Source organism: Podarcis erhardii (assembly GCF_964252035.2).
Source record: "Podarcis erhardii genome assembly, chromosome: 13".
Taxonomy (NCBI): Eukaryota; Metazoa; Chordata; class Lepidosauria; order Squamata; family Lacertidae; genus Podarcis; species Podarcis erhardii.
In genome coordinates, this window is record NC_138502.1 from 18,377,865 (window position 1) to 18,940,663 (window position 562,799).

The 562,799-nt window shown below is 46.8% G+C and overlaps 24 protein-coding genes and 6 long non-coding RNA genes across 61 annotated transcripts in view; 15 read left to right on the forward strand and 15 right to left on the reverse strand.

Annotated features, from left to right (window-relative positions):
- Nucleotides 1-3,643: 3,643 nt before the first annotated feature.
- LOC309327871 (trans-1,2-dihydrobenzene-1,2-diol dehydrogenase-like) lies at nucleotides 3,644-15,592 on the reverse strand. Its single transcript, XM_081837462.1, has 7 exons — nucleotides 15,410-15,592; nucleotides 12,315-12,426; nucleotides 10,163-10,326; nucleotides 7,366-7,618; nucleotides 5,283-5,407; nucleotides 4,111-4,261; nucleotides 3,644-3,874 (listed from the first exon to the last, which is right to left on the reverse strand). The coding sequence occupies exons 1-7, from the start codon at nucleotides 15,500-15,502 to the stop codon at nucleotides 3,765-3,767; spliced, it is 1,008 nt and encodes a 335-aa protein (XP_081693588.1). The 5' UTR covers nucleotides 15,503-15,592; the 3' UTR covers nucleotides 3,644-3,764.
- A 7,640-nt stretch (nucleotides 15,593-23,232) lies between these two features.
- SLC17A7 (solute carrier family 17 member 7) lies at nucleotides 23,233-80,308 on the reverse strand. Its single transcript, XM_081837404.1, has 12 exons — nucleotides 79,448-80,308; nucleotides 44,295-44,547; nucleotides 43,087-43,205; nucleotides 42,244-42,358; nucleotides 41,887-41,974; nucleotides 40,521-40,607; nucleotides 39,843-39,985; nucleotides 37,694-37,843; nucleotides 35,704-35,836; nucleotides 33,610-33,720; nucleotides 30,335-30,462; nucleotides 23,233-26,787 (listed from the first exon to the last, which is right to left on the reverse strand). Exons 1-12 carry the CDS (start codon nucleotides 79,507-79,509, stop codon nucleotides 26,428-26,430), a joined length of 1,749 nt encoding a protein of 582 aa, XP_081693530.1. The 5' UTR covers nucleotides 79,510-80,308; the 3' UTR covers nucleotides 23,233-26,427.
- A 14,292-nt stretch (nucleotides 80,309-94,600) lies between these two features.
- Nucleotides 94,601-105,711, reverse strand: PIH1D1 (PIH1 domain containing 1). Of its 2 annotated transcripts, none has more exons than XR_014150662.1 (11): nucleotides 105,552-105,711; nucleotides 104,345-104,449; nucleotides 103,519-103,585; nucleotides 102,000-102,185; nucleotides 100,894-100,955; nucleotides 100,148-100,232; nucleotides 99,825-99,921; nucleotides 98,612-98,662; nucleotides 97,852-97,942; nucleotides 97,595-97,763; nucleotides 94,601-96,461 (listed from the first exon to the last, which is right to left on the reverse strand). XR_014150662.1 is itself a non-coding variant. In XM_081837495.1 (11 exons), the coding sequence occupies exons 2-11, from the start codon at nucleotides 104,429-104,431 to the stop codon at nucleotides 96,414-96,416; spliced, it is 915 nt and encodes a 304-aa protein (XP_081693621.1). In that variant the 5' UTR covers nucleotides 104,432-104,449; nucleotides 105,552-105,700; the 3' UTR covers nucleotides 94,601-96,413. The 2 variants fall into 2 exon arrangements, 1 of the variants encoding a protein (XP_081693621.1); XM_081837495.1 differs by having other exon boundaries at nucleotides 97,595-97,735; nucleotides 105,552-105,700.
- A 1,928-nt stretch (nucleotides 105,712-107,639) lies between these two features.
- On the forward strand, nucleotides 107,640-150,970 carry ALDH16A1 (aldehyde dehydrogenase 16 family member A1). 2 transcript variants are annotated; one of them, XM_081837344.1, is made up of 18 exons: nucleotides 107,672-108,957; nucleotides 111,562-111,947; nucleotides 114,921-115,023; nucleotides 116,660-116,786; nucleotides 117,624-117,802; nucleotides 117,989-118,066; nucleotides 118,998-119,182; nucleotides 119,805-119,957; nucleotides 121,141-121,338; nucleotides 122,076-122,174; nucleotides 125,046-125,182; nucleotides 125,750-125,855; nucleotides 125,974-126,143; nucleotides 127,516-127,683; nucleotides 137,004-137,208; nucleotides 138,033-138,218; nucleotides 146,366-146,491; nucleotides 150,695-150,970. In XM_081837344.1, the coding sequence occupies exons 1-18, from the start codon at nucleotides 108,159-108,161 to the stop codon at nucleotides 150,869-150,871; spliced, it is 3,582 nt and encodes a 1,193-aa protein (XP_081693470.1). In that variant the 5' UTR covers nucleotides 107,672-108,158; the 3' UTR covers nucleotides 150,872-150,970. The 2 variants fall into 2 exon arrangements, with proteins under 2 accessions (XP_081693471.1, XP_081693470.1); XM_081837345.1 differs by lacking the exons at nucleotides 137,004-137,208; nucleotides 150,695-150,970 and having other exon boundaries at nucleotides 107,640-108,957.
- LOC309327916 lies at nucleotides 146,410-186,663 on the reverse strand. The gene is made up of 4 exons (XR_014150679.1): nucleotides 186,031-186,663; nucleotides 161,141-161,204; nucleotides 159,845-160,043; nucleotides 146,410-146,535 (listed from the first exon to the last, which is right to left on the reverse strand). It is a non-coding gene; the product is annotated as an uncharacterized lncRNA (long non-coding RNA).
- Nucleotides 146,502-150,591, forward strand: LOC309327918. The gene is made up of 2 exons (XR_014150681.1): nucleotides 146,502-150,046; nucleotides 150,291-150,591. It is a non-coding gene; the product is annotated as an uncharacterized lncRNA (long non-coding RNA).
- On the forward strand, nucleotides 168,003-191,183 carry FLT3LG (fms related receptor tyrosine kinase 3 ligand). The gene is made up of 9 exons (XM_081837500.1): nucleotides 168,003-168,220; nucleotides 183,030-183,129; nucleotides 184,969-185,091; nucleotides 185,919-185,972; nucleotides 186,684-186,830; nucleotides 187,492-187,645; nucleotides 189,342-189,514; nucleotides 190,224-190,284; nucleotides 190,832-191,183. The coding sequence occupies exons 2-8, from the start codon at nucleotides 183,094-183,096 to the stop codon at nucleotides 190,254-190,256; spliced, it is 720 nt and encodes a 239-aa protein (XP_081693626.1). The 5' UTR covers nucleotides 168,003-168,220; nucleotides 183,030-183,093; the 3' UTR covers nucleotides 190,257-190,284; nucleotides 190,832-191,183.
- A 435-nt stretch (nucleotides 191,184-191,618) lies between these two features.
- On the forward strand, nucleotides 191,619-221,553 carry LOC309327839 (excitatory amino acid transporter 2-like). 4 transcript variants are annotated; one of them, XM_081837401.1, is made up of 12 exons: nucleotides 191,623-191,862; nucleotides 193,003-193,630; nucleotides 199,648-199,810; nucleotides 208,146-208,298; nucleotides 210,590-210,840; nucleotides 210,969-211,146; nucleotides 212,182-212,308; nucleotides 214,196-214,429; nucleotides 215,628-215,822; nucleotides 216,431-216,565; nucleotides 218,750-218,963; nucleotides 221,103-221,553. In XM_081837401.1, the coding sequence occupies exons 3-12, from the start codon at nucleotides 199,681-199,683 to the stop codon at nucleotides 221,196-221,198; spliced, it is 1,713 nt and encodes a 570-aa protein (XP_081693527.1). In that variant the 5' UTR covers nucleotides 191,623-191,862; nucleotides 193,003-193,630; nucleotides 199,648-199,680; the 3' UTR covers nucleotides 221,199-221,553. The 4 variants fall into 4 exon arrangements, with proteins under 4 accessions (XP_081693526.1, XP_081693527.1, XP_081693529.1 ...); XM_081837403.1 differs by having other exon boundaries at nucleotides 193,363-193,630; XM_081837402.1 differs by having other exon boundaries at nucleotides 191,624-191,862; nucleotides 193,003-193,136.
- LOC309327914 lies at nucleotides 198,594-204,319 on the reverse strand. Its single transcript, XR_014150677.1, has 3 exons — nucleotides 204,233-204,319; nucleotides 200,011-200,329; nucleotides 198,594-199,320 (listed from the first exon to the last, which is right to left on the reverse strand). It is a non-coding gene; the product is annotated as an uncharacterized lncRNA (long non-coding RNA).
- Nucleotides 221,554-225,187: 3,634 nt separating the features above from the next.
- GFY (golgi associated olfactory signaling regulator) lies at nucleotides 225,188-233,169 on the reverse strand. The gene is made up of 4 exons (XM_081835570.1): nucleotides 233,072-233,169; nucleotides 228,880-229,305; nucleotides 226,519-226,695; nucleotides 225,188-225,609 (listed from the first exon to the last, which is right to left on the reverse strand). Exons 2-4 carry the CDS (start codon nucleotides 229,277-229,279, stop codon nucleotides 225,344-225,346), a joined length of 843 nt encoding a protein of 280 aa, XP_081691696.1. The 5' UTR covers nucleotides 229,280-229,305; nucleotides 233,072-233,169; the 3' UTR covers nucleotides 225,188-225,343.
- Nucleotides 233,170-235,394: 2,225 nt separating this feature from the next.
- LOC309327893 (uncharacterized protein) lies at nucleotides 235,395-248,085 on the reverse strand. 3 transcript variants are annotated; one of them, XM_081837514.1, is made up of 5 exons: nucleotides 248,025-248,085; nucleotides 237,947-238,105; nucleotides 237,213-237,378; nucleotides 236,376-236,452; nucleotides 235,395-235,676 (listed from the first exon to the last, which is right to left on the reverse strand). In XM_081837514.1, exons 1-5 carry the CDS (start codon nucleotides 248,029-248,031, stop codon nucleotides 235,534-235,536), a joined length of 552 nt encoding a protein of 183 aa, XP_081693640.1. In that variant the 5' UTR covers nucleotides 248,032-248,085; the 3' UTR covers nucleotides 235,395-235,533. The 3 variants fall into 3 exon arrangements, with proteins under 3 accessions (XP_081693640.1, XP_081693639.1, XP_081693638.1); XM_081837513.1 differs by lacking the exon at nucleotides 248,025-248,085 and adding an exon at nucleotides 242,959-243,025; XM_081837512.1 differs by lacking the exon at nucleotides 248,025-248,085 and adding an exon at nucleotides 238,644-238,843.
- Nucleotides 244,417-248,611, forward strand: PTH2 (parathyroid hormone 2). Its single transcript, XM_081837521.1, has 3 exons — nucleotides 244,417-244,451; nucleotides 244,530-244,644; nucleotides 247,923-248,611. Exons 2-3 carry the CDS (start codon nucleotides 244,541-244,543, stop codon nucleotides 248,332-248,334), a joined length of 516 nt encoding a protein of 171 aa, XP_081693647.1. The 5' UTR covers nucleotides 244,417-244,451; nucleotides 244,530-244,540; the 3' UTR covers nucleotides 248,335-248,611.
- A 4,971-nt stretch (nucleotides 248,612-253,582) lies between these two features.
- Nucleotides 253,583-267,178, reverse strand: LOC309327900 (galanin peptides-like). 5 transcript variants are annotated; one of them, XM_081837525.1, is made up of 8 exons: nucleotides 267,124-267,178; nucleotides 266,380-266,407; nucleotides 261,084-261,252; nucleotides 259,336-259,419; nucleotides 258,119-258,173; nucleotides 255,458-255,583; nucleotides 254,312-254,386; nucleotides 253,583-254,141 (listed from the first exon to the last, which is right to left on the reverse strand). In XM_081837525.1, exons 4-8 carry the CDS (start codon nucleotides 259,417-259,419, stop codon nucleotides 254,080-254,082), a joined length of 402 nt encoding a protein of 133 aa, XP_081693651.1. In that variant the 5' UTR covers nucleotides 261,084-261,252; nucleotides 266,380-266,407; nucleotides 267,124-267,178; the 3' UTR covers nucleotides 253,583-254,079. The 5 variants fall into 5 exon arrangements, with proteins under 5 accessions (XP_081693651.1, XP_081693653.1, XP_081693650.1 ...); XM_081837527.1 differs by lacking the exon at nucleotides 267,124-267,178 and adding an exon at nucleotides 266,792-267,062 and having other exon boundaries at nucleotides 255,458-255,550; XM_081837524.1 differs by lacking the exon at nucleotides 267,124-267,178 and adding an exon at nucleotides 266,792-267,062.
- A 105-nt stretch (nucleotides 267,179-267,283) lies between these two features.
- Nucleotides 267,284-274,742, forward strand: LOC309327102 (GTPase KRas). Its single transcript, XM_081836179.1, has 5 exons — nucleotides 267,284-267,445; nucleotides 269,306-269,438; nucleotides 269,819-269,997; nucleotides 272,466-272,625; nucleotides 273,325-274,742. The coding sequence occupies exons 2-5, from the start codon at nucleotides 269,328-269,330 to the stop codon at nucleotides 273,433-273,435; spliced, it is 561 nt and encodes a 186-aa protein (XP_081692305.1). The 5' UTR covers nucleotides 267,284-267,445; nucleotides 269,306-269,327; the 3' UTR covers nucleotides 273,436-274,742.
- On the reverse strand, nucleotides 274,193-304,795 carry KASH5 (KASH domain containing 5). Of its 8 annotated transcripts, none has more exons than XM_081836169.1 (16): nucleotides 304,342-304,795; nucleotides 302,585-302,754; nucleotides 301,929-302,045; nucleotides 300,905-301,085; nucleotides 299,678-299,839; nucleotides 299,137-299,254; nucleotides 298,680-298,730; nucleotides 298,197-298,274; nucleotides 298,027-298,083; nucleotides 296,918-296,977; nucleotides 294,516-294,580; nucleotides 291,580-291,667; nucleotides 286,107-286,214; nucleotides 279,640-279,689; nucleotides 278,959-279,069; nucleotides 274,193-276,772 (listed from the first exon to the last, which is right to left on the reverse strand). In XM_081836169.1, exons 2-16 carry the CDS (start codon nucleotides 302,658-302,660, stop codon nucleotides 276,577-276,579), a joined length of 1,518 nt encoding a protein of 505 aa, XP_081692295.1. In that variant the 5' UTR covers nucleotides 302,661-302,754; nucleotides 304,342-304,795; the 3' UTR covers nucleotides 274,193-276,576. The 8 variants fall into 8 exon arrangements, with proteins under 8 accessions (XP_081692295.1, XP_081692297.1, XP_081692294.1 ...); XM_081836171.1 differs by lacking the exon at nucleotides 304,342-304,795 and adding an exon at nucleotides 303,881-304,242 and having other exon boundaries at nucleotides 286,107-286,211; XM_081836168.1 differs by lacking the exon at nucleotides 304,342-304,795 and adding an exon at nucleotides 303,881-304,242.
- A 1,333-nt stretch (nucleotides 304,796-306,128) lies between these two features.
- On the reverse strand, nucleotides 306,129-319,831 carry DKKL1 (dickkopf like acrosomal protein 1). 5 transcript variants are annotated; one of them, XM_081837436.1, is made up of 8 exons: nucleotides 319,675-319,831; nucleotides 317,699-317,876; nucleotides 315,542-315,676; nucleotides 314,141-314,239; nucleotides 308,803-308,898; nucleotides 308,130-308,277; nucleotides 307,409-307,571; nucleotides 306,129-306,640 (listed from the first exon to the last, which is right to left on the reverse strand). In XM_081837436.1, exons 2-8 carry the CDS (start codon nucleotides 317,834-317,836, stop codon nucleotides 306,298-306,300), a joined length of 1,122 nt encoding a protein of 373 aa, XP_081693562.1. In that variant the 5' UTR covers nucleotides 317,837-317,876; nucleotides 319,675-319,831; the 3' UTR covers nucleotides 306,129-306,297. The 5 variants fall into 5 exon arrangements, with proteins under 5 accessions (XP_081693562.1, XP_081693559.1, XP_081693558.1 ...); XM_081837433.1 differs by lacking the exon at nucleotides 319,675-319,831 and adding an exon at nucleotides 318,921-319,206 and having other exon boundaries at nucleotides 308,803-308,895; XM_081837432.1 differs by lacking the exon at nucleotides 319,675-319,831 and adding an exon at nucleotides 318,921-319,206.
- Nucleotides 319,832-323,983: 4,152 nt separating this feature from the next.
- On the forward strand, nucleotides 323,984-347,288 carry TEAD2 (TEA domain transcription factor 2). 5 transcript variants are annotated; one of them, XM_081837437.1, is made up of 12 exons: nucleotides 323,984-324,120; nucleotides 333,796-334,005; nucleotides 334,975-335,039; nucleotides 335,181-335,243; nucleotides 338,017-338,142; nucleotides 338,887-338,945; nucleotides 339,167-339,228; nucleotides 339,333-339,466; nucleotides 341,102-341,272; nucleotides 342,477-342,632; nucleotides 344,359-344,514; nucleotides 345,213-347,288. In XM_081837437.1, exons 2-12 carry the CDS (start codon nucleotides 333,858-333,860, stop codon nucleotides 345,324-345,326), a joined length of 1,254 nt encoding a protein of 417 aa, XP_081693563.1. In that variant the 5' UTR covers nucleotides 323,984-324,120; nucleotides 333,796-333,857; the 3' UTR covers nucleotides 345,327-347,288. The 5 variants fall into 5 exon arrangements, with proteins under 5 accessions (XP_081693563.1, XP_081693567.1, XP_081693565.1 ...); XM_081837439.1 differs by having other exon boundaries at nucleotides 324,034-324,270; nucleotides 338,023-338,142; XM_081837438.1 differs by lacking the exon at nucleotides 323,984-324,120 and adding an exon at nucleotides 324,273-324,375.
- A 2,847-nt stretch (nucleotides 347,289-350,135) lies between these two features.
- CD37 (CD37 molecule) lies at nucleotides 350,136-365,566 on the reverse strand. The gene is made up of 9 exons (XM_081837483.1): nucleotides 365,410-365,566; nucleotides 362,609-362,683; nucleotides 362,347-362,419; nucleotides 361,218-361,342; nucleotides 360,277-360,351; nucleotides 358,506-358,610; nucleotides 357,328-357,537; nucleotides 355,634-355,717; nucleotides 350,136-350,671 (listed from the first exon to the last, which is right to left on the reverse strand). Exons 2-9 carry the CDS (start codon nucleotides 362,672-362,674, stop codon nucleotides 350,594-350,596), a joined length of 816 nt encoding a protein of 271 aa, XP_081693609.1. The 5' UTR covers nucleotides 362,675-362,683; nucleotides 365,410-365,566; the 3' UTR covers nucleotides 350,136-350,593.
- A 10,480-nt stretch (nucleotides 365,567-376,046) lies between these two features.
- LOC309327906 lies at nucleotides 376,047-388,531 on the forward strand. The gene is made up of 3 exons (XR_014150668.1): nucleotides 376,047-376,888; nucleotides 385,097-385,228; nucleotides 388,184-388,531. It is a non-coding gene; the product is annotated as an uncharacterized lncRNA (long non-coding RNA).
- Nucleotides 388,532-388,732: 201 nt separating this feature from the next.
- SLC6A16 (solute carrier family 6 member 16) lies at nucleotides 388,733-406,512 on the forward strand. The gene is made up of 11 exons (XM_081837388.1): nucleotides 388,733-389,030; nucleotides 390,551-390,708; nucleotides 393,914-394,040; nucleotides 394,911-395,086; nucleotides 395,649-395,759; nucleotides 396,939-397,180; nucleotides 398,614-398,803; nucleotides 400,357-400,558; nucleotides 401,925-402,084; nucleotides 402,252-402,414; nucleotides 404,327-406,512. The coding sequence occupies exons 1-11, from the start codon at nucleotides 388,835-388,837 to the stop codon at nucleotides 404,591-404,593; spliced, it is 1,992 nt and encodes a 663-aa protein (XP_081693514.1). The 5' UTR covers nucleotides 388,733-388,834; the 3' UTR covers nucleotides 404,594-406,512.
- Nucleotides 406,513-408,675: 2,163 nt separating this feature from the next.
- On the forward strand, nucleotides 408,676-420,853 carry BAX (BCL2 associated X, apoptosis regulator). Of its 2 annotated transcripts, XR_014150399.1 has the most exons (7): nucleotides 408,676-408,830; nucleotides 411,696-411,744; nucleotides 412,065-412,232; nucleotides 414,355-414,490; nucleotides 414,600-414,704; nucleotides 416,472-420,281; nucleotides 420,319-420,853. XR_014150399.1 is itself a non-coding variant. In XM_081835902.1 (6 exons), exons 1-6 carry the CDS (start codon nucleotides 408,752-408,754, stop codon nucleotides 416,571-416,573), a joined length of 639 nt encoding a protein of 212 aa, XP_081692028.1. In that variant the 5' UTR covers nucleotides 408,676-408,751; the 3' UTR covers nucleotides 416,574-420,853. The 2 variants fall into 2 exon arrangements, 1 of the variants encoding a protein (XP_081692028.1); XM_081835902.1 differs by having other exon boundaries at nucleotides 416,472-420,853.
- A 10,559-nt stretch (nucleotides 420,854-431,412) lies between these two features.
- Nucleotides 431,413-450,909, forward strand: LOC309326899 (uncharacterized protein). Its single transcript, XM_081835929.1, has 8 exons — nucleotides 431,413-431,832; nucleotides 434,566-434,712; nucleotides 434,980-435,105; nucleotides 435,786-435,939; nucleotides 445,995-446,431; nucleotides 448,644-448,790; nucleotides 449,900-450,025; nucleotides 450,578-450,909. Exons 1-8 carry the CDS (start codon nucleotides 431,731-431,733, stop codon nucleotides 450,734-450,736), a joined length of 1,398 nt encoding a protein of 465 aa, XP_081692055.1. The 5' UTR covers nucleotides 431,413-431,730; the 3' UTR covers nucleotides 450,737-450,909.
- A 1,087-nt stretch (nucleotides 450,910-451,996) lies between these two features.
- GYS1 (glycogen synthase 1) lies at nucleotides 451,997-478,437 on the reverse strand. Its single transcript, XM_081837381.1, has 17 exons — nucleotides 478,285-478,437; nucleotides 476,986-477,160; nucleotides 471,358-471,539; nucleotides 466,357-466,548; nucleotides 465,946-466,131; nucleotides 465,227-465,371; nucleotides 464,529-464,646; nucleotides 463,160-463,280; nucleotides 462,104-462,210; nucleotides 461,175-461,234; nucleotides 460,855-460,933; nucleotides 460,394-460,507; nucleotides 459,838-459,964; nucleotides 458,320-458,415; nucleotides 457,189-457,352; nucleotides 455,929-456,009; nucleotides 451,997-454,678 (listed from the first exon to the last, which is right to left on the reverse strand). Exons 2-17 carry the CDS (start codon nucleotides 477,101-477,103, stop codon nucleotides 454,373-454,375), a joined length of 2,196 nt encoding a protein of 731 aa, XP_081693507.1. The 5' UTR covers nucleotides 477,104-477,160; nucleotides 478,285-478,437; the 3' UTR covers nucleotides 451,997-454,372.
- A 2,671-nt stretch (nucleotides 478,438-481,108) lies between these two features.
- PRMT1 (protein arginine methyltransferase 1) lies at nucleotides 481,109-499,325 on the forward strand. Of its 3 annotated transcripts, XM_081837446.1 has the most exons (11): nucleotides 481,179-481,263; nucleotides 484,729-484,782; nucleotides 489,783-489,884; nucleotides 490,031-490,186; nucleotides 490,759-490,822; nucleotides 491,288-491,430; nucleotides 492,462-492,549; nucleotides 493,200-493,315; nucleotides 494,909-495,059; nucleotides 495,597-495,718; nucleotides 498,373-499,325. In XM_081837446.1, exons 1-11 carry the CDS (start codon nucleotides 481,234-481,236, stop codon nucleotides 498,454-498,456), a joined length of 1,110 nt encoding a protein of 369 aa, XP_081693572.1. In that variant the 5' UTR covers nucleotides 481,179-481,233; the 3' UTR covers nucleotides 498,457-499,325. The 3 variants fall into 3 exon arrangements, with proteins under 3 accessions (XP_081693573.1, XP_081693574.1, XP_081693572.1); XM_081837447.1 differs by lacking the exon at nucleotides 484,729-484,782 and having other exon boundaries at nucleotides 481,109-481,263; XM_081837448.1 differs by lacking the exons at nucleotides 495,597-495,718; nucleotides 498,373-499,325 and having other exon boundaries at nucleotides 481,172-481,263; nucleotides 493,200-493,410; nucleotides 493,456-494,982.
- Nucleotides 498,854-502,378, reverse strand: LOC309327920. The gene is made up of 2 exons (XR_014150682.1): nucleotides 500,762-502,378; nucleotides 498,854-500,728 (listed from the first exon to the last, which is right to left on the reverse strand). It is a non-coding gene; the product is annotated as an uncharacterized lncRNA (long non-coding RNA).
- A 392-nt stretch (nucleotides 502,379-502,770) lies between these two features.
- On the reverse strand, nucleotides 502,771-505,055 carry LOC309327901 (DNA-directed RNA polymerases I, II, and III subunit RPABC5-like). The gene is made up of 3 exons (XM_081837529.1): nucleotides 504,915-505,055; nucleotides 503,964-504,069; nucleotides 502,771-503,122 (listed from the first exon to the last, which is right to left on the reverse strand). The coding sequence occupies exons 2-3, from the start codon at nucleotides 504,056-504,058 to the stop codon at nucleotides 503,014-503,016; spliced, it is 204 nt and encodes a 67-aa protein (XP_081693655.1). The 5' UTR covers nucleotides 504,059-504,069; nucleotides 504,915-505,055; the 3' UTR covers nucleotides 502,771-503,013.
- A 1,457-nt stretch (nucleotides 505,056-506,512) lies between these two features.
- LOC309327887 (tetraspanin-4-like) lies at nucleotides 506,513-515,418 on the forward strand. Its single transcript, XM_081837499.1, has 8 exons — nucleotides 506,513-506,672; nucleotides 509,211-509,290; nucleotides 510,020-510,211; nucleotides 510,926-511,000; nucleotides 511,920-512,021; nucleotides 512,384-512,512; nucleotides 514,343-514,426; nucleotides 515,216-515,418. The coding sequence occupies exons 2-8, from the start codon at nucleotides 509,222-509,224 to the stop codon at nucleotides 515,282-515,284; spliced, it is 720 nt and encodes a 239-aa protein (XP_081693625.1). The 5' UTR covers nucleotides 506,513-506,672; nucleotides 509,211-509,221; the 3' UTR covers nucleotides 515,285-515,418.
- A 622-nt stretch (nucleotides 515,419-516,040) lies between these two features.
- On the reverse strand, nucleotides 516,041-525,726 carry AKT1S1 (AKT1 substrate 1). The gene is given in 6 exon segments (XM_081837535.1): nucleotides 516,041-517,180; nucleotides 518,370-518,518; nucleotides 520,398-520,475; nucleotides 523,915-524,381; nucleotides 525,085-525,197; nucleotides 525,199-525,726. Coding segments are annotated over 6 exon segments (1,032 nt in total). The 5' UTR covers nucleotides 525,280-525,726; the 3' UTR covers nucleotides 516,041-517,036.
- A 164-nt stretch (nucleotides 525,727-525,890) lies between these two features.
- On the forward strand, nucleotides 525,891-543,804 carry TBC1D17 (TBC1 domain family member 17). Of its 3 annotated transcripts, none has more exons than XM_081837532.1 (18): nucleotides 525,891-525,912; nucleotides 526,119-526,363; nucleotides 526,811-526,909; nucleotides 527,472-527,546; nucleotides 528,777-528,888; nucleotides 529,085-529,301; nucleotides 529,823-529,934; nucleotides 531,102-531,266; nucleotides 532,384-532,515; nucleotides 532,724-532,827; nucleotides 532,954-533,048; nucleotides 535,067-535,183; nucleotides 536,063-536,163; nucleotides 536,267-536,366; nucleotides 536,852-536,949; nucleotides 539,763-539,879; nucleotides 541,085-541,171; nucleotides 542,544-543,804. In XM_081837532.1, exons 1-18 carry the CDS (start codon nucleotides 525,906-525,908, stop codon nucleotides 542,754-542,756), a joined length of 2,196 nt encoding a protein of 731 aa, XP_081693658.1. In that variant the 5' UTR covers nucleotides 525,891-525,905; the 3' UTR covers nucleotides 542,757-543,804. The 3 variants fall into 3 exon arrangements, with proteins under 3 accessions (XP_081693658.1, XP_081693659.1, XP_081693660.1); XM_081837533.1 differs by having other exon boundaries at nucleotides 532,387-532,515; XM_081837534.1 differs by having other exon boundaries at nucleotides 529,088-529,301.
- A 16,350-nt stretch (nucleotides 543,805-560,154) lies between these two features.
- The window catches only part of LOC309326678, a 124,702-nt gene continuing 122,057 nt past the window's right edge, over nucleotides 560,155-562,799 (forward strand). Inside the window, exon 1 of the long non-coding RNA XR_014150353.1 lies at nucleotides 560,155-560,906. This is a non-coding gene — a long non-coding RNA (uncharacterized lncRNA). The remainder of the gene's footprint in view (nucleotides 560,907-562,799) is intronic.

A 562,799-nucleotide genomic window follows, 5' to 3' on the forward strand; every position in this document is an offset into this window, starting at 1 on the left:
TCCCCCATGCTACCCCCTGCCCCACAGATCTGGGCTCCTCACTGTCCTGCTGGCACACCTGCGCTGCCGCCACAATGCAGCCGCAGTGGCAAGGACAAAGTGGTCAGGACCACGGTGCTGCGGCAGTGGGGAGGGCAAAGCCTGGGCAGGCTGGCAGCGTGGAGTCAGGGGTCAGATCTGCTACCTGAGGCATGTGGCTTCACCTTGCCTCATGGATGGGCCACCCCTGCCTGGAGAGGCCAAAGATTGAACCTAGGGACTCCTGCATTCAAAGCAGATGTTCCATCACCTCTGCAAAAGGAGCCTTGCTGGATTCAGACCAAATAGTGTTCATGTGGCACTGAGTTCCAAGTTTTATTGCGGCAAAAGCCAGTGACACTAAACACCACAAGATCAGACAAAAAGAAATCAACAACAAACAACAACATCAGAAAAGAAAAAAAAGGTTACACAGGGGAACTTCGCAGTGTGCCATTCAACAGAAGAGATTTACGCTTCCTGATTACTAAAGTGCAAAATTTGGCCACCTCATATGATATTGAGCTTGAGGAGTCTTCCAGAAGGTATTTTCGTAGAATTTCGGGGGAGGATTCCAGATATTGTTGTAGGGGTATAAATTTTGATAAAAGCGGCAAAATAAGTTGAACTCGTTCTTCACTATAAAATTCGCAAAATAGGAGAATGTATGTGACAGATTCTACCTTATTAGACATACAGGGGCAGAGAGAGACGCGCATGCATTGGTACCCGCGTGAATTTGCCGTACAGCACTGCTGAGGGCATAGTCTCAAAGCGGGCTCTGGAGAAAGCCCATCTATAAGCTTCGTTAGTGATGTTAGTTAAGTAAGAGGCAGCTGCAAAATTAGGCCAAGCTTTTAAACATCTATACGTCTCCGGGAGTGGGGCGTCTTCTTGTTGTAATTCGACATCGTAAAGTCTCTGAGTGATAATTGCTTTTGCCTTGTTCAGAGTTCCAATAAGAAGATTTTCAGGGTTTAGGCCAATTTGTCTGATCTTGTTAGTTATTTGCATAAGCCAAGGAGGATAGGGAACTGCGGCCAGGAAGCAAGGTAACAATCCCTTAGGATTGTCATGGATTTTCAGCCAGAGGGATATTGCTTGCTCCCAGACTTTTAATTCCACTCTGGGCAGTCCTGCCTCTTGCCTTAAGACTGCATTAGGTGTACACTTTGGGGTAGCAAATAATGATCTTAAGAATTTTGATTGTACTGTTTCAAGGGTCTTAAGGTTGGCAGAGGGACTAATTTGATAGCCATACAGGAGTTGGGCTAAAGATTTTGCCTGAAAAACTTTTAGGGCCATCGGAAGGAAGCCAGCTCCTTTCCTTCTGAATAATCTAAGGATGGCATTTGCACTTCTTCCTGCTGATATAGCTGATGTGGTCAGGTGTGTTGACAATTTGGCATTATAAGAGAAAGTGATGCCTAAGTATTGGAAGGTCTTAGTCTGTTCAATGGCGTTTCCCTTTACGCTCCAATTATCTTTCCTGAAGGAGCGGTTAAAATGTACAATTTTGGTTTTGGCAAAGTTAATTGTTAACAGTTCAGTGTTACATTGGTCACAGTTTAACTGGGCACCTTGTGAAGGAGTGCTTCAGGGCTTCATTGGCAAACGGGTCATGGAGACAAACAGGTCATTGGCCACAGGGTGTGGTTTGTTCCTTTGTTCTAGGTTCTCAGATATTTTTTTCTAGAAAGGGTATATCTGAATTAAACTGGAGGGTGGTGGGAGATATGGACTGGCATTGCTATGCACACTATGGCAACCAAACAGCAGAGGGAAGGCTTGAATCCAATAATTGAGCTCATGAAGCGACTTCTGCTTGTGCAACGCCCCCCCCTTCTGCTCCCCCCGCCAGCCCCTTCCGCTCTCTCAGGGCAGATTTGGTGGGCACCCAGCGAGAGGAGAGGAAGCTCTATTGTGTGCGAGGGAGTCACAATGACTTAACTGGATACAATCCAATGCATTTAATGTGGAATGATCATGCCTCATTCGAGAACATTTTACACGTGTGTGTGTTTCCACATGACAGAGTTGTCCTTTTGTCCATTTCCCACCAGTTGTTCTGTGTCGTTCCCACACTGAAAGGAAGCTTTTTTAAAAAAAGGAAAATAATGGAATAGCGCAAACTCCACAGGTGTGGAAGTTATTGCTTATTCTCCACATGGTATGGAATTTACGTAGTGGTGTTTGAAGCGGTTGAGGCTCCCCCTGCCTAACACATTTCCACCCCGTGTCTTTTCAGCTGTCTTTCTGGTGATCAACAGATGGGCTTCAGAATTATTCAGCGTTCCTCTTGATTTCGTTTTTCTCAAAAAATAATAATTGTGCAGTGGTTATAGGACAGCTCCATCTAGCGGTTGTTATCCTGTACATTTCTTCATCACTTGCTGCAAAAGTTTTGATCGTGGAAGGGTGACGTAAAGTCGCACTATCTAGCAACCACTAGATAGTTATATAACATCATTATATGTTGTATAACTTCGTAAAAATATTGCAAGTGCTAATTCGGATGAATGCAGAATGGAACAAGTGAGGTGACACAAGTGATGTATAACCTCTTGGCGTGTGTTGTGCCAACAAATCAGGATTTGTGCCCAATGAACAGACATCTGGAAACAGCCCAGTCCATTGTGGACCAGTTAGCCTTAATTTTGATTTAATTTCCCTAACAAAAAAGTGTGTGGCCTGCTGCTAGACACTAAAAAGCTCAGTCTTTCTGGCTCTATTAACCCTCTCCTGCTCTCAGTCTTAAAACAGTGGAATGAAATGAACCTTAAAAAAGAAAAAGGAAAAAGAATTCTGGCTAAATGCACATTCAGGAATCCCACTCTGCCTAAACCAAAGTATTACAGTGGTACCTCGGGTTACAGACGCTTCAGGTTACATACGCTTCAGGTTACAGACTCTGCTAACCCAGGTGGCGCTGTGGATTAAACCTCAGAGCCTAGGACTTGCCGATCAGAATGTTGGCGGTTTGAATCCCCACGACGGGGTGAGCTCCCGTTGCTCGGTCCCTGCTCCTGCCAACCTAGCAGTTTGAAAGCAGGTCAAAGTGCAAATAGATAAATAGGTACCACTCCGGCGGGAAGGTTAACGGCGTTTCCGTGCATTGCTCTGGTTCACCAGAAGCAGCTTAGTCATGCTGGCCACATGACCCGGAAGCTGTAGGCCGGCTCCCTCGGCCAATAAAGCGAGATGAGCGCCGCAACCCCAGAGTCGGCCACGACTGGACCTAATGGTCAGGGGTCCCTTTACCTTTAACCCAGAAATATTACCTCAGATTAAGAACAGTTTCAGGTTAAGAACGGACCTCCGGAACGAATTAAGTACTTAACCCGAGGTACCACTGTACTTAAATGTAAAAGAAGGCTGTCACCAAACCCAGCAGAAGGACAACTTGAGCACCACTGGTTTCTTAGGACAGTTTTATCCTGTGTTTCTGCCTCCCTTCTTAAGCTGGAGAATACCTGGCCTGCTGTTTAACCCCTCCGCTCCCCATGTCCCACAGCCCTTATTCCCAGCCCTGTTGTTCCAAATTTCTCTCCTTGCCCATGCTCCCAGTCCCTTCTCCCACTCCCTATCCAGGCCTCCTTGGATGACACAATAACTCACCGTCCAAAATTGGCAAGAGCTGCTTTATTAGCCATACATGTCTGTACCACAGCTGAAGTCCATCTGTGTGCAATTTTATTTTTTGAAACTGAATATGGGGTCTTGCAGGAGTGGTAATGGAGTGTGTGTCACACTTTGTCCTGAGGGTAAAACACACCCACTTGTCGGCGAGCTTCCTCCAGGATGGAATTGACCAGTTCGCTGTCTGCATGTGTCAGGATCGGACTTTCCTTCAAACCTAGAAGATGTGGGAAGGAAGGCTAAAAAAACCCACAGGTTTCCAAATTCCTACTTGGCCAGGAAGCTCACTGGGGGACCTGGACTAGGGGATGTAGTCCCAAAGTCTGGTTTTGAAGCAAACTTTCCCCCTTCTCTCACTCTACCCCCTCCAGCTTGCTTTTTAAAAACGTGGCTTATTGAATTTCTCCCCAGGCAATCTAATAAAAGCGAGTCAGCGGTGTTTCGAACTGTTACCTTTGAGGAGACACTGCCGGACATGCTCCGCTTCGTAGCGCAGGCCGGTGCTGTTCTGGAAGTGCATTTTCTGGGATGGGGGAGGCAGGGGAAACTCTTCTCTTTCCCCGTTGACCACCAACTCGGTTGGGCACCAGAAATGAGATGGAATCTGGCAGGAAGCAAGGGAACTGAGAGAGAACTGGGGAGGGTGTGTGCGCCTGCCTATGCCACAAAACTGGCTTCGCACAGCCACCTTCGAAGGAAACGGACAATGCCACCCTGCATTATTCTAGCTCCTGCTTCCTTTTCCTCGTCTGCCTAGAATGCCCTTCTTTACATACAAGGTGTTTCTGTTGCAACATTTGGGCAATATTCACACACCCTACATGTAAGGAAGTTTTAAACAGTCATGGCTTTCCTCCAAACAATTCCGGGAGCTAAGGATGCTGAGAACTGTCAGGAGACCCCATATTCTCCTCCCAGAGCTACATTTCCCATTGCTCCCTTGGAAGAGGGGTAGATGGTTAAACCACTCTAGCAATTCTAGCTCTGCGAGTTGCCTATCAACACCTTTAATAAACTACAGTTCCCATAATTCTTTGCAGGAAGCCTCACCTGTTTTAAGTGGTATCATAGTGCCTTAAATATGGGAGTAAATGTGACATTGCTTTCCAGCTAAGGACTCCATTTCGGATTGCAGCACAGGACTACCTCCATTCCTGGGCTCCAGTTCTTTGACCCCGGGTCCCCTAACGTTATTGGACTACAAATCACATTGTCTCTAGCCTGTTTGGCCAATGCTTAGTGAAGATGAGAGTTGTAGTCCAACAATATTGGGGGAGGGGGGGTCAGGGTTGAAAAAATACATTTCTAACCATGTTATGTACTGAAGTTCTCACCCTGGGCCAGCAGGCGGATGCTGTACATAGTTTTCACTCAGGTTCACATATGCAAATAAGGGATTGAAAGTGACGTTCAGTGATTGGATAGTTACAGAAAGTAGTTACTGTTGCGTTGTAGTGGAGCTCTATATAAGCAGGCTGGCTGAACCCTCCAGTTTACTTCTGTTTTGGCTTGTGAATAAATAAGAGCTGTTTGAAGAATTGCTGTGTCATCTGACAACTTAACAAACCAGATACAATTTCCCCCCTCAAACTGCCTTAGCCCCTGGATCGGAAACTAGGAGTTACCTCGATCATGCCCTTGGTGCCGTTAATGCTGGCCCGATTTGGCATCCTGGCTGTCATGGTGCAGGTGAGGACAGCCTGGCGATTTCCCGAGTAGTTCAGGATGACTGACACGGTTTTGTCCACACCTGAGGAAAATGAAACACAAGCCTGTCACTGGGGGGGGGGGCTCTCCTGCCCTCAGTCTTCTTTGGCACCCACTCATAGACACACCTCAGCAGTTTTTATTTCTTCTTTTAAATGTTAGCATCACAGCACAAACCCACCACCCTGGCCAGCCTCAGGCAGAAAAGCAGAGGCAGGGATTATATATGCTCACACCAGAAGGGAGAAAAACCAAACTATGCCCGAAGTTTGACAAAGCAAAAAGTTTCTATAGTGTGTCAAAACAACAACAACAACAATCATCATCCTATGTATTACTTGCCCTTCACTAGCAAGTCCTAGGCAGGTGACAACAATTGAAAATTGAAAACATTTTACAGTATAGTCACAGATTATAGTCACAGGAATTTGATGGACTCTGGAGGAACGCATCTCAGGTGTCAAAGAGGTGCATCTTCTGGATTTCTATATCTTCAACGTTAGTGTAGCTCCTCAGTTCTTCTCATCTGTTTGTGGGAATTAAGGTATCCCAAACCTCCACATCCGTACTGCTCCCCTTCCTTCCCTAGTAAGAAGGGCCAGCTCTACCATTGGGCAAAATGAAGTGAGTAACTTCAGGCAGCAGAATGAGACACCATATTTTAAAAAGGCAGCAAATGATTCAGTAAAATGTAATTACAGCTCCTGGCTGACCTTTCCTTTGTTTTTCCTTCCCTTTCTGGATTGTTGGCTCAGATTCCAGGATCATCTTGTTTTGTCAGCTAATGGTTAGGAGACGGTCTCTTAAAATCTGAGGCACTCTCTGTGCTTGTGAATGAGATCCCAGAGAGAGTTTGGAGAAGAAGACGTTCTTCTGGCTGAATAGTCAGAGACAGGAAGTAGCAAAGGGAAGTTTGAAAGAAAGAGGGACAGAGACAGGGAGATGGCAGAAAGCATGTGGCCTCTGTGGGGAACAGATGTGACATAGTGGTTCTATTGTCCTGCAGTTTGTCCCCACTTGTCTTCTGCTTGTCAATTTGTAATTGGCAATAAATATTAAAAGAATCCCACAAGCAAGCAATGTTCTGTCACCCACAGCAAAATCAAACCTGCTAGCACTACCCCGAGACAGAAGAGTACATAGGGATGGAAGGATCTGTTAACTGTAAAATTTGGAAAAGTGAGAGTTTAGAAACATGACCGTGTTTTAGCTCTTATAATTGTGCTGAATTTAATTGTGAATTGTGAATTGTGCTGAATTTCTCCCCGTATGTAAGAGCACATTCTGAAAAAATTTACACATCACTTGGGAAGACAAGCAAACTACCAGTAATACCAGTGTACTGGAAGAAGCAAAGATCACCAGTGTTGAAGCAATGATTCCTCAACACCAACTTCGTTGGATTCGTAATGTTGTGCGGATGCCCGATTATCGTCTTCCAAAGCAACTACTCTATTCCGAACTTAAAAATGGAAAGTGTAATGCTGGTGGTCAACAAAAGAGGTTCAAAGACTCTCTCAAGGCAAATCTTTAAAAATGTAGTGTAAACATTGACAATTGGGAAACACTGGCCTGCGAACGCTCCAATTGGAGAACAGCCTTTACCAAAGGTGTCATGGGTTTTGAAGACGCTCGAACTCAGGACGCAAGGGAGAAACACGCTAAGAGGGAGGCACATGTGGCAAACCCTCACCATGATCAACTCCCACCTGGAAACCAATGTCCCCACTGTGGAAGGACGTGTGGATCCAGAATTGGCCTCCACAGTCATTTACGGACTCATTTTTAAAACCGTGTTCATGGAAGATAATCATACTCGGCTATGAGTGATCACCAAAGAAGAGGAAGATATTTATTTAAGGAGGGCACCTTAAATACTGTAGGAACTTTCTGTCTCATGACTTGAGCCAGCCCTTTTTTTCGTTTGGTTTCCTTAATGGACAATTCCTGAAACTTCTTACTTCTTCCCCTGACAAGGAAAGTGACCAGCCAAGTACTCACCTGTATCGTGCAGGAATCCAGAGGCCAGAATGGACTCCGGCTTCTCTCCATTGAAGACCATGCAGGCAAACTGGACGCAATAGCAGCCAATATCCAGAAGGCCACCTCCCCCCAGCTCTTTCTCCACACATCTGGGGATGGAGAGTTGCGGGCTCCCAAATTCAGCATGTAAAACCATCACATCCCCGATGGAACCCTGGCTGAGCAAGGAACGGATCTTCTCTGAAGCAGGGAAAAAACGCGTCCACAGGCCCTGGCATACAAAAATTGCAGGTAGCCATGTTGGCACATTGGGGGGGGGGTAGTACTTTATTAAGACAAGCTATGGGGTAAAACCCCATAAAGAAGTGAGCAAGGTAAAAAACTTATTCTTCAAGCTGTGCATACAGTGATAAAACCATCAGTTTGCATATTTTATAGTCTTAAGAACAGGGGTCAGCAACCTTTTTCAGCTGTGGGCCGGCCCCCCGTCCCTCAGATCATGTGGTGGGCTGGACTATTTGGGGGGGGGTGAACGAATTCCTATGCCCCACAAATAACCCAGAGATGCATTTTAAATAAAAGCACACATTCTACTCATGTAAAAACACCAGGCAGGCCCCACAAATAGCCTAGAGATGCATTTTAAATAAAAGGACACATTCTAGTCATGTAAAAACATGCTGATTCCCAGACCATCCATGGGCAAGATTGAGAAGGTGATTGGGCCACATTTGGCCCACAGGCCTTAGGTTGCCTACCCCTGCTTAAGAACATGGGGGGTTTGATGCCAAGAATGGCTGAACCTTCAGGTGTTACTGGATTGCAACTCCCATCATCCCTGACCATTGGCCAACCTGATGGGAGTTGTAGTTCAAAACATCTGGAAGGCACCCAGCTAGGGAAGGCTGTGTTAGGGGAGCAGGTAGAAGGGCTGATTCGAATGCTGGCAACCAGCTGCCAGCCCTTTTGGGCTTCTAGTGCTGGGCCAGAAGAAACAGCATTTCCACAAGCAATGCCAAAACATTGGGGGTCTAGTTTCCAGCAGGGTTCCCCCCCCCCATTGCTTCCCATTTGAATTCCCCACAGCTTAGTGTTTATATTTGAACCCTAAACCATAGCTATGGCTTGTTTAAACAAGTCAGTTTCGTAACTTATGGTTTGGAGCGAGCTTGCGTCAAACAAACCATAAGTGCAGATGATGCAATGAGCGGCAATTAATCAAAAACAGGAGTGAAATGTTCAAGGGGGAAAGATGTCTAAGCCTGGTGGGTGGGGAGGCTAGGCTGGTTCACGACACAATAAACCATGGTTTGTAACCACGTCCAAACATAGCCAGTGACTTGGTTTGAACATAATGCTAAGCTAAACCATGGTTTAGTGCAAAGAAGCAAACATACAGGACCCCACAGTAAAGACTGCAGCTGCTATGTTCCTTCCCTGGTCCTGGTGCTGCTGCTGTGTTACATGGGGCTAATCCATGGTTTGATTTAGCATTATGTCCAAACCCAGGCTCACAGCTTGCTTCAGACAAAGCATGAGCTGCAACGCTTGTTCTTTGTTTACCACTCCCCCAGACAAACCACAACCCTGGATTTGATTCTAATGCTCAGGCAAATTGTAGCTTAGCTCACAGCAATGTGCTCCGGGAAGTTGCACTTTTGCTAGTTGGAACTAAGGGCTTATCCTCGCTCACCTTTTGCCCTGCTCGTTCCAGGCACAGGTCCACACTTTAAAGTTCCATACCCAAGGGATCCTCCCCCCCCCCCCGGAGCTTTCCCTGAGAAAAACATGCTCTTTAGCGCTCATTTGGAGCAAATGGCAATTTGAGTCTTTCATGGGTTGCCGTTTGCCCTGATTCAGCTTTAAAGAGAGGGTTTTTGTGGGGGAAGCAAAAAAAACAAAAAACGGGTGCTTGGACATAGAACTTTGAAGTGCTGGCCATGCTTGGAAAAAGCAGAGGAAAAGTAAGCATGGATAAGCCCTAAGTCATGGTTTGGTGAAACTCCAGCGGGTGCAGAATGCCACGGGGAGACTCCTAACGGGGTCCTCTTTGCGAGATCACATTCACCCGGTGCTATACCAGCTGCACTGGCTCCCGGTGGAGTACAGGCTCAGGTTTAAGGTGCTGGTTTTAACCTTCAAAGCCCTATACAGCCTAGGACCCTCGTACCTACGGGACCGCCTCTCCTGGTATGTCCCACAGAGAAACTTACGGTCTTCAAATAAAAACATCTTGAAGGTCCCAGGCCACAGAGAGGTTAGGCTGGCCTCAATCAGAGCCAGGGCTTTTTCGGCTGCGGCTCCAACCTGGTGGAACGCTCTGTCACAAGGGACAAGGGCCCTGCGGGACTTGACATCTTTCCGCAGGGCCTGCAAGACAGAGCTGTTCCACCAGGCCTTTGGCCAGGGCACAGCCTGACTCCCTCCTTTGGCAATCCTCACAGAACCTCTAGCCCAATGGTTGCCATTAATTTGATTGGAATTAATTTTATAATGAAATGATTTTAGAATGTTTTATCATTTTACTGTTGTTAGCTGCTCTGAGCCCGGCTTCGGCTGGGGAGGGCGGGATATAAATAAATTTTATTATTATTATTATTATATGTGAACCAACAGGCTGTGGTGGACATTGGGGTTTGAAATTCCAGCGGTGCTGAATGCCGCTGTTTGATGCCAACACTTGCCCCCTCCGCCTCCTGCTTTCTGTTGTTCATCATTGTTGCAATGCCCTCTAGGCTTGGCGCCCAGGGTGGGCGGGCCGGTTGTGATCCCCTAAGTCTGCCTCTGCTTCAGGGGGACTGCCTTTGCCTTGTACCTCCATGAAGAAGACGTTCTTTTGCCGAGCTGCCTGCACCAGGGCCGTCACTTCTGCGGTGTTCATGCCCAGCGGTTTCTCACACAGCACGTTCTTCCCAGCCTGGATGAAGAGGAGGCTGGTAGGGAGATGGTATGGATTCACCACCCCGATGTGGACCACATCTGTAACAGAGATTTGAGAGAGTGAATACATAGCCAAGACCAGCAGGAAATGGGGGGTGGGTGAGAGACAGTGGGAAAGACCCTGACTCTACCCGACTACTTAGTTCTGTACAGTTGAGATCATCTTTTTTATGCCCACGAGTACTGAGTGTTTGCTACCAATGTCAAGAAGCAGCAGCCATTTCCACAATTTGGGCAGTCCTTGCAGAGAAGTCTTTTGCTAGCCGACCACCTGGCAGTACTAAAGTGTGTTAAAGTGAATCAGACTCACAGACCACCTAATGGCTACAGGAAAGAACTGGGTAACAAAAAACAAACTTTGCACAGTGTATAGGGTAATCTGAAATGTTCTCCAGCTGACGATAGAGGTACGGCTTGAAAGGACTGGCCATCGTAAAAGATCTTGTCTCCATGCTTCTTTTGATTTGCTTTTCGTGACCCAGTCTCACCTCCACCTGGAAGGTCAATGCATGTTGGAAATAAATAATAATAATAGTAATAATAGTAATAATAGTAATAATAGTAATAATAGTAATAATAGTAATAATAGTAATACTAATAATACTAATAAATAAAAATAGCAGCAGCAGCAGCAACAACAACAACAACAAAACAACAATAATAATTGTACCTTGCCCATCTGACTGAGTTACGCCAGCTACTCTGGGTGGCTTCCAACAAAATACAAAAACACAGTAAAACATCAAAAATTAAAAACTTCCTGAAACAGGGCTGCTCTCAGATGTCTTCTAAAAGACATATAGTTATTTATCTGTTTGACATCTGATGGGAGGGCATTCTATAGGGAGGGTGCCACCGCCGAGAAGGCCCTCTGCCTGGTTCCCTGTAACCTCACTTCTCACAATGAGAGAAACACCAGAAGGCCCTTGGAGCTGGATCTCAGCATCCAGGCTGAATGATGTGGGTGGAGACCCTCCTTCAGGTATACAGAGCCAAGTCTGCTTTAGTTTTGCACACTATATTATTGTCAAGCAGTCTGCTAACAAAAGAACCCCTGGCACAGACGAGTGCCAGCCCCTCATACAACAGGGTATCAAATCAAGCGTTACGCATTGTGCATATGGTAACCCATTAAATACCCCACATCTCAAGCTCCTGCTGGCTCCTGACATAACCTTGGATAACCTTGGTGGAAAGAAGGGAGGGAATCAGATGAGCCTGATATGTCCATGTTTGCTGAGTCAGCTGCTCAACAGCACAGAGGCTTTTTCTTAGATGTAGCAAAAAGTGGTTAGGCACATAGATAACAGATTATTTCTTTCTGAGGAGAGAGTTTAGAAAGGCCACAAATTATATTTCCAAGAATTGGGTCGCTACGGCAGCTCAATAGATCTTTTGTTCCTAAAAACAATAATTAAAAAGCTTCAGAAACATGCAAGCGAAGGATACAAAGGGCATCAGTGTTCCTCAGGGGACAGATCCTGTTGTATCATCCTGTAGTAGCCATGTGGCATTGTCTGTAACAGAGCTGGCAAGCACAAGCCCTAAGGCAGCGGTTCTCAACCTGTGGGTCCCCAGATGTTGTTGGACTACAACTCCCATCATCCCTGAGCTCTGGCCTTGCTAGCTAGGCTGCCCTAAGGGGACGCTTGGCATCAGGCATCAGCCTTGGACAGACAGTGAGGTCACAGCACCTGGAAATACCCCAGCGCTGCCTCGAAGGAAAGCCCATAGTAGCTCGTTGGCAGAAGGATCCGAGTTCAATTCCCGACATCTCCAGAAAGGGCTAGGATTGTCCTGCCTGAATCCCTGGAAGACCACCCAGATCTCCCCAGCAGCCCTTGGAAGAAGGCTGGGAAGCAAGTTTTATACTCGCAGAAGTGGGAACTCAGGTTTGGGGGCAAGGATGGGGAAGCTGTGGCCTGACAGATGTCGCTGGACTCCTGTTCTCACGAGTCCTGGCCAGGAGTTGCCGTCTCCCTAGCCACAAGTCCCCCAGCCCTGTTTTAGGAGGGAAGGCAGCTCACCAACATCAGCATCCTCAGCCAGTTCTGCATACGAGCCGTAGGCCTTGGGGATGCCATGGATCTTGGCATATTGCTGAGCCCGGCTGAGGTCGCGAGAAGCGATGGCCACCACCTGGAGGAGGAGGAGAAAGAGTTAACAGGCAGGAACTGCTGGCCTCATCCTTCCCCCCCCCCCAACTTTCTTACCGTGCCTGCATTATGTCTTAGGTATCAAAATGCCAACCCATATCCCCCCCCCCTATTGAGGTGGCAATCCTATGGCTAGGATCCACCAGGATGAGCAGTTTAGGATCCAGTGGATCTTTGGCTCCACAGCTGGATTTGTGGCTCAGCTGTCCTTAAGTCCCTTGACCTTGGCTCTGTTGAAGATACGAAGCCGTATACCTTCTGATGCTTTCAGACATCTGCCTTCAGATGTCTTTTAAAGGTTTTATAGTTACTTATCTCCTTGGCTCAGGGGTTCCATTACTCCATACCCTCCAACATTTCTCCAGTGAAAATAGGGACGTCCTAAGGAAAAGTGGGACATTCCAGGATCAAATCAGAAACCGGGACGGCTTCTGTAAATCCGGGACTGTCCTGGAAAATAGGGACACTTGGAGGGTATGCAATACAGTGGTACCTCGGGTTAAGTACTTAATTCGTTCCAGAGGTCCGTTCTTAACCTGAAACTGTTCTTAACCTGAAGCACCACTTTAGCTAATGGGGCCTCCCGCTGCCGCCGCGCTGCCGGAGCACAATTTCTGTTTTCATCCTGAAGCAAAGTTCTTAACCCAAGGTACTATTTCTGGGTTAGCGGAGTCTGTAACCTGAAGTGTATGTAACCTGAAGCGTATGTAACCCAAGGTACCACAGTACGGGTGAGCTTTAGGCCAGCTTCTTGTGAACAGGATTGGCTCTTTAATCTGGATCTTTCCTTTCCAGAGAAAACCTGAAGAGTTGTTTTTGTTTTAAAGATGTGGCGAACAACCCATTTGTGATATTTGCCAGGCTGCTTACAAAGTCAAGTGCCTGTGTAGAAGGATCCTTGGCACCAAAGGAGTGAGAAGGGTTACTACGTTCTAGCGCAAGCTGTTTCCTAGAGAGGCCAGAAAGGGAGCAGCAATCCAGGAAGGGCGTCTTCTCAAAGCTGAGAGGAAGTTTCTGCTGCCAATTGAGGTCACAAGCTCTGGGCTTCAGTCCCACAGCTGCCTCCCTCTCTCCTTCTAGGACAAACACCGACGCACAAGGCACAGCGAAGCACTTTGCAAACAGACTCAACCAAACACTCTCCAGCGCATGCAACCAATAACGAAAAAGAGAAGTCATCTGCAAACATGCCTCCAGTTCCAGCACCAGAAAGCTGCTGAAAGTGTTCACAGAGCCTAACCCCATTCCATTCATTTTCTGTCTTCCACTCTGGTCACTTCCGGTAGGGATGCAAGAGAAATGTGCCTGGATTCACATTTAAAGCCAGATATATCAAATTTGCAGTTTCCAAAACAGCGTGAGAATGGAAACTTAGGACTCGGCTATACAGCTGCAAATAAAACATTGTGAATGTGTTGTAAAGTGCAATATACAACTGTGGCACTAGGTGGCGGTGGTGAGCTATAGCAAATTCAATGCATTTTTCAAAACGGTTTTTTTAAAAAAGCATTTTCACAACGTTTTTAACAAGTGATGTGTAGATTCCACCACAGCCATCTTTCAAAAGTGGCACTTATCTGAATTTTGCGATGTAAGTTCTCCAACCAAACAATGCTTACAACAATGCACATATCAGGGGAAACTCCTCCTGAAAATGAATATACCAGCGAAAATTTTATATATATAAGAATGCATTATATCAGGAGAAGTTGCTTGCAAAAATGTGCACATCAGTCAAAGCAGCATACAAAAATGTGTTTCTCAGAAGAAAATGGCAACAGTCTAGTTTCTGTGACTGCATAGGCACCATACATTTAAAGCACATTTCCCCCCCAGAAAAGAATCCTGAGAACAGTAGTTTACTAAGAGTGCTGTAATTGTAATTCTGTCTTGGGTAAACTTCAGTTCCCATGATTCTTTTCAGTGCGGGGTGGTGGAGACTGCCTTAAATGTGTGGTGTGTACACAGACTTAGTCTCACACTCCGAGTTTCATTTCTCTTTGCATGAAGCCACCTAAGTCTCATCATTTCCTAGCTGGGATGGTGGGTTGGGGTCAGCTATTGAGAGCCGACTCCAGCACTACTTCTCCTGGTTCTGTCCATTTGTCCAGCCACCAGTCCTCCGACACAAGTCATCTATCTGCGTGTGTGGTACTTTTTATTATCATACTAGCTTTTATTAAAAATTTGTTGTGAAAACAAATAAACAAGGAAAAGCACATATAGCGTCTCACTTTCAGTTCATAAGAGTCTTTGGAATGAGACACCACCAGGGCTGTCTTCCAGCTACAACATGCCAGAACTCAGTTCTATCATCTCTCATGTGGGTGCCGTTGCCATTATAATGGAACAACGGAGGCGCTCATGGTGAGTTCTGGCTCTACTTTTTCTAGAAAAATAGCACTGTATGTGGTATTTAACAACCTAAGCAAGAGACAGCTGTTGCCCCAAGGAGATGAAAGTCTCAGATTTGGCAGAAGGTTCATGGAACAGGAAACTGTGAGTACCTAGGAGTCTGGATCAACCAGTCATTTAAGAACATCAGATCAAGCCAGAGGCCCATTATTCTCTTTTATTTTTAAATAATTACATTGGTACTTCAGGTTACAGACTCCTTTAACCCAGAAATAGTACCTCGGGTTAAGAACTTTGCTTCAGGATGAGAACAGAAATCGTGCATCAGCAGCGGGAGGCCCCATTAGCTAAAGTGATGCTTCAGGTTAAGAACAGTTTCAGAATGAATTAAGTTCTTAGCATGACGTACCACTGTATTGTGGACTGACTAGTTGCTTCAAAGAGAACAGCTGTTCTCCCAACCATGGAACATGGACTGGATCTTGTTTCTTACAAGAAATGCTGGCAAAACCCCAAGCACATGGGTGCCACCCCCTCCGACAGGAAGCTAATGATAGAAAATGGGTTTCTGCTGCCCAAGTGCTTTCCCTCTCAAAAACCACCCCTGCTACCTTGTGATCCTCGGGTGGCAAAGTTTTCAGAGCGACCAGGAAGTCGTGGGCGATCTTCCCTGCAGAGCAGATCCCCCAGCGTGTGACCATCATGGCAGAAGAGGGCGAGAGGCAGCAGATCTAGGAAGCAGTGCACGGCTAATGGCAGAGCTGCGAGCTGCTCCGAGGAGGGAAACTTTCGTAACAGTTTAAGAGTTTGCTGTTTTTAAAAACTCTCGGGAGTGGCGAGGAGCCAGCAGGGGGCAGCAGAAGCTCATGATAGGGAAGGGAATGGCAGGGGGTTGAATCCGGGAAAGGGAACCTCACTGCCTCAAAGTCCTGGGTTCTTTTAAGCCAAGGTTGGGGGACCGGTGGACCTCCTGATGTTGCTGGACTACAACTCCCATCATGCCTCACTATTAGCCCCACTGATTCAAGTTGATAGGAACTGGAGGGCAGCAATATTGGGAGGGCAGCAGGTTCCCCACCCTGTGCCCTAGGGAGAGAACAATTCCCGCCGCCCCGCAACACTGGCAACAGGGCTCTACACCTTTCAGAGCTTCATAGGCTGCCATGTTAAGAAGAACTTCCCTATGGCATGCAGTGAGCAAACAGTCTTACATGGAGGGACGCGGGTGGCGCTGTGGTCTAAACCACAGAGCCTGGGACTTACCAATCAGAAGGTCAGCGGTTCGAATCCCCGTGACGGAGTGAGCTCCCGTTGCTCTGTCCCAGCTCCTGCCAACCTAGCAGTTCGAAAGCGCACCAGTGCAAGTAGATAAATAGGTACCACTCCAGCGGGAAGGTAAACAGCTTTTCCATGCGCTCTGGTTTCCATCACGGTGTCCCGTTGCAGTTTAGTCATGCTGGCCACATGACCCGGAAAGCTGTCTGTGGACAAACGCCGGCTTCCTTGGCCTGAAAGCGAGATGAGCGCCACAACCCCATGGTCGCCTTTGACTGGACTTAACTGTCCAGGGGTCCTTTACCTTTTCACCTTTTCACATGGAGATAAAGGCTCTCAGTGGCTACTAGCAGCCATAGCTATGCTCTGCTATGGTTGGCCGCTGCAAGAGCAGAATGCTGAACTAGATGGACCAAGGGCAGTGGCAGACTTGGGGCTTCCAAATTTCAGCAGCGTGTTGTGCAGTGCCAAAATCCCCTCTTCACCTCTCATCTTCTGTTCATTGCTGTGGTGCCCCCTGTAGCGCCCTTGGCTCAGCGCCCCATGCAGGCAAACCGGTCTCGCTCCCCTAAATCTGCCTTTGCAATGGGCCTGATTCAGCAGGGCTCTCCTTGCACGTTTAGCTGTTTGGCAGTGGAACGCAGACTGCCTTGGAAGGTGGCAGTAGGGACAATGAGGAAGGACGCACAAATCTGCTTTCTGCTTACACAGGTGATGTATAGCTCTGGTGTATCGCTCGTTCATCAGTTATTGTGTATAACAAGGGTAAAGGTAAAGGGACCCCTCACCGTTAGGTCCAGTCACGGACAACTCTGGCGTTGCGGCGCTCATCTCGCTTTCAGGCTGGGGGAGCTGGCGTTTGTCAAAAGACAGCTTTCCAGGTCATGTGGCCAGCATGACTAAACAGCTTCTGGCGCAATGGAACACCGTGATGGAAACCAGAGCGCATGGAAATGCCGCTTACCTTCCCGCCGGAGCGGTACCTATTTATCTACTTGCACTGTGTGTTTTCGAACTGCTAGGTTGGCAGGAGCTGGAACCGACACACCATCATGGGGATTCGAACCGCTGACTTTCTGATCGGCAAGCCCTAGGCTCTGTGGTTTAATCCATAACACCACCCACATCCCTATAACAAGGATAGTAAAGGTAAAGGTACCCCTGCCCGTACGGGCCAGTCTTGACAGACTCTAGGGTTGTGCGCTCATCTCACTCTAGAGGCCGGGAGCCAGCGCTGTCCGCAGACACTTCCGGGTCACATGGCCAGCGTGACAATCTGCATCTGGCGAGCCAGCTCAGCACACGGAACGCCGTTTACCTTCCCGCCAGTAAGCGGTCCCTATTTATCTACTTGCACCTGGGGGTGCTTTCAAACTGCTAGGTTGGCAGGCGCTGGGACCGAGCGATGGGAGCGCACCCCGCCGCGGGGATTCGAACCGCCGACCTTTCGATCGGCAAGTCCTAGGCTTTTACCCACAGCGCCACCCGCGTCCCTATAACAAGGATAGGTAATCCTTTTTTGGCCCAAGATCTGCATTCCTTCTGGCCCACCTTCTGAGGGTGGTAGGCGGGGCCAGAGGTGAAAGTGGGTGGAGCAATGAATGTCAACGTCATCTGTGGACAGGAGGCAAATGTCCGCACCTACTCAAACACCTTTTCCTCTGTCCGGGCAACCAGGAAACGTCATCAGATCTCAAGGTCACCTCCTAGCCAGCTGAAAACACTCAGGAGCTGAAGCTGGGCCGGTGAGGAGGTGCTGCCTGGAGATAGGGGGCGTGGCCTGAGAAGACTTCCAAAAGCCAAAACAGACTTTCTCATCCTCCTTACCTCAGGATTATACAGTGGAAATGATGGTAAAGTATTTTTACGGCTGTGCTGTGTTTGCCGCCTAGATACTCTTTAAGTGTGCGACATATAGTCTATAAATAAAATATATGTCACCTTGAGCACCTTAGCAGAAAGTTTAGCTCGAAATCAATAAAACAATCAATAGTGAGTAGAGCAGGGTAGGAGCTGGTCTCCTGGATTTTCTGTTGAGAGGAGTGTGGAGTAGATCTAAGGAGGCAGGAGAGGTGGGTTCTGGTGTGGTTGGGTGGGTGGGGTAGGGGAGCAGTCGACCTCTTTCTTTTTAGGCATGAGAACAAGTGAAATTCAAGCTCGGGTCACCTTGTCCCCTCCCTGTCTGCACCGAAGACTGATCTAAGGCGATGGAGGGCTGCGCTGCTGAGCCAGGGGAAATTGGAGCCGAGTGCATTGGGATCCAGCTGCGACCAAAAAGGCAGGAGATGCAACCTGTGCCAGGCTTCTCAAAAAAATAAAATAAACTAGCCTGCAGTCTGAAGCGCATGTGCACGACACAGGTGCAATTTAAGGCACCCGTGATTTGCTTTACCAGTGATATTAATAATAGGGTCTGGGGCTGGGTCATTCGCTGGGTTCTATGGAAGGAAGTGCTGGAAGCCACCTGCTAACCCGAAACTGGTCTGCTTGCAAGGTTCTGTGGCCACAGTCCTTTGCCTCTAAGGCTAAAGTCACGCCATAAATTTAAAGCAACATGACACCACTTTAAGCAGTCATGGCTTCCCCCAAAGAATTCTGGGAGCTGTAGCTTGTTAAGGGTGCTGGGGGTTGTTAGGAGGCCCCCTGTTCACTACAATTATTTGATTGTTAAACTACACTGCGAGTTGTAGCTCTGGGAGGGGAATCGGGGCCTCCCATCAGCTCCCAGCACTGTATAAGTGCCTGATGAATGAACAATAGAAAAGGGGTCTGGAGGCACCCTTTATTGAGCATTGATTTTGATTGGTTTGGCCAAGTTCCAGACATATAGAAGTCATGGGTTTCTAAATTCACACATACTTCTGTCCTCTGCCCAGGCAAGCAAGAGGGGGTGGGGGAGAGGGGGGGCTGTAGGGTTGCTTTTGGCCTTTAGGCTTAAAGTTCCTCACCCTGGCTGAGGGAGCTGTAATGATTCCAGCCAAGGTGGCCAGCCTTAAGTACTGTAAAAAAAGAGAGAAAAGGCCATGAAGCCTGAAAATACTATGGAAATAATGAATGGCATTGACTCTGAGCCCATTTGAGGACTTGGTTATTGAGTAAAGGATGTGTTATGTACTGAAGTTCTCACCCTGGGCCAGCAGGGGGATACTGTAGATAGTTTTCACTCAGGTCCACATATGCAAATAAGGAACTGAAAGTGACTTTCAGTGATTGGATAGTTTTAGAAAATTGTTACAGTTACAGTTACAGGAGCTCTATATAAGCAGGCTGACTGAACCCTTCAGTTCAGTTCTGTTCTGGCCTGGGAGTAAACAAGAATAAACAAGAGCTGTTTGAAGAATCGCTGTGTCGTCTGATATGTTCACTCACAACTTAACACTTTCGGTGGTCCAGCCTTCGTTCCTGTTTGTGGAATGCTCTTCCAAGAGAGGCTCGCCTGGTGCCAACTTTGACAACATAGCAAAGCCAGACAAAAACTTTGTTTCTATCACCAGGTATTTGACTGTTGATTTTATCACCCTTGGGGATGATTTCATTCTTTAAATTATTTTGTAATAATCATGCTCATGGCTGCGAGAGAACACGCTTTGTAGATTGAGGTATATTTTCTCGATATGTTCACCACATTTGATTGTTTTATTGTGCATTGAACTTTCAATTTGCATGTGGGTTTTCTACCCGATGTGTGCTACTTTATATTGTACACCACCTCCAGACATGTTTGAATAAGGCGCTTCATAAATATGAAGTAATAATAATAGAGATGTGTGATGACGGAATATAATTTTTCATGACATTCTTGAAGAGATAGAACTCAGTTCACGTAAAGTAGGATTGGAGGATAAATTTGATTCAGTCCACGTTTAAAGGCAAACCAACTTAATTCACACTTTCTGAAAACAATATGCAAACTGAAACACAGCCATCTTTCCAAATTTGCACTTCTCCTGAATTTAGCCAGGCAGCTCTCCAGTAAAGTAACATGCACAGAACTGCACAGACTAGACTAAAGCCTGTTAGAGAAAATCAAATGCATTACTCCAGGGGGAAACTGCTTTGCAAAACTGCATGCTAAAACAGTGACAAATTTTTGTGAGGGCTTGAAAAAATTCACGAATTAATTTTGAAGTGCGGAGACTGCTAAACTAAGAAACGCAGAGAACCTGAAATTGACTCTTTTATCCTCCCCGCAGCCTCAAGGCCTACTCAATGAGATTCGTTCTGGGACAAGACTGTCTCCCACTATCCCAGAGATCCCTGGTGAATCGACTCTGTGTACTCTCCCCTCTGTGCTCCCAGGAGTACACACTGCAGGGTTTTGCAGCTGTGAATACCTGAGCTAGCACAGCAGGAACCTGAGTGACCCTGAAACGATGCAGTTTCCCAGCAGCCAACCTGAAGCTGGGCTGAAAGGACACGACACTGGCTAGTTTATCTCCCCTCCACTTCCTTTTGCATCTCTGATCTGCCCTGCCTGAACCTCTCCCTTGGCTCCCACCCTGCCCCTCTCCTCCGCCTAATAATCCCTGAGCCAACTGTCTATTCCTGGTTTAATCCGACTGCAGCTGGCCAGCCACGTGCCAACCTAGCTGTCCCCTCCCGCCTACAGATAAAGTTGCCAACAGGCAGGCCGGGCCAGGAAGCAACCTGACTTGCTCCTACCCCTTTAACAGAGGGGTGGATGATATGTAAAAAATAAATATATCTGTAAGCAAGGCAAAGCACAGCTGGAGATCAAATGGCTTGTAAAGGAATAGCTGCTGGGCCTGCTGGTTCCGGAATCGGCAACCTTACCTTGAGGAGCCTGAATACTGGCCCATCTCTTGCTTCTCTGGATTACTAGGATAGGAACCTGTGACCCTGAAGAAGAAGAAGAGTTTGGATTTGATATCCCACTTTATCACTACCACGAAGGAGTCTCAAAGCGGCTCACATTCTCCTTTCCCTTCCTCCCCACAACAAACACTCTGTGAGGTGAGTGGGGCTGAGAGACTTCAGAGAAGTGCGACTGGCCCAAGGTCACCCAGCAGCTGCATGTGGAGGAGCAGGGAAGCGAACCCGGTTCCCCAGATTACGAGACTACCGCTCTTAACCACTACACCAGGCTGGCTCTATCATCCCTGCAGATGGTATTGGACTCCATCCCTGACCATGCTGGCTGGGGCTGCTGGGTGCTTGGTGTCCAACTGGCTACCCCAGCTCTGTGTTGTCTACAGCTGTGCCCTGTTGTTCTACAAGTGGGGGCAGCAAAAAGAAGCAGCAGAGCGGACTGCCCCTGTCCCGGATACTCCATTCCATTGCCGCTCTGCCTCCCCAAAAGCCAGAATTCCATAGCCACAGAGCATGCTCAGCTCTTGTTAGGGTGTTTCAAGAGTTCTCCCCTCTCCTGCTTAAAAGCTGCTTCCTTAGAAAAAGCTCGGCACTTCTGCACCCCCACCCTACAAGCCTTCCTCTCGTGGATGGATGGCAATGGCATCTTCAGCCTGACCCTGAGAAACAGAGGGAATTAATGGTGTTCAGACTCTGTTTCTGTGTCCCTAGCTCAGGGATTCCAGTCCTGGGGACAGCCTGTCTACATTCAGTAGGATTGTCCTTTAGGGATGAGCTCCTTGTGTGTACATAGACTAGAATGTATGTATGCTGAGCTATGAAATGATAGGATCCCTTCCGTGATAGGGCTGTGGGGAGTGGGGATCTGATTCAGTTTGGAACTAAAGGGGCACTTACTTAATCTTCACTTTTCGAAACAACATGCGAACTGAAACGCACCCATCCTATAAAATTTGCATTTCTCTGAATTTTGCAAAGCAGTTCTCAAGCCAAGTAACGTGTACTAAATGTGTACATATGTGTACTAATGTGTACATATACTAGGGGAAAGAATGCATTAAAAATGTATAAATCTGTGAAAATACCACACAGAAAGCTTTAGAAAAGAGAACATTGCATTGCAAAAATGTGTATATTAGGCAAAAGTGCATATAAAAATGTGTGTGCCAGCACAAATCTGACATTAAAAATAAAAATGTCTAACGTATGGGGAACCATAGAGAAGTGAACCTGAGACTGGAAAAATGAGAAACTTGAGAGAAACTGACAGATTTACCCATCCCCATTTCCTGTTATGTCACTGCCCATGTCAAAATGCTGCCCAAAAGGTAGAATAAGCATTTTATAAACAGGGGTCCTCAAATTTTCTGCTTCGGGGCCCACTTGAGACGGCTGAAAATTACTGAGGCCACCAGTCACAAAATAGCAGTGCTGGGCCAGAGCCAGTAACAAAATGGTGGCTGAGGGAAGGCAGTTTTTCCTAATCAGGTGGCAATTACTGGCAATCGTTTTCTATTAGTATCTAATGCATTTTTTGAATAGGCCACATTCTTAGCCACGGTGACTTTCTTGTGGTAAGGAGATGCAACTTCTATAGTTAAACTTTCTTAGAGCTATGTACAGACGTTGGCTTGGAAAGTATAATGACTCAACCTCCCCATTTGCTCAAAGGTTCTAACTGGAGGAGGTGGGATATATATATATATATATATATATATATATATATATATATATTTTCTCTCCCCTCTGTTATACACACAACTCTGAAATAATTTTTACTCATCTCCTGCCATTTCTTTTCCTCTTCTCCTTTCATGCTTGACTTATGCCATATTCCCCTCAAAAGTCGCATCCACTTTCAAAGCATTGCGATACTACTTTAAATCCCTGAAAGAACTCTGGGAGCTGTAGTTTAAGGGTGCTGAGAATTGTTAGAAGGCCCCTACTCCCCTGCACAGAGCTACAGTTCCCAGAGGGATTGTCCAACCACTCTATAAATTGTAGCTCTCTGAGGGGAATAGGGGCATAGCTGTCAACTTTTCCTGGGAGGAATCCTATTTGGAATAAGGGAATTTCCCTTAAAAAAGGGAAAACGTTGACAGCTATGAATAGGGGTCTCTTCGTGACTCTCAGCACCCTTAACAAACCTCATTAAATTTATGGTGCATGTGCAGAAACTGTAACTGACGTTATATGAAAGAGGCCCAAACTGATCATAATTGAACAGAGAATGGATATATGGAGAAATTTCTGGGTGAAGGATAGTCAGGCAGCGGCAGTTCAGTCCCCCAGTGCCACGCACACAAGCACGCTCCTTTCCAAACCCATGTTTGGTTTCATATATAATATTTATATTTATATATTTACACAAGAACAGGGTATTTATTCCAACTGTTTGGGGGTTATCCAGGGAGGGAGGTTACACATACAGAGCAAACGCCAGACAGACCAACCAACCCACAGAGGGAACTTTGGGGCGGAGGGGGCTGAGGGGGGAAGAACTTGGGGGGGGGGAGAGAGAGCCTTTCCCTAGCATGGGGCCTGGATGCTGCCAGTCCCTTGCTATTCTGGGAACCAGCTTTTGTGAGACTGGATCAACTGCCGCAAGGAGCTGTGGGATTATCGGAAGTACCTCTGGAACATGGCAAACGACTTGCGCTCCAATGAACTCAAGCAATTCAGTTTCCGATGCAAAAGCTGCAGGTGTGTTTTGGGGTGACCAGAAACCAACAGCTCCGCCAACCCCAGCATTTGCTGACACCGTTAGGAATCATTTCCTAACAGAGTGCTTTACAATCTTCTTTGGCCCATCCTTCCAACAGTCCTCTGAGGTAGGATGCTGTCCTTTTGTACGCGTCTGAATTGCTGAGGGCCATTTTAAGTTGAAACTCTCAAAACCTCTCAGACCCTAAAGCAGTATTTCCCCCAACCTGGTGCCCTGTAAGATATTTCGGACTACAACTCTCATCGGCTCTAGCCAGGGAGCCGTGCTAGCTGGGGCTGATGGGAGTTGTAGTCCGAAACATCTTACAGGGCACCAGGTTGGGGGTGGTCATCCTAACGGAACATTCTAGTGTCCACTGGGTAATGCTGGCTCCTGTCATGGTGCAAAAACCCTACGTTGTGTTCACACTAAGGCAGTTAAAGCACCTTGCAGCTGCAATGGGAGTATGTCCCATTGAACTCAGCGATGCTTGCTTCCGAGTAAACATGCATACAATTGCACTGTAAATAGCTTGTGATGCTTACAACACGGATAACTAATTTGCGCTTACACAGTATGTCTGTACTACACATTTAAACCAGTCCCTGTGCCCTCTAAGCAAAGATCTCTGGGAATTGCTGATTTGATAATGGTTCAGTGTGGTATAGTGGCTGGAATTTTGAAATTTGCCCAGGGAGACCTGGGTTCAAATTCTTCATCCAACTACCGGTTGAACTTGTGCTAGTCATTCTCTATAAGTTTAGCCTAGCTCACGGGGTGGATGTGAGGACAAAAGGATGCAATCACCTTCTGGGAGTAAAAAAGGGGTGAAAAGACAAATCATAATAATAATCAGCTTTGTAAGGAGAGTATCCTAAAAAGCGGGATAGAGATCTATGAACTAGCTAAGTAAAATAATCAGATCAGCACCCTCGGGTTCCAACAACCCCCAGGGTTCTTTGATTGAAACCAAAAGAAGTAAAACACAATACCACTAAGCTGCTTTAAATTTGTAATGTGGATGTGGCGAGTTTCATAATGTTTCACAGCCACTCAAAACTGCACTTGAAACACTTTTAATATATACTGTTTTAAGCATAGTGTGAACCTTTATCATGTTCTAATTAAGAATCTAGAGCGGGGGGACGGGACCTGTGGCCCTCCCATTGTTACTGGACTACAACTTCCATTGACCCTGACCATTGGCCCTGCTGGCTGGGGCTGATGGGAGTTGGAGTCCAACAACATTTGAAGGGGGCATAGCCACCCTTTGCCCCCCACTGAGGTCTTTAGTGACAAAGCTTGGATTATAATTTTTTTAGGTTTTTTTTTTTAATTTAGGTTTCAAATAATTTTGAAGCACTGTAAGCCTGAAAGCGCTATAACAACACTGTGTGAACACATGCCTAGAGTTATTTCTGGAGCGAGTAAAAATTGGGGGGGGGGGCTCTTGAAACTACCATCCATAAGTATTTGGGGGCGGGGAGGCGGTGTCACTCGAAACCACTATGCAGATTTTCACTTGTCCATTGAGAAAACGTCAAACCATTGTAGCACTGAAAGCATTTTGTGGCTTGGGGGGTGGGAAAAACACACATTTACAGCGACAAACATGTGGAATATTTAGAAATGATGGCCTGTGGGCATTTTTAACGGAGAGGCTGGATTTGTGCCACAGAAGAAGCATGGCTTGACTGGTTCTCAGCATAGGAGCAAGGGGTCTGCCTTAGGGTCAAGGTGAGCTGCTCCCTGCCCCCTCCTCAGTGCAGGGTCATTTTTGGCGCATGATTGCTGAAGGCATAAGATGCTCTGCCCCTCGCAAATTAAAGCTCCCCAGATACATTCACAGGAAGGGGAAAATATCTGATTTGTTCCTAAGAAAGAGAGAGGGGCCTGAGGCATAGTCTAAGGCAGGCTTCGTCAACCTGGTGCCTTCCAGATGTCGTGCGCTACAACTCCCATCAACCCCGGCCACAATGGCCAGGCTGGCTGCAGGCTGATGGGAAATGTAGTCCAAAACACCTGGTTGGCACCAGGTTGGCGACAGGCTGGTCTAAGGTGCTGAAGCAGTGAGTGGCAGAGTGGGGGCGAGGCGACCAAACACAGCTCCATCCCGGGGGTGGGGGATGCTGAATAGAGGCGCCTGCTTCACATGGAGCCAGACCATCGGCCCATCTAGGCCAGTACTGTCTACTCTAGCTGGCAGAGGCCTTCCAAGGCTCAGCCAGCCATCTTTCCCAGAGCCGCTCCTTGACGTCCTTCGATTAGAAGAGACTGGGAATCAAACCTAGAACTTGATGTATGTGAAGCACATTTTCTGCCACAGACCTATGGCTCCCTCCACCTGGGTAACCCAGAGGCCATAGGTCATAAATCAGTGCTATTGTGCTGTGTCCAAAGGTCTTTAGTAGGGCTCAAGGGGTGTGTGGGTGTAACTTAACTCCACCCACCCCTTGCCCCCATATCCTGAGGGTAGGGGGAGGTACCACAACTGGAGGGGTCAGAGTAGGTGGCGTTGGGTCTGTGTGAGGCATGGCGGCTGTCATGACAACACACAGGAGCCTGTAGAAAAGGAAGGAGGGAGGTTTGGGGTGTTTGGGTGCCCTTGGGGTTTTTTTTTACCAAGGCGTATGAGGCTGAAGAGGGAGGCAGTTTTCAGTGGATCTGGACGGTTGTACCAGAACTGAGGAGTGGGAGGGAAAGGACGGTAAAGTGAAAGGGGAGGGGGAGAAGCAACCTAAACACAGGCCTTTCCCCCCTCACTCCAGAGGACTGAACCAAGGCCCCAGCACCCCACGCGGAAGGAGGGATGGGGCATCTCTACGACAAGTCCCGCTCTCCTGGCGTGCCGTACATATACGAATCTTTGCCAGGCTCCTGGACGTATTCTTCCTTCTTGTCCCAGTCAGCCGTCCAGCCTCCATTGGCAAAACTGGTGCTCTTGGTAGCGCCGTAGCCCCCGCCTCCTCCTCCCCCGCCCCCTCCTGCGGCCATGCGGGCCGCTTCGTCCTCCTCATCGGCCAGTTCATCCTCGTTGATGAAACCACACTTCTCCTCGTTGATCTCTTCCGGCTCGGCCCAGGGCTGCTTCTCGCCAGAGGCAAAAATCCCATAGAAGATGACACCCCCGTAATGCACTAGAGAGGCGATGAGGAAGACGTATTGCCACTCCTCCCGTGTCTGTGGGGAATGAAAGAGGGAAGAGGTCAGTGTGGATAACCAAAGAAAGTACTTCATTCATTTATTCCAGTTTTTCTTAATGGTTGGCCCTCGGACCCCAGGGAGTCCACGTAGGCCACTCAGAGGATCCACGGCAGGTATCCGTCAACTGTCCGGGACATCTTGTTTTGTGGGATGTGAGAGTAAGGTAAAGGTACCCCTGCCCGTATGGGCCAGTCTTGACAGACTCTAGGGTTGTGCGCTCATCTCACTCTAGAGGCCAGGAGCCAGCGCTGTCCGCAGACATTTCCGGGTCACGTGGCCAGCGTGACGAAGCTGCTCCGGTGAACCGGCACCAGAGCAGCACATGGAAACGCTGTTTACCTTCCCGCTATAAAGCGGTACCTATTTATCTACTTGCACTTAAGGGTGCTTTCGAACTGCTAGGTGGACAGGAGCTGGGACCGAACGACGGGAGCTCACCCCGCCGCGGGTATTCGAACCGCTGACCGTGCGATTGGCAAGTCCTAGGTGCTGAGGTTTTACCCACAGCGCCACCCGCGTCCCGATGTGAGAGTACAGCGCACCAAAATTCGCAAGATTGCAGTGGCCCAAAACGCACGTTTTTAGGTGCTGTGCTCTCATGTTGATCATGTGACTCACACAGGAGTGCAGTTCAGAAAGCATGTGTCCCGGTTTTGCACCATTGGCCATAGTGCCTCATTTGCCTTAATGGACTAGGCAGTGAGATGTGATAGGGCCTTCTCTCATAATTAAATTTTCTGTTTTACAATTTAAAGAACTCATTTTTACATCCTTAAGATACCCCTTCTTCTCTTTCCATGGTTCATTTTACATATCATAAATCCCTACGTATTTTACATTCAGTATTCCATTATTACACCCATCAAAACTTATTTACACTGTTGAATTTATCAGTGTTGCCAGCGTTTTCAACTGTACACAGTTATTTCCCATATATTCAATAAACGTTTTCCATTCTTCTCTAAACGTATGTTCTCCTTGTTCTCTTGTTCTATATAGAATCATAGAATCATAGAATCATAGAGTTGGAAGAGATCACAAGGGCCATCGAGTCCAACCCCCTGCCAAGCAGGAAACACCATCAGAGCACTCCTGACATATGGTTGTCAAGCCTCTGCTTAAAGACCTCCAAAGAAGGAGACTCCACCACACTCCTTGGCAGCAAATTCCACTGTCGAACAGCTCTTACTGTCAGGAAGTTCTTCCTAATGTTTAGGTGGAATCTTCTTTCTTGTAGTTTGGATCCATTGCTCCGTGTCCGCTCCTCTGGAGCAGCAGAAAACAACCTTTCTCCCTCCTCTATGTGACATCCTTTTATATATTTGAACATGGCTATCATATCACCCCTTAACCTCCTCTTCTCCAGGCTAAACATGCCCAGCTCCCTTAGCCGTTCCTCATAAGGCATCGTTTCCAGGCCTTTGACCTATAGGTTAAGTCTGCAGGCTGTGCATATTCTGTCAACTTAAATTGCCATTCCTCTTTGGTTGGGACCTCACCCGTTTTCAATTTTTGGGCTAACAAAACATGGGCCGCAGTAGTGGCCCCAGGAACTTGGAATTTCAGTCTGAATTATCCCCCAACTGAAAGGACTCTGGGTGTGGTGTTTTTTTTGGGGGGGGGGGGAGTTCTTTTAACCTTTTTTTTCTCAGTTCATTGTGGATCATTTCTATGACCCAAAGTGATAGGACCTTCTCTTCATTGTTGCTTGACCGGCAATCCTTTTGTTGCCCACCTTGCTGGCTAAAGTGGTTTTTGTTTTTTTGTTTCTTCTTTGGTCCTGGGCCCAGAAGATGCCCAAATTCTGAGTTTTGCACTCTTTGCCTTTTTTCTCCTTGCTTATTCTCTCTTACAATTTAATTGGTGTGATCTGCTGGTGCTTCCACCCCGCTTCATCTTTCTCTCCCCCCCCCCCCGCAACCCCTGTTTATATATTCCATTGATTTTCTTAAGTGCCTCATATTGCGTGTGGCAGAAAGGCAGGGTAAAAATGTTATCGATACCCTTTTTTTATTAAAAAACAACAACCAAAGTGTGAGTTTAGAGTGTCTGCTATTGGAAAAGAACACAGATACTGTGGGAATATCAGAAATCTGGTAGGGCAGGGATAATCAATGGGATACAATTATCCCCAGATATAAAATATACAGGAAGGACCGAGGGGTTTGCACTGGTAATGGTGCTGCTCTATAGGTCAAAGAGGACACTGACCGCAATAAATGAGAAACCTGAGGAAGGACAAACCCAGTCAAGAACCACTGCATATGGAAATAACAGTCTAAAAATGTAACACAGTACTGGGGGGAATGCTAACAAAGCTTTTGAGAAGGAGAAAGAGCCATGATAGCTAAGTGAAACATTCATGTTCAGAAGCAACGTTAACATACCTAACATGTCAATGGTACATCCATGGTATTCATGTAATATTTTAACTGTGTGTAATTCTAAATGTTAACATTGCACCCTGCCCTGGGACCTGCTGGCGAAGCGTTAGTAATACAGTGGACACTCGGATTGCGAACGTGATCCGTGCGGGATGCACGTTTGCAACCCGCAGCATCTGCAACCTGCAGCAATGTGTCTGTGCACACGCGGGTTGCGATTTGGTGCTTCTGCGCATGCGCAAAGTGCGATTTGGCGCTTATGAGCATGCGTGACCACCGAAACCCGAAAAAATGCAACCTGAAGCTTTTGTAACCCGAGGTATGACTGTACAGGAAACTCCCCACTTGTGTGAGACCAACTCGCGTGCCACCATGTACATATGTGGCGCTGCAAAATAAATAATTCAATTCGAACCCAGAAGTGGTGCAAAAAAATTGGAAAACAACGGCTCGAGAAGAGCACAGAAATGGCAAAAGAGCAGCTAGCAATCCCAGGAGCCCTTGCACTGCCCTTTGAAACCTGTGGAGAATTGGAGTTTGAGAAAGGAGGCTTGGAGGAAGCAGTGCTCTACACCCCCCCCAAAAAATGTTTAGGGGTACTCTCATTTTCCTACACATATTGAAATACTGCCCCTTAATGAGGCCAAACTTAGATTCACAAAATGTTTAGGGGTATGCGTACCCCTGAATCTCCCCCCCAGAAAAAAAAGCACTGGGGAGAAGTCTGGTAAGCAGTTTTTTAAAGGGGTTTTCAAGAATTTCCAGAGGTTTAGAGAGCGTTTGCAGGCTTTCTAGTTGGTGTTACCGCTATACGGGACTTCACGTACGCGCAGCTCCCAGAAACTTAACCCCCACGTGAGTGAAACGAAACAACAACAACGTATTTCTTCCTCTGTCCTCCTTTTCTAGTTGCTCCGTTCCATTGCCCCCCACCCATTTTTCAGCCTCCCCACCCAACTGCTCTCAACCGTCAGGAAGAGAGCAAATTATTAGGCAGCATGCTCAGACCTCCTGATGGCTGTTGCCATTTTGGCTACATAAATGGCACTTGGAGAACCAAATCAGAAGGTTAGAAATTATGGGGACAGAAAGTTCTCAGGACAGGCAACCCCCCTGCTTTCAGGAGCTTTGATTCCTACCTTGTGTTTGGTCATAGCTCCAACGATGAGTGGACACACCATCCCTGACAGAGTTCCCACACCATTGGAGATCCCCATGAGGATGCTGGCATATCGGGGGGCAATGTCCAAGTGATTCACGTTAAATCCTGGAAGTGAGGAGGCGGGTTATAGAAAGGAATTTACATCAGTTTCTCCTCTAACTTTGGAGCTAACTGTCAGAGTTGCCTCCAGGTCCCAGCTCACAGAGGACCAACGCTAGCCAGTAATAACGTATAAAAGTCTTTATTGAAGATTAGTTTCCATTTCCAAACCGCAGCGTGCAACTCTACGTCTTAGATCTTAGACCGGCGAAGCTCCATCTGAGTCTCCGCCTCCTAGACACCAGTTTAAGACTCTAGCCTTACTCCACCTCTTCCGTTGTTCTTTCCTCCTCTGGGTCCTTCTGCCCCCTGGGGTTTCCTCCTTTCTGGACTCTTCTGACGCTGACCCCCCTGAGTCTTGCCCCTCCTTCCGGCGGGCTTTAGGACCTGGCTCCCTATCCGGGCTACCTGCTGTGCCGCTCGCCTGTACATTTGAACTTGGCGCGCGCGCCCAGCCGGTAACCTTCCTCTTGACTGTTTCCCCGCTCTCCGATGGAGGCGTGGTCAATCCTGACTCATCTCCTCTCGCTGGTGGTGAGAACACTGGTCCCGATTCCTGGGACTCCTCCCCCCCACTGCGCTCTGGTGGGGAAGCTGGTCCTGATTTCCAACTGCTGCTCTGGGAGTCCCCGCTGGCCCCTTCCTTCTGGGGTTTCCCCCTTGGCACCCCCCTTGCCCTGGTCATCGGCGCTCCCTTCTGTGAATCTTCCGATTCGCTGGAGAGGCTCGTGGAATCCCTCTGACCGCTGTCACCGCCTACGCTCCCCTCGGATTCCTCCCCCTCGCTCTCCATTTCCTCCCTCTCCTGTGCCTCTGCTCCTGAGCCCCTGACACTAACGTATGCCACAGATTGCCTCTAACTGTGAGGCTGTTTCCAGATTATCACTATTTTTAAGTGGTATGCAGTTACATACTGGCCAATCCAGGTAGCGCAATGATTGGGAAGTCCTGAGCAAACCCGCCTCCCTAAAATGATCAGACTTTTTGCAATAAAGGAAATGACAGAAAATACGCACTGGAAAAAGTGGGATGACACTTGTTTTGAGGACTATCGTCTAACCTCCCCACAAACAAATCAGAATGAATGCTGATTAAATAACCAATGTCATCTACTCTCTCCGTAAACATATCAGGTTGTCTGGAAGCATCCAAATGTGTTAAAATGTTACAGTTTAGTGCTAGAACTTCTAATGATTATTCCCCACCCCTGTAAGTTCATGCAAGATCACAGTCGTTTGGTATTAGATTGCAGTTAGAGAGTCTGCATGTAGTTCCCTGTTGCTTCTATGAGATACTGTACTTGAAAGATCTCTTACTTCTGCAGTCATAAACAGAAACAAAGTTCAAAGGAATAAGCACGTGGGCCCCTTGCCTTGATTTTCTGCCCTCCTTTTGCATTTTCCCTAATCATGATCTCCTGAAAGAGGTATCACCCTTATTGCCTCTTACGGAGCAATCCTGTGCTCTGGTTAAAAAAGATTTTTCAAAACCCATTAAATGCAGTACAAAACAATCATCAAAATGATTGAAACACCTGGCTACTCATCCAAAAATGTAAACAGCCACATAGCCCTGTCGGCATAAAAAAAAAAAAAGAGTTTTCCCAAAAATCAAAAGTAGGGATGCCTGCCAAATCTCTGCTGGAAGAGTGTTCCTTCCGCAGCTTGGGAGCAGTGGCAGAAAATGCCCAACTTCTGGCTGAGGCAGTCAGAAACATGGAGGACATCACAGCTCAATGCATATGCCGGCCAGGCAAAAGCACTCAGAGGGCACAGGGCAAGGGGGTTAGGGGGTGTGGTCAAAGGAGAGGGGGCACGGACTAGACTTTGAGGGCCATGCAAAAAAAGGTGCACCTAATGAGGATGAACCCTTCACAGGGTTGGACTATATGGGTATCAGAAAGCCTCAATGTCAGGCGTCCCACTGTGTGGGAGCTGTGGGCAAGGATGGGCGAACCTTACAATTTCAGGTTCTCTCAGTTTATTTTTCCAATTTTAAATACCAATCTTAGACTTGGTTCTTTAGTCGGCTGAAAAAAACAAAAACAAAACAGTCCTCATGAAAGTTCATCAGCATTTTACTGTGAATTTCTTCTAACTAGTACTATTTTTCTAGAAAAAGAGGTGCCAAAGCTCACCATGAACTTCTCCCTTATTCTCTTAGAATGGCAGTGACGCCTACCTGAGAGGTGCTAGAGCTGAACTCTGGCTGGAAAAAAGCCCTGCTTCTAACATATATGTTTGCATACAATTTCAGCTAATACAGTTGTACCATAGAAGTCAAACGGAATTCCAAAATGTTTGAAAACCAAAGTGCAGCTTCTGATTGGCTGCACAAAGCTCCTGCAGCCAATCAAAAGCTACAGAAGCCCTGCCGGATGTTCGGCTTCCAAAAATAGTTTGCAAACCGGAACAGTCATTTCCGGGTTTGCGAAGTTCGAGAGCCAAAACATTCAGGAATTAAGCTGATCAACTTCCAAGGTACAACTGTATACATATTTTTGCAGGACAATTTCCCCTGATATAATGCACTATATATACATGACATATGTTATTTTCACAAATATATGCATTTAATGCACACTTTACCTCAGTATGTGTTCTTCTATACACATTGCTTGACTAGAGAAGTGCATTGCAAACTTCAGAGAATTTTGCATTTCAGAGCACGGCTGTGGGGTTTGTGTGTTGTTTCAGAAAGTGCAACTTAGGTAGGAGCACAAACTCTCTGATCCCTACTTGTTGGGGGGAAGCAGAGGACCTTTAATTTGGAATGCCACAATGCAGGTGTGGGGAATCTTTCATGGCTAGACTACAGTTTCCATCAGTCCCAGCAAGTGGCCAAGGACATAGGAAGTTGTAGTTCAGCAACAACTGGAGGGTCTCCCCTTCCTCAGAAGGTCAACCCAGCTCCCTAAGAGCAGTGGCAGAGCTTCATGCTCCGGCACCAGGGGGCGGAGAGCAGGCAGGGGCGGGGCTGGCACACATCTTGGGGATGTGGTGCATCGCCTGCAGGGGCGTGGTGCGCGTTCTGGGGGCGTGGCGCCCAGTGCAGGCGGGGGGCAGCCACGACGGCACCCCACCAGGATCGCACTGCCGGGGGCGGTGCGCTCCCTCCGCACTCCTCTTCCTCCGCCAGTGGCTAAGAGCTTACCTGAAATAGCAAAACCGCTGAAACCCACGGCCAGAACAAGGAAAGAAATTGCTACGCCTTTGCTGTGGGAATAGCCAACCACTAAGAGGAGTGTGGCTTCCATGCCAAAACCTGACGAAGAAGGAAGAACAGAGATAGTGAGTGTGGACACACAGCTCCTGCACACAAGCACAGCTGTGTCTATTTTCAACTTCTGACTGTGATCGCGCTGCATAAGAAACTAAAGCAGGGTGTACATAAAACTTACATGTGGCTGTGCGTGCTGCTAATTTTTCTTTGCTAATGGAAGGGGAAGGGTGTCATAACTTAGCAGGGCTGCAAATGAGCCCTAGAGCATATGCTATGCATATAGAAGGCCTCAGTTTTTGGCAATCACAGGTGGAAAAAATTGCTGTTGCACCCAGATCCCACTTGCCGGCTGCCCTCTGGTATCTGGCTGCAGCGGCGTAGCGTGGGTTGTCAGCACCCGGGGCAAGGCAAGTAATTTGCGCCCTCTAACCCGTGGATTTGCACCCCCTAACCCGTGGATTTGCACCCCCTAACCCTAACCCCTAGATGTTGCGCCCGGTGCAGCCGGCCCCCCTGCACCCCCCACGCTACGCCACTGTCTGGCTGGCCACTGTGAGAACAGAGTGCTGGACTAGAAGGGCCTTTGACCTGGTCCAGAAGGGATCGTGTGATGTTCTTAAATTTAATCCCCCAACATCTGCAACACATGGTATGCATGTGTCATTTCAACACCAATTCATTCTCCCAGGCGTTAAAAATCCTTTTAAGCCACTCTGGAAGCTTGTGTTTTATTTATCCACTGTGTGGTTGCTTTTTAAAAAATCTATTGTGTTATAGCTGATGTTTTACTCTGTTTGATCTTATGGTTGATTGTGTAACTTTATTTTATTTTCGTCTTAAGCTGTCCTGAGAGCTGAGATACACTGATGGTGCAGGAGGAAAATGTAACAAATGAGCTAACGAATAAAAAGCCAGCCTTGAGCGGAAAAGATCAAAGGCAGTGATGAGAAAGACCTTTCTCTGTGTAAGGCAGGATTCTCCAACCTGGGCTGGACTACACTTCCCATCATCCTTGACCATGGCCTGATGGGATTTGTAGTCCAACCATGCCCGGAATGTGCCAAATTGGGGAAGGCCAGCATTAAGGTATTTGTCAGCAGTATGGTCCTGGATTACATGGACTTGGTATAAGACTGATTCATGAATAAATGAGGGTCAGGGGAGGTTGCAACTTTGTGAGAAGTGAACTGGCAAGAGGAGAGCTTGCTAAAAGCAAGAGTGCAGGGTCCACTGCAATCCGCAGGACAGGGATATGTGATGATTTCTCATGCCCTCCTACTGGAAACTAGGGCTGGGAGATATCAGCTTTTCAACACTGCAATGTATCACCAGCTAAACATTGTGATAGAGTGACACATTGCAACGTCGAAAAGCAGAGGGAGGAACAAGCTGCCCCATTGTCCTCAGCGCCGCAAGGTGCTGGGGTGAAACTGCCTCCGCTCCCAATGTAGCTTTTTCCTTCCTCTGCGCACCAGGCGCTGGTGGCCGAGGGACTCAGGAGCGACAGCCGTTTCACCCACGATATACTGCTGGATGAAGGCGCCATCGCCCAGGCCTACTAGAAATCCCAGAAAAGCATTCTAAGCGGGAGATAAAAACCTCTAAGTGGTTTTGCATCCACAAGTGCTAAAAAACTGAGGTGTGCCCGTCCCTGCGAAAGAAAGAAAGACAGACATCTAAATGAAAACAGAGATTCTCAGAAACCTGTGCGAGTTCCTGGATTCTGTCTCTAATGCATTTGCTTCAAATATTGTGGCACTCTCAGTACTGCCTAGATGCTGCTGGGCTCCAACTTCCATCATCCCTGGATATTTGCCATACTAGCTGTGGGCAGATGGGAGCTGGAGTTCAGCAGCAGGTTCTGGAGGGCAACAGGTCCCCTACTCCTGGCCTGGGCACTTTTCCCTAGAAACCTTTCCCACTGACAAGCCAGCCACCTGCCCCTTACTGGAGTCCAGGTATCTCTCAACCAAGCCTTAACCCTCCTCCCCGAGCCTTTTCTCCAACAATGCCTTTCTCTCTCACCCCCACAGTTCATCATCTTGCGGACGTTTGTGGTAGACATGATCCTCCGCGTCCGCAGGTAGTCGGCGATTTGGCCCCCAATGGGCACGATGATCGTCATGACCAGGTGAGGCAAAGCAGAAAGCATGCCCACCTGCGCAGGAAGGGACAAAAAGGAAGAGGCAGCCCATAAGTTCCAGGCACATGAGGGTGTTTAAAAACAGTTAAGAAAATCCAGCTGTCGTGTGGGGTCTTTTTTCTTTTGAACATTACGTTTATGACCAAGGGCACCCGCAGGATGTTTTGCAAGTGGGGAGAAGGGCAGTGTGTGTGTGTGTGTGTCCAAGTAGAACACTGGAAGGGTGGGATAAGGCTTATTTCTCACACAAAAATTGAGAATAGTGCCTATACGTTTTGTCTCATGTAGCAGGTTCTGCAAACTTAAGAGTTTTATCCAACTGAAGTCTTACACAGAGTAGACCCACTAAAAGTAATACTGCCATGACCATGAATTTCAGTGGGTTGACTAATAAGTAGGGCTCAGTTGAAGACCACTCTTAAGTTGTGTAAAACTGATGTACGAGACAAAATGTGCAGGTACCTTTCTTCTCACTTTTTTGGTGAGAAATTAGCCTGATAACATTGGGTGGTGTTTAAATATGTTTTACTCAAAGCAGACCCACTGAAATGAATGAACAAGGCTAAGTCAGGCCCGTTAATTCCAATGGTCTAGTCAGAGTGAAATTTAGTTGCCGGCCACCCATTGGATACAACCTGTGCTCTCTTTAAAAACAAAAATGAAAGCCAGGAATCTTGGGATTATAGTTCCTGGTGGGGGGGGGGGGAACTGTCCCTCCACGGACACCCATGTTGAAAACATTACGGTGGTACCTCTGGTTGCGAACGGGATCCGTTCCGGAGGCCTGTTCACAACATGGAAAGAGCACAACCACAGTGGCGCATCTGCACATGTGCGGGTTGTGGTTCACCGCTTCTGCGCATGTGCGTGATGTCATTTTGTGTTTCTGTGCCTTTATATGCGGCGAAACCCAGAAGTACCCTGTTCTGGTACTTCCAGACCGCCGCGGGACGTAACCTGAAAGTATGTAACATGAAGCAGATGCAACATGAGGTATGACTGTATATAATTCTCTCAAAGGACTTCAAACCCAATTCCAATAGTCCTCTTCGCCCTCACTGTCTGCTACCTAGTAGTAGTTGTGGCAGGAGCAGCGGTGGCAGGTGAGGGTGCAGAGTGACGGAACTGAACTTGCCAAGAGAGGGAGGAGACAAGGCGAGGTGTGATGAGGTCAGAGGAGCTCAGGGCTGGTAGTGGCCACTCAAGGGCACCTGCAGGGCCGCCAGTGTCGATTCAGGGAGCCCCTGGTCTTGCTGAAGCCTCACATTACCCCAATCCTCTCCTTACAAGTGCCATTGCCATGGGGGGGGGGGTGCCATTGCCATTGCCACTCCAACCACACACACAAACCCTGCCCATGCGCTGCGGTTGTGTAGATGTATGTTTTGGAATCCTGAAATTTGATCCTGCTAATTTCTGAAGTTTTATATTTTTCTTCTTTTTTTAAAAAAATAAAGTCTATACTGCACAAAGAGCCATAGAATAAAAAAAACCAGAACATCTTGGTTCCTTCTCTCTTTGTGTGTGTCTTTGTTTTGGATATTTGAACCTGTTTTCTCTCAGAGTGCATTCCTGCTCAGCCTTGCCCCAGCATACGATGGAAGAACAATTGGCACGTGGCTAGGGGCATCTTTTCTTTCTCTTATCAGCACAGAATGAAACACCCTCTGCTAATTAATTAATTAATGACAACAGCAATATCCGCCACTCTTCACCGGTAGGTCCCAAGACCGGGTTAGAACAATTTCAAATTCAGTATTAAAAACAGCGAAGAGAACTTATGGACAAGTCTCCAATTTCTTGCCCCAACACGTGCACACACACACACACACACACACACACACCCCTCAAACCAAGGGCAATTTTTCTCACTTTGCTGATTTCAAAGCCAAAGACTTCTTCAAAATAGGCTGGCTGGCTAATTAAGAGCAAATAGAAGGTCCAGCTCCGGCAAAAGTTGGCCACAATAATGGCGTAGACAGGCATGGAAGTGAAGAACTTGCGCCAGGGAGCTTTGAATTTCTGCCAAGAGGTAGGGAGGAGAAAGAGAGAGAGAGAAATATGAAAATATTAATGGAGTTGCCTCACATCCTCGCATATCCCCACCTCAGTGCTGTCGCAGGACTTCAGAGGCCACTTGCCTCCTCAAAAATGGTGCCCCATGAAGCTGCTGAGAGCTTCCCTACTGCAGAGAGATCTTCAACGGCTGCCGCCTCACCACCATACATTTAAAGCATATGCTTCCCTGCTCCCCAAATCCTGGGAGCTGTAGTTTCCCGCTCACAGAGCTCTAACTCTCAGCACCCTTAAACTACAGTTCCCAGGATTCTTTGGGGAAAGTCGTGCTTTAAATATATGGTGTGTGCACAGTTTCTTTCTCTCTGCTCTCTCATATCTTTGCCCATGGCCTTTGCTCTTCCACCTTCACCACCCTCACCTGTCCAAATGTCTCTTTTCCCTCCTCATATGAACCTGCCCTGCAGCCCAGTATGCTTGGAGCTGCCTGATACCACCACTAGGCCCCATATGCACTCGGCATTTGAAGCAGTATTCTACCACTTTGAACAATTAGGCTTCCCCCAAAGAATCCTGGGAACTGTAGTTTGTTAAGGGTGCCGAGTGTTTCTAGGAGACCCCTATTCCCCTCACACAGGTGCCATTCTCAGAGTGGTTTAGCTGTCAACCGCTCTTCCCAGGGAACTCTGTAGCTTGGGACCTGTCTTTTTGACCTCCTGCCTTCTTTCTTATTTTCATTTTTCAACGCTTCATACTATGAGCTCAAGGTAGCGCACGTGGTTCTCCCCCCCTTCCCCATTTTATCCTCACAAGAACCCTGTGAGGTAGGTTAACCCGAGAGGCAGTAACCAGGCTTCGCAGCCAAGGGGGTATTCAAACCCTGGTTTCCTAGTGTTGTAGTCCGGCACTCTAGCCACTACGCCACACTCTGTTAAGGCTCCGTGCACCTTGATGGTGTTAACGGAAAAATCCGAGGGCTCCCTTGGACAAAAACAAAGACACCAACCAGGATAACTTGGAGCAAGACAGCAGCCTGTAGGCTTCGCCTTTATTGATCTGTTGCAACAGGGTGCTCCCCTCACTTGCAGGAGAGAGGAAGGACCCAGAAAAATGGTGTGCAAGGCCTTATAAAGACTTTTGAAATTGCCACCCTGTAGATCAAGACCACCCCCAGAAACATCATACATACATCACAGAAAGGAGGGGTTGAGGGACGGGTTGTGGTGGTAACCTGAGTGTCCTGTCATCTGGCTGGTTCCCCCTTTCCCCCTCCCCATGAGTAATTTCCAGAGGACAAAGGGGGGTTGGCAGACAGAGGAAGATGGAAAAGAATTGCTGAAACAGTTAATTGAAGTGGAATACAAAAAGGGAGGCGTGAGGAAGTCAATGAAACAAGTGAATGAAAGATAAGATTGAAAATATTGGAAGTGTTTTTAATTGTTCTTGTTTTGTTTTGTTAATTCAATGTTTTGTGTAGTGTTTTTGTTTTTGTTTTTGTATTGTATTATATTGATTTGTTTAATTCTTTTTCTTTCTTTTTGTAATCTTTAAACTCTTAATAAATATTATTTTTAAAAAAACACAAAGGGGGGTTGGCAGTTTCCTGCCCCCAGAGGGAAGAGCTGATTATTGTCCCTTGTTCCAGTCCGTGCTGAATCCACTCCCATATGCAAGTTCTTTGTGATCTTGATGGTCTTCTGTCTAGGACCATCAGGGTTGGCGTAGCAATTGTGCAGGGCTCCTCTGTATGTACTGATATGCTCAAGGAGTATGGCTGCCCTGTATCAAACCTTCCCCATTTTGTAGTCCCTCCTTCATGGAGTAAAATAAAAGTGGAACAGTGCAAATCCGATGTATGGTTGATTTTCTATGAATTTATAACAGAAGTGTAGCGTATGTAGTGTGTGAGTGTGTGTGAAGTTAGTACAAACTGAATGATGGGGGGGGGGGTTCCCTGCTACAATGGCGCCATATGAATGACAAGAGAGCAATGTAAGGCACTGACCAGAAGGGGATTCATAAGACTGGCGCTTTCTCCAATGCTTTCTTCTATGTATTTCCTCTCTTCCTCGGTGATGGTTGGGTGCTGGGCAGGACTCTCGTAGGAAACCATCAGCCAGAACATATACCAGAAGATACCAAAGCTGCCTGCCAAGGAAGAGAATTGCAGAAGCGGTTGGAGGGAAGGGACCTACCATCTGATCCAACAAGGTTTAGGCAACCGAGAAGGCATGGTAGCCAAAGAGTTGGCCTCTCTTTTTTTTTTTCCAAATTTTAAAATCACTTTTCCAAATTTATCACAAATAAGACACACAAATAAAGAAAAAAAATTACAATACTAAAACGAAAAGCAACAAAAGCAAATATATAAATACGTAATTCTTTAAGGCCTAATCTACTTTTCATTGTTAACTGACATCCTCGAACCCCTCCTCACTGAATTACATTGAATCACTTTTTAACAGCTTTCCAATACCCTCTTTCTAATCAAATTAGCACCTTTAGTTTACAATCTTCTTCTCTTTTCATAATCATCCAAATCCATAATATTTTACAATTCACTCTAGTCCTAGGCCCATTTGGTCCTTTCAAGTAACTTCTACTTATCGTATGTTACAATATCTAGCTAAATAGTCTTTAAATTTCTTCCACTCTTCTTGGCATGGCCTCTTGGCTGGCTTACCGTAGACGTAGAATACTGAGCTCCACCCGGAATACTGCACTAGGATCCCCGCGAGAGGCATGGCCACCACAGCCCCTGCGTAAGAGCCTGTAAAGGCAGAGGGAAAAGGTTAGCCAGGGATACAAGCCGAGATTCCTAACTCCAGTGGGGACTGGTGCCCACTGGGACTGGCAGGGCAGAAGTCAGGGTGACTAGCTGGCTGTAAGTAAGAAGGCAGCCAGGCGTGGGGTCTGGCTGAGGGCAGGCTGAGCTTAGTGGGGCAGTGCCCCCATTTGATTGACTGCACCAGCCTTTACTGCCTGACTCCCAGCAGCCCTTGCTACCCCTCTGAGGTTGCTCCCACACTCGCCGTTCCATGACTAGCTGCCATCCTTTGTTATAGCTATGAAAAAGGAAGAAAAACGGGGGGGGGGGCGGACAAGAGGAAAGAAGTGTTCAACACCCTCTCCCTGCCGAACAGGAACTGTCAAATAACAGGGCAATTCGGGGGCAATTCATCAGTTACCCACCAGCTGTGTTGTTTCCTGTTCAGCAAGAACAGTAAGAGGGACAGAATTTGCAAGGGGGGAAACTGTGAAAGTCGAGAGGGACCTTTGCTATCTGGAAATTTACCGTATTTTTCGCTCCATATGACACACTTTCCCCCTCTTAAAATCTAAGGGGAAATGTCTGTGCGTCTTATGGAGCGAATGTGTGGTCCCTGGGGCTGGGGCTGGGGGGGGGACCCAGGCTTCCCTCACCAGCCCCGACAAGCTGTGGGAGCAGTGGAAAGACTGCACACAGCCTTTCCGCTGCTCCCCGACCTGCTCTTTGGGGCTGGCAGTGGCTTTCCTGGGGCTGGTGGTGAGGGAAGCTCGGCTTTCCCCACCGCCAGCCCCACAAGCTGCGGGGAGCAGCGGAAAGGCTGCGTGCCTTCCCACTGCTCCCCAGGGCTGGCGGTGAGGGAAGCTCGGCCAGCCCCACAAGCGAAAGGAACCCGAGGCTATCTGGAGAGCGAGAAGGATCCTGGCTGTGGAGTTAGGAATTGCTAGACAACGTGGCATTATGTTAAACTCTGTATGGAACCACTGTTTCAATTCCGCAGAAGCAAAGCAGTCCTCGTGTGAAAGCAACTTAACAGGGCGCGTCCAGTGAGTTTTCCTAAAGTGAGTCACTCACCAAGAGCTGTTCCAACATGTTAAACCAAACCAGGATGTGCTGCGTTTTGATCTAGACTTTGGGACAGGTCTTCTAGGCTTCCGCTTAAGAAGTTTCAACAAGTCAGAAGCCAAAGGACATCAGGTTCAAGGGGGCAACCATGGTTTTGTTGCATGGGAGGCCCTCCCCGCCCATTTAACTTCAATGGTCGGTGAACATGTTACCTTACCACAGAAGGCTGTTGTCGCCAGGCGGCTGCGTTCCAGGGGGGGTGCCCATTTGCTCCAGATACCGTGGCATGCTGGGTAGGTGACCCCCTGGAGGTGGAGGGCACAGAGAGTTACATAGAGATCAGAGCTACCTTTCCACTGGAGAGAGAGAGAAAAGAGGCAGGCCCACGGAACAAGCTCTGCTTCCGACCCATAACTCTGTCCCACCTTGACTCCGTTCTTTACAAGGGGGCTAAGTGCCCCAAAGACAGCGACGGTGCTCTGAGGGAAGGGAGCTGAGGCTTCGGAGAGGAAGGTGGAGAGGTCGATATTACGGGGCGGGGCGAAAGCATGGAGATTAGGGGTGTGGGCCTTACCTCCACAAGGCCTTGCAGGATCCGCACGAAGATCACGCAGCCAAAGTGGACCCTTGCGGCCGATGGAATGAGCATGTTCAGGGTTGATGTCGCCACAATGGCAAAGCCAAAAACCCTGTGGACCGAAAGGCAGGTGTTAAGAAAAAGAAAGAAAGCCCGGCCCGTTTGATTTCCCTCTCATCATTATTCTTTTGATATTTACAGAGGTTTTTTTGCTTCACATGAGCCTGTGAAGTGATAAGGGAGTCAATAGCCCTAATCACCAGCGACTTTCATGGCTGAAGGAGGATTTGAATCCATGTCCCACATCCACATTCTGATGGTCAGCCAATTGCTCTGAACAGCTCCCTGCCTCTTCCCGCAGGATAATATATACACAAGTGCTGTAGAGACTAGAGACCTGCACAGTGAGAGGAAAGGCCTAGGAAACACCATAAGGAACCTCCACTTTCTCTAGCGAGGGTCTATGTACGCGTGTGTGTTTCGAGATAGGTGTTTATTGTGGGATCAGTGCTGCTCCTCATGCTTGCAAATTTCTTGCATGCTAAACTTCTTAAATTATCAACTAAAGTTTACTTGAAAAGAACGACAAACTTTAAAAAAAAGACACAAAATACCAAAAATTTTGCTGTTGTGATAATCTGGTTTATACAAAGGTACAGTCAATTTTCATGATCTTTATCTTTCACCAGATAGTGAGCTAGCCCAAATGGACCAAGGTATCTTTCTGTTCCTGTTCTAGAGAATGAGATCACCAGGTGTGAGCCAAAATCTGCATGTTCCCCCTCTTTGATTTACACATACACACACACACACACAAAAAATACCCTACCTGCATCTTACCTGTTAGCAGCAAATTTCTGTGCTATGAACCCTCCGGGGATCTGGGTGACAATGTAACCCCAGAAGAAGGATCCATGAATCATGCCTACTGTCTCAGGATCCCAGTTGAACTCCGCTTTCTAAAGTGGTGAGAAGAACAGAGGAAAGATTTGGTTCCTGATTACAGCCAGCAGCAGGACTTCGGTCACAGTCGCACCATCCATTCAACGCTCATGGCTCCCCCTCCAGCCAAGAATCCTGGGAACTGTAGTTTATGTTAATGGTACTCTGCATTGTAGCTCTGTCAGGCGTGAACTACATTTCCCACAATTCTTTGGGAGGAAGCTTGTGCTTCAAGTGTATGTTGTGTATCCAACCATAGAATCATAGAGTTGGAAGGTCATCCTAGTCCAGGTGTGGGGAACCAGTGGCCCTCTAGATGCTGCTGAACTACAACTCCCAGCATCCCTAGCCATCGACCACGCTTGCTGGGGCTGATGGGAGTTGTAGTTCAGCAACATCTGGAGGGCCAAAAGGTCCCCACATCTGTTATAGAAAACTGACCCTGGGAAACAGTCAGGGCTCTGGAATGTGTGAAGCAATAGTAAAAAAAAAATCCAGAGGTGCTTATCTCTGAGTAGACCTGCGCAGGATTGGGGGTGCTGATCTGATTAGGCATGGTGAAAAGCTGAAAAACTTCATTCTGGCTTAGTTATTCCAGAACACTTTTGTCTCTGGCTCTGCCCATAATCGGTTCTGGTTCCACCCAGCACTGCCCTGTGGCCTCCAACAGATTAAAGGTAAAGGACCCCTGGACGGTTAAGTCCAGTCAAAGGCGACTCTGGGGTTGCGGCTCTCATTTCGCTTTCAGGCCGAGGGAACCAGTGTTTGTCCACAGACTGCTTTCCAGGTCATGTGGCCAGCATGACTAAACCGCTTCTGGCGCAACGGGACACCATGACGGAAACCAGAGCACACGGAAACGCTATTTATCTTCCCGCCGCAGTGGTACCTATTTATCTACTTGCACTTCGTGCTTTTGAACTGCTAGGTTAGCAGAATTTGGGACAGAGCGACAGGAGCTCACCCCGTCGTGGGGATTTGAACCGCCGACCTTCTGATCGGCAAGCCCAAGAGGCTCAGTGGTTTAGACCACAGCGCCACCCGCATCCCTTGTCCCTCAACAGAAAAAAAAGCCCACCCCTGCTCCAGAGGGAGGACAGTCTCACCTTCACAACGAGTTTGTCCCCTTCATAGACAGTGTTGTTGTTGACCATGCTGACGATGGCCACGCCCAGGTTGCAGCGGATGCCGAAGCTGATGCAGAAGCCCAGGCCGCAGAGGATGGCGATGATGTAGCGGCGAGGGAGGCCAAAGCAGGTGCAGTCGACGATCGGCGGGTGCTTCTCGGACACCTCAACAGGCCGGCCCTCTTCAGTTAGCTCAATGGTCTCCCCACCTGCCTGTTTCTTATCAAGGATCCTAGAAGTCAGAGATAAGAGGAAGCCTTGAAGGGATGGGTAGGACCGAAAGCTGACGACCCAGAAAAAGCAATGGTTCAAATCTGTTCCCATGAGGTGAGCAGATTCTGCCTCACTCCTTTATTGATATCAGGGATGTCTCTACCATTGTGGAAAGGAAGGCAGCTGCCTCAGGTGGTCATGAAAGGGCAGCAAGTTGTCAGTTAAGTGGTTATTGTTGTATTTTTTCTGCCAGGGAGGAGAAGGAGATACTTGTGGGAAAGAATGGGTGAATTGGGAAGTTTGGGTTTCTCATTTTTTCCCAATCTTAAATTCAGTTTTCCACATTTCTCCATTGGCTTGTGGCCTCTTTATTTTATGTTTTAAAAGTTCTCCCCAAAACCCACCAGCATTTTGGTGTGGATTTCTCCTAATACCCCCATTTCTGTATGCAGTTTTGCAAAGCAATAATGTATTTCCCCACTATATTTTCACAAGTATGTGTACACTTTACCCCAAGTTATGAATTTTTGTATACATCAGTTGGCTAGAAAACCGAATAGAACAACCTGGAGAAGTCCAAATTTCGAAAGATCGCTCTTACTGTTGGTGTATTCTTTTGGAAAGCGAGAATTCGGTAGGTATGCCTTTCAGCGCGAACTGAACCAAATTTCTCCTCCATCCCTACTTGTGGGATTTTCTGCCTCAGATGCCAAAATTACCTGGCTGGCTTTGGCCATTCTGCACCTTGCCTTCAGGTGAGAAAGGGGGCATCAGCATCAACACCAGCATCGTTTTATTTGTATGCCACCTTTCCACAGTCAAAACAATGCTCAAGGCGGCTTACAATATGAAAAGATTTACCATATTTTTTGCTCTATAAGACTCACTTTTTCCCTCCTAAAAAGGAAGGGGAAATGTGTGTGCGTCTTATGGAGCGAATGCAGGCTGCGCAGCTATCCCAGAAGCCAGAACAGCAAGAGGGATCGCTGCTTTCGCTGCCCAGCGATCCCTCTTGCTGTTCTGGCTTCTGAGATTCAGAATATTTTTTTTCTTGTTTTCCTCCTCCAAAAAACTAGGTGGGTCTTATGGTCTGGTGCATCTTATAGAGCGAAAAATACGATACATAATTACAAACATAGCAAAATAGTCATAAAAATAAATAAAACACATTAAAAACTACATAACCAAACGGAACAACTGCCACATAAAAATAAAGATACAAAAAGTTAATATCAGTAATATGAGTTAATATCAGTAACAGCAAAACCTCCCAACAAAACTTCCCCCCAAATACCCCAGTTCTTGCTGAGCAACAGCTGCAGCAGCAGTTCTTATGAAGCCTGTCAGGTGCCGCCCTGGGCCAGGTGGAGAGAGGCAGGAAAGGGGCCCTCAGGCTCTCAGCAGAGGAATCCTCCTGTTTGATGCCCTGCTTCAGGGAGCACATTATTTGGGGATGGCCCTGGGGACGCACTCTCCGCCCTGCCCTCCAGAAGGAGGGTTGAACTGGGATAATTCTGAAGCTGGAAGATGCACTCTTTGCCAAAGCTCTCAGTTCCTCCATTTTCATTAATGTCTCCCCCTCTCCTCCTCCTCTCACGTCTCTGTTTACGAAGCACCTGAAGTATCACAGAGCGAGCCAGTCTGTAAACCACACTGTGCGATTATGCAGAATTGGACAGAATGACAGGAAGGATCTGGAATCGACGAGATCAAAGATTTACAGAAGATTGGGAAAAGTTTATCCAATATAGGCAAAAACTGAGTGATAACAAAATTACGTTTGTAAGCTTTAAGGAAGCTCTGTGAGGGGAAAGGGTTAAAAGGGCAGAAATGTGTAAAAAGTAACAATAGGAAGGAATGGCAGACAAATTGAGGAAAGTCAAAAAAGAGAAGTACCGTAAGATGTAATTAAGATGTATGGAATGTATAAATTTGTTTTTGTACTTGAAAACTAATAAAAATATAATATGTATATAAAAAAGTAAATCACACTGTGCAAAGTTGGAGTTTTTATTAGCGAAAACACAATCTCCACGGACTTGGCCTTATGAGCACCGCATCTCATTCTTGGTGGTTTTACTCCACGGAATCAGTTGCCAAGACTAAAGGTCCCCACCTCCTCACAGCCGTCTATGTCTCCTCCTCTCCAGGGCTTTCTCCAAGCAATCAGAGACTGCGCCTGCATGCAGCCAATCTCTGCTCTGCTCTTTTCATGTATCTCCTGGATCTGGGAGACAAGGTGGAAGGAGCCAGACTCACCTCTGCCTCTTGGCCACCTTCCTCCCACTCACAAACTTTAGCTTCTGCCTCTGATTCTGGACTGCTTTCTGCCACTGCCTCTTCCTGCTCACTAAACCATGTTACCCCTTCAGCTTCTGACACCTCCTCCTCCCAGTCTTCTCTCTCTTCTACCGCTGACCACCCATTGTTGTCCCACCACCACCACTCCCTGGGCTCTGAGCCTTCTTCCTTGGGGATTCCCCAGCTGGTTCCTCCCACCATCCCTCTGTGTCCAACCTGTCTATGACATAAAACACTGCCAAAGAAAAGTGGGGGGAAGGGGAGGCAGAATCAATGTGATGGTGCTGCATCTGCGGTTGTGGCAAGATCTTTTTCGGGCAGCGCTTTGCATACATGATCTAGAACATGGACAACACGTCATGCATACCCTGGTCTGTGTTGACTGTTGACTGTTAACTTGGGGTTGGTGGATCTGACCATTTTGGTTTTTCTCAGTTTCCCATATTTCCATTCTTAAATCATTCATCCATCCATCCATTGCATTCATATCCCACCTTTTCCTCTAACAAACTCAAGGTGGTGTACAGTGGTACCTTGGGTTACAGACGCTTCAGGTTACAGATGCTTCAGGTTACAGATTCCGCTAACCAGAAATAGTACCTCAGGTTAAGAACTTTACCTCAGGATGAGAACAGAAATCGCGTGGTGGCAGCAGCAGGAGGCCCCATTAGCTAAAGTGGTACCTCAGGTTAAGAACAGTTTCAGGTCAAGAACGGACCTCCGGAATGAATTAAGTTCTTAACCCGAGGTACCACTGTACATGGTTCTTCCCCCCTTCTCAATTAATTCACACAACAACCCTGTGAGGTAGGGGAGGCAGAGAAAGGCAGTGACTGACCCAAAGTCACCCAGTTAGCTTCATGGCCTACTAGGGATTTGAACCCTGGTCTGCCAGGTCCTAATCCAACACTCTAAATACTATACCATAGTGGTTCTCCAGTTCTTCACATTTCCACATCAGTTTTGTGATATATATTTTTCAAGTCCTTATGAAACTTCACCAGCATTTTAGTGTGAATGTCTCTTAAAGCACACATTTTAATGCAGCTTTGCCTCAAACGCACCCTGTTGCAAAGATATTGCACACTTTGATCACTATATTTTTTTACTTTTATGCACACATTTTACACATATGCGTTTTTGCACACATTTGCTTGGCTGGAGTACTGGCTTGCAAAATTCAGAGAAGTGCAAATTTCACAGGACGATATTGTTCCATTCTGTGTACAGTGGTACCTCAGGTTAAGTACTTAATTCGTTCTGGAGGTCTGTTCTTAACCTGAAACTGTTCTTAACCTGAAGCACCACTTTAGCTAATGGGGCCTCCCACTGCTGCGCACCGCCGGAGCATGATTTCTGTTCTCATCCTGAAGCAAAGTTCTTAACCCAAGGTAATATTTCTGGATTAACGGAGTCTGTAACCTGAAGCGTATGTAACCTGAGGTACCACTGTATTGCTTCAGAAAGTGTGAGTGAGGAAGGTTCACCTTTAAATGTGATCTGAATCTGAATTCTCCCCCATCCTTCACGCTAACCAGTGGCGAAGCTGCATGCTCCGCTACCGGGGGCGGAGAGCAGGCGTGGCGTGGCTGGCGCCCCGGAGGTCGTGGCACACATTCTGGGGTCGTGGCGCACCGCCCATAGGGGCTTGGTGCCTGGTGCGCGGGGTGTGTGTGCAGCGCATGTCCAGGGGGGCTGCTGTGATGTCACCCTACTGGAATAGTGGTGCTGGGGGCAGTCCACTCCCTCCACACTCCCGTTCCTCTGCCAGTGACGCTAATATGCCTTCTGTGGGGCTGCCTCTGAAAATGAGCTTGGAAACTTCATTCGGTGGCCCCGCTGGCGTCCGGAGTCCACTCTTGCTAATCATATCTCACTCACTTTAGAGTTTCACAGAACTTTTCAATGTTCAGTGTTAAATGAAGAAAACTGGGTGGAGGAAGGGGGAAAGAGGGTGAGGAAGGCCTCCTGCCATGGGGAAAGGCCCATTGGCAATAGATTACAAGTTTTGAGATGGCGACTTAAGAAGTCTTGCAGACTAATGAGGTTAGGTTGGGTCCAGTGCAGAATCAGGCCCAGACAGAGGGGGGGGGGCATATGGGCCACTTGGCCTGGGCCTCCGATTCCAAAGGGGGCCTCTGTCAGCATATTCACAATTGCAGGGGATGCGCTGGGGCGAAATATGCAGGTTCAGTTCAAGCCTTGAAATAAAATTATTTCTCAGCATAACTTTTGTGAAAATTATTTATATACTTACTTATTTATAAGACTTCAGTTACCCCCAGGGTAAAAAAAGGGGGGGCACATTATCTACCTGGCCCGGGCCTCTGCCTGGCTCTGCAAGGTCCTGTGCAGAATCTGTGGGTTGACTTGCCTCAAAGCATGTACGTAGTGATAAAGCAGTGTTGCCACTCCATTTTTAAAATACAAAAGCCAGCAGAGAAAGGCTCCTTACCCCCCTTGTGAATTACAGAAGTGGGGAATCTCAGGTCTGGGGGAAAGCGTGGCCCTCCAAGCCCCTCTACGTGGCCCTCAGAAATCTCCCCAGACCACACCCTTCTCTGGCCTTCCTTCACTCCCACAAATGTTTCTGATTGGCTGGAATGTGTCTCTGAGCTCTGATGGTGCCTCTGGCCTGCCCACATGGAGGATACGGAAGTGTGAGCATGTGTACAAACTGGCCTCCTGTGCAAAGGTAAAATTTACATGCATGGCTCCACCCACATTTGCCTCTGGCCCCGCCCACCACAGACATGCGGTCCTCAGAAGTCTGCCCTGAAGGGAATGCAGTCCTCTGGCTGGTCCTCTGACCCCTGGCTTCTTGGAGCTCAACACGCCAAAGCTGTAAGGCAGAGAGCAGAAAACGAAGAAAAGTGTGGCTGTCCTTATTCTAGGAAAGCAGGAGAACTGTTTTGGATGACAGGGAGCTGCATATGGACTTGACAGGAGCAGCAGAAATGGGATAGCTATAGCATTAGCTAAGCCCACCATTTCATCCTTGTAAGGAGCTGTGTCAGGTGACTGCGTAGATGCAGGCAGTCGGGCCAGACTGACCTGAGAGCAGAGAGGGTGGGTTCAGACGCAGGGAAGGTCCCTCTCTGCCAAAGATTTCAGAGGGGCTTGGAGCACCCCCAAGTCCTCGTCCATCACCGCCCCCTTCCCGCTCTTACACACTGTCTCGTCAGCCTGGTGGGGAGGCGGCGGATGCCCACGCAGAAGCTGTTCCCATCAGAGCTGGTGCAGATGGGCTCTGAGCTCAATCTCGGCACTGGGCCCGAGAACAACTCCTTTCCCTTAGCAACGGAGGCGACAGAAAGGCCTTCTTTCTGAGCCCCTTCGTATCGTCCCTTCCCCTCAGTCCCTCGTTCCTCCCTGCCCTCTCCTGCACACGCAGCCTCCGCCAGGTCCGTAAGCCAACCAGTGTTAGTGAGTACAAATATGCGCCTGACATTGCGCACCCATCCTGTACGTTTAAAGCACATCCCGCCCGCCTCCGGATAGTCCTGGAAGACGTCGTTTGCCCCTCACAGAGCTACAATTCCCAGCAGCGCATTTAACAAAATACAGCTCCCAGTGTCCTTTGAGGCGGCAGTGGCGGAATGTGCTTTAAATGTATGGTGTACATGCAGAGTCCATATCTTAGCAAGGAGGGATTCTTAAAACAATTGGGTGACACTCTTCCCAAACCCCCTAGTTACAGGAGACTATGGGTCATAATTTGGCTAAAATTGCAAATAGGTGACATTGTGAGGTTGTGGCCCAGGGGTCCTGAGCTTCAGGTCCTTTCTCTCAGGCCCCAGATCTCTGGTTCGTCCCCCATCCAATTTTTATTTTTTATTTTTTAAACCCTCTGCTGGCATGCTGCAAAGTGGCTGCGTACACACCTTACATTTGAAAGCACATGACTTCCCCTAAGGAATCCTGGGAATTGTAGTTTGTTAAAGGGTGCTCAGAATTGCAGTTCTGTGAGCAGCAAACTACAGTTCCCAGGGTTATTTGGTAGATGCCAATTGGTTTAAATGTATGGTGTGCGCACAAGCCCTAGTTGTGCTAGTACGACTCCAGGCACACACCATCTTATTTCAGACTGCCTCCTTAGGGTCACTATTTTTTAAATATAAAAAGCCCTTTCCGCTGTCTCTTTAACAGACAACTCAGAAAAAAATAAAATTCTGAAAGACTGCCATTTTTTCAAACAGTGACTAAAGCACATCATACATCAACACCCAAAATGCTCAGGAAGATGTGCTATTATCACATACCAAAAAAGACTCCTGAAATCACATGCGCGCACAAACACACAGCGCTGGAAACACCCCTAAGCATTTGGGTGCAATTCGTCTGACATTAAACCATATATATTGTTGAATTACAACAGCAGTCCTCGTTGGTGGGGGGGGGGTGTTTAGGTGACCAGCTGGCAACGCAATCCCTCCCTACTCTCTGAGAAATACTTTGGGGGATCCAGCACCCCTCCATCACACGCCCCTTGATCTGATTTTATAGGGCACTCCTGCACTACATGATTTCATTTCAATAACTGCTGCTTATGTACATATATTAAATTAACCTAGACTACGCGGGTGGCGCTGTGGGTTAAACCACAGAGCCTAGGACTTGCCAATCAGAAGGTTGGTGGTTCGATTCCCCGCGACGGGGTGAGCTCCCATTGCTCGGTCTCTGCTCCTGCCAACCTAGCAGTTCGAAAGCACGTCAAGTGCAAGTAGATAAATAGGTATCGCTCCAGCGGGAAAGTAAACGGCGTTTCCATGTGCTGCTTTGGTTCGCCACATGACCCGGAAGCTGTATGCCGTCTCCCTCGGCCAATAAAGCGAGATGAGCGCCGCCACCCCAGAGTCGGCCACAACTGGACCTAATGGTCAGGGGTCCCTTTACCTTTACCTCACAGGGCTGTTTCCAATATAAAAGGGGGGAGGGGAGAAAAGCATACCCAGCCCTGAGCTCCTGGGTTTGCCACACAGCTATAACTGAGCCCATGACACCAATTCGCTACCAATCAGTTTCCAGGCCCAAATCAAAGTGCTGATCTGGGCATTTTGGAGGGAGATTCTCTGCTTTCGTCCTCTTGCTGCTGCCTGCAGAGGGAATGCAACTATAGCATGGAAGGGGAGAAGGAGTTGTGGATCCAGGGAGCTCCAAGAGTTGGTTGTTGTCGTTTTTTGTTGTTGTCAACACCTTTGTTTTTTAAAAAAGCACACACACGGGAAAATGGCTTCCTTGCCTTGCTGGAATTGTACTCCACTCCTCCCCTCCTCAAAGGAGTTGCTCAAAGCAGCTTTCAGTTATCAAAGCGCACATAACTGCAAGTATGATACAGCCATTACAAAAAAAAGAAATTAACAAAATATAAAAGCAGCAGCAACAACGAAAATAAAAAGTAAATGAAAACGCAGCAAAGCCACCTCCAGACTGCCAGGGGAGGATTTGAGGGCATACTGGAAATTTAGCTTTTGCACAATTGAAGCGGATGAAAACACCATAATGCAGAAGATCCTTCCGGTTAGGAAGCTGATGGGGAAATGCACTGAAAAGTGTAGGATGAACAAATCATTAGCAAGCAGACTTTATCAGCACGGTGCAAGCAAATCAGAGTGAATGTTCACTGCTGTATAACCTCCCTGGGAACTAGGCAGAAGGCATGCTCAGTAAAGATCAGACATAGTCAACCCCTCCGCACATGCTTTGTGCAAGCAAATCAGGCTCAATAAACAGGCCTTATGGAAGAACTTCAAGAGCAACACCAACAATATGTATTTTCTTCCTTTCTTTTGAAAGAGTTGAATTGGTCATGTTATGTACTGAGTTGAATAGGATCCAAACTGCAACAGTCTGATTGGTCCTAGAACAATAGGATCCAAAAGGCAGCAGTCTGATTGGTCCTAGAACAATAGGATTTAGAATGCAGCAGTCTGATTGGTCCTAGAACAATGCAGCAGTATGATTGGTTGGCAGGAACTACCCAATCATGCTCCAGATAGAAGTGAATCCACAACCTGATTGGCTTACAGTAGAATTCCGGAATTAGCCAATCATGTGCAGCCCATTGTGTAAATAATGTATATAAAGCAGATACTTTGAGGGGACTTTCATTCATTCCTCCTCACCACTATGAGCTGAATAAAGAGCATGAAATCACTTTGCGACTCTGAGTATATTTCAGGTCACACCCAATCAAATAGCTTCCCTGCTTGAAAAATGGAAGAAGATACACCCAAGTCCTTCCAAAGAGGAAGAGAACCCTCTACTGGTTGGGCTACACACCCTTCTCTCTGTAATACAGCAACACACACACAAAGTCCTGCGCTGGATCTTGCCCGACTTTGGATATGATCCTTTTCACTGACGTCAGCTCAAGACGGCCGTGTTGGCAGCTTAGGAGGCGAGGTTTTAAATATCCCTGGCTAAGCTGCCCACCGCCAGCAGGTTTGCAGTGACCTTGGGTGGTGCCATAAGCTTATCAGCCTCCGGTTTCTTGCCTGGCTTCACGTTCACACCACCAGATCTCGGCACCAACCCACTGAAAGCGCAAAGAGAGCCCCAAAGACATGAGTGCTATAATGATCATGCACAATGGTGACCCAAAATCAGGCACGAACTGCTGGATCCTGGGCTTGCTTATTCAGTCTCTTGATCCCAGAGAACCTGACCTTACTCTCAGTTGTGTTCTTAGGATTTCACCCAAACAGCTTTATCCTGTGCAAAATAAGGGACCCCTATGACTATTATAAACAATGGGCTCATGCAAACCTAGCATTGCATACAATCGGGCCTAACCTTTCTGTCATGTGTCCACCTGATGGATCGTTGTATGTGCCAATCATATGGACAGATTTCCCCCAGTTAACTGAAGACACCATCTCCTAAATAGTCAATGCGGGTGTTGTTGTTTTTTTACCCAACCGCAAAATCAGGGCCTGTCCCTCACATTGGACAGGTTGGACATTTATCCTGGATACTGGCTTGGAAGGCAGTGTTCCTAGACTGTGTGATACTGAATACCTCCCAAAAGCACCAATTTACCTAGTAAGCAGGTCTAGATTTAGAGGCAGGCATCTGCCTTAGGAACTGGGCATGGGGGGCAATGGGCTTTGGAGAGGGGCACCTGTCACAGGCATTCAGCTCAAATGTCTGCCCGATATCTGAAACAAACAGTTCACCTGTAAAGCTGACAAGTGTTGCATTAATGGACCAATAAAATGTTTGGTTTTGTGCATTTTGAATCATTTTGAACTTTAACTTATATTAACCTATAGTCTGTGTGTGTGGTTTGGGAGCTGCATGGTCAGGGAAAAAACAATGCTGTCCAAGGTTGCAAAAACTGCGGAGAGAATAATTGGGTGCACTCTTCCCACCTTGCATCAAATCTATGCTTCCAGGTGCCATAAGAAAGCTGCAGAGATAGTGCAGGATAGTGCACATCCCAGAAATGATCTCTTTCAGCTTCTGGAAGAAGGTACAGGGTTACAAAGACTAGGACTAGCTGCCTGAGAAACAGTTTCTATCCAAATGCGATTTTGGTTTTAAACGCAATGTAAGGTAGTCTTTATGTGAGTATATTGTATTCAATTATGGGGTATCAGAGATTTTAGGGGGTTAACCAGGCTGGGATAGCTGGGATAGCTGGGATAGCAGGCTTGTGGATTTTTGAATGTCTGATGTAGATTTTTTCAATTTCGTTGTTCTGTATGGGACAATGACAATAAAGATTATAGTATCGTATAATTGTAGAGCTGAAAGAAACCCTGAGGAACATCCAGTCCTGCAATGCAGGAATATTAAGCTGTCCCATTCGGGGACTGAACCTGCAGCCTTGGTGCTATCAGCATCATGCTCTAACCAACTGAGCTATCTCCTGCCCTGCCTACCCACCCATATTATTGGGGTCTTCCCTCCTTTGGTTTCCCAAAAGACCGTTTTAACATGCATTCCCCTTCCCCCTTTATTCATGGGGAAAGTGATATCCCCAGTGCTCATTCAACAGTGTCTATGTAAAACCATTGTGAGCAACTGTGTAAATCTATCATTTTTATATAACAGGGATAAATCATGCGTCCAAGCTGGGAAACAGAATACAAATGCAATTCAAAAACCTAAAGGCTTTCAAAAAGCAAAGCAAATTGAGGGGATGCTGAAGATGCCCCTTGTCTGGGGTGCTGTTTGGCCTTTTTGAACACCCTTGGTTATACACTACTGCTTCTGACTTGTCCTACAGCTTCTGCTTCCTGACTCCCCTCAAGGTGCTACCCATAGCCCAGCCTGCAGGCAACAATGAAGAGATGCAGCAATGCAACCTCTTCTTGAAGGAGGCTGCCTACTGCATCTCTGCATGAGTCTGTACTCTGGGAGTACCTCCCTCCCCTAACAAATAAAGTGAATTCAGTGTCTGGGAAGATGCAAACAGATTAAAGTGGCAGCAGAGTTAGTCTAAGAAAAGGTCAAAACTCTGGGGTTTCTTTGGAGTAAGAAACACACACACCCCAAAACCTGGTGGGAGAATAGTATCTGTTGGAGCAGGTTTAAGCTGCGAAACCTCCACCTAAGCTCAACCTGCATATTTGCAATTAAATGCATATGCCGTATTTTTCTGTCTATAAGACGCCCCCATGTATAAGACTATTTTGGGGGACTCAGATTTAAGAAAATGGGGGGAGATCTATCCGTGTATAAGATGCCCCCTAATTTTCGACATTATTTTAAAGGCGGGGGACCCTAGTCTTATACACAGAAAAATAAGAGTTACAAAGCACTCTTATTCAAAGGAAACCAACCCAAGAGTACTCACTGGATCCCCTGAAACCACACCATTAGAGTGTGCATAACAATTCTGTTGTATTACATTTTAACACCATCATTCAACCCAATGGTTCCTAGAGCAGTATACAAACATATTCCAATAAAGTATAACATTATCCATGTAGATTTTCTTTAAAAAATCATCATAACACCAATAAGCATCAATAAACAATTTGCGGCAAAACGTACATTCCTGCAGCAGACCTGGTTTCTAGGGTGCATCTGATGCCTGAGGTGGCTCTCTCATCATGACTGATGCCTGGAGAGAACTCGCCCACCCAGGCTGGCCATTGGGTCCTCCAGAGCTGGAAGGACCATAAAAGGTTTCCAGTTCTGGCAAAGGCTTTAGCTGTGTGTGAATTGGAAGCTGTCAAAGAAAGACCAGCACTGAGAGCCTGGCAGGCGGCTCAGCCTGGAAGGGGCTCCCTGATAGTTGAAAGCAGCGCTAAGCCCGGAATTCTCAGGGTGCTTCCTGGTTGTGGCTCTTTTGGGGTAACATCCAATCACATACCGGCATAATTCAAGATTTGAGGGCCCAAACCTGAGATCTACAGGTGGGCCCTGGGCATGTCACAGAGTGGGCCTCCTCCTTTAAACCAGTCCTCAAAACATATTATTTCAATGAATGCTGCCCCCGCCATCCTTATTTCACCATTTTTTATCCCGCTTTTCTGCAACAAGGCAGCTCAGGGGATAAGACTAAGAGCAGTCAAAACAAAAGGAGATAAAGCTGTGAAACAGAGAACAACAAAAACACCAAGGAGATACCAACAGTTAAAAACATTCCTGAGGTAAAAAAAGAGAAATTGTTAGTCAAAAATGTGCTGGAATGAAGCTGTCTTTAAATTTCTAGTGTGGATGGGGCATTGTGGGTGGGTGGGTGCAAAGTGGTGGCCAGTCTGGGCATAAGGAGAGGCCTACTAAAGTCCCATCACAGTCCAGCATTCTGTTCTCACAGGGGTGAACCAGATGCCTATAGGAAACCCCAAAGCAGGCCCTGAGCACAACAGGAATTCTCCCCACCTGTGCTCCCAGGCAGTTGGTATTCAGCTTGGGGTGGCGTGTGATATAAATGCTTCCAAAATTCTGATATGCTTTTTCCCTACAAAAGGTGGCAATCACATACCATCAGCACTTGAAGTGTCTAAAGCTAAACCCCTAGCACAGTTATTATATGGGGCTCAGATTTGGACAGGCACTCACCTTGGATGTACAAAACATTTAATTATTGGCTTCGGCTAAATTTAAACCCCACTGGTCTAACTACCCTTAGTACCACAAGTTTGTCATGAGAGCGCTTGGACTAAAATTGTCCACCAAAAGCTTTACTTTTCTGGTTTATCACCACAACAGTTATTAACACTGGGCTTCAGTAAAGCCAATAATTTAACTAGACAGCGCCTATATGATATCGAGCGACAGAATAATTTGGCCACGATAAGGAAATTTTGTCCATGGTATGATTATTTTCCACCTAGTCATTTTGACACATTGGCACCCTACTTGCAAAAGTTAACAAAATACAGACGCACTTTCACTTACACAAGAATGAATATACTGCCTTTGGCTGTACTTGAGGGTCAATTTTGAAAAATTCCGCTGGAAAAATAGTTTTGTCCATGTGGAGATGGCAGTATTGAGTCAGTGGCTCATGTGCTTCTGGCTTGCACTCTTTATAAAGATTTGAGGAGTGAGGTTATTACCCCTCTACTATTCTCCATGCCAGATGCCAGGTCGCTCAACCATTGCTACTGTGTCCTTTCTTCTAGCAGATCAAGATAATCAGGTGACAGCAAAAACTGCAACATTTTTAGCAGGGGCAATTGGAATAAGATTGATTGTTTGGTTATTGATGTAAACCTCCAAAATGTATTTTGCATAGTTAAGTTCTATCTTCAGTACATTTTATTTTATTTTATTGCTATGGCTAGTGGCTGATGCAAATAAAGATTCTTCTGATCTGATCTGTGTAAGTGCCTATAAACTGATAGGCACTTGCCCACCTGAGTTTGTTATTGTTTAGTTACAAATGCACAAGCTGAATAGTGCAAAGCAAGCCGGCTCCCAGTGTGCCCACGGCTCCTGCTTGCCAACCACCTGCGACAAACCAAACTTCTTTCTCTAACTGTTCTCAAAACTGTTTTCTTTAGTTTTGCTATCCAGGCGGGAGGGATGTACAGTGGTACCTCGGGTTAAGAACTTAATTCGTTCTGGAGGTCCGTTCTTAACCTGAAACTATTCTTAACCTGAGATACCACTTTAGCTAATGGGACCTCCCACTGCCGCCCGCGCAATTTTTGTTCTCCTCCTGAAGCAAAGTTCTTAACCCGAGGTACTATTTCTGGGTTAGCGGAGTCTGTAACCTGAAGTGTCTGTAACCCAAGGTACTGCTGTACTATAAATCCCAGTGCCTTGGGGAAGCCACCAGACCAGTGCCTTTTGCTTTAGGCCGCATCAGTTCTCAACCTGTGGGTCCCCAGATGTTGTTGGACTACAACTCCCATCATCCCTGAGCTCTGGCCTTGCTAGCTAGGGGTGATGGGAGTTGAAGTTCAACAACATCTGGGGACCCACAGGCTGAGAAAGGCTGCTTTAGGGGAAGGACTGTAGCTCACTGGTAGAGCATCTGCTTTGCATGAAAAAAAGTCCTGGGTTCAGTCCCTGGCACCTCCAGATTAGGCTGGGAGAGACTCTCTGTCTGAAGCCTTGGAGAGCTGCTGCCAGTCAGAGCCAATAAGGAGCTAGATGGACCAAATGTTCCATCAGTCATTGTCTGGCCTAGAGCCAGATCTCCCATTGCCCTTGACGGTTGCCCATGCTGGTTGGGGCCAATGGGAGTTGGGGTCCAGCAACATCTGGAAAGAAACCCAGGTGTGTAATTCCTGTCCTTGTGGATTTGCCCAAGAACTCTGGGAACTGTAGTTTCCTGCAAACGGAACTACGACATGTGGCAACCTTAACAAACTACAGCTCCCAGGATTCTGTTGGGGAAGTAATGCACTTTAATTGGGCCTTAGATGCTTGGTGTGTGCACCACCATTCAGCTAACCCCTGTGGATTTGCATCAACAGGAGCAACAGGGACGTGCACGGCCTCCCTGCGTGGCTGTCTTATCTCGCTGGTATTTTTGTCTTCCCTCTCCTCCTTTCGCAGTGTTAATGGAACAGGTGTCAAAAATGGCACCTTGTCAGTTTTTGTGTGTTCCAAAATAGAATGTGGAGACGAGGAGGTTGCAGAACAAGGGAGGCACGTCTCTCTTCCTCCACTTCCCTGCCCTGCCCTGAGCCTTTTCCCTTTGCAACACAGCACCCCCTACAGAACGCTTTGTGTCCTGCTCCTTGCGGAACAGGGACCAGAAGACAAAACCTGGTGCGATTCTGAGCACATCGCTGCATGCGTGTGAGAGAGAGAAAGAGAGAGAGAGAGACTGTTGGCATTGGATAAGAAGGCAGCGGGGAACATATGGAGGTAGCTTTAAAGCTCAGCACTTCTGTACAGCAGCCAAAGCCTCTTCTCCCAGCCTCCCCCTCCTCCTCCATCACCTTGCTCATGAAATATGCAGCAAGGAAGCCGAGAATAACACATGCGCAAACACACACGGGCATCCGGGCACACGCAGTTCCCCCCTTCCTAGAAGCATCCTGCTCACAAGCTGTCACTGGCAGGCGTTTTACACACGCACGCATGCATGCGCGCACACAGAGGACTCGGAAATTTGGGCACCATCTATGATCTATATTTGTTGGGTGGGGCGGGGGGAGAAAGTCAAAGAGTAGGTGATGTGCCAGCAAAAGGAGATGGAGAATCAGCCACGACCCTGAATAGCAACATCAGTGCTGAGCAATGTGTGTCTTAGTGCAAGAGCATGGTGCTTATGTTTTTTTGGGGGAAGGAGGCCGTAGCCCAGTGAGAAGAGCATCTGTTTTGCATGCAGAAGACCTCAGGTTCAATCTCTGGGGTCTCTGCCGACAGGGCTGGGAAACTGGGAGTGATGCTTCAGAACTCTCTAGCACGGACTGGCAATGGTGCGCCGGGATTTCAGGCGAAATGCTATCTATGAAACCCTGAAAGAGACACTGCCAATCAGTACAGATGATACTCAGCTAGATGGACCAATAGTCTGACTGGGTATAAGGCACCTGGGACATCGAGAGAGGGCCTTTAGACTCTGGACTTAATCATCTTAAAGGGGACCCCTCCCCCTCTTTAGAGGGCATTGTGTATTACTTCAAAATGTGGTAAGTTGGCCCTGCTAAACTCAGGGCCACCATATCTAGCTAGCAGGGATAATCAGTGGAGCATGAGACTCTTAATCTTAGGGTTGTGGGTTTGAGCCCCACACTGATTCCTGTGTTGCAGGGGGTGGGACTAGGCAACCCTCGTGGTCACTTCCAACTCTACAATTCTATTATCCTATGTTTCTCTTATCCTTCTGCTGCATGGAGTCCTGGGCATCTGCCACAAAGTTCCCAGTCTGGTGGTGCCTCTGATCTTAGAGTTAGAAAATGACCAACCACCCATTACGTTTTCCATTTAAAATCTGAAGCTCAGACTGTTCGTGACTTGCCTTTTCCACTCCTCTGGGAGATAAGGGGACAGGGATTTGTAGCCTGCAGCAGCAACCTGAACCTGTGTTGGGGGGATTAACTCCTGTGTTTAATTCCCTACCAGGAAGGTCACTGCACAGCGGGGAAGTTCAAAGGGTGGGGGGTCTGAAAGCCACAAGGGTCCCCTTCCAAGAAGCAGTCAAACCTTAGATTCGACACCTGGCAATGAGGGCGGAGAAAGGCAGCAAAAAGAAGGGGTGATGGGCATATATATGGGTTCTGACAATAGCTCAGTGACAGAGCAACTGCCTTGCATGCAGAAGGTCACCAGTTCAATCCCCACCATCTCCAGGTAGGACTGGAAAAGATTCCTTGCCTGGAACCCTGGAGAGATGCTGTCAGCCAGTGTAGAAAATACTGGGCTAGATGGACTTGCGATCTCACTCTGAATACGACAGCTTCCTTAGGCTGCTATGACAGAGCTGTCCATTTTTTCCATGTTATATTTTTTAGAGAGAGAGGGCTGCCATGTAGAAGTTTAAGCTTTGCCCAACTCCATGCTGGGGAGAAAGCCACACCTTGTGAATTTCTGCCAGCCACATGTTTCTTAACTATCCCAGTGTGCTGGAGTGGTTGAGAGTGCTGGGCTAGGACCAGGGAGGCCCAGATACGAAGCCACGCTCAGTCATGGAGACCACAGGGTGGGCTTAGGCAAGGCACTCACAGGGTTGTTGTGAGGCTAGTGGTGTGGGATGTGAAACACAAGAGCAGTCAAGTACAACATTCCTAGAGTGAACATGTTTACACATGGGGAGGGATGTTTGTCCAGCCAGCAGGTAAACTTCCTGTTTCCTTCTGGGCTGGGACAGACTTCTTCTGCATGTGACTAGAGATGGGCGTGGCCTCACCTGTGCAGGTAACGACAAAAGCACAGGGCAGGGCAACCATCTCTCTCTCTTTGTCTACATGCATCGAAGAAGCAACATCTGCTTAGCCAAAGATGCTCTCTAGCCAAGAGAGGACAAAGGGACTGTCTTCTTATGGTATAGTTTCCAAGTGTATGTTACTTTTCTAAGCTAAGTCTGCCTTCTGGGATCCGATTGTGAACAGAATGTGAGTAAACTTTTTTTATACTTTTATAGAAGACTGTGTCGTGTCTTATCTTTTATGAGGGAATAAGGGGGAAACACCAGAACAGCTATTATAGAGGCTTTAGCGAGCCTGAGCAAACATATCCGCTGAGTTTAAAAAGGGGAATGTTACTCTGCTAAATTGTGAACCTGTTAACACAAGTTGGAAAGGCTATAATCAGACAATATATCCTCTCCTGCATCCCTGAACATTCCCACAAGTGGCAGGTGACACAAAGGAGCGCAGAGCCTCCCCCAACACATCAGTGCAACTGCATGCCCCCACCTTGCTGCTCCCCTGCCCCATCCCTGTCCAGGTAAGCAGCAGTTCCTGCCCTGCCACACACACGGCTACTGGACCAAATGCAGCCCTGCTTAGCTTCAGCAAGAGGGATGCAGCATGGGCCCTATGGCCACAAGAAGAACCCTGATGGATTGGAGCAAAGGTTCATTCCTGTCAAGCATCCAGTTCTTGCAGCTGGCCAACCAGGTGTCTAGGGAAAGCCTACAAGCAGGACCTGAGGGCAACAGCAACTGTCCTCACTTGTGACACCCAGCAACTGACATTCAGAGAAATACTGGCTTTGACATTGGAGGCAGAACAGAGTCACTGTGGCCAGCAGCCTTATGTCCAGCTAGCAGACCTGCCTCTATTCCCTCCCGACGACCCTTTCACTTGGGACCTCTACTTGCTATTGTCCTGCCTCAATGTAGAATGGGGAGATATATAGGTGGGATGTCTCGGTTGTCTGCAGAGACTCAATCTCAGGGTTGTGGGTTTGAGCCCCACGTTGGACATAAGATTCCTGCATCTGCAGGGGGTTGGCCTAGAGGTGACCCTCATGGTCCCTTCCAATTCTATGATTGTGTGAGTTGCTGTTAGCCATTGAGCCTCTGCACTTGGAAATCAGCACATCTCTGACACAACAACAGAGTAGATTTTTCGCCTCCTGCCCCACTTATGAGCTTCCCAGGAGCATCTCGTTGGCCGCTGTGTAAAGTTGGGTGCTGGAAGAAATGCACCTTTGGTCTGAGCAGGTAGGGCTCAGGACATATTCTGTAACTTGGCAGCTTGAAAGAGGTGTACATTCGCAAGTTCAACCTGAGTTTACAGCAGGTTACAAGGCATTTTTTAATGCATTTTTTTTTACGCCAGTCCAAGGAGTCCTGCCAGAGCAGCAAGCCTTCCTCCCCTTTCTTTCCCCCCATGCCTCACCCAAATTCACTATGAGGGGGACAGGAGACCCCCCCCCCAAAAAACAATGTGGGGTGGGAGAGGAGAAGGGAGATCTTACTGCCAGGCAAGCAGAAATGGTTGCAATCTCCTTAGCACTACCTTGAATTCCCACCCAGAGTTTTCGCTTCTTTAGTTGGCCAGCTTGTCAGCTTGCTCTGAATTTGACTTTTGGAAATTTCAAATCATCTTTCTGCAGAAGCGTGGCTTTAGGAACACTGCTCAAGAAACTGAAAACCTTCGGTCTGGTTTAACTAACCAGGCAAATTGGGTCAAGAATCAGTGGGCTTCATTCCATACTTGATGGAATAAGATTTTATTCTGTGAGCCACCCTGAGATCTTATGTTGAAGGGTGGTATATAAATCAAATAAATAAACTTGGCATGCAGAAAGTCCCATGTTTAACCCTTGGGATCTCCAGCTAAAGGGGCAAAGGGGATGTCAAAGACTCTTAGTGGAGCTCCTGGAAAGCCACTGCTAGTGCGAACAGGGCAGGGTTGGGAACCTCCAGCCCATGGTCAACTGTGGTCTAGGAGAATTTTCAGTCTGGTCTTTGCACTCCCCCCTCAGGCGATCTTATCTCCCCAGCCAATGCCCCTTTACCAACCCCAGGGGCTTTTGCCTGGTTGGAATTAGTTTTTGAATGCAGAACATGCATGCTTCTTGCATGCTTGGATGGAGGACAGAGAGGGGTGCCGGTGCACATGTGTTGAGACAAGCCTCCTTTGCCAATCCACATTCGTTGCCCTGTCCACTTCTACCTTTGGTGCTCCCCACCCCTGGCATGTGGCCTCTGGAAGGTCCTCAGGCTGAGTGAGTTTTCCCACACCTGGAGCAGACGACAGATAGTCTGCCCTGGTGTGTGAGGCAGCTCCCTGTGTTCCTTAGCTAGGTGGCAACTCTTCTCTGGGCTTCCTGTCATAGGACCATGTCATAGAAGCAGCCATCTGTGCTGGTCAGTAACTGCACCTGCTCTTGAGATCTTCAAGGAAAGGCATTTCCTGAGCTCTGCCCCCTGACATGTCCTGGTGGCATCTCTGAAACCAGGACCTTCTGCATAGACAGGACAGAACTACGACCCCACGCAATGGTTTCTTAAATCTCTTAGCTCCCCTGAGGTCCATCTCTCCACCATGCTTCCCAGCTCTCATCCTTCCTACCACCTTCCTGCAAATCACACTCAAACTCCCATGATCCCACAGGAAGCCTTAGCTGCCAAGCTAACCTTTCCTCCCAGGAACAGTGTACCCGGTCAACATGCAGTCACGGAAAGCTTTTCCCCAGAGCAGTTGGAATGTGCCCAAGGGTTCCATGTGTTGTCTCAGTGGACCGGCCAATGGCTGAGCTTCTGGGAGATTCCGGGTGTTCAGGTCACATACATTAACCCTTTGGCTGGAGCATCCGTTGCTCCAAAGGCAACCATTGTTTTCAGTTCAGAGTGAGTCCGAGGCATCGCGAAGTAATGGCTTCTAGTGAAGGTGCGCTAGCTGGGAGACACAAGTGCCTTGTCTCGCAACCTTTCCTGTCATGCTGAGCAACAAAGGTGGCCAGGGACCGCAGGAATGCGCACGCGGGATGCCTTTTAAACCTGCTCCAGGCCATCTTGAATAATTCATGCCCCTCTAGCACTCAGTGCTTCCTCCTCCATCTATATTTCATGTAATTAAAACTTTGCTTGCGCTTTCTCTGCCTGCCCCTCTTGCTGCTTCTTTTAAAAAATTATTTTTAACATTGCCTTGCATTTGGGTCTCCTGGGTTCTTTTCGCATGGGGACGAGTGTCTTGGGGGCAGTGGTGACAGAAGAAACATATTCACTGGGCCCTACTTATAAACATTCCAAGGGCATCTCTTGGCCACTGTTGGACAGAGAATCATGAACAAGCTGGAGCTTTGGTCTGATCCAGCATGGGGTATGTAGATGAGGAGAAGCTTGCAAACACTGAGTGACGACACCAAAGGAGCAGTGGTGACATTGGCCACATCTCCTTGTAAGAATTCAAGCTTAGAATTGAAGATCAAGCTTGCCAAGGAGTCAGCTGCCAGTCAACTGAGACTAGCTCTGGAAAGTAGATAAAGTCCCTACCAGAGTAGAATGGCAGACCAAGTTGATGGATTATGCTGAAATGGCTAAAATGACCGGAAGAATCAGAAATCAGGAAGACCAAAATTTTAATAAGGGGAAATTTTATAACTTAAAGACCATTGTAGACAGTTAAAAGACCATTGTAGACAGTTAAACTCATTAGTAGGATTGGAGTATCACTTGTAGTTTAATGGTGAATTTTGGGTACAATGGAGAAGTAAAAGATTTTGATTATAATAAAAGATGCAGGAGGAAATGATTAACAACAGGACCCACAAAGGGGAGGAGGGAAGTCCAAGAGATTCCTTGGAATCTTGTTTTTATGTTGTATGTTGGATATGCGACTGTAAAGTTTTAATCTGAAAAACCAAATAAATAAATTTAACCAAAGAAAAGAGAGCCATCTCTGCCGAACAGGTCAGAAAGAGAAATGCTTCACCACAGACTTGTTTATCATTAAAAATGACGTTATGTATAGGTTTCTGTTTTTATTCTACTACATAGACCTGGCCAAAGCCAGAAGGAAGAACAGCCTCTGAGCAGTATGGCTCTCCATGCCAGTTGATGGGAATCACAGGCGGGGAGAGTAATCTTGCATTGAGGTCCTGCTTGTGGTCTTTCAAAGAGAGATCTGGGTTGGCTACTGTGAATACAGAATGCTGGACTAGATGGGTCTTTGGCCTGATCCAGCAGGGGTCTTTTGACCTTCTGCTGTGCTTCAAATAGGCCACTCAGATACTGTGAATTTAGCAACCACATCATTGTTGTTTTGAACTTATTGTGTTTTCCAACTTCAGTGGGAGGGAAAATACAGGTTGGCATTTTGAGGCCAACAATGTCACACAGACCTGCATATACGAATAGCACCAATCCCACAACATACATTCACGTGAAAGGGCCTTAACTGGCTAACGTTGGCATCTGTGTTTCTAAATGACAGGTCACTGCTTTCAATGGATGGATTGACAAAATGATGAGGAGTCATGTGCTGAAACAAATGTCAGAAAGACTCTGGGGCCTGTGAATTTGGCACAGTACTGAGGTTTCATTGCTTTGCAACTTAACAGCAAGAGGAAAGATTCTTGCCTTTTTCTGTCTCCTGCAAATTTGGATATCCAAAACAAAATATGATGTGTTTTGAATCGGTGACAGATTAATTTGAACTCTGTTATCACATCAAATTCTAGATAATTTGCAAAATTTGATTTGAACCCTGATTTGAACAGTCACACAGAGAGAGACGCAAACACACACAGGGGATTCAGAAGACCAGGAACCTTCTATAAGTACACTGCAGTGACCCTCTGGACATTTGATGGACTACAACTCCCATCATCCCTGACCACTGGCCATGCTGCCTAAAGCTGATGGGAATTGTAGTCCAAGAACACCCAGAGGACCATGGGTTCCCCATCCATGGTATAGTGAAAGTGGATAAAGCTTTTTCTCCCCTCCTTCCCATCACAGGATCACTCTGTGAAACTGGCAAACATACTAAATATACTTCTCACACAACACATGGCTGATTTGCAGCTGCGTGATATGGCTATGGGAATTAGCTTAGATGGCTTTAAAAGCAAAGAGGGATAGGCTACAAGAATTTATAGAAGGCCCGGCCAATCCAGAGGCTTCTTCTTATCACCTGCCAATCACAGTATCTGTTATTCTACATTCCTATTCCCTTCTGTTCCTAAACAGGACTCTGAAGCCTGGGCATTCATAGCCTCAGAATGCATAGTTCCCTCCAGATGTTGTTGGAGTACAGCTTCCACCATCCCTGACTATTGGCCATTCTCACAGGGGATTCTGGGAGTTGTAGTCCCGCATGATCAGGAAGGGAACCCTGTGGACTACCCCTGAATTACGTTATAGCCCAGAGTCCCTGACAGTTGTGTTACTTGCTAAGGTGGAATTCTGACAGTTATATCTGGCCTGTACCGTTTCACCCAGGTGGAGGGAGGAAGGCGAGCTTTTAAATATCTATGCATGCAATACAATTAATGTTTGATTCAATCAATCTCCTTACAGTTTCACCACTTTACAGTCTACTTCCTACCTTGCTTTCATTGCAGCATACTTATCTAGGTAGAGTCTCTTTCTTGAAGCATCTTAGCTGATGTTATTGGCAGTTTATTTATTAATTAAATTGATATACCACCCTTTATCAAAATAATCTCAGAATAAAAGCAAGATGAACTTTGCAAAAGCTGAGGTGCTATAGCAAACCAAAGCTCCTTGAAAATTCTCCTCTGTGAAGCCACCAGGATAACTGCACTAATAATGGCCTGAGTGGAGCTACTGGATCCTAACACCAAACTTTGAAAAGCGCTCCTTTGCAAATTTAGATAAGCTTTGACTGGAACTGAGCTGCTAGGCCATATTAGAGCACCTCTGATTAGGGTGGACAAGGCTAGCGAGAGCTGAGCTGCTACCGCACAAATCCACTGTTCTTTCAAGAGATTCTCTGCAAGTTAATTGAAATAAGCGAGATAAGCTTGGCAAGCAGCCAGCTGCATGTCAATTAAGATGAGAACTCACGAACAGCGAGAAACAAAAGAAGCCTTAAAATCTACTGTTAGGCATCAACAGATGGCAATAGGATAACAATTTTGCTTTTTGTTGCGCATGTGTATCTTTAGGAATGTGGTGTGCTAATAATATTAAAATGCCCACACTAGTGCTATGATCTTGGCTCTCTGGTTGGGTGAAATGGTGGAGATAAGAGCCTTAAGAGGCGCACTGGGAAGCAGCCACGACACACCCACCCACGTAGAAAAGACGTATGGTGGGACATTGGTGGAGAGGGCTGCATCTCAGTAGCTGAGCGTCTGCTTTGCATGCAGAAGGTCCCAGGTTTGATCCCTGGCATCTCCAGCTAGGGCTGGGACAGATCTCCTGGCCGAAAACCTGGAGAGCCACTGCCAGGCAGCGTAGAGACCACAGAGCAAGTACAAGGCAGCTTCCTAAAAGGCAGTGGGATAAGACAAGAGTTGGGCTCTGCACAGATGGTAAACTTTTGAGGCTCTGCAGATATAGCAAAACTAGGGCAGTTTGGGAGTGCTTCCCCCAGCAATCTTGAGAGTGCTTCCCTCAGTACATCTTGAGAGCCATACTATAGATAATGGGGGGAAATATATGGGGAGACTGTCTTCTTCCTGGAGGTGTGGCCTGGCAGAAGCCTGTTGATTCTCATCTTGATCTCCATTCTCCACTACTTCCCCCACCCCCAAAACAATTCCATGGAAGGATTTGTGGAATGGATTGGATGGATCATCATAAGTTTCGCCCTCTGCCTGGCCTAGTCAATTTCACTCCCTGAGAAACAGGAAGTGGGCATGATCACGAGAGCAAGAGGCATGAGGATGCCTTTTTTCCTCCTCTACCCTTTGCTATGTAAGGCTATTGTTATGGTCTCGGTAACAGGGAAAATGCTCTGCATAAATTTTCATCAGCGTACACAGCTCCAGAGGCAGAGCTAGCTGCTCTGGCACCCGAAGCAGGGGCGGGGCGAGCGTCCCAGGGTGATGGGGGGGGCCATGTCAGCCCCCTCAGGGATGACACCCAGGGCAGGCCGCACCTACTGCACCCCCTTCCTCCACCAGTGCCCAGCTCCTGACTTACTTTAATCTCTGTAGTGGCGCCTTCCTTGTGGGATGCCCTCCCTTCAGATGTCAAGGAGATAAAAACTACATAACTTTTAGAAGACATATGAAGGCAGCCCTGTATTGGGAAGTTTTTAATATTTGATGTTTTATTATGTTTCAATATATGCTGTAAGCCACCCAGAGTGGCTGGGGAAACCCAGCCAGATGTGCCGAGTATAAATAATAAAATTATTATTAAATCACTGGGTGGTTGAAATCACTGAGTGGTGGGAACCCAGTGGGGGAAAATGCTTTGAATATTGATCTGGTGCCTCAAAAGTCCTCCCTCCTTAGGATTTCTACTTTGCTTTTCTATCTAAAATATAATCTGAGCAGCTAGCTGGGAACACTTGATGTCTGCAATGTCTCCTCAATCCCACCCAGCCGATCGAGTAAATTTCAGGACTAATTTGTCACAATCCAGGCATGAGTGTATTCCACAAGCTGAAATTAACCACCATTGCTTTTTAAAGCTAGGGTGGGTTTCTAGCCAATTAAAGGTGTGTAAAGAGGGGCTCGAAAGTGTGTGACCATAAGAACATAATAGGTAAAGGGCAAAGGACCCCTGGATGGTTAAGTCCAGTCAAAGGCGACTATGGGGTTGCGGCGCTTATCTCACTTTCAGGCCGAGGGAGTCGGCGTTTGTCCACAGACAGCCTTCTGGGTTATGTGGTCGGCACAACTAAACTGCTTCTGGTGCAACAGAACACCGTGATGGAAGCCAGAGCGCACAGAAACGGCGTTTTCCTTCCCACCACAGCAGTACCTATTTATCTACTTGCACTGGCGTGCTTTCGAACTGCTAGGTTGGCAGGAGCTGGGACAGAGCAACGGGAGCTCACCCCATTGTGGGGATTCAAACTGTCAACCTTCTGATCGGCAAGCCCAAGAAGCTCAGTGGTTTAGACCACAGTGCCACCAGCGTCCTAAGAACATAATAAAAGCCCATGGGTCTAGCCATTCCAGCATTGTGCTTTCCTCACAGTGGCTCATCAGATGCCCCACCGAAGCCCGTAAGACAAGAGCCCTAGCACTCTTCCAATGCTGCTCTCTAGTAACTGGTCTTTGGTCAGACAGACAGGAGGGCGAGCAGAGGCAGGGAGGGTGGCATTGAAGAGAAATTAGGAAGTTCAGGTGAGGAGGCAGAAGGTAAGGCAGATCAGGACAATGGTGGTGCCTCAAGTTTCCTTCAGCAGGGTGAGGAGGGCAGATTGGCAGTCGGTCTAATGAATATAACATTATCTATTTGGTATCATAAGATTAAAAAGTGTGAATGCTCAAGCGATGAATGAATGAACAGTTTTAACAACAAATATACACAACCTTCATTACCCATTTCGAACCACGGCAGGTCACTTGGCAGCAGGTGTATTTGTTGAATGAATGAATGATGCAACCTAAGTTTTGCTTGTTGGTGGTGCAATGGCCATGTGACCTACTTTACAAAGGACAGCCCACCTGATCCCTTATATCTGTGTCCAATCGCTGAGGTCTTGGAGAGAGTCACTGTTAGTGGTCCCCTATGGCTTGGATGCAAAGCTCGCATCCACCAGGAGTCATGTGTTTAGTATTGTGGACCCAATTTTATGGAACTTCTTCCTAGCTTAGGTCAGCCCCCTTTCCTGCTGAACTTCTGACACCTACTGAAAGCACCATTTTATTTCAGCAGGCATTTTAACTGAAGTTTGATTTTGTAGTTTGTATAGAATATGATATCTAAGAAGTACATAAATTGCATAAGTAAATAAACATGTGCAAATTCTATGCAAATATCTGTCCTCCTTTCTCACCTCTTTTTTGGTGAAGCATTCCCACCCCCCCTTTCTCTCTTTCTTACATACACATGATGTGTGTCCTGGGAGGGGTGCATCCAGGTAGCAAGAGTGGGCCCACAGCATCTGAAGGGCCACATGTAAAGGAGTGGAGGGCCACGCACAGCCCCTAAGCTGTGGTTTCCCCAAATTCCCAGGCTCCGTTGGCAGCTGCATGACAAGTAATACGGTCACAAAACAGGCTCGGCGGTGCAATATTTTGTATGTCTACTCAGAAGGAAGTCCTAGGCAGGGTACTTACTCCCTTGTAAGCACATTTATAATTGCAGCACATGTTTGTCAATAGGGAAGCCTTTGGCTCACTTATTATTAAACAAGGAAACAGCATTCTTTCATTCTTTTTTCCCTTCTTAGATACGTGATTATCACAATAAGATGCCCTGAGAACAAGAACTGCTGATTTAGGCCCCACTTAACTTAAATCATGTAACAGGTCCATCTGCCAAAGGCTAATTGTGTGGGCTTATACATCTGAGAATGTGCAGCCTTTTCCCACATGCTAAAATGTCTCAGTCATAGCTGAGAACCTGACAGGGTGAATTTCCACACATTTCCCCACTCTGTGTGTGTGTGTGTGTGTTTTAATTCTGTTTTGTTTTTCAGGTACAGCACTGACAACTGAACTTCTTCTATCCACTGAATGCACAAACCCTCTCTCTCTCTCTCTCTCTCTCTCTCTCTCTCACTCACACACACACACACACACACACACACACATATCCAGAGACAGTCACATTATATAAGGGTTAGAGTATTGGGGGCGGGAAAGCCAAACAGCATCTATGAAAAGATTTTATGCCGGATGCTAGGCGGAGGATTAGCTCTGGGGCCAGCTGTCTTATTCTCTGCAAACGCACACAAAATGTTACAGCCGTCAGCCGGCTCCAGAGAAAAAGGGAGCCGGCAAATGAGTGATACAGCTTCGATTCTCCCTCTGTTACAGGCGTTGAAGGTGCCGAGATATATTTGGCTGAAGTCAACTTGGAAACTCCATTTTTGACTGTGACAGAGCCATAACTCTGGGCTGGATAGGTGGAAGGCGAGATTGGGAGGTAGTATGGGCAGGTGGGTGAACTAGACGGACAGATGACTGGGGAAATGTCAGGATCAATGCAAAACTGCAGTTCCCAGAGTTCTTTGGCCACTGGTACTGATTGATGTAGGGTTGATATCACCCTTTTGCACTAGATTGGGAAAGGTGTTGGTCTGGGGAGCGCTAAGAGTGGAAGAAGGAGTTTTGGAAAAAGTCTGGCCTAAATGACCCACAACACCAGGATGAAAGGCATGTAAGACAAGAATGAATGTCAGGAAAAGGGGCAGAGAAAAGGAAAGGTTTTAACACCTTGGCTTCAGTGGAGAGAGAGAGTTAGACACACACTGCAGTGCTGCTGAAATCAACAGCAGAATTAGGTCCTGATTTCATAGCCCGTTTTGTTGGGAGCCATCAAAACCACACTTTCCTCATTCAGGTGTCATGGGAAACTGTGGTTTAACAAAACAGGATGTAAGCACTGAACCTGGCTGCATGAAAGGAGGAGGGAGCATATGGGTACACTGCTTAATCTTTGCCCAATAAGCCACGGTTTACTGGACCAAGATTTTTTACATTTGAGCTGAGCCTCTGCATTGCTTATTTTCTCCAGTTAGGGGGCTTTATAGATATATGTGTCTGTGTATGTATCATAGTCTGCTGTGAATTTCAGAAGTAGGTGGTAGCAGCAAAAGTTAGAAGGAGAGAATAGGAAGGAAAAGGAGACAGTGGGCAGAAAGAGGATAGCCACAGATGGATGGGTGGTTAGTTGTAATGGGAGTTATAAAGAGACAAAGTGGGTGGATGGTGGATGTATGTGCATGGATAACAAACTGACAGATAGTGATGTATTAGGACCAGGTTCTTAAATGCAAGGACATCAGTTGATTTATCTGCATTTTATGACTGGCAGGTGAATGTGTGAACTAATTCCTATGTGTGTGTGGTGATGTGTTACTTCTGTTGCTGCGGCTAGATCTGTGATTGCCTATTCACACATGCAAGTCATCTGTGATGACAGCAGTCATCTTATTATATATATAAAGGTAAAGGGACCCCTGACCGTTAGGTCCAGTCGCAGACGACTCTGGGGCTGCATGCTCATCTCGCTCTATAGGCTGGGAGAGCTGGCGTTTGTCTGCAGACAGCTTCCAGGTCATGTGGCCAGCATGACTAAGCCGCTTCTGGTGAACCAGAGCAGCGCATGGAAACACTGTTTACCTTCCCGCCGGAGCGGTACCTACTTATCTACTTGCACTTGACATGCTTTCGAACTGCTAGGTGGGCAGGAGATGGGACTGAACAACGAGAGCTCACCCCGTCACGGGGATTCAGACTGCCGACCTTCTGATCGGCAAGCCCTAGGCTCTGTGGTTTAACCCACAGCACCACCCGCGTCCCTTATTATATATATATATGCATGTCTTAATCAGGCCTTGATGTGTAGCAATGATGGTGCACAAATAAACAATGGGACAGATATCTGGAAAGTGCTGAAGACTTGAGGGGGGGGGGGAGACAGGCTTCAGTTTCTTCCTGCACTTATTGGGTTATGGGAACCACAGTTTACTGGGACATCCAAATCTGGCAAACCATGGTTACCACTCACCATTTTTGCCTCCAAAACCAGCAATGGCTTCTAACTCTGCTTTCAAATCAAGCTATGATTAGGGAAGATATGTGAAGAGAGAGTAAAGGGAGCCGCAGGAGAACAGATTTATTATTTTTAATTTCATTTATTTCCTACCTTTCCTCCAAGGAGATCTGAGTAGCATACAAAGACCCCACTAAGCATTTTATCCTCGCCACAGCCCTGGGCGACAGGATGGGCTGAGAGAAAGACTAGGCCGAGTGTTAACCCATTAAGAATCAGCGCTGAGTGAGGATTTGAACTTGGACTTCTCCGCCGCAGGCCAGCGCCCTTGCCTCATGAACAAATGGGTAAGGAAATGGAAAGGCTTAGGTGATGTTATAGGTGATGGAGACTCAGGGGTTTGAGTTTATATGGACAAAGTTCATGGGAAGAGTGTGGGGAGCTCATCCTTTTGTATGGAAGAAATTAGAATTAAACATCAAACTCTGCATTGCCTCGTCCTCACTCACCTCACAGAGTGTTTGTTGTGGGGGAGGAAGGGAAAGGAGAATGTTAGCCGCTTTGAGACTCCTTAGGGTAGTGATAAAGCGGGATATCAAATCCAAACTCTTCTTCTTCTTCTTCGTCATTCCAGATTGGTGACAAAAATACGCCCCCAGTTAATGAAAAAGTCCCCCTTTCCCCCTCTGCCACTGTGTGCACTGAGGATCAGGTTAGCAGAAAATGCACTCGAAAACTGTTGTAACAACCTTCAGGCTTTTGAATCTGTCCCTTTCTCCACCTCCCCCCCCCCGCCTTGTCTTTCAAAGACAGGGCAGCTTTGACTGTCTAGCCGCACCCATTTCACACGCAAAATTTGTCTTGCTGCCTTGTTAGCTTTGGGAAATGATTTGCTGTTAGTCAGGATGACGTAGCAGGTGCAGGATGAGGGTGTCTTGAACCTTAACACAGGAATTGTGCCTGTCTGGGTCACTCACACCAAAGTCCATCTGCCCAGCAGGGATTTCTTTGAGTCTGCATTTTTTAAAGATAACAACACCTGACCTGCACTTCCCAGACTAGTGACTTTGATAAGAATTAGGGATGGGCAAATCAGTTTCTCTCTTTTTCTCCCCAGTCCTAAGTCCAGTTCTGCACATTTCTGGAACAGTTTGTGTGTGTGTGTGTGTGTGTGTGTGTGTGTTTAATCAGTCCTTATAAAAATTAATGATAATTTTTGGCTTAATTTTTCCTAATATGCACATTGTTGTAAGATTGTCCTCCCCCCACCTCAATAAACACATTTTTGCAAAGTATAATAAAAGTTATCTTCACTAATATGTGCATTTTTATACACACTTTCCCCTAGTATATGCATTTTTGAAAAACATAATACTTGGCTGGAGAACTGCATAGTGTTTTTATTTTATTTTTTAAGAGCAAATTTTGAAAGCAGGCTGCATTTCTCTTTTGGTATTGTTTTGGAAAGCGCAGAACCATTAAGTCCACCTTTAAATGCAAACTCTACCACCCCAATCAGAATGCATTTATCTCCTCCCTCTTGAATTCTTCTGATTCTTGACTCAAAGATGCCCATCAGTACCCAAAAATGCATGTTTTAGAAGAGAATCCATCTATTTCCCCTACAGCAGGCAGGCTCACACTGTCTGCTTCAGAGCTGTGTGGTGGGCTTGGGCTCCCCGCTTTCCTAAATGATCCCACCTCCTTGCCACCATCAGCTCTCCCTGTTTGATTTATTCTCCCGTAAGCCCAATTGGCGTCATTGTCCACAAGGAGCAGGGAAGGCAAGCAAAGGCAGACTGCTACGCTTTCGCCTCGCTCGTGCCCCTGCTTGCAAGTGAGTAGACAGCTACAGCAGGCAAAAGGAACAGGGCCATGGAGAGGAGCTGGGGAGACCCTACTGGGGTGTGGGCCTCCAGAGACGGCCTCCACATCCCAATCCCAGGCTTCGGGGGACAGGGGAGAAGGTCCTTGAGGCACCAGCATATAGAGGACACATATTCCTGGTTATTATGAGGTCATCATTAATGAAAGGAACAGTGCTGAAGAATGAATGCACTTCCTGAAAGTTCCCTTTAAGAGGCCACGAGAGAGCAATGCAATAAAACTTGCATGAAATACACAGACAGCCTCATTGCATCTCCCTGATGAAATGCAGATTGCCCGATGTCACACCTAGATTAAAATTTAGTAGAGCTACCAGGGGCAGTGTAGTGTGTGTGTGTGTGTGTGTGTGTGTGTGTGTGAAATAAAGTTGCTTTGGGGGGGCACATGTGGCTCATTGGCCACCCCTTGGCCACCTCTGATCCAACGCCTCCTCCTGATTTATGAATCAAACCCATCTAAAGTAATCCGGCTGAAATATTAGCCTGGCCATTTCTCAAAGACTCCCAGGGTTGACAATGTCATGTGTTCCTAAGCCATCCCTTCCAGTGGGCTGCCACCACCCTTGTAGTATGGATGCTCATCTTGGAATGTCCTACCTGAACCTCATCCTTTTGGACTTACTTCCCACTCAAGTGAGCATTCATAGGCTTGGTCCTCAAAAGACCTGCCTCCCAAGTTGCAGGCTGCAAAGTGAAGGGGGCTTGGGCCGATTTGGCGGGATGAGGCGGAAGTCACAGCCAAAGCCAGAGGTTCTCCAAGCAGCTGCTGGCCATTGGCAGATGTCACTTCTGAAACACCCACTCAAAGTCCCCAGAATGATGTTCTGTAATGACACTGATGGGAGCTTCCAGGAACTAATGATGGTCACCAGTGAAAGGTGCCATTCCGCCCCTCAAATAAGGAGCTCCCCTTAAGCTGACCATACGCCCTCAAGTAACGTAGAAATTTTGGAAGGGGAACCACAAGGCCACGGTGACGAATTTCCTCTCAACTTTGGGACCAGTTTACTTGCAGGATCACCTCACCCCATACCGGGCCCACTAAACCACATTGATCTGCAGAACTGGCACTGCTATAAGTGCTACTTAATACTTGCTTCATGCCTGTAAGAAACTGAACATTTTGTGTGGCCCCACTACACTTTGGAACTCGCTGTTGACATTGGGCTGGTTACTTCACTGTGCTCTTTTCAGCAGCTGCTTAAAAACAATTTTGTTTGGGCAAGTCTGTAGAATGCTGAACTGTTTTCATCTTCTTTTTTAAGCTACTGTTGATGTTCATCACCTTTTGAAATATTTTAATACCTGTTTTAACAACAGCTTTCAATGTTTTATTTTCTATTGCTGAAAACCTTGTGGAGGGTTGTTTCTTTTTTACAACCAAGTAGTATATAATTTTCTTAAACAAATAAAATAAAAACCCACCTAACCCCAACCTTAAATTGATGGAGGGAGGGCTAATTACCCTCCTCCCCTTCCATCAGTCCAAATTTGAGTTGAAAGTTATGATAATGTTTGGCTTAATTCTGCACCGGGCTCAATCCAGCCTAATTCTGTGGGCAGCTGTTTCTGACTAAGGGCACTTCTACACCAGGGATTTAAATGCAGAATTCCCACTCTTTGCCCTGCGAAAAAGTGAGGGAAAATTGGCATGGTGGAAGATGTCAGTACTTGATGAGGCATGGAAAGTGGTTTTAGCTGTCAGTAGGAGAACAAGGAATGGGCAGGTCTAAAAACCCTCAGCCTGGATGCACCATTGCAATGAGATCTTGTGACCCCCATCCTAGACCCTGCCTTTGCAACAGACATTTTATAAAAGGATTATATACAGTGTGGCTGGAGAACCTCGAAGCCAGGGGCCAAATGTGGCCCTCCTGGCTTTTCTATCTGGCTGTCTGGATTCTCTCAAGTCCTCACTGTCTCACTGGCCAAGCATCACACCCCAAGAGTTTTTGCCTGGTCGGAATGTGCCCCTGAACTCTGATCATGCCTCTTGCTTGTCTAGACGGAGGGTAGATGGGGTCACTTGAGTGTGTGTAGAAACTGGCCTACTGTGCAAAGGCAATATTTGCATGTGTTGCTCCACCCACACCTGTCTCTGGCCCCGCCCACCATATGGCCCTTGGAAGGTTGCCCAGAAGGGAATGTGGCCCTCAAGCAGAAAAGAGTTTCACATCCCTGATGTGCAGGGACCTACCCAGCCCTTAAAAACATCCAAATGCAATCTGAATTCTGCAGGATGAAAAGCCAGATTTTGCCACCCAAATGGATTGTGAAAAATAAACCCTTTAGAATATATTTTGCATAATGAAGACTGATTCCAAACTCATCTCTGCTGCCATAAGGTCTAGAAACCTTTGGATCTTAGGCAAGTCAATTGAACAACTTGGGGGTTTTCCTAAAAAATATGGCAGCCCTAGTTATAGAATTTCCCTATTAGAAACATGCTTTATAAATGCTTCTGATGTCCCCAGGCATCCACATTTGGGGGTAGGACGTTCCATTGCATCTGCACAGTTATCCATCTCAGCCAAACACGTCAAGAGCCACAGAATATATGTGAGTAAATATATTTATATATAGGGAGAGAGAGGCAAGAGAGATCTCCGCGTAGCCACTTATAACTCTTGTGAATATTTTATGAAGTTCTGCTATGACGGTGCATATTTCGAACTGGAACTCATGCCAGTTATGTAAAGCAATTTTGCTATGGCCGCCAACCTTCGCTCCCCTCTCCAAGGTGGGCTGGGAATTTTAATTTATTATTATTTCCCCTGCTTGGCTTAACTTTTTTTTTAAAAAAAAAAAAAACAACCATCCTCTAGCTGCATCAATCAGGACCTTGCGTGACCTCTCTGAGCCCTGGAGAGCTTTGGTTTGACAGAAACCTGGGAGGAGGAGGAGGAAGAGGAGGAGGAGGAGGAGGAGGATTGGTGAAATTGCAAGCCCCATTGCCCCTTCCTTGTTGAAAAGTTTGCTTCTTCAGTTGGGCCTATGCCAGGTATCTAGACCCTACTGATCCCTAAATTAGGGTTGGGTTGAGCCATGGTGGGTCTGGTTGCCCCGAGCCTTGAGGATCCACAGCTCATCTTGCTCAACTCCTGAATGATTCCTCGCTTGCTCTCCTTTCCACCAGCTCCATTTCCCCACCCTAGAGAAACTGGCAACCTCTCCGAACTCAACCCCCGGTAGGCTTAAGGAGATAATATGGGTCTGATACATTCATAATCGCCACTGCTCTCTCCCGCCCACCTCCTATCTGACTGTTTTTAAGCCCATTCAGGGGCTCCTCTCCTCTCCTCTCTATTATTTCCCCTGTGCTGGTGGAGGAGAGATCAAATTTAATCAAGGGGAAAAAGAACACGGAGCATTCAGCCCGGCAAAATAAATAAATAAACCTAGATACATTGGGGAGTTGTGTGCGTTGTGGGGTTGGCGGGGGAGATTACCGCACAGGGGGGTGGGGTGGGCAGATGAATGGATGAAGGTTAAAAATAGAAAATTGTTTCCCTCCTCTTGTTTTTATTGCATTCACCTCTTTCTCCACCCCCCCCACCACTCCCTGCTTTCCTGATGACCCAACACGCAATGGTTAGTAAGAGTTAAGTGTTAAGTGGTGACATGGTAAAGCCAAAAGTGTCAGAGAGGGAGGAGAGAGGGTGGTTTTTTTAATGCAATTGGTAAGGCCAAAGCAATAACAACAAAAATTTGTTTTGCACATGTGGTTCAAGCAAACAAGCAGAACAGGATGATGCAAAAGACACCCAAATGCCCAGGTTTGCAGCAGAGAGAGAGAGAGAGAGAGAGAGAGAGAGAGAGAGAGAGAGAGAGAGACTCCATCTGGCTAAAAGCAAGGGAAGAGAGTTTTAAAAATAAACTGGATGGAAGGTGGATTGGTGGAGAGGGAGGGGTGACTAGGGCTGCGGTGGAGATGATGTACGTGCAGGACAAAAGTTGCGAGGAAAAGGAAGAGGTATGTTGAGGGAGAGAGCTTGTGGAAGAGTGTCGGAAAAGATAATAAGGCTGAGCACACACCATACATTCAAAGCACACTTAAAACACACTTGCCCCACCCAAAGAATCCTGAAGTTTACTCCTTGTGGAGCTACAATTCCTAGGACCCTTAACATGCTACACTTCCCAGGATTTATGGGGAGGGGGAGAGAGAGAACTGCACTTTAAACATATGGTGTGTCTGCAGCTGGAAAGTGGGCCTGTGACAATAGGGTGTGACCCTCAAGACTGTATGTGACATATTCTCTTCACCCCCCATGTTATCCTCACAACAGTCCTGCAAAGTAGGTTTGACCTGAGAGGTGGCCATTGGCCTGAGATTACCCAGCAAGCCTCCTGGCTGAGTGTGGGTTTGAAGCCTAAGCCTCTCCATGGACTTTAGCCATTATGCCGCACTTCCTATCCTGACCGTGAACAAGAGAATTTGCACTAGATCATATTGCTGGGACGAGGGAGCCGTGGTGACAGAGATGGAGCACAAGGGGTTGTTGCAATAGGCTGCGTTAGTGCAAATGCAAGGGCACACTTGTGAGCGTACGTGTGCACAGGGATGTGAGCCCACAGCATCTGGGTCTGCATATGGGGCTATGAGTGTACAAGGAGTGAGCATTCCCACTTCAGATCTGAACCATTGGCACTCCACACACACACCCCAAGGACATTTATTAATAAGCTCATGAAGTAGACATACACAGAATATTGTTTGTGGTTAAAGCTAAACTGGAGCTTTCGTCTTCCCAACATTGCATTAAACTTCCTTCCAACGTTGAAAATCTTGTTCACAGACACACACACACTGCAAACCTTACCTGTTTAACTGCCCTAAGGTCCTCCCAGCGAACTTCCTTAATTCTTCTGTCCGAATCTCCATGGCTTCTGGCTTCTTCTGCTAAGAGAAAGAGGCAGGGTCCCCCCGGGCTATGTCCCAGTATCACCTTTGGCGACACGGAGGTTAAAAATAAATTAAAGACTCCACCAAAACATCGCGGAGGCTTCTTTGGGGAGGGCGCGAGGTCACTGCTGGTGCGGTCGATGGATAGATAATAGGATCTCTCTATTTGTCCGTTTCCCCTTTCTTCTTTCCTTCTCTCGTTCTCTGTCCTCTCTTCTCCTTCCTTCTCTCTGTCTTTCTTCTTTCCCCCTCTTCCTCTTCCTCCCTCTTTCTGCAGCGCAAATCCTTTTCTTTTACCCCCCCCCTCTCTCTTATGGCACCACGATCTCAACTTGAGGAACGGTGCGTGGGGATGCAACCATCACCGGCTCTGCCTGCCTGGCCCTGTGCCCGTTCCGCCACCGACACGGGCTTGAAGCGTCATTGGGGCAGCGTTTGCCCACATGCACTAATGCCCGTGCCCTGCGTGGGACGCTGCAGAGGCATCCGATCTCTCTCTTTCACACGCACACCTAGACAACTCCTCCCTCTCCGCAGGCAAGATTTCCACCAGCCTGGCTCGGGTCCGCCTCTCGCTCCCGGCCCCGAGAGGGTCTGCCAGGGGAGGCGCGGCGCTGCTCCGGGCCGGCGGAGAACTTTGAGCGTCCCAGAGAACTGGGCGGCGCCCGGAGAGGGGATTTCAGCACCGCGGACAGCGACGCGCGCGGAGAGCGCAGGACTCCGGCGCGGGATTAAGGGACTCAATCTACGCGTGTGTGAGTGTGAGCGAGCGAGCGAGTGTGTGTGAGGGGGGGGGGGATCTAGATAAGAGATTAGAGAGGTGTGGGGGATGGATAGGCGGACAGATAAAGAGTGCGCGGACAGAGAGCTTTATTGGGAGGAAAGCAGAGGTCGAGAGGAGGAAGGTCTGGGCAGAAGAGAGGGAGAGAAAGAAAAAGAATAAAAGAAAGAACGGAAACTAGGAAAAGAGAGAGGAGGAGGAGGAGGAGGAGGACAAATGTATCGACCCGTTCTTATTTTTAGGGCTGGGAAGAGAAATACACTCTAATGAGGACGGACGGACTTCTGCAGGAAAAAAATAATAATGACACAATAAATACGAACGAGGGCTTTGCGTCTCTCTCTCTGGAGAAAGCGGAGCGAGCAACGGGGAGCGTGTGCGAGCGAGCGAGTTCCCTGCAAGTCCCGGGCGCGTCCCAAGAGGAAGGCAGGCAAACAGCTCCGTCATTAATCTTTCAAAAGTACTTAACTAAGCAGAGGCAGGAGGAAGCTGGGAAGGGCTTAGGGAGCGGAGCAACTGCAGACCCAGCAGGTCAAACAGACAGCGGCGCGGAGGTGCCTCTTTGCTGGCGGAGGCAAAGGGATGCTGCTGCTCCTCCCGAGACCTCAGACGCGCCCGGGTCTGGGAGATCAGTTGGGGGCGGGGGGGAGAGAGAGAGGTCTCCTGAGAAACTGCTCGGTCGAACACCTGCAGACCTGGGAATGGATTCCGCTCGTTCCCACGATACAGCCCAGCAGCACCCGATTACTCGGGCACTCCAGGCTGTGTTGCGTAACAAGAGGGGCGGGGAGGGGCTGCTGATCCATAGCTTTTCTGCTTTTCTGCAAGGCGACCGTTCCTCTATCTCCGCGCGGGGCCTCTCCCGACATTTTAAGCTGGTACTCGGGGTTTCTAAGGAATTGTGTTGGACTCTGGAGACGATGGAATCGGCTCCCGCAAAGAGGCAGTGACGGCCACCAAGCTGGGTGGCTTTGAAAGTGGATCAGACAAATTCGTGGAGATTAAGGATATCAGTGGCTACTAGCTCTGACGCTTCTAAGTATCCTTTGCTTAGGGTTGCACTATTTCAAAAAGTAAAAAACAGGACACCCCAAAAGTTGTTGAGCTAAGACAAAACACAAAGTTGCTGAGCTTTTTTAAAAAACAAAACCCAAGAAACCATGGTTTTTCGGTTCACTTCTCAAAGATCCAGGACAAAGCACTTTTTGGAAATTCCTGGACATCAATTCCGCCTTTGAACTTCCAGTAATGTCCGGGAAAAGTAAGACATATGGTAGCCCTACGTTTGCTAGAAAAGGCTGGATGGGAGAGGACTCCTGTGCTCAGGTGTCCTGCTTGTGGGTTTCTCACAGGTATCAGGCCGGCTACTGTAAGAACAGGATGCTGGACTAGATGGGTCTTTATCCTGATTCAGCAGGGATATTCTCAGTGTTCTCCTGTTGTGAGCACATGATGATTTCATGAGTAGTAAGGGCACGAAGCAACCCATTCACAGGATCTTTCCGGGGGGAAATGGCATGGCCAACCCCTTGTGACATGGGCTTCCAGTTGGCATGCACTTATGGGGTTGCTTCTGAGAGAGAGAGAGAGAGAGAGAGAGAGAACAACCCAACACTCCCTGGTTTGTGTGTTCACAATACATTATACACTGTGTGGCCACTGTGTAAAAAACACAGTGGCCAACTGCAAAACCGAAAAGGGCTCCTGGACTTTAATTGAGAGTATATTAGTAGGTGGAGCTTGCATGACAAACGGCATCTGCTGAACATTGTCTCTGCAGCAAAATTCTGTATTAAAGGTTCCTCCACATTCTGGGCATTGCAATATGGGACTGATGTGTTTCACTTGAGCAATACTTTCCTTTTGTGCCATAGAGAGAAGTGTGCTTGTGTGGCTTCCTTTTGTCCTCACTGACATCAGCAGAAGCTGATGAAGGCTTTTTTGTTTGTTTGTTTTTTGGGTTAGGCAGATGCATATTTTATTGATTGGTTGAATGAGTGATGGGTCACATGTTTAGCCTTCTCTTCCACCAAGGAGCTCAGCATGGGATGCATTGGAGTTTAATTCCCAAAGTAGCCCACCAAGAGAACCTATGGCTAACCTGTGGTCCTTCCAATTCTCATCACCCCTGATGAGTGGCCATGCTGGCTAGGGCTGATGGGAGTTGTAGTCCAACCCCTGGAGAGCCTCAGCTATGTCACCCCACATAGGCTGAGAGATAACAAGTGGTATAAGGCCCCCTCAGCCAGCTTCTTGGCAGGGGGTTAGAACTAAGTTGACTAGTTCAGTGATGATTTGGGGGGCATTCTTCTTAATAAAATAAAAGAGTTCAGTGAAAAATGACTTTTTAAATACGTATGTGCATATTTTCAAGGGAATTATAAAAAAGAACTTCATATACCATTATGAAAAAACCTAAAAATTGCCTTTTTGAATTACACACACACTTTTACACAAATTATACATACTGCATATTATTACATTAGTGTAATAATGCACACACAACACACACACACCCAGCCACACTGTATAGAATTCAGGTTTTGGAGTTTATATAGAGCCTATAGTATAGTAAATATAATAGTAGCACAAAATAGGAGTTCAGAAAGTCTGCTCCCTGGTTAATTGGGTATTGAATTAGAAATTTAATATGTGGATAAATATCCGAGGAGAACCCACACATTTTAGTGCTTATTTCTAAACCTTCTCCCTTAAACACATCACGAAAGCCAACCTTACAAGGGGGACTTTCCTTTGCCTGCATCCACAGGTTTTGTAAAATCAAAACACACACACACACCCTTTGCAACTGTCCCATCACACCAGCAAAGCAAGCAGGAACAAGAGTTTTAGAGCAAAGGCGCTGACAATCCGGGCATTGAGACATGTCAGGCTAGGTAGGAAAAAAGACACTACAGGGGGAGACGTCTTTTCTGAGTTCTTCATGAGCCGGGAGGGGGGGTTAAGGGGCGGGGGGGGGTTGCTGGGAAGCAGGAGTCCTCAAACACCCCCCCCACCCCGAAGGTCCTCCCCATCCCACCTTGCCATGCACAAAGCAGCTAAAAAGTGTGTGCTCTCAAGGACTTCCTAATGAGGTTTGTTCATAATTCTGATTGCGGGAGGCGGTGGAGGGTGGACTTAGGCCAAGCACAGGAAGCAGCAGGGGGAGGAAAGGAGGACTTGACGCAGCAAAATGTCAAGAATTCGACCTGCAAAGGTTCTTGTTTCCCTCTGGTTTGTCGGCTCAGGAACTTCTCTCTCAGAAAACCTGCTTGCCAGACCAGCTGCTGCTAATCAGATACACCTGCAGGGATGGCATCCAGCATTGGCATCCCTGGGCACCTGCTGAGGCTCCTCACCCCAGCAGGTGGCCCACAGCTGCTGACCTACTGCCCAGGGACCCTGGCTTCTCTTCTGCTGCTTCCAAGGTTTTAGTAGGGCTGCAGTGACAAGAGCAAGAAGGAGCAGGAGCAGCTTTGAGAGAAGGATCCTAGCACAGGTGTAGAGCATCTGCTTTGCATGCAGAAGGTCCCAGGTTCAATCCTTAGCATCTCCAGGTAAGGCTGGGAACGTTCCCCATTTGAAACCCTGGAGAGCCTCTGCCAGTCAGTGTAAGCAGAACTGAGCTAGATGGAGCAATGGTTTGATTCTGCATAAAGCTATATTGACAGTTTAGTCCATTTTCTTTCATTAAATTTATACACCAGTTGGTTGTAACAACAACAATAACAACAAATGCTTCAAAGCATTTTACAAAAAATATATAAAATGGTACAGGCATACCTCAGAGATATTGTGGGTTTGGTTCCAGACCACCTGAGTGAATATTGCAATAAAGCGAGTCGCACAGAGCCTAGGACTTGCCGATCAGAAGGTTGGCGGTTCGAATCTCGGCGACAGGGTGAGTTCCCGTTGCTCGGTCCCTGCTCCTGCCAACCTAGCAGTTCGAAAGCACACCAGTGCAAGTAGATAAATAGATACCTGGAAGGTAAACGACATTTCCGTGCGCTGCTGTGGTTCACCAGAAGCGGCTTAGTCATGCTCGCCACATGACCCAGAAGCTGTATGCCGGCTCCCTCGGCCTATAAAGCAAGATGAGCACCGCAACCCCAGAGTCGGTCACAACTGGACCTAATGGTCAGGGATCCCTTTACCTTTTAGTGCATATAAAAGTTATGTTTGCACTATACTGTAAAGCCAGGCCCTCCTGGTTGCAGGGGCAGGAAGCGAAAAACTTGGCTCCAGCCCTAGCCAGCTCCACTCCTGTGGCTAGAAGAGGGGCTTCCTTCCCCTGGAAGTGCCTGGGCTGCCTGAGGCTTCTATCCATGTCCTCGGAAGGAGCAATACAACCATCCTTCAGAATTCACACTGTCATAGTTCTCCAGCCAAGTGATGTGTACAGAAATTCATATGCTCTTGCAAAGTGTGCATATAAATGCGTATGCGAATGAAAGTAACATTAAAATGCACCACATCAGGGGAAGTTGCTTGCAAATATGTGCACGTTATTCAAAACTGTATACAAAAAAAAGTGTTTATTAGGAGAAATTTGCACTAAAATACTGGTGACTTTTCATGAGTATTAGTTTAACTAAAATCTGCAAATTGCAGAAATGTGGAGAACTGACTTTGAGATTGGGAATAATGAGAAGCAGAGAGAATCGAAACGGACAGCTTTGTCCATCCCTAGTGAGGACTCAGCCAATGAGTGGGGAGCTTTCCTTTCCTGAATATGCAAGTTCTCAAGTATCTCCAGCAGGTGCCAAGCCCCCTCCACACACACACAGACACACACACACACACACACACACACAGAGAGAGAGAGAGAGAGAAAGAGAGAACGTTGTTTTGATGAAATCATTGGAAACATGGCAGAATATACAAAGGTATACACTGTCAGAAACAGCTGGACACACCAACGATTTAAAAATAACTCTTTAATCAGTTGACAAGTGTAGTCCTGAGGCTAGCACTCTGATCCTCTGCATGTGTACATGCCATACATTCAAAGCACATTCCCCCAAAGAACTACAATTCCTAGCATCCTTAAAAACTGCAGTTCCCAGGATTCTTTTTGGGGGGAGCCATGTGCTTTAAATCTACTTTAAATTGTGTCTGCGCAAGTCCCACTGTGGCACTGGGTTCTCCCTTTCACCTAAGGATTGCAGCTTACACTTTTGCAAACCAAGGCTTCAAGGAAGCCCAGCCGATCATCCTTCAACCCTCCCTCATGAGAGACGGGGGCTTCTGTTTCGGACTTGGAGGGCCCCGCCAGGGCCGGATTTAGGCTTGACAAGGCCCTAAGCTACTGAAGGTAATGGGGCCCTTTATATGTCCAGCTGTCCTTTGTCAACAACAAAACAGTGACCTTTTTGTGTTGAATATATGCTATATGGTAATTTGTGGACCTAATAGGCATCTAAAGCCATTTACACATGTTGTCACGCAACCAGTCCATGCAGAATGTAGGCACCCTATACATAGAAATGAGCAAACCAGTGATATTTTAGGGAGTAGGCTAGCAGGTGGGGCCCATTACTTACATCACAGGAGCCTACACAACACAAAACACTGTTGCTGTATGTAGGTTTTATTTTATTTGTTTTTTTATCTTATATTTTGGAAATGTACATCCATTGTGTGTTTTTTCCTTTAATTTTTTGGGGGCCCCCAAGAGAGTGGGGCCCTAAACTGTAGCTTGTTTAGCTTATATGTAAATCCGGCACTGGGCCCCACAAACAGGCAGAGGCAAGAAGATGTCAGGATTGTCTGAGGCTGGCTCATTTCTCAGCCTCCACTAGGCTCTGGGGATAGGCCAGCTGTCAGCTGAGTCACAGACGGCCGGGGAGTTGGCTGCTCTGGATGAGGAGTGTGACTCTGGAAGGGAAGGAGGGAGGGAGGGAGGGAGGGAGGGAGGGGGGACCCAGCGGGACCCAGATGGCGCTGTGTGTCGGGATGAAGAAAGGGCTGATGTACGGGAAGGACTGAGGGCAAAGGGGAGATGAGTTGAAGACAGGAAGCTTCCTTACAGCAAGTCATGGCAACACAGGGAACTGCTTTATACTGACTCAGGCGTCTGGTCCATCTAGCTCAGTAGAGTCTGGCCAGCAGTGAATTCCCAGGGTGTCTCTCAGACTTACCTGGAGATGCTGGGGTTTGAACCTGGGACCTTCTGGATGCAAAGCAGATGCTCTACCACTGAGCTATGGCTCTTCCCATCCACTCTGGCTGGCTGCTGCTCCCCCATCACCTCTCTCCATTTGCAGTACCACAAGGCTTGCTGTGTGCTGGGAGAGAATAAAACCGCAACGCAAACCCAGCCAGGTTTGTGGTCTGGCCAGGTTGTTCCTTTCAGTCTCTGCAATGAAGGTCCATAACCACATTCAAGAAAGCCCAGAGAGCCTGATAGCAGGCGTGGGAAGCCTTTTTTCGGCCAGAGGGTCACATTCCCTTCTGGGCAACTTTTGAGGTCACATGATACTGGTGGGTGGAGCCAAACATGGGCGGAGCAAGGAATGTAAATTTTTATCTTTGTACGGTAGGCTAGTTTTGACACATGCTCCTCCAGGCAACCTAAGAGGCATTATCATGAGTTCCAACCAGGAAAACAGAATTGAGTTGTGCAGCTGGGCCATAACAAGGTGTGGCCTGGGGAATGGAATGTTCTGAGGGCCATATAGAAAGGTCTGGAGAGCCACATCCAGCCTTCCAGGCCTGAGGTTCCCCACTCCTGCTTTCTGGGTGCAAAGGAAGCTATCTTACACCACATCAGGATACTATTATTATTATTATTATTATTATTATTATTATTACTACTACTACTTCTACTATTATTACAATTGATTCATTAATCTTCAAAACTAGCGCCTAAGACAATTTACACATGAGATAATTAAAAACAGCTAAAACTCAAAGGCAGTTCATCCAACTTGCCCAGTGTTTTCTAGTTCATCCAGAGTCTCAAGCTAAGCCTCAGTGGTGGACCTTGGCATCTCAAATTTCAGTGGCACCCTTTGCAACGCCAAAATTCAGCATGTGCCCCCACCTCTCACCTTCTGTTGGGCATCATAGTTGCAGCCCTGCAGAAGCTCCACATGCGGTGTGACAGAACCAGACACACTCTTCTAGATCGGCTGTTGTCTTTCCCATCACCTGGATCCTTGACCCTTTTTACTGGAAAGACACGGGACCAAACCTCGGATTTCCTGCATGCGAAGCTAGACTACCACTAAGTTCTTATGGTCCCTCCCCTTGAAGATGTCTGGGTGGGAATCTAGGGACTCCTGGATTCTCCGGAAGAAGAAGAAATGATGCCTAAGTTAGTCTTTCGTCCTCCATACACTGCTGTCAGGGGTAGACTTTGGTCTTTCCAATTTCAGGGGCCAAAATCCCCCTCCCAGCATCCCACCTTCCGTTCGGCTCAATTCGCGAGGTCAGAGTTGAGCCACCCTGTGGTGCCCCCTGGGCTTGGCACCCAGTGTGATGGAACAGGTTGCCCTGCCCTAAATCCACCTCTGCTACTGTGAGATAATTCCCACCATCCCTGGCCCTTGGCCATGCTCACCGAGGCTGATGGGAGTTGTAGTTCACCCACATCTGGAGGGCCAAAGATCCTATAACCCTTGCACTAACTGCGCAATCCTATGCATGTTGACTTTGGGGTAAACCCCACCAGCTTCAACAGGGCTTGGTCCCAGGGAAGTGGGTATATAGGACTGCAGCCTCAAACCTCTGTCTCTTTGAAATTAAAGAAAGTGTCCAGGGTACAAGAAGACGGCTGTTTCAACCATGCAGCAACATTTGGGGGCTCCCCAGGGCCTTTGGGAGACAGAAGGCTCCACCAATCTGTGCCCTGAGCCCAGCATGGTCCTTAACGCAGCTTCCCTGCTGCTCTCCAAGCAGGACAGGAGGATGGTGGAAAGTGGTGCAAGCAGCGTGAACTCTATGGGAGAGGAAATGCCAGAGATGAACTACTGGCTGCATGAAGTACAGGCAGAGATGTACTTGAGCAAATTGACAGTACCCTGCTGTCTTTTGGGGGCGGGGGGGGGGGAGGCAGGGGTGTCGATGAGCGGAGAATAGTTAAGCAGCCTGTTTTTTGCAATGCTAGAATTCCTTCCACAAGAACTACCGTATTTTTTGCTCTATAAGACGCACCAGGCCACAAGATGCACCTAGTTTTTGGAGGAGGAAAACAAGAAAAAAAATATTCTGAATCTCAGAAACCAGAACAGCAAGAGGGATCACCGCGCAGTGAAAGCAGCAATCCCTCTTGCTGTTCTGGCTTCTGGGATAGCTGCGCAGCCTGCATTCGCTCCATAAGACGCACACACATTTCCCCTTACTTTTTAGGAGGGGAAAAGTAAGTCTTATAGAGCAAAAAATACGGTAATTCCCCCAGATACTTTCCCGGCAGTGTAGCAACCTGCTGGACACTGAAATGGATATCTCAGGGTTTTAGTCCCACCCCCACCCTATCCCCCCACCCCGCTCCTGCAAAAGGCCTTGGAGAATTTGTGAAAGTGCTTGATTGTTTAAAATACTTTCACTTGCCCTCACGCTCTCTCTCTCAATTGCCTTCATTTGCTCAAAGTTGGTTAATCATGTGGATCCACATTACGCTGAACAGTGGTCAATTATGTCATCCCATCCAACATATGACACCAGCCTGTTCACTTCAGCTGGATGTTGCTTGACTCCAACTCGTCTCTGCTCCAGCCAGCATGGCCAGTGGGTCGAGGATGATGGGAGTTGCGTCCTAGTGGTATCTGGAAGGTTAGTGAGGTTTGTGTCCCTGCTGCTACATCATACCTGATTGGGTGGGAGCACCCATGTGACTAATTCAAGGCAGGGATATAAGTAGTCGCCAGGTGAAACCAGGAAGTCAAAGAGTTTTTAGAAGTGAATATTTGCACAATATATATTTGCTTCCTCCAGCTTAGGCAAGGATAGGGAGGCAATGCCCTTGCAACTGATAAACAGCCAGAGAGATAAAGCACGCAACCTCCAGCGTGGTTCTTTCCTCTTTAACATGCTTGGAAAAAGCCCTTATGAGAAGAGGCAGTGTCGTATAGTGGTTAGAGTGTCAGACTAAAGCCCTGGGAAACTGGGGTTCAAATCCCCACTCAGCTATGAGGCTCACTGGGTGATCTTGGGCCAGTCACTCACTCTTCATCCTAATCTACTTTATGTTAAGGTTACCGGATGTCCCCGGTTCCCAGGGACAGTTCCTGATTTTGCAAATCTGTCCCCGGACAAATTCTGTCCCTGGAATGTTGCCAGATTTGCAAATCTGTCCCTGGGAAATGTGGCAGCGGCAGCCTCAGCAGCCCAGAGCCAACCTGGTAGCGCAGTTGGCTCTGGCTGGCTTCAAGAGCTGCTTGCTGCCATGACACCCGCCATTTTTCCTTGCCGGAAGTCCCCATATGATCACAAATTTATAAATTTAAAGCAATATCATAGCTAAGAATCCTGGGAATTGTAGTTTGTTATGGGTGCTGAGAGTTGCTAAGAGGCCCCTAGTCACCTCCCAGACCTACAATTGCCACAGTGCTTTAACTATCAACCCCTCTTCACAGGAGAGGGGGACCAGGGGAGGGGAATGGGGAGGGGTGGTCTCCTAACAATTCTCAGAACTCACAACAAACTACAGCTCCCAGAATCCTTTGAGGGAAGCCACAGCTGTTTAAAGCAGCATCCTAGTTCTTTAAATGTATGACATTAATAGGGCCATAGTTGGTCAAAGGGAGGGATGGAGGGAGGAGGGCAAAGAATACGCCCCAGGGGACTGGATTGGGCCCAGGAACCTGCAGCTGCCAAGCTTGTAAGGCAGGGGAGAGGAACCAGCACCCCACGGCTTAACTACACGCAGGTTGGGGGCAGGGGAGAAAGAGGAGCAGGGGAAATAGATGGGTGGCATATCAGGAGGAGGAGCTGCAAGCCCTCAAGGGGGCAAGAGTGATTTGTTCTTCTTCCAGCAACTCATGCTGGGCAAGGTGTGAATGTGGCGTTAGTCTCCTGTCTCCATTAAAGCACAAACTGGGGAGGAGGACTGCTGTCTCCCCCAACTTAAGAGCACAAATGCAACAGATGGTGCCTCTTTTCCTTTGCTCTTTCCCACGAAATCGCTTCTCGGGAGAGGGGGAGAAAGAGGCAAGCGGCCTGAGCAGATCAATCCTATTTCCCTTAAGTAGAAAGCGGCAGCCCCTTGACCCAAGCCCGTTTTTGCTCTTTGCAAAGATCCCACGGACACGCTCTCTGCCAAGCGGCAATTAACAGATATCGCAGCGGGGGAAGAGAAAATCCCCCACAGTGAGAGCTGTTCTGTGTGTGTGTGTGTGTGTGTGTGTGTGTGTGTGTGTTTCAGTGCTAATAAGATGCAAATATATTCACAGTGGAAGCAGTGTCAGCAGAGGACAGTATGGAGGGGGGCTCGGATATTTCTCCGGTGCTAGATCATCACCCCTTTCCCTCTCCCAGCTTTTCCCTATTTGGCAACTGCTGCTGTGTGGCAGCAGGGTGGGGAAGAGAATAAAACAGTGAAGGGAAGACACAGACACACACACACAACACACACAACACACACAACACACACACATACACTGGTGCCCTTGCCAGGTTAATTCTGACAGGGCAAGAATTCTTCCTGCGACGGATGGCTTTATGGTGGTGACCCCGGGTCACTCACTCTCGGCGTAACCTACCTCGCAGGGTTGTTGTAAGGATTGGGATGTGGGTGAAGCTGTGGTCTAAACCACAGAGCCTCTTGGGCTTGCTGATCAGAAGGTCAGTGGTTCGAATCCCCGCCACGGGGTTAGGATAGAATGAAGAGGAAAACTATGTACATTACCTCGAGCTCCTTGGAGTTGAGATAGAAATTTATTAAACAAACAAACAAACAAACAAATAAATCCAATATTAAAGGTAAAGGGACCCCTGACCATTAAGGTCCAGTCGTGACCGACTCTGGGGTTGCGGTGCTCATCTTGCTTTATTGGCCAAGGGAGCCGGCATACAGCTTCCGGGTCATGTGGCTTAGCATGACTAAGCCGCTTCTGGTGAACCAAAGCAGCGCACGGAAACGCTGTTTACCTTCCCACGGGAGCGGTACCTATTTATCTATTTGTACTTTGATGTGATTTCAAACTGCTAGGTGGGCAGGAGCAGGGACCGAACAACAGGAGCTCACCCCGTCGCGGGGATTCGAACCGCCAACCTTCTGATCAGCAAGTCCTAGGCTCTGTGGTTTAACCCACAGCGCCACCCGCGTCCCTAAATCCAACATTAAAGGAAGACAAAAGAGCCCTTGGGGAATATAAGTTGGCACCTAACATGAATCAAAAGCCCTGTCTACGTGGTACGTTAAAAGCTGTATCTATTTTCTGCAGAGCACACGTCTGCCATACAGGCCTAGCAATGCAGCTCAGTGTGGAAATTCCCATGCAGTTCACAGGGACACAAAGACGCTCTGCAAAGCAGGCTTGGCCACAGTGCCCACTAAAGCAAGGGTGGCCCACTAGGCGTTGTTGGATGTCATGGACTGGTTGGAATGGTGGAAAGAAGACTCAGAGCCTGGGGATTGGTGGGGGGATGACAATGAGCAGCCAAAGAGAGAAGAAGGGGAAGAGGAGCTGGTGGAAGCTAAAGGGGTAACAGGGCCTAGTGAGCTGGGAAAGTCTGTGGGAGAGAGGAAACCAAAATCAGAGGCAGAAGTGGAAGCAGGGGACGAGGGAGGCCAAGAGGAGTCACAGATGTCCCCCACCCACTGCAACCCACCCGCTTCCGCTTCCCCCGCCCCCATGTCTCCCAGAACCCAGAGAGGCATGAGGTGAGAGGAGCAGAGACAGACATGCAGGCAAAGGTTCAGATTTCTCGGGGAAAGCCCTGGAGAGGAGGGGACAATCTGACTCCACAACTGCTTCATAGCGGGCAAGAGTTACCAAAGAAGAGTTGCTGTGCTCACTGGGCCTGGCACTCCAGTGCAGAGCCTGTTTTTATAACAGTCGACTTCACTCGATGTGATTCTTTGCTTGCTCCCAACACTGGATTCCAGCTGCCATCAGCCCCAGGCAGCATCACCAATTGCCGTGGATCATGGAAGTTGGGTGTCGTACAGCACCGATGGGGAACCTGTGGCCTGCTTGGTTGTTGTTTGATTCCAACTCCTATTAGCCCTGGCCACTATATCTTATTGTCATGGATCATGGGAACTGTAGTCCAGCTGCATCCATTAGTCTTGCAGCAGGGATAGGGACATTTGACTTTGGCTCCCATGAGCCCCAGTCAACATAATGGCCAGTGGACAGGGATGATGGGAATTGTAGTCCAATGACACAGGCTCCCTAGCTCTGTTCTAGGCACTCTGCCACATCAGATGCCCTGCCCTGCCCTGTAGCCAGATACCCTGAAAAGGGGGGGGGGGAGCATTTTGTAGTAAACATATATCCTACAGTCCCCTTCATCTCTCTCCTCCAGCAAAGTGGATGTGAGGGAAAACAGGTTGTATGAAGGAAAAAAAGGAAGAGACAGAAGGAGCGAGGGGGGAGCTGGCGGGGGTGGCAGTGATGGGCATGTGCTTCTGGAACAGGCTGTACAAGCAGGGGGGAGAGGAGAGCAAGCTGAGACAGGAACAGAGGAAGAAGAATTTGCAGCTTCATGTGATGTGTGTGTGTGCGCGCACCAGAAACTTGCATATTTAAAACTTAATGGAAGGGAAGGTTAGTAGGGCAATCCAATAGCTCAGTCGTAGAGCCCCTGCCTTGCATGCAATAGGTTGCAGGTTCCATCCCCCACTTATCTGGTTGAAAGATCAAAGAGCTGGTGTGGTGTGATGGTTAAGAGTGCTGGACTAGGACACAGTAGGTTGGGGGTTCAAATCCCCACTCAACCACAAAGCCCACTGGGTGGTCTTGAGCCAGTCATTGCATCTCAGCCTAACCTACCTCACAGGGTTGTTGTGGAGATTAAATGAGGGGTAGAACCACGTACACCACCTTGAGGCCTTGGGAGAAGGGGGGGGGGGATATAAATGCAATCAACCGATCCACCACAAATGCACCATTGTTCTGTCAATGACATGTTGTTGAATACAGCAGGGGGGAAATCACACCAGTCTGGAAGGGCCTCAATTCTGGTACTGAAAACAAATCCCCTGGGCTGAGGATGTGTGCAGATGGACACCACATTTTATTCCCACAAATCACGACGTCTGCCTGCATCTGGGCTAAGAAACTTTGTGTTAACTTTTTCTCTTAATTATTAAGGTCACACAAGAAGTATCCAAACATTTTAAATGCCCCATTAGAGCCACTCTGCAACTTTCCCTTCTGAACTTGTGCAACAATCAACAACTCTTTGATCTAATGAGCTTCTTCGGTGTATGTTGGCGGCACTGAAAACTTCCTTGGCTCAGAAGTGGAAGGCACGGCAGCAGTTAGCCTACACATTGTGGTGCAAAGATATGGGGACTCTAGACATTGCTGAGAAAGTACAGTGGTGCCTCGCAAGACGAAATTAATCCGTTCCGTGAGGCTCTTCGTATAGCGGTTTTTTCGTCTTGCGAAGCAAGCCCATTGACAGCTTAGCGGATTAGCGCTATTAGCGGTTTAGCGGCTTTTAGTGGATCAGCTGATAAGCGGCTTATCAGCGGATCAGCTGATAAGCGGCTTAGCGGCTTAGGAAAAGGGGGGGAAAGGGGGGGAAACCCGCAGGAACTCGCAAGACATTTCGTCTTGCGAAGCAAGCCCATAGGGAAATTCGTTTTGCGAAGCGCCTCCAAAACGGAAAACCCTTTCGTCTAGCGGGTTTTCCGTCTTGTGAGGCCTTCGTCTTGCGGGGCACCACTGTAACTCACATATTAGGTGTTTCTAAGGATAAAGAAGACCTGGAACATTTTAAACTCTCTTCTCCCACCAAATCACAGAATTTGGCTTTCATGATGTGTCATGCTTCTTTTATTTTTCTACATGATCAGCTCTCTATTTTATGTTTTCTATTCCTGTTTTCTGTTTGTTTGCACTTTTGAAGTACAGTACAGTCATACCTCGGGGTTACAGATGCTTCGGGTTGTGCACCGCGCCGAACCTGGAAGTACCGGAACAGGTTACTTCCGGGTTTTGGCGCTTGTGCATGCGCAGAAGCGCCGAATTGCAACCCATGCATGCACAGACTGTGGGTTGCGGACGCTGCGGGTTGTGAACGTACATCCCGCACGGATCACGTTCGCAACCCAAGTGTCCACTGTATATTAATATTACACGCACATACATACACACAAGTCAACACGTAAAATAACCAGAAACGTGAAGTGTTTTAATGGATGCCAAACCAATCCAGGATACAAATAGCTCAGCCCCTACAGAAGATGCACCACCCTCCCTTGTCTCCATAAGTATGGGGATGCAGGGGCCTCTCCCCGCCTCAACACCATCCCACCTTCCACTGAAAAGGCAGACAGGTAGCATGCAAAGGAAGTACTGCCAACACCTGTACCAAAAACCTGTGTTATGTTGGCTCACACTTACTTGCTTCAAAAACCTACGGAGATTTACACACCAAAATGTTGGGAGGTTGCAGAGATGGGCAAAAATTAAAAACAGCATCATAAGGAATCCTTCAACTTTTTACCAAAGAGAAGATTTAGCTCAAAGTTCTCAGAAGAGACTATGCTGACACACTTCAGCTATATGGCTTATTTCAGACTTCTCTTTTCAACTCAAAGATAGAAATCTTGGCATTTCCCCCCAGGAAACTTGACCATGGTTTGAACAAAGACGCCTGAGAATGAGTTTTTCACAACTGCATTGGGAGTTGTTGTGACGATGAAGACGATGAAGAGATGCCAAAGAATTTTGGACATAACGTACCAACTCTGGAAAATAAATTTGTGGGTCACCCTTCTCAGGAGGAGAGGGGACATATTGTTTCTTCTGAGCATTATGCAATACAGGGGATGCGCTAGTGGCAGCAGAATTAGATAAAGGGTGCTACTGCAGGATCCATGAAAAAGGCGGAACCATGCATAGAACTATGAGGGCGGCTGGGTTAACTGGGAGGCTATGAACTTTAGAGTACACTGCCTTGGTTAGAAGCTGGGACTCCAATAGAGCATCACTGAACGCACCTTCTCTCCAGAGAAGGCTGCCTTGCTCTCTCCAAGGATGCTTTCAAAAACCCACGCAGCTCAGAACAAGGGGGGGAGTAAAGATGAAACCACTTGCACCCTGGGCTCCTCATTAAAAAGACCCAGAGAAGTCTGCATCTTATAGCAGCCATGAGGAAAAAACAAACTATCGCCAGCTGCAGACAGGCAAGGACTGGCAAGAATGCAGTGGCAGAGGGCAGGCTGGACTGTACCATATCAGATGGCAGGGGAGGATTCTGTTTCTGAGTGGTCCTTCGGCATTCTCATGTGCTAACGTAACACAACAGGAAGAAAAATATTGACCTACCCACTTTCCTGATGTGGTAGGTGGTTTTTTGTGTTTTGTTTTTTAAAGCTTTAAAAAGTGTTCCCCACCTGCCGCCCGAAGTGTACATATAACCCGTCCCTCTGCCACAGGCTTCATTTGTCCTTTCTCACCCCAGCATATTTTGACTCAGAGCAGGTCCTCCATTTTTTGCTAACGGGGTCAAGGGGGGAGGTTTGGAGGTCCAGAGCCCGTCCCGATTCAAAACACACAGAGAGAGCAGAGCTGAACTGACTGCAGGCGTCAACAGAGACAAGCAGGTCGAAAGAACAGACCGAAAAAGAGGAGGTAATAGAAAAGCCAAAAAGAACAGCAGCTGTTGCGGGTAGAAGGGAAGTTTGAGAACACAAATCGTGGGAGGAGAGATGGAGGCAAGTCCTGGGTCCCATCCAACGCGTACAACACACGCTCTCTCTTTCTCTTCCGCTGTGTGTGTGTGTGTGTGTGTGTGTGTATTTAGGTGCAGAGTCTGCATTGTGGAGGTTGCCACCCCTGACCAAAACCTAGCCCCCTTCCTTCGACAGGAAGTCCAGCCTCTCGCCCAGCACCTCCCTTCTTCACTCTGCTGTTTCCTCCGCCAGCTGGTATCTCAAAGAAGGGCCTCCGCCTCCAGGATGGTTTTTCCTCCTCCGAGCTCACGGCAACAGTAAGGGGCGCTGGATGGGCATCAGTAAAGTCAGGACCTGGAAAGGGAGGAGAGGGGAAAATGGGTCGTTTCAGAGGCTAGAGCGCCCCCTTGCTGCTGCAGTTAAGCTGCACAGGGGTTTTTACGGTAAATGGTGCAGAAGCTAAATTGAGTCAGACCACACAATGCCAAGCAAAGAGGAAGCTGCCGGCTCATCGGCCATTTGTGGTTTAAGGGCACGCAGCTTGGCATGACTTATGCAGATCACAGAATCTGGAATGACCAAAGGTGAATAATTTTTTAATTATTATTTGAAAATAGTGCAGAATGCACAGCGTCCTGATAATGACCAGGAAAATCTAGAAGCCACTAGCTGGATTATCAGGCCGGCAGACCACAGCTGCAAGTGGCTGAAGAAAGGAAGCCAGATCACATGCTCAAGGCCACAGGGGGCCCCTGAGTCTCATAGGGGTGCTGGAAAGGCCAGCGTTGCAACCCTGTATGTCGTCATACGCCCCCTTCAACTGGGGAAGCCCTAAAGGAAACGTTTGGGCCATGCAAATTTGCCTACCTTAGGAAATCTCCAGACACACATTCCCCGTGTGTGTGTGTATGTGTATGTGTATGTATGTGTGTGTGTATTATTATTATTATTATTATTATTGCCTGGCAAGGACTATGGTGTTCTAGTGTCCATCACAAACACCTACACCTGTATCACTTCTACCTTTCCAAAGAGTTGTTCCTTCTTTATTCAAAGTGGTTCTCACGATGGTCAAAAGAACAAACAGCTCCACTTTTGGAATTTTTCCATAGCAAAGGCTGCAATGCACTTGGCCTGGGCTCTTGTGCTCTTCTAACACCACCAGTCAGAGGCTACTGGGTCATGTACTAAGAGAGAACGGGCTAAGCGGCCTGGGATGTAGCCAAAACAAGGCTTCCTTTGAACTAGAGCGACCACTTTCTTAAGTTATCAGTCTACTGCTGACAAAGGTGATGCCGGTCATCTGATACCGGCCTGTAGCACCTCATCACATTGTCAAAGGCACTAACAACTTAGACCTTTCCTTCAAAGGCACACATTTACAAAGGAAGGGGAAGCTTCTTAAGAGCTAAAGACCTCAGGTGTGGTTCGGAAGGAGGGAGAAGATTTCTGCAAGTCTCACTCTCTCTCTCATCCTAGTTACTCACCTTTGTTCCTCTGTGGAACTGGGCCCTACTCTCCTCGGGAACAATGATGTAGGGGAGGAAGATGTCCAAATGGTAGAGTTGGGGGTGTCCCTGTAACACAATGCGGTCCTCTCCCAGGTCCAGCTCGAGAGATCTCGAGGTCTGATTAGGGTGGGAGAACAAAGAAACACTGAAAAAAATACAATTTTATTGCTATTTCCCCAGCTTGGGGACCAGAGCACCCAAGACACCACCCTACAAACCGCATGCCAAATTACCATTTTAGGGAGGCTGATTTTCGCGACCAGATGGTCAGGGTGGCTGGTAGATGGCTCAGCAACTATGGTGAATTCAGGAACTGTGGCCGAGCTACGGAATGAAGCACAACAGAATCAGCAAGGGAGAGGGGGGGGGGAGTGTCATGATAAAAACACTCAGTTGGAATCAGATATTGCCAACTCATAAAAACAGGGACAGGCAACAGGTTAACAGATTAAGGGGCCAAGTCAGAAATGCAACTGTGGGCTTCTGACACACAATATCCTGCCCGGTCTAACTGAACTTTATTTAATTCATTAGACATACAACCTGCACTATGGGCGGCTGACAACAGAGTCCTATTCTGGCCACTATCGGCCAGATTAAATAAACTTGCTTTATTGTACTTCTGGGAGATGCAAAGGCTAGGGCTTTGCCAAGTCTCCAAGGGAAGAAAACTCCAACGCTTAAGGGCAGCTATTCAGAATGCCTCTGTGTGTGTGTTTGCAGACCCAATTTGACACCCAGGTAGCATACTCAAGACATCACACCTGGTTGCTCTTAAATGCCTGGAACAACCGAGCAGTCTAGAGGGGTTTCTTGGGCTTGTACTAGTGGCAGTTTCTGGCCAGTCTTCAGAGGACTGCCCCATGAGCAATGCATTGCACCAGTCCAACCTATCATAGCAGACCATATTTGAGATCACGGGTCATTCCATTCCTCCATTACCCTGACCCCCATCCTCATTGTACAGTCCCTCCCATCCCAACCACACCGTACCTCTGTGACGCAGATGGCTGCAAAAGGTTCCTGCCTTCCTCCTTGACTTGGCTGCAGAAAGAGACAAACGCCTTGTAAAAATGAAGAAGGAAGTATTGATCTGACTACTACAGTTGTACCAAGTCCCCATTCAAGTCTGGGCCAACAGCTCTCTCTGCTCTGTCCAGAGTCCCAAACACTTTTAACAGGCCCCAGAGATTGGTTTCTGCTTCAGCTGACAAGATGCACTTCTATTTTTTTAAAAAAAAATATTAAGATTTCCAAAGATAATACATTGTAAAACGAAAAGAAAAGCAAAAATACAAAAGTACAAAAATACGAAAAATACGAAAAATAAAAGGAATTTAAAAACACATAAAGTTTCCATTTACTTATTTTCATTTAACTTATTTTCCAGACCTCCCCTTACCTCCCTTTCTTATATTCTAATTCAATTTGTTTGTTTAGCAAATCCTCACCACTGATTCTTTTAATTATTTCAAAACCTTATTTTCCATCTCTTTTATACATTACAGCTGAAAACCGCTTAATTTCTATCCAATATCATTCTAACATTCCTTAATTTTACAATATTTCTGCAAATAGTCTTTAAACTTCTTCCAATCTTCTTCCGCCGTCAAGATGCACTTCTATACCATAGAATGCTAACAATTGAAATGGCATGATTCTCCCTCTGCCGCCCCTCATGTGTTACAAGCCCCTCCCATGCTAACATTTCCATATAGCAGCCGCCCACTGGAAAGATCTCTCCTAACTTCACTACCCTCAACTTGGACTCCAGCTCCCATCAGCCCCAGCCAACATGGCCAATAGTTAAGGATGATGGGAACTGTAGTCTAACAGAATCTAGAGGGCACCAGATGGGGGAAGACTCTCCTAATTCATCCAGATGGTCCAATGGCAGCCGGTGATTCTCATGCTCAGAAGAGGAGATGAACTTACTCCAATTCTAGTCTGCTGCAGAAAAATGAAGTGTCTTGAGGCCCCTGAAAATTTAACTAATTTTGCAGGGCACTGTTTAGTGCATTAGAGCCCATTTCACCAGATGCATGATGTGTAACATCCCAATTTAGCAGCACCCTCTTGGGTGTTAAGATGAGAAGAGGGAGACCCCTCTTGGTAGTCCCACCACTCTCAGAGGTCCGGGTGGGAGGACTCCCAGTAGAGGACCTTCTGCGCAGCATTCCCGAGTTGTGGAATTTCGCCAACGTACCTGCTATCCATCTCTTGGATGAAAGGCTTGGATTTGGTGCGGATGGTCTGCTCAGCTATGGAGCCCATAAACTTCCTGTTCTTCAGAATCCGCCATTCTGGAAAGGGGCGCAAGCAGCCTTGTTAGCTTGGCTGCAGGGGCAAAAGGCTCTGGCTCAGCCCCAAAGGGATGGAAGCACCCAGAACGGATGTTAGAAGTCTCCCGAACCAAGGTTGCTTTTCTTTCAAGGGTATGTCGTCCCCCCCCCCCAAAGGAGGAGAAATGTTACCTCAGGATTGGCCCCAAGAGAGGGGCCTGTTGCCTCCCGGGAGCAACACCCGTACCTTGGTTGTTGACATCCATCTTGTATTTCTCCGACAATCCTTCCATGGCGATTGTGATGAAGAACTCTTTGAGGAAGTCGTTGTTCTTGAGGCAGCGAGAGAAAACAGAGAGATGGGGGTGGGGAGGTTAGGTTCCCTTCTCTCAGCACATGGATTACTCCACAATGAAGTACTTGCCACCCAACTGCATGCATGTGTAGGAAGTCCCAAGCTCTTCGTGATTATGAAAATAAGAAGTCCAGCTGAATTGGGCCACAAGCCCACCTAGTCCAGCTCACGACAGCTATGGGAAGCCCTCAAGCAAGGGCCAAGTATAACAGCGCTCACCACTTGTGATACCTGGAAACTGATATTCAGACACATACCAATTTGGGGAGATGGTGCAGAGGAAGGGATGCATCCATTCATGGCATAAGCAGCCAAAGATGCACTAAAGATGCTCACCTGCCTACCTTGCACAGATGCTGGAGTAAGGGTACCAGATTTTTTCCAATGAATCCGGGGAACTTCAATGGATTTTGTATGGGGACTGATTTGTAAGCCCCCAGGAAATGGGGACATTTGGTAACCTTATGCCCCTGTCTCCCAACATCATCCCCCCCACTCTGGTGCAGCAAACAGCATCTAGGTGGTTTTGGGAAAGAGAGGTTCCTGCCTGCCATGGACACAGAAGGAATTCTGCCCCCTGAGCGGTACAGGAGAAGCCATTTGGGACGCAAAGGCTCCCTTTCAAAAAGGCAGCTCACCTCCATCTTGTTGTAAAAGGTGGTGCTGATGGAGACGTCATACACAGTGCAAGCATTGCCACCTGGGAAAGAAGAAAGAAGGGTCAGGCTGCTTCGACAGAAGAGGCGGCTATTCTTAAAACCTACAAGGCAGAAGGAGCCTTGGTTTCAGTTGCCCTTCAAGGGCTGAGTCCACGCTGCACCACCTCACTTGGGAGACGCTCTTATGCAGAGACATCCCCACAAGGAAAAACAAAGAGATCGGGTGTGTTTCTCTCTCTTCAGCCAAGATGGGTACAAATCAACGCTTTCTTAAAAACATTCGAACTATTCCCCCTCCACAAAGCTGCATTCGTCTGCAGGTTTCTGTTTTTGTGAGCAAAGCAAAAAATGGATCATCTGTATAAAAATAAAAAGTGAGCAAGTGTGTTTTGGATGCCAAGTGATTCCTAGGCTAAAACGTTCCTCTTTAACCAGGCCGTTGGTCAATTGTCATTAGATGCCCTTTTAAAATAGGGGGGAGGGGGGGTTACTCAGGTGCTTGTTTTTATTTTGATTATGTAGTCTGTGTTTTTATCCTATGAACTGTCCCGAGATCTGTGGGTATAGGGCAGTATATTAATTATAAATAAATAAATAATAGCAGTACAGTCATACCTCGGGTTACAGACACTTCACGTTGTGCGTTTTCGGGTTGCACACCACACTGAACCCGAAAGTACCAGAACGGGTTATTTCCAGGTTTTGGCGCTTGTGCACGTGCAGAGACACTAAACCGTGCTTTGCACATGCGCAGAAGCACTGAATCGCAACCTGTGCATGCACAGACGCGGCGCTGTGGGTTGCGAACGTGCCTCCCGAAAGGCTCACGTTCGCAACCCGAGCGTCCACTGTAGTAGTAGGAGTGTCCTTCAGATGATGAGAGGGATTGAGGCAGGGATTTAGGTGACCAAGTTCCTTACTCCTTGTGCCACTCAGACAGCTCTCTTAAGCAGAGGGACCAAAAGGACCACCAAGACCTGGCTGGCTCTGTTGAAGCAGGTGCTCCAGCCTTGTTTTTCCTTAAGATTTAGCTACTCATTTCACGGCTAGCCCGTCCTCTCAGCATCAATGAGGCGGATGCTCACTCTTGTCCACTTCTACGTGGGGCTCTCCCAAGCTCATGGGGATCCTGAAGGTGGAGACGTTCTCCGACTCAATGAGGCAGGCAAGCTCTTCGTTGGTCAGGTCAGGAGGTGGGGGGATGTGGGGAGACCGGCAGACGTTCACGAAGACCTTCTCGCCGGAACTTGTGCGGGTTTTAAGGCAGAATCCTGGGGAGGATGAGAGAAGCAAGTCATAGATTTGCAGGTTTCTCTAAACAACTACGAAATTAAAAGCAGCCACGAAATTAAAAGACGCCTGCTTCTTGGGAGAAAAGCAATGACAAACCTAGACAGCATCTTAAAAAGCAGAGACATCACCTTGCCAACAAAGGTCCGTATGGTTAAAGCTATGGTTTTCCCAGTAGTGATGTATGGAAGTGAGAGCTGGACCATAAAGAAGGCTGATCGCTGAAGAATTGATGCTTTTGAATTATGATGCTGGAGGAGACTCTTGAGAGTCCCATGGACTGCAAGAAGATCAAACCTCTCCATTCTGAAGGAAATCAGCCCTGAGTGATCACTGGAAGGACAGATCCTGAAGCTGAGGCTCCAAGACTTTGGCCACCTGATGAGAAGAGAAGGCTCCCTGGAAAGGACCCTGATGTTGGGAAAGATGGAGGGCGCAAGGAGAAGGGGACGACAGAGGACGAGATGGTTGGACAGTTTTTCTCGAAGCTACCAGCATGAGTTTGACCAAACTGCGGGAGGCAGTGGAAGACAGGAGTGCCTGGCGTGCTCTGGTCCATGGGGTCACAAAGAGTCGGACACGACTAAATGACTAAACAACAATAACTAAGGAACTAGGGAATCTGCTTTTGCTTGCCACGGACCACTTTCACCTTGTCTCCACATTGCACCTCTAATATCCACCCCACTCCCCTGTAATCCCAAGATCTCTGCTTTTCTGGTTATATGAGACAGGGAGAAAAGCTTCTCTACTCTATATATAATTTTATACATCGCTACCATCTCCCTGCTTACTCACCCTTTCTCTCTAAACTAGAAAGCCCCAAATGTTGCACCCTTTCCTTAAAGGGGAGTTGGTCTACCCCTTTGATAATTTTGATGGCCTTTTCTGAACTTTTCCCAAGTCTACAATATCCTTTTTCAGATGAGATGGGTGGATAAATAGCACATATGTACATAGTAGTCCAAGTGTGGTCACACCACAGATTTGTATAACGGCATTATGATATTGACAGTTTTATTTTCAATTCCTTCCCTACTGATCCCCAGTGTGGCATTTGCCTTTTTCACAGATGCTGCGCAATGGATCAGCTTCTCCATCGAGCTACCCACTATGACCCAAACATCTCATCCTGATTAGTCACCCCATGAGCTTATATGTGAAATTTAGATTATTATTATTATTTTTTGCCCCAGCGTGCATCAGTTTGCCCTTGTTTGCTGTGAAATGCATTTGCCATTTGACTGCCCAAGCATACACCCAGTTTAGAAAAAAGTTCATTTAGAAACCTTCACAGTCCCTTTTGTTCTTTACCTGGGAGTGGCCGGATAGGCTTGGATTCTGCCGGAGAGGGCACAAAGCTCTCGATTTTCTGGGTTGCCTAAGAGGCAGAGATAAATTTATGATACAGCTAAACAACTCAGACTTTAGAGAAATTTTTAATGTTTGATGTTTTATTGTGCTTTTAATAGTCTGTTAGGAGCCACCCAGAGTGGCTGGGGAAACCCAGCCAGATGGGTGGGGTATAAATAATAATTTTATTATTATTATTATTATTAAACCGATCCCATTTCTTTCCGAGATGAAAGGCTGCAGCCTCTTACATCTGGAATTAGACATTCCAAGAGCCCCATGTCCTTCCCTGATCCCAACCCTTCATGTCACATTCATCAACATTCAACCCAAAAGGTCTTTTCACTTTGTGTTTCTCAGGTCAGCTTCATTGAACTCCATTATAAATTTGAAGCAGTATTATACCACTTTAAACAGTCACGGCTTCCCCAAAACAATCCTGGGAACTGTAGTTTGTTAAGGGATGCTGAGAGTTGTTTGGTGACACCCCCCCCCTTCCCCTGACAAAGCTACAACTCTGAGTTCCCTGGGAATAAGAGTTGGTTATTAAATCATCTGAGAATTGTAGCTCTGTGAGGGGAATAGAGGTCTCCTAACAACTCTCAGTAACCTTAACAGACTATACTTCCCAGGACTGGGAATTAAATAGACCATGGCTATTTAATGTGGTATGAAACAGCTTTAAATGCATAGTGCAGATGGGGCCTAGAGGAGAGTCCATCAACTACACATGGTCTCCGCTCCCCAATTTTTCCTCCCCACTCCCACCTCAGGCCTTCATGCAGACCTGGAGTAGAAGACGTCGGAACTCCTCCTCTTCCTCCTCCTCCTGCAGCTCGGCTGATAACAGGGATGTGTCAGCTACAGATGCCATGGTGGTGCTAGTTAGACCCTGCAGAGGTTAATATTTATATTTTATAAAGGTGATTTCAGTTAAAAGAAATAAAGCGATACAGAAAAAAAGAAGGAAAAGTGAGAGGGGAAAAAACAACAACAAAGATACATATAAAAACGAAAATATACCCCCAAAAAGCAATATATGATATTCTCATACATTCGTGTATAAATTGGTATAGTGTTATTGTCCTAGTCCTTATGTAAATGCTAATAGATTGCTATATTTTGTATAGACTCATTCCAAATGTTATGTTTATCCATACAGTCTGTGCCTGCAAGCAGTTCCGTTCATAAACTGCCAGTAATATCATATCATCCGTCCATTGATTGAAAGGTATCATATATTTTATTCCCGCCCCCCCAAAAAAAACTCAATATCAATCTCTTGGCCGCCATTAGGGCACAGAAAAACCATTTCCGTTGTCCTGTTGATAATTTCCATATTGCAGGCATCTAATTCAATAAAATTTCCTCTGCTGAAAGACTTCACTTTTAAGATTTAACTTTAACACACACCCTAAACCAAAAATCAAGTCTCAAGGGTCCCAACTAACTGCTTCCCCCCCCCCCATAGACTTGCTGCTACACCCTCCCTCCAAGGAGACCAGCGCAAGGAGATGACGTTTTCTCAACTCTCCACTTCATCCTCAAGAAAACAACCCTGTGAAGTAGGGCTACCAAGGCTACTTGGCTGAAGCTGGGTTTGAATACAAGCTGGTGATATCTCAGCTTCACGCTTTGCTGCCTCCAAAAATGAAAAAGGGGGGACCCTTTTAAGATCTCCCCTTCCAGGAATCAAGATCCCGCAGCTGCCTCTGCCAAATCGAACTTCCTTTCCAATCAGTGGATCAAACTTCCGTTGTTGCTATGGCAGCGACTTCCGACCATAGCTGTACTGACTACCGAGAAAAGGACGGGAGGAAATAGTGCCTAATGGTTACAGCAAAGGACTGAAAGTGCGCGCGGGGGGGGGGGGAGAGAAATACTTGCCTCTCTCGACTCCCTGAACTTTAATGCCACTCCCCTTCCCGCGTCCCATGCACATGATCTATAAATAACGATTTTTTAAAAATCATAGCTTCCAGGTTCATGTTTACCTTGGTATTGTATATAGTTTATATATCTGTCTCTCGTCGGCTCCGCAGCGAAGGAAGCGACGCCACGCGCGGGTGCCAGAAGGTTCGCTTTGCGGAGAAGCGGGACCGGAAGTCGAGTTCTCTTTGCCCCTTTCTCATAGGCTTCCTATCTCGGCGCTCTGTATTGAGGATACAGGAACTCCATAGAGTTAAGGACGCGAGGTGAGACAAATGTTAGACTAGCATCTCAAACATCCGGTTAGATTCGGGGTTTTCCTTTGGATTAATGCGGGGCTGGGCGCGCTATTAGACAAGAGTGAGCTTTTGGTGTCATGGAAGAGCAGCAATTTGTCGTTGCGTTTAATTTATTTTGTTTAAATGCTAATACTGGGGGGGGGGAGTTTATTTCCTTAAATGCTGTTTAATGTCAAAATAGGCTTCTAAAAGGTTGGGTGAAATAATTGGGGGGGGGGTTGGCAATGTAAGCATTTTAATACAAAACACCATTTATATAACAAACCAGATTCTTCAATTAGAGACCAATAGCCAGGCTTTGGTATATGTTCCTAAGTATGTAAGAATCTTAGAATACATTGCGGGCTTGTCATAACTCCTCTCTGTCTCTCAGCTCCTCCCCTGTAACCTGCAGTGTTGAGATAATAAAGGTTAAATCCTATACACATTTACCAGGGAGCCTTGGATTGCTCTGTAAGGCTGAGCTCTGATTTTTTTTCTCTTGGGATGGGAGGGTGTGGAAGGGTGAGGCAATAACCTCTGGCCAATCAATCCAATTCACGCCCAAATCCTGGATTTCGCTGTTGATTCCGAAGGGTAGCTGATATTTATAATCCCAACTAGCAAACAAAACAGCTTTCAAAAGTAACCAAGAAGATGCAACCTCAGTGTTGGAGGGTTTTCCTTGTTATGCATTTCATTTTGTTGTAAACAAAATAAAAAGTAACCAGGAAGCTTCGTCTGTAGTCATGAAAGTTTATAAGAATACTTAAAAGGTTATAAAGACTTTTTCTCTCTCTTTTTTTCTAGCTCTGTGACAACAATATACCTCTTCCCTCTCCATCTCTATGGCGCCAATGCGTCCCTTCTCTCCACCTCCCAGTCTCTATGGAAGCCAGGAGTCCGGAAGTGCCGCCTTAAAGGGGGCGGGTGGCTGAATGAATGTTAAGCCTGGCTGGTGCTTAGTCCAACTATCAAGGGGGAAGCAGCCCAATTAGTGCCCATGGCTGGCTCAGCAGCGGCGGCGGCGGCGGGAGGCGGCAGCAGGCGCGGGGCCCCTTCAGTGCCCGCTATCTACAGCTCCATGGAGTATGGGCCTGTCCCAGAGGGCACTGGGGCAGCCCAGGTAAGGGAAGCAGGCTGGGAGGCGCCCCCCGGACGCCTGGGTCCCCGAAGAGGAGAGCGCGGGAGAGGGATCCGGTGGGGGTTAGGAATTCAGGGAGATGTTGGAAGAGGAGAAAAGTGTGGCTCCGAGCGGGATTTCTTTTCTTCAAAAGCAAAGGCTATTTAGTAAGCAGGGCGGGAGCAGGAGCAGATCGCAAACAGGAGGGTCTAGGGGGCGGGGGGGTCTGCCTTCCTTCCCCAGAGCCCGCCGCCCTTTGCCCTGGTCTTTGCCCCTCTCTTCCCCGCCGCTCTCCAGCCCTGACCTTCGCTCCTCGGCTGAGCCAGCGGTCTCTGCTGGCTGGACTCGCCGCCTCTCACGTGGGTGTCGTTGACCACCCGAGCTCTAAAGGTCTCCCTCTTCACGGCGGCACGTTTCAACTATTACTGTTATTTAAGTCTGCATTTAGGAAAAGGGACGCGGAAGAACTGGCGCGTGCTGCAACGTCAGCTCCAACTAAGAAAGCTGGGATCCCCTGTAGAACCCAGGAGTCCGGCCGATCCTCGCTGCAGCGCACAAAACACCCTTAGAATGGGAAGCAAAGTCTCGCCCGTGCTCGAATCCTGGCAAAGCTCCCGCTTCGCTCCTTTCTCTCGTCTCGTCTGAATGTCAATGCACCTCTGCATCCCAACGCCGTGTAGGACATCCTCTCCGCCCCTTGAGAGAACACAGGAACTAACGGGGGGGGGGGTTCTGCTGCGGATTTGCAAGCCCCAAGCTATGCTTTTCTTGCTGGGCTGCAGCTAGACTAGCTATCCTTTGGGGGGGGGGAGACCAGTCCGTGCCGTGCAGGGATCTGCTGCGTTGAAGGAGCAGAGCGCCCGAAGGAGGCGAGGTAGACGAAGCTGCGCTCGGACTCCTGGGTTCCCCGGGAGGTTCAGCGCCCCGCTCTCTGCTTCGCGGGGGCAAAGAGAGGTTCTCTTCCAACAGGCGTGGCCGAGCGGCCCGATTTGAATCAGGGTCATATGCATACTGCGCGCCCATTGGCCAGCGCGCCCGTGGTAAGTCCCACCTCGGGTTACGTGCTACCGCGGAGGTACCCGCCCCTCTTACTCCGCCTCGCTCGGTCTTCTGGGTTAGGGAGGGGGCTGTATCCCAGCGTGCACCGGGGTTAGGCTCCTCATTAAACCGAGCTGGGGGGACCCCCTATTCCATTCCATTTTATTATATGATTCCTTTTATTATTTTATTATTATAATTATTATAATCCCCGGTCCTTTCCCATCGCGGGCATGTCCTCGCCTTCCCCTTCTTCCTTCCTGGGCCCCAAGGGCGCGGATCGCCCCAAAGTGCCCCGCACCCGGGCAGCCACTTGGAGCCACCGGGAGACGCTGGATTTCCTCGCCCTGTGGGGGGAGGAAGGGATCCAGACGCAGCTGAACCGCTGCCACCGGAATGCCGACGTCTACCAGTGGATCTCGGAGCGGATGGCGGAGAAAGGCTATTTCCGCGACGAGGACCAGTGCCGGACCAAAGGCAAAGACCTGAAGAAGAGTTACAAGCAAGCCAAGCTGCAGGACGGCATCGCCCGCCAGAGGTGCCGCTTCTTCCACGAACTCGACGCCATCCTGGGCAGCGGAGGGGGCGGAGGCGCGGCGCCCTGGTGCCAGGTGGTGATCAAGGAGGAGAGCGACCCCGAGCTCGACCCCGAGCTCCACGAAGACGAGTACGCGTGGACCCAGGTGTCCGTGACCGACGGCAGCGACGGGGATCCGCAGGGCGAGCCTTCCTCCTCCGCGGTAGCAGCCGCCGCCGCCGCCGCCTCGTCGTCGTCCTCCTCCCAGGCAGGGGTCGGGGGCTTGCTCCACTCCGAGGACCCGGCCCTCCACCACCACGTGGCAGGCGGGATCGTCAAGGAGGAGAAAAGTCCCGGGAGAGAAGAGAGCGGCCTCCGGGGCGGAGGGGGAGCCTACCTCTACGGCCAGGAGGACGCCCACGTGGAGACCCCCGGCGGGGCGGACCAGCCTCTCCTTCGCCGGGAGAGCCGGGCGCACTTGGAGGCTCCTTGGAGACCAGGGCTGAACCGGAGAGGTGAGTAGAGGGAGAGGCGGAGTTTTTGGATGGGAGGAATATATGTGACACATGATTTTATTTATATTTATATCCCGAGGCTCCTCTCCGGAGAACCCGGGAGTCCTGGTCCTCAGCTCTTTACTATCCGGCCCTCCGCTAGTGCTGCAGCCCTGATGCCCAGGTTGTCAGAATTGCCTTGCACTCAGTTCCTAATGATACTGAAGCCAGGAATCCTGTCTCATAGCTTCCCCACATTTCCACTCCCAAGGTTTCCCCAATAAATGGCTTCTTTCTACTTGGCCCCGGAAACCCTGATGACCTGACCGCGCTCCCTTTCCCTGCACCCACCTTCCCAACTGGCATCCCTTCTAAACCCACTTCCTACTGGAGAACCCAGGAAATCTTGGCAGCTTCCTTCCCACCCATCACCCACCCGCCTTTCCTGATTATCTGGCTTGACACTATTGGCCACCTCTACCTTTCTTGAGGCTCAGGATTCTGGGGTAGCTCTTTCCAAAAGCACTACATCCCTTATCTAAGGCTCCTAAGCAGTCCTTCCTTCACCTTCCTGCTGACAACTGCTAGGTATCACCGCCTTCCAGAATGCCCAAGATTCCTGTCTGGCTTTCAAACTCCCTCCTTTCCGTGGGCTCTGAGTTGCTTAAGTGGTCATTCATCATCTCTGCATAGCAGAAGGTCCCAGGTATGGTCCCCGGCATCTGCAGGTAATGCTGGAAGGACTTCTGCCTGATAACCTGGAGAGCTACTGTCGGTCAGTGTGGACAGTATTGAGCTAGACGCATCCAGTGGGTCAGACTCGGTATAAAGAGAAATCTGTGCCCCCAGGAATCTTGGCCCATAACCTTTTCCTTCAAACTGGTCTCTGCCTAGTCTTTTTTTCTCATAATAGGAACCTAGACATGTGCTGGCTATTGGGCTCTTATGGCCAAAGGGATGCTGAACTTAAAATCCTGAAAGTTTTCCTAAAATATCTATGTGTGTTGGAGCCAATCCAGGCTAAAAACCAGGAAACGTAAAAAAATACCAACCTATTAATATCCCAGCCAATATCCTGAAATCACTCTTTTTAAAAAACCCACAATTTTGCATCCTGTTCGTGGTCTCAGTTTGTTACTCCATGGTCTGTTTTTGCTACTGTATTATATCTGGATGATCAGAGTAAGTGGAATATCATTGGAATGCAAAATAGAACCTTGAATTTTAAGGCGTTACGCATTCGCCTTGGGCAACAAGGACGGGAAGGCAGGCAGGTGAGTGGGTTGGTGAAGAAGTGATGGAACCTCATCCATCCTCTGTGCCCAGTGCAGGAACAAGACAAGCTTCCAGATGAGGGAAGCCCCTTCATAGAAATGCAGTCTGCTTCTGGAAGAGGAGGGTGGGGTTCTCTGTATCTCCCTCCCTACCCTCAAGGCTAGTACATTTGTTTTTTTGCAGGCCAATAACCTTGGTGGGCTTATGTACAAAGCTTGTCTCAGAAGCAAAGAGGTGAGGGGCGTCTTAGGTTGAATGAACCAACTGCGTCTTTATGAGGCCATTCTTGCCCCACTATTTTCCATCTTGCATCTTTCTCTTTTTAAAAAAATCAATATAATGCCACTTGGGGTGTGATTGGACTGCTTTCCAATTCTTAAATATTTTCTGGGAGAATGTAAGGAATCTACAATTCACAGCTACGCTTCATAAAAGCAGCCTTGCAGGTTACTTAATCCATGTAACCCATGTGGGCAAGCTGTTGGTCTGGAGAATAGAGGAAGAGAAAAAGAACCAACCCTCCTCAACTTTACACAATTATTATTATTTAATTGCCAGAGGTAAACGGGCAAGTCGAAGTGATCAGCAGAGGCTCTTAGCCAGGGGTCAGCAAACTTTTTCAGCAGGGGGCCGGTCCACTGTCCCTCAGACATTTTGGAAGGGGGGGGGGAACCAAAATTCCTATGCCCCACAAATAACCCAGAGATGCATTTTAAATAAACAGACACATTCTACTCATGTAAAAAGACGCTGATTCCCAGACTGTCTGCAGGCCAGATTTGGAAGGCGATTGGGCCGTATCCGGCCCCCAGGCCTTAGTTTGCCTCTTAGAGATGGGTTGGATTTTATCCTGGTTTATGTGTAGTTTTGTCAGCTGACCTGATGGTGGTGCTATTTCATATATAATCTGTGATGCTTTATTCCCCCAATGGTGGCTTTGGGCTGGGTTGGGTATGTGATATCGCATATAGAGATCATAGAGTTGGAAGGGAATCTGAGGACCATTTAGTCCAATCTCCTGGAATGGAGCAATATGCAACTGCCCCTTATGGGGAATCAAACCTACAACCTTGGCATTGTGAGCAATGTGCTCTAACCAACTGAGCTATCCAGCTTCGAGATAGCTGTCTGCTTGAGTTGGGCCCAAGCTCCTTAGGGCTTTCAGCACCACAACCTCAGAGTTGGCCCATTGGCAAATTGGCAACAGCGATCCTCTGCAGATAAGGAACATGTTTCTGGTAGCTTGCTGCTGTGAGCAGTCCTTGCACTAACTGCAGCTTCTACAGCAGGTACCAGGGCAGCCCCACATAAAGCATGTTGCAAAAATTAAATAACTCCTTCCCCTTGCAGTTTTCTCCAGGCCACGGACCCTGCTGAGCACCCGGGAGAAGCTGGCTCAGCTCCGCAACAGGAGGAAGAGGCCCCGGGAAGACAAGTTTGATGATCTCGTGCGGGACATCCGGGCACACTTCCGGGAGAGGGAGAAGCTGTTCCAGGGCTTGTGGGAGGAGGAGAAAGCCCAGCGGGAGAAGGACCGGAGGCTGTGGACGGCTGAGATGGACTGGATCCGGCAGATGTGGGCCAAGAGCCAGAAGGAGCGAGAGGCAGCTGGAGACGGCAAGGAGGCAGATGGGCCTCGGCAAGTCAAGGAGGAGAGCTGGAGCAGGGAGCTCTGCAAGGACCCTGAAGGAGGACCTCGGAAAGACACCAGCGTTCAAGAGCCCCTCCTCTTAAAGGTTGCCAGCGCTGTAGCAGCCTGATAGGACCTCTGCTCCTTTTTCGGAGAACCCAGGAGTCCAGATCCCCAGTCCCCACCCTAAGTCAATTTTTTCCAGTTCCTTAGAATCACCAAAGTGCCCTTTCTTAGGGCCTCTCCAATCTTATTGCTTTTATTTATTTGAGAGATATCCTGCTCTTTCTCCCAAAGGAGCCCCAAGCAGCAGGCACAGCAGCAATAAAACCTTTTAAAATAAAACCTGAAAACAGCTTTTGGAAAAAATCTGAAAACATTCTAAAAGCCTCTTAACCAGTGATCTCAGGGTTATGATAAGTCGTCAGTGGTTGGCGGTAGGGCGAAAGGCAGGGAGTCCATCAGTAGGTGGCGCCAGAGACAATGGCAGGCCAGCTGATTCTACTTTTGGCCTCCTCTTCTTCCTGAGTTCTACAAGGGCCAACACTGAGACTAAGGAGGAGGAGGAGGCCATCCTCTGGACTGGTTGTTGTCAGTAAAAGGCAGGCAGGTGGGGATTGGCAGAGGGCAGAGTGAGGTTGGTGGGGCAGTGCCCTACTGGCCTTAAAGGGCCAACCTCTACTGTGATTGGCAGTTCCATGAATGGCTGTAGCCTTAAAACCCTTGATTGTTTAAACAAAATATAACTAGAGGCTGTGAACAAAAAAGAAAGCAGAGACCCATGCAATCATTGTGGCAGTAGATTATTTCTTTCTCTAGACGTGTTCTTTTTGAAGTGACCTTGCCAATGTGGTTGAGTCTCTGTCTCTGGAGTGCAGAGGCAGGTGGATCTGTCAAAATACAGCAAGCACATAATGACCAAACAACAGCCCACAATAGGAAGGGCGAGTGAGAGAGAGAGCATGCATGCATTCAGCCACCTATAGCTGGAACAGACTGTAGACCCTTGAGTAGGTAAATGAAAAGTTGAGCATTCAGGTTAACACCCCTGGACTTATGTCTCTTCCTGTGGTCTCTAAGCAGCGCACATTGCAACTCCCTCCTGCCTCATCAAATCCAGAGGATGGTCTGGGGCGCAATCGGCTGGAAGCCTTTGGCCGACCCAGTGATGGCACAAGTCTCAGGGCCCTTGCAGGATGCCTCAATACCAGGCTGTTTATCCACCAGCCCATCTGTCTTCTGTGTTCAGTTTTCCGTGTGCTCAGTCGTCTTCCCGGTTTTTGTGGATCGTTTTTTATAAAAAGAAGCGCACCCAAAACCCACATTTTAAAAACATGCATTTCCAAAAAATACACATTTTTCTGTGTATTCCTTTCCAGAAAATATGCCTTTCTTTTTTTCTTTTTTGCACATTTTCTGAACCAAAACCACATCACAGATTTAATCATATCGATAGCTGTGTTTCCATCCAAATAAATGGCTGTATACACACAGCACATTTAAAGCGTACACACCCAATAATCCTGTAGTTTAAGGATGCTGGGAATTGTGGCACATTGAGGGATACACTACAACTCCCAGGATTCTTGCTGTGTGTGTGTGTGTGTGTCGGTGCTTTAAATGTATGTTGTGTACCTAGCCTAAGTTCAGGTTTAGCAAATTAGGCTTGAAGTGTAGACTGAACAAATTCATCCTCCCGTCCCTACACCTGGCCCAGTATTGCCTGCTCTGTCTGGCAGCCTCTTGGGGGCGGGGGGTCAGTGGTCTTTCCCCATCACTGGCTCTCAACCAGGGTTTGAACCAAAGCATGTGGTTGGCTGTCCCTCTCCTGCCAGGTTCTAGCATCATTGTTGGTCACCTTCCACTGATTCAGACCCTTGGTTGATCTAGCTCAGCATTGTCTACTAGCAGTGGTTTCAGGCAGGGCTCTTTTCTGACCAGAGATATCGGGGATCGAACCTGGGGCCTTCTGCATGCAAAGCAGATGCTCTACCACTGAGCTATGGCCTCTTCTTCGCTTGATTAAGGAGTTCCATCACTGCTGTGCTTTGCTCACTCGACCTAAAAATAAGCTCCTTTGATCTGGTTTCGTTCCAAATTAGCTTGCACAGGATTGTGCTGTTGGTTGATTAATCGTTTAAGCTTTAGCTGATTGGATCCATTAATTAATAGCTTGGATCTGTGTAGATTTGCATATGGCAGTACTTTGGGTTGTGGGGTGGGGTGGGTGAATACTTCCTGTGAATTGCAGCTGGCACATGCCCTCCATAATTTCTCCAATGAAAACAGGGACATCCCACTCCACAATGATAATTTTACCATTTATACCCACACATGTTACTGGGGACCTCCAGCCACTCTGGACAACTTCCGACATATAAAAACATAATTAAACATTAACAAAACTTGCCTATACAGGATTGCTGGGGATCGGGGATCAGATAGCTCCAGACCCTCCAACATTTCTCCAATGAAAATAGGGACTTCCTGAAGAAAAGTGGGACATTCTGGGATCAAATCAGAAACCAGGATGGCTCCTCTAAATCAGGGACGTCCCTGGAAAATAGGGACACTTGGAGGGTCTGTGGCTGTATCTTGAAAGCGGCATTGCTTTGTATGTGGGGAAGACATCTTCTATTTGCTTGTTTAAGAAAGGCTTACGCAGCTTTACAGGCCCAGTTAAACTCATTTCTAAAAGACATGCAGAAGCATTCAATGGCAAAATAAATACGGCAGCAGTTTTAAGAGCCCAGCACACTTTTGGTGATACATTCAAGTTCTTAAGGTCTGTTTGAAAAGAAGAAAGATGGTGTTCACAAACCTGGGTGTCCCTTTAATTTTTTGTTTTCTCTTTTTTTAAAATAATATTTATTCAAAATTTTGAAAGTTACAAAAAGAAAAAAAGAAAAAGAAAAAAGACAGAAAAAATACAATCATTTAAAAAAGAAAAAGAACAAATTAAACCTTTGCATAGCTTTCTTTCTTTACTTATTTCCTTGACCTCTTCACACCTCCCATTTTTGTATTCTAGTTCAAGTTATAATTTTTTGTTTTCTCTCCCCACCCCCTTACTTTTTAGACCTGGCTGGAATCCCACGGCCGTAGTTTCGGGCATTTCATAGGCGGAGAATGGCTGAAGCCAGACGGAAGGGAGACCTGCACCACCAAGAATCCTACCACAGGTAGAGGCAGATGAGATGAGCTCCACAGCTTAGGGGTTGCCACAGAGCATGCCCTCTCCCCAAGCGTCTGCGGACAACCAAAAGAGCTTCCTCCACTGATTTTTACACCCATGGGGTCTCTGTAGGGAAAGAGGCCATCTGTGTGGGGCCTGATTTTTTAGGGCTTTAAACACTAATGTGAGCATTTTGAATTTGACTCAGAAACAAAGTGGCAGCCAAGGCAGCTGTTTTAAAAGCTAGTAACCTGTCCACTGCATTTCGGGCAAATATCTTTTCCTGAGTCGTCTTCAAGAGCAGCCTCATGTAGGCAGAATTCATTGCAATAACACCACAATATCCCAAAGGTCTCTTGCAGATAATCCAGGGGTCTCCCAGTGGATCCCAAACTGCCTTCTGTCCATTCCTGTTTCAGATGCTGTCAAATAGTCAAATTGTCAAACAGATTAATATTCCTGGTTTTTTAAGAGACAGAATCTGACGCTGCTTTTTTCTTTTTAACATAGAATTCCAAAAAGCTGCAGGGGTGTCTGGTGGGGCTGTCTGTTATTCTTTGTTTTAAAGCTCAGTTCCTGTGATGTTCAAAGATGAAAAAGCTATCTGTGCAAGCTGTGGCTTGGATCTAGATGTTGCCCTCCATCCATACAAGACTTTTGATCTAGCAATGGGAATCTTCCTGGTGGAAAGAGGCGGGGAAGCTCCCCCTTCAGTCCCCAGCACCACCTTCTACCCTGTTCCAGAGGGTCCCTCACCCCACCCCAACAACCCTCTGGAGCAGGTTTTTGGGTGGTGGAAAGTGTTGCAGGGGGGGGAGGGGAACTGGCAAAGGAACCTCATATACCCCTATCTTCTGAAGGTAGTAATGGTTAGATCCAAGCTGTTTTCTAAGTATATTTGCATATCTTGGTTCTGAGAGCTGCATTGGTGTGGATTGGGCAGGGAAGGTTAGGATGGGCAGGGAACACATTGCAGAGCTATTAACCAAGGTAAGCTGAGGCTGAAAGGCTGTTTCTGAGTATTGATATTACCCAGGTGTAGTCTTTTTCCAGGGGCCTAGTGGCACCTCCATTGCCCTACTTGTTTCCAGTTTGGAATGGTTGTTACTGCTTTGACCAAAATAGTGAGAACTAGAACCCTCTTCTCTCTCTTCTTCTTCTTCTTCTTCTTCTTCTTCTTCTTTGTCTTCATCATCGTCTTCAACTATCAGATTCTTCTTAGCTTAAAACAGGGATGAGCTGTGCCCCTCCAGGTTACATACACTTCAGGTTACAGACTCCGCTAACCCAGAAATAGTGCTTCAGGTTAAGAACTTTGCTTCAGGATGAGAACAGAAATCATGCTGTGGCGGCGCAGCCGCAGCAGGAGGCCCCATTAGCTAAAGTGGTGCTTCAGGTTAAGAACTATTTCAGGTTAAGTACGGACCTCCGGAACAAATTAAGTACTTAACCCGAGGTACCACTGTACTGGGAATTGCAAACCAACAACATCTGGTGGGGCTGCAGATTCCCCATCCCTGAAAAGGCTTCTGCATCCTTCCTTCCACATTGTGCTGACGCCTTTGCAGAGTTTACGATTTGCTATAAAACCAGCCCTGGGAGTGGTGAGAGAGAGCTCTTCTCCTTTCTTCCACACCCCACAGGGGAGCCACTGGCCACCACCCTTCAGGGCAGCACAGAAGACGTGGACGCAGCGGTTGATGCTGCCACAAAAGCGTTCGAAACTTGGAGCCAGCTCCCTGGCCATGTCCGGGCCCGGCACCTGTACAAGTAAGTGGCCAGCCTTTTCTGACTTGTGAAAACTTTTCCTAGGCTTCTTTTGTTCCCTCCTATAAAAACTGTGCAAGACGCTCTTTCAAAGTTTGGATAGCAATAACTTTTGCTCACAGTGCCCTTTGCACTTGTTAGATTCAATATACACGTACAAGGCAAGCAGGTATTACTTACGTTACTAATTTGTTATATAGATTTATCAGCAAGACTAGCGTTCTTACAGACACGGACTTAATTCCCAGGCAGGCAGCTGCAGAACAGAGCAGGCCTACTGCTCACCTGCTCTTAACAACACAAAAAGACTGTTATTAGCAGGTATAGCTGTGTCAATTTACACAACTGCCTCAGGCACAAGGTATCGGACTTCACAAGGTCTTTTCTTGGAATGTTGCAACCCTTGTGAGTATCAGCCCTTTACAGTGGTACCTTGGGTTACAGACACTTCCAGTTACAAATGCTTCAGGTTACAGACTCCGCTAAGCCAGAAATAGTACCTCGGGTTAAGAACTTAGCTTCAGGATGAGAACAGAAATCGTGTGGTGGTGGCGCAGCGGCAGCAAGAGGCCCCATTAACTAAAGTGGTACCTCAGGTTAAGAGCAGTTTCAGGTTAAGAATGGACCTCCAGAACGAATTAAGTTCTTAACCCAAGGTACCACTGTACTTAGCATTTTGGATGCTCATTTCTCACATAAACAGGCGACCTGCTTCCTCTTCCTCTCTTAAGGTGTCATGGCTCCCTCTTTTTACTGTGAAACATACAAAGGCCCTTTGGGTATTCTCTGAGGCCCACCTTCACTTGATTGGTAGCCATCTCTTCTTCCTCCTCTCTCCAGCGTGGCCAGGACCATCCAGAAACACCAGCGGCTCCTCAGTCTCCTCGAGAGCCTAGACAGCGGGAAGCTGATCCGGGAAGCCCGAGATGCAGACCTGCCTTTGGTCGTCCGCCATTTTTACCATCACGCTGGCTGGGCCCAGCTGATGGAGGTGGAGATGAAGGGCCGGAAGCCTCTCGGTGAGTTGGAGGGGCTGGATAGTGTTCCCAGGGCAGAGAGGGGCCTCCACCTTCCTCCTCCTTGCCCCGCCTTTCCCCGCTGAACATGGCAGCACCTCAGCTCACTGCCCCCTCCCTGTTTTTTTAACACTGCGGTTTCTAATTGTGCCCAGAGGTCCGATAAAAACCCAACCTTCCCTCCAATAGGTGTCGTGGCAGCTCTCATTCCCAGGAGTTTCCCGCTGCTGACTCTGACTTGGAAGGTGTGTCCGGCGCTGGCCATGGGTATGTGAAATGGAGGGAGGGCAGTGGGAGCATCTGTTGACCCTGAGAAAAGTGACAAAAGTGGCACAGCGGTTGGACTAGAGCTGGTGGGACTCGGGTTCAAATCTCGGCTCAGCTCGCCGGCCGACTTGGAAGAAGGCTCCATGGTTCTGTCAGTTTTCTTGAGCTCTAGTGACAAGTGGGGATGTGGAGGGTGGGATAATCTCTCGCCCTCCCCACCTTTTCCACACCATTGCATACTTTTGCAAACCTTTAGCAGGCGCCCTCCCAAGTCAACTTGGCATAAAAATTGTTTATATTGCATTGACATGCTGGCTTATTTTTCCACTATTAAAAAAAACAGACGTGGAAACTGGAGCTGTAAAATATCAGGGCACGGTATATCCCATTGAGATAACTCCTGGATTCACCTGGAATATAAGTGCCAACTCCTAGGGGCCGAGGTCCCTTCGGCTCCCCTCCCCAATAAAATATTTGAGGGGGCCAGCCCCCCACAAAGTTGTTGAGCATTGCCATTCAAGCGGTGTGCATGCACCGTGTCTGGTGATCGATTATGCAGGGCTTTACTGGGGGCCCCCAATTTTTTATTCAAATTGACACCCCTGTGAGGCACAAGTGGCCTCTGTGGCCTGGAGTGCTTTTCACCAGTTTTGACTGGTCGCCTTCCTGCGTCTCCATATGGATGTGAATCTCCTAGTTCCAGCTGAAGGGGAAACAGTGTGCCTTCCTGCATCCCTGGCAGGCGAGGTTGTAAACAGAAAACGGGGGACTGGAATGTGTGATTCTAGTCTTTGCTCTCTTTCCTTGGTTGACCAGGCGGAGTGCAGACTACAAAACTGGATATTTCCTTTGCTTTCTTCTTCACATCTTCTCCTTTTCTCTCTCTCTCTCTCTCTTCCCCTCAACCTGCCCCTCGTTTCTTGCCATATAGGAAACACCATAGTCCTGAAACCAGCCAGCACTACCCGGCTGACGGCTCTGCTCCTGGCTGAGGTTTGCGCCCAGGCTGGGCTCCCTCCGGGGGTCCTCAACGTCATCACAGGCGACCAGGGTCTGGGAGAAGCTTTGGCCGCCCACCCAGGCATTGACAAAGTGGCCTTTGCTGGCTCTGCCAAGGTGAGTGCTTCTCTCCCCTCAGAGAAGTGGCTTACAATAGCCCTGGTCTGGGGCCTTACAATTGCGGTATCCATTACCCTTCAGGGAGCTGCAACATTCTGTCCCTGCGGCTTATGCATGAGTGCAGTTAGCATGCTCCTTTGCAGCTGATGGATTTGCAGAAATCTTGCTTTTCCATTTCCTACGTTTTTGATGCAGTAGCAGCCAGCACTGTTCACATGGCTTCTTTCCTGCTGGGTTGCTTCTGCAGACCAGGTGGAGGAGGGGCAGCAAGGTTGGCGTGGGGCAAACTCCTTGGGAGAGCCAATCCGGTGCTCCTGCCGGCAGGTATTCACTGGGCTAACCTCTCCTCTCCCCTTTTCCGCCTGGGTATGCCACAGCAACTCTGATGGAGGGAGCCGGGGGAGCAGCACAGCCCCGCCATGCTGCCCGTTACCGATTAAACGTTGATAGAGAGTTATATTGCGGGGCTTGCTATGTCCAACGCCAAATTCTAAATTGTTCAGCCTTGACAAAGTGATGCTCCGAAAGGCAGCTCATGAATATTTTGAAATAAATGTCCCACCTTAAATACACGCAAAGCCGTGTACTCATGTGCACTGACCCTTTGCCATCGCTTCAGGTGGGCCGCAACCTGCGCCGGGCCACCGCTGGGACTGGCAAGAAGCTGTCTCTGCAGCTCGGAGGGAAGTCGCCCTTCATCGTCTTTGACTCGGCTGACCTGGACAGCGCCGTCGACGGGCTGGTAGATGCCGTCTGGCAGAACTGGGGGCAGGTAGGTTGAACTGAGGATAGGCAGACTGAGGCCTAGAACAAGCATTTTTAAATTATTATTATTTATTGAATTAACATACCGCTAGGGCCCCTCCCTTTTTACCACAGAGTTGGCACCTAGTAGCCTGCGGGTCTGGGGCAGCCCCTACATTTTGCCAGGCCTCTGGTAGGTGTTTCGGCTCTTGCTGAAGAAGAAGAGTTTGGATTTGATATCCCGCCTTTCACTCCCCTTCAGGAGTCTCAAAGCGGCTAACATTCTCCTTTCCCTTCCTCCCCCACAACAAACACTCTGTGAGGTGAGTGGGGCTGAGAGACTTCAAAGAAGTGTGACTGGCCCAAGGTCACCCAGCAGCTGCATGTGGAGGAACGGAGACGCAAACCCGGTTCCCCAGATTACGAGACCACCACTCTTAACCACTACACTGCACTGGCTGAGGAGTGGGAGCTGAACGCGGCCTTCCCAAGCCTCTCCGTGTCGCCCTCAGGATTCTTTCCAGGCCACACTCCCTCCTTCAGGCAACATTGACCCTACTTCCCACCCACCCCCTGAGCGTTTTTGCTTGGCTGGAATGAAGTCCTTGAACTCTGGATAATGCTTCTTCCTTGCATGGATGGAGGATAGAGAGGGATGTGTGTGGATCTGTGTAGAAAGAACTGTTCGCTACAAAGGTTGCTCCACTCCCTTTTTTCCTCTGGCGTGTGGCCCTGGGAAGGTTGCCCAGAAAGGAATGTGGCCCTTGGGTTTAAAGAGCTTCCTCACCCCTGATGTAGTAGGAATTCTCACCGGTTTTTCAGTCATGTGGAAGAGAAAATGTTTCTCCAAAGCTGGGCAGGTGTTACCACATACAGTGGTACCTCGGGTTAAGTACTTAATTCGTTCCGGAGGTCTGTTCTTAACCTGAAACTGTTCTTAACCTGAAGCACCACTTTAGCTAATGGGGCCTCCCGCTGCTACCGCGCCGCCGGAGAACGATTTCTGTTCTCATCCTGAAGCAGAGTTCTTAACCTGAAGTACTATTTCTGGGTTAGCGGAGTCTGTAACCTGAAGTGTATGTAACCTGAAGCGTATATAACCCAAGGTACCACTGTAGAGTGCAACGGGGGGGGGGGTTATTGGGGGGGGGAGTATTAATTCGGTTTAAATCAATTCCCTCAAGATGTTGGCATTTTCCTCCCTTCCTCAGGCCCAGAGTGCCGGGTCTCAGCTGCTCCTGCAGGAATCCATTGCCAAAGACTTTGTTCAACGCCTGAAGCGCCGAATGGGGCAGCTCCGGGTTGGGGACTCTCTGGACAAGGCCGTGGACTTGGGAGCCTTGGTCAGCGAGAAGCAGCGGCATGCCATCGAGGGCCTGGTGGAGGAAGCTCGAGCGGAAGGCGCTGAGGTGAGGGGCTTGGGCCTCTTGGGGCTTCTGGAGAAGGGGGGTGGTCTTTAAGGCCACGCACACCATATGTTTAAAGTGTTGCGATGCTACTTCAAACAGACATTGCTCAGAGGATCGGAGAATTGTAGAGCTGGAAGGTACCTGAGGGTCATCTAGACCAACCCTCCTGAAATGCAGGAATCTTTCACCCAACGTGGGGCTCAAACCCGTGTTCCTGAGATTAAGGGTCTCATGCATTACCACCTGAGCTATCTTGACATGGTTTCCCCCAAATAATCGTTGCGGGGGCAGGGTGTAGTTTCTTAAGGGTGCTGAGAGTTGTTAGCTGTCTCCCCTCACAGAGCTACGACTCCCAGAATTCCCTGTGAAGAGGGGCCAGTTGTTAAACCACTTTGGGAATTGTAGCTCTTGCTCAGGCGCATGACAAAGCATTATTCCGGCAGGCATTTTACAGTAGCGTTTCCGCTTCTGTTTGGTTTTATGACGATTTTATGGTTCTGTATGATTTCTTTTCTGTACACTGCTTAGCAAATAATTAGCAGAAGCTTTACATTTTAAAATGTGCAATTTCAAAATGCTTTTGGTATGGTCTATTCCTGGATTTTTATTTTTTAAAAATCACCTGGTTTGTAAAATATGTCGCCTCCTGATTGTTTTGCCTTTTTAAACTGTGTTATGCTCTTGGGCATCTCAGTGATGCGATATATAGAAATAAATCATTTCCCTCCCCCTTTTAGGTTTTCCAGGCATGGGCCTCCCTCCCTTCAAGTGGGCTGTTCTACCCTCCGACCTTAATCACCGGCGTGTATCCTACCTCCCGTTGCATCAGGGAAGAGGTAGGAGGATGTGACTGCCAAGACTTTAGTCCCATAGTTTTCTGGTTGGTGTGAGTTCCCCCACCCCCCAAAAAAAGATTAAGCAGGGGACATATTAGTTGTTCATAATTGTCCACTTGTTGAGCCTGTCTAGGAAATACAATTAACCAATAAGAGAAGGGAGAAGGGAGCCCTCTTTTGGCAGAAATCAGTATTACCACATAAAATACTGCTTACCAAAGAAATGGTAAAGTACCTTTAGAAGAAAAGTTTGGATTTGATATCCTGCTTTATCACTACCCAAAGGAGTCTCAAAGCAGCTAACATTCTCCTTTCCCTTCCTCCCCCATAACAAACACTCTGTGAGGTGAGTGGGGCTGAGAGACTTCAGAGAAGTGTGACTAGCCCAAGGTCACCCAGCAGCTGCATGTGGAAGAGCGGAGACGCGAACCCGGTTCACCAGATTATGAGTCCACTGCTCTTAACCACTACACCACACTGGCTCTGCTTTACTTTACTCTTTACTTCAGATGTCCTTTTTATTTTTATATATGATAATTTGTGCTCATGATGGAATCAAGGTGGTTATACACAGTCCCCCTTCAATACTGTTAGTGTCCGCAAATGTTTTGGGGCAGACATGCTAATGCATGATTATGGCGTCAATGATACGTTGCAGAATACACTTGCAGAAAGACACCAGTCTGGAGGGACCCCAGGACAGGCTAGAACAACAAAGTGGGCAAATTTTCACCAAGACTCCTTTATCAGATTGGATATTAAGCAAAAAAAGGAGCACATGGGTGGTGGTGGTAAATACGTCACTGTGTGCAGCCGTAAAAGCTCCAGGCGGGTGTAAAAAGGTATCTGAATGAGCTCCTGAGACACAGAAGCGACAGCTGCCCTCCCTTTTGGTTTCTCTCTCTGCCTCCTAATCAAAAATGCAAAGGGGTCCTTGTAATACAGAGAGGGACAGGAGGTAAAAAAAACCACACCATGCTACTCCTTACGAAGGCTGAGGATTTAATTGCAGGTGATGAGTTAGTCACAGAGCGGTGGTTCTCCAACTTTCTCCCTCTCTTCCCCTTGCTTGAAAACTGCTGAGGGTCTTGATGCACCACTTAATAGTTTTTCTGCCAGATGTAGCAATCGCAATTCGCTGTGCTGGATGCTGTGTAATCTTTAAGTCTTATTTTTACAAGTATGCCACAAACCACCTGAATGAAGCTTGTGGACCACTGACCACCACTGGGGAAACCCCTGGTATGGAGTGAATAGAAGCTAAACTGGATAGTGTGGCCTAATGGTTAGAGGGCATATTGAATTCCCTTCCCACCCCAGTAGGCAAAGCCCTAACATGGCAGTCCACCCCTGTATGGCATCTCCCTTCAATTAGCAGGGCCTGTTCCCATATTCTGTGCTATAAATACCCCCTTAGAGTTAGCCAAAGCAATGGGGAACTTCTTCTCCTTGATGTTGACGTGGGTGGGTGTCCGCCCTGTTCTACTGACTCTCTACCAGATTGGGATCCTAGGTCCAGGAGAACTGGTGGAATGTCTGTTTACAAAACTTGGTTGATTAAGATAAGAATCTGGCTCTTTTTCCATCCTTTTCTCCAGCAAGTGAAAATACGTCAATAAATTAAGTGATGGCCAATGTGAACGGCTCTCATTCATAGAATCATAGGATTGTAGATTTGGATGGGACCACTTGGGTCATCTAGTCCAACCCCCTGCAATGCAGGAATCTTTTGTTCAATGTGGGGTTCGAAACCACAACCCTGAGATTAAGAGTCTCGTGCTCTACTGACATTGCTGCCTGAGATGGCCACTCCTCTCTTCCTGACAGCAGAGCAAAACCTTGCTAAGGAATTAAGAGACCCACACAGGGCAATGGCATAAAGAATTCCTGCCTTGCAATCACAGAAGACTTTTTAATTTTTGAGCTTTCTGCATACGCTGCTCTCGTGCTTCCAGTCCTGTCCCTACCCTCCCAAACCAGGAGGACTGGAATCTTGCATGAGTTTTTCAAGACCTTACTTGGAAAATAAATACAACCCAGGTGGTTAAGAAAGCCCAACAGAAACTCCATCTCTTCAGAATATTGCAAAAGAATGATGTCAATCAACATTTGATGATCTGCTTCTACTGGTCAACAATAGAAAGTGTCATTTCATGCTGCATCACGGTGTGGTACGCTGGTTTGACATCAGCTGATAGGTGCCTACAGAGGGTGGTGAATACAGCACAAGATATTATGGGCTGTCCCATGAATCCACTGGATGAAATAGCAGAAGAACGTTGCCTCAGGAGAGTGAGGAAAATTCTCAGGGATGATTCACACCCTGGCCAGCACTTTCTTGATCTCCTGCCCTCAAGCAGAAGATATAGAAGCATGATTAGTTGCACCAACAGGGTAAAGAACAGCTTCTATCCGTGGGCTGTTAGGCTGCTGAATGAAAAGATAACAACAGGGCAACTTGACTTTCGGTTTGGTGGGTGTGCGTCAGTAAACGAGGGGAATTAAGACTAAGAGAGCTGAGTAGGGGGTGCTCATGTAATCTCACTGTATACAACTTGTACAAGTGACAATGAAGTATTTCAATAGTTTAGCGAAAGAGCTTTTGAGACAGGGTTTTTTTCTTTTCTTCTTGTTACATTCTAGGCAGGCATAGGCAAACTCAGCCCTCCAGATGTTTTGGGACTACAACTCCCATCATCCCTGGCCACTGGTCCTGTTAGCTAGGGATGATGGGAGTTGTAGCCCCAAAACATCTGGAGGGCCGAGTTTGCCTATGCCTGCATTCTAGGATTGGACTACGCTGCATGTCAGATCCTAGAATCCTCTTCCTCCCTCCCCCCTCTTGTTCAAAATTTGTTTCATGTGTTCCAGATCTTTGGCCCCGTTCTGGTATCATTGACTTTCCGGACAGCCAAGGAGGCGTTGGCGTTGGGGAACAGCACCCCCTATGGGTTGGCTGCCAGTGTGTGGACGGAGACCCTTCCCCTGGCTCTGGAAGTCGCTCACGGGTAGGTTTCGTCACTCCAGCCTAGCTTTCCCACCCCACTAACACAGAAGTTTGCAAATCACCCAGGAGACTGTCTCTGATCTGGTCTATCCTGCAGTAGAACAAGGCGGTAGAATCATGAGGTGGCAGAGTGAAATGTTTCACTTCAGAATGCAAGTGGGGAATAGCATTTTTTAATGGTCTTCTGCTTTATTTTATTTTTAACATCTTCCCTGCAAGTAAAACAAACAAGCAGGGAGAAAGGCTGAGCAGGGGTCACCACATGGTTTGAGGGACGGTGGACCAGCCCATGGCTGAAAATGATTGCTGACCCCTGCTCCAGCCTATCCTGTTCCATTTTGTGCCTAGTTTTGCTTTGCAGATAAATGCCCTTCGCCCCTGTGTTCTGGAGTGGTACAGTCCATTCTGCCGCCTTCATCTCATTCTGCTGCCAGGCTTTGCACAGACCACGCGGAGCAGTGTGAGGTGTTTTCCAAAATGCCTCAGAACCTGAGTTCCCTCAGAAGATTTAAGGAGCCCTCTGTACAGGGCCAGCCTTCTCTGACCCTCTCCCATTCTACCTCCCCAGTTTGCAGGTGGGGACTGTCTGGATCAACGGCCACAACATGCTAGATGCTGCATCTGCCTTCGGGGGCTACAAGGAAAGCGGTTATGGCCGAGACGGAGGCAAAGAGGTTAGCAGGAGAAGCTGGCGCAGAGGGATCTCTGGGGTCTGGCTCTGATTTGTTTGGGGGGGGGGAGATACAAAATAAAACAATTTGACTTTTCAATTTTATTATCTTCTTTGCTCAGGGCCTTTTTGAGTACGTGAGACCAAACTGGCAGGCTCGCCCGCATCCCGGCGCTGTGGATCTGGACTTCAAAACCTTTGCTACCTCACAAGGGGCTGAAATCCCCTCCGTTGCTGCAGACAGTAGAGTTCCACGTTCCTCAGCATCTGACTTGGAAGGAAACATTCCAAAGTAAGGGTGTATCAGGCCAGATCCAAACCTCGCATTCAAAGCATGTGACTCCCCCCTCCCCCCCCCCAGAAATAACCCTGGGAACTGTAGTTTGCCATGGGTCCTTGGAATTGCAGCATTATGAGATGGTAGCTACAGTTCCCAGGATTCTTTGGGGCTTTAAATGTGCTTTAAATGTATGGTGCGGATCTGCTACCTAGAATGTTCCTGCTTTCACTGTGCCCCCCCTCCAAACCCCCCCTCCAGTATTATGCTTTAAATGTAAGAACTTGGGGGGTGGAGGAGAATTTATTTGGTAAAGTTATGCAGCCCAACCAGGCTGGATAAAAATCAATGATTTAAAAAATAATAATAATAATAAACCCATTTTTTAAAATTTAAATCAGATTTTTTTCCCAAATTTAAATTGGATTTTAAAAATAAAATTCTTTTTGGGGAAAAATCTTTCTAAAGATAGTTTTCTATTTAAGTTATATTGTAGTCCAAAGGTTATTCATCAGGAAATAAGGATTTGTTTTAAGTTTTTCACGTATGCTAAAACTAAATCTAAGTTGATGTTTTTAATTGTTTAAGCACATCAGTTAACAAACATGGATAAATATGCTATAAGGTTATTGTTTTAGTTAAATAAATTGTTCAAATTGTTATTAAGGAAATGATTACTTTTCTCCTTCCAAGAAAGTACAGAAGAAAAGTTGTCCAAATATAGACAGTGAACTTATTAAACCTCACAATAATTTCATAATTTTATCTATGTATTTCTAATACAGCAGTATAACCAAATCAGTAATTTTTTATATAACTGTAAAAACTTCTCTGAAAATTTGTTGTTCCAAAAATGAAACCTTCATCTGGTTGTAAATATCAAGATTATGCTAGCAAGAATCAGTCTTTCTGAAAAAAATAATGATTTAAATCAAGTCTTACTGACTAGTGATTTAAATAAATTTGATTTAAATCAAATCCACCCTGAGCCCAACCTCAAGAGTTCTTTCCCCTAATCCTTTGCAAGCCCTCACCACCTTCTCTTTTGTGCTTATGCTCAGCACAACCACTAGAATGGGTGGCTTCCTGAAGAGATGAACTGAGGAGAAGGGTGTTGTCTTTTTTTTCCCCATGGAAGAATTCACATCTAGCTATTTACTGTGAGACTAGGGTTAGACAGGCCTTTTCTTGCGATCTTAATTTGCAAACTAAAAGTCCGGGAATTAGAGGGTTTGTGTAGTAGGGGCTGAGCAAGAAATCTGTGCCATTTTGGACTTCGTGACAAAAGGTGACACGTGTGGTGTTTTCTCTGAAACAAGCAGCCCAGTGAGCTAGCGACACAAAATGCTGGGCCTTTACCCCTTTCCCTTCTGCTCTGTGATGGCAGTGTGGACCGAACCTACAAGCTGTACTACGGGGGTGCGCAGAAGAGGCCAGACTCCATGAGTTCCCGAGCCATACTTGACCACACTGGCAAGATAGCAGCTTACGTGGCAGATGGGGGCATCAAAGACATCCGTAATGCTGTGGAAGCCGCCCACAAGGCTGCTCCGGGGTGAGTCTGAGCAGGGGAAGGAGGTGGGAGGCAGAGGAGAACCACTGTCTCAATGGGAGTCAAGTAAGCAGTGGTGCCTTCAGGGTAGGGCTTGAGGGTTTGGGCCCACTCAGCAGAAAGGGACCCCAAAACGCAGACATTTTACCATTCAAAGAGGACTGTCCACATTAAGTCCATAAAGGCCTCATTCACATTTTTTTTTAATTATTATTATTATTATTATTATTATTATTATTACAATAATGGTACCTCTAGTTGCGAACGGGATCCGTTCCAGAGGCCCGTTCACAACATGAAAAGAGCACAACCCGCAGTGGCGCGTCTGCGCACATGCAGGTTGTGATTCGCCGCTTCTGCGCATGCACATGATGTCATTTTGCGCTTTCCGGTACTTCCGGGTTGCCGCGGGATGCAACCTAAAAGAACGTAACATGAAGCGGACGTAACATGAGGTTACAGACGCTTCAGGTTACAGACGCTTCAGGTTACAGAAATAGTACCTCGGGTTAAGAACTTTGCTTCAGGATGAGAACAGAAATCGTGCGACAGCAGCACGGCGGCAGCAGGAGGCCCCATTACCTAAAGTGGTGCTTCAGGTTAAGAACAGTTTCAGATTAAGAACGGAGCTCCGGAATGAATTAAGTTCTTAACCTGAGGTACCACTGTATTATTATTTAAATTGATATACTGCCCTATACCCGGAAGTCTCAGGGCGGTTCACAGAACAAAATCAAAATATAAAACCACAAAATGCATAATCAAAATAAAAACAACAACCCAATAACAGCCCCCCCCCCGCTTTTTTTTAAGGGCATAGGATGTCAACCATGATACCTCTTTAAACAGCCATGGCTTTCCCCTAAGAATTCTAGGAACTGTAGTTAAGGGTGCTGAGCATTCTTCGGAGACCCCCTATTCACTTTGCAGAGTTGCAATTCCCAGAGTGGTTTAACAATCAATCCCTTTTCCCAGGGAACTCTGGGAATTGTAGCTCTGTAAGGGGAATAGGGGTCTCCGAAGAACTCCCAGCACCCTTAACAAACTACACTTCCCAGAATTCTTTGGGGGAAACCCCGGCTATTTCAAGTGGTGTCATAACACTTTAAATATGTGTGGTGTGGATGTGGCTTATGTCCAGAGTCCAAAAGTACTTCACTGCTGCTGCACTGCAGGTAAGACTATTCAGTCCTAAATAAATAACAGAAAATACAAAAAGCTCTGCTATGGAACTGTAAAGCAGGGGGTGCATTTGTTCTCCAAAAAAGTTTCGTGTTTGAGCGGTAGGACGAGGTCTCCAGGGTTCATGAGGCCCCAGATATACCTTTATAGTTTTGCCTCTGTTGTAATACAGTTCAATATATTTTACATGCATTTGGAGTCATTGATAAATGTACAGTATGTCACTTTTTAAAATAAGAAAACCCCACTTTGATTAATTATCTGATAACGAAGCATATCCTACAAGAGTAACAAGTCTTTAAAATGTCTTAATTGACGTGAGAAGATTGATTTGCTATGAACTGCTCTGTTTACAAGAACAGCAATTATGCATTGCGGTGCTTCCAAGGGAGGCCAGGGGGCAGAACTCTCCGGAATTGTGATTAGGCTCTTGTGAACAATTTTGGCACATGCACACAAACAAAAAGAGGCAGGCGAATCGCTCGTGGCATTGCGGCTCCTTTGTTTGGCCAGGTGTTTCATTTCTTGAGTCAGAGACAAGTTTTTCTTCGCCGTGATCTTGACAAACCAACAGAGGCAACGGTCTTTGCCATAGTCTTGGGGAAAGATTGCCATTCTGCCCCTTGAGTCAGTTGGACTGGCCTCCTCCCCACCTCCAGGCTGACAATGGGTGGCCTGGGTTTTCAGAAGGGCTTCCCTCCCCACCTGCCCCCTAACGTACATAGGCCTGGCTGCCTCCTGCTGAATCAAATAAAGTGGTTCATCTAGAGGTGGGGAACTGGATCCATGCAATGGGTGGGATCGTTCTCTCCTCTGCCAGTGCAGGCCAAAATCCAACCAACTGCCAGTCGCCTGATGCCACAACCGGGTGACCATTTGGATCTTTCAAAGCCCTCTGTGCTTTGAAGCTGCAGGGGCAGGAGGCTACCGGTCTTCCAATGCTCTCTGATCCCCAAGCTGCCACACACAGAGCTTTGTGCAGGGGCTTTGCTGATTGGCAGTGCCTGCGAAAAGACAATGGCAGTCGCCTTTCAACTGTTTTCACCTGTCCCACAACCTCATGTGTGTGGCAGGCTCCACCCTGTTCCCCTTCCAAGCATTCTGAGGCATGTCTGCAGGGTGCTGACAGACGTGCAAGTTGAGAGCCTTGCAAAGGCCTGTTTCCTGATCGCATGCGTTTGCCACAAGGTCGCTTTTGAAAGGTACTTCCAGGCTTCTTTAAATTGGCCTTGCATATCGGACCTTCTGCATGCAAAGCAAGGGCTCTACCATGGAGGCAAGGCCTCTGAAGGCAACACCTTGCAACAGTGGAACTGAGCCTGAACAGTGCCTGGGCCTGGGGATTTGCAGGTCCATTGTTCCATAGCACAAGAAGATACAAGCAGGGATGACGCGTCCTGTTTTGCCACTTGAGAAGTGCCGCCCTGCCCTGTGACACTTGGTCTGCTGCACTGGCGCAGATTTCTCCTGATGTCGCATGATTTTGGCGACATCTTGCCAGAAATCAGTGCTGATGTCAGCGACTGAGGCATCAGGGTGCCCATGGAGGTGCTGTCCCTACCTGAGGCAATGGCTTTATCCCACCTAATGTCTGGGCCGGACCTGGATACAAGTGTAGGAAAAACCAAAGGAAAATCCAATTCCAAAACATCTCCTTCCTCCAGAACATTTCTTCCACATAATGTGGACACACAAAGCCCTAAACGCCCAAATAGCCAAAGGAATGCCTTTCCTTATTTAGGCTGGGCTTTCCTTTCTTGGACAGGATGGGAAACTTGTAGGCCTCTGGAAGTTGGTGGGTGAAAACTCAGCCCCAGCCAGTGTGACTAATGGCCAGGGATGCTGGGAGCTTCATGCATGGATGGTTATTCGTTTGGTACACCGCCCTTCCTCCCAAAGGAGCCCAGGGCAACAGATGATAAAACAGTAAAAAATTATGTGTAAGAGAATTCAATACAGCTGCAGGCAAAAGACGATCTCAGTTGAAAAGCCTTGTGGAGAGATGAAGGCTGTAATCCAACATCATTCTTCTCTATTTACTGGCACGGGTTGGGGAGAGATACGCCTGGGAATCCCTATACTAGTAAAGTAACTTGGCTGGCTTTGGGTGCTACGCAGAGCTACTTATAATAATAATAATAATAATTTATTATTTATACCCCTCCCATCTGGCTGGGTTTCCCCAGCCACTCTGGGCGGCTCCCAACTGAATATTAAAAATAATACAGTATCGGACATTAAAAACTTCCCTAAACAGGGCCGCCTTCAGATGTCTTTTAAAAGTAAGTTGCTTATTGCCTTGACATCTGCTGGGAGGGCGTTCCACAGGGCAGGCACCACTACCGAGAAGACCCTGTGACCTCTCTTCTTGCAGGGAGGGAACCGCCAGAAGGCCCTTAGCGCTGGATCTCAGTGTCCGGGCTGGACGATGGGGGTGGAGACGCTCCTTCAGATACACATACGGGACCGAGGCTGTTTAGGGCTTTAAAGGTCAGCACCAACACTTTGAATTGTGCTCGGAAACATACTGGGAGCCTTGGGCAGGGGATGGGCTCTTTCAGCTGCTCTACCTCAGAGCAACTAAGCCTGAGAGTCAGCACCAAGGTAAGCAGACGAGTGGTGTGACCTGGTGCAAGGCAGCTTCCCCAGTGCGTAAAGGGAGTTGCAGACCCCCGGGCCTTTGTCGTTTTCCCCCCCGAGGGCCTTTTTCACAAAGATGCTGAGCCCAGGGGACTTTGCTCAGGTGAGAATCTCAAAGTCCAGCAGCGCCAAAGTGGCAGCTGGCCAGGTGGTGATGTAAGCCAGCTGCAGATAAGGCACGAGGGGAAACCGGGGGAAAGGAAAAAGGAGGTTGCATTGTGCTTTGTTTCATGATTAGCATGATAAGGTGTACATTTTCATTGGTTTTTATTTGTCTGAAAACTGCCTAGAGGACTTTGGTCAACGGGGTGGTCTGGAAATGAAGCGAAGTGGGAAGTGGGAGGAGATACGGCAGGCAAGTACACCTGCTAGCTTGCCAGAGCTGCTCCGTTCTCAACCGTGACATCTCATATCTCACAGGAGGCTGGGCTAGCAGCCTGTGTTCTGTTGTTTAGGTTTTTTTAACAGCATCACCAGGTGCGATGCAAGTGGACAGGCCCCTGCCCTTAGGAGCTTACAGCCTTAAATTTGAGGCATACGGAGGAGACAAAGAGAAAGGGAGGGAAGGCTGGTGTAAACAGAGAAACGATATGCCACTGGCTTTGGTCCTTTTCTTAAAATAAGGATAAGGTGACACCCATAGTCATCGATAGGCCTGTTCCCTAGCGGTCACAATAGCCAACAGAACCTGCAGTCCAGGCTCAGACGCCGTATGCTTCTGAAAACCAGGTGCTTAAGACAAACGCTGCGAGAGAGCGCTTGCCTCCCTGCCATACCTGTCAGGCTTCCCAAAAACACCTGGCTGTGGTCACACTGGGAATCCGGATTCAGAACTTGATGAACCAGGGCAAATTTCACGTCATGTCCCTAGTTCAGTGTGATGTGCTGAGGCCTCAGGCTCATCTGCTCCTTCCTCTCCTCTCGCACACGAGGTGGTGTTCAGCTACGTTTTATTCAGAGCAGATCTATGGAAATTAATGGACCTAACTTGGTCATGTTCCTTTATTTCAAGTGGGTCTACTCTGAGAAAAAAACTGTTGAATATTGCCCATAATGATTAGCTCCCTTCTTTCCAAGTTTGAGCCCAACCATGGTTTGCCATTTCTCCATACCCAGCAAACAATGGTTTGCACGTTTCCTGGCATAGAGCTTGATCCTAGCTTTGGTTCGCCATTTGCGGGATGAAATAGGAGACTGCAATTTGCCTCAGACCAGAAAACGTGGAGGGAGGAATTTCCATGTGTTGAGGGGGTGGGGGAGAGTGTGGCAGGCTTACACCAGGTTTCTTTCTCTAGCTCCAAACCATTGCTGCTATTATTATTATTATTTATTACTATTATTATTTATACCCCACCCATCTGGCTGGGTTGCCCCAGCCACTCTGAGAGGCTTGCAACACATATAAAAACAGCTGGATGCTGTCTCTGAACAACCTCAAGAGTTGCTGTTTGTATGAGATTTTGGTTACGTTCACCTTGACCCTACTCAGCAAGGCCCTCAATGGAGGAAGGCGAACAAGGTGAAGGAAGAAGAATGGAACAAGAATGGAACAAGGCGAAGGAAGAAGATTTTGATTTACACCCACTCACTTTGGAAGCTCCAGCAGATCCTCACCAACGGCCATAGAGTGCCTGCCGATCTCAAGACATCCAGTTTTAGATGGCGAGCCAAAGTTTTGTTGACAGATGCACAGCTGTGTGGCTCTTTTTCTTTTCCTCCTCAATGGGCCTCAGCCTTTGCATTGACTTCATCCGGTTGGAACTGAATCCGCAGCAATCTTGGAAGCTGCAGAGAAGATTGCTGTTGGAAACATTGCAAAAGGGCTCCGATATTTCCTATAGTTCAGCTTATAATAACCAACAGGTTCTTTTCATGTGGGCAGCGGCTGCATAATCCCTCCGTCGATTCAAGCCTTTTCTCTCCTGTTGCTCCGTATTGTCTGGTTTGTAGGCACAAAGCGCATTGCTGAAAGCCAGCCGCGTGCAGAGCCAGCTAGATAGAGACGCAATCGCAGATCACCATGAATGCACAGTGAAAAAGATGCCTGGCACAGTGCAGGGAGGCGGGCAGGCCTTAGGGTGTTTCTGCAATATATTTTATTTGGTTGGTTGGATTAGTTGCTGTGTTGAACTCCGTGGGGCTCAAGCTGGCATGAATGCTTCTTAACAAATATGCAGAGTCTGGGTGTGAGAGGCTGAAGAGGGATCTCCTGCTGCTAAGGATCACTCAGGGCTTCCTGGGCCAAGTTATGCACACAAAAAACCTGAATCAATGGGCTTGCTTAGAATCTAAAGATTGTAATTGCAATAAAAGTCACGCTGAGGCATTTGTATGCCTGTTACTGTATTCCATTATGAGTCATAACAGCCCGTTAATCTTTATGATCGCTTGCCTGGTAGATGCTTATTCATCTGTTTCTGGGCCTGATTCTGGGACGGAAGCTTCCTTGGTTGCACCTGGTGGGTGACGATCTCCAAGGAACAGGAACGGAGGATCCTGGGAACTGTAGTTTGCTAAGGATACCTGCATTGGCTCCTGGGACATTTCTGAGCACAATTCAAAGTGTTGGTGCTGACCTTTAAAGCCCTAAACGGCCTCGGCCCAGTATACCTGAAGGAGCGTCTCCACCCCCATCATTCAGCCCGGACACTGAGGTCCAGCGCTGAGGGCCTTCTGGCAGTTCCCTTGCTGCGAGAAGTGAGCTTACAGGGAACCAGGCAGAGGGTCTTCTCGGTAGTGGCACCTGCCCTGTGGAGCACCCTCCCATCAGATGTCAAGGAAACAGGCAACTATCTTACTTTTAAAAGACATCTGAAGGCAGCTCTGTTTAGGGAAGTTTTTAATTTTTACTGCTGTATTGTGTTTTTAATATTCTGTTGGGAGCCACCCTGAGTGGCTGGGGAAACCCAGCCAGATGGGTGGGATAAAAATAATAATAATAATAATAATAATAATAATAATAATTATTATTATTATTATTATTATTATTATTATACTTGGAATGGTAGTTCTGTGAGGGGCAGACTAAAGTTCCCATGGTTCTGCAAAGGAAGCCATGCGCTTTAAATGTATGGTGTGCACAGAACATTTCCTCCTGGCTCCATTCCCCCCTCTGTTGTCCCCTCTGTAAGTCCCTTGAGGGCAGTGTTAGTTGATGGTGCTGAGAGTTGTTAGAAGACCCCTGTTCCCCTCACAGAGTGATGATTTCCAGAGTGACTTAACAGCCCGTCCTTCCCAAGAGACCTGTGGCTGTCATATTCAGTCCGCCTGACAAGCCCTTGACAACAGCCTGATAGGTTGCAGGGACAAAGGGCATCTTCAGATGCAATGAAAAGGCTTGAGGCACAGGACCTAAGAGTGGAATTAGGAAACGGCTGAGGCTCGTGGTCAATGGGCCTGTGCAGGATGGTGAGGTGAAGGGAAAGGGGATGATGAAGAAATATAGGCAGGCCTGATTTTTGGATTAAGGCCGCTTCCCATGGCCTGTGTTTCTTGAGATAAGGCAGCTTCCTTTGGCCTGTGTTTGCTGAGCATCACACCATCCATGCCACACAGCAAACGTCTTTTGAATCCCCAAGGGATTTCTCAAAATCAGAGTAGTTTTTTGGGGGTGGGGGTTGCTGATTTTACAGGGAAGCGTTAAAACTTTCACCAGGCAATGTTGCAAGTAGATATTAGGATCCTGGCCCTTGATCGCAATATCATTTCCAGTTTGGGGGGGGGAAAAGGTTATCCAGTTCTCCTCCCTTTTAAAACACTATAGGGATGTACAAGGCCTGGCTTCTGACAAATGGGGTGAGAAGTGATGCAAAGTGACAAGATGTAGAGGCAGCTGCTAAGATACAGGCAGTTTCGCTTCCTGACAGTGTTGGAGCGATGACATTAAGCTCAAGGGGCTTCCAATTCCACCTTTGCCAGATGTCCACATCCATCTTTTCTGCTATGTCATCTGTGGGAATGCTCTCTTCCCTCTGCCACCATTTATTTCTGGCGATTCCTCCAGTGTCGTCTGTTGCTCGTTTTCCTGCCTTGTTTCTGTTCCTTTCAATGACTTTTCGGTTCCTGCAGTACTCGTGTTTCCTCCTTTCTCCTCTTTCTTAATTTTTTTTTCGGTGGAGGTTCCTGGAAATCAGCCCACATCCTTGCCACTGCTCAGCTGTTTTAAGGACAGATCTGCAGCATAAATATAGAATGCATCCGATTCATATTTAAAACACATTATTTGGGCCCCCTCCCAATAATCCTCGGAACTGCAGTCCGTCTGTCCCCCCAGCTGCAGTTCCCAGAACTTTTAACAAACTACTGTACTGTTCCCAGGATTCTTTGCGGTGGGGGGAGGGAGGTCATGTGCTTTAAATGTGCCTTGGATGTGTAGATCTGCCCTAAATCTCCCCTGTTTCTGAACAGTCTTCTCTACTCCCCCTCCCTGGCTTCCTGTGTTTGTGTGTTGTCTGTTGTCTATGCAAGTGTGAGGTGTCTGCCCACTGCCAGGCCTAGTCATGGCACTTTGGTCCTGCCCATCTTTGGTTCCAAGTTGTAAATCTTGGGTCCAAACTAAGTCAAATGCACTAATGGAAAAATTAGTGCTGAGTTGTGTTAGGGTGCCGCCCTGAGCACACTTGACTTACAGAAGACGACTCGCTGAACACAGTTTCTCCCTGATGAAGGGAGCAGGAAGGACAGCAGGCAGAGATTCACAGCGGAAGGTGCCATAGCTTAGTGGTACAGTGGAACCTTGGGAGTTGGGCGTAATCCATTCCGGAAGGACATTCAAATTCCAAAATGTTCGAATTCTGAGGCACGGCTTCCGATAGGCTGACAGCTAGGCTTTTTGTGGATTGGAAGCTGCGTCGGACGTTCAGGTTCTGAGAAACTTTTCAGAACTGGAACACCTACTTCCAGATTTTTGACGTTTGGGAGCCGAAACGTTTGGGAACAGAGCGGTTTGAGAACCGAGGTTCCACTATGGTGTCAGGAGCCGGCCTGGGACTTTAACTCTTTTTTTTCTTTTTTTCAAAGAACCCAAAACAGCACAGGCCTAGCAATCACGGCAACTCTTCCCTGGAGGTCTTGCCCCAGTGAGGCAGTTGCGAGGACTGAAGGTCCCTGCCCTCCCACCACTCTCTGAGGCTTCTCCCTTGGGTCCTACCCTAGCAAGGCTCCTTCGCCTTGTCTCTCTTGGCTCCACCCTCTTCATTCCTCTCTCTGTTCTGGGAGACTGGGGGGGGGGGGAGCTGGTCACAGCAGGAGGGGGAGACTTCTTGGCTTCTTCAGCAGCCTTCACCCACCTCTGCCTTTTTTGCATCTCTGCATTTGCCTGGCTCTTGTGGGGAATAGCAGAATGTTGGGCTAGGTGGGGATCTTCAGGCGTTCTTAGGAAGAGCAACGAAGCCTTCTATGGTCTCCAAAGTGCACATCGCCAGGAGGTGTGAGACCACCAGAACCCACATTTCCTCTGCCTTGCCCTTTCCCCCGATCTAACACGGAGTTGGTCTCCCCAGGTGGGCGAAGCAGACGCCCCATGCCCGGGCGCAGATCTTGTACTACCTGGCTGAGAACCTGGAACTCCGCCGAGCAGAAGTTGCATCACGGCTGGAGGCGTTGGCCGGTGCCGAGAAAGAGGCGGCTCTGCAGGAGGTGGACCTCTGCGTGCAGCGGCTCTTCTACTGGGCGGCGTACTCCGATAAATACGGAGGAGCTGTGCAGGTGCGAACTGGGCAGACAGGGCCATAGAGCTAAGCACATGCCACAGGACACTCCCCACTCCTATAGCTTTTGGGGGACTTGGCTCTACAAGCTTGGAAAGGTTTGGGAGAAGGGGCACAACTCAGCAGGGATGCATGGGCTTTTCAGGCAGATGGTCCCAGCTTCAGTTCCTGGCATGTCCCAGTAAAAGGATCCAGCAGCAAAGGATGGGAAAGGCCTTCAGCTGAGATCCTGGATTAAAGAGACACAAAACCTCCTATATCCCAAGGGATGATGCAGCCCAGACTGTGGGTCAGCTGAAGTTCCTCACAGATGCCGAACAGTTGGATGGGAAGTTTTGCACATATTTTTTGTTTGGGTGACCCTGTGTTTTAGTCTCTATCTTTTAATGAGCACCATAGGATGTCTGCACTTAGCCAGATTAGAGAGAAAGGCAGACTTTGGGGAGCGGGCTGGATGGTGGGGGTGTCCACATGGAGCTTCCATTTGGGGGGGGGGTTTATTATCCCCTTTCACAGTCTATGTTAGCCCCCCCCAAACCTCACTCACTGAACGCCTTCTGCTTGCTTTTCTTTTCTTTATGCTTTATTGTTCACTATCACATCTTTACAACACCATCTTATTATCATCAAATCAAAAACATCATAAAACACATAAAGAATAGAACAACTTTCAAACAATAAGTTTCTTCATGAACATTAGACTTCCCTTCCCTTCCATATCCATTACTTAAACTTGTCTGATTTATTATTAACAGAATATTACTGCTCTATCTATTTTTTCTTCACATATATTATCTACAGAAATTACTCTCTCTGTTGCAGGAAACCTCTTTGTACGGAGCCTCCCTCCTCTTTCGGGAACCTCTCGGTGTCGTCGGCATTGCCTGCCCCAATGAACAGCCTCTCCTTGCTTTCGTCAGCTTGCTGGCTCCTGCTGTTGTTCGCGGCAACTGTGTGGTGATGGTCCCCAGCGAGCGGTTCCCGTTACTCGCCCTGGATTTCTACCAGGTACGATTCTTTCTAGCCTATCTTGTAGATCTTGGGTGCAGGGGGTCTGAGTCCCAGGGACCAAATGCAGCCCCCCAGGCCTCTCTGCCTGGTCCTTGTGACTTTTGCCAGGCCACATCCCTTACTAGCTCTGCTTAGTACCCTCCTTGAATGTTTTTGCACTGGCTGTTCCATCCACTTTTGTCTCTGGCACCACTCACCACTGCCATGCGACCCCTAGACGGGATTGTGGCCCTCAGGGATGCAGGAGGTTCCTTGTCCCATTTGTAGATCAAATAAAGTGTATCTCTGTGTCCGCTCCATCCATTCAGATGGTCTTTTATGCAGCGGTCATTTGTTCTCATTGGGTTCATTAGCATTTAAGTGTATAGATCTTAGAACCTTTGATGTGTGTGTGTATGCCAAGATGATTCAAACCAGAGTATCGCTGGGATCTTTCCAGCTGGGATCTTTCCAAGTTTTTGAGGGACAGTGTAAGCATAGCTTCTACATGCACCCCTTTTCCTTCCCCATCTGTTATTAAAATGATCCCAAATCACCACTATAGAGGGGAAGGGTTTAGACTGGCCATGTTGCTCAATTTCATATACTTTGACTTGGAATATGAATCTCAGCAACTCACTGCACTTACACCAGTACACCTCAGTTTTTCTCTGACTTGGATTTTAATCTGAGCCAGGGAAGAATTCAACTCCCCTCCTCCTCGTCCCATTAGCTGGCTTCCATCCTCCTCCTCCAGCTTCTCACATTACTTCGGTTCTGGCAGATATTAACCATAGCTTCTGGTGCATGGCTTGCTGCATTTGAAGTACAAGATACCAGGAGTCAAGGGCAGGAAGGGGGAGAAAAGGAGAGACTGGCCTCCCATCCTCTTCAGTCAATAGTAGCAACACCTGAGCAAAGTCAGAGGATGCAGGTGGGAGGAAATCAAACTGCATTGCACTTCCAGGGATGTCATTTTCAGGGCAATGGCATCCACTTTTTCATTCAGCTGGACGGTGGAGGTTTCTCTTTGACCCATTTGCCTGGGGATTTCTCGCACGGTTCCCTTTTTAAAGAACTTCTGGCATGAACACAGGCAAGTGTGGCTTCTGTGGTCCCCATGAAGGAATGCAGATTCCCTCACTTGGGGAAACCCAAAGTCTGCGCTCCATAAGTTGCATAACTGAAGACAGTAGCAGATGTGTACTTGGCTCTGATATGGGGGGATAATTCAGCTTTTCCAGAGAGGTGCATTTTTTTTCTGTTTTGCAAATAAATGAATAAGAAGGGGGAGATGAAAAAGGTGTTGCTTAGCCACTTCAGTCAAACGTGATTTGCTAACTGGAAGGCAGGAGATGAATATAACGCCTCCCCATGAATTTTTCTCTTTCGGGGAAAGAAGAAGCTTTCTCAGTTTCTCTTCCCCACCAGCCTCATTCACAAATGGTGGTGTTTTGGGGATGCAGAATGGAGGAAGTTTTGGGAGGTCATGGCACCCTTCATTTTCCTGCTTGAATAAGCATGATTTTCAAGACTGGAAACGAAAGCTTCCTGTTTTCATCCCTTCTGTTCCTAATGCAGTTCTTTTGTTCTCCCATGTACAAAATGCACCCTAAGTGTTTTCTTTCTTTATTTTTTTTAAATTGGGAGCAGGCAACTTTTATTTGATAGTTTATTTGATAGTTTAATAATAACTTTTGAAGGTTTCTTCCTTAAAAATATAAAGTGGTGTAGAAATGGAATTATTATTATTATTATTATTATTATTGTCAGGGAACTGACATCAGAACGAGAGGTGGAGGCAAGGCTCCAAAGCGATGCAGGAGAGGGGACCAGCAGGGGGGAAGGATTTCAGCGTAACACCGGTAGTGAAGGGAGGGGAAATGGAGGATTCGGAGAGAGGTCTCCAAGACCCTTCACCCGAGACCAGTGAGGAGAGCGCGGACACGCCTCTGCCTTCCCCTTACTTGCGCAGACGAGTTCCGCACAGGGAAAGTAGGAGGAGACTTGGCGTCAAACAGCTCTTATGCTGGAAGAGGTTCAAGAAACGCCCACTGACGGATTCTGCAAGTGACTGACCGGCCACGGAGTGTGAGCTGTCAGCCAAAGCATGGTTGGCCAGGCAATCTAACCAAAACGGAAGGCAACTTACGCGCAAGTAACCCCTTACAACCATTACAATTATTAATACAGAACTTGGCTTCGTAAGAGTGCAGCTTGGTGAGGTTAGGCATGTGTCACGTATAGTTGTCCAGGGAATGAACTCCTCCAATGAAATAATCCCAGGGGATGGGGGGGCAGTGTTAGTTGAGGGAATGTGATGCAAGTTTCTATAAAATGTAGGCACAGTGTGAAGAAAGTGGTTTAGGGAAAACCGCTCTCGAAATGACTCAGACCCGCAAGAGGGCAGCAGCAACAGCCTCCAGTGAAACAGACAAGGGGACAGTTCAGGGCAGGAAAAAGGAAGCTCTTGTTTACATATTATGGGATTAATTTGTGGAATTCTCTGTCGGAAGGTAAAAGTGATGGCTGCAGGCGTAGGCAGCTGTTGATCTGGGCCCCGATCTGGTGGAATGCTCTGTCACAAGAGACTAGGGCCCTGCGGGACTTGACATCTTTCCGCAGGGCCTGCAAGACAGAGCTGTTCCACCCTCTCTCTCATTCTGTAATCTTCATAGAACTCTAGCCCAATGGTTGCCATTAATTTGATTCTGAACTGATTTTAAAATGTATTTCAATTAATTGACTGTGATTTTATGTAAACTATGCTATTTTTACTGTTGTTAGCCGCTCTGAGCCCGGCTTTGGCTGGGGAGGGCGGGGTATAAATTTATTATTATTATTATTATTATTATTATTATTATTATTATTATTATTATATATTAGACAGTTTCATGGAGGGTGTCAGTGCACCTGTGGTTTTCCAGGGACCGTTCAGGTTGCAGCAGCTACAGCATCTGGGACAGGTGTCTGCTCAGCCTCTGTTTAAATATTTCCAGTGAAAAGAGAGGGCATTGCCTTCCACAGCAGCCTCTCCTGAAAGTAGGAATAAATATATCCTAACAACATTCATGGAGGTTGTAGGTTTTTTTGTTTTTGTTTTTTTACTAAAACTGGGGTGGAGAATATTATTACTGATATCAGTACTACACTGTAAATACGTGAATACAAGTCATTAACGAAAGGAAACAAGCTGTTACCTCCGTATGTTACGTAAAAAGAAACGGCCAACACACAAACACTTTAGTAGCAAGGGCATACAGTGAATTGGCCCGTTATTCATGGATAAATGACAATATAGTAGAATAATAGATTTGTCGAGTTGGAAGGGACCCAAAGTGTCATCTAGTCCAGCCCCTGCAATGCAAACCCCTGCAATATGGTTAGTGATCAATTAATTAATTAATATTGTTATTGGTACTCTGTCTGTTTACCTGTACTTGAGCATGTATTAAATGAACTGGACCAGCAGACATCCCATTATCTGCATTTCATCCATTCATTCATTTTACTTGTGTGCCCTTTTTCCACCCAGAAACTCATTCTCAAAGAGGCTTACAACCAAGAAACGGGGGAATTAATTTCAAGCAAATCCTATGAAAACAATTTCACAAGAACATAGGAAAACATAGCAGCAATTTCATAACATAGCACAACAGTAGCAATTCCATAATAACATGGCAAAACAATAGCAATTATAATAACATACAGAAACCACATTCCAATACAATATAACAAGATTACTTAAGCAGTGGTCAAGTTGCTTGCGGGGTGAGAGGGAACCGGCAACGATAGCGTTCCACAATGGCGGCCTTTTCCCACTTCTGCTTTTTCCTTTGGGTGTGTTGATCAGGATACCGGTCTGATCAGTGTGAGGATTCGAATTTCGTTGCCATTTTTTATGTTCTCGATTTCTTCTTCATGGCCCACTTTCGGATTCGGGGGTGGGGGGAGAGAGAACCTCGTGTGGCGTTTATGAAAGCATCCAAAGCAGAAACCGCGCTCTCTTTGGCAGATGTTGTATATGCATTTCCAGAATTTGTCTTGCCAAGGATTGCAAAATACGTGCTGAGCCCAGAGTGTTTTGTCCCAATTTAGTCAAGGAATGTGGAGGAGCCTTTCTGTGAGACTCTCCATCTATGTGACCAGGCAAAGCAGAGAGAGAGAGAGAGAGAGAGAGAGAGAGAGAGAGAGAGAGAGAGAAGGTCGTATCCAATGCTAGTCCTGTTCAGACCCATTGAAACGAATCGGCATGCTTAACTAAGGTTTATGAACTTCAGTGGGTCTGCTCAAGAACGCAACCCAGTGGGATCACCAGGCTGGTTCTAGGAGCATGGCAGAGCAGAAGCTAAAATGATGACTCTTCATCTTCATCATGTTGTGAACCCCCCTGCCTTATTACTTCAATCTAGAGGAGAGGATGACACAAGAAACCAGTCAGGTTTAGATTAGGACTCATAAGAGCAAAATAAACTTATATTACTATATTACCATACTTCTCTAAAGTAAACTTGTTAAACTATCTACTGTAATAAAAGACCTGGAAGTCTCAGCACTGAGTCCCTGTCTGTATAATAAGTTCAAGAAGAAAGCAGCACATGCTACAGCCCTACCTATCCCAAAACTCTCAGCCCACCTCTATAGTAACTCTAGGGTTGCCTGGAATTTCCCAGACATAGCCTGAGTACTGCAGCTGGAAGCAGTGCCTGGGCGAAAATCACCGAAAATTCAGATGTATGGCAACGGAAGAACGGAAGTGTAGATTTTGGTGTGTGACCTTAAAAATAGCTCAAACTTTGTTTATTCAGATCCTGCCAAAAAAGCTCAACAACTTTGGCCAATTTTTTTTTTTAAAGTTCAACTTTAGCCAAAACAACAACAACAACAACAACCCTAAGTAGTTCATCAAATAGGACACCATCTCCATTTGATCTATGTGAGTTGGTGGTTCTGCTTTATCACCATTGTTTAGTATAAAGGTGAAGGGACCCCTGACCATTAGGTCCAGTCGTGGCCGACTCTGGGGTTGCGGCGCTCATCTCGCTTTATTGGCCGAGGGAGCCGGCGTACAGCTTCCGGGTCATATGGCCAGCATGACTAAGCTGCTTCTGGGCAAACCAGAGCAGCGCACAGAAATGCCATTTACCTTCCCACTGGAGTGGTACCTATTTATCTACTTGCACTTTGACGTGCTTTCGAACTGCTAGGTTGGCAGGAGCAGGGACCGAGCAACGGGAGTTCACCCTGTCGTGGGGATTTGAACCACCGACCTTCTGATTGGCAAGTCCTAGGCTCCGTGGTTTAGTATACTTTGATATTAAGAGACACCAGGAATGATAGCTATTAGCAGCTTGAGAAAGAAAAGAGAGTAACTTCCTGAATCAGCACCACAGAATGATGTTCCTTATGCATATAGCCTAGTGTCCATTTGTCAGAGAAACCTAAAACTATTAGCCTTTAAAGTACCACAATCCACATATATAAATCGGGAGGCGAGAGCGGAGCTACACATCCACCTTCCTACTTTACCACATGTGTGAATGCGCCCCCTCAGGAAAGTAAGGATACTGCAAAACATTTTGTAGCTGGGGCAACCAATGGCTCTTTAGCATAGAAAGCTGTGTAGCTGAAAACATTGAGGATGACAGCTGCAATGGCAACTGGTTTGAGAACAGACAGAAAGACCAAATAAGTCTTATCCCAAGGAGACACAGGGAGTTTCTCCAATTCCCTGCACAGACTCTTCAAGAGGTTCCTGCCAGCAATGCAACCTCCTTTTCATCAATGATGCATGAATGTACCACTATGTAGTTTGAAATTATCTGTTACTGACAGTCTTTAAACCACTAGGATTAATTCAACAATTTAAGGGGGAAATCAGTCTTCTCCTTGTCAGGAACTTGGGGCCTCTTGAGCAGCAGGTGTTCAGAATCATAAACAAGCTGTAACTCCCTTTCAATTTTTGTTTTTTAAAAATCTATTTGTACTACAAGCAACTCCCCATTTATGCGGGGGTTATGTTCGGGGACTTCATGTGTGCCAGTGAAATGCACATAAATGGGAAGCACCTAGTGGCTTGCGAGGAGACCCCCCCCCCCCCGGAACCCGAAGAGGACATTTTTGGACTCCAGGGAGGGTCTCCTCGTAAGCCACGAAGACTCTCCAAACTTAATCAAGTTTATAATACCGGCAGCTCAACAGGTAATAGTGAAGAATTCAAAGATGGCTGGCTGCTTAATCCCAAATCAGTGGTATTGGGAATTATGGCAAAGAGCAATTATTGGAATACAGCATTCATTCAAACAAGGGCATGGCAAATAAGTTAGATTTTTACATGTTCTGGCATGGCTTCATAACCTACTAAATGTGAGGAACCTCTTAGATGTTGCTAAACTGCTGCTTCCATCAGCCTTGTCCACTGACCATGCTCGCTGGGGGTGATGGGATTTGTAGTTCAACATCTAGCAGGACAAATGTTCCCCACACCTGACCTACACAAGGGAGAAAGGGCTATCAAATCCCTTCTAAAACCTTTATTTGATTGCGGAAGTCCATCTGGAAGAGTAACTGCCTATCTGCACAGTGCGGACACAAATTGTACAGAAAGGATGTCAGACAAAGGCAAGATGGGAAAGAGAAATGAACACAGAACTTAAAACTATTGCTATATATTGCTGCGTAAAAGCCTCTAAACCAGGCATAGGCAAACTTGGCCCTCCAGATGTTTTGAGACTACAGTTCCCATCATCCCTGACCACTGGTCCTGTTAGTTAGGGATGATGGGAGTTGTAGTCCCAAAACATCTGGAGGGCCGAGTTTGCCTATGCCTGCTGTAAGCAACGGCTTGCAGCTTTCTGTTCTCTTTGGTTTGGTGTTCATTTTTATTACTCTAATAAAAAAATGTGTTTATACAAAAATCTGGAGTTATAATTTTCCCCTTGAGAGAACTAAAGGCTTATAATAACAAGTGATTTCAAAATTACGCAGTGACTAATTCATAAATCACTGTCACAAAAAGCTTGTAAAATTGCTGGCAGGCACCCTTTGGGATTCTCTCCTCTCTCTTATCCCACTTTAACAGTCATGGCTTCCCATCCGTCAAAAAACAACAATAAATCCTGGAACTGTAGTTTTGTGAAGGGTCTTCTAGCAATTCTGAGCACCCTAAACAAACTACAGTTCCCACGATTCTTCACGGAAAGCCATGATTGTTAAAATGATAGAAGTGTGTGCTTTAAATTTAGCCCAAGTTTCCTTTACTGCTGCCTGGTAAGGAAAATGCTATGATTTTCCAATGAAGGAACATGTAGCTGTCATTATTCTGAAGCAAGAGCCGCCTGCAATGTTCAGGCACTGAATCCCCAACTACTTTTACATGGAATGAAAAGGAGCACACATATATCTGTGGGACTGCATGTTTCTGGAAGGGATGGTGTTTCCCCAATAGTGCAGGGTCTGGGTTTTTCGTTTTGTATATTTTCTGACAGATGGCTAAGTGGAGGCAGCTGGTAACATGAAAGTCAATGCCCCAGATTTCTTCCTTTTCTACTCTTTTCCCACACACGATCTGAAAAGTTACATTATCCCTCAAATGTCGATGCACATTCTGCACAGTCCATTCTCTCCCGTGGCACACCTGAAGTATTCCAACATGTTGTGGATCTCTCCCAGTAGTCCTCTGGGACCCAAATGGGACAAAAAAGTATGCAATTTTGGAAGTATGCAATTTCCAGAAGATTTTGGAGCTGTAGCCAACAAAAGAAATTTCAGGCACTTTTGTATAGAACCCAAGGACAATGGGGTTATGGCATTATTTAAAAAAACCAAAAACCAGATATTACATAATCCTTGGTGTGTTACCAATAAACCCATATTTTAAAATGTGTTTCCAGTTTGCCTCATAGCCTATATGGGACCTTTGAAATCTTGCCTCCAATATTTATTTTGGTGCCGGCCAGTACAATGGTGCAGTCAGGAAATAGTTGCAGAGGCAATACAGGGCACAGTTATTAATTGAACAAAGCAACAACTGCATTAGCAGGTCTCATCCAGGCTACAATGAACTAACCTACCAGGCTCTAGTCATGTGACCAGAATTCTCTAGTTGTTTGTCTTAAAGTGCCAGTCACCTTTGCAACAAATGGCGTCCATCTCTTCTCTATCAGGTACTAGATACTTCGGACGTCCCTGGTGGAGTGGTGAACATCATCTCTGGCAACCGGGACCATTTGAGCCGGGCCTTAGCCGAACACCAAGATGTGCAAGCCGTGTGGTACTTTGGCTCTAAGGAGGTGAGTATCCCTTGCAAATACTGCGGCAATCTAATGCAGTGGCCCTGAGAGGAAAAATGCAGAATATGCTACCAGGACAGAGCTGAGCTTCCTGAGAATCTCTGCTTTCGTTCTGTATAAATAAAGCAAGTTCCAGATCCTTACATATGCAATAGAACACCTTCTTCTCTCAGAGAAATGAAGTCATCATCAAGGCTGTACAGTGGTACCTCAGGTTAAGAACTTAATTCATTCTGGAGGTCCATTCTTAACCTGAAACTGTTCTTAACCTGAGGTACCACTTTAGCTAGTGGGGCCTCCCGCTGCCGCCGCACAATTTCTGCTCTCATCCTGAAGCAAAGTTCTTAACCCGAGGTACTATTTCTGGGTTAGCGGAGTCTGTAACCTGAAGCGTCTGTAACCTGAAGTGTCTGTAACCCAAGGTACCACTGTGTGTACTTATTTCTGCACCATGAAGAGGTGAATTCTGTGACCTGTGTAAAAGCACACATGCATGGTTTCTCACGTTGCATGAAGCTCTGCATATTTAGTATGAAAGAGCAATATCGGAGTGGTATTAGCACATGTTCAATCGCTGGCATCTACTGGGTTAGAAAACACCCCCTACCTTGCACAGCTGCTGCCAGTCTGTGTAGACATTGCTGAGCTAGATGGATTTGGTATCCTGTGGCCTCACAATGCAACACGCAAACAAGACTTTGCAAAGTATAAAGGTAGAATAGCCACAGCAGCAAACACACAGAAAAACTAAGCAGCTGCTCTGTGATGCCCTAGCTGGCCAGTTAGCTCAGTTGGTTGGAGCATGGTGCTGATAACCCCAAGGTTGCAGGTTCGATCCCTGTATAGAACAGTTGCATATTCCTGCATTTCAGGACTAGATGTTCCTCAGGGTCCCCTCCCAACTCTAGGATACTATGGTTACCATCTTCATTAATGGTAGCATTGAAGAAGGTCTCCAGCGCTCACCAATACTGGGGCAAGGTGCAAATCAATAGGAAATTAGTTCCAAAGTTCTGGGGCCACCACCGAGAAGGCCCAGTTTTGTGTGTGCAGGTCAACCTAACCGATATTTTGAGGCGGAAACTCAAGGCCCACCAAAGCAGAACTTAGGCTGGTGCAGGACTTTATGAGTGAAAATGGTCCTTTAAATAACTTTGCCCCAAGCTCTTTAGGACTCTGAACCTTTAAAGGAAGCTTTGCCCACAGCCGGCACAGCTTCAGAGTTATGCTTCAGACATCTGGCTTCCCCCAGCATCATCCAGCAGGCCAAATTTTGTGCCCGCTGCAATTTACAGCCCTTCAGAGCTAAGCCCGTGTGAAAATACTGGTATATACAAAGTAGAAAAGTCAGGGGTTATCTTGGAGTGAATGTTTTGAATAATTTTCTATATATAGCTGACAGACAATGAATTGGAAGTTACCCCTTCCTTTTTCCCATTTGTTTTTGCTTTGTATGCTCTATTTCCTTATTTTATTTCCCTTTTCACAAGTTTTAAACCTTTTCTTCCCCTTTCTTTATCCTTACTTGTTTTTAAGCATTGGAAAAGGATATTTTGTACTAAATTGTGTGTGTGTGGACTTAATAAACTTACAATAATAATAGAGCCAGCCCCAGGTGAAGTCCATTCCAGTAGCCTAGTTTTGGAGCTAACCAGTCTGGTACAGCCACCTTCTGCTCCAGGTGAAATGGTCTGACTGACCCCCAAAGGCTCACTCCTCCATTGTCTTCTGAGACAGACGTACGCCAACAAAAACAGGGCACGGATGACTAAGAGCGAGTCCAACTGCTCTAGACCGGGTTGTGACTGGTGTACAAGCTTGAGCTCGTAGAAAGTGTTCCTGCCTATAGCTGCTACCTGCGACTCACTAGATGAGGATGAATCCAGGAGTTCCTCCGAAGCTACCAGGCAGATTAATTTTCAGCTTCTCTTCCTACCTATTAGTATATTGGCACATCTCAACCTCTATCAGAAGCTGTGTGCACATCATACATTTAAAGCACATTTCTCCTCCCTCCAGGAACTGCAGTTTGTTCAGGGTGCTGGGAATTGTAGCTCTGTGAGAAGTAAACTACAGTTCCCAGGATTGGGGGGGGGTATATGCTTCAGATGTATGGTTAGTACGCAGCCAGTGTTTCTCATCTGTAGAAAGTCTGAGAACGGATTGTCTGCTTCCGAGAAATCTGCTGCTTCTGCATTCCTGTCTCAATACACAGAAGTGTGTCAGGGGAAAATTTAGCAGGGCTACATGACTCTCTGAAATTGGCTTTTTTTGGATTGAAGCCAGAGCCCATTAAGTGGCCTTGGCTCAACCTGAAAAACAATTTTATTTTGTCCACCAATGGCCCCTATAGGTAAAGGTAAAGGGACCCCTGACCATTAGGTCCAGTCGTGGACGACTCTGGGGTTGCGGCGCTCATCTCGCTTTACTGGCCGAGGCAGCCAGCGTACAGCTTCCGGGTCATGTGGCCAGCATGACTAAGCCGCTTCTGGCGAGCCATAGCAGCGCACGGAAACGCCATTTACCTTCCCGCCGGAATGGAACCTATTTATCTACTTGCACTTTGACATGCTTTCGAACTGCTAGGTTGGCAGGAGCAGGGACCGAGCAACAGGAGCTCACCCCGTCACGGGGATTTGAACCGCCAACCTTCTGATCGGCAAGTCCTAGGCTCTGTGGGTTTAACCCACAGCGCCACCCGTGTCCCCCAATGGCCGCTACCTAGGTTTAATTAAGGTGCAGCCAAGAGAGAGAGAGAGAGAGAGATTACTGCCTGCAGGCTTCGCATGAAAGGGAAGAAAAAGAAGGTTATGTAACATTGCTTAATGATTTTTTTAGGTTTTTGTGGAGTAATGCCCAAGCCCAGCCCTTGATAATAGTGAGGCCTTTATAGGGAGGTAGTGCATTGCCTTTATTATTCAAGCCTGGCAATCAACTGTGTTTGGGTGAGATAATGGTTCTGGAGAATCCAAATATCTCTAAGAGCAGTAACAACTTTGTATTCTCCAGAACCATCCCTATTCTCTCAGGAGCAGTCTGGAGGCCAAAAGTACATTTTACCTCACCCGAACGCAATTTGTCATGGTTTCCTCAGGGAGAAAACCAACAGTGACAGACAAACGTCTCTGAAAGACACCATGCCTGCCGCTACGGGTGTTACACTGAGATCCTCTGACGGGGCACTTGTGGTGGTTCCCCATTCCCCTGAGGTTTGGCTTTAGTGTGGCAGGCCTTGTTCTGTGGAACTACCAGCCTGTATTGGTTTGGCAGAAACCACCCCCTTCCTCCTTTTATACGTCTTCTGAAAACTGTACTGTTTAGACAGGCCTTCACAATCTGAATTTTTCTTTTGACCAACCAGTATTTCCTGATGTTTCTGTTTTGTTTTATAGATGTTTATGAACTGATTCTTTGGATTTTTTTATGTTCTGTGAACCACCTTGATATATATACAATGAAAGCACAGATTATAAAATTTCATATTAATAAATATTTTTTATCATTTATTAGACATTATTAGTCGCTTGTTACCTTAAAGGTCACCAAGTGATTTACGTTTAATAATACAGTGGTACCTCAGGTTACATATGCTTCAGGTTACATACGCTTCAGGTTACAGACTCTGCTAACCCAGAAATAGTGCTTCAGGTTAAGAACTTTGCTTCAGGATAAGAACAGAAATCGGGCTCCGGCGGCGTGGCAGCAGCAGGAGGCCCCATTAGCTAAAGTGGTGCTTCAGGTTAAGAACAGTTTCAGGTTAAGTACGGACCTCCGGAACGAATTAAGTACTTAACCTGAGGTACCACTGTACCTGAATAGGCCTAAGGCCAGCAGCACACAGCAGTCTTGACCCCCATGACCGCAATGGGGCACACTGCTGATGCTATGGGCCCCATTTAGGGGTTTGTGACCCTCACCAGGTAGATCACTGTTCAAGGGCATTCTCTCAGCTCATAGGGGATGATGCTGAGGCCTGTCAAGACAGCGGGACTGAGCACATACATGAGAATATTTCCCAGAAGCCTCTGCAGTGGGCATGAGTTCCACATGATAGATAAGTCAATTGGGGGCAGAAATGACCCCTGAAGATCCAGAACTTTTTTTAAAAAAACACCTCTGCCCGAGATCAGTGAAAGTACCCCTTAACTTGGAAGAGTTCCAATTCCTCTGCTTTATTTTGTTTTTATTTCCCCTTCCGCCTAGGGTTCTGCACTTGTTGAATGGGCCTCAGCTGGGAACCTGAAGAGGACCTGGGTGAATTATGGAGCTGAGGAGCGTTGCTGGGCTGACCCACGAGAGGGGGCTGGGGAAGAGTTTCTCTACCAGGCCACGCAGTGTAAAAGCGTTTGGATGCCCATGGGCGATATATTTGCCAACTGAGCCGCTGGATCAGTGGGGCTGAACTGAAAACCAATCAGGGTTGGGAAACATTGAGTTTGAGAATAAAGATTGTTTGGTAATTTTTTATATATAAGAAAACCCCTCTGATGTGGAAATGTTTTTATATTTTTAGCTGGTTGAATCTGTTCCTTATCCAGGAGAATCAATGGTTGCCATCTTCCCTTGTCCCATTCACAAAGCTCCACTCCCTTCCAATGAAACCAGCCCCCTGCCCTGCCATGTAGGGATTAGATCAAGGGTTCAGAACTGGATGTGGGCCAAATCCTTATCTCCCCTCCGCCAAGCTCACCTGTTAGCCATGAATATCACAGAGACATCAGGCAACTCATTTTTGCTCCATGTAATTCTCTGAAGCCCTGACAATCAGGTGACAGGCAGGTTGGTGTGGCTTGGCCAAAAGAGCTTTTTAAGGCCAGAGGTCCCCCCCACACACACTAGTTAAACCAGGATGGGGAACCTGTAGCACTCCAGATGTTGTTAGACCAGCATGGCTGATGGTCAGTGAGGATGGGAGTTGTAGTACTGCATCTGGAAGGCCACAGGTTCCCCAACCAAGTTAGGCAGATCACTCTTTATTTCCGCTGGGTGTGTGGCGCTGTGGGTTAAACCACAGAGCCTAGGGCTTGCTGATCAGAAGGTCGGTGGTTCGAATCCCTGTGATGGGGTGAGCTCCCTTTGCTTGGTCCCTGGTCCTGCCAACCTAGCAGTTTGAAAGCACGTCAAAGTGCAAGTAGATAAATAGGTACCCCTCCTGTGGGAAGGTAAACGGTGTTTCCATGTGCTGCTCTGGTTCGCCAGAAGCGGCTTAGCCATGCTGGCCACATGACCCGGAAGCTGTACGCCGGCTCCCTCGGCCAGTAAAGCAAGATGAGCGCCGCAACCCCAGAGTCGGTCACGACTGGACCTAATGGTCAGGGGTCCCTTTACCTTTACTCCCCTCACAGAGCTTCAGTTCCCAGAGTGGTTTAACGGCCAATCCCTCTCCACAAGGAACCTTGCGGGAGCAGCCCATCTGCCCATCACCTGACATCATTGTGATGTCAAGGGATGCTGCACTTGGAAGCCCCACTTGCTGGAACTTCAAAGCGCAGAGAGCAGCGCTGTCGCAAAGCTCACAAACAACTGCACCTTTAACCTTCTGGTTTTTCAGAGGTCGAAAGGAGCAGTACAAAGGTGTTTCAGAGCATTGGATAGAGAACTGTTCTCCCCACCCCATCGCTCCTTGAGCAAGGCACTGTCCCACTGCCCATTGTTTTTCATATTTTCAAATTGCCAGCCTAAAAGGAAAACAGAGAACCAAACTTGGGCTGGGAAAATGAAAAAAGGGGCGGGGGCGATTACCAGATCATTCTTCCCCCGGGCCAAGATTTAAGGGCTCCTTGGTATGGGTGGGAAACCCCCGTCATGCCAGCTGTTGTCCAACTCCATCTCCTCCTTTGGCATGGCACTGCTGACAGCCTGGGGCTCATTCTGTTCATGTTCTCATTTGCAGAGTCCCTGATCAATTTTGGAACCTGACTGGGGGAAAACAACAACACCCCGCTGTTGAGGTTTTCTGTTGCTTTACCATTTGGGGTGGGAGATGGTAGCGATGTGATATTAATCAGAAGCGGCTGTGGTATTTCAAACACTTGCTCTGAAGAGATAAAGGTCAGAAGGATGGTGGGTTGAGCTGGGGGAAAACAGTTCTGAGAGGCGTTCTCTGTTAGTCAGAAATGGAAAGTCACTTGTCCTTTTCTGCAGCCTGTGTTGAGGTCTCCTGCAAAGGTTTGGTGAGGCGGTTGAGAGAGAGAAAGAGAGAGGCGTCGTGCAGTGGTTAGGCCATTGGGCTTAAAGGTGAGAGGCCTGGGTATATATCTCCCACTCAGCCATGAAACTCATTGGAACATCATACGCAAGTTGTCTGACCTACTGCGGTTGGAGGGAGGCAGTAATTCTGCTGAAGATCAGTTGCTGGAAACCACATGAGGGGAGGGTGCTTTTGGGTCCCACTTGCGGGTTTCCCCAGGCATCTGGTTGGCCACTGTGGGGATAGGATGTGGGGCTAGATTGGTTACTGGCCTGATCCAGCAGCCCCTTCTTATGTTTGTTATGATGGGGTTCTTGTGGGGATAAGACTGGACACACAATGATACAGTCCATGAGCTCCTAAGAGGGAGGGTGAGATACAAACTGTCATGTAAGTAATTGAATCTAGCACAACTGTTAGAAACTTGGATGCCTAAGGTTGGAAAAGCATCCAGTTTGGAAGACCGGAGGGATCCTACACTCAACTGTTGCTGCATCTGACCTTAATAGATTGGAGAACTAAGCCAAAACATATCAAAATGAATTTCAACATGGACAAAAGCAAAGTTATACACTTAATCAGGAAGGACCAGATGCATAGATAATAATAATTTATTATTTGTACCCTGCCCATTTGGCTGGGTTTCCCCAGCCACTCTGGGCAGCTTCCAACAAAGATTAAAAATACATTAAAATGTCACACATAAAAAACTTCCCTAAACAGGGCTGCCTTCAGATGTCTTCTAAATGTCAGGTAGTTTATCTCTTTGACATATGCTGGGAGGGCATTCCACAGGGCAGGTGCCACTACCGGGAAGACCCTCTGCCTGGTTCCCTGTAGCTTTGCTTCTCGCAGGGAGGGAACCGCCAGAAGGCCCTTGGCGCTGGGCCAACACCCGGTTTGCCAGTAGTACATGTAAAAAGGATCTAGGGGGTCTTAACATGACTCAGTGATGTGATGCAGCGGCCAGAAAAAAAAGCTAATGTTCTTCTAGGCTGCATCAGCAAAGGTGTCCACATCAAGGAAACAATAGTCCCGCTCTATTCTGCCTTGGTCAGACCATACCTGGAGTGCTGTGTCTAGTTCTGGGTGCCACAATTTAAGAAGAATGTTGACAAGCTGGGACGTGCGCAAAGTTGAGCAACCAAGATGATAAAGGGCCTGGAAACCAAGCCTGTTGAGGAACAGTTGAGAGAATTGGGTATGTTTAGCCTGGGGGGAAAGGAGACTGAGAGGAAATATGATGGGCTCCTTCAAATATCTGAAGAACTGTCACATGGAGGATGGAACACGCTTGTTTTCTCCTGGTCCAGAAGCTAGGACCCAAATCGATGACATCAGTTTACAAGAAGGGAGATTCCAGCTAAACATCAGGAAGAACTTTCTGGCAGTAAGAGCTGTTTGACAGTGGAACAGACTCCCACAAGAGGCGGTGGACTCTTTTTCCTTGGAGGTTTTAAAGCAGAGCTTGGTTTGGGATTTTCTGACTGTTGGAGCTGGCCCCACATGGTTTTGTGGTTTTTCAGACGTCCACCCTGGGACAGCAGCTGGGGAGGGGTAACTGAGGGGCCCTGCCCCACCCCCATTTTTTTTCAAGGAGATCCTGCAGCAATGTGAGCCTGCCTCCACCTCACCCTGTCCTGAAGGGCAGCAGCAGTTTATGCCACTCACCCTGGATGGAATGAGGAACAACATATGAAGCCAGATAGAGCCGGTCACAATTACTGATTTATAGAAATGAGAAATGAACCATAGAGAAGGAATTTGTTGGAACCATCTGCATAGGTGATAACCATCCGGAACAGCTATACCTAGGGGGCTGATCAATATCCATTGTGTTGGGCTTTCTTTAAAGCTGGACTTTCCGAGCACTGCTGGGATTCTGAACAGGGAAAGCATGGGAGGAACATCTTTATGAGCACAGCTTGCATATGTGAGAAGAGAGAGAGACTCAAATGGGGCTATTTCCACAGAGTAGAAGCAGCCTGAGACTTGGCTCTGCAGTGGATGAGACCAAAATTAGTGGGAACCTTGAGAATGAAAGCGACCAGGTGATGCTGGGATTTGTAATGTTATGTAAACCTCAGATTTCAGGACAGGTGGTTTTAATAAGCTCCGATAAATGATTATCAGGATGATACCCATGGCTCGATAATCCCGGTTGGCAACGCAGAGTCCACGGCAAGCAGGAGAAACTCAAAAAGGAGTTACTAAACAGGGCAGAATTTTTAAAGGCAATTCTACCCAATTCCTGCTCTCTAAACAATGCAGAAACGAAGATGCAGCCTGCCTTCGAAATTCACACTTCGAATTTTGCAACACCGTTCTCAATTCGTATAATGTGTACAAAAATGCACATACTACATGGATAAAAATGTAGTTTATTTAGAAGTGTTGATAGTTGCTGGGGAAATTTCTATTCACCTGTGTATAAAAATACGATTCCCAGAGTTCCCAGGTCAAAGGGATTGACAGTTAAATCTGGGAAAGATTGTGACTTCCTATGTGCTGTTAAGAATCTGCTTTTATCACTGCCCTGTGAAACCAAGGAAGTTTCCTGGTTTGGGACTAAGTTTGGGGAAATTTTACCAGAATGGGAAGGCGTGTGAGAGTTCAGCAAGAGAGCACATGAATTATATATACCAGCTGGCGAATTCAATCCCTGACTTAATCCCTTAAATAAATGGAAAGGCTACACAGCTTGCAAAGATCTGTTCCCGGAAGCTTGCAAGGGCTGTAGCCAATAGATCTATTTATTTATTGGATTTTTGAAAAAATGCTGTTATGGTCACTGATGATCTGACAAGGCACTTTCATAGGTTCAGTAATGGGGTTTTCCCAATTGTTCTACCACTGTGGGAACTTCAGCTAAATCAACACAATGCCAGGGGATTCCCTGTCTCAGTGAACACATTCAAGCCCCGATTTTACCCACCCCACTCTCTCAGTCCCCCATATCCTACCCTGTTCCCATCCCTGCATTAACAGAAGAACAATACATTACAGTATAAGGAATGCAGACCATGTATCTATCAAATAAATATAACCCTTCATATCAAACAGAATAAGGGGGGAAACAGAAAGGCAAGTGTCATTATTCAAGCAACATATAACAGAAGAAATAAATGCAGAAGTACAACAACTCTTCTTTTTAAAAAAACAAAAAACCCAAAGGGTCACCCTCTCCCCCCAAAACTCAGACCAATGCGAGCAGCGAATGCTCAGTGGTTACCGAATGCTGGGTGTAAGAACTGATGGACCTAAAAATGAGTTGAGGGGGGAAATGACACAGCTAGATTTGTAATCTATGAGAACAGTAGCCAGACAGGGTAGGCTTAATCAGGTGAGATTTCACCTTTTTGCACCCAGAAAGGGAAATCTAGCCACAATCTCTGTTAATAATTGGCTTGAATCTGCCAAAGGACCGCTCAGCCCTGTGAGGTAAATTAAGCTGAGAGTGAGTGAATGGCCCACGCTGAGTGGGGATTTGAACCCTGCTTTCTCGGGTCCTAGTCCAGCGCTCTAACCACTGCACCACACTGCCTCTTGCACACAGATACACACAGAGCTGGTGATGATGGGTTTTAACAAAAGCCATTGTCACAAGCCTTCCTCCCCCCCACCCCCCAGCTTGGGTTTGCCCTTTGGAAACACACCCACCTCCAAGCTTTTCCGCCTCAACACTCGCCCTGTGGGTCGCTTTGTTGCTGCTATTTCGATGTGTGATTATTTGCTGCCTCTTCTTTCGAGCTGTGCGCTTCCGGCACTGAAATGCAGAAAACCCTTTTACCTCAAAACCACCAAGTTGAATATTCTGCTAAGTGTCTGGCTGCTGGAGCGCAGTCAGAGGAAGAGAGGCTGAGGTGTTGAAACCTGTGGTTGATTTCTAAGAGGGGGTGTGCTGAAGCCTACCAGGAATGGAAACCACATCCCAACCCATAACCTAAAAGCCATCTCCTTTAACCTTAGGCTTGGAGGGACAGGTTGCTCCCCTGCACATCTTCAGAGGGCCTTTTTGTTTTGGGAATGGGGGCAATTGGCAGACCCCCAGATGGCTCCAGCCCACTGGCCGGCAGCCGGTCGAACTCCAGTCCTTGGTTCTGTATCAAAACTGTGACTCAGAGCTTCAGAAGCTGAGCACGCAAGCCTGCAGAGATGATAAACTCTTCGCTGCGGAAGGGCGGACAAAGGCATATGTAAAGCATATTTACAAGCAGTTTATTCAGGACAAAGAAAACATGTCTGCTCTCCTTCATGACCAAGCAAGAAGCGGCATAAAGCAAAAGCTATACACAAATGGAAGTTCCCAGCAAGCTGTGCTGGAATGTAAACAGACAACAGCTCCACACAGCTGTTTAGGTGGAACAGAACATCAATATCCTACCACTTTCTTCCTGCCTCGCTTCTTATTTTCCAGGACTGAGCCCCAGGCATCAAGTACAACTGCTTCTATGGCTAAAGGCAGCAGGTTGTGGGGCTGACATTTTCTGGGGATGCTGAGCTTTGGGTAGGGTGGCGACTTATGCATCACCAAAGGAAGGCATGTATTTGCATAAAGTCTGCATGTGCTAGTAATAGGTGCAAATGTAGAAGGAATTGCTAGGATTTCCAAAGAAATACAACCTAGCTCACTGGAGCAGGTAAGATGGTAAACAGGTGACCTGCTGCAGGCCTGATGCATCTGCTGTCTGGATGTACTAACTAGTGATGGGCAGCTTCAAGCCCCTCCTGCTTCCTCCCCGATAAGGTTCTTTAGCTTTAAAGCAGACAGCCCTTCAAAGAGAGGACCACGACCCGTGGAAAGTGAATTGGGTCAAGAGGGTCGTAATCTTTCCCCCAGCACCATTTTGTGGGAATGTTCAGGGAGGCAGGAGAGGATATTTTGTTTATTAATATCTTTCCTAACTTGCGCTAGCAAGTTCTATAACTTAGCAGAGTTTTACATTCCCCTTTTAAATGCACAGCAGATAGCGGGTTGCAGGCTTGTTTAAGCCTCTCTATATTAGGTTCCTGGTAATTTCCCTTATGTCCCTCTTAAAAGAATAAACACGCCACAATCTTGTGTAAAGTATATAAAAGAAGTTTACTCACATCATCTGTTGGATCTCTGAAGGCAGACTTAGTTACAGAGTATATACATGTGGAACTATCCCATGAGTAAGCAAACAAAGGCCCGGGGGGCCAGATGCAGCCCAATCACCTTCTAAATCCGGCCCACGGACGGTCTGGGAATCAGCGTGTTTTTACATGAGTGGAATGTGTCCTGTTATTTAAAATGCCTGTCTGGGTTATTTGTGGGGCCTGCCTGGTGTTTTTACACGAGTGGAATGTGTCCTTTTATTTAAAATGCATCTCTGGGTTATTTGTGGGGCATAGGAATTTGTTCATTATTATTTTTTCGAAATATAGTTCGGGCCCCCACAAGATCTGAGGGACAGTGGACCGGCCCCCTGCTGAAAAAGTTTGCTGACCCCTGATCTATCCCATATGTAGATAATCCCAGTGTGCTGTGTTGGCTGAGAGCCAACAGAGCAATTCTAGCTAAAAGCTGCTCCAACGACGGAGGAGGTCAAAGAGAGAGGGCATGCTGCATGACTTGCCTTTTTGTTACCTGGACAGGTAAGGTCACACCCACCTCTAGTCACATGCAAAAGGAAGTACGTCCCAGCCAGGAGGAAACCAGAAGTTTTCGACTGGCTGGACCAAACATTCCCCTGCATGTCCACTCTAGGAAAACACGGAATGTTGTACTTGACTGCTACTTATGTATCACATCCCACACATTTCCCTAATCAAACTCCCCACCCACCGTTTCCATTGTGCAAACTGCAGTTCTGAGGATTGGGACATGTAGATAAGGAAAACAGAGGCACAAAAAACGCTGAGGGGGCCTGACGCAGTGTCTTGACATAGTGCACGCGACATCACACAATGTCCTGATGTCACATGTGCGACGTGCACGATGTCGCTCTGCACCTGGCCCCACATTAAGCCTTAACAATGGGAGCCCCCAGTTCCCTAAAAAAAAAGTTTGAGGGGGCCCAAACCCAAAGAGCCTTGCCCCCTCTGGAGCCGGCGCCTATGCAGGAAAACTTTACCACCAACCTCTTTCCTCAGCATCGTGGTACCGATGTGATTCACATTTCCCCCCTTCTCGGCTGTTTCTTTTTTTAAGTGCAAGACAGGTGCTATTCGCGGGCGCGCGCACACACACACACTTACAATGTCTCATGTCCCAGAGGTGTGCTCAGCTTGCAGTAGCAACTGGGCTTTTAGTGTTGCAGCTCCAGCCCTCTAGATTCAATCACAAGCTAAAACTAGATAGGCACCTGAAGCCATGATGTTTAAGGGCCTATTGAAGACATTTTTATTCCAGGTTTTCGGGGGGCGGGTGAGGGGAGTGACTCAGCACCTATGGAATATTAACTGCCTATTTGCAGAGCAGAGATTATTTTATTGTTTTCTATAAACTCTGGTTTTTGTGTTCTTTTGAGTTTTCTAAAGATGTTTCTGTGGCTTTTAGGAATTGGCCTCTGGCCATGACGCAGTTTCTAAACCTGTTAAATAATAAATACCAGATGAAGATAATAAAAACAGCACATGCTGCTGGGTTACTGTAAGAATTATTAAGATTACATATACAGTGGTACCTCGGGTTAAGTACTTAATTCATTCCAGAGGTCCGTTCTTAACCTGAAACTGTTCTTAACCTTAGCTAATGGAGCCTCCTGCTGCTGCCGCGCTGCCAGAGCACGCTGTTCTCATCCTGAAGCAAAGTTCTTAACCCGAAGTAATATTTCTGGGTTAGCGGAGTCTGTAACCTGAAGCGTATGTAACCCGAGGTACCACTGTACAGTGGTAAGATAAGAACAGAAATCACGCACCGGCGGCACGGCAGCAGCGGGAGGCCCCATTAGTGAAAGTGCACCTCAGATTAAGAACGGTTTCGGGTTAAGAACGGACCTCCGGAACGAATTAAGTTTGTAACCTGAGGTACCACTGTACTAACAACCCCACCCAATATTTAATACGATTATATCTCATTGCTATCAATAATACTTAACAACATCTTATTCCATCCTTTTATTCTCCCAGCAGCTCAGTTACAGTAAGAGTGGTTAAACAATATTGGTTTACCAAAGGAAGCCCACAAAGAGTCACACCCAGAATTGTCTCATTTCCATTTTTTTTTCCAAAAGCACCTTGTTTTCCACTTTTCACCCTGGATTGGCCCCATGATTACTTCGTTGTAGTGAAAAGTAGGTAAAAGTACAATGTCTTGAACAGGAAGTGCTGGCATCTCGTTGGAACAACTCCATTTTCCCATAAGTATTTTGTTTGTTACACTTCTTTTCTTCCAGGCTTCTTCCAAAGAATTTGGAAATTACTTATTAATTTCCTGCTTTTTAACTCACACAAAAAAAACCACAACATGGCGAGGTATTCTGGGTTGAGAGACAGCGATTGCTCACCGTCACTCTGGCAGCTTCAATAATACAGTGGAACCTTGGTTTTTTAGTGTCTTGGAAGCCGAACGTTTTGGAAGCCAAATGCCGAAAACCCAGAAGTAATTGCTTCCGTTTTTGAACGTGCCTCAGAAGTCGAACGGCTTCCGCTGCGTGTTTTTCTTTTTTCGCAGTTGATTTTGCTGACTGCCCAATGCTCCTCAGTTTTTGAACGTTTTGGAAGTCAAACGGTCTTCAGGAACAGATTAAGTTTGAAAACCGAGGTTCCACTGTAGTAGTAGTAATAATAATAATAATAATAATAATAATAATAATAATAATAATACCATTCCTATCTGGCTGGGATTCCCCAGCCACTCTGAGCGGCTTACAGCATATCTAAAAACATAATAAAAACATGAAACATTTTTTTAAAAACCCAATACAGGGCTGCCTTCAGATGTCTTCTGAAAGTTGTGTAATTCTTTATCTCCTTGACATCTGAAGGGAGGGCGTTCCACAGGGAGGGCGCCACTACCGAGAAGGCCCTCTGCCTGGTTCCCTGCAACTTTGCTTCTCACAGTAAGAAACCAGCAGAAGATCCTCAGAGGAGGACCTTGGTGTCCAGGCTGAACGATGGGGGAGGAGACTGGGATTTGTGATGGGGATTTGAACCATGGCTTCCTGAGTATGACCATGGAAAAACCACACATTTCAAGCCCTGTGATGCAACATTCAACCGTCACAGCTTCCCCTACAGAATCTGGGAGCTATGGTTTGCTAAGGGTGCTGAGAGTGGTCAGGAGACACTTATTTCCCTCACAGAGCTACAATTCCCAGAGTGCTTGAACTTTCAATCCCTCTTCTCAGAGAACTCTGGTATTCTGGCATTTTGAGCACAATGCCATGTGGACAGTGCAAAAAACTGCCTTGCACAAACAGCTGTAATATTTTTAAGCGATAATGTTGTTGTTTTTATCTTGCACATGTTCACACGCTGAAAGGTGAACTTACCTAATTTATAATGATGATTTATTATCTGTCCTTCATTCTAAGGTCCCAGGGTGGGCTGCACGTTCTGAAATGAGATACAAACTTGAAAGACAGCCAAGTTATGCACATAAAAAGCACATATACCAGTGCAAAGCATGCCTGTAACTGAATGCATTACTGAATATATATAAAAATGCATTGCATCCAGGGAAATTGCTTAGCAAAAAAATTGAGCATACAAAAATGAGCATATGAAGTGTGGGGAACTGGATTTAAGATGGGGAAAATGAGGAACTGAAATTTGCACACCTGCAGTTGCCAAGATATACCACTTTTTAGGAGGGAAAAAGTGAGTCTTATAGAGCAAAAATTATGGTATTTTGGAAACAGGTTGTAAAATCCTGTAGGCAGACTTGTAGGATTATTTTTCTAGCCTATCATTATCCAAATATCCTCCTAGCATTATCAGTGGAAGATAGGCAGTTGTACAGGAAATGAGCCTAACAAGCAGATAGACAGCACAATAGAGCCTTCAGCAAATATGTAATTTTGTGGGGAAGGATGTTTGGACAAAACTTTCCTTGGTATTGGGGTGTCCCCATAGTCATCTGCAAAATGTTGCATATGTATTACTAGCTGCTTCTCTAACATAAACTCTTTTGTATGCCTATAAAAGCGAAACCTGCCGTCATTTCTTTGCCACCCTTTAGACAAGCTACAATTATCAAGGCTTAGGCAGTCCCTATTCTTCTGGGTCCTGGTAAATCACTTTTCCGATCTCTTTTTGTCTTTGACAAATGCTCTGTTAAAACATGGTTGGTGCAAGCAGAGAACATTTTTAAGGATCCGGTTCACACTTCTCATGGCCGCAGAATCAGATCTGGAGGGGACATCAGAGGACATCTGGTCCAACGCACTGCCAATGCACTGGCATTTATATGTATGTTCACTGGAAACAAGAGGCAACTTCCTATGTTCCTATACAGTGGTACCCCGGGTTACATACGCTTCAGGTTACAGATGCTTCAAGTTACAGACTCCGCTAACCCAGAAATAGTGCTTCAGGTTAAGAACTTTGCTTCAGGATGAGAACAGAAATTGTGCTCCAGTGGTGCAGCGGCAGCAGGAGGCTCCATTAGCTAAAGTGGTGCTTCAGGTTAAGAACAGTTTCGGGTTAAGAACGGACCTCCGGAACAAATTAAGTACTTAACCTGAGGTACCACTGTACTAGAAATATCTCTATGGCCAAGCGACTGTCACTGCAAGAATTCTAATCAAAACTGGTGGGGCAGAGGTTTGGGGGGGGTTACCCAATGCTCTGTTAGTGCTCATTGACCCCAGACAAAGCTTACAGCTCGTTCTGCTCCATTTCAGACTTTTGTGGGATTAAGAAATAAGCCACCAGCTCCAGCCTCGTAAGTCATCCTTGATATGAGAGTAAAGGGCTGGTTGCAAGAATGTGGAGACTTCTGTGCTCTTGCCACCCACAGCTAGTAGCATTAACAACCAACCCAAGGCTTATCAGAAAACACAAACAATTTCGCACCCACACAGAGAGTCAAGTCCCACCCATCTTGCTCTAGGGATTTCCCCAGGGAAAGTTCCCTTCTCCTGTCCATACTTTCTCCTTACACCCACACAGAGCAAATATTGATTCCCTGAGATGGTGACAGCCATCTAACCTGAACTCCTACGTGTTCAGCCCCTAAGCTTGGCTGCCCACCCCACTTCCATTATTTCCACCCACACAGCCCTTTTATTGTCTGACAGCCCACATACTATTGTCCTTTAGAGCCCACTCAGAGCACATTCTTTCCTTCAAAGAATCCTGGGTGCTGTGGTTTGTTAAGGATTGCTAGGAACAAGAACTCTGCGAGGGGCAAACTACCATGCCCAGAATTCTTTGTGGTGGGAAACGTGCTTTGTATATGCTTTAAAGGTATAGTAAGGGATGCGGGTGGCGCTCTGGGTTAAACCACAGTGCCTAGGACTTGCTGATCAGAAGGTCGGCGGTTCGAATCCCCGCGACGGAGTGAGCTCCCATTGTTTGGTCCCAACTCCTGCCAACCTAGCAGTTCAAAAGCATGTCAAAGTGCAAGTAGATAAATAGGTACCGCTCTGGCGGGAAGGTAAATGGCATTTCCGTGCACTGCTCCGGTTCGCCAGAAGCAGCTTAGTCATGCTGGCCACATAACCCGGAAGCTGTACACCAGCTCCCTCGGCCAATAAAGCGAGATGAGCGCTGCAACCCCAGAGTCGGTCACAACTGGACCTAATGGTCAGGGGTCCCTTAAGTATGCACCCTTATTTTCCTTACGGGGAGGAGAGGATGTATAGGGGTCAGAGGTCTGTCAGAAGTCAAGTCTCTCCTTGTGACATAACCTCCTGACCCCGAAGTCTTGTCCCTTAATCCCCCGTAAGCCCCCAGTGAGAGGCAGCTGCTTGTGGTTACCGTATTTTTCGCCCTATAGGACACACCGGCCCATAGGATGCACCTAGTTTTGGAGGGGGGAAATAAAGGGGGGGAAATTATTCCCCCCCCCCGACGCGGGGCTGGGGCGGGGGAAGCCCGAGCTTCCCCCGACCCCAGCCCACAGAACAGGCAGCTCTCCGCAAGCCTTGGGAGACCATTGCTACTTTCCGCCGGGCTCCCACTGCTTGTGGATATCTGCCTGAAGCCCAAACCAGGTCGGGGAACAGCAGGAAGGCGTGCTGCACCTCCCCGCTGTCCCCCGAGCTTGCGGGGCTGGCGGCAGGGAGAAGCGCACTTCTCCCTGCCACCAGCCTCCAAACCAGGTTGGGGAACCGAAGCCCGGGGTGCGCTGTGCAGCGCTCCCCAGGCTTCAAGATGCAGGCTGCTATCCGCAAGCCTAGGGAGCCCGACGGGAACTCCCGCGGGCTCCCAAGGCTTGCTGAGAGCTTCCAGAAGCCTGAAGAGCTCCAGGCTTCAGCGAAAGCCTGCATTCGCCCCATAGGACGCACATACATTTCCCCTTCATTTTTGGAAGGGGAAAAGTGCGTCCTATAGGGTGAAAAATACGGTATATTAAGATGAGCATAGGAGCCAATTCCTAGGGGCCAAGGGATCTTCACCCCCCTCAATAAAATATTTAAGGGGGCTGCTCCCCCCAGTTGATGGTCATTGCCATTCAAATAGAGTGTGTGTGCCACATCATGTGATCGATTATGCAGGGCAGGGCTTACCTGGGTGGCCAACGTGATTTTTCCCAGAATGACGCCCCCTTTTTTTGGCCACACAGGCAAAACTGAATGCCCACAAGTTAATTTGGCGTAAATTGCGGGCTTACTGTATTTCAGTTTAATTTAGACCATTGGAGCTCTGGTCTGCTATAAGTACAGTGGTACCTCAGGTTAAGTACTTAATTCGTTCCGGAGGTCCGTACTTAACCTGAAACTGTTCTTAACCTGAAGGACCACTTTAGCTAATGGGGCCTCATGCTGCCACCACGCCGCCGGAGCCCGATTTCTGTTCTCATCCTGAAGCAAAGTTCTTAACCTGAAGCACTATTTCTGGGTTAGCGGAGTCTGTAACCTGAAGCATATGTAACCTGAGGTACCACTGTAATAGAAAATATGCTATATTATTCAGGAGATTCCAGAATACCTGTCCTGTTGAGCATTTGCCAGAAGGGAGAATAGATGGCAACAGCTATTTCATGAGCATTCATTTGGATTTGTTTGCAGGGAGATTAGATGCCGTTGCCTCAAAGCAAGTGCCACATCCCTCACCTTTCAGTGCATTTCCCCATCCTTTCCCTTATCACAAAAACTCTGATTTTGGAAAGGGTGGGAGTGCTGTTGTGCAGAACCTCCCCATCAACGATAACTGTGCAACCTGAATTTGCCAGTTTGTGGCTGAATCCCACCCCAAAGTCTGGGTGAGTCTGGAAACACACTCTGAGTATATTAATAAGAGCATCTTTCCCAGAGATCATGAGAATTTGAGAGTTCCACTCTCTTCTGTGCTGGACAGCCCACCTCCGAAGAACTCTGGCTGGCTTACTTAGTGACTGAGACGAACAAGAGCAATAGGAACATTTGCAAGATTTCCCCTCTTCACCCTGCTGCTAAGGCTTCCAAATAAATCCTGCCATGTTTGGCTTGTTCCCTTTCCTATTTTTGCACCACAAATTTTAATGCGATTTTGATGCTATGTTTTCAACAATTTGTGTTTGCATTTAAAAAAAATAAAATGCCACAGGCTCTGGATCCGGCAGCGGTCACATTTTGCGAAGGCTGTTGCTGCCCAATGGAAATTAGCAGAAGTGTTCAGTCAACAGTTACAGCAACAAAGAATAGAGAGGTCTTTCACAAGGTTATTCTTGCAAAACATCACAAGACCTCTGCTTTTTAAATTTTGCATGGAGGTGTAATTGCCCTATCAGGAGATAATTCTAGAAAGGACCCCCCCCCCATCGCCAGCCATTTCCCCATAGAAGGGAAAGTTGGAGTTGGAGACTACCAAGGTCTACGGCTTGGCTGAGTTCCAAGGGCCAGCCGAAAGAACAAACAGGACTGTGGCAAGCCGCCTCTGACTTGCACTTGTCCCATGCCTAGATAGCACGGGGCTGAGCAGTTTCCCCACTTGCCCATGCTTCTTTTGGCATGGGTATGAGCAGCTATAAGGGACGCGGGTGGCGCTGTGGGTTAAACCACAGAGCCTAGGGCTTGCTGATCAGAAGGTCAGCAGTTCGAATCCCCGCGACGGGGTGAGCTCCCGCTTCTCGGTCCCTGCTTCTGCCAACCTAGCAGTTCAAAAGCACGTCAAAGTGCAAGTAGATATATAGGTACTGCTCCGGCAGGAAGGTAAACGGTGTTAACGTGCGCTGCTCTGGTTTGCCAGAAGTGGCTTAGTCATGCTGGCCACATGACCCGGAAGCTGTACGCCGGATCCCTTGGCCAATAAAGCAAAATGAGCGCCGCAACCCCAGAGTCGGCCATGACTGGACCTAATGGTCAGGGGTCCCTTTACCTTTACCTTTTTATGAGCAGCTATGCCCTTGCCCCCCCCTTATCCCTGACCCTGTCTTGTTTAGATTCAGCTTTTCTGCACCCTTTAAGCCCTGGGTCTATCCATGCATGAGGGGGCCAGACCTGCGTTGAACTCTGCGCTCTGTCAGCAGCACCAGCCCCCTCCCCCCCTCCTGCTCCCCCTTTGCCACCATCTCTCCCTCCCAACTCCTTGGCCACAACTTTCTCCCAGATTCCTCAACCTCCCAGATGCTTTTCCTAACCCCAGACCCCCACAGGGACCCTGTGGTGAGGCCAGAAAGAGGGAGGGGGGCCAACAGCTTTGCAACATGGCCCACTGTTGACCTTGAAGGGGGGGGGGACCGTGTCTTGAGTTTGGTCACTTTCTCTCGCTTCTTAGAAAAGGCTCGGATCCAGACATGGGAAGTACAGTACCCAGGGTCAGGGAAGGTCTTGGAGAAGGCGATGGGGAACCGTCCCCAGGCGACCCTTAAGTGGGCTGTGTGTGGTATGCCAGTACCCCACATCTCAAGCCCCTCATGTCAGGATTGGGAATATCTCTTGCCAGGAACCCTGAAAGGCTGCTTCTGCCATGTAAACCAGGTATTTTCAGACCCCTGGGCCCACTTTTAACCCAAAACATGCATTTGGGGGACCCATTTCTTAATTTCCCCCTCCCTCCATATATTTTCCATGGCGGCAGTGCTCCTGTTTGGAGCTGCCTTGGGCCAGGCCACAACCCACCGATTCAAGACCAGTGGAAGCTGGATATGCCAACGGTCTCTGATGCAGAGGAAGACGGAGATTCCTGTGTCCCTAAAGGGCTTGTGTGGGGAATCATAAGGCAGGAGGTAGGGGGATTTTAGTGGTTTTGAAGAAGCAATTTAATTAATGGACTCTAGGAAATAGGAAGTGGCAGATCATTGGGTATGGCTAAGAGGAAAGAGCGTGTGTGGTTTTTTTTGTGACAAGAACAATGGAGTTATAGGACTCCTGAGATTTGGGAGAGCAGAACATTTGGAACCTGTGGGAAGGGGAAATGCCTGAGAGGTGGTGTTGTGTGTTGTCTAGTGTTGTCTAGGTGGTGTCTAGTGTTGTGTGTGTGTGTTTATGAGTTTGTGGGAAATTCCCTCATTGTGTGTGTTTATGAGTTTGTGGGAAATTCCCTTATTCTGAATAAGATTCCTCACAAGAAAAGGGGAAAGTTGACAGCTATGTAGATGCCAAATCCTAAATCCCTGGATCCGGCAAATTTTAAAATATAAGCCAGGTTAGCCCAGGTTAGCTTCCTGATGAGGTAATCGCTTGAGTAATGGGCCATCAAGAGAACAAAGGGGACTCTGTGCTAGATACCAAATGGGTCCTCTCTCAACTTGCAGGTAGTGAGAAGAACAAAAGCCAGTTTTCTAGCAGAACTTGGCAGGGATGTGACTTAGAATCAAAGCTGAAAGCAGAGAGCCAGATAGCAAGCCTTGCTTTCTATTTGAATCCAAGGCTGCTTGAAGAATCCAAGGGAGAAACAAGACCCATATATATCTTTAGGGTATATGGTATATAATCCATATACCCTAAAGACATCACAGGCTCCTCTGTGCCTCATTCCCAAAAGGAAACATAAACAATATGTATGCGTGAATACCTCAGTCGGTAGAGCATAAGATTGTAGATCTCGGGGTTGTGGGTTCGAGCCCCGCGTTGGGCAAAAGATTTCTGTATGCTCAGCGCTCGCCCTTTCCGAGATCGCACGAGCCGCTCTCCTTCTGGCCGATTGCGGGGACACGTGGAGAGGCGGAACCGAGCCCCGGAGCGCGGCTTGGGCTCGTGGCTGCGGAGCCCCGGGGGCGGGCGAGTGGGGGAAAATATCTATCTCCCCCCACCCACCGCGAATATTTGGGGACGGGGGGTGCGGGGGAGCGAGGAGGGGCGTCACCCCGGACCAAGCCCTCCCCCTTCGGAAAGACTTTCACTTTCGCCTAAACAAAACCCAGGCAGCCTGGTCCTCAGGCAACTGCTTTCTCGTGGGGTTCGCGAGCATGTGAGAAGCCCAAACGACGCTGGGGAGAAACCCCCCCTTCCTCCGCCCTCCCTCTAAACCTCGATCGTTCATAGGTAAGTTAGGGCGTTATGGGAAATACTAGCTCCCCTCTTCGACCGGTTCAGCGAAGGGTCGGCACTGACTGGCAGAGGCTCTCCGGGCGTTTTCCCGATCCCTTGCGCCTTACCCGGGCAAGATGTCAGGATTCGAACCCGGCGCCTCCCGCGTGCGTGGCGCCCTGGCTAGCGCGGCAAGGGGATCGGCGCAGGGGGGAAATCGAGAGGGGGGGGACCTGCCGCTTCCAACCTTGGTTTCCACTGTGTCAGAGGGAGCCCCCAAGCGCCAAGATCGCGGAGGTTTCATCACAGAATCACAGATTTCTACAGCGGGAAGGGACCTCTAGGGTCATCTAGTCCAACCCCCTGCAACGCAGTAATATTTTGCCCAATGGGGGGGGGCTCGAACCCGCGGCCCTGAGGTGAAGAGCCTTACGCTCTGCCGACTGAGCTGCTCTCTCACTCCTTGTGGTTCTTTCTCAGCTTCACGATGATTTGTGGATTTATATCCAGCCCTTGTATCAAGGAGGTGCCTATATAGGTGTTTGCAGGGGGGGGCAGAGAGAAGGGCCTCCCATGGGACAGGGCTTGAAGGTAAAGGGGCTAGTGGGGAGAGACCCCTGCCTGAAATCCTGGAGGGCTGCTGCCAGTCAGTGTAGGCACCACTATGGTAGATGGGGATAGTGGACCTGGCAGCATGTTCTGAAAGGGATGGTAAAAAAAGTGATAGGTGAAACTAAGAAGTTGCCTCTGCTCCCCACTTGAAGAGTAGTGGAGAATCCCGGGAACCATGGTTTGCTCAGAGGGCTGGGAATTGTCCGGCCTGTGAGGTCAGCACCCTTAGCAAACTACAGTTCCCAGAATCTTTCCGGAGGCGCCCTGGGTGTGCTCTAAATGCACAGTGTGCATGGGACCTATCTCTGGAAGTGAACGGCTTCTGCGGCTTGTTTCAGACTGACGTGGAACTGACTCCCTCAGCAGGTTGTGGACTCTCCTTCCTCCGAGGTTTCTAAGCAGAGGCTGGATGGCCATCCGTCAGGGATGCTGTAGCTGAGATTCCTGCATTGGGGTCCCCCCCCAACACTACTATTCTATGATAAAGCCTTTCCCAGCCCTACCTGGAAATGTCAGGGGCTGAACCCAGGACCTCCTGCATGCCAGTCGGGCGCTCTCCCACTGAGCCACAACTCCTCCCCATGTGCTCAAGCCAGGCTACTGTTTGTATTGGCTCTCTCTTGCTTATTCAATAGAGAGGTGCAGAAGCAGCCCGGACAGTTTTGCACACTGCTGCTCTCCCATCCACACACAAAACCATCCTGCCAATGGAAGCAGCGCCTCTGCGCTGTCTCGGGGTCTAGCCTGCGGCATTTTTGCCATGCGGTCCTAGTCCAGTTCAGCAGAGATCAGAGGGTTGGCAGTAGCATGCCAGATTCACACAGGCGGCCCTGAATCTTGGGAACCGCATGCATATCAGAACACGCCCTCTGCCGCCAGCTGACTTATCAAAACGTGCTTTCTCTAAAGCAAATGCGTGCAAGCAGAGAAAAAGCAAGGAATGATCCATGCCTCTTGAGAAAGTGGATGGAACTTCCCCTTCTCCTCTTATAAACACTGGAACTTGTAGACATTCAACAGAGATGGCAGTGGGGCGGGGCTGGACTAGATGACTCTTGGAGTCTCTTCCAACTCTGTGATTCTGTGTGGGAAGATCCAGGACAGATGAAAGGAAGTACGTCTGCATGCAGGAGAGAGGAAAATGTGGGTGGAATGGAATGGAGTATCCTGGAAGTGAGCATGGCTCACTAGAATCTAGAAGAAGCCCAGGGCCCCTCCAGATGTGCTGTGGGTTGTGTACTCATGATAGTATCAGCAGTTGGTTATACTCAGTCTTGCTTTCCATACAGCTTGTACCTGCAATGATTTTGGGGTGGACATATACTGCTTTGTTTCCTATTAGTGCATGTCCTAGAGTCTAGGACAGGGTCAGCAAACTTTTTCAGCAGGGGGCCGGTCCACTGTCCCTCAGACCTTGTGGGGGGCCGGACTATATTTTTTGCGGGGGGGGGGGGTGAACAAATTCCTATGCCCCACAAATAACCCAGAGATGCATTTTAAATAAAAGGACACATTCTACTCATGTAAAAACATGCTGTTTCCCAGACCATCCACGGGCCAGATTTAGAAGGCGATTGGGCCGGCTCCTTAGTTTGCCTACCCATGGTCTAGGACATGCACTAATTCAGGCATAGGCAACCTCGGCCCTCCAGATGTTTTGGGACTACAACTCCCATCATCCCTGACCTCTGGTCCTGTTAGCTAGGGATGATGGGAGTTGTAGTTCCAAAACATCTGGAGGGACGAGGTTGCCTATGCCTGTCCTAGAGCTTCCTGCTGAAATCCTGCAACTTTTCTGACTTCTCCTTCACTGGAGGTTTTGAAACAGAGGCTGGATGGCTCTTTAGCTGTGATTCCTGCATTGCAAGATGTCCCTTGTGGTCCCTTCCAGCTCTGTAATTCTGCGGTTCTATGAAACGTTCTGGTTTTGTTTTGGTGGCCCCACTTTTGTTGCATTGTGGTGCAAGAGTGCCTCTCCAGATGGCAGTAACAGGGGAGAAGCAATTGCAGAGCGATGCGGAATGCACTGTGATTGCCTACCTGGGCAATTTATGTGGCGATTGTTTCAGTTTGTTTGTGTGCTTTTTGGTGCCTTTCATTTATTGCTTATTACTTTTGTTATGCTTGCAATTATGTGAATCTTGTTATGTTATAAGCTGCCTTGTGCATGGTTTTAACTATGAAATAAGATGATGGTGATGATGATGATGATGATGATGATGATGATGAAACCCACAGGAAATGCACTGGGGAGGGTGAGATAAAGCTTGTTTTGACACATCCTCTAGCCTCTCCACAAACAAATCAGAATGGATGTTCATTAAATAGCCCATGTTGTCTGATCTCCCTGTGAACAAACCCAGATGAATGTTCAACAAACAGGTTGTCTGGAGACGCCCAATGGCACATTGCAGAATATACCTTGTTATATACCTCACTCATACTGCAAGATTTGGTTGCAGGCTCCATTTGTTGTATGGTCAAGCTATTGGGTTGGGAGCCTGTTAAGAATAATGCTGGATCCTGACTGTGCAGTCGTATCCTGGAATCCTGGGAACTGGACGTTGCTTAAGCATTCTTGGAATTGTAGCGCTGTGAGGGGTAAACTGCAGTTCCCAAGATTCTTGGGTGGGAGCCCTCTGCTTTACATGTATGGTGTGTTCACGGCAGGGGCGCCAACTTGCCTCCCACAATGAGGGGGCGCGGTCCTGTGACGTGTCACGTGATGCTGCTGGCATGCACCAGGCTGGGACAAGCAAAAGCAGACACACTTGTCCCAGACACCGCCTCGCTCCTGGGCTGGGGCTGGGGCACACTGAGGGCTCCTGGCAGTGGCAGGGGGTGGTGGCCCCCTCCATATTAGGGGGCACTGCGCCCTGCCAAAAAATATTGGGGTGCTGAAGCCCCCTTCACCCCATATACCTGGGGCCACTGGTTCACAGTCTTGCAGAATGGAGGGCAGAACACTTGCATGCCATGTAAACAGCTAGGACCTGCAATAAAATGTTGTGGTTTGGGGCCCTCTCCCCCAATTTTCCGTTCCCCCTCTGACTCCGTTTTCAGTTCATCCTTCCCCCAGCATTCAGTCAGCATTCTGTAGTCACTGAGCATGCTTAATCCTGGGGTGCCTTGGGTTTCTCCCTGCTCTTACAGATTGATTTCCTCAAGTATTTTTTTGTACTTCTGCATACCTGGGGATTCCCCCCAACACGTTCCTCTTGCTTCTTGCGGCTTTGACTACATAAGCAATGGCACTCATGCACGCATGAACATGAGAAACAGAAGAAATTTGATACACCTGTATTGCTTGTGCACCACATCCTTCCCCTAGGAAGCTTAGAGCAGTCTAGATAGGGGTGGTGGTTGTTATTCCATTTTATCCTCCTAACGACCCTGTGAGGTAGGCTAGCCTGAGCTAATTGTTGTGGGAGCCCCATGGATGTGTGAGGACTTGGAACCCCAGGAAGTTCAGTACCCTGTTTCCTGCTACACCACACAGGCTTTCTAGCCAGTTGGCTACTTAAAATATACCAGAGTGGTGGATTATCCTTCCCCATTCTTTTCAGTGCATGGATATGGGTGAAATATTCACTGTCATCTTAATATTTCTGACTATTCAGCCGGAATAGTAATCCATTCAGATGGACGGATGGACGGTCATTGTACTCTCAATGTGAGCTAATGGGATTCCCCCACTTTCCTTCCTCTTCTTTATTTAACGTGTTATAAACAATTCATTTAAAAAGAATAAGCTAGTCTCATGCAGAAAGGTAGAACCTAAATCTGCTGCCCCCAGGGCTATCAGTGGGCCTTACGTGGAAGATGGGATCAGTACAGTGGTACCTTGGTTCTCAAACAACTTGGAACCCATATACTGTACTGCAAACCCAGAAGTAAGTGTTCCAGTTTGTGAACTTTTTTTGGAAGCTGAACATGCTCCGTTTTGAGTGTTACGCTTCCGATTTGAGTGCCACACTTCCGTTTTGAGTGTTACGCTGAGGTTTGTCTATTTATTTTATGCTTTTGTTTTTGCAGCTCTCTTTTTTGTGTGTGTGTGACTGTGTGGAACCCAGTTCAGCTACTGATTGATTGATTGATTTTGTGACTGCAGTACATTGTTTATTGCTTTCATTTTATGGATCAATGGTCTCGTTAGATAGTAATGTTCATGTTAAATTGCTGTTTTAGGGGTTGTTGTTAAAAGTCTGGAACAGATTAATCCATTTTGCATTACTTTCTATGGGAAAGTGCGCCTTGGTTTTAGAACGCTTTGGTTTTGGAACGGACTTCCGGAATGGATTAAGTTTGTGAGAACCAAGGTACTACTGTATAGCTCTGGATACCAACTGGGGTGAGGGGGGCAAACAGCATTTGTGCTTCTTCCGCGCTATTGTTTATTTGTTTATTAATACCCTGCCTTTTCCCCTCGGTTGGACTCAAGGCGGCTTACATATAAAAAAAAGAACTGCTAAAACCTTTTTTAAAAAATTGAATATTGATAGGCATAAGACTAGGGACACGGGTGGCGCTGTGGGTTAAACCACAGAGCCTACGGCTTGCCGATCAGAAGGTTGGCGGTTCGAATCCCCACGACAAGGTGAGCTCCTGTTGCTTGGTCCCTGCTCCTGCCAATCTAGCAGTTTGAAAGCACGTCAAAGTACAAATAGATAAATAGGTACCGCTCTGGTGGGAAGGTAAATGGCATTTCTGTGTGCTGCTCTGGTTCTTCAGAAGCGGCTTAGTCATGCTGGCCACATGACCCGGAAGCTGTACGCCGGCTCCCTCAGCCAATGAAGCAAGATGAGCGCCGCAACCCCAGAGTCGGCCACTACTGGACCTAATGGTCAGGGGTCCCTTTAAATTTTACTAGGCATGAGATAATAAAACTCTTCGGGGTTGAAGGAGAATCCCTTTTCTGCTGCTGGCTGTCAGTGTACATTGGAATGGTGATTCCACACTGTCTCCAGAAATATCCAGCGATGTACATCTGCGGGGTTGGTGAGAGTGGAATGGGGCGTGTGTGTGTGTGTGTGTGTGTGTGTGTGTGTGTGTGTGTGTGTGTGTGTGTGTGTGTGTGTGTGTGTGTGTGTGGTTTGACAGGACACCTGAGGAGAAGGCGGTGCCGATAAAGCAAACACCCCCTCCCACCACTTCCTTGTCGCGCTAAAGCTTTGCAAAACAGTGGAGATGTCTCCCTGTTACTGTTTGCAGAGCTCTCAGCAGCTCAGCTCAACCAAGAGGGATTCCATACACCCGCTTCTCTTCTTCATAGGAGTTAGGGAGCTGCTGCTTTCGGAGCTGTCCCTATGTGTCATTCAGCGCCAAGCTGCACCTGATCTGGAGTTAGGAATGTGTGTGGGACCGGGGAATTGAAGCTCGTTCACATTTAAAGGCAAACACACCTCCTTTGTGCTTTCCTGCGCCCAGCCGCCTTTTGAAATCTGCAGCTCTCCGAAGCTTGCAGTACCGTTATCCAGCTAAGCAACGTGTACGAAAATGCATGTGCTAAGGTTAGGTGTGCATGAAAATAATGTGCCAAACAAACAAACAAACAAACTCACAACCAAAAGGGCGGAAATCACTTTGAACTTTGGGCAACCTTGCACATAAACGTTTGCACATTTGGAGACATTTGCACTAGAATGCTGATGAATTGTCACTGTTTTTAAAAAAGCAAAACTATTGCGGAAACGTGGGGGACTGAACTTAAGACTGGAAAAACAAGAAACTAAAATTGATTCGTTTATTCCTGCCGGGAGACACTTTGTATCCATACTTCATATTAACTCATTTATTTGGTTTTGTGTTCACCACTTAATGGATTTTTTTAAATACACAGTTTATAAATTCTTCTAAACAAGCAAATAACATAAAGGGAAGGAGTTTAGAAAATGCATATTGCATTAGCTCATGGGGTGGACGACCAGCCTGTTAATGGGGTTGGAGAAGATGTGAGAAGAGAGTGCTTTAACCCTCTTGCACTGAGCCTTGGAGAGCTTTGCAAAACACCAAGATCTTTTGCAACTAGGTACAACACGTGGACCAAACGTCTCCCCTCTACTTGGCAGCTGAAGAAATGGGTTTTATAAGCATCGATTGCTTATTCTCTGTGCAGCAAGGAAGTGAGAGTGGGGAAACTGATAGAATAATGGAGGAAGGGACTGGAACTTAAAAGCAGAAGAGCCCTGCTGATATTGCTGATCCTGTAAGACCATAGCCCTGTCAGCATAATAAAATTTGCAAAAAAAAAAACCCAAAACCCAGCAATAACCACCACCCAAAACCAGCTAGCGATATTAGCATTAGATCAGTGCAAGCCTGTTTGTCAGTGTGAGTTGTAGGAGTTGTGTATGGAGATGTTATGATCCTAAGGATGGAAATCTCGAGAGGCAGCAATGTCTCTGAAAGAAATTCTCAATCACATTTATGGTTTTGATTGATTGATTGATTGATTGACACTTATTCAATGATATACAAAAAATACATACCCATTAGAAAGTATTTTTTTATGTTATACTGAGATAAAACAGCTACTTAGAGAGCAAAATCAGAAGGAAGAAAAGACAAGGAAAGGAGAAACCTAAAGTATGAGAAAGCAAGAGAAAAGGAAAATAAAGGGGAAAAAACTAAAGAAGGATAAAGAAGAAAACAACAAAAGGATTTCTGGTTCTCTGTCCTTGTAGCTACAGTATTTTTTCAATCTTCAAATCCAGTTACTACAAGTTCATTTTCTCTTTCATGCAAAAAGTCCTTAAGAAATTTCCTTTCCTTAACAAATGTCAGTAATGATTTTTCTCTAATTAAACATGTTAACTTTGCCATCTCAGCCAAGTACAATAGCTTTATCACCATTCTTCTATAGTGGGCGGGGCTGTGTCTTTCTATCTTTGTGCATATAGCAGGCACGTCCAACATCCAACAGGTTGCCATCCACCATCCAATATTAAAAAAACTGGCCAGACAGGATATAGCAAGTCATTGGAAAAATGCAGAAGAGCTAAGGGTGAACCAATGGAGGAAAAAATTGAATTATATTATAATTTTAGAATATTTAACTGTGAAGATACACAGGAGGAAAGGGTTTAAGGTCAGTGAGAAAGAGGAGGATTGGTTTGCGAAGATATTGACATATTTGGGTAGATTTGAACAATTTGGGGCAATTAAAATGTTAAAAGTTAAATAAACCTTGTGGAGCGAGGAGTGTTAATGTATATAGAATTGTACATATGGTTGATTTGAATATGTTATTATTGATTATGTATACTCAATCAGCCGCCTGGGGGGTTTCACTGTTGGGTTTTGGTTGTTGGTAAAAGAAATGGGGCAGAATGTGGCCTTAAGTGGGACTTAGTTCTCGGTAAGCATGCATAGAATTGCACTGTAAGATTTCTTGTTATACTAAAAATAGTAATGTATTAAGTTTTGTATATATAATTCTCTTAATTTCTGTTTACGTTACGCGAATAAATTACAATCTTTCTGATGGAATTTTGTGCACTTCTAATCAGGTGCTTTATTGATCTAAGTCCTGTACAGTGGTACCTCGGGTTACATACGCTTCAGGTTACATACGCTTCAGGTTACAGACTCTGTTAACCCAGAAATAGTGCTTCAGGTTAAGCACTTTGCTTCAGAATGAGAACAGAAATCGTGCTCCGGTGGCGCGGCAGCAGCAGGAGGCCCCATTAGCTAAAGTGATGCTTCAGGTTAAGAACAGTTTCAGGTTAAGTACGGACCTCTGGAACGAATTAAGTACTTAACCTGAGGTACCACTGTATTTGCTACGACAGTAAACTGCAACAGATGGACCCCGCAACAACAAAAATACAAAAAACAAAACAAAACTGGCAGTGATCTACCACACTCTCCCATTGTCATTCTTCAACTTAAACATATTATATGTAGCTGGGGAAACCCAGCCAGATGGGCGGGGTATAAATAATAAATAATAAATAATGATTATGATAATAATAATAAATTATTACCCCCCACACCAGCCCCTTCCCAGGGCCATTGGTACACACGGGAAGCCATCACGCCCAGAAATGTCCAATTCCCCCTTTACTGGATGGGAAAGCTCGGGGGGGGGGGCAGTGGCTTACTTCTGAATTAATGCAGCTGATCTGGAGCTGGAAAGGTGGGAGTAGTTCAGCATCCATGCAGAACTAGGAGGGAGAAGGTTTTCTTTCCATGGGAACCAGCAGGAGAGGGGAGAGGGAGGAGAAGAAGAAGAAGAAGAAGAGAAGAGTTTGGATTTGATATCCCGCCTTTCACTCCCCTTCAGGAGTCTCAAAGCGGCTAACATTCTCCTTTCCCTTCCTCCCCCACAACAAACACTCTGTGAGGTGAGTGGGGCTGAGAGACTTCAGAGAAGTGTGACTGGCCCAAGGTCACCCAGCAGCTGCATGTAGAGGAGCGGAGACGCGAACCCGGTTCCCCAGATTACGAGACTACCGCTCTTAACCACTACACCACACTGGCTCTCAACATGCGCGCTCTCTTTCTCTCTTTCTCTCTTTCTCTCTTTCTCTCTTTCTCTCTTTCTCTCTTTCTCTCTTTCTCTCTTTCTCTCTTTCTCTCTTTCTCTCTCTCTCCTCCCTTTCCCAGCTGGCCAGCTGACTGGGTCCATAGCTGTCAACCTTCGCTTTTTTTGGAGGAAATTCCCTTATTCCAGCGCCGTTTCCCGCTGCTTCCCGCTGCTATCCCGGATTGTTAGATATCCCATAGACTGTCCCCGGGACAGGTGAGGTTGCTGATCCCTTATTTTCGAGGCTGCTGATCCCTTACTTTCAAATCTGAAAGTTGACAGCTATGACTGGGCGTCGGGCAAAGCCTGCGGCTGAGCAGGGTGCTTGATCCTCGAGTCGACCGTGGTCGTCGCGTTGAACATACATGGCCTATAGCAATCGCACAGCAGCAAGCATTTACAGTAGTACCTCAGGTTAAGTACTTAATTCGTTCTGGAGGTCCGTTCTTAACCTGAAACTGTTCTTAACCTGAAGCACCACTTTAGCTAATGGGGCCTCCTGCTGCCGCCGCGCCGCCAGAGCCCGATTTCTGTTCTCATCCTGAAGCAAAGTTCTTAACCTGAGGTACCATTTCTGGGTTAGCAGAGTCTGTAACCTGAAGCGTATGTAACCTGAAGCATATTTAACCCAAGGTACCACTGTATTGCAGTCCTCTTCCATAACCCCTTTCTAATTGTGTGTGTAGTGTGGTGTAGTGGTTAAGAGTTGTGGACTCGTAATCTGGGGAACCGGGTTCGCGTCTCCGCTCCTCCACATGCAGCTGCTGGGTGACTTTGGGCCAGGCACACTTCTTTGAAGTCTCTCAGCCCCACTCACCTCACAGAGTGTTTGTTGTGGGGGAGGAAGGGAAAGGAGAATGTTAGCCGCTTTGAGACTCCTTAAAGGGAGTGAAAGGCGGGATATCAAATCCAAACTCTTCTTCTTCTTCTTCTTCTTCTTAGCCCGAAAAGCTAAGTGCTAGCAAAGTGCTATTTCTGGCTTCAACTGAACAGTAACCTTTAAAATCTGCTGTATCCATGGAGAGCATGAGACTCTTAATCTCAGAATTGTGGGTTTGAAGCCTATTATTATTATTGCATTGCATTGCAGGGGGCTGGACTAGATGACCCCCAGGGTCCCTTCCAACTCCACAGTTCTATGATTTTATGATTCTGTGTATTCGTATCCAGTATATTTTAGCTTTTTTTTTTACATCCCCCCCAGGCATGATAAAATGTCTCTTCATGTTCTTGTCATTTTCCAGCAAACATATGAAACGTCTTTATACATTCTGAATAGTTTCTCAGAAGTTGAATACCCGTTGTGACTCTAATCTGAGTAGCATTGACTCCCAACCCCTAGTGCAGAAGCAGCCTTGGAGGCACCTGGGTCTTTGCTGTGAGCAACAATAGTCTGGGATGGATGGGCCTTTGGTTTGACCCAGGTCTCTTCAGTCTTACGCCTCTTTCCCGGATAGTAGCAGAATGCACATGGAATCTCTGCCCAACATTTGGCAGCAACCTGCAGACTAAATTTCATCTGTTATTCTGTTTGGCCGAGTTTGGAGAGAGGTTTACCAGGTGGCCAGATAAGGAAGAGATCAGGCAGTGCTCCTGTATCATTAATAGTTGTGTTAAAGAAGGAATTTCAGTAGCTGTACCTTGTCCCTTTTCTTTTTTGCCTCTGGTGGCCCTGTCAGGTAGACTTCCCCTTGCACAGGCATGACTTAACTGAAAGGCACTCTTCTCCTTTCCAAATCCTTATTTAGCTTTCACCCTCTTTTCCTGCCCTGCACCCCAAATCATTTGTGGCTTTTTGGTATCCTTCTTAATTTGGTTTTGGAGTTGCCACCCTTGGTTCACCCAATTTTTTTAATAGGGAATTCACATGATGTCATTTCCCGCCCATTGTATCCCAGTCATTGCCCCCGCACACGCACACACCTAATTTGTGGCAAGGTAAACAGCTTAAAATCCTGCCATTGTGTACAGTACTGGCAAAGTGCTATTACGGCTTTCCAAGAAGGGCCAGAGATCACTGATAAAAGCTTTGTATGCAGAAAGTCTCAAGTTCACTTCTGGCATCTTCTGTTTAAAAAGGAACAGATGGCAGCGTACAGAAAAGCTCTTTCCTAAGGAAGGGGTGAGGAAGCTTCGTTTATTTTTCCATTAAAGGCCATAGGAAAGTCAACCAGGGGCTGTGGAAAATGGTGGGTGGAGTTAGAGCCAGCGGTGGGTGGAGTCAGAGCCCCAAGTGGGTGGGGTCTGAAACAATGCAGGATTGCATAGCATTGTAATGGATTGTTCTATGTGCCTCCCCATATCTCTCTCTGTGGGCCTAATAATAATAATAATAACAACAACAATCTTTCACATCTACTGATGATTACAGCTGCCTCTGCTATGCTTCCTCAACTGGAATCTAGGTTAGCAAAAGGTTAGCAAAAGCAAATGATTAACATCCATTTATTAACATATAATAAATGAATTAATTGTATTCTCCTCTGTTTGCTGTATGAGTCTTCTCATCGCTTGCTAGTGGGACAATCTATAAAACCCTATGCTCTAGTCTTCTAACCCACTAATAAGTCCCTGTTCCAAATTTACAATGCAATCCAGGAGCCCTGTCTCTGTTTTACTTCCAAAGACACCTGTGATTCTGTTTGGGTGTTGATCTTCTTTATCTCTTTTACTCAGTCTATGATGAGGATAAAATGCATGTGCTACACATACAAAAAAAAATCTCAGAGTGAAGGAAAGCAAAGTCTTATTAAAACAAATGGTGCAAATAAAGTAGGCAACTTATTTAACAACAACAACAACCTGCCCTTCATTCAAAAACCCCAGAGAGGGTTACAATTAAAAAAAAAACAGTTAAATAAAGAAAATCAGTTTTAAACAATTTACAATTACAGAAGTAAGGTGGGCCTTAAAAATATTCATCTCAGTTGTCAAAAGCCAGGGTAAAGCAGTGTACCTTTAGGCTGAGGGCCACTTGTTACTCACGGACCACAACATCCACATTCTAGCATTGTTGTTGTTGTTGTTATCATCATCATCATCATCATCATCATCATTATTATATTCAATTTATATACTGCCCTTTATCAAAAGATCTCAGGGTGGTTTGCAACATTAAGAACACATTTTACAGTGCATCAGTAATAAAAAGGTCCTTTTCTTCTAGCCGTGGCAGTTTTAATCTGAAATCTTAGGCTCACTACTGCGCTCAGAGCTCAGAAACTGCTCGCGCTAATGGAATTCCCTGTCGTAAAACGCGCCTAGAACAATGGGAGTTTCAAATGCTGCCTCTTCCACTGTCAAACAGCTCTTACTTTCAGAAAGTTTTTTCTGAATGTTTAGTCGGAATCTCCTTTCTTGTGACTTGAAGCCGTTGCTTCGAGTCCAACCCTCCAGAGCAGGAGAAAAGAAGCTCCAGTTTGCTTACTCATATATAGAATTTCTTACTTGGCTGGTAAGTCCCTATTTTAGTCCTGGAAGACGCATGTTGGACAGGATGTTACACTGGCAGGGCTTGGACCTAATGTGAGCAATTAACTGTGGTTACGGAAATTAAGGTGTGCACAAGCTGTTAAACCAACCACAATCAAGAAACAAACCGCAGACACCAGGCTTGGGTACCCAATTGTTGTTTATTTAGGAGAATAAGTAGGAGAATGCTATGATTCAGATTAAATATTAAACCTGCTACTTCTTTGTTCTTTCCATTGGAAGCACGGATGGAAGGCTCTGCGAATTTCAGTCCCCAAGTTCACATTTTTTCCAATCTTAAATTCAGTTTTCCACGTTTTGCAGCAATTTTTGCAAGCAATTATTTCCCCTAACATAATAACCTTTTATATGTTATTTTCCACAAACTTCTTCATTGTTATACACACTTAATATATGTGTTTTTGCAAGCATTGTTTAGTTGGACAATTGCATGGCAAGGTGTGAATTTTGAAGGACAGCAGTTTCCCAGTTTGCAATTTCTCTGTGCAAAATTGCAAAATTGATTCAGCTTTATAAATGCGCCCTGTTCTCACAATGGCCAGCCAGATTCCTGTGGGAAACCCTCAGGCAAGACATGACTGTCTTGCGGTTCCCAGCAACTGGCATTCAGAAGCATACTGTCTCCATCCATGGAGGCAGCACTCTGATAATGGTCTCGCCTGCTTTACGTCAACAGGAGCGCCCACCATGTCAGTCAGAAAATTCCCCAGAGCATTCAGGAATCCAGTGGATTCCATAAGTCTCTGGGGGCAGGCCAACCTAACAGGCCGGGTCTCGTAATTCCCAGGGGCTGCCGACTAACCAAACCTCACCAAGAAATGGTCCATCCACAACAATGGGAGTTAGAAAAACCTGTCAGCGCACCAACCAGCCCTCCTGTTGAAGAGACTGTCTTGGGACCTGACACATCCATCAGGCTGGTGCTGTGCTGAGACTGTGGAATTCAACGTCCGGTACGCTTCCATTGCAACTCAGTGTTGCCCCGGCATTTAGCAGAGATTGTGCACAGCGGTCTGTGTTCTGTGTGGTTACTGTTGCGTTCTAGTGGAGCTCTATATAAGCAGGCTGGCTGAACCCTTCAGTTCAGTTCTGTTCTGGCCTATGAATAAACAAGAGCTGTTTGAAGAATCGCTATGTCGTCTGATATGTTCACCCACAACTTAACAGAGATTACTCAAGCATGCAGAAAAGTCTCTGTACGCAGCTTATTTCCTAATCTAAGAAGCGTTTATTTTACAACAGCAATTAATCAGCAGCCGATTAATTCGGTTGCCAATTGTAATTGCTGCTGTAAAACAATAAGACTGTGACCAGAGCAACGTGCTTCGGGACCAATCCTCCCAGTTCCGCCCATTGAGCCTCTCAAATGGGATGGTGTAGGACTCCTGGACTTCCGCCATCTTCTCCCCCGGGGCTTAGCCAACTCATGTTCAGTAGCTCCTGGCACCCGGTCCTGAAGAGGTGTCCTTCACCAGCGAGTTTCACTGCCCACAGGCAGGTCCTCCAGCCAGCCTTTCTCCCACACAGATACAGCCACACAGCTGACTCCGTAACCTGTGGAATCACACACACAGGAACTTCAACAGAGACAACCCCATGGATGTGATGGAGGCTCTGATGCCGCAGGCTGCTCCATCAAGTTGGCCCCTGCGTGGATGTTGAAATCCCCCACTACAGGTCAAATGGTGGATGACTGAAGAATCATTATGCGTAATGTGGCGTAATGGTTAGAGTGTTGGACTAGGACCCTGGAGAGCAGAGTTTGAATCCCCACTCAGCTGGGTGACCTTGGGCCAGTCACCATCTCATAGCCTAGCCTAGCCTACCTCACAGGGTTGTTGTGAGGATGAAATGGGGAGGAGGAGACCCATATTCACCACCTTGAGATCCTTGGAAGATAAATGCAATGAATAAATGAATAAACAGTGTTTCATGTGAACCAGTGCTATTTTTCTAGAAAAAGAGGTGCTGAAACTCACCCTGAGTGCCTCCCTTGTTCCCTTATAATGGCGAGTTCCAGAGAGTTCCAGCTCAAAAGAAGCCCTGATGTTAGGTATTTTTTATTATTTTGCAGAAGTTGTAGTGCAAAACATCTGGAAGGCCCCACGTTGGTAAATTCTGGTTTTGCTACATCCCAAGCCCGTGTTTCCTTGGCCTCTTAACCCCTAACCATCCTTTCTTTTATCCCCACAGCTCCCCCCCCCCTTTCTAGAGGGGTAATCCTCAGCATGTTGGTCATCCACCAGACCATGTGGAGATGATTTGGCGCCATGCAACCCCAGAGTCTTTTGTGGTAAGTTTTCAAAAACAATTGGCAGAAAAACAGATGCAAGTAATGGACTACATGGAAATGGCAGAAATGACCAGCAGAATTCGAGATCAAGGAGAAGAGCTGGTGGAAGAAGACTGGAAGAAATTTTAAACCTATCTACAAAAACACTGTAAAATTCTCGAATGTTGATGACATTGAAATGAAATGAAGGGGTTCTAGTAAATAAGGTAAAATAAGAGTATAAAAGAAGGGCTAGATACTAAATGAAAATTTTGAGAAATAAACTATGTGAGGGAAAGTAATCAAGGATGAAACTAATAAGAATGAATTTGCTAACCAATTTTAAATTGGAATACAAGAAAGGGAGGTGTGAGGAAGTCAGGAAAATAAGTTCATGAATGTTAATAATTTGAAAAGAGGGTCTTTTTTCTTTTTTGTTTGTTAACTTTTTGATCCTTTTTCCTTTTTTATTTTTCTTTTCCATTGTATGCTGATTGTTTGTATTTTTGTGTTTTGATGTTTTGTTTTTTGTGTGTAATGTTTCTTTTTTTGTAAAATTTAATAAAATATCATTTAAAAAAAAAACAATTGGCAGGATCAAGGAAGAGGCCTCAGCTTCCCAAGGAATATCATTTTTTTTAAAAAAGGAATATCATTTAAAAAACAAAAAAAACAAAAACAATTGGCAGGATCAAGGAGGAGGCCTCAGCTTCTCCTGATATACTAGTCCAGGAATGGTGGCCGGAGAGGAAGAGGGAGAGGGAGGTTCTTTGGACCTCTCCTTATAGCATCACCATTATCTCCCCAGAACCAGGTGGCCTTAGTTCAATGCATGCTTTCCAGCACTCAAAATCTGCGTTGCTCAAAAAGGCAGTGAATGACAGAAAGCAAATTACACAGAAAGCAATTTCCTTTCTATAATTCACTGCCTTTTTGAGCAACGCAGATTTCCCTTTTTTAAAAGTTTTTTTTTGTCCTCGTGATTGCAGACGGGGGGGGGGGGGGATGTTTCTGCAATCAGCCTCTTCCAGGCTATTCCATTCTCCTCGCCGCCACCTTTTCAGTCTTCGCTTCTCCAACTGTCAGTCCACTGAGCTGTGGAGTTTACCTATTAGCAACAAACGACTGGGACCCACAAGAAATGTTGCAGTACGACATGCTGCAGAGGGAAATGAGGAGCAGATGGGGCTTGTCAACCTGGGAAGGTAGCTCACCTGGGAGAAGGAAAACTCTGATTCTCAACCTCTGCTGCCTTGTGGCTACACTCATTCGTGAGAAAGGTTTTGGCAGTAAACCCTCCATACCCCTGGCCTTGCAAGACATCTTCGGGAGAAGAAAAAGCTATGGAGTAAGGCCTACACAAATTCAGAGTGGTTGAATGGTGTCTTGTACACCTTCCAACAACTGCTGTAGCCAAACTGATGCCAAACGTATTGCTCTGCTTTCCTTTGGGCCACATCAGTGAGGCTGAGAGGGGGGTCTTGTCATCTGGGCAGCCCAGGAACTCCATTGCCTAGGTTTGCACGCTGAAATAGTCACTTTGGTGGTCTCTGCAGCCACAGCAAGTGCTGTGATTCTCCGCTAGTTTGACTTCACCCCCGGAGTCACACTCCATTGTCTCTTGGGAAAGTCCGATGCCAACATTCCCATTCTACTGTAAAGGAAGGAGGGTAAGATTTGGATGCCTTTAAAAGAGGATCAGGCAGGTAACAGATTTGCTCTGTCATGTATGTGACAGGTCTTCAGATACTTGAAGATGGAAGTTTGGGTCTGCACTGCATGCTAGCTGAGAGATGCTTGAGAGTTCTTTTGAGCTTTCACTTACTATATAAGCCAAAGAATTTTTTCCTGTCCTTCTAGGTCTTTGTTCTGCTGCTGCTGTTTCTCACCCAATGTGAGTCAAGCAAGAATTGCGTCTTTCAGCATGTTCCGTTTGAGTCAACGAACAACACTCAGCTTTTTTTATCTAAAATTAAAGAACTGGTGAGTGTGCCCTTGAGCAAACTATATCAGGGCAGTGCTATTTTTCTAGAAAAATAGGTGCCAAAACTCACCATGAACCTCCCTCAAATAGGTGTTGAACAGCATTGGAGATGTGATAAAGTGTTGTAGGGACCATAGAGTTTAATTGCCAAGGGGCTGAGCCAATCATCCCATGCTACCACCTGAAATTGGCCCTGCAGGTAGACATGCAACACTGCAGCGCTCATGGGAGTTGTGGTCCAAAACATGGAGAATTGTGCCAGGGTGATGAAGGCTCATCTAGATAAACCTAGATCAGGGGTCGGCAACATTTTTTGAGGCTGGTCCGGTCCACTCCCTGGCGGGCCTCTCGTTGGGCCAGAGCATGCGCGCCTGAGCATGCGCTCAAGCTATTTCTGGTGCTCTTCTGGGTCAGAAGAGCGCCAGAAATAGCGTGTGCACATACACGTGGGTGCTCCTCTGTCCTGAAAGTGCACTGGAAATAGCACGTACGCACGCGTACAGGCACTCCTCCGGGTGAGGTGCACCCATGCACATGCGCACACGCCATTTCCGGTGCTTTTCTGGGCTGGAAGTTGATCCCTGCAGTGAGGAAAAAAATGGCCGTGAAGAAAGGCATGGAATCCCCACGCCAATCCACAGAACGGCTGTGGGCTGGTTCCAGGAAGCTCATGGGCCAGAACTGGCCCAAGGGCCTTAGGTTGCCAACCTCTGACCTAGAGGCACCTTTAAAGCCTATTTATAAACATTTTGTGGATAGACTTTTCTTGCTCTTTAATCCATCCTCTCCCCGCATTCAACTCAGGCCTATCTCTTTCTCTCCGCAGAAGCAGTACCTGCTCCTCAATTACCCAGTAGATATGCCATCCAACCTGAAACCGGTAAAGTCTTAAAAAACAACCTGTTAACTAAGGAAACAACTAGACATATGTTACCTACCATGGTGTTGTTATGTTACTTGAAAGGGCTGATCAGTTGCAATTATTTTAATTCAGGAGCGAATTTTTGCGTGGAGATGAAAATGTGCGCTGCCTCTCCTGTTACAAAAAGCAGGAGTGGAAGGATTTGAAAGACAATTCCTCTTATGTCAATTGTACTGCTGCCAGCCTGTGTGGGCAATACTGAGTTAGATAGACCAAAAGTCTGACTCACTATAAATGCTTATCTACACTTACCTTTTCCCTGTGCTTTCCAGGAAATGGTCCATGCTTTGAAACTCTGTATCCAGGTGCCCTTTCCCACCCACCCCTCTCCGGAGCTTTTCTTGGAAAAAGAACGCCCTGCTCTTTATAGCTGAATTGGAGCAAACAGCAATTGGGGGTGGGCGGAACCTGAATTGCTGTTTGTTGTGCTTCTGCTTCAAAGAGCAGGTTTTCACAGGGAAATATCTGGGTCAAAAAAAGGGAGTGCTTGGACACAGAGCTTTAAAGTGTGGACCTGAGCCTGGAAAACGTGGGTCAAAAGGTAAGTTTGGATGAGCCCTATGACAGCTTTGTATGTTCTTAGTGGTTTCGAACAAGAATACACCCCTGACTTTTTCCTAATCATGCATTCCTTCCTTATATTCCCCCTCCCCCAATAATTTCCCCCAGGATGGATTCTGCCAGGAATTATGGGAAGTTCATCTCATAAACAAAAAGCTGAAGCATCTGGCCAGCGTATCCGGGAGAATCCTGGAGCAAATGTTCTTCAATATAACAGATCACATGGCCTCCTTTATTAAAGAATGTAACATTGAGGTAGGTCAGGGTGCTTTGGAAGTCAGCACAGGTCATTCCCCCCTCTTATTTATTCATCTAATAGCTGTTTTGAACCTGACCAGTCCTAAACGCTAGCAATTATTAGTACTTGTTAAGGATATTTAAAAATAATTAAGTTAAAATTTGGATCAGAATGAAATACCACAAGGTGCTCCTCCCTCCAGATTAAGCCAGGCCCCTGCTCATGCCAGGTAGGAATGGAGAAGAATTTCAATTCAGTTCGCATTGAAAGGTGAACTTACCTAACTTCCAAAGAAAAATACAAGCTGAAACGCAGCCATGGGCCCCTAAGGTCGATGGAGAAATCCAGTCTTGCTTGCATTTTCTTTAAAACCTACCTAATTCAAACTTTTTAAACCTATTGGGCTCCAGAGTTAATGCCTGCAGTCAGCAGCACCAGTGGGAGTAAAGAACAGCTGAGGAAGAGGGTGGTTTTCAGCAGGAAACTGCCGCAGGGCCCTGATCCAGAGTAGGGGCCTGCGGCTGTTTTGTCTTCAAAACATAAGTAGCCCCGTTTAAGTGCTTCAACTTCACGTGTAATTTGGCCCCAGTTCCTAAGGTGTGGTGGCATGGCTTGTGGGCTCACTATATATCAGGACAAAGCTGCTGGGCTTGACTTTTTTCTCTTGCGCCTTAACAGGATAGTTGTGTCCGTTTTGTGGGGACAAACATCACTCAGTTCTTGAATCCGGTTCCTTACCACATCGGAAACCTGGCGGACAAGATGGAGAAACTCATTGAACTGAAAGAGTCTGCTGACTACAGTAATTGCACCATTATTCAGTGCCAACCAGGTAACATTCCAGGTGGTCAGGGTGTGGGGGAGCAAGGCTGTGGGGCTACAGAGGGGATACATTTCTGCCATGGGGGGCTGACACAGTGGGACAATGCCATGGAGCTGCCCTCATAAAACTGGCGTCGCTGCTGCTTATCAAGGTGGTTCACTGGCATGGCAGGGGGGTGGCAAACTTGGAGCAGAGCCAATCTGTGCCACACAGCCCTGAGCACCCCACCACCTCCCTGCACCCCAACCCGGTCAGTGGCAGTGATGACAGTGTTAGGAAGGTGGCTTTGCAACCCTGCCCCACTGCCCCAGCCACTCCTGTTTTCCACTGGGTGAACAACTTGTTATGGTGTGTATGAAATGGTATGTGGTGAGCTGATCAAAGAGGATGGTTTCACCCCAGTGTCGACAATATGGGGAGGCAGAGAAAATGAGCAAAAGTCGCCTCGCTATCTTGGCAGAATACAAATGCTTTGCCTACTGAGTGGTTGCATTTTTGCTCTGAAGGTTCGTTTCCACCAGAAATAATACTTAGCATCCATACGGTGCTTTGGAGATTTCAGAATGCTTCACAAACATTATCCCAGTAGCCATGACAACCAGGCCCAACATCAACACTTCTGCCCCTCCCCCAATTTCTAGGCCCACCTGGTCGCAATAGGTCCTTGACATACTGCGCCACTCTGGGTAAATTTAAATAGCTGCCCTCAGTGGCCTCCCCGTGGCTGCCACTGTAATTTCCCAGAATTCCCCAGACCAACATGACTTCAGGGGCATTGTGGGAAGTTTAAAATGGCAACTCGCAGCTGTTGGCAAGCAAGCTCAAGGGCGGAGGCCTAACAGAGGGCATTTTGCCAGGGAGCCCCTCAGACCTGAAGCTGCCCCTGTTTACAACATTGGTATTATCATGCCCAGCTTGCAGTAAGGGGAACTGAGGCAGAAAGAAAAGTCAGTTGCCTAAGCCCACTGAGTATGTGGCTGTGGTCTGATTTGAACTCAGGACTCCCCAACTTACAGCTCACCCCCAGCTGTCAGTGTCACCAACTTCCGCAGCCCCAGGACTGCATGAAACCCTAGTTTCTACCACAGGGCTCACTTTATTTATTAAACAAACTTTATACACCTCTGCTTTGTATCAAAACCTCTCAAGTGGTTTACAATTTTATCTCTCTTTCTCCTGTTTCTTCCCCCCACCCTTTCTTTTCTGTCTTTCCCAAGGCATATATCTACACTTGAGGACCCATACTGGTTTATCTCTCCCCCAGGAAATCATGGGAGTTTTAGTTTGGCAGAGGGAGAATTTAGAGGCCCTGAACAGCGTTCTCAGCACCTGCAATAAACTACAATTCCCATGATTGCTTTGGGTGGGGGAGTCCATGACAATTAAACCAATGGACCATTGTTTAATAATTTGTGGTTTAGAGATGCTCTCACTCTTTCTCCTTCTTCTCCCCATTGACTTTCTCCCCCTTTTTCTCCCTCTCCCCTTAAAAAACAAAACAAAATATTGTGGTACCAATCACTTGATGGCAGGCCACCATCCGCTTCTTGTGAAACCAATGCAATATTCTGCATCTGTTGTCATAAAAAAGTGGTTCAGCAACACTCTGTGGGTATCCTCTCAATATTATCCGCTCTCTGCCCCTTGCTTGTTACCGGAAGGCATTCAATCTGCCCCTATAGGTCAGTCTCTCTCTGTACTGCAGACTCTTTTACTACTCCAGTCACCAAAATCGTTACAGAGACCCATGATAGAGTCCAGTCGTCTCAGCAAACCCCACTTCAGAGATCTCACTGGGGACCATTTCTACTTCTGCTTCTCATTCCCATTTCCTGCTTTCTACTCATCATGACACGTCCATTAAGGAACCTATTTCAGGTAAGCAAGAAGCCTTTTCAAAAAGTTCTGGGATATTATGTTCTGGGCACTCACTGAGCCATGGCTGACAAGGATCTGATGGGAATTGCAGTCCCAAGTTTCTAAAGGGCACGAGGTTGGGAAATACTGTCCTAGGTAAGGATTGGGGGGGGGGTGTTCCGATTCAGTTTGTCTTTAAAGGCAAACCTATTTGATTTGTTGTTTCTGAAGCAATCTGAGAACCCAAACATGGCCGTCCTTTGACATTTGCGCTTCCCCAAATTTTGCAATTCTCCAGCCCAGCAAATGTGTGCTAAAATTCATACACTGGGGTAAGCCATCCCTAAAAATGCATATATTGGTGAAAATAACATACGAAATTGCAGTGTTTCCCAGACTTAACAATAATCACATGCCCCTTTTGAGAGTTTGCCTCTTCTCAGACAAAGATAATTTGGGGGTAGTTTTAATAATGCAATTTTACCTAGGCTAGAGTCGCATGTTTGTGCTTGCAGTATACATGGGGGGACGAGCCACACAGCATCCCTGCCTTTGATCAATCATCCCAGGATAGGTAACCACAGAATCCTGTCACTCTCGCATGGGCCCAACCCTCACCTTTCAGCACTATGTGTGACATTGGCTCCACCATCACCAGTAGTACTATTATCTCCTCCACCCACACCAATCAATTTGAGATGTAATCATAGCTCCATATTTCATCCCCCAGAGGCTCCCAAGGTTTCAGGAAACGCCCGTTTGAGCCTTCAGAGCACCTTTGGGAAATAAAGGTAAGGGTAAGACTTTCCTGTATTTACGTATTTCTGTGGCAAAAGGCGCATAGAAATAAATTTCTCAGAAAATAATTTCTGTTGGGGGAAATTGCTTTGCAAAAACGTGCGTTCGATAAAATCGCGTGCAAAGATTAAATTTGCACTAAAATGCCAGTGAGTTTTCACGAGGACTTTTAATTTTATTTTTATTTTTTTATGAAACTGTAAACCGATGAGGATATGTGGTGAACTGAACGTAAGTTTAGAAAAATGAGAAACTGATAAAAAGCCCCCAAATGGACAGATTTCATCCATTCCTACGGAGGAACAACCAATTACATAAGCTCCACTCTTGAACTCTGAAACGTTACTTGCCTGGCACATGTTTACAGCCACCTGAGTGAGAATTAGACTCCAGGCAAGTTTCAGGGTCTTACCTAGTGGGGAATATTGCAAAATGACCAAATGATTTGTGTGTTTTTTTGCAACCTCCTCACTCCTGGCTTCTCTTCTGCCCAGGCCCCAACCAATGTTTTTTTATTGTCATCTTATCTTCCTCCCGCAGCATCTTCAGGCATGAATGGCCCCCTCCACAGTGAATGGGACGGCGTCCTTTTGCTCACACACCATCAACAGCAGCACATGCCCCGCTCCCACTGTTCTCCCTGGAGGACTGGATTTCCATAGCTATTGGGAGGAGACAGGCAGTGGGGAGAGAGACTTATCTGCAGCATCCCTCTGAGGAGGAGCTGTGTGGGCATCAGTTCCGGATTCTGCCACTGGGTGTTGCTGCACCACCATTTTTATATTGAGAAGCGTGAGAGGAGAAAGACATGGACAGTTGTTGTTGTTTTTTAATATATATATGTACATATATTATTTTGTATAAATAAAAATAAAATACAAATAAACAAAAATGTTTAGTAGCCATTGAACGTATCATTTAAATTGCATGATGCCAAAAGGAATTCTGGCTTCGGTACCTAGCCTGCTCAAGGAAGGGCAGCTGGACCTGACAGCCACCTGCCTTTTTGAATTCCCCACAAAGTACCACAGAGTTCTTAATGCAGCGTCGCTCGGGCTCATGGGGAAAATTTAAAATGGTGGCCAGAGGGTCACTGATATAGGTGGGGCCCCTCAAACCTGGAGCAGGAACCTCTGGGCTTACATGGCCTTACTTGAACAATAAAGTCTTCTCGCCCTTCAAAGGTTTATTTTAGCATAAGGTTTTGTGGACCAGCTTCAGGAAATGCATCCCCTGATGAAGTGAGCTCTTGCCCCCATTTAAACCTGGCACCACGATAAATCTGTGAGACTTTGTGGAGGGCCAACAAGGCTATATATTTATATTTTATATCTATATTTATTTTTGCTGTTGGAGATTTGACCTCTGGAATCTGCGAGAGTGAAGGGAGAGTTCTCTCTAAAGAAGAAAAACTGCTTGCTCCCGCTACGGGCAGCGGGCAGCAATCACCTCAGCCATGTCGTCTCTGACAGAGAGCAGTAACTTTTTTCTCTTTTGTTGTGACGTAGATGCCCAAACTGCCCCAAAGGCGAGAGTGTTCCCTAGTTAAAGGCCACTGGCAGCTGTTGCGTGTGAGTAGGCCTGAATTGTGCCATACTGGTATTATTTATTTATTCTGAGCTTTTGTACCCAGCTCTTCAGCCAAAAGAAGGCTCCCAGAGTGGAGTCCCTGCCCCATGACACGCAAGGTAAAAAGGATGGGGAGGGAAGAGGGGAAAACCTGAATTGGGCACTCGGGGAGGGGGCACCAGATGGAGCTGCAGAAAAATGAGCTCTACATGAGCCTGTGGCCCTCCAAAAGTCGCTTCCATCATCCACGACCTTTTGCCATGTTACCAGGGAGGGACTGATGGGAGCTGGGACCATATCTGGGGGCCCACAAATTCCCCGTGCCCAGACTGCAGCTTCCTGTGGGGCAAGCACCCATACAGTGGTACCTCGGGTTGAGAACTTAATTCGTTCTGGAGGTCCGTTCTTAACCTGAAACTGTTCTTAACCTGAGGTATCACTTTAGCTAATGGAGCCTCCTGCTGCTGCTGCCACCACCACACGATTTCTGTTCTCCTCCTGAAGCAAAGTTATTAACCCGAGGTACTATTTCTGGGTTAGCGGAGTCTGTAACCTGAAGTGTCTGTAACCCGAGGTACCACTGTGTTGAGCAGGCCCAGAGGGTCAGATGTAGGGCTAGGGTTCAAATCCCACTTGGCCATGAAGCTCACTGAGAGGCCCTGGGCCAGCCACTCTCTCTCTCGCTGTCTCTCAGCCTAGCCTACCTACTTGCCTAGCTGCCTGCCTACCTCACAGGGCTGTTGAGTGAGGCTGGCATATCTTTATTTAAAAGCAAATGGTGAAAGGGGGGAACACTCCACAAATGAGAAGAAACAGTGCCTGCACATTTTGCCTTATATCTCAGGTTTTATAAATGCTCTAAACTATCCCCTTTGAAAAGAAGAAAAAGAAAGGAAGCTGGAAATATGGGGTTATGGATGCCCATACTTCTAGAATACTTTCCTGTATTCCTTGGAGAAAGTCACTTTTCAGAGCCTTCATAAGCATTAAAAATACGTTCTGCATTTACCAGTGTAGTACTTTTAGTAAAACGGTTCCGCCATATTCTCTCTGAACACCAGTGACTTTTCCATTCTGCCTGGGGTACTGTGTAACTCTAAAGCTCTCCCCCCCCTTTTTTTTTTTTAAATGCTGATCATCAGTTTAACTTCTATTAACATGTGGGGCCAGCCCAAGATTCTCTGTCCTATTACAAGCAATGATCTTTCTTCAATGAGGTAACAATACCTATGTTTTAAAAACAAAATCACGTTACTGATGCGGCAAGCAGTTCGAGGTGAGTTAAGACAGCGAAACGTCAGTGGTTTGAATGACACTAAATCTCTCTCTGTGGGACAGATGGCATTTGCTAACAGATCCTCCCCCCCTCAAAAAAAACCCACATTGCCTGCGAAACTGCAGTAGGACCAAGTCTGTATTTCATAAAATAAATTCTTCATCGTGGTTGCCTACCCCAAATTGCCACCTCTGATGACTCTCCCTGCCCCCCCCCCTTTTTAAAGGCCACTGATTAAACAGCGCTGTCTGCTCAGCCCCCAGTTAGGGGTATTATCCTCATGTCCATTTTTCCTGTCCTTTGCATAGCTCTGCTCCTTTTTCTGTTCGTAATCTTTCTTTACTCCCCCCCCCCTTGCCTGACCACACTTGTTCTTTGACGTCGTCGAGTGACGGGGGCACTAAGCCACCAGAGTCTCCCCCTTTGCCACCCGCCGTCTTCAGATCCCCCTTCGCCTCCCGCCGAGACGCACCGTCCCCCCCTCCCTACGTGGGGTAAGGAGCAAGTCAGCCAGGGGAAATGGTGGTGGGGCAGGGGACCAGAAGGGGTGCAGGGAGGCAGAGATTAGGGGGTAGATTTTGCCCAGCCTCTTTAAGGGCTCTTTTGGACAAGGTGGGGGGAAGATTAGACAAAAGGTCATGGGGAGATTTCCCCTCTAGAGGGAGCTGCCCTCTGTTCTGTGATAAACTCATTCCAGAAGAGAGTTGGAAAATGGGTAGTCTTTGTGGGGGGCGAGGTATAATCCAGCATTTCTGAGGTGGCAGTGGAGAATTTATGTGTGTTAAATTCTAAATAATGCTTCCAATGTAGAACTGCTGCTTTCCTAAGCAGTTCCTGCCGCTGGGTTGAACACAGGCATAAAGAGAAAGCTTCACTCACTTTCTGGATGTTAAAGGCACAGGAGCAGGGGCAGCTAAAAGAATTTGGCAACCCTTGTACAACTTAGAAATGGAGGTTCTCTGAGAAATGACGGGGTGGGGGCAAAAAAATGTTGGCCTTTTCTTTCTCTCTGGGGAATGCTAATCGAGTACTGGCTACTAAAAGATGAGTAGAATATGGGGTCATTTCTGTATGTACTCTGTATGAACATGGGAAGACATAGAGGTTTTTTCTATTTAAGGGATTAATGCTTCTGTAAGTGTCTTTGGTAGTATGGTGATCCCAAAATATAGGAGCTAGAAAGCAGATGAAATTGCATCTTTTTATTGTATAGTGCTGCCGGATGGTGTAAGCTTTTGAGTTCCACGGGACACTTTGTCTTCATCAGGACTGCCTGAAGAAGAATCCTGTGAGACACAAACTTTTGCATACACTTGCATCAATCAAAGATGATGATTGTGATATAATGATGATAATAATAATAATAATAATAATAATAATAATAATAATAATAATAATACCATGCCCATCTGGCTAGGTTTCCCCAGCCACTCTGGGCAGCTTCCAACAAAATATTTGAAAAGCAAAATATTGTTGCATCTGCTTTCTCCTTTCAACCCAAAATTTGCCAAGTTTTGCCAGAAAAGTTGTCTGTGTGTGTGTGTGTGTGTGTGTGTTGGGAAATGGCCGGGGGCGGGGGGGTTCCACCTCTATGAGATTTTGCCTCTGGTACTACATTGGCTTGCTCAGTAGAAATGTAGAGTCCTTGTCTTTTCTTGGTTTAATGTAAACCCAATTGCATCCTTAAAAAACAAACAAAAAACTTTTAAAATGGTTCCACTGCCCCCTCGTTGGAAAGGAATCTGTGACTTAATTAAGAGGAGAAGGATGAATTTTTGCATGTGTCCCTTTTCTATATTTATTCTCATGACTGAAATCGTTGAACCACCCAGAGGTTCCAAATCCTGCAAGTTAATATGGATTAGGAGATTCGACGTATGGGAGCCAGCTGCTGGTCAATAGAAGGAGAGAGGAGAATTTTGAACAAAATGCAAAAGGGGGAAATGTATGTGTGGACCAGTGATAGGGGATAAATTTGATTCACTTCACATTTATTTAAGCAAACCTCATTCACACTTTCTGAAACAGCGTGCAAACCTAAACTTAGCCAGCCTTTGAAATTTGTACTTCTCTGAATTTTGCAATGCAGTTCTCCAGCCAAGTATATTGTAGGATGCATATAGATACATGTGAAATTAACACATAAACATGCATGATGTGGGGCCAACTTGTTTGTATATTAGTCAAAATTGCATTAAAAATGCATATATTAGGAGCAATTCATGAAGAGTTGTTGGGGTTTTTAAAAAAGTCAGACTGAAATGTGGAGAACTGAACTTCAGATTGGAAAACATTAGAAATACAGTCATACCTTGGATTGCGAACGTGATCCGTGCGGGAGGCATGTTCGCAACCTGCAGCGTTTGCAGCCTGAAGCGCCGCATCTGCGCACACACGTGACACAATTCAGCGCTTCTGCGCATGTGCATGATGTCATTTTGTGGTTCTGCGCGAGCACCAAAACCCGGAAGTAACCCGTTATGGTACTTCTGGGTTTGGCGCGGTCCGCAACCCGAAAACGCGCCACCCACAACGTTCGTAACCTGAGGTATGACTGTAGAGAGAAACCTTAATTGACAGATTCATCCCTAGAGTTTGGACCCATAATTCTCTGTCTGCACCATCTCCTTGCATTGTGTGATATGCCAATCCTTCCTTTAATAATTTGCATCCATGTCCCAGTGCTCACTCCATCTCCACCGAACTGGCCAGATTCATCTTTAACACTGATAGTAAAGGTAAAGGGACCCCTGACCATTAGGTCCAGTCGTGACTGACTCTGGGGTTGCGGTGCTCATCTCGCTTTATTGGCTGAGGGAGCTGGCGTACAGCTTCCGGGTCATGTGGCCAGCATGACTAAGCCACTTCTGGCAAACCAGAGCAGCGCACAGAAATGCCATTTACCTTCCCGCCAGAGTGGTACCTATTTATCTACTTGAACGTTTGACGTGTTTTTGAACTGCTAGGTGGGTAGGAGCAGGGACTGAGCAACGGGAGCTCACCCCGTCATGGGGATTCGAACCCCCGTCATGGGGATTCGAACCTTCTGATTGGCAAGCCCTAGGCTCTGTGGTTTAACCCACAGCGGCACCCGCGTCCCTTAACACAGATATACGCCCGCAACTCAGAGTCACTCATGTACAGCTGGCGCTAGATTGAGGCCTATGTCTATATCTTTGCACAGATGGCATTGCTTGTCATGCGGGGCAGGGATCTGTTTCTCCTCTGCAAATGACCTTTACACTACTGGGTTTATTGATCTGCTCACCATGACAAATTCATATCTGGTTTCATGCTATGTGAACAGTCACAGCATCCCCCAAAGAATCCTGGGAGTTGTAGGAGAGACAGAAAACCACAGCTTCCTGGGAAACGCATGAGTCAACGAAAGGAATCTCTGCATAGTGTCATTTTTATCGAATGAAGGGAAGAGGGAATTGTCTTTAGCAAACAGAGAAAACTCGCAGGAGAAAAGAAAACTAGCGCTTGATTTTGTTCGTTTTGATGCTTCCTATATGTCCAAAATGTGCTTGGGACACAGCTCCCTCTCACCTGGTCTGACAAACCTCTTCTCACTGGAAAGGTGTCCAGGCAACCTCCAGAAGGAAGGAGGCCCCTATTTTTGATACCTGTCCCTGACCGCTGCCCTATTTCCTGTTGTTTTGCCTTTGTAGGATGCCTTGTTAAACTCCTGTTGATGTGAATTGCTAGCACTCTCATTTCCGCCCCGCCTTCCGGGTCTCTAGAAGTTTCCCTTCTTCCCAAAAGCAGGACTGTTCTGACTTTGCCTAGAGCACGCAACATGGCCAGGGGGGCAGCTGGCGGTAGACGCTTCCGCTTGCGTGTCCTGCCAAGTCCAGGTTAAGAGGACTCCTTGGTGCCATCTCACCGCAGGGAACCAGTCCCCTGGTATAAAGTGCTTTTAATTTGGAGCCACACTCTGACCTTCTGACAGTCCTGTAGGTCCGTTTGCACAGAACTGGCGGCTGTCATGGAAGAAACATGTATGTTTCTGAACCCCCAAATATGCCTTAATGATTGACATGGGGATTCATGCATAGAACACATAAAATCATAAGCAGTGCTGCATTGGATTGTTGTTGTTTAGTCGCTTAGTCGTGTCCGACTCTTTGTGACCCCATGGACCAGAGCACGCCAGGCACTCCTGTCTTCCACTGCCTCCCGCAGTTTGGTCAAACTCATGCTGGTAGCTTCCAGAACACTGTCCAACCATCTCGTCCTCTGTTGTCCCCTTCTCCTTGTGCCCTCCATCTTTCCCAACATCAGAGTCTTTTCCAGGGAGTCTTCTCATGAGGTGGCCAAAGTATTGAAGCCTCAGCTTCAGGATCTGTCCTTCCAGTGAGTACTCAGGGCTGATTTCCTTAAGAATGGATAGGTTTGATCTTCTTGCAGTCCATAGGACTGCATTGGATTAGACCAACTCTAATTTTCCTGGACCATGAGGACCGTAGCTGAGTTTTACAGCACCAGCTAAAGGTCCCAAGTAGCACCCCTGGTATTTCCAGGTAGGGCTGAGAGAGAACCGTGCCCCGAATCCTGGAGAGCCTCTGCCAGTCAGTGTAGGCCGTACTAAACTTGATGGACCAATGGTCTGACTCAGTATAAGACATACTCAGAGGTGGAGCAAGTGGGGATGCTAGCTCCGCCCCATCCCTACCCACTATGGGCGCCATGTGGCATGCCCTGTTCCTAGCCCCTATGGGCAGTTCGCCCCACCCCTGGGCACATAACCCCAGGTACCCGAGAGACTTCCTCCGCCACTGCTTATACTGTTCCTAACCCTTCTAGGCTTGGATCAGCTGGCATTGCATCTGTGCTTAGTTGCTGACCTGTGTTGTTTTGTGCCCGATTTTCCATGGCCGGCACACCAAACCTGTTCCAACACCTTCACCTTACTTGTTGCGCCTGAGATTGTGTTCCAGAAATTATTGTGACTATAACAGGAAATGTGATGGGGGGGGGCAGCCGAGAGAACTACTTGAGAAGAAGGAATGGCCTGGTCCTATGGTGCCTGTATCAGTGACTCACACAGGAACCAATAAAACCGTTAAGCCAGTTTAAATCTGCAGAGCGGATCACGCCCACTCGCTTGACGGGGACGGAGTTTCGTGATCTGGTCGGATGCCGTGACCAAAATCCAATACGTCCATTTGATTATCCCCTAGCTGATTAACGGCAGGAAGGCTCATCAGTCGGGGCCCAGATTGTCTGTCCCATTCCCGGCTAGTTCTTCGCTTCCCAGCTAGACGGTGCCAAATATTCTTCTTGACCCCTCACTCGAGCAGAAGGATTGTCCCGCAATCAAAGCCAGGGCAGTCTCAAGGAAGACCTTTCTAGCCAACCCACCACCACCCAGTAGTATCTCAGCATTTATTCCATTTGGACAGAGAACGAAAAGAGGGTTCCTTTAAAGGAGGGTGTATTGAGGAAGTACTCCTGCCAAGTAGGCTGCCTGCTGAGCTTTGCTATTGAGTCAGGCTCCTCAAAGGTGTTGATTGTGTCGTTCCATACAGCTCACAAGCAGGGTTCTTAACACAGGCCTCCGGCTGGGTTTCCCCTAGTCACCCAGGAAGAGAGAGGGGAATCAGGAGGTCATGTTGCCCTTAAGGGGACAGCCAGTGCTATTTTTCTAGGATAAGAGATACCAGAACTTACCCTGAGCACCTACCTCATTCTCATTCCTTAGAAGTCTATTTCTGACAATGGGCAAAGAAAAGAAGTCAAGTTGGCAACTGATGGAGTAGCTGGCACTCTCAAGAGGCCATATTTGGCTCCAGGGCTGCCAGCAGCAAACCCAATTCATTGCCTGAGCCAATGTTTGTGAAGTGTTTTGAAATCTTGAAATGCACCACATAGGAGAAACTCCATTATTATTGTTGTTGTTATTGTCATTTCTCTCTCACCTGATTAAATAAATCTCTGTTAATCTTATATTTAATTCGATTAATCCGTTAGCCAGTCAATTAAATTCACATGCATTTGTATATGGGAGGAAAAATACTTCTGAAGCAAAAAAAACATAGTTTGTTTTCAGATAAGAGGTCAGATCTAGATTCCCAACATAGAGTAGTCCCATTGACTTCAGTGGGCCTGCTTTCAGTAGGATGGGAATATGGAACCATCCCTACATATGCTCTTCTGTTGTAGAGGCTTTCCCTCCTACCTGTGAGGAAAAGGATGAGGCCTGCTGTTATTGTTAAGTACGGTACAGTAATTGTATTAAAAAATAGTGCCTTTTTAATATAAAAAAATATGCTACCTGATTAAACAGGGGCACATTTTTAGTAAATTGAAAGTCTTGCTAATTGATTAATCCACCTGGTTCATCTATTCATTTTTGTTGTTATTCTTGTTGTCGTCTGGGTCCAAGGGGGTGCCCTCCAGATTGGCCTGTGCTCCAGCCCCTCTCTGTTCTGAAGTGGGAAAACAAATTTTATTTCCATCCAAATTAACTTTTTGTTTGCTCCCCTCTCCCCCCTCTCCTCTTGAGACGAAACAAGGGGCTTTGGGAGTTGCCCCGGAAATGACTAACCATGTGGAGGTCCCCATGGCGGATGGGCCCCACATCAGCTTGGAAGAGTTGCCAAAACCTTGCCTGGATAAATACTGTGGGTGGCTGATGCGAAACCTGCTGCTGACCCTCACCATCGTTGGTAAGATCTATCATCTATCTATCATCTATCTATCTATCTATCATCTATCTATCTATCATCTATCTATCATGACTTATGAACCACTTTTTTTAAAAAAAATCAATCACTCTGTAAGCAGTGCACATAAAAGAGGATAGTTATCCATAAAATACAGATAAAAATCAACAGAATTTGAAAGCAACTATAAACAATGGGCTTACGTGTTGGGATGGACTTGCTGGTGCTGAAACTGTAAAACTGCAGGTGCTACACACTTAGAGATTGCTTTATCATAGGTATGAAATGCAGATTATCTGGCACTTGTGAAAGTGCAAGCTCGATCCCTCAAGTAAACTAGTCCCAAGCTGTTAATTGGTAAGATGACGCAGAGCCTCCATCTGAGAACAACCTCCTTAGTCTCTGTTTACCCCTTTCTGTCTCTCTGCAGTTCTTCATGCCTGAAGTAACTTCCACCTTCCTTTAAGTCCTTCTAGGCAGGGGTGACATCTGTTCTAGGTTCTGTGCAACATCTAGCACAGTCTGCAAATGACAAATAGTAGTAGTGCGATAGGCAGATCAGCAAAGCAGTGGTCAGGAACTGACGGGCTGTGAGTGAAATATCTGCCAGTTGGCCCATTAGATTAAAACAACCTTTCTAACTGTAGCTGTTCTCTTCAAAACCAGATGTTCCCATAGGAAGGGGCAGTTTCCAAAACAGACGTGTGTGTGTCTCTATGTGATGACTAGAGGTGTTCTGTTATTTTCTTTTTTGGGTCTGTCTTGCAGCAAGTTCTCTCTGGGTATCTGCAAGACAGACCCAAAAAAGAAAATAACAGAACACCTCTAGTCATCACATACAGCTCCCAAGTTAAAACAGTACAACGCATCATCAGAGATCTACAACCTCTCCTGGACAATGACAGTTCTCTTTCTCAAGCTCTGGGAGGAAGACCTTTCATTGCCTACAGACAGCCACCCAGTCTTAAACAACTCCTAACCCACAATAATACTACAACCAGACCTAACACGGACACTGGCACCAGAGCCTGCAATAAACCCAGATGCCAACTTTGCTGCCACATACACCCGGACAACACCATTACTGGCCCCAACAACATCACACATACCATCTCGGGACTATTTAATTGCTCATCATCTAACATTGTGTATGCCATAAAATGCCAACAGTGTCCTTCAGCTCTCTATATTGGACAAACAGGCCAGACCTTACGCCAAAGAATAAACGGACATAAATCGGACATCAGGAATCACAAGACAGAGAAACCAGTAGGAGAACATTTCAATCTCCCAGGACATTCTATACAAGATCTCAAAGTAGCTGTTTTACTACAAAGGAATTTCAGAAATAGACTGGAAAGAGAAGCTGCTGAATTACAACTTATCACCAAACTCAAAACCATGGAGAAACCTGGTCTGAACAAAGACCTTGGATTCTTATCTCATTATACATGACAAAGCCATTTTTCACCTTTTCACCCCTTGCTTTTTCCTGTAAGACCTATTGCAGTCATTAAGAGTCGTCAACAGGCTCATCACAGCTATCTGCCAATCACCCATTCCCACCACCCTCCTGAGTAATACCCCTCCCCACCTTCTCACTATATAGAAGGGTCTGGAAACTTCTGTTTCAGTGTATCTGAAGAAGTGTGCATGCACACGAAAGCTCATACCAAGAACTGACTTAGTTGGTCTTTAAGGTGCTACTGGAAGGAATTTGTTTTGTTGTGGAAAATTGCTTAGAAATTTGTTTTGCTCTCTGGCACCATCTGGTGTTGCATGTTTATAACGCATTCAAAATGCTGTTTCTTGACGAATGTAGCTGAGTCCATAGATTATTGTAGCTGGAAGGGCCTTTGAAGGTCATTAGCTCAACACCCCCTGGCTGTTGCTAGAAGACCACTACTGCATTTGCTTCAGAGCATGTAAAGAAAGAGAACCCACCATCTTCCAAGGCAGCTACTTACTCTGTGAAACAGCTTGTATCATCTTGAAGTTCTTCTTAAGCTTCAGTTAAAATCCTTTCTCTTATAATTAGAAGCTCTTGTTCAAAGCCTCACCCTCACTAGAGCTACAGAAAACAAGTGTGCTGCATCATCGTCCTATGTGGTCGCCTTTCGAGTACAGTGGTACCTCGGGTGAAGTACTTAATTCGTTCCAGAGGTCTGTTCTTAACCTGAAACTGTTCTTCACCTGAATCAACACTTTAGCTAATGGGGCCTCCTGCTGCTGCCGCGCCGCCGGAGCCCAATTTCTGTTCTCATCCTGAAGCAAAGTTCTGAAGCACTATTTCTGGGTTAGCAGAGTGTGGAACCTGAAGCGTATGTAACCTGAAGCGTATGTAACCCGATGTACCACTGTACTGGAAGATAGCTATCCGATCACTTCTTAATTGTCTCTTTCTTCTCTGCGAACAGTAACAACCCCACTCAGAGCTGTCTCCCATCCTGTGTTGCAGGTTGTGAGCTGATCCCTTGTCTTGTTACATATGCAGCACACCTGATCTGCCAGGCACTTGAGCCGGTGCAATTAGTTTAGGGTCCCTCCAGAGATGTCCTTTTTATGATTTGGGCTCAGGAGGATGCTATCGGAGGAGTCACTTGCAATTGTGCTTTCAATACCATTCAAAAGGTTTAAAGAGGTCACACCGCTGCATTTCCAGTCCATAACTTCCTGCTGAAATCCTGTAACTTTTTATACCACAAACATCCTGCTTTATTTTTACCCCACTTTGGTTCCGCTACAGCCCCTCCTGATAGCAATAACGAGGTAGCCTTGGAGAAGCATCGCGGAATAAATGAAAGCAGAATAAACCCACCGCTGATGCAGTATTCTTGTGTTAAGAACATGTGGCAGGCTGTATCCAAAATGAAACACCCGTCTGGGTTGAAGCTTAGGTGTGGAGAACAATGCCGTACAACATTCCCAGAAACAAATCAGAAGGGATGCTCAATAAGTAGCTATCATCTGAACTCCCTGAAAACTTTGTGCAAACCAATGAGGATAAACTTTCAGTCAACATTACATTAAGCAAATTATACCTACACTCATTTTCCTTATTGTAAAAAGTCCGATGGGGGGGAGGGGATGAATGGTTCCAGAAAGACTTTGTGATTGTTCTAGAATTACCTCTCTGACCGCCCCCCCCCAAGCCATCCATAAATAAATGAAGCAAGCAAGCAAGCTGTCTGTCAATGAGGCTACTTTTTCCTTTTAAAAAGACCCATCTGGGTAGTACTGTAACTTTCCACAGCCCCTCATCTAATCTCCTATCTCTGGGCAACCTGCCATATCTTGCAGCCGTACACACACCCTTTCGTCGCCCTGCAGCATGGCTGGCTTCTTGGCCCTGGATGACCTCTTCAGGGATAGGCAGAGGGCAGAGGAGCTAAAGAAAAAGGACCCGTTTCTTAGACGTGGAGGAGGAAAAGGGGGTGGAATTGACGTATGAACAGGACCCATAAAACAAGGAGGGAAGCTTTCAAAGTGTGTGCTATCTGAGATACTCTCACTGCGTGTATTGCTATCAAGTTCAAGTTCTGTTGTGTGCAGCAGTGCACAAGCACCCACAGACCTCTTTGTCTGTTCTTCGTTGGCTGCAAACACACAAGCTTGTGTACCTTTGAACAGTAGCTTAATAACTGGTTTATTTCCTCCACTGGATGCACTCCCTGCCCTTCCTCACGAATGAGCACAGGACAGCTAACAATATAAAACAATACAGACAACATCATAGCTCAGCTGGTTAGAGCGTGGTGCTGACGACCCCAAAGTTGCAGGTTCGATCCCTGTATGGGACAGCTGCATATTCCTGCATTGCAGGGGGTTGGACTAGATGATCCTCATTGTCCCCTTCCAACTATAGGATTCTATGGTTCTATGGAATACAATCAATCAATTCTTTATTGCAGTCCAAATCTATCAAAAACAATGATGGAAAGATGCTTTGAAAAAGGAAGAGAAGATCAACATTATCAGCCGCACAGTTATTCTCTTTCTGGCTCCTTCCTTCCTTCCTTCCTTGACATCTTCATAATATTTTGGCACTTTCTTGATCTCCTGCCCTCAGGCAAAAGATATAAAAGCATGATTAGTCGCACCAACAGGGTAAAGAACAGCTTCTATCCGTGGGCTGTTAGGCTGCTGAGTGAAAAGACAACAACAGGGCAACTGGCTTTTGGGTTTGGTGGTTGTGTGTCAGTAAATGAGGAGAATTAAGACTAAGAGAGCTGAGTGCTCATGTAATCTCACTGTATACAAGTTGTACAAGTGACAATAAAGTATTTCAAAATTCAAATAAACACATAAGCACATAAGGGGAGCGGTGCTGGATCAGTCTAATGGCCCGTCATGTGCAGCACACTCTTCTCACAGTGGCTAACCAAATGCCCAAGCTGAACATGAGCACAGCAGCACTCTGCTCACCTGTGATCCTCACCAACTGGTATTCAGTGGCTTCATTGCTACTGACAGTGGAGGGAGACTATAGCCATCACGGCTAGTAGCCACGGCTAGGTTAAAAAGGTAAAGGGACCCCTGACCATTAGGTCCAGTCTTGACCGACTCTGGGGTTGCGGTGCTCATCTCGCTTTATTGCCCGAGGGAGCCGGCGTACAGCTTCCGGGTCATGTGGCCAGCATGACTAAGCCGCTTCTGGTGAACCAGAGCAGCGCACGGAAACGCCGTTTACCTTCCCGCCGGAGTGGTACCTATTTATCTACTTGCACTTTGACGTGCTTTCGAACTGCAGGGACCAAACAACGGGAGCTCACCCCGTCTCGGGGATTTGAACCACCGACCTTCTGATCAGCAAGTCCTAGGCTCTGTGGTTTAACCCACAGCGCCACCCGCGTCCCTTTTACGGCTAGGTTGGTCCTCCACAAATTTGACTAATCCTCTTTCGAAACCACCCCAAGGTTGGTAGCCATTGCTGGCTCTCGTGGAAAGGGATGATTCCACAGTTCAACTATACATCGCATGTGACCAATATCTGTATGGTTAACTTGTCTTTCTCTCAAATCGCCGTACAGATTCAAACAGGAAAAAACGCACACGCTCCATCTAGCCATCCAGTCTCGTAGCACAGGGTAAAAGGCCAGGATTTCATTAGTCTCTCATTGTTTCTTTTACGTCATTGCCCTGGAGAAAGAAAATTAAACAGGGTCTAATCCCTGTAGCTTCACCCAAGGCCCCCACCCCACCCTCCCTGCGTCCACTGACAGCTCCTAATCAGCTTGAAGGAGAGGGCGAAAGGGTCCAGAGGACACCAGCATCTCATGCACTGAGAAAAAGGGAACAGGGAGCTTTGTGCCACAGAGCAAAATGCCAGCAGGGCTGGCCGTGTGCGTGTGTGAAAGAGAGGGAGATCTCGTTTTGAGTTACTGTTGCACTTCTCCAAATATTGCAGGGCAGGTAATGTGTGCAAAAATGGATCATATTAGGGGGATTTTTTTTTTATTTTTTTTTTTTGCAAAAATGTGTGTATTAGAAGAGAAAAATGCTGATATTGTCATCAAGACTTTTTTTGGGGGGGGTAGAAATTAAAAAACTGATGTGGAAATCTGGAGAGCCGAATTTAAGATTGGAAACTGGAGAAACCGAAACACGCAGATTAGGTCATCTGACTGAGGTGGTATTTAGAGGAGTCCAAGGAGAGGGGGTTTTTTCCCCATGAAGGGGGCTCAGGCATGAGTCTTGCCCTCTGAATCTGTTAAGAGCAGTCTGCAATCTCAATAACCAAAGGAAGGTGCTTGACAGCTGTGCTGGGGTTCTTCATTTCCAGCTCTGCTTCTCATGACCAGCCCTGGACTGATAACACAATAAAACATTTGCTGCTCCAAACCTCATAAATGGCTTTACACAGGAGGCTGAAGCCTTATATCACTTGATTCTGGCAATTGTACACACTGGCCTTTATTCATATATTTTTTTCCAGGATACCTGCATGTGCATAATACCACACCATGTGCGATATATGGTTCGAAATGCAGACCCTTGATAATCTCGGCTTCTGTTGCTGTTGCCATTTGAGCAAGTTCCTAGCTCTCAGTGCTGTTGAAAAATGTTTGTGGGAAATGCAAACAATGTCTAGAACAAAATGCTTTTGCATTATGCATTCATAATACCCTTCCCTATTTGGATTTCTCTGTCGCCCCTCACCTCTCCTATCCGTGGCTAAAATAATTTTTCATGCACCCTTGCCAAACCTCTAGACGTAGTTCAAAATAAAACCTACACCTCTGGACCAGTTTCTCTGATTTATACAGTTTGTTTTGAACGCCGTTTCATTGGACAAGAGAACCCATGGGTTTCAATGCAGCAACAACAATGAAAAGACCTCCAGTAAGTTTAATAGGGGGGTCTCTGCAGCACTGGATATAATAAGTAGGATCAGGAGAGGGTTGGTCTATTGCCCTTCCTTCCCTCCCAGCTGTCCTGACTTTGCCCTGGCAGTATCCAGCAATTTTTATCCTGGATCTTTTCCCAGCGAGGATTCGGGGGCGTGAACCCCTGTAGCCTGGCTTTACTCCAAGTAGGACACTGACTCTGTGAACAGATCCCATGAAAAGATCCTGTTTTCACCAAACGGTTTAGAAATCGGTATCATCATGATCCTGCCCTGAATGCTTGAATTTAGCACACCCACACAGCATCTAGAGCAGCAGTTCGGCTTTGCGTGGGGGGCAGTATCTGTGCACTACAGTCGCGAGCCAGTTTCAGATAGTTTTGCAAACTGAACGGACCGCTTTCTGTCCTGTGCATTTAATGGCAGCTCGATGTGCCAATTTTAGCAGGTGGCAAGTGGTCATTCAGGAATCCTGGCACTCATTTCCATTAACCTTCCCCCCCACACACACACACCCAGTTGTCACCCCACACACCCAACACTCAGTCAGCATTCCATGACCACTGAGCACGCTCAGCCCTAATTGTTATTATTATTTATTTCATGAAATTCATACACCACTTGATTGTAAACAACAACCTCAAAGTGGTTTACTAAAGATAAAACAGTAAATCCAAGAAACAAATCACAATTATATTTTTAAACATACAAAAGGTAAAACCCTAAAACAGATGGAAATTACCTTGCTGAATTTGGTGGGACTTGGATAGCTCAGTTGGCTAGAGCGTGGTGCTGACAACGCCAAAGTTGCAGATTCGGTCCCCATATGGGACAGCTGCATATTCCTGGGGTTGGACCTGATGATCCTCAGTGTCCCTTCCAACTCCACAATTCTATGATTCCTCCCAGGTAAGTGTTTAATGGGACAGTGGTCTTAGACTCTGACGTAATGGATTTATCAGGGTGTCCATCTTTAGAGATTATTATTCTTATTAATGATTAGCTTTCTGAGGGAAAGCCTCACCGCTCCATTGGCTCCACCCCCTGCACAGCCCAAGTCCCAGCCTGTATCCCCTCTTGCCAAATCAGGATGCAAGCTAGGATCCAGTTCATGATAGATTGGGGGGGGGGGCGAGGCTTCTGCCACACACACATGCACACACCACCTATCAGGAAGGGCATGGCAGTTCCAGTTCCCACATCGGGGCCCCAGTGAAGCCTCTGCCATCCCTCAATGCCGCCGCACCAAGAGGGGTGAGCGGACATGTGGTAAATGGGGTCTGTGGTAAATGAAAGACCTACACTGGCTCCCAGTATGTTTCCGAGCACAATTCAAAGTGTTGGTGTTGACCTTTAAAGCCCTAAACAGCCTCGGTCCAGTATACCTGAAGGAGCGTCTCCACCCCCATCGTTCTGCCCAGACACTGAGGTCCAGCACTGAGGGCCTTTTGGCAGTTCCCTCACTTCAAGAAGCCAAGTTACAGGGAACCAGCCAGAGGGCCTTCTCGGTAGTGGCACCCGCCCAGTGGAACACCTTCCCACCAGATGTACCAGACTTTTAGAAGACATCTGAAGGCAGCCCTGTTTAGGGAAGCTTTTAATGTTTAATAGGTTATTGTATTTTAATATTCTGTTGGAAGCTGCCCAGAGTGGCTGGGGAAACCCAGCCAGATGGGCGGGGTATAAATAATAAATTGTTGTTGTTGTTGTTGTTGTTGTTGTTGTTGTTGTTGTTGTTGTTGTTGTTGTTGTTGTTGTTGTTGTTATTTTATGGTCACAGGAATTACTTTATTTACTTCTCTGTCCTGCTACATTTGGGAGAACCCTCCTTTTCATTAGGCTCCATGGGACCTTGGACATCTGCCCCAAAGCCCAACCCTAGTGCTACCACTGATAAAGGACCCCCTGTTGATAAAGAGCCTAGTCCTGCTCACCTGGTGACAGCTACTTCTGAAATATCCTGGGACCTTATCTTTTTCCTCTTCGTTTCAGGAGTGATTTTGGGATCTCTGTTTGGAGGTCTCCTGAGGTTGCTCCCACCTCTCGACAGCGACCTGATCATGCTGATTTCTTTTCCTGGGGACATCCTTATGCGCATGTTGAAAATGCTGATCTTGCCTCTTGTGATATCCAGTCTCATTTCAGGTGAGAGGGGGAGGGGGGAGAAATGGCTCCGGAACCCAAACCTCAGAAGTGGGGCGCTAGCCTCTGTATAGCTTAGCTGGCCTTCCAAGAGATTGGGTTTTCGCTGAAAGGAACAAGGAACAAATTGTGAAACTGGGGGGGAAATGGCATCCAAGGTGAGTTCATAAGAGCCCCCCGTGCCTTGAAAGAATGTAAGAGAGGGTTGTGGGAAAGGTTGGAAGGATCGGTCAATTTCATTTCTCTCCATTTCTCCTTTTCCCAGTCTTAAATTCAGTTCTCCACACTTCTGCAATAATGAAAAATCATCAGAATTTAGAGCAAATTTATCCGAACAAGCACATTTTTATAAGCACTTTTGACTGGCAAACATATTTTTGCAAGCAATTTCCCCTAATTTAATGCATTTTTGTATGTTATATTTGTAGGAGGAAAATATCAGTCCCTGTGATCCCTGTGTGAGTTAAATAACAAAAGAATCAGCTGGGTGCCCAGATTGAAAACACAGGGATAAAGTCACTCTCCAGCAGGTGGGAGCACCCAGGAGTAGAGTTTAAGCTCACAAAAGTCAAGCAGCAGTATAGCATTAGGAATATAGGTTGCTAGACCTTTTTATCCTGTTTAGTTGCATACAGCACTTCACCCATTTTCTACTCCTCTTGCAATGATCAGAGCACACACTGTTAAGTAAGTTTTAAATGTTTTACTTACAAAATGCTCCAAAGGTCAGATTCATGCATTTATCCTAGTAGCAGCAAGGTGAACACAGGCAGAATACTCTTGGGTAGAAAATACAGAAAGCTTAAAATATGTGTTCTAAGCTTGCAGTTTGGTTAGACACATCATCCTTGGTCAGTTAAATGGCATGGAAAGAGTGAGAGGAAGTGAGGGGGCATGGCTTAGCCGAGTATAGGAACAGAACTCTCCAGTCTTAATCCTGTTGTGCACTAAATAGCATTCATGCATAGTTATGTCCAACTGCACCATCATCACTAATATGTTCATTTTTATACACACACTCTGCCCTATATATGAATTTTTGTAGACACTGGTTGGAGAACCGCATTGCTAAATCTGAATAAGTGTGAATTTTGTAGAACAGCTGTGTTTTGATTCGCATATTATTTCGTAAATATACGTCTTTAAAATGTGAACTGAATTAAACTCCTCCCCCATCCCTAGTTGTGGGAGACCAGCCCCTATCACTATCAACACATGCAGTGAACATGCCACCTGATCTGTGCATTTGACAGGTGTGTGAAGGGGCTCTACATGTGAGCTAGGTTAAGGTGTCAGGCAGTGACTGGCCCAAGGTTTCTCAGTGAGCTTCATGGCAAAGTGGGGATTCAAACCCTGGTCTCCCACGTCCTAATCTGACATTGTAACCACCACGCTGGCTGTCTCCTTCACCAGGTCTTTGTATACCTCTCTTTGCCAATAAGAGATTTGTGTTAGAAACCCCAATTTGTTCTACATCAGATGCAGATTTGTTATTGTATGGTATGTGCATTAGGTAAAGGTAAAGGGACCCCTGACCATTAGGTCCAGTCGTGGCCGACGCTGGGGTTGCTGCGTTCATCTCGCTTTATTGGCCGAGGGAGCCGGCGTACAGCTTCCAGGTCATGTGGCCAGCATGACTAAGCCGCTTCTGGCAAACCAGAGCAGCGTGCGGAAACACCGTTTACCTCCCCGCCAGAGTGGTACCTATTTATCTACTTGCACTTGACGTGCTTTCGAACTGCTAGGTTGGCAGGAGCTGGGACTGAGCAACGGGAGCTCATCCTGTTGCAGGGATTCGAACTGCCAACCTTCTTATTGGCAAGCCCTAGGCTCTGTGATTTAACCCACAGCGCCACCCGCGTCCCCTGTATGCTCATTATCTCAGTGCAAACAGCGCTTCCATACGCTCTGGCACTCGTCACGGTGTTCCGTGTGCCAGAAGCAGTTTAGTCATGCTGGCCACGTGACCTGGAAAGCTGTCTGCGGACAAACACCGGCTCCTTTGGCCTGAAAGCGGGGATGAGTGCCACACCCCATAATCAAATTTGACTGGACTTAATCATCAGGAGTCCTTTATGTTTAGCTATCCCAGTGTATGGCTCATCATGAGCAGCAGAAGGAAGCTGGTCCCACCATTCTGCAACTGCCTCCTCTCCTTCCAACTATTATTTTCTTTGTGACTCTCTATTTGGTCTGTCCACCTCTTACGTACTTCCATGGAGGATGGGCTTAGGCAGGGTGGCCTCTCTCCATCCCTTGACCCCGTAACCTCTTGTGATGTGTTTTGTGGGCAGGTCTGGCCGGCCTCGATGCCAAATCCAGCGGGCGCATGGGCACTCGCGCCATGGTTTATTACATGTCCACCACTGTGGTGGCGGCCATATTGGGCGTCATTCTGGTCTTGTCTATCCACCCCGGCAACCCAAAACTCAAGAAATCCCCCACGGTGATGACTAGGAATGAGGAGGTCTCCAGTCTGGACGCTTTTCTGGACTTGATCAGGAACCTGTTCCCCGAAAACCTGGTCCAAGCCTGTTTCCAGCAGGTAACGCAAGTAGCAAATGTATGGATCAGGGAGGCAAAGGCCGGCAGGGCCTGGGACAGTGGTTTGGCAGTGGTTGGTTGCTTCTAAACTGCCCTCTCCACCTACCATGCCACCTTTTTCTCACACAGATCCAAACCGTCTCAACGAAGATCCCTGTGCCCCCGGTTGTGGTCCGTAAGGAAAACGTGAGTCAGATAGTCCATGCCAGTGGGTCAGTGCTCAACACCACCATCACGGAGGTCAACGTGGGTCCCAGCACCGTGACCCAGAAGCAGCTGGAGTTCAAGGCTGGAATGAACGTTTTGGGTGAGACTTTGGTCAAGAGCAAAAGTGGAAGAGCTTGGCAGAGGCCAGGAGCAAATATGGAGGGTGCTGTGGACAAACAAGTCACGCAGTCATAGCCACACCACGTGGAATCATTTTTAAATTTCAAAACTATATATGCATGCTTTTAGAATGTCCTCTGTCATGAATGCTATTCATGCAGCAGAATGAAGTGGTAGAAGCCTGAGATGGTGGGAATTAAGGACCGTACCACTGCAGGCTGCAGGTAGAGGATGGCATTTTATTCCCCAGGGGGAAAACTCCCTGCCAAAACCACACAAACAAGAGGAGCAGGGTGGACCCAGGACATCAGCAGGAAAGGTTTGGTCTCAACCCTCTCTTTGCTGTGAGTGCTTTCTGCTTTAGGTTGTTTCTTTATAATATGGGAGCATTCACAACTGTGATCTCCCCTCTGCTGCCTGAAATGGTTCTGCCCATTCTACCACCTAGGAATTTGGACACCATCCTCTACACGTGTAGACAAGGCCTTGGATATTTGTGTTTTAATTGTGTGGTTTTTAAAGCTGTGCCCCATCCCCCCAAAAAAACCCCACTGTTAATTGGGCAGTACACTGATTCAAAAACAAATAAATAAAATAGGGGAGGGGTAGAAAAGCAGAGAAGAAATTGAATTTGGCACATTAATACTTAATCCTTTTTTTGGCCTTCAAAAGGCATTGGTTAAGACTCGTTTTTACATGTTTTACATGTTTTTCAAACTCAATGTTATTTCAACATTTCAGATTTGAATTTTGAAATGTACAAACTCAACATTGTTTCAACATTTCCGTTTTCAATTTTGAAATTTAGCATTTTTAATAATAAACATAAATTAAGCACACCTCTCCTCCTCCTACCTGCATCTGGTGTGCAGGTGAGAGACGAGAGGTAGGTGGGTTTGTGTGTTTTAAACTGTTCATTCAGCGTCCTCTATTGGGGAGACAGAGCACAGGGTTGGCGAGAGATCCCTCCTTCTCTCTGACCCCCCCTTTCTCTCCTCACCCCCCTCCCTTGCAGGTTTGATTGGCTTCTTCATTGCCTTTGGCATTTGCATGGGGAAGATGGGCGAGCAGGCTAAGCCCATGGCCGACTTCTTCAACATCCTCAACGAGATCATCATGAAGCTGGTCTCTATGATCATGTGGTAAGAGAGACTCACATACAGATATGCAACCTAGAGATTAATTTCTTTTTTAAAGAAAACCAGTGCCAGTTTCCTTGTAAGTATGGAAGCAAGAACTACAGTCCTGTGGGTTTATTGTTGTTGTTTTTTGCCATCAGAGATAGCAACAGCAAAATCATTTTTTGAATGCTGAGCCTTATGTAGCCAAAAGGGCATTATTTAAGTGTAAGAGGGAGGTAATGTTGTTGTTGTTTAGTCATTTAGTCGTGTCCGACTCTTCGGGACCCCATGGACCAGAGCACGCCAGGCACTTCTGTCTTCCACTGCCTCCCGCAGTTTGGTCAAACTCATGTTGGTAGCTTCGAGAACACTGTCCAACCATCTCATCCTCTGTCATCCCCTTCTCCTTGTGCCCTCCATCTTTCCCAACATCAGGGTCTTTTCCAGGGAGTCTTCTCTTCTCATGAGGTGGCCAAAGTATCGGAGCCTCAGCTTCAGGACCTGTCCTTCCAGTGAGCACTCAGGGCTGATTTCCTTCAGAATGGAGAGGTTTGATCTTCTTGCAGTCCATGGGACTCCCAAGAGTCTCCTCCAACACCATAATTCAAAAGCATCAATTCTTAGGCGATCAGCCTTCTTTATGGTCCAGCTCTCACTTCCATACATCACTACTGGGAAAACCCTAGCTTTTACTATCCGGTCCGTATAGTTAAGAGGGAGGTAATAGCAGATTTAAAAAAGCTTGGGTGGAGACTCCTAAAATAAAAAGTGAGTGTGCTCATTGGCCACGGAACACTGAGCAGCATATGACTGGCTTGAGGGAAACCAGCCAGGGTGTGGGAGAGGGATTAGTCTGGAATGGAGTGCCCTGCAAAGGGCATGGCTGGCTGGAACCCTAAAGGAGGAGACCTCCACAAAGAAGTGTTGAGTTGCAGGTCACACCTATACCTGATTATTTCCAAACATACAAGTCGAGCAGGCTGTGCCAGGCACCCAGAAAGTGCTTGTTTTTAAAGCAGGTGTTGGAAGCGTCTAAAGCAGTGTTTCTCAACCTGTGGGTCCCCAGATGTTGTTGGACTACAACTCCCATCATTCCTATCCAGCATGACCAGTGGTCAGGGATGATGGGAGTTGCAGTCCAACAACATGGTTGAGAAACACTGTACAGGCAGTGATCAAATAATAGGGTGGGGTATTAGGGGACCCTTTTTGAAACACACTCAAACTAACCACTAATTCCCTCTCCCCCCACCCTTCCACTAATGGGGCCATCATGAAAGATAGGGAGGCCCGGATCCCTCTGACTCCTGCCCCCCTATTAATTCGAGCACCACCCAGATGTAGAAATGAGCTCCTGTATCTCCATGTACAACTCCCCCATGTGGTGAGAGCTGGGATGGGGTGCTGACTAGAGGAACATGTGAAGCAACAAAGGATTCCCAGGGGTTGAAGTGGCCCCACCTGTCCAGCCTAGCCATCAAGGCTTCCTACTCTGGATGGGATTTTACCTGAGCAATGGTGCTTCTCTCACTGCCTCCTCACCAGCCTGACTAATCTCCGCCTCTTGGCTTCCCTCCTCTCCTGCTTCTGTCCCTGCTCTGATTCTGAACTGCTCTCTGCCACAGACTCTTCCTGCTCACTAAACCCTGTTGCTTCCTCAGCTTCCGACTCATCCCAGTCTTCTCCCTTTGACCACTCGTCGGCGTCCCACCACTAACCCCCTGGCTCTGAGCCTTTTTCCCTCAGGGGGCTCCCCAGCTGGTGCCTCCCCCCATTCCTCTGTGTCTAGCCAGTCCACGACAATGGCCATTCCTGTGGGAGGGAGTTCCGTAGTCTGTCTGTGCGCTGCTCATTCGGCTGCTGCGACCGCATCTGCCAGTCTTCTGAACGTTCCCTTCCTCAATGTAGGTACTCTCCGTTTGGCATCGCTTCCCTCATCTGCGGCAAGATTGCCGGTATCAAAGACCTGGAGATGGTGGCCCGTCAGCTGGGCATGTACATGGTGACGGTCATTGTGGGGCTGGTCATCCACGGTGCTATGGTGCTGCCCCTCATCTTCTTCGTCATCACGCGCCAGAACCCCTTCCTTTTCTACGCTGGCATCTTCCAGGCCTGGATTACGGCTCTTGGCACAGCCTCCAGGTACGGGCAGCTCTCGCGCGGCTTCCTTTATAGCAGACACCATTTATGCGGTGATGGACATTTCATTTATCTGCTCACTTGGGAAAATTTATAAACCACATAATTATTTTTTTAAAAAAACAAACAAACCTCTATGTGGTTTACATAAAATAGTATTTATTTTTTTATAAAATACTTACCAGTTAAGCAAACTGTTAATTTATGAACTTGGGTGTGTGTTGGCAGGTGGTTTATGGAACATGTTCAGGGTTGTGGTACCTCTAGATATGAACGGGATCCGTTCCAGAGCCCTGTTCGCATCTAGAAGCAAACATAACTAGCGACGGCACGTCTGCGCACGCATGCGTCGCTTTTCACAGCTTCTGCACATGCGCATGTCGTCATTTTGAGCGGCTGCGCATGCGCAAGCGGTGAAACCCGGAAGTAACGTGCTCCGTTACTTCCAGTTGCTGCGGAGCGCAACTTGAATGCGCTCAACTCGAAGCGTATTCAACCCGAGGTATGACTGTAATTGTCTGTTATTTGTTTATTTACAGCCTTGTAGGGAAGTTTAGGGAAGTTTTTAATGTTTGATGTTTTATCATGTTTTTAATATTCTGTTGGGTGCCACCCAGAGTGGCTGGGGAAACATAATAATAATAATAATAATAATAATAATAATAATAATAATAGTTCCTCCTCATGAACTGTTTTCAGTCCCAGAGCAAGGGAACAAAGTTAATGCAAACGAGCAGAGAAAAATAGTACACAAAGATTTCAAAAAGACATTTAAACAGGACCAATAGACAACTAAGAAATTCTGTCACACACTAAACGAGCAGAATTACAAGAACGTAAGTTAGCATTTCCAATTTAACGAAATATGGGCCTCAAGGTCAGCAGGTAGTGATGGGTGGGAGGGTTGCTGGCCTCCCCCGTTTCTCTTCTTGCCAGGCAGCGTTCAGGGAGGATTTCCTCAGGATAGAATTCCTCTCTTTGGAGAAAGAGGAGCAGCCAACCTCAGCAGCGGCCATGTTACTCAAATTAAGTATGGATTGGGCCTTTAGGATTGTCGGCTACAGGGTGTGCAAACAATGCGTCCAGATATGGGTGAATGAGAAGGAAGGGGAGTTTTGGAGAAATTACATATGGACACGCAGCTTTTAAAATCACTTTTCCCTACGTCCCTGCTACCCCTGTTGCCTCCTTTGCATGCCAGCGCCGGGACGCTGCCTGTCACTTTCCGCTGCCTTGAGGAGAACTTGAAAATCGACAAGCGGGTGACCCGCTTTGTGTTGCCCATTGGGGCCACCATAAACATGGACGGCACCGCTCTCTACGAGGCTGTGGCAGCCATCTTCATTGCACAGATGAACAGCATACACTTAGATGGCGGACAGATCGCAACAGTCAGGTGAGGTGACTTGGTAGGCCTGGTTTGTCCCCCCCCCCCTCATGAGCTGGCTGGTGCCCAGGTCAGATGTAACTCACCTCAAGGGCGGGAGAGTTGATCCCATTTCTCATACAAAGCTGCCCACTTATTAAGCGGTTCAGCAAAGTCCTTGTTTGCAGCCTTCAGAAAAGTAGTAGTGGCAGGGCCTTTTTGGTTGTGGCACCCGAATGTGGAATTCCCTCCAGCAAAGATTTGTATAGCTTCTTTGCTACGGGGTTTTCGTACTTGAGGCATTAAAGCTAGCACTGTACTAAAGTATTTGTCCAAGACTTTTCCCACAGTTTTGGTGGGCAAAAACATCCCCAAATGTTCTTACCATGTCAGACCACTGGTCCATTTAGCCCTCTTTCAGACCGGGGTCTCTCCCAGCCCTACCTGTGGATGCAGAGGATCGAACCTGGGACCTTCTGCATGCCAAGCAGGTGCTTGGCCCCCTGAGCTACAGCTGCTTTCTGCTTATTTTAATAATTGCTTTGTTTACTTGTTTTAAATTTTACAAGCTGCTTTGATGCTCTGCAGCCTATAAATGTGAACGAACACCTCATTTCTCTCCTTTTCTGTTCCCACAGCCTAACAGCCACATTGGCTAGTGTAGGGGCAGCCAGTATACCCAGTGCGGGGCTGGTCACCATGCTTTTAATCCTGACAGCCGTGGGACTCCCGACCCAGGACATCAGCCTCCTCATTGCTGTGGACTGGCTACTGTGAGTGACGTCAAGGGCAGGGGTTTGGTCTGGGAAGGCGGTAGTGGAGTGTGGTCAAACCACGACATCAATGTCCCCCTTCAGGGTCATTAAAAAACAACAACCCACAACACGTCTGAGAGACAGTGCAGTATAGCGGTTAGTGTGTTGGACTAGGACCCTGGGTGACCAGGGTCCATAATCCCCACTCAGCTGTGAAGCTCTCATTTGGCAACCTTGAACCACTCACAGCCTCTCAGCCTAACATACCTTCCAAGGTTGTTGTGCAAATAAAATGGGAAGGGGAAGAACCTCATCCATTGCCTTTTTATCTCCTCAGGCATTAATTTGTTTATTTATTTTTAGAAAAATGTGTGGAATTTGCATATGTTAATTTATACCTATAGAGGCAAATTTAGAGTTCTGAGCAAATTAAGATTGTCTCGGTAGCTGTGTCTCATGGGAACCATGCTCTGAAGCGTGCCAGCATTTATAAATTTTAAATTTATTGCTTTACATTGTTTTAAATGTTTGTTTTCCTTCTGGGATTGTACCCCCAAGTGTGTTTTATAAGCTGGTCTCCGACCCTAATAAATTATCTATCTATCTATGCCAGCGGCCCTGTAAGTAAAGGAACCCTGCAGACAGGTGGGTTTATTCTTTAACAATTAGGGTGCCTTTGTGGTGGATTTATTCTGCAGGACCACCCACCCCACCCAACATCCTTTTTATTATTAATTCATCATGATTTGCGCTCGTGACGCCATTGGGGTGGACACACACAATCCCGCTTTCAGTACCGCTCATGCCTGCAAAAGTTGTGGGGTGGTCATACTGCTTCATTCCCAGTCCTTGCCTATTTCTGCCAAAGTCCCGTTAACTTGCATCAGAGATGATGGAAGTCATCGCCCAAAACGTCTGAACAGCCACAGGCTCCTCCCATCCCTGCTGGAAGCCAGGTTTTCAAATTGGCCATGGTCACAGTGACATTTCTAAGGGCCACCTAACATGTACAAGTAGGGACAGGGGAAACGTTGAGTTCAGTTCGGATTTGAAGCCACGTCTTTTAAATTCGCACTTTCCCTTTGCTGTAAATATTTTTATTGAAATTTTTCAACACAGAATACAATAAAGAAAAAGAATAAAGAAGAACAAAAAAACAAAAAGAAGGAAAAATCAAGAGATGGAAACTCAAGAGAGAAAAAGCAAAGGAAAAAAAATGAACTTTGCACTTTCTGAAACAATATGAGAACAAAAACCGCCGTCCTTCTCAGTTTTCACTCACCTGAATTTTGCAATGCAGTTCTCCAATCAAACAAAGTTTACAAAAAAAGCATATATTAAGGGAAAGAGTGCATGAAAAAGACTATCAGTAAAGATCACATACCCCCCCAAAAATGCATTATATTAGGAGAAAACGCCTGCAAAAACGTGTGCATTAGTTAAAACAGTTTACAAACGTGTTTATTAGGGGAAATTTGCATTAAAACGCCGTTCAAATTTTCATTTCAAATAGCTGGAGAAATGTAGAGAACTGAATTTAAGACTGCAAAAGGGAGAAACCATGAAAACCGAAACTGACAGATTCTTCTAGTCCTATGTACAATTCTCGACATTTAGTGATGTACACATCTGAATGTGGCACTGAAACCACTGGGAAGCCTAGTTTTCAAGGCAGGCCTGTACAGAACTTGTCTGAGGCCTGGGGTGGGAGCCTTGTTCTTGGCCTGACAGGCCTGAGAGGCCCCTGGTGGACCCCATGACTGGCTCAGCCCTCCGAGGACTGGGACAAGGGCACCTGGCCCAGGCCTGGCCCAAGGAAGTGCGAAGCAACATGATGTGGTCTTTTCTGTGAAGCAGCTCCTTCAAGAGAGGTCTTCTCTTCCTGGTAGGCTGTCCAATGGGCAGAAAGCTCCAGCAATGGCAAAACATAATGACCACACATGCAAGCAGATAGGTGGGAAGCAAGGACAATGGAAGGATGGGAAGCGAAGGCAATGGTAGGCCTTGACCAGGTCACTCTAACCCAGGCTTCCTCAACCTCAGCCCTCCAGTTGTTTTGAAACTACAATTCCCATCATCCCTGACCACTGGTCCTGCTAGCTAGGGATCATGGGAGTTGTAGGCCAAAAACATCTGGAGGGCCAAGGTTGAGGACGCCTGCTCTAACCCCCTCCTCCCTGTTTTCCTCCCTCCTCCTTGCAGGGACCGCATGAGGACCTCCATCAACGTGGTAGGCGACTCCTTTGGTGCCGGCATCGTCCATTTCCTCTCCCAGAAAGAATTGGCGCTCATTGATGGAAGGGGGGAGGAGCTTGAGACAGACCCCACTACCCTTAAGCTGCAGGCTCTGGCCAATCACCAGGAGGGCTCCATTGGGTCTGGCTACACCGTCTTGCCCAGCCAGGATGAGGAAGAGGTGAGGAGGAGAACGTTCCCGGTGAATGTTCAGTGGGCCTGGGAGAAGCCGACAGTCACTGGGGACATAAGAACATCTGGACATGAGAACTGAGCCCACACAGCTCAGGATAGTCTTCCTTCAGGCACAATGGTAAAGGTAAAGGGTAAAGGGACCCCTGACCATTAGGTCCAGTCGTGGCCGACTCTGGGGTTGCGGCACTCATCTCGCTTTATTGGCCGAGGGAGCCGGCGTACAGCTTCCAGGTCATGTGGCCAGCATGACTAAGCCACTTCTGGCGAACCAGAGCAGCGCACAGAAATGCCGTTTACCTTCCCGCTGGAGCGGTACCTATTTATCTACTTGCACTTTGAGGTGCTTTCGAACTGCTAGGTTGGCAGGAGCTGGGACCGAGCAACGGGAGCTCACCCCATCACAGGGATTCGAACCATCAACCTTCTGATCAGCAAGTCCTAGGCGCTGTGGTTTAACCCACAGCGCCACCCGCGTCCCTTAGGCACAATGGTCATGGGCACAATGGTACTGGGCTTCTATTCTCATGCCTACTGTGTCTGTATGTAACAGGGAACCATTGTGGCGCTGAGGGCCAGATCTAGATTCAGAGCAGGGCCTTTATAGTGCTGGCCTCTTTGGTTTTGAATCCCGTCTCTGGGTAAATCCACAGTCCAAGGGGCATTGCTGGCCCGGCACTCAGCATTTTGAGAAGCCCCAGCATAGGGGTAGCAATACAATTCTTTCTGCCATTCCCACCAGCTGAGGGGATAAGGAGGAACCTGCATCCACAGGGACCGCTGCATACAAGAGAGGTCCCTCTCGCAGCAAATGTCTGCTAAAAGCAGCTTCCTCCCCACTCCCTGCATGCCTGGAAAAATAAAACAGGGCTGTTTGCTTTCACTAAAGTGAGGCAGGAAGGTCTCTCTTTAATAGTGACAGCAGCTCCAATGAAAAGCAGAGCCTTCAAAGAGATATGTAAAGGGGCACAGAAAGCTCTAAGCTTTGATTTTATTCGATTTTTTCTTAATACATCTTGTTCACACATGCTGTGATCCTCTGGGAGTGAGTGCGCCTGAGTGAACAAACCCAGCAAGTCCTATTGGTGCTCAGTTTTGCATCGTGGAAAGAAAAAAAGTCCTTCCCTTTGCTTCAACCTACTGCCTTGATTATAGTGTGGGGGGGGGGCTGAATACCTGCTTCTGAGAAGGGGCAAATCACTCTTTCCTCTTCACTATTTCCATCCCTGTGTATCTCTGTGGCCCTTCCTACGTGGTTACATTCCAACTCCCATCCTCCCTGGTCATGGTGGTTGTGGCTGATGGGAGTTGGCCCCCAACAACATTCAGAAGTCCACAGGCTCCCCAATCCTGCTGTACGTGATCTCCCAAACCTCTTAGTGTGCTGTGTTTCCTGCCTTCTCCGCCCTCTTTTTCTCTAAGCTAAGATGTTTCTTGTACGCCTTTATTCACAAAGAAGATAAACTTTGAGCCCTGTGGACCTACCTTTCCCTTGTTACCTGTAACTCTGAGCCAAGACTTGATTTGAGCCAGGGATCAGGAACATTGTCTGGATTTAGCCGTGGAGCGTGTGAAGTAAGGTGAACCCCTGGGCATGTGCAAAGTTAATTTCTCTCATCACTGGGTTAAACACAGCCAATTCACTTCTGTGTTGCAAGCTAAAGTCACGCAGTGGAATTCCTTTCTGTTCCAAAATGGGCTTTAGCGCCAGCGCCTTTTCAGAAAAAAGTATAAACGTGGAAGTCCTGCTGCATGCAAATCAAGCTAATTAGATAAACTTTTCCTGATTTGCAATATTGAGGGCAGGATCTGAATTTGCTCGCTGCTTGGCAGAGACTCCTGCTTGTTTTAAGAAGTCCAAGCCAGTTCAGGGGAGAGAATTCAACAGGTATTTTGCTCTTCCCCGCATTATTGTGCTTGCATTGCTTTGCTGTGCTCCCTGCCATGCAGATGTTCCTAGCACAGGAGCTTCTGCGAAGGAAAAGCCCCCGGAATCCTTGTTTGCTGATCAAAGGGATTTAGAGAGATTTCAGCACAGAAGTCTAGACACCAAAGAAACACACTCACACATGCCCAGATAATAAATAATAATCCAAACCCACCCACCCCCCGTTTTTTCTGCTTCCAGCTTCCAGAAAAAATGGATGCGGCGTCACAGTATAGTGAGAAGGATGAGGAGGAGCCTGATGAAGAGGAGGAAGAGAAGAAAAAGGAAGAAGAATAAGCACCTTCCCCCCCCCCACTCACTTCACACACAAACATACACACACACACTGGTAGATGCTGCCAGCATCAGCAACACAGATGGGGGCGGGAGGAATGGCAGGGCCCCCCAAACTGATTTGATTATTATCTTTATGAATATTGTACCCAATGGAAGGCTGGTCCATTCAGGTGCGTGGGTCAACTGCCCCACCCACCTCATTCTGCCTTCAGCCTGCCCCTACCCCAACACCTGTCTTCCTGCTTAACAAGCAGTCCAGGAGGAACCACTGCCTGTCCGTTTCCTCCTCTTTCTTCTCACTGTTGCCCTTTGTATAACTCAGCAGGAGAAGGACGGGAGACAGGGACAAAACTAGAATTAGTTGGCTCCGCCCGCCATTGGCTCTATGGCGCCACCTACTGTTGGGCTCCCTGCCTTCCGCCCAACCAGTCCCAAGGAGCACTAGTTCCACAGTTCATACCTAAACCCGCTTTTTGCAGCAACCTCAGCTGTGAATGAGAGATACCTGGATAACTTAAACAGCCACACACAGAGAGACACAGCTGCTGTATCTACGCATTGTCTTGTACGTGTGTGTGTACACATATACATAGACTTGTATATTTTTTTGCACATACCTTTTGTAGATTGCTTGGGGGTGGGAAGATAGGGATCTATTTTTCTTACACAGCCACATTCCACCCTTGAGATTCTCATAGGATATAGAAATCTGCCTTATACCAAGTCAGATTGTTTTGCCCATCTAGCCCCATCTAGCCTGCTCTGACTGGCAGCTGCTCTCCAGAGTCTCCAGCCGAGAACGGTCTTTCCTATCACTTCCTACCTGCTCATGTTAACTAGAGAGGTCAGGGACAGAGTTTTCCACCTTCTACACTCAAAGCATGTGCTCTGCCACTGAGGTTTGCACCCCAATTCCCTTCACATGCATCTATCTATTCATTCACCTTCAGAGACCGAGCGTGTGATTTGGAGCTTCTGGGCTCTGCCATGAACCGAGGCAAGCCTTGCTGTTTCCCCTCTCCCATCTGTAAAATGGAAATAATAATTCTGGGCCAATTTTGCAGGATTGTATTGTGAGCTTTATGCAGAGAATGTAAGTGAAGCGCTCTGAGCACTTTGGGGGGAAATACTATATAAATACTAAGTATTATTACTTTTATTATCTTCATGCATATCCACACTCCCTCTCACAGAGCGTCATAGACATTTAGCACCCTAGAGTGGAATAGCCCCATTGGATCAGTTCCACCCTGTCCCACAACAGGGTAAAATTCACATATATACCAAATGCCTGTCTTTCCTCCTCTGGAAAACTTCCAGCAAATAACACTTCATACAAGCTTTAGGCAACTTCTGTCATTGCCAAAACTGCCCTCGTAAATGAGGAAATCTTATCCTCTTCTAGTTTCTCCAGGTATTTTTCAGGCCTCCATTGCCTCACAATCATTACCTCCTTCATTGACCATGAGACCTCTATATAACCTTCCTGCCTCTGTTAAAAACAACACCCAATGCCAAATGATCTATTGACAATCTGTTGCTTTATTCTCCGCACTGGGTAAATTTTAGTCTAGGAATCTTCGGCTAGTTTGCTGATTTTTTAACTAAAGAGGTTTCCTAATCCCAAACAGCTATGTAACTGAGACCTAAGGTTGGGCAAGCAGCTCTTGCAAGGCCTTGGAGAAATCTGAGCTATTCAGAAGCTCAGATTCGATAAAGTTATACTTATTAACTTGCAGAAGAGCTGAACTCTGTTTCCATGTTCTCAGCTCAGCTCCCAAGGTGTGTATACACCTTAATGAACCCATTATGAAACTGAACAGAACAGAGGCAAGGTTGGGTCGTATCTGAAAGTAGTAGACAGGCTGGTCAATCTGTGGAAAGAGCAGTCTTCTCAGTGGGTTTTGGCCAGGATCTGTCCCACTTTGTTCCCACAAGTGCTTTACCGTTTTGCCCACAGTCTGAAAGGTAAGCAATCCCTCCCCCATCTTAACTGCTCTGCAGACAGCACACTGTGAATCGCCCTGCATGTTTCTCTTAAAAAGAGGGTACAAAAACTGGCGCATATGCAACAATGCCAACTCGACCAAACGTTTCTGGAGTAATTCTGAATTCCTTTCCTGTCCAATAACTACGGCTTTGCCATTCACTATTTTGCAATGCCTTCTGGCTCTTACAGCAATAACCCCAACTGGGGGTGATGAAATGTTTTTAAAAAAGTGGGGAATCTTTGACAGGTGTCCCAGTGGTAAAGGAATATATTTGCTCCTTGTTCCCACCTCTACCCTACAGCAACCGGAAATACATTTTGGAGAGAGCCTGGCCTAACCTTTGCACATCTCACTACTGCAGGGCAGTCGGGGGGAAGCAAGCACAATGGGAATGCTCAGGCCAGGGGGCAGGAGGAACATCAGCTGCACTGGTTCTGAGCTACAGGAAAGAGAGCTGTACCTATCTCAGGGGAGGTGGAAGAGAGAGATAGAGAGACAGAACAGATTGAAGAGAGATGGGGAGGGAGGGAAAGGAGACGCCGTCTGTCTGTCGGGCTTAAGAAGCCGAAAGCCAGGAATTTAATCAATGTCTGGGGACTGGCAGGAGGCGATGACGCAGAGCGAGGCTTCGTCAGTATGGATTCAGTTAGCTGGCCTAATCCAGCACAATGGCTGAGCAGTGGCTCTCCCCCCCGCCTAGCAGTCTGGCGAAAAGGGGAGTGAGATTTTGTGTGTACGCACAATGGACCGAAATGTATATTTTGTGCGTGTGCATTTTTTGAAATATCAGATTGAGGTTATGCAAGGTCATGCAATACATTTACTTTCAAATTACTTGGTTAGCCCATGGTTAAAGGTTAAGGAACTTTACACATCGGGCTTCTTGCGGTTTAACTCTCCCACCCCTTGTCAGGAGCAGACCTCAGATTTCCCCACCAGGCAAGGATGGGATATTTGACCCCATGTTGCCACCTGGTGTTTAGCTTGAGAGTTACACCTTTTCCCTGGGTTTATTTTGGCAAGACTATGGTCAGTCACACACCACAAATGGTTGTTATAGGGTAAGGTTGCCAACTGACTAGAAAAGCAACAGCAGATCTAGACAGGCCTGCTCACGTGCTTTTACCAGCAGACTGGAGGTGCCGCAATCAGCTGGTGAGGCTTCTCACATCATGGATATAAGCCATATCGCCCGATGTCGACAAATCAAGCTTCTTTCAGAGAAATGGCCATGGCAGCTGATGGCAGCATAAGCAACAAAGTCTTGGGGCACCTTAAAGAATGCATTAGATCAGGCTACTGTGAAAGACACAGCTGGTTAAAAAGTTGGCAGCCCTATTCCTAAAGATTGGGAAGCTTCCCCCTCAATGCATGAAGTTCAGGAGGCTAGTTCAGAGTACCTTTAAGCATGTGCAGAGTATACTTCCCAAAAGCACTTCCCAAAACCAAGTCTCTATGCTTTCAAGGTTTGGACAGGGATTTGTTTTTATCTATTTATTTAGAAAAATGAAGCTTCCTGTTTGGGTTTCCATGTCTCTATTTATTTAAAATATTTCCACCTTTCCATACATATTCTCAAATTGACTTACAACACCTTGCATTAAAAACACGTATCACATAATTAAAAAAAAATAAATGCAATGAAATAGAACTGGCAGCATTAAAAACCAGCTATGCAGATGAGGATCCACTACTGTGAGAATGCCTACCTCACTTCCAAAAGTGGGGGCACCTGGAGATAGGCTGTGCTCTATAGCACATGTGGGCAAACGTCAGGACTGCTTTGTGTTTGCTTTTACTAGGAAGCTGAGCTCCACCAATCAGAGCAAGGAACAAAGTGGTGACTTGGGATGTGGGGTGGAGATGGAGTCAACTACTTCCTGAACCCATAACCCATGCAGGGGAAGAATGTATCAAAAATTCCAAACAGCATCTGCATTTCTACAGATCAGGACTTCTAAAAAAAAAATCTATATTTGGGAAAGGGGTGGATTTTTTGAGGAGCCAATCTACCGCAAATTCTCCAGCAGCAGCCTATCAGTAAATAGGCTGTCCTACCTTCTGCCTAACCCTGGCCTAGAGAATTCAGTCTGCAGGAGTGGGGAGAGGGATTTGCACGTAGCCCATATTTTTTTCTGGAAAGGGTCCAGAGCCTCAGATGAAGTTCCCAGTGCGCAGGTTGGCTGGGGACAGGCACTCCAGCTTCACAGGGCTGGCTTGGGGCTGCTTGGAGTCTTGCCCTGCCTCGGAAGACGCCAGTTTCCCTGGCGACCCATCGAGAGCAGAGGGGGGTTGCTTGAGAGCTGGGATCGAGAGGGTCTGGATTGGCTGAGGCTGGGCTTGGGAGGCCGTTGGGTAGACGTAACCATCAGTCTCGTAGAAGAACCAGTCGTAATCCTTTGGGCTGTCCAGGAAGAGGGCTGGGAAGAAAAGGGGGGGGCAGAGTAAGAAATAAACCTACTTGAAGTTGCTTTTCACTGAGTCAATCTGTTTTGCCTGGTATTGGCTGACTGGCAAATATATATATATATATATATATATATATATATATATATATTAACACCTGTTAGCTGCAACTGGGGGGAAATGGTCTTTTCAGTGGTGGCCCCTTATTTAGGCAATTCTCTTGCTAGGGAGGCTCACTTGACACCCACATCAACGTGTTTCATTTCTCAAGGCTTCTACTGCTCAGCTCATCACCTTATTCCGTTATTGTCACTGGTGGTCTATTTGCTGTTTCCTTTTACTTATTTACCTTACAATTGTTTGCAGGTTAAACCACCCTGCTCATCTTTGCCCTGAAGGGTACCATTCAAGTAACCTATTACGTTAAGAAAAAATACATAGGCAGACCACACAACACTTCCGAATTAAGCGGGAGATCCCGGAATTACAGAAGCCAATCCTGGCTTCTGTTTGGATCTAGGAATGTCCCATTGGTGGCTTGTGCCAAAGCACTGGACCAGAAGACACTCGCTTTTTGGCCTTGCGAGACCAAAACATGGATGTATTTTGGTCTCTTGGGACCAAATAAAGGAGCGTCCCAATTTTGGTCTGCAAGATCTTGGAGGGTTTGCAGGGGTAACCAGTGATGATCTTCCCTAGCTGTGAAGAACCTTTGGCCCTTGAGATGTTCTTGGACTCCAGCTCCCATCAGCCCCCACCAGCACTGCAGTCCAGTCACGGGTTCTCCATCCTGCTCTTTCCCTTTCAACAGTGCAGACAGGTGGCTGGTATCAAAGCATAGTCCAGCCACCTGCACTGTTCTCCTCAATCCTCGCCCACCGGGTCCCACTCACTCTCCTTCCCAAAGGCCACCCATCGCTTACCAGGGTCATCAAATCCGTCCTCATACAAGCGATGGTGGGAAAACGGCTCTTTCTTGGATCCTCGGCTGTAGGCACAATAGACCCCGATGAAGAGGCAGAGCAGCAGGCCGCAGCCAGCAAGAAACAGCCCCATGGCGTGGCTAGCTGCGGTGTGGGCTTCCCCAGCTGACAGTTGCCCTGTGTAAGAAGGAAGAATGATATCACGTGGTCCACACTAGGGGTGGAGGAGAGGTCCCATCCGCATTTAAAGCCAAACCTATCAAGTCCTCACTTTATGGAACAATACACAAACTAAAATTCAGCTCTCCTCAGAAGTTCACACTTCTCACAGTTTTGTAATGCAGTCCTCAAAGTTTGCTGCAGTGTGTGTGTGTAAAGCATCCATGAAAATGAAGGTGTTAGTGGGGCGGGGAAAACACAAAATGCATTATATCTGGGGGAATTGCATTACAAAAACGCTTATGTGAGTCAAAGTTGCATATGAAAATGTGTGTCTCAGAAAGAAAAATTGCACTAAAAAGCTGGTGAAATTTCGTAAGGATTTTTCATTAAAAGCACTCTCACACACACAAATGCCTGCAAAATGTGGGGGACTGAATTTAAGACTGGGAAAATAAGAAATGGAGAGAAACTGGAATGAAAAGATATTTTTCATCCCTAGCCCACACAGAGCGCTTCATGGGAAGCATGGACATGTCTCCTACTTTACGAAACGCAGTCCTCCCTTCTAAGGCGTCTTCTGTGAAATCGAGGAGCCAGCCCTAGCAAGCCTCCCGTGTCAAGGAACAATCAGGAGGGTGTGACATGGAAATGTCCCCATGGGCCAAACTGAGACCCATGCGGAGTCTCGCTGGCCCACAAGCAGAAAGTTCCCCGTCCCTTTCTCTGTTTGAAGGGTTGTCTCATCCAGGTCAAGTTTAAGACTGGAAGACAATAAGTTGCCTTGAAATTGCCAGTTAACAGTTAGCACTCGGTAAGCAAGCTGAGCAGGAAGTCACCCAGGTCACCTTCTCTACTATGGTGAGATTCATAGATCCATAAAGGGACCCCCCGGGACATCTAGTCCAACCCCTGCAAGGCAGGATCCCTGCTCACAACCATCCCTGGGTGGGCTCAAACTGCCAACCTTCTGGTTAACAGCCAGACGCACTGACCCAGATGTATTGCATTTCTATTTAAATAATATAAATTATTTCTAATACTGCGTCTATCCAGATTAGTTAGCAGGCATGTGCAGTTTTTATGCAAACCTGTATCCTCGTTTGTCCACTTTCTTGACAATGCACTTCATTTGGACTACATGTGAGCAGCCAAGCTAGGCCTCATCTACATTTAAAGCAGTATCATGCTGCCTTAAACAGTCATGGCTTCCCCCAGAGAATCCTGGGAACTGTAGTTTGTTAAGGCTGCTGAGAGTTGTCAGGAGACCCCTATTCCCCTTACAGTGCAACAGTTCCCAGAGGGTTGAACAGTCAATCCCTCTTCCCAGGGAACTCATACAACTGTAGCTCTCTGAGGGGAATAGGGGTCTCCTCTCAGGTTGCTTGACAAACTGCAGCTCCCAGGATTCACTGAAGAGCCATGACTGTTTAAAGTGCTATGATGCGACTTTAAATGCATAGTGCGGATGGGGCCTGAGTCCGGGTCTAGCCCATTCTAACCCCAATTTTACAGATATAGCAACTGAGGCTGATAGATGCCAGCTTGCTTAGGGTCACCCAATAGCCACAAGTTCTCCCAGGTCCATGGTTTCATACTGATCTGTGAGCTACTCGACCCCAGCGCCCTTCTGGAGAATCCAGGATTGGAATTGCAATCAACTAATCCCTCCACAATCAGGGACACAGGTGGTGCTGTGGGTTAAACTACTGAGCCTCTTGGGCTTGCCGATCAGAAGGTCGGCGGTTCGAATCCCCACGACGGAGTGAGCTCCCGTTGCTCGGTCCCTGCTCCTGCCAACCTAGCAGTTCGAAAGCACGTCAAAGTGCAAGTAGATAAATAGGTACTGCTCCGGCAGGAAGGTAATCGGTGTTTCCGTGTGCTGCTCTGGTTCGCCAGAAGCGGCTTAGTCATGCTGGCCACATGACCCGGAAGCTGTACGCCGGCTCCCTCGGCCAATAAAGCGAGATGAGTGCCGCAACCCCAGAGTCGGCCACGACTGGACCTAATGGTCAGGGGTCCCTTTACCTTTACCTAATCCCTCCACAAAACCCCACACAGGCATAGGAAGATGCCTCATCCTCCAGCCCTACCTGGCAAGGCCAAGGATTTGAACCTGAGGCCTTCTGCATGCAAAGCAGATGCTCTACCCGTGAGCCACAGTCCTTCCCCTGTCTGAAAGCCCAGGAGAAGCACCTTCACCTTTGGGTTTCATCAGCATAATCGCCACTCCCTGAGCTGCAGTCTCCCATTGCTGACTTCCGCCAGACTCCTCGATGTCAACCTCAGGAAACTTGAAAGGAGCAGCCTCCATCTTCTCTTGGGGAAGTCTGGGTTTCTCTGTCTGTGGGCTGGAGACCGAGGGCTCCTTGTGGTCCTGGTCCTGCTGCGTCAGAGAAGGTTTGGGCGAAGATGTCGCATCAGTGGCGTCTGATGTGGGACCTTGCGTGGATTCGGGGGATGTTTGTGGCGTGGAGGACCAGGTGGTGGGGAGAGGGGAAGGAGAGGAGAAAAGGGGCGTGCTGGGAGCTTCGTCGGTGGTAGCATGGCTTGCACCCAGGAACAGCAGCAGCAGGCAAGTGAGAAGGTTGTTCAGATCCATTTTCAAACTGCCAGACCAGGGAGTCTCTGCAGAGGAAGATAAAACGCTGGCCTGTGGCACAATAAAAACTGAGGAGACCTTCCACACATAATACAGGAGCAAACCCAGGAACGTCCATGGAACAGAAAGCCATGACCACCCCAAAGGCCGAGGCCACCTCCAGACCATCCCTGTTTTGTGGAAGGGACTCAATCACAAACCGGAAATGTAGGTTTGCCTTAGTCAGATTTATTTGTTGAAAACCTTTGGTGGTCACAAAAATACAAGCAGTACAGGAGTGAACAGAAAACAGATGGTCCCCACCAGTGCACAGGACCCCGTGATGGAGAGTGAAATTGTGTCTGGTCTGCAGAGCTGCTAAGGGGAACATCGAAACCTTATATGTAGCATAGTACATATAGTACATATGAACCTACCTGGACCCAGAGATCATCTTCTGAGGCGAGGCCTTCCTTCATGTGCCACCTCCTCAAGAGGTCCGGAGGGTGGCAACACAAGAAGGGCCTTCTCTGCAGTGGCTCCCCATCTGTGGAATGCTCTCCCCAGGGAAGTTTGCCCGGCGCCTTCATTATGCACCTTAAGGCACAAGGCAAAACCCATCCTTTTTAACCAGGCCTTTGGTTGACCTGATTTACATCTTATGCCCTTTTAAATTATGTTTTTTGGGGGGGCTATTGGGTTGTTGTTTTTATTTTTATTAGGTATTTTGTGGTTTTATATCTTGATTTTATTCTGTGTATAATAATAATAATAATAATAATAATAATAATAATAATAATAATAGTGACATATCTCCATCCACCAAGAAATAACAGTTTTTCTCCCTATTGTCCAAAAAGAAAACTCTGTGCAGAGGCAACATGAGGGGAGACTTGGCATGCGCCTGTCATGTAATGTATAGCTTGAGCGCTCATTTATCCCAACAGAAACTCAAAACACGATAGCTTACACATGGTGGGGGACTAGTGGGAGGCAAGGCTGAAAGTTGTAGGTGCAGCAGAAGAGGCACACAAAGCCATGCAGAGCACCAAGGCTCCCACTACTTGAGCTAGGAAGCCTGATCATTGAGACCCTAGCAATTGCAACCTACACAGGTGCAAAACCTCTTCTCGGTTCCATGAAGACTAGAAGCTTGAGCATCTTAGCATGTCATGTACTGGATACGTATGTTACCACCAATGTCACACATATGCAAAATGTGTCTGATGTTTATCTGAAGCAATGGCAGGGGCAGACCTTCGTAATGTGATATCCTGTGGGAGAGCAAAATTTCACACCCCTCTCCCAGCCCTCATGGTGCCTTCCCAAAGCTGGGTAAGGGAGGTGCCAGGCTTTGGGAAGGAGGTGAGAGGCTCTGGCAGGGTCCTAGAGCCCTTCCAGCTCCTTCCCAAAACTGGGCAAGCATTTCTAGGCTTTAGGAACGAAGCATGAAGGTGATCCCTTGGCGCAGGCAAACCGGTCATGTTGCCCTACATCCACTTCTGGTAAGTGGGGGAGCTGAGACCCCCCCAGTCCTGCCAGATGTTCAGCAATCTCACAAACAGCATGGTATTTTAAAAACAGGAGCTGGGGATTCAGGCCACCTGGATAACCCTGCACTCTAGCAGCAGACCTGCAAGGCCTTGCAAAGTTCCTTAGGGCTTAAGGAAATGCACTCTGCTCATTCTCAGAGGCACTGAGAATGACATGTTTCCTGGCCAAGCATTTGCCATCGAAACAGCTTCCCCAGTCCAAGCGCAGGATCAAATTGAGCCCAGCTGCCCACAAGCCCTCAAGGATAACCCAGAGCAACAAATCTTTCCTTTCACAGCGGCCTCTGACAAAGCTGTGGCACAACCCTAGATACGCAACAGCAGGTCAAACTCTCTTGTGTGTCAACGTGGTCCACAGGGAAGCCCTTGTTTACAGCTCTCTTGACTACTGATCGTTCCCCCATCATCATCAAGCAAACACAGTTTTACTTGTAAGAGCCATTTGACAGAGCAGAGCAACTTTGGAGACCTTGTTGCAAGGAGGATGCTATTCTGACGGGAGCAAAGAGATATCGCATAAAGAAGATGGAAGGCACAGCCACCCACCCTCAAATGCTCCTTGGCCATTCCTTCAGTCAAAAAGAATTGCAGGATTGTAGCTCACACCTGCACCACACATTTAAAGCACCTTTATGCCACTTTCACAGTCATGACTTCCTTCACAGTTTATCCTGGGAACTGTAGTTTGTTAAGAGTGCTGATAGTGGTTAAGAGACTCGTCACAGAGCGACAACACCCAGCTCCCTTAACAAACTACAGTTCCTAGAATTCTTTGGGGGAAAGCGCTGTTAAATGTATGCTGTGGACGTTCTGAGGGAGTTTGCCACTGCCTGCGAACTACGCAATGGGGCAAACAGCAAGACCTCTTTATTCTGCCAAGCTTTCAATGCAGATTAAACCGTTGGCCCCAGGGTTTCCAGCTGATCGATTTACCCTGCTCTTGACTAATATAATTTGAAATTTGGACGGTTTTCCTGTTGTTGTTGTTTGCAAGCTGGCTTGAGTTTGCTTTACCAAAAGAAAACGCACAATGTGGATTTCTAAACACATATACACACATAACCTAAATGCAGAGTCTGCATTTAAAACTGGAACGTTACTGTGCGATACAGAAAGCATGAGAAAAGGACCCCATTATAAAGCTGTACAGTGTGCATGTTATCTATCCATGTAGGTTTATTCCATAATAATAATAATAATTTATTTATACCTCACCCATCTGGCTGAGTTTCCTCAGCCACTCTGGGCGGCTCCCAATCAAGTGTTAAAAACAATACAGCATTAAATATTAAAAACTTCCCTAAACAGGCTGCCTTCAGATGTCTTCCCTAAACAGGCTGCCTTCAGATAGGATTGCTGCTTATTTCCTCCACATCTGAAGGGCGGGTGTTCCACAAGGCGGGCGCCACTACCGAGGAGGCCCTCTGTCTGGTTCCCTGTAACCTCACTTCTCGCAATGAGGGAACCACCAGAAGGCCCTCGGCACTGGATCTCAGTGTCCGGGCTGAACTATGGGGGTGAAGATGCTTCTTCTGGTATACAGGTCTGAGGCCGTTTAAGCAGAGGTTGGATGGCCACCTGTCATGGATGCTTTACAGCAGAGGTGGCAAACCTGTGGGCCTGCTAGAAGCTGTCGGGACTACAACTCCCATTATCCCTGACCATTGGCAATACTGGCTATGGCTGGTAGGCGCTGCAATTCCACCACTTCTGAAGAGTTTAACAAAGATGCATTGGGAGATATTTAATCCAAAAGTTGGTATAGCATAAGGAAAGGCTGCTGGATCAGGCCAATGGGCTATCCTAGTGCAGCATCCTCTTCTCAGCAGCAAACCAGATACCTGTGGGAAACCAGCAAGACCTAAACACAAGAGACCCTCCCCCTCCTGCCGTTTCCAGCAAATCTGCCTAATCCTCTTTTAAAGCCATCACTGTCCTGCAGGGGTGAGTTCAACAGTTTCACTCTTTGCTGTGCTAAAGTGGTGCCTCAGGTTAAGAACAGTTTCAGGTTAAGAACGAACCTCCAGAACGAATTAAGTTCTTAACCTGAGGTACCACTGTAAATGAATTTCCTAAAAAGTAGGAGACTAACGAATAACATTCAAGAGGTATTTTTATTTTTATTTTTTTAAAGTGAAACCAGCTGAAAATTACCGAGTTCCTCCTGGTAGAGGATTTGTAGATACCTGAACTCTTTCTGCTAGGTTTGCTTTTCGAAAGGGATAACAAACAAGAAGGAAAGTCTGTAAGATCTACCTACCGTCCAGTGTAGGTTAAGGAGGGGTCTCCTGTTTGCACGCTCGGCCAAGGAAGGGGACTAGAGTGCGGTGATGCTCAAAGGAACCGCTTGCCGCTAAATGCAACAACATAGAAGCAGATTGAGAGGCCCCACCCGAAACATCTTAACTCCCCACAAGGGATAGAAACAGCTAACAAAACACAAGAAGCCCCAGGAGAGGCCGACTTAGCAACAAGGTTGTAGCTAACACTGCATCCCTTTTATGAACGGCTGGAAGTAGCAGCTGTCAGAGTTCAGTCTGGAGGGTCAAGTGTTAGCTCTAATGTTGTGCCTCCCTTATTCGGAAATGAAGATTTAGAAACGCACACCCACGTTTTGAAAGCAAGGGGAATTTGATTCCTTTTTTTAAAAAAAAAAAAAAGAGGGAAGAAGTCAAAATTTTGTAATACGTTTTTACTGGTTTTACCATTTAATTTTACATTCACACATAAAATAGAATCAAAAAGTGTAGAATTCTCAGAATTCTCAGACTTCCTTCCTCCCCTCCATAGTCCACTAATAGCTATTTTCCACTGCATAGCATATCGTCCTCTATCCTTAAAACTCTATTTAGAAGAAGTCAAAATTTGTGCAGTCTTTCAGGCAAATTGAAAATTGAGAATTGTCTGCAATATACCACATCGGCATATATGTACGTATATAATACATAATTTTGACCAAACTGCGGGAGGCAGTGGAAGACAGGAGTGCCTGGCGTGCTCTGGTCCATGGGGTCACAAAGAGTCGGACACGACTAAACAACAACAACAACAGTAATAATACATAATCATATGATGTGCTACATATATCACATATCAAATCAAAAAGCTTTTTAAAAAAGGACTGTGCTTATAATTTATTTTCAGCCTTATACTAGCACTGACTTATCTCTATAAAGTTAGTAACAAAATACATAGGTCAATGTTATCTTGAACTTTGTTGCACCAGGCTCCTCCCCACCCTCCAAATTGTGTTGTCTTCTTTCTTTCTTTTAATGATTTGTTGTGGGGGGCAGAGTACTTTTAATACATTTTAATTGTGCAAACCTAAATTTCATGGTATGCACTTCAATCCCTTCCACAAACTAGTGACCACTGGGAGGGAACCTGTGTACCTATGAAAATAAACAAATAGTAGTGTTTTGTTTTGTTTTTAGAAAGGCACAAGTTATGTTCCAACTCCCATTTACTGTGCCCTCACACCATTTCCAGTGCTGGGTTTCTAACCCGTGTTCACAAAGTGTTATCCAAAACGCATATGTATCCTGTACTTTGTAATAATATAGTATTGTCTGAGGTGTTGTTTCTCAAACCAGCTTCACATCCATGGGTGTCCTTGAGCTGTTTCAATTCCTCTCCAGCCAAGGTGTGAAAACACACCTGCATAAGAACATCCCAGCCTTGCCAACACCAAATTGACAGTGCTGATATGAACAGCTGGTGGGAAGTCGCAGGAGGAAGAGCTGTGAGATGGACCACAACTTCACTGTGCTCTAGGGTGGTAACGTGAACACACTCATAAAAATCAGCACTGGTTACGGGTGGTTCTGCAAGTAGCAGCATCAGGGAACACTGAGCTGCTTCACTCTGGAGATTTGATGTGGGATGGTGGATGTGATTGTCTGTTGGGAGTTGTTAAAATGGTACTTCGACCACCTAGGGACGAGGTGGCGCTGCGGTCTAAAACACTGAACCACTTGGGCTTGCCGGTCAGAAGGTCGGCGCTTCGAATCTGAGTGGTGGTGGTGAGCTCCCGTTGCTCTGTCCCAGCTTCTACCAACCTAGCGGTTTGAAAGCACACCAGTGCAAGTAGATAAATGGGTACTGCTGTGGCAGGAAGGTAAATTGTGTTTCCATGCGCTCATGGTGTTCCGTTGTGCCAGAAGCAGTTTAGTCATGCTGGCAACATGACCCAGAAAAGCTGTCTGTGGACAAATGACAGCTCCCTCAGCCTGAAGCGAGATGAGCACCACAACCCCATAGTCGCCTTTGACTGGACTTAACCGTCCAGGGCTCCTTTACCTTTTACTTTCACCACCTACGTTCAACCTGTATATTTGTAAATATTACAGAACTCCACAAGCTCCCAGCGACCCCTTGCCAAAGGAAATGAAACCCAGGAACTTCACAGTGATGGGAGAGGTGGGGTAAGTTTAAAAATGTGAAGCTGTTGAATCCTGAGTCTGACCTACTCTAGAATTCAAGAGTGGGGGGTCTCAAGATGATGTTGGTCTCCATCAGCCTCACTCACTCAGCACTGTTGTGAGTTGTCGCCCCCAGCAAAAACACTCAATCCAGAGAAGAGCTAGAAGATCGAAAGGCAAGGCACGTTTATTAGGCTGCAATAAGAACACTGATGACACTGGAATGTGGGCAGGTCTTGGAATCCTACACTGGGCCAGGATTCCGTCATTAAGTGCTTCCGGTCCACAAAGTTGGGGAAGATCACTGCTGCCACCCAGCCACGATTAACCAAGCAGCCCCCAAAAGTAGGAACACAGTGATGCTTAGCAGGACTATGACAGCCACCAGCCCTCCTGAGAGGCCTCCGAATGCAACATCCATGGAACGGAAACTGATAGGTAGACCTGCCGTGGAAGGAAAGGGAAAAGAGATGGGACACATTTAGTATATGTAGTTAGCCTGTAATATGCACAGGGGTCATGTTCTGGGGACTGCACCTAAAGCCAAAATCATGTGCTTTGACCATATTTTGGAAACAAGGCATTGCTCAACAGGCACCCAGAGAGACAAGCTGCCTTAAATTGCTTCACACTTCCTCTTCCCCCAAAGAACTCTGGGTTCCCCTCTCCCTGCATTTTATCCTAACAACAAGCCGGCAGCCAAGAGTAGCTAACCCAAGCAGCTCACACAGTAACCTCTATGGCTAACTGGGATTTGAACCCAGGATTCTTAAGTCCAGCCTTCTAACCGTTACACCGCACCGTTTCTCAAATGTCTGTTGGAGGACAAATGTAGGAAGTTGGTCTCACTCTAAAGAAGGGGTGGGGGACCTGTGGACCTCCAGACAATGCAGGACTCCAACTCCCATCATCCCCAACTAACACAGCCAATGGTCAGGGATGATGGGAAATGCAGTGCAGCAGTATCTCTGGAGGATCACAGGTTTCCCCACCGTTCTTCTAGGAAGGAAGCCTCTCTCCAGTCCTCTATCCGCCCTCCCCCCCCAAAAAAAACCCTTTATAAATCTTGGACCTGGACTACGAAGACGCCTGAAAGCTGGAGTTCCCCTTGTACCTCCACCACCCCTCTGCCCCACATGTCACCTCGTGTGTGGAACGGCCGGGACCAGTTGGTTGCAGCAAGGAGAGTCTGGATTTGATTGTAGAGAAGGTACCGGGCACTGTCCAAATTTGGAAAGGCAAGAAAAACAGATTCGGGCATGACGTGGTTAATGCTTTATGGGACACACACATAAAGCCCACTTTCCCCTCAGAGGTTTTTCAGATTATTATCCTTCTCTTGGTGTTGGTGCTGACCTTTAAAGCCCTAAACGGCCTCAGTCCTGTATACCTGATGGAGCGTCTCCACCACCGTTCAGCCCAGACACTGAGGTCCAGCGCCAAGGGCCTTCCAGCAGTTCCCTCCCTGCAAGAAGCCAAGTTACAGGGAACCAGGCAGAGGGCCTTCTCGGTAGTGGCACCCACCCTACCAGACTTTTAGAAGACATCTGAAGGCAGCCCTGTTCAGGGAAGCTTTTAATGTTTAATAGACTATTGTGTTTTAATATTTTTTTGGAAGCCACCCAGAGTGGCTGGGGAAACCCAGCCAGATGGGCGGGGTATAAATAATAAATTATTATTACCGGTATTATTATTATTATTATTCTCCTGAGGAACTCTGAGCAGGATAGATATTGGTTGCTTCCAGATGACCTGTTTAGTAGGCATTCGTCCTGATTCGTTGGAACAAAGTTTGTAAGAAGGTTATACAACAGGCATTATTTATTGCGCATTCTTTCCCTCGCTCCCTCAGGAGGTAGTGATGGCCGCCAACTAGGATTAGACAAATTCATGGAGGGCAAGGCATGCAATTGAGACAAAGATGACACCATTCCTCTGCGAACAAGATATTTGCCCAATGAGACCAGATAAACTTCTCACCTGTACCCTCGCCCAGGAAGGACTGCTTTCGTGCAGTTGCCACTGAGGCAAACTAAGGTGGGCCCCACCTCATAAGCAAGGTCTTTTGTGATCAAAGGCTCCTCTGCCATTGGGCCACAATAGGGTATAGGGAACTTCCGACCAATCTTATAAGTGTGGTTGTGTCCTGGAAGGAAAAAGAGCAATCTGATCTATTCTCTCTTAAGAACCCAAGAGAGGCGGGAGATTCAAATTACTTGGTGATAGATGTTGATATACAGTGTAGCATCTGCCAACTGCCCAACAGTAGGGCCAGCCCCAGCAGCAATATGGCAAGCCTCTCAAAATAGGTGGTTTTATTATGTACATTTGGAAAGAGATAATAATAATAATACACCCATTTCCCTCCCCCTTTACAATAACCCTATAAGGTAAATTGGGTTGCGCCAGTGAGCTTCATGGAGTGGGGATCTCAACCCACATCTCCCCAAGTATTAGTGCATGTTCTCAACGTTTACTGACCCAACCTTCCCTCCAGCTTCTTCCTAGAGAAGGTGGAAATGATAGAGAAAGGCAAACAGAGGACTAATTCCTTTCAGGATAATATGGAATGGAGCACCACAGTTTCTGTACAAGTCAGGGATGTTGCGCTTTCCAAAACACCACTGGAAGGAGAATTTTTTGAAGTGCCAACTTATCAACAAAACTCTTGAGCAACTTTTTGCTTTATTCCACAGACTCACCACTTCCATTACCTTCTGGTTTCACTTCCACCTCTATGGTAGCTGTCTCCCGGGAGGCCTGGCTAGGATCCAAGTCCTCTCTGGTCCACTGTTCATACAGGCAGTAGGCAGGTCGGAGCCAAAGAACGGTTGAGAGGCGGGAGTCCGGGTAGTATAAGGAAACAGGGTAATCTAATGAGTAAAGGAGGAAGGAGGGAAAGGAAACAAAAACATGCAGATGGGAAAGCAGTTGAGGAAAAGAAGAACATGGTGCTTGGATGTTATAGCTTCTATATTACACTGCTCTCAGCTGACTGTATTGCCTCCTTATGCCCCCACCCCAAATTCCCACAGGGACAGAATCCCAGCATCCTTCGTCCAATGAGCATAAGCTCCTTCTGCTTTCCAGAATTCAGCAATCTCCCATGGTTTCATTTCAAGGTTAAAGCCCTAAATGGCCCAGTATACCTGAAGGTTGCTCCTGCCAAACTAGCAGTTCAAAAGCACGTCAGTGTGCAAGTAGATAAAGGTACCACTCCAGCGGGAAGGTAAATGGTGTTTCCGTGCGTTACTCTGGTTCGCCAGAAGCGGCTTGGTCATGCTGGCTGTACGCCGGCTCCCTCGGCCAATAAAGCGAGATGAGCGCCACAACCCCAGAGTTGTCCACGACTGGATTTAATGGTCAGGGGTCCCTTTACCTTTTAGTATAGTTGCAGCCCGAGTCACTCACCTAGTACCAGCAGAGAAGCAGATCCGCCATATAGCAGAAGGTTTATGCCAAACAATAACATTGCCCCCTTCATCTTTGAAACAGGATAAGCAAACCCACCACAAAGGCTATAAAGATTGCTTTCCCAAAGCTACAACTGATCTGAACTAGAGGGGAAGGAGCAGACAGGGATATTTAAAGGGGAAAAGACTCAGGCCACATGAGCTCCTAAAGAACTTTAAATTTAAAGAACTATGATACCACTTTAAACAGTCACAGCTTCTTCCACAAAGAATTATGGGAGCAGGAGTTTGTGAAGGGTGCTGAGGGTTGTCAGGAGTCACCCCACATCACACCCCCAGCTACAGTTCACAGATTTCCCTGTGAACAGGGATTCATTGTGAGCCACTTCATGAAAAGTAGCTCTGTGAGAAGAACTGGCGTCTCCTAACTTCTCTCAGCACCCTTAACTCAATGCAGTTTTGGAGATTTTTGTTGTCAAAGAGTGCCAAATCAGCTTTCATTGTGCAACCTGAATTGGCTGTGTGTGTAAATGCATCTCACCTAAAAATATTTCTAGGACAATCCCAGACATCTCTACTCAGAAGTAAGTCCTGTTAAACTCAAGAAGACTTACTCTCTGGTAATTGAGCACAATATTTCAGTCTGTTCTTTTCTTTTTTTGTTGATAAATGAATACCCTGTGTCCTTCGAGCATATTCCATGTGGCTTATGGGGAGGGGGGTGGAATTATAAATGCCACAAAATCAAATCACATGCACTTAAAAAAACAACAACAACCTGCCAAATCTATAAACAGCAGAGCAGGAAATAAAAACCGCCTGGATAAAAATCAATGTTAGGTTAACAAAAAGTAAGTTCAAACAAATGTGCAAAATAGCAGCAATAAAACACACACATATGCTGAATTAAAATGCCTCGATGAATAAAAATGTTTTTATCTTGCCCTGGAAAGTGGCAACAAATTTAGATGCCAGCAAGGTAAGGACTGTTGTGTCTCCCCAACAGAGCTTGCAGAAAATCCCTACCCTAAAGTTGTTCATGCAGAATTTTCACTGAATTCAACAGCATTTCCTCCAGCCCCAATAAATATGGTCTTAGTCTTGCTCTCTGTGTTCTGTCCACCTCCTACCCTTATGTAACTTGTGTAAAAACAGTGCAGTTAGTCCTCCAGATGAATTGCAGGCGTGGCCAGCCCAACCATTGGACAGAGTGAGGCGACTGATTCTTTGGTGTTATGAAAGGTTGGCAAATTGTTACTTGTTTAATTTATTCTTACTGGATTGTATCCAGCTAAATTATAGATGTGTTGAAATGATTGGGCCTAAATTAGCTCTGGCCATTAATTTCAGTGGACCTATGCGATGACTGATGTTGAATACAATCCACTGGATTTTTGCTGCCAAGCAGGGATGGGTGACTCTGTCCATTTCTGTTTCCTCACTTTCCCAGTCTTAAATTCAGTTCTACGCATCAAGTTTGCTTTTCGTTTAAGTTCTCTTTAAAACTTATCAGCATTTTAGCGCGAATTTCTCCTAATGTAAATGTGTTTGTGTAAAATTTTGCCTAATATATTGATTTCTAGGCACACCTTACCCTCTCTCTTTTTTGTACATATTACTTGGTTGGAGAACTGAGTTACAAGCACCGTTTTCAAAGGATGGCATTTTGAATCCCGTATCATTTCAGAAAGAGCAGGTTACGTAGGTTCCCCTTTCAAATGCTAACCGAATCAAATTTCTCCCCCATCCCTGCTGCCAAGGAAATACAGTAGATTTGCAGGGTTGTCTGCCTTGGGCATCGAAAACAACTTAGCCAACCTTAGGTGCTCTACACATCATGAGAACAAAGGAAGAGGTTGCTGGATCAGGCCAATGGCCCATCTAGTCCAGCATCCTGTACTCACAGAGGCCAAACAGATCTCTGGGGGGGGGGGGACTCAGAAAGGACCACAAGAGCCCTCTCGCCTCCCCCTGTGGTTTCCAGCAATGGGGATTCAGAAACATTACAGTGGCACTTTGGGTTAAGAACTTAATTCGTTCTGGAGGTCCATTCTTAACCTAAAACCGTTCTTAACCTGAGGTACCACTTTAGCTAATGGGGCCTCCCGCTGCCACCGCACCGCCGGAGCACGATTTCTGCTCTCATCCTGAAGCAAAGTTCTTAACCCGAGGTACTATTTCTGGATTAGCGGAGTCTGTAACCTGAAGCGTCTGTAACCTGAAGCGTCTGTAACCCGAGGTACCACTATACTGCTTCCAGCTGTGCAGGCAGGACATAACCACCATAGCCTGACCTGTTGGGTGGGCATTGGCTCTTTTGCCTCAGGCAGCAAAATAAAAAGCCCACCCCACCCCCACCTCAGGGCATCGCATGGGCGATCTCCCTGCCCATGACTGAACCCTTCCCAAGTTCAGGCGAACATCTCTTGCGCAAAAACACACACCAATCTAGTTGCCAGCATCTGCTTCACATCTGCGAAAGGCCTATGTTGCTTTTATATTGGAATGTTTAGACCATGGGTAGGCAAACTAAGGCCTGGGGGCCGGATCCAGCCTAATTGCCTTCTAAATCCGGCCCGCGGATGGTCTGGGAACCAGCGTGTTTTTACATGAGTAGAATGTGTGCTTTTATTTAAAATGCACCTCTGGGTTACATGTGGGGCATAGGAATTCATTCATTTTTCTTCTTCTTCACAATATAGTCCGGCCCCCCACAAGGTCTGAGGGACAGTGGACTGGCCCCCTGCTGAAAAATTTTGCTGACCCCTGGTTTAGACCCCCTTATCTCTTCCATGTCTTTCTGTTTGTTTGTGTGTGCTGGGATAAAAGTCAAGTGCCACCTCTGAGAGCAGTGGCTACGTCTGAGAAGCCCGCACATCCTGAGAGGCTTGTGAACCCGGGGGTGGGGGTGGGTGCCCAGCTCCGTTAATTTACGAAAGCAATTGAGCATCTGGCTCTGCGTCTCTGATCCCGATGCCCAATTAGTCACATTGGGGTCGGTGCTGGCAGCTGAGGCGCTATTGATAACTTCAGCGACGACAACGCCTCGCTGTGTTCCCTCCAGCAAAGTCGGCATCTGAATGTCTGATTAAGATATTCACTGACAAACCCCAGAGTCTGCGGCTCCAATCTGGTGGAATGCTCTGTCACAAGAGACTAGGGCCCCGCGGGACTTGACATCTTTCCGCAGGGCCTGCAAGACAGAGCTGTTCCACCAGGCCTTTGGTCAGGGCACAGCCTGACTCCCTCCTTTGGCAATCGTCACAGAACTTTAGCTTAATGGTTGCCATCAATTTGATTTTAATTAATTTTTATAATGAAATGTTTTTAGAATGTTGCACTATTTTATTGTTGTTAGCCACCCTGAGCCCGGCTTTGGCTGGGGAGGGCGGGATATAAATGAAATTTATTATTATTATTATTATTCCCCACGCCTTCTCCTCTCTTAATCCACCAGGTCCTTTTAAATGTTTGGTCCCATGCTCTCAGCAGCCTGGTCCAGATATACCTGGTCCAGATATATCGATATATCGAGATATCTGTAGATAGGAAGCAGCCATGAATTAAGCTGCTGTTATTAGACCCTGTATTCCCCCAGAACCAGAAGGTCCTGCCTCTTTCCACAGCAAATGCAAAGGATTGAAATATGGGTTCTGCTTGTGGACCCATGGCATAAATTGAGGAGCATAGCTGGATCTCTTCAGTTTTAGGAATATAGAACTGCTGCTTCCAGTCTGGCAATTCAGCAGGCCTGATAAAAGCGAAGTTCTTCTTGGTGGGAAGAACTTTGCCATTTTAGGCCTTGCTCTTTTACTATACAAAGAATCCTGGGAACTGTGGTTTGTTAAGGGTTCTGGGAATTGCAGCTTTGTGAAGGGTAAACTGAGGTACCTAGGATTATTTTGGGGAAGTCAGGTGCTTTAGAAGCATTGTGTGTCCATCTTCCTTCTCCTTTTCTTCTGGTAGCCTGTTATTAACCAATCCCGGTTGGTTGGTTGGTTGGTTGGTTGGTTGGTTGGTTGGTTGGTTGGTTGGATGGCTGCTGACGGAAGCTATTTTGGGAGAGGAGAAGCCAAATGGGAGTTGGCTTTAGCTAGGCCCATATGGGGAAGCCAGGTGGAATGCCCTTTGAGAGGACACTTCTGGAGAAGGCTTCATCCAGCCTGACAGATGGAGTAGGTCTTTCCTCTCGCTCAGAAACAGCCAAGTAGAATTGATGGTGGTGGAGACAGTCCTGGAAGAGGAACCCCAAACAACAATTGCCTTCAACCAGGCTGGTGGAGCAGACCTCAGTGAATATGTACAGTACATACCTTCCAACATCCGAACAGCAAAAACTGGGACGCCATCTTCCCATTTTTTGTCACAAGAGGACAGTGACCATGTGATCACTGCACGATTTCACACTGCAAACCGCCCCCAAATGCTTTTTTCAGACACAGCACCCAAAAGCGTGTGTTTTGTGGTGCCACGCAAGATCACGACCCTGAAAAAAGCATTTTTTCCCAAGGGAAATTGCAGCACAAAATCATGTAAGATCACAGCGCCCAAAATGGCTGCCATTCTCTCACAAGAAAAAATGGGATGTCCCAGTTTTTCCAGGACACTTGTGAGGTATGTGTGCATCACAGCAGCACTACTGCCTCTTGCAAATACCATGGAAATGGTGGATCTAATAACGAATACCAAAGGAAGGATACCAAAGGCCATGTTTGGCTCATGCCCGCGCTCCAACTTGAGTTTGATGCACAGTCCCTTCTCAAGAGTTGCTGTGACCCAGGATGCACTTCTTCCACCGCCCAACGGAGTGGCCCGTCTCCTTGCCCTACCCTCAGTCACATCAACTGCAACTTGTTTGTGTGCCTATTAGCGAGCCTTGTCTTAATGAGGCCTGGAGGGAAGTGAGACCACCCAGCCGCCCACCCTCCATCGACAACCAAGCGGTGAGTCACGCCATAGTGTGGGAGCAGGTTTCATTAGCGGTGGTGCTGAATGAGACCTTCCAAGTGGGGTCAAGGGGATCCGATAGCGTTTGCTCTGATAATGAGAAGACCACAAGCAGCCTAATTTCCCTGTCTTGTTAACATTCACATCATCTACATATAAACACACTTCCGTTTGCTACTTTGACTTCTAGGCACAAGTTCAAAAGGTTTTCAGCGGGACAAAAGAAAACCTCTTGAACCTGCGCATAGAAGTCCCAGGCCAAACGGAAGAAATTGCAGGCAAAGGGAAGTGTGGATGAAGCCCCCCCCCCTCCACAAAGACACCACAAATGCATATAAAACCTGCAATTTTTTTCCCACTAAAAAATTCCACTCTGCCTGTGCCTATGGACTTTTAACATCAATGTGTTCTCACCAAAGTCTCCCCACTATCCCCCACAAGACTTTTCCATCCTTCTGTTCAGTTCCATCATCTTTAATCACCCATCGTTTATTTTTCTCAGTCACATTTTAAACGCCCCCCCTCTCTCTCACACACACACACACAATTACTCTCCTATCTCACATTTCCCCCTCCACAGTCCATATTCTGACCCCATTCCTTGCTGTGCCTCATTATTTTCTTTTATTAGAGTGACCCGGGGGCAACCCATTCCAATCCGATCCATTCCTTCTTTTCCTGCCTCAAAGCATCGTCCTGCCTTCCCATTGATCTGGACCCCGACGCCTCCACTTGCCCTCTGTGCTGATGTCACAAGCAGAGGCAGAGGGGTATAAATTCACCAGAGGGAGATTGCTGGAGGCAGGAAACAGAGGACTGGGATACAAGAACCCCTGTGCTGTGTCACCAACATACATAGGTAAGGAGTCCAGGGGTGGGAGCCTCCCGGAGTTGCCCTTTTCACATACCAATCCCTTTCCCTGTCTTTCCCTCCTAGCCTCAGGAGCCATGGAAGCAGCATTTGGAGCCTGCAAAAGTCCCAGAGCCACCTTAGTCATTCTCAGTTCTTGCTTGCTGCTGTCTTCGGGGGCTGTGGTGCACAACTCAGGCAGGTAAGTTGAAGGGCTTTTTCTTTGTGTGAGGTTTTTTCCCTGACCACCTTTTCCATCAGTCATTCTAGATCTGTTAAAAACCACGCGAGCCATTCTCCACCTGAACCAGATTTACAGTGGGCAAGATTGCGCAGGGTTGGCAGGTGTGTGTGTGCCTTTAAAGTTTAGTAACATGACCAAAGTCTTGCAAAAGAGTATGTGGCAGAGAAGGGGATTGGGAAAGGAAAGGAGAAAGTTCTTCACCCAGAATAGTTTTTAAGAATGTGTTGGTCGGGGCAGCCAACACAGTGCCATCCAGATGCAGCCAGTGTAGCGTCGTCCCATCAGCCCCAGTCAATGTGAGCGATGGTCGGGGATGATGGGAGTTGTAGTTGGACAACATCTTGGTGGAACCAAGTTGACTATCCCAATATAGGCAGTGGAATAAATCGGGGGAATACCTTTTGGGGAACCTCCTCTCTCACTTTTTCAACTGCTGGTTGCTTCTTTCTCTTCCGAAAGCGAGGCTGGGGGGGAAAGACATTAATACTGACTCTTTATCCTTTTCGGGGGGAGAAGAGGCAGCAAGAAGGTGCAAAGGGAGAAGTTTGTAGTTGCAGGAGAGGAAAAAGAGGGGCTGGGCTGGGAAGGGTTAAACAGAACATGGATGGAGCAGGGGCTTTGTTTCAAAGTATAATGAGAGGTTCTAGACTTGGAAAGACTTAGGGCTCTTCCAGACTGTCACTATTTTCAGGTGAGATTCACTCACATACCCGCAACAAACCCCCGTACCCAAAAGATCAGATGTTTTGCAGTAAGGAAAGTGGCAGGAAAATGCACTGGGAAGGGGGGGGGGCGCAGCACTTCCTTTTACACAACTGCCATGTGACCAACCCACAAAGAACTCAGAATGTTCATAGTCAAGGTTGTCCAATCTCCCTGCAGACAAAGCAGGATGAACAAACAGGTTGTCTGGAAGAAGTGCTCAAATAATCCACAATTCTATTACTGATTTAAGGACTAGCTCCACCATTTTTGTCCATAATTTGCTCATGGAATTCTTCAACATGGATTCCAATGTAATGGCCAATTGCTTAGTCATGTGGGGCCTACAACAAAATGTTGCAGTGTTTGTGGAGTGCTTCTGTTCAAGATTTGAAGCCATCTTCTCCACCACCAACACCCCATATTTTCATTTCCCATCCTCAACTGCTTCTCAGTATTTCGCAGCAACTGAGCATGCTCAGTCCTTGGGCTGTTTTTGAGGTTCTCTTCTCCTTAGGTCTGTTCCCCCTTAAAGTAGTTTTCAGACTTGTGCAAACTTTGCAGTTTCCTTGAGTCCACAATAGCTCCGTCTTCTGCAGAGGTGGTGTTTTTGTTGTTTGTTTGTTTGTTTTTGTCCAAATAAACGATGAAACTCACAGCCTGGACATAAGTAATGCAGGAAATGACAGTTTTGAAGAAGAGAGCTGAAAAAGGCACAGAGAACAGGGGCCTCTTCAGACTGGTGTTTTATTGCAGGTGTATTCTGCAACATGTTCCTGACACAATCATGATGTGTCAGTAGTGGGTTTATTCTTCACGCTTTATTTGTCATTCAGCGACGCTTCCTCAATGCTACGACATTATTGCTTTTCAGAGGGGCATGACAAAAGCAGGACAAAAATAAACCAGAACTTTTGGGTAAAGAAAGTTATGGGATCCCAGCAACTGGCTATGGGATTATTACTGATTGTAGACAAAGCAGTATATGACCACCCCAAAACTTTTGCAGGCATAAACTGAATGGAAAGCAGAATAATAATAATAATAATTTATTATTTGTACCCCGCCCATCTGGCTGGGTTTCCCCAGCCACTCTGGGCGGCTTCCACAAATACCAAAAATACACTAATATGTCATACATTAAAAACTTCCCTGAACAGGGCTGCCTTAAGATGTCTTCTCAAAGTCAGGTACAGTAGTTGTTTATCTCTTTGACATCTGATGGGAGGGTGTTCCACAGCCCTCTGCCTGGTTCCCTGTAACCTCACTTCTCACAAGGAGGGAACCGCCAGAAGGCCCTCGGCGCTGGATCTCAGTGTCCGGGCTGAACAATGGGGGTGGAGATGCTCCTTCAGGTATACTGGGCTGAGGCCGTTTAGGGCTTTAAAGGTCAACACCAACACTTTGAATTGTTGGTGCATAGCCAACCTTATTGCCTTGTGAGTACGTCAGTGAGAATGCACCATGAAACAGGTGTCTGGAGAGGCCCAAAAATCTATCAAATGTCTAATTCAGGGGTCAGCAAACTTTTTCAGCAGGGGGCCGGTCCACTGTCCCTCAGACCTTGTAGGGGGCCAGACTATATTTTTTGGGGGGGAATGAACAAATTCCTATGCCCCACAAATAACCCAGAGATGCATTTTAAGTAAAAGGGCACATTCTACTCTGGTAAAAACACGCTGGTTCCCGGACTGTCCACGGGCCGAATTTAGAAGGCAATTGGGCCAGATCCGGCCCCCGGGCCTTAGGTTGCCTACCCATGATCTAATTGAACAGTTGAACAGAACAGGGAATTAATAGCAGGGAATGCCTGTCCTCTCCTTGCCTCTCTTGAGAGCACCCCGGAGGCATCTGCCTGGCAGGGACAGAATGCTGAAGGCAGACACTGAGCCAGCAACACACACCCCAGAATCTGAGCTCTCCCCTCAAGGGACCTTACTGGTGGAGGGGCCTCTAGTGTCTTCCAGCAGGCTTGAGACTATGGTTTCTTACTCCGCTTCTTGCCTATTAATTAAGCTTCCATTATTTCCCACCAACTAACAGCTGCCAGGTGATATAAAATTCCTAGCGCAGGGTTGGGGGACCCGCAGAGCTCACATTTGAAGCAATGCAGCTCCCTTCAGCACCAGCCAGCAGGGCCAATGGTCAGGGGCAGCAGGAGTTAAAAGCACCCAACTCCCCTCTCATCAAAGAACTGTAGTTTGTGAAGGGTGCTGGGAATTGTAGCTGTGTGAGGGATGAACTGCAGCTGCCGGGACTCTTTGGGTGGGTGCGCTGTAAATGTATTCTGTATACGCAGCCTAAATCTTTATAAATATATTTAGTCTTTATTAAGGCACCAAAAGGCTTGTTTTTGCTGCAGCAGGCTAACACAGGTGGCTTTCTGGAGATTGCATATTGTGTGAGCAAGACCTTAGGGGGATCTGTACTTGTGCTGTGCTTCCTTCAGAAGGCAATATTAGGACTCCTCCTTGGTTCCAATCTACTTGATCTCTCCTCTGGAGAACTCAGGTTTCCTATACTTTCTCTCCCAGCAGGCTCTGGAGAAGTGAAGTGTCCCAGTATCCTCCACCAGGGGGCAGCGTTGACCTCAAAGGAGCCCCTGTTCCCTGGAGCCTCCGCATCCCATCCACTACCTTGCATGACTGGATGCTCAAGTGGATGTCCTCAGATGTCACCGCCCCCTGCGCTGAGGACAATGAAGATGAAGGGCAAAACAGGAAGTCCCGCCTGTGGGGCCCAACAAGACAGGAAGCTCCGTCTCCTAGGGGCCAGAAGGTGGCGCTGTACCAAGCCAGCTGGGTTCCAGGTTGGGGCAGGAAGCGAAGTATTGTGCTAGCGGATGATGCCGCCTTCAGGGAGAAAAGCAAGATGCTGACAGCCATGGAGAGGCAGAAATGGCTCAACTCCTACATGCAAAAGCTTTTGGTGGTGAACTCTGAGTAGGAGGAAGTGGGGGGATTGGCAGGAGGTAGAGCGGGCACGGAGATGCGAGGTGCAAGAAGGGTCAACCCAACTGCATTTCGCCTCTCTCAGAACCAAATCCAGGGCATTGCTTGAGTGACTGAGTTTACTTACGTGCTGTTTTTCCACAAGGAGCGGGACCCAAAGCAAAACGACTACAGGGGAACCTCGGTTTTCGAACTCAATCCATTCCGGAAGACCGTTCGGCTTCCGAAAAGTTCCAAAACCAAGGATCAATGGGCTGGCTGCAAAGTCAATGGGGGGGTTTTGAAAACCGGAGCAGTTACTTCCGGGTTTTCGGCGTTCGGAAGCCAAAACGTTCCAAAACGGAGGCATTCAGGAACCGAGGTTTGTCTAATGGTTCATTTTTGCCATTTTTGAATTTACTGACATGCTCTGTATTCCGTACACGGAAGCCAAAACGTTCCAAAACGGAGGCATTCGGGAACCGAGGTTTGCCCATGTACGGAATACAGAGCATGTCAGTAAATTCAAAAATGGCAAAAATGAACCATTAGACAAACATAGAATAAATTATACACACACACACACAATGGTACCTCGGGTTACATATGCTTCAGGTTACAGACTCCGCTAACCCAGAAATATTACCTCAGGTTAAGAACTTTGCTTCAGGATGAGAACAGAAATCGTGCGGCGGCAGCGCAGCGGCAGCAGGAGGCCCCATTAGCTAAAGTGGTGCTTCAGGTTAAGAACAGTTTCAGGTTAAGAACAGACTGCCAGAACGAATTAAGTTCTTAACCCAAGGTACCACTGTATAACCAATCTAGGTTTAGGTATATAAATAAAAAACAAAACAAGAATTAACTGACAATAAGGTTTCTGGTTCTGATCTTCCTGCACTCTGAGGTGGGCGGTGTATCAACTGACCATTTAGAACAGGAATAGGCAATTGGAAGTCTGGAAGCAGCATTTTACCACCCCTCCACCCTAAAAGGCTTTTTACCGATTGTGCTCCTGCATAGCTCCTGATGCCAGGGAACTCGGACGCACCCAAAACACATCCACGGTTGAGTTGCTCAGCGATTTATCCCTAGCTGAGAGCCAGGCGAAATCTCTTTCACCCCTGCAGTTGGGATGGCTAGTTGGTGACCCTGTAGGATTCCAACCCCCATAATCACTGCTGGGCCCCTCCAGATGATAGATTTATTCAACATTCATCCTCATTTGTTTGTACAAAGCTGGGTAGACTATGGCTGTGCACACATAACTGGCTTAAAACACAGTGGGGTTGTGTCATTTCCCCCTCTAAATGCCTCCTCTTTGAGCTGCTATTAGGTCCACAGTGGGTGAAAATGCATGTACCTGCATCTTCCATGCCTGCCCCACATATGCAGGTCTAATAGCTGCAGGTGCGTGTGATTTAGATTGGGGAAATGGTTCATTGGAAATGATTAAGCCTTGCCTCCATAGCACAGCTGATTTAAAGTGAAGCGGGGGGAAACACTTGGGGAGCCAATAATGGATTTTCTCCTTCAGCCCTTAGGTGGTGAAATGTAGGAGGTCTGTTGCAGTAAAAACCCTTGAAGAAAAAAAGAATCAGGTTGAATAAGACAATTTAGAGCTGGATGGGTCCTTAGAGGTCGTCTCGTTCACCCTTGCTCAGGGCATGAAACTTGCAACTACAGCAGGAAAGGGGAAGTCTGACCTCCAGAGATTTTGTTAGACTCCATCTTCTGTCAGCCGGAGTCAGTGCAACCAAGAGACAGGGATGATGGGAGCGGCGGTCAAAAGGTTCCCCATCCCTGAACTACGCCATTCCTGGCTGACAGCCACCCGGCCTCTTCTTAAAACACCTGCAGTGTAGGAGAGCCCGCTAACTCCTAAGGCAGACCACATACAAAACACATTTTACAGTTGAGAAGGGTCTAACGTTCGGCCAAAATCTGCTTCCCTGCAAATTCTACCCACTTTGGTCTCGTCCTGTCCTGTGAGTGACAAATAGCAAATCTGACTTGAGACTACGTAGCAGGTGGATTTATTACTGCATGAGCCTCACTAAAGGCTGTCTGAGACAGCAGTTGTGCTTGGTTTCCTAGAAAAGATGGTCACTTTGCATTGCCAATTGGCCAGAGTTGTGGGAGAAGGAAAGTCACAGGAAGGTCTGCCCTTTGCTGAACATCTGTTTCACACTCTCTCCACTTATGTTCACTTCAACATCTGTACTGAAATTGGAAGGATACAGAGAAGTTTAGGAAGGCCTCCGTGCTTGTATCTCGCACTCTCCACTTGGCTGTTTTATTTTTCCTGTTCTAATAAAATATGAGATTTAGTTTGTCTTGTTTTGTATTTCCTCTGTTGGGGGTGGGAATGAACAGCACAAAGAGGTTTCTCCAGGGAAAGGGCAAGTTATTTATTAAAAAAATAATCCCTCCTAATATTTTTATGTATACCAAAAGTGCAAACAGTTGCATTCAACAGAATTTCCTAAAAGCTAAGTAAAAACAACAAAACTATATGAAACAGAGCAATGTGTAAAATGGCAAACTAAAAATTAAAAAGTCTCAGTCCAGGCGTTTATGGTTTTCTGTGTCCACATGAATTACATAAGGGCAGTGCTTTTTTCTGGGGAGACGCAGGGGGATACATACCCCTAAACATTTTGTGAATCTAAGTTTGGCCTCATTGAGGGGGGTCCGTATTTCAAAATGAATAGGAAAATGAGAATACCCCTAAACATTATTTTTAGAAAAAAGCATTGCATAAGGGAGGGAATCTGAAAGTCCCAAGAAGGCCCACTTCTCCATTATCAACAAGTGAAAATCCACAGGTTGTGGACTGTCCAGCAGGATCTCCTCAATATATTAAAAATCGGTGTGTTCTGGTATTAGGTATCCTGTTCCCAAGTTTTTTAGGGCAGCAAAACACTGAACTAGGTTCAGTAGTGTACAGAGTTTTCAACGCCACTGTGCTTTGTGTAAAGCTGGGTGTCTGCCTGAGCACCCTAGTAACTAAATTTTATACTAGCTGCAGCTTCCAAGCCAGGCAGAAGGGTAGTACTATGTATGGGGCAGTGTGGTGCAATGGTTAGAGCATTGGGCTAAGACCTGGGAGACCAGCGTTCAAATCCTCACTCAGCCACGGTGCTCCCAGAATCACCTCAGGCCAGCCAGTCACTCATTCTCAACCTAACCTACCACATGGAGTAGTTGTGAGGATAAAATGAGGAGGAAGAGGAAGCATATAGATTGCCTTCAGCTCCAGTTAACTAGCCGGCATTCAGGTACCCGTTTAGGGCGTGCACAGCCTCTCCTGATTCAGATGTTTCAGGGAACATCTGGCAACCGCTTGTGCCAAATCACCTAATGACACCCCCCCCATGGTTTCAGCTAACTATGATAGGAAGGGCTGAGAACAAAAGTAGCGCGAAGGGCAAAATTGTGCTCTCTGGCACCCTGCAGACCAGCAGCTCCAGCCAGCATCACGAAAGGGCAGGAATGGTTGCAGTGGAGCCCATCTAACAGCTACCTGCATCGTGGGTTGTTAAAGATTAAGAAATGGCAGTATCCAGCCCAACACAGTCAGACTCAGAAGCAATAAGCTGCTCAGAACCTGTGGAAGAACAGCAGGGTAGGACTATTTCCTCTATTGCTTGTGGGCACCTGGTTTGTTGATGCACACAAGACAGGCTGCCAGACTAGATAAACCTTTGGTCAGATCTATCCGAGCTCTTAGCCTTCTTACGAACCCACAACTGCAGCTGCCTCCTTTGCAGCCATTCAATCTGCGGCACATCAGCAGGGGATCCTGTTTCGCTCCTTGCCACGAAGAGTGCCGCCTCTGTTCTTTTTTTAGGGATAGAGAAAGCTGTGCTATGCCAAGTCAGACTGCTGGTTCATTTAGCTCAGCACTGACTGACTGGCAATGGCTCTCCAGGTTTCAGGTAGGGATCTCTCCCAGCCCTGCCTAGAAGTGCTAGGAATGAGCGCTGGGCCCTTCTGCATGCAGAGCAGATGTCCTGACCGCAGAGCTCATCCCTTTCCCTCTAGTTTAGCATGTCAGGCTGCTGTTAAAGGCCCAGTAACGAAAATCCTGTTCTGGCAGGAGCGAGCCATGGAGATCATTAGGTCTGACACTCCTGTGCAGATCCTGTTTTTGTGAATAGCTCCTATTTCCCCAAATTGACTTAAGTTGTGACTGGGCTGTGACTGAATCCCCCACCCCCAAAATGGAAACAGCCTGGTAGCACCTCCCTCTGTAGATTCTGAGCCCCGTCTCCCCTGGACCTGTGCTGATCAAAGACATCAACGCTAGAGAGACCAGCAAATTCAGAAGAGAAATGTTTATTCAATCAGTTCATTTACAGGGCCTCTTCTCCCCTGTTCCCAGGTCTCCTGTCCATAACCACAGCCCCACATTCTGATCTCTCCATTCTCAAAGCAGGGTGAATACTCTTGTTCAGAGTGAAAATGTAGCAGCAGGGATGAGGGGGTTGCTAGGGGTAGAAAGTAGGTGTGCACAGTTGTTTCATCTACTGCAGCGCTGGGGGGGGGGTCTATTTTAAACAAAATAACATTGAAAGACTAAAAATTCTCAGGGGCTCCGTTCCAGGGATAGGAAAGTTGGTTGGGGTGAAAGATAGCAGTACAGTGCTGATGTGAAAAAGAGGACAGGGCTCCTGCCCCTTTAAGTGTTATGTGTAGCAAAGGGGATGTAAGAAGAGGGAGCTTCTACACAAAGGTGCAGGAGCCCCATATAGATATAGAGAATTCAACTGACCACAACAGTAAGCAGAGCTCTCTCTTTCTTCCCATCTCTAATTTTCTTGTCCACTGTTTGCTACCCAAAAACAATTAGGCTGAGAGATGAAGGTTAAATTTGTGTGTTCTCCATGCAGAGCGTGTCTTCTACCACTGAGCTATGGCTATTCCTACTAAGGTTCACAAGCATGGCAAGGGTGCAACACTGGGCCGGTGCCAAAGGAGTGCTCCTTGCACATGTGGACATGTGTTCATCTACACTCCAATGTTTCTTCCTATACAAACTCACACACTACAAATGATGCACACAGGATTGTGTGTGTATATACGTGTGTTGTGTCTCTAGAAAGGAGCGTGTAAAGGTGTAATGGTGATGGGGAGGCTGAGCTAATTTGAGTGTATAGCTCTGCACACACCATATATTTAAAGCACACCCAAAGAATCTTGGGAACTGTAGTTTGTTGAGGATAATAATAATAGTTGTTGCTGCTGTTGTTGCTGTTTTTCCCACCCATCTGAGCAGCTTCCAGCAAAATATAAAAAATAATAAAATGTCAAACATTAAAATCTTCCCTATACAGGGCTGCCTTCACATGTCTTCTAAAAGTTGTGTAGTTCTTTATCTCCTTGACATCTGATGGGAGGGTGTTCCACAGGGAGGGCGCCACTGCGGAGAAGCAGATGCTGAGAATGGTGACTGTGTGGTGGGTAAACTACAATTCCCAGAATTCTTTGGGAGAAGTCATGTGCTTTAACTGTATGGCATGTTTACAGCCTATATCTCTGGGGCGGCTTAGTTAAGGGGAGGGGGATTCTCTCAAAAGGGATGGGCTGAGCTCTCAAATGGCTGTGCAACAGGCACAGCTGTTTGGGGTACCAGATTGTATTAAGGTGGCTTTGTGTCAGGAATATAGCAGAATCTTGTATGTGTGGGGGATGGGGAGGGGTCTGAGGGGTGGTGGCAGCAGCAAGCAAATCCGAAGGGCACAGGCTGGAGGCCAGGCCGCTACTGCCGCAAGGACTCTTCCTCCGACAGCAAGAGGGGCAGGCGTGAAACAGCTCTTTGATCTGTAAAAGACAACAGAGAAGAGATTTGATTTCCCAGCCCTACCCTGCCCTGCTCCACATAGAGCTCCCAGCATTCCTTGTTCCAAAGCAGAGAAGATTCAGAACTAGGTTTCCCAACTCCCTTAAAAAAATGGCCCTCTTCTCCCAGAGAACCCAGCATCTGTCCATACCTTGGGGGTTCAGGTAGGTTAGAAAATCCATCAGGGTTTGGAAGGCACCGTCATCTAAGGAGCGCAGAGCATGTGCTGAAAGACAGATGAAATGGAGTTGACGGGGAGAAGCAAGTGTTCTAGGAATTCTAAGGTCTTATATATATAAAAAAATGTTCATAAATTTACAAGGCAAACACACACATAAGTATATAAACTAAGGTTACCAGATTTTTTTCAATGAATCCGGGGACACTTTTCAACTTCAGTGGATTTTGTATGGGGACTGATTTGTAAATCTGAGGACTGTCCCCGGGAAACGGGATGTCTGGGAACCTTAATATAAACCATGTGCCTGAAATAGTACAGGAGAACCATCCTGAAGCCATTTTGACTCTTCCAGTAACCTCAAATATTCTCCCCATTGTCTCTTTGCTCACAAATCCTGTCTTAAGGACATATTTGTGTGATGAATAGGGTGAGCCTGTGACCTGAATTCAGGAACTAAGTATTTAGCATCTCAAAAGGAATGGCCAGGCTGCCCAGGTAAAACAATCAATGACCATTACAGTAGTACCTCGGGTTACAGACGCTTCAGGTTACATACACTTCAGGTTATAGACTCTGCTAACTCAGAAAGAGTACCTCGGGTTAAGAACTTTGCTTCAAGATGAGAACAGAAATTGCGCGGCAGCAGCGGGAGACCCCATTAGCTAAAGTGGTTCTTCAGGTTAAGAACAGTTTCATGTTAAGAATGGACCTCCGGAATGAATTAAGTACCTAACCCAAGGTACCACTGTATCAGTATCCTGCTAGACAGGATTTCTGCTGGATTTCCCGCCCCTTTCAGTGAAGTATCTATGAAGTTTCAGGGGGGTGGTCTCAAACTACAGGGTGGGCAATTTCAAAAGTCTTATAATGGTTTGCACACCATTGTTCGGGGTTCCTCTCCTCCCTCCCTGCGTGGCGTGAGCAGGGGACTCTGTTGCAACAGTTTAATAAAGATCATGCCTACTAGGTGCTTTACTTCTCAATTTTCTCTGGTTGGCCTCTGTTTTTTTCTCCTTCCGATAGGGAACCTACTTAACGACTCTATACAGGCTCTTATAACACAAGCTTAATGGAGCATGCAGGGAGAGGGCAGAGAATTCAGTGAAAGGGTCTCACCCAAGGAATCCTGCCCTACGGAATACATGTCCTCCATAGCATCTCGCTTATGCGCCAGGCTCCCTTTGTTGGACAGTGTCTGGTGAGCATCTGCTTTGGGGAGAGGAGAGTGCAAGGGGAGAAGTGCTGCAGGTTACATAGGGGGAAAAATACAGATTACATCAGCTTTGTGAACAGCCTTTTGGCTAGTGGCACATAAGAACCACCCCTTAGCTACCAGACAGGACACCTTCATACACTGGAATATAACTTGTTCTTTCCTCTTATGCCGTCAATGGGCTATAAACGAACTAACATGGATACGGGAGGTTATGTGGACCAGTAGCAATCTCTGAGGACTAGCAATTTGTGCAGATTTAATTTGCACGCCTGTCTGTCTGGATTACACTACGGAAAACTAATTTAAAGAGTGAGGAGACTGAATTTATGATGATAAGGATGACGGATCGAAAGTATTTTCCCTCCCTCCTTGTTTTCCTCCAAAGACTTATTGCAAGGGTGTACACCAATTTTCATCAAAATCCAAGACGGTGGGTGACAAAACCCTTGTTTTTTGCGTTGATTTGATTTGGAATGACCCATTGGGCAGCTGCCTAAGAAGAGGCCTTGCTGGATCAGACCAAGGGCCTTTCTAGTCCAGCATTCTGTTCTCACAGCAGCCAGACAGATGCTGCAGGCAGGAGATGGCTGCAGCAGCACTCTTTCCCCTAAGGAAGTTGCCTTAGAGCTAGTCAATATGAATGGACAAAGCTGTCCATGATTTTGACTTCTCTCAGTTTCTCATTTTTCTCAGTTCTACACATTCATTCATTCATTCATTCATTCATTCATTTTGCCTGTTCTCAATTTCTTTTGAGCCCCATGGAAAGTTGCCAGCGTATCGGTGCAAGTATCGCCTCAAATGCACATTTTTTTATATGCAGATTTGCCCAATATACACCTTTCTGCAAGACATAATGCCTTTTATACATTAGTTTTTACCGACACACACATTTTTAGGCACACTTTCCCACCCCATAATAACAGCAATTTGGAGAAGTGCGTATCTCGAGAAATAGCTGTGTTTCGGTTCAAATATTACCGTATTTTTTGCTCTATAAGATGCACCAGACCATAAGACACACCTAGTTTTTTGGAGGAGGAAAACAAGAAAAAAAATATTCTGAATCTCAGAAGCCAGAACAGCAAGAGGGATCACTGCGCAGTGAAAGCAGCGATCCCTCTTGCTGTTCTAGCTTCTGGGATAGCTGCGCAGCCTGCATTCGCTCCATAAGACGCACGCACATTTCCCCTTACTTTTTAGGAGGGAAAAAGTGAGTCTTATAGAGCGAAAAATACGGTATTTCAGAAAGTGTGAAATAAGCAGCTTTGCATTAAAAACCCAACTTATTCCTCCCCGCACCCCTACAAAACCAGACCATTGGCCCATCTTCCTCAGTGCTGCCTGAAGCAGCTGACAGCAGCTCTCCAGAGTTTCAGTCTCTCCCTGCCTTAGTTGGAGATGCTGGGGATCAAACCCGGGACGTTCTGCATCCCAAGCAGATGGTCTCCCTCTGAGCTACAGCCCTTCCCAGGAGAGGCATCTGCGCTGGCATTCCAGCAGCTGCCCATGGGTGCTGCACACTCATGCCAGGCCTGGAAGGTGGCATCCCTAACAACAGAAATGTTTCTCTGGTTATGCTAAAGGCATCGTTATGCCATCTCTAGTCTAACAGGATTTGCACGTTTTCTGAAGCGCCGGGGAAATAAACCAGTAAAGGTTTATTTGAGCAGAGAGGACAGAGGCATGGACGAAAAGGGGGCGCATTCCGCAAGCAATGGTGGCTCTCGCAGGCCTTCTGCTTGGCTTCCACAGTCAGAGGCGGCCTGCATCCTCTGAGCGTCAGGGAATCATAAGTGGGGGGAGCTGCTCTCGCACTCGGGTCCTGCTTACGGGCTTCCCTGGTTGGCCACTGTGAGAACGGGATGCTGGACTAGATGGGCCATTGGCCTGATCCAGCAGGCCTCTTATTCTGTTCTTCATTATTATTAACTATTTATTTATTAAATTTGTATACTCAGGGCAGTTCACAACATAAAATTACTACACACACACACACACACACACACATGACGACGACAATTCCCGGACCTGCTTCCACACACGGTGGCAGATACCTTATAGTGCAATCTTAGGCACTTCTACTCAGAAGTTTGTACCATGGAGTTCAATGGGATTTAACCCCCAGGGAAGGGTAACTTCAGCTTCCAATATCATTTTATTTTTCTCCTTGCCCTTTGGCCACATACCCTCCAACATTTCTCTGATGAAAATAGGGACGTCCCATTCCATAATGATAATTTCATACCCCACATATCTTACTGGGTTGCCCCAGCCACTGTGGGCAGCTTCCGACTTATATAAAAACATCAGTAAACATTTTAAAAATTTCCCCTATACAGGATTGCCTTAAGATGGCTTGGGGAGGGTCAGATAACTCCAGGCCCTCCAACATTTCTCCAATGAAAATAGGGACATTCTAAGGAAAAGCAGGAAATTCCAGGATCAAATCAGAAACTGGGACGGCTTCTCTAAATCAGGGACGTCCCTGGAAGATAGGGACACTTGGAGGGTCTGTGGCTGTATCTTTCTCATGCCAAGCAAATCCTGACTTGACTTACGATGTCCCAAGAGGTATCCAGCGCTGTTCAGGGTCCAGCCGCGTTTGTCCTTGGGCTGCACATGCAACAAGAGGAAAAGTACCCTGAAACTAAGCCTGCCAACAGTAAGTCAGAGGGTGACATTTGCTATGGAGAAACCTTCTGTGGAGGGAGGGATACATGCCAGTACAGTGGTACCTTGGTTTAAGAACAGCCCTGTTTACGAACTATTCAGTTTACGAACTCCGCAAAACCGGAAGTAGTGTCCTGGTTTGCGAACTTTACCTCATCTAAGAACAGAAGCCAAACGGTGGAAGGCCCCATTAGGGAAAGCACACCTCGGTTTAAGAACGGTTGCAGTTTAAGAATGGACTTCCAGAATGGATTAAGTTCATAAACCGAGGTACCGCTGTAGTGGCTTACACCATAGACAAAAGTGGGTAGGGTTAGAGGTGGGCAGGGCCAGAGACAAAAGTGGGTGGGGTCAGAGACAAGAGTGGGTGGGGCTAGAGGTGGGCAGGGCCATAGACAAAGGTGGGTGGGGTTAGAGACCAAACTGGGCGGAGCAAAGGATGTAACTGTCACCCTTGCATGATAGGGCCACATTTGCACCTTACTTTTAAAGCACGATTATGCCATTTTAATGGGCCATGGCCTCTGCTAAAGAATCTTGGGAATGGTCATTTATTCAGGGTGCTGAAAGTGTAAGGAGATCCCTCTTCCCCTCACAGAACTGCAGTTGCCAGAGTGGTTTAACAGTCAATCCCTCTTCCTGAAGAACTCTGGGAACTGTAGCTCTGTGAGGGGGGGGGAGGGTCCCCTAAAAACTCTCAGCACTACAGCTCCCAATATTCTTTAGGGGAAGCCAAGATCATTCACACAATTTAATAGTGCTTTAAATGTATGGTGCAGATGCATGGGCATAGCCAGGATTTTTGTTGGGAGGGCAGAACCTCAGTTTGCTATGTATCTTTATTGATTTTTATTGATTCAGGGGGACAGCTGCCCCTCCCTGGCCCCCCTTGGCTGTGCCCATGTGCAGATGTGACCTAAACTTCAGCCACACAAACGTCAGAGGTTTCTACACAACTTTCTCTCATTCTCTCTCTCTCTCTCTCTCACACACACACAGAAAATGCTGGGAAATAGTTGGGGTAGAATCTTTATCCCTGATGTATTTGCTTTCTATCTGCAAGGATTTTTCGTTTGTTTGTTTTTAAAGTGTTGGAGTAACTCACCACCAGAACGGATCCACAGCATTCTCCAAGTAGCCCACAGAGGAGCAGAGAAGCACACAGCACAGATTGAGAGCTCCACATCATCTGTGGGGAAGAAAGAAATCAAGGAGGCATTCTGGTTTCCAGCCTGACACTGTTTCCCCACTAAATCACATTCCCTATCCAGAGTAAGTAAAGGATGCCTGGACGGTTAAGTCCAGCCAAAGGTGACTATGGGGTTGTGGTGCTCATCTCGCTTTCAGGCAGAGGGAGCCGGCGTTTTTTCCACAGACAGCTTTCCGGGTCATGTGGCCAGCATGACTAAACCACTTCTGGTGCAACGGGACACCGTGACAGAAACCAAAGTGCATGGAAATGCCATTTACCTTCCTGCAGCAGCAGTACCTATTTATCTACTTGCACTGGTGTGCTTTCAAACTGCTAGGTTGGCAGGAGCTGGGACTGAGCAACAGGAGCTCACCCCATTGTGGAAATTCGAACCGCCAACCTGATCGGCAAGCCCAAGAGGCTCAGTGGTTTAGACCACAGAGCCACCCAGAATACCAGGATTATGATAGACATTATTTCTTGAGAGCTCCCCAAGAGGCACAATAAATATATAACATTGGTTCCCTTGGTGGTGTGTATACAATTTTTGTCTGCCTGTTGCCAGTTTTGCAGGGGTTTTTTTAAGCACTAAGAAGTCTTCAAAACCTGTTTGACCACAGACCATAGTCACTAGTCACATAGCAGCTATGGTCTGTGGCGAGATACAAGTGCGCACCAAGGGCACCGTGAGTGTAACTTCAAGCCTTTGAAAAAGAGCGCTGTCTGCTTACACAAACACATACTCCTCATCTTCTTTCCAACTCCACTCACTGGATGATGCTCTCAGCAAATCCACATAGCAAGACTGCCAATAGCCATTGCCAGAGGGGATGCTTTGTATGCAATGTTCCCAGATCCAATCCCTCCACAAGCACGGCCATTTGAAGGGTCTGATGCAAGTCAGAGTATTTGCACTAAGCTAAGGGGCCAAAGAGGCTGGTCTCAGAATAAGGCAGCGCCCCATGGTCTGCATGTGCTCTGGCACTGCGCTGGATGGTACCTGCCCAAAAGATAACTGAGCTGCAGGCCTCTTCTCTTCAGCTCAAAGCCCAGCCGCATCATGTCCTCTAGCCCCTAATAACCTGCAACCCTCTCAAACAGTGACAACTTCACGATGCTTTTAAGATGCAGTCGCATGAAATGTGGTACATGTGTGCCAAATGTTCCCTGACAGGGCTCCTGTTCCTCGTAACACCTGCATAACAGTCATACATTCAACAGGTGGAGACATTTCTGTCACTGCTTTAGGCCACAAAAAACCAAACCTGTTGAATTTCTGCCTATCCCGTTGGGGCAAAAAAAAGTGACACCCCTGCTGTGCCCCATTTCATGGAACTGGAGAGTTGGGTCATCTAGGAATCTCAGCTAAAGCATCCCTGACAGACGGCCATCCAACCTCTGCTTAATAACCTCCAAGGAAGGAGAGCCCACCACCTTCTGAGGGCGATTGTTCCACTATTGAAACGCTCTTACTGTCAGGAAGGTTCAGTCGGAATCTCCTTTCTTGAATCCATCTGTCTGAGTCCCACCCTCTTGAAGCAGCAGAAAACAAGCTTGCTCCATTTAAACTCTCTTAACTGTCAGCTGGTGTCCCACCCCACACCCCCAAACCAACACCCTTAAATCCCAAACCTCCATCATAGATTTTAAGGAATTCATACCTTGAAACCTGTCAGGAGCCGCTGGATGTCTGATTCCCCACAAAGTAGGGGACCCAGGATTTATAGAGGGGGAAGGCACAGGTCGGGTTGCGTCATTACTCCATAGACAAAAGACACAGGGCGGCGGGAACGTTTGTGTAATTGACCGTAATGGCCCCCAGAAACCCAGCTGAATGGGGAACAGAGAGAGAGAGAGATGTACTAATCTCTTTTAATGCGCAATTTATTCACATCCTTTGTCAGAAAATTGATGGTACATTGGGGTGGGGGGTAATTAGAGCTAATTGACTCCTCAAAGTGAAGTGGAGGAGGGTGGTCAACCATGCAAGAAGTAGACACCTGCCAAGAGGCCTTCCTGTTTTTGAGGCCAGAGAACTCTCTGCCCGGCTGCCTCTTCTCTAATCTTGCTGCCCTCCCAGAGAACTCACAGATTTTACAGCCACTTCACCTGTCTACACTATTGCCCCTGCACTGCTTTTCTAAACAGTCCCATCTTTAAGAGAAATTTGGAGATCTAGCTCCAAGGAGGCCCACTCTGGAGGGTTGGTGTGTGTTCATTATTACTGGATTTTATTTAAAACACGTTCACCCCACTTTGTGCTGTAAGGTCGGCTTCCAAAATGAGGCATTAAAATCAGTTGCTATAAAATATCACAATTAAACAGAGATTGCTGGGCGAGCTTCAGTCAATCTAACATTAAATCCTGGGGCGGAGGGAAGCAAAGTTTGGAGCTGAGGCCCAAATGTGATTATCATTGGCACAGGGTGAATTGTTCTGGTGAGGCAATTCAAGAGATGAGTCGCTACCACAGAAAACAGGGGTGCAAACTTGAATATAATATTGTGGGGGCCCAGGTAAGGCCCACCCTGCATAATCGATCACATGATACAGTGCACACACACCATTTGAATGGGAATGCCCATCAACTCTGTGGGCCTCAAATATTTTATTGTGGGGGCCAAAGCCCCTAGGAGTTGGCAGAAAATATTCTACAGCCACTGTCAGGGCTCATCCACACTGCCGCTTGCCACGGGCTTTCTAGGCACAAGTCTGAGAGGTTCTTTGTTTGCCCTGCCCCGTTCCCAGGGGAAAGCCGCAGTTTACCACAGAATTGGAACAAACGTCAGTCAGGTTTCTTGCAGACTGGCATTTGTTTCGATTCAGCAGTTCACCGTGGGTTCTCTGAGGGAAAGCAGTGAGACAAATGAAAAGCCTCTCAGAACCGTGTCTAGAACAAATGGAAGAAAACACCACAGGACAAACCAAAGTGTGGACAAGCCCTCAGAGGCAGTGTGACCCTGAACACCACTCCTGCTTGCAGCCTTCCCACAGACATGGCATGTCCCAGCAGGCTCTGTTTATGTTCTTAAAAGATCCCAAACTATCCCTTGTCACCTCTACACCCATCTCACTTCTGAATAACGGGCTCAGGCAGGCTCATATGGGAACAGCCCCTCAAGACAGATTCTACTGCACCAGACCAAACTCTCCAGCTCTCCTGGTCAAATTTCACTCCAGAACCCCTAAAGTAATCAGCAGCTGAAACTCCCAGCAAGGACATCCAACTTCTTCTCCCCCAATAGGCCTATCCACCCTGCCTTCTGCAGCAGTAGGACACATACAAATAAAGTTTTAATTCTCCACTACATTAGCTTCATGCTAAGGGAGATGGTGGACTGATCTTTGAACTTCTACATTCAGGCTGCTTTTAAAAGCCTGGAACACGGCCTATTATAAATATGGGCAACCCTGCTCCCAAATGAGCCTTGCTCCATCTTCAGGGACCTCAGGGATCCTGCTCCTAGCCAGTATTTGTTATAATGCTGTAAAGTAGCCTTCCCTGACCGGGTGGTGCCCTCTGTATAGTTGGGTTTGATGGGATTTGTAGTCTAACGCCTTTGGAGGACACCGGCATGTTGGGGAAGCCTGCTTGAAGCATCGTATATGCTTAACAACAACAACAACAACAACAGTGTCATTGGCATATGCAATGTTTCAATAAGGCTTCCCCAAGCTGCCGGTGTCCTCCGGACTACAAATTCCATCAGTCCAAGCCATACAGAGGGTACCACCTGGCTGGGTATTGGGAAGGCTGCTTTACAGATTATTTGAACAAAAATAAGCACTCCTGTGTCCTGTTGCAGTTTCCTATCTGAAAACTGATGCAGGGGAATATGGGAGGCAAATGCCACCCCAGCTACTTAAGATTTCTTTTTTTTTTTAAATGTTTTTATTAATTTTACAGAATAAAAAAGAACAAAGAATAAAATACAAAAGTTTCATAAATCATATTTCTTTTACAGAATCTTTTGGACTTCCCCACATCTTCCCGAATCTGCATTATTTATAATACCAATTTCAGCATTTTGTTATCTTATTTCATCACTTATTGTATCTTTCATTTTGTCATGTTACCCTTTTCAATATATTTATAACCCAATGTTCATAATACAAAGTCTTCAGCTATTTATTATCTTATTTCATTACTTATTGTATCTTTCAGTTCATTATTGTATCTTTCAATTTCATGTTACCAAAGTCAAAGTTATTGTGACCATGATCTTATATATTGTGATTAAAACGTAATGCAATAAAGATTTTTCTTAGTTTCACCTCTCTTTTCTTGTGCCTTAATTTTAATTTCACCTAATTACCATTGCTGGGGCTAGTATTTCCTAAAAAGTGCATTTTCTTAACATTCATACAGCTTATAATATTTTTGTAAATAGTCCTTAAATTTTTTCCAGTCCTCTTCCATTTTTTCTTCTCCCAAGTCTCGGATTCTGCCAGTCATTTCCGCCAGTTCCATATAGTCCATCAACTGCGTCTGCCATTCCTCCAGTGTGGGTAAATCTTGTGTCTTCCAACACTTTGCGATGAGAATTCTTGCTGCTGTTGTAGCATACATAAAAAAAGTTCTATCCTTCTTTAACACATTCTGGTCTACAATGCCCAGAAGGAAGGCCTCCGGTTTCTTAGGCAAGGTATATCTAAATACCTTTTTTAACTCATTATAGATCATTTCCCAAAAGGCCTTCACTTTCGGACATGTCCACCAGAGATGAAAGAACGTCCCTTCCGCCTCTTTACACTTCCAGCATTTATTATCAGACAGGTGATATATCTTAGCAAGCTTGACTGGGGTCATGTACCACCGGTATATCATTTTCATAATATTTTCTTTCAGGGCACTACATGCCGTGAATTTCAATCCGGTGGTCCATAACCTTTCCCAGTCCTCAAACATAATGTTATGTCCAATATCCTGTGCCCACTTTATCATGGCGGATTTGACTGTCTCATCCTGTGTATTCCATTTAAGCAGCAAGTTATACATTCTTGAAAGTAATTTGTCTTTAGGTTCTAACAATTCTGTCTCTAATTTCGATTTTTCCACCTGGAACCCAACCTTTTTGTCTGTTTTGAAAATTTCCCGAATTTGGGCATAATGCAACCCAGCTACTTAAGATTTCTTTCCAGCACAATTTAATGCATTAAATGACACTCCTACCCAAGTCCTCTTTTTCACAGCATCCTGTAATTTTCCCTCCACAGTTCGCCCTCTGGATCTAATTGGTACCCTGGTGGGCTTTAGGACAAGGACTTTCATCTGCATCTGACCTGCTTTAAGTGCACATGGGGCCCTTCAGCCTAATGGCCCCATTAGAGATCTTGAAGACCTTTCGGGAAAGAAGAGACATCTGCAATACGTCAGGATTCCAGGCTGCTCTGGGAGGGGAGTGGTACCCAATATAGAACTGATTTGTCGGAAGCTAATAGGTCATCAAAAGATGCAAAGAGGCACTCGAGGCCTCTTCTTGTAACATGTAAAAAGCGTATTTGCGCACATCCATTTTTCACTGCTTGTTTGTAACGAAGTAGATTATCAAGATTCTCAGGGTGGCATCCAGGACTCTTGGGTTCGCAGGGACATTTGTTGATTGCCAACCATGTTTCGGGAAGGGGCTTAGAAATGAGTTTCCTGGCACCCATCCAGAATGTTACCTTTATGGCCTAATAGAACTGAAAAATGCAAAGCTGGAGGGAAAGACTCAGCCAAGCCGTTCTTGCTGTTAATGTGCACTATCAAAGCGCATCAATGTGCACTAAGGCATCACCATTGCATAGCCAGGATTTTTGTTGGGGGGCAGGCCTTTGTGGGGGGCAGAACTTCAGTTAGCCATGTATTTTACTGATTTTTACTGATTGGGGGCAGCTGCCCCCCTCTGCCTACACCCATGGACATTACACTGGTGTGTTTGTGTGTACGTGTGTGTGTGTGTGTGTGTGTAGGGGCTTTGTGCACGCAAACTGTGAAAGCAAACACATTGTGCCACCCTGCTCTTTTAAGATGACTGTGCTCTTAATAACTGGATCACAATGTTGTTCTCCCAGCTGCCGTGCAGCTAGGATAAGCCCTATAGCCCAAAGCCCTGGCCTCCCCCACTCCCGCATGGCTTCATGTATCTCCAAGGCCAGTGCTGGCTCCAGGATTTCAGTTTGGCCCCCTGTAACCTGGAAGAGGTGGGACATGCAAACTGGGAGTTCTCTTAGGGCACTTCAGAACTGTTGCTATTTGCAAGGTGGGGTTCCATCTCACAGTGACCAATTCAGGTTGTCCAATCGAAGTGGATTTGGAGGTCTTGAACAACAAACCCGCTTCCCCCAAAAGAGCAGACCTTTTGTGAAAAATGAAGAGGAAATTCATCAGAAGGTACGGGAGAACAATTGTCTGACACGTCGCATAAATTCCTCACATACAGATCAGAATCGATGCTCAATAAGAGCCAATATCGCCTAGCCTCTCCATAAACTCTGCAAACAAATCAGGATGAACGCTCAGTAAATAGGTCATCTGGATGCAACTGCAGGCTACATCTAATCGTCTTAGATACTTTGTGCCAAGTCAAAATGATAGCACTGTTGGGGCAACAACGGTCCCTCTGCTGGTTTGGGGGGCCCTGGCTGCCCTCTAGCCCTGGCAGGGCAAGAGGCAGGGATGAGGAGAAGGTAGGTCAAGATTTACTGGTAGATCTCAGGATGATCAACAGGCATTTCTGACTCCCAAGAGTTTAATGACAGCAGCAGCAAAATGTCTCCTCCCATCCCTTCTCTGAAATAAATCGCTGAAATGAAGAAAACTTGGGGATGGGGAACCAGGAACTATTTGCATTTGAAAGGACTGTGTGATCCAGTTCTGGGTCAGAAAACAAATTCCAGGACTGAAATGTGCCCAGGGGCACCCTGGCACTTGGTTCAAAGTGTGCATGAGTCCTCTATGCCATCATTCCTCACCTTGTTCTGGCTGGTGGATCCTGATGTTCTAGTTCAAAACAAAACAAAACATAGTTATGCCGAGTCTGCAGCCTGTGTGCTCCTGGTCGTCTAAGGCAATACATCTTTATTTGTGGACTCAGAGTCACTTCCATCATCTGATGCATAAAATGCAATCCTTTGTTGCAAGGATACAGACATGTAGTTTTTAGGGTGGGTATGTTAAGCCGCGGGCTCAAGGGGAAATGAAATGCAAGAGAAGGGACGACAATTCAGCTGGAGCTGGAGTGTCTTCGAAATAAGCGAAGCGGCCCTTTTGCAGCAGCCCAGATCAGTGATGGGATAAATAACAAGGGTGTTTTAATGAGGATCCGCAGCAGGAAAGGAACCCACGGTCTCTATTCAAGCCCAAATAAGCTCTCCAAAGTCTAACCTGCTTCCCTTTGGATAACTCAGTCGTTAGAGCATGTGGGCAAAAGATTCCTGCATTGCAGGGGGTTGGACTAGATGACCCTCGGGGTCCCTTCCGACGCTACAGTTCTATGTTTCTGCACATGCCCACCGCCCAGCTATCTCGACACAGCGCCGCCTCTCTTAAATCCATGGGGCTACTCCCTAGCCAACCTGCAGCGTCAGCCGTCAAATTTGCCTGAATCCACAGAGCCTCCCCGGGGAGGGAGAGAAACAGAGAGCGCGGGGGGGGGGGGAGGCGCTGGCCCTTTAAATCTCATCCGCCCCGCCTCCCGCAAGCCCGTCCATGCCAACCTCCGGCGGACGCTCTTCCCTCCCGTCGCCGCCCTAGTCCTCCAGCCCATCCGGCAGCTTCTCTAGCCGCACCCATCCCCCTCGACTCTATGGCGCCATCCGACTCCGATTGGCCAATCCGGGGCGGCGGCGCGCTCTTATTGGCCGGGCGGCTCAGCCCGGCGGGGCGCGGAGGGGAGCTGTCAGGCTGCGGAGGGAGGGGTTTTCCGCTGCCGGCCCAGGGCCCTGAGAGCGCGCGCCGCCGCCGCCGCTGGCCCCCCTTCCCTCCCGCATGGGGGGTGCCTGAGACCCCGAGCCCGTCTTCCCCCTCCCCGTAGGGCGGGTGAGTGCCAAGAGGCGAGGGGGCGGGTGATTGACAGCAGCCCCCCCCAGGGGATGCAGGGCGTGTGGGGGGGGCGCTTGGAAGGGCAGCGGAGGGCGAGAGGGCAGGGCGCGGCGGGGGGGGGGGGGCTTCCCTTCTGTAAGGGCCGCCGGGCTGGCGCTGGGTCCGCGGCCCCTGGAGGCGCGCAGCCATTGTGGGGTTGCGCCAGGGTGGGGCACCTGCTTCGCAAAAGCGGTGCATAAACATGGCAAGGTGGCTGCTTCTGCGCGCGCAGCCGGGGTAGGGCTCCGGGAGGGCAGATGCCTGCCTGCCTGCCTGCGGGAGGACGAGGGCAGAAAGAGGGCTGGCAGCTGCGCGAGGCGTGTTGCAATACCGACCGAGGGAGCCCGGGACTGGCTCCACCCATCCCCGCCGCCGCCGCCGCCGCCTCTTTTCTCCCGGGCAGCCCAGCCTTCTGCCTCGTCCCAGGTTTCCCACGTGCGTGGTTTGTGCCCGCATCCCCCCTCTTTCTTGGCCAGCGTCCGCGATCCCTTCCTGCTTCTTCCCCCAGGTGGGCCGCATCTGACGGAGGAATCTTTTGCTTGCATGGAGTGATTGGGTGGGTTGGGTGTCGTTCCACAGAACTGGGGTTGCTTGGCAGTGAGGCCAGCAAATGCACCCTATAATACTGCGCGCGGGCGGGCGGGGTGTGTGTGTGTGTGGACTTGTAGCAAGGAGTAGAAATCTCAGGATGTAGGCCTCTAGCCGGACGTACCTTCCCTGGTGGACCGCTGAAATGGGAAAGTGGGTCCAAAGGTTTGAACTGAACCTGCTACTTCTCGAACTTCTGTTGAAACGAGCAACAGTCGTTGTGAGGATGGGCAGGGATCCTGCATGGCTGGTGTGGATCAGCTGCCTAAGCACATAGGAAGCTGGCTTCTGTTCTGTCTGGTTTACAGCTATCAGCATTGACTGGCAGCAGCTCTCAAAGGCTTCAGACAGGGTTCTACCTGGAGATGCCAGTGATTGAACCCAGGACCCTTTGCGTGCAAGGCAAATGCTGTATCATTAAGTTGCAGGAAGTACTGGGGCAGGCAGGCAGCAAGCAAAGCTGTGTTCTGTCAAGTGACCAGAGTCTCAGCTCTCAATTCCACCAGACACCACCCATAATCCACGACCCTTGAGAAGCCTTTCCTGCAACCCTTTAGTTCCCACATCCTGCTGTAGTAACCAGGTCTGATTACATGTAACTGAAACAAATGCATATGCCTCCCCACTTCCATTTCCTCTCCTTTCTCAGTTTTTATTTTGTAAGCTTTTTGAGACAGAGACACTTTGCTAAAAGTGTTGTGTGCTTAGTTGATGCTGTATAAATAAACAGTAAAAACCTGCAAAGTTGAATCCTCTGATCCACCATATATTTTTTGAGCTGTGTAGCTCCTCTTCCAGTTCCTTTGTGGCCCCATCCAGGTGTCCAGGGTTGTTGTTGTTGTTGTTGTTGTTGATTTTTGGTTGCAGGGTAGTGGTGGTAAAAGCTGGCAGCCATAAGCATGCTGACACTTGAAGTCCTGCTGTCTGCGATTTCTCTAGCAGCTGTATGAGAAGGAGTCAACACCAATCCCAGCTTCATGATAAAGTGACCTGACATTCATCTACCTAGAAAAAGCAAGAATTCTAGTTAGACTGTCCAATTCAGATTGCTGCTTTTGGGGAAAGTGTTGAAAGGATTTCCTGCAAATAGAATGGACGTAGCAATCTGGCTAGGAGCAAATATCTAGGAAGATGTGGCCAAAACTCATGCAAACTCTTGGTAGCGCAGCGGGGAACTGACACTGTGTCTTCTGCTAGAAATTGATTCTACTTTCTTTTTTCTTTGTTCAGCTTGCTCTGGAACCCAGCAGAGATGACAGAATACAAACTGGTGGTGGTGGGTGCTGGTGGTGTTGGGAAGAGTGCATTGACTATACAGTTGATTCAGAATCACTTTGTGGACGAGTATGATCCCACTATAGAGGTATGTGAACTTTGTAATGTTGGCAGCAACTTCTGCATGGCCCCATTTGTATGCCTTTTCCAAGTCCTTATATTCTTGACCTGCCTGCCATCTCCAATGCTTTGGACTATAACATCTCATTTCTGGGCTTCTAAAACACTAGTCCTCTTCCCATCGCTTTGTCTCCCTCTGTAGCTCTCCATTCTTTATAGAGGCAGCTACAATCTTTTTCTCATGTCCAAGATTTGGTCCATTTCTTTCCTGAATTTTGGCTTGAATCAGTCGTTTCCAACTGCCTCCTTGCTGGCTTTCTCTTGCTGCGCTTTACACCCATGTTTCCTGTGTCACTTGTTAACATCTTTTCTTTCACTCTTGCTCCTCTTGGTGCTTCTGAACCCCAGGATTCATACCGGAAGCAAGTGGTAATTGATGGAGAGACGTGTCTCTTGGATATCTTGGACACAGCTGGGCAAGAGGAGTACAGTGCTATGCGTGACCAGTACATGAGGACAGGAGAAGGCTTCCTCTGTGTCTTTGCAATCAACAACACAAAGTCTTTCGAAGATGTTCACCACTACAGGTGTGTGGGCAGCTGGCTTCTCTCTGTCCTCCATCTGTTTTCCTTCCTGTATAGCAGGGGTGGGGAACCGTTTTGACCTAGTCCCCATCTCCCCCTACCTCTGCAAGCCACCTTTGTCATGTGGGTGGGACACCCCATCCATCAGCTCCTGACATCTCTCGCACCACATGCCAGTTGCCTGAGAACCAGCTGGAGTTTGGGTACTTCAGAAACTTCAAGCCCTAAGCTTATTGTTTGCGAGGTGCCAAGCACAGGCCTTGCAGAGTGCTGTGATTCCCAAGCACCTGACAACTAGCTGGGAAGCACTGCGCAATGGAGCTTTGCAGGCATTGCCAATTGGCAGGGCCTGCAAAGCCCCTTTTGGGCTAGCCCCATCACAATGGGCAGACGGGCAAGAGTTGCAGCAGAAGGTGGAAGAATCTGAAGTAGGTAAGAAGAGGAGTCAGAGGCTGCATTGTGCAAAGATCTTTGTCACCATGTGGCAGGAATGATATGCTTGGAAGAATCCCATTTTCCTGGGCTAAGTACCTGAATATACTCTGTCCTCTGCAACACTGGAAAGTACCTTTTCAGCATCAAGCCCTAAGTGTGCTGCTTGTGTTGTCATCTAGTCAAATGTAGAAGCAGTGGTATCATCACTGATGCTTCTGCCCTTGCTTCTGCTACAAATCTGTAGCAGTGTGAATTGGATGTCAACAAAATTATGTAGCTCTTGCTCTGTATTTTCTCCCACTCCCAGTCCTTTGAGGCCTAGCGAGAGCAGAAACAGAGTCACCAAGTATGCCAACAAGGGGGAAGCCACAAAGACAGTATTGAATCCTTCCTCATTCTCTTGCATTTGAAAGTTGTACTCAGTGTACAACTCAGGGCTTGCTTGTCCTCAGTGTACAGGAACTGTAATGATCTGCTGTAGTCATACATAAAAGTCTCCCGGTTACACAATTTTAGAAATAATTTTGGGGGAGTAAATATATGAACATCTGGGTATTCAATATTCTGTTCCTTAGTCTAAAAGAAAATATTTTGTAATTTTTATTTTTTTTAAAGCAAAACAAACTTCAGAAAAATCAGCAAACACCAATGTTTTCTTTTAATTTTTCTGGGTTTTTGCCAGGCCTTCACATCTCTAGACTTCTCTAAAGTCTCTTTCTAAAAGAAGTATGAATGCATACTTCAGCAGCAAACCACTCCCAAGTATGTGTATGGATGTGCTATATCTAATTTTTAAGTGTAGAATGGCTGTCTCTGAAGGGCAAACTACACTGGCACATGGTTACATATTACTGTGTGTGTGTGTGTGTGTGTGTGTGTGTGTGTGTGTGTGTGTTTGTGTTTGTTAAAAAAAAGCCAACCAACCAAAGCAAAACAAGTCAGTAACTTTAGGTCAGGTAATGGCAGGTGCAGTTGAGTCCTTTTTTGTTCTATTCTCTTCCTTGGAATAGCTTTTGTTGACTGCTTTTCTCCCCCACCAGAGGAAAGCAGCTAGTTGTGACATTTAAAGCAGCAAAAGGGAACGGGATTAAGCTACCCCACCGCACCATATCTCTACTCAAACTTGGGAACTTTCTAAGCCTTTTTTGGGTTAGACCAAAAAAAATGGGAGAGTGTTCTTGTGCTCAGGTCCTGCTTGCGCACTTCCCACGGGCATCTGGCTGGCCAATGTGAGAACAGGATGCTGGACTAGATAGGCCATTGGCCTGATGTAGTGGCGCTTTTCTTATGTTCTCATGCATACATCTGTATGTCACATCTAATGTGGACCTCAGTTGCTTTGCACACAGATAAAACACAGGACAAACTGAACCTCTGGTGTATACTTCATTAACACCAATAATCTCAAATATATTTTACCGTATTTTTCGCTCCGTAAGACGCACTTTTTTCCTCTTAAAATCTAAGGGGAAATGTCTGTGCGTCTTATGGAGCGAATGTGTGGTCCCTGGGGCTGGGGGGGGGGGAACCTGGGCTTTCCCTGCCAGCCCTGACCTCTTTGGGGCTGGGAGTGGGGGAAAGCCAGGCTTCCCCCACCGCCAGCCCTGGGGAGCAGCGGGAAGGCTGCACGCAGCCTTTCTGCTACTCCCCGACCTGCTCTTTGGGGCTGGCGGTGGGGGAAACCCGTGTTTCCCCCGCCAGCCCCGACAAGCTCCTGAGCAGCTCTGGGGTAGCCCGCGAATTCTCTGCAGGGCAGCCGGGAGCCTTCATCCCGCTGCCCTGGGGAGGCTTCGCACGGCTATCCCTGGCTTTTGCGGGAGGTGGGGGAAGGGACAGAGCAAGGCTCTCTCACTTCCCCCACCTCCCGCAAAAGCCCCCAAGAGCCACATATTTTTTTTCTTGAATTCCCCCCCCCCCAAAAAAAGTAGGTGCGCCTTATGGAGCGAAAAATACGGTACCAAACCAGAATCAAGTTTGGGAGCTGCTGATCTAGACAGTTGTTCCCTGTTTGTGACTCGTTGCCTTTGTAATTCCAGGGAGCAGATCAACCGTGTGAAGGACTCCGATGATGTTCCGATGGTGCTTGTTGGCAATAAATGTGATCTGCCTTCCCGGACGGTGGATACAAAACAAGCCCAGGACCTTGCTAGAAGCTACGGAATCCCCTTTGTAGAGACCTCTGCCAAAACCAGACAGGTATGGTATTTACTGTGCATGTGGGAGAAAGTGGAAGGTCTTTGATCTTCGTAGCTATAGCTCAAGACAGTGTCCCAAACGGGTTTTGTAATAAATTGCAGCTGAATCTTGCCCAAGTGTAACGGCTGCATCCACACGCCCTCTCCCCCAAGTCATGCGTTTCCAGCCTAAATCTTCTGTTCATCAGCATGTAGACGAAAAGCAAAATGCCAAACAACGGGATTCACACTATAAGCCAGCACAGTTGCTCTTCTCCTATATGACTTGGAGTAGGAATGGCATTGGTACAAGGTAACCATTCTTATTTGTGAACTGCCATGTCATTAATGCCTGCCCTCTTAGTTTGTGCTGCGTCAGCTTAATGATAAGACGGTTATCAGCATGGCATCGTTCTACTGCTGGTGTCCAGTTGCCAAAAAACCTTTCTGACCGTGAAGGCAGATGTGAATGAATGGTTTACTGATATGAAGGAAAGGGCTTATCGGGAGAGAAAGGATCCCGCAGGCAGGAATAGCGTGACGACCTCCCCGCCCCCAAGTAATATTATTTCTGCCCACTAGCAATGGATAGAAAAAAAACATCACCGGCATAAAAATCCAATACCCCCGACACCTCTAATATTTAAATGGGAAATCTAATGATGTCTTCCGTTTGTGTCTTTTCTTCCTTTCATTTGATATACTCGTTCGTCTTAAAAAGGGAGTGGAGGATGCTTTCTACACCCTGGTGCGAGAAATCCGAAAACACAAGGAAAAGATCAGCAATGGGCGCAAGAAGAAATCTTCCAAAAGGAAGTGTATTATCCTCTGAAGGAGAGAGACTCTGTTGCACAGTTGGGAGTGCAAAACCCCCCTTTTTGAGTCTGGGTATTTTCCCAAGCTGCAAGATAAATTCTGATGGCCATGCCCCTCACCCATTTTCAGCTGGAAGGCGAAGGTGGTTTTGAGTTCTTACTGTCAATTATTTTACTATTTTTAAAACTGGGACGTTGCATCCAGTATGAGGATTTGTAACCACATTTGATGTTCTGTTGCTTCTTGCCCCTTCATTATTATTTTTTAAAAAGATCATCTTGTTTCTGGTCCTTAGGATTATAGAGGTCACTCCTAAGTGTGACCTGGTGTAGACTGATCCTGCAGGTTAGATGGAAGGGATAGCACGAAGTCAGTGTCTCAGTCAGAACCTTAGGGGCCTTTCTCATTTTTTGTAGCATTTTACCTCCCTGGGTTCTCCCTGAGACTGAAGAGGAAGCCACATAGACTTGGCACCATTGTCCTTTTGCTAGCAGAGGAATAAAGGTAACCTTGGACAGAAGGTGATCTGCTGAAGGTGGCAATGAGGAATGCCAAAAGAGAAAATGTGGAAAGCCAAACCCTCTCCGTAGCTGAATATTTCACCCCACTATTAAAATAGATGGTGCTCAGTTATTTTTCTTCTGGGTGGTTGAAATTCTGTATTAAGTTGGTTTCTCTCTCTCTGGTTTTCATTTGGGCTGTTATAACTTCTGAGCAACAGCTCCCACTTTAAAATGAATGCGGAAATGTACTTTTGCTCAGCAAGTTTTATGAAAAAATGTGTGGTGGTGGGGAGATATCAACAAGTTATGAGAGGTAGTTTTAAATGGCTGTACAGCTTCCACCATCCAAAGGCAGTGGCACCTGTTGTTTGTGAAAAAAACAACTGTTGGAGATAGCTGAATATTTGCACCATAGAAGTGTCCTAAATTAACCTGCCTCTGTTGCTCTCCTTTACTAATTGGTTCTTGGGAGTATAGCGATGTTGACTCTCTTTATAAACAGAAGGGAGGAATATGATCCAAAGGTCTCTTAATCATCCCTCTTTTTTTAGTCTCCTGCATAGTCCTGGGGTTGCTTGGATGGGTTGAGATATAGGTACTTAAATGCTGGCATGGAGAGAAAAGAGTCTGAATTTATTATCCTGTTAGTGTTTATAAGCCATCGGAATTACGTTCTGTCATTATTTGATCTTATTCTCTTCCCCCCCATCCCACCCCAAAATCCCACCCTTGGAATCCTGTGTTGATTTGGTCTTTTTCCATGGTCCTGAGGATCTGTACAATAAATGCCACCACTTGGAATAAACCTGTGAATAAGCTACCTGATCTACAAGACCTGACTTTTTCTAAAGGGTATGTGTGGTAGATTTATGGTAGTTTTCTGGTTATCTTTCCTGGAACAGATTGTTTTGGGAAACTGCAAAACATGTGAAGGCTTTCAAGGAAATTGTAATTATCTGTTCACAATGGTGCTAGAATCAGCAAAGCCTTCTCAGAATATGGTACCTTTCAGCCAGGAGTTGCCTTTATTCAGCTCAACTCCCTATTTTGTGGATTTTCTCCCCCACCCCCACCCTCATGTGCTTCTCAAGAAACATGTACCTATTTGGGTTGCATCTATCTAGTTCTGTTCTTATTGTTACCATCCAACTTTTTTGAACATGATTTTTTCAACAGAAATTCTGCAGATGTGGTAACTCTTCAAGAAGTGTGATAGGCATGCTTGTTGAAACAGCCCACCAGGACCTCAGGTTGTGTGTTCATAACCAGCTCCTAATTTATTTTACAAGTTACCTGCTATTCAGTTGTTGTTGTTCTGTTCTCAATGTTTCCCCCCCCCCCTTTTGACTTAATATGAGTATCACTGGAAACATATGACAAAAGAAAGCCAGACTGTTATCTCTGTAACTGGCCTTCTAGGTACTCCAGTACCTATTTCAGGGATAGTTGGGGTAGAGGCACAGCTTTTCAAGCAAAAATATTTTTGTAGTGTAGATGAAAGTGTTCCTTGCTTTTTTTTTTTTTTTTTTTTTTGAAGTGTTGGATGCTGCCTCTAAAAGGAATTTACTGAGTTTGGATGGATTCCCCCCCGCCCCCGGTGGTCTTAACCATACTGGAACCCCTTTTATAATATGTTTTGCTACTGTTCTTCTTTCTGTGATGGAAGGGGGTGGAGAGAGGCTTTAGATAAGAAGCCTTCAAGCTCTATAATTTCTGGACTAATTTCTGGTCTTGAAGCTTACTGACTCCTGCCAAAGTAGCGAGGGGTGAAGCTTGGGTGTGTGTATCAATCAAGCACCCCTCCTGCTGATTGTTCCTTCCCTATCTGGCAAATGCAAATTTGGGGAATCATGTGTTTGCTGCATCATTTGTAGTTCAAATCTGCAGCAGCTGCAAAATAATTGCAATGGTCAGGGTAAGGCAAGTCTAGGGTGAGCTAATTCCTGAGGGTAGGCACTCCTTAGAAGGCTAACAAGTGGATAGGAATATGACTGGAGGCTGCAGAGGAGAGGGGCCAGGCACCTCATGAATGGGAGACACTGCATAGCTATTCATGCCATCCTTACAACAAGGAGGGCTACATTTTAGAAGGGATTTGAGATTTTCAGAAATTCAAACATTCTCAGGATGCATGGTAAAAGCATTCCATGCCTGTGCAGATGCCTCCTAACACACCTTCAAAATTGTTTGTGGTTTGTGTACTGTGGTTAAATGGGCCTGCCTGTTCTAGAAACCAGCCCCATTGCCTTTAGCCAAACTCCTCACCTGCACTTTTGTTTATATGAAAGAAGACCTCCTTTTGCTTTTCCTGAACGTGATTTTTATTAGGCTGAAGAGGCTTCTCTTAAAGATGCCTAAAAATGCAATATTTGAAAATGGACAATAGTCTACTTTTTTTCACAAGTCACAAAAATACTGGAATGTTAGATCCCGGTCAACAGAGTGTTTATCATCTATTAGGTGGGAGCAATCAGCTGTCTGAATGTCCCACAGACTTGGCAAAAAAAAAAAAAAATGTGAATGTTGTGTCCACACGAAGATTAAACTTAAAAGTGGTTCACTCCATTTATTTTTTACAGGTTCTTTTATCTGTCTTGCATCAGGACTTCTTAGCAGCTTCCTTTTCTCTCCACAAACTAGGAAAGGGAATGGTGTTAAGTAGGTGGTGGCTGTAGGTACTGCAGTTGCAACTGAGGCCAAGAGCATCCCTTGGATTCAGCCCAGGCAGGTTGTTGGTTGAACGGTAGCACTAAGAAGGACACTGCAAGCAGTGCAATGAATGCAGGGAGCCCTAGAAGAACCAGATTCCAAAGGATGTGCTGTAACAGGCAGCTGGATGAGACAAGAAACCTGTGTGGAGAGAGGACATTGTGCTGTTCTTATGCCTGTGGGATAATTTCATACCACCAACTTCAACAAGCCCGTTCCAAGTTAACAAGTTTTGGAGGGGGTGGTGATAAGGAGACAAAAGCAAAGTGGAGAAACAGCCATTGGGGAGAGTTGGGAAAGTTGATGGAAGCAGTTGTGGTTTTCAGATAAGGCAGCAGAATCTCCAAAGAACAGCAAGGTGTAGCAGGGTGTGCAACACTGAACCACCCTGCCACTTTATATTGTAGACTGCACCTATTTTACTGTGGCCACCTGGGAACAGGGTAGTAAAAAGTGTGAAACACTAATACTGCCAGGAATATAGGAACAATTATGTGCAGCTTTCTCTCTGCGGGAGACCATGCAGTGTTTATGTGAGGGCCACTGGAGGGTGTTCCCCACCTGGACGTGTCTTGTATTACCATCACTGGGGGGGGGGGCAAAGACTCCAGAACAAGTTGTGAGGGTCCACCCACTATGACCTCACCCTTGCTTGGACTGTGCCTAACAGGAGCAAAAGGGGAGGAACTCCCCCTGCCAAGGGAAGTTGTGGAGACCAAGCAGCAAACTTAAGCACTGGACAGGAGGTGTCAAGTACTGCAGCCCATGTTGGTATAGTTGCCTTCTTGTGTTGTCAGTTACTGAGATTCTAGTCAGGAAGTAGGTAGTGCATTTCATTTCTCCATGTCTTTTTAGAGACAAGTTCAAAAAGCTATGTCACTTAGTGACAGACGTTTGGCAGGCCACTGGACAACTACCACTGAGCCCCTAAGTCAGAGATTTCCAAACTGTGTGTCGTGACACATTTAGTGTGTTGGCTGCAATGTGCAGGTGTGATGCGTAAACGCTCCCCACACCCCTCCAGGGCTGGAAAGGGGTTAGTTTAACTTCTGGTTTGCTAGTAAAACTGAATGACTGTGTTGTGAAATGATGCATGACTTTAAAAGTGTGTCACCAACAAGTTTGGAAAGCTCTGCCCTAAACTGCTGGGGAAGTCTGCCAGTATCAAAAGAATCCCTGGAGGAAGTCTGCTACCCCAGAGAATAGAACAGTGGCTAAGTCACAGTGTTGGATGGAGCTGGTGTTGAGCAGATAGTCTATGGCTTGGAGACCACATGTCTCAACACCATCTGCCACTCCAGAGCTTTCCCCCAAAGAGCCCACAGGCATGAGGCTCTAGTACTTCATTCCTAAAGACTGGGGTGGCAGAAGTCAATAAGACGGCCATCTTCTGGACAAACAAGGCATTAACAGTACCTGCCCAGTAGAAGTTTACTCCCACCAGAGGAACACTTTCTACATAATTTGATTTTCTGAATCAAAGGCTAGAAGGGAAGCAAAAAGGAGTGGCCAAGATGTGCTTGGGAACTGAGTAGAATACATGCATACTAAGAAGAATGGGAAAACTTAACAAAAGTTAGAGCAGATAAATACCCCACACCACTTGGATGGATTCAGACTCTGGTTTATAAATTTGTTAAATAAACAAATTAGAATACAGGCTTTTTTTCTACTCCAGCTGTGTGCAGTGAGAAATCCCAAAGTGACACTACTGCAGCGCTCAAGAGAGAAATGAGCAGGAACCTGGATGTGTGCATGGGGCTAGAGGGCACATTAACCTATCTAGCTTTAGATGTTACCCAAGTGGGACTGTGCAGATTTAGAGCGCATATTGGGACTGTCCAGAGAACATGAAGAAGGGTGAATGGGCTAGCTGCACACTTTGTGTCCCTTAATTTCTATACCAACAGGCAACTACAGTATAGCAACCAACTGCCTGGGAACCCTTAGTCCTAAATTCAAATATGTGGGGCTAAGCATGGTTACTCAGTAGTGGAGGAAAGGCATCCTACTTGGGTCTAAAAGTGATCCCCTTTTTAGTATTCACAACACCCACAGTGTATGTGGTCACAATACACTGACAGTGTCTTCTGCAGCTGAATTCTAGCTCTGCGTCAATCTAGACAGCAGCTGTAAGAAATCTGCTAAAGGTGAGGGATGGACATGGGAAGGAAGGGAATCTACTTAAAGGTGAAATTCTCTATATGGCCACATAACCCGATATGGCAGGAAAGTTTTTCCACAGCATAAATCTTACAAAGGAGTTCCAACAGTGAGGCACAAATCACATTCTTGTCAAAACTGTGACAACTGCAGTAGTTCCTGACCTTTGAAGCAGGATTTCAAACAAGTTTTCATCTGACTTCTCCCTAACAGTTGGGATTAGCTCGCCACACACTGGGACTAAAGCTTGTTCCTGGGAGGCTGTTGTAGAATCTCTGAAGAGCCAAGCACATTAAAACACCTCATATGTCAAAATACTTAATTTGGAACATTTGTTTCCTGTCGTTTGTTGCGCCACAGAAGCATATGCATAAGTTTAATAATGCATCTCATCCTGAACATGGTGCTTTAATTTGATTTCACCACTATGCATCTGGTATTAACAGCAACTGTACACTGGAGAGGATTACAGTCAGGGATTTGGGAAGCAAGGCATATTCTTTCTATTTTTCCTTACAATTAGGGCTAATCCAGGAACAGGCTTGTGCCTATATCCCAGCTTCAGACAGTCCTTGAAACAGTGCAAGAAACCAACTGTTCCTAGAGCATATGCTATATAAGTCATTTTCAGTTTCATATTACTTTCTAGACTGACCTATTTGAAATTGATTCTTTAAACCTTCTGTGTGGGAGATTATGCTCATGTTTTGCTGATTAGAAACATGATTACAAAGTGTAGTATGATACAGTGCCCTCCTAAAAACAAGCTGTTTGTTGCTCATCCATTATACTTAAAGTAGACCACCTCATCTTGCCTTATGGTAGGGTCCAACATGCACACTTACGATTCTGCTGAGCTGAGCGATGTGGTTTCTGGAAAGGTAGAACACACAGCCTTGGAGAAAACAAAATTGATTGGTGTGATGAAGATGTTTTTTAATGCAAATTAAATTATGTCTACATACTAGCCTCCTTATTATTTCTCTCCTGTCTGAGAGTCTGTTACTTTGCAGTGCGTTTGATACACCAAATGACTCCTTGTGACATTTGAAAGTTTTAATTCTCTACAATGCTTTTAAGAAATATGTTCCACAAAGCAATTCAAAAAGGAACAAAATCCTGCCAGAACAACAGGTACAAATGCTGTACCTAGTCTATGTGCAACCATCCCCCCACCAACAATTTTACACAGCCTTGAACATGCTTTTCACAGTATGCAAAGTTGTTATGCAATTGCAACACATTAAATGCTCTGTAGCTAACTAGGTAAAGGTAAAGGGACCCCTGACCATTAGGTCCAGTTGTGGCCGACTCTGGGGTTGCAGCGCTCATCTTGCATTATTGGCCGAGGGAGCCGGTGTACAGCTTCTGGGTCATGTGGCCAGCATGACTAAGCCGCTTCTAGCGAACCAGAGCAGCACACGGAAACGCCGTTTACCTTCCCACCGGAACGGTACCTATTTATCTACTTGCACTTTGACGTGCTTTCAAACTGCTAGGTTGGCAGGAGCAGGGACCAAGCAACAGGAGCTCACCCCGTCGTGGGGATTCGAACCGCCGACCTTCTGATCAGCAAGTCCTAGGCGCTGTGGTTTAACCCACAGCACCACCCGCGTCCGCCACCCGCAGCTAACCATGTAGATGAAATCAAACTCTTTTTGAGAATGTTAACGAACAGTCATAAGGAAAGTTGTCATGGAAAAGAAAGGCTTCTTTAGCAAACATATCACCTGAGGTGCATTTCCTATCCTTATCCCTAAAACAGACTTCTTCTAAAATGTTCTAAGTAATTTGCATTCACATTCCAGTTATATCCAGGATCACTTCCAGTATCTTACAATTTCTTGCTCTTTATCTTTCAGTAGTGGTGGGGAGCCTGTGGCCCTGTAGTTGTTGGTGGACTTCAGCTCCCATAATCTCTTACTGGCTAGGGCTAATGGGAGTTTGGGGTCCAGCAACTCTAGAGGACCACGAGTTCCCCACTCCTGCCCTGCAGCTTCTTCCTTGGTTCTTTCATCCTGCTTCCCCCTAGCTAATAGAACCAGTGGTCAGGGGTGATGGGAATTGTAGTCCCAAAACATCTGGAGGGCCGAGTTTGCCTATGCCTGTACTACAGCTTAGTCCCCAAACCCAAATGGTGGGTGCAATCTCTTCCCATTGCCACTTTTAAGAGAGATTTATTTTGAATCCTTTGGCCATCTTATGCCTGTTTCAGAACTAATATTTTTCTAGGACTGTTGTACTTCCTGTTTCAGGGGAGGTCAATAACCCCCATGAGGACCAGAAGAGGAATGACTGCTGGGAGGAGTGCAGATAAAAAATGCCATGCTGCACCTGTAGAAGCAAAATCAAACGCCTTCATCTACCTCAGCAGCAGTAAAATACGTCTCTCTCTTCTCTACAACCACAGCTGGTGCTGTAACTCTCCAACAGTTTGACTTTACCCCCGAAGGCACACTCTTCCATTGTCTCCCAAGACAGACGGATGCCAGCAATAAGGGGGAACCTCTCTGTATGCGTATAGAAAAATAACATTTCTAATGGAAAGTACTGAACACTTTTCACTGGCATGTTAGCATTCCACGCACAGGTGTTTTTTTAAAAAAAATATACCATTCCTCCTCCACACATCACACACACCTGCTGCCTAAAGCAGGACAGTCTGGAGCAAGCATTATTATTTATTATTGACTTATTTAAGGTGTAAACTGGCCATTTTTTCCTTTTTAAGGAGTCGCCTTCACCGCAGAAAAATAATGAAGATAAGTTGGCATCACCAAGAATGTACACCAATGCTTTTCAGAGGTTCCACAAAAATATGGGAGAAAGGAGTGACTGCTTCTGCCTAGTTGTTGTTGGCATCCATCTGTCTTGAGAGACAATGGAGTGTGCATTCAGGGGGTGAAGTCAAGCCACTGCATTAGCAGCAACAAAGTGACCTCCCTGGGGCACAAGCCTGGGCTGTGTATAGAGGCCCTGGTCTACTCAAACAACAAGACCCCCCTCTCAGACTCGCTGATGTAGTCCAAAGGAAAGCAGCGCAATACGTTTGGCAACAGCTTGACTGCAGGAGTTGCCAGAAGGAGGCATACAAAGTGCTGTCCAACCATCTTTGGAACCAAAAGGTTGGTAATCCACAAGGCAGTGTAGCTGACACCTATCTCTTTCATTGGAGGAGTATGGTTTCTTGGCATACGTGTACTTTCAGCTTCTTCATTCCAAGGATGGAACAACCCAATGATGGAGGCTGTTCCCACAAAACGAAGGGAAAATAGAAGGGTATCTAGTTCCATCAACTATAAACAGAGGAAGGAAAGAGTGATGAGTCTTCTTACTGATGTGAATCTTTGGCCTTCTTCAGCATCATTCAGAAAAGGAAAATCTGCTTCTGAGGTTTTTTTTAAATAAACTCCAGTACAATCAAACAAATGTTGAGATGATGGAGTCAGGTGGTGGCTGTTACGGTAAGCAAGCTCCATTTGCAGTAAATAACCCAACATGGGAAGTAATTGTGATTTCTGTATAAAAGGCACTAGACTCAGATAAAGGTTTTTCTTCTTCTTCTTTGTCTGATCCTTTTCACATCTAATAGAAAAGCAATTATCTTTCAACAAGGTACAAGCTCCCGTATTTGCACTTGGGTAGATGGAAAAACAACTCTTTGGCCTAGGAAAGGGTAATTTGCAAATACAATGTGGTAGAGACACATTATCTCATTGTAAAGAAGGAATTTTTCATTAGTCTAAATAGAATGAAGAGAGGCTGTCCACTCTTTCTTTTTGTTCATCCTAGCTTTAGGACCATTAGTTATATGCCCTAGAACACCAGACATCAAGGGAGTCCAAACTGGGGGGGGGGACTATATGATTGGACTCTTCACTGATGATTTAATGATTATGACACCTGACCCGCTGAACATGGGAGTAGCAAGACTTCAAGAGCTTAACAACTTCACAATACTATCAGGCCTGCGGGTTAACTTCTCAAAATCTGAAGCTTTATGCTTCAATGTACCACCCAGCAACAAAAACTCATCCACAGAACTCACAGGCATTAGACTCTGTCACACGAAGCTAAGATAGTTAGGAATAAGTATAACAAGAAACCTTAACAGACTCTATTCACAAAACTATCCCCCTGTATGGTGGCCAATTCTTTAAACTTTGAAAAAAAATATGGTATTTTTTGATGTTAGGGGAAGAGGGGAACTTTGGAAGGAACTTAGAAGGGCATATTTTAAAGGTCTAACAGCCATGCTTTACCTTGCTGCATATTTTGTGCTTTTAAATCTCTGCTAGGGTTATCTCACCAGAGTACTTGCCCCAAACCTGGATGTTGGCATCCAGGGAATTCTCCTCTTCTATACCTATTTTCTTTCCTTGCCACCAACAAGATCATCTGAGCTTTGATCTCCCTGCTGGGATGCTGATGATAGGCTGGGTAAATAAAGTATGTTATGTGCTTCATTATTATTTGTGATAAGATGAGTGACACGATTGATTCTAACTATTAACTGAAAGGGGAAACCACAGCAATACTGGATTCCTGCTTTCTGCCACTGATCTGTATATTTTTTCAAAGCCTGTTTCCAACTGTGTGTAGCTGGACATAGATTAGAATATTGGTGCCCTCCCATTCCAGACCTTCTTTATCTCTGATCACGTTCAAAATGATTTCTTTAGCTGAAAGATGTGAAAATTTTACCAAGATGTCTTTCAGTCTGTTGTTGCTGGACTGCAAACTAGCACCAGAATGATAAGCATTGTCAGTGTCAGTAATGGCAGGCAGGCATTATTTGATTAATCAATATAAAATGAAGGATTTAGTATCAGACTTTTTCAGAGTCTCTTCCAAACCTCTTATTTTAACATTTAAATGGTGCAAAGCATTGTCTGACATTTACAAAGCTGGATATCTTTAGCTCAGTCAGACAGCTTTTAAATTCTTTTATAATGCTCAATTCCCATTTTAGTTGTTTCATTTGCTATTGCAGCAACATCCAGGATTGTGATTCTGTCTAATCCAATGAAGTTTCTATAGGTTTTAAGGCCGATTTTCACTTTTCCTGCAGATCATGTTTAAAATCTTGCTTCAGTTTGAGTTGAGAAGTTGAGAAGTTAGCTCTATCAGCATAAAACTTTCCATTACGTTGTCCTTTTTTGACAGTTTAGCTGTCTTGGCTACCATCATGGGCTTTTCCTTTTCTCCTGAAAGCTCCACAACTAGGATCAGATCTTTCCATTAAATGTAAGATCAGATATATTTTTGCCTTTAAATTATTTCCTTTTGCTACATCTCCTTTATCAGCATTCACAGTATCACTGATTTTTTTAGTTAAAACAGGAATTAGAGCCTGATTTATGGCAACAATGGTCAGAGATAAAGACTTATGCAACCAATTTTGATTGGTGACATCCAGTGCTATTTTTCTAGGGGTAAAAGGTGCCAGAACTCACCATGAATGCCTCTTTTGTTCTCTTATAATGGCAGTGGCACCCGCCTGAGAGGTACCGGAACAGAGTTCCAGCGAGTTCCAGCTGAACTTCCAAGACTTTGGTGATAAGAAATGTGACTGAAAATACACTGCAAAGTGCATAACACTTGCTTGACACAATGTTGTCTAATCCCCCTGCAAACTAATTCAGGGAGGCATATGGTTTTCAGGATTTTTGTCAGAATCCTAAAAACTGTTCCTTGAAAATGTACCTTTATTGAGATTCCGAACTGCAGCCTCAAGGAAGCTCAGAAAATGCTGTGTGTGGTCCTTTACATGTTAAGTAAGCATTTCCAGACATCTTCTGATGTTAGTGTATACCTCAAGAAAGGGTGGGTGTGTGAAACTATCTCTACTAATGCAAACTATCATAACCCCAGAACAGTATTATTCAAAATAGTACCTGCTTTCTTAGATACTGAGCAGCTAATGTCTTTTTGTTAGTATTAATACTAAACTTCCCTACAGCTAATCACGTCCCTGTTAGCTCCACCGGTGCCCGTTTTGTAACTGAACACAGACTGTGTAGTCTGTGCATCCCACAGGAAACCTGATGGGCTTTTCATTTTTCTGGTGCCAATGCCGGAGTCCCGTTTTCCCTTGAAAATGAGGCTGATGGGCCATATGTCTCTCCAAACTTTCAGCGTTGGCTTTGCTTCTATGACTTGCCATGGCAAAAACACCCATTTAAACTGTCAGCATCTGGCTCATATATGACTATGGAGGTAGGAGAAAAGGCTCCTCTTCACTACAACATGACAAACAACATCTTCCCTTCAATCAATTGGATAGCAAATGCTCTTTAAATAGGAGGATGAGATTAAGACAGTGTGCTTGCCTTGTGCAGCTTGCTGTCTTCCAGCTCCTACATCTAACATGGCTTTCTTTCCCCCCACATTCATGTCCACTAGTATATGCCCAATTTAACAGGGGTCTTTTTCAAGACACAAGGACAGGGCACGCTTTATCAACACCCACCCATACAGTCCTCAGTTCCTCCCCTCCAATTGCCAACAAAATGCTACTGCAGTTTGCATAATAAAGAAACAGCTTGATTTCACAAAACCCCTTTAACAAATAGGGCAAGCGAGAGCACAACTGACTCCACCCCAAAGGCATTAGCCACAATGTCCAATTCATAAGATTTCTGGTCATGCACTCTTCTTAAACTGAGCAGGGGACTTGTTCATATTTTCAGCACCATAACTCTACACCTACACAAATTCCTACATGCTTACAGCAACAAAAAGGCAACAAGTCCCATCCACACTTTGATGTGACAGCAAATGCATGTCTACCAGCTGGAAGCCACAGTATTCTTGGTGCTTTTGCTTATACTGTATTCCAATTTGTAGACAGAGAGAAACAGAACAGTGGGAGGCTGCTGGGATAATGAGTCACACCGCACATTGGGTCCTTAGTATTAAAGTATATCATGGCAGGCCTCAAAACTAGAGTTCAGAGAAAGGCTACCAAGGTAATGAAAGATAAGACTATGGATCATGCTCTGTTTTCTAGAAAAAGAAATATACACAGCACCTGTCCCAACAACACAAAATTAGAGCTAGCTCCAGATATCAGTAGGTAAAAAGTTATTTTGTGAAAATCAGAGGTGTGTGCTATGGGATGGGGTGGTCAGGTCAGTTTTTGAGATGACTTTCCATTTTTGAAACAGGGCTCAAAGTCTAAAGTGCTGCTTGGTGTGAAGTCAATTTAGTTTCAATATTACTAACAGCTTTAATTCAGCACACATGTTCTCTGGAATAAAAGGAAGAAAACTTCATTATTTTTCTTACCACTTGTGAATTCCACACTTACCCTTTCTGCCAAAGATCCAATGTCACCTGAAGCCAATGGATCTGTCACCAAAGATGTCAACATCCCACACAAAGGACTAGGCAAATCAGCCTCCTCGCCAAACTGCTGCTGAAGACAGCAAGGGACTATCATCATTTTATAGCCCAATAAATCTTAAGTCTTTCTTCAACATACACTTCTATGACACAGGTGCTGCTTTTCTCCAATACACAAAAGTGTAATATCTTGTTACTGGCAAAATGTTATTTTTCTCCCATTTAGCTCAAAAACAGCTACTATGAGTGTTGTAATTGTGTGAGTATCACAGGCGGTACTGGATAGTGCCTGCAACTGTTGAATGGTTTCTTTAAATGTAAAGGTTCATCATTGTTCCACCTAATGTGTATGTCTTTAAGGGGCCAGAGCAAGGGCCAGAGCAAGATAACGAGACCCAGCTTTACAGCTGTGAAACATAGCAGGTGCTGCTGAGTTGCATTGATTAAAGGTGTGTCAGCATTTGCATGTAGTATATAAGGAGCAGCACCTAGCTCTCCCATTACCCTGGGGGTTGGGTTGGTGGTTGGGTCTGGTTTGTTGTTAATGTATTTAGTGTATAAGGAGTTTTTGTTTTTTGTAATTAAAACCTTGTTTAAGTTATTTTTGAGTCCCTTTCTTTTTAATGCATGGTCTCCCCAGCAAGCTCTCTGCAGCGCTACCATACTGCAAATAGCCAACATCTTTGGTTATGGGCCCAGCTGCTGAGTGGATGACTGCATATTTTTGGACTCTGAGAAAGGTTTGAAAACTCCTTCTCCTGTTAGTGTAGTTTTTGTGGATCTGGAAGATTTCCAGAATGGTTGACCGAGTTCCTGAAGCTGAGAAGGCTCTGGTCTTCCCACAGCTAACAGATGAGAACTATAGTTTATGGTCTTTTCGGGTGGAGGCGCTTTTGACCTCTAGGGAAGTATGGACCTATGTAACTGAAGACCCTCCTGACCCTGTAACTAATGCTTGGTCGAAAGGAGATGCAAAAGCCAGGGCGATAATTAATTTGGCAGTCAGCGACCAGCAAGTAGTCTATATAAGGAATAAGAAAACTGCCAAAGAAATGTGGGACAGTCTTGCAGCAGTGCATGTTAGAAAAGAGTCAGCGTCTGCATTGATGTTTTTCAAGCAGCTGTACCAGACGAAGTTGCAGCCTGGTGGTGATTTGGCAGCACACTTGAGACGTCTAGAGGCAATACGCGGCGAATTAATTCGAAGGGACATGGACATACCTGATATTCAGTATGTTTTTATCATTCTTTGTTCCCTTAATGAGGACTTTGATGGTATAGCTAGCCAGATATCTGCCGTCCCACCAGCACAATTAACTGTGGAAGGGGTGACGGCAAGATTAATGGGCGAGTTGGATAGAAGGGAGGCTTGTGCCATAAGCACTCCTATTTCCAGAAGTAATGAGGAACACCATATGCAAACTTGTGGTGATGCGACTGCATTTAAACCTGCAAAGCGTTGTTGGTTCTGCAATAAGCAAGGACATTTTGCAAAGGACTGCAGAGCCAAAAGAAAGCAAAGCACTCCCAAGCCTGTTTCTGTTCGTCAGTCACGGTTGTCATCTCAGCAGCCAACATCATATTGTAAAGACAGAAACGAGCCGCGAGCTTTTCACGCTCGGACTACAGATCGTAAAAGAATTAAAGGTGCCAAGTGGAATTCTTTTATTGTGGACTCAGGAGCCTCTCACCACATTTGCAACGATCGAAGTTTGTTTATTTCTTTCGAAGAGGAAATTGGTAATGTACATTTAGCCAATTCACAAGTCTTGCAGTCACTTGGCAGAGGTACGGTTAAACTTGACTCTTTAAACATAACAATAGCAAACTGCATTTACTGCCCGTCAGTGGACAATTTATTATCAGTAAGGTGTTTTGCTCGTCAAGGCATAAGTGTGCGTTTCTTAAATTCAATGTGTGAGTTTTTTGAGGGGAACAAACGTCTATTGTATGCCCGGGACTCTGGTGGTTTATATAGACTGTATTTTCGTACCTACTCCCAATTGCCTATAAATTGCAGAGCAGCACAGTCAAGCCAGGGGTTGAGGAATGTAAGGCCACATTCTGGGTGTGTCCATGAGGCGCACAGAATTCTGGGACACTTGAATTTTGCTGATGTAATTAAGACAAAGAATATTGTTAATGGCCTCAACTTAAAACCATGTAAATTCTTTATGCAATGTTTATCCTGTTGCAAGAATAAGATTAAGGTTGCACGCAAGGGTAGGTGCTCAGATAGGAAAGTAACTGAGCCATTTGAACGCGTACATTGTGATTTAGTTGGGCCACTCCCACCATCATTAGGAGGTTCTAAGTACTGGCTCACCCTCATAGACCAGTATAGTAGATATTGTTGGACTTATGCAATAGCTGAAAAGTCACAAGCATTTGAGAAGTACAAAGTTTTTTGCAACTGGGTAAAAACACACTTTAACAAACCAATTAAGAACCTGTTTTCTGACCTGGGCGGGGAATTTGTTTCTGAGGATTTTGAGAAATTCCTGGAAGCGCAGGGGACTACTCATGCGTTATCCTGCCCCCGAAGTCCCTGGCAAAATAGGCTTGTTGAAGTTGTGCAGCGTGACCTGTAGGCAGGGGTTAAAACGTATCTGCACGATGCTAATCTGCCCAAAGATTTTTGGGCTGAAGCGCTTAATGCGTTGTGTTATGTCAGAAATCGCAGTTATCATTCTGGTTTAGATGTCACCCCCTATGAGAAGCTGTTTAAAAAACGCCCTAATCTGAAATACCTACGCATTTGGGGTTCAGATGTAATTATGCATTATCCCGCTAAGCAAAAATTGGGTGAGCGTAGTGTTCAGGGAAAATTAATGGGCTACCAGCAGGGGGCATACAGAATTTACATACCAGCAACTGGCAAATTTCATATTACCAGAAGCATGATACAAACTGTAAATTGGAATGAAGTTGCTGTTTTCCAAGATACTGATGGTATAGATAGTACTGAGGAAGAAGAGGAAGCAGCAGCAGCAGTAGGAAATGGTGCTTCTGAATTAATGGGAAAAGACAAAAAGCCTGTTGAATCTGATAATTTGATTGATGATTTAAAGTCACAGGCACCCGAGGGGAGGTTAGATTCTCTTGAGTTTTCTGACCGTGAGCTTAGCCTACAGGCATCTCTTCAATCTGACAATGATGATTTACAACCTGAAACTAGTGATTCACTTAGTCCCATTAAGTCTGAGGAGTCTGACTCTCCTGCTGGACTAAGACGTTCACATAGAAAGAGGCAGAAGCCACAACGATTTGCAGATGAACATTTTAATACTGTGTATGCCAGTAAGGTGGTTTTTGAGCCAAAAAGCTACAGTGACGTTCAGAATTTACCTAAGCACCAAGCTGCAAATTGGTATAAAGCTATGAACTCTGAGATAACTTCTTTAAAAGAGCATAACACTTGGTCTCTTGTACCACAAACCCCAGATATGAGACTTATTGATTCAAAATGGGTTTATAGAGTTAAAATGAATGACAAAAATGAAGTTGTAAGGTACAAAGCAAGATTAGTTGCTAGGGGTTTTCAGCAAATTCCAGGCGAAGATTATGATTTGTGTTATTCACCAAGTGTAAAATATGAAACAGTTAAACTTTTGTTAAAAGATGCATCACAACATGGACATTCTGTTTATCACCTAGATATAAAAACTGCATATTTGTTTGCAGATTTAAAAGAACAAATTTTTATGCGTGTTCCTGAAGGCATAGACGCTGCTGAAGGTTTGGTATGCAAATTAAATAAATCCCTTTATGGTCTGCACCAAAGTGGAAGGAATTGGCACCAAACTTTAGCAAAAGAATTGCTGGATATTGGTTTTTCACAAGGAAAGGCAGACCATTGTGTGTTTATAAAGGAAAGGGCAAACTCTGTAACAAAAATATGTGTGTATGTAGATGACGTGTTAATTTCTACAAAAACTAAACAGGAATATGAACAGGTAGTATCACAGTTACAGAAGAAATTTGATGTGGTGGAATTAGGCATAGCTAAAAATTACTTATCCATGCAAATTGAGAAAGGCAAAAATGGATCTTTTCTGGTTCATCAGACTGCAAAAATAGATGATCTTGTTGAAATGCTACATTTAGAAAGTGCAAATGGGAAGGAAACGCCTATGGTGTGTGGTTTCACCTTTACAGGTGAAGATAAGCCATTTCCTAACAAAACTCTGTATCGTTCTGCCATAGGCAAGCTAAATTTCATTCAAAGAATCTCAAGACCAGATATAACTTATGCTTTTCACTTTCTGGCAAAATTTGTGGAAAAGCCCACTACACAATGTTTCTCTGCTCTTAAGAGAGTGGTAATGTACCTTAAACATACCAAACATTATAGGTTGCAGTTTACGTCAAGTATTGACAAAGGTTTTGAAATTTTCTGCGATGCATCTCATGCAGTGGAACAAAATAATTGCAGGGGTGTGTCTGGTATGGTGTTTTGTTATAACGGTTGTCCATTTGAATGGAAGTCCCAGACACAAACCATTATTTGTCTCTCCACAACCGAGAGTGAATTATGTGCATGCGTTCAGGCCACTCGTAATGTTGAATGGTATCTGCAAGTATTTGAAGACCTACAGATGCAAGTAACACTACCAGTAAAAGTTTACCTTGATTCCCAGAGTGGACTCACTATCCTATGTTCAGAAACCAATACGCAGCGCACTAGAGTCTTAAGATTACGTTTGCAGTTTGTAAAGAAATTAATTGCTGACGAAATGATTGTATTTGAATATGTCCCAGGTGATAATCAAATTGCGGACATTTTTACAAAAGCACTTCCAAAGGTTACACATGAAAAACATGTACAAAGTATGCTTTATGTTTTTGTTCCACAATGATGAACCGCAGGGGAAATGTTGAATGGTTTCTTTAAATGTAAAGGTTCATCATTGTTCCACCTAATGTGTATGTCTTTAAGGGGCCAGAGCAAGGGCCAGAGCAAGATAACGAGACCCAGCTTTACAGCTGTGAAACATAGCAGGTGCTGCTGAGTTGCATTGATTAAAGGTGTGTCAGCATTTGCATGTAGTATATAAGGAGCAGCACCTAGCTCTCCCATTACCCTGGGGGTTGGGTTGGGGGTTGGGTCTGGTTTGTTGTTAATGTATTTAGTGTATAAGGAGTTTTTGTTTTTTGTAATTAAAACCTTGTTTAAGTTATTTTTGAGTCCCTTTCTTTTTAATGCATGGTCTCCCCAGCAAGCTCTCTGCAGCGCTACCATACTGCAAATAGCCAACAGCAACATCACTAGTGCTGAGCAACAACTCCCTTCAAACTAGATAAATGTGTAACCCTGTACAGCAAGCATCTACCCAAGACTCTGGGTTTGTCTGAGTTAAGTCTTGAGATCCTTTCCATTTATGGTGAGAGCAATGGTAAGACATTCCAAGAAGCAATACTCATTTGTGGCAACTTACTCTCTGTGATTCTTCAATTTCCATCCAGAGTGGCTGTGCAGGGGCCTGTGAGCAGGTCTTCACATTTTCTAGGAAATCTCCTGGCAGCCTGCATCAAAAAGAATGTTAACAGTTCATTGTGTGAAACAGAACTGCAAACAATTAAAATGGAAGTTTACATGAATCTCCTTGGCCACATAACTAAGGATCAACAACTTACCTTGTAATTAACAAAGCAAAAGTAACAATAAAAATTAACATAAAAATAACAACATAAAAATTAACAACACTTTTAGTGCTCTTCTACACTAGAATTTCCTCTGGAATTTTCATGCTTTGCTCACTTACAATTTATGGGTCATCTGCGTGATGTTATCAAATCATTGTCCTCCTGGTTCTCCCTATGGTGAGTCTGTCTTTTGTTCAGACTATACTAGCACAATCTCCACAGGGGTAGATCACCTTAGTACTATTCTTCTGTATTTTTCAAAAGCTGTACAGTGATATACCAGGTGGGTGTACCTATCATCATGTATCTATTCTTTTCACATACCTTCACTATTACCCTTTCTGGTCAGTGCTACTTTAATAGCATGCTTATTTTTAATTACTCTTTTAATTCACACTAAAACACCTTTTCAACTATAGTTTAAAAACTATTATTAAAATATTTCTCCAGGACTGCTTGGTGTGTTTTAGTACAATTTTTTTTAATGAATCTTTAAAAACACATGCAGCCTTTCTGGTTGGAATCATTTCTTAATCGGTTAATTTGTGCCAAAACAGTTTTTTAGCTTAGCCTTCCTTTAAAAAAAAAAAGTTATTATAAGCCCACAATAACACTGAAATAAAAACAAAACAAAACACTTTTTCCATTTACTAAAGTATTGCACTTGGGCAAAAAAAATGAGAGGCACAAATACAAGATGGGAGACACCTGGCTTGAGAGCAGTACATGTGAAAAGGATCTAGGAGTCTTGGTTGACCACAAACTTGACATGAGCCAACAGTGTGACGCGGCAGCTAAAAAGCCAATGCAATTCTGGGCTGCATCAATAGGAGTATAGCATCTAGATCAAGGGAAGTAATAGTGCCACTGTATTCTGCTCTGGTCAGACCTCACCTGGAGTACTGTGTCCAGTTCTGGGCACCACAGTTCAAGAAGGACACTGACAAACTGGAACGTGTCCAGAGGAGGGCAACCAAAATGGTCAAAGGCCTGGAAACGATGCCTTATGAGGAACGCCTAAGGGAGCTGGGCATGTTTAGCCTGGAGAAGAGGAGGTTAAGGGGTGATATGATAGCCATGTTCAAATATATAAAAGGATGTCACATAGAGGAGGGAGAAAGGTTGTTTTCTGCTGCTCCAGGGAAGCGGACACGGAGCAATGGATCCAAACTACAAGAAAGAAGATTCCACCTAAACATTAGGAAGAACTTCCTGACAGTAAGAGCTGTTCGACAGTGGAATTTGCTGCCAAGGAGTGTGGTGGAGTCTCCTTCTTTGGAGGTCTTTAAGCAGAGGCTTGACAACCATATGTCAGGAGTGCTCTGATGGTGTTTCCTGCTTGGCAGGGGGTTGGACTCGATGGCCCTTGTGATCTCTTCCAACTCTATGATTCTATGATTCTATACTATTGCAGCAGGAGATATGAGGTTTTATCAGTCAGTTATGAAAGATGGTAAGCTTGGATGCAACCCAATTTGTTTTTAAAAGACTTTCTGTTTGTATCTGTCAAAGACTGTTTAGGTCTGGATAACATTAGGATAGCGAGATAGATTAGATCACCTTAATATATATTTTTCCAGCTCTGATTTTAAAAATCAAAATGACTCCTTTAGTAGAAGTGCAAACCCCTGTCTCACTAAAGTGCAAAGCAAAATTATCCATGTTTGTAACACACCCAGACCTGACCTCAGTGTCTCCCTAGCAAGTCAGAACAAATTATTTCAGATTCTTAGTGCTAGTCACAAAGAACTGGGTCACAGAACATGATGTGCGTGCGTAAGAGAGAGAGATGGACAGGTCTCGGAGAGGACAAAACTAATTTCTCTTGAGACAGCAAATTAAGCTGCATCTGTTCCGTTTCTTGAGCACTCCCAAGGTACAACTACCTGGGGCTAAAGAAATCATTCCCTAAACATTCCAGCTCCCTGATCAGCTGCTTTGTGGACTTGTTAAGTATTTTTTTTAAAAAAGAAGAAGAACAGAATGAGAGCAATAAGGATGATATGAACAACCTCATTTAGTCTTGAACAGATATGCAGCTATGAACTGTCCCTTCTGAGGAAAAAGCTGTCTGCTTTCACTGTCTGAATATCTGCCTCCAGGGGGCACTCAATTTTAACAGATTTACCAGAGCTTAATATTACACTACTGAAAAAGTATTGAAAAATTACTATTAATGATATAAATAACAATTTTATTCATGCATTTAGTTAAAATTTGTATCCTGAACCATCACTAAACCTCAGGGTGAAGTACCACAATTTAAAACTAGCACTTCCAAATACAAGGGAATTAAACAATACATGATAAAACCCCATACGCTTCAGAAGCTTAATTTTATACAGTTAAAATTAAATGAAAAGGTCTTGCTAACAATCCTCAAAAACATAATAGCTTACTTAGGGGTATATTCTGAGAGTATGATTCATACAGATTTCAAGCTAATCATAAACAGGGAGCATTCTGACAACTGCCAGTTAAAAGAATGAAATAATTAAATCATTTTGAAATTGCTTTTGGGATATTTTTTGGGAAAACTCAAAAGCATTTCACTGTCCCGAAATGATAATTTTTAGTTTAACACAATAATGATTTTACAGGCAACTGTAACGAAAACCATAGCGCTATCCCTGGCTGGACACCACACCTTCCTTTATACTAGATACATCTGGGCTTGCTGTATCCTAACCACCCCCCAAAACACCTAGCTTATTCTGGCAACACTTACACATATTGGTCCTGATAGGATTGGGACAGGTGTTCTTGAAGTCTGCTAACCTCCAGTTTCAGTTCCTAATGGAGATCACAAACAGAACCTGGTGCACAAGTATGATAGCTACTATACTAGCACAAAGTAAAGTGGGGAAGTCTGTATGGGTCTACCTTGCAAGGTCTTGTGTACAATTCTATAAACTTTTCAGTGTTTCTTTTTCAGTTTAACATTTCAAAATAAACAATTTACATAATACCATTTAATCAGTTGCTTCCCTCCTTCCCCTTCCATGGTTCATTTTGTTTGCCTATTATACCTGCATATTTTACTATAACCATTTTAGTCAGTTCTCCAATCGTACAATACTCAAATATTAGTTAACCTGTTGAATTTATCTTAATGCTGCCAGCGTTTTCAGCTGTGTGCAATTATTTTCCATATACTCAACGAAAGGTTTCCACTCCTCTTCTTGCTCTCTTATTCTATATGTTAGCCCTGCTAGTTCCACAAATTCTATCATCTTAAGTTACCAGTCTACCTTACAAGGGACCTCCCTCACTTTCCATTTTGGGGCTAATACATTAGCTGCTGTTGCAGCATACATAAATTTTTCTGACACCTGGGAACTTCTGCTTGAACTATTCCTAACAATAATGCCTTTGATCTTTTGGGGAAAGTTGTTTTAAACATTTTTTTTATCTCATTGTAAATCATTTCCCAATACTCTTTAACCTTTTTACATGCCCACCACACATGAAAAAAGATTCCCTCCATTTATTTACATTTCCAGCACAAATCTGATTCTACTTTATACATCTTAGCCAACCTACTCAGAGTTAGATACCATCTATGGATCATTTTCATGTGATTCTCTTTCAATGTATAGCATGCAGTAAATTTCAAATCATATCTTTTTTCCATTCTTTGAGGCAACTTAAATTATTAACAATCAGGATTGTTTGGAATAATTTTAGGAAGTACAGTGGTACCTTGGTTCCCGAACGGCTTAGTTGCCGAACAAATCGGCTCCCAAATGCCGCAAACCCAGAAGTGTTCCAGTTTGCCAATGTTTTTCGGAAGCCAAACATTTGACACAGCTTCTGCTTGAGTGCAGGAAGCTCTTGCAGCCATTGGAAGCTGCGCCTTGGTTTTCAAATGGATTCAGGAGTCTGTTTGAGGGATTAAGTTTGAAAACCAAGGTACCACTGTATATTAATTTTGATGGCTGAAATTTAACCTAGTAGGGAAAGCGTCATCCTTTACCATATTGCCAACTCTTTTAAAATCTCCTTCCACAGTTTAATATAATTATCTTGAAATAAGTTGAGATTTCTCACAGTCAACCAAATCCTCAAATTTCTCAACTGCTCATCCATGTTTTTGACTAACATCTTGGTCTTTTCTGTGTCTATTTTAAAACCCGCCACTTCTCCCAAACATTTAATTTGCTCTAATGCCTTGGGAACATTTATGTTATGTTGTTTCAATGTTAACTCCACATCATGTGGAACTTTTCAGTTTCATTTGTTTAAATATCAGTGAGTTATGTTAGCAGTTTTTGCACTGTATGCATACTGCTCCCCATCCAGTAGTCTATGTGTCCCTTTTCCTAGGGTAGCCTCTGCTATCTGTCATAGACTGAAGATTAGCCTTTGGGATCTACAACTGTGAACCTGTTATTCATCATTTCCCATGCCTTATCATTATTACCAATTCTGACTTGGTTTTTATGTGGTCATAGAATTTGATGGGGGATACTTCTGCTTAATACACAACTAACTAACTCCAAATACAGCTGCCAGTCTGCTGATGGGGGCATCTGGATGAGAACATGTGATTACCACTGTTGTAATATCTGCACTAGCTGTCCATCTACTGCCAAGCTGGGACAAAGATCTTCATATTGTCTTATGAAGCCCTGAAGAACTTAGGTCCAGAGTACCTTGGGGACCACCTGAGCTCTTATATCCCTGCTTGGTGACTGAGATGATCTTCAGGAGCATTGTTGGAACATTGCTGGTTGTTTCCCAAGCTGGTGAGGATCATTTGACAACAAGCAACCCAAGACTTTAGTGTCATCAGCCCAGTATCGTGGAGTACTCTGACAATAGAGATTTAGCAGGTGCCTTCTGTTTCAACTTTTAAGCTCCTGCTGAAAACTTTTCTAGTCCATCAGGCTTATGCAGGCAATTAAGAATACATCTTTCCATAGTAGTTGACTATTTTCTGATTTTAACATTTTTACATGTTTTTTATTGTACGGTTTTACATATTTTTAAAAATAGCAGTATAGAAATATTTTTATAAATAAATAATTGTTCACTCTCTAGACTGTGATATTTTATACACACACACACACACACACACACACACACACATATATATATCACTCTAGATTCCTCCTAGTTCCACATTACCTGTACTACCATTCTGTATTCATCCAAGGTGACTGTTAGTTCTTCAGCATGTTTCGTTTTCTGTAAACGCAAAACATAATCAAACATAATAAAAACCAACCAAACAAAAAAGTAACTCAACCTCATCTCAAAGCAAACCATAATCTTACAGAGAACCTCTGTCACCAAACTAATTTTTCAAAATATGGATGGTTTCTTTTCCAAACCAAGTTATGTCTAGCAATGAGGTTGCAGTGACACCTAGTGATCCCTGAATACAGAGACAAGCCAAAGCTGTAAAAAATGTTAGAGGAAGGGTGCATATAATACTTCATAGATTATCAAGTCATACAAATAGGACCATAATGTTTAATCAATTACAACTTTAAAACTATTGTTTTTACCCATGTGGAACTATAATCAATCAAATAAACTAATCACAATTAATCAACTAAGATTTGTTTAATTAGGTGGCAATATAACGTACAAACTAGCAACTTATCATGATGTCATGTACTTTTTCAGATAGCTTCTTTCCCAATGGAAATACAGGGAAATTGTCTTCATGACACAGCTGGATGCTGCAAATGACTTCCTGTTCATACCACTGGAAACTACCACTCAGTCCATGGACTCACCAATGCACAAAATTGTTCAATGGGTAACCTGTAATTAAACCCAGTGTGTTGACAGGATAGCAAGAGAGCCAGTGTGGTGTAGTGGTTAAGAGCGGTAGTCTCGTAATCTGGGGAATCGGGTTCGCGTCTCTGCTCCTCCACATGCAGCTGCTGGGTGACCTTGGGCCAGTCACTTCTTTGAAGTCTCTCAGCCCCACTCACCTCACAGAGTGTTTGTTGTGGGGGAGGAAGGGAAAGGAGAATGTTAGCCGCTTTGAGAATCCTTAAAGGGAGTGAAAGGCGGGATATCAAATCCAAACTCTTCTTCTTCTTCTTCTTCCATGCAAAGAGGTGTGCAACTTGAAAATTCACCACATTATGAACAATATGTGGTGCTACTATCACCCATAGTGTCACTGAACCCAGGAAAACAGATACTCCCAGATGCTCACCTCCATCATAGCACCTTAATTTCAGACTTCCAATTTGTCATTTTTCCTATATATACCTCACCTCATTTAGGACAGCATCTTTGCAGGAGATAAGGTTTTCATATTCAGAGATCTGGGACTGCAAGAAGAAAGCAGAATACAAATAGATGCCCTCAAGTTATAGTCACAAATCCATACTACAAAAACAGCAGTCATCTGACAAACTAGTTGAACATGGCTATTTTTAAGTACCTTCATTTTAGCCTTCTTTGTAAACAGGTCTTTAATTTTACACTTTGAGCTTTCTTTCTCCAGAAGCAGTTTCTTGTTCTAGAAGACAAACGCAACAGACTTTTAACATTACTATCTCCCATGTGCTGCATCAGTTTGTTATTACACAGCCACTGAGGTTTTTTTTTTTTTTTTTTAGATTAATAAGGAAGATATCCATTCTGAAGGGATATCATTGTGTGTGCATATGTGTGATGATATCCTGGAGGAGGACATGTCATTTCTTGTATGGAATTTCAGTACGCATGCAGTGATTTGTATGTAATGGATGCTTATTCTCCATTGTGCAGTTGACAGCTGAGATTTCACCTGTACTGTAATGCCACAAGTACAAACAGCAGCAAACCTGCACTAAACCACATGCCTCATTTTCTTACATTTATGTAATCCTACAGCTGACATGGCTGGTTTTACTTTTTAAAAGTCCCCATTGCCCCTGCTCACCATCTCCTGCACTTTATCCAATTGAACAGAAAGGAACTGCTGCTCTTTTACCTAAAGTTTGGAAGGGAACGTTACAGTTTGATTAGCCTGTATGAGGATCCAGAATCCCAATATAACATTTTTCAGCAAAAGGATAACTTGAAGTGGTTTGTGAAAGCTTCTTGTGCAGATATATTATCCAAACAGGCATAAACAGTAGTAGTTTCTAAAAAGCCATCTGTCACAAATTCATCTAACAAGCTTTATAGAATTATCCACATGCACAACACATTTGCATGTGTATTCAACTACATGAACTCTTTTCTTCTCTGTTTCAGAAGAACTGACTGACATATAAACCCAAACTCTCCAACCCAAAATCCAAAATGTAATTTGAATAAATCAAACAAATTGAGACAATGGTGTGTAAGCTTTACAAAACAGGAAGGTTTACCAGAAACTAAACTGAAGCACCTACCAGCTGTCGGGCTTGTGCGTGCAGTTTACTATTTTCTTCTTCCAGACTTTTTGAGAAAACCTTCAGATCCTCTAATTCATTTGCCATGACCCTAGCTTGCTCCAAGGCTGGCTGGGTGCTGTAATAAAGAATGGTGGTTGTTTAGTTATAATGATCTGAATTCTAACTCCAAACTTCACTATCATCAAGCTATGTGAGAAAGACCCAAGAACTGGAGACAAAACAGGCGGTTGAAAAGTAAAAGAAGAGAAGCTTAATCCAAACCCAAACATATGTTGAGTAGGTAGCAATGTACTCAGAAGAGAAGGAAATAGGGAATGGTATTGAAGGTGAGGAAATATATGCACATCAGAGGGTACAGTGTCAGATTACAATAACTCCTTTCAGCACAACCAATGGCCCCTCAATGTTCCATAGATTCAACGAAGCTCTTGCCCCACTTCCTACAGCCCTGTCTTCATTACTGACTAAATCTTCTACTATTTGCCTTCTTGTATTAGTCATAATTAATGATACCAGGTCAAGCACTTCCAACATTTACCCTCTCAGCTTCCCCTTCAGGTCACATATCTCCTCAGAGAGTCTTGAGTTGAGCTCTTCTGCAGCCTCAATAGTCTTTTGCAGCTTGGTGTTCTGCACTGCTAGCTGCTTGTTGCCATGTTGCAGATCTTGGATGCTGTTTGTTAGGTCTACAGCATCTTCCCTTTTGTTAGGAAAAAAAGCAGGTGGGAAAATAAGCCAGAATTATATTTCCCCTTTGTTTACATCATGAATAAAATTACATCAAATCCTGTTTTTCCTTCCTCTGCAGGTGATCAGAGGAAGGTGGTAGCCTTCACCAAGACTGTTCTTTAAAGAGGAAGAGAGAAAATAATCCAAAGTAAGAAACGTTTTGCATATCTATTTATATTAGGCCTCACAGAACTCTTGGAAGGCAGGAAAGACAAAATTATTATACAGTGGTACCTCAGGTTAAGTACTTAATTCGTTCCAGAGGTCTGTTCTTAACCTGAAACTGTTCTTAACCTGAAGCCACACTTTAGCTAATGGGGCCTCCTGCTGCTGCTGCTGCTGCTGCACCACCGCTGCACAATTTCTGTTCTCATCCTAAAGCGAAGTTCTTAACCTGAGGTAATATTTCTGGGTTAGCAGAGTCTGTAACCTGAAGCGTATGTAACCTGAGGTACCACTGTATTAGTGAAGCTGGAGATTAATCTGAAAAGCACAACATGTACAGCAACATTCCCTAAACCTGTGTCCCCCAAAAATACAACTCCAATCAGCCTCAACCAGCATTGCTAGTGGTCAGGGATGATGGGAATTGTAGACAAAAATCTTTGGAAAGTCACCACCAGGGCAAGGCTGATGTAGAGTCTCAATTTTTTAAAATGTTACTATTATGCTTTCTTAAAAGTTGAGAAAGTCACATATTCATGTATTTTCTCCATCCTCCATGCAAGCATGCAAGCAAGCAGTATTAGAGTTCAAGCACAAATTCTGGCCAGGAAAAATACATTGGGCGGGAGAGGAGCATGGCTCCAGAAGGTGTATGGCCTGGGGAGAATTCTGAGGGCCAGATAAGGAGGCCTGCATTTGGCACCCAGGCCTGAGGTTTACCATCCCTACTCTAACTACTCATCATCTTAAAAGAAAATTCACCATGCCTCAGGTTCCCTTAGAATACTAACAATACAGACATCTCTCAGGGAATTTAATATTGAAACCAAGGCCATGTGTAAGGCAATATCTGACTACTACAATTACTAACCCCTCTTGTCGACAGTCTGAGATCCAATCTTTCATAACTGCACAGAAGGTAGAAAAATCAACAGCAATCCCTCTCTCTTGAGGGTCCAACCTCTTGTATAGAGACCGAAACCTCCAGTCTTCACAGTTCTGCCCTGTCATCTCCTGCAAGTATTCAATGATTCGGAAGACAGACACCTCTCCTATAACCAGAATACAGGTAGACAGAATTACACAGGTAGGTAAAAAACTCAAATATAAAAACTGCATAGAACAATAAATCTGGATTTAGTTGTCTCTGCTATCTACCAATGCAAGCTATTTTGATACATTTTATACGTCTTTGTTTCTCCAGTTTAGAAAAAATGAGGCATTTGTAACTGATAAAATCATAAATATATGAACTGTATATATAAACTAGTCTACATATCTGTATTGTCTTAAAATACCCCATAGCAGTAGCTCACAAAGCAATTTTGCTTGGTCGGAAAAGTAATGTGAATTTATATTTAATTTTTAATCCATTAGCTTCTAGTCTCCATGGTTAAAGAAAATGAGTGACGTTATCAGCAACCAACCTTCAAGAAAAATAGGATTTTTAAAGGAATAGTAGCTTTGTACCACTGCTTCCCTTTCCCACCCACTTCCTTCTTATTATCACTTATTTTCTTGTCTTTTCTTCTCTTTCTATTATACCTTAAGTAAAATAAATTTATGTAACTTTGAAGTACTGGGAGGAGTCCTGGAGAATTTCTATCAAAGAATTATTATTATTATTATTATTATTATTAAAAAATTGCACATCCTAATCAATAAAACTTTGTCTAAGAAGAACAAAGGACTGCTAGGACTTATTGTCATTAAAGTTGACCTGGAATTGCGTGTTTCTTCAATACAGTGATGTTAGGTTCACTGACAAAATGACATATAGCCAAGAGTCTATAATATATAACCTGATGCTAAACTATTCTGAAAGGTGTTTGCACATCTTAACAAAAAACTGATCTCCCAGCAGTTTTGAAGACTGATAGTTCAAAACTTTCTACCTGTTTGTTCTGGATCACAGGCCTTGAATGTGCATTTCAGAACATGTTCTTCGGAGCACTGGCCTGCATTCAGGGTGATATTCTTGCTGCTGACGCCAATGCTGTCCTGTGGCATTGCTAAGGAACATGGGGAAGTAATATTTATATAAATGATTTTTTTTCTAAGCCTAGATTATCTGCAGACCAAGTCATCCTTCTGGGGCTGTTATGAAATGTATTTACACTCCCATTACTGAGGTGAGGGCATCTCAATCTGCTTGATAAAACCTTGGTAAATCAGCTGGGAGGAAACTATGGTGGAAATCATATGAACTGGGGCGCTTCCAAATGACCTTTTTACTGAGCATGCATCTTGATTTGTCAGTAGAGAGATTTATTATGTTACCTCAAAGCAAGAGTTAATTCAAACTTTCCAGTGCATTTCCCCATCACTTTCCTTTTCATTAAAAGTCTGATCTTTTGGGGAAGCAGGTTTGTTCCTCCTTATTAATTATAACTACGTGACCTGAATTTGCTGATATGTGACTGAATCCCAACCAAAAATGGCAACAGTCTGGAAGTGCCCTGAGGAAGGGGAAATGGTTCTAGGGGCAGATGTTTCTGATGCAGTTACAATACTGTTACATGACTGGCAGCTTAGAATGACCAATGCCTACTTTCTCTCGACAAGAATGCAGTTAACTGTCCAACTGCTTCATTTTCAAGTGACTTGTAATAAATATCCTCCATCATCACACACAGGTAAGTTCCTCGACAACCAGAACTTGGTTCCACAGATGCGTTCTTATCCAGGAAAAATAGATTATAAGGTCACTTCTGTGTGTACCTGCAACAAGCAAAACAAGAACATAATTCCAGTATCTGTGAAGCAAAAAAACTACTTGGGTAATTAATTTGCCTGGCTTTGTGAAAGTAGCAAAATGCCTAGGTGAATTACCTCAAATTAAACTCATTTGGACTGCACCAACAACTTCATCTGTTCGAAGCACAAGTCTCATAAGACTTTAAGGCTACGTAACACTATACCCACTTATCTGGGAGCAAGCTTCCTCAAACTCAGTAGAACTTACTTCTGAGTAGACATATATAGGACTGCTGTGTGAAAGTTAAACCTGGCTTAAACATTTCATTAACTAATAGTGATAAAAAAGGGAGTTACTTTCATATCTCTTTGTGTGGCAGTAGCATGGATGTAGTTGACTAATTTGGAAGGTTTTATTTGCTAACATCAGAATTACATTAGAAAACAGTATTTTCTCTCCTACAGGGCACTCTGTGCTGTGTGTGCACAACAGGCACAGGTTTTCAGCTGTATCATAGTGTCATGGACCTTGGATTGACTATATGATTTGCCATTTCACATATGTGGAGTGACCCCCAAATTTAGGTTTATTTAAATCAAAATAATGTATAATTAGGTTGAGATCCCTCCCTATGATGGTGTGGTTTTAGTTCGAACAAATTAATTGGGGAGTCCAACCTACTGTGAATGGCATATTCTATGGTGATGCATAGGGTTGGCACATCTATCTTTTTCTCAGTTCAGAAAAAAGCTGTTTTTGGGGATGAAGGAATGCATAGCATGAGAAACAAGACAGGATAGATAAGGATTGGGTATTCAGTGCTTCACAAACCAGCGGTGGGAGGGCATTGGATGCAGAATTAACAAGTGTTTTAATCCAAAGTAACAGTTTATTTGGTAAAAGAGTATGTATTAATAGCTGTGGAAGGCCAGGTTGCATTTGAAAGGGGGGTAATTAGGGTTTTTATTGATTTATTGTGGATGGCGGTAGGGGTCTGAGGCAGGGGAGGAGGAAAGCTGTTTTTGAGCCACAATCCTGAGCCGAAAGTTTGGCTTTGGCTGTTCCGCCTATGAAGGCAGCTCAGTTAACAAGATATAGGGATAAAGGGCTGGTAGCCATAGTAATATTTGTCCGCAGGTCGGTACAAACCCCAAGGTCGTTGGACGGAAGAATCTTTTTAACCGTGACTGCTTTTTTAAAAACATTTCCAATGGCAATGGATTTCAGAACATTTTATGTGGCTTTAAGCTTTCTTTTCGAACTTGTGCCTGCCGCAACTGGTCTCCTCAGGGAGGAAAATAAATTCAATCAATAATTAAAATTTCAATGAATAAATAGCTCGAGCGTGCTTTGTAGCTTTGAAGCCTAGCAGCTTAGCCATTCTGGGCCGCCAACAGACGGCTTAAGCGAGGCCGGGTTGCTTTTGCTTCTCGAGTTGGCAGCAACGTTAGGAATTGGGAGGCTATAAATCCACGGGAGGGAGATTTTTGGGGACCCTCGGACACGACACGGGTTAGGTCTAAATGTTCACCTGCGAAGAGAGAGAGAGAGGTGTTATCGTGGCCTTTTATCAACGGAAACGGGGCAGATTTGTACAGAAAGGAATCTACCGTCAGGGGTCGGGGGGCGTGCAGGGTGGCCGTTTAGCGGGGACTCTTTGTTTTCGCTCCGCGCAGCTCTCTCAAGCAGCCTTTATTCGCGAGGCTGAGGAAGAGCAGCCCCTCACACGAGGGAGAGAAGCCAACCGAGAAGCCGAGGGCGAAGCGTCCGAGCGAGGGAAGGAGACGCGGACGGAGAAACCTTGTCTCAGCGAGAACCGAAGCACAGACGGAGATATTCCTCCGCCGCGGCCTCCAGACAGCGGGAGACGCGGAAAGCCGGACTCGCGCGCCGAGGCGTTGCTATGGGAGACGCAGGGGAAAAGGCGGGAAAACGCGGAAGCGGCGACGCTTGTGCCTGTTCCTTGGGCCCGTCGGTGTTTCCTTAGGAAGGTGGAGAGGCAGGAAGTTCCTCTGTCAAGCCTTTCTCCACCATGGAAAGGTGTGCTCGCCTGCTGGCTAGCTCACTCTCCACCAAACTTTTCTAGCCAGCCATGGGTGGGGGGGGGGGGACAGCTGCCTCTCTTTAATCAATACTGTACAAATCTAAGGTTCTGCCCACACCCCTAACAAAAATTTCTGGCTACGCCCATGTAGCCAGCTAGCCCTCTTGTTTTCTGCACCCTCCTCATTGGTTTAATTATTAATTTCTATACCATCCTTCGTCTGAAGAGAACAGAACAATTTACTGTAAAATAAAAAGCACACCTTTGTTGGCATCACCTTGCTAACAAAGGTCCGTATAGTTAAAGCCATGGTTTTCCCAGTAGTGATGTATGGACGTGAGAGCTGGACCATAAAGAAGACTGATTGCTGAAGAATGAATGCTTTTGAATTATGGTGCTGGAGGAGACTCTTGAGAGTCCCATGGACTGCAAGAAGATCAAACCTCTCCATTCTGAAGGAAATCAGCCCTGAGTGCTCACTGGAAGGACAGATCATGAAGCTGATGCTCCAAGACTTTGGCCACCTCATGAGAAGAGAAGACTCCCTGGAAAAGACCCTGATGTTGGGAAAGATGGAGGCACAAGGAGAAGGGGACGACAGAGGACGAGATGGTTGGACAGTGTTCTCGAAGCTACAAACATGAGTCTGACCAAACTGCGGGAGGCAGTGGAAGACAGGAGTGCCTGGCGTGCTCTGGTCCATGGGGTCACAAAGAGTCAGACACGACTAAACAACAACAACAAAAAGCACACAAGAATGCTTGCATGCCTTGTAGGATATCTTTGGGAGAAGAAAAGTCTCAGGAGTAAACCCTACACAACATGGACGTAGCCAGGATTTATGTTGGAGGGGGAAGGCTTCATGTCAGGGGGAACAGAAGCTCAAGTATTTGTATTGATTGCGGGGGGGGAGGGCCTTGGCTACGCCCATGCTACACAAATCCAGAGTGGAGTACTAAAAATAGTTGTGTGGCGCCTTGTGACTCCTGCAGCCAAGCTGGTGCCAAACGTATTGCTCTGCTTTCCTTTTGAGGGGGACAGCCCATGAACTCCATACACCACCCAGGCTTGCACGCCTTGCAATGTATACTATAAGCAAGTCTCCCAAAAGTAACTCGTCAGCTTCCTAGTTCTCTTGCCATTTCCTGCCTAAGCTGAACCATTTCCCTAAAAGTGTACGGAAGATGGGATTTTCAGAATGCAGATGTTCTTTTTAGCTATAAATATCTAACAGTTCCCACTGTTGAATAAATTTCTTCAGTGTAAAGAATAAGAGACTGGTAATTAAGCAGTGTATAAATACCTTAAATAAATAAATCTGCATTGCAAACAAAGCAGCATTTGCACAGCTAGTGGTGTGAATGATTTAATTAACAAAACCTTTTTTTCTTTTTGCTGAATGGAATCTAGAAATAAGTGGATTATGAGGGAAAGTACAGAGATTAAGACGATAAGCATAAAAAGGGTTGTGAGCATTGAAGAATAACAAGCTATGTAAATCATAGGCCAAAAACAATTGTTATTAGTAAAAGCCAGGCCCAATGTACTGCCCCATTTCATTGGCCAATTGCTTGAGTTCCTGGAAATCTGCCTGTTTGGGATCAGCCATATCTTCCTCCCATGGTAACTGCCTTTTCTCGTCATAGTCTTCACTGAGCCCCTTTGGTTGGCCAATATCTTCCATGGAATAAGGAGATCTGGGCAGATTGACTAATGCCAGTTGGCCATCTTGCACAGAGTCATCGTAATAAGCATCCTCTTTGTCACGACGCATCAGGATTGGCTGGTAGAAAGAGAGCTGTTGGCCTGGTCTACTAATATCCACACTGTTCTCTGGATTTTCACATGTGGAAACTGTTGTATATCTAGGAGAGAAAGCAACCGACTGACAAGACTGAATGAGTGTCTCATATATATATGCACATACACAACTGAATGAGTGTCTCTCTCATATATATATATATATATATATATATATATGCATGCGCGCGTACACACACACACACTATATTTATACACACTGCTTTTTTTCTTTAAAAAATGTTTAGGGGTATGGGTACCGCTGCGTCCTCCCATAAAAAAGCACTGAGCACCACACACACACACACACACTGTACTTTTCTGTGTATAAGACTAGGTTTTTTTACTTTAAAATTATGTGAAAAACTGTGGGTCATATTATACATGGGGCAATTTCCCCCTATTTTCTTAAATTGGAGTTCCAAAAAATAGGGGGTGTCTTATACATGGGGGCATCTTATGAAAAAATACGAGGGGGGGTATCATCCCAGTCCAATCAACATTAATTGCATCTTGCAGAGTATCCTAAAACAATATGTGGAGCAAATGCAATAATATAAGACTTCATTTATGTTATCTTAAATCAGTCTTGCAAAACAGAGTACAATTTTGTTAGCACATAGTTTATTGGGGTATTATTATTGTAATTAATTTATTCTTCTGCACAACTGTCTTAATGTGATGTACAATAAAAAGCAAAGCAGAAAAAACACGCAAGAAACAGCAGATACACTTAAAACAAAACTAAAACAATGCAAAACAGACAGTCTTGCAGCTACTTTAGTTGCAGCTTTCTCTTGTGAAGAATTCTACAGAGACAGAATCCTCCTTACCTTTTAGCTCTGCACTTCAGCCCTTGGGCACATGGGCAATACTGGCTAGGTTTGGGAAAGGCTGTGAGGCTGCCCCAACCCATCAGTCCAAAGAGGGAACTGGTGGGAATCTGGCATGCTTCCCCTTCCTTTGGATAAGGAGTGCAGACTGGGAACGAGAGAGCTGTGTTGGAGATAGGACAAAGATTATAAAGGATTATGTGAAGAAAATCCATAAAGTAAAATCTGCCTGGAATATCTGCTATACAAGATACACTGGATTGGTTCACACGTAACACTAAGACAAACTATGTCGTGGCATGAATGAGCTACTATACTGGTGCACATTTAGAAAAATTCAGCCGCTTAGCTCCTCTCCTTGTGAGCTAAACCATAGTTAGTCTCTTAGCATTATGTGCAAATCCAGTCTTGTGGTTTGTTTCAGTAGCCCAAACCAAACACAAGCTATAACCAATACCTGCTCTTGGCTTACTGATTGTGAGAATGAGGACAGGGGTTATATCAGGACCACGGTGTGAGAGGCAAAGGTTAACTGCCTCTCCACAGGCACTGTGGTCTCAGTCTGGATTATAGTCCCCAGGAATTGGTACTTTCAGTTTAAAAGCTTTCACGCAACTCCAAGTAAAGCAGTCAACATCACAAAATATGAGCAGACCAAATCCGAGGGTAAGAGGAAGTTGATTATCACGCCGGAGGCATGAGTACATAAAAACCATCTTACAATTGCTGGCAGTGCAACACAGCCCCTGAGCACACTTGTCCTGGCGTGGGTCACATCTTGTTCCGCTCTCACCACGGCTCACTCCTTTTGCACACCTGCCCCACACACAGAGGTATCCCAGACAGCATTCCCTGTCCTTCCAGCATATCTAGGAGACAAAGCATTATGATGACACAACATCTAGGAGGTGAAGCATGATGACGACACAACATTTATTCTTTGAAGCTAAAAACTAGAAAATTCATTTGAAATACAAGGCACTACCAGTGAAAAGACCCTGCCTTATTTTATTTATTCAGGATATGCTACTCAAAAGGCCAGCTTCTGTGTTTGCATTTCAAAATAGGAGCAGACCAGTACCAAAAGTGCACAGAACTAAGGCCCTTTTCTCTCTTCTTCTCATACCCTTTTTTGCTTTCTCGCTCTTGCTCTCTTCCTGGCCAGCAGGCTGTCTGTCAGGGGAAGGGCAGATTCCTCTTGCCAGAGGCCTGAACTGATCACATTCGAGAGCTTTTGAAATTAGGCAGAGGGCCACATGCAGACTAGGACTGCAGGTTGCCAGCACTCTTATGGAAAGACTTTTGCTTTGGAGCCTCTCGTTTTAGAATACCCCTTTTCTGCGGTAGAAATATTTTCCAGGGACATTTCTGGCAGCAAAGTTGAGCGTACTCACTGTATTCTTGACCTTACACTGCCGACACCGGGAAGCAAGGAAGGACTTAAAGCAGAACTGGTCCTTTTGGCAGTCACTGTCACTCACACATTCCTGCTGGAGAGGAAGGACATATTTAAAAAGGGCTACAAGACCATTGCACTAGCAAGTTCCCTATTTCGTTGCTGGGTAATGGCTGAATTTAAGACTGCAGTTGGCTTCTGTGGAGCATCTTAGCTGGCTACTAGGATGAGACTTCTCCCTACCTCAGCTCAAACCTGTAAGTTTCCCATAGATTGCTCTACATGTAAAGGTAAAGGGACCCCTGACCATTAGGTCCAGTCGTGACCGACTCGGGGGTTACGGCACTCATCTCACTTTATTGGCCGAGGGAGCCGGCGTACAGCTTCCGGGTCATGTGGCCAGCATGACTAAGCCGCTTCTGGCGAACCAGAGCAGCGCACGGAAACACCGTTTACCTTCCCGTCAGAGCGGTTCCTATTTATCTACTTGCACTTTGACGTGCTTTCAAACTGCTAGGTTGGGAGGAGCAGGGACCGAGCAACGGGAGCTCACCCTGTCGCGGGGATTCGAACTGCCAACCTTCTGATCGGCAAGTCCTAGGTTCTGTGGTTTAACCCACAGCGCCACCCGTGTCCCTGCTCTACATGTAAGAGAAGATAATAGAGTGTTACTCCTTTTGGAATATTAATGGTTACTGCAAGCTTTATTTCTGAATGCACACCAGAATATAAACAGCTCCATTTCCCATGTATATTCCCAACTAGCATTGTATACAGTCGTAGGGAATTTAACTGTGTGCTTAAGCACAGGCTCCAAGCTCTCCCATTCCTTGCTTCCCTTGAAATAGGACAAGGATGGGGGAACTTTTTTCAGCCCAAGGGCCACATTCCCTTCTGGGCAGCCTTCCAGGGGCCACATGCCAGGGGTGGGGTAAACAGCGGTGACTTGCAAAGGCCAGATTCCTATACAACCTGCATCCAGGGGAGCAGGGACCATAGTTCAAGGGCACATCTTCTGAGGCTGGCAAAAGCATTCAAGAAGGTTGTGGAGCAGAGCTGGTGAACTCATAGGGAGGGTGTGCAGCCTACAGAAAGTCCTGATGGCTATTTAATGAGGCCTGTAGGGTCACATTTGGTCGCCAGCCTGAGCTTCGCTGCTCCTGGACTAGGAGAAGCTCTGCTGCAGGCCTTCGTCAAGAGCCCTGCTAGAGAACTGTAGAGAAACCCATTGATAAAGCTTTTAATGTTACCAACACTTGTGTGGAACTTGGAGCCAGTGTGGTGTAGTGGTTAGAGTGCTGGAATAGGACCCAGGAGACCAGGGTTCGATTCCCACTTGGCTATGAAACTCACACTGAGTGACCGTGGGCCGGTCACAGTCTCTCTACCTCACAGGGATGTTGTGAGGATCAAATTGGGAGGAAGAGAACCAAGTATGCCACCTTGAGCTCCTTGGAGGGGGTTATAAATGTAATAAATAAAGAAAACAAAAACACAGCATCCCCAAGAGGCTATCTCGTCACCTCTCCCACCTCGTGGAAGAATTCAGATCAGACAAAAAGAAAGCACCCACACAAGCAGAGCTTGGAGCACATGAAAGACAGTCGGAAAATTGCAAATAAACCTCTTATCCCTCTCAGGCACACCAGCTGTTTTGCCTTACATGCCACAAATTCTCCTGCAAACTACCTCAGTTTGGAAGCGGCATTTCTAGTACACAGATGTTTGTCTTAAAATGTTTGTGCCATTTATCTCCACAAGAATCCTTCACAAGTGTGGCGAACACAGGATGCTGATTGTCGCCTTCCAATGTACAGCACCTGTTTCGAGAATTGTTTCAATTCTTACTCTTACATTCAGTACACACACACATAAAGCACAGCTGGAAAACACCGTAGTTTTAAGTATGGTCTGGTATGACAGTCAGATGCATAATGATCTCTTGGTGGTTTGATGTTTTCTCTTCAAAAAGAAGACATAATGTGGGAAACCTCTTTTAGTTCAGGTTTCCTTTTTCAACGCAAGTGTGTAACCTGTTTGATTTGAAAGGAAGAGTGAAGCAGCGGCGTAGCGTGGGGGGTGCAGGGGGGGCCAGCCGCACCGGCCGCAACATCTGGGGGTTAGGGTTAGGGGGCGCAAATCCACGGGTTAGGGGGCACAAATTACTTGCCTTGCCCCGGGTGCTGACAACCCACGCTACGCCACTGGAGTGAAGTGCCAGATAAAACCTCAGAAATTCATCTGGGTGAGTGATTTCCAATAGGATGGGGTGTCAATGCCCTGCGTAGGTTTCTGCCTCTCCCCATCATTCATGCACAGAAACATATGGCTTATTTTTTGTGTTGTGATTTATTCCAGTCGCGGAGTACAGCTTTTCTTGGTATGGAACTATATAGCGAGCCAAGAACAAGGTTGCTGTTGAAGCTGCTAGTCATATACTGAGTTTTCAGATTTTAACAAGAATTTGCTTCCTGTTATCAGATTAACAAGTTGCTCTACTCTGTCTCAAGCAGGGCGGTATTTTGTTCTTGTTTATTTTCTTGCTCGTGTTTTTCTGTAAAAACAATAACAAAAATGATTTAATTTTTATTGTTTTTACAGGGGAAAAAATACAAAGGAGCATGGTGCTGATAGCACCAAGGTCACAGGTTTGATCTCTGTATGGGACAGCTGCATATTCCTGAATTGCAAGGAGTTGAATTAGATGATCCTCAGGGTCCCTTCCAACTCTGTGATTCTATTGCATATGGAGCCCGGCCTTGGCTGGGGAGGGCGGGGTATAAATAAAAAATTATTATTATTATTATTATTATTATTATTATTATTATTATTATTATATGTTGAGCATCAATCAGTACAAATTTATTCAGTTGATTGCTGTTTCCTGGGCTGGTGACTATCCAATTTAACTCCATGTTTTAATCTAGCTGGTCAGATACCAAATTTTGCTCTGTGTGGAAATGATTCTGCATATCTTTATTTCGAAATTTCATATATATTTGGGGATGTAATGTTTTATTCCATGTTGTGAGGCCTTTTGATTACAGACAGTGAGCCTGAAACCAAGACTGATGGGGGGGAATGGGTTACCTTGGCACAGAACTTTGAATGCCCCAGCACAGACAGATTTAACTTGCAGGCCAGGTTTTAGGTCTAACCATCCATTTCCCAGCCTGCTACAAGAAGAAAGTGCCAGAAAGGGCTGTGTGTATATATATTTCTCTCTTTTTTCCTTCCTCTCTGCACAGAGACGATTCCACTCTGTTTTCTTAGAGCCAAATGTTGCTGTTTCTGAACAGGGCTGGGCGTAATCAAAGAGGAGAGCAAAATTGAAGTAACCTGATTTCAGTGGGGGAGTTGATTTCAGTGGGGGAGTTGGGCTGCTCTCATTTAAACCAACAGAACAGAACAAACTGCTCACAGTTTGAGGATGTAATATCGAACACTGCTGGTAATTACTATAGCTTGTAGGTCAGTGACAATATGACAAGTGTAAGAAGAATTATTGTGGAAATAATAAGAATTATACTCCCTTGCTACCAGCTATACGAGGGGTGGAACTGCTGCCACCTCTCTCTTTCCCTTCAAATTCAACACCTACCTTTTCCACAGTTACATCTGCACCATACATTTAAAGCACATGCTGCTTCCGATAAGAATCCCGGAAGCTGTAGTTTGTTAACAGTGCTGGGAATTGGACGCTGTGATAAGTAAACTACAGTTCCCCGAGTTCTTTAGGGGAAGCCATGTGCTTTAAATGTATGGTGTGGGTGTGAGGGTAGCAATGCTTAAGAACATTTCATAGCAGACACCCATGTTTCTTCCCTCCCTGCGTTGCTTTCCCACTGTTGATTTTAAATTGTAAGTTCCTTGCAAGCAGAGACCTGTGTATGTTGCCCATGTGCACTGTTACATGCAGTGGTAGCACAGGAAGAGTTGTTGTTGTTGTTGTTTTGAATCCCGGCCAGGATTCAGGAGGTTCTATCTGTGCTATTCTGTATCCAAGAACCTGATCCTATAATATTAACTTTAAAGAAGAAAAGAAAAATACAAATTGCTCATTCTCAGGGTTTTGTTTTCAAAAGGAAAGATTTTTATTTCAAGAATTTGAGAGAAACTCTTTTCTCCGTTTGGAGGATTCTCTCCCCAGCCTGCCACCCTGTGGATGTGAAAGAGGAAATAGCTAGGAAACCAGAGACATTCTCTGCTGCCCAGGCAAATTAGAGGTTTCCCTCCTGCCTTATATTTTCCGCCAGAAGAAAAGGAAATGATGCTTTCGTGGAAGGAGCTTGCGGTTTGGGGTGAGAGGCAGGGCCTTCTTCTTGATGGGGTGGGGGGCTGTCAAAAGCCCATTTCGAATAGCCAGCAGCCTGTGCCTCCTGTCAGTGGCCGGCTCTTCCTTTTCCCAGTTGGCTTCGGGGATGGGCTTGCTCTTAAGGTGCTGGGGCAAGCGGAAGATTAGAAAGGTCAGCCTAGGCCTGGGCTGGGGTGGGCCCAGCTTGAGGAATCTGAGCCCAGTGCTCTCTCTGTCTGCCTCAGCGCCATTTTCTTCCTGACTAGCCACTGGCTTTTTCTCCTGGAAAGATACAGATAAAATGCAACCAGGGTGAGGATATTACCTCAGTGGTCTGTGGGAATCAGCCTGAGAAGGACTTTATGCTTAGAATGAGAAGTGGGAGGGTGTCCAAGCTGGGGGTCCACATTCTTTTACCCCCTCCAGGAGAGAAGAGGGGGTCAGAGGAAGAGGGATTCCTGGGATAGGGTAAAGACCAATTTACGGGAATAGGGAGAAAGAGGGGGCAACCTGTGGCCCTCCAGATGTTGCTGGGCTCCACCTCCCATCACCCCCTGACCCCTGGTGAGGGCAACAATATCCAGAGGACCAGAAGTTCACCCATCCCTCCTTTTGGGGAAAGCAGAGGTACACTAATCTAACAAGGTTTATTGGTCATGATAGTTGAACTGAACTGCCAGTATCAAATGCTAGGGACAGATAGCACAGGGCAACTGCAGCCTTCCATCCCTACTTATAAACTTCCCAGGGTAAAACCCTACCTGTGTAGATCAGGCTAGTTTCTACCCCTCCCTATTTTCTATCCAGGGAACTGAAAGGCATGATCAGAGTTTTAAGACATATTCAAGCCCGGCATAGACATGCAAGGGGGATATGAAGTATGCCCACAGAAGGAGAGAGGTCTAAAGACCAGACAGAGAGGTCTGGAGGGACGCATCTAGAGTCTAACACGCAGCTTGCCACACACACCAAGTCACACGCAACCAAAAATATGGCTGAGGAAAGGTGAGTGGGCTTGTTACCCTCCTGAGCTTGCACTGACCTCATCCTCTTCCTCCTCCTCTGGGCGGGCGTCTGCCTGTTCAATAGAAGTCACTGTTTTCTCTGAAAACACCATCTCTCCTGTACGGTTATCAGTCATCTGCATATTTTGAGAGAACAACATTAAGATTGCGTGGGAGAGACAGAACAAGCGAAGAAGCCTCCTTACTTTTAAACATTTGTGAGGAGGCAGCATGGTTGACGGCAGAAACATCCTCATGGCCAAGGCTCCACAGAGCTATGGGGACAGTTGACTTGGCTTCACAGGGGCAAGGGGGTGTCCTCCAGTGCCTGCACTAGACTTGCAACCCCCTTAGGAAAGAGGTGGAGAGCCTATGCCTGTCCCGTCAACCCCAAACAACATGGCCAGGGGTCATGGATTATGGGAGCTGTAGTTTAGCAACACCTGGAGAGAGCCCTTATTCCCCTCACAGAGCTGTGGTTCTCCATGTGGCTCAATAGTCAATTCCTCTGCCCAGCGAACTCTGGGAATTGTAGCTCTGTGAGGGCAGCGGAGGTCTCCTAACAACGCTCAGCACCCCTTAACAAACTATACTTCCCAGGAATCTTTGGAGGAAGCTCTGTTTAAATTTAATGTATGATGCCACTTTAAATGTACAGTGCCAATGGGGCCCTACTCAGATTAGACCCATGGAAACTAATGAATCCAAGTTAGTCATGTCCATTAACTTCAGTTGGTCTGCTAGCATGGGACAGAACCCATAGTCTCCCAACAGCATGCACCAGATTATAATACCAATGGTGGACTGTGGGAGGGAAAGAATACATGGGGAAAGATTATTCCATGGCTTTGTTGGGATGGTTGGTTGCTTGAGTTGCAATATATACACGGAGAGCCATTTGTCAGAATGGGTGAAAGCTGACAGGAAACATGAACTTGCTTCAAGAACCATGTCAAGGTTCAGCCTTGCCAGATAAGCAACTGGGAGTCCAGGACCTAAGATCTATTCCAGGCTAGCCAAAGGGGTTCTGCTCACTGTGGCTGAGCATCTAAGCCATCCTCTGCTGCCTTGTATATATTTTATATGTTACTGACAAAATGCCTTTTAGTCTAGAATTTGATGTCCCCAAATGGCTACCCAACAATAGGGACGGCCTGGACACCACCCAGTGGCGTAGCGTGGGTTGTCAGCACCCGGGGCAAGGCAAGTAATTTGCGCCCCCTAACCCGTGGATTTGCGCCCCCTAACCCTACCCCTACCCCTAACCCCCAGATGTTGCGCCCGGTGCGGCCGGCCCCCCCTGCACCCCCCACGCTACGCCACTGACACCACCAACTATATTGCTCAGAACTTGCATTCCCAGGTATTGAATTGCCAGCCAGTGAGGTAAGCTGAGCTTAGTTATCCATTTTGGTTTTGGTTTTCAATAGCTCACTCACTTTGCTGATTTCACGGTGGCTGTAGACGGTGGCATTCCCCACTCTCCGCTGGTGCTTCTCCTCATTGTGATAGTTTGAGGGCAGCTTGCTGATATCCACAGAGGGCTCAAGCTGGTCTTTCCCCAGCACGTCCTCCTACACAATAGACAAAAATGGATCATTATACTGTGTAGGGAAAGGAGACAGAGGATCCCTCCAGATGAACGGTTTATTGAGCATCCTGATTCCCTTGGACAAAACTTACACAGAGGTTAGATTATGCGCGGTCTTTATTTAACATTCATTTTTATTTGTTTGCAGGGAGGTTATACAACAATGAGCATTAGTGCTGCGTTCATCCCAATTTGCTTTCGGAGTGTTTGCATGTCTTCCGGTATTTTATCCTTTCTGCTCATTTCCTCATCACTTTCCTAGCCACAAAAAAGTCCATTTCTTTTTCAAAGTGAATTTCATTTGCACTTCAATTGTGCAAACCTAAACTCTGAGGATGCATTTGGATCCCACCGGCAAAATGCTCACTGTGCAAGATACCCTCTTGCCCACCCTAATTTGAACTTTTTACAAGAAGGAAAGTGATGGGGAAAGTATGAGTCAACAGTTGCTTGACACAACCACCGTATAACCTCTCCAGCAAACAAACAAAAAAATGATCGATAAAGAGCCATGATTGTCGTTCCGCCCCATGAACTTCATGCAAAGAAATCAAGTTGAATGATTAATAAACAGGTCTGGAAACCCAACAGCATCTTCTCCCTCTCTCCAAAAAGTAGCCTTCATCAGAGGAATCCGTTAAAATAATAATAAACATAAGTTTGTTTTCTTACTAGTCTTCTGTTTATTTTTGAAATAAATAAATAACAATGTGGTTTTTTAAAAAAGAAACAAATTTGAGGAACAGCTACCAAGAATGATAGCCTTAATGGTTCGTAGTTGGTCAGTTTCATCAAAGGGTACTTTCAGATGAGAGATCCCTCTCAAGTATGGCTGGCCAGACACCACTTAACTGTTTAACTGCCAAAGCCCAAGATGTCTAGCAGAATCCTCAGTGCCTGCAGGTGAGAACCCTCCCCTTTCCGCAGCTTCTTAGAATTCTCATGGAGGAAAACAATAAACAGGTCAGTGTGATTTCTGCAGCAAGGCAGAAAAAATTTAGATTTAAACTTGAAGTCTGGAAATTAATTGAAATTAACCATTACAATACAAGATGCCACACCCACAAAATGCTCACAAGCTGTTGTACTGTCAGGGCAGGACTTGGATGCAGACTTCTATAAGACCACAGAGTCTGAAATTGCTCACAAGAGTAGATTTAACGGGTTTATTATGCCAGCACAAAGTATTAATTTCAGCATTCAAATTTCAAAGCAGAAATTAAGGATTGTGCTTTCCAAATATGTAGAATTAGGCATTCTTAACCCCCAAACCCCAGCTTTTGAACCTAAAAATCATGAGAGATTTGCTTGTGAACCTCTGAGAAATCAACATTTTACATTCCCAAAGAATGGGAATTGATGCTATTCTAAATTCCCATAATGTAATTAGCACTGGAACACTTTCTCATCCACCTCCAGGGGAAAGCACACACCCAAACAAACATTAACTGTGAACACATCATTCATTTAAAGCACACGACTTGCCCCAGAGAATCCTGGGAACTGTAGTTTACTCCCACAGAGCCACCATTTCCAGCACCACCAATAATACACTATAGTTCCCAGGACTCCCCCCACCCCACCCCTTTTGGAGAAGGAAAATGTGTTTTAAATGTATTGTGCGTATGCAACCTGAGTGCATCATGAGCAAGAAAAAGAATGAGCAGGTTGTGGGGAATCAGATGATAATGAGAACAAGATGGAGAAAAGTTGTTTGAGATCTTCCTTGGGCTTTAAATGTAAAGGATGGGCAGATTCCATCCAGAATTCCTAGGTGCTGTGCAGTGTTTACTGCAGCCTCCACCAACCTGGGGCTGGTGGGAGTCGCAGACCAAATCAGCCAGAGGATACCAGGATTATTGCAAGAATCCTCCCTTTAAAAAACCCCCCAACTCATTACAGATGATCACAGAGCATCTGGAGCATCCCTTCTATTATGTAGGATGGGTGTGTGTGGCTCTGATGCTCCCCCTCTCCCTCTCTCATCATCATCCTCATCCCTTACCCGGCTCTGCTCAAAGATGTTGCGAAACTCCTTGAAGAGCCTCTCCACGCTGGGGGGCAGGAAGGCAGCAGATGCCGTGGTCCTTCCTTGCATCAGAGCTGTCAGGCACCAGAATCCCCACACCAGCGGCAGCAGCATCTTGGGCCGATCCCTGATTCTCTCGCTGCCAGAGCCAGACCTGCGCAAAAGGGGAAATATCTGAGAGAGAGGAGCTAACCCAGCAGGCACCGCCCCTGCCGGCTATTCTCAAGACCCTCCCCTCCTGCACTCAGGCGTCCACCCAACCCCACAACCCTTCGTCCCTTTGCTCTGCCCCAGAACAGCCCACGTGGACCAGTGCTTAGAGGCCCAAAGGGACAGAGGCCCTTCCCCCCAAATCCCAGGCAAACCGAGTCGAAAAAAGCAAGGATGGGGATCCTGTAGCCTTACAGGTGCTTTGGGTCTCCCAAGGGCCGTGGGTCGGGCCAGAGCACATGCTGTGCAATGCAGAAGGTCCCTGGCTCAATCCCTGGCATCACCAGGTGTCGGAAACCCTGAAGGGTAGCTGCCAGTCAGTGCAGTAAACACTGAGGGTAGATCCACACCATATACAGTGGTACCTCGGGTTAAGAACTTAATTCGTTCTGGAGATTTGTTCTTAACCTGAAACTGTTCTTAACCTGAAGCACCATTTTAGCTAATGGGGCCTCCTGCTGCCGTTGCGCTGCCACTGCTCGATTTCTCTTCTCATCCTGAAGCAAAGTTCTTAACCCGAAGTAATATTTCTGGGTTAGCGGAGTCTGTAACCTGAAGCATATGTAACCTGAAGCGTATGTAACCCGAGGTACCACTGTATTTAACACACATTTAAAGAACATGATTTCCCCCAATAACTCCTGGGAGCTGTAGCTACCATGCTCATAGAGCAACAATTCCCAGCACCATTAACAAACTACAATTCCCAAGATGATTAGGGGGGGAGTTGTGTGTTTTAAATGTAAGGTGTGGATCTGCCCTGAGGTGGTGGCACCAATAGACAGACTAAGTGTGTTCCAGCAAAGGGTGGTCCATGAGGAAAAAGAGGGCTCTCAAATTTCAGCAAGGAAATACGATACTAAAATTTGCCCCCCCACCTCTCTCCATTTACATCATTATTGTGGTGCCCCCCTCCCCATGGCACCAGCGTCCAACACAGCCCCTAAAACCACCTCTGATATTGGCCTGCCATCCTCCTCGCACCCACCCCTTCTTGGCACCCACACCCTTCTGGGTCAGCCACCCCTCTGCCCCACACAGGGGCTGCAGCCCACCTCTTCTTAACCCCCTCGATTCGCTAGCCAGCCTGTAACTAAGCAGAACTCCCTGTCGGTCAGTTTCTGACAGGCCCATTTGAAAAAAGGTTCCGGTTCCGGAATGTGCCAGCTTTGCCTGGCATCTGTCAGGATAGAGCAGCTGTTTCTCCACACAGACCCATAAAGTGTATGTGTGGGGTGTCTTTTTACAGCCTTCCCATAAGCTGCCAGAGGTCCCTTGAATGATTTAGAGGGCCTCACATCCGTCACCCTATTTGCAATGTTTAGTTTGAGCTAGGGTTGACTCCAGAACATAACGTGAATCCTGGAGAGTTCAGCACTAGACGGAACATATGAAGTAACAATAAAGGACACTTCTGAGCATGTCAAGAGTGCTTTCCCCTCACCGTTCAGGAAACAGTCAGCCCCTACTGCAGAATATTAAGAAGCAAGGCTATTAGGTAAGAGGGGCTCGCCTTCAAAGCCCAGGAAGGCAGATGAAGGCTGCAATCCTAACTCCACTTACCTGGAAGTAAGCACCTCTAAATTCAATAGGTCTTACTTCTGAGTAGATATGGTTAGGATTGCACAAATGTCCACCTCAGTGTCTTCTCCCTCTGCCTCTAGTAATCCAAAGGACCAGATCCCCACATCTCTTTATCATCCACACATTTAAACCCAGCTGCTAAACCCAGCACAACTTACAAAAAAGGAAAAGCAGCACACAATAAAGGCCAAGATATTCAACATTAAAAGCACAGGACTGAAAGAAAACATCTTCGAAGAAGGACTTATGGAGATCCCTGCTGGATCAGCTCTAGGTCCATCTAGGCCACACACAGGGCCTGAAGGGCATATTGCTTGTGGACATGGAATTTCTATTAAGTCATAGTGGCCAATGGTGGTCATAGTGTGGTGGTTAAAGTGTTGGATTAGGACCTGGGAGATGAGGGTTCAAAACACCCTCCCAGCCCTGCACCTCACTGGGTGATCTTGAGACAGCTTCTCGGCCAAATTTACCTCACAGATTTCCAGTGGGCATCAAATAGAGCAGGAAGAACTCTATGGCTGACTACACACCATACATGTAAAGGATATGTCCCCCCCCCCAAATATCTTGGGAACTGTAGTTTCTCCCTCAGAACTACAAGTCCCAGCACCTTTAAATTACAATTCCCAGGGTTCTTTGGGGGAAGTCATGTTTAGAGTCAATCCCGACATACCCACATTTCCGCTTGTCCCATTGCTTTTCACCGGGAGAATAGTGGCAATTTGTGTTTTATTTTGCTCCAATTTAGCACTGAAGTGCAGGTTTTCCCTGGGAAAGGAGCAGGGCAGGGGGAAATTGCTCGGATTCATGCCTAGAAAGTGTGGGTCAAGCAGAAAACTGTTCAAGCCCCTGCTTTCTAGGTAACAGGACAAACGGAAATGTGGATGAGCCCAAGTAGTGCTATTGAAAACTCAGATAGCAACAGATCTTTGAAGAGCAGCATGCTGTTTATGGAGCTGGTGGAAGTTGTGGTCCAAAAAACATCTGGAGGGCCCCAGATTGGGGGAGGTTGCTTTTAATTACTGTACCACGGTCATTTTCAATCTGTGTTCCTCGGACACTTGAACTGGGTTGCTAACTAACCAGACAGAAACACTTTTCACAGCAGTGTGGTTTGCAGGTATTATTAGCTGGTGACAGTGTCCACTAAGCAATCCCTTACTTAGCAAATACAGCTGTACCTCGGGTTACATACGCTTCAGGTTACAGACGCTTCAGGTTACAAACTCCGCTAACCCAGAAATAGTACCTCAGGTTAAGAACTTTGCTTCAGGATGAGAACAGAAATCATGCTTCGGCGGTGCGGCAGCAGCGGGAGGCCCCATTATCTAAAGTGGTGCTTCAGGTTAAGAACAGACCTCCGGAATTAATTAAGTACTTAACCTGAGGTACCGCTGTATTATCACTTGCTAACAGCTGCAGAACAAGCTGCCATTAAGAGCACAGGAGCAGGGTCCAGTAACTGTAACCCTAAAGTCTTCTCCTGCAGGACACAGCCACAGCAGGGAGTTGAATGAATTGTTTAGAATCACTCTCTTAATATTTTGCACAGGGTGACAGCTAAACATCAGAAGAGTGGACCACACCCTGCACAACTGCATGCTAGCATGCATCCCAGAATACTCTGCAGTGTGGAGGTACTGTAGCAGATACGCAGAGGTCCCTCCGCAAAAACAAAACAACAAAGAAAGTAAATCACGGATTAAAGTGTTTTCTGGGGCAGAAAGTTTGGAACCCACTGTATAGCAGCCCTGTAATATAAACACTGGATTCCTGTGACTGGTTTTCATGGCCAGGAAGCTATTCGCTTCTATAAGAACAATGGGTGCATTTCTGCCATGTCACCATTAGGTGGTGACTTATGATTCCAGTGAAACTGACATCTACCGTATTGTCAAAAGTCCACCATGATTAAAACTCCAGGAAATGACTCTCCCCGCCTGGGAAGTGTGTGCATGTGTGTGAACTGGAGGGGGGCGGGGGAGAGATTTTGTCATTCGGAACCCTCTCACTAAATTCATATGGGGAATCAGAAGCCTAGCAGTAGATCACAACCTTCTCTCCTCTGAAATAAAAAATGTAAGGTCTTATATATATAATAAATGTTCATGAATGTACCAAGCAAGCACGTACAGTGGTACCTCAGGTTACATACGCTTCAGGTTACATACACTTCAGTTACAGATAGGTAGCCGTGTTGGTCTGCCATAGTCAAAACAAAACAAATTCCTTCCAGTAGCACCTTAAAGACCAACTAAGTCAGAAATAGTGCTTCAGGTTAAGAACTTTGCTTCAGGATGAGAACAGAAATCGTGCGGTGGCGGCTAAAGTGGTGCTTCAGGTTAAGAGCAGTTTCAGGTTAAGTACGGACCTCCAGAAGAAATTAAGTACTTTACCTGAGGTACCACTGTACATAGATATGTAGACCACATGTCTGGAGCAGCACAGGAAGACCGTCCTGAAACCATTTTGAATCCCAAAATGACCAAATGTTTTCTCTGCAAGGAGGGAGGGGGTGAGGGAACCTTCCCATTGTCTCAGGAATTGGGAAATCACCATCTCAAAGGAATGGCCAGACCAATTATCAGATTACCTGGCAGACAGGAAAAACCACAACATTCAAATTTCTGTTGTAGGCCACCTTTTCTGTGATGTACCATAGGTATGATGTTTGTGGGGGGTGGTCTTGGGTTACACCCCTTCTGTGATGTATGCATGATGTATGGAGGGGTGGACTTGAGCTCCAGGGCAGGGAATTTAAAATGTCTATATAAGGGCAGGCACACCTTTGTTCTGGGTCCTCCTCCTTTCCTGCGTGTGAGGGGAGCACCCGGTTGCAACAGCTTTAATAAAGATCAGGTTTATTAGTTGCTTTGCTTCTCAATATTCTTTGGTTGTCCTCTGTTATTTTCTCCTACCAATAGGGAACCCACGTAAGGACTCTATACAGGCTCTTGGATACCCCATAAGGGGAAAAGGTCTGATTTTGTTTACAACATGGTCTATGTCAGATTCTAGATGGAATCGGGGCTACTCATGCATGCAAGTTCTTTGTTCCACATGACATCAAAAACACAAACCTACCCACTCCCCATTTAACCCAAATTTCTGCTTACCACATAAAATATGGTAAGTAAAAAATTACAGCATCTATTTTACCTCTGCAAAAAACTGCTAGCCAGTCGTGTGGGGTGACTGGAGAGACTGCATATTTCACTGCCACACTCCTTAATTCTGCTTGTTCCTCACCTGAGCACAACCTAGCCATTTTGTTTCAGGTGGTCTTGAGGTGAAATTGCTGGGACTTCCAACCCTGGGAACATTGGCAACTGTCTTGAATGTTTTCCACTTTCGAATAATCTTTCTCACTGTAGAATGATGGACTTAAAATTGGTTGGAGGTGGCCTTATAACCCATCCCAGTTTCATGAGCAACAACAATTGCTTCTTTAAGAGCATTGCTGATGTGTTTCCTCCTTGGCATTGCGCTACAACACACCCGAATGCCCCAGGCCAGCAAATTGAAACTTCAGCTTTTATAGAGATGGGCACATTTGCTCATGATCAATTAAGCAAAGGCATTTGATTAGCTGCTACTTAGCTTCTTAATTTCTATAGAAGCAGTAAGGGCGTATTTAGTTTTTCTCCATTTTGGCTTTATTTCTGTTAAATAAATCATGGCACGGTGCAATATGTCATGTGCTGTTGTCCATCCGAGGTTGTATTTACAGTGGTACCTTGGGTTAAGTACTTAATTCGTTCCAGAGGTCCATACTTAACCTGAAACTGTTCTTAACCTGAAGCACCACTTTACCTAATGGGGCCTCCTGCTGCTGCCGTGCAGCCGGAGCACGATTTCTGTTCTCATCCTGAAGCAAAGTTCTTAACCTGAAGCACTATTTCTGGGTTAGCGGAGTCTGTAACCTGAAGCGTATTTAACCCGAGGTACCACTATACCTAATTTTCAGATCTGCTAAGGAAAGATGATTTCCTCATAGCCAGCTGCTTCTGTCTGGCTTTTGGTACCTGCTAGTCAGATACCTCTGGGAAGCCCACAAGGAGGCCTTGAAAACAAACAAAGAAACGCAAGCCCTTTGCTGTGGCTTCCTGCTCTCTGGTCTTCCCACGACTTGCTGCCTCTGAAGCAATTTAGAGCTAAGTTATCCTCCACGAATTTGCTTTAGAATGTAAACGAGTGGCGCTGCCCGCATCTTGAGGAAGTTAACTTGTGCCTCGTTCCTTGTTTTGCAACATTATCGCCCGGTCCCCTAAGAAAGGTATCGCGCGCCCTTTCCTGGTCCCGTTTCCTGCTTGGCGGGGTGTGTGCGTGTCTTTTTGTGTGTGTGTGTGTGCGCGTGGCCTGTGTGAACACGAAACTCCGCCCCTTCCAGCCCTCGGCTCCTCCCCTCGTGGAACTGACTCACTGCTGCTAATTTAATTCCTCTGCTCATTCCAAGGATTCCAGAGGAAAACTGTCACCTTTCCAAAATACCACGCAGGCCTGTTGCTCCTCTGCGCGCACCACCACGCTGCTCTTCTTCCCATTTCCAATCCCAAGAAGTGGGCAGGAACCTCCTGGATGAGTCAAAATTAACCCTAGCGGTGAAGAGCTTTTCTTCTCTTTTTTTCACGCCCCCTCCCCCCCCCTTAAAGCAAAGTTCAGGGAAAGTTTCTCCTTTACGTTCTCTCCTCCCCCCCCCCCCCAGCCTTCACTACCGCGCACAAAACCGGCCTCTTGGGTATCTTCTGAAAGTAAGTAATATTTCCTCCCCTCCTCCCAATCGTTCGTTCTGTTTAATTTCCTACTTGGGAGCAAGCCCTGACAGGGAAGATTTCGATTTAAACGTGCATCTGGTGGTGAGCTGTGATTTAGCTTTTGATTTTGTTTTGCAGGGAGGAAAAACGTTGCTTGCAACTTTTCTTCTTTTGTGGGAAAAGTCGACCACCACTTTAAATTTAAAGAGGTGGAAGACTGGAAGCGTGAGGGTTTCTGTATGCGTACATAAATATATTGTGGTTTTAATTTATTTTATGTATAAGTACTGATATATAGGTACTGAAATATATATATTTGTCATTGGATTGCTTGGGACTATGTTTTCAAAAGATCTTTATAATATCCAGTAATTTGTGTGAATTTCACGCTGTATTCTTTAATTTTGCGCGTAAGTAGTAAGAGGTTGCCGCCGTTAACCCTCTTAATATATATAAACGTTTTTGAATGTGAAATCTCGAAGCAGAGAGATGGGAGAGAGTACCACACCTTTTTTAATGGCTTGATTGTGTGCCTGTGAGTTTCTCTTTGTCTGAGTAAAGGACAGGGGCTATAACTTTTTGTCTGAAAGCCAAGAGTTCATGAGGTTGCTTGCAGGGGGCAATTGTGTGATTCGGTGTCGTTTTTGATAGCGAGTTTCAATGGAGGGCGGAGATGGGTTTGTTCCAAATTTTATTTTGTTAAGCTTGATTCTCCACTTGGAAGAGATGTAGTGCGTGTTTGTGTTTTAACTTTCCCCATCTCCTCTCTCCCTCACAATGTCAGCCATTAAGGGAGGGCAGTCTTTATCTTACCTGATCTATACATTCCCCACTGCCCCAAGGGGTCAACAAACACTTCCTGAAATCCTCTGCCCATTTACTTCTAAGCCACACACAATGGGAATTACTTCTGAGTAAACATGGGGGGAGTACCCTCCTTCAAAGATATCTGTGAGTGATGATTCAGAGACTTCTGAGCAAGGAGAACCCTCTTTTTAAAAATCAAAATGTAGAAATTCTGATTTGTGGGCTGCCTGATTAGTGTTGTTAGGAAATACCTGAGCCCAAACAGGCCAAAACAAGGCTCATTTTTGAAATGTTCTGTGAAAGGTTCATCATCTGCTTAACTCGCTGTTTGTTTTCCCTCCTTTTCTACTTTGTGGGAAGAAGGTTTTGTTGGCATAGTATGTAATGAATTTTAATATTTTTAACTACTGATTTTAGTGTTGATTTTTGTGCACAGGCATGGTCCTCACAATAAACGGATTTGATTTGTTCTGTGAAAGGGAAAAGTTCAAACATATGTCACGCCTACTGTGTTGTGGATGGCCAAGATCTGAAATATAGAAGTGTCATCTGGCAATCCTGGTTCTAGGGCAATGGTGATCCAACTTCAGGCTTGAAGGATCTACTTCATTTTTTACTGCAACCCTGAGATCCCTCAACCAGAGCCAGATGCAAAATGGTGGTTCGGGAAGTGGAGCCAGTTCTCTTCTGCTGCCTGTGAGTGGGAGAACCAGCTTACAATAAGACTCCCTTGTCCAAAACTCTGGAGAGCTGTTGCTGGTCAGTGTGAACAGTACCGCACTAGATGCACCAATGGTCAAAGCTGCTATAAGGCAGCTTCTGAATAAGAGTCCTCAGTGGATTGTAACAATAAGCATTCAAGTTGTCCAGCAAAACTATACAGTACAAAGACCGGGGCAACCACAATACACTCAGGTTAATGTATGATCTACTGTCAATTATACAAATAGCTAATGGTGGTAGAGTTGCAGGGGGTAATTTTAGACCTGGGACTTATTAGTCCTTGTAGATGGAAATGTATGCTACTTTTGTCAAGGTGTCGGCAGCCCCTTTCACATTTGGGGGTTCTCTGCCCATTCATCTGAGCAGGAATACTGGCCTTCTCCCCCCCAAAGTCCTGCCCTGGTGGCATTACTGAACAGTAGAGCTGCCATCTGCCTGCCCTTTATTTTAGGTGCTTCAATTCCCTCTCCGCTCCCACCCCACTTTGTCAAAGGCCCTTCGCTAGAGTTAGGGAAAAGTTTTTGGATGGATAGCCATCATCTCCCTGAGTTCCTAACATTCAAGCCCAAAGCATCTTTGAATATTTTAAAAAACAGACTTTTGTGTTGCGTCCAACGCTAGCCCTACGCAGTGTAGTAGTCCCAACTGAAACTAATGGAAATGATTAACTTTGGGCTCATTAATTTCAGCTGGTTTGATCCTGAGTAGAACTGGGTTAAAAATACAACTCTGTGTCTCCAAAGGTTGTCTTATTTCAGGCTGGTTTTCTCAGGAACAGGTAACACTGGGGGAGTTTTGTTAAGCCGTAAGGAAAATTGGCCAGTCTGCCTGTCTTGCATGTATAGGTGGCGTTGCGATTGAATGTTCTGTGTGCCACATCTAGTGAGCAGGTGTGTTGGCGCTGAAACTGTTGTATGCTTCATGTTGTGGCTTTTGCAACTGCAGCGCCTGCAAGCAAGGATGGGCCAGTAAATGTGTGTGTGTATGAGAGGGGTGGGGGGTGGGCAGGTTGGATACAGCAGTTTCCATTTGCACAAGACCTTGATGTGACTTGTTCCAAAAACAAACATGACCTTTCACATGGGTGCATGCGTTTCTCAAATTACAGGATGAGGTTGGGGCCCATTGCTGCTTTGTGGAGGGCAGCTTGCTTTTCTTAACTTCCATGCAACTTTTTTTTCCTTTGTACACGAAAACTTGTGGAAAGCAAATCAAAACACTGCATTTGAGGAATTTTGGAGTTGTAGATTCGTAGCAACCTGCGACTGATCCTTTTGTCTGTGCCTGCTGCAAACTCTGCAGAACTGTTAAGCTTTTGGAATGGGGAGTCTAGATCCCACCTTTGTCTTTTGAAATTTTACTCCATTTTGCAGGCTCCACACAGGATCAAAATTATCTTAGCATTTCCTCAGTTCGTGGCATACGAAGGCATTGAATGAGACCTACCCTCCAGTTTGGCTTGTTTTCAAAATGGAGTCTTCATAAACTCCTTTAAAAAAAAGAAAACTTCAGCCCCAACAACAATTGCTGGAGCTCTTTCTCTGTGCATCATATTCCTTTTGTTTATTTTAGCTTTATTCGGGTTTACCACTTGCATTAATTAAGAGCCTTCCAAAATAACAGTCTGCAGGGTCTGTTGGAAAAATGGTTATTTATTAGAAAGGTAAAGGGACCCCCGACTCTGGGGTTGCGGCGCACATCTGGCTTTATTGGCCGAGGGAGCAGGCGTACAGCTTCCAGGTCATGTGGCCAGCATGACTAAGCCGCTTCTGGCGAACCAGAGCAGCGCACGGAAACGCCGTTTACCTTCCCACCGGAGCGGTTCCTATTTATCTACTTGCACTTTGACGTGCTTTTGAACTGCTAGGTTGGCAGGAGCAGGGACCGAGCAACGGGAGCTCACCCGTCGCGGGAATTCGAACCGCCTACCTTCTGATCGGCAAGTCCTAGGGCTCTGTGGTTTAATCCTATTAGAAAGGTACATAGTTAGTAAACTGTGTAGCTCAATCGTATGCTTACTCCCAGGTAAGATTTGAACCATGCCATCTAATCCTAAACCAGTAAATGGTAAAGGACCCCTGGACAGTTAAGTCCAGTCAAAGGCGACTATGGGGTTGCGGCGCTCATCTCGCTTTCAGGCCGAGGGAACTGGGATTTGCCCACAGACAGCTTTCTGGGTCATGTGGCCAGCATGACTAAACCGCTTCTGGCGCAACAGGACACTGCGACAAGTGCCAGACCCACAGAAACGCCATTTACCTTCCCGCCGCAACGGTACCTATTTATCTACTTGCACTGGCGTGCTTTCAAACTGCTAGGTTGGCAGGAGCTGGGACAGAGCAATGGAAGCTCACCCTGTGGCAGGGATTCGAACCACCAAGTCCAAGAGGTTCGGTGGTTTAGACCACAGCGCCACCCGCATCCCTAAACCAGTGTGGTGCAGTGGCTTCAACTGTTTTGCAGGACAACTCTCATCATCTCCAGGCTGGGGAAGACTGGGTTGGACTAGGACCAGGGAGGACCAGGTTTACATAGCTTTCCTACCAGGAACTATGCTAGCTGACCTGGGCCAACTACTAACTCTCAGCCTAACCTACCTCACAGGGTTGTTCAGAAGATAAAAGAGAGTCTGGAAAGAACCATGTATGTTAGCTAGCTGAGTACCTTGGAGGAAGAATGGGATATGAAATATATAATTTACTCAGAAATAGCTGGAGTTCATGGGATTTACTCCCATCTGATATAAATTGTAGCTGTAGTTTATCAAGCATAGGCTCCATTTTTTAATACCTTTAATTCCAGTAGCGCAGAGTCAAAAGAGCATAATTTTGCTGTGGAACGTGGTGAAAAGAAACAAAGGCTGCTAGAAAATGCTAAGAGAAAAAAAGTACTCGAATACTGAAAATAGACACTCTGTACACTGATTTGTATCGTTACTTTTCACTTAAGAGCTAGAGTTCCCCTTAAACTACAGTTCCTAGGAAGCTGTATGCTTAAAATGTGTTTTGAATGTATGTCTGCCTGCCGCTACCTATGTTTAGCAATTTGTGGCCCCTTGACAGCCCAAAAGGGGAGAGAGAACCAACTCTTTCATAGTATACAAAAGCTCTTCTGTCTGCTTGAATGAAGGCAACTCCCCCCCCCTCTTTTTGCCATAGACAAGTGGCTATTACAAGTCTCTCAGAGCTGTTTATAAACAGAGTTTATATATCAAGCACTTAGTTCTTCCTCAGTAAATAACACTTTCAAGCAGTTTTTCTTTCTTTCGGATTTGTGCAATGCAATATGGATACCCTCTCCTTTCCTTTGTTCCATACTTGTGTGGAGATATGCCAGAGCAAGTGGGGGTATCAACTAAATGTCAGCTCAAAATGTCTGCCTAATGTCTGAGACGAGATGCTTCAGTTTGGATTGTCCAGATGACGATATTCTTCATTGTATACTCATATTGGTTTATGCGGAGATGGTACTTGTGCGCAACTGTTATAGGCGTCCTTTCTCCCTCTGTCTGAATTATCCGTTCAGTGTTTGTCCTTCTTTCGAACCTTTGTTTTGTTGCCAAAGAACATCCAATTGCCTTTCTTTCCGATGATTCTATGGCTCAGCTTTCCCAAAACTAGGCCGCACTCTGAAAATCACTTAAGTAGTATAAGTGGTTTCGAGATTGCAGCAGTACAGGAAATCCAGTTGGGTGGGACAAGCCAACCCCCCCCCCCCCCGGAAGAGGAGACTTGAAGGAAGCTGTTCCCTCTGGATTTGTTGTAGATGGGAAGTTTGTCAGGCGAGGAGCCTAGTTCCCTCCCCATCTCACCCCGTCCCTTCGCCACTTAAAAATCAGAGGAAAACCTCAGTACAAAAGCAAAAAAAAAAAAACAAAATCAGTTGTTTTGACTTCTACAACGCATGTCCTTGGCCTGGTTCTGAGGAAGTTTGTGGTTGTGATTAATCTCACGCCAGGGAAGTGCCTTTCTTCGTAAAAAGTTTTATCCGTCTGGGAAGATTGCAGCTGTTGGGAGCCTTCTGGCGGCAGCGGTGGTGGTGGTGCAGGGTTAGCAAAGGAAATAAAGGCCCACAATCCTAAAAGGCGGGGTGGGGGGAATCTGATCACAGATTAAAGAGCCAGCCCCCTTCCTGTCTTTTAAAGCAAGACGTAATCCATGCTGGAAGGCCTCTTTGTTTTGCTGCTGATTGTGCTCCCAGGGGTCACTTGTACTGGCGTAACCAGCAAAGAACCGGGTTTCCACTTGACAGGGAACAGTGAGGGGCGGGGGGACAGGAGAGGCCTACACCTTTTCATTCTTTCTTTCCCCATTCAATCTGGTTTCTCTGGAGGAGACTTAATTGGCCTATGCCGGACTTTCCACTCAGACAACAACAACAACCCAGTTTTTGCTCTTTACATTTCAACCCTGCTTGCCTCTCCAATCCAGCACAAATTTCTCACTCCCACCAACACCAGCGGTGGCTAAAGGCTTTCAGGGTCAACAGTAGACCTAAGGTCTACTAACTGGCCACGCCTCCCCAAAATGAAGCAAACCTTGCTATTAACAACTGTCAATTAGATCCCCCCCATGGAGAAACATGCTGTTTTCTTCAGCACCCTTAAGAGGTTTGCCACTTTGGCTCCATTTGTTTTATTTGTCAGTGGTGCTGCTTTCCCCCATGTTGCTCTGTGTCCGTATGACACCCCCCACCCCATATAGATATTGATGCCAAAGGCCAATCCACCCACCTCAATACTATCACGTTGTTGGCATCTTGTCGGTCTCAAGGGACAATGGAGTGCGCCTCCAGGGGTAACCTCAAACTGCTGCATTAGCCGCACTGAAGTGATATCCCCTCAGTGCGTGCCTGAGCAGTGTGTATGGAGGTCCTGCGCTGCCTAGACAAGATCCCCCTTGCTTGGACTCGCCGATGTTGTCCAAAGGAAAGCAGAGCAATATTTTTGGCATTGGGTTGGCTGCAGGAGATGCTGGAAGGAGGCGTTCAAGGCGCCATCCAACCATCTTAGGGACTCCATTCCGGATTTGTGTAGGGTTTACACCTTAGCCGGTACTCAGCACCTTTCTCCCCAACCAGGGAAATGGTTCTTTAGCCTTCCCTTCCTCTACCATTAATAGAAACAATTCACAAAATACATTTAAAGCTGTATGATACCACTTGAAAAAGTTGTGACTGTTGTAAACAAAATCTGCCCTTCTTCCCTTATGGGGTATCCAAGAGCCTGTATAGAGTCCTTACGTGGGTTCCCTATTGGTAGGAGAAAATAACAGAGGCCAACCAGAGAATATTGAGAAGCAAAGCAGCTAATAAGCCTGATCTTTATTAAAGCTGTTGCAACAGGGTGCTCCCCTCACACGCAGGAGGACGGAGAAGGATCAAGAACAAAGGTGTGTCTGCCCTTATATAGACATTTTAAATTCCCTGCCCTGGAGCTCAAGTCCACCACCCCCCAAACATCATACCTATATCACAGAAAAGGTGGTCTACAACAGAAATTTGAATGTTGTTTTTCCTGTCTGTCAGGGTATCTGATAATGCCTTATCTGATTGCCTTTCCTGATAGTCTGACCATTCCTTTGAGATGGTGATTTCTCAATTCCTGAGACAATGGGAAGGTTCCCTCACCCCCTCCCTCCTTGCAGAGAGAACATTTGGTTAGTTTGGGAGTCAAAATGGTTTCAGGATGGTCTTCCTGTGCTGCTCCAGTCATGTGGTTCAATCCCTCTTCCCAAAGAACTCTGGAAGATAGTAGCTCTGCAAGGGAAATAAGAGTCTCCTAACAACTCTCTGCCCCTTAACAAACTATAGTTCCCTAGTAGATCTGGTGGCTGAGCAGTGGTGAGGCCTAGGCAGATCAGGCCTCTTAAGAAACTTCTATCTTAGAACTACTGCTCTGTTAGTTTTCTGCTGTCTACCTACGGGTGAAACTGGCACCCAGATAACATCTTTCCACTGCCCACAGAAACCCTGTCCTGTGCCTGGCCTCCCTTCACCTCCTCCAGACCTTAATTAATTGCACTGCTGCTATGATCAGCTTCACAGCCCTCTCCTCACTGCGTTTCACTAAAAACAGCAACTCCCCAAAAACCAGGTTAACAACATGGGACTGCACTTCAGGGTTGCCGTACATTACCTCTTTACTTCCTTCAGGAAAATGGGCATAAGAACAGTACTTGGCAGGGCAGGCGTAACCCACAATCTTGGCCATAGTCCTTTCCCCTGCAATATGGGTCTATTATGCTATACCATGTTCACAAATTGAGAAGAAAATCACTCTCCCCCCCCCCATATGAAATAAGTCCTTAGGGCATGAGTGCCTGACTTACTGCTAATTTTTAATTGACATACTACTGCCTAATCACAGCTACACCAAATCCAACATACTTGAACTTTCTATTGGGCAGCAGTGAAGGAGCAGTCAAGGCGTCCTCACAAACCAATAGTCAATAATGATAATGGGAGTTTCACTCTAGCCTCTGACTCAATGGCTTGAACCGCTTTCCTAAATGTCAGTCATTTAGGTGGGATTTCACTCACAGGCTGCAAACATTGAAAAGTAGGAGAAGGCTTGTTCCCCATGAAACAAATTGAGAATTGGGGGCTGCACATTTTTGCCTCAGATCTTGGGTTCTACAGAAGCTAGAAAAAGAAAAAAAGGTTGGAAATCTGTGAGCATCTGCCGGTGTCGAAACCCTTCCTTGTCACAGCTAAAACTTGAGGTGATGGTCCTTAGCCTTGCTGTCTCACTTAAATACTCTTTAAATACAGGGTAGTTGTATCAGCAGCTATTACTCATTGCTAAATTGAACCTCTGCTATTAGAGGTAATATACCTCTGTTTACGAGACACAGAGATCAAAGAGCGGGGGATTTTTGTTCCTTTGTGCTCTAGTTATAAGTTTATCGGGGGCATCTGATAGCCACTGCTGCTGAGACAATGCTGGACAACAAATATTATTTGCCTTGCTGCTTCCAATCAGTTCTCCGGTCAGCATAGGAATGGGCAACTTAACGATAGAAGTACAGTGGTACCTCGGGTTACATACGCTTCAGGTTACAGACTCCGCTAACCCAGAAATAGTACCTCGGGTTAAGAACTTTGCTTCAGGATGAGAACAGAAATTGTGTGGCGGCAGCGGGAGGCCCCATTAGCTAAAGTGGTGCTTCAGGTTAAGAACAGTTTCAGGTTAAGAACAGACCTCCAGAATGAATTAAGTACTTAACCCGAGGTACCACTGTGTATAGGGCATATCCCAGTGTCATTTTCGGACCTGGGAGACGAGGGATCAAATCCCTACTTGGGCATGGAGCTCATTGAGTGATGTTGGACCAGTCACTGCCTCTCTCAGACTAACCTACCTCACAGGGTTGCTGTGGGGATTAAATGAGGAGGGGGGAGAACCATGTACGCCACCTTGAGCTCCTTGGGATAGGAAGGCAATAAATAAATATGCAGAAGGTGCCAGGTTCAGTCCTCTGCATAGAATTGTAGCACTGGAAAAGGAACCACAGGGTCATCTAGTCCAACCCCCTACAGTCTTTTGCCCAGCTTGGATCTTGAACCCACAATTTAGAGTCTCATGCTGTACCATCTGAGCTATCCCAGGTAGGCTGGGAATGTCTTCTGTCTGAAATCCTAGAGAATATTATCTACCTAGTGTAAATAATTACGCTAAATGGACCAATAGCCTGACTTGGGAAGGTGACTTCCAGTGCCCTTCAGATATTATTGAGAACCCCCAGCTCCCATCATCCATAACCATTGGGCATGTTGGCTAGGACTGGGGGGGAGTTAGAAGTCCAGGAGCCACAGGTTCCCCACCCTTGATCTAGGACTAACTGTATGACACCAAGCTTTCCACAGGTAAAAACAACCAAATGGGAAGGAAGGGAAAATGGAGGTGAGCTGTTGCCCATCTTCTGTCAGTTAGGAAACTTTCCGCTCCTCCATCCCTCAGAACTGATTGCCGCCTGTTCTGCTTTCTTTCAGGTAACCCTCCTGACACCATAGAGCCTGGCAGCTGGGGCGAGGGGGCCAGCCCCTCTGGGGAGATGGGGGACGCTGGGGAGAAGGGTCTGGACAACGATGCAGAAGGGGTCTGGAGCCCTGATATTGAGCAGAGTTTCCAGGAGGCCCTGGCCATCTACCCACCCTGTGGGAGGCGGAAGATCATTCTTTCGGATGAGGGGAAGATGTACGGTAGGTGGGACTTAACTTTGACACATTAGACCGGTTGCTCTTGTCCTTTATTCTCTTTGGGGATCGTCCTGCAAGCCATAATATATGATGAGTAGCAATGGGCTTAGAATATGTGAGGTAAAAAAAGAAGAAGATGTTTTTCTAGCTCCCTGAAGAAATGGAAGGAGCTGGGAAGGTGGCCACTGATGGTGCTGTGTTCCTGCGGTACACCGCTAGCAGTGCCTTTTCCCTTCCAGCTCTGAGAGGCGGAAAGAGGTGGTCCTCACATGCAGCCTCCATGGTGCTGTGCCACAGATGCTGTGCAGAAGGCTCTCTTTAGGGACAGAAAAGAAACAAAAGAGCCAGCAGGGCCAAGAAGAGAAATGAGGGAGCTACATGCACCGTTGTAAACAGAGGCCCTACAGTGTGCCACGCTAGACCTATAATGACAGGGCCTCACCTGGAGGCAGTACTTACTCTCCATAGGCGAGTGGCTAATGACAGTTCAATTTTCAGTTATACAATTTGTACCATCCCTTTCTTTTAAGGAACTTCTGCATCAATATCCTGCATTTGGACAATTCACTCTCTCTTAGCCTGACCCACCTCACAGGGTTGTTGTGAAGATAAAACCACAGAAAGCACCCTGGGGTCTTTAGAGGCAGTGTGGGGTGTACTTTTGGTGATGGGGGACAACCGTGTGCAAGGTCTGCTGGAGGAGGGGTCGGGTTTGCATCCGCCCACCTTTTTTAAACGTCTGCAGTGGGCGTGACCTGACAGTCCAGATGATTCAGAAGTTAGCAGGGTTGTGTCTCTGAGCACGTGCAGTGTTGGGGAGACTGCAAGCTCAGCATGCTTTGACCTGCCCCATGTGGCAACTTACCACTGTTGTCAGCAGCATGGTCAAGAGAGGCGGGGGAATGCCACCTCTGTATATGGTGCTCAAGTTGGATGGGTTGTTTTCCTGATTTCCTGCCTCTTCTCTCTCAGGCCGCAATGAACTCATTGCCCGCTACATTAAACTGAGGACAGGCAAAACACGGACAAGGAAACAGGTAAACGTGATGGGCTTGACATGAAGCCTAAGACTGCAGGAAATAAATCCGAGGTGTGTGGGGAGAATGAGGCCTGGTGAGATTTCCTCCTTTCTCTCCACAGAGTTTCCTGCTAAGTCTCTCCCCCAACTCCTTCCACAGGTCTCCAGTCACATCCAGGTTTTGGCCCGGCGGAAAACCCGTGAGATTCAGGCCAAGCTCAAGGTGAGTCCCTTCCCTGCATTCCCTGAAATGTTTATGACAAGCTTGCACCTCTGGATTCCCTACCCGTCCTGCTGAAGGAGTAGTAGTAAGGGGGGTACATATTTCCCCCCCAATGTCCCATAATGCTTTGCTGGTACTTGGGACAAGCTCTAAGTTTGAGGGAAATTATTGGGAAAGTGCCATCAATCAACCCCCTCCCCCCCCCCCGGTCTCTGGGGGAATTGTTGTCAAAGGTGGCAACTACAATTGGTTTTTAAACAGCTTAGTTCATGAACAACTTGGAATTCGAACGCCGCAAACCCAGAAGTAGGTGTTCCAGTTTGTGAACTTTTTTCAGAATCAGAACTGTTCCGTTTTGAGTGTTACACTTCCTTTTTCAGTGCCACACTTTAGTTTTGAGTGCCCATGCTCCTGTCAGCTGGGGACTGGAAAGCCTCCACTTCCCAGCTGAGAGATCCCCGCCCCACTCCTGCTTGCATGGGAGTAGGAGCTGGATTGGGGCTGCTCACCTGGAGAGGTGCAGGCTCCGTCACACTTTTCCATTGAGGGGTATATGGCTGCGTTCACCTCAATAGAGAAGTTTAAAGGAGCATCATGTGCCAATGCAGAGACAGCCCAACAGCTGCCTCAGCAGTGGTTTAGGGGCTCTCAGATGCAGCTGCCGGGCTGCCTCCACCTTTGCCACCACAGCAACTATTCCGCCTGGCTTCCCTCAATGGAAAGTGTGACAGAGCCTACACTTCCCCAGTTGAGCAGGCCCATCCAGCTCCTACTCCCATGCAAGCAGGAGCAGGGGCAGGGATCCCTTTGGAATGCTTTGGTTTTGGAATGGACTTCCGGAACGGATTAAGTTTTGAGAACCAAGGTACCACTGTATACTGTATAATGAAGGCTTCAGGCCTAGGGGCTGCCACAGGGGATGCCTTCTCTTGGGCTGCTACCACCCCACCCCAAATATCTGACAGCCCCCGCTGTCGACCTCAACATCTGAGGAAAGAAAGCACACTTTGGGATATTTAGGTCCTAAGCCATTTAGGGCTTCAATGTGAGCGCCTTGAGTTTACCAGGTAACAGAAGTGGGGCAAGCAGCTGTAGTGGCAAGCGAGAAGAGCTCTGCCCAGCTGCAGTGAGGTAGCCGCCATTTTAATTTCCCCAAAGCCCTGTCATCTCCAAAGTAGCATTGTGCTGCATCTGCAGGGGGCTGGTTTTCTTTAAGTCGCCTGCACTGGAACAAGCGTGTTGATTTTTCAAGACTGTTGTCCCGTCCCACCTGTCCTGCTTGGAGCTGGGAGAGGAGCTCTGAGCAGCTGCAGCAAGCAAGGGGAGACATCCGTCTTAATCTTGGCCCTCCTACATCCCTGATGTAGGAGCGTTGCACTGGGCCCTGGGGAGGAATTAACAATGATGGCTCCCTAGCAGCTGCTCTGAGCGCCTCTCGGCACGAAGGAGCAAAGGCAGACAGAAAGGGGCCCAGTACATGCAGCTGCACTGAGCAGGTGGGCCTGTTTTAAGGAAACCTCGCTGATTGATGCTGAGAGGAGCCCTGAAGGGCTTCAGCAAGTAAAAGGAGCCCACTTGAAACCCGCCCCCCCATAGCCGTGATGCAGCACTGCTACCATGTCAGGGACACTGAAGGCACAGTTAAAGGGACTCTTCATTGCTTCAGTCTATCAGCCGCCTTCTCAGTGCCAAACATCATGGTGGTTTTTTTTCCTGTAGAGGCCAGGCTGGAGGGGATAGGTCAGGGAGTTCTGAGATTTGAACAAAGCTTAGTAATTAGCAGGGGAAGAACAAAGTGTGACTGCAAACCAGGAATCCTGGTTTTCTGAGGAGATTTTTTAATAGGACAATATTGATATTGACCTCCCTAAGGAGTCCGTTCCACTGTCGAACAGCTCTTCCTGTCAGAAGCTCCTTCGATATTTAGTCGAAATCTCCTTGTAATTTGAAGCCATTGGTCTGAGTCCTACCCTCCAGGGCAGGAGAAAATCTTTCTCCATCCTCCATGTGGCAACCATTTAGGATATTTGAAGGTGGCTATCCTGTCTCTTCTCAGTCTCCACTTTGGTGGGCTACCAGTTCTCTCAACCTCTCTTCGTAATGGAGTCCAGTGCAGTGATTTCTAAGCACTTCTTCAGGGTGTGGTCTGAGCCTCAGCAACTGATGCAGCCCCCTTTCTGGAGCTAAGCAGGTGTGGGTCTGACCAATGCCAATATATACCACCTTGAATTCCATAATGGAAGGGAAGGCAGCATGTAAATGATGATAATTACACTATTGTTTGTAACTCAATGGCTCACAAGGGGGCTAACCCCTAGGCACTCCAGGGTGAACACCTTATAACAGGAGTGTTTAACCAACTGTCCTTGAGGCACTGCTGGCTTCCAGCTCCCATCAGCTCCAGCCAACATGGCCAATGGTCTGGCATGTTGAGAGTTGTTCTCCAGTAGTGAGTGATCCCTTCATCATCGGCTTCCTCAATGAGAAGACAGGTGATGACTGATGGTTTGCCTATATGGCACCCTGTCCCCTACAAATGTCTCCTGTGGGGTGATAGCCCCAGAAGAAATTACATTACCCCCACAGTCAAAGTTATGTGTGTCATTATGCACCCCATAACCCTCTGAAACTTCCAGACCCTTCAGGGCTGATTTGCATGCATTCCTCAGTAGAGAAATCAATGTGGAAAAGGAGGCCTTGAGGGTAGGATGTTTTGAGAACTCCTGTGCAAGGGAAACGGGCATTTGCAAACCAGGATTTGTCTCTCTTCAAGGACCAGGTAGCAAAGGACAAAGCGCTTCAGACTATGGCAGCCATGTCTTCTGCTCAACTCGTATCTGCCACAGTCCTCCAGGAAAAACTGGGCTTGTCTGAACCCCACTACCCACCCAGCACCACCGTAAGCATGTGGAAGAGGGGCTGTGAGGTGGGGTTTCTATGGGGCTGTAATGCTACGACAGGAATGGGGAACCTGTGGGCTCCCAGGTGTTGTGGGACTACAGTTCCCATAATCCCTGGCAATTAGCCATGCCCACTGGGGCTGTTGAGAGCAATAGTTTAGCAAAACCTGCAAGCCCCCAGGTTCCCGGTGCCTGTTCTCTTTCTGTATTAAAAACTTAGATTAAGGTTTCTGCCAGTTTAGCTCTCGACTCTCCCAAGGAATCTTGGGAATTGTAGTTTGGTGACGTTCAAAAGAATTCTCTGTGTTAGATCGTTAGCTCTTTCCTGCAGAGAGGAAATTATTATTAAATGGTGTTTAAGTTAAGAGTTGTTGCTGAATAAATGAAACCTCAGCTGACAGATCATATGTACAAGCATTAGTCCATTATATTTGCATATGGGCAAAAACCATGTTTTGGAAGCAAGAAGCATGCTTCCTAAGTTTTTTAGATCAGATGACTTAGCAGACGTCATCACCACAGAAGAGGCATTCTCCTCTTCCAAGATGCAGTCTTAGTTTTTATAAACGTTTGTTTGTTTGTTTGTTTGTTTGTTTGTTTGTTTTTTAATAATCACTCTCCACTGAATTTGGTCAATTAAACGGTTTTAAAATTTGATTTCATCAGTTCAGAGTAAACAGAATAAATGTTGCAGCCCTAACTTAAGTATGTAGTGCAGTTTTTAACTCTTCTGACTTTTCCAGTCCACAGAGTTCTTCCAGTTTTGGACAGGGGATGCGAGCCAATCCCGAGACACTCTAGAGTAAGTTGTTGTTGTTTTCAGTCATTGACACAAACACAATCCTGGGAGCAGCAATTTGTCTAGCATTTCTGCAACACACGTGTGTGTGTGTGTGTGTGTGTGTATATGTGTGTGTGTGTGTGTGTATATGTGTGTGTATGTGTGTGTATGTGTGTGTATTGCAATGCCCCCCTGTTGAAAAGCCGTGTCTTGACTCTTCTCTTTCTCCCTCCTACCCTTAGCGTCAAGCCTATCCTCCAAGCGCCATACCCCATCCCAATTCCAGCACCCACTGCTGTCCCAGGTAAGCCACCGTCTTCCTAAACCGCTTGCCCTCCTACGAGGCGGGGGTGGGGTGGGGTGAGAGTGCGCCAGTCGGCCTCAGTGCCTTCTCCCTCGGCTCGGCAGGTTACCACGCGCCCCCAGGGAGAGCCCCCCGCCTCCCCAGCGCTACCTCTTGGCAGGGAAGCCACATTGGTACGGAAACACTTCGGCTGGTGGAGTTCACTGCGTTTGTGGAGCGGCAGGCAGAACAAGATGCGGTGAGATGTGCACCTATACTTAACACCATTCGCACACTTGCGCCTCGTGCCAGCTGTCCCCATACATTGTCTTGAAAAGTTTGGGAGTTGGCCTGATGATGTAATCGGCCGTGTGTTGGAGATCTAGTTTCAAGACTCCACTCAGTGATGAGATGCTTAGCGGGTGGCCTTGGGCCAGTCACAGTCTCGCTGCCTAACCTGTCTCACAGGGTTATTTAAGAGGATAAAATAGGACAGCTCTGTTTATGTTGCCCAGAGTTCCTTAGAGGAAGGGCAGGGCAGGGCTTGATAAACAGAAGTGGATGGAGGGACGAGTATAAGAAACTACAGTGGTACCTCGGGTGAAGTACTTAATTCGTTCCAGAGGTCCGTCCTTAACCTGAAACTGTTCTTAACCTGAAGCACCACTTTAGCTAATGGGGCCTCCTGCTGCTGCCGTGCCGCTGGAGCCCGATTTCTGTTCTTATCCTGAAGCAAAGTTCTTAACCTGAAGCACTATTTCTGGGTTAGCAGAGTCTGTAACCTGAAGCGTATGTAACCTGAAGCATATGTAACCCAAGGTACCACTGTACATGCAGCAAGTGGAGAAGCTAAGCTCAAGATACCAGTACAGTTGTACCTTGGGTCCCAAACGCCTTGCCAGTCGAACGTTTTGGCTCCCGAATGCCCCAACTCCGGAAGTGAATGTTCTGGTTTGCGAACGTTATTTGGAACCCGAACGTCCTCTGAGGCTTCCGATTGGCTGCAGGAGCTTCCTGCAGCCAGTCAGAAGCCGCACCTTGGTTTCCAAACATTTTGGAGGTCGAACGGACTTCCGGAATGGATTCCATTCAATTTCCGAGGTACCACTGTAGGCTGATATTCATCTCAAGATTAAATTTGGAGAGACGGAAATGTGGTGAAGTAGCTAAAAGTTTGACCTGTGTAGGGCAGGAAATTTGGGGTTCAGATCCCACAGTTGCCATGAACATATCCTGTGCGAACAGGATACTGGACTAGGTGGGGCATTGGCCTGATCCTGAAGGCTCATCTTATTAGGTGACCCGGAGTAAGTTGCTGTCTCTCAGCCTCTGACCACAAGCCAGTGTGGTTTAGTGGTTAGGGTGTTTTATTAGAGTTGGTGCAATCCAGGTTCTAATCCCTAATTAGATGTGAAACTCGCTGGATAATCTTGGGTTAGTCACTATCTCTCCATCTGACTTACCTCACAGGGTTATTGTGAGGATAAAATGAGGGGAGAGAACATTGTGTACTACCTTTAGCTCACTGGAGGGAAAAGCAGGATAAACATGTCATACTTAAAAACAACAATAACCCAGCAATATCAGAATTGCACATATTGTATTCCTGCTTTACTGAGTTAATTGGGAGGATCACGGCAGTAACATTTGCATCTGACGAAATAGTCCCTAGTCCACAAAAGCTTACACCATAATAAAATGTGTTTGTCCTTAGCTTAAGGTGCAGCAACAGACTAGCATGAGTACCATATTGAAAGCAGTTGTAAAGCACTTTTTAAAAAATGCTATTTGCATTCTAGCTTCTTTTGGCAAGCGATTCAGTAAATCAAAATTCGGGCAGCTGGTGCCAGTCTGCATCATTCCGTCTCTGACTTCCTCCCTTTCCTCCCGGCAGTGTAAGCAGCAACACCGCTTTGTGCATATCGACCCGACACCCTCCTCTGACTCCCCGCTGGAGACGGTGGACGTACGCCAAATCTACGACAAATTCCCTGAGCGGGGAGGTGGGCTGCGAGACCTGTATGACCAGGGGCCTCCTCATGCCTTCTTCTTGGTCAAGTTCTGGGTGAGAATTGCCCTGCTTCCCTCAATCCCCAACAAGCTAGGAAGGCAAAAGCTCCTTTGCTGCATTATGTATAGATATTTACCTGGCTAGTTTGCTGGGGCCGGTGGATTGCCTTGGTGGTTCAAAGCAGATAAAGCAGATTCTGGGTACATTCAGGCCAGATCTCCTAGAAAAGCTTGGCATGGCTCCATCACGGTTTAGGTGGAGGGGGCAAATGAGCCATTTTGAATACTGACCTAATGAGTACATTGTTGTTGCTTCAGCTGTGCACATTAGCCGCCTTCCAGCTTCAAATAGGATCTGGCGGGTCCCAGCCAGAAAAACTGTTGCAAGGGAGCTTTGGTCTCTGCTCCTAGCTAATTGAAAGCTGCTCTAAGCATCTTTACAGCTACAGAAAAATGCCATTGAGCCTGTAATAAAATGTTGCAGTATAGGGTGCTCCTATTACCGTACCCGCCAGCCATGACCCCTCCCACATGGTTCCCACCACTCCAAACAACAGCCTGTCAGCATTCTGAAGCTACTCAGCATGCTCAGTCCTTGTTGCCATGTTTTTGGTGGATTTCCCCTCCGTGTAGGGTTTTTATTTCCTAAAGATATTTCCTACTGTTGAAAACCTTGGAAGAGACGCAAGCCTTCTGAAGCCTTCCACTTGTGGCATGGCTGATGTTATTTTGGCAGTGTCAGGATTGGCCCTTGGAGAACTTAGTTTGCTATTTGTGTGTAGAATAATGGCTATGCTGTTATATTGCTATAACGATGCACACAAAAGCCAGGTCCTCAAGCAAATAGAATTGCAATGGTTCACAGAAGTAATAATTGCATACAGGATATGCAAGGTTACTTGCAAACACCCCCCAAGGCCAACCCAAATGAATCATCAATAGTAAACTTTAGAACATTGTCTTATCCACCAAGGCCAGACCTCAGAAGATCACAAAAAGGGCAGGAAGGTGATCCCCACCCTCTATCCTCCTGGCCCCAGCAAGTGATGTTCAATGGCATATTACTTCTCTGCATGTGGGGTTTTTGTTTAGCTGCTGCGGCAAGTAGTTGTGGAATAGACATTCTTGTCCCACCCCCACTTATGAAGTACTACCTGAAATGTATGACATCCTGCTTTCTATATCAGTTGGGGCGGGGGTGGAAAAAAAGAAAAGAAAGAAAACACTGCATTTCCCCCCCATTTCTCCTGTTACCATAGGCTGATCTGAGCTTTCCCCTCCTTGAAGAAGAACCAGGGGGCACAGGAGGGGCCTTCTATGGGGTGAGCAGCCGATACGAGGGCCCACGGGCTCTGACTCTCAGTTGCACCTCCAAGGTCTGCTCCTTTGGCAAACAGGTGGTGGAAAAACTGGAGGTGGGTGCGGGGGGGCAGGGGAGAGTTGGCAGGGGGATGACGGGACTTGGGGGGGGGAGTGGATGGGGAGAGAAGAGGGGGTTGCCACACCGGCGGGTGGGGGTGCTAGAGGAACAGGGTTCGTTTACGCCTAAGAAGCTTCTGTGCAGCAGCTTGTGCAAAAGTAGCCACGTCGGCCACAATGAAAGTTGCCTTTTACCCACTGCGTACACACCACACCCATGAGGAATCCTGGGGAATGTAGTTCTCCCCTTACAAAGCCACACTGCCCAGCACTCTTGGCAAACCACAGTTCCCAGGATTCTTTGGGGGAAGCCATGTGCTTTAGAGGTGTGGTGTGCATGCAGCCTGTTTCTCTATTTAGCCCATTGCTGCATGCTCTTATCTCTCCAGGATTTTGGGTGGGGGCAGAAGCATTGTTAGGGTGACCCAGGCAGCTTGTCCCTCAAATCTCCTGCCTTTCCCTCTCCACCCCAAACTTAAACCCAAACCCTGCTTATAGGGCTGCTGGGACTACATTTGCATCTATGCATCTAAACTGGCATGTGCAGATTTGTGTCAAGGGCCTGTGTTCTCATCCCTTCAAATACTGTATTTTTTGCTCTATAAGACTCACTTTTTCCCTCCTAAAAAGTAAGGGGAAATATGTGTGCGTCTTATGGAGCGAATGCAGGCTGCGCAGCTATCCCAGGAGCCAGAACAGCAAGAGGGGTTGCTGCTTTCACTGTACAGCAATCCCTCTTGCTGTTCTGGCTTCTGAGATTCAGAATATTTTTTTTTCTTGTTTTCCTCCTCCAAAAACTAGGTGCGTCTTATAGAGCGAAAAATACGGTATTTGCAGTGCCCCTGGGCAGGAATCTCTCAGGCCACCTGTTTCCTTATCCTTTTAACAGGCCATTGTGTGTGGGAGGTTGAACCTTCTGGCTTTTTGCGTGCAAAACACGTGTTCCGGCATTGAGCTGTTGTGCTTTCCCTTGCAGCCAATGTGGTGCCCCTCAGACATTGCTGGACATCCGCCCATGCTCATTGGCCTGAGGCTGACTGGTCTTCAGAGTCCAAAAACATATTGAGGGCACCAAGTTGGCTGTTTCTGCTCCGGAAGAGATATGGGAAAGCTCTGGCTCTCCAGATGTTAGACCCCAACTCCCATCATCCCTGACCATTGGGCAAGGCTGGCTGGGGTTGATGGGAATTCGGCTCCAGCATCTTGAAGGCTGCAGGTCCTCCATCCCTTCATCAGAAACTTTCCTTCTGATGTGCTGGATGCAGGGAATCTGGTACCCCACTCACCCGATGGAGACCATTAAAAAAAGGAAGACCTGCAGCCTAATGCTGTGCATGTCTTAAACTATAGAAGGACCTGGAAGCTAGGAAGATCTGCAGGGTCAAGAGCAACTTGGCCTAGAATGTTTCAGAAGTTAAGTGTGTGCGAGTGTGAAAGTGTTAAGCTGTATCAGCTACTGGACTGAGGAGTTAAGATTTGCATCCCACAAACAGATTTACAGTACTTGGAAGTTGGGGGGGGGGGGAACAGGCTTAATTTCAGTCGAGCACATTTAAGTTTAGGAGTGTGAGTCTTGCTCCTTTTAGAAGGTTGTCCCTACAGTGGCAGAGGAAGAGAGGTGGTTTCTTGCTCCGGACAAAGGTGGTGTGCCTGTGTTAGGTTCTCTCTGTCTCTCATATGCCTGCTTTGCCATTAACCACTCCCATCTCCCCAACTCTGCAGACAGCAGAGCCTCCCCACTGGGAAGACGGACGCTTTGTTTTCCAGCTGCAGCGCTCACCGCTGTGCGAGTACCTCATCAACTTCATCCGCAAACTGCGAACGCTGCCAGAAAAGCCGATGATGGACAGTGTGCTTGAAAACTTCACCATCCTGCAGGTATTTGGGGAAGGAAATGAGGGGCCATCTTGCGCTCTCTCTATCTCTCTGCCTTTCTTTCCTTCCCTGGGGGAGGAGAAGGCAGAATAGGGAGCCAAGCCAAAACTTGAATTCTCCATAAATGGAAACTCCAGTCCTTGACCGACCCAGAGTCAGTACAGTACAAGGGCAACCTTTTAATTTCCCTCAGCTCTCCAGGGTGATGCATTGTGGGGAATCTAAATGGCACTTATAAAATCCTCCAGTGGCAAGTTCTAGCTTAGGAACATTCCTTCATGTAGGATAGCAAGGGCACTGTGGCGTGATGCCTCTTCTAAGATTATGCTGGTTGTGCCTTGTGCATCCATGATGTAATAGTGTGCTAGTTGTAACTATTTTTTCTCATGTGGAAACACAGGCATAACCGAACAGAGTAGAATTCAATTGACAGACTTACGCTTCTTTTAATTGGGAAGCAACCCTTAATAAATGCTTGTGTTTTGCAATTTGTGAGTCAGCTGTAAGGCAGTGGAGACCTGGTACAGCAATAAGGGTGAGGGAAGGGAAGATGGCAGCACCTGTCAAATTTGTTGTGGGGGCTGCAGCAAGCTCCCTGTGGGAGAGATTTAGAGAAATCTCATTAAGCTCCTAGATATGGGCAGGATTGTCCCCTTGCACTGCTGTGAAACTTGTCAGGATACGCTCCATCCCCTCCACAGGTTTTGCGGGATCAAGAAACTCAGGAGTTACTTTTATGTGTGGCCTTTGTGTTTGAAGTGTCTGCCAGCGAGCACGGGGCACAACACCACATCTACCGGCTGGGCCGGGAGTGATGAACAGCTTTTACCCCACCTCCATGCTCCAAAATGGGTCACTCGCCTCCGCTGCCTCCCCCACCAGGAGGTCTACGGCCTGTCTGTGAACTGTGAATGGACTGCTATGACAACTGCTGAACCTTCTGTGATAATGGCTTTTTTGTCACCTGGCAACCACTGGCAAACCCAGCAACTGATTCTACCAATGGATATCCTCCTCTCTCCCTGATGGCCACAAAGTTAGGCCAGAGGCCCAAGCCCAGAAGCACTGCTGTTATTCAGTGGAGAAGCTCGCAGCCATGGCAACAGCATTGTCGAGCAGCAGTGCTTTCAGGGCAAGCTCCCCCCACCCTGTTCCCAGTCATGCTGTGGGATATCAGGAGTTAACCTCTACCATACATATGTCATGGCAGACCTTGACCGAGAACATCCCCCTCTGTGCGGCTGGGATTTCACACACTCCATTGTCACACGTGGCATTTTCGAGGACGGTTGCTTTTAATAATCTGGCAGAAGTTTGATGTAACTTAACCTGTCTGTGTGAGAATTAGGAGTAAGGAGATCAACCTGTTTTGGGGGTGGGCCACCACACCACTTAACCTCAGGTAGCGGGGTCCACATGATTGTAGGCTCCTCCCCAGAAAAGCTAGTGTTCTGTGTGTGGGGTTTTTGGTAGGGAGCAGCATTCAGTAAGGCGAGCCTCTGCTTGCAGCCTGAGGTGACACAGCCCTGAAAGCAGTCTACATTTGATCCTGCAGGCTCTCTTTACGAGTACTACACCTAATCTGGTGTTGTTTTTAACCATGCCTCCTGGGGGGGGGGGAGTCCCGTTGTAGAATTTCGTGGGCCTTACCCCTGTTGCACTGGAGGTGGAGACATTCACCTTTCAGAGGCATATCACCTCACAAGAAATGCAAGGCTTTGTCTGTACATGCAGAATGAGGAGGTAGAACGGCTGCAGTGGGGCCAACACTACAGACTACAGGCAGGCGATTCAATTCCTAGGTGTAAATTCCCTTGAAGAACACCAGCAAACCCAGGGAGAAAAGTTCGCCTGCAGGCCTCTGCTAGCAAGAATTTTATGTAGGCCAGCACCCAAAAAGAAGGTTCAGCGGGCCGGTCTTTGAGCTGAAAATAACCGTTCCTTTCAACAGGAGTGCAGAACCTTTCTTTCCTGTTGGAGGCCAGCATAGCCTCAGCACCCATTGTTTGGGGGCCGCCTTCTAGTGGTGGGTGGGGGCACCCCATTTCACCCCTTCCTTGCCACTGCCATGAATTCGGCCAAAGGCTCCCCCTCCTTGGGGGAAGGCTATAGCACAGGAGGAGAACCCTTGCTTCGCAGACAGAAGCTCCCAGGTTCAACCCCACTATCTCTAGGTAAGGCAGGGAGAGACCTTTGTGGAACCCAGGTGAGCCACTGCCAGCCCATGCAGATGATAATTAGGGTCAGACTCTGCCTACGGCAGCTTTCTCTGCTGTAGCTGCAAATGGGGAAGTAACATGTTTATTCCACAGCTTTGTTCCGCTGGCTGTTTAGACCCAGCCTCTGATGGAGCGAAGTGTAAGAACGAGCCAAGCTTTGCTTAAAAGTGTGGGGTGTACGAGACACATTTGGACTTTATGTACAGTGCTACCTCAGTTTACTCAGTTTACGAACTTGATCCGTTCCAGAAGTCCGTACTTAAACCAAAACCGTTCTTAAACCGAGGCGCGTTTTCCCTAATGAGGCCTCCCACTGCCGATGCCCTTCCACCGTTGATTCCGTTCTTAGACTGAGGTAAAGTTATCAAACCAAGACACTATTTCTGGTTTTGTGGAGTTTGTAAACCAAATCGTTCTTAAACCGAGGTACCGCTGTACTTTCTTTGTATACAGTCCTTTTCCCTTGCCCCTTTGCCATTCACAAGGTTGCAGCGGTCTCTCGCTTTGGTGGGAAAGGGGGCAAATTACGTGATCTTGCATAAAGTTTATTTTGACATAGTACGGAGGTCTGAGTGATTTTTCGTTTCCCCTCCAGCCCATTCTCACTCGAGAGGCCTGTAGGTTTGCAGCTTATGCTGTGGGGTTGACTGCTTTGGAGGGCAGAGTGGAAGGGTTCATTAGCAGACGGGTTGGAGCAGGATTAACCCTTTCTTGGGTTTTGTACTTGGGGGTGGTGCTGTGGTCTAAACCACTGAGCCTCTTGGGCTTGCCGATCAGAAGGTCGGCAGTTCAAATCCCCGCGACGGGGAGCTCCCATTGCTCTGTCCCAGCTCCTGCCAACCTAGCAGTTCGAAAGCACGCTAGTGCAAGTAGATAAATAGGTACTGCTGCAGCAGTAAGAAACGGCATTTCCGTGTTCTCTGGTTGCCGTCACGGTGTCTTGCTGCGCCAGAAGCGGTTTAGTCATGCTGGCCACATGACCCAGAAAGCTGTCTGGACAAACGCCAGCTCCCTCAGCCTAAAAGTGAGATGAGCGCCACAACCCCTTAACCTTCCAGGGGTCCTTTACTTGGGGAGCACCCCACCAGTCACAGAAACCAATGAGTCCTGCACGGTAGGGCAAGTCAAAAGAAGAAGCAGCACTTACTGCTTGTGGAAAAGCTGCAAGTCAGCAGGATGAAGAACTCCCTTGTCGGGACCAGTTCTGCCACAGACCAGCTTTGGACCAATGTACGACTTCCCAACAGCCTGTGGCACATACAACCCACTTGGGCTAGGAGGAGACTTCTGAGAGATGCCATCAAGCTAGAGCAGCCAATGGGAGGAAGAGGTGTGGCTAAGAATGCCCTTGATAGCTATACCTCTCCTGTTCCTTGATTGTTGTCGTTCTCTTAGGGTTGAGGCCTGCTTAGTCGTTCTTTCTAGAGGCCATCTTAGCTTGCTCACATCTCCAGAGTGCAAAAGAACCAAAGCAAAACAGCCATTTAGGGATTTTTATTTATTTATTTACAAAACAGGATAATAATAATAATAAAAAACCCAACCCACAAAATGCACAAAACAACCCCAAATACTGTTAAGAAGCAACAAGCTACGGATAAAGGTGAAATTATATATGCGTACCTCATTCCACCAGCATCCTCCCTTTTAACCTCTGTTCCCTCACAACTCCACTATAGTGGTACCTCTGGGTGCGAACGGGATCCATTCCGGAGCCCCATTCGCACCCTGAAGCGAACGCAACCCACCTCTGCGCAGGTCGCGATTCGCCACATCTGCGCATGCGCGTGACATCATTTTGAGCGTCTGCGCATGCGCGAGCGGCAAACCCGGAACTAACGTGTTCCGTTACTTCCGGGTCGCCGCAGAGCGCAACCCGAAGCTACTTTAACCCAAGGTATGACTGTATGTCAAACATCCAAGTGGTTTCTATGCATAAACAGATACACAACACATGCAGCAAGTTAGAAATGGGCTTTCCCATCGGACAATGTACAGGTATAAACAAGTGGAGCAGAATAACAAAAGTAATGACAAATGATGTGAGTTGAGCGCAACTTTTCCAAATAGTTACCAAGACGTGGGGAGGAGAAGGGGCTTATGTAGCTCCAGCCAAATCTCTGGGAGACCACCAATGTATGCATGCACACACTGACAGGATTGAGAGCAGAAGCTGGCTTTGTTGGGCAGCTGCCAAGACCTAGAAGTGTCCAAGCAGGACCCATGACAAATACCTGCCCTCGGTCCCCCTTAAAATACTTGTTTCTGGTCTTATTGTTCAAAACAGGCTAAGATGCTGGATCTAGAGGCCAGATTAACTTTTGCACCATGCCCCACAGCCATCCCCAAATCTGGAACTTGCCTGGCAGACACACAAGCCCAAGACAAGCAAAGTTTTCCTCCTTCCCTGCGATTTCAAGTGTTCACAATGAAGACGTCTTTACCAGAGCTGGCTACGCTCGCTTGTGTTTCTTTTGTGTAAGAAGAGCCCATCTGAGAAGAATAAGTGCATTAAAACTGTTGGAATGGGGAGGCAACCTGTGGCCTTCCAGATGTTGAATCTGTCTGAGGTGACGAGTTGGGAGCCCAACAACATCTGGAAGGCCACAGGTTCCCCACCTCCTGTGCAGGCAGACAAAAATTGGATCAAACTTGTCATGGCGAGGAAGCCCACAGTCTCAACATGCGCAATAACAGAATTAACAACCAGAAAATGGGAAGGGGAGAGCAGGGCCGCGGGGTAGAGAAGGGCTTCAGAACAAAGGTTGGAAGTTTTGTAAGGACTGGAAGGGGGGAGATTGGAGGGGACAATGGCTGTTCTCACCTAGGCATTTTCAGCAAATCCAGCCAAGGTGACAGAGCAAGGGTGGGCAACCTGTGGCTCATGTTGCTGGACTGTAACTTCCATCATGCCTGTGATGGTTGGGGATGATGGGCGTTGGGAGTCCAGCAGCTGGAGGGGCCACAGCATGCTCATCCCTGGGTTAGACATTACAGTACAAGGTGTAAACTGAGTGGGTTAAAAGAATTTCACAGGCACTCCCTTATGTTTTGGAGTACAGTTCCCATCAGCCCCAGCTAGGAGGGCCAGAGATTGTGAGAGTTTTAGTCTAGCAATACCAGGAGGGCCACAGGTTTCCCACCCCCGATTTAAAATGTCGCACCTGAGCACCATCGCTCAAAAGCATGGCTCGTCCAAGTTCTCAGTACTTTTCTTTCTTTCGCTGCTAAATAAAATTTAAACATTTTAACATCAGCTTTGTTTTCGTACTACGAAAGGCAGGATTAATTCCGAAACGAGCTTATTAAGGAATTTTACGGAATAGTCAATAGAATTGTTAATGGTTGTTGTTATTAGTAGTAGTAAAAAAAAACACCTTTAAAAACACACATTTGCTTTCCAAGTTATGTTTTGTAACCCACTCGAGTCTGGCAGTGAACTCTTTATTCTGCCAAACAGTGCTGAAGCAAGGTCTAGCCTTGGATGTCACGAAATGAACACTCAAGAGCCAAAATAATCAGAAAAATGTCGGGAATAAATCTTTTGGCATTATTACATCAAATTTCGGAATAGATAAGCTTATGTTTTGGGGAGATTTAAGGGCTAAATCATCTGTTTTGCTGTATGAAGAGTTCTGCAGGGTATTGTAATGGATTCTCCTGACAGCTGTAACTCCTGAGAGTTTAATTTCTTTCCTCAAGGTTATGGTAGAACCAATCCTAGCTCTGTGCAAGGAAAGGTTAGGTAGAGAATCTCCATAGGCACGTTGCAGCCCTGAAGTGGAAAGTTTTGAATTTAAAGGGATGGATTCCATTGCCGCCCCCTATAAAATCTGGAACACTGAGAAGGGGCGATTCGACTCCTAGGAATAGCGAGTCAGCTTGTCATAGTTGGGTCCGATGGTCCTACACAGAAACATCGATAGCGTCATGAGGCAGAGCTGTGGGAAGAGAGAGATCCAGTTAAAAGGGCTCACGTTTCTGCTCTGATACAACCACTGGCACCAATGGGGGGCAGCCCCAGCTGTATTTCATGGGACATTGATCACCCAGAGGGTGGACCTCACAGGAAACACCAGGGCAGCCTTCGCATTCTGGAGTTGCCTGGGCTTTTTAAAAACAGGTTTATGGAAGAAAGCAGAAGGCCATTATCTCTCCCCCCCCCCCCGCCGCCCCCATCTAGCTGGATAAGGAGGGAGGAGAATTTAAACTATCTACAGTGTTTGAAATCCCCCAGGTGCCACCTAGTGCAGGTCCAATTGCCACCACATGGAGACCTGATGATGCCAGGTTCGCGACTGACATCTCCATCTGGCTGGCCCCGCCAGCTTTCTTAAACAGGTCACACAAAACAAATGAAATACCGTGAAAATCCCTGAAACGAGAAGTAACTGACTAGAAATATTATCTTGTGGAAATCAACTAAATAATAAAAATCAAAAAGCTTAAGGGGGAAAATTAGAAAAGCCTAAAATAGAACAAAGCCTTAACGGGATGCCAGCTACAAACCTCGTTTCACTGAACTATTCAGTTTACTCAGAAGGAAATAGAATTTTAAATGACCAAAATTCAAACAAGGGTAGAACCCCCAAAATTCTGACATATTATAATCCTAGCTCGACCTAGGTAAAGCAAAACAGGTCAGCAGAAAAGCTTGTTTACTGCATTTATATCCCACCTTTTCCTCCAAATAGTACATGGTTCACCCCCCTCCCATCTCAGTTAATCCCTACAATGACCCTGTGAGGAAGGCTAAGAGGCTGCGACCGGCCCAAGGTCATGGCTGAGTGGGAATTTGAACCTTGATCTCTCAGGTCTGATACTTTAACCATGACACCACACTGGCTTCCTAGATTCCTACTACAGGCCAGCTCTATGAATTAAGCAGGTAAATAAATATGAGGAAAGCAAAATATCACTTAAGAGAAGGCTCTGAAATATTTTCTTGATGCCTGAAATGTTTTTTTATTATGGGTTGTTTTATTTGATTCTTTAATGTGTTGTAAACCACTTTGAGTTTTCTTATTAAAATATAAAGCAGTATAGAAATGAAATTAATAATAATAAATAAATAAATAACTAAATCCCACGGGTGGGGGTGGGGAGGAAAGTCGCCCAAACATTCCATTGTGGCAGCCGTAACCCAAGTTTAAGGTGCCATTTGGTGACTGACCTATATATCTAAAAGTTTTTAACACTGTCTACAGATTATCCAGCAGAGGGAGGGTTCTTCTTTTTAAAGGTACGCTTTCATTTCTCCTTCCAGTAACCCCCAGGAGGAGGCAGGCAATCACCAACACCCATTTTGCACGTGGAGAGGAAGTGCCTCACTCAGTGCGTTATTCGTGGAAGTGGCTGAACATGAGCTCGCATCTCCTGGCAAAACAGTTTCTACACAGTTGCGCAGTCCGTTTCCCCTGCCAGAACTTGCACCTCAACTCAGGCCCATCTCAGCACAGGCTGAGGTAGGAGTTTCAGGATCAGCATCCGAGGCCCAGCAGCCCGCGGTTTATCTGTAGGAGCGTGCATGCACACACACACACACACACACACACACACACACACCGCGTGCGCTCCACACCCATAGCAATCCCAAGGCCAACACAATGCGGGGCTTGCCAGAACCGTCTCATTCTTGCAGTTAAAGCGCCGTTCCTTAAGTAGAAGGATACAGTCCCTGGCCACCACATTTCCAAATGGTCTAATAGCCAAGGCACCCATGCACACACATCTACAGCACTCAGAAGGACATACAGCATCTGGAGTGGGCCACAGACCAGCATGGAAACATGCAACGCCTGACGTCGTAAGGATCACAAGGCAATGCGTACAGAGCACTCTGAACATTCAGAAGCACTACACAAGTGCTAATTATTTTGTTACCATCATGAAAAAAAACACCCTGCTTTTCTTCTACTCTGGAAGGCAATGCTGGTCTTGTGCTAGTGACAATAGGCATTGTTCCGCTACAGACCAAGTCTATTCAAAACATTCAGATTCGGTTTATGAAGCGGAAGCATGGTGGGTTCCGCCTTCATTTCAATCTGTGCACTTCGACCTGTAAAGCCCTACTTGCCATTCATTCCAGATATGAATAGGCAGGCAGGCAATTATTCAGTGGTTCAAGCAGGGAAGCAGAGAGAGCACTTCAAGAACACAGGGCAGCTGCCTTGCACTGTACAGTCAGACCCTTGTCTCAGCATTTTCCACACACCAGCAGTGGGTCCCCAGGATTTAAAGGCCGGGATCTCTTAGTCCTACCTTGAGACCCTCTGCATGCAAAGCAGGTGAATGCATTATTCTATATTGTTTTATTCTTTTGTTTTGCTTTTTTATTTTATTTGGAGCTTTGTGATATTTGGTGTGTTTTTTTTACTTGCTCTTGCCTTGGCATTTCAAAGAGCTGCTGTGTCTAAATACTGGCTTTGGAATGGAAGGAGGTGCTGACGAGATCAGAATGGTGTGTGCATCTTAGAGGGAGCAGGGTGGGTTATCAGTAATAATTCCTCCCTCCCTAAAATATAACCACTCTGAACTCCCTCCTGTTGCATTTTAGCTATATTTTGACATTTTCTTTCTAGCCCCTCCACCGCTTTCTTGTTCTCTTTCCCCTCCTCTCTTTCTTTTATGGAGGGTAGAGGCTTGGGCACTCTAAACACTTCCTCTTCTTGCTCTGAGGGGGCATCAAGGCTCCCCTTGCGAAGCAGCGCAGAGGGCAGGCACGTGGCAATTGACTGCGAGGAGGAAAAGAGGGAAAGGAGGCGCCGATACACACCGATTTGCAGCAGCTAAATCCCTACCAGGCAGAGGAAAAGCTCAGCCTTCCCACTTCACCTGGAGTAATTACCTTGCCAATACTCGAAGTAGATGTCCCTGTGCAGGCAACAGCAAAAGGGTTTAAAATAAGCAAAAAAATAAATAAATAAACAGAGAGGCAGAGGAGGTTTGGGAGAGTGCACTTGGGGAGGGAGCACAAGGAAAACATGCAATTCCTGGTGTGTGTGTTGCTTTGTGTAGCCAAACAAAACACTGCATTCACAGGCATGCCTGGACACATGGCAGGGAGGTGCATGGGTCTCAAGAACCACAAAGCAACCTGCTTTTCCACATAACTGCAGCAGCCAACACACAAAACATGCAAGCAGGCCACAGCTGGCCTCAGCACCCCACTTGCCGGTGCCAGCAGGGCAGTCCACATGCCCTTACTGGGCAGGTGTTGATCACACAGCGCACTATATAATAAAGGCCCAAACAGCTGGGACAGGAACCTGCCAAGCCGCTGGAGGTGGCAGTGACGAAAGGCAGAAGGATGGCGGAGGCGAGGGTAGAAGGAGCTAAACACCCCATTCATTCATTCACTCACTCACTCACTCCCTGTCATATCCCACCTTTCCTTCAAGGAGCCCAAGGTGGTCACATGGCTTTTTGGCTCCCCATTTTATCCTCCCAACCACCCTGTGAGGTGGGCTAAGAGTCAGTGACTGGTCCGAGGTCACCCAGTGAGCTTCATGGCTGAATGGGGATTTGAACCCTGGTCTCCCAGGTCGTAGTCTGACACACTAACCACTACACCACACTGGATCTTGGATCCTCCAGATTCAAGGGCAACTCTGGTTCCCCTGTTGGTAGCGATGTTGTTAGAGGGCGGCTCAGGTAGTCCAAGCCCCTGGTGTTTTGTGGGAGGCCCTAGATCAAGTGCTCTTCCGTCGGCACACCACCTTTTTTAGTTTTGTTTGTTTGTTAATGCTTATAGGGCAACTAGGGCACATCAACACACAGTTACAGGGAGGCCCCAGACACCCACCATCTTAATTTCCCAGAGACATCTATACAATCTGCATATGCAAGTTTTATGTAAATTACCTAGTAACACACTCACTTGATAGATCAACCAGGCAAGCTCAGACTCCCCAAATCCCAAAGAGGTAACACCGTGCCCTCTCACTTAACACTGAAGCCTGGGCTGTGTGTGCCACATGTTCAGTGTTTTTCAGACCAGATAGTTGGCTTAGCAGCTGCACTAGAAGCTGCAGTTTGCTTTCCCTAAAAATCTATAGAAACAGCAGAGCCAAGTGCAGTCCTCCAAAATGAGTTCTCTATAACCCACCCACCCCAAATTCTGCCTCCCCAACTTAGGAAGCCAGTCAGGAAGAACCCCTTCTCCCCAGAAAGACAAAAAACAAACAAAACCCTGTAATCTGAGAATTATGGGGAAGCACAGGCTAAGAATTCACCAAGGAATTCACAATGACTTCAATATGCTAGCTAGCAGTTTTGATGACCAACACACACACAAGACCAAAATCATGCACAGGCCATACAAATAAAAGCCCACACAAATCGGATTTGGGCTGGAGGGGAAATGAGAAGCAAACAACAACAACAACAACACCACAATTCCAAATGTACACAGCTAATATACCAAGGCAGGCCCTTGAGCAAAACCACATCAGTGCATGCATACAAATACATTCTCATCTGCCACCTGCTGGGGAAGTAGAGGATTTCATGGGAGCCACCACTATGCAAGTCCCTGTGCTCTAGTGCGCTGATCAGGATCATGCACAGCAGCTGCAGGAACTACAAGAAAGGTTTTAGGCTGAGGAGGGGAAAGGGCAGACCATCTCTCACCCACATAGGATAGTTCCACAGTCAACAGCACTTAGTGGTCCAGACTGGAGCAGCACTTACAGGCACCGCTTGTGGTTTTCCTCCACAGAGCACCAAGGTGGCAACACTGGTATACTTCCCTCCCCACCCTTGCTTGACCTGGGAGGCCAGGGAAGAAGCAGAGCTCCACCGCAACCTCCGCTACTATTGGCAATGCCAGCAGTTCTACTCCTTGCAGAGCTGTGGAGAACCGCAGCCACACCAACCCGCAGCAGCTCGCCCAGACCTCTTACCTCCATGAGCGCAATCCCAAGGCTGATCCCCACAATGGTGATGATGTTATTTGTGAGCCAGGTCTGGACGCCGTCCATGCAGCCCTACAATTGGACAAAGGCGTATTTGTTAAAAAAGGCTGCTTGCTTGCATGCGTGCATGTTCCGAGAAGATAAGGGCTGTCAAGCCCACCATTCTGCGTCCCACTCAGCAACCAAATGCATCCAAGAAGTCTGGGAGCCGGGCAGCAAGGCAATAGCCTGCCACAAGTTCTGTATTCAACTAAGCACTGCTTCTGAACATGGAGGTTCCATTTGGCTACAACGGCCAATTGCCACTCCAAATCCTATCCTCCATGAACTTGCTTAATTACCCATTTAAGCCATCCAAACCGGTGGCCATTCCCAGCAGTGGTTGCCAACAAGGAAGGACTGTGGGGGGCAGATGTCCAGCCCCCACTCCCAGGAGATTGAAACAGAGGACCACCGGCCCCCACAGCAGAGCTGTCTTACTGCATTTTGAAGTAGGTGAAGTGAAAATGTTGCAGTCTAAAAAGCAGCCCCCTTCTCCCACCCCACCACTGCCTGGTAAGACTATTACGTTCAGTCTAGCACGGTCAAAACTGCACCACTGTTACTCCACATTGCATGGGAGTGCATCCCATAAATTAACTACACAGTGTGCAGAAAAGTGTTTCTTTTTGTCTGTTCCTGAATTGACTGCCAATTCCCCCCTCCCAGCACACATTTTTACATTGATTTTTAACAACCAATGTGCAGACAGAAAACAAAGAATCAAAAATGTAAACCATAAAGTATTGCAGCCTAGAAGGACAAAAGTACGAAAAGATAACAACATAGCTCCAAAGAGATAATAATATGTTAACTCACGCCAAGGTTCCCTTAATAAAGATTTATAAAAGTACTCTCAACCTCCAAGTTCCATCATTATTGTGAACAAAGGCTCTATATAGGCTTAACTGAGCCAGACATTTTGCATGTATCATTTTAAACATGTGCCTCAATATTTATATAAGAAATAAAATCATGTCATCTATTTCTATATGTCCTTCAAACTCTGCCCTTTAGGTCCTTTCAGTTTATGAGATACCTTTCCAAGGAAGGCAATTTGCCAAACCCTCAAATGGCAGAATCCTAATTATTAAGATAGGGGTTGCGAGTGGCGCTGCGGTCTAAACCACTGAGCCTAGGGCTTGCCGATCAGAAGGTTGGCAGTTCGAATCCCTGCAACGGGGTGAGCTCCCGTTGCTCGGTCCCTGCTCCTGCCAACCTAGCAGTTCAAAAGCACGTCAAAGTGCAAGTAGATAAATAGGGTACCGCTCCGGCGGGAAGGTGAATGCTCTGGTTCTCCAGAAGTGGCTTAGTCATGCTGGCCACATGACCCAGAAGCTGTATGCTGGCTCCCTCGGCCAGTAAAGCAAGATGAGCGCCACAACCCCAGAGTTGTCCGCAACTGGACCTAATGGTCAGGGGTCTCTTTACCTTTAATTATTAAGATTAAAGGTCTTCTAGGATTGCTGCCGATCCATTTCACTGGGTGACTTGGGAGTTCTAGAATTAACGGGGTGGGAAGAAAAAGCCTCTTTCTATCCACTTTCTCCAAGCCATGCAAGCCAAGCTCAGAGCACCACAAGGGTTGGATTCTGACCAGATAAGTATTGCAAGCTTCCTCTCCCCTGCCTTCAGCGACTCACCATCTCATAGACGGACCACGGTTGCCCGTAAGAGTTACAGAAGCCTGCGATCTTCGGCCTGGTGGTGGGGGCAGCGGTGGTGCTGTTCCCTGGCTGGCCAGGCTGAGAGACGTTGCCGCGGCACGAGCAGGGATAGAGGTGGTAAGAGGAGTTCTTTATTATGCTGTTCTCCATCCAGTCATTGGAGAGGATCCATCCGCAACACTGGAGCTGCAGGGAGGCAAAAGAGAGAGACCATGAGAAGAAGACCTGGGGGCTGGGAGAGAAAGCTACCCCAGGGGCAGAGGAAGGGGGGCGATGGGGGCGGTCCACCCTGGTGTCACCACCGAGCGGGTGACAAAATGGTGGGCGGCACTCACAACGGGGCCTGCAGCGCGCCAGCCTATCCCAAGGGCCATCTAGTCCAACCCCCTGCAATGCAGGAAACTCAGCTAAAGCACCCATTAGCCATCCAACCTCTGCTTAAAAACCTCCAAGGAGGGAGTCCACAACCTCCCGAGGGAGACCGTTCCACTGTCAAACAGCTCTTAACAGTCAGAAAGTTCATCCTAAATCTTAGAACCTCCTTTCTTGTAACCTGAAGCCATTTGTTCGAGTACTACCCTCCAGAGCAGGAGAAAACAAGCTTGCTTCATCTTCCATGTGACAGCCCTTGAGATATTTGAAGCTGGCTATCCTATCTCCTCTTTTCCAGGCTAAACATACCCAGCTCCTTCAACCGCTCCTCATTAGGCTTGGCATGAGTTTCAATCTGGTTTTTAGCCCATTGCTTTGTTGATTTTTAATCATTTTTGTAATGTTTCAAATAATTTTTAACTCTGATAATCTCGTTTTATTCTTTTAGTAAATTGCTTTGGGTGCTTTTTTTTTTTTTTACACAACTGAGTAGTACATTAATTTTGCTAAATTAATTACCGTATTTTTCTGTGTATAAGACTAGGTTTTTTCCCTAAAAAATAATGTAAAAAATCAGGGGGATGTCTTATACATGGATATATCTCCCCCCATTTTCTTAAATCTGAGTCCCCAAAGATAGGGGGCAGCTTATACATGGGGGCATCTTATAGATGGACAAATATGGTAAATAACCAAAGAAAGCCACCCATGAACATGGCAGGAGGAATCAAAAAGGCAGAGAAAACTTGGGTGGGCATTTCTTCTTGAGGAAAGTATCTTACCTCCATCTGCACATAATCCCAGCTCTCCTCCTCATCCGTAGACGGATTATATGTCCCATAGTGCTCAATTATTTCTGTGACATAGTCACCAACCTTTGTGTTGAGCTGCATGGGAACAAAATTAAAGTTAAAAAGTCGGCTCTCCGACAGCAGCAACAGGCATTAGGGTGCTCTTATTCTCTGTGTGCCCTATAGCAAATTTCTTATAGTGTCTTCTTGGGTTGGCATGACCCCCCCCCAAAAGGAATGCTGGCTGTTTCCTTACCAGCTGCCCAGATACAGGCAGGGGGGAAATGAAGCCCCTGTAAACAAGGTTGAAAAATTGTGGTGCCCGGTTCCCCCTGGGTTCTTGAAAACCGAACAGAGGTGACGTACTCTTCTTGAGTGGCACGCCTTCTCTGAATCTACACTTGCCCCACAAACTCCTAAACAGAAGTACATGTGAGAGCATTGGGTTTTCCTGTTTACTACAGTGGTACCTCAGGTTACAGATACTTCAAGTTAGAAATGCTTCAGGTTACAGACTCCGCTAACCCAGAAATAGTACCTCCGGTTAAGAACTTTACTTCAGAATGAGAACAGAAATTGTGCAGCCGTGGTGCGGGGGCAGTGAAAGGCCCCATTAGCTAAAGTGGTACCTCAGGTTAAGAACAGTTTCAGTTAAGAACGGACCTCTGGAACGAATTAAGTTCTTAACCCGAGGTACCACTATATAGGAGCTGGCTCATTGCACAGAGCTTAATAGCTGGCCCTCGCGTCAATCACACAGCCATTCCTCCTCCTTCCAGGATAATTTAATTTAGAGAAAACTCTGCCAAATAAATGGCCTAGAAATGCTTTTTTAAAAACATAGAGCCTGCCTGAAAGCGTAGAAGGGAGGGTTTAAGAATCTACAATGGAGCCAGAGCCTGAGGCTCAAGGGTGGGGAAAAGCAGGAGTTCACCACCCAGCCAAAAGAGAGAAGAGATCAAAAGCGCACCCACGGCAGGAGGGAGAGCTTTCACCCTGCTCTCCCCTGCGTGTGAGTCACAAGCACTCGGAGAGGGAAAGGGAGATCAAAGGGCATGAGCAGCCCTCTCTCGTGTGCCCCGCTTGTGCTTTCCTCCGCTCAGGCAAGGAAACCGAGGCTCAGTCAACAGCACACGCAAAAAGAACAAGGCGGCGGATTTGTAAGGGGGTAGAATAACACTTTCCACTTCAGACACTGGCGGGGGAATCTTTGAAACGTTTTCCCCTGTGTCAAACAAACTCTGTCTGCGAGTGGAAAAACCAGCACACAGGAAGTGAGTGGAGCTAGAACCCATTCTCCCCAATGTGCTAAGTCATCTACTTTCAGGGAAACTATTACGCACAAAGTGCTGCCCCCCCCCCAGCAAGTTGAGACAGTATGGTTGCTTCTGTCACCTCTGCACTTTATCACCTCGTTCCACTGTGTGTGTAGAGGCCCCATACACACCACACATTTACAGCACACATTTGCTTCTCCCCATCTGCCCCCCAAAGAATCCTGGGAGATATAGTTTGCTCGGGGTGCTGGGTTTCGTAGCTCTGGGAAGGGTAAGCTACAGTTGTCATAATTCTTGGGTTTGGCCTGTGTGCCTTAAACGTATTACGTGTATCCAGCCTAGCGATAAAAGCGTGGCGAGAGAAATGGAGAGATAGATAATCTGATGTTTTTATTTGGACCGCGGTGGGGGAAATCCCAGGGCAGCCCCGCACTGACCCTCCCATGAGACACGCAGGTTTCACATTTTATCCAAGTGCCACTCACCGTTTTGCTCTGCGAATATACCAAGATTCCAATGATGATCTGGGCCAGGAAGAGAAGGAGCAGGAAGGCAAAGTACTGGTGGGGCACAGAGAACAAGAGAGGCCAGTGAGACTCAGCCAACGTCCCACCACAGCCAGGAGAGCTACTGCAAGTCTCCCTCTCACAGGAGGAGAAGCCTGGATGCCGGCTGAGATGGTGGTTCCTCTCACCTCCCCACAAACACTTTCTATGCCTGCAGCTCCAGGGATTCCTTCCTGACTGCTGCTTTTTACTCTGTGTCTCCCCTTGCTTTCCACAAGTACAGAATCTACCCCACAAGGGAGGCCCAGCCCCTGGATGTTTCTCCATGAGGTGGACAACCTGTTACTTCTAGGCAGGGTCCTGCCCCCTTGGCACGGTCCGTGGGGCTTCAGGGTTCCCAGCATGCTATGTCTGCTGCCTGGCTGTTTGTTGGGCCGCTATTCAAGACGCAGGACCCTTTCCTGCTGTAGTGACTGGCTGGCATTCAGAAGAAAACACGAGCCTTCCCTTCTTGGGATATCTTCCATCTTAAATGCTGATCAATAAAGGCTACAAATTTTCTTTGCAGCGCCACCCACCCAAATAATTTCCCTTGCCTCTTTCTGCACCTCTTCCAGCTCTACACTATTCTTTTTTGAGGTAGTGGGGTCAGAACTGTACACAGTATTCCAAATGCAGCAACACACCACAGATTTATATAACATTGTGAAGCTACTGGCAGCTTTATTTTCAGTCCCTCTTCCAGTCACTCCCAAGAGTGGGATTTGTCTTTGGCCACTGCCACCACATGTGCGTTCTTGACCCACCCAGTCCTGCTTCCAGAAAAGGCCTGCCAACTCCCAGCAGGCCTTGCTTTAAACCCCTTATGCCCGAGTTCCTTTTCTTGGTCCCCCCCGCTCCCTCTCTCTGTACATACTTACACATCCTAGCATACACTTGATTTCCTTGAGAGAACCTAGGCAACCGAGGAATCCCATCCACATGGTGAGGATGCCGACCCCACAGAAAATATAGGACCAGATCTTGAGGGCATAATACGCCGACCCTGGAGAGGGAGTTAATAGGTAAAACATCAGTACGGCCTGTCTTGACAGGAAACTCAAGAGGCCAGATATGGCAGAGAATATTTTTAGGAAGAAAAGCTGCCTTATGCGGAGTCAGACCACTGGTCCATTGTCTGCACCAGGGTTTCCCAAACATAGGTCTCCAGCTGTTTTCGGACTACAGTTCCCATCATCCCTGACCACTGGTCCTGCTAGCTAGGGTTGATGGGAGTTGTAGTCCTAAAGCAGCTGGAGACCCAAGTTTGGGAAACCCTGGTCTACAATGACTAGCAGTGGCTGCCCAGGGTTTCAGACAAGAATCTCTCCTACGTGGAGATGCCAGGGGGTTGAATCTGGGACCTTCCTCACACAAGGCAAATTCTCCACCACTGAACTACAGTCCTTTCCCCAATTTTGTTAAAAGCCTACTTCTCTCCAGCAACCTGACTGGAAATTTTCCCTGGTATAAGGGTTCGGTGAAACAACAGGTGCTTATGGGAGGGTGTTCTAAGGGGCTGAAATGCTACACATGAGCTGCCATGAGCTACCCCACAGCCTTTTCCCTGCAAAACCCAAAGCGTAGATGCAGGAGAAAGCAGGACCAATATGATGCCAAGGTGGGGGAAAGCGCTGGTAGACAGCTGCAGTGGCGTAGCGTGGGTTGTCAGCACCCGGGGCAAGGCAAGTAATTTGCGCCCCCTAACCCGTGGATTTGCGCCCCCTAACCCGTGGATTTGCGCCCCCTAACCTGTGGATTTGCCCTAACCCCAGATGTTGCACCCGGTGCAGCCGGCCCCCCCTGCACCCCCCACGCTACGCCACTGGACAGCTGTAAGGAAAGGTCTGTTTTTTGTTCTCCTAGAATTTCCCCAGTGGGATTAGTGGGTGGGGTGCAGTGTCAGTTGGGACGGAGGAATATTAGCAACCCAGGAAGGAGAAGGGAAAGACGAGTATGTGAAACAGGACTGAGAGCCCCCCCACCCACATCCATGCTGACGAGACTCACCTAGGACAGCCGCAAAACTGTCCCGGTCAAAAAGTAGCCATAAGCCAAAGCTAAACAGAAGTCCTCCGAGGAGCTGAAAGAAACAAGGAGTGGGGGAAAGGTTATAAATCTATGTTCCTACATATTGCTTCCAAGTTTCTTTAAATCTTTCCTCACCCTCCATCAATGGGCTTCTCAAAGGGCAAACGGGAATCATACTGATGGGCCCATCTAGCCTGGCATCAGGCCTGCCCCCCACCCCACCCCCAAAAAAGGTACTCACAAAGAAGAAGAAATTGAAGAGGAAAAGGAAGTACTTTGTGACAGCGATGCAACCTTTGCGGGACATTGTGTCGTCCTGTGGGGAAGGAGAAGAGTGTCAAGGGGAGAGACAAAATACAAATCCACTTTGGATTCTTTTTGGCAGGGCCCATTTCCCTCCCAGCCTCCTCATGCTCCCATGTTTGTTATCTCCACACCAATCCTCAAGGAAGGTTATTTCGTTTGGGTTCTTTAATTTTCCTTTTTTTGAAAAAGGAGCTCTGAGTTGCGACCTCTCCTGTAACTTAGAATCCTAAGTGATGAAATCATAACAGCGGCTCACTCTGTTGCTGGGGAAACGTTGGCTGTCATCTTGGGGTTGCCTGTTCCATTCCAGGCCTTGCTGGTTGAGGTGGGGGAAAGGAAGGAGTAAACAGAGAGGATGGAGGCCTCTCCTCCACACCCTAACCCTGATCCAGGCCTCACTGATAACACCCATTGCGGCTGACAACTGGTTCCATGTGATAAAACAGTCCCACCCATTCTTCCATTAGGTTGCCAGTTGTTTAGCCTGCTATGCCTTTAAAAACAGTTTGAGGGATTGATAATCTTTATTTCCACATTGTAGGAAGCTTTATCGGCACATCGAAAGCTGCTGTTGGAAGGCCCAATCTTTTTTTATTTTCTGGTCAGTTGGAACGCCTATCCACCAGACACACACACACACACACCCTCTCCAAAACCACACTGTTTCCATCTGGCTGCAAGAACTGAGCCTGCACTGTCTCTAAGTGGCCTGCATTGTCTCTGAAGCTATGACCACAGCCTCACAGCAGCTGAGTCCAACATGAGGAACCGTTCTTAGGTTTATCAAAAAAGCAGGTAGACAGCAGGAATAGAGAATGCAGAGGGACAACCATCCACTGCGGCAAGTCTATAGGACAGGCACCATTTAACTTCCCAAATTAAGTTGCTTTGCAAGTTTCAAGCTACATTCTCAGAAGCAGAAGTTCTCATTAAAGATAGCTATACAGATCCACAGACAGAGATAGATTAGAATTTACCAGCAGCAAACTCATTCTCTGAGTGTGGATCCTTATATAGCTAAACAGCAACACCCACACCAAGTTTTACAGAAGTACCCCCAAAAAGTGGATTGAGAGGGCGCTACAAAACAGCCCACTGAGGGCTGAACATGCTCAGTGGTTATGGAATGCTGACTGATAGTTCAGGGACTTGGAAAACCAGGTGTAAGGGAGATTGGAATGGAGTGTCGTGGGAAAGGTCAGGGCTGGCTGGTTGGCTGGCTGGAACTCGGAACAGTAGCACTCTAGCCTACAACATTTTGCTGCGGGTCCCACCCATATTACTGAATACAAGTTGTCAGGGAGCAGCAGCCAGGGAAGGCTTCGTGCCCTGTGTCTGGCCTTCCTGAAGGCATCTTGTTGGCCCCTGTAATAAGGCAAGATGTTGAAGGAGATGAACTTTTGCTCAGGGCCAAAAAGGATCTGTTCATGTTCAGACATGTGGCTGGGCAACAGGGTGATGGAAGAAAATGCACTCTACCCATGGCCAGAGGCATTCTCACTGTACGTCACATGTTCCCACTACCCTCAGAAAGATCCTTCAGAACTGAGACTTGCTAGCAGGACAGATGATATCATCTCAGAGCAGACCAGAAGAGGAAGTGGTCGTTTCTGAAGGTGCTGTGCATCATAGATTCTCAGAAAGAGACAGGCTCACTTCCTGGGCTCCTTAGGCAACTGATTCTTATAATCTCTCTCACAAATCTCTGTCTTCTTGCGTGCAAGACCCACAGACTCACTCCTCTGCCTTTCCATTGGCTGAGCTAATAACTCACATCTGCAGCAGTGCCAGTTCACACACACATCTATATGCCACCTTCATTTGTGAAAACACAGGCCTCTGTCACATCTGCTCATTCACACCCTGTTTCAGCAAGACGGTTCAAGCTCCACTCATCATTGTTATGCATACAGAAGTATGCGCAATCCAGATCACTTATGTAAGCTGTCCATGACACATTTACACTCATGGGAACGACTCGAGTTGCACAAGAGCTTTTCAGATTCCGTGTTCAAGGGAGCTCTCTCATATGTGCAGGTTCACAACCAGTGTCTGGCCTCTTGGACCTTAAAGAGCACACCAGCCTTCACCTCCATGGGTGTTTTGCACAAGGGCACTTTTAAATACTTTGCACACACCAGACAGACATGCGTTTTGACAAGGACAGGCGTTTTTGCCGGGTTTCCTCAATATACAGTCAGTAGCAAAATGACACATTAAACCACAAATCAACAAGTCATGATCCTCTTTGTCAAAGTCCCTTGGGTCCACACATACTGTCCACCTCTGCCTCGTTTTTACACGAACAGTCCTCTCTTCTTCTGCCAAACAGGCTTTTTAGTCTAAACTGGTTTCATCCCTCACAGTGACACTGAGAACGCCCCCCATCACTGACTCTGAGGCCTCGAAACATATCACACCCCAAGATTCCCTCTCAACGTCTGCCCCATAAGCAGCCCACTTGCATCTCCAGCCAAGCCCACCCCCATCACTTGCCCCATAGTTGACTCACTCAAAAATTAACCCCACGCTCTACAATCAAGGATGTTATTCGAGGACCGAGTTTGGATCTCTGAGCTATGAGCCAACAGTCCCAACCCCAGATATTTTCTTTAAAAACGCCCTTATTCGCTTTTATTCCCTATCTTCTCCATCTCCTACTGACCTCTTAACCCTACAATGTTCTGCCCTGGGACTTCTCAGCATTCATTAAAACCCGATCTAGGAATGGCTCACCTTTCTGTATCACCCAGGCAGCCTTTTGCCTCTTCTTTCTGCTTTGCTGTTATCTCAACCTCTCGCTCCGCTCCCCGCAACCACCTAATAATTCGCCTTCTTTTGACGGTCCAAAGTTTCCAAACTTCGCTCATCCACCCAAAGGGGCCCACCTCCCTCATTTGCGCCTCGCGTTTCTGATTGGCTGCCTGGGGAGCAAAGGAGGCGGGGCTTGTGTATTAACAATTAATAGATTCCAGCGTTCCACCCACAGCCGCCAGTTTCCAGCCACCCTCCCCCTCCCTCTTTTGTTGCGGGCTGCCTTTTTTTTTTTTTTTAAGGTGGTGCCGCTTCTCAAGGGGTATTTGGTTTCATGACGTTTATCCTCTGCGCCCTCCACATGCTGAAAGTGGCACAAGCACAGCGCAAGTTGTCCTGATCGTACGCACGGCTTTTGCAGGGAAGCCACACAAAAAAATCCCCAACCCAATTATGCCAGTAAAAACATCCAAAACCAGGGGTTCAAGGCACCATGCCTCGCATCTCCGCGCGTTAATTTATATTGGGAAATAATTCTAGAGTCACAGCTCAAACCAATTTCCGCGCATTGCATGGCGAAAATTATAGATCCAGCATTTTTGGGGGACAGATCCATCGTACAGGGGGAGGGCTCTACTTGGTTTTCACATGGGGACGCCCAAATCTACCAGCAAGTTAATTGCTCCTCAAGTCACTGTCCACGCTGGATAAAGACCCAGGGCTCTGCAGGGTTGCAGCAACTTTCTCCACTTCCCAAAGACGCTTCCTCGTGATCGTAGTTTTCCCATGGAGACATTCCAGATCCACTGCGGAGCTACCAGGCTATCGGCTCACAACACCCAAAGTAAATAAACCTTTGCTTTGTGGCACTGCTGTGGTACAGAAACCTGAATCTGAAGCATGGACACACTTTTTTTTCTAAGGAGAGATTTGGGGCTTTTTCCACCCTTCATGAGTTGCAGACAAATAGGGATTCCATCAATGACACCATTGACCATAACATCCTTCTGGACCGTCTAGAGGGGCTGGGAGCTGGGGGCACTGTTATACAGCCCACAGAATGTCTCGCCAGAGTGGTGCATGCTCTAGTTATCTCCCGCAGACTACTCCGGACTACTGCAATGCGCTCTACGTGGGGCTACCTTTGAAGGTGACCCAGAAACTGCAATTAATCCAGAATGCGGCAGCTATACTGGTGACTGGGAGTGGCCACTGGGACCACATAACACCAGTCCTGAGAGATCTGCATTGGCTCCCAGTTACGTTTCCGAGCACAATTCAAAGTGTTGGTGCTGACCTTTAAAGCCCTAAACAGCCTCGGTCCTGTATACCTGAAGGATCATCTCCACCCCCATCGTTCAGCCCAGACACTGAGGTCCAGCGCTGAGGGCCTTCTGGTGGTTCCCTCATTGCAAGAAGTGAGGTTACAGGGAACAAGATAGAGGGCCTTCTCGGTAGTGGTGCCCACACTGTGGAATGCCCTCCCATCAGATGTCAAGGAAATAAGCAGCTATCTTATTTTTAAAAGACATCTGAAAGCAGACCTGTTTAGGGAAGTTTTTAATATTTAATGCTGTATTGTTTTTAACACTCGATTGGGAGCCACCCAGAGTGGCTGGGGAAACTCAGCCAGACGGACGGGGTATAAATAATTTATTGTTATTGTTATTGTTATTGTTATTGTTATTGTTATTGTTATTGTTATTGTTATTGTTATTGTTATTGTTATTGTTATTGTTATTATCATCATCATCATCATCATCACCATCTTATTGCTGTTAACCTGTAAGCCTCCATTCAGTTTGATAGTACTAATCACCATTCATTTTGATAGTACTGATAATGACCAGCAGCAGCAGCAGCAGCAGCACAGAGCATGGTACAAAAGAAGGGATGTTAGAGAAAATGCAAAATTTAAATTTAAATGCAAAATTTAAACACCCAAGAGATGAGCTGTGGTTTTGAGCTCATTCAGCCTACGTGGTATAATTCACACACATCTTTCTCTCTGTTGGTAAGATACAGGAACTTCCTTCTGCTTTCCATTTCCATAGAAATTAAATATGTTGTACAAAGAATTAATTAAGGCTACACTCCCAAGTAGTCTGCGGGACTCTCTCCTGAGTAAGCACTCACAGGATTAGGCAGCATGTTAAGAATGCATGTCATTTCTTTAATCGTTGCTAAAAACAAGTTCACTGGAAAATTAACTGTGGTCTGTTAACAAGCAGCTTTGCTGAATCATTTCAGGCTTAGAACTGCTTAGGCCATGTCTTAAGTGTTGCACAACAAATGACAGAACAATATGGGCTGCATTCACATGGCAGTTTATTACCTTTCCCCAACCTTTTCCTAATTGTTAATTTCCACATTATTGAGATTTCACATGACTGGTACTTGAATGGGGGCAGCAAGCTAACTTGGCAGTCTCAGGGCAGGCCACGTAGCAGCCACAATTCTGTCTGGGGAGCTGCCACTGTCTGCTTAATTCTACCTGGCAGTAGGGCTGACCCTGAGAATGAGGAGGCCCATTTGCACCATACATTTAAAGCAGTATCACTTTTAACAGCCATGGCTTCACCTAAGGAATCTTAGGAACTGTCATTTGTTAAGGACACAGGATGTCATTAGGAGACTCCTATTTCCCTCACAGAGTTCTCTGAGAAGACAGGTTGACTATTAAACCACTCTGGAAACTGCAGCTCTGTGAAGTCTGCTTTAAATTCTCAGCGCCTGGAAAGTATAGCTCCTAGGATTCTTCGAGGGAAGCCATGACTGTTTAAAGTGGTATGATCTTGTTTTAGAAGTATAGTGCAGATGGGGCCTAGGAGAGAAAGAGAGATCCATTGCTTGTGCTCCAAATGGATCCTCCTCTGAGGAACTGGCAGAGCTCATCTGCGTAGTGTCAGAGCTGAGGTGGTTGGGTCTGTGTTCATGTCTGCGTCTTACCTAGTTGCAAGCTATCGATGGATCAGGACGGGCAACGTGGGACATGAGAATGAAGAGATTCCCGATCCCCTCATATATATTTTTTCATGATTATCATCACTGCTATTACTATTTTGAACTTAAAGTCAACACAATCAGAACAAAACTAAAATGGGGAAGCTGGTTTGGTGGGGGAGGGAAGGAGAAAAGGGGGGAAATCCTTTTCAGCTTATCAGAGAGGCCCTTAAAGTTTAACAAGTTCATCGCAGGGGTTTACTCTTGGCATTGTATTGAATCACTTTTGCTACTGACTGTGAAGTGTTGGGGGGAAACCACTTCAAAGGTCTTCTATTTCTTCTGCAGATACTGCTGAGCATCAGTGGGTGCAATTAGTTAATTTTAGCTGCATACATACCCTATGTTCAAAGCTGTCCTGAAGCCGTAGCTTACCTGGCAGCAATTCAGTCCCAAGGGTCAATCCACACAAACAAAGTCCAGGAAACGCAGTTCAGAGTCAATCCAAGTAGCCAAGTCTGAAGTCCAGCAGTCAGAATACAGTCGAGGGTCAAACCCAAAGCACAGTCCAGTAGAGGTCCAGGCATAATCCAATCCAAGGTTCATCAACATGGGCAGTTGAGCAGACACAGCATCTCAGCTCAGCTTTCCCCTTGTACTTTGCATGCTGGTTGAAATATCTGGGTTTGATGAGGCAGGTGACCCTCACCTGTTCTGAGCTGGGCTGTGGACCCTTGCCTGCCTCAGCCTCCTAGAGTGCCACTCCCACTGCTCCCTACACCTCAGAGCCTGCCATGTTTGTGGGGACAGGCGTCCCTCTCGTTTTGGTGATGGGTCCTGCTGATCTGGTTCCTGTGCATTGACCCCCATTCCCTCACCATCCTCCGTCACCCTGTAAGTACTTCCTTCCCCATCCCCTGCTTGCCCTGGTATGTCCTAGTCCCAGCTACATCCCTTGCCAGGATCCTCTTCTTCCTCACAGTCAACCAGCCAGCTCATGACAAAAGCACATTTAAATCACATTTTCCACCTACCCCGAAGAATCCTGGGAACTGTAGTTTGTTAAAGAAATTGTAGCTCTGTTGGGGGGGGGGATAAACTACAGTTTCCAGGGTTCTTTAAGAGTGAACACAACTTTATAAGTGTATTAAGGGGCCAATGAACTCAGGCGTTTGGGAAACCCTGGCTTAAGTACATGTCATTGAAACAGTCACTTTTAGCATTTCTCCCCTCCTATGCTTAAAAGAAATATATATTGTAAACCCCTTGGGGCAGGGAGGGAATTGCCCTCTTGTAAAATGCCAGGACACACTAATGACTCATGGCACTATGTAAATTATCATCCTCATGGGCACCTCCAAACAATAGTTAAAGCGCTCTGTGTCCCCGCAAAAACAAAGTCACTTTGAAAAAGAAACAGTTTTTTTGTGGTTAAGAAATTGATGGGGAAATGCATTGAAAAGTGTGGAATGTCGAAGGGGCCTCCTGTAGGCATCAGGAGGTGAGCAGTTTGCTGATGTATAACCTCCCTGCAAACAAATCAGAACAAATGCTCAGTAAAGACCTGACAGAGTCTGATCTCCGTGACAGCTTTTTGCAAGCAAATCAGGATAAATGCTCAATACACAGCTCATCTGAGGAGCCCCCCATCACCATGTAATGATCAGCCCACTCTTTATTTTAGTTCACCTCCTCTTTCAGCTCACAGTAGAATCTGCTCCTCTCAGCAGCAAAGATTACTGAGATCCCCTTCACAATAGCATTTCTCTCTATATTTCCTGCAGCTTTTTGAGGTTTTGGGCAGCTTAACCCCACAGCTGTTGTTTTAAGTTCCTTAAACAATCAGGTTTTGTTTCGTTTTGCTCCTTCTGGCTTTCCTGAGGTGGTTACTTTTTTTTCCTGTCCAGCAAGCACTTTGAAGATCAAAACTGTATTTATTTTGGAGAAGGATAAAAGTAGCGTCTCATTTGATTACACAATCTTTGGGCAAAAAGTATTATGTAAATCCATCTGTATTCCTGTTCCTTCCAGCTGGAAATGTCGCCCATACAGCAGTGCTGCTGAGCAACAGTTGTTCTAGAAAATGTGACATAAATCATATCAGAAAAAAGCCACACAGTCAACTGTACTTCAGACAGATTGTTGTCCCCCACCTCCTGGGACCAATGAGCCCATCTCTACACACTGACAGGTGTATTTTCATTTGAAGTATTACACTAAGAGGAGTGGGGAATCTCAGGTTGCCTGTGGCCTTCTAGGCCTCTGTGTCTGGTCCTCAGATCTCTCATGAGCTCATACCCTGAAACCAGGGAGTGTTTATTGAGGAGAGATTTTACCATTGCCTTATTATCTTAATCCTGTGTTATCCCACATGAAGATCAAGTATCCAGAGCTTTGTGATGCAAAGTCAGGCTCCTGCATCATGGATCCACCTGTTTTTCACCCACCAGCCACAGAAAACAACCATGTTATCACAAACAAGCTGCATTTACCGGTTAAGTTGTAAGATCCTATGCTTTAAGACACTGCTGTGGTCCAAACCCTGGCTCTGAAGCATGGATCCTTGAGGTGGTGGTAAGAATTGAAAGAGTATTTACTCACATGGTCATGAGGAAGGGGATAACACAAAAGAAGACAGCACCAAGCAAAAACAAAGCCACACTCTCACCCACCTGTAAGCAAATAATATTTTTAATTTTAAAGAAGCAGGTGCTTCTGTTGCGGGGTGCTGGAAGTTAACGTGGCAGGTATTGGAAGGCAGAGAATAATGAGGGGAAATCTTTTAAAACCTATACATAGGTAGTGTATCACACCTTCAAAACTGACCCAAATAGCAAAACAGAGCAACGCAGATTGTGAGTGAGGGGACACTATGCTGCCTTTAAAGCGCATTCTAAACACATCCCCTCCCTCAAAGAATTCTGGGCATGGTAGTTTGTTAATGGTTGCTGGGAATGGTAACTCTATGAGGGGTAAACTACAGTGCCCAAAATTCTTTGGGGGATGTGATTGGAACGTGCTTTTTAAAGGTAAAGTGTGTTTGCAGCCCAAGGACCATAACTTCTTATGTGGTGGTCCCGTAGAAAGGTGTTAAAATTTTGCTGGATGGTGTTTAGTTGAACAGAGCAAGCTACAAAGCAAAACCAATTAATGATGCCTGCTGAGGCACTGTTAAATATTTAGGATGACCAGAACGACAAGCTGCTTTCAAAAGACCATGTTAAGTTTTATGAGTGCAGCCAGTTTGACTATTCGACGTTGCAGAACTGATACAGACAGGTAAGGTGATATGAAAGCTTTGGCAAGTAGCCCTCACTGAAAAATTAACTCGTCAACTTTAAGTGGCGAGGTGCGAGAGGACAGGCAAAGGACACAGACTTATTTGCTGTGGGGAAATATTTTATTTCCCATATAGATGTACTGAAGATACCACACCATCTGACAGAAATAAGTCTCCAGATCTCAAATAAACATGAGGAAGCATCACATTTTGAATAGTTATCCTAATCCTAATCTGAGCTGGGCCATCCATGAGGCAAAGTGAGGCGGCCACCTGGGGCAGCAGAGCCGGCCTCCAAGAAATGCATCACCTGCTACTGCTGCCACGGTGGCAATGATAGCTGTGCCATGCTGCGAAGAAGGAGGAGGAGAAGGAGAAGAAGAGGAGGAGGAGGAGGAGTTTGGATTTGATATCCCACATTATCACTACCCGAAGGAGTCTCAAAGCGGCTAACAATCTCCTTTCCCTTCCTCCCCCACAGCAAACACTCTGTGAGGTGAGTGAGACTGAGAGGCTTCAGAGAAGTGTGACTAGCCCAAGGTCACCCAGCAGCTGCATGTGGAGCAGTGGAGACGCGAACCCGGTTCACCAGATTACAAGTCCACAGCTCTTAACCACTACACCACACTGTCTTATGGTCCAGATCTGCTGCCTCCTTGGCATCCATTCCATGCCACCTCTACAGTGGTCTCTTGGCAAACAGGAATCACTGCTGGTCTCCTCCCACCCTTGTTCCCAGTGCAGCTCTTTATTCCCCCCTGTTCCCAATGCAGATCTTCACTCACCCCTTCTTTCCTGCTGGAGGAAGCACCATTTTGTGGTTTGTCTCAGGAGCCAAAATATATTGGGCAGGCCCTAATCCTAATCCACACCACCGGCACCAACTCCAGGGGGCCCTGGGGGCTCGGGCACCCAAAAAAAATGGTTGTGGGTGCTTGGCACCCTTACCGCGGGGCCCTGGACACGACTTCTGGGGTTTCCAAGCACTGCTGCAGCGTGCAATGTAACATGACGTCATGACGTCACGGCATGCATGCTGCTGGGCACCCATAAACTGGGGCCCAAGTCGGCACCCCTGATCCATGCACAAAGCAGGGATGGAGGGATACTTACACATGCAAAGGATCCTGGCTAGGGATCCACATAACAAGCAAAAATAGAAACAAGGCGAGGCTTGAGAAAAGATATTTTTCCTGCAGTCTTACAAACTGCAATTCTGCAATTGCAATCCTCCTTTGCCATTGCGGCTGCCTTCTCCGAGTTGGCTTCTCTGCAATTGTTCCTTAAGACAGAGCTGCCTTTTAGAAGCACAGTCCTATCCCACAGAATCCAGAAACCCACAGGATTTTGAAAGCAACATTCTTCTTTGCCAAAATCCAGGCTTGCAGTGTATTTGTTCTTCTTCACATGCTTATCTGCTAGACCTGACCTGCTTCTTACCCCCTCTGTAAGGGGAATCCCTCTCGCACAAACAAACACAAATGTTTTGTTCTGGTTGCCAGGCAGCTGCAAAGGACGTATTGGCTTCACATCAAGCTTATTGCTAGCGAAACTGTTTTTACCTTATTGGTAGTGAAACCACACGGCTTTATTATACCAAGTTTTTTAAGAAACGGAAAGAACAGAAGTTTGCTACATGTTTTAAAAGCATTCTATATAAATAACAAATACATTATACATATATCTCCAACCAACATTAGCTTGCCAGAATGCCCAGTCCATAAACTGGCCCTAGTGCCTACTGCTTATTATGGTTCCCAGCTTACCAACATTGTGTTCAAAGGTACAAGATGCATTTTAATTGTGTCTGTGGTTTGTGTGGCATGGCCTCATGGGCTAAATTTTAATCCCTGCCAAGCGTAAACTAGCCAGCCTAAACTACAGGTTGCAATGTTAGAATCATAGAGTTGGAAGGGACCCCATGGGTCATCTAGCCCAACCCCCTGCAATGCAGAAACATGCACCCATACCTGGATCATACCTGTGACGGTGGCATTATCAGCACCATGCTCTAACCAACTGAGTTAACCAGCAAGGCATGGGCACAAGATGTGGGACACAATATCCAGATGGAGGAATGCGAAAAACTATGGAAGACTGAGATAAAATTTACAGCATGTGTGGCGATTAAATAAAATTATATGAAAATGATGTATAGGTGGTATCTAACTCCAGTCAAATTAGCAAAAATGTACAAAGCTAAAGGAAGCAAGTGTTGAAAATGTAAAACAACAGAAGGGACATTTTTTCACATGTGGTGGGATTGTAAAAGAATTATTGGGAAATGATTTATAATGAAGTGAAGATGTTTAAAATAACCTTTGTTTTAAAAAAACCAGAAGCTTTCCTAGTAGGTATTACAGGAGTGGACCTACCAAGATTACAAAAGAACTTATTTATGTATGCAACTACGGCAGCACAAATACTACTAGCACAGCATTGGGAAGAAGAAGGTGTCCCAGCCAAAGAAGATTGGCAAGTTAAATTATTGGAATATGCTGAAATGGCAAAATTGACAATGAAACTAAGAGGAAGAGACGACAATGAATTTAAAGAAGATTGGAAGGACTTTATTGCATATATACAGAAGCAATGTACACAAGTTAATACATTAGCAGGGTTCTAGGTCTACTTGTAATTTTATTATGAATGGACAATAAGTAATTTTAATGTTTTTAAATTTACAATGGACATGTGGAATGCTGATAAATAATGGAACCAAGGAAGGGACTAGGGGGAAGTCAATTTCTTCTGTTTGGTTTTGAATTTGTATTGCTGTTTATTTTTGCTATTTTTGGAAAACTAATAAAATATTTCCAAAAAAAAGAGTTAAGCAGCAAGTCCAGCCACATTCCCACTACGGATAGCCTTCAATACCTGGCTTGGAATACCTTTGTGTAGAAACCTGTCCAACCTGTACAGAGCTTAATGCCCACAAGGAACTCGCTCATTTCTTATCTGTTTCATTATGCGGGATGTTAATAACTGGATTTGGCATCCGCCGTCATTTTTCTTTTTAATTTTAAAGAAATGCAATTATTACATTATGTTCACAGAAAAAAGAAACAAACATATATGGCTACCGACTCCCCTACGACACAGGGAGGTAAAATGGGAAGAGAGGAACCATGCATTCCACCTTGAGCTCCTTGGAAGAAAGGTGGAATACAACTGTAATTAAAAAATATACTGTGTAATAAATAGATAAAATATGATATAAATAAATAATTTTTGGGAAAAGATGTTTTGTCTGTTTCCTATGCATTTGGACAACTCTTAAGATACAGTAATCCAATTTTGCATGATGGGATGAAGAAGCAGCTTTCTGGAAATTAATCTCAAGTTTCTGGATATGTTGGGATACAACGCAACGTGATTTTGAATCAAGAAATCCCAGAGCAGTGTAACAGCATTAACATAGGTGGACAACTCTGGAAGGTGGTCTGGAACAGCAAGTATGGATCATTTCTCTTGATTCTTAAAGCTCTGCACTACGTATCTGCTAGTGAACTAACAATTCAAGGTTTTGCTGTTAGCATATAAGGTAAAGGGACCCCTGACCATTAGGTCCAGTCGTGACCGACTCTGGGGTTGCGGCACTCATCTCGCTTTACTGGCCGAGGGAGCCGGCGTATAACTTCCAGGTCATGTGGCCAGCATGACTAAGCCGCTTCTGGCGAACGAAATCAGCGCACGGAAACGCCGCTTACCTTCCCGCCGGAGTGGTACCTATTTATCTACTTGCACTTTGACGTGCTTTCGAACTGCTAGGTTGGCAGGAGCAGGGACATGCATATAAACCCCTAAATGACCTGGAACCCAAGGAGCTCTGTTTAGGGTAGAGGAAGTCCTAACTTCTTGTCCCATCCAGGAGACAACATCCAACATCTAAGAGGACATTTACACAAAGCAGGTCATTCTTGGTGGTGCCCCCACCACCACACCACATGTGGAACTCCCTCATTATTTGACTGCCCTCCATAGTAGAAACAGAATACCTACACTTCTATTTATTGCTTTTGGTTCATACTGAAAATAGTTTTTTTTCAGGGCTGGTATTATGGCCATTGCTGCTGCTGAAGCTGATTATGATTTTAAAACAAAACAAATTCCTTCCAGTAGCACCTTAAAGACCAACTAAGTCAGTTCTTGGTATGAGCTTTCGTGTGCATGCACACTTCTTCAGATATCTTCAGATGTCTGAAGATATCTGAAGAAGTGTGCATGCACACGAAAGCTCATACCAAGAACTGACTTAGTTGGTCTTTAAGGTGCTACTGGAAGGAATTTGTTTTGTTTTGACTATGGCAGACCAACACGGCTACCTATCTGTAACTGGAACTATGATTTTAAAGTATGTTTTTATTACTGTGTGTTCTGTTGTTTTTTAACAAGCTCCTAATCGGAGGAAGGGCAGAATGTCAAAACAATGAATCATCAGCTGGACACATCTGTGCAGCAGGAACAAAGTTTTTGTGCAACCGAACTTACAGAGTTTTCTGAGGAGCCATGCTGCTCCTTTGAAAGAAACAGATGAGAAAGGATGAAAATAAAGGGGAATCTTTTCCTTTCAATCTTCATAACCGTGTGCGCACGTAAAAACCAGCGCGTGCACATATCTTCTCTTATTCTGCCATTCTTTGCAGCACATCAATTTACTTCTCTTTTCTTTCATGTTTTCTCCCTTCTTGTCTTCCTCCCCACCCCACCCCCGCGCCTTTTATCCTGATTTCCCCTTCTTTCTTGCCGTTTCCTCTTCCTTTACCGGAGAAAAAGGGCGGCACAGCACGTATACAAATGTTACAGGACTCCCATCAGGCCCTACCGGCATGATAAGAATTGTAGTCCACTCCCTAGACGTCACGGAGTGCTCCTTCCTCCTGCGGGTGTTCTTATGCCCAAACATTACCCAGGATGAACGTCGTACGGCATGTGCTCATTCCTCTGCCGTTGCCGCGTGACACGTGTGTGCGTGCATGTGTGAAAGAGGCGCGGGGTTGCGGAGAGAGATCTTCCATCTTTCGCGGCCTCCAAAAGAGCGCGGTTTCGAAAGCGGCAGTACCCGAGAGGCGGCGCCGAGGCGCTAGGCGGGGTCGGAAGGCTTTTTTGCCCGCCTCTGGACGCGGGGGGAGCTTGGCTGATGCAACGTGGCCACGCTTGCAAGGCTCCGAGCTCCCTCGCCTGTTCTCCAGGTGTCACGACGGAACGGACGCGTCCGGATCGCACCCCGAGGTGCTGGTAGGTCTGGGCAGGAGCGGCGAGGAAGGGGACCCTCCCGCTTGGAAAGAGGCGAGATTGGGGGCGGAATGAATTGGGTTAGGGGGAGCAAACCCCAAGGCGAAGCATCGGGGGCTTCCCAGAAGGCAGGACAGGGAAGGGGGCGAAGGAGACATGGGGAGCGGGTCAGAGAAGTGGGACCCCCCCCCCCTCTTCTCTGGGAGGGGGGTGGAGGAGCGTGGCGGCGGTTTGGAGGGGAGACGGCTTAAGGTGGGCAGGAGAAGGTCCGCCCAGCACCCATGTGGCGGGAATAGCAGCTGAACAACAGACGAAGCATTCCTTCGCTGATGAGCTTCTTCCTCCACCTCCCACCGCTGCGCATCACCTGTTGGGCTGCTGCCTGTCACGCAGCTGTCAGACGTGGCCGCTCGGTGCCATAAATAGAATAAAACAAATAGAGAATTCTGCGCGCGGGGGGGCGGGGCGGGGAGTTTGCAAGGTGGCCGGGGTATAAGGGGGGGCAGCTAGCCCCCAATCAATAAAAAATAAATAAAAATACATAGCTAACTAAGGTTCTGCCCTCCCAACAAAAATCCTGGCTACGCAGATGCTGAAAGTGGCATTGAGTAGATGTGGCCAGAAGGAGCTGGCATGGGTGCGGAAAGGGTCCCAAGGCTCCAAAGGTAAACGGAGACAAGGATTAGGGATGTTTATACACATAGTGTATCTCGGGCTCCTGGGACACCTCCTTGATCTTCAGTCCCAAAACTTGTGAATAATTTGGGCTGCAATGCCTGTAATCACTTTTACCAAGTGCAGCAGTAAATTAACAGTTAAGAGTGTCATTCTGAGAGCTGGGAGAGACCAGGGTTCAAATCTTCACATTGGGTGACCTTGGGCCACTCTCTCTCTCTCAGGCTAACCTGCCTCCCAGGGTTGTTGTAAGGATGAAGTGTGGGGGAGGAGAACCATTTACACCACATTGAGCTCCTTGGAAGATAAAGGTGGTATAGAAATATAATTAGTAAATCATAAATATACAGGCAAATGTGTAAAGGGTTTCCACTTCATTATACAGTATATTAATCAGCTTTTTTAAAAAAGCATGCACATCCCTGATTAAATTAGGATTCGGTTTTTACAACGAACTGACTGTTTTTGACACAAGAGTCACTGTGAATTAGTAGTGAAAATGTCTTACTGGGAATACTGGATTCAAATCCCCAGTTGGCTACAAAGCTCACTGGCCGATCTTGGGCTAGTAGTAGTTGCTCTCTCACTCTCTCTCTCGGCCTAACCAACTTTGCAGGGCTGTTGTGCAAGGCAAGGATAACATGGGAAAGAAAGGCCGGATAGGAATATAACACACCAGTAAAAAGAAAATAAAAGTACATATAAAAAAATACAAGTAGCAAGCTAATTACTGGAAGGAACTGCCACCTTCTCTCACACCCACAAGGTGGGAATGCCTATTCTTTTGAGATGGTTGTCATGACTCACGCACAAGTTACCGTAACTGGAAAAATCAAAACAATGATACTGTAGTGGGGTTTTCCCTCAATACTGTTGCTTTTACCTATAGGAAAAATTTTAGTCACTTGTTATTATCTAAATTGACTAGAAGTGTATATCATTAACCAGCTCGTAGAGTATTAGTCGAGGGGAAATGCTAAGAATATTACTATATGAGTTCTTCTGAGCATGTGCAGAGTGTCTGCCTTTCTGGCCAGTTAGGGTTCAGTGCTCGCTGCCACATAATGCGAGAGAATGGTGTGGGTGGCATAGGGCTTGTGTGAGGCAGGGAAGTCGTGCGTTTGCAGGTGAGTACCCGGGGATTTGGTGAGCATAAGTGCTCAGGAGTTGTGTGAGTCAGGGGTCTTTTTTTGGGTTGCTGGGGGCAAACTAGATGTGGTTAAAAGCTGCTGCATGGGGCGCAATTTGGTCTTAGGCACAGGTAGCGTGTGTGTTATTATATTTCTCCGATGGAAATTCCCCCCATATGGAAAATATGAACCTGACTTACCATGAGTCAGGCCACTAAGGAGCAGCTCAGTGTTGCCTACATGAAGTGGCTGGGGGTTTCAGGCAGGGGTCTCTCCCAGCCCTATCTGAGGTGCCATGGACAGAACCTGGGGCCTTTTTTGAGGTGAAAGCAGGTGCTCTGTCACAGCCCTTAGCCATAGGGGGAGATGGGTACACTATGGGTCCTTGTCACTCCCCGCTCCCCAAATGGTTTTGAAGAAGGGTGGGTTTAAGTTGTGTCTAAGTTTGGCTCTTGGCTCTTGTTCCGTGTGTTCTTGCGTACGTATGAGAGCAGGGACGGCCTTCCCACAATGCACCACACAGCCGCATGTGTGGTTTGGGGTTAAGGGTGGAGAAGCTACAATCCCCAGGGAGTGGAAGGTGTGCCCAGGATGGGAATGAGAAGATGGGAAAGAGCTTTCCCTGGCACTGGAGAGAATTTGGCCCAGAGGCCCCTTGGCTGGAGGGTGCGTGTGTTCTGATTTCCCATAGATGTGGGTGCCGCTAGAAGCTGCCCCCGAACAGAAGCCATATGGCGTTCCAAGGTATAATTGGTTTTCAAGGGGACTCCTATACTTAGCTGAATCAAGCACTTCCATTATGTGTGTATGCAGGATTCTTGTTGTTGGCATCCATCTGTCTTGGGAGACAATGAGACCTATGGTGGGGAGGTCAAGCTGCTGGAAGGTTGCAGTGCCTGCCACGGCCGTAGAGACCAATGCAGGAGATACATGTTTTGTTGCAGCTGGGGCAGGAGAAGCCGCCCAGTTGTGCTACTGCAGATGCCCCATGGCATTTCTTCTCTGTGCTCCTCCCAGTGGTTGTTTCTCCTCTGGTCACTGCTATGGATACACAAACCTGACCATTTGCCTCCAGGCATTGCGGTCATCTGCAAGGGATTCTGAACTGAGCTGATGGCCTGGTTCAGACAATTATCTAAGGTTTCGCAAACCATGGTTTCTGAAGCTGAGAGTATGAGCCAAGTGTTCCTCCCTTCTCTCCTATTTTCTGCCACCTTTGGCTCCAAGATTCTGGTTTACGAAGCCTGGAATGATCATCCAAACTGAGCGACTATGTATCTTCTAATTTGATAACGAGAGGATAAAATGAGGTACGTAGCTACACACAGCAACCCTGTAGAGTTGGGTTAAACTGGTAGTTTCCTTGCAGCGGTGCTGCAGAACTGCATTGTAAAGTGCTTGCCTTTGATTCGGCAAGCTTAACTCTTGCACAGCACCCAGCCTGATCCTGTACAGTGGTACCTCGGGTTGCAGACGCTTCAGGTTACAGACTCCGCTAACCCAGAAATAGTACATCAGATTAAGAACTTTGCTTCAGGATGAGAACAGAAATCACTCGGCGGCAGCGGGAGGCCCCATTAGCTAAAGTGGTACCTCAGGTTAAGAACAGTTTCAGGTTAAGAACGGACCTCCAGAACGAATTAAGTTTTTAACCCGAGGTACCTCTGTACCTCTTTTTGCAGAGCTGAAATGGGGGAGAGGGGGCTACTTGTGTGAGGCCTTGGGCTGTAGCCTTCACTTGCTAGTGACAGAGTTTTAAGAAACTAGACTGAACGAGAAGCGGATCAGCTCAAGGAGTTAAATAAGAACCTGGCTTTTAAAGTGTGGTGGTTCTGGGGAGAGAGATGTCTTGATACCACTTGGCCCCCTAACCTGAGACGGTGGGACGTTTGGTTTGATCGTATATTTTTGCCGCTTGCTTTTTAAGGAGAAGCGTAAGCCGGGCTGCTTCTAAAGTGGGGACTGGGGCTTGTGTGCCTAGGCTTGTAGGTCACTTTGTAACATGATGCTTAACTGGGGAGTGAGGGGGGCAGAGGGGGTGGGACCTGTCTCTGGGACTTTAAATAGGGCAGGCTTCCTGGTGGGACAGGAATAGAGGAAGAAAGATGCAAGTGAGCCATGGTAGGTTTCTTTCAAATTTCAAACCCTCATGTGTGTATGTGTGTGTGCTGGGTCGCCCTCATGTGAACGGAGGCAGCACCTGCTGTAGTGCAAATTGAATTAGTCCCTTAATTAAAGGCTCCTGCGCACCTCTGAGCATGCCTCTTTCAGTCGGCCTCCTGTGAAGGCTGGCAATTCTGAGTGCTAAAATAACTCACCCTCAGGGCAGGGAGTGAGGAATAGTTTTCAGCCCGAGGGCCACATTCCCTTCTGAGCAGCATCCCAGGGTCCACATGCCTGGGTGGGCGGGGCTAGAGACAAAAGTGGGCAGGGCAATTGATATCAACGTTTGCCCTTGTGCAGTAGGCTTGTTTCTGCACAGGAGAGAGGGTGTTTGGGGAGGGGGTGTAGCCTGGGAAGAGTCTGAAGGGCCAGAGAGAGACGTCTGGAGGGCCGCATTTATTTCCCACCTCAGAATATATCCTGTTCTATGTTTCGTTCCTCTGTTTGTGTATCCTTCCCGTCCTTTAAGATATAAGAGTGATGCCCCAAATATTAGATATTTATTTGTTTTTATGTATTACATTCTTATTCCACCCTTCAAGGACCTTGCATATTTATCCTTCCTCAAGGCATTTCAGGGTACTGCATCCAGCAGCATACTTTGGCAGTCTTTTGTAATATGGCGCCCTATGCGAGGCCAAAATTTGGCAACCCCAAATGGATCACACCACCTTCTTTCCTCACAACAACCCCGTGAAGTAGCTGAGGCTCAGAAAGAGTGAGAGAGTGAGCTGCTTCGTGGCCCAGTGGGGAATCTGAACCTGGTTCTCCTCAGTCCTAGCCTGCCTTTCCAATCCAACACCATGCTGGCTGTCGCTACTCTAGATCTGTTGCATTACGCTGCAAAATTTACTTACTTTATTTAGGGAAAAAGTAAACGATTTGATCGAAAAGAATTCTCAAAGTGGTGTACAAATGAGATTACATGACTAAAACCCACAAAGCAATAATTAAAAAAAACAAAACCCTTAGTGTTCATTGTTGGGGGCTGCCAACCCCACCTTCCCTTTACACCTGCTGAGAGTTAACCTATTGCCCACATAACTTTGTTTCAATGACCTGAGTTTAGGTCTGTAAAACCTGACTACTAGCTGCTGGGATCACCAATACTTGTTGCAAGGTTGCCTCAGGTAAACAGGTGATGCTATTGATTTTATGACCTGTGGGTCAAAAGATGGTAGTTAGCACATTTGTTTTAAAGACCCATAAAGTGAGGTCTTGTGTAACTTGGAGAGTTTTCTCATGTGATTTTGTGGTGCATAAGTCAATGTTGTGGGGTGAGGCTGGTGGGTGCTATCCTGCTCCCTCCTCATGCCTTCGCTGAGCGTCTTGGGGAGACCAGCTCCTCATGTTTGCCCGTGTTTTTGCTCTTCTGTAAAGGAGCGAACCCAGTGCTGTGGCAGACAGTCCTGAGCCCTAAACTGTGACTTCCAAGGCAACAAAAAGGTAAGGACATTTCTCTCCGGACAGAAAGAAGGAATTAAACATAATGGGAGGATTAAACGTGATGAGAGCAGGTACTGATTGTACCTTCGCCTTGTAGCTATTTTGGTGGCAACCTGCATTCAGAGATAGTCTGATACTTGTGCCTTGCTCCATCCTCAACTCTCAGTAGATTGTGAAATATTGGCAGGGGGAGGAATCCGCTGAAGTCATTGCACAACGATAGGCTGCTCCTGCAACTGAACTTCCCCTCTTCCTTCTCCTCCCTCTCCTATGCACCCCCAGAGGGTTCGCGGGAACCCCAAAGCAGATTTAAGGAGTTGCAGGGAGAGGAGACGGAAGGAGAAGTTCTGTTGCTTGAGCAGAAGTCTGGTTTCTTGCCCAATGACTTTGCCAAACACAACCCATAAGGAGAAGGACCCTGGGTTGTTTTTTTACTCAGTAAAAGTCACGCTTTTCAGTCGTGTTACAGTACAACTGTCTCCTTATTGTAGGATTTTCATAATACATTTAAACCAAAAGGGTATGTTACCAAGTTAATTAGATCAGACCTTTTCAGTGGTGACCCCCCAACTTGTGGACTGCTCAACCCAGGGAGACATGCCTAGCGCCACTCTGATCTGTTTTTGGGCCCCAGGTGAATACCTTTTTCTTTACACAAGTTTTTGGCCCTTAATTGTGGCCTCTTTTAGTTGGGTGAGAACAGCAAGTCCTGATCTGTTTTATCTGCTCAGCTGCGCTTTTAGCTTTTAGGTTTTTATTGGGAGTTCTTTATTTGGTTTTAATGTAAGTTGCTTTGGGTCACTTTGTGAGAAAACCAACTAACAAATATAATAATAAATAAATACGGTGTATCTCTGTGAGGTTTTTGTGCACATTTTTGCACAATCAGTGGTAGTGGCCCCTTTCCCTCCCCTCACATGCAGCTGATTCGATTCAAGACCATGCAGCTCAGTCTTCTACAGGGCTGGAACCAGAGGTTGATCCCTTCAGGCCCCTGTTCAGGTCCATGATCTGGTCTGAGGCCTACTGGAGACCAGGGGCCTCCTCCTGCTGCTGTTCTTTCTGTTCACTAGAAATGGGGCTTGGAACGACCTGTGGCCTTTGTTGGACTCCAGTTTCCCTCAACTCCAGCCAGCAGGGCCAATGTTTAGGGGTGATGCTGGAAGTTGTAGTCTAACAATACCCTGGAGGTCCATAGGTACCCTGTTCCTGCTCTTCAACATTCCTGCTTATTTGCCTCTTCCTCTTCCTCTAGCCTAGAGGTGGAGGGAATGCAAATAAGTGAGTGTGATGGGAAGAGGAGTAGCTAGCACAGGCTTGCTAGGCCATCTGCTCCTCCTCAGCGCTAATAGTGAGGCGTTCCATGCCCTCAGGATTATAACCAAAGAAGATGTGACACACAAGGAAAAAAGAAAAGGAGGGAGGAGGGAAAAGCAAGCTCAGCCACAAGTTACAGGTCTTATAATGCAGTTAGAAATGGCAGAACTTCAGTTCAGTTAGATTCCTTTAAACCTCCAATGAAGTTAATAGCAAACTTTTGGTCATGTAAACTGGAAGACCCTTTTTTGGGCGCTGGCCGATTGAACAAGTTCAGTGGTTGCTTGAAGCTTCTTCGAGTTTTCCTTCTCAGGAGGGCTGTGTTGTTCCACAGCACACATGCTCACAAAGAGCCCAGGGCCATGCCCAGTTGTTTAAACATAGATCACCTCACAAAGCAAGATCCTGGCAAGGTGTGAGGCTTGAGCTACGTGTCATTCTCAGTCCTGTGTAGCTTATCTCCAGCTTTGGACAAAATGCAGCCGTGGAGGCTGCAAACTAAAGCGGAAACATTATGCTGTGTACGTGTGTACGTATTTTTCCTTCTGGGGCATCCCCACTCCAAAAAAAGCTTTGTGTGTGTTTGTGTTTTAGTGGGAAAATGACACATGGGAAGAGGATTACGAACTCCCGCACCCCCTTCCCATGTGCTAGTTTTCTGCTTTTGGCTGCGTACTATAGCTTCAAATAGCTACGGTTCTGAGCACCCTTATCAAACTACAGTTCCCAGGGCTCTTTAGGGGCTTGGAAAGTGCTTTAAATGTATGGCAAGGATGCAGCACCAGTCTGCAGCCCTTTCTTCACTCCATTTTGTGAAACAATAAACCTTGAGGCAAACCACACACAGTTCGCCACTTGCAAGCATTGCACAATTCAGTACGTGCTTAGGCAGCTTTTTAACAGCAGCCCCTTCTGCACAATTGCCTCAGAGAATCTGTTATGCAGCTACATGTGTTTTATTTATGCCACAGAATGAAACGTGTGTTTGTAGGGACTTCGTTGGATTAAATGAGTTCACAGGTGTAGCTATTTCTACATCGCAGTTAAGTGATAATAAAACATCTTGCGTTGTTAGACTTAATTGAGTTTATCTATCATTTGATATTCTTCTCTAGCCTTAAGACAAGACTGAAAAAGTAGCAAAATCTTGTTGCTGAAATTGTATATATTTGGGAAACAAAGCTGGAATCTGATAAGCAGCAACACAGAAGCCACACAAGAGTAGAAGTTGGGTATTCCCACATTTAATTAAATGCAGTGTCTCAATTCAGACATCCTGCCAAATTGTAGTTAAGAAATTTTAACTATGGTCTGCTGCATTCAAATTGAAAAACTAGGGTTTACAATTGGATTGACTGGGAAAATAGAACTGGAAACTGCACCTTAAAATGTATTTACGAACCATGTTTTGTGCTTAACTATGATTTGGAGTGATGTCTGAATGGACAACCCAGTTATAGCTGTTCGTCTACCTTCACAGATTGCTACATCAAGGAGATATAATTTGTGAACTTAAGAAGCCAAGGACAGAAAACGAGAGTGGGCATGCTGCTGTAAACTGTTTTTTGCCTGTTGCATGCTTAGATGAGCACATAAGATACCTCCGCTGCATGTGAGTATACTTAGCCATCCTCTGTATTTGTTATCATATATGAAGCTTCTCAAGTGGATTCAGACCATTGGGTCCACCTAGCCAAGATCTCAGGCAAAGGAAAAACCTTTCTTCAGCCCTGTCAATGGAGAGTGTTTCAACTGGAGATGCTGAGGGTGGAACCTGAGATCTCTGTGCATACGCACCATACATGGCTTGCTCCAAAGAACCCTGGGAACTGTAGTTTAACCCTCAAAAAGCTAAACCTCCCCAGCACCCGTAACAAACTACCGTCTCCAGGTTGCTTTGGAAAAAGTCACCGTGCCATAAATGCTCTTTAAATGCAGGTGTGAATGCAGCTCAAGCGTCCTCTGGGAGCTTTGTAAATAGGAAGTCATGTGGAAAATCTTTCGCAACGAAGGAACTGCAAACATGCAAAGTCTTGTATGTAAGGCAACTGCCTTCATGACATGCATAGTCTGCAGACCTAGAGATATAAACATTTCCCTTAATTTCAGGCAATTAGCTCTGCCGAACCATGCCTGGGAGCCTTTGCAGGGAGACGGCTGGCGCTGCCCGATAGGCAGGCAGGAGCTGTCCTGTGCCAACGCTGCCCCTTCCCTGAACCCTTTCTCTCCCTGCCCCCACTCCGTGAGCTGGCACACATTCCTTCCTTTCATATCTGACCTTGGCCACCACTACGTCTGTGAAGGTTAGTCCAGCCTCCAGTACTCATTGTGGGAAATAATGAGTGGTTGGCATTGGCGCTGGAAAAAGGGGGGGGCAGCGGACAAAAGTTCACTGCTTACGCAGAGCCAGGCATGATGACCGTTGGCATTGCCTCCTGCTCACCCGCTGAAGTTGGCATTGCCCTCCCGTACTTGCCTTGTGCCAGGACACGGCACAGGCAAATTTCAGAGGGTACCTGAATACGCACAAAGAAGGGAGGGGAGGAGATTATTTGTTGCAAATTTTGCAGTTTCAACCACTTGTGCAGAGATTTTGGCCTGAGGCTGTTTGTTCTGAATTCTCTAACCCCAAGATGAGAGACCAGAGACCTGGGCGGCAGCAGGGCAAGAGGGCCCTCCTTGCACGTTTTTCCATGGGTGGAATGTGCCCCTGAATTCTGATAAGGTCTCTTATACGTCCGGATGGAAGATAGAGAGGAGTGTGTGAGTCTGTGTAGAAGCTAGGCTACTACTATGGCGAAATTTATATTTGTTGCACCGCCCACTTTTGCCCCTGCCCAAAACAGGCCGCATCCACACTGTAAATTTAAAGCACTGTGATGCCACTTTAAACAGTCATGGCTTCCCTCGAAAAATCCTGGGAGGTGTGGTTTGCCAAGGGTGCTGTTGTTAGGTAGGAGACCCTGCTCCCCTCACAGAATTACAATTCCAAAACATTTCCTGTGAGGAGAGATTAATAGTTCAACCACTCTGGGAACTGTAGCTCTGTGAGGGGATTACGGATCTTCTAGCAACTCCCAGCACCCTGAACAAATAACAGCTCCCAGGAATATATGGGGGAAGTCGTGGCCATGTAAAGTGGTATCATAGCACTTTAAATGTGTAGTGTGAATTTGACCTTAGTTTAACTAAAAACAGTTAAAGCAATTGTATGTAACACACACACACATACACACACACACACACACATCTATATCTATATCTATATATCTATATCTATCTACCAATCAAGGACACATTCCAGCCAGGCAAAAACAGTCAAGATAGGATAGGAAACAGAGCCTGAGGGAAGTTCCAACAGCCAGACAGAAAGGACTGGACAGGCACATTAGGCCCCAATGCCTGAGGTCCTTCACACCTGCTGTAAAATACCTGATCTTCAGAGGCAAGGAAGACAGACATTAGTATGATTTGTGCTTGAGTAGAGAAAATGTGGCTCTATGGCTAATATGAGAGCCAGATATTGGGAGCTCTATTCTTGTTTTTAGAGTTTCAGGCCTTTCATGGCTACCAAAAACCACTGAAATGATTTTGACAGTAGCTAACTTCTCCTATAATCTGTAGAAAACCAAGAGGATCAGGGTGAAGATAGATTCCAGTGGTCTAGCTAAGGCAGGGGAAGGATGTCTCAATTCAGCACAGCTGTCCCAGGAGCTCCCTGAAGCTCCCACCCACCCCCACCCCCAACTTCTAGAGAACTGTATTTTCTTGTTCACTTCCATCCATATTTCTTGAGAAACATTTTTTCCCCAGCCACAAATACCCATCCTGTTTATTCAGAGGGGGAAAACAAGCAAAGTTTCAGATGGCGCCGAAAAATAAATAAATTGCAAGGCATCTAAATGAAATGCATTTATGCCAATTTGAATAATTCCAGGCCTAGAAGGATACACAGTTTGACGTAACTTTAATCCCCTGACAGGAGTGGTAAGAAGATGTCCAAACAAGTGTTTGAAAGGCACTTTGTGCTGGGATATTCTTGGCTCCAAAGAGCTCTGACTCCTATTTCATGGTAATAAATACTTCTTATTAAAGTTTCTGGGGAACAGGCCAGAGGAATTGACAGCACAGGAGCAGGCAAAATCTCTGTCCGTCTTGCCATTTCAGTTTGTTACATTTCCTATTCATTTTCTAGACAAAAAGTAATTAAAAGTCAATACACAATGCAATGCGCTTATATTGACCGAAATTCTGCTCAGAGTAGGCCCATTGAAGTGAATGAACCTGAATCAGTCGTGCCCATTAATTTTGGTGCTTCTGCTTGGCGCAACACTAGCTTTGGATCCCACCCCATGTTTTGGAGTCCCCAAGGCAGTGCCCTTGGAGTTTCTTTTGGACTACAACTCCTACTGTTCCCAGCCAGCGTAACCAATAGGCAGGAATGATGGGAGTTGTAGTTCCCAGGAGGAAGAAGGCTGGTTTGGGGAATCCAAACTGACCCTCCAAGTGGGCATCTTACCTTTGGCCTTACACTCACTCCTTTCTCTGATTCTTCTTCTCTTTCTAGGCTTGAATCCTTTTTTGCTTTGGAGAGGAGTCGGCAAGCGTGTGTGCCTGTGTGTGCATCTCGTAGCATATGCAATTCACGGAGCCTATGGGACACTGTCTCCACCCACTTTCACATGTGTGAATCTTTGTATGCATATAGCGTCCAAACTCTTTTAATTGGCTGTGATTGAGGGTAGGCACAGACGACGCAAGGGCAAAGTGAGAACCCCTCTTTGTATGAGCGGGTTGTCCGTATGTTCGTGCATGAACTGATCAAGTGATGTGTGTGAGCTTAGTTCGTGTTTCAGTGCATCAGTCCCATAGAGAATTTTGTAGGCATGTGCACCTGCGACTGCACAACAGTGTGAGGGCCGAAGTTCTGTGTGCTAAGGGTAATTGACACACACACGAATGCCCACATCTGTGAGAGAGGTTTGCTAATGTGCAAGGAGTGTATACACTTTTAGCAGTTCACTTTCCGTTTCCCTGGTCCCATGGTACACGTGAGCCTGTGCTAGTTGTAGGAGAAGAGTCTTTTGGGGGTGCGACATCTGTGTCGCACACATAAGTGTGCACAGACAAGTGTGAAGGTGTGTGATTGTGCAAGGGCCCTAGGATTTAGTCGCGTGCACAGTTTGTGTGTGTGTGTGTGTATCACATCCCTGCACCAATGGAGAAATCCAAAGCGGACCTCGAATCTGCAGCAAACGCCGAAGGCGAATTCAATCAAGATCTGCTCACTGACGAACCTGATACCCGCCCGGCCTGGGGGTCCAAAGTTCAGTATATCCTGGCCCAGGTTGGCTTTTCGGTTGGGCTTGGCAACGTTTGGCGATTCCCCTACCTCTGCCATAAAAATGGGGGAGGTGAGTGGATACGGACATTTCTTGCAAGCTTGGGGCTGGCATAGAGCAAGACTGTCCCCTTTTTCATTCATTTGTAGCAGGGTACCTGTACCGTTTGGGACGCGGGTGGCGCTGTGGGTAAAACCTCAGCGCCTAGGACTTGCTGATCACATGGTCGGCGGTTCGAATCCCCGCGGCGGGGTGTGCTCCCGTCTTTCGGTCCCAGCACCTGCCAACCTAGCAGTTCGAAAGCACCCCTGGGTGCAAGTAGATAAATAGGGACCGCTTACCAGCGGGAGGGTAAACGGCGTTCCGTGTGCTGCGCTGGCTCGACAGATGCAGCTTGTCACGCTGGCCATGTGACCCGGAAGTGTCTGCGGACAGCGCTGGCTCCCGGCCTATAGAGTGAGATGAGTGCACAACCCTAGAGTCTGGCAAGACTGGCCCATACGGGCAGGGGTACCTTTACCTTTACCTTTTACCTGTACCGTTTAACTTCTCCTTATATTAAATGCCTGTGTCACCTTTCTACCCCTTTGGGCTTTCAAGGCATTGAACATCTCAACTTAGAAACCATGCAAAACACCCCAGCACACAAACTGAAAAGCAGTTACAGCCTTGACAGTGATGCACAAGAAGAGAAGAGATAAGAAGCAGATCACTATTAAAAGGGTATGGGAGATGAAAACGGCCATGGCAGGGGCCACCACAGAGAAGGCCCTGGCATAAGTGGCAGCCTGCTTAAATTCCAAAGGTGCTGAGGCCCAAGGCATTTGGGGGCCTAAAGTGGACTTGTGTGACAATGAAGTAGCAACCTCAGCACTGCCACTGAACTGCCCCACCATGCCAGCTTCTCCTGCAATACACAAATACAACACCCGGGTCTTGGGTACTTCTTGGCCGCTGTGAGCAGCACCTGGTAAATGGGAAGGGGGATAGTCTTGTGTTGCAGGTAACAGCCAGGCTGTGCTTACAAAACAAACTTGCATAGCTTGATCCTGCTATGGAAGCGTATACAGCTGCCTTGGCCATTTTGGATGGAAGAACCCATTTCTGCAGGGAGGGGGTGGCAGAAAATGGATTTTCACAGTGCTGCCCTTGTACCAATCCCGAAAACACCTTCCTTGTGCCAGTCCCAAAAAAACACCACAGTTTTGAACGAATTTAAGCAATGGTGTTTAAAAAGAAAAACAACCCCCTCCCTCTTTATTTGAAAGAGCCAAATATTTGGTTGCATAATCATGGCATGCGCTTCAGACAGGGAGAGAACTGGAGTTCACTTATGGGTGGGGAGGAGAGAAGGAAGAGGCGGCAATCAGAGTTTACCACAGACCATATTTGTGTCTCTGTAAGGGGGGGGGAGTTGAGCTCACCCCACAACCAGTTGACCCCTAATGCTCTTTCACAGGAGCACCTGTTTCCTCCCTTAAATTATTTCTGATTCGGGGGGTAACTGGCTGGTGGAATCAGGGGAGACTGCTAGGGTCTGGGAGCGAAGTGTTGCTTGCTGTAGCTGTGTGTCTCTGTTTCATCCTGGCCAGGTGCCTTCCTGCTGCTATACCTCCTGCTTCTCTTCATCATTGGGATCCCCTTGTTTTTCTTGGAGCTGGCGGCTGGGCAGATTATCCGGCAGGGCAGCATCGGGGTCTGGAAGTACATTAGCCCCCGCCTGGTGGGCATTGGCTTCGCCAGCTGCGTGGTGAGTTGTTCCTCCGGCAGCACTTCTGAAAACCTTTTGCCTTTGAGCTCGCCCACCCCCCAATCTCACCCATCAAGCTCTTCTTATACTATATTAGGGGTGTGGAATTGGATGCAGCTGGCAGGCTGGAGCACTGCCTCTCCCTCCCCCACAAGCCAACTTTGACAGGTGAGTGGGCACCCCCACCTGTCAGTCACCTGATGTCATTATGGTGTTGGGTAAACTTCAAAGGGGCTCGTTCTCAGCACAGAACAGCTGATGGGAACAAGCCCTTTCAGAGCAGTGCTGTTGGATTCAGTCAGCTGATTAGCATCCACAGTGCGCCCGCTTTTGAAATTTGTTTGCAGGCGAATTTTTAATCCAGACTGCGCCTGCAAGCAGACTTTGAAGGCCTGCTGTCAGGCAGGGTCTTTGCAAATGCCAGTAATCAAGCTACTTGTCGGCACTTGCCAAAGGCACACAGCCTGGAAGACACAGCGACACCTTCAAACCTTGACCTGCCCCATCTTTACCTGCCCCACACTTGACTTAAATGAAGACAGGTGTAAGACAGGTGGATGTGGTTTAACAAAATGGCCTCCTGGACCAAATGGGGAGGCCTACCTAGGCCAGAGGGTCTCCCACTGCTGGTCTGTGTCATGAATGGGCAACATGTGGCCTTCCAGGTGTTGCTGGAATACAGCTCCCATCATTCCTAACTGTTGGGCCATGCTCGCTGAGGCTGATGGGAATTGGAGTCCTAACAGCATCTCAAGAGGCACCAGTTCCTCAGCCCTGATCTTGTTCCACGGCCTGCTTCCCATAGCAGCCAACTGGATACTCATAAGAGGGTGTGTGAAGGAGACAGCCCTCTGCTGCTAATGCCACCCTCCGCCAGCAACTGGAATTCAGAGGTAGACTTCCTGCAAGCATGGAGGCTCCATTGTCCCCTCATGCCAGCTGATAGCCATTGATAGACAAGTCCTCCACAAGTTTGTCTAATCCGATTTTAAAGCCTCCTAAGAGTGACCTCTGCCATATCTTGTGGCAGTGAATTCCACAAACTAATTATCCAGATGGCAGTGAGTTATGGAATTGGTGGAGCAAAGGGCTTCGCCCCTCAGCCTTCTTCTGCCTTGCCTAGATTAAACCGCCAGTGAGATAATTGCCAATTGCAGTTAACATCCCTCCCTAAATTCCTGGGGATAGACATGTTAAACATCTCCAGTATCTCGCCCCGAAGCAGCTGCATTTTAGTGCTGGGAATATGATCCTAAGGAACGAACGACACTTCTCATTAAAAATATTTTTAACTAACGTGCTTAGACCACATCTGTTTCTTTCGAAAAAATTTCTTGGAAGGGAGGGGCAATAAATTTTCCTGCCAAAAATTGTACTTGAAGGTGCTATATGCTGTAAATAGCATCTTTTGGGTACAAGGGAGTTTCAGAAGGCAAATGTAAGGTGCCCCCCCTCCAAACATATGATTAACCCAATTCAGATTAGTGGGCCCCCATGCCTGATTTTTCTTAAGGGAGGAGAGGAAACCAGTTTTGAACGCATGACAAAAAAAACTCTGTAAGCCTAGAATTACAAGACCTGAAGAAGAGGCTAATGAGTATAAAGACTGAGATTTCTACCCAAAATATAAGGACAGTAGAGCCTGGAGCACAATATTTAAAGACGTCCAACAGCTCTTTATCCCATCGAAAGACATCAGTGCAACTCCCTGTTCCCTTTTCAAACGACACCAAATTAGATGAGGAATTTGGCGCCTCTGACATTTCTATGGCAACAACACATAAAGAACTCTATGTTGTTGACAATCTGGAGATATCCAGCACCAAATCTACATCTGGACTTTGCCTAATGTTCCAAAAACTTATCAGAATGATCAGCCTTCTCTACTGTACTCCTGGCGAGACACATACCTCATTAATACTTCCACAGCCACAGATAGAACCAACAATCCTCCAATTAACCCAGGAGGGAGAGGGGGATTGACAGTTAATGAAACACCATGGGACTGCCCCCCCCCCCCCCGTTTGGGGTGCGGTTGGTTGGGTTTTATCTTCTAGGGATACTTACCCTATCAGACCTCCACCTCCTTCCCATACCATTTTGACCCATGAGTCCTGGCCCAAGGATGACTTGTTATTGAGGGGATGTTACCCATCTATTGGGGAGGCTAGTATGGGATTTCCACAATTGAAGGGCTAGGGAGGAATGGCGGTGGGGCTAGATATCTCTATCGGCGAAGGGTTTCGAGATGCAGTGATCCTCGAACCTCTTCCAATCTACGCCTCATCCCAAGGGATGAGGGTAGGAAGAGCAAGGATTACACACCTCCGTCATTGGTGCTGTGCAATGCCAGGTCCATAGGCAACAAAACCGCCACCATGCCTGACTTTTTTGTCTCGCAGGGGATTGACCTGGCTTGCGTGACGGAGACCTGGGTACGGGAAGGCGAAGTAGTCTCCCTACATGAGATAACACCCCCAGGTTTCTCTGTCCTCCATCAATCGCGGACTGTGGGTCGGGGGGGGAGGAGTAGCGTTGTTATTCTGGGAGGATTGCTATTTCAGAGCTCTGCCATCACCGGCGATCTCCGGCATTGAATGTGTTGGTCTCGTGTGGGGCACCAAGGAGAGCTTGGCTGTCTGGCTGGTGGTCCCGGGCCCTAAGGAAGTTAGATTGGCTTCGACCAGAGCCAGGGCCTTTTCAACTCTGGCTCCGGCCTGGTGGAACGCTCTGCCTCATGAGACCAGGGCCCTGCAGGATCTGATTTCTTTCCGCAGGGCCTGTAAGACAGAGTTGTTCCGCCTGGCCTTTGGCTTGGAGCCAATTTGATTCCCTCCCTCCCTCTCTTTTTTTTTTCTTTTTTTTCTTTTTTTTTCTTTTCTTCTTTTCCTTCTCCTTAATATTTTAATGTTCCATTATTTTAATGTTGTATTTTATTTTTGTTTTTAAGTTTGCAATCATTCATCTTGTTTTTATTATTGCTTGTAAGCCGCTCTGAGGCCGGCCTTGGCTGGGGAGGGCGGGGTATAAATAAAAAATTATTATTATTATTATTATTATTATTATTATTATTATTATTATTATTAAAATGTGTTTTAACATGTTCTTTGACCCTAAAGAGCTGCCCCTTCCCCTGAGGTAGCTACGTCAGTGTCCATTGGGGATGGAGTGAGAAGGACGCTGATTTCTTCCTCTTCCTCTTCAGGTTTGTTCCTTTGTTGCCCTGTATTATAATGTCATCATTGCATGGAGTCTTTTCTACCTGGCTAACTCCTTCCAGTTACCCCTGCCTTGGACTGATTGCCCAGCAGCAACCAATCAAACTGCTCCAGGTAAGGGATTAGAAGGTTTGAGGAGGGGGGAGGGCTAAAGCTGCCTTGATGTCATTGTACGGAGACAAAATGTACTCCCGATTGTCAGGAAGTGCTGATGAACTTGAGATACAGTGGTACCTTGGTTCTTGAACTTAATCCGTTCTGGGAGTCCGTTCGACTCCAGAAGCTGTTTGAAAACCAAGGCACAGCTTCCGATTGGCTGCAGGAGATTCCTGCACTCAAACGGAAGCCATGTCAGACGTTCAGCTTCCAAAAAAGTTCGCAAACCAGAACACGCCCGGGTTTGCGGCGTTCGGGAGCTGATTTGTTCTTCAACTAAGCCGTTCGAGAACCAAGGTTCCACTGTATGTATATATATATATATATATATTTGCCAAACTAATATTTTTTCAGTTCTGTCCTCAAAAAACCCCATAATCTTCAGTTAACCATACCAAAGTATGGATGGGAAAGGGAGGAGAGGGGCTTGATTATTTCGTCCCGTTACCTTATTTATAAGAATATTTATATACTGCTATTCGTTAAAAATAACAGTGATTTACAAACAATTGTGCATAAAACTACACAATAAAAACCATATAAAATGTTTAAATCAGAAATAAGCTAATTATTGTGGAAAGCTGGATTTTTAATTGCCTGCATAGGCCTGATGGAATAGGAAAGTTTCCAGCAGGCATTTAAAAACTGAAACAGAAGTTGCCTACGAAATCTCTTGATTGGCAGAATATTCCACAGCGTTGGGCTGGTGACACGAAAGTCTCAGCTCCTTGTTGTCAAATAAGCCTCACCAACGACACTCTGCCCCTAACCTTTGCACCTCTCTCTCTGTCTGTCTCTCTCGTGTGTGTGTCCTTGTCCTCATCTTAGAAACGGAGTGTGGCCACAGTTCTCCCACCGTCTACTTCTGGTACCGCGAGGCCTTGCATGTGACCAACTCCCTTGACGAGAGCGGAGGCCTTGACCCGGCTCTTACTGGCTGCCTCTTTGCTGCTTGGGCTCTTGTGTGCCTGGCAATGATCAAAGGCATCAAGTCCTCTGGCAAGGTCAGTTGTGAGGGCACTTTCCCTCTCATCAAAAGTTGACCTGGGTGGGAGGGAGTGTTTTGCTTCATCAACACCAGCAGGAGAGAACCCTCTGCTCACCAGCTGAGCAGCAGAAAGTCTGATCCTATTGGCCACAGGTTTCTACTTTGTCAGTGCATTCTCCGTTTGGGATGCACTTGCAAAGCCGCTCCTGGCTCCCTGCTGAGCACTACTGCCCCACAGCTGATATTACCAAGTGACATCAGCCAATGTACAGGTGCATTGGGTTTGGAAGAAATGGCCAACTTGGATCTTGCTGGCAGGCCAGGATTTGCTTGTGGACTGAAGTTTCCCCAGTCCTGCTCTAATTAATAGTGTTTTAAAATCATGCCTTGCCTTCAAATTGATCAGGATTCATAAACATGGTTCTAAGATTGTCCACTACTGGTCCCAATGTCAGAGTACCTGGGATGGAGAACTTGGAAATGAAATGCCAGCATTTTGTACCAATGGTTGTTTCACCACAAACAGGCTGTCAGTCCCTGGTTTTGATTTTCTCTCTTCACCCCCGTCTCCTTTGCAGGTTCTGTATTTCAGCTCTCTTTTTCCCTACGTGGTCCTCTTGTGCTTCCTCGTACGGGCACTGCTGCTAGAAGGAGCGGTTGATGGGATCAGAATCATGTTCACGCCCAATGTAAGAGCTCTGTGCAAAGGAATAACACTCTCGTACACGTGTGCCCACTTCCCCCACTGCATGCAAATTCCCTTTATTTCCCCCCCCCCCAGCGCTTAACCGCAGGGCTAGCATTATTTCACTTGTTTACTTACAAAACTTCCATACTACTGGAGAAAAGTGGTGCAGACGTGTTTAACAGTGAAATGAATCCAAACCAAACAATTAAAAACTGGCTTAAAATAATCCAGTGGAACAACGCAACAAAACTGTCGGCAAAAGAAAAGGCAATATTACTGCAAGTAATAGATTAATGAATGCATATAGAAAACGCTGGAACATAGGACACTGGTGGCGCTGTGGTCTAAACCACTGAGCCTCTTGGGCTTGCTGATCAGAAGGTCGGCAGTTTGAATCTCCACAACAGGGTGAGCTCCCGTTGCTCTGTCCCGCCTCCTGCCAACCTAGCAGTTCGAAAGCACACCAGTGCAAGTAGAGAAGTAGGTACCGCTGTGGCGGTAAACAGCGTTTCCATGCACTCTGGTTTCTGTCACAGTGTTCTGTTGTGCCAGAAGTGGTTTAGCCATGCTGGCCACATGACCTGGAAAGCTGTCTGCAGACAAACACCAGCTCCCTCGACTTGAAAGCGAGATGAGCGCCACAACCCCATAGTCGCCTTTAACTGGACTTAACTGTCATGGGGTCCTTTACTTTTTACCTTTTCACCTAATTTATACTGAATCAGACCATTGATCCATTTGGCTCAGCAAACTCCTGCCAGATAGTGACCACTTCATCAATTCATGAAGTACTAGCCTTGCATTGGCAAGTAGGTGCATATATGGGCATAGAGAGTGAAAAAAATGTGAACAGTGGAGGTAAATCACATTGAAAAGTGGAATTCCTATGTAAAAATTAATTGCTTGCAAAATAAAGAGTGGCTATTTGCCAGAGCAGCAATGGGAAATGAGGGGGAAAAGCAAAATTAAGATGACAAAGCACAGTTAAGACAAAGGTGGTAAAACCTGTTGTGTGAGAGGAGACCATTATCTTGATTTGGGCCTAAACGCATAGAATCAAACTTCCTCACAAGTTCTAATTTGCCAGTATTTACTTCCGTTGGAAAATCCCCTCTCCTTTTCTGAGGGTGAATTCATGAGGATGAATCCTGTACCCTTGTCCTCTTTGCCCAACCTCTAGCTGTCCATCTGGAGAGACATGCAGGTCTGGCGCCAGGCAGCCACCCAGGTGTTCTTTGCCCTGGGACTGGGCTTTGGGACCATCATTGCCTACTCCAGCTATAACCCGCGCCACAACAACTGCCACATTGACGGGCTGCTGGTGTCTGGGATCAACTTCTTTACTTCAGTGCTGGCCACGCTTGTGGTGTTTGCCGTGCTGGGCTTCCGTGCCAACATGATCACACAGGACTGTGTGGAGAGGTGAGTAGCTGCCTGCCTGTGTCCTGCCCCCCACCCCACCCCCCACTTTTGACATATTTAGCTCTTTGGGGTTCTGCTGCTGTAGGACAAGGCTGCAGGCAGGGACAACTTGGGCTTTATTTCTCATGTTCAGTGGTTCTGTGTTGAGGTTTTTTGAACAAAACATGAAAGCATGTATGCAAACAAGTAAGTTATGCAAGGTTGTTTATAACCACCCTGATGCCATCAGGAGATCAAGGAATCACACACACACACACACACACACACACACACACACACAGAGGAATTCCTGGAGGGGCTCTCAGATCTGCCCCTTGCTGAGTTAGGTTTGTATCCAACCATAGTCTTCCGAATTTTACCCATTCACGGCCATTTAGAGGGCTGTTTTGGAGAAATTCCATTCCATTCTTATTATTACAGTCGTACCTTGGTTTTCAAACAGCTTAGTTCTCTAATGTTTTGGCTCCCTAACACCGCAAACCTGGAAGTGACTGTTCCAGTTTGCAAACTATTTTTGGAAGCCAAACGTCCAACGGGGCTTCTGCGGCTTCCAGTTCGCTGCAGGAGCTTCCTGCAGCCAATCAGAAGCCGCGCTTTGGTTTCTGAACGTTTTGGAAGTTGAATGGACTTCCAGAATGGATTCTGTTCGACTTCCAAGGTACGACTGTATTCTTATTTAAATTTGTATACCACACTTCATCTGCAGATGTCAGGGTGGTTGACAACATAAAAATACAAGATAAAAAACACAAAATACATAATAAAAGCAAGAACAAGAACAAACCAATCATCCCCTCCCACAACTACTACTACTACTTCTTATTATTATTTACTCACTTGAAACTTATTTTGGCATCATCCAGGGATCCATTCAGTTTGAGTAAGACTCATTACATGCTCCCAAGCTTCCGTCCTTCAGAAGAGCAAAGGGAAGAGTCTCGGAAGTTGTGTGTTGATTACATTCCTGCTTGCCTTTGGTGATGGAAGGAGCAAGCTTGGAGATGGATCATAGTCCAGGGCATCAGGTGCCCTTGGGAGACGCCCTGGGATACCACATCATAGTTGAAAGGGACCACAAGAGGCATCTGAAGGCAGGCCTGTTTAGGGAAGATTTTAATGTTTGATGTATTACTGTATTTTAATATTTGTTTGGAAGCTACCCAGAGTGGCTGGGAAAGCCCTGCCAGATGGGCGGGGTATAAATAATTTTTATTATTATTATTATTATTATTATTATTATTATTATTATTATTATTTTATTATTCCAATCCCCCCACAATGCAAGAATCTTTTGCCCAACATGGGGCTCAAACCCACAACCCTTAGATTAAGAGTCTCATGCTCTACCCAGCTAGTTGGCTTTGTGTTTTCAGATTTGGAGTAATTCCTGATTAATGGCCTCGCTGCTTGCCATTCTTTTCCTTTCCCCCCAGGAATACAAAAATCCTGTCTCTTCTAGCATCAAACGGCTCCCTCCCTGCTACGCTGCCCTACCTTGGAAACTTCTCTGACCTCTCGGCTGCTGAGTACAGCGCTTGGTATCAGGGTCTTCAGAACGACACAGCAGAGTGGCTGCAGATGTGGAAGATCAGTGACTGCCGAGCAGAGGATGAGATGAACAAGGTGACCGGGGAGGAGGAAGGAAGGCAGGCTGGGCTGCTGCGAAAGGGGGGAAAGCTGTCAGAAGCAGCTGTCTTTTGGGGTTGTGTCCGAGGGGCAAGAGATGGGCTTGCATAACTTGTGCCATGTCAGTCGAAATGTAGCCTCCTGCTTAGTTTGGCAGCACGTTTGGGACTCAGTGAATTTCCCTGGAATTGAAGTGTGTACACACACACACACACACACACACACACACACACAAAATACACACACACACACACACACACACACACACACATATAATACACACACACACATATAATACACACACACACAATACACACACATATAATACACACACATGGATACACACTGTATACATAGGGTGATCAAGCAGACCACAATCCATGGCTGGTGAGCTATGTTTGTGTGAATGAGACATGTATGAGCTGTGCCTGAACTATCATAGTTGTTTTTAAAAGTGTTTAAAAGGGACTCTGTTTTGAGAAGCCAGATCTGCATCATCATCATCATCATCATTATTATTATTATTATTATTATTATTATTAAATAGTCATCATCGTTGTCGTAGTATATTTATATCCCGCCCATCTGGCTGGGTTTCCCCAGCCACTCTGGGTGGCTCCCAACAGAATATTATTATTATTATAATATATTATAATAATTATGTTATATAGTAATAAAGCAACGAAGCATTAAACATTAAAAACTTCCCTAAACAGGGCTGCCTTCAGATGTCTTCTAAAAGTCAGATAGTTGTTTATTTCATTGACATGGGAGGGCGTTCCACAGGGCGGGAGCCACTACCGAGAAGGCCCTCTGCTTGGTTCCCTGTAACCTCACTTCACAGGGAGGGAACCGCCAGAAGGCCCTCAGAGCTGGACCTCAGTGTCCGGGCAGAATAATGGGGGTGGAGATGCTTCTTCAGGTATACTGGGTTGATTGGCGCAAGGGCCAATCTCAAAGCAGCTTCTCAAAGCAGAGCACTGTACAGCGTTGGCTGGCCCTTGTGTCAATCACAAAGCCTCCTGGAGTCAATTTTAAGGCAAAGGGGGAAAGCCTTCAAAACAAAACCAAGGAGTGAGCACTTAAATAGATGAAGCCCCATAAACCTAGTGTGGAAACTTTTGGCCTTCTAGATGTTGCTGGACTACAATTCCCATCATCGGTTATGTTGGCTTGGGCTGATGGGAGCTGGAGTCCAACAACACCTGGAGGGTCACATGTTTCTCACCCTTAGTCTATGCCAGGGTTTCCCAAACTTGGGCCTCCAGCTGTTCTACAACTCCCATCATCCCTATCTATCCGGACCAGTGGTCAGGGATGATGGGAACTGTAGTCCAAAAGCTGCTGGAGACCCAGGTTGGAGAAACCATGGCCTATGCCATGAACAGGGCCATAGTCCCTGTTGCTATTCAATTAAGAGTGCCACAAACTGCTACTTCCTGTGTGGCAGATTGCCCAGGCGTTGAGTATTTATTTCCGATAGGTGTAAGCTTGTCACCTGCCCTTTTCAGTGGATGATTCCCAGATTTTTCTTCTTTTCAAACTCCCAGGATGTGGAAGGCACAGGACTGGCTTTCATCACCTTCACGGAGGCCATGACCCTCTTTCCAACCTCCCCATTCTGGTCGGTGCTGTTCTTTTTCATGCTGCTGAACTTGGGGCTGAGCACTATGCTGGGGAACATGCAAGGGATCATCACTCCATTGCTGGACAACTTCCACAGCCTCCAGCGCCGGCGGACCCTCTTCACAGGTAGGGCAGAACCCATAACCAAGAGACGGAACAACATCCATCAGGGGGCAAAAGAGTGAGGTGGATAGGTTTTATTTTGCAAAACAACAAGATTCTGTAGCATTGTACAGAGGAAAACAAACATCAAATAAGGTACAACAACAAAGGCACAATAAAAAGACTTCAAATACTGTAAGTAATTGCAGTCTCTCTTTAGCTAGAAAAGGCTCCCACTTACAAAGGTCAGTAATAAGGCAGTCCCTGCCCTCAGGATTGCTGTCTAAAAGGCACAGTGCTCAAAGAAAGGGGACTGGCAGGCAGGAGGAAAAATACAAACTCAAACACTAGTTTTCAGTTTACGAAGTTCTTGTAATCTTTCCCTGTGTCTCCTGTCAAGACCAGGGTGTTGCGTTCTGAAGGCAAAGGAAGGACTGGACCCTGATTAATACAATAGACACGAGGCTTGACCAGCAAGACCTGGGAGAAAGTGTGCATGCCACTCCCTGGCCCAGGCTGTTTTTATTAACCAAAGAACTTTAACACAGCATTTGTAAGAACCAATCAGATTTCCTCCGGGCATTTCAAAAAATCCTCATGTGGGGACAAAGTCAGATCAGAGGAAGCCTCTTAACTACAAAGAACTATTTCCTATTTGAGCATGCATACATGTTCAGGCTAAATAAAACAGGAACCAAGGAGGAATGTGTTATGTTCTGAAGTTCTCACCCTGGGCCAGCAGGGGGATACTGTAGATAGTTATGCAAATAAGGGATTGAAAGTGACATTCAGTGATTGGATAGTTTTAGAAAATTGTTACAGTTACATTGTACTGGAGCTCTATATAAGCAGGCTGACTGAACCCTTCAGTTCACTTCTGTCCTGGCCTGTGAATAAACAAGAGCTGTTTGAAGAATCCCTGTGTCGTCTGATATGTTCACCCACAACTTAACAGAATGCATTTAGCAAACCCCGGAGGTCATAAACAGGCAGTAAACAGGAAAGACAGGCATTTTATCACCTCCACGTGAACTCCGTTTCCTGGCCCTAAAATCTACCTAAAGATTAACAAAAGCTACATCAAAGCTACCTCCTTATTTTTATGTACCCAGGATGCCTGGTGAAGCAACTGGTCTGTGTAGAATGCTTTATACGTGACTGTCAGGCATAGAGAAAATGCAGCAGAGATGCAGAGGCTTGTGGGATTGATGAGAAGTCATGTCAATGACTCAAAGCCAGTCAATGCAATTCTTTCACTTCTGACACAATGGCTTGCTTCATTTTTCATAATTCCTCATAGCACTCCTACCTGACCACTACACCAGGGCCCCTGCTGTCCAGCAGGTGTCCAGCCAAGCCAACCTGCTCTCCTTTTTCTCTCTTCCCACAGTGCTATGTTGTATTATTGGATTCCTGCTGGGCCTGGTTTTCGTGCAACGGTCTGGCAGCTATTTTGTGTCCATGTTTGACGACTACTCGGCTACCCTGCCCCTGCTTATTGTTGTGGCTTTTGAAGCTTTTGCTGTGGCCTGGATCTACGGAGCAGACAGGTAATTCTCTACCCTGCTTTCTCAAGAGAGGGGTGGGCAGGTGGGAGAGAATGTCTACCTTGTGGCTTTGGGCAGAGCCTGTTTTTCTTCTTCCCCTGTGTTTCCGGGGTATCTTAACATCTGAGGTGCCTCGTCTGCCATCTTGATCCTTTTCCCTTCGTCCGCAGGTTCTTAAGCGACATAGAAGACATGCTGGGCTGGCGGCCTTGGAGGATCTACAGCTACATGTGGCGCTTTGTCAGCCTGGGAGCGATGCTGTGCCTGCTGCTAGCAAGTCTGGTGCACATGGCTATGAAGTGGCCCACCTACCAGGCCTGGAACAGAGAAAAGGTAAGAGGCGCACTCCACCCAGTCGTGCCCCTTCATGTTTCCAACCAATAGCAGCTGCCCCTGCCGCTTTTCATTTTAAAAAATTAAGCATAGTCTGGGGACCGCTCCACTGTATAAAGAACCAGGAGTCCTGTGGGACCCTAAAGCCTACATCACTGTGAGCTTTTGTGCATGCAGGAAGGGGATAAAAGTGGCAATGTGGGTGAAGCACAAGAGGGAACTGAGTGGCAGAGCCCTGCTCCCCAACTTCCACCAACAGGTTATCAAGCTGTACCCTCTGTACCCAGATGTGGCAATGACTTTACTTGCACATAGTCCCCATGGGTGCTTCTGCTGCATATCCTAAGCAACAGGTGTTTTGATTTGGATCTGAAAGTCACGGGCTGAAAACTGCCGTAGATTCACTAGGTGACCTTCCCCAATCCACTGCCTCTTTTCCACTCTCTGTAACAAAACAGTAATAGTGATATATTTCTTGGTTGCTAAAGAGTCAATATTTAGAGCTTTTAAAGCTTTAATCCAGGGTTTCTCAAACTTGGGCTACCTGTTGTTGGACTACAACTCCAATCATCCCTAGCTAGCAGGACCAGGAGTCAGGGATGATGGGAATTGTAGTCCAAAAACAGCTGGAAACTTATGTTTGGGAAACCCTGCTTTAATCCACAAATGCAGTATTTTTCAGTGGCATTCTGGGGAGGGAGCCCTCTGGCTCTTTGAACGCGTGTTGAGTTGCTCAGTAATAGGAGACAAGCTTCCCAAAGAGATGGATTACACTTGATTACAGTGGTACCTTGGGTTAAGAACTTAATTCGTTCTGGAGGTCAGTTCTTAACCTGAAACTGTTCTTAACCTGAGGTACCACTTTAGCTAATGGGGCCTGCCGCGCCGCCGCAATGCGATTTCTGTTCTCATCCTGAAGCAAAGTTCTTAACCCGAGGTACTATTTCTGGGTTAGCGGAGTGTGTAACCTGAAGCGTCTGTAATCCGAGGTACCACTGTACCAGGTCTTCCATTACCAGGACTATCTTTCCTTACCATTTGGATCTGGAGGAGTGTTTTGGTTTTGCTCTGGGTTAATTTAGGGAAACCAACCATGAGACCCAACTGGCCTAAGAATGTAAGAAGAGAGCTCTGCTGGATCATGCCAGTGGCCCATCTAGTCCACCATCCTGTTCTCACAGTGGCCAACCAGGTACCTATAGGAAGCCTGCAAGCAGGATGCACAACACTCCCCGCCCCCCTTGTGATTCTGAAACTAATATTCAGAGACATACTGCCTTCTTCAGTGGAGGTAGATCATAGTTTTCATGGCTTGTAGCCACTGACCGCCTTACCCTCAGTGAATTTGTCTAATCCTCTTTTAAAGCCATCACTACATTTTGTGGGAGCAGATTCTAAAGTTTAACTATGCACAGTGTGAAGAAATATTTCTTCTCTCTGTCCTTAATCCTGATACATTCATCTTCCTTGGATGGCCTTAAGGGAGGGAGAACAATCTTTCCCTACCCACTTTCTTCATCTCATGCATGCACTTATATACCTCCATCCTGCCACACCCCTTTTCTTGCCTTTTCTCTAAATGTTACAGAAATTTTGTAACCTTTCCTCATAGGGCAGTTGCTCCAATCCCTAGATCATTTTTGGTTGTCCCTTCCTGAACCTTTTCTCAGCTCAAAAAGAGAACTGTTTGAATACCACAGGCCATATTGCTGATAATGTCAATTCTCTAAGCAAGACGAAGGCTGATGGGGACATTTTCTGGCTGTACAGCCATTGAAGGCCTAGTGCATCTTGGACTGAGAGAAGCCTGATTCAGAGTCCAGATGGGCCCACTAAATTTCCATTCCACCTGGTTGATAGTAAATTTCAGTTTTGAAAACCAGTAATAATTCTTGGTTGTCTCCCTTTCCAGGCAGAGGAGCAGATGCTGGAATATCCTCCCTGGGCCCTGGGCCTCCTTGTAGGCCTCATTGTTCTGGCTGCTCTCCCCATCCCAGTGATGTTTCTCCGGCAGCTTTTGAAGGATTGGTTTGCCCAGCGTGGCAGCCGGTCTGGCATGGTGATGGCGCCTGTACCCACAGAGGATGATGACGAGGTGGCAGAAAGAGAGAGCCCCGCTGATACTGAACACCAAGGCAACGGGTACTTGCTTGTCCAGGCAGAAGATGGGCAAGACTAATGGGAGGCACTTCCAGCTGGAATGTACCACCTGGAGGACATCTGACCCGCTCCGGCTCCTCGATCCTCCTGATCATTGGCTATATTTTCCGGCCTCTGCTAGTGGCGACCATGTTTGTTTAGACACCCACCCACACCCCCAGTGTGTTATTTATGGCTTACAAGGCTGGTTCAGCTTTGGGGGTGGGGGGGAAGGGATGTGAGCATGAAGACTTTAATGCAGCTGACCCAAATGCCTCTATCACATCTGCTGCAACCAAGGAGATGAAAAAGACAAATGAAAGAGGACCTCAGAAGTGATGTGGGGGCAATCCAAGAAAAGCTGCTGGATTATTAATTGTTTTTAAAGAACACCTTGTGGCTTTCACTGTTGCCACTGAGTCCTGTTTCCCTTCGCTAGAATCACGATGCCTTGTTGCGGTGCCTCCACTAAAATGATGGCGCAGGAATATTTGAGAGCTGAAGTTAATTTGATTTTGGAGGGCCACACATGTTCCAGAGGCAGAAAGTGAGAACTTTTGGGATTCCAGTAGTAAAGGAAAGCTTGAGATCTGATGAGGCATTGACTCACTGTTACAGGACCCACCCGCTCTCCTTCACATTCATCCCATGTCTGTCTCCCTCCCTCCCATTGTTTTACCCACTGTCTACTGTAAGCCTCTTGAGGGCAAGGACCTATTTTTTCCGCTGATGAATCTTTGGGTGCCATATTGCTCATTCTCATCCATAGATGGTTCAAGCTCAGCAGCTACTGGCATGAAAACGCCCTTCTCCCAGAGCCAGTTTCTGTCAAGAGCCCTGCAGTACTGTTAGGATCAGGACTGGGTTTGCCGACTGATGCTGGAGGAGGAAGCAACAGTGGGCGGGGGCTGAATAGTGGGAACCAGAGTTGGTGGTGAAGGGATCACTCCTTTCCACTGCAACTTCAGTCACTTGGGAAGAGAGAGCAAGGGAACTTTCCTGCGGAACTGTGAGCTTGGAGCAGCCAAAGCTGAAGGTTAAGCCAGAGGCAGTAACAACTGAACAGGAGCCCTAACAGGAAGGTGCAGTTTTGTCGCTTAGAACCAGGCAGCACATTCACTGATAGGAACAGACCAACCCACCCTGAAAGAGTGAACATTTGCAATCCCGACCTCAAAGAGTGAGCTAAGTGTTATGAGTGAGTGCACCATACTGGGTCTTTAAAAACATGGCAGGTGGAGCATGGAAACTTGTTGGGACATCTTGGTTGCTTCTGTCCGGTTCTAAACTTCTCATCCTGCTCATGAACCCTGAGCTCTGCATCTGCAGCTGAGCCTGTACAGTTATTGGCCTAAGTAAATATCTCTTTCTTAGTTGCAAGAAAGAGCATCTGCTTGTTGCATGTTTTTGGACATGAGCCAGCAAAATTCCTCAATGGAAGTCAGTATTTTCCACAACCCGACTAAGGGTGATGTTGAGAAAGAATTTGGTTGAGCATTTAGACTGGTATGAGATACAGGACTAAAGAAAAACTCCACGTGATCTAGGTTGTCTTAAAGTTACACTGTTGTAAATGCAGGGGGGGGGGTAACATTTTATGGTCGGTTCTAAGTGCAAGAATAGACTGTGTCAAGTAATTTTTCAACACTCAGTTGGATTTTGTAACTCAAGGCTAAAAGGTAGCAGTCAGTAGACTGTTTTTAAACTATTCTCCATGAGGATGGTTCATGTAAATGGTTCAGTCAATGAACTTTATAATGCAGTTATTTTGTTTCTGGGACTTCTCTGTTCAAGCAAGGCAAGGAACCAATTGGTGGGAGTGGTTGGGTTTGAGTTTCTTACAAGACGAGGGGAGCACAGCTTGCTGTAGCTCATATGTGAGTCATACACAGGAGAACAACTTTTTCAAAGAATGTTTGTTTTTGGTTTTTTTCAATAAAAGCTATTTAGTAGAAACAAGTATTTCAGTCCTACGATCTCAACTCCAGAGGTGGGGGAATCAACTTTTAAGTAAAGTTGCTCCATTTGTTTCTCAACTGTTTCCTAAATGTTAAAACCACAAAGAGTTTTGTTATTATAGCACAATTTTTTGACTACAGTTCACTACATCAGGTGCATGGTTATTCTAGTTACAGAAATACAGTATATTTTCATATGGTGGGAGAAATAATGTACAGATTGTAATAATTACATTAATAATGGTAACCTTTCACACACAAAATTATTGATAATAGGCATCCTGGCATTGGTGAGCAAATAAGCACATGTAGATCATAGAATTGTAGAGTTGGATCATGTAGTATAAGAGGGAAAAACACGTTTGTTCCAACTGTAGCCCAGCAGTTTCAAGTTGCAGTCTCATTTTTAAGTTCCTTTGTTCAAGGATGGTGGCATTAAGCTCAGTTAAAGAGTGTCCTGTGTGGTTTCAAATATCCCTCTAATGCTTTCTGGATAATGCTGTTCCTGGTGTCCTTTTATTATTTCACTAAGAGACTTTCCTATTAATTTACAGAGAGAGAGACTTCGCTGTTTGTCCTTTGTAGACCGCAGAAGGGTATTGGTGGCAGATGATGGCATAGATCACTTTGGAAGATGAGCAGATGCATCAGCTGCTAATGTTTCAGATGATGCCATTAGATTCCAACTGACCAATACAGTCACCAATACAACCCCTTTTTTAAAATCATAGCCTGTTGTTCTGTAAAAGGCCAGTGCTTATAGCTACACTCTCACAGCCATAACCATTGCTTTTTTCCTGGAGGGACGCAGGGGTAACATACCCCTAATCATTTTGTGAATCTAAGTTTGGCCTCATTGAGGGGCAGTATTTCAATATGAGTAGGAAAATGAGAGTACCCCTAACCATTTTTAAAGAAAAACCCACTGGCCATAACTTTAAATGATAAATACTGGTTTATCATTGCATTGCAACTATTTTTATTTTGCACTATAAAACTACAGTGTTTGCCCCCAGGCACCAAGACACCCAAGTTCTGCCCTGTCCAAAAGGCCTCACTCACAGGTAAAGCGGCACAGGTGGTCAGAGCATCATGGCCCAAGCAGAGAGCAGGCAAAGTCACTCTTCCCTCACCACGCGACCTTTCGCAAGCTGTACGACCCTATTCCTGCATTTATGTGCCATGTGATTGATTTCACAGCCAATCACTTCAAGCGTTACACACAAACACACATATCCGCCATCGTGCGCGTTGTGCTCCTGTAAAGGCAACGTAGGCAGTGGTGTGAATAGCAATACTTCATTTAATTAATGGGTTTGGGGTTTTTTATTTAAACAAAAAAGTTTGAAGTTATTTATAAAAAAAACAAAAGAAAAGAAAAACATTGGAGGAAATGCATCCATCTAGTGCTTTTTTCCTGGAGGGACGCAGGGGTAACATACCCCTAATCATTTTGTGAATCTAAGTTTGGCCTCATTGAGGGGCAGTATTTCAATATGAGTAGGAAAATGAGAGTACCCCTAACCATTTTTAAAGAAAAAAAGCACTGCTCCATCTAACCCGGATTAGCCCCAACAAATGTTAACCATAAGTGCTGCAGATCCCCAGGATCTTAACCTGTGGGTCCCCAGATGTTGTTGGACTGCAACTCCCATCATCCCTGACGTCTGGCCTTGCTAGCTAGGGGTGATGGGAGTTGTAGTTCAACAACATCTGGGGACCCACAGGTTGAGAAAGGCTGGAAGCCTGTTTCCTCAATAAAGGCAACAGGTCTCCTATTTTCAGCATCACCGGAGAAAACCTCCACGAAACAAAATGCTGAAGTAGAAAGACCATGAGCCGCCCTGGCTCCGCCGCTGCCTTCTTTCTTACGGACACCGCTGCCGCCAAAACCTCCACCCATCTCTAAGGCTGGGGAGGTCTGTCTTTGGAGGGGAAAGGAAAGGCCCCCCCTGGAACCGGAATCTCGCCCTGCATGTGTCCCTCTACAGCTATTTCTAACTCTATGCGCTTCTTGCTCAACCCGCGTTCCACCCCGGAAACTTCGCGAGCCGCTCCGGCCCCTTCCACCTCTCTGCTGCCTTGCCTCCCGTCACGTGGCCGGCGACGGGCCTCTCCCGCCCTCGGCGCTCGCTGCTCTATATATCCGCCCCTCCTATCTAGACTACGTCACGTGATTTTCTGCAGGGAGGCTGCCGGCCGCGGGTTGGGCAGAGCCGGGTGGCTGTGGAGGAGGAGAGATGGCGGCGGCGGGCCCTGGGAAAGAGGAGCAGCAGCCGCCGGAGCCCCCTCCGCGGAGAGGGGGTGAACCTGCCCGAGGTATGGGGAGGAGGGTGTTATGGGGAGAGGCAAAGCACTGCAAATTGGGGGCGGGGGGGGGAAGCCTCCTCTTTAGTGGGAGAGCATGAGAATCTGGGTGGATCAGACAGAGAGAGAGAAGCCACCCAGCGCCCATCCCTCTGTATGTCTGCTCGGACTTAAACCCCGCGGAGTTAAATGTGGGGTTTGCTCATTTATGCACTGACCATGGGGTATGTGGGTCCGGGGTGTGTGTTTTAGCATCCCGCTTCCGGTAGTGGTCCACCCATTGAGTGAAGTCCGTGGGCATGCCAGGGCATGCAGCTGTACTCCATTTATTTATATAATTATTTGGGGGGGCGATTTTATTTAATATTTGCTTATTTATTTTAAATCTGCCCTTTCGCCAAGAAGCACGTGGCGGCGGCATACAGGTTTCTCTTCCTACCCCCACCCCGCGCTCCAGCCTAACGGTGGGCAAACTGGTTGTTACTGGGAAGCCCAAAAGTTAGGGTCTGAAGACAAGGGGATCTGATCTTCTGTATTGTCTCCCACCCACCCCCGCCCCTGCGGCTGGTATTTCACCTAGCTATCGCAGTTGTAGGCAGATCTGTCCTCTGTGAGAGTTTATCCTTGTGTTATCCCTGATAAACTAGTCATTCGTGTCAAGTTGGTGGTCCTTGTCTCCAGCCAAGTGCCTCTGGTCAAACCAAGTGAGGCATTTACCACCATGGGTTTGCCTGACACCATTTTTTAAGCCTTTCACCCAGGCCTTTCAAACAGCTAGTGTCTGGTCCCCTTAATTTTAAAACCTATGTTCTTATTGTTTTGTGTTGCCTTTTAATCGGTTTGTTTGTTTTCTGGGGTGCCTGGACAACTTAGCATTATGGGGCTTTTGTGTAAATTTATATAATGAAAGGCAAGTAGATGCCTCCTTGAACTTTACCGCCTAAATTTAGATCCACGTGGGGGTGGCTGAGGCAAGCAGTGAATGTGAGCAAAATGCTCTCGTACATAACAGGCTTTGTTTTGTTCAGGGATGCACATTGAACATTGTGTCAGACTTAACCATTATGGAGGAGTAGCGGAATTGTTCAGTGTAGCAAAGGAGGTTTCTTATATTTTAGTCAAACAACTCTTTGCTCTGTGTGAGCTAGGTTAGTTAGAGCGTGGTGCTGATAATGTCAAGGTTGCAGGTTCAGTCCCCTTATGGGACCGCTGCATATTCCTGCATTGCAGGGGGTTGGACTAGATATAGATAATCCTTGGGGTTCCTTCCAACTCTACAATTCTATGATTCTCTGCAGGCAGATGAGTGGATAAATTGTCTGGTCTCAGGCAGGAGTTTGCCTAAGATACCTTATGGGGAGCTGCGGTGGGATAGTGAAGGAAGTGTGGAATGATTATCTGTGTAAATGTGCTGTAGAATACAAACAAAGCATTTAGGAAACGGACTGAGAAACTCCGATTTCCGCATCCTAATCTTGTACATAAAGTGGTGGCTCAAGAGGTGGCTTCAAATCCCATTTCAGCTAATGACTATAGGCCAGTCTATACAATATACTTGCCATGTGGACCCAGATTTTAAAAATCAGCCTGCAGTTGCTCTGCTTTTTCCAAATCACTCTGGAAGGTTGCTCCAAGCCAGCTTCTTGTGATGGGTGTAACGTGTACACCTCTTCTCAGTCTTGGGCCCAACGCTTTTGTCTCAAGCTTTAAATGAGAAACAAAAACTGTCACCTGAGTCAGCCACTGTAAAGATGAATGACAGAGCAGTAAAAAACAAGAAGTGCCACGCAAATGATTAGTCATAACAATAAAAAAACACATTTATGAGAAACGGGAGTCTGCTCAGGGAAACGAAAGGCAAATGGGTTTGTTTACCTGGGTAAGTAGAGGAGGAAAGTCTTGTGAGCTTCAGTGAGTCTCCTGCTGCCATCTCCAGGAGAGGTGGGGAGTGGTCCCAGTGTGTAAGAGCAGGTGGGATCTGGGGCTCTTGTTTTCTCTAGTAGGATAGAGAGTCTTCTGTGTAAGAGCATCATACAGTAGTAGGGAGAGAGAAAACTTTTTCTCCTCGTATTATGGCATGGGGGCCAGGGAGTTGTCCCGTTAAACTGAAAAGTAAAAAATGCTTTGGAAAAAAGAATGTTCGGACAAAAAGTGCAGCTTCATACAGTGCATGATTAACTTATACCTTTCACTGCCGTAAGATGTGATGATGTCTGCTGTGGCTTTAAAGCACAAGAAAGCAAATTCACGGAGAATACATAGCTGTTCATTATTATGGGACCTATGTGCCCAGAGGCAGTATGTTGCTGAGTACTAGTTGCTGGGATGTTACACTCAAGGAATGAACCCACCCAGAGGACCATGTGATAGTCTTCTGAGGCCCTTCTTCCTGTGATTCCTGAGAGGTCCAGAGGGTGGCCTTTTCTGTGGTGGCTCCCCATTGGTGGAATGCTCTCCCCCGGGAGGCTTGCCTGGCACCTTTATTACATATCTTTAGGTAGCGGGCGAAAATGTTTTTTTTCAACCAGGAGTTCGACTGATTAACATTCTATGGCTTTTAAAATGTGTTTGTGGGAGGGGCTGTTATTGTTCTGTCTCTGTTTCTGTTTTATTTTGTATTTTGTCCTTTGCTGTTGTGAACTGCCCTGGGAACTTGAGGTGTAGGGTGGTGTACAGATTTAATAAAGAAGGATAATGAAGGAAGGCTCTTGCTCCTGTGCCCTGTGTGTGGGCTTTGAGGGAGCTTCTGATTGGCTGCTGTGGGAAGCGGAAATGTGGTTCAGATTGGTGTTGTTAAAGGGTACTGCCCTTCTATACCTAGGGACCATCTCTCCTCTGCCTTGCTTATTTTCACGTCATGCTTCTGATTCCTTCCAGGCTCCAGATCAGATCAGATTCTTCAGACGGGAACTGTTCTTCTCAAGGGGTGAGTGCTCAGAACGGAAACATATCTGCAGGAAATGTCTGGAAGCTCATTTGTACTGCAGTGGTGGGGGACCAGTGCCCCATCCCGGTGTTCTCATGCTGCCAGCATTTATCAGCCCATTAGCACGTTTGGGGATTGTGGAAGTCATAATCTCAACAACATCTGAAGAGGTTCCCTTACTATAGCAGAGCTTTCTAGGGAAGGAGGACATAAAGCCTTGACTTTTGTGCTTGGGGCTTCCTCTGGTGAGCAGTGGGATTGGGGTTAGCTTTCTCTGGCTGAAGACTTCCCTATCATCTCTCTCTTGCATCCTGTGGCAGCTTTATCAGGGACCGAGTGCAGTGCTGTGGAGACTCGGGACGTATTGATGCGACAATGGCAGAGCTTGGGGTCTCCGAGTCTGAGGCTTGCGACCCGAAAACCAAGCAGCTGAGCGATTGCCTGCGCCGAATTGGAGACGAGCTGGATGGGAACATGGAGCTGCAGAGGTGCGTTTTACTATCACGTGGGGGCGAGAAACCAGCGTAATAGGCCCTTCTTCCTGGTATTGTTTATCAGCAAATGGGAGTAGAACCAGCGGAAGCACAATTGCCTTTCTGTCCTCTACCAATTCTGTGCCTCTTTATTGATAGCAAGGGGAAATGCCCATCCCTGTGCTGTGTATGCAGAAGAGGAACTTGCTTTTTCCTAGTTTAACTTGTTAACTATCCTTCACCATAAGCTCCTGGAAAGATGCAGGATTAAAACAGCACAGGTAGGATTAAAAAACCTGCTGCAGCCACCTTGGCTACCTTGTCTAACCTTGTACAGTTATTATTATACCACTTCAACCAAGCATGGCTTCCCCCAAAGGGCCCTAGGAAGTATAGTTTGTTAAGGGAGCTGAGAGTTATTAGGAGACCTCGTTCCCCTGCCAGACCTAAAATCCCCATACAGTGGTACCTCTGGTTACGAACTTAATTCGTTCTGGAGGTCCGTTCTTAACCTGAAATCATCCTTAACCAGAGGTACCACTTTAGCTAATGGGGCCTCCTGCTGCTGCCACACCTTCAGCACACAATTTCTGTTCTTATCCTGGGGCAAAGTTCTTAACCCGAGGTGCTACTTCTGGGTTAGCGGAGTCTGTAACCCGAAGTGTTTGTAACCCAAGGTACCACTGTATTTCTCTGGGAAGAGGGATTGATTGCTAAACCTTCTGGAAGTTGTAGCTCTCTGTGGGGATGCTGTTTAGGTTTTGCACCGAATGCAAACCTCGCCACCGGGGTTTGGTTCACTCGGGGGATTCTGAATGGATTTGGACGTCTGCCCAAAATACCACTCCTTTTTATTCAGGGAAGGTTCCCAATTTCCTCTTCCAGCACGACTTGTACTTGGCCGCGTTTAAATCTGATCCCGAGTGCAAGCTGTGCTGCTTCAGCCAAGAGTCAAACCCACCAAATGTTATATGAGATCCGCTGCTAGACAGGTTAGATGGCCCCACCCACCTGTCAAATGTGGCTCACAGAAGCCACAATGAATCTGGCTTGCCAGCTGGAAGTGATTCCCCAGCTCGATATGGACAGATGAAATGCAGTTCTGTTCCAAGAACCTCTTGTTGTGTATGTTCGCATGCTTTGAGCACAGAGAGAGAGCACACCTGCAAGATCCTCTCCAGGTGACACAGTGTCAAAAGTGGGGTAGAAGGCGGCAGGTTTTGCTGTGATTCCAGCTAGGCTAGGCTAATTCTCCTCTTCACCAAGTGGTTATTGAGACACTAGCTTGTTTTTCATCTTTGACACCTCCTCCCTCTTCCCCTGTCCTTCTGCATCACCCATTCCTGGCTTCTGCTTCTTGGTGGCCCTAGTGTGTGATGAAATGTTTGAGGCTGGCCTAGAGAGAGAACTTACTGCATCACTGCATGGGGCTTGTGAGGACAGACAAGACCAAGTAAAATAGAAGTGCTTCCACTCCTTTTTCATGGACATCAAACACTCCTGCAACGGGAGACAGGATGCTGATTAGAATGTGCTTCTGCCCCTTTGGGGAACTTTGTGGGTGGCCTTTGTTTCATATTCCACCTGTAAACAAATGTGTTAGGTGTGGGGAGTTTTTTGCCCGCTTGCTTCCCATAACATAGGCTAGGCATCTGGGTATGGTTGCATTTCTTTTCTGGCATCCTCAAATTTTGCAGGGGCTCTTTTCAGAGTGCACATTTACACCTGGCTTCTAATATGCTCTAATTGGGATTTCATGCAAAGGAAGCTGGGTACCCACTGTGGGCCATCTTGCTTTGGAGTAGGGATGGGGAAACTGGTTGACTTTCTGATGTCACTGAGCTTACAACTGCTGCCGATCCGGATGGGGTTGGAGTCTAGAGGGCAGAATTTGGCTGGGTGACTTTCTGATCTCTTCTCTGTGGTTGACTCTCTGCCTTGTCAGATGCATGTGTGCTGAACTTATTAAATGGCATTAGCTTTTTACAGAAGCCTCAGGTCTCTCTTTTTTCTGAGTCTGCACTGAGCCCAAGTGCTTTGTGGTTTGTGTGGGAGGAAACCTCAGTGTTGCCAGCGTCTTCTCTGCTGCTAGAAGCATGCCTAACCTGAGCTACTCCTTATCCTGTGTCCCCTGCAGAATGATAGAGCAAGTTCAGATGTATCCTCCCAAGGAAGTTTTTTTCCGAGTGGCTGCAGAGATGTTCTCGGACGGAACCTTCAACTGGGGCCGTGTGGTGGCTCTTTTTTACTTCGCTTGCAAGCTGGTCCTCAAGGTGGGTGTGTCATGCTCCCAGCCCCACCCCAGCTGGTCTGGCCTCTCCTTTACTGCATCTAATAACGGGCTGCTCTTCCCTCTTTTCCCCTTTCCTCACCCTTGGGCAGGCAATTTGCACTAAATTACCAGAGCTCATAAGGACAATCATCAGCTGGACCATGGAATACATCCAGAATCATGTCCTGTCCTGGATTCAAGCCCAGGGAGGATGGGTGAGTATACAGTGATGCTTTTGGGCATAGAAAATCTTAGGCTAGGAGTGGGCAGACTTCAGGCTTTTGGAATCTGCTTGGCTTTTGGGCTGTTGTTTGTTTATGAGAACCATACCAGCCAGAATCAGGTGGGAAACACTTGGAATGAAGGAACAGAGAGTGTCTCTGTGTACATGAAGCTAAGCACAGGCATTGTGTTTTCAGTACCAAAAGTGAACACACAAATCCTTTAACAAGTAAATCCACTCCTGGTTTTCCACAGTGCTTTCTCATTTACAGCAGCCTAATTTTGTAGAGTGATGATGATGATGATGATGATGATGATTGCACCTTAAAAGTGAACAATGAGGAAGCCTTGCAAGGCTGTTGGATAGTCAGCATGATTTGAGTAGCCCGTTTAGTGAGTATGGGTGTCAAGTAACAACTTCAGCTGCCTTTCTCGCTGATTAGTTTATCATACCTTAAAAAGCTTACATATTATGAAAATCTGAATATACGTTGCCTCTTGTTGATGTCTTTTGGGTGATAGGAACCAAGCAATTCCTGTGCCTAGGTTTTACTTTCTGCAGCCCTTCCCCCCACCCCAGTCAATACTCCCCCCCCCCTTTGACTGATCTCTGTTCCTCCAGGTTAGCTGGAGAGAAGAGTACCTGGTTGGGCCAGTGGGGGTGGTGTTGAAGGAGCAGAGGCTGCAGGGCAGTAACTTGTGATTGGAGAGAAGGTTTAACACAGTCTGCTGGCATCCCCCCCTTTTTGCTGTTTAAAACTGTACCCCTCTTCTGCCCCTTTCTGCATGTGATTGGAGCAGATCCAAATACCAACACAGGGCTTTTCTCCCATCATGGAGCATTGCAGTATAATAATCATCATCATCTCTTATTTATACCCCACCCATCTGGCTGAGTTTCCCCAGCCACTCTGGGCGGCTTCCAATCAAGTGCTAAAAACAATACAGCATTAAATATTAAAAACTTCCCTAAACAGGGCTGCCTTCAGATGTCTTTTAAAGATAAGATAGCTACTTATTTCCTTCACATCTAAAGGGAGGGTGTTCCACAGGGCGGGAGCCACTACCGAGAAGGCCCTCTGTTTGGTTCCCTGTAATCTCACTTCTCGCAATGAGGGAACCGCCAGAAGGCCCTCAGCACTGGGTCTCAGTGTCCAGGCTGAATGATGGGGGTGGAGATGCTCCTTCAGGTATACTGGGCTGAGGCTGTTTAGGGCTTTAAAGGTCAGCACCAACACTTTGAAGTGTGCTCGGAAACGTACTGGGAGCCAATGCAGATCTCTCAGGACCAGTGTTATGTGGTCCTGACGGCCACTCCCAGTCACCAGTCTGGCTGCCACATTCTGGATTAATTGCAGTTTCCGGGTCACCTTCAAAGGTATCCCCATGTAGAGCACATTGCAGTAGTCCAAGTGGGAGATAACTACAGCATGCACCACTGGCAAGACAGTCCGCGGGCAGGTAGGGTCTCAGCCTGCGTACCAGGTGGAGCTGGCAGACAGCTGCCCTGGACACAGAATTAACCTGTGCCTCCATGGACAGCTGTTCAAGAACTTAAGAATCTCCTGCTGGATCAGTCACTGGTCCAGCATCCTGTTCTCGCAGCAGTCAGCCAGATACCTTTGGGAAGCATGCAAGCAAGACCTGAGCGCAAGAGCCCTCTCCCCTCCTTCGGTTGCCATTAGTGGGACTTTACTGCCTCTGACATGTCTCTGCATGCTTTTTCTCACTACTGCCATCCTTTTTTCTTTCCCTTCCAGGAAGGCCTCCTGTCCTACTTTGGCACCCCCACTTGGCAGACCATTGCTGTATTTGCCGCAGGTGTCTTGACTGCCTCGCTGACCTTCTGGAAAATGTCTTAATCCTCACCCCCCCCAACCAAAAGGGGGCCTTTTCATTGTGATGACAAAGCGGGGGAGTCACTTTCCCTTCTTTTTTTCTAATCAAAGAATGAAAATTGGCTAGGATTTTCCCCCTCCTGTTATGGGCAGGGGGGCTTTTAAAACAAATGCTCTCATTATCTTGGTGCCTTTTTTTTCTTTTTAAGTGCACACCCTTCTTTCACGCAAGGAATGTGTACTATTTGGCTTTGCTTTTTGCCTATCTGTGCCTCTTAGGGTCAGAGGACATGGAGTGTGTCTGGGCTGTGGACTATGAAATGAAGGATCTGAGTGGCTGTTCTTGCTTGCTGGAGGGTCTGTCGACGCTGCTGAATTCCTGTTCAGTTTTCGAAGAAGAGGATGACTCTCTCAGGTGGCATCTCTCAAACTGAAGTGAGACCACTCTCTAGAAATGCAGATTGAGAAATCCTCAAGAGGAGAGAACCGAATTCTTTCCCTACAGAACTTGAGAAATTGTCTGAGCAGATGATAGCTGTTTGGATTTCAGGATTTCAAGGCAACTTCCTGACCCGGCTAAGAATCAGCACTGCCCAGGAAGTGAATTTAGGCAGAGACTCTGCAGCAACCGATTTGTGTGTTAGGTCTTCGTTTTTCTGTTTGCCTGTCCTTGTTTTGAGGAAACTTCCATACCTGTTAAAACAGTAGGAATTCCAGAGCCTTGTTTCATTCTACCAGATCCATCTGTTTTTCTAGAGAAAAACTCTAGGTGGTGCTAAAGAGAAGCACTCATGCATGTGCCCCAAGACAAGAAAGCAAGAGAAGTGCTTTTAGAAAGCAGTTGTTCTCCAAGTGGAACAGAAGACATTGCAAGAAGGAAAATTCACCTGTCCCACGGAAAAAGCTTTCAGAGGCTGGAGAGAGCCTTGGGGGCTTAGAAAGCAGAAGTAGTGAGGAGGGTTTGCAGGTTGGGTTTCTGCCTATCCCACAGAGTTTTCTCATCTCACTGCTCATCTCTTCTCCGTTCTGTATTTTAATGGATTAATTGTCCTCCAGGGGTTTATTAGGCAAAAAGAAAAGAAGAAGAAAAGCACCAAACTGTACTGGCAAACCTTCCTACTCCATGTGCCAGTGTGGAATATCTTAATCCTACCTGTAATGGGGGCATTTGGCTCTGTGCGGCTTCTCTTCTTTCTCTCCTTTCCCCCACATGCACAGTGATAAGGTATTGTGACTGCATATCAGCAGATGAGCACATAACACCCCGAAACCTGTGCTACCGTGCTGGCAGCGCACCTTGAAACACGTGGCGTTTACTTTCTTGCCAACAGGTGCTTGAAAACCTAACTACTTACTGTAGGGGGCAGAGCTTTTGTCCTTACCTAGCAGTCTTGGGTGTCTGCCTCGTTGTTCCCCTTTCCTCCAGTTCATCAGTTGCTCATTGTAATGGGTTCTCAAAAATACTTATTACCAGTCAGCATCTTCCCTGATGTTTCGGAGAAAGTTGTTCATGGCAGATGGAGACAGACAGGTGCGGGACTGTCTGGCACAAGGGGGTGAAGGGTGGCAGAGAACTATGCTGCTGGAACTGCTGAGGTATATATTGGGTGGTTTGGGGGGCCTGCTTTGCCCCGTAACTGGCAAAATCCACTTCCTGTAGTCTTCTTCTTAGTTAGGCAACCTTTCAGTCACCAAGCCATCCCTCCTGCTGCCTGGGTGCCAGGAGAGAACTGGGTGCATGTGCCCGCTTTGAGGAAGCACAGGGGCTCAAAATAAGGCACAAGTGAATGGCTGGAGCAGTTTGGCCTTCTCAACTGCTTAACTTTGCTGAGGAACTGGATAATACCACTTGAGACCGTCAAATCTGGCAAAGAAGCTTCTGTCCCCGATTCCAGCAGCAGATGCTTCTCAGAGGCCATCTTGGGAAGGGGAGGGTGATGGCACACAGCAGAGAAGGGTCCAGCAGAGAACGGCATTTGGGTATCTGAATTGCTGCCTTCCAGATATTGTGAGCTACCGCTCCCATCCCCCTCAGCCAACAGGGTGTGCTGGTGAGGCACAAGGGAAGGCTAGGTGATTCCATAAGCAGAGGCAAAAGGCTCATGTGGTTGCCAAGGCCTGTGCAGTGTCGGTGGCAAGCCTGTAACCCTCCAGGTGTTGTTGGCTGCAGTTCCCATCATCCTCCGCCATTGGCCAAGACTGGCTGGGGCTGATGACAGGAATGCAACAACATCTGCAAGGTCACTCGTTCCCCGCAACTCGCACAGTGCCTCTTGCAGCCTATACATCCCTTCCCCCATCCCCAGCTGTACACATAATTGACAGCACATACAATCGGGGCAGGATATGACACCTAGAAGCCCCCAATAATCTTCCTTTACAGCCGTTGGGCAAATCGGTTCAGCCCTATGTTTCGTCGTGAAGCTGGTGGGGAAACGAGGAGGGGGAAGTTTAAGATTTGGAGCATGAAAGATCCCATAGTGGTGTGGGAGAGGCGGGTCAGGGAGAACCAAATGTACTTGAATAATTATATTGGGAGGGGGGATTTTGTTACCTCAGGGGTTGGGTTTGCGGGAGTGTAACGTCATTAAGGGAGGGGCTTGAGTTTTTCCCCATTGGGGTGGGGTGGGGGGACAGACAGGAAAATGCATATTGCTGTTGGGATTGGGATGATGGGCATCTGAAGTCTTATATTTGGAGTCTTTGATGTCATGACTTTGATTGGGATTGTAGAGTCTGGAAGTGGAAATGAATTGAACTGGGAGGTTGGGGAGGGGAGGATTCTGAAATAATGGGTTTTCAGTGCTTTGATAATCTCAATATGTGGGGTGTTTTTTTCTGTTTGTTTCTCTTCTAAGGGCTTCTGGGGTATTAAGGAAGCGTGGTTAATGGTGCAAGAAAACGTTGGAGGGTTTAACTCCTGGGTTTAAACATCACCACCTGAGGGGCAGTTCATGTCTGGATAGGTTTTGTGTCAGCTACTCTGCAGCCTTGATTGTTAATTGTGGGTTGCATTACAAATATGCCAAGACCTGTATGTGTGTGTGTGACCCTGGGTTTGCCCCCTTCTTGGGTATGTGTCTTGCCCTGTATTTCTGTTCCCGAAGCCCCACCCAGCATCATTCTTTATTTTCTTCTTCTTTTTGTGACTAATCTCTTTTTCTACCAGCATCTTCAGCTGTTCTCTTGATGCCCAGTGGACTTGCTGCTCATCTATTTGGGCAAGTGCCAAAGGGGCTGTGGCAAACAACTGCTGAGAGGTTCTCTGGGTGTCCACATTTGCCAGCTAATCTCATGGTGGTGGTGGAGTTGAACACACAAATGGTCCTGCTGAATGGGCTGTCTCCAGTATGGAGGCAGGCACTCGTGCCAAGGGACCAGGCCCACACTATACATTTCAAGCTCTCTTAAATCATGTTAGAACAGCCATGGCTTCCTCCAGAGAATCCTGGGAGCTGTAGTTTGTTAAGAGTGCTGAGTTAAAGAGTTGCTAGGAAACCTATTCCCCTCCCAGAGTGGTTTCCAGAGTGGTTTAACAATATTTCTTCCCAGGGAACTCTGGGAATTGCAGCTCTGTGAGGGGGAAAACACATCTCCAAACAGCTCTCGGTGCTTTTAACTAGCTACAGTTCCTAGGATTTTTTAGGGGAAGCCATGTGTGTTAAAAGTGGCATAGCATTGCTTTAAGTGTATGTTGCAAATGTGGCGTAAATCAGTCTCTCCTGCTGAGCCGTGACCTGCTTCTGAAATGGAGGTGAGCTGTTGGCAGAGGTCCTTAAAGCGTCAAGGCCAGCAAGCAGCAGTGGTTCAGCCTTCTCCTACTCCACCCTCCCACAAAATCTGCTTCAGGCTGGCCTTCAGCAATGGCTGCTTTTGATTCAGGAGGGAGTGGGGGGGGTGAAGTGATAATGTCGTTGAGACAGGGGAGACACAAGTCCCTTAGCGAGGCCTCAGAATTTGTCAGTAGGTTTGCCCCCTCTGTGTCTCTGCAGAGTGCCATGTTATTTCATTGGGGGGAAAACATTTAACAGTGCGTATTTCTGTGTTTTGGCATACACTGCAAGAGATCCACAGCCCTGGAGCATAGCAGAGGGTAATAGGCCCCAATGGAGGGTACAGCCAACAGCAATCTCATCTGGCTGCCATGAAGCCAGCCTTGTACTGTAACTTGAAGGGTGGCGGCAGCTGTCTTAACAGTTGAGGTTGATTCACATGTCTCTTTCTATGCAAATGACCCCTTACCGACGCAATAGTTTCTGTACTTTTTTAAAATAAATCAAATTACCCATTTTATAATTTTTTTTTAAGGAAAAAAAAGTTTGATACATCTTTTCTGATCTGTTAACTGTGAAGTTACAGTTTTTTGTTGGTGTGTGGCAATGAATTAAAAGATTTTTTTAAAATTAAATTGCAAGTCTTGGGAGTTATTCATAAAGGGGGGAATAAACCTGTATGAATACAGCCTGCCAACTGACTGATATAAGATCGACCACCAAGGTCCCTGCTGATTTTTGGGATTATTGCAAAAGGCTGCTGGGCCTTGATCTGATCTAGCAAACCCTTGCATGTGTTCTTACATAAAGAATGCATAATACTCTGTTTCACTTAACCCAGATTAGTTATGCTTTATCTGTGTTAGATCCTGAGTGTGCGTGCTTGGTTGGTAAATGGAAAACCCAAGTTTGGTTTGAGGACTACAGAGATATTACCATATTGGCCCGAATATAAGCCGCACCTGAATATAAACCACACATGTAAAATTAAAGGGGAAAGAAAAAAAGACAATACCTGAGGAGGAGCGGGGGCCAAGGAGGCAGCGCCTTAACTCCGGCAGCAGTGCTTCCAGAGGGTCAGCACCACCATGGGTCCCCAAAGGGATGAGAGAGGCGGAGGCTGGTGGGACTCACGCCCCTTGGCAGGCTAAAGCCAGGCAGCACCTCGGGATAGTGCTAGTCCCAGCACACCGGCTACATCTCCTGTTACTCCTCCTGGAATACCTTCTTGCTCTTTCACCCACGCTCCTCCCTTCCTCGCTGCCTTCTGGCTCCCTCTCAGGGACCCCCTCACCACGCTGCCATCTTGGGAGCCGGCCCAGTCGAAACCAGGCAGCATCCGGGGACAAGCCCGCTCCAAGCCAATTTTTGTAAGGTCACGAATATAAGCCGCACTTTTAACTTTTCACGATCAGAATTGGGGGGCGGGGAGGGAGTACGGCTTATATTCGAGCCAATATGGTACAGTACAATATGGTACCTCAGGTTAAGAACTTAATTCGTTCTGGAGGTCCGTTCTTAACCTGAAACTGTTCTTAACCTGAGGTACCACTTTAGCTAGTGGGGCCTCCCTCTGCCGCAGCACAATTTCTGTTCTCATCCTGAAGCAAAGTTCTTAACCCGAGGTACTATTTCTGGGTTAGCGGAGTCTGTAACCTGAAGCGTCTGTAACCCGAGGTACCACTGTATTAAACAATGGACCATGCAAGAATGCAGCCTGACCACCAGGGGTCTCCCTCCTTCCCTCTCAGCAGGTGGCCGCTAGGGAAAGGACACTTTCCATGATAGCACCCAGATTCATTCATTTTTCTCTCTTTTCTCACCCTCCAGTTGTCAAGCAAATCCTCTCCAGGTATTTTATTCTGACCTGCCCTCTTCTGCTTGGAGGATATGTTGAGCCCTTTAATGGTTTTATATATAGCTACTGGCTTTGCTGCATTTACCTCTATCGCTTTATTGTTTCGATGTTGTGTTTTGATTTTAAACCATATTGAGGCTGTTAGTGGCAAAAGGGGACAGATGGAGACACAAATCCTAAGCTCTGCTAATATCAGGGTAACTCTTTGCCCCAACAGCCTCAGTTCCTTGTTCGCAGCCTACTTGGGGTGGGGGTCCAGTACTGGGTGGAGCAACAGATGCTACTCTTACTGCTTTAAGGAAGGCAGCAGCCCAGTGCATGCAAAAATCAGAGAATTCTATATGTACAGTATCCCTTTCCAGAGGCATGTTTGCAGTTCAAGGACACTTTCCACCCAGGCAAAGTAGGATGCGAAGGGGAGCAGGCATGGCCCGGGGAGAGTACCGAGGGCCGGACAGAAAGTCCAGGAGGGCCACATTTGGACCCTGGGCCTGAGGTTTCCCCCACCTCAGTCTTGGGCCCCTCACTAAGCTTGTTGACTCCACACTCCTTTCAGCATGACAGAACGCGTAGCAGGTCACAACCCACTGAAATTCCTGGCTGAGGTGTCTGAGCACCTGTTTGCTATGGGGATCAACTGGGGCTGGATCCTTGTCATCTTCTACTCTGTGTACAGAGTCATCGCCCAGGGAGGCAAAGGAAGGATCTTCAAAGCAGGGGTGACTGCAGTGCCATCCCTGAAGAGGCTGGGGGTGGGTGCTTAAAAGTCGTCCGGATTATCAGGTGGCTTTTGCAACATAGCTGTGCCTTCTCATTCCAGTAACCTAACAATTTCTAGAGGCAAATTAACAACGCAGAGGACACATTTTAGGTCCATTTTGACCAAGGAACGTGCCAACAGCTGCATCCCTATCTGTCAGCCATAATAGTCCCTTGGGGGCAACTTGGGGCAGTCACTCTTTCGGTCTTGCCTACCTCACAAGGTTGTTGTGAGGAAAACACAGACTGCACTCCTGTGCTTACTTACCTGGGAGTAAACTCCATTGAACACTAGGATTTACCAAATACCATATGGAATCCTGTTCTCACTCATTTTGGAGTTAGTCCCACTGAACTCAGGCTGGCAAACCACTTCCTCCAGCACACGCCTAACGATGCTTATTCTGAATTAAGTCCCACTAAATTCAATGGCGCTTACTCCCTAGTGAGGGAATCTAGGGTGATATCCTTAAGACTGTCACAAGCTGCCAACTTTTATTCTCTCTCTCTCCTATTCTCTCTTTCCTTCACGCCCTTACCCATTTTTGGCGGGAAAAATGAAGATCTTCCCTGAAGAAGAGTTCTGGTGAACTCTAAAGGTTACTCATTACTCTGCATTTTTTGTTACTCATAAAGTGTTAGGAGAGTTATAGTACCTCTGGTGAGGGACATATAATGCTGCTTCTGGGGTACTTTGTTCACCTTTAGTCCCCACTCTGCACTCAGCTCTCACCTGTGGCTCCTAGAAGCTGTCAGCATGGGTCAGTGGCCACACCCTGGGAACGGCTTTGACTGACCATCTAAATGAGGTGAAGATAGCCGATGGGTCTCAAACCCTCAGTGAGTTAGGGACTTCCCTTGCATGAAAAGACTGGTTCCAGTGGATTGAGCAGACAATAGTGAGTTCCAATGGTCAAGAAGATGGTTTCTACACATGCTGTGGAGGTGAGGGGCAGATAAGGCTTGTCAACCTGGGGAGGCAGCCCATCTAGAAGAAGGAACACTCCAGTCCTAAGCCTCTGCTGCCTTGTGGGACATCTTTGGGAGAAGAAAAAGCTAAGGAGTAAACCCTACACAAATCTGGAGTGGAGTCCCTAAAATGGTTAGATTATGCTTGTATGCCTCCTCCTGTCAACTCCTGCAGCCAAACGTATTGTTCTGCTTTCCTTTGGGGCCACATCAGCGAGTCCAAGAGTCTTGTCATTGGACCTCCATACATACCACCCAGGCTTGCACCCCAGGGAGGTCACTGCTGCTAGTGCAGAGTTTTGACTTCACCCCCGGAGGCACACGCCATTGTCTCTCGAGACAGATGGATGCCAACAACAATAAAGGTATTATACTACTGTTAAGTCTGGCTTCTCTCTACTGAATGAGTGGCAGCATTCCTTTATTTCCTCAACTCTAGTCCAGTTCCAGTTGGTTTGACACACTGGTGGACTGGGCCATGGCCTTCTTAAGGAACCAATTGGCTGCCCGGATCCAGCAGCTGGGAGGCTGGATAAGTGACATATATGGGCAGGAATCTATAGGGCAGGGACGTTATTTGGAGTTATAGTCAAGGAGTGGAAGGACTCTTCTGTTCTCAGAAGAAGAGAAGAAGAATAGGAGGAGGAGGAGGAGGAGTTTGGATTTGATATCCCGCTTTATCACTACCCTAAGGAGTCTCAAAGTGGCTAACAATCTCCTTTCCCCTCCTCCCCCACAACAAACACTCTGTGAAGTGAGTGAGGCTGAGAGACTTCAGAGAAGTGTGACTAGCCCAAGGTCACCCAGCAGCTGCATGTGGAGGAGTGGGGAAGTGAACCCTGTTCACCAGATTACGAGTCCACTGCTCTTAACCACTACACCAAACAGCACATGCTTTGCAGGTATATTATTCCAGGTTCAAAATTCTCACTGTCTCCAGTTAGACATTATGGCAGGGATAGGAAACCTGTGGCCCATTAGATGTTTTTGACTGCAACTCCCATCTGCCACAGCCAGCAAGACCAACGGCCAGGGATGATGGGAGATATAGTTGAACAACATCTGGAGGCCATAAGTTCCTGTTCGAGATTCTGAAGGATCTAGTGCTAGAGAGCTGCCAGCCATGGTAGACAATACTGGCCCAGATGCACCAATAGTGTGACTCAGTACAAGTATATGAGCAAAAGAAAACAGAATCCTTCATTTCTATTGAGTGAACCTATTTTTAAGCTGGCCCTGAATCACATTTCTCTTTGGGGTTTACTTGTTCTGTTGAATTGCTGCTGTAGTGCTTCTTGGGCTAACTTAAAAACCATTATTACTTGTAGGTACTTTACAAATAGTTTGAGCAGGGGGCAGGCATGCCACAATTGTCAAACCCAGGCCGATCCTGGACTACCTTTCAGATGCTTCAAATCTTTTCTAATAGGTTTACTTGTTTCAAAACTGTTCCATGGGCAGTTTGCATCTCTGAAGGCAAACTGAGCACACAAACATGAGGTTCAGAACCTTGGACAATTTCATTCATCGAAAGGGCAAGTTTTTAGTTCTGAAGACTGAATACAGTATAGGTTTGACAAGACTATGAGAAGTACTTGAGGAAAACATCAGATGCTGAATGGCTGCCACGACAGAAGTTATTCCATGATTAGTCTGTAGGTCTTCATACATACTTTGCTCCTAGAAGCAAAAAAGTACTGTAAATTATGAAAGTAACAGAGGGCTTCATCACACGTCACAGAAAACCAGGTTAAATCATTGTTAAGTAAACCGTAGTTAAGCCACGATCCCTGACATACCATTATGTCCAAAGTAGGGATTGTGGTTTATTTTGCCATAGCATACCACAAACAATAAGCAAAGAACAAACTTCGGGGTGGGCTATAAACTCATTGAACTTAACAGGCCTCCATAAGTCATGCCCATTAATTTAAATGGGCCTACTCTGAATCTGACTAGCATTGGACAGAGCCCTGTGTGAGTCGTTGCTGTTTTAAGGCTTGAAATGCCACAGTTCCTGATTCAGCCATAATGCGAAGTCAGGGGTTGTGGTTTGTTAACTCACAGCAGAAGTGGTGAGGAGACTAGCAGCTCAGACCAGGACGTTCAGTGTAAACCAAGGATGGGAAACATAAGGGCCGCATTCCTTTCTGGGCAAGCTTCTGGGGGCCAATTGCCAATGACAGGCAGGGTCAGAGGCCAAAGAGCAACCAATGTGACTGTGGTTTATGGCCAGCATTATGCTCATGTGAATTAACTGTGTGCCCGCCTATTAATGGGAAATCGGCATTGGACAAGAGTGGACCCTGCTGCTGGCCTGCATTAAGAGTCATGCCAGAGAGTTGTATAAACCATTACTTGATAAGCCAGTTCAATACTGTGTGGTGCCTGAATTCAGTAAACACACTTTGGATAAGTAGATCATTGTCAAGTGTTTTTGGCTTATAGTTGATTTCTATTATTATTATTATTATTATTATTATTATTATTATTATTATTATATCTTTAAAATAGTTGCTTTTAACCTTTTTAAGGATATTTCAATTATCTTTTTCATTTGTACATATATTTTAAATTTGTATACCGCCCTATACCTGCAGGTCTCTTTGAGGTGGTTGTTGTTTTAAACAGTCAAGTACTGGACTCTTATTGTGGCAGTAGAACCTCAAATGTCTATTCAGCCATGAGGATACTGGGTCCCTTGCTGTCCCTCAGCCTAGCCTTCCTCACAGGGCTGTCGTAAGGTTCAAACTGGAAAACTCAGGTGTGCCAAGGAGCCCTTTGGCAATGCTGAGGCACTAAGGACTCAGCCCTGTCTGGAAGTCAAGCATCCTTTCTCCATAGAGCTCTTTCTTCTAATCCATGAATCTGAGGTAGCTGGTTGTGACTACTGGGCAATTCAACCCGCTAGGCACATTCAGCCTGCTTAACTGTAATACTGTAACTTGACAAGTTCTCAGATGGCAGGCTGTGATCGGTAGCTTAACATATATTAATGTAATTTAAACACTTCAGAACATTAAACAGAAGCCCCAGATCAGGATTTCCAAAGATAATTTGTTGAGATACCTGCGAGGAAGAGGCTGTTGTTGCTTGTGGCAAGGAGTCTTCCTGTCAGTACATGGAGGCTGGGTGAAAGGGGTCTGGCTTTTTGACTGGGGTTCTATATACAGTGGTACCTCAGGTTACATACGCTTCATGTTACATATGCTTCAGGTTACAGACTCCACTAACCCAGAAATAGTGCTTCAGGTTAAGAACTCTGCTTCAGGATGAGAACAGAAATTGTGCTCCAGCGGCGCAGCGGCAGCAGGAGGCCCCATTAGCTACAGTGGTGCTTCAGATTAAGAACAGTTTCAGGTTAAGAACGGACCTCCGGAACGAATTAAGTACTTAACCCGAGGTACCACTGTATATTGTCATGAGTGGGCTAACAGCTGTCTGTCACACATGCACACAGGTGTTATGGGGAACGTTTCAAGTGTCCTGCAGAAGGAAAGGATTTTCATTCATTCATTTATTACATTTATATACAGTGGTACCTTCTTAACCTGAAACTGTTCGTATCCTGAGGTACCACTTTAGCTAATGGGGCCTCCCGCTGCTGCCACGCCACTGGCATGGGATTTCTGTTCTCATCCTGAAGCAAAGTTCTTAACCCGAGGTACTATTTCTGGGTTAGCGGAGTCTGTAACCCGAAGCGTCTGTAACCCGAGGTACCACTGTACCGCCTTTATCTTCCCCTGATTTCAAGGTGGTGAACATGGTTCTTCTCCTTCCCATTTCATCCTCACAATGACCCTATGAGGGGTAAATTAGGTTAAGAGATAGTGACAGGCCCAAGCTCATCCAGTGAGTTTCATGACTGAGTGGGGATTCGAACCTTGGTTCCCTCCAAGTCGTAGACCAACACTCTCTGAGCTACAGATTGCCCTGCCAGCAAATCCACTTGCAGAGCACAGATTAACACCTTCGTCAGCCTCCTGAAATGCCAAGCACCTTCCTCCATATGAACTATAGCTAGCATTGGGGTTGGTTTTTTTCCTGCCATGCTCAGCAAAATAACATTTATCCTGAGAGATTACGGGTTGTAACCCCAAAGATGTCATCTGTTAATGAGTCCAATTAAGGCGATATAGTCCTGGCCACAAGATAGAAAAGGCCCAAGTCAGCAAGCCATGGGTGTCGTTAGTGGCTTTTAATTAGCAATTAATAACTTTCATGCCTCAGGGCCTCCGTTACAGGCTTTGCTGACTTATCAGTTTGGAAAAAGCATTCGAAAAAGAGAGAAACAAGGCCCTGGTATTCCTTGACCTCTGCTTCTGCACTCGCCTCACAGAACCTAGAATTTGAAAATAAAGACTAAGCTGCTGGTCTGCTGATGAGAAACAGGTTGATACCTGAGTTTTAATGAGGGGCACAGATCGAGGTGGAGAGTGCGGTTTGCCATGGGCATGCTGACGCCAGCTAATCCAGTTTGAGCCAGTTTTATCGGCTGAGTGGAAACATGATCCCGTCAGGGCTGTGCCTCACGTAGGCCTTGTTAATTTCCCCATTTATCCAGCCTTCTTGACACTTTACAACCCTGGGTTTTGCTGACTCAATGGTGCTGATGAAAGAGCAGAGTCAAGCCTTGTGACTGTCACTGCACACAAAGTTCATTTGAAACGAGGGGGTGGGAAGAAGAGGATCCTCTGCATCTTTGAAAATACAGAGAAATCCAGTGTGGTGTGGAAGAAGAGAGATGTCATGGGGCGGTTAAGGGGGAGGATCATACGTCGAGATTTGCAGACTCACCCTAAGTATGCATAATTGCAAGTCCGTCTGAGCCGAGTGTGACTTAATTTCCTCACATGAGTGATTAGGGTGGTCACTAGGGTCTCGTACATTTTGCCTTGGTTGAGTAGCCAGCCATTATATGTAGTGGCCACGATCCTCACCCCTGATATCTGGGAGGGGGGTATTCAGGGCAAAGGCAGTCGCTACATGGGGTCAGTGGCCCTTGTGGGGTGCTGGACTAAATGGGCCTTTGGCCTGATCCAGCCACACGCTTCTTCTTTTCTACCGAGTTTGAGAGGGTTAGGATGCTGGCTTCTGAATTCTGTGGGTAGAAATCAAGTCAGAGAGGGCAAGAGTTAAAAAGACAGAACTCCTGGGTTCTGTGGGAGGAGAGACGATTTGAACCTATCCCAAGGTCACACCAAAGTCAGAGTATCTCCCAGCCCTCCTGGAAGAGCCAGGGACTGAACTTGGGACTTTCTACATGTAAAGCAGGTGTTCTGCCACTGAGCTGCAGAAACCTTTATGTGTCTGATCCCAAGACATCCTGGGATACTACAACATATTTCATTCACATGAATTGTTTACACAGTGGTACCTTGGTTCTCAAACGGCTTGGTTGTCAAACAAATCGGCTCCTGAATGCTGCAAACCCGGAAGTAAGTGTTCTGGTTTGCAAATGTTTTTCGGAAGCCGAACGTCCGACACGGCTTCTGCTTGAGTTCAGGAAACTCCTGCAGCCAATCGGAAGCCGCGCCTTGGTTTTCAAATGGTTTTGGGAGTCGAACGGACTCCCAGAATGGATTAAGTTTGAGAACCAAGGTTCCACTGTATGCCTTTTAATGCTGTTAGCTGTGATCCTGTGCAAGCCTAAACAGTTGCCTTTTTCACTCAACTGTTTACAAATTTAGCAGCCTGCCAAGTGTGAACTCTCACAAGTGTTATGAAACTATGAACCGTTAACAAGAAGGTTGACGAATACACCCTGAAGTAATAAAAAAATTATGGGCACAGTCGTAATAGCACAGATACTTGCCCAGGACAGTTATATAGAAACATTTAATAGACATATCTGAGCCTCTTCACCTAAGATGGACTAAGGTCAGGCATTTAGATTTCCTACCCTCAGACTCAGGGTGTAGCCAGGCCCTTTGTACCTTCCAATAATTGCAATGAAGGGTGAAATTCAGCAAGGGGAGCTTTTCCCATTGTAGGGATCCAGTGAGGGAGAAGTTACATCCAGCCCAGTTCTCCCTCCTTTGCAACCTCCTCAAGCCCTGAAGCGAATAACGGCAAGCTACATACTGAAGCCATGCAATTTGGGGGCAGAGAAGTTAAGGGTGGGGAATTTACCAAAAAGGGAAGGCAGGGAAAGAAAAGATAGCATGTGCACACCACACATACAAAGCACACCCACAGTAATTATGGGAACTGTGGTTCACTCAGAGCTACAATTCCCAGCACCCTTAACAAACTAATTCCCAGTGTAGCACACCTTGTTTGTTACCCAGGTGAGGAACAACCGCCTTTTGAATAAATCACAGAACCAAGGAAACTAATTCTTGAGTCCAGCACCCAGCATTTATTGCAGCTATTGCAATAGGACAGAGCTGGCTGAGATTTAAGAAAATCTGCCCTGAGGCACATCAGAATAAAAGCTTATATAGTAGTTTAAACCCAGCACACACAAGAGTCATAAAACATTCTTAAACATACATCAGGAAAGGTCATGAGCAGTAAAACATGCATGGCTAAGCCATACAGGTATCGTCACCCCCACAATGCGGCCCAGTGTGCCCAGGCCATTTGACCATTCTAGGTCTCGGATGTCACATGTTTGTACCCTGGTAGCCAAGCCTTCCATGGGGAAAGAAGAGCACCATTAAAATCCTCACCCACTCCTCTTCCTGGATCTCAGATAGCTTCAAGGATAGCTAATTAACACTCTTGTTGCTGACTCATGATAGACTTAGCAAAACCTTCTGCCATTTGTACCACTCTCGGGGTTGGATAAGGAGAGATGGAATACAGCTGTAAGGAGGGACATTGTCACAAATACAGAACACACAAAACCCAAGCCTAAAACATTCTATCTGAAAGTTAAATGCAATTAAAATTGAAACATGATTAAAATAAAAAATAAACACCTGGGGTTGCTAATTCTTTTATCACCAGGATTCTGTGGGACATCCCAAGTGCTTTCAACGTGTGGTGTGTATGCGGCCTGTTTCTTCTCCAGGAAAGATGAGTAAATTATGAGCAGTGAAAGCCAGGACTGCTGGGTCTTCCGGGGCTACATGGGGGGACAAGAACTGGGTTGGAAACGGGGATTTCCCTTGGCGGTGGTTCGTTCAGATAGGTAATTTTAAATTCTGCCCTCCATGGTATTCCACCCCACCCCACCCCCCTTTTAGAGGAGAATGTGCATTACTCCGCTGGGAAAAGCTTTTCCTGTTGAATTCTCTGCTTCCATCCTGAATACCACTTGCAGGGAACCTGGAACGGGCGCAAAGCAACTACACTACGACGCGGTCTTTTTCCATCCGGGGTGCGCGCAAAGATAGCGCGCGCTTGGCTGCTGGGGCGGAGGAAAAGCCGAGCCCGTCACGTGCGCCAGGCAGGCAGGCAGGCGGGGGGGGGGGCGCGCCCTCGGACGCCTGGGTTCCCCTTTGCCAGACTCCGCCTTTCGCAAACACTCGGCCTCGGCGTGCGCTGAAGGGCCGGTCATTGGTGGCTGCGCACGTCCCTCTCGCTGCCCGGCGGCCTTATAAAAGCGCCCGCGATCCCTTTGTCCCCGCAGAGCTCGGTTCTTGCTTCAACAGTGTTTGAACGGAACCGGTTCCCCCACCAGCCTCTTTTCTTTTTTCCCTCTCTTTTCCCCCTTCAGCAAACAAAACAGCCCCCCCCAAAAAAGGAGCGTCCCTTTTGCTTCTTCTGCTATCCTTGCTTGAGTTGACCCGCGGAGAGACCAGCTGCCCCGCCAGCGAAGCGAGCCCCCCGCCGACGCCTTGCAGCCGCCCCGCCGCAGCTCTTCTCCGAAGCCATGGAGTCCCAGGTCCGCCAGAACTACCACCGCGACTGCGAAGCCGCCGTCAACCGCATGGTCAACATGGAGCTGTACGCCAGCTACGTCTATCTGTCCATGGTGAGCAAGGGGTCAGGGTGTGTCGGCGACGGGGTGGGGGGGGTGGTATATTGGGGTGCAGAGCCCCCGGGTCACAGCCTCATTCCTGCATTGCAGGGGGTTGGACTAGATGACTCTGGGTGCCCCTTCCAACTCCACAATTCTCTGATCAGTTGGCCCTGTTCCCTGGGAAAAAAGGGAGCGTGGCTAGAGAACCCCAGAGGACACCAATTCCACTTGCCCCGCGTTCTTTCAGTCCCACGTTTGTTCTAAAGAGTTCAAGGTAGCAGCAGGCATGGTCTTCCACCCACCCACCTTCCCGTTGGAAGCTCACAACAACCCTAAGAAGTGGTGGCTCAGGGCCTGAAGTCGCCCAGAGAGCTTCATGGCTAGGTAGCAGGTTTAAACGGGGCCGGAGAAGAGCCCAGCAACACCATGCTCTCTTCTCCCTTACAGTATTAGGAGTCTCCATTTTCATCACTTTTGTTTCCTTGCAAGGGCAAAAGCAGCCACAAGAACAATGGGAGGGACTTTGTCTTGAGAGTTCTGGCTGCCTCTGCTTGCTTCCTTCCCTTTGTTTTCAAACGAACACTCTTTCACTTCCTTTTTAGTGCTTCCCCTAGTCTTGGTCATTGTCCTCTTGCTACTCTCCAAAAATACATACTCATTTTCTCTCTCTCTCTCTTCCTCTCTTTCTTAGGCCTAGGGGTCATCGTGGTGGTGCTTGGCATCCCATAGTTGCTGATCAGCCTGCCTGCACAGCCTTGCCTCTCTTTGGCATAAAACACCATTCTTGCATTCTCCATCTCTCCCCCCACCACCCATTGCTGTCTCCCAGTTGCCCATGGTGTGTGTCTTGGGTGGATCAACAAGTGTGGGAGGCAGAGATAAGCTTCTAGGGTGGGGTGATTAAAAAGAACATCCCATGACAGTTATTCTCTCTTCTTCCCAGACATAATAGCGTCTTCTTGTCCCCCAACCCATAATCTCTACTTGACCCACTTCCAGTATAGGAAGATGGAAAGGGGGGTGTGTGTTGTTCTTTTTTGCTTTGGCTTCAGTTAACAACTGTTTCTTTCTGTAACTTCTGATGCCCACACCTTTATGTCTCTGTGGGAAATGGACTGTGTGTGAGAGAGTGATGCTAGCAGTCTTTCAAGGGTGCCTTGCCAAACTTTCACCAGAACTCTGCCCCCTCGGGCTCCTGCAGGTTCCATCCCCCATATACTTTATTTTTAAGAGGGGAGCCTCTTGCACCCAGGGCACTCTGCTCAGTGTCCCCCTACTTGCCCCATGGCTCTTTATACATTTCCTTCCCCCATTGTATGTGGGTTGGGTTTTTTTCTCCTTAACTGTGTCCTGTTGCTTTGCGGGTTGGTCAGTTCAGTTGCTTTACAATCTGCATACAGTTTGAGGTTAGTCCACACTTGAGGCTTGCCTTCCCTCCCCTAACACCAATGGGCTCCATTCAATGAGTCTCGCCTCCTCCTCCTCCCCCTTCAAAATAGTGTTTATCCCCTGGATACTTTCCAGACTTGGAAGAAGTACAGATTCTCCATTCAAAACTTGTATGTTCTTGTTCACGTTTTTCCATATCCCTCTCCCACACTCACCCATTTCTCTGCAATACTAGGCATGCAGGATTTGTGGATCCCTGCCCATTAATCTTCTTTTTTAAAAAATATTATTAGGGTGGTGGTTTTTTTTGGTGACTGTTTACAGCCTTTTTGCCAATTCAAGTTTGTCATATGTAGCGTCTCTTGGATGGGGATATCCATTTCTTCTTCTCCTCCTCCTCCTCCTTCTTCTTCTTTTCTTTTTGTAGCCTTAGGACATTCGCCAGTTATCCCCATCTCTCTTCCTGCAGCAGGAGAAAACATTTTTTTGCAAATAAATTTCTGGGCTGATGCAGTTAAACTGTGTGTGTATGACAGAGAGAGAGAGAGAGAGAGAGAGAGGTTAAAAAACAACAACACAAACACAAACTTGCACAGCACCTCCTGTTTTCTTATGTATCAGAGGCGCCTTCTGCAGAACTGTGAAATCATCATGAAGGCACAATGGAAAGGGATGTCTGGAGGGGCCCCCTGTCCTGCTCTGCTTGTGCCTGGTAGCAAACTGCAGACAAGTGTCTTCTCTGTAGTCTCGGCACGTGGCTAAATGGGAGACATTTTGTAGTGCTGTGGACTTTCATTGACTCAAGAGTTTTGTTTTGTTTTTTTACAAAGTAAAAGTATTCGTATACCGCCCTCTCGTAAATCTTCAAGGTGGTGCACAGCAATATAAAAACGCAAAATAACAAAAGCAGTACAAAAGAATCATTAATAAAAGACTGGCTACTCGCAGAATTTTTAAACAACTGCAGAGACCTGTTGGCATAAAGAAGTCTGTAAGAAAGTCAAAAGTGAGGGTGCTTGCTGAATCTCTGCTAGAAGAGTGTTATGCAGCATGGAACCATCAACCCTAAATGCCCGACTTCTGGTTGACGCCAGCTTGGGTTTACAGAAGACAACTTATGCAGAAGAACTTGAGGGTTTTCCCCTGCTTCCCATAGGGTGGTGGTTCTTTTACAGAACTTGCAAGCTTCTGAGGCATCGTGGGAACAATTCGTTCTCTTGACAGACCAGGCCTCCTCCTTCCCTGCCCACAACACTTCCCCAGATATGAAGGTCTTTTTCATCTGCTCACTTGTCCGCAGTCTGGCTAGGATCTCCCCAAAGTAACCCAGCGTCTCCTCCTGTTCCATTTCTCCAGTCTTCCTACTTCGACCGGGATGACGTTGCCCTGCGACATGTGGCTGCCTTTTTCCGCTCGCAGTCCCACGAGGAGCGGGAGCATGCTGAGAAGCTGCTGAAGTTCCAGAGCCAACGCGGTGGTCGGGTCCTCCTGCAGGACATCAAGGTACAAATCTGGTGGGGTGCCCTGTTTCTAGCCAGAGATGCCGAGAGCAACGACTGCAGGACTTCCCAGGTGGTGGTTCTGTCTCGAGGCCTGTTAGGACCTCAAACCCTTCTATGTGAGCTGGGCAAAAATAGCATGTTGACCCTGGGTTCGAATCCTACCTCTGGCCTTGGGGAAGCCACTGTCCCAGAAATAGCAGCAGCCAGTCTTTAAAAGCTAGTTTGTTACGGAACTCTATAATTTTATATTTGTTTTCTGTCTCTACAGAAGCCAGAAAAGGATGCTTGGGGTACAACTCTTGATGCCATGGAGGCAGCCCTTCAGCTGGAGAAGAATGTGAACAAGGCCCTCTTGGATCTGCACCAACTGGCAAGCAGCCAGGGAGACCCACATGTGAGTATCCATGGGGTGCTGATAAGCTTAGGAGTCCTGTCTTGAGCCGTTACTGTCCTTGCACATATGCCTTTTACCTACTTTGCCTGAGAGGTACTGGTAAATTACTGGATTTGCACAATGTTGCTTCACTGTTTCATCAGTGGTCCAGCCATCTCTGCATCCTGCCTCTGATTCTGTGAGCCCTGAGATGTTACGCCAAGATCCTAATAGGTCTTCCTGCTACCCTCCTGGGCAGAAATAGTTGTAGCAGCAGCAGCACCCATAAATCTGCGGAAAAGCTGCTATTCACATCATGTGGGGCAGGAGGCAGAATGCAGAGAAAGATGGGGGGAAATCCTTTGCAATGCGTTTAAGCAAGGACGGCCCTCTAAAAGTCATTTGATTCCCAAGCCCCGTAAACCCTAGTCAGCATGGGCCAACGATCAGGAAGGGTGGGAGTTATTAAGTGTAGTTCTGAAATAAAACTGCCATACCTTTTAAAAAAATAAAATAGCAGCACTTGAATGTCAGATTGCCACTGATCCAAGGTGAACCCTACACTAGAAGAGACAGCTTCAGAAGTAAACAGTTGGGGGGAGAGTTTATTGGAAGTGCTCTGGGTGTTGTCTCAAATCTTTGATGGTAGACCTGCCTAACCAAGCATTTCACCCTGTCTTCTTCTCTCTCCATCTCTACAGTTTTGTGACTTCCTGGAAACTCACTACCTTGACGAGCAAGTGAAAGCTATTAAAGTCCTGGGCGACCACGTCACCAACCTCCGGCGGCTGGGGGCATCCCAGGGAGGGCTTGGCGAATACCTCTTTGACAAGCACACCCTGGGAGAGAGCAGCAGCTGATTCCCTCTCCCTCCCTTGTCCCCAAGAGCGCAATACCCCTTCCGTGAACCCACAGAAGCAAGACCCACCTCCATCACTCTGGCCAGGCCCCACTCAAGGGGGGCTGTACCTGCCACAACTCAGTTGGCATGCTTCCAATAAACAAGGGTTCACCCGTTTAAACTCGCCTGTGGTTTGTCTGGGGTTTTAAGGGGGGAAGTTTGCGATGTCCAAACAAGGGGTATCGTCACTGCTGAAAGGCAAACATTCTTGTCTTAGGCAGCCAACGTTTTTTCCCCCTTTCAAGGGCCGTTTCCCCTTGGGCATAATTTGTCAGGGGCCGCATGAGGATGGCGGATAGAGCCAGGGACAAAACTCATAGAATTGTAGAGTTGGAAGAGACCATGAGGGCCATCTCATCTAGGATCTCCCAAACTTGGGTCTCCAGCTGTTTTTGGACTATAACTCCTAGTTAGCAGGACCCAGTGGTCAGGGATGATGGGAACTGTAGTCCAAAAACAGCTGGAGACCCTGAAATGCAGGAAACCTTTGTTCCTAAGTAATTTAGGTAAAGGTAAAGGGCCCCCTGACCATTAGGTCCAGTTGTAGATGACTCTAGGGTTTTGGCACTCATCTCGCTTTATTGGCCAAGGGAGCCGGCGTACAGCTTCTGGGTCATGTGGCCAGCATGACTAAGCCGCTTCTGGTGAACCAGAGCAGCGCACGGAAACACTCTGTACCTTCCCGCCAGAGCGGTACCTATTTATCTACTTGCACTTTGTGCTTTTGAACTGCTAGGTTGGCAGGAGCAGGGACCAAGCAACAGGAGCTTACCCCACCGCGGGGATTCAAACTGCCGACCTTCTGATTGGCAAGTCCTAGGCTCTGTGGTTTAACCCACAGCGCCACCAATTTACCTAGATTTAAAACCTGCCCTGTTTCCATTTGCACCTGCCCTGTTTCCATTTGCACCATGGCTACCTTAGATCAAATTCCACATTGGTCTGAAATGGGAGGGGAAGCTCCTCTCCCCTTCCACAGCAGGGCACTTCAATCTTGTACCAGCAATGGTGGAGAAAACAGCTGCCTTCCAAATCTCCCATGTCATGGACTCCCATCTCCCATGTCATCCCCAGCCACGGGGGCCAATGGTCAAGGGTCATGGGAGTTGTAGTCCAGCAACATCTGCAGGGCTACATGTTCCTCCATCCCCGTGGTGTGTACGTCTCCTCAGGAGTAAGCCGGAGAAGCAACTCCCAAATAAGTTTAAAGAGGATTATAATAATAATAATAATAATAATAATAATAATAATAATAATAATATGCCATAAAAGGACTATAGGCCAAGCACACAAATCAGTGAAATCATTTATAAAAATGTTATACTGCTGAACTAGTTGGTTAGGCATCAACCTTACCTGTGCAGGATCTTATTTCTGAGTTTCTCCAAGTGCCTTTCTGGGATATTGCAAGCAGAACAGCCTATACTTATGTTTTGTTTACAAAGAGGCAAACTGTACTTATCTTACATCCTCATTATTGCCCAAGACTGCAAATTCAAGCAACTGCAAATACCTTTGAAGTGGAGCTTGGCTTTCTTGCTTCTATGGAGGAGCAGAGGCAAACTATCTTAAAAATAACAAACAGATACCCAAATCACTCCACCCACAGCTGTGCTTGAGAGATAAGGGCTCTGCTATTGCTAACCGCAGAGCCTCTTACCCTACGTCTGAAGCCTCCTGCAGCTCATAACTTGAAAGCAACGTTGGCTTTCCTTGGACAGTTGCATAAATTGAAAGTTCCCCCCTCCCGTGTGTGTGTTAAATAACTGGCTTCCATCAGAATCAAAATACCACTGACACACTGATTCCTCCACACACTGACACAGATGTAAGGGGCAAACTTGGATGTAGGGGCATCAGGCATGGGTTTTAAAACTGGATTTGCCAACACTTAGCAGAAAATGTGGCATCTCCCTTAAATAGCAAAAAGGGAGGCTGTGGGATGCTAATGTCTTCTACCTGCAGTCCACTGCCTAAATCATCCTCTTTCTCTCCCGCCCCCAGTGACTCAAATAACGGGGAGGGAGCCCAGCTAGGAAAAAAGTTTATGGGACAACAGTCCCCATCAGACCAACCATTGTAAGGGGCCTAGGGAGGGTTTTTTCTTTGCCGCTTCTGCTGCCGCCTCCTGCTGCTTGGGAGAGGCCCATGGCTTAGTGGCAGAGCACATGCTTTGAGTGCAGAAGGTCCCCAGTACTGTCCCTGGCATCTCCAGGACCAGGTAGCCAGTGATGTTAGAGGCCTCTCTCCTGGAGACCCTGGGTGGCTGCTAGGGAAGACAAACTTGTCAAGTTCCTGCAGGAGTGATGGGTGGCTGATCCAATACAGGGAACTGCGCCCATTCCAAGAAGACTCATAAATTAATTGCTGCCATTCACTCCTACTGGGGAAGATAATGCTGTATTGGGGCAAGAACCAGACCTGCTCTTATCTACCTGGCCTTGCCTTTAGTCCTGTGACCACAAGACAGAACTCAAGTGCGAGAAAAAGCAAGGCTTTTGCCAATATAGATAGTCCCTAGAATTAGTCCTTGAGCAGTGTGCATTGTATTTGTGGCCTTCAGCTCAGGAACAACGTTCTATTGTCACTTTGGACAACTGCCAGTTTCCCCACCTCCTCCCTTTGTTATCCTTCCATTGCAGCCTGTAAAGGTGTGTGTGAATCTAAAGTCTCCCTTTTTATTTTATTTTCTCAAAGAACTTTGATCAATAAAAGGAGAGCTCGGCCAGTTTTCCCTGAACTTTCCTTCCTGTTATTGATACGCAGACTCGCTGAACTCCATGAACAAACACAAAGTAAATGCTTGAGTTGTTGTGCCCCAACCCAATCTCTTGAGTGCTGCGACATCCCAGGGTTCCAAGCTCTCACCCAGGGTTTGGGTTTGCTTTTGGACAATGAGACACAAAAGTGCCTGATATGTCTTTATGATATTTGGTTTATTTATACATATGTACAACCTGAGCCTAAGACGATATTCCAGCAGAAATCAAGCATTGCTCTCTGACCCTTTGCTTGCTGCTTTTTTTCCTGTTTCTTCGTTCGCATAACAGCAAAATTCTCAACTGACTTATCCGTCTCCCTATTTGTGAGATGGAGGAGGGACCCATCTGAATCTGGCACAGAGCCCCCTCTCTTTTGCTCTCTTAAAGGCCCATCACCTTTACGTTGTTTTCTTAATGGCCCTTCACCCAGGCAATCACCTCATAAGGAAGCTAACCTGATTTATATTTTAAAACACTTTCTAGGATTATAGGGCTTAGAGGTCTGGCACCCACAAACCCATAACGCTGCAAATGCAGCTGCCCTTATCAACAGTCAGTTAATATGGATTTCCATCCCCCTGTAAAATTCATGACGCTGGCACCCTTCCAGTGCCCATGAAATATACACCTGCCAGAGCTGGATTTAAGGGCAGGTGACCCAATATAGGCCTGGAGAGGTGCTGTGCTTGGGAGATGCCTGCCATGTTATCTAGCTCCAAGCGCCTTCTGGAGGTTCCCTCACTGTGAGACATGAAATTACAGGGAACAAGGCATAGGGCCTTCTTGGTAGTGGAACCTACCCTGTGAAACGTCCTCCTGTCAGATGTCAAACAGATAAACAACTACAGTGGTACCTCGGGTTACAGACGCTCCAGGTTACAGACTCTGCTAACCCAGAAATAGTACCTCAGGTTAAGAACTTTGCTTCAGGATGAGAACAGAAATTGTGCAGCGGCAACGGGAGGCCCCATTAGCTAAAGTGGTACCTCAGGTTAAGAACAGTTTCAGATTAAGAACAAACCTCCGGAACGAATTAAGTTCTTAACCCGAGGTACCACTGTATACGACTTTTAGAAGACATCTGAAGACAGCCCTGTATAGGGAAGTTTTTTATGTTTGATGTTTTGTTATGCTTTTATATTTGCTGGATTTATATTCTATTTATATTCTATCTTACAATACTCAAGGCGGTTTACAAGCTGAAGAAACAAAACAAAAAATGTACATCTTATAACAATCTAATGCAATACAAAAATGTGATAATAAAATGTAACTTTAAAATAGACAGCCTACATCAAAAAAGTAACAATCAACAATCAATTAGAATAGTATAAAATAATAATATCAACATACAAAAGTTAAACAGAAATCCACTCAACAGTTACAATAATATCTAAACTATAATCAATAAAACAACAGCAAGCCACAGTACATAAAACAATACAATACACATTGAGAAGCAGAGGGTGGGGCAAGGCAGGTGGAAGGAGACCTTGCCTAATGGCAAGATCTTATCACTCTTATTGATTGTTGAATAGCATTGTCAATACACATGGAGCTTTGTTGTGTATAAGAGAGCAGGTCTCTGGCCCAAGGGGCTTACAATCTAAAATATGGTGCTGGGGGAGATCATAGGGGAAGTAAGTGCCATGAAGCATAGTTGTCATTGAATTCAATGCCTGGAAATGCTGCTTCCCTTTTTTCAATAAGTGGAATAATAAAAATTCTAATTTTCAGTGGGGGGGAGTGATTTTGATGGGGGAAACGATGCAGGTTAAACACATGTACATCTAAGCTATTGTCACTAAAAAAAGAAGCAATTTGGGAGACCCAGCGAGCTGCAGTCTTACCTTGAGAACAAGGCTTGTAAAAACAGAACTATTTAGCACCGTAGTTTGTTCAGGGTTGCTGGAAATTGTAACTCTGTGAGGGGTAAATTACAGTGTCCAGAATTCTTTGAGGGGAAGAATGTGCTTTGAATGTGCTTCAGAGAGATAATGGACACACAGCCTTTTGGTTTGCAGCTGGTTTTGCTGGAGGGCCAATCCGAGAAGGGGCTGGTGAAGGGGATCCCAGGTATAGTTCAGCATACACTTTTTAAACAGAATATTTTACTTTGTTGGTTTCCAGCACAGAGGAAGCCAAGCTGAGTGCAGATGAGACAAATAACATGCTGGCGGAGTCTCAAAATAACCACGGGTAGGGTTGTTGGGGAATTTCCGCCCAAGTCTGAAAATAAGGCAAGTGTCTGAGACTTCCCCTTTGCCTGCTTTAGCAAGCTTCACACTGTCCAGATTGGTGGGGACGGGAACAGACAGCGTTCAGGAATGTGTTCTTATGTATAAAATACAAACGGTGTTTTATTATAACATAACAAATGGTTGCTTATTTGGATTGTTTTGCTGCACTTTCTGTCTTTGACGTATTTTGTCAGGAACTACAGAGAGAGGGAGATGAACAACAAACCATAATAATTTTTTTTTTAAAAAAAATAGTCCAGTAGCACCTTAAAGGTAAAGGTAAAGGGACCCCTGAACATTAGGTCCAGTCTGGGGTTGCGGCACTCATCTTGCTTTATTGGCAGAGGGAGCCAGCATACAGCTTCCGGGTCTAAGCTGCTTCTGGCGAACCAGAGCAGCGCACGGAAACGCCGTTTACCTTCCCGCCAGAGCGGTACCTATTTATCTACTTGCACTTTGACGTGCTTTTGAACTGCTAGGTGGGCAGGAGCAGGGACTGAGCAACGGGAGCTCACTCCGCCGTGGGGATTGGAAACAACGAAAAGCCCTAGGCTCTGTGGTTTAACTCACAGCGCCACCCGTGTCCCATAGTAGCACCTTAGAGACCAACTTAGTTTGTTTTAGGTACAAGCTTTCTGAAAGCTTATACCTAGAACAAACTTAGTTGGTCCCTAAGGTGCTGCTGGACTATTATTATTATTTTTTATTTTGACTGCATAGAACAACCTGAATCTAGCAAACCGTAATGTTACAAAGGTTGCGATCCTCCCCAAATCTTTGCCAAGCAGGAGCAAAATCCTAGGGAGTCCCAGGCGCTCACCCAGGGTTGGTGTTTCCATTGGGAAACAAGACATGGTGGAGACTGTCGTGTCCTTAAGAAAAATGATTTATTGACACATATTTACAACCTGGGTGCAGATGGGGGGAATGCAGTTTACAGCACTTGCATCTCAAAAAGGGATTGTCCTTCACAGCAGAAAGAGCATGGTTCCTCCAGATCTCTGCTTTATAAAAGGACACATTTTTCCTATGTGACATCACCTTTTTGTTGATGTGTGATTGACTTGCTTCAAGCACATTTAGTCATTCTTAGCGACTTTTATCCCAGGTGAGGCCCTGGTCTGGAAAAGGAGCATATCCTGTATTTTTCCACTGGCCTGGAAACTTCCATTCAATGCTTCCCAAATCAGCTAAATTCTACCCCTTTATTGGTTTCTAACAGTCACTAACTCTAGTAGTTATGGGTGCCTTTTCACCCTCAAACTCCGTTACCCCAGATCTGTAGCGATGCTTTTGGGAACGGGGAGACCATCTTTAGCGGTTTGAAGCAAAAACTAGATAAATAACAATTCTCTCACCGGAGATCTTTTGGCTTCTAAGCTTCCTCTTTCGCTATTTGTCACCACAACACATTCTGCTATCATGTGCCGCTGCCCCACAAAGCTGACCTTTGCAGAAATTCTGCATATCCTGCACTCCTTATGACAGGCAGATAGAGAAGCAAGACAGAGAGATGAGATCCTCCCTCGCCTTCACCCTTACTACCCCAGTTTTAAGACCAATCGCATCATATGCCCAGCTTCCTCATACAGTTTCGGTCCCTGTTTCCCAGCATCATGCAGTTAAACATCTCATGGGGTCATGTCCAACAGCAAGATCCGCACTGCACTGCTGAGCTCCTCACGTCCGCCCCACTTCCCATTCCCCTTCCAACTTGTTTTCATGACGATGACGAAGCTGAACCCAAGATGACACCTCGTGGGGATGCAGAGAGAACCAGGACCGGGTTGGTTCGAATGGACACAAAAGCCTTGTTTGACAGAAGCTGTAGAGAGAACTATCCAAGAAAATGTATGTCCTCATCAAGTGTTGTATTCTGACTTCTTCAAAAACACCTGTGATAAATATTGCAAAAAGCAAACAGCCGAACACAAGGGTGTGCCAAGCGTTGCAGGCAGTGCTACTCCTACCCAGAGTAGACTCACTGAAGTTCATTAAGGTGACTTAGGTTTATTTGTTACAATGGGTCTACTAGGGTAGAACAATGAATACAGCCCACCAGTTTTGATCACAATGTCCAAAAACGGACATGTGGTGTGAAATTGAAGGGATGTCTCTGTATCTGCGCTTAGGGTGGGTTGTTTTTAAGGCATGTGTGGATAGCTAATTATCAGTCATGTCATCTCAGCAGGAATGCTTGGGATAATTTCCTAAGCTTTTGCTACAAATTGTATGGGCCTCGCGTGCCCAATTGACTCAAAACTACCCCGTATAATTTCTATTTTGGAAACACGAACAACAACATGAAGCTTCCATGGCAAATGGGCCTGAGAAAGAGGATTCTCATTTTGCTGGAATTAGAAGATCTCTGTCTCCTGGCTGCTGCATCCCACACATTGCTAGCTAGTTATTTTCAGGGGGCAGCGGTGGATAGACAGAACAGCCTCAAGGCCTCCAGCTTGAGAACAATAACAAAGGGGAGGGGGGAGGAAAGGGAAGCGAAAGACACTTTTTTTGCTGAATCATCCTGAGTTTTCTCCCCCCCCCCTGTCAGTATTCTGGAGGAACTGTTTCTGCTGAGTCATGTTCATGAGGGAAGAAGAGGGGATAGGGAAGTGTTTTCTTCTTCTTTTTAAGACCCCCATGAATTTATCCCTCTAAAGAAGTTGCAGGGAACAGTTGGCCCTCCAGATGTTGTTGAACTACACAAAGTTCTGCAACATCTGGAGGACCAAAGGTTCCCTACCCCAGCTCTAGAGACCTTGGCTGTCCTACGCCACATCCACCTGGCTCCCCCCAAAGAACCGTGGGAACTGTAGCTTACCCCTCACAGAGCTCCAATTCCCCAAACTCTTAGCAAACTACAGTTCCCAGGATTATTCGTGGGGGGGAGGAATGTAATTTAAATTTCTGGTGTGTTTACAGTCCTAGGTAAAGTTAAAGGTACCCCTGACCGTTGGGTCCAGTCGCGGATGACTCTGGGGTTGCGTGCTCATCTCACTCTATAGGCCGAGGGAGCCCACGAATGTCCGCAGACAGCTTCCGGGTCATATGGACAACATGACTAAGCTGCTTCTGGCGAACCAGAGCAGCGCATGGAAATGCCATTTACCTTCCCGCCGGAGCGGTACCTATTTATCTACTTGCACTTGATGTGCTTTTGAACTGCTAGGTGGGCAGGAGCAGGGACCGAGCAACGGGAGCTCACCCCGTCGCTGGGATTCGAACCACCAACCTTCTGATCGGCAAGTCCTAGGCTCTGTGGTTTAGACCGCAGCGCCACCCGCATCCTAGCTTCTCTCTAATCCATAGGTTGATGGGCCTCTTTTACAGAACCATAAGAGGTCTGATCCTGGCCACCTTATTCATTCCCAAACACGCTTGCTAGTCCCACTAGGAAGGGGAAAGCTGTGTCTGTTGAAATGTGCTTCTGCCCAAAGGCTCAGTGTATCTGTCTGGAGGGGAAACAGTTAGGAATTGTATGTTTAAACAAAATAAAATGCAATCCTATCTACTCAGCAGTCAGTCCCACTTAGTTAAATTGGACTTACTCCCAGGTATGTGGGCGAAGGACTTCACTGTAAAAGAGACCCATCTCCACTTTCTTCCATTAAGAGGGGTGTTTCAACCTATCACCATCGCCTATCTGGTGTAATGGGGAGAGAGTACTGCATTAGGATGAGAAAAAATCCACCTTCAGCTTTGGTTCATTGAAATGCTTGTGGCCAGTCATCTTCTTTATTAATTTATTCAAACTATACATGCCTGCTTTTTTCACCAGGGGAACTCAAGGCAGCTTACAAAGCAGCACTGACTTTAAACATAATCAAATTACAGAAATCACATCATTAAACACCCCCCCTTTTTAAAAAAAGGCCAGGAGACCTTAATCCAATCACATTAATGAACAGCCATGCTTTGACCAAATGCCTTAAAAAAGCCATCGTTTTAGGGCCTGACTGTTCTCTCAAGGTGAGGGGCCACCGCAGAAAAGGACTCGCCCATCAATACCTCATATAACTGAGGGATTTGGAGCAAGATTCCAGATGTCAAACACAGGAATATATGGAAGAAGGCCCGTTTAGCGCTTTAAAAGCTAAAACCAGCCCTTTTAATTGAGCCTTGACACAGATTGGCAACCATTTCTATTCCAACAAAAACATTTAGCACCTGTCAACAAAATGGAAGCTACATTTCACACAAGTTGTAAGTTTCTGAATGCTTCTCAAGGCAGCCCCGTATAGAGCAACTTACAGCAAAATAACTGTGGCAAGATCTGATTTTGATGAGATCTGATTTTTATGAGGAGGCAGTCTTGGCTAGTGGTACCAGCTGAAGCCTGTCATGCCAACTTGTGCATCCAGCACAAATACAGGATCAGAGATCACCCTAAAGCCATGGGCCTGATCCTGCAGCAGTTGAGAACACAGCTCCTTCCTCTGGGCTTCTTGAGGCGGAGTTTGGTCACCTATTGTGTCATCCCATTTTGGCCACAACAGGTGTAAAGATGCAGACAAGGAATTTGAAGCTGCAAACTCCTTAAGGTAGCAAACTTTATCTACACACTTACCTAGGAGCAAACCCCACTGAACTTTACATCTGGGTAGACGTGCATAGGGTTAATGCTGCAGATGGGAGAAAACCCCACCTCGAGAAATTCAGTAGCATTTGCTTTCCGAGTCAGCAAACCACAAAGGATTTTTTAACACACATATCTGTACAGTGCTTTTTTTTGGGGGGGGGAGGCAGGTATACACATACCCCTAAACATTTTGTGAATCTTTGTACTTTTCTCCATTTACTGTATTTCTTTTCCCTGAATTGAACTATAAAATGGTCTATAAAATGGTGATTTTCTTGAGTCCAAATGAGAGTACCCCTAAACATGTTTCAAGAAAAAAAGCACTGCACCTATAGCTGTATCTCTGGGCATTACATTTACATTTTTTGCATGTAAAGATTTTATTGCAACGCAAAGGCACCTTGTCCCTTGGTAACACCTTCAAGGGCTGCAGATCGTTGAGAACCTGTGGAACCCCCCCCCCCCTTTAAAAATCGGACTTCTTTCAATCCCCTTGCTGAAGCCAGAAAGCCTCAGCTGTTTCCCTATCAGCGAGCAAACGGGGCGGAGCCTTTGCGCTCCTCGCGGAGGGAGGTCCCTGGAAGAGCCTCCCGGGCTGCCTATAAAAGCCCCTGTCCGGGCGCACCCAGCTCAGATCGCTCCTTTTCCTGGCCTTCGCTCCTTTGCTCTTGCTTCAACAGTGCTTGAACGGAGCAGGATCGCGGCCGCCGCCCCATCATCTTCATCCTTAAGCCAGCCAGTCCAGTCGCCGATTTGCACCATGAGCTCCCAGGTCCGCCAGAACTACGACGCCCAGAGCGAAGCCGGAGTGAACCGCTTGGTCAACCAGTTTCTCCATGCCAGCTACAACTACCTGTCCCTGGTGAGCGTCCAGAGGGGAGGGGGGGGAAAGGCGAAGCCACGGCTTTTAATAATCTGTTGCTAATCTTTTTGGCCTCTCTTTGCATTGGGTATGCGATTGTTGCTCCGTTTTGCTTTTCCACGGGTACATGGCAGGTAGAAATCCAGTAGGTGCGGTTTTCCTTTCTGGTAAGGGTGTGTTGCGCTCTCGCAGCATCTTCTAGTTAGTCCGCTGGATGCCAGCCAGCTGCCCTCCGGGAGATTTGGACTACAACTCCCATCAGCCCCAGCGAGCACAGTTGTAAAAAGGAATTGTAGCCCCAAGGCATCTTACAGGGTGCAAGGATGACAATGGATAGTGCAGGGGCTTGGTTTTTTTTAGCTCTAAACCTACTGAGGGTGGCTTTTCTCTCAAAAATTCTAAACAATAAAAGGGTCCCTCTTTAGGGGAATTCAGCACTTAAGGGTTTCAGGTGAATTAATTACCTTTCCAGTCAGGGAAATCTGATGGCTTAATCTTTACAGCTATTGACTGATCAATGGGCATTTGCCTTCCAACAGCACGGTCTTTTCTAAATAGTGCATCATTTTTTGGGGTTGTAAAAGAGAAGGGCATTTTTAAACACCGCCCCCCCCCCGTTGCTTTCTTCCCAGTGTTGCTACTTCACCTCAGTTCAGAAAGCTGCCTTTGTCTGATGGCTGGCAGTGGCTTTTTGGGTTCTCATTGGTTACGTTTGTATCTTGCCTGCCCTCGCAGGCGCCTGGCTCTCCTTCTTCCTAAATCTCCCCGTCTAGCTGTTGCGTCTTGCTAAATAGGAGTAGAGTGGACCTGGCAGCCATGATTGCGTGGGATTTTTTCATGTCAACATCTTAGAGAGCTCCCTCCGCTGTCCTCGAGATCGGGGGTGGGGAATCTTCTGACTGAGGGCCACACTGCTCCCCAGAGCAATATTCCAGGGGCCACATGCCAGTAATGTTTGTAGGAGGGAAGCAGAGGCCAAAAAACTATTTGAGGGGAAGAATGTCCTTTTTTTTAAAAAGGAGACTAACGTGTGTACACCTTCTGTCTCCATTTTGTTCCCTCCCTATTGGGTCTGCTGCCTGCTTCTTTCTTCATCCCTTCCCTCCATTGTGGGCTGTGGCAAAGTCCGCTGCCCTCCTGTTTACCCACTGCTGAGTTCCCCATGAGTTGTGTGGTCTGAACAAACAACATCGTGAAGATATAGCGTTAATGATTTAAAAACAGCAACCCTAGCCTCTCCACCTGTATGCCTAAAAGGCCTGAAATGGAGGCGCCATCCAGTCTGTCTCTTGAATTCCTCTTGTGTGGGTTAAATTGGGCTGGGGGAATTATAGCTAGATTTGGATAAATCCTAAAATATTGCCATTGCGTTTGTTAGGTAAGTTAACTTGCCCTGGTTTCCAGCCAAGGAATGTTGCTGCCTCTGAGGGGTCTCTATACACTTCATAAATCGTAACAGTTCCTTTGTGAGGAACCATTTCAACATTTGGAGTTTTTTAGTTTGGAGAAAAGGCGATTAATGGGAAGGAACAGGGCAGAGTTGTGTAAAATTATTAATGTTGTGCAGAAAGTGGCTAGGGAGATTTTCTCCTCCCATTACGACACCATTTTGTTTGGTACAGTGGTACCTCGGGTTGCAGACGCTTCAGGTTACAGACTCCACTAACCCAGAAATAGTACCTCGGGTTAAGAACTTTGCTTCAGGATGAGAACAGAAATTGCGTGGCGGTGGCACAGCGGCAGCAGGAGGCCCCAGTAGCTAAAGTAGTACCTCAGGTTAAGAACAGTTTCAGGTTAACAACGGACCTCCAGAACAAATTAAGTTCTTAACCCGAGGTACCACTGTATAGTGGTTGGCGTTGGACCTGGGAGACCAGGGTTCAGATCCCTAGGCCAGGAAGCTCACTGGGTAACCGGATTGTTTTGAGAATAGAACGGGTATGGGGAGACCACCTTGAGTTCTTGGAGGAAGGGTGCGATAAATATAATAATGTAGTAATAAATAAAAGCTGGTGGCATTTTTAAACTTGAGTGTACATTTCCCCACATTTTTGTGTTTGGGCCAATAGGCATTTTACTGTATTTTCAGTGGCCTATGGCTACAAACAGTAAATATTTATTGGATTGGAACTGGGAACATTTTGTGTTCATTTCTAGTTCTTCTTTGAGTAAATCTTGAGTCTGAGCCCTTGCCTCTTTTTCTCCCTTTCAGGGTTTTTACTTCTCCCGGGATGATGTGGCCTTATCCAAGTTCTCGTCCTTCTTCCGGCACCTCTCTGAGGAGAAGCATGAACAAGCAGAGAAGCTCCTCACCTTCCAGAACCGCCGTGGAGGCCGAGTTGTCCTGCAGGATGTCAAAGTGGGTGGCTTGGACAGGAGGGGTGTTGTGCTGGTGGATCAAGGCCTCAGTCATGGGCAGGAGGAATGGGAGTGGCAGAAATAATGTCCATTTTCCCCCTTCAAAACTCGGACTTCCTCTTGACTTGCTGGGTGTGTTGTAACAGCTTTTCCATAGCACACGGTTATGTTTATGGCATGCTTTTGTACTCTGAATTGCATTTTAAAGTGTGCATTGCATGCCCACCCCCCAGCAAACTTGGCACTCCCAGTAAGCTCTCTAAGGTACACCTGTTTATTGCTTCATCAATATTGTAGCTTCATCTGTTCCTATCGGATGAATTGGGGGTGGATTAGTGGTATGAAATGCAAGGAGTTGCTTTGTTCTGCAAGTCTGACTGCAGAATGATAGCAGCCGTGCGTGGAAAGAACAATTGCAACTAAATGTTGCATTGTATCTTCATAGTAGGAGTGCTCCTGTTCAGGGTACCATGCCCACATCCAAGATCTTAAAAGAAACTCATGGAGGGCATTCCTTCACCTCCTTTTCCCCCACTAAAACATTATGTTGCTATTGAGCATGCCCAGTTCTCATCGGGTTGCATTTTGGCTGCTTTAGGCTTTATTCTTATAGGCAAAAGTACTTCTGCTAACATTGGGCTACTCCCATGCTGTCCTCCCTGCTCCCAATTTAGCTCCATTTCTGTTGGCACTACAGTGGTGCCCCGCAAGACGAACGCCTTGCAAGACGGAAAACCCGCTAGACGAAAGGGTTTTCCGTTTTGGAGGCGCTTCGCAAAACGAATTTCCCTATGGGCTTGCTTCGCAAGACGAAAATGTCTTGCGAGTTCCTGCGGGGTTCCCCCCCCCCCTTTTCCTAAGCCCTAAGCCACTTATCAGCTGATTCGCTAAAAGCCGCTAAGCTGTCAATGAGCTTGCTTCGCAAGACGAAAAAACCACTATACGAAGAGCCTCACAGAACAGATTAATTTCGTCTTGCGAGGCACCACTGTAGTGGGTTGTTGATGCTGAAGGTGCAGAACATTGCAGAACGGGATATAAGGGCCACTGGGCACGAAGGTGCTGCAATTGGCAGGCTCTCTCATGAGTGTTCTCTGCCGTTAACTTCAGAAACCAGAACGTGATGAGTGGACCAATGGAGCTGCTGCCATGGATGCGGCCCTTCAGCTGGAGAAGAATTTGAACAAGGCTCTGCTGGACTTGCACCAGGTTGCTACCAGCCACACGGATCCCCATGTAAGTCTTGCTGGAGGAAACTAACATGGTTGGGTTGGGGGTCATGTCGCCTTTCCTATCAGTGCCCACTAATCAACTACATAAAACGGGAAGTGCCTCAAAATCGGTATACTGTTTTGTGTGTGTGTGTTAAAAGCTTGGGGACCACTGACTATGCAGACTAGCTTAATTCTGGTGAATGGCGAGAGCCAAAGTACTTACCCCACACCAGTCGATTGAACAGGTCTACTAAACATCTAAAGTCTTCCTAGATTTGTGCACAGGTTTATTTAAGGACTAGACAACTTGCCTCTTTGTAAGTATAAAGATGGCTGGACTGCTGAATTCTTTGTGCCCAGTTCCATGGGATATATGCAACCATAATGAGATGTCTTACCTGCATTAATTTCCAGAAGGGTGTTTTTGTTGCAGCAAAAATAAGTCCTTGTGGTACCTTAAAAGGCAGCACTATTAGTCTGAGTTGAGCTCCCAGACACCAGTTTGGCTGATTTCCCATTGAATTGTGAGCTCCAGTTTTCTATGGCCAACCTTCTCTTCCTCTCTCCTCCCAAGCTGTGTGACTTCCTGGAGACCCATTTCCTGGATGAGGAGGTGAAACTGATCAAGAAGCTTGGGGACCACGTGACCAACCTCAAGCGTGTGCGTGCCAGAGATGAGGGCCTTGGTGAATACCTCTTTGACCGTCTCACCCTGGGAGAGTCCAGTGACTGAATCCAGAGGTGCTGGTTCCCTCCCAACTCCTGCAGCCTCGTCCGCCAGAAGTGTGTGCTACCCTGTTCTCTCAAAAGCTGGCTGCTTAATCAGTGAGGCCTCTGTAACCCTGTCCATCTACAGGGAGGGAAAAGTCTGTAACTGGCATTAAATAAACTTGGCATTAAGCACTACTACTTTGCGTGGCTTGTATGTATAACTACCGGGGTATGATGGCGTGATGCTTGGGCAGTCAGAAGAGTCATTTAATACTGGAATGTATCTGACTTCAGATGCAAAAAAAAAAAAGTTACATTTTCAGATTAGAGCAAAAGTTGCCCCATACAGCATTCTGCAACCAATCAAGACATGAATCTCCTGCTATGTTGCTGGCAGATACTATTCACTGGTCTAGTAGTCTACCATGTTGGTAGGTAAGAGTTTAGTTTGGACAGCCAAATCTACCTCATCCTTCATGTTTAAAGTGGCATGCATAGTTTTTTCTCTTTCATTCCCTATTCTTTGCCACAACCCTATGATGTAGACTTAAGTAGGGGGTGGAAAGTCATCGGGTGGCCCTGCCTCAGCCTCCCCCAACCTGGTGCTCTCTGGATTTGTTGGGGACTATTACATCTTCCACCAGTGTAGGTACTGGCAGTGATGGATGTGGAGCTGAAACCCCGCCCTAGTACACACTGCAGGGGGAATGAATTACTTCCATCTGTCCTGAATTCCATTGCAACTCACATTCTGGCTGCATTGAAGAAGGGAAAAATTCTATGAAGATGAGACCTACAAAAGACCCCTTACTCTACCTTCTACCTACCCCTCAAGTAGTATGTGGGTGGCTCAACTTGGTACTTTTCAATTGATTGTTTTGCAACTGTGGGGCTGGGTGTTGTGCATCTTGGGTTGAGGTCCTACTTTTTCAGGCAAGGCTCTAAATTAAAAATCAGGGTTGAGAGCTGCCTTCTCCCAAGAGAGACCATTCGGCCTAGTCTTGTACTGTCGGTGCTCTGCCTAACTCTCTCCAATATTGCAGTATATGTTTAACCAGTATTTGCTAGCCAAGATAATCTGAAGCAGAGATTGGCATAAGCAGACCTTGGGCCCCACTGCCAGCAAACCACATGCTCCTCCTCCTTCCCACTGAACTCTGAACTTTTGTGTCCTGCATCATTTTGCACCAAAAGCACCATCCACCTCCAAAAGGTGCTTTTCCTTCTGAAGAAAAGACCCCTTTCCCCATTTCACTTTCATAGCCACTGTACTGGAACACACTTTTTCAAAGCAAAATTTATTCTTTAAATATTTGAGTTGTGTCTTGCAAGCAGCTTTTGTTCTTCAGAACTGATTCTCCACACTAAGGGGGAGGGGGAGGGGGAGAGACAAGAGACCAAAAACAAAAACCTCAAGCATATTTCAACAACCATAAATAAAATCTCTAGGGTTTTCTTCGGGGGTGGGGTGGGGGTGGAAGAGACTGGATAAAAGGGTGTTGGCTCATGAGGGACCTTCAACCAAAGGGCGTCCCTTCTCAATAAGCAGAGTTGGTGAGAAGGGGAGAACTGGCTCATGATCCAAGCATAGGAGGTCAGGCAGTCCATAAAACAGGAGGCACAATCGGGGGGGGGGGGGGAGATATAAATTACCTAGGCCACAGGGAAAGAGTCAGGTTTTTTAAAAAGTGATTTTCCTTCCTTGTTGCCAAAGTTGGCAGCAGATGCAGAACTGAAGTGACTCTCGTGTGTGTTGGCATTTTGCTATACCCACGAGGTAGTCTCTCTTGTGCTGGACAGAATATCCCCATGCCAACTATTGTTAAATGTCTTATACCCTTTCAGAAGCATTCCTTCTGCTGCTCTGAACAAATCAGGAACCTGCTTTGGACATGCAGCCCTCCTGCATCATCACTGCCACCCCAGGCTCAGAGTTTGCAACACAGCGGCCCAGAATATCATAGCACGCTCTGATCTCAATGGCTACGTCCCGCCTTCCAAGACCCCCAATATGACAGCCATGGGGGGGGGGCTTCTCTCCACATATTATAGACAGCTGGGGGCTACAACCAAAGCACACCCTACAATGCCAGCAGCTTGCCTATCTTCTCAGAGCCTGTCACGCTGGGGCTCTTAGGGCCATTAAAGAACATGCATTTTTCACAGTGCGCAACCTTCTAAACCTTCCCTTAGAAACAATCACCACTCAGAACTGCTAGCCCTTCTACAAGGGTGTATGCCAGGCATCCTCTACAGAAGGGGCGATGGCTTTAAGACTGCATTCCTGAAGCAAGAGAAATGTAAGACTACTCTCATATAGCTTATTCCACCGTCCTTTGTAAGCAGGCAGTTGGCTCACCTGCTGTGCCCTTCGCCCTCACTAAGGTCAACATGGTACTTAAAAAAAAAAATCACACAGAATGAATAATATTGCACTTATAATTGTCCCAGAATGTTGAGTGTCCACTAGGAGAAACAGTTCCTAGGCTATGAATATGGCTTCAGAAAGAAAATGTCCCTTTCAGCCGCCCTAGTAAGGAACCTCTGATCAGTTCTCCTATTCCCACTCCAGAGCACAGCCACTTAAGAGTGTTTTATGCCACAAAATGAGTTCTAGATTTCTTCCACCCTAGAATGCTGTGCACCTACTCCTCTCCCTTGATCGCTTTAGAAACGAAGGCAATAATACCCCCGGAGCCAGACACATCCCGCAACAAGTGGACTACACCACCCTTTAGGATCTCTCCCGACAGCTTCGTTTCCCAAAAGGTCCAGAATTCCTGCCTCTCACATACTAGGGCCTTCCTTTTCAAGGGCTTCACAGATTCCTTGGGAAAAACAAAACCAGAAGGCAGATAAGATACACACCCAATTTATTCAAAATGCATTGTAGTGGGAAAGCCCGCCTCTCTCCTGATAAGCAGCACTCTTGAGCAGAGTGGGCCAATGGCTTTTAAAAATGCTTCTGGCCTCCTCAAGTTAAAGTTCCAGAACTTTGCTAGTCACACACACACACCGCACCCAACCAACTATTATAAAAAGGATCAGGAACTTACAAGACTATGTCCTCGAACATTCATTTTTTAAAAAAGGCTGCAGTTCTTCCAAGTCAGTGGCACATCTGGGGGCAACGTTGCTACATCTCTAGACCCCGCACCTATCTAGTCACCGGTTTAGCCATGGGCACCAAAAACCACAACAACCCCTCCTGTGTCCCAGGGGCAGCTCTCCCCTGAGCAGAGAAGGACCCTCATGAACATCATGACAGCTCCTTCCAAAAAGTTGGCGGCACGCTTGTGGGGTGGGGGAACATGCCGCCTCACATTCTAGGTCAAGCTGAACACAGGAACGATGCACCTCGTGGTCTAGAGCAGCCATTTCCTTGCCCGTTCCACAGCACGGGCGCCACCACCTCCCGGCAACTTCCACAACGACCCAATCCAGAGCAGACAGCCATACACAGATTGGCGTTAGAAACGCGCCAGCCCCGAGACCCTCCTCAGTTCCGGAACATGCTAGAACCCTACTGCACTCCAGGACGGTTTCAGAATCCAGCACCAGAGAACAGCTGACCTATGGGGGTGGGGGGCAAGGTGTGGAAAGGAGCGGGAGGGCGAGCCGGGGCGCAACCGGCCCTCTCTCTCTCTCCCCCCCCCAGCTAATTCCTCTCCTCGCCCAGGGAGTTGGTGGAGCTGCTGAGGTCGCTGGGGCTGCTGGGGGTTGGGGTGCTGGCGGTGGAGGAGACGCTCGCTTCGCTGGAGCCCTTCTTGGAGCGCTTGCGCCACTCGGGGACACTGCCCATCAGCGCCTGGGACTTGATGTTCTGCCGGTCCTTCTCCGCCTCTTCGTCCTCGTCGTAGCGCTCGTCATCCTCTTCTGTCTCGCTGTGGTGGGGGCTGGAGTGGCGGGAGACGGAGGGGGATGGCGGCACCGAGGCCGGGCGGGGGTAGCGGAAGCCCTCAGCCTGCGGGGGGCGGGGAAACGAAAGAGAAACGAGGCATGAGAAAGTGCACAAGAGAGAATGAATCACACGACTCCACCCCAGCTCCCTCATGGACTGCAATGCCTTGAACCCTGCCTCAACACCCACGTTTTCCATGAAGCCTTTGGCACAATTTTCTAGTTAATTTGCCCTGCCTCAGACTTCCTCAGCCTGGTGCCTTCTGGTGTCGCTGGGCCACAACTCCTCTCACCGTTGGCTGCACTGCCTGGGGCGTCTTGTCCAAACCATCAGGAGGGGACCAGTGTGGGGAAGTCTACCCTGTCATAGCTCTGCCTAAGTAACCTAAATGAGTATTTCTTCCCACTAAGAAGTATTAGGTGGCCTGCTCTTTGCAGGAGCCTGCCCTCAAGTGCTGTGCACACAGATGACATCCATATTATTATCATTATTAAAATAATCTAGTCCAGCATCCTGTTCTCAGAGGGGCCAACCAAATGTTTGTGGGGAAACCCGCAAGCAGGATTCAAGCTTAAATAATAATAATAATAATAATAATAATAATAATAATAATAATAATAATTTATTTATACCCTGCCCATCTGGCTGAGTTTCCCCAGCCACTCTGGGTGGCCCCCAATCAAGTGTTAAAACAATACAGCATTAAATATTAAAAACTTCCCTAAACAGGGCTGCCTTCAGATTTTTTTAAAGATAAGATAGCTGCTTATTTCCTTCACATCTGAAGGGAGGGCATTCCACAGGGCGGGGCCACTACCAAGAAGGCCCTCTGTCTGGTTCCCTGTAACCTCACTTCTCGCAATGAGAGTACCGCCAGAAGGCCCCCGCCGCTGGATCTCAGTGTCCGGGCTGAACGATGGGGGTGGAGACGCTCCTTCAGGTACACTGGACTGAGGCTGTTTAGGGCTTTACAGGTCAGCACCAACACTTTGAATTCTGCTCGGAAACATGCACTCCACTCCTGCGTTTTCCAGACCTTGTACATACTTACAAAGCAGGGCTATTTTTCCAGAAAAAGAAGTGCCGGAACTCGCCATGAATGCCTCCCTTGTTCTCTTATAATGGCAATGGTGCTCACCTGAGTGGTGCTAGAATTGAATTCTGGCTGGGGGAAAAGCCCTGTATACAAGCCTACCGCTGTACTATGGCCTTGTGCACTAGGTAAGTGGTACCTGTCCCTCCTGGGGTAAAGAACCCCAAATAAATCAGACTTATGTTTCCCCACCCCTCTCCTTGGCCACATGGTGCCTTACCGCTGTTGGTTCATGCGGCTCGTAGGTGAAGTTGTCAGGGAATGCCTTTGCTAGTGCCATGTGGCGGGCATACATGTAGTACTGCAAAGGGAGGAAGGAGACAGGGGGAAAGGGACATTAGAGAGGCTCCCTTATTATACTCCCTTGCAACTTGCTTTCTTCCACTGACACCCAAGCTGAAATCATATGCAGAAAACTTGAAACGTACACACATTTAACTTGTATGCGTTCAGCTCTACACACGTGGCAAACAATTTTTTTAAAAAAGGGAAAGGAAAAGGGGTTCCATGGAAAACGACTTTGGCAATCCCACCTGCCACTGCACACATAATATGCGCCACTTTGGCATTACACGTGATTCCTGGAACGTAACCCTTGCGTTAAGTTGAGAGTCGCCTGTACTCATTTTCTGTGTGTGGAGATATTTTTGTATGGAGGACTGCAAGAGCCCCCCACCGCCAGCTCAAAATACCAAGCACAGGGCTTAACCACCTCTGTGAGAACTAGGCCTCAGAAACACTCATCTGGAAGCCATTTGTTGGGACTCAGTGGCAAGAGAAAGACACTCTGCAGATTCACAGAGGCAGTCTAAGGCCCTTACGCCACACACAGCCCTGGGCTGTTCCACGTCTGGTTCTCAGCAGAAGTTAATACTTCGCTTTTGTCTCCCCTTCCAGCAAGTGCCACAGAAGGCAAGTTAAAAAACACGATAATGATGGTCGGGTTAAGTTTCAGGAGAGGCATTTGGGAAACATGGCCAGGGCTGACCTTTGGAGTGAGCACCCTCTGGTGGCAAAGAGGTGAGCTGCAGCATGTGGAGAACTGAAGGAGGCTGCTGAAACGCCAGGGAAGAGCAGGAAAGAGAGATCGCCACAGTGGGGTGAGATACAACAACGCATGAACATAAGAAGAGTCTGCTAGATCGGGCCAATGGCCATCTTGTCCAGCATCCTGTTCTCACAGTGGCCAACCAGATGCATGTGGAAAGCCTGCAAGGTGAGGCTTGTACACAGCTGCCCTCTGCCCACCTGCGATTCCCAGTATTCAGAGGTATAATGTCTCTGGCCATTGAGGAAGAACAAAGCCATTGTGGCTAATAGCCACGGACTGACTTGTCCTTCTTGAATCTGTCCAATCCTCTTTCGAAGCCATCACTGCCTCTTGTGGGAGGGAGTTCCAAAGTTTAACAATATGCTGCATGAAGAAGTGCCCTGGCTCTCCCGATATGTCCACCCTCCCACTGCTGCAGGGGAAGCTCACCCTGCCCAGGTATTTCCAGTCTAAGAGGTCGGAGAGCCGCTCTGTGCGGTTTCGCTGGATGATGCGTTGCCGCCGCGTCTGCTGACAGAAGCTGTAGAGGAAAGAGGTCAACTGCGTGCACGACTCGTCCAAGGCCCGGAAACGTCGGTCCAGGATGTAGATCCCTGGTAGATTCAGAAAGGGTTAAAGGACACACGTCACTCTAATCCAATAGGCAGAGCTAAGAATGGATCAAACTCAAGCACAGGCCTGAACTTCCTGTGCCCAAATGAATGGTCGTCATTTGAAGCACACAAACACAATACAAATCTGCTCGTTCCCACCCCACGGCCGTCTCTGTGGTACTCTGCCCTATTTACCCGGAACTGGCAATTTGTGATCAGTCTATATTGCTGGAGCCCAACTGATGTGTGAAGCCTTGGCCTACTATCCCTCAGCCTGAGACGCCACAGGTCATGGGCTCCCAGCATCCTTTGCTCTAATGCGTCTGGTCCCACTGAATTTCCTTTCTCAAGGCCAAAGAACTCTCAGTTCCCTCAACCCTTCGCTCAGTCTGGCTGAATCCTCTTTTTTTCTTAAAAGATGTTTTCAGAATCCTGAGTCAAAAGTCTTTCTCCACAACCCAGTAGTTACTTTTTCTTTCCTTTTCAGGAAATGCCTGAATACCATTTCAGGTAAAATCTGAGTGTCAGACAGGGACAACCAGTTCAGTGTAGTATTGGGTAGAGCTAGTGGTTGGGACTGGGAGACCCACGTTCAAATCCACAATTAGCTGTGAAGTGGGCTATTTGTTCTTTCTCAGCTTAGCCTGCCTCACAGGGTTGTTGCAATGATAAGGTCTAAGTTTGTGCATGGGGAACCTTGCATGCTGCCCTGAGCTCCTTGTAACACACACACAAAATCTATCTATCTATCTATCTCTATCTATCATCTATCTATCTATCTATCTATCTATCTATCTATCTATCTATCTATCTATCTATCTAGGAAACATTAAAATCACATTCCCAGATAAGTCAGTGAGGCTTTCTGGTGTTTGTATCTAGGCGAGGTTTGGCCCATAGGGCCACCGTACTACCCTGTCTGTTTAAGCACACCCAAATGTGCTGGTTCACAGCTCATAACACCAACCGTAGGCAGATGGATCCGCTATATGTTCCTCCATGAAGCAGCCAAAGCCAGAGAGGTTGGTGGAAATGCTGGGGATGCCCATGACAGTGCATTCAGCTGGGAAGAGAGAGAGGGGGGGGCGGGGGGAAGATTTCAGGGTTTAAAAGTCTTTGGGACCTGCTCCAGAAAGTGGTCAGCCAACCCAACCAGCAAAACTCCAATGTGCTTTTTCCTCTGGTAACATTAACAAGCTGAAGATGGTAGCAGTGAGCCTGAAGGGGTTTCTCTTCAGAACTGTCCACAAGATCTGGTTTCAGACTTGCAGAAAAAGCTGCACTTCTCTCATTTAAAACATCATCATCAACAACTTTATTGCACTAGCCAAAGGCCATGGCATCATTCACAAAGGGAGCAAAAAGAAAAGCAACAATAACCATAAAAACATCAGGCACTGCAAATACAATAAACCAAACACTTAAAACAGTTATACTCTTCGTAAATTTTCATGTTGGGGGAAAGGTCGTAGCTCAGTAGTAGTGCATGTACTATGAATGCAAAAAAGGCCCAGGCTTCAGATTCCGGGATCTCCACAAAGGGCCACAATGTAAAGCTGCTGTCAATCAGTGTTGGGTAAACTGGGTCAGATGGGCCACTAGTCTAATTCATTGTAATGCATCTTCTAATGGTTCTACCTTTTAGGCTCAGGACATGATAGAAACAAAATTTCTGGTTTGCCACATCCACCTACTGCTGGGTTTTTTTGGTGGGGAGGAAGAAGTACTGATCCTTATACAGCCCAAACAGCACCACCCACACATAAGAGAGAGATATTAACATGCTTGGGGAACCCCAAGTTTTGCAGAAGTAAAAAAGGAAAATTGAGGATTTTTTTTTGGGGGGGAGAGAAAAAAAACAAAAGATTGAGAAAGGCTCTGTGGTTTGTTGGGTGGAGACTGTAACCTACAATAGCCATGAATGGCAAAGGGAACACGTGCAGAATTCAGAATAGAGAGAAGCTCAGATTTGCTTTTTCCTGTTTTTTAAGGAAATGCCTGGCATTATTTCAGAAGGACTGAGGCTTCACTGCCCTGCATGGTTCTCTGCGTCTCTTCAGGACAAGCAGAAGCAGAATAAGTTCAGCAAAACTGCTGCACACATTTGTTTAACTCCATGGAGGTCTGGCTGCAGTCAACACGTGGACGGGAGGCTGCCTGGTAACCTCATAGACGTGGCCTTGAGTTTCACCATGGAAGAGGGCAAGTTATACACAAACCTGTTCCTTGGCATGCTTGCTCCTCCCCCTGCCCTTTGATTATCTATCTTCCTGGTTGTGAAACTGTTCGTTGCAATAAAAAAATAAGTGCCAAGATTAAGCACTTCAGAGCAATGAGGACAAGCTGTTTGTAACTGTGCAGAGCGCCCCCCTCAAAGGTAATCCATATTTGCAGTATCACGTTTTGACCACAGAACTCAAGTTCCATCCTTGCACCATTAGGGTTTCTTCACTCTCCCGATTGCCCCCCTCCCAAAGAAGCCTACCTGGCGTGTAGCCCCACGGCTCATAGTAAGAAGGGAAGACCCCCAAATGGCAGCCTCTAACAAACTCCTCATAATCGACAGGAAGGAGAGGACTAGTGGAAGACAGGAATTCGGGATGGAAGATGACCTAGGAAGAGATGAGACGCAGTGGCTGGCAGTTCAGTTGCCCAACATCCTGTCCCTGCAAACAAAACTGTTCATATATATTCCAGGGGTGGAGTTCTAACTCACAAACAAGGTCGGGCCCTTACAGAGGATGTGAGGTCAGCTCCTCAGGGACCACCATTAAGCAGCCAGGCCCAGAGGAAAGCCACAGCAGCAGAATAAAATAATCCCCACCATCAACACAAAAAAGTATCCGTGTTCGATTTGGGAAAATCTGACACTTGGCAGGTGGCGGAAGAACTTTCTTCAACTTCTCAACATCACAGACTTTATAGACTGAAGCTTCTGATGACCCTCACTGTGCTGAAACCAGGTTTATTCCTTCTGTAAGGCAGCCAAGTGCCTCAACTCTCGGCAAACTATCGCTGGTAGCCAGCCTCCTGCCACTTACTTTGACGCGGTCAGCGCTGCTGTTGAAGAGGCCGATGCGTCGGATGGTGTTGAGGATGGGGTCAGTGGAATCATCCAGCATGTTGTGGGTGCAGACTGGGGGGAAAGAATGGCGCTGGTTGGGGAGCGGGGGGAAAAAGCCCAGACACATTAATAGATGTCATTCAAAACCATAAAAACCTTAACAACAACAGCAAAAAAAGATATAGCTTGGTTAAGATATTCCTCATGACCTTTCCAGCCTGGTGTCCTCTTAAAGTTTTGGGCTACAGCTGAATTCTCTCAGTGAATTCAGGAATGCTGATCCAATCACGACCATCCTGCTCAGCTAACATTTTAACTCAAATAACTAAAGAGCCAGGTTTCCTAGAATCCTCTGCTCTAACTCCTCTGGCTCCTTCTCCTCTCCCCTCCGCACATGATGGCCTAATTTCTTATTCTTTTCTGAAAATTCCCTAATACCTGGGTAGCAAAGATGGCTCTCTTCATCATAGTGAAATCTTCTTTGTCCAGCATTTTGTTCATGTCAGGAAGATTCCCCCTGAGGCAGAAGAACAGGTAAGGAAGACCTTAATGGGAATGGATAAAGAAGAGAGGAACTTCACCTCCCCATATTATTTGTCTATATCAGAATCAAGGTTTCCCAAATGCAGAAGGCAAAGAACAGTGTGGGGAGGAGACCCCGAGACCTCATCCTCTGCAGCCATGGCAACCCAGCCCATTATCGGGGGTTGAGCCCCTTCCCCACCTCCCTCTTGCCTTCTCACAGGAGACCCACTTACACAAGCAGCGATTCGTAAAGCTTCTTGCCAAATTTTTCCTTAACCGCATTGGCTGTGTCCCTAGATTTAAAACAAAAGGGAGAGAGTGAGAAAAATAATGAACTTAGGGCAGGATTCCTGAAGGCTTCTGAATCAGAAATCAGGACCACGAGGTAAACACAGGGAGAGCACTGGGGCTATGGGATCCCCCTCGAGTGAGACTTTGTCAGTGAAGGCTAGCAGACTGGAGAACAAAGGTGGATTTCAATATTTTTATTTATTCTAGTATTTGATAATTCTGCCTTCCCCCTGAGGCGCTCCATGCAGCCTCCATGATTCTCCCCCATTCATACTTACAACAACCCTGTGCGGGAGGTTAGACTGAGAGAAACAGTGATCATCAGCACCATTAAGACGGGACTGGGGAACATAACTGCGGCACAGCAGTAAAGCAGGCCTGGTGTCAGGCACTCAGAAGGAGCATACGAGGACACACATCCATCACAGCAATGCCCTTTTTTGCCGCCACAATTTTTATCATTTACAGCAGAGCTTATGGGCACTAAATCTCTGCAGTGAATATTTAGGTGGGGGGAGACATCTTCCTGATGTCACCTGGTAAGCTGAGGGAACAAAGTGGAGCACAGCAATGGAGGAGGCATCAGGCTGAAGCGGCATGGAATGCATGTGGTGGTGGAGGCCCAGAAGACATTTTGCCCAGAGCCCCCTCAAACGTGGCCCAAGACCAGCCACTGAGTTTCATGACTGTGTGGAGATTTGAACCTGGGTCCCTCCAGTCTTAGGCCAGCACTAACCACTACGCCACACTGGCTCTTCTGCCTCTTGGAAAGGGAGAGGCCTAGCGGCTTCTGAAGCAGGGGATGTTACATGTACTGTGGCTCTTGATCCCCTCAGGGAGCCTTTGGGTGTCCTGTGCGAAGGGAACTCACCACAGCTGCTTGCGGACCGCCTGGCCTTTGAGAGTCTCAACGTTGAAGTTGTTGGTCCGGGCTGGCATGATGAAGAAGGCCACCACTGTGGTCTGGCTGCCGTTGACCTGTGAGGAGAGAAGGTGAATGGGGTAGGTCACCCACGGCTTGCGCTTCCTGCTTTCTCCACACGGGGGGCAAGCTGTATCACCTGCTTCTCTCACATATGCCATTACCTCCCATCAGTGCTATTTTTCTAGAAAAAGAGGTGCTGGAACTCACCACAAACACCTCCCTTGTTCTCTTATTAATGGCAATGGCGCCCACCTGAGAGGTGCTGGAACAGAGTTCCAGAAAGATCCGGCTGGGAAAAAAGCCCTGCCTCCCATCTCCACAACAATTGTAAACATGGAAAGGAATTCCAGAAGGTTGACTTTTCTTCCCAGAATTCTCAAAAGCAGGCACACCAACACAAGTGCACACTTCTCTTCTGTTTTCCCTGTTTGTATACACACCCCACGCCATTCTGGGATCATAGTTTCCCCTCAAAGTGCATGGTTCCATTCAAGGCAGGCCTGACAGAGGTCATAACTTGTGGAAATGCTGCCTCTGACTGCTGCCTGTTGACCCTTGACTGGGTCGTCTAAGAGGTGCTTATGGAATGCTCTCTCTAGTGAGGTGCATCTGTCTTGATCATCACTGGTTTTCAGGAGAAATCCAAAAACATTCAGGAGAAACTGAAAAAACCAGGCTGAGAGATACTGTTCCTGGGAACTGGGAAAATAGCAATTGTAAGGGCATGTTATTGTTTTTCATGTTTTTGGTAGTTTTTATATGCTTTAAGTATTTATTTTGTTTTAAATTGTATCGTTTTCACTTTTCGAAGTTTGCTGCCCTTTGCAATGAAGGGCGGGGTGGAAATTTAGAAACAAAACAAAACAATGGTTTGTGTTTGCTGTCAATGCTGAAGACCAGCAGTTACTACTGTAATAGCTAGGCCCAAATCCTACAAGCCACATCCCTCCCTCCACCTCATCACACTGGATTGCCCACCTCAGCCCCTGTTTCTCTGCTTACCCTCAGCAGGTAGTTGAGTCGGGCCAAAGCTTCCAAGAAAATGTCAGCCCCTTTGTTGGAATATTCATAGCGCCCGGCAATGAAGAAGAAAATGGTCTTGTCGAGGTTGAAGTCCAGGTGCCTAGAGAATAAGAAGGCACATCGTGAAGAAATGTTTTCTGTTATTGCCCACCACTCATCAGTTTCACTGGATGGCCCTGGGCATTTTAAGAGAGGGAGAAAAACCTAGGCAGGTTTACACAAAGGCAAACCCCAGTAGGTTCAATAGGACTTCCTTCTTAGTACCTGCATCCTTTAAACAACAGCCACTCCTCACCCTCCAGCAGGGGGAAACTGCTTTTAAAATGAGAGAAGCTTCCAGGTGTATGTGTGTTTAGGGGCACAGGTCAGCTGCTGAAAGGGAGAAAAGTACACACACATATGCAAACACAAAACTAGTAGAAGACCTTTACATGAGCCTTAGTAGCTCTTTGGAACTCAGCCAAGGTGTCTTATTTATTATTATTGCCTTTATTATTATTATTATTATTATTATTATTATTATTATTATTACTACTTTAGGAAACTAGACACCATTCAAATGATCAAAATCACAAAACTATCAATGGAAGCTCTACCTTCAGGCTTACAACGTAGTTTAGAAAAGGAAGAAAGGAAAAAGGGAGGGGGAGGAGAAAAGGAAGGAAGAAAGAAGACGAAAGTGCCCAAGGATGTAATAACTGAGAAGGCAGGTAAGAACAAAGCAAGATTGGGGGGGGGGACCAATGGAAGTTTCTCTCGATGTAGCAGGCCCAACTCTGTGGAATTTCCTCCCCATTAGGAATCAGGCAGGAAGTGCCTCTGCTATGTTTCAGGCACCTGGTGAAAACTGTCTTATTCCAGGAGGCCTTTGCACCATGAATGTTGTTTTCATCTATGTTTAACATTTTGCATACTGTACTCTTTTTTCTTTTTTTTTGTATGCCATTTAGAGACACATAGTGAAATGCGGGGTATACTTAAAAAAAAAAGTTGTATATTTTTAGGCCACCAATGCAACTTCTGAGAGAAGAGTTGCCTCCCTTTTTTAAAAAAAGGAAGAGCCCTCTAATTCCACTTCCTGCCTCTCTGAATGTGAACTACTGTATAACAAAGATTAAGACCGTATGAGGATAAATGAGGCAAAGGGTAGTTTCTGGCTCTGTCCATCCCCTGTAAAAACTTTGATATTTCAACCCAACTGCATTCTCCCAAGATTGATCACCACTACCTCCTTCCTTTTCCTGTCCAGAGAAACTCATCTTCCTGGGGCAACTGAACTGACTGACAAGGCACCGAGAAGGCAAAGCAAAGCAAAGCCAGGCCTTGCAGCGGGCCCACAAAGACTCACCCGTAGAAGTGTCCCCGGACAAACTCCTGGATACGAGCTTTGCTCTGGGCATGGAGGTTCTGGAATTCATGCATGGCAGAGAATTTCTTGACATTCAGTCCGTTGGGAGTCACAATATCTGGATATGTTGAGAGTGGAGAACAGAGCAGAGAAAAGGTAGAAGCAGAATTTTATTTCTTTTCTCTAAAGATCATCAGTAATCTGACAAACACTTGAAAGCTACCCACAAATGTACCAAAAAAGCAAGAGTCACAGCAACAAGACAATGTTTCAGGTTTGTTCCATGCTGTTTATTTTTATTTTTAAATCTGCACTTTCTGAAAAGGTGATTTACAGCTCTGGAAAAGGAAGAGGTTGCAGCCAATCAGTGCTTACACAACCCCCTTTGGTTACTATGGCATCCTCAGACCAGACAGACAGACAGACAGACAGACACACACACACACACACACACACACACACACACACAAACCAGTGCCTGCCAAAAACCCCAACCCCTCTCAATTTTTAACTGAGCTTAAAAAAAGGGGTTGAGGGGTTGCCCTATTGGTTGCATGTCACCTGCTTTATTTTAACTATTTAATTTGTGCTTATATCCTGTATTTTTATTGTGTAAACTGCTCTGAGATCTTCGGATGAAGGGCGATATAATAATAATAAGTTTTGAAAACTGAGGACCCCTGCCTAATGCCACTCACCAGGCTTCCGCTTTAACAGGTGTTCAGCTTCCACGGCTGTGATCTGGGAGACGGTGGTGAAGACGTGAGTGCAGTGGACAGCAGCCCTCTCCATGCAGTATCGGTGGTAGATCTGCCGGTCCCCAGCCTCCTTGTCCACATTAAACTAAATAGGAAGGCGATACAATAAAACTGAGCCAAAACCACAGGACCTGGCATTGTGACGCCGTAGGAATGGAAGAGGGCAGAAAGTACTCAAGCAAAACAAATTCCATGCAGCACCCACAATAAGAGAAGTATTAGCAGGCTGCAGTGCAGAATCATGTTTTCCTGGCAGTGAAAAAATCGCTGTTTTGAATGGTGGAGAAAATGTGATCTCCTCAGACCCTGCCTTGAGGAACAGGGTCTGGATTTTTCTGACTAGGACACTCCCTGGAAAGGCCTTGGGGATGATGGATCTCTGAGAAGAGAGTGAGATTATGAGAGCTGGATTTTGTGACTTTTGAGTAAGGAAGCGGAGAACCAGGGAATTTCTGGGGCAGACCAGGAACCTAGTAGGGGTTCAAGGGGGAAGATTCTTGATTCCTGGGCTATTTAAGAGCAGACCAGGAGCCTTATGACGACAGCCTGGGGTTTGCAGAAGAAGAAAACAGCAAGCCAGAGGTTTCAGCATCGCCCCCTCTGAACCCCATAGCTCCCTGCCTCAATCGCCTTTCCCTCCTGGCCTCCACAAGACTCACTTTCTGCAGGTTGTTGTAGAAGTCCACGCTGCCCGCACACAGGTATCGGCCAAGCAAGGTGGCGTGCGTGGTGAAGATGGTAGCCACCGGAAGCTTCCGGATTCGGCAGAGGAAGAGACCGACTCCAGACAACCATTCATGGAAATGGCCGATGATGAAAGGCTTCTCCTCACATTGTGCAGCAAACTGTAGAAAAAGGCACGGACAGAGAGTAAGGCCCGTGTGTGCGCTGAGGATGTTGTTGGGACCGTATCTCCCCGTCATCCCTGGCCACTGGCCGTGTGAGCTGCAGCTAATGGGAGTTGGAGTCCAACAACATCTGGCAGGGCAGTAAGTCCTCCATCTCCAGAGAAAAGAGGAGAAGGGAAAGGGAGGGAGCCGATATGATGTGGAAGAAGCGCATTTTCTTACCTCCCCCATAAACCAGGCTGTGAGGAAGCCAAAGAGCACGGCATCGTTGGCCTCTCGGTCGTACCAGGGAATCCCGATGGAGCAGCTTTCCCAGAGCTCTGTCTTCCAGCGGTCCAAGCTCCAGGCAGTTGCCCCGATATCAATGAGGATAACATACGGACCTCCCTCAATCAGCCAGCGGCCAAAATAAACCTGGACAGGTGTTATATGCGCAGCAGGTTAGCCGATCGCAGGTAGGTACGGACTTGCACACAGTAAAATGCGACTCCTCCCCATTATCTACTCAAGTTCCCCTCAGTAAAATGCAACCATTGCAGCATGGGTTTTGAATTTCAACATGCAAACTTGAAATATTTCAACTTTGTTCCCAGTTCAAAAGCTCCAATTCAAAACGCTGGGCTTCATGCTAATGAATAGATTTTTAGAGCCTAAGCATAGTATTGTTTGGAGCAAAATCCTGAATATTTGTACATGCACGCAGATTTTGGGATGGAAGATTTCAAGGAACAACTTATTTTAAAAGGGCTGAGGAGAGAAGGAGAGAGAGAAGTGGGCAGGGAATTAGAATTACGCAGAAAGAAAATGATTTGCACTGGGCAAGCGGATCGCACTCAAAACTCTACCTTATATTTCTGAGCTTCAGCAGATGATGCCTGTAACATGTTAAAACCTTTCCTTTCCTTGTCACGAGGCCTAGAAACTTGCTTCAGATTTTTACAAGGAAGTTAAAACACTTGGAGGCCCAAACTCTATACTAGGCCATCAAATTCTTCACAGAATTGCACAAGAGGCAGTCTTGGACTACAACTCCCATCAGCCCTCTGCACAAGAGTAACCATCATCTTCTATGGCCAATCTATGTATCTACTGAAAGAACTTATACACCTCCTGTCTGTTCTGCCAAGCCGCTTTGCAACACAGGCCTTACAGCCTGTCAACTCTGGTGAGCAGCCTCCAAGCTCTTGCCTTCCTTTGTGGAAGAACCCAAGGAGCTCAGGCTTCCATTTTTAACCCAGATTATTCTTCCCACCAGTCCCTTCCCTCTGCCCCTCCATTCCGGCATCTTCTCTCTTCTTGAACTCAGTGGGCCTCAGTGTCATTGGTCCCTCTCAACCGGCTTCACGAGGCAGAGTGTGTTGTGTATGTGCATGTCTAATTTTAGCCTGCAGTTCATATTACGCCCCCCTAATCTCCATTTTGTGAAAGGTCTCGCCTGCGTGGTGTTGTTCTTCTCAGAGTTGCCCAAAATAACTGCCTGGACAGAAATGCCCAGCTGCCTTCGTGGTCAGGGATGGGATGGGGTGGTTAGCTACAAAGAATAATAATTACTTCTATTAGTTGCTTTCTTATAATTTTTGAAACTATTTGCATGAAGCCAGCTGTGTTTGGAGAAAAGCAGATGGTGCTGAACAGGATTTTATGGGGAAGAATTAAACGCTGATCGTTCTGATCAAACTGATTGTTCTGTCAGAGTAAGGTTTTCAGCAGATAGGAGCTTAGAAACTTGAAAGGCCTTCAAGAGCCAGAACTCAACTCACTTCTCTCCTCATTTTGCCACACACTCTGCCCTGACCACATCTTGACTCTTTCTTAGCCAAGTAAGTTTCTGAGCACAATTCAAAGTGTTGGTGCTGACCTTTAAAGCCCTAAACAGCCTCGGCCTAGTATACCTGAAGGAGCATCTCCACTCCCATCATCCAGCCTGCACACTGAGATCCAGCTCCGAGGGCCTCCTGGCGGTTCCCTCACTGCAAGATGTGAAGCACAGGGAACCAGGCAGAGGGCCTTCTTGGTAGTGGCACCCACCCGGTGGAATGCCCTCCCATCAGATGTCAAGGAAATAAACAACTACAGTGGTATTTTGGTTTAAGAACAGTCCTGTTTACGAACGATTCGGTTTATGAACTCTGCAAAACCGGAAGCAGCATTTGCAAACTTTACCTCGATCTACAAATGGAAACTGAATGGTGGAAGGCCTCATTAGGGAAAGCGTGCCTCGGTTTAAGAATGGATTTGGTTTAAGAACAGACTTCTGGAACGGATTAAGTTTGTAAACAGAAGTACCACTGTACTTGACTTTTAGAAGACATCTGAAGGCAGTCTTGTTCAGGACAGTTTTAAATGGCTGATGTTGTATTGTGCTTTTAATATTTTGTTGGGAGCTGCCCAGAATGGCTGGGGCAACCCAGTCAAATGGGCGTCATATATATATATATAAATACAAACTTCATTCCAGGTCTGGCCAAACCACAGCCCAGAGCATCCCCAGCCACCATGACTACAGTTAGTATTCCTGCTTTTAATTTTTTTTAAAACATCTTTAGAATTCCAATTTTTCAGTTAATCACAAATACGTAAAAGAGGGTGGTGATGTCACCAGTCATGCAGGCAGTCTGAGGTTTTTTTAAGAGTAGCATAACTATGGGGAGAAGGACAGGCCGGCCTAGAAATCAAGTCCTATGACAGGGTGGGGAATCTTTGTCAGCCCAAGGGCCACATTTCCTTCAGGGGGGGCGGGCACATGCCAGCAGTGGGCTGGGCCTGAAGCAAAAGCGAGATGAGCAATCAAGTTTCAGCTTTGAACACTAGGCTAGTTTCCACACACACTCAGAAACCCCTCTCTCTCCTCCATCCAGGGAAGCAAGAAGCATTATCAGAGCTCAAAGATGCATTCCAGGCATTCCAGGAGGGTGCGAAGCTCATAAGGTGTGCAAATGAAGAGGCGGCCTGGAGGCCACTTTCTGCCCCTGGCCCCAAGGCTACAAGAATAAGAAATCCTATGGACACAATATGCTTAAAGGACCCTCAAGATGTGAAAAGTGACTTGTGCCTGTCTCCTGTAGACTGAGAGACAGCATTCAAGATTGGAGTCGCCAGAGAGTGAGGAAGGGCCCAGCATGCCACCAAAACAGTTCAAAGCAGGCAAGGGGGAGAAGGAGAGGGAGTTGCCTAGCTAGTAGACAACTCCTGCAGGCAAAGGCTGGGCACTTCTTAAGTGGGAGCTGGGGTAAGAGTGGGCAGTAGTGAACGGGACTGCCAGCTGCGGGCTAAAAGAAACCCACAAACCTTGATGAAAGCAGCTTAATTATTTCTCCTGATCTTTCACTTCTGGACTTCGGCTTAACAAAACATTTTAAATACCTGCACTGCCCTCCCCAGAAGCAGGCGTATTACATCAACCATAAGGAAGTTGCCAAGAATGGTGTCTATGCGACAGCACCTCCAAAGCTAAGAGTTGTAATGTAAACAGATCAGACCAAGGCATCTCATTATCAGCAGTGAGTGACCATTTAGATGCTTCAAGTAGGCTCACATGCAAGGCAGCAACAGACCTTTCTGCCCTGTAAGATCTGGGTCTCTAAAAAGACAGGTCTCATTTAGTTGTTGTGGCTCAGTGGTCTCTCCTCCTCCTTAGATTTATCTAACACTATCCAAGCCAGGATATTCCATCACATCTTGCAGCAGATAATTCCACTGGTTAATCGTGTGCTAATTGAAAGAGGACTTCTCTTTTGTCTGTCCTGAATCCCCTATCAATTCCACTGCCTACTACAGGGGTCCTCCCAGTTTTGTGGACAGCCGTCAATGCCAGCAGCAGCTGTCACAAGGAATGTGCAATGAGAGCGCAGAGCGGCTCCACAATGTTTGGGGGATGAACACAAAGAGTATCTTTCTCTGTGTTATAGCCCAGCTGTCCTATCACATTTGACCCCTGGTGTGATAAAGTGTACCGGCAATTTTAAGGATAAAATCACTTAAAACTTGTGCTAGAGATTTCTGCATTATAATGTTAGATTCAGGCACGACCCAGAGAGGCAAATGAGACCCCAACTGATAGCTATTTGGACTGCTTCGATTCCACAATTCTGCCCAAGTGTAGATAAAATAAAGAGCTTAGTACTGGGTGAAAAATTCAGCGTCCTGAAGGGTTCTGCTTTTATTTACAATGGTACCTCTAGTTGCGTTCCGCTCTTGTTACAAACTTTCAGCTTACGAATGCGGCAAACCCAGAAGTGTTTACTTCCGGGTTCGCCACGCGTGCATACGTAGAAGCGATCTGTGTACTTCGTGCATGCACAAAAGCGATCTAGTTGTGGACTTTTCGGGGTGCGAATGGCACCCCAAAACGGATTAAGTCCACAACTAGAGGTACCACTGTATTTTAAAATAAGTGCCTTGCACTTAGGGGGGTGAAATGGCCCACTCTTCCACTGGAATGGTGGGTGGGGGTGGGACAAGCAATACACTCCAAATGAAGAAAAAGAGGAATAAGGATGTGATAAGAGGAAATGAAAAGGCCCTTATTTTAGACCAGGGAACCTCATGTAGAGAGACATTAATCACAAACAATGGTGGCAAATCAGGTTCTAGACTGTACCACTTCAGAGTGCAGAAAGGGGCTCACAAGAACTTTACAAGAGCTTCATCGGATTATTATTATTATTTTTTAAAGTCCTGCAAAATTAAATTGGATGTATCCTAGGCATGCCAGCTTCCTATATAATAACAATAATAATAAATTTTATTTATATCCCGCCCTCCCCAGCCGAAGCCGGGCTCAGGGCGGCTAACAACAATACAACAGTACAACACAACACATATGTAGGAATGTTATTTTTTTCCGTGGGGGAGCAATTCTGTCTTGTTGGCTCCCATCTGTGGTCTGAAAAGGCACAGTACTGAAAGTCACATGACAGTCACAGTCACATGACACCCCCTCTGTTAGGAAGAAAGGAAGATGCTTTATACCAGGTCAAACCTCTTGTTCATCTAGCCCAATATGAGCTACTCTGACCAGCTCTTCAGGGTCTCAGGAAGATGTCTGTCCTGACACCTGCTGCCTGATTCTTTTAATTAGAGATTAACCTGGCACCATCTGCATGCATAGCATGTGCTCTACCAATGAGCTGCAGTCTCTGCCTCAAAGGAAGGTGAGGTGCTGCTGCAAGAATTTGGCCTCTGTGGACCCCAATTTGGCCTCTCCCCCCCCCCATTTCTTACCTTGCATCCTTTTGCGTTCATGGAGTCAATGGTGCGGCGGATGGCAGGGTTGGGCGGCTCTATGAGCTCTACCTGTGTACGGACATTCAGCTCCAGGTAAGGCCCAATCAGGAAGTAATTCTCTCCCCACTCATCCAGCGTAATCTTGGCTTTGGTCTGGATAACCGTGTAGATCCCACCAACTGAAGGGAGAGAAGGGATGGCATTAGTTGACCCCCTATAGGCTGGTACCCACCTGCTCCCAGACATCAATGCGGTCAAGCACAAAGAGGGAGTTTCGTTCACTTTCAGGGGTCTTGGCATTGGGTTGGCTTGTGACCACAGGATGCTGAATGTGAAAATTATCAGTGGTAGATTCAGGAGAGGCTGAAAGGAAGCGCTTCTTCACACGATGTAAAGTTACGGGATTCGCTAAGACATGATGTAGGGATGGCTGGTGGCTTTCAAACATGGACAGAGAAGTTCATAGATTCAGAGTTGAGTAGGATCTCAAAGGTCACCTAGTTTAACTCCCTGCCAATGCAGAAAATCCACTGCTTCAGTATCCCTGCTTGGCTTCAACCTCTGCTTAAAAACCTCTAGTGAAGGAGAGTTCTCCAGCAGCGGCTTCTGAACTGCTGAAAAGCTGTGCCATCGGGGAGTTCCTTATAAATGTTTACTTGAAATCCCCCTTCTTGTAATTCAAATGTTAGATTTGTTCCCACCCACCCAAGCAACAGATTTGCTCCATCATCTATGTAATAGCACTTCAAATATTTGAAAATGGCTATTGTATCGCTTCTTAATCATCTCTTCTTCAGGCTAAGCAGTTCATGGAGGATAGGTCTGTTCGTGGTAATTAGTCACAATGGGTATATCCAGTTTGCACATTCATTCCACAATGGGGGACAACAAGAAGGGAGGGGCATTTTTTCAGGCTCTTGCATAGGATTCCCAGAAACACCTGCCTGGCTACTGCAGGAAGTAGGATGCTGGACCAGGCAGGTCTTTAGATTAGATTAGATCTTTAGAGTTCTTCCTGTACTCCTGTGGTTGTACTGCTTGGATGTTCCTCAGTGAACCTATTCCAGTGCTTTATACAGTAACCTACTAACACTATTTCCCTTCGATATGAAAAGCCCTTGTGCAATGCAACAGCCTACTTTCGCTAGATCCTTAATCAGAAATGGAAGCATTCCAACACTGAGTCAGAAACATTAAGGGGAAGTTGGCTCGTGCATGCTCCCAATGGATGTCTGTGGCACAGCACAACAATTTCCACATGTGAACTGCAGGTCAAGCAGAATGGTTCTCAGTAGGGGCAGCGCACATGTTTGGCTCCAAATCATCACTGAGAAAGGATAAATCATGGCGGGAAACATGAATTTGTGGATGCCACAGAGATGCACTTACTTACACAGTGCCATAAGCAGAAGTAAGTAGCTTAGGAATATACAACTGTTTCAGTTGCATCTACTTAGGTTTAGGTACAGATATTAGGGTAGGGATGGGAATCCTATGGCTATTCAGATGTTGTTGGACTACATCTTCCATAATCCCCAAGCTGTGGCCGTGCTGGCTGGGGCTGATGGGAACAGGAGTCCAACAGCATCCCAAGGGCACAGCTTCCTCATTCCTCCAGTAGGGTATTGCTACACTTCCATAGAAATGTCTGAGGCAGAATTCACTCAGGGGTGGTGAACAAGCAGCTACACGATGCACACCTCTTCTGAATGGGTTCCTGTTTCAACATTATAACTGAAGAACACATACAAAAAGGAAGCTTTGAGGTACCCTTGCGTCTGCTCACCAAGGCTTTTGGGGTTCTGGGATTTGCCAAGGAAAACTAGAATGATGCAAGCTCAACCCCAGCAGCCCAGGAGATGCGCAGATCAAAACTTTAGATCTTTCAGTTTGGAGTTGCCCCAAAGTACTTTGCTCTGACTCTGCAGACCCGAGAGAATTAAGGAGGCCATACACTTGCTCCAAGATTCCTGGCACTAATTGTTCTCTTATAACCAGTTAGGCGCCAGTTCTCTTCCTGGAAAGAGCATGAACTCTGCCATCACTTGCAAGCCACTTCGCCTACCTATGGTCCTGGCTCTCTCTGTCAAACATGCATCTCATCTTGGCTCACTGCATCCTCTTCCAAGCTAGTAAATCGAAAAGAAGGGTGGAAAACCACCTACATGAATAATGTAGGTGAAAAAGCTTGGCCAGGAAATTAGCCCTGCTGGATACAAGGGCCTGGGGCATCACTTCTATAAGGAGCAAGCGCCATTTTGGGGCTGGATAAATGCAGGCTTCTCACATGGAATTTATGGGCGCACTGCTGCTCAGTTTGGCCTCAGGCAAGACCTCAGCTGGATGGCTGCAAACTGAGGGCCCTGAAGGACAATGCTGACCAATGTCATCCTGTCCACTGCCTGGACAACCCAGGTGCCCTAAACATAAGAAGAGCCTGCTGGATCAGGCCACTGGCCAATTGAGTCCTGCATTCTGTTCGGTGGCCCAACTGGTTGGCCATGGGAATCTTGCAAGCAGAGACTGAGCACAAGAACACTCTCCCTTCCTGTGGTTTCCAGAAACTGGTATTTAGAAGAGGCAGAGCACTGCCTCCATCCCAGCTACTAGACATTGATAACTCTGATGCTTATGTGCCTTGAACAACCCCAGTTTCATTCATCCCCATGACCATGAAGCCAAGGCACTGTGTTCTGTATTCATCACTCCACAAATATACGCAAGCCCTACTTTGAGATAATGGAAGAAGTACTTAATATTGATACACCTTCCAGACTTTCAGGAGCTGATTCGCTCCAATATTCTTCTGGCACACTGCTTCCTAGTAATTCGAAGTTGAGACCTTTAGGGGTACAATTGCTGTATTTCGAAGTGTACTAGGACATAAATATGTATATATTAACTAGGGCCTGCCACCTCTGCTCATTCTACTTCCCAATCCCTTTGGCGAAATACCATTCCCCTACACCCAGAACAACAACCCCCTCCCTTTATATCTCACCCCAGTCCCTCACTTATCCTGCCCCACAGCTTGCCCCTCCCCTCCTACCCCACCCCATGGAGCAGCTTGCTAAACCGCTATGTGAAGGTGTGCTTAATGGGGAGGTACTTCACACAAGCACACATATCCTATGCATCATAGGATACATTCAGACACAAATTCCAACTATGTTTTACAAAATTACAGTGCAACACTACACCTGAAAGGAAGTCCCACTGTATTCTGTGCAACTTATGCTCAGGTTACACATGCATAGGGTTGCAATCTTTGTCAGATTTCAGTTTCTAAGACTTGCCTCCTCTCAGATCCCCAAGGATCTTGGTGGAAGCAATTGTTTAAAAAACCACACCAACAAAACAGTTAAGGCAATATGAAGTTATGTAAAACAGTACATAAAAAGCCATTAAAACTGCTTCAGCCTGCTTAGCCCAGTATGTCAAAAGCCTGTCCTAAACAAATTCCAGAATTGCTCAGGATCCATCATTAGCCACCACGTGCCTTTGTCGCCTGGCTCTGCTGCATTGGTGACATGGCTCATGCTTGATCTAATAGTCACAATGGAGAGCATCTTCCACTGAATGTCCTAAGAAAAACAGCAGGCTTTGCAAGTTAAAACTAGCATCTTGAATGGTGTCCAAAAGACAATGTGGAGCCGGGACTGATGCTAGAGCACAACTGTAACATTTTCTTGGCAACCCACCCACCATCAGAAGACAGGCCTCCAAATTCTATATCCAATGGAAGTTTCCCAGAAAGCCATCTAAAACACCCCCTTCTTTAATATACCATCTTCAGATACAAGATCTGGGATGCTGAATTTTTTTTTTTTTTAATGGGAAAGGAACTGGGACTACCGAAGGGAAGAAACGAATAGTGTTTGTACAAATAGTGATTTGTAACCATTAAAACCAAAGACACATAGAGGAAAGAGAGAATAGGCTATGTTAATGTGACAGGGACAGGCAGAGAAAGGAAGTACATGATGCAGAAGTTCAATCCCCCAACAAACAGAAGTTGCAACAGGCTCTTAATAGTTACCATGCTTTGAGCAAATGTTGCTTTACATGTTTATAATCCCATGAGGACTAGCGGGTTGATTTTGCTTCAAACTGAAGTCAGGTTTTTGTTCCTAGGCAGCATGATTCCAGGTGAGGTGGCTGAATCATGGCACTGGATAGGGAAGGTTCTGACCTGACATTCAGAAGCAGCCACCCTCCTGCTTCTAAACAGTTGCCTATTTATACAAGGACGCAGCAACTTCAAGGACTGTGTGACATTTCAAGAGGTTCCTTATGCAACAGAATGGTGTGTGGGGTTGTGTGTGTGTGTGTATGTTGAGTGTAACCTCTGTGTGTGTGTGCGTGCATGAACATGGGGAGGTTGAGTGTAACCTTTCTGTGTTGGTAATATAGCTGGGGCATGCAAGGCACGTGCTCAAACTCTGGGGAAGAAGCCAGGAGAACTTTAACCTCCCAAAGGGTCATGTCCTTAACAGCGCACATGGGAACAGGTCCTCCGGGATAGTGACAGCGCTGGCAAGTGTCCAGGATCGAAAGGAGTCTCCATCGAAGCCCACTGCCCCTTGTACAAGCAGCACCACAGCCGCATCCTTTCAACATCATTGCACCCCATGTTAATCACTTTATAGCCTGACAAAAGAGCACCAGGACTTCTGAAGCAAGACACATGGCAACTGATTCAACCAGAGGGCACACTGGGTGATCATTCTACATTCTGACAGCTGACTGCACTGGGAGCACTCAGAGTAACAGGGCACTACAGCCGCCCATCAACCCATATTGCATTAACATAAAAGGGGGGGCTTTATAGCTAGGAGGAGCCATGCACAGTCATAGGAGGAATAAGGCCTAAGCTACTTCCCAGACCTGTTGATTGCAAGGAAGAGACCACAGAGGTCCATTATAGGAGGAAGGGGAGCCCCAGAGAAAAGAGGATCCCTGACTTTCGGCTTCCTTTCCTCCGACACCACTGTTCCCCAAACAAGTGCCCTCCAGATGTTTTGGACACCAGCTCCCATCAACAAAGTAAATGGTCAGGGGTGATGGGAGCTCAGGTCCAACAACATCTAGAGGACATCAGGCTGTGGGAAGGATACCTTTACCCTTTCCAGCAGGGATGGGGAACCAATGGCCCTCTAGAATGATATTCCTGGACTGCAACTCCCATCATCCCTGGCCAGCGTGGCTAATTGCCAGGGATGGTGGGAAATGTAGTCGAACAACATCTAGAGGACTGCAAGCCTGCCGCTCCTGCTTTAACGTCTAGGCCAGGGTTCCCCAAACTTGGGTCTCCAGCTGTTTTTGGACTACAGTTCCCATCATCCCTGACCACTGGTCCTGCTGGCTAGGGGTGATGAGAGTTGTAGTCCAACTGGTGGAGGCTATTGGCTTTCAGGACTCAACATTACTTTGCTTACAAATATCTCAGCAAGACGTGTTCCCAGTCCCTCCTTATGCTCACCCACTAGTCCCAATTCTGCAACACCCCCACCAAAGAAAAGAACCTCAGGCATTCCGGTTTCCACTTGCCAACCTGCTCGAGCCCATCAAACACCACCATTTTCCTTAAAAAAAGAAGAAGCCTGAAAAGACATTACATCTTACCTTTATTGGCCACTTCCCAGGCCACCTCAAAAAGGATGGCATTTTCTAGGTCGAGTTCATCATCCCAGTCCTCCAATCCTGTCAGGGAGGTCACTGAGAGGCTGCGGGCGAGTGGCATGGTGCCCCAGGGGTTGAAAGTGAGGACAAGGGGTTTCGGGGGAGGTTTAGGTCTAGCCTGGAGGAATCAGAAAAAGAAGGTCACGTTCTATTATCTATTATTATATCTATTGTTCTACTATTCTATCATGCCTGGAAGGGTCTCCGTAACTGGTGAGAATTCTAAGCATCCAGTTCTCTCAATGTACTTAAATAAAACCCCTTCCTCCTCAGATCCTAGAATTGTAGAGTTGGGGCAATCTAGTCCAAGCCCCTTAAATGCAGGAATCCTTTTCAACCCTCCTTTTTTCCACCTCAGACTACTTGGGAGTCCTGGCTCCCAGCCCACCTTCTCTAAACCATTATAAACCAAGTTTTTGTCTCTGTGTTTGCCCCCCACCCCACCCCCGTTTTGCTTCTAAGGAACCCAGGAGTCCAAGTTTTTGCCTCCTCTCCACCACCACCCCCACCCCTTGATCTTTTCGAAGGCTTGCATTTAGTCTTGAGTAACAGCAACAGCTGAAGGAGGGGAAAGGGTAAGATGGGAGGTCTGCCGGGAGCTTTCCGACTGCAACATTTAAGAGGTGGCAGGGCGGATGGGTGCATTTTAGAGAAGCTTGAAACGAGAGTGCATAGAAATCTTCTGTATCTAAGTAGGAAGGAACAGGGGTCCCGATTTTTTCCTCTAAGCAACAGCGAGAGGGAAACCTAGGCGAAGAGAAGGCGGAGTGCAGGCCTCGCTTACTCTGCAAGAGACTCTGGACAGCAGGCTTGGGATCCTTCCGGGAAGCGCGGAAAAGACTAGAATATAAGAAGGAACGTAGCGATCCTTTAAGAATCTTGTTAGGAACAGGGTGGGGGAAGGGAGAGCATATTAGATTTGGGATCGCAGGCCTCTGGGAGCAGAGGTACAAGATTTGTTCCTCAGAGGTATTGTGCGGGGGTTGTGCAAGGATAGGGAGGGCGAGAGAGAAGGAAGGAAGGAAGGAAGGGAGAAGTAACTGCAGCAGGAATTTTCTCTCTCTGTGTGTGTGTGTGAAGCATGCAGTCCGGTTCCCATTGGGAATCGGGGGGAGCAAGAGGAGCTAGATACAGCATGAAATGAAAAGAGTCCTAGGTATAGTTATGAATAAGGCTGGGTCACTGGCGATTAAAGGAAAGGGGGATCCTCGGGAGCGCCCGGGTGAATCCGGCTGTGCTTACCTCTCTGCAGCTGAGGACAAACTACTTGCTCGCTCCCCCGCACCTCCTCCCCCTCCCCTCCAGACCCTCCTGCTCAGAGGCCACACCCCTCAGTGGGCGGGGCCACGGCCCAAGACGGACTCGCCCCCCTCGACAGGGGCAGCCTTCTCATGCCTCCGGGGTTTCTTTTCCTGCTTCTGCCCACCCTGACCTACGTTCCTTTGCCTCTCCGGGTTTCTTGATTGGCTGAGGGGGAAGCCTCCCAGCAGGCTCGGCAGCGTCTCGAACGCGTCGGAAAGGAAGAGAGGTTGTTGCAAGGTCTTAAAGGGGAAGTGTCGGCAGTGAAAGGGAGGAGGGGTTGCATTGGCGATGGAAGGAGAAAGCCGAATGGGAAAGGTGGGGGGGGGTGCATAGAATATGGGTACAGGGAGAATCAGGGGCGAAAGGGGGTTCCAGGAAAAATATAGGAGGCAATTATGCAGAATAATTATAGAGAAAAAGAAGAGCTTGAGGACACACTGTGGGGCAAAAGGAGAAAGTCTGGTTGAAGGTGAGTGTGGGGTAATGATAGAGAAGGAGATTGTGGGATATAACAATGGAGAATTTCAGTAAAAGCAGAGTGGGGTGGTTTGAGGGTTAAAGTGAGATTGTGGTGTAAAATATGGGGCTAATGACAGAATCAGGTAAAAGGAGATTATGGAATAGATGTTGGGATAATGATGGATAATCAGGGTGAAAGGAGATTATGGACTAATTAACATCTTCCTTCTTCCTCCCAATTCCTTTTGTATCATGCATCTTATTACTGATCTTTGTAAGGAGCTCTGAGAGCCTGAAGTGAGAGGGGGAAAGTAATTAGGGCTGCACAACTTTTGATCAACTAGGCTGAATCCTGTTTACCAGCTGTGTATGACAGCCCACTGAGGTAAAGTAAACTTTGCTGCCTGCCTGGGATTGCAAAAACAGGTTATCAGTGGGAAGCAACTTAAAGGCATAAAACGAAATATTACAAATGAATAAAAATAGATTGCATCATTTTGTTGAAATATCTTAACCCATGTGCTAGTTTAACCTCCCAAAGCGAGACACATGGGTCTTGCAACACTTCGGAAGTTGCTGGATCTTGGGTGTTGGCAGGACTCTCTGAACAGGGGATTTTGGATGACGAGAGGCACCCAAAACAGTTCTGTTGGCAATCTGGCTCAATTCAAGGAATCCTTAAGGTAGCAACACTTTTTTCGGAGTAAGCCTCATTAAGCTCAGCAGGATTTACAATGTAGATAAGATATTAATTTTTTACAGTATTATCTTTCCTTTCCTTCCATTAAGGAGCTCATGGGTGCTTACCCGCCCATTTTATGAACACAACCTTGTGAGGTAGATTAGGATAAGGGATAGTGACTGTCTGATGTCTGCCTAGAAAAACTTCAGTGACTTGTGCTTAAAAAGAGAGAAAGACACAAGAGGAAAGTGTTGGAGGTTCAACCACTGTTAAACTCACAAACACACACAAAACATTTCCCTCTGAATTGGCCTGAGCCTCTTGGGGTCAGATTCGTTAGTATCTGTTATGTGTTCTCTAAATTCACTGTTCAGATTCCGGTTTGGTGAGAGCTTGTCAGATTTGAACAATTTACTGTTACCATGTAACGTGCTGAATTATTCCTCACTGCGATACGTAGAAAAAGGGACGGACGGAGCTACAGGGACACGTGCATAATCTCACATTGTCAATGGCACCCTTCTTGACCAATAGGATCTCATTAGGGCTTCGACCAATGAGCTTTCACGAAAGAATTCCCAGGCTGGTAATGGCGCGGCCCATATAGGCCTGACACTAATCAAGGAGGCCTGTATTTGTTGGATACAGACAGTTCGCGCTTTATGAACGATAACAAAAGTACCCAATCAAACATGATAGCTGTTAAATTGACAACGAGCTCGCCCAGTAAGCGCTTCTGTTGAAGAGAAAGGGCTGTTGCTAATCCCTAAGTGATATCTTGCCATTCTCAAATAGAATTTGACCTTGGCCATGAAGCATTACAACTTTTAAATCGTTTTTATAATCGTTCCCGCCAATAATTGTCATAGAGATCCGCCAGTAAGTGAATGAAGGGCGCTATGTGGGGATTTAAATGTGAGTGACTGCCAAGGCGGCCAATGGCCATTAGGGAGTCACTTTATAGGCGGTCTCTTCCTCATCTCAGCCAATCGAGCCAATATTCAGTTTTTCAGGACGGCTGTCTCCTAATTCCTTAAGCCATCCAGCTTTCACTCTGTGCTGCTGGAGTTTCTCATTCAGAATGTGGATTCCTTTTCGTGATCCCGCTCTTCCTTTTCCTTTGTCACGTTTCCCTCGTGTCAAATTATCTGAAGCGACTGAATTTGAACGCGAACGCTCTTATTTGATTGCCACTTAAATGAACCAATAGCTTCCACGTTTGAGATGGTGGGACGAAGAGAAGAACCAATAGCTATGGAGAAGACGGAGGCCTTTATCTTTGAATGACGCTTAGGTACACCGATAGCTATTCCTCTATCGCTGGTAAAAACCGCCTCCCTGCTACGATTGACGGCCATTTCCCCACCTCATCTAATGGCATTTAAAGCTCATGGAGTGGAAGCAACGCCCCCAGCGCTGACGGACAACTTCCCCCCCGCTCCTTTGGATCTTTTAGCCTCTGGGAGAGCTCAGCGCGCGCGCAAACGACCGACCAAGAAGCCGCTCTGCCTCTCCAAGTTGGTCCAATGGGGATTGAGCGTCGGTTGATAGACAGCTATTCCTCCTTCTGACTGTCCGAGACCCGGTCAGCCTATGAAAATCCAGAGGCGGGCTTTACTTCCTTTCCCGCCCATGCTCCTTGAATGACAACGGCTCCGCCCAATGGGCTGCCCAGTCCCCTCCCCTCCGCTCAGCAAGGCTGGGGGAGCCGAGCCAGTGCTTCTCTCTTTCTGTGTCTCATTCACAAGATGGCGGAGGCTGCAAACTGCATCATGGAGGTGAGGGGAGTGTGGGAGGGCGGGTGGACGGGAGAAAGAAAGGCGGCGGCGGGGAAAGACCTAGTGGCAGCCCCAGCCCCCCTCTAGTACCCCATACCCCCCTTGCTCCCTGGGGGCGGGTGGAGTTGCTCACCTGAGACCCCTTTCAGCCCCCTGCCATTGAGCCCCCCCACTCCCTTGAAAGGCCCCGTGGTGCCTCGCTGACCCGGGCCCCCAAGCGCCTCAGCCCCACATCTCCCCCTTCCCTTCTGCCTCTTCTCATTGAACCCTCCCCTTCCTCACCTCTGGGAGCCTTTGGCGCCCTAGAGAAGCAGCCCATCGCCCCCCTTTCCTCCTCCTGTGCTCATTTGGGGGGGGGCTCTCCCCATGGTTTTATTCACCTCCCCCTCGCAGTATCAGTCTGAAGGTGGGATGGAAATAAAGATTCAGTTGTGCGCCCCCCCCCGCGAAATATGAATAATATTGAACAGGATCTCCCGTTTGGTTTTCCCTTCCTTTTCGCTCTGCATCCGTCTTCTTCAATCCCACTTCCCACACCATAAAGTTATGGGTTTACCCCCCCCCTTCCCCACGCTTCCCTCCCCGTTGAACAAGCCTGCGCTCCTCATGGTAGCCGCATGGCACGCCTTGCCCCATAGGACCCCGCCTTCTTTGGCCCGGGGGGGGGAGGCCCGTGGAGCTCCGCCCCCCGCCAGCCTCCCGCGATGTATGTAGAAGAAGCCTCGTCCCTTGGAAAGTCCTCTTTGCAACACCCCCCCCCCAGCACCGCTAATTAAAAAAAAAAAAGCATTGTTTTGCTCGGTCCCGCCGGCAGGCTGGCTCCCTCGCAGATGCTTCTTGGCCCCTTTGGGTCGCTCTTCCCAGTTTTTCCCACCTCCTCGACCATCGCACTCCCCCCCCCCCGTAACACTTCTCTCTCCTCCCCGCTCCCTGGCCATTCGTTGCTGTAACTGAGCTCTTTGTCCAAGGAGAATCCGGCCCATTGAACTTCCAGCCCCCTTGGGATTCTTGTTAGCCCTGCAGGCGATTGCCTTGCTCTTGTAATGTAATATTCCCGCATCTTGGACCGGTGGGGTCTGCGAGCTCGTGTTAAACCCCACCGTGGACCAAAAAGGAACCCCCACATTGACTCTCATCTAACAATGGTCCCCTTTTCCTAACTGAGCAGGCCACTGCTGCTTAATCAAATCCAGTTATTCCTGAAGGAAAAAGCACCCCCCCCCAAAAAAAAACACCAGAAGAAATTTGCTAAACAGTCTTCCTTCCCAAACCTCGTCCCAAGCAGTACCCCCAGTCTCCAACCTATCTGGGGTAGCAGCATGCTCAGCCTGTCTGTTGCTTCCTGATTCACCCCCCCCCATCTTGTCTAGTTTTCACTTAAGCACTGGATCCAAACTCTAAGTGGCTTGTTCCCTGGTAATTAAGGGGGATGTTGTTGATGGAGGGTTTGTCTGTGTCCTGGGAGGCCACCCGTGTCATTTATGGGTTACGTGTGGGTCTGCATCTTCAGTGAAATTTGATTTTAGGAAGAGAGCGCTTATTGTGCTTTGCTTTGTTCAAGGAGGTGCTAATAAAAGAGGAGGAGTTGGAGGGAGTTTGGTAATACTGGGAAATCCAGGGGTGGGTTGGGGGGCTTCTTATGGGTTGAAAAGGTGGTCAGGGAAAGCTCTCGGAACTTAGATAGGGCTAGGGTGAGCCTGGAGGCCTTGCATGTGGAGCTTCATTGGGGAGGAAAACAGTAGGGGAAGTTTGGACAACAACCCATAGACTTGAGAGGATGGGGTTAAGTTTGGAAGGATGGTGCTGTGGTGAGGGAAAGAATGAAAGTCAGATTGGAAGTGAAAGGTAGACTGAAATGTGGGGTTGCGCAATGTTGTAAGAGGAAGCTGTATGGGACTGGAAGCGGGGAAGAATATGTGCCTGCCTTAGCAGAGAGGGGTTTCCTCAGACAGGAAATTAGTGTGGCTCCCGCCTATTTCACCATGCGGTGATCATTTGAACAAAGGAGCACCCAGTGTTGGGACAGTGGGGAACTCCCCACACAACTCTGCCATGTGTCCTTATTGAAAAGGGATCAAGGCATTACGTAGTTTGCATAAGGAAGGAGAGCTCGCTGCCCTCACTAAGAGACAAGGAGGCAGTTTGCCTTTCGATTTGCATAGGTCCCGGGTGCCCTTAAAAGCGGCCCCTCAACCACATCCCAAAACAGTTGCCACATTCATTCAAAGTTTTCGCTGAACATAACAAAGCTTCCCGAGTCAGACCACCAGTCCGTCTAGGTCAGTGTTGTCTACACTGGCTGGCAGCAGTTCTTCAGGGTTTCAGGCTGGGACTCTTTCCCAGTCCTTGGAGATGCTGGGGATTGAACCTTGGGTGTTCAGCATACGAGGCAGATGCTCTCATTGAGCTACAGCCCTTTCCACTGGTGCCTGTGCCTCTGAGCCAGTGAGAAGCAATATAGTCTGGCACAGGGCAACTAGCACCAGACTAGAGCAGAGGCTCCTGCAAATGATTCTCTTGGGTTGGGTTGGCAGCTTGCAGTGTAGATCCTATGCGTTTGTGGGCTTTGAAAATAATGGACATATCTGCAATGACTATTGAGAGTAGTGAAACCGAATGGCAGGGGTGTTAAGCGGAATGGTCCTGAACAGGAGTGCTGAATCACAAGTGGCGGTCATGGATATTCTCCCCATCCCAACATCTTGAAAGAGCCCATGCAAACAGTATGCCATTCCCTTTTCTTCTCCATACATGGCCATTTCTAGCCATGTCTATGCATCTTTGCCTATTAGTCCCTTGTGGAGATGTTGTCCAAAAACATCTGGATCTCATACCTGGCCCCTTCATCAAAGGGAGTGGAGCAGGGAGAGTAGGAGGCAGAGGGGGAGCTATTGTTGAATTTTCTGGGACGGGTGTGTTAACAGAGCAGCTTGGCAGGGCCCTTAATAGCTTGGCATAGCAACCTCATTGGTATTTCAGATGGGTTTTGTTTTCTATTTACGGCATGAGATTGTGGTAATCCTGTAAGAGGGCTTTTTTGGACCAGTGGTGACCTTGTTCCATGTGCTGCAGTTATCATAGTGGCTGATTATTATCAGTGCATGCATTATTTGGAAGGTGGGGTGCCTGTCACTCTTCACACCATAAGGGAACCCCTACTGAGGACAACCTTCCCCTTCCTTGCATCTATCTGCCTCTGTTGCCATGGCGATCCTGAGACCCAGTACCTGGCTCCAGAAGGAGACCCAGTCTTCTTAGCCACCTGTGGCAAACTTAGCAGGAGATTCCTTTGACACACACCCCTGCCACCCTCACAGCCTGGTTTTTGTGTCCTCAACCACCTTTTTACCAAGTCTTCTGACCCCCCACCTCCCCACCCCCACCGTCAATTAGACCCAGTCTCCGGCTCAGTTCCCGTTGAGCTTTGAATTGACCTTATTTCCCTTGTTACTCTCTCTCTCCTAGAATTTTGTAACCACGCTGGCTAATGGGATGAGCCTGCAGACACCGCTAGAAGATGTAAATATCCTTTGAGTTCACGAGGGCTAGACTAGTGCCCAGCCCTGGGTGTGGGTGAGGCACGCTAGCCCTGGCAAAAGAAAATCTATTTTCCTTGCTATGTCGCCAGCTTGGCGGTGCATCACCCAGTCACCCCCTTCTCTACCTTGCACTTGTCCTCTGCTAAAAAAAATGCCTCTGTAGTCGCTCCCATGCTTTTAAGAGGCGTAGAAGTATTGCCCTTCTTCAGAGCTGCTAGGAATAACCCATCTCATTTCCCATGAATTGTAGATGTAGCCACATTCTGCCTCCCCCCTCTCTCCTGCCCACTTGCCACCCTCCCCCCCCCCTTCTGCAGAATTGGTTTTTAATCCCTACCATTCTGGCTTGCTTGTGTACATCATTTGGACCACATCATTAATATTTGCTGGTGATTTTGACTTGTTTTACGGTACCCACTCAGTCCAGAAAGCTAAGTGGCACAGGAGAGAAAAGAGTGGGGGCCCTTGACCATACATGTTTTGTGGAATGGGTGTTACTAATCCACACTGAGGCTATGGAGCCAGGTCACAGTTGTTCTATTTCAGACGGTTAAATCTGCTGATAATGCGATCTCGCGTAGTCTGGAGCCTGCTCCACTTTTGATCCAAATAATTTATATATGGCTGCAAATGAAAGAAAACGGGTAGTTTGGTATACAAAAACCCAGGTTTCTGCTTTTCAGAGAGAAAACGAAAATGGAGATTGTGAGGGGGCGTTCAGGTTGAAGGTTCAGGAACCTCTTTGGGGGGAGGGGGAGTGAGAAAAAAAAAGGATTTCATTGCTGGTCAGAGAGATGGAACAGCTGTGCTCAGCCTGGCTGCTTGTCTTTGCCCGTGGCTCCTACTTCCAATGCGCTAAACACCCATTGTCCCTCTAGTGTTTTCCAAGCCTTTCTTCCCGATCCACACTTTCCCAATTCTAATACAATGCCACCCCAAAATCAGGTCAAATAAATTCTGCAGCTTATTTTTGGGTTGGAACTGGGGGTGGAGGATGGGAAGGAGTTCATACTACAAATTCGCCACCCACCCTCCATTCTTTCTTTTTCCTTTTTTTAAAATCCAAACTGTAAGGAGGCTGGTTCATTTCCAACAGGCAATGCAGTGTATGTTGAGCATGGAGATACGCAGGGCAGGGCTGCATATGGACCCCTGTGGCTCTGGGGCATGGGTGAAGGAGCTGGTTGCATTTGGGAGTCTTGACTCACTGTTTCCTTAACTTTCTTTGCAGCTCCTCACTCCTGGGGGCAGGTGGGGGGTAGAGCAGCTCAGGAGGTAGGCCTACACTGGGGCAGCCTGCCACCCTTCCCCTGGGTTGGGGTGAAAATATTGGCCCTAGAGTAGAAGGGGTTGTGTGGAATCTGGGTCCATAGGTATTGTGGAGCTAAGAAGACTGAAGTAGAGTGTCTTGCTGGATTTATCCCAGTCTTTTTCCAGTCACAAAAGTGGAATTGGTGTGCTGTGGTTGACCCAAAGGGGGGAGAACCCAATGGTTTGTCACTGAGACACACACAAACCTGACACTTAAGTGCTTTCCATCCCTGCACAGAGCTGACTCCTAAAAATCCAAGGAACAGGATATTGGGGCACCGTAAAACAACAACAGGTGTATTGCGGGCAGAAGCTTTTGTGAACTGTCGCCCACTTTTGGTGCACTTGACGTGGCCTCTAGTCCGCAGGATTGCGTGCCACAATAATGTTTGCTGCCCTCCCGATATTGTTGGTCTCCCATCAGCTCTACCCCATAGGGCCAGTGGTTGAGAGCTGGGAGTCCGCATTCATCCAAAGGGCCAGAGTTTTCCCACCCGTGTTTTAGCAGATGGAATGGGAGCTGCAAGTGAGTGGCTAAATTTAAGGTGGCTTACACCAATTTTATTTTGACTTAATTTTTAAAGGAATATTTTTTTGTGGGGGGGGGGAGTCAAGGAGAAAGACTGACCCAGGTATAGAAGAGGCCATGGTGGAAGATTTGCAACAGGAAGCTTCTTTATTCCAAATCAGGCCATTAGTCCTTCTAGCTAAGAACTCTCAAAGCTAACAAATGACGACTCTCCAGGGTTTCGCAGCGAAGTCTTTTTTCCACCCCAGCCCAACCTAGAGATGCTGGGGATTGAACCTTTTTTGTGTAAAGCATGCATTGGACCATGGAACTGCAGCTTGTCCTCATTCAGGCAGGAAGGAGAGAAACTTCCACCTGCCCTATATTTTATCTGTTCATGAAGTTTATATCCCACCTTTCAGTCCCAGTAATCCTCAAGGCGGCTTGCAGCAGATTGTCTGGGGAATTTCAAACACAGCATCAGCAGGCAGGACTGGGAGAGACTTCTTGTTTGAAACCTTGGAGAGCTGTGTGCAGTCACTGCAGATGATATTGGGAAAGATGGACCAATGGCCTGACTGTAGAAGGCAGGTTCCTATGTTCTCCACCCGCCCCGCAACCAAGCCTCTGTTCTTTGCTCCATGGGGGAAACTCCCTAGCGTGTCACAGCAGTCTAGCTTTGGGACTTTGGAGGCATTAATCCAATGGGGGCTTCCAGCTTTTACTTCCGAAGACTGTTTTGGGGCAGGTTCAAACACCCCCACCCCCCGCTGAGTGACATGCTTGGAAATGCAACTTGTGAATGAATTGAGGTCACACCTCGTGCAGTCCTATGTTCTGATCTTCTCCTGCCCCCAGTTTTGAGCAGGAGACCTCAACCATATGGAGCCTAGAGAAGTGAAAGTTAGGACTGGAACATTGAAATCTGGTGGTTGCAGCAGCGGTGCAAAAGTGGTCCCCTGCTTTCTCACCTCACATTGCCTAATGGGGGCAGGGGATGCAAATGTAGTTTTTTAAAAGGCTAGAATTCTAGTTGACGCAGCGGGAACATAAACATCCCTTTGTCCTAATAATAGCTTATAATGGATTCTGTTTTTAAATGAAGCAGTCTTCTTAAAAGGATTGTGAAATATTTTAAGTTTTTCCTCAGAGGTTGTCAATTAAAAGCCAAAACCACAGAAAGTGCATCAGTGCTTCTTCTACTTTTAATATGAATGCAATCAAAGTTAACCAGTCCCAGCGTAATCTGAGCTAAATGAGCTCTTTATCCAAGAATAGGCTTTGGTGATCTCTCAAGACCGGGCTAATCCACTCCGTAGCACACACGCAAAATAGCACCTGTGTGATCTTGATATGGGCCGGGAAGTAGTTTTGTAAATCGGCCCCCAAATGCAAATAATTCTGGTATGCTTTAGAGTTGATATTTGGCCCCATTCTAAAGCCTGTCAGCAACACTGAGAACCCAAGACACATGGAAGTGTGAGGGTGTGCTACATATGGAAATAAGATAATTAAGCTTTCATTACCCTAATGACTTAATGTTGAGGTGGAGCTGGAAAGGAGAGCCATGTAATTTCCATTGCAGACAGAATGATGGGCTGTAAGTCAGAACTTCACTTTGACAGAGAGCCGCTATTGGCATTTAGTTTTACATGGGGTTACTATCCCAATAGGAGTATTGCAGTGCCATCAATGTACACAAAGTTTTTCCATAGTTTCCTAAGCAAAACCAAGATACCTTAAACACCCTTGATCCCTTCCTGAAGGAGCTTATCTACATCCTAGTAATTGGGGTGATAACAGAAGAACAAAAGGTTAAGGGATCAGAGTGGCATGGGCCATAGGTCCTTTGTGGGGCACATGCATTGTGTATTTAAGGTTTGAGGTTCAGTCTCTGAATTGTGTCAGAATTTCTGGTGGTTGGTGGATGGGCATGAGACTGCCTAAGGAGCTGCTGTCCTCAACATTAGAGCCCTGTCTTATATATTTGTTGGGCATTTGTGGCTCATTTTGGTAAAATACCGTATCAGGATTTAGACCCTGCACAGATATGAAGTTGACTCCCTGTCGTTGGCGTAGCATAGGATATGCACCCTAATTCAGCAATTGAATAAAGAGATCAATTCACTGGTGTTGCTAACCTCCAGCTAGGCGGTTTCAACTACAGTGTCCCCAATAGCCTTCTTGGCAGGGTCAGATTGGTCCTGGGGTTGCCAGTTGCTGATCCTACACCTTGCAAATTCAGGCTTATAAAAGTCAGTTATAGTAAGTGTGTCTGCAAGTAAGCTGTTAAGTGCTAGTCTCTCCCTCCCCCCTTTGCTTTTTAATATACAAATGATTAGCACATGTGGGCTGGTACTCATATAGGTTTGGGGTGAGATGTTACTTCTGAAGATTATATCACCTGGCTCTTAGAATAAAGGAACTGTCGCATAATTGGAATATATAGTTTATGGAGAGGAGAGGAAAACCAGTCACAGATATTTCCAAAAGGCTCTGTTGGTCCCTTGGAAAAACAAACCCAATGTATTCATCCTTCAAAAACGGGATTACTTTTGCAGATGTGATGATCAGAAACAATTGACACTATAAAGCAGTTGGTTTATCAATACTGCTACCAAAGGCAGTCACCCAACTGAAGAAATTTTAATTGAGTGATTGGTTAAATTGGCATAGGTGTGCATATGAGTTAAAGAAAAAAAAAAAAGGCCTATTTCTTTTCAGCTCATTCATGCATGTTTGTTGCCTATTCTGAGATGATGCTGGCTGCATTCCTCCTCCTACATATAGACTGTAATGCCTGTTAAGACAGCACCTGCCAGTCTGAATTTTTATAAGTAGTACTGACTTTTTTTTAGAAAAAAATGTCCAATTCTGTCGGGGTCATCTTTACAGTAAAATGTTTTGGAATTATCCAACCAGTTAATTGATCCAGCGAGTTAATTGACTATAAACATTGTAACCCTGCCCAAATCAATCAGGGGCATCTTTATAGTAAAATGTTTTGAATTAATCCAACCTGTTAATTAACTATAAACATTGCAAAGCTGATGGGAATGACTCTGATGAAGAGGTCGGGGACGACGACGGGGACTTGTTATATTGAGAAATCCTGCCTGCATGGGCCTGTTTCGCCTTAACTGCCTCTTGTCTTTCACCAGGTCTCGTGCACCCAGCCAGAAAGCAGCGGCAAGCCAACGGCGGAGGAGATGACCTCCAAGGATTACTATTTTGATTCTTACGCCCACTTCGGGATCCACGAGGTGACAGAGAGTTGGCTGGGGCATGGGTTACAAAGCACCTCCTTGGCGCAGGGACCCGTTCTTGCCTGTCCAAGGGGTGCGTTTGTGTAGACGGATTTTGTGAAAGTTGACTGATGTGCCTTCCTGCCCTTTCTCCCTGCCCCCAGGAAATGCTGAAAGATGAGGTGCGCACGCTGACCTACAGAAATTCCATGTTTCACAACCGGCACCTCTTCAAAGATAAAGTGGTCCTAGATGTTGGCAGCGGGACCGGAATCCTCTGCATGTTTGCAGCCAAGGCTGGTGCCAAGCGGGTCATTGGGGTGAGTGAAGCGGCCAAAGGCTGGTTGGTCCCTTGGCTTTTGTGAGGGGTGGTAAGCATAAAAACACAAGCACTGGTAGGTTCTATTTAATCTGTTGTGGTGCTATGTGGAGTGAGCATACGGGTCTGGAATTTTGTAGGGAAGGAACTATATTCTCCAGCCACAAAACCAAATTCTGTTGTGGGAACCAGTCATGCCTATTAAGAGTGTGTTTGTGTTGCCAGCCTGACTCTGTTTCAGAATTTGGGAATGTGGGACAAGGTAGCTGGACCTCGGGAGAAAGCTGAGGTTGGAGGAGAGATTGGACATTGCTGCCCTTTTGTTTGCTATGTCTTGCTGCACATAGGACTAGAAACATTATTTACCTCCTTGGTTTGCAGAAAACCTGGCCCCAAAGAGTGTTGAGGTCATGATGTACTGAATTGAAACAACATTTAGTGGAGGGTGGAGGGCATGAATAAGATTCTTTCCTGGGTGAGCAAGGCAAGAAGGGAGAAGTATTTTTACTTTTGTGTGCTGTACGAACATATGTGAATATCCTTTCTCTCCTTTTGGTACTACCCTCTTAACAGATTGAATGCTCCAGTATCTCTGACTATGCTGTCAAAATTGTCAAAGCCAACAAACTCGATCATGGTGAGTTAATTTTGTTTGACATTCTCCCTTGCCCTTTAAACATCTGCAATATCACGCACCTATATCAAACCTGTTTGCTGCTGCCTGTCCCTTCCTTCCTTCAAATCAGTTGTCGAAACCTCCATCATCTTTTAGTCCTTCTCCCCGACTAAAAACTAAGCATGAATACAAGGAACTGAATTTTAACGCACACCCTTTCCTCCTGCCTTACTTTGCTTCTACCTTCTTCATCTGTGCTGAATGCTAGACTGTAAGCTCCATCGGGCAGAGATCCGTTGCTGTTGTAACTCTCCCAGGCACTTTGTGTGTTAATTCTTTGCTTTGGGAGGGTCATGTTTTTGCAAGAGCCCCCGTCTAACATCTATTGACTAACATCTATTAATATGAGGAAATCCCATTGCTGCAGCTGGCTTGCACCTCCTTCCAGTGCAGCCCTTACATTCTTGTTATGTTTCTCTGGTGAAGTGGTGTCCATCATCAAGGGCAAAGTGGAAGAGGTGGAGCTGCCCGTGGAGAAAGTGGACATCATCATCAGTGAGTGGATGGGCTACTGCCTCTTCTACGAGTCCATGCTCAACACTGTCATCTACGCCCGGGACAAGTGGCTGGTGAGTCTCTGACCTGCCCTGTTGCTGTGTCTGCAATTCCTGGTTCCATACTCGCACTTTCGAATCTCCTGACCTGCTGATAACTGAGTGTACCAGCCTCTCTCCCCCCCCGCCCCAACCTTAAGATACGTAGGGGCAGAACGGTTTCTGTTGCTCTCTTGGCTGAAATAACAGTTGAGATAGTCTGCTCCTCCAACCTGTTGCCCACCAAATGTTTTGGAGGTTGTGGTCCAAAACATGTGGAGGGTGCAAATTTGGGGCTGCTGCTTATTAATATCCCAGGTTCACAAATCCGATCAGCTGGACAAACACCCAGTAACCAGGACTTTCAGTATGGTGTCAGCTCCTTTGACAGTGGGACTGTGTCATGCCTTGTATACTGTGCAGCTTCCCAGGTCCTCTGTTTTGGAGCCAAGAGCTGTTCCTTGTGGGGACTCTGCTTCACAGAAGGCAGGTTTTGTCACTGGCCCTTAGTCATAAGAGCAACCAGGTGCTGAATTAGACTATGTTCCCTAGTTAGAAGGGCAGTATGCTCAAACAGCTTTTAAGAATGAGGGGAAACGAAACCTCATCAAGGGGCAAAATGGTCCAGTGGGGATTTAGAGCCACTTCCTATTGGGATGGTCTGAGGTGTGGAAACACATTTGGGACACATTCTTCTATGGTAGCTCTAGAAGCAAGTTGTGTATGTGTGAATAGTGCATGGTACTGCCCCAGTCTAGGATCAGCCCCTAGGAAGGCCATAGGAAAGGTTAATGTGTGACTTGAGGCTTAGCAGCAAAGCATGACTTTTAATTATAGTTGCGTTTTTCAAACAGCTGCTTGAAGTCTAAAGCTCTGCAGTATGTAAATTGAATCCAGGCCACTTTGTCATAATTCAAATCAGGATGGTGTTTGGATTGAAGCTCACACACACTCATCTAGTAGTTCAGCACAAGGAATCAGTTTCTCTGGGCAGTGAAAAATTATGGGCACTATAGGGCTGAAGTGAGTTGTAACAACTTCTTTCACTTATTTCTTTTTTGTCCCAGACCCCTGATGGACTCATATTTCCAGACCGTGCTACACTGTACATCACAGCTATTGAAGACCGGCAGTACAAAGATTACAAGATCCACTGTAAGTAGCAGGCGGCACCACAGTGGTTTGCAGGGAACAAGGCCAAGCTCAAGAGCTCTCCTAACAAGGAAGACAAGGCTGACAAGTGCAGGTGTCGGCTGGGTGCCATAACTGAAGACAAGCTGTACCTTCCAGCTTGGTTTGGAGCAAGTATTTCTCTCCGCTTGTAAGGTGGCCCAGCCCAGTGGCTTTCAAACAGTCCTCCGGGGATTGGTAGGTTCTCCAAGAGAAGATGAATAATGGGAAACAAGCTTCCCCAAAAGGCAGCAAGTTCAAAGCTATGGCTTCCTGTGCCCTGGGGTACATTCCACAGCAGCATAGGGATGTGGAGCATGTTCTTGGGTCAACCCCTGGTTATCCAGGGGTGCCACCAGGCCTCTTGGGCCCCAGTCAGCAGTTTGTCTGCGCACCCACAAACTTGTCCTAGAACCTTCTGCAGTGTCCAGGGGTTCTGCGGTGAGAAGCAGGGTTGGGGATGCTAGAGACATGTCTTACAAAATAGCTCCCTGAAGGTTCACAGTTTTAAAACTCTTAGACTAGCCATGGGTGGGGAGTTTGGTCTGTTTCTCGGTGCTGTGCCCCTCTGTGTGGTCGATTGTTACGGCCTTCCAGGATCTGACTTCACCTTCAACCTGTGTCTCTTGCTGCAGGGTGGGAGAATGTCTACGGCTTTGACATGTCCTGCATCAAAGACGTGGCGATCAAGGAGCCCCTGGTGGATGTTGTTGACCCGAAGCAATTGGTCACCAATGCTTGCCTCATCAAGGTACTACTAGCTGAGTGTTACACCCCCGAGCCAGGGCTAAGCTGCTGGGAGTTTGTGAGGTGCAGGAGTTCCCAGGAAGAGTGCCAAATGCCAGAGTGAGCAGTCTTGCTGCTTTATTGTAGATTGGTATAGGCTTACAGCAAAGCAGTCTGTCAGGTCCCCTTGCCCTTACAGACGTGGGACATGCTACAGCAAGTAGGCTCCACAGCAGGGAGAGGGCTTGTCCTCTGGGAGACTGTCCACACCCAGCCCCAAATGCATACATTCTTTATACACTATGGCAGATGACGTCAGCCACCTGACCAGGGCTGCAGGTAGCAGATACCCAAGACAATACAAAGTTCCTCTTCTGGGCTTTTGAGCCCAGCATCCCAGTTCATCCAGATAAGGGCACCATGAAAGTTAAGCCAATTAGTGGATCAAAGCAGGCATATATAAACATGCACGAGCTCATTGAAGGTTCATTTTGAGTTCCAAGATGGCGTAAGTACAGCTTCCGGAGTAGTTCGCCTTTGGCACCACACAATGAGACATGTTGCCCTTCTGCCCAGGGACCTCCATGGCTGCTGCTGAGAACCATGTCTCCTACGAAAGGCAGTTTGTCCACTGGTTATGCTCTTGTTTCCAGGCCAGTGTGCTTTTCTAGAGGGCATAATGCACAGCAAAAGGAACCGGAAGGTTTTGGGTGCTTCACTTCCTCCCCTTATTGCCTGTGTTGCTGCTGCCTCTTCAAAACTCTTCATGGCTCACTAGATGGAATGAAACTGGCTTTCATAACTTCAGATGGATAAGCACGGAGCAATGGTGATATGCAAAACTTTAGGGGAAACATGGTGCCAGTCCATGGGGTTTGCAGTCCAGATCTGGATAAGTGGGAGGGTAGATGTGAGTGTTTAGCTGCGATGTGTGGTGCTGCAGGCTGTTTTTGCCTGCCATTGCTGTCGGTAGTTCAGCTTTCCTGCTTGCTCCCTTTTTTGGCAGAGCACCTGCACTCACCCTCATTGTGACACAACGGCTCTGGACTGTATTAGTTTATTGTTACGGACGTGGAGCACATGGCCCACTAATGGAGTCTGCAGGCAAGAGGTTGCAGCCTTGTTCCGGTGGGAGGAGATGGATGGATGGAGAAATAACACCACAAAAGGAATTGACAGCAAAATGTTGCAGAGCCTGTCTTGTAAGGCTGTTGGAGGCCAGTGAGAAAGGTCTCTCCTCAGAGAGAGGAGAAAAGTCTCTCCTCAGGAGAGAATCTGTCAAACCTCTCACAGCCAGCTCGAAGGCCAGAGCTGACCAAACACAAATAAACAATGAGTAAAGCGTAGTCCTCCCTTAACTGTTTTTTAATGTCTGTATTTCTGCTTGTTTCAAAATTCCCCAATATGATGGATCTTCCCCTTTGTTTATAGGTGGCCCTGATTTGATTGGCACAGGGTCACAGAAGTTTGCTTCTTAAAAGTAATGATTGGCTTTTAATTTGTAGTGTTGGGTTAGTAAAGGGCGAGGATTATTTAGTATGTTCTTGACCTCATTTCTTACTTCTTCTCATGCCTTCTCTTTATTTTCTTTCTTTCTCTCGTCACCCACGGTTGGCAGGAGGTGGATATCTACACGGTGAAGGTGGAAGATCTTACCTTCACATCACCCTTCTGCCTCCAAGTGAAGCGCAATGACTACATCCATGCCCTGGTCGCCTATTTCAACATAGAGTTCACTCGTTGCCACAAGCGCACTGGATTCTCCACCAGTAAGGGGAACGACCTTGGCTTGAGGAGTTAGCAGGGGAGCGGGCGGGCTGGTGGTCTGGTTCTGCCTTCCGAGTATACTTGAAGCAGCAGGGTGGGACTTGGTGGCTACATCTTAACGGGCAGTAGAACTTTTGGCTTTCTAAAAATCTGCTTTTAAGAACTAGCTGGTTAACAGACTACTTTTAGCCTGTACTTCTGGGAAGAATGTGCTGTTGCTGGCAAGCAAGGAGCTCAGTTGAAGCCAGGAGCTAGTAGTTTATGAGGCTGGGCTTTCCTCCCAGCCTAGAAATTCTTGTAGCTTTTGCCAGGTGGGAGCTTATAAAGCACAGTTGGGGGGAAGCTTGAAGGCAAGGAGGAAGGTTCAGTACTTTTGGAAAAGAAGTACCTGAGCTAAGAGTAAAGCTAAAAGTATACTAAACCCAAGCAAACTATAGGGGACACTATGTGTAGGGCCTATGTCTCTTTCCCTATGTCTGTTCTATCTCCCCACCCTGCACCCTCTGGCACATTGTCCTCACATGGCTGTTGCTCCCTAGGTCCCGAATCTCCCTACACCCATTGGAAGCAGACAGTCTTTTACATGGAGGACTACCTAACAGTGAAGACGGGAGAGGAGATATTTGGCACCATTGGCATGAAGCCGAATGCCAAGAACAATGTGAGTCGAGGACTTTGGTTCTTAACCCTATATATGCCCCTGTAACACTGGCAGCATCACTTCCTCTAATGGCAAGCAAGGGTGGTGAGCCGGAAACAAAGCCCAAATGGGGGCCACTGAGAAATAAGAGGGGGAGAAGTAACTGCGTGTCAGTTTGCAAAATACTTTAAGGAAACAAAGCAAGAAATTATTTGGGAGGGAGGAAACTCCAGAAACCAGTCCACTGCAGGCTGAGTAGCGATGGAGGGGGGAGGGTCAGTTGGAAAAACAGTAACAAAAAACCTGAGGGTGGGAAGTGAAATGGTTGGCTGGAGGAGGAGCATGGCTTGAGCCTGGATAGGAAAAGGAGCTACTTCATTTAGGCGGGTGAGGATTCATGGCAATATTTTGAGGCTGGTCCCACTTGTTCAGTTAAAAATCAACCCCAGCTGTGTGTGTGTGTGTGTGCGTGCGTGCGTGCGTGCGTGCGTGCGTGCACACACCCACACACCCACGTGTACGTACACACACACACACACACACACACACACACACACACACACACACACAGGGAAATGCACTACGTAACTTGTCAAGAGTTGCTTTGTCTTGTTCATTTGGTAACAGCCACCATGTTGAGACCCTTTGTACCACAGGCGGCGACCCATTTGTGCAGAGGCTCCATCGCCGGCCCCCATGTGCGTTGGTGAAGCGTACCTAAGTTCATCCTGCCCCATTTTGCCCTCTTCCAGGTCCAAAATGACCCACGTGTTGGCAGTTGTGCATCAGTTTCGCAACTTGCGGAAAATGGCCGCCTCCTGTAATTGCACACTGTTAAAGAACAGAAATGTATTCAGTGATGCAGAGATAGTAAAGGGAAGGCTCTGGGCCCACACAAGTTGTAAGCAGACACTTCTGTATCTTCCTCTTAAGTCCCTGTATATATAGGTACTCTCACTCTCTCTCCCCCTTCCCCTCCATGTGTGTGTGTGAGAGGGGTATTTCAAGGACTTTAAAAGTGCATTAAATTGAAGTAACTGGTGAATTGACTGTATTTGATGGTAGACAATATGTCCTTAATCTGGGCCAGCCCTTTATTACCCCAGCATTTTTATGACTCACAAGGACTGGGTGGCTGCCAAGCCTAGGAATTCTGTTGCTTCCCGGCATAATCCGGGCTGGAAGTTGATCTCAATAAATCTCTCCATGGGAGCCTCTGCCAGCGGACTTTCTCCCTCCCTCATTTATGTGTCTGCCCATGCTGCTTAAACAGTCCAGCTCCCTCTCCCCAGCCCTGTCTCTTCCTTCTCAACTCAGTTTTAAATTCCTTCAGTTGCCCAAAGCTTGAATAAGATAAACACAAGTGAACGTTTTAGAACTTTGACAAACTAGCGTTTACAATTTTGAGGAGGCGTTAGTATTTTGTGTTTATACTACTACTCAATGAATAACAATAGATTCTCAGTCATAGGGAAGAAACTGTTCCATCAGAAACATACAGAGAGCATGTGGCTGAGTTGCCCATCATGGGAAGCCTGGGTGAAGGCCTTTTTTAAACAGGTGAGGTGCCTGTGGCCTTAAAGATGTTGTTTGACTCCAACTCCCATCGGTTCCAGTCAGCATGGCAAATGGTCAGGGATTATGGGAGTTGAAGTCTAGTGACATCTGGAGGGCTATAGGTTTCCCACCCCTCATCCAAAACGAAGCATTGATGATGCTCGCTTAATATTAGCGCGGCCATGCTAAATGTTCTGCTCCTAGTGGGCATCATGAATCATCGTTCAAAATGCTTCTCTGGTTGGTCAGGGAGATACACGGAGTAAGCTTGCCCTGGGTTGCTTATGGCTCTGAATAATGAAAGAGGCCTTTAAATTTGGCCCGGTGGCACATTGGCAGCAATGCAGTTCTTCCATGCCTGGGCCACTCTGGCCAGCTCACCCAGTCCGGGCCATAGTTGCTCATTGACTTCAGAAAGTCACATTCTTCCCAGCCAACTTGGCATTCAGCTCTCTAACCTTTTCTTTTTGAGGCATTTGGTGTAGGACGCCATCCAGTAGGGCTGGGCGACATCTGGTTTTCAACATTGTGATATATCGCCAGCTAAACATCGTGATATACTGATATATCACAATATGTGAAATAAGGATGGAGCTTAGTAGAGGCGTTTGCTGGCTTCATGGTTTTCCTTGCATTGTGATTTTTGCATAGCGCACGCACGCACATACACAGTTCGCAGTATATTGCCAGGTCAGAAATTATGAAAGCGGTATTACAATATGGACTTCAAACCAGTTTTGGACGATACACCACCCAGCCCAATCATCCAGTGGCATCAAGAGACGGGTGCAGTGTTGGAGGGGGGGACATGGGGCAAGGAAGTGGCACGCAGGGTTGTCGAGAGGTTCCAAAGTTTGGGCGCACATGCGTTCAATGTGGTTATGAGTGCTCCATTTGTGTGACCTGGTAAACACATCTTTTGTGGCCGGGGAGCACCCTCAGGTATTGAGATGTTGAAATTAGTTAGCTGCATTTCCAGCATGGTACTTAGGAGGTAAAGAGGGCAAGCCATTCCCGGGGGCACGGAGGTTATGTGAGGTTTGTTCCAAGGGAGTTTATCTCGGAAAAAACACTTTGTGACAACCACACCCCTTTCCTTTCTCTCCTCCCATGTGCAGCGAGACCTGGACTTCACCATCGACCTGGACTTCAAGGGCCAGTTGTGTGAGCTGTCTTGCTCAACGGATTACCGGATGCGTTAGCCCAGCCACCCCTTGCCAGATCTTTTTTTCTCCTCCTCCTCCTCCAACTGACCTTGCAACCCAGAGCTAACCCTCCCTGTCGTCCTGTTTAAGTTGGTGTCTCACTAATTCATTTCATTGTGTAGTTCCTTGTTGCTGCGACTCTGGGCCAGCAAGGGGAGGGGTCAGTATTAGAGGCTAGGAGGAAATAGCCAAGACCCCCCCCTCAACCCTGTTGCTCCTCATTTTCAAATCTTCCTTTCCCACCCACAACCAACCTCCCCTCCTCCAGGCCAGGAGCCAAGGCTGTTAGCACAACTGAAGACACAGGTGGTTTGTCCATCCGTCCGTTTGTTCTGAGGCCCGAGTGCCGACAGCAGACTTCCATCATGAATTTGTTTTTTAAAAATAATTATAATTTTTCTTTGGTTAGTTAAATCATTGTTGGTATCACCTGCCAAACTGTGTTGCCCAGGATCCTTGTCCCTCCTCTTGCCCTGTTTTCTGGAGTAACTGCTCCTGACACTATCCTCTGCTCCAGTGTAAACGCTGCTCAGTTTTTTGAAGGGTACACTTCTATCCAGTGCCCAAATGGGGGTGGGGGTTCCCAACAGGTTTTTATCAAGAGGGCACGTGGAGGGGTGTGGGTGGAAAAGGCATCTCCATTTTGTGAGTGTTAAGTTTTTTCCCCCACTGACGGTTTTGTACTCCTCCCCCCCTTAACAATTCCCTGTTCGGATCTGTGGGAGGGAGTTGTGTGGGGTTTTTCTTTTTCTTTTTTAAATCCCTTGCCCCTTCGAAAGCTGACATCGTGTGACTGTTTCATAACTTATGGTTTTTATATGGTTACATTCATGAGGGAAAAAATAATAATAAAGAAGTTGAAACCACCTCTTTTACTCAAACAATATTGCTTGCCTGCCCGCCTGCCCGATAGCCTTAGGGTTGCATTTAGAGAGGGGCCCTTTCCTTGGGCCCAGCCTCACTGCTTGTCTCTCCCCGCTACCCCAAACAAACCCCAACAACTATGTGGACAGAAGAACAGAAGTACAATGTAAGGTGTAGGACTCTCAAACCAGCTGTCGAACCTCACAAGGCAGAACTTACAGCCACACACACAAAAATGAGGTTATTGAGGAAGACATGCTTTTGTTCCATAACACTGTGGCTTCGGACTAGTTACAGATACAGTAGTGTTCTCTACAGAGCCGTCCCAAGACATGTTACTGGAGATGGAGAACAAGGCCCCTCGTTCCCATTGCCAGGTACAGAAGCCAATGGGACCGGCAAGTGGATTGTTCTCGGACCCAATTGCACCAGCAGTGTCTTCAGATTCTTGTTACAAATCGTGTTTTAAATGGGGAGCCTAGATTATCAAGAAGGTTAACTGCATGCCCAGCTATTCCTTGATTTTAAGATGGAGGGGAAGAATTTGGATCGGGGGACGAATGCTGGTCCTGTGGTTGGGAGCTGACACTGCACCTTGGATGCAGGTACCAAAACTCCAGTTTAAAGTGCCAGAAGAGCTGGACACAGGAATGTCTCCCTCACCTCAAATTCACAAAAGGGCAGTACCTTTATTGGGCCCATCGAAAGATCACAAAATAGTGTGCACGCTGGTGGGAATGGTTGGTGTAGTGAAGGTATTGACAAAACCAGATTTTCTTGACCAATGTAGGCACATGGTTTTTTGTTCTATGGGTCTCTGGCAGGGGTGTGAAGGAGGCTGAACAAAAGGGGCCGTGGAGACTTCCCTAGGGTATAATTTTGATCAAAGCTGTTAAGGAGTGCTTTACAGAGATCTGCTTCTCTACGTGAAACATCACTAAGTTGATGCTGAACCATGCTGTGTTCCCCTTTTTGAAGAAGGCAGTTCTGGCTGCAAAGGCGGCTGTAATTTGGACCTGGAGGGAATTATGAACTGGCAGGTGCCTTCACCATATCTTAGTGCTAGAGTGCTTCTTCCAGGAGGTACCTGGCATCCGCAAGTACAGGGCTGGGAAGGACTCTCTGAGAACCACAGCCAGTCCATGTGGACAGTACAGCACTAGATATTGCCCTTTGTATAAGGGAACTTCTTGCATTCATAATTTGCATGCAGAAGGTACCACATTTATTCTCTGGCATTTCAAGGTAAAATGATTAGCTAAGCAGGCAATGCTTAGACCTCTGCCTGTAGCAAAGTGTAGCCTAATCTAGCTTCCTGTTTTTGAGTCTAGTAAAGGCAGGCTGGTAGACTGGGCCTATCCTCAGCTCTGGTGCCTAGGCAGGTTCAGAAACAAGCTGCATTGGCCTCAGTCTGCAAGGCAACAGGTGAAATTGCCACAACTTTCAGCCAATCACCGGCAGAGCTGCCATCCTTGGTGCTCCCACTTGTGTGGAAGCCAGCGCCAGTCTGGGGGATCCTTTTAACTGGAGGGGAGCAGCAACTGCACACTCAGCTGAGCAGTTAAAAGATGCAGAGGGAGGAACAAGCTGTATCAGCGCTGATGCAGATTTTTTCTCCCTCTGCACTATGAGGGCAGAATGGGATGGTGGTTTCACGAACACTCGCTGGAGGAAGTCGCTAGTAGAGGGACTCTGAAGTGGTGGTTTCGCCAGCAATAGACTGCTGGGTGAAGCCAACATCGCAGTCTGCTCATACCGGTTCTGGATGATATATTAATATATCACCCAGGCCTAGAACAAGCCTCAGAACTCCGCCAGCATCAGCAGTTTCAATGGTATTTTGCTGTTGTGCATCACTGAATCTGGAAACCTGAATGACACATGAAGCCCTTGCTCCTAGAGATTCTAACCTAAACACTGAATTGGCTTTGGTGGTCTTGAGCACGGGTAGGCAAACTAAGGCCTGGGGGCCGGATGCGACCCAATCGCCTTCTAAATCCGGCCCACAGACGGTCCAGGAACCAGCGTGTTTTTACATGAGTAGAATGTGCCCTTTTATTTAAAATGCATCTCTGGGTTATTTGTGGGGCATAGGAATTCATTCATTTTCTTTTTTCCTCCCTGAGGGACAATGAACCGACCCCCTGCTGAGAAAGGTTGCTGACCCCTGGTCTTGAGCTTAACTTCTGCACCACTAAAAGTGGATTCTGAAAGCTCTGGAAGGTTTATGTGTGGCCATGCTAATTTATATAAATGGACGTTTTACCTGTGCCTACTTCCAGTACTAATTCCTGTTCAATAGGCATCACTTATCGAACTAGGCTTCAGCTAGTCTGGTAGTGGTTGCCAACCTTTGTGGACCAGTGGGCAGCAGTCACAAAATGGTTATGGGGAGAACACAAAATGGCTGCCACATTTAAGAGACGGGAACAAAATGGAGGCGAGGGCCGGTGTCCGGTTCTTGCAGGCAACGAAACGCAGGTGGAGGAAAGGCTATGTCGGTGGAAACACAAACTGAGCAGGAACAGCAAACAGCCTCTTGTGTCGGTTTTTGAGGGGATATTCACTGATCCCTTTTGCAGGTGTTGTAAGAGGTACTCGCAGGCACACAGGCAGCCTTGGCTGTCACACCGGCAGGTTCTGAGCTACTGCCTGCCCTAAAGTGGGGTCCATACATTCAAGAGACCAAAAATTGTTTGAAGTTTGGTGGCGTCAAAGCCAATTTCCTTGGAGGTGGTAGCTGGGTCCCTGCTAATCCTTTAGTTAGCATGCATGAAGTCCAATTAAATCAGTTGTGTGCCATACATCCATAATTCTGTGAAATCGACACTGGGTTCACAGTAGCCACAGTTTGCATATATGTTTAAATAAACTATATATCCTAAAGACACCACAGACTGCTGTGCCTCTCCAAAAAGGAACACAGACCCTGAGTAAAACATTTGCAACCTCTTGAACCGCACAAGAAGAAGGGGTTGTGTGTATTATGTTCCTGGGGCCTGTAAATCTTGGCTCCTGTAATCTCGGGGGCATTCTTGTTTTTAAGGAGAACGGTGCTTCTGAGGAAATCTGGGACCCATGGTTCTTGGAAGGGCACGTCTCCTGAAATCATTCTCTCTTATGTTCTGTTGGAAAGCCTGCTTCAATAATTCGCTGTTCAGAGTACTGTCTGTACTGATTTAACACTAGTTCTGATCAAATCTCACAAGATTGTTCCAAAAAGCTGGGCAAGCCTATATGCAGGGAAACAAGGCTGCATAAACCACTCCAAACATAATGAAGTATGTTTCTCCTTTCATTCAAAATAAAAATCCTGAGGAAGGCAGCATTGAAGACAAAATCAAAAGTAAAATCTACTCTACAAGCATATTTCACAAAATACCAAAGATCATTTTGCTCAACCCCACCCCACCCCAAAAACCCCACGGAAAACAACACAAGAGTAAATTTGTGTGTATCATTCTTTTGGGAACACAGCGCATATGCTCCTATGCACCATGCCATTTATTGCACATCACTGAATGAGACAGAATCCTTCCATTGCACAACAGCACCCTCCAGTGGGAGGTGCCTGGTTTGGATATAATCTGAAGACAGACTATCTATCATCTATTTATCTATCTATCTATCCACCGGGGGGGGGGGTGTCTTCCAGCCTCATTGTGGCTCTGTTCCAGGGTGCCAACACTACTACTTCTCCAGGGGCGCATAGTTCAGCAACTTTTCAATCAAATCCACGTGTGACAGGAGCATCCTCCGACAGCAGTAGCGCTTCAGGCCAAGGGCATCCAACGCATCCCTGAGAGAGGGAACGGAAAAATGAGTGGGTGGTCTCAAGATTTTTGCTCTGGATTTTCTCTCCCTTTCTCTTTCTCCTGACTCGGATTGCCAACCTTTCTGTGGCCCTCTGCTCCTGCGCCTTTGATCAGTGGCCTGCTCTGGATTGGAGACAGATAAATACCCGTGTCCAGTGTAGAGAGTTAGCCAGTTTTATCCAATTTATCCCGCACTCTGAGGGCAGCAGCCCTGTATAGGGAAATGTGTAATGTTTTATTACTGTATTTTTTGCTTCATAAGACTCACTTTTTCCCTCCTGAAAAGTAAGGGGAAATGTGTGTGCGTCTTATGGAGCGAATGCAGACTGCGCAACTATAACAGAAGCCAGAACAGCAAGAGGGATTGCTACTTTCACTGCGCAGCGATCCCTCTTGCTGTTCTGGCTTCTGAGATTCAGAATATTTTTTTTCTTGTTTTCCTCCTCCAAAAACTAGGTGCGTCTTGTAGTCTGATGCGTCTCATAGAGCGAAAAATACGGTATATGCTGGAAGTCGCCCAGAGTGGCTGTGACAACCCAGTCAGATGGGTGGGATACAAATAAAACAACAATAACAACAACAACAACAACAACAACTGGAAGGAGTCCAGAAGCCATTTACGGAGATGGGGGAAAGCAGACCATTAAAACGTTACAGGTATACTAAAAGTTTTCATCCAAAAAAGTCGTGTAGTAAAAGTTATTATTATCTGTGATAACAGGATGGGGGGCTAGATGCGCCTTTGGCCTGCTTCAGCAGGTCAACAGAGAAAGACAAGGTAGAAATCCTAGAAGATACAGCAAAGAGGCAAACCTGTGGACTCACCCTTCTGTGTATTCCGCCTGCAAGAGGCCCAGGTAGGCTTCCCACTTGTTGCCCACAACTTTCCCGCAGGTGAAGCACCGAACTGGGATGATCATTGTGAGGTGGCCTAAAAAGGAATATATTTTGGGGAGGGAGAAACAGGAAGAGAGGCAAGTCACCCAGGCTTCTTCTCTTCCCACCAAAGCTTCCTGGGCTACCTAGCTATTCTTAGTGTTGCAGGAATTTCTCCGTTAATATTAGTTTACAGCAGGGGCCCCCAACTTGAATAAAATATTGTGGGGGTCCAGGTAAGTCCTGCCACCACATAATTGTTCACAGGATGCAGTGCACCCACCAGGTTTGAATGGGAATACTCATCAACTTTGGGGGTGCCTGGCCCCTCAAATATTTTATTGTGGGGGACTCCAGCTCCCACCAACCTCAGCTGGCCTGGCCAATGATGGCCAAAGGTGATGGAAGCCCTAGGACACCCCCCCCCCCTCATCATCATCATCATCCAGCCACGGGTTAACTGCTCTTGCTGCAAAGGCGATCGGGAGGGGGAAACCCCACACCTCTTAGGTTAAGGCCACGCCCTCACCCACGGCTTTTACGGTTGTAAACAGCTTCAGGGAAGGCTGAAATTCAACAGGTGCTGCTTCCCTCTGTTGCTGCGTCTTCCCCACTCTACAAGCTTCACCGGGTGAATCTCTGCCTCTCGTGCCTTTGGAGCCGTCCCGAACAGCCTTCCGCTCCCCTAAGCGCTTCCCCCATTCCTGCTTCCACCTTCGGGAAGTGGGGGCGGCCCTCGCCCTCCCCGGATCTCTCACTCCCCGGCCCCACACATCCACTTTCTCCCGGCCTTCTCCCGCCAGCTCGGCGCTCCCCAGACCTGCCTCCCTCCCATTGGCCATCTTTCCCCCTCGCCCTCCTCCCCGGCCGACCCTTCTCCTTCTCCCCGCCGCTCCCCACCTTCCTCTCGGCCTCGGCCGCCTTCCTCTCTCCCGGGGGTCCCTCGTGGCTCTGGCGCAGCAGGGAGGCCGAGGGCTGGCTTCTTCCGCTGCCCGCAAGAGGGAGACACAAGCGTGGCCGCCGCCGCCGCCGCAGCAGCAGGAGGAGGAGGAGGAGGAGGAGCCCCGACGGCGGCGACGCCCCTTCCTAGCGGAGCCCAAATTTCTTCCCCTTATACGTAAGCGGCATCGATCTGCAAGAGGGGCATCTTGTTGTTATAACATCCTCGGGATCTTTGCTTTTATCCAAGTTTTTTTTTTCTTTCTCTCCGCCCCTCTTTCTTTCTTTCTTTCTTTCTTTGTGTAACATCCCGCCTGAGGAAGAATTCTGGAGAACTCGGAAGTTTGCTTGCTAATTTCATACATTTTGCTTGGCGCAAATAAAGGCATTTGTCCTCAAAATTTGGAATTTTTGCTTATGCGGTTTAAATTTTTGAGAGTGATGCGCATTCTCTCTCCCCGAGATAATGATACCTGGCCTGCCTTACAGGGTTGTTGTAAAGATTGTAGAATATTTATATATATAGGGGGGTTGATAACAGCCACCATCTCAAACAGGGGTTTATTCCGAGGTAAAGGTCCTCTCTTGTGAAATCCTGAGCACTGCCCCGTTACTTTGCTGTGCCCCCGCTCCCCGCATCTGCTATTTGACAATAAACGTTCTGTCTTCCACACGGGGGTCTTCATATGGCAAAGCGCACGGCTTCCTCCAAACAAACCTGAGAACTGTAGTTTACCCCTCTCATCGCTACAATTCCCAGCACCCGTAACAAACTACGGCTCCCAGAATTCTTTTGAAGGAGAGACTGTTCTTAGTTTAAACGCCTGTGGTGTGCAGGCAGTGGAAAGGGTGAATCAGGATTGAATGGAGGGGGGCTGGAATTTTGACGTGTGACCGCTGCTGGAGAAAACCCGTGTGCACGGGGAGCACAAAACCCACAATAAACACCCACTTGGAAGCTGGCAATGTGGAAGGTACAGAAGCGAAGTACTTTACTCCCGAAGTTGCTCTCAGAGCAAACTACTCCTGCACAACAGGAGGTGCTCTCGGTAGTGCTTTGAGCAGAGTTGGAAATCTGAGGCTGTCACGTGCAGCCTGTGTTGGCGTTTACTTAGAATTGTAAACTTGGGAGGGACACGGAGGGTCATCTAGCTTAACCCCCTTGCAATGCAGGAATCTTTTTGCCCAACGTGGGGATGGAACCCAGAACCCTGAGATCCGGTCTCTGCAAGCGTGTTTTAACTCCCTCCCTCCCGCGGGGGCATAATTTGGAAACGTCTCGAAAGCAGAAAGAGAAGTTATTCTCCAATCCCATACAAGTCTACTCCGCAGTAAGTCTCATTGAGCCACACGCTTCTGATATTAATGCGGTACAACTGAGTCGCTTTTCATTGTCCTTTTTTGCGGGGGAGGGGGAAAGTTTAAACAAGAACGGGGGTTCGAATCCGACTGGACGTCTTTGTCTCGAATAGAAACCCGTTTCCCTCCCAGAGCCCCCTGGACTCCTCCCCATAGTCTCAAACACGCCCCACATTACTGCCCCCCTTTCTCCCCTCCCATTTCCTTCCCCCTGTCCCGTGCTGGAATTTGCTCCCCCTCCCTTTCCATCCTGCATCCCATCAGAGGACAAGCAACTTGGAAGAGGTCTAGGTGTCTGGGAGGGGGGCTCCCGCCCCAAATCCACGCTCCCGCCCCAAAGTCTCCTGCCCCGAGATCAAGGTGAGGGGCGCACGGAAATGTATTTATAATTGGGGGGGGGGGAGGGATGTGTCGAACCAGGGATATTTTGATGGGTATAAAAAGCCCGAGGAGACTCCCTCCTTGGGGGGAGGGGATGATTTCTGCTGTATTGCAATATTTTTCTGGGTCCCATAGAACTAATTCTGCCCACCCCAAAGTCTCTTACTTGCAAGATCAGGGGGGCAGCGAGAAATTTGGCAGCTGTAGTTAGTTACTTTCCTCCAGAGGTATTGGTACTTTGTTAAAAGAAAGACGAAAGAAAGAGATCTAAAGGCTCCTTTCATGTTATTTTGGTTTTCTCCCATTTGCCCCCCCCCCTTAGGGAAATAATTTAAGGGAGAGCGGGAATGGGTGTGCATTTTAAAAGCCCATCACAATTTTATGGGTTATTTACTGTAAGGAATATATTTTCGACCAGTTCAGATCCTGGAATTTAACATTCTTGTTAAATCCAGAACGGTGGCGGGTGGGGAGGTTTGGGTCGTGAATTGGGAAGGTGGGTCTGGAATGTGGGTTATGTTTTATTTCTACAGAATGGGTTTTGCTGAAAAAATGGAAAAGGAACTCTGTCGAGTGGCAAAAAGGCAAGGAATGAGGGTAAGGGTGGGGTGGGGTAGCTTTAGCAGGAAAGGCCTACAGGGTGGGGAGCGTTTGACTAAGGAAAACTTGGCAATTTCTTTTTACGTGGTCTGGGGATAAACATTGCCCGTCTTCTTTCTCGCCTTCATGTACCTTCATCTTCAGCACACATGATAGCAGGAGATGTGTTGCCCTACAGGAAATCTGTAATCTGGGCCTGGACAAGGGGACTTTTCCACCCCCAGTTCGTTTGTTGTTTATTTATTTAGCTTTCCCTAAATCAGATAATTTACCTGCTTTCCCACCACTTCCTTAGCCGCTTCGTCTGAAGGGGATAAATCAATGTTTTATGTATTTACAGTTATTTTCCTAAAAAATAAAATTAAACAGTGTTATACTCTTAGTTGTTTTGATACTTAAAACATGGTACGCTCTCCATTTAAATGGGACAAAAAATAATAATAAAACGGTTCCCAAGCTTGACCGCATTCGTATTTTTTATTACAGTAATTTTCAAGAGGAGGTAGGAAACAGGCAAACCTTTAAAGTTAAAAGTACATAAATACAGCATTGTTCTTTTTAAAAAGCAGAGCATATGAACATTGGGAACCAAAAATAACTCCCTCCAGATGTCCAGAGGTTACGATTTAAGGTTGCTTGTGTTTGTGGGGAAGATTTTGCCATTCTCTTGATAGGCCTCTCAACTTTTTTTGGCTGTTAGGGAGCTGCTTGAATTCAAACTCCCCTCAGTTCTGCCTGAATACACAGTTCCCTTGCTGCTGGCATGATATAGAAAGGACATAAGGGGCCATTGCTCCTATGCCCGGCCCCGCAAAAATTCAAAACTATGTCTAATCATCGTCCAGAAGCATCTTTATTTCTGACCAGCCTATTGATTCTGCACACTTTAGAAGCCATAGTGAGACAGGACTGTGTAGTGGTTAGACTTCAGGGAGAGACCTGAGTTCAAATCCCACCTCAGTCATGAAATTTTGGGCAGAACTTAGCCCATCCTACCTCACAGAGGGGTTGCCAGGATGCAATTGGTGAGAGTCCTTTAGCCACCCTTTGCTTTTTGAATAAGATAAACAAAAATTTGTACAAAATTGTACAAACCAATATGCCAGGCCTGAAGGCCATAGCCACCAACTTGTTTGCTTTGATTAAATAGGGGGGTGAACATTTAAAATTTTCAGTACTGTATGTCCAAGAGACGGTCTTTAAACTTTATGTAGAATCCACAAAACCATTTCTAATGCTAACCAGGCCTTGACCTGCCCATCCTCCCAGTTAGGCCTAGGAATTTTACCTTGGCCTGTTCATTTGGGGTCTCCCAACTCTGAAATGCTCGTTTTTGTCTGAGGAAAGGCTTCCTTTCATGTAGATTAGCCTAATCACAGTTTGGCTGAAGTGGTACGCGGGGTGGGGGGGTGGGGGAACGGACGTTTCTCTGAATTTTTTCAGTGAGAGAGACTTCTTTTTATTTCATATTGTGTGAGGGACACTGAGTAACACCACCTTAGTAGTTCTTAATTATAACAGTTGTATCCTATCACCCCTCCAAGGGGATCAAGGTGGCATACATAGTTCTCCCTCTTAATTTTTTTTATTATTTGAATTTAAAGGGAATAAAAACCCCAATAAATTGCTTGTGGGATCCCAGCAGACTTTTTCACCTTCCCTCTCCTCCTCTCTCTAGCTCCCTTGCAGTCCCAAGCCCCACAAAGCAAATTAGGGGAAGGGGAGGAAGCTGCGGGGGAGACAAGAGGAGGATAGAATCCTATTGCATGGACAGCTTTGGATACGTCACTTCATTGTTTTCATAGGGGACCAGGATTGCCTATGAATTTCTTCCAACTGTATTGTAAATGCTCATGTATGAATGTTCCAGAATCACAGCATGTTGTTTTCTTTTGCCCCCCCCCCCCACCTTTCCAGACACATCCACCATGGGGGTCAGCCGCGGCTGCTTGCTGTGCGTTAAAGTGAAGATGTTCGTCTTCAACCTCATCTTCTGGGTGAGTTGCATTGGGTCTGTGCACCTCCCCTCAGACAAGGTTGTGTGAAAGTCAAAAAAATCTTCATCGGATAGCCTTTCTGTCTACATCTGACCTGGGGACTCCCAGGATTAGTGGGAAGGGCTTATGGGCCTGTTATTCACGGCAGGACATTTCTCTTTTAATAAATAAGTAACAAGTTGCCCTACAGGTTTGTAAGAATGAACAAGAGGGAAAGTGCATCTGTGTGTTAAAACGCTGTCATTTTATAGCAAACCAAAAATCTGCCTGTAGACTGCCTGAGAGACCCCGCTCTCCACTATTGGCTGAACCGCTTGTGATGTCACAGAAGTTTCATCGGCCTTGTAATGGGCAAGGGGGTGTCAGCAACAGAATGTTGACAGCTGCTTTATTTGTTCCAATAAAAACTTGGCACAGGATTGGGAGTCAGGAGGAACTAGGTCTTGTTTGTGGGAAGGGGCTGAACTGAGAGCTTTTGCGGCTGGTGAGTGGAGACTCAGCCGATGATCTCTTCCACAACAGCATCCTGGACGGAGGTGGGGGGAGGTGGTACCATCAGAGGTGGGGAACCTCAGGTCATGCACATCTCTCCAGACCTCTCTACTTGACCCTCAGGACTCTGCCCAAGCCACACCCCTCACTAGCCTTGATCTTCACCCTCCTCTAGTGATTCTACATGCCTGGCATGTGTCCCCGAACAGTGATATAGCTTGCCTTCTCTCCCTGTAGCTTGGCGGCTGTGGGGTGCTTGGCGTGGGCGTATGGCTGGCTGTGACCCAGGGCCGCTTTGCCACCTTGTCGTTCTCGTTCCCGTCTCTGTCGGCAGCGGGGCTTTTCATGGCGACTGGAGCCATCATCATGGTTGTGGGCTTCCTCGGATGCTTGGGGGCGGCCACAGAGCACCGCTGCCTCCTGCTGACGGTAAGAGGTATCTCTCCACTGGGTGTTACATTGGGGAGGGGGTGAGTGTAAGAGATTTGGATTAAATTGGTGCAGAGGTGTCTAATGAGATCTTCGGTAGGAGAAGGTGCCCGGCAGAGAAATGGCTTAATTCAAAGCACAGTTTCTCTACAGAACCTATGTTAAATGCAAGAATGCTCAGCCCTGCTTTGGAGCATAGGCAGAGTGCAGTCATCAGTAGGAAGCAGAAAAGTGCATTTCTGAGATGCTGTGGACAAGATGGGATGCAAGAGGTGCATTTTTCTGTGCATAAAACCATTGGGGGCGGCCACAGAGCACCGCTTGTGGGACATCTTGCTTTAGATATGTTGTTGTTTTCAACTTTTCTTCCTGATTGTGACTTGGCTGGCTGGCTTGAGCGATGCAGAGCTGTGGGTTCCGCATGTATCTTTCAGCCATGCCAGTGATCTCTGCTTGAGGCGGCAACATGTGCTATTCATTCAACTGTGGGTGGCTGGGAGGAAGGAGGGCTTGCAGGGTTAGTTGAACCAGAGGGCCTGATTGCATGTATGCGATCCTATGACTGCAATCAAGTATGGAGCGGGGGGGGGGGGGAGTGCGGAAGTGGGAGCACACTTTTTTCAGAGATGCACATATCTGTAAACACAAAACTGTGTTGTATGAGGCTTTCTCCTTCTCCCTGTAATTGCTGATTTGGGTATATCTCTTCCCTAGTTCTTCCTGGTCCTCTCCACCCTCTTCCTCCTGGAGCTGGTTGGGTTGCTGGTTTTTGTCACCTGTAGGGACAAGGTAAGGACCTTCCTCACCCCGTATGTAGAATGAGGATGGTGAGATCCAGTTCATTTGGGCAACCTGCAGTCTGCAGGCCACATTCAGCCATCACAGGCCTGCAGTGCAGCCCACGCCCCTTGCCACTGCTGAGTGCACACTCTGATACAAGATAGTTTACTTAAAGATGCCATTATAATACTGGCAGCTCCCTGTAGCACCCGTGCTCTTAACAGATGTGTATGCAGAGAGGAAACTGATTCAAACCATGAGCCTGTCCCGATTCTCATGGAATGAGGAAAGAGCCCATTGTATAGACCTCATGAATCATCATCCTGCACCTCCCCGCCACACCCCATATACTTCTTCAAACTTTGGGGTCTGCCAAGCCTGCTGATACTTTCCCACTTGTTAATGGATGGTGCCATTTTTGGCTACATTAGGAGCCACACTCAGACATTGAGTTTGCTTGTATCATGTATACGGAACAGTTGCATAGTGGATCAAGTTATTTGAGTTACATGCTTTCTTAAGATAGCAGGTTTTAATTCGTCCTTGGAATTTGGAATAGTGCACCATTTCATTTAGGGTGGTATCTTCCAGAAAGAGGTCTGGAACCCACGGAATTAGGAAGTGAGGGAAAAGAGAAGGGAGGTTTAAAAAAGAGTGGGGGCTGGACTTCAGACTGTTGGAGTGAACTACTTGGCAAAGTCTCCACCCCTAACTTGAATATCGGAGGGTTTCCCGATACACCTCCAGTTTGGAGTAGTTCAGAAGAAAAATGGCAGGGCAGGGTTTCCATCCAACTTTGAATAAGCACCATGAGGGCTGTGCTTGCCCCATCAAGTCGAAGTCATAATCTAGTCTCTGCATCACTCTTACCATCACACACACAAGTGCTGGTGGTCCATTGGGTCTGCTTATTTTGTCCTTTCTCTAGTTTGATAGATATGCCCAGTCCAATCTAAAGGAAGGACTTCAGCTGTATGAGACAGAGGGAAATGTGGGTTTAACCAGAGCATGGGACGTTGTGCAGAATGAGGTGAGTGTTACACACACACACACACACACACGTTTACAGTACTTCCAAATGGTCATCAGCCACATCCTAGCAAATTCAGGCTGCTCAACTAAAGCTGATTTTGAGTTCTTGTGCAACAAACCCACTTCCCTAATAGATTGGGATTTTTTTGCAAGAAAGAGGTGGGGGAAAGGTAGTAGGAAGTGTGCGATGGTGCTTGCATCATGCATTGCCATCTAATCTGCCCACAAACAGGTCATCTGGAACAAATTTTGAGAGCTAAGAAACAGCCAGGGAGATTTTCCCCACTTTAAGCATCCTCATCCCATTTTGGAAGAGCCCCCCGCCCCCGTGTGAGACTGATTTCTCCCCTTGCTTCCCAGTTTCGCTGTTGTGGGGTGCAGAACTACACAGACTGGTTTGAGGTCCGCAACAGAACGTGGGTTCCGGAGTCCTGCTGCTTGCAGCAAAGTGACATCTGCCAAGTGGACAGCGCCAGCTGGTGGAAGGAGGTGAGACGGCAGCAGGAGTTGCCCTCAAGGAACAGAGAATCCCCTACGGCTGTGGGTTCCAAATTGGGTTGTCCACTGACCCCCCTCCAGGAATGCTTGTGTCCTGAGCAAGTGGCAAATGGCTAAATGCAGGGTCTGATTACCGAGGCTGGCCTGCACTAAAACCCTCCAGCAGACCTCTTTCTCGGAGCTGTTGAGGTTGAGAGGGCCTTTGACACTCTGTCCTGCGACAAAAGTATCAGCTTCTGGCTTTTGACCGTAGATTCTCACCTCCCTCTCTGACTATACAACACACTCAAAATTACTTGTGTGCTGTTCTAACTTCATGGCTTATCCCAGTGAATCCTGAGAACTGTCACTCAATGAGGTGCTGAGACATCTCTGTTTTTAACATTTTGTGCATTAAATGTTGAGCTGTCTCAGGAAGGAGGGAATGATGAAACCAGAAGGGGAAGGGGTTCCTAGTCTTTGGTGGTCTACAGACCAGCACATGACTTTTATGAAGCCCCCCAAAATTTCAAAACTAGCTACTCTGTGTGTCTTCTTGCTGTTAGCAATATGCAATAAGACAGAGGGCCTTTGTAGATTGCTTTTCCTGAGGAAAGCGTCCTAGTCCACCCCTCTTCTGATGTTTCAACCCAACTGAGTTTTGGTGACGGCTGCAGCAATGTCTTTGATTGGCTTCATTAATGCCGCTTCTCAAAGCTGTCATGTTAATTTAACTCATCTTTTTAACTGTGAGATTTTCTTGCTCTTTTTTTTGAGCGGGATGGCATATCTGCTTTATGATTTTTAAAACATGTTGTTTATACTTAAAAGTCGCTAATGAGAAGCAGGCTATAAATATATTGGGGGGAAAACAACAACACCTAGTCCAGGCTATAGTATGGATACATCCAATTTTATTTAGTTATCTTCCTCCCTTCCCCAATATATTTTACTCTCAAAAGACTTACATAAAAGGAGAGTGGCGGTCAGCCTATTAGTGTGACCAGTTACCAGCTTGGGTTGCTGCAGTTTTAACAATATAGGCAAATTAGAACAGGTTCAGAAAAGAGCACTGAAGATGACCCGCTGCATGGAAAATAATCCTGGGAAGAAAAGTTGAAGGAACCAGGTATGTTGATTCTGTTTATACTGAGAGGGGTGTGTGTGTGTAATAGCCCTCTTCGAGGAGAAGTGCTGTCACATAAAGCAGAGGCAGGGAACTTCAGGGTCAAATGCAGCCTGCCAGGCCTATCTGTCTGTTGAAATTTTCCTCAGCCTCATCCCTCACTGGTGCTGCTTCGTATCTAGAGTGTTTTTGCCTGACTGTAGTATGTCCTTGAACTCTCCTAATGCCTGTTGCTTGTCTGGATGGAGGACAGAGAGGGGTGACTGTGCAGAAACCAGTCTAGTTACTGTACAGTGGTAAAATTTACCTTCATTCCTTCACCCATCCTAGCCTGCAGCTCCCAGCTAGTTGCCAAGAAGAAAATGCAACCCTCCTGCTGGCAAAGGTTCCTGTTGCAGAAGAAAGGCTTGTTCACTTCAGCCCAGTGGATCAGAAGGGGGGAGACTTTAAGTTATAGGAGCTGATTTGGGCTGACTATTCAGTTTAATACTCAACCCAAATATTCAACTGATTGATGGCAAGCGCAGTTCCACAATGGAACAAATGATCCAGAGTTCCTGCTAGAAACAGCTTGCATGTTAAATAAACGTTAGATTAAATGGAAGACAACATTTTTTCGGTGCACAGGAGTGTGATCAACCCAGATCGGAGGCACTGCCTCTTCTTGCCAGCACTCTCTGGTGACCATATTTGTTTTGTGCTCTATTCCCCTAAAGCCCTGTTACGAGAAGGTGAAACGCTGGCTAGGAGAGAACATCTCAGCCATGGGCATCTTTGCCGCCTGCATCATTGTTGTCCAGGTGAGCAGGAAGGAAGAGCCATGGGAGGGGACACGCCTGACCTGAGCAACTGCTGAGGCTGCTCTGGTGCAACAACGCATGTGCCACCCATTACCATCAGCACAAGAACAGAAGGTGGGGTTGTCTGCAGGGGACCACAGAATAGGATGCAGCCAGGGCAGGAATTATTTCCAACACTGGCCATAGTCCCACAGGGAGTAAATAAATAAATTGGAAGCAACACGTAAACTGGTGCAATCTGTGCTTTCGAAAGGCATCCCCCTTTAGGAGAGAAGACTGTCCAGGAGGATGGTTTCCTGACTGGGAAAAGACCACATAGAAGCTGCCCCTGCCACCTCCAGTTTGTACAAAATGGGCCAAGAAGCAGGTGACTGGGAAGCCTGAAGCCAGGATATTGGCTCATTTAATAGAGTCTATGCAGAGTTAGCCAATATGGGGCCTTTTAGAAGTTGTGGACTACAACTCCCATCAGCCCCAGGCAGCATGGCCAGAGGTCACAGGTGATGGGAATTGTAGTCCAAAATATCTAGAGGGCAGCCCATTGGCTACACCTGGTCTACACGGACAGGCAGCAGCTTTCCAGCCTTTTAGACAGCCCTGCTTGGAGATCCTGGGTGGTTGGACCTGAGACCTTATGCTCAGCCTTCCTACATTTTAGAGGCAGCAGCGAGGATGGGAGTTCAGGAGGCAGCATCTTAATTCCAATATTGTAAGGAAGTGACATGCTGGGCTGGGACTCTTCCGCCCCCAATTTTTGTTGTCAGTCTGACCTGATTTATGTCTCTCCAGGTCTTGGGCATTGTTTTCTCCATGCTGATGTACTGCCAGGTGCGGCGGGCGGAGAAATACTATGACTGAGCCCCATCTGAGTAAATTCTTCATGCCTCCGTCTTTGTGGCTCAGAAGCAGCACCAAGGGGATTCCTAGCTCCTTTAGGGCACCCACTTTCCCTTGCTTCCTCTCCCTTTCGCTTTCTTCCTTATTTGAGAGAGGAAGATACCCCTCCTTCCCTGCTGGGAGAGGAAGATACCCCTCCTTCCCTCTGAAGGACCTCGTTTTTTGCTAAATCTTTTATTGTGCATACCTCTTTTCAGGCCTAGAGTGGGATTATATTTCCTTTCATCTTAGCCTACATAATCCCCCACCCCACCCCTATATTTTACATTGTGATTCTGACACCTACCCGCCCTTTGCCCTTCAATCTTGTTGCTTTTGTATATAACAGAACTATACCAAGCACCAATAAAGCAATTAATCCCTTTTAGTCACTCTATTTATTTCCTGCTGCACATTTGTATTTTGGGCTAGGGGTGAAGACTGACAGCTGCTCAGAGTTCTTCATGCTAACTCTCCATCAGTCCAAATGGCAAGTGATTTTATGAATGAGGCGATCTCCTCTTTGAGGGAGGGGGGATATAAACAGAAGAGGGAAAATATATAATGGGGCATGTTTCTCCCCCTCCTGTTTTGCTCCGCTCACAGGTCTGGATGAAGGTAGCTGGTGGTACAGGAAGAGGTCTTCCACAAAGGCCTGCCATCCCACCACCTTTCTGGAGATGTAACCCGCCCCCCTTCTAACTCACTTCTTGTCAATCAGACAATACAGCAAAAGAGTTGGTAAAAGACAGCTTTTTTTAATTATTATTATTATTATTGGCTTGTAGGTTTGCAGGAAGGAGAAAAAAAATACATCCTCTCCTTTCCAATTCACCAATCATCTTTGGACAAAAATAGAGGGCCAGGGCCACAAAGCGCCCTTGAAAAATCTGATACAAAAGTATTATGCTGGGGCAGCGAGGGGGTGGGTGTAAGATAAACGGAGGGGTGTAGGTGACTCCTAGAGCCGCTTTTACATCCCGCCTGCCATGAGAGCAGCCTCACCTTTGCACCACCCCTCCCCCCAAGAGGGAAAAAAGGACCCTGAAGTACCGCTCCTGGAAATTGGGAGAGAGCTATGCATGGGGAAAGTGGGGGAGGGGGAGGGGGGGCAAGCAGAAAACGACAGGATTCCTTCCCCCACCACTGCTGCCCTGCTCTACAAAGGGTCAGTTAGGTCAAGTGTATAGACAAACCCAGCTTATGTGCAAAGGATATTTTAAGACACTTATTTTGGGAGGAAGAAAGCAAAAAAGGGGGGGGGCTTGGGGAACTGAGGAAGGGAACCCACCGCAGCCAGATGCTGGGGTAGACTAGAAGGGTTGATGGTGGTGGCAAGAACAGATATGGGGGTGTATTTGTTGTCAGTATCCGTCCGTAGTGTTCCATTTCCCTCTTCTATGTGTCAGGGACCCCTCTCAGAAAAAACAACAACTGTACCTCCTCAATTAGATAGGATAGAAGGGGAAAGTGGGACAGAATTTCTGGCGTGGAGAGGAGACAATTGGACCCTCCACGCCAGCTGTAGTGTGGAGATTGAGGTCATCACTTTAATTTAAAGCTTGTGGGAGCTCAGGAAAGTTAGAGTGGGAAAAGAGAGGGGCGGGAATTCGAGTTGTATGGCTTGAGGGGAGCTTCCAACCCTGTCCACCGATTTGGATGTGTGTGTGTGGGGGGGGAGAAATAAAAGGGCACAAACAGAGGAAGGGGCGGGACAAAGGGCCACCAGATCCATTAGTATTTCCGCTGTAGTTTCTGGAAGTCGCTCGTGTTGAGGCGCGGCCGAGGCAGGTCCCCAAACATCTCTGTGCCATCTGACACCCTCAGCACCAGAGCTCGCATGCTGGCAGCAATTTTCTCCAGGTCGGGGGACGAATGCTGTATTGAGGAGCAAGGGAGGGGAAGCCAGGTGGAGAAGTCTTCGTTATTTGTTTTAAATTATTACGTAAGTCAGCAAAACTAGATCGCTCCCATCCTACATCTAAATTCTCTACCTAGAAGAGCTTTTCGACAGAAGCACCCACTGGGAGTCTGGAGGTTCTGCCACCCAACTTCCAAAGTCTATGCATTCTACTCTAAGACATACAACTCCAAATTGAGACTCGGTGTATTTCTTTTCTTCTCTGTTGTCAATGCTTATAACGCAGAACAATATAAAGGCATCAGGGCAGTGCATGACAAAATTAAGCACCATTTAAAAAATAACAGGTCAATCAAGGATGCTTTAAGCCACCATATAGGCCTGGTGGTATAAGAATGTATTTCAGAAACACCTGAAAGTTAACAGGTTTTTTGTTGTTGTTCTTTTTGTGTTCCAAAGCATGGGACTAGTGACACTAAATGGCCAACTCCTAGTGGAAGCCATTTGGCCTTTTTCGTAACCCAAGATAAACCTCCTTCCTTGAGATCCTTCACCTACTTTGCTTTCTGGCTCACACTAGTTGCAAGCGGCTCCAGCACCCAGGCCGCCCCCTAAGTCTCCCTCTTCTCCATCAAACCGGTCTCAGGCATTATCCTTTGCTCAAGCACCATTAAAAAAAACACTATTGCTGATTTTCGCGTAAAGTACACATCACACAATTGTCTGCCAAAATCATGAGGAGGGCGAAAGGGCTGTGGACGACTTACAGGCCTCACCTCGCTCACTTCTGACTTATCTCCCGTTGGCCACGCACATTCAAAGCCTATATTTGCAATCGTAAGAACATGATTTTTAAAGAAAGCAAAGTAAAGCTGAGACTCCTTGCCTGCTGAATTAACGCAATCGACCTTCGTTTCTGTGCATTCAAGCTGCAGCAACAGGATATGTGCAGTCCCAGCCACTTACAAAAGCTACAGTGACACCTGTAGGAACTGGGGGGGGGCGGGTTTGAACTTTTTGCAAATGTGGCCCCAGCATCTTTCCAGCGGCGACCCTACCACCCTGCTGGAAGATGTGTTTTTCTGGAGCTTACCCACCAGCCGAACCCTACACACCTGTCTTAAAAAGGAAGGGGGAGAGCTCTGGAGTGTACCCCCCCCAAAAATATATCTGCCTTTCCAACACACATTCTCAGTTCCTACCCACCTTGCTGTTCTCTTCATCAGAGGATCGCATCTCTTGCCGTTGCTCCTTGAAGCCCCAGATCGGCACTGAGACAGGCAAGGACTTGGCATACTGATGGCTGAGGGGTGGAGGGGCTGTCTGGCCAGGAGCCTCCTCACTTAGACTCCCATCTGGGAGAGAGAAATGGGGGGGGGGGAGAAAAATGGGTCAGAAGGAAGGAAGGAAATAAAAAGAAATGAACCATCAAAAAGTATCCTCCTAGCTACAGGAGGGAGGGATAACATCACTCTCACAGGAACTATGCTCCCATTTATTCCAAATTCCTAAAACTCACTAAGGCAGTGTCTCTCAAACTTGGATCCTCAGCTGTTGTTGGACTACAACTCCCATAATCCCTGACCACTGGTCCTGTTAGCTGGAGATGATGGGAGTTGTAGTCCAACAACAGCTAAGGACCCAACACTGCAATGAAAAGGTTGTATGTTTTTTACAGACGAGTGATGTTGTTTTGCAGCACCCCATGAAACCTCCGGCTTTTGCTGACATAGCATGCATGGCCGGGAGAGGCCTGAAGAGAAACTCCACTACAGGAAGCCAGGCATGCACGTTTCAAGCAAATGTCTCCTTTCTACTGTATAAAGTCCCTGAGATGCCTCCCTTATCTTTTGTAAATTTAGCAGTAACGAAAGAGTGTCAGGCTCCCTTCCGGAAGTGTTCAACCAAGATAAAATCTCCTAAATGTTACTCCTTTCCTTTGCCCACCAGTTCTTGCAAATACTAGATCAAGTGGTTCCCAATGGCCTGAGGCTCTTGTCAGAACAGCCCAACATATTTGCTCTTTTCCCTACCTCACCTGGACAGCAAAATTAGATGCATCTCTAGAAGCCATTTTGCAAGGTTTTTTAGACAGACTCTTCCCGGCTTGCCTTACAGTTTGTAAGATGAACATGGAGCTTCCATGTTCCAAGGCAGTATCTCCAGGTCTGTTGCCGGGTGCTACATCTTAAGAGATATTGATATTTGGAGCCAAGTTATCAGGAGGTGGTCTGCCCACTTGCAAGCTTTCCCGAGACATCTGCTTTGACTTTGCTGGAGGTAGAACAAAAGGACTATGGGGACATTTGGCTGGGAAAGGCAATTCGTTTGTCATTAGGATGCACATAACTTCTGCTGCCACCTCCCTTCAAAACCCTGGTAGAATAAAAAAACTTAATGAATGTATGAAGCAACAGAGCCCTACTCCTTGTACCCATTGTTCACATTTATTGTTTCCTTCCTCCAAGCCGCTCAAAGCAGCAAGTGTGGGGATTGGGGGAGGGTCACCTCTTTTATCCTCATAGACCACCTTGTAAGGTAGGCTAGCCTGGCCCAAGGTCACCCAGCGAGCTTCAGGGCCAAGCACGGATTAAAACCCAAGTTTCTCTGGTACACTCTCACCACTTCACTCCTCTGACTGCTGATCCTCTCCGATGCCCCACAAGGAAGATCCTGACAAACAGAGAGGGGATGTGGGAAAAGCTGCTCCCTCAAAATACCTATAAAGTCTTGAATGACTCCAGGCCTAATGCAATCAGCAGGGACGTGGGTGGTGCTGTGGGTTAAACCACAGAGCCTAGGACTTGCTGATCAGAGGGTCGGTGGTTCGAATCCCCATGACGGGGTGAGCTCCTGTTGTTTGGTCCCAGCTCCTGCCAACCTAGCAGTTCGAAAGCACCTCCAAGTGCAAGTAGATAAATAGGTACCGCTACGGCAGGAAGGTAAATGGCGTTTCCGTGCACTGCTCTGGTTCGCCAGAAGCGGCTCAGTCATGCTGGCCACATGACCTGGAAGCTGTACGCCGGCTCCCTCGGCCAATAAAGCGAGGTGAGCACCGCAACCCCAGAGTCGGCCACGACTGGTCCTAATGGTCAGGGGTCCCTTTACCTAATGCAATCAGCAGTATCTTGGCTTCTTCCACATTTGCAGTCAACATAGTACGTACATTGTGGGAAGCTGGCAGAGGGAGTGAAGAGACTTTAAAAAAAAGTGGGAAATTCAGCTGCCGCTCACCGTCAGTGCTCTCCAGATCAGAGTCAAAGAAAGGCTCATATTCCTGGCTTGGAGAATCCTCGTCCATCACAAACAAACCTGGAAGTGAATTAAAAACAAAACAGAATTAGATCCCGCTGAGTTGTATGCACAGGGACCCCCGATTTGAACATGAGAAATAGCCGTTCTGGGACTGCTTATCGAGCGATCCACACAGTTACGTCCGGAGGAACCCCCCAACCCCCAATTATACTGGGATCCCTCACTAGTTAGGTACAGCTATATTTTGCTTCAAGTTCCATCTCTCAACTGAGAGATGCAAGTGGCAACTGTAAGCAAAGCCTCTTCCCCTTCCTGTGGCAACTTTAAAAACTAAGAAGAACCCATTTGATCAGGTCAATGGCTCCTCTAACCCAGCATTCTGCTCCCAAGAGTGGCCAACCAGATGCCTTGTGGGAAACCTACAAGCACAGGAGAAGACTCTCACATGGTGGTTTCCAGCAACTGGTTTTCAGAAGCATTATTATCTCCAGCTGCGGAGGCAGAGCATAGACAGCATGGATCATGGCCATTGAGAGCCCTCTCCTCCATGAATCTGTACAATCCTCTTTTATTTTTTCCTTTTTTAATTAAATTTTATTAAAAGTTACCAAAAAACAAATAAAAAGAAATAGAACAATACATAACCATACATAAAAACATTTTGTCTACACAATTTTCCAGAATGCAGACTAGAAAAGAAGAAAGACAAAAGATAAAAGAAAGAAACAAGAAAAAGAATGAAGAGAAAAAATACTTTTCATAATCAATTATTCCAAATTCATACTTCAAACATTACAATATTTAAATCCTAATTAAAATATTATAAAAGACTTCCACCGCATTCACCACACGTCTCTTCGTTATCTAATTCACCTTTACATCTGTTCTTCAGTCACTTCCTTTCCTTAAATTCTTTCGTAGTCCATCTAATCTTTGTATTCTCAGTATTCTTCACAAGGTATTCTCAGTATTCTAAGCACAACCAAACTTTCGTGTTTGATCCCTGTTTGCGTAAATATTCATTTAAGCATTCCCATTGTTTCTGTACCATAGTTTTAGATTTATGCCTTATTATATCCGTCAATTTTGCTAACTCCAGATACTCACATAGTTTACTTAACCATTCCCTTTTTGTTGGGATGTTATTTCCTTTCCAGTAACTGGCCACCAGCATTCTCACTGCTGTTTTTGGGTATAGGAATATGTTAATTTTATCTTTGGGGATATCCTTACTCAAAATTCCTAATAAGTATGCTTCTACCCTTTTGTTATATGAAACGTTTATTAATTTTTTAAATTTCTTCATGGATCATTTCCCAGAATTTTTTGATCTCTGAACATGTCCACCACATATGGTATAGAGTGCCCTTCATCTTATCGCACCTCCAACATTTATTAATCGATCTATTCATTTTTTCTAGTCTGTCTATTTTAAAGCCACCTGGGCCAATTTTAACATCATATACCTGCGTGGAACTCCTCACCAGATGAGGAGGTGATTTTTTTATTTTTAAAAAGCATTTCTGATTTAAGAACATACCGGAGGGAAAGGGTGGGAGAGGGGTTGTTTTTTTTCAGTGCCAAGAAGTACAGATTAAAGGACAAAGCATTTGCGTTCAGTCTCTGAAAAATACTGCATTTCTCATTATTTCCACATCAAAATATAAGCTAAAATGGGAGCTGGGATAGAGCCTGGAAACCTGACAGCCAGTTTTGCTACATCTCCTTAAGTGGCACAGAAGCAACGTTACACGAAAATCGTATTTTTCTGCGATAAAATCTGATCGCAATGTACGTCAGCAGTCCAGTTTTCTGGGACGGCAACTGGACCAGCACATAGTTTAAACAATGGGATTCACTATTGCAGGATGTTAATAGTGGCACCAAACTTTAACGTCTTTAAAAGGGGCTTAGACAAATTCATGGAGGATAAAGCTATCAATGGGTATTGGCAGGTGGTGTGTTTTTGGTTTTTAATTTTTCTATCGAAACTTTTCAGCATACAATACAATAAAAAACAAACTGTTCTAAATAGTAAAAAAGAAAAAGCGAAAGGCAGTGGGTGGGTGGGAATACACAGCCCCCTGTCAGGGGTAGATCTTAAACCTTGTCTCACACAACAGCGGGTGGACCCTTCCAGCTTTCACCTGGGAGCATCCCATTCATCTCCCAGGCTCCCACCCTGAGAGATCTTCCCTTCCCTGTCTCTCACACAGGGTCTTTTTCTGTTATCAAACCACCATTCCCACTAAAGTGGTCAATTCCGCAAGTTCTATCACCATAAACACCACTTTGAAACACTTTTGTTTCTAGGTTGTGAGCTTGGGGCTATATTGAAACTCTTTAGGGGGCAGATTTAAAGAGTCAAAAATTATACTTTCAAGTATTGCTAAAATGGTGAAGAGCTCCTCTCTCCTTTGGGAAGGCAAGGATGGTGATGTGCTGTGTGCCTGGATATGGATTCTGATCTGGAAAAAAAGCATTATCCAAAGTTGAGTTTCTGAGAAAGGGGCATCTGCGTGCTAGGTGTCAGGAAACATCCAACAGGAGTGAAGAAAGCATTACTTTGGAAGAAGCAGATTCAATGAGAAAGCCACACCAAAATTTCAGCTCATTATCTCTGTTTATTATCTGTGATCTGAACAAGACTAGTGCATCCTGACCAGAACAGGCAAAATACTCAGGATTTTGCAGTGAAGAAAGAAACACCAAGTTTCTAGGAGTTAAAGGCACACTTTCAGCAGTTTTCCACAAAAGGAAATCTTGATATTGCTATGGATAAACCTCATGCATGGAACAAACCCTTGTTGAGGGTGAAATAATAATAATGACTTTAAACCAAGCATTATCCTATGCAGACTGATTCAGCTGAGCGTTAGTGCTGCAAAGCTTGCCTTCCTGAATTGAAAGAGGTCTGGTGGTTTCCTCTGGGGACACATCCACAGCAGAGAATGCTCCAGGCTACTTGAGAAGGGAGTGTCCTAGCAGCAGCTCCTGGGAGACAGGAATAATGTAGGACACATTCACACCATATATTTAAAGCACTGCGATACTAAAGGGAGCTTAAGGGTAACAACTGAGAGTTGTTAAGAAACCCCTCCTCTTCTCACAGACCTACAATTCAGAGGTCCCTGGGAAGAGGGATTGATTCTTAAACCACTAAGATTTTTAAGCTCTGGGGGAGGAGTGGGGTCTCCCAACAACTCTCAGCACCCTTAACAAACTACAGCTCCCATAATTCTTTGAGGGAAGCCACAACTGTTTCAATGGTATCATTGTGATTTAAACGTATGGTGTGAATGTTGCTTTAATGAATTTACTTCTGGCTGCTGTGACTTTTTGCTTTATTTGTTAAGATGTTGCCTATCACTCCCCATTTTTAGTGATTATACAGCATTGCAATGATGCTACTGTCAGCCACTGTAAGCATTTTAAGGGAAGCCGAGATAAATATTTTTTTTCCCACAAACAAACCACCGACTGCACATAGACGTACCAGTGGTGTCACTGGGATGCTCTCTCCCACCTGGCTGCTCCAATTCTGTCAATGTATTCCTGTCTCCTTCATCGTCTTCCTCTTCGTGCTCCTGGCCTCCAGAAGCCTGGGGCAAGGGCCCCTGGGGGGTAGGTGTCCTGTGTGGGGCAGGCTCATCTGAGGCATTGGTAGAGGGGCAGCTCCTGGAGTAAGACCCGTTGGTGGGACCTGGGCGGGGGGCAGAAGGAGGACGGGCAGCATAGGTAAAGGCGGTGGTCTTGTGAACCACCGCGATATCTTCGAGGTAGCGTTGAACGGCATCAGCCAGAGCCCCACTTCCATGCTGTGCGTAGCTGAAGCCACCAGGGGGTGGGGCCCTGAAGGCGGTGAGCAGCACTATCTCATTGCCTGTCTGACGCCGGTACTGTTCTGCTGCAGCAACCAGGGCCGCCCAGCTTTCCTTGTGGTTATCCGCCATGTTCGTCATCCTACAGGCAAACAAAAAAGAGAAGGGGTACACACATCAATGTTATGGAAATAGCAGCTGGGCAAACGTTAAGGGCTTTAGTTGACTGAAATACGTATTAAATTGGCTTAAGTTATGTGGATGAAACAGTACTTGAGAGGCAACCCAACGACCTTTCCTTTGGACCACACGCATGGACCATATTTGAAGAGAATGGCATATAATGCCTCTTCTAAAGCAGCACCTGCTACCAACTATTTCTGTAAGCATTTGTATCGAAACAAGAATCATTCTTATTAAAGAGAACTGCTGCTTAATCTATCCTGGGCAAACTTTTGCCATTGGGAAGGCAAACTAGCACATTTAAGCAGGGAGGGTCAAGAAGCAACGTCTCCAGGGTCCCCAGAAAAGGGCAAGCAGAAAAGCTACCCCTACCCAGACCCCGGGGCTCTCTTTTTTGGGGGGTGGGTAATAGACAGTGGGGTCCTTTCTAACGGGTCGCAGTGAGGGATGGAAACAGGGAGCCAAGACTCCTGGGTTCTGCTCCAGCAATACGGCAAAACGCATGTTCATCCCTTTGAGGGCGGGGGCGGCAGATCACAATATCTCCAGACAAACAACGTTAACGGGGGGAGGAGGAAGAAGAAAGGGGGTCAGACACAAACACCTTCCCCCCTCCCCTTCCAAGAAGGGCTCCAGAGGGAGGTGGGAAAGGGTTGCATTACCTGCCAGCGCCTCTCAGTTCTTCCTCCGCCGAAGCCTCCCCACCCCCCTCGGGGGCCACCACTCGGAACCCTGACCTCTCACCTTTGACCCTCCCCAGGACACTTATGGGCCCCCCTCCTCCTCCTCCAAACAACAACCGCCTCCTCCTCCTCCCCCCGGAGGCCCCGCCCACTCCCTCTGCCCTCACAAGGCATGAGAGAGGCGCCCGCACGTTTCCCGTTACGAAGATGGCGGAGCTAAAAGAGCGCCGCGCCCCTCCCTCCCTTTTAAGGGCCTGAGGGGTTTTTTCATGCCCGATTCAAAGATGGAGGCCGGAGAGCGAGGGGCTGGCCCCGCCCGGGGCTACGGAAGGCGCCTTCTCCTCAGGCAGTCCCTGCCGCGCTCAGGGGGGAGGGGGTTGCTCTCAGGCAAGGGCCGCAGCCGAGAGCGCCCTTCCTAAAAGTGGACCGGGGGCTTCGAGGCGCTCCGTGCAAGGATGGAGGAGGAGGAGGAGGCTCGGCGCTGCCCCCTTGCGAAAACGGCGCTGCCATTTAACTTCACTCAGGCCTGAACGGCCATTAATAACGGGAAAGCCGCCCATCCTTTTTCTCCTTGGGCGCCTTTCAGCTTGGTGCCTTCGGGGCAGAATCTGCACTTCGCGCGGGGAGATTCCGTTCACGGAGCACTTCCGGTTTGGCCCGGAAGTGGGTGAACCATCGCCAACAGTGTGCGTCGCTCTACCCTTTTCCTATCTCTAGCGTAAATGGCCTTCGCCTCCTCGATAAAGGCGACGGTAGGAAGCGGTTGCCCCTCCCGCTGTAGTCCTTTGCCCTATATAAAGATGGCGGGTGCGTCCACTTTCCTCTCCTCCCTCCCTGCTTGTCTTTCATACGCTGTGGCGTTAATTGTTTTTTCTGATTGCGGTTCGGTTCTAAAGTGTTCACACCCCGCATTTAAACATAAAAGCACATTTCCATTTGGCCCGCCTGAAGGCATGAGCTTTCCTTCCCGTCAGTGTTCGTGGTATAATCCGATTGGTGCACTTTGCCCACAGAGGGGAAAGATCTCAAAGCCGCGGCTCTCGGCGACCTTGCCCTCTACCAAGATGGCGGCAGAAGCGTCCGCGGACGTGGCGCCCGTAAGCGTTCCTTGCTGAGGCGCTTTCTGCCAGAAACAAGGATGGCGGCCGGGGTGGGTGGGAAGCGGCCTAACGAAGAGGGTGGAGCAAATGGAGCAGGAAATGATGCTTTGTTTTTCCGGAAGTGGCTGTCAGGGAGAATGGAGTTAGGGGGCTGCAGGGTGAGGGAGGCCTTCCCCGCAGTGGGGCAGGGCGGGCCAGGCTCCTCGGAGAAGGGGAGGCTTGGGGGGAGGGTTGGGTTTCCCCTCTCTCGGAGAGCTCACATTTGTCCCCCAGGAGCGGAGCGGGAGGGTCTCTTTCCTCCTCTTGAGCGCAGTGGGAGGTTGGTAGAACAGGCTCTCTCGTCCCCTCAGCTGGATAAGTTAGTGGGGCGAAGCGGAATCTGACCCCCTTCCTGGGTGGAAGTTCCTAAAAGGCCCTTGCACTGTCTTCATAAATTCGCCCTTCCTCTTACTTTAGTGTTATTGAGGGGGCCATAAAGTATGTTCCAGCAGCCTTAGTTTGAGGCAGGGCTTCCCTTCCCCAGCTGCATTCTACAGAGGTGGGTGGGGATGCCAGTGAACCTGCTTCCTTTGCTGACCTCCTGTTTTTTTCCTGTCCTCCTTCAGGTTGCATTTGAGAAGGATGGTGTCTATTTACACACCAGCGCAAAGCGTCATCCAGACCAGGACTCCCTGATTCCGGGGGTTATCCGCATAATCGAGAAGGTTGGTTGAGGTGGGATACAGGTTGGGGTTGAAAAAGGGATGAGGGAAGGGTTTTTGCACCCAAGATAGGAAAAAGGTCAGTACATGTGGTGTGGGGTGGTAGAATTTGGTCGGTATAGATTTCAGCATTCTGAGTACAGCGGGCTTTGATTTTAAAGACTGTTCCTAGCGCTCGTGATTTCAGAAGTAGGCTTGAAAAACTGTAAGCTGTGCCTGGTGACATTGTGAAAAGGTGTAGGCAGTACCTGGTGACATCTTGGAATACAGAGTGGGTGTAGGCTTGAACAGATTTTCCACTAATTGGGGATGAGTCACTTTCGTAGGAGAAGGAAGAGGTATACAGAGGTGGCAATCCTTAGTGCTTAACATAGTTTCTTATTCTTCCCTGAGGCTTGGAGAATCAGTAATGCTATTTGACTTTCCTTAAATTTATATCATCTAGGTGATCAAATTCAGATTGCCTTGTTACAGCATCTGGATTATTTTAGTAAAGTGTGTGTACACAGTTATGGATATCTTTTTTATGACTCTCTCATGAGACTGTCTTTCTCCTTTTATTCAGGGCTCGGATACTTTGCTACAATGGACACCCATAGAAGAGTCATCAGATGCTGCTCAGATCACATATACCAAGAAGGTGAGGCCCTCTTTCTTGCTGGTATAAACTTCTACTGGTATATTAAATCTTCATCACATTGTGTTCTAATAACTTAAGTAATGAAACATCGTCTAAATAAAACATTATTTAGACTAGTGATTCATTAAAAAGTTTTGCCTGTATTGGGAACTGGTGCTTTAGTTTCCTTGTTCTTTTCATATCGCATTGCCATAGCCTCTCAAAAATGGTAGATTTTAAAATCGGTTTCTGGGGGAAAGAGCTGTAGGACTGTGGAGCAGCTGCTGGGACTTCCCCACCATTTGAGTTGGTGTAGTTAGATAGCTGTTCTGGGCTTCATTCCCATTAACCAAGACACAAAGCTGCAAATGTTATTCAGGAATGTGCCTTTACTACTTTATGATTTCCACACAGGGGTCTATTCCCTGCTTTCTCCACCCCACCCCCTCTCTAGGAGGATCATGGAGAATGAAGTGATGAGGATATGCCAGTTCCCTGCTGTTCTATTTTCTAGAAAGGATGCCATCTTTTCCTCCTCTGTTGATCAGAGCCAGTCCTGGAAATGGTAGCACAGAAAAAGTATCCTGTGGTATAGTTAAACCAGCAGAAATGTTGGACATTTGAAACTGCTTTATATTGAGTCAAACAACTGGCTCAGGGCTGCCCACTACAATTGGCGGTGGCTCTCCAAAGCATCAGACGGAGATCTTTCTCAGTCCTCCTGCACTAGATCTCTTTAATTGGAAATGCCAGGGACTGAGACTTTCTATTTGCAAAGTATTACTGATTCTTATGTTTTAAGACAGGAACACCCTAGGGAAGCGCTTATATCTTTAGATGCTCATTTATGGTTTTATTCAGGATGCGGAATGATCTTCTATACTGTTTCCCATTCTCTTTACATATAACAGTGCATTATTTTTTTCCCCTAACAAGGAGGACTGTGTTTAGCGAATCCTGTGAGTTCTCCTTTATTTCTCATCCTAGGAAGTAGCCCCTCCATTGTGATGCAGAAAGGGAGCAGGGCAATTTCAGGTCTGTTAATGTTCATAAAGACAGGAATGTACTTCTGTTTAAAGAGGAGTCTGTTCTTCCACACCTTCCACACTCAAATTCCTCTCAGTGAGACCAAGAGTTCAGCGTGTATTCCATTGAATTCTTCATTTGTGTGAGCACCTCCTTGAAGATCATGATGAAAAATAAGGAATTGGGTAGCTTCTGAAAGCCCTGATCTCTCTTTCCATTTTCCAGGACCCAGTGGGCTGCCAGACCGAAGAAGAAATCTTTGATCCGGGGTATGAACCGGACTGGGCTGTGATCAGTACAGTGGGGACCCGGGCTCGGGCTCAAGAGGAAACAAATGGTAATCAAAAAGAGGACAGGGATGTTTGCCCCTTGGTATACTTAAGTGGCATAATACAGGGATTGCTGGTAAAGATGCAACAAGGGATACAGGATGGAGGTAGGGGAGAAGAGGTAGCCGGCAAATGTGGTATATTCTTTTCTGGTTCTCTTGACATCATTCCTTTTATATTTGTGCTTGGCTTTCCCCTCTCCAGCAGCTTCCGGGCCCAAATCTCCGGTCCCACGTGGTCAGTGGGCCTTCTCCCTCAGCTTGTCTGAGCTGAAATCCATCCGCAAGAGCAAGCCAGGTTTGGGCTGGTCATACCTCATCTTCATCACCAAAGATGGCATCTCCATTCAAGCCCTGCATTTCCACCGTGGAGGCACCAAAGCCCTGCTCAAGGCCCTCTGCAAATACGTTATCTTAGCCACGTGAGTGAGGGTGGTGCCGGGTACCTTATTTGTTCAAAAGATAAAGCGGAGGAAGTAAAGAGAAAGCTCTTAAGTCAGATGTGGAAGGCGCTGCCCGACTAGCCTTCGACTTCTGGGCTGCATTACTGAGGATTGAGGCAGTCAGTTTGCACGAACTTGGATGTAGGAAGCACTTTCCCCAGCACTGCAAAATAAATAAGAAAAATAATATATACAATATTCAGTTCTGAACTAAAAACACCATCACAGTAAATTAGTTGGACTCAGACTGGCATAAAATGTTTTCACAATTGCTTTTTAAAAGCAACAATGATGAGGCCATCCTTAGGAAGGGGATGTGATAGGTGCAGAGCCAACACTGAAAAGGCCCTGCCCATGGTGCTCATTCACTCATGGACCTGAAAGGAGGGCCTCTGATTTCGCTAATTTTGCAGCTTGTCCAGTTGCCAGTGGTCCTTCAGATAACCTAACAGTTTCTGGGAGGCAATAAACTCACTCTGGTTTCTCTTCTCACCTTGCAGCTCCCCCAAAGATTCCCGCCTCTACTTGGTTTACACACATGATTCGTACGCCCTCTCCCACTCCTTCGATGAGCTTCAACTCTTTGATGACAGCTCTTCCAACCTTGTGTCGGTGAGGCCCTTCTCCAAAATGCCCTGCAACTGTGACTTAAGTTCTAGTTCAGTGGTTCCCAATTAGCAAAGTACTGCAGACTGTTTTTGAAAAGCCAAGTCATGGAACCCCCTACTTCTGAAAATGTTGATATCTCTGTGGTAGTTTTGTTATGTGAATGGCGCCACCATACCCTCCAACATGTCCCAGTGCAAAAAACGGAGACGCATGTCTTCCAGGCCATGCTCCTGCATGAGTCATGTGACCCGCATGAGAGCACGACTCCCCAAAACAGGATGGATATGTGCCATGGACCTCCTGGTCGGGGGTCCGCAGACCACTAATTGGGAACCACTGTTCTAGAGGATTAGAATGCAGAGAGGCTGTGTTTGTGTGGCTTGGTTCTGTGGGAGAAATCTAAAGACTTGTGGCAGTGGGATTATGTGGGAAGGGACAAAAGCTATAAACAGGGAGACTTGTCTGTTGTAGGTGCTGACACTGGTTAGAGCAGGGAGTTATGGGAACATGGGCTCCTGGGTTTCCTTGAATGAATTATATTAGTACAAGTTACAGGTAGGTAGCCTTGTTGGTCTGCCGTAGTTGAAACAATATAAAAAAATTCCTTCCAGTAGCACCTTAGAGACCAATTAAGTTTGTTATGTAAGTATGAGCTTTAGTGTGCATGCACACTTCTTTAGATACACTGAAACAGAAGTCACCAGACCCTTCTATATAGTGAGAGGGTGGGGAGGGGTATTATTCAGAAGGGTGGTGGGAGTGGGTGATTGGCTGATAGGTGTGGCAAACCTGTTGATGACTGTTAACGACTGCAATTGGTCTTACAGGAAAAAGCAAGGGGTGAGATGGCTAAAAATAGCTTTATCATGTATAATGAGATAAGAATCCAATGTCTCTATGCAGACCAGGTCTCTCCATGGTTTTAAGTTTGGTTTTTTTTTAATATATATATATACATACATACATACATACATACATACATACATACATACATATACAGAAAGGCAGTGATGGTAAAAAGTTGGTGTGTGTTTTGTATCTGGAATATTGATTATTGATGCAGAGCTGTGAAACCCAAATTGAATCTTAATTCAGCAAGGCTAGAATTGAGCAGCCAGCCAAAGGTGACATGTGGCTTCTTCTTTTTTAAGCCACCTTCTCTTTCCCTAGCGGTTCCTGCAAGATCCTTATGCTGCCACGTTCGGTGGCTTCTCCAAAGTCACCAACTTCTTCCGTGGGGCTCTGCACCATGAGGACGGCGTCATCCAGCATTCCCATGGCGACCCAGCTGCTGCCAATGTTGAGGATGAGACAGGCTTTGAAGTTATCACCTGTGTGAGTGTTGGAACAGGTAGCTCCACTGTGGGGCGGTGGAGGGGGAGAGGAATGGCACCCAGTGTTTGTGTGTGCTTCTCTGTAGGCTGAGATAATCTTTGGCCATCTTCTTTTACTCCCAGCCACCCGCTCACACCTACTTGCTTATGATTGCACCAGAGGTGACTATTTGGTGGTTGTGGGGGAAGTGTGAGCAAGGAAATGGGGGTGAATGCCAGAGAGATGGAAGGGTGGACATGAGTCCCTGTGCAAGAAAGCCCTTTCCATTGAGCAAGGACCAAGCAATCCATTCACACAGAGGCCTAAGGAGATTTGCATCATGCTCACCCCAAACCCACCACCATCACACTACAACATTACAAGGCAGGCTTGGTGGTTGAAGCAGTTAGCCTCGTCTAAATGGTTTGTGCGTGGAGCGAGGCCTCTGTTGACCTCATTCTTCCTTGCAGCAGAATCCAGGGCCTTGAGCTTCCATGAATATACATGTGACTGACAAGGTAATTCCTGAGGGCTAGAGAACCAAGACTGTGGCTTCAAAAATGCTCTGATATCAACCCATGTGTTCTTGGAACCCTCACGTTCTGCAGAAGCTTATCGGGGAATCTAAGGCAAGAGGATCAGTAAGAGTGGGCAAACTTGTAAAAGTAAACTTTCCACTGTTGCTGATCTTCCTCCACAGCATGCACCAATCTGAAATGCTTTCTGCTTGTCTTCTAGACCAGTTCTTCCCAATTAGCTAAGTGCTGTGGACACCCTGCTTTTCAAAAGCCAAGCCATGGACCCCCACTTTTGAAAATTCTGATCTCTCTGTGGTAGTTTTTGTTGTGTTATGGTAGTTGTTTTATTATGTGCCATGGACCCCCTGGGTAGGTTTTGCAGACTCCCTGGGTTCCGTGGATCCCACCATTTAGGAACCACTGGTCTAGACCCAAACGTAGACAGGCACCCTAGAAAGTTTATTCCAATCCTTGCAGGGATTTTTCAGCAGGCATGCGTCAACATAAAAGAGAGGTCCCCTCTCCCTCACTAGTCACCCCTTTATTGTCTCCATACCCCTTGGGAGGTGTCCTTCCTTGACACTTCTTTTTAAGTTCCTTCCTCTTTTCTGCCCCGGCAGCAGGCACGGCTAGGAGAGCGTCCGTCTGTCCAGCGGGAGGCTCCTGTCTCGGAGCAGGAATGGGAGCAGCACTTGGACCCAGATGGGCGTGTGAGGGACCCCGTTGCCTTGCGCAGAAGGATCTTTGCTGGGGTGAGGCCTGTGGGGAGGAGAGGGCGAGAGGCCCTTGGTTGCAGGGGGAATTGGGGGTCTGTGCAGAAGCACGAGTGGCTGCTTGTCAGGCCAGGGATAAATGCAGCGTGGGGCCGTGTTGGTTTCCTTCCCAACATCTTAGTGTCGTTCTTTGACACTTGGCCTAATTCACCTTCTCTCCCCCCCCCCCCGCATGCTCCTCTTCCAGGGTCTCAACCTGTCATCACGCAAAGAAGCCTGGAAATGCCTTTTGGGCTATTACTCATGGGACAACACCAGTGAAGAAAACAAGGCACAAGTGAGGCGGAAAACGTAAGTCTGGGTCAGGGTTATGGGGAAGCCAAAGGAGTACTGGAACTGGGGTTTGGAAGGAGGTGATCAGTCAGCATTTAAGCCTCTGAACTCTCTTAACAACTTCCTTCCCACGTGTGTCCACAGGGATGAGTACTTCCGCATGAAACTACAGTGGAAATCGGTCAGCGAGGAACAGGAACAGCGGAACTCCTTGCTACGTGGCTACCGCAGCCTGATTGGTCAGTATAAGTTCTGGCTATTGTTCCTCATTTGTTAGGAGTTCAACACCCCTCTTTGTCACAAGAGATATCCTTGCTTCATTTTTGTTTTTCGTCCTCTTTCCCCTGCCTGACAGCACAGCCTTGTGTGCACACAGCAAGAGGTTGGCGATCATAAAAACACTCTGTGGTAACAAGTGGTCTATATGCAAGAGGCCTGCTGGATCAGTCCAAAGGGCTACCTAGTTTTTTGTCACCCTGTTTCCAGCAGTGGCCGGCCAGATAGATGCATTAAGAGAGCCCACAAGCAGGAAGCGAAGGCAATAGTTCTCTCTAGCAACAGGAATTCAAGAGGGGGATATACTGCTTCTGAGGATGGATGTTCTCTTTAGCAGTTGTGGCTATTAGCTGATAAATGAGAGCATTAAAACCCGTGCTCTATGAATCTATCTTCCTTTCAATGCCATCTAAGCCAGCAGCCAGCACCACATCTCGTGGCAGTATAATTCATGGATGAATTATGCATTGTGTGAAGAGCCATTTTCTTTTATCCATCCTGCATCGATTGCCAATCAATTTAAGTGACATTCGCATTCCAGGATTGTGGGAGGAGGGGGAGAATCTCGCTCTTTTTCTCTCTCTCCCCACAGAATTCATAACTTTATAAACTTCTGGGTTTTTTTTTAATAAATATTTATTAAAGTTTTTGAATAGAATACATAAATAATGAACAACATTACTTATATCATAACATAGTTTCATCACTTCTTTGGACTCCCTCACGTCTCCCGCTCCCACTTACATCGTTATAAATTTTTTTCAAGCAAATTATCATCTTGTTTAGAACCTTATTTCCGCTCATTTAAATAAAATCTAGCAGTTCTCCAAAAAATTTATATTTTCCTTAATCTCACTTATCGTCAAATTCAAATCTAATTCAGTGGTGGACAGTTATTTATGATCTAGCATCCTTCTTAACATTCAACCAAATTACAATATTTTTGTAGATAAATCTTAAATTTCTTCCAGTCTTCTTCAACCCTCTCTTCTCCCAGGTCTCGGATTCTGCCAGTCATCTCGGCCAATTGCATATAGTCCATCAGCTGCATCTGCCACTCTTCCAGTGTGGTATAAACTTCTGTTTTGCCCCAATCATCTCTTTCTAAACTAAATGGATCTAAACACTTTTGCCTCATCTCTTAGAGTGCCTTTATTTTTTGGCTGCTTGGCTTTTTGCACCTTTTCCTTCTCTAAAATAGATATTTTTAAAGGACGGGACTAGCAATGGAGGCTGTTCCTTTAGGGCAAATGGAGCACTGCCCTGCCAAACTCATTCTGCCCTTAGCTAGCACCCTGGATGGGGACAAAACTAGACTGGGCAAAGGTCGTAGCACAATAGTCAGAGCCTCTGTTTTGCATGCAGAAGGTCCCAGGTTCAATCCCCAGTGTCTCCAGATGGGGCTGGAAGAGAATTTGGTCTGAAGCCACGGAGGGCTGCTGCTAGTCACTGTAGGTAGCTGCACCTGTGGACTGACCCTGCATAAAGCACCTTCCTGTCTTCCCAGAATTAGTTGGCTCTCATTGGCTCTGATTCCACCTGCTGTTGGTCTCCCCGCCTTCTGCCCCATGAGGCATCAACCACCACATTGGGGTGGGGGCAGGCCTAGCAGAATTGCACATAGTTTTCCAAATGTGACCATTCCATAGACTTCCATAAAGGTGTTAGGACAGCCAAGCTGTCTTACTTTCAAAACATGGCATAAGTGTGCAAACCCCCCCCCCTTTAAGGGGAAGTACCATGACTTTAGCTTGGAGCTTTCTGCATAAAAAGTCTTTGCTCTGCCACTGAGCTGGGAGCCCCTGGAGCTTTTCCTGTGGTTGTGCTTCTGCAGCTCCTCTCAGCAGTGTGTTGCTACTATCTCTCACTCATTTGCCTCATTACTGTCCTGTATTCGTCATCACTTTGAGTGGCCTTTGGCAGAAAGGCAATAAACGAGTTTTATGGATAATTCCTGGGGGGTGTATGTCTGCCTTTGCAGAAAGAGACGTGAGCCGCACGGATAGGAACAACAAATTCTATGAGGGCAGCGAGAACCCTGGCCTAGTGCTCCTGAATGATGTGCTGATGACGTACTGCATGTACAACTTTGACCTGGGTGAGTCTGGATGTGGGGAGGGAACGCCAGCAGTGCGCCATTGTAGAACCAGCTCAGGTTTGGGAGTTTTTGGTTGCTTGGCCTAGGAGGGCCCCTTAACTACTGTGGGGGAGGGGGAGAGTTGGAATCCAAAATCTCTGGAGGGCACCAGCACAGGGAAGACTGTTGCAGCCTTTTGCTAGGTTGGAGGTGGTATGTACCATCTCTGATCCGGTCATGCTAAGTGGCAGCAGAATGCATTCCAGAATCTCCCATGGTGTCCCAAGGGACTTGTACTGTTTCAGATGCCACTATGCTCCCTTCTACCCCTCACTAGTCAAATCCAGAGATTTTGGACCACAACTCCCATCAACCCCAGCTGGCGCTGCCATGCTATGCTGATGGAAGTTGTAGTCCAAAGCATCTGTAGATCACCAGATTGGGGGAGGCTAGTCTGCAGTAAGAGTGCCTTTTGTGGATGGTTCCCTTAATGGTCTAGGCTACCCCGACAGTTGCCTGTTCTTGATCTTGGGCCCAAGTACTGCTGTGTGTATTCTGTGCTAAAATAAACCCATCACCTGTTTTCAAGCTTCACACAGCCACGTGGACTAGAAACTTGACTCTAGTATTCATTCCCCCCCCCCCCATGAAAATGAAAACTGAAATACTTAGGATACTGAATTCCATGCTGAGAAGTATGCACAATGCAGACAGCCCTGCAGACTTCTCCAGCTAGTCTTTTATGGGTCCTCTTAGCGCTCTGAACCCTCACCAGTCCCGTAATTTTATCTCTCATCCCGTCATGCTGCAACACTCTAGTAGAAAGAGAAAATAACTTGGTGGGCCTGCAGGTTCAGTTGTAAAACCCAGTGGCTTCATGTCTTTTGCTTCCTTGCACAGGCTACGTCCAAGGCATGAGTGACCTCCTGTCCCCCATTCTCTACGTCACCCAGAATGAAGTGGATGCCTTCTGGTGTTTCTGTGGTTTTATGGAGCTGGTGGTGAGTACATGGCCTGGGAGAGCTCAGAAAGGGCCTTGCAGCTGTTCCAAATGTCACCTTCTTTCCATAAACTTGTCCATGTACTCTCACTTTCTGCCCACAGCACCGCAATTTTGAAGAAAGCCAGGAGTCCATGAAGCGACAGCTGTCTCAGCTCAATTTGCTCCTCAGGGTGCTGGACCCCCCACTCTGTGACTTCCTAGGTACTTGTGCGTCTAGTTCTGGGACTGCTGAAATCTGGGTGGTTTTAACATATGTTGTGTGGAAAGGACAGGTCTCCTATTGTGGGTGCTTGTTTTTAATAATGAAATATAGTAGGTGAATTTGGAGCTCCTAGTTATTCAGGTCCACAAACTGAGCTCTTGGCTACAAAATCACCACTTTCTTTGCTTTTTATTTTTCTTCACTTCCCCAGCTTTGTATAACATCTTCCCTGATGAAGAGTTCTGGATAACTCAAAAGCTTGCCACAGTTGTGTCTCATTTTGACTGGTTTCAATAAAAGGGTGTAGGTAGGGGATCAGTTAATTATTTTGGGGCTCTTTCATTTAGTCTCTGGCTAATTCCTTCAAAAGCTTAAAGGAAGCAAAGACCGAAGCAAGTGAGGCGTTTCTTAATCTTTGGAATTCTTGATTGTATAAAACAATTTGTTACTGACTCCTCCTGCCCTTCTTGGCTATTTCTCTCAGACTCTAAGGAATCTGGCACCTTCTGCTTCTGCTTCCGATGGATCTTGATCTGGTTCAAGAGGGAATTTGCCTTCTCTGAAATTCTTCAGCTATGGGAGGTGAGACTGAATTAAGAGAAACGGGTTTGTTTTTGTTTGTTTTATGTGGGGAGAGGATCTCTGGCTGGGGAAAACATCACAGTTACATTGTCATGATGGGATTTCAGCATTGGAAAGGCAAGAAAAATGGGAACAGGAGAGAGAATAAACAGACTTCTGGTTTGCAGTGTTGGGGCTTGAAAGTAGAGAAGGCAGCAGGGAGGGATGTTTTCTGAAGAACGCAGCTTCAGCCAGTTTGGCTAATGGCAAGGCATTATAGCTGTTGTCCAGTGGTTTTCAACAAGTGTGCCGTGGCAACTTGGGGTGCTGCGAATGACGGTCAGGGGTGCTGCAGGCAACACTGGCCTCTGTCCCTTTTTCCTTCCCTCCCTCCTCTGATGCCCTCTTGTGTCTGCCTCCCAAAGGCTTGCACATCTGTTCGTTGCAGTAGCCCTGGCTACAAGCTCCCCAGGCAAATGGTGCTTCTGGGGCTGGCCAGGGGGTGCTTCCCAGGTTCCTGTGGGGCAGTGTGAGGAGGTACCTCTCTTTGTGGGGGGGGGCAGCTCAGAGACCAGGGGCAGCAGCTGTGGCTGCCCAGAGGGCTCCTAAGGAGAGGAGGCTGAGGCCGCACTCCACAAGGGAGGGTGTTTGAAAAAAGGTGAAAGGCTGTCGGCTCTGCAGGCAAGGGGTGGCATAACGGCTCCTGAGCCCCACAGGGGTGCCGCAGAAAGGATGTAGTTGGTCAAGGGAGTCAGGGCCTCAAAAAGGTTGAAAACCTCCTCTGTAGTCTGTGAACATCTGGAGGGACACAGGTTCCCCCTTCCCAGTCATATACTGTTCCTAGGTGGTCTACATCTAAGTTCTGGCCAGGCCTGGATGTATTAAGCTTCAGCAAAGTAACTGCATTCTAAGCCTTCCAGCCAAATGTTTCCACAAGCCACTTGAGGGCTGCATCCTCATAGTGCTCCACAGGGATGCCAGCATCTTTCTTACTTCTCCTGACCACAATCCCCTAGCTGCTGGGCTATATATACAGGGAAGGGCCATAGCTCAGTGGTAGAACATCTGCTCTGCATACAGGAGGTCCCAGCTTCAATCTCCAGGTCAGACTAGGAGAGAATCCTTTTTTTTAAAAAAAAAGAAAAAAGATATTTATTAAAGTTTTAAATAACACATATAAACACAAAAGACAATAAAAACATAAACAAACAAACAAAACAAAACAAAACAAAACAAAACAAAAACAAGTATAAATTCAAACCATAATTTCTAATCCTAATTTCACCGACCTCCTCACACCTCCTCCTTCTGTATTCTAATCTCATTTATCTTATCAGCAAATCCATTCCCACATTTCCCATAGTTTTTATTAAATCTATTCTTTTTCCTTAAATCAATTCCCCTGCAAACCACTAATTTTTAAACCCATATCATTTTAGCCTTCATTAATTTTGCAATGTTTATTAAGATAGTCTTTATCTTAATAAACCAGGACAAAGAGACAGTGGAAGAAGACTGGAAGAAATTTACAGACTAGGAGAGAATCCTGCCTGAAAGAGCTTCTGCCAGTCAGTGTAGACAGTACTGAGGTAGATGGACAAATGGTCTGTCTCAGTGTAAGGCAGCTTCTTGTGATCCTGTCTATAAGAGGCAACCCTTAGTTATCACTGGGTGGGTTTACTTCTGTGGGCATGTTGGCTTTCCATGAGCCCTTTGGTCTCCTCAGTCTATGCTTAGCTGAACAGAACTGCCTGGCACATCCTGTATCTGCACTTTGAGCATGGGGGTGAAGTGCTTGTGGCACGCAAGCTGAGAGGTACTCCTTGGCACACCCAAAATATCACCTAGGATCTCTAGGAGGACCACCTGGACTGTGCGCTGCAGCCACTTGCCAGGGGTGAGCACTATAGGTGCATGATATTGAGAACTTGGAAGGAATATTTGGGAGTGCCTGTGAGTTGCTTGTGTGTGGCTGGACAGTCCAGATTGTAGAGCCCAGCTGCGTCATCCATGGGTTCCTTGGGGAAAACCTTTGCCCTCTTCCTTCCCCTCAAACCCCAATGATCACCTGGTAAACTGGATCAGATGGTTATCCAGTAACTAGTTTTACCACTGGAACTAGTAAATACAGCCTAAAACAAATCAGATGTCTTTAGCTGCAGAGCCTTGCTACAGCCATGAGGAATAGTTGCTTTGGTGTAGAGGTCCGGGTTATTTATAGCTCCTCCAGCTTTCAGTTTCTAACCACCTAGTTCTAAAAAAGGTTCCATGCCTCCCCTTTCGCCCCAGATCAGAACAAGCCTAGTTATTTTAACCACGTACTTAGGCTTTAAAAAAAAGTCACTAAGTATGCAAGGTTGTGTTCAGGAAACAAAAAAAGGAAAGCAAAATGTTGTTTTTCACTTAATTCCTGCCCTAGATGAAGCAGGCAGTGCTGCAGCTTACTTGGTTGCAGGAGAGCCGTATCAGGGAGCTGACGTAGAAATCTCATTGTCCCTCTTTCTCTTTGAGGGAGGAGTGCTGCGTGAGCATCTTGCTAAAACTGGTTTACTCTAACCTGAGCTGTGTTCTTGTCTGGGGCTTAGTCCGAGGGCACAACATGACCAGGCTTCTAGCCAGCCAATACGTATCAGGGATGACTTCCAGCTTCTGGGGGACGTCGCCCACCAACAGCTACAAGCAGCACGTCCCATTAGAAATAGATTCACTCTGGCTAATGCAGAGCCAGACATTAGCAGAGGATTACACCCGGCAGTATGGTACAGAACACTCCTGACAATGGGTTATGGCGCGCTTCCTCAGTCCATGCCGTGTGTCTGTCCCCCTGATCCCAGGTGCTGTGGACGGGACTGCCTTGCCCCAATTTCCACCTGCTGGTGGCTTGTGGCATTCTGGATGCAGAGAGGCAGGCACTCATGAACTCTGGCTTTGGCTTCAATGAGATCCTGAAGGTGAGCACTGTGGAGCTTGGGGGCCTAACTCTTGCCATGTGTGGGCTTGTGTGGGCTTAGGACAGAGATGGGGAAGCTGTGGCCCTCCAGTAGCTGCTGGACTCCCACTCCCATCAGCACCAGCCAGCTTGACCAGTGGTCAGGGGCAGTGGGAGCTGTGGTTCAGCAACATCTGGTTGACTGCAGATTCCCCATACCTGCTCTAGTACATTAAGCCGTGCAATATTCATAGGTGGTTTTCTTTAAAGAAGCAAAAGATGATTTATGCGCTACACCTGCTTCTGAAAAGTATGGTCAGGGTTGCTCTGAAGGCTCAAAAGCCAAAACAAACAAGGGCCCCATTCATTCTTCCTCACTTCCTCCCCTACTCGTGGCTCTTCGTTTTCTTGGGCCTGGCTCCATTCTGCCTTTGCACCACACTGCAAAGTTCCTGCTGAACGCTTAGATGGCAGATGAGCCATAGTACAATCCATCTGTTTGGTTAAGGAGCAATGCTTATCTTTCCCCCCACAGATCTCAGTCTTCCCCAGGAACATCTTGAGCTTGGCCCTTTGCCTTTCTATATACCTGGCTTTCCTCTGTAAGGCTTTCCCAGTCCACTTTGCATAGCACATTCCTGACTAATGCCGCTTGTATTTTTCCAGTTACAGCATTATAACTGGAAGCTATTTTCCAGAAATATATACAGTGGTGCCCCGCAAGACGAACGCCTCGCAAGACGGAAAACCCGCTAGACGAAAGGGTTTTCCGTTTTGGAGGCGCTTCGCAAAACGAATTTCCCTATGGGGTTGCTTCGCAAGACGAAAAAATCTTGCGAGTTCCCGCGGGTTTTTTTCACTCCCCCCCCTTTCCTAAGCCGCTAAGCGGCTTATCAGCTGTTCCGCTGATAAGCCGCTTAACAGCTGATCGCTAAAAGCCACTAGACCGCTAATAGCGCTAATCCGCTAAGCTGTCAATGGGCTTGCTTCGCAAGACGAAAAAAACGCTAGACGAAGAGAATCGCGGAACGGATTCTTTTCGTCTTGCGAGGCACCACTGTAATCAACCCTTTGCCACAACCTGCCCTTCTCTCTTTCTCTCTCTCTCTCTCTCTCTCTCTCTCTCTCTCAAAAAAAGGTGCATTTCTTTGTGTGTTTCCCCCCTCCTCTTTGTTGTTCCTAGTTAGCCTTCTGAGTTTCTTGATTTCTGTGTCTGCATTTTCACAGCACATCAATGAGCTTACCATGAAGATGAGTGTGGAAGACATCTTATGCCGGGCTGAGGCGATCTACAGGCAGCTGGCAGCTACTCCAGTGAGTCTTGCGCTCCCCCTGCCCCCCAGTCCAGCATGAATGAAGACCTCTGTACCTTGGTATCCTCTGAGGAGGCGTGGAGCCTCTAAGCATTCCTTAATGCTGCACACCCTGGGCAAGCCAACAGTCCTCTATCCTTACCCTTGGCCACCTCATAGCAAAACGGATACATAAAGTAATCATGATCTAGCTAGCAAGCTTCTGCGAGTGAACAAGATAGCAAGTATCTCGCTTGCTCAGGGAGACACATTAAGCAAAATGGAAATGCAGATGGTTCCCCTTGTGGCTTCAAAATATAGCGCTACTGAGAGCAGATTTAAACATAAGGGTTGCCAAATGGGAGGCCCCAAAACTCAGCACAGTAGGCCCTCCATGCCATGCATGTCATCTTTCCTTACAAACAAAAATGCTTGCTGCCTGGAGTGTTGCTGACTAGGGAGCCAGCCAGCTATACCCTTTCCCAGGGTACTCCATTGCCACACACCCTGGTATCCCTCCCCTACCCCTCCAGTAGTAAGTCAGTATTCTGTGTCCGATGAGCATTCTCAGTCCTTATGATGTTGTTTTTTGAGGGTTTCCCCTGTTTTGGGAGGAGACCCAAAGAATGTTGTTTGCCACTGGAACATAGACTCTGGGTATTGGACCCCTGTTAACTTTCCCCACTGTTATCTGCATGCTGGAAGTTTAAGCTGGGGTGCTGAAGACACTACTCAGGAAACACACGCAGTTTGGCATTTCATACCATACGTAATCTACAGAATTCACTGCCCCTAGGATGAGCTGATGATACCCTACACACTGGCTGGTGTAGAGTGGTTCTATCAACCATGGCCAGGAGCCATGATGACTAAGGGAAGCCTCCACATTCAGAGGGAGTGTGAAAACCAGTTGCTGGGCGACCCTGCAGGGGAGAGGGCTGCTGCCTCCAGGCCCTGCTTGAGGGTTGCCAGAAACATCTGGTTGGCCATTGGGCAATAAAGAACCCTGGATTAGATTGACATTTGGTCTTGATCCCGCAGGAATCTTCTTATGTGCCACACTTCAAGGGTTTGTTTTTTGTTGTTGCTTTTTTGTACATCTTATTAAAGGAAGCTAAAATAATGAATTCGGCTCTAAGGGCACATTTGCTGGTGGTTCTCCAAGGTCTCAGACAGAGGTCTTTTCTCTTGCTACGTATTTGATCCTTTCAGCTGGAGATGGCAGTCATTGAACTTGGGGGTTTTCTGTCTGCACGTGGTCCCAGCCTTCATATGCCACTGAAGCTGTGTGAAACCGAGCCACACCACTGTGGCAGTGTGCTTTTGAATCGGGTGTGAGCCAGAGGGGATAACTTTTCCTAACAAATAAAATCTCTGTTTTCCCTTTCTCCCAGGATTTACCCCGTAATGTCCAGGAATTGCTGGGGCTCTCTGAGGGCAAATCTCCAACTCCCAGCACTGACACAGCCAGCTCCCCGCAGCCGCTGTCACCCAGCCAGGCCCAGGAGATGGAGCTGACGGACAGTGTTTCCCCAAGCCAGCCAGACAGCAGCATCGAAATCCTGCCTACTGAGGAGGCCTCCACCTCGCAGTCTCTCTCTCCTTGAAAACCTGTTGTTGCTGCCACCACCACCATCTTCTTAACACAAGCACTTTAACCAGATAAGGGTGAGGGCTGGGAAGGGAGGCAGAGTAGAGGCTTTGGGATGTGTGTTTTTTTCCTCCCTGGGGTTTAATTAGTCAAACAAACATCACCTCTAAAGGCAAGTAGGGCTTGGGAACGGCTGTGTTCTTCCAGAGTTCCCCAGTGCTCAGTGTGCCTTTCCCACAATGCACTGGGGCACGGCCATCTCTTAGAATGCGGAAGGGCTCGCTTTTGAGGTCTACTTCCTTCCCGGGATGCGCAGAGACAGAAAGGAGCAAGTTGAAGGCCTCCATGCCTTTCTCTTCCACTTTGGGTTCTGAAGTGTTGCAGTTGAGTCTCCTAAATTCTCCCTTCCGTTCCCGCTGCCTTTTTTTGTGACGTACCTGTTTTGCTTCTATGTCATGCGCACCTCCCTCTGTGGCATTTGAGGCTTGTCTACTAAGCCTCAATCTGATGGCGACATCTTTATTATTATTTTTGTTACTGTTTCCGGTTGCTAATGAAACCTGTGCCTCAGCCCACAAAAGCTAGGAAACACAAGTTCTTTGGCAAAGGGAAATGAGGGGCAGCAGATCAGAGCAACTGGAAATGAAGAATCCTTAGCAAGAGGCTAGTTGGTGGAGGGAGGCTTGGTTCTCGCTGAGAAGAACATGGAGTCGGTGGTTACGGCAGCGGAGGCTGCAAGGCAGAGCTCTTAGTTCCTTGGTCCTTTGCCAGGGAGTTCCTGTTGACGTAGCTCCTTGTGCTTCCCTCCCTTGGCTGGAAGATTGTCTCCCTCCCTACTTGCCGCATTCCTTTTTTTAGTGGGTTGCTTATGAACTGACAATAGTTGGGAAAGGATCTCTGATTTTGTTCTCCTGTGCCTCTCCAGCCTAACGTGCATGTGGGTTCGATGCTTTGTCTGCATATGCCCCACTTCTGATTATTGAACTGCATCCTTCTCAGCCCTTACCTTGGCTCCTTCATTTCCTTTATAACATAACATAACATTAAAAATGTAGTGTCACTCATTGGTGTTTCTGTATCTTGGATGGAAAACTGCTCCGAGCTGCTCATGTTGGATGGGCTGAGCTGAGAGGTGTGAGGGAACGAAGGGGCGGGAGTGTTTGACACCCGTTTCCCCTTTCTTCCTAAAATGCTATGCTGCACGGACCTCTGTCTCCCACAGTGCATATGCACTCCTCTTACCTTCGCCTGCATTGCTTATTTAAAACTAGTTTGATCCCTTGGTTCTCCCAAAGATCCCTCAATCATCAAAGTGCTGCTCCTTCCAGAATTGGAATTCCTAGGCTACCCAAAAGAGAAGCCCACGATAGCTTTGCCTACTTACAGCTAGGGTACACCTGTGTCTTAGTGCATGTAGAAAACCACAGAGTCTGTGTGAGATTACGACATGTCATTTTGCCTTAGGAAGTGTTTCCCAAACTTGTGTCGCCAGTTGTTGTTGGACTACAATTCCCATCATCCCTGACCCACTGGCCCTGGTGGCTAAGGACGATGGGAGTTGTAGTCCAGCAACAGCTGGAGACCCAAGTTTGCAAAACCCTGCTATAGAGTATGGTAGATGAGGTGATTTTTCACTCATTTCTGCCCCCCAGTGTGGGTGCCTCCACACCTCCAAACAAAGCAAGAGCCAGCCTAACCTCCCAAGTGGTGAGTGAGATCATATTACCCCGCCACTGTGTTCTCAGTGTAGATTCAGTGGTCTCAGCTGTTGGTTGTCACTTGGAACATAGGAAACGGTGGCCCTCCAGGCTTAAGGAAGGTGCTTCTCTGTCCTGTCTGGAGATGCCAGGAACTGAACTCTAGTCCTTCTGCATACAAAGCACATGCTCTGTTACTGAGCTATGACCCCTCCCCAGTTTCCACGGAACTCATGGATTTTAACCCCTGCAGTACCAAATGTTTTTGTCTTAAAAGGTAAAGGGACCCCTGACCATTAGGCCCAGACGACTCTGGGGTCTTACCGCTTAATAAAGCCTATCTGTTGTTATTGGACTCTTATGGGGGAGAATGGAAGACCTAGCCAAGAGTTCTGGGTTCAGGGAAGGGGGAAAAGGGGAATCTAGAAGGAAGGTGGGGTTTCTGATAAGAAAGGACTTGGAAACTGGAGCTGTTGCCTTTGGCCTGTATGGTTGCACTGGGAGGTCAAAATAGGTCAAATACTCCGGAGAAGGGATTTAAATTACGTAGTGTATAATGAGATAAAACTTGAGCCATAAAGCTTCTAATTCCTAGCCTTCTGTGTCTGAGGCCTCGGGCCAGAGCCTTGTTAGAATAAAATTATAAACTCAAGCCAAAAAGCAGGGGGCCCTGGTCAGCTTAGTTGTCCGAGGCCCAGAGCAAATGTATCTGGTTGCCCGCCTCCCTACTCTGCATGGGCCTGATTTCTAGTGACACAAAGATGCTTGAAAAGAAAAGCAGGCAAGGGACCACCCAAGATTTGCAAGCATGGTAGGTTTCCATCAAAAAGGCCATGTGGGTTTGTTTGTTTGAAAAAGTGTACAGTGGTACCTCGGGTTAAGTACTTAATTCGTTCCGGAGGTCTGTTCTTAACCTGAAACTGTTCTTAACCTGAAGCACCACTTTAGCTAATGGGCCCTCCTGCTGCCGCCACGCCGCCGGAGCACGATTTCTGTTCTCATCCTGAAGCAAAGTTCTTAACCTGAAGCATTATTTCTGGGTTAGCGGAGTCTGTAACCTGAAGTGTATGGAACCTGAAGCGTATGTAACCTGAGGTACCACTGTACTGTATATGTTTTGCTGCTCATCATTTCAGAAGATTGGTGCCAAAAGAGACCTTGGATATTGGGATATTCTCTGGATGGGATGTGGGTGTACAAGAGCTAGTGTGACTGGGATCCTAGAAGACGGAAAGGCCATGGGGGGCTTGGAAAGGAGGCTGTCGGACCCAGGAGAGGGAGGATAGTTGTTGGGAGAGGTGGCCTCTCCATAGCTATCTTGGTTGGCAACTGGGAGGAGGGGCAGCGGAGAGCAGAGTGCAGATGGTGCATTCTCAGGAGACTGATTTGGCCCCAGGGCCATCCAGTTGCTAACCCTTGCGTGTTCAAGCTGCTGCCCGAGAGTGGCCTAGTTGCATGTGTCCGTGTTGCAGAAAGAGGGCAAGCTTCAGCCTCTGCAAAAAGAGAGAGAGAGAGAGAGAGAGAGAGAGAGAGAGAGAAGTAATCATCTACTTCTTCACCTCACAGTGGGTTTAAAAAGAGAACAGGCTTGAGAATTTGCCTTTTTTTTTTTTTACAGTCTCTGCAGCAGAGCAAAAGAGACCACTGCAGTGAATGCAGCAGCATTGCTTTCCTCTCTCCTCTCCTCTCCCCCCCCCCCCCCGCCCAGCGCTGCAGGAGAGTAATGCAGGGAAGTGGTGATGCAGTACTAACTGGCTATTCACATAGTATCACAAATCTTGGCTATTTGCCTGGCTTTCCTTGTGCTCCTGTGCCCTCCTTTTCTCTCTTGCTTGCTTAGACATCCACCGGTGGGTTTTGGGATGGGGAAGGGGGTGGGTGGGAAGGAGAGAGAAGGAGCCTCCAAACAGCACTGCAGGGGGAGCTGGATCTTGGGTCTTCTGTCCTCTTCTCGTGTCCCCAGCGCCTCCAGTTGCATTCATAAAACTGCCACTTGCAGCAACCTGGTTTCATTCATAAAGGGGGGAGGGGGGGGAGAGGAAGAAATCAGCTGCAGAGTCAGAGAAGGAGGTCAGAGCGGGTGAAGAAGAAACAGAGGAGAGGACTGCATCTCCCTCAGCAGCAGTCCTAGATACTGGGGGCATCTGCAAAAGGGGGAATAACAGCCAGGTCCCTGGCTGCCTGCTGTTTTGTGCACCCCCCTTCCCTTCTTGCAGGCAGCTGCAAACCCATTTCCCGCCTGAACCTGCCCTCAAGCTACTGCTCTCTGCTACCAAATGGGTGTCCCAGACTACCTTGGCCCCCCCCCCCCGCAGAGATGAGAGCCAGGGAGAGATGCACCTCCATTTCAGCTCAAGGGTCTGGCTTGCTCTGTTTCCTTCCTGTTAATATCTGCAATACCCTGGCCTTTATATAGCATTCTACAGACTTTGACGTGTGTCAGATGCATTCATCCTTAGGCTGGAGCCATACACGCAGCAGAAAGGCTGTGCCGTTTCGTATGACAGGTGCAGGAGGGATGTTACCTCTAATGCTCTCCAAGGCTCTTGGGTTGCCTACTTGCAAGTAGAAAGCAACCAGACTAGAGATCTGGCTGCCATCGTTCTCCTTTGTATACCAGTTGCTTGTTTTCCTGGCATACAGCTTTTGGAAAAGGCAGAGCATCTTAAAATGGTACCCACATCCTGCAAACCGATCCAAAAAAAAGACCCAACAACCAATATTGGTGCATAAGATAACTTTTTTTAAAAAGCAAATGTACTTTCTTCAGAGAGCGCAGGGTCAATGTCTGTAGTTCTCTTCTGCTTTTATTCTCACGACAACCCCATGAAGCAGGTTAGGCTGTGTGTGTTTGTCTGGAACTGGCTACAGGTCAGTGAGTTGAGTGAGTTTTTCTTCCCAGTTTTAGGCCTTTCCTGCACAACACATTTAAAGCAGTACCATACCACTTCGAACCAAATAACCCTGGGAATTGTAGTTTGTTAAAAACCCTTGACAAGTTGTTCCCCTCACAGAGCTACAGTTGTCGGAGTTCCCTGGGAAGCCGGATTGGCAGTTAAACCACTCTTGAGATCTGGAGCTCTGAAGAGAACAGGGTCTCCTGAGAACTCTCAGCACCCTTTGCAAACTACAGCTCCCACAATTATTTAGGGAAAGCTACGACTTTTTAAAAGTGATAAGATGCTGCTTTAAAGGCATAGTGCAGAGATGGGGCCTTAGGTTGACAATTCTACCTCCCATCAATTTCAGGGCTGGCTTTAGCATGTGTTTGGAACCATTACAAATTAACTTTGGTAATTGTAAAAAAGAAAAGAAAAAAAAAGTCCTGTATCTTCAGAATGTCTCAGCGCATATCTTGGGAGTTCTTGCTTTTTTTTCTTTTTCTTTTTTTGCTTCATATTGGGGAACTTCCTAGTGCAGGGGTCTGCAACCTTTAAGACAAAAAGAGCCATTTGGACCCGTTTCCGAAGAAAAAAAAACTGGGAGCCGCAAAACTCGTCATTATAAAAATAACTTTTTTGTCACTTTTTTATTATTTCTTTGTTTGACCCCTCAGAATTACTCCTCCTCATAGAAATAAACATTAAATTACCTTTTTGTGTGTGTGTGTTCTTCACTCCCCTTCAAAACAGTGACCAGCGTACATGCCCCCTTTCAATGCAGTGACCAGTGTACATGCCCCTTACAATGTAGCGGGCGGGCGGGCGGGCGGGAAGGTGATGTCGGGACGGTGCGTGACTAACGCACGCACCGCCCCCATGCGACGTCACAGCCAGTACAGCGCTCGCCACAGTGGGGAGTGTCGGGCGCACAATGCGCCTCCTCCCCTCGCTAGTATCCGCCCCGGAGCCGCAGCAAAGGTGTAAAAGAGCCACATGCGGCTCCGGAGCCGCGGGTTGCAGACCCCTGTCCTAGTGGGATCTCAAAAGAAAATGCAAGGGTAGGAGGTTTGTGGGTTTCAGGTCTTACTGCTCCCGTTTGTTTAATTCTGCAACACACAACATTATTCACATAAAATGTATGCTGCTGAAACTAGCTTCCCTCCACACAATTTTTTTTCTTAATGCTGCCGACTGTACACAACATATGCATAAGCCTCGTTCAACCAGGGCATCGCATTTATGGGGCTAGCGAGCGTTAAAGAGGCTTGGGAGCAAGCTAGTATTCAGAAGTGCTAGTGCCTCTAACTCTGGAGGCACAGCCTAGCCATCTAAGCTAGTAGCCATTGACAGCCTTGTCCTCTGCAAGCTTGCCCAACCTTCTTTTAAAGACATCAAAAGTTGGTGACCATCGCTGCCTCTTGAGTTCCCTAGTTTAACTATGTGCTGTGTGAAGTAGTACTTTCTATTCTCTGTCCTGCATCTTCCCACTTTCAGCTTCATTGGTTGTCCATGAGTTCTTGTGTTATGAGAGAAGGCTAACAACTTTTCTAGGGATGCGGGTGGTGCTGTGGTCTAAACCACTGAGCCTCTTGGGCTTGCCAATCGGAAGGTTGGTGGTTCGAATCCCTGTGACGGAGTGAGCTCCCATCGCTCTGTCCCAGCTCCTGCCAACCTAGTAGTTCAAAAGCACACCAGTGCGAGTAGATAAATAGGTACCGCTGCAGCGGTAAATGGCATTTCTGTGTGCTCTGGCTTCCGTCACGGTGTTCCGTTGCGCCAGAAGTGGTTTAGTCATGCTGGCCACATGACCCAGAAAAGCTGTCTGTGGAGAAACACCGGCTTCCTCGACCTGAAAGCGAGATGAGCACTGCAACCCCATAGTCTCCTTTGACTGGACTTGAAAGTCCAGGGGTCCTTTACCTTACCTATGTTATAAGAAAAGAAACTGCTCCTTTTCCCTTATGGGGTACCCAAGAGCCTGTATAGAGTCCTTATGGAGGTTTTCTTTCGGTAGGAGAAAATAACAGAGGCCAACCAGAGAATATTGAGAAGCAAAGCAGCTAGTAAGCCTTATCTTTATTAAACTGTTGCAACAGGGTGCTCACCCCCCCACACACACACAGGAGGGAGGAGGAACCCAGAACATTGGTGTGCAAGCACCACCACCCTGTAGCTCAAGGCCACCCCCCCAAAAAAAACATCATACATACATCACAGAATGAGGTGGTCCCCAGCAGAAATATGAGTGTGTTGCTTCTCTCCTGTCTTCCAGGATACCTGATAATGCCTTATCTGATTGCCTTTTCTGGGTAGCCTGGCCATTCCTTTGAGATTGATAGTGTGCTCAGCTTAACATATACTTGCCAAGACTGTATTTACAGGGAGGTGTGAGCCCCTACAGTCCAAAGACAACTGGAAAGCTTTTCCCATTTGCTTCCTCCTTTCAGATAAATATTTGAGGTCAATTTGGGAGAATCAAAATGGCTTCAGGATTGTTATCCTGTACTATTTCAGACACGTGGTTTATATACTTATGTATGTGTCTGCCTTGTACATTTATGAACATTTATTAAAAATATATAAGACCTTGGAATTCCTATAACGCCTAACAACATTTCTCTTGCCACTTTCTCTACGCCGCACATAATCTAAACTTCTTCCACGTCTTCTAATGGTTAGCCCATTGGGGTGAAGAGGTCACCAGAGCCTGCTCTGAGTCATTCTTCACCTGCCTCTGCATCCATCCTTACAACTAGTCCAGGAGACTAGCGCTGGCTGTCGGCTTCTCCTCTCTCCTGTGTCCCAAGCTTGCCCTTTATGGAACTCAGCAGCAGCAGGAGGGCAAAATTAGAACTAGTTTACTTCAGAGTAAACATGCCTTGGATCATGGCTGCAGAAGTGGTTGCCCTGTTTAAAACCCTTGCCCAGCCCTGGCTTTGGGTAAATCGTTAATGGCCTCAGTTCCCCCCTCTGTAAAATGTGGCTACACCAGTTGCCGTACTTTCACGGGGCTCTTGTGAGACGGAGAATGAGGACTGACTGTGTAAAGTGCCTTCTGCGCTGAGGGTGCTATTAAAATTCTGACAAACAAAAAGCCGTGAGTCCGGTGCAAGTGACTGAAGGGCTCCTGGGTGCCAGGGGCACCTTCTCGATCCGGCACAGCTAAGGATTGTGGCTGGCAGCAAAAGATTTTAGCGGCAACAAAAAAATTGCATTAATGTCCTTCTCGGCTTAAGCTACGGGAAATCTAGGTCACCCCAGCAAAGCTGCAACACGCATATCCACACCTCCTCTTCCATCGCTGCCCCAATAGAGGGGGTTTATTTCTGGAACTGCAGCCCCCGTTATGCAACTGCCTGTGTCCCCGGGGAGCAAACCTATTTTTATCCAGGCTGGGAGCATGCATGCTGTGACATCCAAAATCAGACCCCACTTCAGTAGTGCCATATGTACCCCAGGCCAGGGAGCTGAGTCGGCCACCCTCCACCGACCTCCTGTCTATGTTTTGTCTGTGCTCAACTTCATCCAGCTGTTAATGGTCCTTTATCCTTGCCCAGAAACTAGATGCTGCCTATTTAATCCCAGGGCTGACCTAGGTGGCTATGCCAGGTCTACCCATATTCCTGATCTACCTTCCATCCCACAGTGCCAGAATCCAGCCTTGTGTTGGTCTTCACCCGCAGCTCCCCACTAGGGTTGCCAAGCAGCCAGAACTTTGAACATTTGAAAAGCTGTCAAAGCAGGAGTTTGCAAAGTTGTGTGTGTGTGTGTGTGTGTGTGTGTGTGTGTGTCCAGTATTTGGACTTTTCGTTGATATTCATTATACTACGTAATACGCAATTTGCCTTTTTTAAAAACAACTCTTCTCCCTCTGAAATATGATACCTTTGGTAGGCATTCTGCACATGCTCAGAAGCATTAGAGTAGTTGCTCTTAAGCAACCCTTTCTCCCCCTTTCCTAAACAGGACTGGAAGACTGGATAAAATATATATTTAGACTTTTTTTCTTTTTTAAAAAACCCCAACCTTAGTAAACTATGAAAGGAAAACAAATTAGCTATGGGGAAAAGGTTTAGAAATGAAATTCCCTCAAGGCTTTCAGCTGCTCTGATATTTGCTATATTTTTAGCACACTAAGTTCCTCTTCCCCCCTCCCCTGCCACATATTTTATATTCAGAATAACAAGCTTGTGAGGTGGTTTAGGTTGAAAGAGGATGGCTGGCCCAAATAGAGACCCTGGATCTCCCTGGCCCCAATCCAGCCCCCTAAATGCTACACAGCACGACACTGGTTCTTTTAAACTGTATGGCATCTTGATATCAGAAGAGCCCTGCTGAATCCAGCCAGTTGCCCATCTACTCCAGCTTTCTGTTGTCACAGGGGCCAGCCAGGAAGTCTGCAAGCAAGACCTGGGTGCAACAGTGCTCTCCCAGGAACTGGCATTCAGATACTGGAGATAGTACATCGCTATCGTGGCTATTAGCCTGAGATAACCTTATTATCCCCCATGAGTTGGTTTAAACCAGGGTTTCCTAAACTTGGGTCTCCAGCTGTTGTTGGACTACAACTCCCATAATCTCTAGCTAGCAGGACTAGTGGTCAGGGATGATGGGAACTGTAGTCCAAAAACAGTTTGGGAAACTCTGGTTTAAACTAGCAGTGGTTAAACCTCCATCCCACAAGCCTAATTAGATCTACCAGGCCTCCCCATGTAGCTTGCAGGATAGTTTGGCTCTAACCACGTGCCTGTCTGTCTGCCCATCACCTGGCATCATATTACATCAGGTACAAAGGCAGGTTAGCCCATGGGACCAAAAAGAAAAGGATGGAGCCCACTCCGAGTCCATTTTCAATTTTCCCTTCCCTTCCCTCTGGTGCCAATGCTAGCTGGACACCTTTTATATTCAGTAGATGTCAAATTAAAGCTAGAACAGGCTATTTGGGAGTGGACTCTGAGTGTACTCTCAGTTCTCTGAATTCAAGTCAGGCTACAAAGGCAAAATACTTATTTTGCCGGCACAACTAGAAGTTGAATCACCTGGTGTCAGGAGACATCAGGGGATTCACAGGTGGAAGTTGGGAAGATCAACCCCCCCCCCTTGGTCTAAATTCCTTTTAAAGCTGTATGAGTTGGTGACCATCACTACACCTGCTGCTTGTGAATTGCCTACTTAATATGCACTGTGTGAATAAACACTTCCTTTTTTCTGTCCTGAATCATCCAGGCTGGGTTGTAGTATTACACAAGAGGGTGAAAAACTTTCCACTTTCTCCACATTCTGCATAATTATATAGCCCTCTATCATGTCCCCCTTATTACTTGCCTCTTTCCCCAAAAAACAAAACAAAAACACCAACCAACCAAACCAAAACCAAAAACCCAAATGTTGTAATTTTCCATGCAGTCATATTACTGATTTGTATCAAGGTGTTACGATGCTGACAGGTTTCTTTTCAATCTCTTTCCCAATGAATCCTAACAAAGAAATCAGCTTTTTCCACAGCTGCCATATACTGGATTGGCATTGTAATTGAGTTATTTGGTCAGCCACTGCTGGTTCAAACCACATAAGCATAATTGCAAAGTTAGGAATATTTTTGCTCCAATGTTCATCACTTTACACTTGCTTACAGGGTTTTATTTAAAGCAGGCTTTCCAACTGCACAAATTCCCTGTCAAGCACTGTGTGTGTTTTGCTCCTTGTATCAATAGCAGTTTCCCCATGGGAGTCAGTTGTTATTCTCTATTCTACAGCAGTGATTCATTTACGAATCTGCCTTAGTTCAATAAAGTTAACTGCCCAAAGTTGAAGGCAAAGAAGAGGAGGTCCTGGCCCAAAAGAAGAAGGTGTTTTAATATGGGTTGAGCAGTTTGTTTTAAGTATGGAAACTAGCTGCACTTTACTAGCCTGTGTGATTTGTGTGCATGCTGTCCCTGACATTTCCTATTATTTAAGTGCTAAACACACTTATATGCCTAGAATATATCGTTCCCAGCCACGATTTTACCTAACTGCACATTATCAGCTTCCCAACTGCGCAGATTTCTCAACTGGACATTTTGTGTACACTTAAAACAACAGTGACCCTCCTTGCTTGGGACATTGATTCAAACTAGCCATATTATTCCGTTTCTTCTTGATTTTATTGTTAGGATACCCCTGTTCCCCTCACAGAGGGACAATTTCCATAGCTATATGGGAAGAGGGATAGGCTGTCAAACCACTCTGGAAACGGTAATTGGGGTTTCCTAACATCTCTCAGCACTCTTAACAAATGACAGCTCCCAGAATTATTGCCGAGAGTGGCACCGTCGTGCTTTGAATGTGTGGTGTGAATATGGCTTGTCGCCCAAGAAACTGAGGTAAGAGACGTTGCATCATCTCCAGTGTCCAACACCCACTCAGCACAGAGCCTGCAATTTCACCCTCTGCAGCTGCTTCTGAGGTAAAATGTTAACTGTTCAGAACCAATTGTGGGCCAATTATACATATATATTTTTCCCCAGGCAACTACACAGGAAATCAATTCAGTGTATAACTTTATAGGAGATGGAGATCCTTTGGCGGTGTGTCTTGTGGTGGGCTGCTCGGTGGACAGTGGTTCTTTAGAGCATGTTACAAATGTGTCTCTATTTTCACCTATTTAATGTTGTAGTGTAGCCTCCCCCTCCTCCATTTTTAAACCTGTTGATAGTGAGGTCCAAAATACAGGGGCTGGGCTCTCGGGTCAAGGCATGGCTCCACACGGGCTGTAGAGATGGCCGTCACCACAGATGCTGCTCATAAATGGGCCCTTTGTTCACAGAGCGTGGGTCAAAGCTCAAAATATATTTTTTTTTGTTTGACTACCCTCATCAAATAAAAAAACTGGACTGACCTAAGTGAGGAGTACGTGTGTAACTGCCTGTTAAGTCTCCTGCCTTAGTTCAGAAATGTCCGTATCTAATAATAGCAGGGGGTAACGTATCTTTACCTTTGTTGTGCAATATAGAATTTAATTGCATTGGCAGAGCTGGTTGTGTGTGTGTGTAAAACACAGAGAGAAATCTGACCAGAATCCCTCTGGGGAGCCAGCGCACTCAGTTCTCATTAACTCAGCCCCTCGGGGCTAAGACATTTAATTAGCTATGAAGGAACACAAACGAAGGAGCAAAAACAAGGAAGCTAGGAAGCTGTAAAGGGGTTGTCCCCTCCGTTTCCTCCTGGGAGGGAGAGGAATGTGTCAATGCATCTGGGAACTATGATTCCTGTGGCATCTGTATATCCTCCCCGTAAACCTTAGCGAGACGCTACAGTTCCTAAGCCTTATTCCACCCCACACCCCACCAACCATGGTTAGTTGGTGTCTGGACTGTACCATTCCAGTCTACAGGTGTGGGTGAGAAGGTACCATGACTGAATGTTCTTCCTCTCTCAAAAACAGACCTACACGTAGAAACCTGACAGTGTCAGCAAGACTAGGGATCTATCCTACTCTTCTTTGCTGCTATGCAAGTTTTCTACAGATTTTTTTAAAAAAACCTTTTGTACGGAGTTATGCGAACTACCACCTGATGTGGTACAACCCAGGCACAGAGTTACTGCCTCTGTGAGGACTGTACCAGCTGTAATAGCTGCGTATGGTTTATCAGTTTGACTGGCTTCATTTACATATAAAACAGGGCTGCGTTGGTGGGTGCCTGTTTTTTACATGAAAAGATTCATATTTGTTAGGGGAGCAGACCGTGTCTCCCATTCCAGCCTTCCCTTTCCACACTCTTGTTGCTTTAAGCAATATTCTCTAAGCCTGGCTTACTTCCCATACTGAAGTGGGACTGTGAGGGGAAATTGCTTAGCCTTAAAGCTACAGAGAACAGCAAGAATACAATTTCTCCACACACACACCCCATTTCCCCACTCCAGCTTCAGGCAGTACAGGCAGTATGGATGGTTGCACCCTCATGTCTGCTTTGGCCTGCAGAACTAGGCCTCAAGACTCCTAAAATAGCCTGGAACTTATTTGAAGTCGGATTAAGAGCACACGTAAAACAGGAGTCGAGAAGATTTTTGTCAGGTGAGTTGAAAGTTGTATCATAGAAGCATAATTGCCTGGTGAGCATTATTGTATTCACAGGTTTTGCACCTTCGGGTGGGAAAATCTGTTTTGGCCAGTCGTCCATGGAAATACAGTGGTACCTCAGGTTAAGAACTTAATTCGTTCTGGAGGTCCATTCTTAACCTGAAACTGTTCTTAACCTGAGGTACCACTTCAGCTAATGGGGCCTCCTGCTGCCGGCGCGCAATTTCTGTTCTCATCCTGAGGTAAAGTTCTTAACCTGAGGTAATATTTCTGGATTAGCGGAGTCTGTAACCTGAAGTGAATGTAACCTGAAGCGTATGTAACCCGAGGTACCACTGTAATTGAGCACCTACACTGTGAGGAAATGACGTTTCACCCATGCCACCTTCAGCTCTCTTTGGATATACTGTGTATGGCTGAGGCATTTCCCAACAGTTTTGAAGCTCAGTTGACATAGGTTGCTCCAGAATTTCCTTTTTTTGTATGATAGTGCTGAGAATTGTGTGTTCGTGATCCTTGGCCACTTCTAACTTGTAGTTGTTGATTTTTTTTTTTTTTAATGACTGGTCAGCATCAGTAGCAGGTTGGATTCAGACTGGTCTGGAGGTGGAAGATTAGAGGGATCTCCTCTGGGTGAGCCAGCATTTGGGGCCTAGTGGAGTGCAATATGTTTTAAGTTTGCTTCTAAGAGGCTCTGACAAGGATTGGCATGCACATTTAACCTGTGTTCAAATTATGAGGGGAAAGATAAGAATGTCTCTTAATGAAATGCTTCAGTTCCTTGGCCTAATTTGTCCCCCATTTTAGCTTCCCCTGCATCATAGCCTTATAAAAATAGTGTTTAGATGGCCTATCAAAAAAGGTAAGAGGTGTGTGTGTGTGTGTGTGTGTGCTTGTGATCCAAGGAGCATCATTATATATTTATTAACAGCAAAAACCACCAGACTTTAAATACTTGACATTCAACCAAGTACCAGATAATGAACCTGGATGTAAAAGTACTGAGTATGTAGCTGAAATAATTTTGTGGTTGGAAACGCTACTGGCTTCTTCACAAAACTTAAGTTTCCTAAAGTTCCTTAGTTGGTGCGGCCATGACAGCCAAGCTTAGCATTTCAATACCATTCTGTGTAAGTCCCCTCAGAAGTTAAATCTTGCTGAGTTCAATGAGGCTTAAATGTGTTTAATTGTGTATGGCATTGCATCCTTAAACTAGTTCATAATGTCTGGTTTACATGTGCCCTTCTGAGCGAGGTGCGTGTGCAGTCTTTTCCATATCTGGAGGGCACCAATTCTGACAGCCCCTTGTCCTCACCGCTCCTGCTCCCCGTACAATCTGTCTGCGTTTTTCTCTGCCAATATCCTTGTCCGTGGCTGGGCTCAAGGAGTTCCTGGCATAGATCAAGGGATTTGGCAAGTGGCCAGTCCTCCTGTGCTGCCAGCCAAAAGCCATTTCCCGTCGGTGGCTGGGAGGCCCAGAAGCCTCTTTGCTAACCGCAGAAGCATCCCAATTCCACCGGGGCCCCTTGGAAGGACGCGGAATCCATTTAATGGGGGAGCCGATTCATTAAAGAATAAAAACAGCTGGCTCAAAAACAAGGGCAGAGATGACGAATTTGTCTCCCGTAAAGCTTGGGATCCCATTCAAGGGTGCCATTTAGGGTAGGCAGAGGAGAGTCATTTACATAGGTGGCATAGCTCTCCCCCCATCCCCCACCCCTACCCCAGTTTCCTCAGAAGTACTAATATATTTGATCGTTTTGCTGCCTCTGCATAGTGACTGATGTTATAAAGAATTAAATAGGCCTGTGTAGGAGTGGAGGCTGGTACATTAGGACAAATGGGATACTGCACCTCCAACCTCCAGGAGGTGCCACTGGCTGTTAGCTTCCTCCTCCTTAGTCTGAAAGACTCAAAGCTAGAGTAAGCTGGCTCTGCTTCTCATTGGCTCCAGCTCTGCCTACTATTGGACTCTCTGCATTCTGCTTTCCCAGTCCCCGTGGGCAGCAGCCATCCCTGCTGTGGACTAATCTTTGTTGATGGTGCTGATGCTGCCGCTTTTAAAAAGGCAACTGTTCCAAGTTGGGTTGATAGCACTGCAGTAGAAGATGTTATGAAGCAGCATAAGCAGCTGAGCAAACATACCATAGGTGGTATCCAACACTAGTACTACTCAGAGAAGACCCATTGAAGTGAATAGATATTGCTAACTCAGCTTAATTAATATCAGTGTGTGCGGTGAGCCTGACTTCACTGAATACTATCCCTTGTCTATGGTACAAACTTTAAAAAGTGTTTTCAAAACCTGTTTGCCATGGCTCTGAACCAAACTAACCTTCAGAGCTCACATTTTATGCAGAACTTAAGAGCAGTTTAGCAAAGCATTCCCACAATCCTTTGGTCAGGCTGGGGAGCCAGAATTAAACCAGTTTCAAGACAGATTATCATGTGTTGTGTAGACATGGTCCAGTCTGTCGGGCAGCCTCCCAGTAGCTGTTTGATGCAGTTTCAGGATAAACAAAGCCAAGTGAGATGCAGAAACTTTACAAGGGCTTGAATAATGAGATTCAAAACGAGGACATCTTTGACAATGGGGGATCCCTTGGTGTGGTCTATTCAGTGGCACTCGGATATATAAACATTTTTGTTAAGCATCAATGTCAGGGCAGGAAAAGGTGCTGGAACTGACTTGGGTAAGCTAAAAAGTCAACGTGATGAGACTGCCCAGTCCTCGCAGATGCTACGAGCAATCTAAATGGGTAGGCTAGAAATTGTGCAGAGATGCTACTTGCCTGACTTTAGATCTGGGTTATGCTTAAATGCAGGCCTGTGCAGCTCATAACTTACCAGCTAATCATTCTCAGCAGCCGTGTATCGTGTGGCCTGCTGTTTGCCTGATTCTAAAAAATCAGCAGGTCAATGAGCTCCTGGTGACAAATGAGTTAGGTGGCTGACAGGCTCCGTTTGGTTTGCTGGTTCCATGTTAAATGGTATAGCATTAAGGTATTGCAACCACTTGGCCATTTTCTGAGTAATGCATAGGCATTCCCAGTTGATAGTTCCCAGGGGTGCTTGGACTACAGCACCTCATTTGTAGAGATTAAACACTGGTTTTTCTAAAAGTCACCCCTACTGCAGATGTTGGATCCTGTGGGGTGGCAACATCCATATGGAAGCAAAGGTTGAGATTGAGTTGATTTGGACTGCCCTGTGTGATCTTCATTGAGCCTAACAGATGTGGGTGATAGATGTTCACAGGCCCTCCATTGCAGCTCAGCTTTGTCATTACTCACTTGCAAATTAGCTGAGAGTTCCTGCAGAAGTCTGTCACCCAGTTTTTCTTTGATCCAGGAAACAGATCCAAACTCCTCAAAAACAGTAAGATTGCTTTGGAAAATTGCAATGCAGTCAAAACCAACCACAGAAGAAGGCAAATACGGTATATCTTTAAGAGGTGGCATCCCCACCTACTTCTTCGTTGGTTTATGGCAAACCACTGTTGGCTGGTTTGCCTGAACTGGCAAAATATGGTTTGTACTTTCCCTGTGAAACAGGATCAGAAACCAGTGTTTAATGGTTTGGACAGATCAAGAAAGGAGCTGGTATGTGTAAGAGGTGGAAGGAGGGAGCACATAAGCTCGAGTGCTGCTAGGCTTGTTCATGTAGAGCCAAGCTGTGGTTTGTTTGTTTGGTTGGTTGGTTGTATGTGTGAACCATTTCTTTGTTGGGCGATAAGGGTATTACTTGGTGGTGGTGATTTTGCAGAGGAATTATGGAACAGTTATCCATGAATCTCCGACTTCTTCACATTTGAAATAACTTCAACCAGTGCATGTGAATGTGAAATGTGAAAAAACATATTTTCTCTGCACTCAGTCTGCAAGGCTGTGTTGAAGGGAAAACGCAGCCCCCTGCCACAGCTGCAGCAGTAATAAGAACCTGTGAAGTGTTGGCCCAGAGTCCTGGGTTCAAATCCCCAATGATGATGCTCCAAACAACTATGAAGGGTGATTTTTGGCCAGTCCAACCAGTCCCACAGGGTCATGGTGGGGATAAAATGTGGCAAATAAATTCCCATATAATCCCCAAACTCCATGGAAGAAGGGTGGGATATAAATGTGATAAAGCAGTGTTGGGTAGACTGCAATAGTGCTACTGTCACAAGAACTTTTGGCTAGTACATGTCACTCACCCTCCTCCCTAAATCTGCCATTTAAGAAATTTAAATATCCCACTAGTTGATTTACGTGTTTCCTTTGACTTTCTTGCCACCCCCCTTTTAAGAGGTCATGCACTCTTGATCCCCTGCAATGGAATGCCTATCTTCCACAGCAACAAGGTGTGGGGACTGATGTAGTGCCATAGGTGCTGGGTCTATTGTTTTATTTAGCACTTAATAGCATGTGCTTCCCACTCCCACCCCAGCCTCCGATCTGGAAAGACCTTAAGATTTCAAAGCAAAGGGCAGGCAAGGGGACACTTCCTGTAGCCTGCAATCCTCTTCCAGGTCAGACACCACAACCAGCTGCCATCTGTTGCAGGCACTACGTGTGTTAATCTTCTTCCTCTGCTGATTAGGGAAGAATCCCCTAGATGGTGCAGGTATTCTAGGGTGGTGTTTACCTATTGTGCTGCAATCTTGTCTTCTCTGGCCAACAGAGGAACAAAGAGGAAATAGTACAGGTTTCACCATCAAGCCGGCTTTCCTTCTTCCCTGTCCCTCCCTCCAACCCTCTTTCCACCTGTGAATAATAGTCTGGATGCAGGTTGTTGTTGTTTTTTTTGAAAGTTTTAAATGAAAAGGAAATAATTTCATTACATGCTGTAACCTCGGCATGTCAGCTCATGCAGACAGTATAATGTCCCAGAGACCAAAGACCAGGGGACGATAAGGGTTGGGGGGGGAGGATGGAGTGTTGGTGGGGAAGCAGAGTGGATGAAATATAAAATGAGAGAAGAAATAAAAAGATCACTGCGAATGGGAAAAAGGTGAGATGCACCTCCCTCTCTATCGCCATCAAGGGGAGATGCAAAGGGATGGGAGGCAGGGCCAGGTCTTAACAGAGTTTTCAGGGGAATACAGGCCCAAACCCTCATCCAGGAGTCCCTTGTAGCACCAGAGTTGAATGTTAATGGAAGGATGCAAGGGTGGGTGGTAGTGAGCAACCAAAACCAGTCTGGCCCAGTTGCTCCTTCTAGGTTCAACAGGCCTGGATTTTGCTGGTTAATCCCTCCCTCTCTTGGGCAAATTGCAGTACAAGACAAATGAGGCATCAGGGTGCATGTGAAGAAGTTAATGAAGGAGGACTAGAGAGGTGAAAAATGGGTGGAAGGGAAAATGGACAAATGCTTAATGACGACGTTCACCAACAGAACCCATGAATAGATTATGACGGAGTGGATGCAAACCGTAGCCATGGTGCAAACTGGAGCCAGTGTCACCAAGATCACGTACAAATCTGTTACGAGGATGGATCAGCCTTGGAGAATATGATGTGCACGACTTCATAAAGACAGAAGAATTGGTGAGTCACTTTAAGAACCCATGCGGCATGGATGGATAAAATATGGGAGATTGCCAGCAACTTAGGTCTCTGGCTTCCCTACATATTTTGGTGAAATTACTGATGAAATACATTCTGATTTAATGTGATGTTTGAGCTGGATTGACTTGGGGGGGGGGGAGAAATGTGAAGGAAACTAGAAAGGTGGATGGGAAAATATGTGGGCCATGGACAATTGGCTGGGTAAACTGATGGAAGGGTATATGTTGGACTGGATGAGCGGAAAAAGAAAATAGGGGCTTGCTGGCTGTGACTGAGAAGGAATAGCTAGAATGATAAGGGATAGTTGAGTCTAAGCCACAATGGAAGGAGAAAAGGGCATAGGTGAGAAGGATGAAAGGGGCTTTGCCAAACTGGCTGGCTTTGGAGAGAGGGTGATGTGATGCAATTGTTGCCCCGTGCTGTCCTGTCGCCACAAGGCAGAGTGTGAGAGTGCATTGCTGTGTACAGAGAGCCTCTCCCTTATTGGGACAGGCTGGCAATGGGGGCTGGTTTATTGCTTTCTGTATGAGATTGACCTGGCGGTAGCTCTTCCACAAGGGAGAGCATGTGTGCGATGGAGGGAGCAGCATAAAAGTTTCTGAAAGAGGAGCATCGTTGCCTCCTTGTATTGCAGTCCAAAATGGCTGCCTTTCTGTCCCCGTAGCCCAGCCCAGCAATGGGAAAACTCAATGGCCCACAAGAAACAGCTGCAAAGTGTGGGACTGATGCGATTGTGGTGATGTGGTGCACATGTCTGGCTAGATGGTTTGCATATTGTGGGGTCCTGCTACTCTCTGACTGTGGGTGTACATGTATATATATGCTTTCTTTATATCTGTGTTGAGAGTGGGCATTATCAACACCTGCCTCCCCAGGGGACCCCCGAGAACTGGAGTTTTATGTGGGGGGCTAGGGATCTCTAACAAAGAAGTCTCAGCACCCTCACCAAACTACGGTTCCCAGAATTCGTTGGGGGTTGCCATGACATCTGAATCTTTGTTATAACTGATTTAAAAAAAATATAGTGTGGATATGCCCTGAGAATGTGAGTCAGAATTATGTGGGCAAGTGTGAGCGCCATCAGCCCATGCTTTGCATAGATGTGCTGGTTTGTGCGTAAATGCATGGGCTACACACTTCTGTGTGTTGCCCAGTGTGTGAATACTGAGTGTGGATTACCCAGTCATGAATGTTTCTTCAAGTATATCCCTAGGGGACACATCTGTATTACAACCTAAACCAGTAATAAATAGGTTTAATGGCCATGGCTTCTTCCATGGACCTCAGAGAACTGTACTTTGAAGAGGCTACTAATTTTTTATTTCTGTTAAGAGAGCTTTGGCCTCTTCTTACTCTACTCAGCTGACAGTGTGGGAAGCCATGGCAGAGAAACCAGTTTATGCAGGTCATCTAGACAATACATTTATTACACTGCAAATGCAAATTAGTTGCTTCTTTAAAAAAAACCCTTTCCTTCAACAAGTGATTTTTTAACAGCAGCTAAGTAAGTTGGATTTCCAAATTTTCAGTTGGCACTGGTAATTATGGACATAAATGTTATTGCTTGCTAGGGTGGGCCCTTATATGTTGTCCAAAACAGAGGACAAAAGGGGTATAGGTTTGTTTAAATTTAAAACTGCTACTTTAGATATATAGATGCAAATTTAGAAATAATTACTATAACTTAAATCTAAATACAACATATCTCACCAAAATTAGGAAGACCATGACCCATGTGCCTGCTGAGTTTTCTGTCCAGGTGTTAAAAATTGACCAGCCACTTCAAGGCCCCTGCTGCTTTCCTTATTAGGATTTTTAAAAAGCTTTGAACTAGGACTAGACATCCCTCCAAATAGAGGAATATTTTCTGTA

Excerpts from the sequence above, each read along its gene's own strand:
- LOC309327871 (XM_081837462.1), bottom strand. The coding sequence starts at position 15,502 with ATGATGGTCACACGCTGGGGGATCTGCTCTGCAGGGAAGATCGCCCAC. Across the intron at positions 12,427-15,409 it reads TGCCACCCGAGGATCACAAG|GTGGTGGCCATCGCTTCTCG; the intron begins GTAGCAGGGGTG and ends CTCCTCCTCCAG. Across the intron at positions 4,262-5,282 it reads GCACCAAGGGCATGATCGAG|ATTCCATCTCATTTCTGGTG; the intron begins GTAACTCCTAGT and ends GCTTCCTGCCAG.
- SLC17A7 (XM_081837404.1), bottom strand. The coding sequence starts at position 79,509 with ATGGAGATTCGGACAGAAGAATTAAGGAAGTTCGCTGGGAGGACCTTA. Across the intron at positions 43,206-44,294 it reads GGGACAAACTCGTTGTGAAG|AAAGCGGAGTTCAACTGGGA; the intron begins GTGAGACTGTCC and ends TCACCACTTTAG. Across the intron at positions 26,788-30,334 it reads GAGCTATGACCAAACACAAG|ACACGGGAGGAGTGGCAATA; the intron begins GTAGGAATCAAA and ends CATTCCCCACAG.
- PIH1D1 (XM_081837495.1), bottom strand. The coding sequence starts at position 104,431 with ATGGCATCTGTAGCTGACACATCCCTGTTATCAGCCGAGCTGCAGGAG. Across the intron at positions 102,186-103,518 it reads GCCTATCCGGCCACTCCCAG|GATTCTGCCTTAAAACCCGC; the intron begins GTAAAGAACAAA and ends CATCCTCCCCAG. Across the intron at positions 98,663-99,824 it reads ATCCAAGAGATGGATAGCAG|CCAAGTCAAGGAGGAAGGCA; the intron begins GTACGTTGGCGA and ends CTCTTTCTGCAG.
- ALDH16A1 (XM_081837344.1), top strand. The coding sequence starts at position 108,159 with ATGTCCTCGCCTTCCCCTTCTTCCTTCCTGGGCCCCAAGGGCGCGGAT. Across the intron at positions 125,183-125,749 it reads GCTCTGGAAGTCGCTCACGG|TTTGCAGGTGGGGACTGTCT; the intron begins GTAGGTTTCGTC and ends CTACCTCCCCAG. Across the intron at positions 138,219-146,365 it reads TCGCCCTGGATTTCTACCAG|GTACTAGATACTTCGGACGT; the intron begins GTACGATTCTTT and ends CTTCTCTATCAG.
- FLT3LG (XM_081837500.1), top strand. The coding sequence starts at position 183,094 with ATGATTTGGCGCCATGCAACCCCAGAGTCTTTTGTG. Across the intron at positions 185,973-186,683 it reads TGCCATCCAACCTGAAACCG|GATGGATTCTGCCAGGAATT; the intron begins GTAAAGTCTTAA and ends AATTTCCCCCAG. Across the intron at positions 186,831-187,491 it reads TTAAAGAATGTAACATTGAG|GATAGTTGTGTCCGTTTTGT; the intron begins GTAGGTCAGGGT and ends GCGCCTTAACAG.
- LOC309327839 (XM_081837400.1), top strand. Across the intron at positions 215,823-216,430 it reads GGACAGATCGCAACAGTCAG|CCTAACAGCCACATTGGCTA; the intron begins GTGAGGTGACTT and ends CTGTTCCCACAG. Across the intron at positions 216,566-218,749 it reads ATTGCTGTGGACTGGCTACT|GGACCGCATGAGGACCTCCA; the intron begins GTGAGTGACGTC and ends TCCTCCTTGCAG.
- GFY (XM_081835570.1), bottom strand. The coding sequence starts at position 229,279 with ATGGATCTGAACAACCTTCTCACTTGCCTGCTGCTGCTGTTCCTGGGT. Across the intron at positions 226,696-228,879 it reads TATGCTGATGAAACCCAAAG|GGCAACTGTCAGCTGGGGAA; the intron begins GTGAAGGTGCTT and ends CTTCTTACACAG. Across the intron at positions 225,610-226,518 it reads GGACGGATTTGATGACCCTG|CCCTCTTCCTGGACAGCCCA; the intron begins GTAAGCGATGGG and ends TTTTCTTCCCAG.
- LOC309327893 (XM_081837512.1), bottom strand. The coding sequence starts at position 238,716 with ATGAAGGGGGCAATGTTATTGTTTGGCATAAACCTTCTGCTATATGGC. Across the intron at positions 238,106-238,643 it reads TGCTTCTCTGCTGGTACTAG|ATTACCCTGTTTCCTTATAC; the intron begins GTGAGTGACTCG and ends TTTACTCATTAG. Across the intron at positions 235,677-236,375 it reads CCGGCCGTTCCACACACGAG|GTCTACCTATCAGTTTCCGT; the intron begins GTGACATGTGGG and ends CTTCCACGGCAG.
- PTH2 (XM_081837521.1), top strand. The coding sequence starts at position 244,541 with ATGGAAGCAGCATTTGGAGCCTGCAAAAGTCCCAGAGCCACCTTAGTC. Across the intron at positions 244,645-247,922 it reads GTGGTGCACAACTCAGGCAG|CAGGCTCTGGAGAAGTGAAG; the intron begins GTAAGTTGAAGG and ends TTTCTCTCCCAG.
- LOC309327900 (XM_081837525.1), bottom strand. The coding sequence starts at position 259,419 with ATGATGTGGAGCTCTCAATCTGTGCTGTGTGCTTCTCTGCTCCTCTGT. Across the intron at positions 258,174-259,335 it reads GCTGTGGATCCGTTCTGGTG|CCCAAGGACAAACGCGGCTG; the intron begins GTGAGTTACTCC and ends TTGCATGTGCAG. Across the intron at positions 255,584-258,118 it reads TGGATACCTCTTGGGACATC|CACTTCTCCCCTTGCACTCT; the intron begins GTAAGTCAAGTC and ends TGTAACCTGCAG.
- LOC309327102 (XM_081836179.1), top strand. The coding sequence starts at position 269,328 with ATGACAGAATACAAACTGGTGGTGGTGGGTGCTGGTGGTGTTGGGAAG. Across the intron at positions 269,998-272,465 it reads GAAGATGTTCACCACTACAG|GGAGCAGATCAACCGTGTGA; the intron begins GTGTGTGGGCAG and ends TTGTAATTCCAG. Across the intron at positions 272,626-273,324 it reads CCTCTGCCAAAACCAGACAG|GGAGTGGAGGATGCTTTCTA; the intron begins GTATGGTATTTA and ends CGTCTTAAAAAG.
- KASH5 (XM_081836169.1), bottom strand. The coding sequence starts at position 302,660 with ATGATGGAGGATATTTATTACAAGTCACTTGAAAATGAAGCAGTTGGA. Across the intron at positions 294,581-296,917 it reads AATACAGAATGGTAGTACAG|GAACTGAAACTGGAGGTTAG; the intron begins GTAATGTGGAAC and ends GATCTCCATTAG. Across the intron at positions 276,773-278,958 it reads TTTGAAATCCTGCTTCAAAG|GTTTCTTGTCTCATCCAGCT; the intron begins GTCAGGAACTAC and ends CTCTCCACACAG.
- DKKL1 (XM_081837432.1), bottom strand. The coding sequence starts at position 319,066 with ATGGGCCTGTCAGAAACTGACCGACAGGGAGTTCTGCTTAGTTACAGG. Across the intron at positions 308,899-314,140 it reads AGGAGGAGGAAGAGGATGAG|CAGGAATGTGTGAGTGACAG; the intron begins GTCAGTGCAAGC and ends CTTCCTCTCCAG. Across the intron at positions 308,278-308,802 it reads AGTGTAAGGTCAAGAATACA|ATATGCTGGAAGGACAGGGA; the intron begins GTGAGTACGCTC and ends TTTGTCTCCTAG.
- TEAD2 (XM_081837437.1), top strand. The coding sequence starts at position 333,858 with ATGGGGGACGCTGGGGAGAAGGGTCTGGACAACGATGCAGAAGGGGTC. Across the intron at positions 335,040-335,180 it reads AAACACGGACAAGGAAACAG|GTCTCCAGTCACATCCAGGT; the intron begins GTAAACGTGATG and ends CTCCTTCCACAG. Across the intron at positions 344,515-345,212 it reads AAAACTTCACCATCCTGCAG|GTTTTGCGGGATCAAGAAAC; the intron begins GTATTTGGGGAA and ends TCCCCTCCACAG.
- CD37 (XM_081837483.1), bottom strand. The coding sequence starts at position 362,674 with ATGTCCCGCAAAGGTTGCATCGCTGTCACAAAGTACTTCCTTTTCCTC. Across the intron at positions 362,420-362,608 it reads TCTTCAATTTCTTCTTCTTT|CTCCTCGGAGGACTTCTGTT; the intron begins GTGAGTACCTTT and ends TGTTTCTTTCAG. Across the intron at positions 357,538-358,505 it reads GGGATTATGTGCAGATGGAG|CTCCAGTGTTGCGGATGGAT; the intron begins GTAAGATACTTT and ends GCCTCCCTGCAG.
- SLC6A16 (XM_081837388.1), top strand. The coding sequence starts at position 388,835 with ATGGAGAAATCCAAAGCGGACCTCGAATCTGCAGCAAACGCCGAAGGC. Across the intron at positions 394,041-394,910 it reads AACCAATCAAACTGCTCCAG|AAACGGAGTGTGGCCACAGT; the intron begins GTAAGGGATTAG and ends TCCTCATCTTAG. Across the intron at positions 398,804-400,356 it reads CAGAGGATGAGATGAACAAG|GATGTGGAAGGCACAGGACT; the intron begins GTGACCGGGGAG and ends TCAAACTCCCAG.
- BAX (XM_081835902.1), top strand. The coding sequence starts at position 408,752 with ATGGCGGCGGCGGGCCCTGGGAAAGAGGAGCAGCAGCCGCCGGAGCCC. Across the intron at positions 412,233-414,354 it reads GGGAACATGGAGCTGCAGAG|AATGATAGAGCAAGTTCAGA; the intron begins GTGCGTTTTACT and ends TGTCCCCTGCAG. Across the intron at positions 414,705-416,471 it reads TTCAAGCCCAGGGAGGATGG|GAAGGCCTCCTGTCCTACTT; the intron begins GTGAGTATACAG and ends TTTCCCTTCCAG.
- LOC309326899 (XM_081835929.1), top strand. The coding sequence starts at position 431,731 with ATGGAGTCCCAGGTCCGCCAGAACTACCACCGCGACTGCGAAGCCGCC. Across the intron at positions 434,713-434,979 it reads TCCTCCTGCAGGACATCAAG|AAGCCAGAAAAGGATGCTTG; the intron begins GTACAAATCTGG and ends CTGTCTCTACAG. Across the intron at positions 435,106-435,785 it reads GCAGCCAGGGAGACCCACAT|TTTTGTGACTTCCTGGAAAC; the intron begins GTGAGTATCCAT and ends CCATCTCTACAG.
- GYS1 (XM_081837381.1), bottom strand. The coding sequence starts at position 477,103 with ATGCCACTCGCCCGCAGCCTCTCAGTGACCTCCCTGACAGGATTGGAG. Across the intron at positions 471,540-476,985 it reads CTGGGAAGTGGCCAATAAAG|TTGGTGGGATCTACACGGTT; the intron begins GTAAGATGTAAT and ends CTCTCCCTTCAG. Across the intron at positions 465,372-465,945 it reads TCTACAACAACCTGCAGAAA|TTTAATGTGGACAAGGAGGC; the intron begins GTGAGTCTTGTG and ends CTTCCTATTTAG.
- PRMT1 (XM_081837447.1), top strand. The coding sequence starts at position 481,129 with ATGACAACGGCTCCGCCCAATGGGCTGCCCAGTCCCCTCCCCTCCGCT. Across the intron at positions 489,885-490,030 it reads CCCACTTCGGGATCCACGAG|GAAATGCTGAAAGATGAGGT; the intron begins GTGACAGAGAGT and ends CCCTGCCCCCAG. Across the intron at positions 493,316-494,908 it reads CCAATGCTTGCCTCATCAAG|GAGGTGGATATCTACACGGT; the intron begins GTACTACTAGCT and ends CACGGTTGGCAG.
- LOC309327901 (XM_081837529.1), bottom strand. The coding sequence starts at position 504,058 with ATGATCATCCCAGTTCGGTGCTTCACCTGCGGGAAAGTTGTGGGCAAC. Across the intron at positions 503,123-503,963 it reads CAGGCGGAATACACAGAAGG|GGATGCGTTGGATGCCCTTG; the intron begins GTGAGTCCACAG and ends TCCCTCTCTCAG.
- LOC309327887 (XM_081837499.1), top strand. The coding sequence starts at position 509,222 with ATGGGGGTCAGCCGCGGCTGCTTGCTGTGCGTTAAAGTGAAGATGTTC. Across the intron at positions 509,291-510,019 it reads TCTTCAACCTCATCTTCTGG|CTTGGCGGCTGTGGGGTGCT; the intron begins GTGAGTTGCATT and ends CTCTCCCTGTAG. Across the intron at positions 510,212-510,925 it reads ACCGCTGCCTCCTGCTGACG|TTCTTCCTGGTCCTCTCCAC; the intron begins GTAAGAGGTATC and ends TCTCTTCCCTAG.
- TBC1D17 (XM_081837532.1), top strand. Across the intron at positions 529,302-529,822 it reads AAATACGTTATCTTAGCCAC|CTCCCCCAAAGATTCCCGCC; the intron begins GTGAGTGAGGGT and ends CTCACCTTGCAG. Across the intron at positions 532,828-532,953 it reads GCACAAGTGAGGCGGAAAAC|GGATGAGTACTTCCGCATGA; the intron begins GTAAGTCTGGGT and ends GTGTGTCCACAG.